The 558,830-nt window shown below is 50.7% G+C and overlaps 26 protein-coding genes and 1 long non-coding RNA gene across 86 annotated transcripts in view; 13 read left to right on the top strand and 14 right to left on the bottom strand.

Annotated features, from left to right (window-relative positions):
- MEIOB (meiosis specific with OB-fold) overlaps window positions 1-22,537 on the top strand; it is a 26,466-nt gene extending 3,929 nt beyond the window's left edge. The window contains exons 2-14 of the mRNA XM_023557533.2: window positions 652-728; window positions 2,402-2,459; window positions 4,845-4,976; window positions 7,905-7,977; window positions 8,874-9,069; window positions 11,103-11,203; window positions 12,062-12,114; window positions 12,201-12,296; window positions 14,082-14,183; window positions 17,602-17,755; window positions 20,205-20,388; window positions 21,272-21,358; window positions 22,085-22,537. Of these exons, the coding sequence (XP_023413301.1) occupies window positions 660-728; window positions 2,402-2,459; window positions 4,845-4,976; window positions 7,905-7,977; window positions 8,874-9,069; window positions 11,103-11,203; window positions 12,062-12,114; window positions 12,201-12,296; window positions 14,082-14,183; window positions 17,602-17,755; window positions 20,205-20,388; window positions 21,272-21,358; window positions 22,085-22,195 (1,416 nt within the window). The 5' untranslated portion in view covers window positions 652-659 and the 3' untranslated portion in view covers window positions 22,196-22,537. The remainder of the gene's footprint in view (window positions 1-651; window positions 729-2,401; window positions 2,460-4,844; window positions 4,977-7,904; window positions 7,978-8,873; window positions 9,070-11,102; window positions 11,204-12,061; window positions 12,115-12,200; window positions 12,297-14,081; window positions 14,184-17,601; window positions 17,756-20,204; window positions 20,389-21,271; window positions 21,359-22,084) is intronic.
- Window positions 22,538-22,824: 287 nt separating this feature from the next.
- On the top strand, window positions 22,825-55,989 carry HAGH (hydroxyacylglutathione hydrolase). 4 transcript variants are annotated; one of them, XM_010597423.3, is made up of 10 exons: window positions 34,373-34,495; window positions 34,857-34,996; window positions 38,130-38,302; window positions 39,082-39,146; window positions 43,033-43,150; window positions 44,101-44,209; window positions 45,686-45,789; window positions 46,326-46,427; window positions 55,438-55,517; window positions 55,842-55,989. In XM_010597423.3, exons 3-10 carry the CDS (start codon window positions 38,177-38,179, stop codon window positions 55,939-55,941), a joined length of 804 nt encoding a protein of 267 aa, XP_010595725.1. In that variant the 5' UTR covers window positions 34,373-34,495; window positions 34,857-34,996; window positions 38,130-38,176; the 3' UTR covers window positions 55,942-55,989. The 4 variants fall into 4 exon arrangements, with proteins under 4 accessions (XP_023413299.1, XP_003417826.1, XP_064151433.1 ...); XM_023557531.2 differs by lacking the exons at window positions 34,373-34,495; window positions 34,857-34,996 and adding an exon at window positions 22,825-22,934; XM_003417778.4 differs by lacking the exon at window positions 34,857-34,996 and having other exon boundaries at window positions 34,367-34,495.
- Window positions 30,348-34,290, bottom strand: FAHD1 (fumarylacetoacetate hydrolase domain containing 1). Its single transcript, XM_003417777.4, has one exon. It carries the CDS (start codon window positions 34,009-34,011, stop codon window positions 33,346-33,348), a length of 666 nt encoding a protein of 221 aa, XP_003417825.1. The 5' UTR covers window positions 34,012-34,290; the 3' UTR covers window positions 30,348-33,345.
- Window positions 55,990-70,622: 14,633 nt separating the features above from the next.
- IGFALS (insulin like growth factor binding protein acid labile subunit) lies at window positions 70,623-74,039 on the top strand. The gene has a single exon (XM_023557272.2). The coding sequence runs from the start codon at window positions 72,099-72,101 to the stop codon at window positions 73,857-73,859; it is 1,761 nt and encodes a 586-aa protein (XP_023413040.1). The 5' UTR covers window positions 70,623-72,098; the 3' UTR covers window positions 73,860-74,039.
- An 848-nt stretch (window positions 74,040-74,887) lies between these two features.
- NUBP2 (NUBP iron-sulfur cluster assembly factor 2, cytosolic) lies at window positions 74,888-78,867 on the bottom strand. 10 transcript variants are annotated; one of them, XM_064295359.1, is made up of 7 exons: window positions 78,760-78,866; window positions 77,181-77,299; window positions 76,888-77,086; window positions 76,153-76,307; window positions 75,929-76,039; window positions 75,781-75,850; window positions 74,888-75,444 (listed from the first exon to the last, which is right to left on the bottom strand). In XM_064295359.1, exons 1-7 carry the CDS (start codon window positions 78,773-78,775, stop codon window positions 75,287-75,289), a joined length of 828 nt encoding a protein of 275 aa, XP_064151429.1. In that variant the 5' UTR covers window positions 78,776-78,866; the 3' UTR covers window positions 74,888-75,286. The 10 variants fall into 10 exon arrangements, 9 of the variants coding, with proteins under 9 accessions (XP_064151429.1, XP_064151428.1, XP_064151430.1 ...); XM_064295358.1 differs by having other exon boundaries at window positions 75,781-76,039; XM_064295360.1 differs by lacking the exon at window positions 75,781-75,850 and having other exon boundaries at window positions 75,909-76,039.
- Window positions 78,868-79,391: 524 nt separating this feature from the next.
- On the top strand, window positions 79,392-85,326 carry SPSB3 (splA/ryanodine receptor domain and SOCS box containing 3). 4 transcript variants are annotated; one of them, XM_064295352.1, is made up of 6 exons: window positions 79,392-79,652; window positions 81,310-81,447; window positions 83,455-83,632; window positions 83,807-83,994; window positions 84,094-84,407; window positions 84,608-85,326. In XM_064295352.1, the coding sequence occupies exons 1-6, from the start codon at window positions 79,599-79,601 to the stop codon at window positions 84,879-84,881; spliced, it is 1,146 nt and encodes a 381-aa protein (XP_064151422.1). In that variant the 5' UTR covers window positions 79,392-79,598; the 3' UTR covers window positions 84,882-85,326. The 4 variants fall into 4 exon arrangements, with proteins under 4 accessions (XP_064151422.1, XP_064151423.1, XP_064151420.1 ...); XM_064295353.1 differs by having other exon boundaries at window positions 79,392-80,474; XM_064295350.1 differs by having other exon boundaries at window positions 79,396-81,447; window positions 84,094-84,196; window positions 84,282-84,407.
- An 11-nt stretch (window positions 85,327-85,337) lies between these two features.
- EME2 (essential meiotic structure-specific endonuclease subunit 2) lies at window positions 85,338-88,261 on the bottom strand. Of its 2 annotated transcripts, XM_064295365.1 has the most exons (3): window positions 87,998-88,261; window positions 87,605-87,753; window positions 85,338-86,181 (listed from the first exon to the last, which is right to left on the bottom strand). In XM_064295365.1, the coding sequence occupies exons 1-3, from the start codon at window positions 88,221-88,223 to the stop codon at window positions 86,086-86,088; spliced, it is 471 nt and encodes a 156-aa protein (XP_064151435.1). In that variant the 5' UTR covers window positions 88,224-88,261; the 3' UTR covers window positions 85,338-86,085. The 2 variants fall into 2 exon arrangements, with proteins under 2 accessions (XP_064151435.1, XP_064151434.1); XM_064295364.1 differs by having other exon boundaries at window positions 86,071-87,753.
- A 100-nt stretch (window positions 88,262-88,361) lies between these two features.
- MRPS34 (mitochondrial ribosomal protein S34) lies at window positions 88,362-89,694 on the top strand. Its single transcript, XM_003417779.4, has 3 exons — window positions 88,362-88,697; window positions 88,910-88,952; window positions 89,036-89,694. The coding sequence occupies exons 1-3, from the start codon at window positions 88,377-88,379 to the stop codon at window positions 89,326-89,328; spliced, it is 657 nt and encodes a 218-aa protein (XP_003417827.1). The 5' UTR covers window positions 88,362-88,376; the 3' UTR covers window positions 89,329-89,694.
- Window positions 89,695-90,573: 879 nt separating this feature from the next.
- On the bottom strand, window positions 90,574-141,215 carry MAPK8IP3 (mitogen-activated protein kinase 8 interacting protein 3). 11 transcript variants are annotated; one of them, XM_064295346.1, is made up of 31 exons: window positions 140,856-141,215; window positions 122,295-122,415; window positions 121,146-121,216; window positions 120,852-120,943; window positions 115,376-115,520; window positions 111,582-111,828; window positions 111,195-111,297; window positions 110,746-110,864; window positions 102,839-102,850; window positions 100,801-100,858; window positions 100,166-100,318; window positions 99,493-99,547; window positions 98,489-98,619; window positions 98,229-98,285; window positions 97,960-98,130; window positions 97,370-97,496; window positions 97,117-97,212; window positions 96,713-96,871; window positions 96,089-96,254; window positions 95,508-95,690; window positions 95,209-95,398; window positions 94,884-95,003; window positions 94,721-94,801; window positions 94,565-94,632; window positions 94,297-94,445; window positions 93,828-93,999; window positions 93,590-93,703; window positions 93,388-93,426; window positions 93,076-93,255; window positions 92,813-92,977; window positions 90,576-92,737 (listed from the first exon to the last, which is right to left on the bottom strand). In XM_064295346.1, the coding sequence occupies exons 1-31, from the start codon at window positions 141,180-141,182 to the stop codon at window positions 92,616-92,618; spliced, it is 3,993 nt and encodes a 1,330-aa protein (XP_064151416.1). In that variant the 5' UTR covers window positions 141,183-141,215; the 3' UTR covers window positions 90,576-92,615. The 11 variants fall into 11 exon arrangements, with proteins under 11 accessions (XP_064151418.1, XP_064151413.1, XP_064151414.1 ...); XM_064295345.1 differs by having other exon boundaries at window positions 90,577-92,737; window positions 99,466-99,547; XM_010597426.3 differs by lacking the exon at window positions 102,839-102,850 and adding an exon at window positions 102,017-102,034 and having other exon boundaries at window positions 90,577-92,737; window positions 99,466-99,547; window positions 110,734-110,864; window positions 115,376-115,517.
- Window positions 141,216-144,505: 3,290 nt separating this feature from the next.
- JPT2 (Jupiter microtubule associated homolog 2) lies at window positions 144,506-170,897 on the bottom strand. Its single transcript, XM_010597427.2, has 5 exons — window positions 170,806-170,897; window positions 155,287-155,435; window positions 151,667-151,809; window positions 148,144-148,192; window positions 144,506-147,191 (listed from the first exon to the last, which is right to left on the bottom strand). Exons 1-5 carry the CDS (start codon window positions 170,847-170,849, stop codon window positions 147,004-147,006), a joined length of 573 nt encoding a protein of 190 aa, XP_010595729.1. The 5' UTR covers window positions 170,850-170,897; the 3' UTR covers window positions 144,506-147,003.
- Window positions 170,898-172,496: 1,599 nt separating this feature from the next.
- Window positions 172,497-220,179, bottom strand: CRAMP1 (cramped chromatin regulator homolog 1). Of its 9 annotated transcripts, none has more exons than XM_064295335.1 (21): window positions 220,067-220,179; window positions 217,717-218,036; window positions 205,687-205,880; window positions 204,327-204,480; window positions 202,246-202,329; window positions 200,529-200,577; window positions 192,148-192,233; window positions 191,674-191,797; window positions 190,801-190,882; window positions 189,218-190,336; window positions 187,157-187,334; window positions 185,082-185,263; window positions 184,887-184,997; window positions 182,639-182,720; window positions 181,721-181,825; window positions 181,302-181,480; window positions 180,500-180,574; window positions 179,859-180,087; window positions 178,524-178,688; window positions 177,296-177,441; window positions 172,497-175,957 (listed from the first exon to the last, which is right to left on the bottom strand). In XM_064295335.1, the coding sequence occupies exons 2-21, from the start codon at window positions 218,033-218,035 to the stop codon at window positions 175,799-175,801; spliced, it is 3,822 nt and encodes a 1,273-aa protein (XP_064151405.1). In that variant the 5' UTR covers window position 218,036; window positions 220,067-220,179; the 3' UTR covers window positions 172,497-175,798. The 9 variants fall into 9 exon arrangements, with proteins under 9 accessions (XP_064151405.1, XP_064151407.1, XP_064151406.1 ...); XM_064295337.1 differs by having other exon boundaries at window positions 184,923-184,997; XM_064295336.1 differs by having other exon boundaries at window positions 185,088-185,263.
- Window positions 220,180-220,681: 502 nt separating this feature from the next.
- Window positions 220,682-306,161, top strand: IFT140 (intraflagellar transport 140). 6 transcript variants are annotated; one of them, XM_064295327.1, is made up of 31 exons: window positions 220,682-222,837; window positions 233,665-233,794; window positions 236,239-236,411; window positions 236,913-237,134; window positions 238,951-239,072; window positions 239,705-239,847; window positions 241,912-242,087; window positions 244,032-244,123; window positions 244,684-244,790; window positions 246,415-246,548; window positions 257,426-257,629; window positions 258,002-258,074; window positions 258,606-258,697; window positions 259,631-259,758; window positions 260,762-260,879; window positions 261,606-261,736; window positions 263,858-264,026; window positions 265,486-265,617; window positions 275,699-275,898; window positions 294,109-294,286; window positions 294,656-294,846; window positions 295,460-295,555; window positions 295,638-295,770; window positions 295,982-296,125; window positions 297,026-297,154; window positions 297,280-297,462; window positions 297,758-297,964; window positions 298,232-298,444; window positions 298,595-298,761; window positions 299,861-300,002; window positions 305,758-306,161. In XM_064295327.1, the coding sequence occupies exons 3-31, from the start codon at window positions 236,265-236,267 to the stop codon at window positions 305,953-305,955; spliced, it is 4,371 nt and encodes a 1,456-aa protein (XP_064151397.1). In that variant the 5' UTR covers window positions 220,682-222,837; window positions 233,665-233,794; window positions 236,239-236,264; the 3' UTR covers window positions 305,956-306,161. The 6 variants fall into 6 exon arrangements, with proteins under 6 accessions (XP_064151397.1, XP_064151394.1, XP_064151396.1 ...); XM_064295324.1 differs by having other exon boundaries at window positions 246,403-246,548; XM_064295329.1 differs by lacking the exon at window positions 305,758-306,161 and adding an exon at window positions 305,088-305,391 and having other exon boundaries at window positions 220,683-222,837; window positions 246,403-246,548.
- On the bottom strand, window positions 278,830-288,691 carry TMEM204 (transmembrane protein 204). The gene is made up of 3 exons (XM_003417780.4): window positions 287,825-288,691; window positions 284,481-284,636; window positions 278,830-279,621 (listed from the first exon to the last, which is right to left on the bottom strand). Exons 1-3 carry the CDS (start codon window positions 288,102-288,104, stop codon window positions 279,377-279,379), a joined length of 681 nt encoding a protein of 226 aa, XP_003417828.1. The 5' UTR covers window positions 288,105-288,691; the 3' UTR covers window positions 278,830-279,376.
- A 302-nt stretch (window positions 306,162-306,463) lies between the features above and the next one.
- Window positions 306,464-318,205, bottom strand: TELO2 (telomere maintenance 2). 7 transcript variants are annotated; one of them, XM_010597430.3, is made up of 21 exons: window positions 318,075-318,205; window positions 316,647-316,988; window positions 315,769-316,046; window positions 315,060-315,176; window positions 314,704-314,851; window positions 313,999-314,101; window positions 313,462-313,530; window positions 313,178-313,319; window positions 312,843-312,979; window positions 312,147-312,226; window positions 311,804-311,905; window positions 311,370-311,458; window positions 311,067-311,158; window positions 310,712-310,828; window positions 310,530-310,601; window positions 309,367-309,558; window positions 308,791-308,882; window positions 308,209-308,308; window positions 307,990-308,054; window positions 307,715-307,830; window positions 306,464-307,336 (listed from the first exon to the last, which is right to left on the bottom strand). In XM_010597430.3, the coding sequence occupies exons 2-21, from the start codon at window positions 316,973-316,975 to the stop codon at window positions 307,230-307,232; spliced, it is 2,547 nt and encodes an 848-aa protein (XP_010595732.2). In that variant the 5' UTR covers window positions 316,976-316,988; window positions 318,075-318,205; the 3' UTR covers window positions 306,464-307,229. The 7 variants fall into 7 exon arrangements, 6 of the variants coding, with proteins under 6 accessions (XP_010595732.2, XP_003417737.2, XP_023413317.2 ...); XM_003417689.4 differs by having other exon boundaries at window positions 315,060-315,128; XM_023557549.2 differs by having other exon boundaries at window positions 316,647-316,790; window positions 318,075-318,194.
- A 53-nt stretch (window positions 318,206-318,258) lies between these two features.
- Window positions 318,259-331,437, top strand: PTX4 (pentraxin 4). The gene is given in 6 exon segments (XM_064294779.1): window positions 318,259-320,130; window positions 321,288-321,931; window positions 322,575-322,653; window positions 322,747-323,032; window positions 323,035-323,349; window positions 323,352-331,437. Coding segments are annotated over 6 exon segments (1,590 nt in total). The 5' UTR covers window positions 318,259-319,989; the 3' UTR covers window positions 323,477-331,437.
- A 118-nt stretch (window positions 331,438-331,555) lies between these two features.
- CLCN7 (chloride voltage-gated channel 7) lies at window positions 331,556-355,956 on the top strand. Of its 5 annotated transcripts, none has more exons than XM_010597433.3 (25): window positions 331,558-331,766; window positions 338,057-338,128; window positions 339,489-339,560; window positions 339,674-339,739; window positions 340,178-340,310; window positions 340,611-340,720; window positions 341,460-341,540; window positions 341,915-341,977; window positions 342,072-342,155; window positions 342,731-342,824; window positions 343,121-343,185; window positions 343,692-343,808; window positions 344,568-344,622; window positions 345,662-345,722; window positions 349,091-349,229; window positions 349,665-349,758; window positions 350,106-350,275; window positions 350,846-350,897; window positions 351,270-351,397; window positions 351,700-351,785; window positions 352,175-352,268; window positions 353,089-353,148; window positions 353,505-353,681; window positions 354,046-354,126; window positions 354,358-355,956. In XM_010597433.3, the coding sequence occupies exons 1-25, from the start codon at window positions 331,614-331,616 to the stop codon at window positions 354,442-354,444; spliced, it is 2,394 nt and encodes a 797-aa protein (XP_010595735.2). In that variant the 5' UTR covers window positions 331,558-331,613; the 3' UTR covers window positions 354,445-355,956. The 5 variants fall into 5 exon arrangements, with proteins under 5 accessions (XP_023413320.2, XP_010595735.2, XP_010595736.2 ...); XM_003417781.4 differs by having other exon boundaries at window positions 331,561-331,766; window positions 352,139-352,268; XM_010597434.3 differs by lacking the exon at window positions 350,106-350,275 and having other exon boundaries at window positions 350,856-350,897; window positions 352,139-352,268.
- Window positions 355,519-372,009, top strand: CCDC154 (coiled-coil domain containing 154). The gene is made up of 19 exons (XM_023557308.2): window positions 355,519-355,650; window positions 355,791-355,908; window positions 357,020-357,090; window positions 357,136-357,527; window positions 357,609-357,798; window positions 357,948-357,994; window positions 358,420-358,515; window positions 358,888-359,011; window positions 367,001-367,102; window positions 367,365-367,493; window positions 367,704-367,816; window positions 368,094-368,220; window positions 368,333-368,470; window positions 369,648-369,767; window positions 370,241-370,317; window positions 370,729-370,846; window positions 371,266-371,352; window positions 371,598-371,785; window positions 371,857-372,009. The coding sequence occupies exons 1-19, from the start codon at window positions 355,519-355,521 to the stop codon at window positions 371,981-371,983; spliced, it is 2,496 nt and encodes an 831-aa protein (XP_023413076.1). The 3' UTR covers window positions 371,984-372,009.
- A 53-nt stretch (window positions 372,010-372,062) lies between these two features.
- Window positions 372,063-373,669, bottom strand: PERCC1 (proline and glutamate rich with coiled coil 1). The gene has a single exon (XM_064295331.1). It carries the CDS (start codon window positions 373,660-373,662, stop codon window positions 372,913-372,915), a length of 750 nt encoding a protein of 249 aa, XP_064151401.1. The 5' UTR covers window positions 373,663-373,669; the 3' UTR covers window positions 372,063-372,912.
- Window positions 373,670-379,506: 5,837 nt separating this feature from the next.
- On the top strand, window positions 379,507-380,764 carry LOC100668849 (ubiquinol-cytochrome c reductase complex assembly factor 4). The gene is made up of 2 exons (XM_010597436.3): window positions 379,507-379,862; window positions 379,947-380,764. Exons 1-2 carry the CDS (start codon window positions 379,522-379,524, stop codon window positions 380,278-380,280), a joined length of 675 nt encoding a protein of 224 aa, XP_010595738.3. The 5' UTR covers window positions 379,507-379,521; the 3' UTR covers window positions 380,281-380,764.
- Window positions 380,765-385,454: 4,690 nt separating this feature from the next.
- On the top strand, window positions 385,455-418,203 carry UNKL (unk like zinc finger). Of its 8 annotated transcripts, none has more exons than XM_064295318.1 (15): window positions 385,457-385,539; window positions 386,394-386,603; window positions 394,402-394,578; window positions 395,473-395,606; window positions 398,942-399,077; window positions 399,913-400,030; window positions 403,044-403,128; window positions 404,551-404,636; window positions 405,003-405,065; window positions 406,777-406,954; window positions 413,020-413,112; window positions 413,634-413,864; window positions 415,138-415,328; window positions 415,491-415,748; window positions 416,536-418,203. In XM_064295318.1, the coding sequence occupies exons 1-15, from the start codon at window positions 385,463-385,465 to the stop codon at window positions 416,689-416,691; spliced, it is 2,193 nt and encodes a 730-aa protein (XP_064151388.1). In that variant the 5' UTR covers window positions 385,457-385,462; the 3' UTR covers window positions 416,692-418,203. The 8 variants fall into 8 exon arrangements, with proteins under 8 accessions (XP_023413322.1, XP_064151388.1, XP_064151387.1 ...); XM_064295317.1 differs by having other exon boundaries at window positions 415,470-415,748; XM_010597437.3 differs by having other exon boundaries at window positions 415,138-415,337.
- A 1,235-nt stretch (window positions 418,204-419,438) lies between these two features.
- GNPTG (N-acetylglucosamine-1-phosphate transferase subunit gamma) lies at window positions 419,439-448,952 on the bottom strand. Of its 2 annotated transcripts, none has more exons than XM_064295322.1 (11): window positions 448,828-448,952; window positions 448,623-448,680; window positions 448,472-448,539; window positions 420,839-420,893; window positions 420,681-420,764; window positions 420,468-420,561; window positions 420,244-420,376; window positions 420,022-420,104; window positions 419,811-419,942; window positions 419,625-419,706; window positions 419,439-419,548 (listed from the first exon to the last, which is right to left on the bottom strand). In XM_064295322.1, the coding sequence occupies exons 1-11, from the start codon at window positions 448,877-448,879 to the stop codon at window positions 419,451-419,453; spliced, it is 939 nt and encodes a 312-aa protein (XP_064151392.1). In that variant the 5' UTR covers window positions 448,880-448,952; the 3' UTR covers window positions 419,439-419,450. The 2 variants fall into 2 exon arrangements, with proteins under 2 accessions (XP_064151392.1, XP_003417739.1); XM_003417691.4 differs by having other exon boundaries at window positions 420,262-420,376; window positions 448,828-448,951.
- A 30-nt stretch (window positions 448,953-448,982) lies between these two features.
- TSR3 (TSR3 ribosome maturation factor) lies at window positions 448,983-452,254 on the top strand. The gene is made up of 6 exons (XM_003417692.4): window positions 448,983-449,146; window positions 449,252-449,471; window positions 449,902-450,095; window positions 450,552-450,725; window positions 450,846-450,909; window positions 451,191-452,254. Exons 1-6 carry the CDS (start codon window positions 449,035-449,037, stop codon window positions 451,369-451,371), a joined length of 945 nt encoding a protein of 314 aa, XP_003417740.1. The 5' UTR covers window positions 448,983-449,034; the 3' UTR covers window positions 451,372-452,254.
- Window positions 451,556-462,433, bottom strand: BAIAP3 (BAI1 associated protein 3). The gene is given in 38 exon segments (XM_064295323.1): window positions 451,556-451,666; window positions 452,187-452,390; window positions 452,486-452,577; window positions 452,661-452,866; window positions 452,948-453,071; window positions 453,154-453,271; window positions 453,362-453,442; window positions 453,643-453,665; window positions 453,668-453,713; window positions 454,050-454,161; window positions 454,243-454,322; window positions 454,377-454,463; window positions 454,531-454,890; window positions 454,973-455,073; window positions 455,076-455,137; window positions 455,266-455,396; window positions 455,515-455,566; window positions 455,668-455,765; window positions 455,854-455,910; window positions 456,051-456,141; window positions 456,237-456,333; window positions 456,336-456,394; window positions 456,835-456,933; window positions 457,002-457,105; window positions 457,201-457,296; window positions 457,380-457,469; window positions 457,726-457,828; window positions 457,954-458,012; window positions 458,096-458,168; window positions 458,507-458,592; window positions 458,595-458,647; window positions 458,650-458,709; window positions 458,796-458,862; window positions 458,947-459,005; window positions 459,247-459,355; window positions 459,476-459,556; window positions 459,629-459,701; window positions 459,858-462,433. Coding segments are annotated over 38 exon segments (3,771 nt in total). The 5' UTR covers window positions 460,046-462,433; the 3' UTR covers window positions 451,556-451,576.
- A 9,085-nt stretch (window positions 462,434-471,518) lies between these two features.
- Window positions 471,519-487,120, bottom strand: UBE2I (ubiquitin conjugating enzyme E2 I). Of its 3 annotated transcripts, none has more exons than XM_064295316.1 (7): window positions 486,988-487,120; window positions 481,036-481,111; window positions 480,857-480,940; window positions 479,238-479,310; window positions 474,916-475,025; window positions 474,749-474,828; window positions 471,519-472,128 (listed from the first exon to the last, which is right to left on the bottom strand). In XM_064295316.1, exons 2-7 carry the CDS (start codon window positions 481,099-481,101, stop codon window positions 472,065-472,067), a joined length of 477 nt encoding a protein of 158 aa, XP_064151386.1. In that variant the 5' UTR covers window positions 481,102-481,111; window positions 486,988-487,120; the 3' UTR covers window positions 471,519-472,064. The 3 variants fall into 3 exon arrangements, with proteins under 3 accessions (XP_064151386.1, XP_010595744.1, XP_064151385.1); XM_010597442.3 differs by lacking the exon at window positions 486,988-487,120 and adding an exon at window positions 485,184-485,206; XM_064295315.1 differs by lacking the exon at window positions 471,519-472,128 and adding an exon at window positions 485,262-485,397 and having other exon boundaries at window positions 474,745-474,828; window positions 486,988-487,119.
- Window positions 487,121-487,274: 154 nt separating this feature from the next.
- LOC135232948 (uncharacterized) lies at window positions 487,275-490,248 on the top strand. Its single transcript, XR_010323588.1, has 2 exons — window positions 487,275-487,734; window positions 488,335-490,248. It is a non-coding gene; the product is annotated as an uncharacterized LOC135232948 (long non-coding RNA).
- Window positions 490,249-521,825: 31,577 nt separating this feature from the next.
- On the bottom strand, window positions 521,826-523,793 carry LOC135232885 (mastin-like). The gene is made up of 3 exons (XM_064294778.1): window positions 522,602-523,793; window positions 522,107-522,270; window positions 521,826-522,062 (listed from the first exon to the last, which is right to left on the bottom strand). Exons 1-3 carry the CDS (start codon window positions 522,912-522,914, stop codon window positions 521,826-521,828), a joined length of 714 nt encoding a protein of 237 aa, XP_064150848.1. The 5' UTR covers window positions 522,915-523,793.
- Window positions 523,794-543,959: 20,166 nt separating this feature from the next.
- On the bottom strand, window positions 543,960-547,324 carry LOC135232884 (putative serine protease 29). Its single transcript, XM_064294777.1, has 7 exons — window positions 547,301-547,324; window positions 545,501-545,551; window positions 545,324-545,384; window positions 545,001-545,181; window positions 544,644-544,815; window positions 544,193-544,318; window positions 543,960-544,124 (listed from the first exon to the last, which is right to left on the bottom strand). The coding sequence occupies exons 1-7, from the start codon at window positions 547,322-547,324 to the stop codon at window positions 543,960-543,962; spliced, it is 780 nt and encodes a 259-aa protein (XP_064150847.1).
- Window positions 547,325-558,830: the final 11,506 nt, after the last annotated feature.

Raw genomic sequence — 558,830 nt, 5'->3', positions numbered from 1 at the left:
GCAGTTCTACTCTGCACACGTGGGATTGCCGTGAGTGAGAATCAACTGGATGGCAACTAATGGCAATAGTTTTCACTACAGTAAGATCTTTTATAACGATGATTTTGCAGGACAAGCCACGGCTTCATTCATTTGACACTTGTTGAGTGTTTTCTTTGTGCAGGGTAGCGTTAGAATAGATAAAAGTATGTCAGACACCACCTCTGCCCTCATGGAGCTAACCTCTTAGAGTGTAGTTGAAAAATTACTACATATCCCCACACAGGGCAACCAAATGCACGATTCGAGGTGTTTATAATTGTTAATAAATATTTGAATCTTCACATGTTCCATTGAATCATTTCTCATTTGAAACTCTAAATTTATATGGTACTCAAAAATGCTAAACTATACATGTTTTGGGAAAGTGAAAGTTAAAAATTAGAACCTAATGATGTTATGCAAAACTATAAAGAACATTTTGATACATGTTTTCTGCAGGTTGAATCTGTATTAATTTACATTTTAGCATTATAATGAAAATTTTTGCAAAGAATGAGTAAAATATCTAGAGTGTTTTCCTAGAGAAATTATTAATATTTTTGATGTCTGGAATGTTTTGTGGTTTATTTCAGTTACATTTTTTTCTAAATTATATTTTCTAAAATGCAGATAAAGGAATGTCAGGCTCCTTTGCATCGAAGACCTTCACTGCACTTTCAGATCTCCATCCCAACATGGCTAATCTGGTCAGTCTCAGTGGTGGGGGGTTTGGTTGTTCTCTAGTGCAGCTTCATGTGATACTACATTATGTCAGCATTACTGATTCCTTGATACACCTTGTGTAATTGACAAGCATATAGATACTCACTGCATTAGTATAGTTGTTAGATATTAAGTATCCCTAAGCTTCTTTGTATTTATGCCAGCAAAATGAAAATTAATTGTTCTTTTGTCTACAGCTTAGGAGAGATGATTGTAGAATATGACTGTTGATTGTTCAAAATGATCAAAAATTTATTTGCAGCATTTTAATTAAATATTGTACATCTGCTATAAGTATATTAAGTCTATAACTTAGATAACTGGATTAGAATATAGCTACTATATTCTAATCCAGTTATCTAAGTTATAGACTTAAATTTTTGCCATTATTGCTGCTTTCATGCCATAAAGGTATACAACAGGTGTGTTTCTGAAATGATTGTGTGAAAATTGGTGTTTTGGGAGGGTTTGTCACAGAATTCAGTAATTTCAAATATACTGAGATTGTTACTTATTTAAAAGAAATCCGGGTGTAATCATCCTGTAAGGTGAAAAACATGTAATAAAGCAACTTCCACACCACCTCACCTTCTCCTGCCTGTGAGTTGGCTATGTACATTTGACTTTTGTAAACCAACTTTCTTAAAATGGGACAAATTTGCATATAACTTTAATAATTTTCAGTTTCAAGTTATTAATGTTAAAAATAATAGTTGTTACAGTTTTTCTTGAAAGGTAAAATATTTGCTAATCACCTCTTTAGTTGGAAATCTTTACTTGACATTTCCATTAGTTACGTTCTTTCCAACAAAATTCAGTGAGATCTACATGCATATGAAATTAAAGAAACAGTAATGTGTCTAAATGCAGAAAGACCAGTGAACAGCTCAGCTAGGATGTGGTGGTCTTAAAAGCTTGACTATATTTTAAATGTAACAGATTATCACAAGGTTAAAATCAATTGCTAGAATTAGTAATATAAGTTTAGATTTATCCTTTCAGAAAAAGCTAGTGGCTTTTATTTTTTTAAAGCACTCTTTTAATATGCACATTTTTTTGGTAGTCATTGAAGAGATTAAAATTATTAAGGGAATTGGTTTAATATCTAGCACTTTATAACTAAAGTTTAAGATCCAGAACTTTGTAACTTAGGTTTATCAGCAGCAATATACAAGTTTTGTAATGATATAATTTATATTACAGTCCAGCGTATTTGGATTAAGAAGCTAAGCAATTTTATGTGGATAGTTAGAAAACCCTATATAAAAGAAAGCTTTGAAGACCATGGCAAATTAAATTGCTTTATACATGTGCTTTGAATGAATTCAGTAAGGATTGGTAGCATAGGGCAGTTACTGTGCACCACCTAGTGATTGAAAATGAAAATAAACTAGAAACAAAAAAAAAAAACAACACACTACATGTTAAATGATTATATTTGTAATAGCAGTGAAGTGTCTTATTACTTTGTACTAATCCTTGTGGAATTGAACATTGAGGGCGTTCTTTTAGATATTGGTCTGGAATAAGTACATTTAAATGATTCCTAGTCAAAAATGTTTGTTAGATTCAGTACAATATAACAAGTCCATGAAATTATATTTACCATCTACATCTGTGTTTAACATTGGTCTTCTGTAACCTTTTTGTTTTTCAGAAAATAATCGGTATAGTTATTGGGAAAACTGATGTCAAAGGCTTTCCAGACAGAAAAAGCTGAGTTCTGTTTAACTCTTTGCTTCATTTTTCATAAACTATGACTTATAACTACAGCAAAGTATATTTAAGTGATTTAAGTTTTTCATGCTTGTTTAACTTCTTAAGAACAATGGTCATGCTCTCTTTTGTAAAGTACTCAATTCAAGGTGATATGTGTGAGGACATTCAAATAATTTTTAATGATTTTATTTGATGTTTTTCAAACATACTTTTAAAAGCTTTGTTTATGCAGTGCCAAAATAGCTAGTTAAATTGGTCAGCTCATTAACTTGTCTCAACATGTATTTGTTGAGCAGTTCTGCTGTGTAAGGCCCTGAATGCAAAGGTAAAACAGAAATTGTAGCCCCTCATCTTCCACTAGAGTAATGTCTAAGAGTCTGGACTCTGGAACTAGGCTGAGTGGGCTCTCTAGTCACTGGGTCATCAAAGATCAACCTCTCCAGAACTCTTCTGTGAAATGAGGATAAGAAGAGCTGGTGCGAAAATTAAATGAACTCGTGTGTGTAAGGGTTAGCATCACGTGTGGCCTATAGTAAGAACTGAGGTTAACTTACTTTCAGCTTAAATCTCATGTAAGATAGACAGTAATGAAGAGGAAGGTTTTCAAGCAGGGAGGTGTCATGATAGAGTCATGCCCAAGGGAGCTAAAAGTGTGACAGCAGTATCTATGTATAATTCAAACAAGCAGACAATTCCATGGAAAAAAATCACTTTCATCTATGGAAAATGGAGTTAATTTTGGTTTCAGTGGTTCTTACTAAGTTGCTTTAAACTGTGCAAGGGTTTTAGAACTATGGAAACGTAATTCAGGACTGAAATTGAATTTTTAAAATCAACTCACCTTCCAACTTTTGTAGTTGGCATGCAGCGATACAATGTAGAGTGCCAAAACTGACAGTTTACTACTATTAGTTTTGAAAGAGTCAATGCTTTTGTTAAATGTTACAGCGTAAGTGTTCCTGTATAGCTTGAGTGAATCAGAGCTCTAGCCAGTTTATTACTATTAGTTTTGAAAGAGTCAATGCTTTTGTTAAATGTTACAGCGTAAGTGTTCCTGTACAGCTTGAGTGAATCAGAGCTCTAGCCAGGCAGTCAATGATTTTGGCAGGAAACATTAATTTTGCTTGAATCACCTGTGTAATTGTGTCTGTGTTAACTTGACTTGTGCTAAATCATGACATCTGAATCATAGGTATTGTAATAAAAACCAAACCAAACCTGTTGCTGTCAAGTAGATTCCGACTCATAGCGACCCTATAGGATAGAGTAGACCTGCCCATAGGGCTTCCAGGGAACGCTGGTGGATTCAAACTGCTGACCTTTTGGTTAGCTCTTAAACACTGTGCCACCAGGGCTCTGGTATTTTAATAGGTACCTTTATTTTTACTTTATTTTATATTAATATTCAGTTTTTATTTTCGAGGTGAAACCAAAGATGTTGTCTCCCACCAGTACTCATTGTGGATGTTTTATGTTATCAAAATTAATTAGATCAGAATTAACCATTTGAGTAATTTGAGCAAGTCTATATATCTTCCTGTTTTCTGAGCTCTAAAACGTATAAGATACGTGAATTAGAAAAAAGTCACTGTGAAAATATTTGCTCAAATTACAACAATGAAATACAGTTTTTACCTGTCACATTGTGGGGGTAGCAGAAACATTTCTGTATGTTCGACTTCTCTTTACAGTGATTATACGAGATTACCTTTTTGGAGAAGATATACTACTGGCTTTTAAAATAATACTGTACGCATATAATGTATTAATATATTTTCATAAAAACTTGGAACAGTACAGAAGGTCATAGAGTTGAGAAGGGAAATTCCCCTTTCGACCCCACTCTCTCGATCCCCTCCCCTCCACAAAGGTGAACGCTAGTAACAGTTGGAGATATATCTGTAATTTTCACATGTTGTATTACTTTTTTAGTTAGCAAAGACGATGAAGAGATTTCCGTTTGAAGAAACAAATACTTGCTGACGTCTAGTGGTGCTCACTTAATAGCACACAGTTTATTTTGAAATAACAATTTAGACCTGCATTGTGACTTGGGTTAAAACAATAACAGTAGGAAAGAGTAGAGAGTCAAAGCTAATAGCTGGATGGTTCAAGCCTACATATTGTTTTCCTCCAAATATACAGATAACTGGGGGACAGAGACAAAGAGGTAGATCGTAAGGGGAGGCATCTACGTGGGCAGCTTGTTACCACCCTCACTTTGAAACTCATAAAAGCATAACTTATTTTTTTATTACAGAATTTATATTTGAAGTGTCATTTTATACCATGCATTTGAGTATTTTTATCATAATAATCTTATTTGTTCAAAGCTGAAATAGCACTTCATTTGAAAAATAAAAGCATTGGCTTTCCCTTAGATATTGGATCAGAAAGGTACACCTTGAGTTTCACTGTGCGGGATTCACCAGCCCACTTTGTAAACATAGCATCCTGGGGCAGTGAAGATTACATCAGGTCACTTTCTGACAGCTTCAGGGTTGGCGAGTGCTGTAAGTTGTCCTTGATTCTTAAACTATTTCTATTATAGTATTATTCCTGTCATATGTTTGTGATAGCTATACTTTGGGAGTTAAAATAAGGCACAGTTTCTAACTCTTAAGAACCTTATCGGAAAAAAAAAATCAAGTGTAAATTTAAGAACATAAAGCAAGGCATTCTGTATTACTTGAAATGTATAAAAACATGATTATGGTGCTTGTTGTTAGGTGCCATCAAGTCGGTTCCGACTCATAGCAACCCTATGTACAATAAAATGAAACACTGCCCCATCCTGCGCCATCCTCACAGTCATTGCTACTCTGCTTGAGCCCATTGTCGCAGCCACTGTGTCAATCCATCTCCTTGAGGGTCTTCCTCGTTTTTGCTGACCCTCCACTTTACCAAGCACGATGTCCTTCTTCAGGGACTTATCCCTCCTGATAACATGTCCAAAGTACAGGAGACGAAGTCTCGCCATCCTCACTTCTAAGGAGCAGCCTGGCTGTACTTCTTCCAAGGCAGATTTGTTCATTTTCTGGCAGTCCACTGTATACTCAGTATTCTTCATCAGTATCGTGATTCAAAGGCATCAGTTATTCCTCGGTCTTCCTTACTCATTGTCCAGCTTTTGCATGAAAACACTGTGGCTTGGATCAGCCATACCTTAGTCCTCAAAGTGACATCCTTGTTTTTCAACACTTTCAGATCTTTTGCAGCAGAATTGCCCAGCACAGTATGTTATCTTATTTTTTGATTTCTGCTTCCATGGGTGTTGATTGTGGATCCAAGTAAAAGGAAATTCTTGACAACTTCAATCTTTTCTCCATTTATCATGATGTTGCTTATTGGTCGAGTTGTGAGGATTTTTGTTTCCTTTATGTTGAGGCGCAATCCATACTGTAGCTGATCCATACTTTGATGTTCGTCATAAGTGCTTCAAGTTCTCTTTACTTTCAGCAACAAGGTTGTGTCATCTGCATATCGCAGGTTGTTAATGCATCTTCCTCCAATCCTGATGCTCCATTCTTCTGCATATAGTCCAGCTTCTCGGATTATTTGCTCAAGCATACAGATTGAATAAGCATGGTGAAAGGATTCAGCCCTGACACACACCTTTCTTGACTTTAAACCGTGCAATATCTGTTTATTCTGTTGAAACGACTGCGTCTTGGTCTATGAACAGGTTCTGCGTGAGCACAATTAAGTGTTCTGGAATTTCCAGTTTACAAACATGATAGTCACATATTTACCTAGGTAGTGTTATGATCTTTCATTTATTTCCTATCCAATTTGCATCAACCCTATTGTTTTCATAATCATTTATCTGTAAACATGCTAGGGCCACTGAATAGATTTTGATAAAAGTTGATATTTGACTTCTTAATGGATTTTAAGGAACTTTACTTTTAGTCCGAATGCCAAATATTTTCATCTTCCACCCACCCACCCTATCCCTCTGATTATTCAGTGTAGTATCCACAAGAGTATAGTGGAAAAAAAATAAGGACTGTGAAAACAGGTAAATTGGATTCAAATCCCAGCTCCAACATTTATTTACATTGTGGCTTTGAAGTAACGTTTTAATCTTGTTGAGCCTCAACTATAAAATAATACCCTATTAGGTTCTTGTGAATGTTAAATGAGATAGTGTCTAATATAAAGTGTAGAATTTAGTCACTCAGTAGGTAACAACTCTAACCTTACATACGAAACTGAAGAAAGCACACGTACCAATTCTCTTTCACGGTTCAAAAAGAGCAGAAAAGGGGTAATGCAGATAATTAAACTACTCCTCTGCAGCACTGTGCTGTCAGACAGCCCATTGCTGGTTCCTGGGATTAGTATCTAGTCACATATTACCTTGTATTATTAACTTTTCAGTGCCATATATAGCATTCCTCTAATTAAATAACAAGGTCATTGAACTGTGGAGTACAAAGGCAGAAAACTGCAAATTTCATAAAAACCCAAAACCAAACCCATTGCTATGGAGTCAATTCCAACTCACAACAACCCTATAGGACAGAGTAGAACTGCCCCATAGGGTTTCCAAGGAGCACCTGGTGGATTCAAACTGTCAACCTTTTGGTTAGCAGGTGAACTGGTAACCACTACACCACTAGGGTTTCCACAGACTTCATAGGGCCCAGTATAGTGATACGCATTCCCTGAATGAATGCAGGAATATTAGTTTCATACAGAGATAAAGACTGGCTTCAGTATTAAGATATGTTATATGTTGATGGCTGTTGTGAGGATGAATAAGAGATTTTTAAAGAGCCTGAAGTTGATGGTGATTACAAGTCTAAATAGAATGCTTATGAAAAAAGTATAGGTTTTCAAATTAAAAACATGGTGGCTTCAAATTTCAACTCTACTACTTAGTAGCTGTCTGAATTCAAGAAAGCAGTTTAACTTCTTGGAGCTTCAGTTTCTTCAGTTGTAAAATAGGGACAATCACAGGACTATTGTGTGAGAAATTAAAATAGAGCAGAAAAAGCCATAGGGAAATCGAAATCCTAAAACGTTAAGTTCACAAAGCTGGTAAGTGGTGGAGCCACAATTTGGTACCCTGGGTTTTCTGTTGCTCCTTCTCTTCCATCACTGTTATTTCAGAGGGCAGCTGTTAATTAGGTGGAGATCAGTTACAGTGTTTGTTGTATAGAAGGCATGTTGTGACCAAATCAGATGTTCAGTATAACTAATTAGTAAAGTAATAAGAATGTGGGTCGTATGTTGGGACTTGTCATCGGGTATCAAACTGATGGTCAGACCCCAGGATCCTGTTTCTCTCAGTGGCATGAGAAGATGACTATGAAGGATGTTCAGCACCCGCTCGGACAGTTAGCAGTGACACCGCTACAGACGTGAGGTGCACATGTTTTGGGTTGATCCTGTTACCATTTTGTAATGGCATCATACTTTTCCCTCTGTCTTAGTGATTATTGAAAATCCCCTGGTACAAAGAAAGGAAATGGAAAGAGAAGAAAAATTCAGGCCTGCAACTCCTAGGTAAATGTCTGTCCAGCACAGAGATCAACTGTTGTGCTAGACTGGTCATCGCTAATAATTTTTGTGTGTCAGCTTAGCAGAGAGTTTACACTTCAATTAAAAAATTAGGAGTTAAATTCTTCCTCACAAAACTTATCTTTGGTTATGACATTTCTTTGCTTATGGCTTTGTTTTTAGTACTTTGATTCTCAGTCTTAGATTTGTAAAAATTGGACTCTAGTTTTTTTTTTTTTTTAAGTCACATAAGAAGTGAACAGCAAGAAGTGAAGATAAACCTTGGAAATTATGTCTATTTTCATATCAAGGTATAACTCCTCTCTGCCATGTTATCTTAGGCCAGGGTCCCTAGAGGTAGAGCCTGAGACGAGGATTCTTGTGCAGGGGGTTAATTGAGAGAGAGCTGGGCCTGGGGGAGCGGAGTAAGAGGGGAGCTCAGCTGGGACTCAGCCTCAGCCTGATCCCAGGAGGGACCTCTGAGTGTTAGCGGCACCACAGAGATGTACCCACTGGGGGGGCTGGACTTTTGTACCCTTTATTAGCCATTGGCTGCAGTCCACCTATCCCCATGAGGGGATATAACCTCGAAGGCATTCCTGGCCGAGGGCAGTTCTCAAAAGAAGGGTGTAGCTGGGAGTGACCCCGCGCCAGCCTGGTAAAGGGTCCTGGCAGGGCACCACAGTCTCAGGTGTGGGGCATACACATATACCAAAGCATTTTCTTAATGACAGTATATTTTAGACAAAAAGTGTTTTGCAATGTTTCTTAGAGTAAAAAGTGTACGTTTCTTAATATAGTCTAAACTACAACCAAAAAGTAATTCAGTTGTGAACATGGGAGTATTTCTTGTATGCAAGAATCATCGCGTGTTAACTTTTTTGTGTGTTTTTGCAATTTAGCAACTGTAAGCTCTTGCTCAGTGAGACTCATTCAATTGTAAAAGTCTGTTCCAGTTATGAAGTGGATACCAAGTTACTTTCTTTGATACACTTACCTGTGAAGGAGTCTCATGATTATTATTCACTGGGTGACATTGTTGCAAATGGACAAAATCTCCATGGGAAGATTATTAACGTGCTGGCAGCAGTGAGGTCGGTAAGTTAAAATCTTAAGGAAACTAAGTGCAGTGGTGGTGGTAGGGGCATCATTTAAACTGCATTTGGAAAGTAGTGATCATGACTAGCTGGAGTAATGTACCCTCTGTATTGTGATCAGTAGTCAGCTGGATTGATTTAAGAAAAGGGTAACACTTCTCATTAAAGGGAAAGTAGCATTTTATTTGTAAACAAGTAGCAGAATAAAATGGTGTTTAAATCCTGAGTACTTACTGGGAGATAACTCGCTGACGGTGTGAGAGCTTCCCACACTCTGGTTAACCAATGAGAGGGTCCACCCATTGGCTTGAAGTTTATCTCTAGGACCTTCCTTGAAAGGGTGTGAATTGAATAAACTGGGGAATCAGTTCTGTGCAGTGTTCTGGGAACCCTCCTGGGTGGGGAGAGGGAGAAGGCCCCCTGCACGAAGCACAAGTCCGCAGGTGCAAGGACTGTCTCACACCTGCTGCGTCAGCATCATCTCCCTCTGGCTCAGTTACTGCAGCTCGTTCTGAACTCCGCAGTTGACAGACTCAGTCGCTTGGCAAGGACTTAGAGGTGGACCTTAAAAGCAAAGCTTCACAAAATGAAGCTCAGAAAGAAAGGGAAAGGGGCAAGAGCAAGAGTCATTTCTCAGTATAGAAAGGATGATGATCAAAACGCAAGAAAAGGGAATATCTTACATTCTTCTTGTAGTTAATGTAAGTAAATACTAATTGCTTTTAGGTATTAAATACTGACAGGAGTGCGATTCTTCCCAGATGACAGGCCCTTGGCAGCAGGAGCTGTGTCTGCTTTGTTTGCCACCCTAGCTCCAGCCTAGCGCAGTGCCTGCCACATGGTGAATTGTCTGTATAATTTAGGATGGAGGAATAAATGCCCTGTAAGACAGTCTTGAAAAAGAGAAATCATTTTCTGGGCAATTGAGATTCAGTCTTACTTGAAGGCAGGAAAGGATCTCTCAGTTCCGCTGCAATTCTATAAAATGTCATTATAGTTACAGTGTAGTAAGAATTTGTCAAAATTCACTATGAATTTCACCTGCAACAGCTTTACACGCACACACACACACACACACACACACACACACATATGCTTGGTACCCTCTTTCCTGGGTTGTATTACCTCTTTTCATGACTTCTGTCTCTCATTTTGCTTCAGCTCTTTTCGTTTCCTTTTCTCCAGGTTTGTATTTAACCTGTTCTCTCCTCCTTCGTGGTCTTTTCAAGTGTTCAGAAGTTTCAAGTCTTTACAACTCTTCAGTACACTTTCTCTCCCCGACCCCAGGGACCGAGCAGGCCTCTCTCACACTCTGGCTGTCCTTTTCTCTAGGTTTCTTTTCCTGATCCTCCTCCTCTCTTGGCAACTCTTGAGCCTCCCCCAGCCCCTTCTAGCAGAGCTCAGTGCCGAAGCAGCCGAGAGGACAGACGTGGTGGTGGGATTGGTAGAGGAGGCAGCACCTGTTTCCACATGAGCGCTCAGTGGAGAGACTCCAGGTCCCCTGAGTCCTACCACTTTGATTTCTTCCCTAACAACATGGACAGAACCAGACAGTGCCAAAGCGCCTTCGCACCACCGTCTCCTCGATTTGGTGCCTTCCCCTGTGGGGAAGGCAGAGGAGGTCTCACCACTGGTAGCTCACTGATGAGCCCAGGTTCTGTCAGTCACAGGAAGTCTAGGCTGGCCTGCACCGAGCCCTGGGACACACAGATACCCTGTCTACCTCCAGGGGTCCAGAGATGCTGGTCATGAACTATCTGTCCCAGCACGTTGGAAGACCTGATGACCTTGACTTAAAGCTTATGTATCCGTGTCTCTCTTCAGCCAGACGTGTGTAACCTACAACTGCAGCTAAAGGCATCGAGTTTAGAATAGAGATGCTTTCAAATCATCAAATAGACAATAGTAGTTCTTGCTATTTTAATGTTTCTAACTTGGTATTTAAAAAGTAAGCGTTTAAATATTTTCATCAAATGTGTATTAAGTACCTCTGCAACTATAGGGAAAGCATTATCATTTCCTCCTGTTTCTAAGGTTGGTGAGCCAAAATACTTTACAACTTCAGACCGAAGAAAAGGCCAGAGGTGTGAAGTGAAACTCTATGATGAAACAGAGTCTTCCTTTACAATGATATGGTAACCTCCCACTGCTGTTCCAGACTATGAAATTACTGCTATTACCACTGAGACAGAACAGTTGTATTTTATCAAAAAGATTATAGATTTAATGTCAGGACATAAAAGATATTAAAAATATACCTTGCTCCTGTAGGTTCAGTGTTAATCCACTGCTATAGACTGTGCTGTAGGCCAACTGTCACTGAGGTCTCCAGAGGGGCGAGAATTGCTAGGATGGGCTCCACAGTGACTGTTTTGTACTCGTGTACTGTTTTCACACCAGTGGTGTTTAATGAGACCCGAAAGATGATGAGCAAGGCAGACTTGACCTGTGCAATAAACCATAGTGGGCATGGAGGGGGTGGAGCAGCAACTTCCTTAGGCTGGACTCTGTGGGTACAGCATGTCTGATACAGGCAGCAGCTGTGCCCTAAAACACTGCTGGTGCAACACAGCATTGAGGTAGAGTCCAAACATTGGGCCCCACAGGAAGCACTTAATAAGAGAAGTGTCTTAAGTCCATCAAGTGACCTGAGCAGTTTATCCCTTGGTGGGGACCTTACCTCAATGGTCTGAAAGAGTGACTTCTAGCCACTCAGTTCTAACTAGCCTAGAGTGGCCTGAGGAGGGGAAAAGACGGACTTGATGAACAGAACATTGTTAGACATATGTATTTGTTAAAGGAATGACTTATCAGTTGATGTTAAATACTCTGTTGAATACAGAGTATAACCCTGCAAAAGGCAGGAAAAGCAAACAGCCTTCACCTGTCTTTGACAATATGGGCGATTGTCAGCCATTAAGGCATTCTTTTCTGGTAAATAACGTTTTCTTCTAATGTATTCAATTTTTATCATTTCTTTTTTAAAAATTCAGTTGGGACAGTGAATCTATCCTACTTGCACAGAGCTGGACGCCACGAGAAACAGGTATCATACTTCAGTGATTATGTTCAGTATTTGTCATTTCTTTACCCATGTGCAATAATTCTAAAATGATTTTTCCTCCCAAACAGTAATATTTGCCTCAGATATAAGAATAAGTTTTGACAGATTTCAGAACTGTATGATGGCAACTGTAATCTCAAAAACCATTATTACAGCTAATCCAGGTAAAAAGCCTTTTGACATTTTTCATCCCTTTTGAAATGATCTTATCAGACATTCCAATATTTATGCAGTGTATTTAAGGATGAAAATGCAATTGGGTTTAATTTTAATTAAAAGTAAAAAATTGCTTTATATGGCATTTTTTAAACCTATGAGCTATATATCTTTTTATATACTGAAGAAATGTGAAGAACCAGACTAATTTTTAAAGCATCATCTGTTGTAATGAATTTTGAGACGTCAGTGTTATTTACTGGATAACCTAAATTATTGACTATTTAGAAAATAAATCCAGTTTCCATGTACTCAGGTAACTTTTATTGCTAGAGCGTTGAGTACATATTTATGGTTCTCTTAGTCCATAGCTGTCAATTAAATGCCCAGAGAGCTCACAGGAGCGCTGCTCTTTCTAGGGCCTTATGCTTACCCCATAGTTGGGCCCAGGCCAGTCCTAAGCCCCGGAGGGATCAGTCTCAGGTCCCTTGTTAAAAGGGGGGACAGTTTACCCCTGCATGAAATCAGGGGAGCAAGACATGGGGGGATCAGGGAGTTACTGTCTTTACACTTTCTCAGAGTGCCTAATAGGACAGACATAATGACCAGCCCAATACTGCGGAAGAGTCCAGAATGACGAGAATGGAGTGCTGTTGTTAGTTGCTGTGGAGTCGACTCTGACTCATGGTGACCCATGTGACAGAGTAGAACTACTCCATAGGGTTTTCAAGGCTGTGACCTTTCAGAAGCAGATTGCCAGGCCTTTCTTCCCAGGTGCCTCTGGGTGGGTTTGAACTGCCAACTTTTCAGCTAGTAATCAGGGCACTTAACTGTTTGCGCCACCCATAAAACCTGTTGCTATTGAGTTGATTCCAACTCATAGCGACCCTATAGGACAGAATAGAACTGCCCCAAAGGGTTTCCAAGGAACAGCTGGTGGATTTGAACTGCAATCCTTTTGGTTAGCAGCCAAGGTTTTTAACCACTGTACCACCAGAGCTCATGTTTGCGCCATCCAGGACTCCAGAAATGGCATTGTCCTTTGCAGTCTCAAGAAGATAGAAATTTAGAAGTGTGTTACTTTAAGCGTACTATGCTGGCCAGTAACAAAGCGTCAACAGTGGCTGAAAATCATAAAGCAATTTCACGTTTTTGACCAAGCCGTTTTTGGAATTTCTGAAAGGTGGGACTTCTCTGAAAGCTGACATGACCTAAGCTGATGAGACTGTTTTCTGTAAGTGCACAGCATCAGCTCCTTGAGCTGCAGAGCAGGTGCTTGTGTGACAGTCACATTTACAGATTACAAGCAAAGTGGGCAACCATCTCTACCTTCATGGAGCTTGTGTTCTAGCAGGGGAGAGACAGACACTAGACAATAAAGATGACACATCCACGATCATGGAGTATTTGAGAAAAAAGACTGGAGCAGGGTCAGGAGGGCCCAGAGTGTTGGAGTGTGTATAAGGGCGGGTTGTAGTTTTCAATAGGGTACCAGGCAGGCCTCCCTGGGAAGGTGGCATCCGAGCAGAGTTAGTGAGGTGAGGGTTGAGCCGAGGAGAATGTGTTCTGGGAAGAGCAGAGAGAATAGCCAGTGCAAAGGCTCTGAGGCTGGAGGGTGCCTGCACAGGGAGGAGTGACAAGGAGCCGTATGCAGAAGGCCACAGAGCACAGGGAGAGGAGCAGAAGTCAAGGGTGGAGAAGACATGGGGGGGTGGGGGCAGGTCAGTGGGGCTTTGCAGGCTATCCCTAAGACCTGGTTCTCTTGCCTTTTACTTACACATCTTTACTTTAAGATACACCAGAAGCTAACATCCTACTGAACTTTGTAAGAGAAAATACAGAAACAAGTGCTCCAGATGATGAAATAGACAGTTATTTGAAAGAATCCATAAATTGTAAGTGACCCTTTAAATATTTGAATTTTTAAGAGGTCAAAGTTTGGGCCTGTGAAAATTAAAAAAATTACCATATTCTAATTCTGTAACTATTATATTTCCAGTTTTAAAAATGCAGTTTTTAACTTTTGGGGGTTTTATAATCTTTTTCCCAATCTAATGAAAGCTAATGACCCCCTCCTCATAAAGGCAGCTGTACACACACAGAATTTTGCAGAAAATGTCATGTGTTCACAGACCCAAAGTCAATGAAGTCCAGGTTGAGGCTCAACTTTAAAATGGATGCCATTTATTGCCGTCTGTGGCTTACTCAGAGCCCGAGGGAGAAGAAGAGGAACAGAGCAGAGTCCTAGCTCGCTCTCTGGAGGCATTTTCTCTAACCTCCTACTAGGAGATCCAGTATTTCATCATCACACAGGACACTAAATTCACCTCCAGAGAGTAACAATTGAAGTAACCATTGTGATGGTTAAAACTATGTCAACTTGGCTGGGCCATGATTCTCAGTGTTTATATGTGTTCACTCTCATGATTGAATCTGCTGAGAGTAGCCAGTCAGTTGAAGGGGAGTTTCCTTGGGGGTGTGGCCTGCATCCAAATATAAGCAGACATTCTGGCTTCTTTGCCCACTCTGGATCCTGCCCTGCCTCCTATTTGTCTGGCCTTGGCCTCTTGGGACTTGAGCTATCATCTTAAATGCAGATCTTGGAATTCGTAGATTTTCACAGCCTGAGAGCGGGATCCCTGCTCTCCAACCTGCCAGTCTTGGGTTTGCCAACCTCTACGGCTGTGTGAATTGAGAAAAGCCTCTATCTTGATACACAGACTTGGGACATTTCAGCCTCTACAATCATGTGAGCTGTTTCCTTGATATGAATCTCCCTATATGTGTATTTATATGCTTTACTGGTTTTGCTTCTCTAGAGAACCCAGCCTAAGACAACCATGATAAATTATTCTGCAAGTTCATATAGACACCGTCATCCAGAGTTGTGTAAAAGCAAGAACTTTGTCATTGTTCCTTGAAGGAGTCAGCCTGTTTCCAATAATCTAACTGTAATCTTTTTGCCTCCAACAAGGGACTATAAAGTTGTGTTATCAGAGTTAAAATTGTGATTATTGTTACTTTGGAGGCATTTAAAAAAATGTTGAGTCGTTTGCCAAAGATACCATTTCAGGAAGCTTCCATAAAGCACAGAAGTGACCACTGGGCTGTGAGGTGGGTTTGCTACAAATTTATTTCAGTCCCTGAGAGTCTCTCAACCCTGAAGTGGAGAAACAAAAACTGTGCTACTGCTGGGCTCCTCATGGGCATCACATTTGTATGGAAAACTTTTTCCTAATCAGTGTGTCACATCAATGTGATCACAAAGGTAGTAAGTACTTCCAGGTCCCTTTCTTTTACTTGACTGTGGGAACTTTGATAATTAAATTTACTCAGGGACAAAAATGAGTTGCTTTGTCTTTTAAAATACCCATTACCCCCATGAAAAACTTAGAGATGGGAATTGATGAAATATTTTATGGTTAAAACTATAATCAGGTTCTTTTAAACCTTCTATTGAAAACGACGATGCTCAATATTAAAAGTATTATACAATTTTAAAACAGCCCAGAAATAAAGGGTTATCATTTTTGTGAATGTCTTCTAATCCATCATTCTGTGCATAGACACTAATAGAAAGATAAAGATATAAAAATATGATAGACATACAGATCATAATTTTTGTGAAGGAAATTAAATTTTATGTACTAGAAGTCAAAAGAAGAAAAGAAACCAATGAAATGCTGAAGGAACTGGGCAACTTCCTTTCTCAAGTAATATCTGCTCCTGTAAGATTCCTCTAAGATTAAGAAAACTAAAAATGACTAATAGGTTGTTGTTTTTGGTTTTGTAAATTTTCTTATATAAACTTTTAAAAAGTAAGCCAGTTACAAGTGGACAGCTCAGTGCATTTTCACATAGCACACACCATTGACCCTCCTTCCAGTTGGATGATAAATGCCGGGGCCCAGAAGACTCCTCATGCCTCTCCCAGAGGTAAACATGATTCTCAGTTTAACACCATAAAAATCACAGATGAACTCAGCCTGCTTTGGAGTTGTAGAAGTGAAATCATATGTATACTTACTCTTGTGTGTGATTTTTTTGACATTATGTTTGTGAGATTCACCCATGCTTCTGTGTGTAGCATTTGTTTTCATTGATGTATGTATTATGCCGTTATCTGGTTGCCTTCAAGCCAGTTTCGGGTCATATGACCCCATAAGACGGCAGAGCTGCCCATAGGGTTTCCAAGGAGCGGCTGGTAGATTCGAAACTGTCGACCTTTTGGTTAGCAGCCCAGCTCTTAATCATTGTGCCACCAGGAATCCGTTAATATAAATATAACCCAAAAACCCACTGCCATGGAGTTGATTCCAACTCATAGCGACACCATAGGGTTTCCAGGGCTGAAAATCGTTGTGGAAACAGAATGCCGAATATTTCTCCCAAGGAACCACTGGTGGTTTTGAAGCACCAACCTTTCGGTTAGCAGTTGAGTGCTTTAACCACTGTGCCCCCAAACCAAACCCATTGCCATCGAGTTAATTCCGACTCATAGTGACTCTATAGGATGGAGTAGAACTACCCTGTAGGGTTTCCAGGGAATGGCTGGTGAACTTGAGCTGCTGACCTTTTTTGGTTAGTATCCAAGCTCTTAACCACTGTGCCACCAGGGCTCCAAAATTTCTCTATTTCACTGATTCTGGTTTTTGTTTTTACAAAAATTTTTGAACCTTTTTGCACGAGTCTTTAGATGAGTCTGTGTTTCTGTTGGGTGTACACCTAGAAGTAGAATTGCTTTGTTGGGCATTTGTTCAAATGGTTTTCCAAAGTTGGTACCAATTTACACTTCCACCAGCAGTGTTTTCGAGTTCCTTTCCAGTGTTTGGTACTGTTAGTCTTTTAAATGGTGGACATTTCATGGAATCCTGCTGTTGCATTAATTTGCATTCATCCAATGATCAATAGGTTTATAAGCCATTTGGCTATCTTTTTTTATGTGCCTTTTTAAGTCTCTTCCTTATTTTTAAAATTAAGTCGACTTTCTTCTGGATTTTTAAGTGTCTTTTAGATATCTCGGAAATGAGTACTTTGTCTTGTTACAAATTACCACCATCTCCCATTTGTGGCTTGCATTTTCATTCTTTTTAATGGTATCTTTTGATAATTAGAAATCCTTCATTTTACTGATGACTTATTTCTCATCCTTTTCCTTTTATGTTTAGTTGTATAATCAGTTTTAATATAACAATAATTTTTCTGCTACTTAAGCTACTCATGTTATCATTTGAACTTTGTTGCTTTCTATTTGGATGTAATCCTTTGTAGTTCTTAGAATATATGTAAACTGGAATCACTTTTTTTTTTTAGTAAATACAATAGTTGATGTCTATACAGTGAAGCAATTAAAGGCGAAAGCTTTGAAGAAGGAAGGAAAAGCAGATCCTTTCTATGGTATTCTTTATGCTTACATTTCTACACTGAACATTGATGATGAAACAACAAAAGTAGTTCGAAACAGATGGTAAGCAGCCAAATTACTTTCAGCAAATATATCTTTGTGAGAAGCAAAAAACAATTCCTGTCAATAAGTTTTAAGCTCTATGAAAGTAACAGCTATTTTTGACATGTATAGAAATGTATAGAGAAATGACTCCTACTGAAAAGTTTCCATGGCAAATTATTTAGATTCAAAGATTATAATTTCATTTTAAAGTAAAATTTATTCTGCTATACTTCTGTAATCCTAGAAAATAAAGATATAATACAGAAACATTTAACCGGGATGACAAACTGTTGTCTTACAACGTAGTAGAAAATTATTTTGGTTGACATGTCTTATAGTCATGCAGTGACAGCATTTTAAAAAATTATTTTCAACTGCATGATGAATAAGATGGCCAGCATCTCCTAGGTAAATATAGTATCTACCTGCATGGAAAAGTAAACCTCAGTGGGTTTAATAATGTTAGCCAAAATGTGCTTGGCAAGCAGCATCTAAAATGTTACTGTGAAAGTCTCCCTGTGGATTTTTTTAATAGAAATTTTTATTGAGGTAATTGTAGGTTCATATGCAGTTGTAAGAAATAATACAGAGAAATTCCTTGTACACTTTGCTCAGTCTTTCCCAATTGTAATAGTCTGCAAAACTGTTGCTCATGATCACAGCCAAGATATTGACCTAGATACAATCCACCAGCTCAGTTTTACCTGCATGTGTGTGTGTATTCTATACAGTTTTGCCACACGTGGTTTTTTTAGGTGCCATCGAGCGAGTTCCTACTCATAGCAACCCTGTGTTCAACAAAGCGAAACACTGTCTGGTCTTGCACCATCTTCACAGTCATTGCTATGTTTAAGCCCATTGTTGCAGCCACTGTATCAGTCCAACTCATTGAGGTTCTTCGTCTTTGTCACTGACAGTTTACTTTACGAAACATGATGTCCTTCTCCAGGAGCTGGTCCTCCTGATAACATGTCCAAAGTATGTGAGACTAAGTCTTGCCATCCTTGCCTCTAAGGAGCATTCTGGCTGTACTTCTTCCAAGACAGATTTGTTCGTTCTTTTGGCTGTCTATGATATATTCAACATTTTTCACCAACACCATAATTCAGAGGCGACAGTTCTTCAGTGTTCCAACCTGAGAGTCTCATCTTCCGGCACTATATCAAACAATATTCTGCTGCTATTCATAAGGTTTTCACTGGCTAATTTTTTTTCAGAGTAGACCTCCAGTCCTTCTTCCTAGTCTGTCTTAGTCTGGAAGCTCAGCTGAAACCTGTCCACCAAGGGTGATCCTGCTGGTATTTGAATACTGGTGGTATAGCTTCCAGCATCACAGCAATACGCAAGTGCCCACAGTAAGACAAACTGACAGACGCTTGGGGTCACATGTGTAGGTTTCTGTATGTACTGCCACAGTCAGGATACTGAACTGTGGATTTTTAAGACATTTTATAGTTTAGTGTTAAAGTTGAAAACTGATGTGGAGGCTGCTGTGCAAGGCATGTGTTAATTTTTTTGAAAAATATTTTTGAAAATATTTTTTATTGCCTCCCTTATTTGTTCCTCCATTTCTAACATTGGTATCTGAGGAAAAGCATCGAACATTTACTATAAAGTTGATCTTGTGCTAGACAAGAAACCGCTATCTTCAGATCATTCCTTTGAGAAATCTGAATTAGTCTTCCTGTTCAAATTGGCCGAAGTGAGAGATCCCAAACCCTGCCCTGGAACAGCCACCACATGACCTACCAAAGTCTCAAATGTGTGTTTTCCCCAGTAGTACTTGACTATACAAAATTTCCTATTCATTCCTCCACTTTGGCGAAAGGCCTTACGAAATTTTGAGAAATTTGAATTCGTCTTCCTGTTCAAATTGGCCGAAGATCTCAGAAATTTTGAAGAGCATAAAGTTACCATTTAAAGTGAGAATGTATCACCAGCAATGTCCACAGCATTTAGCAAGTGGAGCCAAAAAAGTTCCCTGGGGTTTTTCTGTATGTGTACAAAGGACACAGTATAGAGACCACTGAGCCTGGGCTTTCTCAGTGCAAACATGATTCCTGTCCCCGACAACATCGATCACCGAAGTGGAAGTTCTGCAGTGCTCAGAGAAGGGAAGGGGTGAGCACTGGGGTAAAAAAAAAATGGGGGGAAATGAGCTGGGCTGGGCCTTAGAGCCTGGGCAGGAATCTCAGCAGTCAGGAGGGGAGAAAGGGCAGGACAGTGAGAGTTTTGGGCCATCCCAGTTTCAGATAAACCATGAATGCTGCAGATTAGACTGCATTGTGGAGAGAGCTCTCCTGACTGTTCGTTGTTATTTCTTCTGTCTGCCTTGTATCCTGCATGGTGCCGATGACCAGTAATATTCCATGTGCTGGCTTAGCCTTTTAAGTGGTAATCCTTCTGAAGAGATCAAACTTGTCACTTACAGCTGTCCTGTTTTATTATTTTCTTTGTTTCCTTTCAGTTTGGGCTGTAGTTACATTGTAAATGAAGCATCCAGTGCTTGTACAACCTGCAACAAAGACTGTTCAGAATTTCAGTCTGTCTTTCTAAGCTTTGATATGCTGGTTGACCTCACCGACCACACAGGCACCCTCCACTCCTGCAGTCTCACTGGGAGTGTTGCTGAGGAGACTTTGGACTGCACGGTAAAGCGCAAGAAGGAAGAAATGCTTAGAAACATTTCAAAATTGACTTCTCTTCCACCAAAACATAGGTTATTTTTGTGAACATTTGGTAGAAATTAAGTCATTAATAGGCCTGGAAAAAGTCAATCTTGTCGATCTTGATTTATATACACATTGCTTTGCATGAAGAATTGATTCCATGTTGTATGTTAAAATTATAGCTAAAAAAAAACCAAACCCACTGCCCTCGAGTCGATTCTGACTCATAGCGACCCTATAGAACAGAGTAGAACTGCCCCATAGAGTTTCCAAGGAGTGCCTGGTGGATTTGAATTGCTGACCTCTTGGTTAGCAGCCGTAGCACTTAACCAGTACGCCACCAAATTGTAGCTAGTATGGACTATTATGAATAATGACTAAGGCCTTTAGCCAAAGCAGAGGAATTAATAGGAAATTTTGTATAGTCAAGTAATAGTGGGGGAAACCAACACATCGAAGACTTTGGTCGGTTATGTGGTGGCTATTCCAGGACAGGGTCTGGGATCTCTTACTTCCACAGCTAGATAGAGTCAACCATGACTGTTCTCCCTGGTCTGCTTTAGAACAGCAGTGGTACTTGGACATTAGCAGGTGTGTTTATGATTTATTTTTACAACCAGTTCGTGGGTCTGGTTATAACAATAAATTTTTGTCTCCACCTTGCTAAGGGGAGTTTTCTATGCCAAACCCCTGATTCACTTCAGAGATTGAGGTATATAGCCTGTCCTGTTTTCTGTCCTCCATCAAGAGAATTGAGCTTATTCATGGTGAAGAAAATTCATCTCTAATGAGCACATTTAAGTTTCACATTATTGTCAAGATGAGTTTTTCATACTAACTTCAGAAATATTTTTTTTTTAACCAGGTAAATGAATTTCTAGCAATGACAGATGAACAGAAAACAGCATTAAAGTGGCAATTTCTTTTGGAAAGAAGCAAAATTTACTTAAAAGTTAGTGTATTTTACGGTGCTATATCATTCTTTATATTCAAACAATAATTTCAAAAGCCTAGGGTACAGACCTAATAAATCAGGGAATTTATTTTTAATTATGCCCACTTCCTGTGGGTGCAGAAGGATTCAGCTACCCTAGAAACAATAGAATCATTTTTTTCCCCCATAAAGTATAAAGGAGTTACAAATGACACCCAAGAAAGAGCTCAACAAAGACAATATCCATTAATGTTAACTCCAGGGCAGTTCAGCAGTCTTCGGAGTTAGGCTGGTTCTCCCTGCCCCCAGTATGGTGAGACCCAGACAGATAAGCTAACCTCTTTGAGTATACAACTCTAAATTATAAGATATACATATTATATATTTAATCAGAATTACATATATTATTAACAAATTATGTGATCATGTCCCTATCATCTAATAGATTATGTCATCACTACAGCTTCATGTCTTACCAGAAATTGGTAGTTGGTACACACATTAAGCCTTTTTTTTCTACATGGATTTTCCTAAAATCATTCAGAAGCCAGGTCTGTAATTTCTCAGCCCATACTCTGCCTGAGAGTAGAATTCGTTCCCCCACCCTACAACCATTAATTGATGTTTATGTTAATATCTGCAAACAGAACTTCCTTTGCTGTTTTTTATTTTATTTTATATAATGTTGGTTTTCAACTTTATGCATTAGGTGATTTTTAAAAGCAACTGTTTTTCTTCTTACAGTTTGTTTTGTCACACAAAGCAAAGGGTGGATTCAGAATTACCGTGCTCTCATGTAAGCTTGCAGATCCTATTGAGGCAAGTAGGAACTTGTCTGGACAAAGAAATACTTAAAACCATCATTTTAAACTCTGGAAAATATAAGGAGTTTTAACTCCCTTTAAAGTGGAATATTGTTTGAACATTATGGATAAAATTGTATTTTGAGCAAGTGTGCTATAAGTGTTTCTACACGTTATTGTTTCCTTCTGGAGTTGGCTTGGGGGAAGTCTCAGCTGGACTCACTTCTTAGAAGGCCTTTCCGCTGGCTCTGCCACATCTCTTCCTAAGTTGGAAAATGTTTGCGTGATGAATAAACAAGTTTCATCTTTCTCACAGATAGTTTGCTTTCTCATTTTGAGCCATTTTATTCTTTGTCTTGTTTTCCTGAAGAAAGTCCCTGGGCAAAGTCGTGTGAGTGCTCTGAAAACGAAAGTGATTTTCTTACCCCTTCCTTTTGTGGTGACACATCCTAGCCATCCAGGGTTTGCAAGGCTTTCTGGCTCAGGGTTCATGCTTTGGAATCTGAATCAACCAGGAGGAGACCAGCTTCAAAAGTTACATGAGCAGTGCCCTAGCCTCAAGAGCTTTGAAGGGCAGGAGACCCACTGAAGATATTAAGACCATAGCCCTCTTCTGGCTCAGTTGTCCTTCTGGCAGCCCCAAAGCACACTGCTTAACTTGCACTCAGTCTGAGAAGACCTGCAGCTGGTGTCAGCACCGCCCCACTGTCAGAGAGTAGCCAGTGTGCCTGGGGCCTGGTACTTCAGGAGGCTCCACTTACCTGCCACAGGACTGAAGAGGGAGGGGGAAAGTAAGTAATGAAACTCTTCTATAAACCTAGTGTTGGGAGAGGATCCAGTCAGGGACTTTCATCAGATGCATCTATAAGGGAGGGGTACACAGTGACTCCTAGTGTGCCCAGGTGGGGGTGATGAGGGAGGCAATAAAGGCCTTCCCCTAGCTGTGCAGACAGCAGATGGCCCCCTGAGGAGTGTACTTCTCCTTTGGGGAGAAGAAGTGTGTTAGTTAAGGTGAATTGGGTGGGGTGGGTGGGCAGGGAAGGAAGGACAGATGTGTGGTGGTGGAGGAGAGGATCCCTCCTCATTTGGAGGAGGAGGGGCCGGTCAGGGGAGGAGAGCAAGACGGGGCACCTGGCAGCTGGGTTTGCATTCATTATAGGTTAAGCAACACTGGAAATGGCATCCCCTCCAGTCAGGCCCTGTGTAGAAGAGTGCACAAGGTGGGGAAGGACACCCAACCCCAGATGGCATGTCCGGAGCTGCTGAGCCAGGCTCCCTGGTGGCTGCCCTCTAGCAAGGACCTGGGAGCCCATTGGTCAGCAGGGTCCACTGCAATAAGGCCTAGGCAAGCCCTGCTCCTAACATCCAGTCCATGGGCCCGAGCTGTTTCACCATTAGCTTTGGTATATATTTTGTATACATGTTGTTGTTAGGTGCCATCGAGTTGGTTCTGACTCACAGCGACACTGTGTACAACAGAACGAAACACTGCCTGGTCTTGCACCATCCTCATTATCGTTGTTATGCTTGAGCCCATTGTTGCAGCCACTGTGTCAGTCCATCTTATTGAGGGTCTTCCTTTTTTTTGCTGACCCTCCACTTTACTAAGCACGATGCCCTTCTCCAGGGACTTGTCCCTCCTGATAACATGTCCAAAGTATGTGAGACAAAGTCTTGCCATCCTCACTTGTAATGAGCATTCTGGCTATACTTCTTCCAAGACAGAATTGTTCATTCTTCTTGCAGTTCATGGTATATTAAGTATTCTTAACCAACATCATAATTCTAAGGCATTAGTTCTTCTTCAGTCTTCCTTATTCATTGTCCATCTTTCACATGTGTTTACGAGGCAATTGAAAATACCATGGCTTGGGTCAGGCACACCTTAGTCCTTGAAGTGACGTCTTTGCTTTTTAACACTTTAAGGAGGTCTTTTGCAGCAGATTTACCCAATGCAATGTGTCTTTTGATTTCTTGACTGCTGCTTCCATGGGTGTGGATTGTGGATCCAAGTAAAATGAAATCCTTGACAACTTCAGTCTTTTCTCCATTTATCATGATGTGGTTTATTGATCCAGTTGTGAGGATTATTAAAACAAAACTCTTTTGTTGAGGTATAATCCATACTGAAGGTTATGGTCTTTGATCTTCATCGTTAAGTGTTTCAAATCGTCTTCACTTTCAACAAGCAAAGTTGTGTCATCTGCATATTGAAGGTTGTTAATGAGTCCTTCTCTGATCCTAATTCCTCTTCTTCTTCATATAGTCCAGCTTCTCAGATTATTTGTTCAGCATATAGATTAAAAAAAAAATTGCCTTTGAGTCGATTCTGACTCATAGCAACTCTACAGGACAGAGAAGAACTGACCCATAGAGTTTCCAGGGAGCATCTGGTGAATTTGAACTGCTGACTTTTTGGTTAGCAGCCATAGCACTTAACCACTACACCACCAGTATAAATAAGTATGGTGAAAGGATCCAACCCTCATGCACATCTTTCTTGACTTAAAACCACGCAGTATCCCCTTGTTCTTGAACAACTGCCTCTTGGTCAGAGTACAGGTTGCTTGTGAGCAAAATTAAGTGTTCTGGAATTCCCATTCTTCTCAATGTTGTCCATAATTTCTTGTGATCCACGCAGCTGAATGCCTTTGCATAGTTGTTAAAACACAGGTAAACATCTTTCTGGTGTTCTCTGCTTTCAGCCAGGATCTGTTTGACATCAACAATGACATCCCTTGTTTCACATCCTCTTCTGAATCCAGCTTGAATTTTTGGCAGTTCCCTGTCGATGTACTACTGTAACCACTTTTGAATGATCTTCAGCAAAATTTTACTTGTGTGTAATCTCAATGGGTACTGGTTGATAATTTCTGCATTCTGTTAGATCACCTTTCTTTGGCATGGGTATAAATATGGATCTCTCCCAGCTGTCTTCCAAATTTCTTGGCATAGACAAGTGAGTGCTTCCATTGCTGCGTCTTTTTGTTGAAACATCTCAATTGGTAATCTGTCCATTCCTGGTACCATGTTTTTCACCAATGCCTTCAGTGTAGCTTGGACCTCTTCCTTCAGTACCATCAGTTCTTGATCATATGCTACCTCCTGAAATGGCTGAACATTGACCAGTTCTTTTTGGTAGTGACTTTGTATTCCTTTCATCTTCTTTTGATGCTTCCTGTGTTTAATATTTTCCCTGTAGAATCCTTCAGTATTGCAACTCAGGGCTTGAATTTTTTTCTTCGGTTCTATCAGCTTGAGAAATGTGAGTGTGTTCCTCTGTTTTGGTTTTCTATCTCCAGGTCTTTGCACTTGTCATTATAATACTTTGTCTTCTTGAGCTGCCCTTTGAAATCTTCTGTTCAGCTCTTTTACTTCATCATTTCTTCCTTTGGCTTTAGCTGCTCGACGTTCAAGAGCAACTTTCAGCCTCTTCTGACATTAATTTTGGTCTTTTAAAAAATATTTTATTGCAGTTTAGAGGAAGGTTTACAGAACAAACTAGTTTCTCATTAAACAGTCAGTACACATATTGTTCTGTGCCATTGGTTAACAACCCCATGACATGTCAACACTCTCCCTTTTCAACCTTGGGTTGCCTATTAGATTTCCTGTTCCCTCCTGCCTCCTAGTCCTTGCCCCTGGGCTGGTATGCCCCTTTAGTCTCCTTTTGTTTTATGGGCCTGTCCAATCTTTGGCTAAAGGGTAAACCTCAGGAGTGACTTCATTACTGAGCTGAAAGGGCGTCCAGGTGCCATTCTCTCAGGGTTTCTCCAGTCTCTGTCAGGTCAGCAAGTCTGGTTGTTTGTTTTGAGTTAGAATTTTGTCCTACATTTTTCTATCTTTCCTGTCTTTTCAATGACCTCTTGCTTTCTTCATGTATGATGTCCTTAATGTCATTCCACAGCTCGTCTGGTCTTTGGTCGTTAGTGCTCAACACGTCAAATCTATTCTTGAGATGGTCTCTAAATTCAGGTGGGATATACTCAAGGTCATACTTTGGCTCTCGTGGACTTACTCTGATTTTCTTCAGCTTGAACTTGAACTTGCATATGAGCTATTGATGGTCCGTTCCACAGTCAGCCCCTGGTCTTCTTCTGACTGATGATACTGAGATTTTCCATCATTTCTTTCCACAGATGTAGTCGATTTGATTCCTCTGTATTCCATCTGGCGAGGTCCACGTGTATAGTTGCTGTTTATGTTGTTGAAAAAAGGTTTCTGCAATAAAAAAGTCGTTGGTCTTGCAAAATTCAGTCATGCTATCTCTAGCATCATTTCTGTCTCCAAAGCCATATTTGACTTTAGCTACTTTGGCCAACTACCAATCCTTCTTCGTTTCCATCTTTCACGTTCCAATCATCAGTAATTATCAGTGCATCTTGATTGCATGTTTGATCAATTTCAGGCTGCAGAAGTTGGTAAAAAATCTTCAGTTTCTTTATCTTTGGCCTTAGTGGTTGGTGTGTAAATTTGAAAAAGTTGTATTAACTGGTCTTCCTTGTAGACATGTGGATATTATCTTATCACTGACAGTGTTGTACTTTAGGATAGATCTTGAAATGTTCTTTTTGATGATGAAAGTGACACCATTCTTCTTCAATTTGTTGTTCCCGGCATGGTAGACCGTAGAATTGTCTGATTCAAAATGGCCAATACCAGTCCATTTCAGCTCACTAATGCCTAGGATATTGATCTTTATGTGGTCCGTTTCATTTTTGATTTCCAACTTTCCTAGATTCATACTTCATACATTTCACGTTGTGATTATTAATGGATGTTAGCAGCTGTTTCTTCTCATTTTGAGCCATGCTTCAGTATATATTGTGTGTGTGTGTGTATATATATATGCACACATATACATAGTTATCACATACCTATTGTATATAAAATGTAGCCATAGTTTTATTCGATAATATAAGCATGTGCGTGTATTCTTGGGTTCTGCCAGTGTAGTGGTGGAGCCAGCACAGCCAGCAGAGGGCTCTGAGTAGCCTCCTCTCTGTTACCTAGTTCACTAAAGGGACACCCTGGTTTCTCATGTCAGCTAATGACGTGTCTACAGGGCTAGATATCAAGCCAAATGGAATTAAAGGTGCTTCACAAAATTTACCTTGCACATTAATGAAATACAGATTACAAATTGATCGCTATCTAAGTCTGTTTAGGCATGTACTCAAAGAGGTTAAAAGACTGAGCATCCCAGCATAATTGAGATGTCCACATGAAAGAAACACCCCCATGTCTGGAGCCCCCACCTCCCCCAGGAGCCTTTCTTTTTCTGGTCTTACCATTTTTTGGCTGCATATTTTATATTGCTTTATAGATATGGGAACCCTGGTGGCGTAGTGGTTAAGTGCTACGGCTGCTAACCAAAGCGTCAGCAGTTCAAATCCGCCAGGTGTTCCTTGGAAACTCTATGGGGCAGTTCTACCCTGTCCAATAGGGTTGCTAGGAGTTGGAATCAACTCGACGGCACTGGGTTTGGTTTTTGGTTTTGGTATAGACATAGGCTGATGATGATACGATTTTTTCTAATCCTCTATTATTGGTTCATTTCAGTAAGTCTTTCCTAGTTCTGCTTAGGTATTGATTGGTTCAGTGCTCTGCATGGCAGAAGCACATATATATTTGCCTGACCATTATTCATCTTAAGGAGCCCGGGGGTGTTTTTCTGCTTTTAAAATATTTTTTCTTTTTATTAAAAGTTTTACATGTTGTAGAAAAATTAGAAAATAGATAATGAAACCGGACAACCTGTAATCCCTCATTCCACATTTTTGTATGTTTTTCCTGACGATCATCTATCTGTCCATCTATGTTAAAGTATAATTACAAATACAGGTTTTTTTTGTCTTAGTTACCTAGTGCTGCCGTAACAGAAATACCACCGTGGGGGCTTTAAAGAACAAGAACTTATTGTCTCTCAGTTTTGGAGCCTGAAAGGCCAAATCCAGGGCATCAGCAGATCTCTGCTCTGTCTGCTCTGGAAGATCCTCCCTTGTCTCTTTCAGCTTCCAGCAACCCCGGGCATTCCTTCACTTGTAGGTGGATCCTCACATGGCATCTCCCCCTGTGTATGTCTCTGGATCTGTTTTCCATTTTTTAAGACCCTAGTCAGGAGGAATTTGGTTTAAGACTCACCCTACTGCAGTATGACCTCAATAACATAACGTAAAAGAAAACTCTTATTCCCTAACAGAGTCATACTCCCAGGTATGAGGATTGGGCCTTCAGCATATTTTTGGGGGGAGTACACAATTCAACCCAAGATATACATCCATAAATATTCTACATAATTTTAATGGCTGCATACCATTCCACTAGATGAGTATAGGATAGTGAATGTAATCATTGCAGCACCATTGAACATTTGGGGCGGGGGGTGTCCTGTCTTTAGCTGTTGCAAACAACAGCTGCAGCTAAATCTTTGTTCACATTCTTAATAATCTCCTCGGGGTAAATTTCTGGACAGCAGATTACTACAATAATATTAATAGCTAACATTATTAAGTGCTATATGTGACAGACACGATAAGCACTTCACTGACATTGTGCTGTCATGCAGGTATTGCTATTTAGCCCATTTTACAGGTTGAGAATCTGAAGCACAAAGTGTTTATGCTCTAAGTCACACAGGTCATCTGAGGTGGGGAGGGCAGGGTGAGACTGGGGTCCTGGCCATCAGGCTTTGCTGAGCCTGTGCAGGAACATTTGTCAGGCTTTGATCATTGACCAATTGCCCCCCGAAAAATTTTTTACACACAATAGCCACGTAAGAGAGTTTCCAGTTTCTTGAGTTGCTGCCAGCACTGCACCCTGGTCATGATCCTGCAGTTGGTTTCTGTCATGCAGTTTGCCACGTGAGTCTAGTCTGAGTCTAACACGCCACACACTCCTTTCTGACTCGGTCCGACTGCAGACTTGTCACTTCCCTCAAAGATGGATTTCCTGTGAAACATATTCCCCATACAATCCTAGGTCCACACTTTCCAAAGGAAATGTTCATCCTGCTTATCACTTCTCTGTGAGATGCCAAGGGGCAAAGGGCAAAAAGAGAGAGAAGAGAAGTCAGAATCTGTCAGCACTGAGAACTTCAGAAGGTAGTGCTGACCCTGTCCTGGAGGATTTATGGGGGTGAAAGAATTAGCAAATGATACAAAACCCACTATAATCAAGAGTTCCAGATGTGTTAAGCCTACCAGGGCTGGGTGGGGGGGTTCTACTATCACCTCTATTTGTCATTGATTCTGACTCATGGTGACCCTGTATGTGTCAGAGAATTGCGCCCATAGGGTTTTCAGTGGTTGATTTTTCAGGAGATCTTCTGAGGCATCTCTGGGTAGACTCGAACCTCCAACCTTTTGGTTAGCAGCTGAACGCATTAACTGCACCACCCAAGGACTCCAGGTGAAGGCTTCAGGGAATAAATAAACACTAAGGCACTTGGAGCTGACTCCAGGTGGAAAATGGATGTATCATTTGAAGAGCTGGAATATGAGGAGGGTGTACTCTAGGAGTTAAAGGCCCAGGAGACTCAGGCCTGGGAAAGTGAGGGCCCTGACCAGAGCAGGGGAAGCAAGAGCTTGGGGAAGCAGGTGGGTGTCACCTCCTCTGGTGGGACTTCTCTAAGGGGAAAGGGTCCTCTGGTTCTTATTGCTTTTTTTTCCTCCAGAATTCAGTCACCCTTTTTTTTTTAATCATGGGTGAGGAAACCCTGGTGGCACAGTGGTTAAGTGCTATGGCTGCTAACCAAAAGGCTGGCAGTTCAAATCCACCAAGTGCTCCTTGGAAGCTCTATGGCGCAGTTCTACTCTGTCCTGTAGGGTCACTATGAGTCAGAATCGACTCTATGGCAATGGGTGAATCATGGGTGATAGCTCTGGTGGCGCAATGGTTAACAAAAAGGTTGGTGGTTCAAACACACCTGGTGGCTCTGCAGGAGAAAGACCTGGTGATCTGTTTCTGTAAAGATTACAGCGTAGGAAACCCTATGTCATATAGGGTCGCTATGAGTCGGAATCGACTCGACGGCCCACACCAACAATTTTCGTAGAACAAGAAATAATTCATTTATTAATATTTTCTGATATATTTTTAAAATATTAGGTTCCATCGTAACCAAGGAAATTTGAAGAATTCCTCAAGAAGAAACTTTAAAATCAATAATAAAAACCAGTAAAAAAATCCTACTATTGAAAGGCCCATTCAACAAAAAAGACTTTATTTAGAAGCATTGTTGTTGGTGTTAGTTGACATCAAGTCGACTCTGACACATGGCGACCCCATGTGTGCAGAGTAGAAGGGCTGCTTCATAGCCTTTTCAAAGCTGTGATCATTCAGAAACAGATCTTTATAATACTAACTTTTTATCAAAGCCCAATGTATATATGTTTAAAAAAAACTCCAGAAGAATGGATGTCAAATGATATATTTTTTAATTGTGCTTTAGGTGAGTTTACAGGTCCAGTTAATTTCTCATACAAAAAATTTATACACATACTGTTATGTGACAGTATCTGCAATCCCTATAATGTGATAGTACACTCGCCCTTTCCACCTTGGGTTTCCCGTGTCTATCCAGCCAGCTCTGTCCCTTCCTGCCTCCGGACAGGAGCAGCCCATTTAGTCTTGTGTATCTACTTGAACTAAGTAGCACACTCTTTGTATTTATGTTTTATAGTCCAGTCTAGTCTTTGTCTGCAGAGTGAGCTTCGGGAATAGTTTGTTCTGGGTTAACAGTGTCCCGGGCCCGCGGCTTCAGGGGTTCCTCCAGTCTCAGACCATTAAGTCTGGTCTTTTTATGTGAATTTGAGTTCTGCTCCACACTGTTCCCAAACAATATATTCTGTATGGACTGATACATTATGGAATTTTTAGGTGTGATGGTGGTGCTTATTCAGAGACCATGCTTATTCTCAGATGTGTGCTGTAAGGGTGAAGTGGTTGTGCAACTGATTTCCAAACAGTTCTCTAAAATAAGTAGATAGGAAATAAGTGAGAGAAAGAAAACACTGCAAACGTTAACACAATTGCTGCATCTAGAGATGGGTGTATGGGGTTCATTGTACCAGTCTTTTAACTTCTCAGAACAAAAAGGTCAGGGAAAAATATATCTTCTGGATGAAAGGATTACTGGTGATGTTAGCAAAGCTATAAAACATCAGGAATTGTTGGAATTGGTGAGCCGATTGTTTTCTGATCCTTGCAGCCAAGGACTTTGTGTGCTGTACCTACAGTGCTGAGTCACATCTTTGTGCCATTGCATAAACAGCTACTTTGGACAAAACTTGTGCTACACTATGGTGGCCCTTGACCCCAGGGGCACTGTACACTCTGGGTGCTGATTTGTCCACTCAGGCAAGTGGACTCACGTGGACACCGCTTGTACTTAGCTTGCCATAATAAACCCACTTGGTAGACTCATGTCAGCTGAACCTTGCACCTGCTAGCTGGACTGATACACTGTCCAGATGAGTATACCCTTCCCATTGGCCCAGCTCTACCCCTGTGGGGGCCTAACCAAAGGAAAGAACTACAGTGTGCTGTTGCTACAAGCAAGTAATTAGCAACAATCTCAATGTCCAGAAATGGAGAACAGATGACAAAATGCTATGCAATCAGTGAAAATACTGCAGAAATATACTGAGTGACATGAAAAGATTATCAGGCTAGAGAATAGTATGGGTGGTATGAGTAAATTTTTTTAAAAATGACAACCATGCCCACAGATTTGGAAGTATGTACACTGAATGGTTAACTCTGGCTGCCTCTAGGTGGTGAGATTTTGGTTGTTCTTTTTGCTTACCTGTATTTTCTGACTCTGCAGTAATGAACATGTTCAAAAAGCAAAATAAGTTAAAATAGAATGACATTTAATAAACAAATCTCACTATGGCACTTCCTCATAAAAATTACAATTTAAACCTGGGGACTGCATACCTGTTTACAGGATGCACCCTCCACTGTGGTCAGGCTTGAGGTTCTGGTCTTGGGACAGCCAGGTTACATCTGGGCTCTTTCACTCTTTAGTGCTGCCTACCTCTTAAATTTACACCTTCATCTGTAAAATGGAGTGGAAGTAGCAATAGAAATGTCACAGCTTTGTGGAGGACTAAATACTACACAGAAAGCTCTTTGCACAATGCCTAGTGTTACTAAGTGCTCAGTAAATGTTAGCCATTGTTACTAACATTAGATGTCCTCAGCTTTCTCTGAGGGGCCTAGCAAATGCCTTCTGTTCACACTAGCACCAGGCACTCCCACAGCTGTGCTGTGCATCTTCCCTCGTTTTCAGAGAAGGGAGCAGTTGAGAGCCACAGCAGCACTCCTGGGCCATTCCACCACACTGAAGATGCCTTACCCTGGGTGGGAGGGAGAAAGTGCTTATTAACTTGCCTAGCGGTTAGAGCCCAGTGCTCAGGAGCCCCAGAAGGAAGTGTCTTTCCTCACCACTACTGGGAGGGGAAGAAGTATAACTTTAGGGCAAACAAGAGCACATTTATTTGGAAAGCAATAATTTCAAAATTATCTTCCAAATTCAGTCTGCGGGCCAGGGTGGATACCCTGAGTTAAATGGGTAAATAGTCATCAATCATTCACTTACTAAGTGAAATTTTAAATTAAGGGCTTATCTGGAGTGGTGTTTTTCCAAATTTCTCCAATAAAAAATCACCTGGAGTGCCCTGTAAACACAGCTTTCCAGGCCATCATCATAGAGATTGATTCAGTGAGTCTGGGATGGGCCGGTAATTTTGGAAATTTTTATTTTTACAAATAACCTACAGATGATCATCATCAAGGAAATCTGAGAAACACTGATCTGGCACACGATTTTCAGCTTCCTTTACAGATTTTAAGGCTTGGACTACTGAAATCCCAGACTGACCCATTGAAAAGTCTTATCCAGTCCAGTTTTAGAAAAACTAAGGCCGGTCTTTTGACCATTTGGTTTAATAGCCTCTCCTCTTCAGGGCCATTACCCATCCTTCATTCTGGTTGCTTCCTGAAGGCACTGTTTCTTGTTTCCATTACTGGCCCAGCTGTTCTACATCAGGTTTTTCTTGAAGGGTCCATCTTCCTTGAGGTAGAGCACTCAAAGCTAATTATTTTTTAAATAGATTTCTCATTAAAGGATTGTAATAACCTTTGCTAGCTTCTGCCTTGCTCCTTCTCTCTTGAAACTTGGCACTTTACATAGACTCAATATTCCGCCCTTTCCACCTTAAATCTCATACTGACGACCCCGTCTATGCCAGCTTGGATCTCATCGCTTTCTTTAACAGGCCCAACTCCCTTTGGCGTGCCGGTCAGGATGATATCGCCTTCTTCCAAGGTAATGATCTTAGAAACGTAGCTGATGATGTAGGGGATGGAAAAGATCATAGAGGAGGTCTCACCCTCCTGCCTGAGCTCGCCGTTGACCTTGAGCCAGAGTCTCAGCTTGTGAGGGTCGGATATCTTCTCCTTGGGCACGAACGCGCTGACGGGGCAGGAGGCAGTGAAGCCCTTGGCCAGGGTCCAGGGCAGCCCCTGCTTCTTACACTCGTTCTGCACGTCTCTGGCGGTCATGTCCAAGCATAGGGCATAGCCGGCCACGTAGTCCATGGACGCGGCCTGGGGCACCGCGCGGGCGCGCCGGCCCATCACCACGCCCAGCTCCAGCTCGTGCTGCAGGTCACGGCTGTAGGCCGGCATGAGGATGGGCGAGCCATCGGGGGCATAAGCGCTGGACGGCTTCAGGAAGAGCACTGGCTCGCTCAGCACGGCGCTCCGCATCTCCTTGGCGTGCTCCGCATAGTTCCTGCCCACGCACACTATGTTTTTGCCCCATTCCCAGAAGCGGCACAGCTGCCTAGGAGCCGCCATTACGCCCGCGGTCGACGGGATACGGCGCTCCGAGTCACGTGGGCCCGGCGGGGCCAGACGCGGCGCCTACGGCTGCCCCGAGGGGACAAATCACCTCCGAACTGTCCGGTCGGCTACAGCCCTGTCCACTCCGCGCTTGGCCTCCTGGGAGCTGCTGTCTGGAGGCTGCCTCACTGCTGCCCGGCCCGGGGAGGCCGGCCGTATCCCCAGGAGGCTGAGGTCGGCACGCAACTCTCGGGAACCGACACCGCCTTCAGGGCTCCCGGCAGCTGCTACTAGCCTGCTGATTCGACGCCAGCTCGCTGATTGGCGGGGGCGGGGCGGGACGGCGGCCGCTGATTGGCTGCGGCGTGCTTGCGCCGGGCGTTGTGCTTCCCGAGCGCCGCAGCCTTCCCAGCCGCCGTGCGGGTCATGGTTTCGGGTCGCGGGCTTGTTGGCTGCCGGAATCTCGCCGTCCTGGGAGCCTGCGCTCGCCGCGGCCTGGGTAGGTGGGCGGTGAGCGGCGCGGGGAGGCCGGCCGCGGAGGCGGTGAGCCTGACAGGGCCCGCCCGGGATGTGCCTCGGCCGCTCGTCCTCCACCCTGGGGCCGCTGTCGGGCCGGGACGAGGGGCACCGCTCCTGGGGCACGAGCTGCAAACGCCTGGCGGTGGGGGAGGTCGTTGAGTAGACGCCGAGGCGTCACAACGGCTCCCTGGTCGTGGGTGACGCCGGCCGGGCTCGGCCGCGGGACCTCCGGTCGAGACGTCGCGAGCCTTGCCGCGCACGCTCCGGATCGCCCGCGTCCGACGCGTGGGGCCGCCCGCAGGGGGCGGCCGCAAGCTGACGCTGTCTTTTATAAAAAACAGGTGTCTAACGCCTCCCGGACCACCGGTAGGCAGCCGGTTGTGGTCCAGAAAAGGTTCCCGGGAGTTGAGTCAGACAAGTGAGAGGGGCAGAAGACAGAGTGGGGTAACTTGTCAGCTGGGTGCGGAAGGATTTGTGCTAGGTAAGGAAATGTTTGTTCCAGAATAGCTCACAAACCCCGTTTCGGGAACCCAGCCTCTCCCTAGGGTCTGCCCGAAAGCGAGCTGAGCTCCTCTCACTCTCTGGGTTTCCGCGTCTTCCCCGTCTCTCCCCCTCCCCAGAATATAAAAACCCATATTTTTGTTCTCTGTAATGATGTGATTGTGTCTAAAGCCCAATGAAAATGTTGTGTTTATGTCTCCACGAACAAATCACGTCTTTTCACACCGGTTTTAGCTGGGAGGGAAAACCTTCAGGTATATAGTTCTTAAAAACCAAAGGCAGAACCTTAGAACAATGTTGGGTTCCACCAAGACTTGGTTCTGTGAGCTGAGGGGCCCTGGCCTGGTCACTTCGTTCCATGCAGCTGTCTTTCCATCCACCTCTGTAATGAGTGATGTTGGACTTGCTGGCCCCCAAGGACCTTCTCTTCAAGCTTTCAAATTCAGATTTCTTACAGTGTTGCCTCTAGCGTTGTTGGAATATGTTGGTCTTGATCTTGAAATCTCCTGTAACTTGCCATCTTATCTAGCTGATGTAGCAATAGGGGCAGTTGGTTTACTTGCTGTGTTTGGGAGCTGGTTAGCAGTTAGTTGGATGACCGCAGAGCGCTAGGTAGGGAGATGGAGCGGAGAGACCATCCTTACCCACTTTCACATCTTGCTGAGCACAGCCAAGGCTCTGGAGGGGCTGAAATGTCGTTACTAAGGGAAGAGCCTGTTTTTTGAGATTCCCAGAATCACAGGTTTTCTTCCATTTAGGGACATTCGTGGAAGTGTTGGAGCTGAGAGTGTTTGCATCAGGAGCCAGGCAGGAAGTGTAAGCCAGGCAGTGACTGTCCCATTTAAAGAGTTTTTTTTTCCCTCTCTGCACCTAATGCATTGATGCCAGGCAGAAAACAGGCCCAACAACTCAGACTCAGAGTAACCCTATGTGACAGAGTAGAACTGTCCCCAAGGGTTTTCTTGGCTGTAATCTTTTTTTTCTTTTTAAACTTTATTGTGCTTTAGGTGAAAGTTTAGAGTACAAATTAGTTTTTCATTCAAAAATTTTACAAATTGTTTCGTGACATTGGTTGCAATTCCTGCATTGTGTCAGCATCAGCACTGTCTTCCTTTCCCTTACCATTCTGGGTTCTCCCTGTCTGTTCATCCAGTTTTCCTATGCCTTCATGTTGTTGCTTTTGGGCAGGTGTTGCCCATTTGGTCTCGTATGCTAGATTGAACTAAGAAGTATGTTCCTCGCATGTGTTATTGTTTGTTTTATAGGCTTGCTTAATCTTTGGCTGAAAGGTAGACTTTGGGAGTGGCTTCAGTTCTGAGTTAGCAAGGTGTTGGTTGTAATCTTTACAGGAGCAGATCGCCTGGCCTCTTCTGTGATATCATTGGGTGGGTAGGTTGGCAGCTGAGTGGAAACTGTTTGCACCACCCAGAGACCTATGGGCCCAGTTAGAGAAGTGAAAATCTATGAAAGTCCTTCACTTTTAAAATATTTTGTGGGCCAAACGAAGCATAGGCTGCGAGTCTGGGACCTCTTCATAAACAGAATATCCCAGTTGCAATCAGTGAGATGGTAGTGTTTTCAGGCAGCGCTGAGCTATTTATGGAAAAGGAGTAAGGTTTGTGGTGCCAGCACCAAGCAAGCTCTTCCCTTAGCAATCAGCACACGTTCCCCAGGCGGCCACTTCTCCACAAGGCTCACTCAGTGCCTAGAGGAAGCTGAGCACCAGTTGGAAGTTATGTTCCCTGCACTTGGGCGGTGCTCTTGTTAAGATTCTGCCTGGAAATACGTAAACAGGGCCCCTTTTTGAGGAGGAAAATGCTGAGGCCTGTTGAAATCCCTCCCCCCACCGCCCCCCACTGCTCTGTAATCCCAATTAGGCTTGGACAGTGCCAGGGCTCAGGGGAGATAGAATATCACAGAAACTTGAACATACAAAAATGTTTATTTGTTGTCCACGAAGAGAAGGGTCTAGAGCATGCCCAGGTAGCTGTCAAAAGAGGTAAATGGATACGTTTGTGTAATCCTGAAAGTGACAGTTTAGGCCATTACTCTGGCCATAGCATTTAGATAGCCGGTGGAGACGTGGTTTGTCTGTCAGTCAGTCAGTGGGTGCTGCCTGCTTTCTGACTCCCTTTCGGGAGAGGTCCCCATCCCAGCGCCTACCCCAGAATTTCACAGCTGTCTTCTGTCAGCTTTTGTGGTTTTTTCCCTTTGAGCTAAGACCTACAGGACTGTTCTACCCGTGTGTATTTTATTCAGTAGGAGTTTCATTGTGAAGCTATGTTGGTGTCCAGCTTCTGGATGAAGGTGGTGTGTCCCTCAGTCCCCATTCCTAGCAGAGTCACCCAACCCAGCTGGCCGGTGATGCTGAGTATTCGACACTTGAGTTCAAAGCAGCATGGCCAGCTCTTCATTTCTCAGGACTGGTGGTGGTGCTGCCTCATCCAAGTCTTGAATTCCTGCAATTGGAGAGCAAATATCGTTTTCTGTTTTGACCAGAGGTCCTTGGAGGCAGCGCTGGGCACTGGGTTAAACTGCTAGGGCTCAGCACTTTCACCTGGGCCCCTTTCTCTTTGTCTTTTTTCTGAGCTGGGCATGAGCAGCTTAACAGTGGCCAGAATCACAACCACAACAGGCAGTTCTGGTCCTTTAAAAAAAAAAAAAAAAAAACCCACAACTCCAACTCATGGTGACCCAGACGTGTGAGGGTAGAACTGTGCTCCACAGGGTTTTCAACAGCTGGGATCTTTCAGAGGGAGATTGCCAGGCCTTTCTTCTGAGGTGCTTGTGGGTAGACTCAAACTTCCAACCTCTAGTTAGCCGCGTGCTTAGCTGTTTGTACTGCCTAAGAACTCCTTCTTGTCCTTTTAAGGCCTTGAAAAAGAAGACAAGGGGTTTAAGTCTCAACAGCTAATTTTCGTGAACATGAGCATGAACGAGGTTCTGTTGTTCTTGGAAATAAGTGGTCAAGTGAGGGTGTTCTCATCCTTGTCAGAGGAACCGAGACCATGCTTACGTGTCTCTGGGGCTGAGTGCTGGGCTAGGGCTGAGGTGAAGCCTCGGCTGGCATGGCCTCCCTCAGATGCTGCCCTGAAGCCTCATTGTTTCCTCAGGGCCAGCCCTGCTGGGAGTCCTCTTCCATCACACCGTGCGGAAGAGCATGATGGTTGAGCAGGCCGCGATGAAAGTGGAGCTCCTGCCTGCCCTGACTGACAACTACATGTATCTGGTCATCGACAAGGACACCAAGGAGGCTGCCATTGTGGACCCAGTGCAGCCCCAGAAGGTGTGGGTCACTGGATTCGGTGGGGGGCTGGGTGGGTGGGGGGTGTTGGGAGGCTTTGGTTCTGGCTGTGTCTCAGCCTTTTGTTGTTGGGTGCCATCAAGTCAATTCCGACTCATTGTGACGCCACCGGACAGAGTAGAGCCATGTCCTAGGGTTTCCTAGGCTGCAGTATTTTGGGGGGCATGAGCAGGCCCGTGCGGGAGCCATCCAGGTCGTGGCCCTTCTCACACCTCATTGCCCAGACCAGGTGTGGCCCTTCTCACGCCTCATCACCCAAACCTGGGCAGGGCCTCGTTGCCCAGACTGGGTGTGGTCTTTCTCATGGCTTGTGTCCCAGAAGCATTTCTTCAGGCCCCTGATGGCCTCTGTAGTTGTGTCCCGGCAGCTCTGCCAGAACCAAGTGGAGAGGAATCTGTTCCTGAATGCGTGTCTAGCCACGCTTTTCTCCCAGGGCCAGGGGATGGGGGAGGGTGGAGAATACCAAAGGCTTAGATTGGGAGATAAAAGGGACTCCGGCCTTAACATGGGGGCACAGTGAACCCCCAGGACTGTTTTCTCTCTTCTTGGTTCTCTGCCCCGTGTTGTCACCTTCGGGGTGTGGCCTCAGGGCTGAGCAGCTTGGAGAAGGTATGCCCATTTGGTCCAGAGAGAAAATGGTCACCTTTCCCCCACTCTCCTAGAGTTGGGACAAGTCAGGAGTCAGGGCGAACGGGGCCACAGTGCCCAGGAGCCAGGGTGGAGAGTGGGTGTGGCCTTTGTTCTTTCTCACCTTGGTGTAGGTCATGGAGACCGTGAAGAAGCACGGCGTGAAGCTGACCACTGTGCTTACCACCCACCACCACTGGTGAGTGCTGTGCCACATCATGTTTTCCTGCCACACCACAGAGCTCTGGGGCCTGACCAATTCCAGGGTTTCCCAGCAGGAAGCTTGGTGCTGGCTTAGGAGGGACACACGGTGGGGTAGGCTCTCTGGCCTCCCAGGTGTGCAGGCAGGAGCGGCTGGGGGTGGGAACTGGGGCAGGAGCCTGGGACACTTCTCTGCCTGGAGAGCCAGAGCCATCACAGCCCTCTGGCAGAGGGACACTCGCCCTACTGGTGCTTTGTCTCTACTGGACAGATGAGGGGACAGGCTCCCACTGTCTGCCTGCTGCCTTCTGCTCATGGCCTTTCAGGCCCTGACCACTTGGTCCTGTGTGATGAGGTTCCTTTAGCCTGGGGAGGGACAGATGGACGGATAGAAGAAGGGAGGGAGGGACAGCCTGGGAAGGAAGGACAGATGGACTGATGGAGGGACGGGAGATGGACCGATGGACGGACTGACTGAGGGAGGGACGGAAGGACAGATGGACCGAAGGACCGATGGACGGGGGAGGGAGGGAGGGACAGCCTGACAAAGGGAGGGATGGAAGGACGGATGGACAGAGAGGGGGACAGACAGACTGACGGAGGGTATGGGCAGGCTGGAACCATTGCGCTGTGCTCCACCTGTGTCCCCTTCTTTCCCTGTGCTCTTGAACTGGTGGCTTTGATGTCAGGGAGGAAACTAGTCTAGAAATCAGTGTTTTTTTAAAAACCCTTACTTGGAGGCTTTTTAAAAAAATTCTGAATGGAATTTTTTATTATATATTTATTAGCAGATATTCTGTGGGTGACTAATTATGGCTACCAGTGTTTTGTAGTTGGAAAAAACAAACAAAACCCACACATAACTTAGAGGCAGCTTGGAAATTCCACTTGTAATAAAATCAGCTGCAGAAGCTTTGCAGGACCGTAGTGAGTTACTTGGCAGAGCATTTTGCCATACATAACAGATAAATACAGAGTAAGGCAGATTTAAAAAAAAAGGAAAAACAGAAATGAAGTGAAAGCATCTGAAAAAGCTGAGGTTCTAGTCCGGGATCCTGGTAGTGTCAAACCAGGCCAACTGTGGACGCCTACCCCAGAAGGTGACTTATCTCTGTGGTGCATACAGTGGTTGGCCCGACGCGTGGTTCCAACTACAGTATCAGAAGTGAGCCAAGGCAATGAGGGAGATTGAACTAAGTCTGTTCAGTGATTGAAAAATAAATGAACTGGCAGTTCTAGTAATGGGAAGTAGTAAGGAACCAGAAAAGAAGCACTCCCTTTGGTTGTATCGTGTGTCACTACAGACAGTTCAATTTGGTTATGTTTTTCAAAGGTTGGCTATTTAGATGCAGAGGAAGAAGGAGAATATATATGATGTCAGGGTTAAGTGCTTGGCTGCTAACAGAATGGCTGCTGGTTCAAACTCATCCAGGGGCTCCATGGGAGAAAGACCTGGCAATCTGCTCCACTAAAAAAAAAAAAAAACACTAAAGATGGAAAAAAAAAACCCGTTGCCATCCTGGAAGCTATATGGGGCAGTTCTGTCACGTGGGGTCGCTATGAGGTAGAATTCACTAGACAGCATACAACAACAGTTTATCACTTGCTGAATAACTAGTGGGTTTATGAAGAGGTGTTTGACCTTTCCAGTGATCGTAGAAATTCAAATTAAAACAAGGAGATTTACAAAACTAGAAAAGTAGGTAATAACAGGTATTGGTGACAGCATAGAGAGACACATCTGAAATTATATATCTTTAAATTAGCAAAAATAAGCTGTGTTCACTAAAGAAATATTGGAAAATTCAGACAAGTAGAAGAACAAGGAGCCCTGGTGGTGCAGTGGTTAAGCACATGGCTGCTAACTGAAAGATTGATGGTTTGAACCTACCCAGTGGCTCCATGGGAGAAAGATCTGGCCATCTACTCCTGTATAGATGACAGCCTAGGAAACCCTATGGGGCAGGTCTGTCACATGGGGTCACTATGAGTCAGAATTGACTTGACACCATCCACCACCATCACTTAGGATGAAATAAGGACCACTGAAACGCTTTTTCCTATTCCTGCTGGTAGCCAAGGCACCCGCCCTGTGAGAAACCACAGTCCACGTCTTAGCTCCTTCTCAGTAGGATCTCCCCAGAGTCCTCAGACAAAAGTCTGTGAACACTGATGGAGTAAAAGGGAAACATTGGGGTATTTTAAGATAACATGATGAGTTGAGCAAGATTCCAACACCCCTTGGTGTCAGAGAAATGTGGTTTGCAGATGGTGTGAGCTCAGTGGGAGCTATTTTTAGTCTAGAAATTTGAGTTTTAAAAAATGCAGCCGTATTTTAAGTGTTTTTTTCTCTTTTTTTCTTGTTTTTAGTAGTTGAAAACTAAAGGATGGGGGGCGGGGAGAAAAAGCCTGTGTGTGGGTTTCAGTGCCAGAGTTGCTTGTTCCAGGCTGGCCCTCCTTTTGGCTTTTTGAAACTCTTAAAGCTCTTCAAAGCTGGAAAAACATGTTTGCTTGGCTCTGAATTCTCTTTCCAAACAACTATCTACAGCAGCCAGCACCTCGATTCTTGGACGCCCCCCCCACCCCCCGAGCGCCCACCGTGCGAAATTCTGCCTCCATGGAGCTGTCCCCTTGCCTCCTTTCTCCAGTTTGGCCTCCCTCTGTGGGGTTGTGAGGCATATGGGGCCTGGCCACAGCTCGTTCAGTGTTGATGCAGACAGGCAGCGTGACCGAATCTTCGGTGCCTCCTCCTTGTCATCCCTCCCAGCATCTGGGACAGTGAAGACATGACACAGGACCCCTGGTGTGTGTCAGGCAGGGAGGCTGGGCCTGCTTCTGGCTCTGTGTAGTGGGCTCCGACCCTGGAGACTCTCCTGCTGCCCTTATGGTCTGACCCTCAGTCCTCAGTCCTCGGCCCTCGGCCCTCGGCCCTCGGCCCTCAGCCCAGCCTTAAATGGACCCCTGGGGTATAGCCTGTGCCTCACACCGTGAGCAAGTTGTGTATTGATAGTTTATTGGGGGAGCATTGAAAAGTATCAGCAATTGGTGCAGGCCTTGGCTTTTCTGCCTTGGACTCACCTGGGGTGACCACCAACCTGGGTGTGACCACTGGCCTAGGTGTGATGGGCCCTCCTGGGGGGCAAAGTGGGGGCCTGGCAACTGGCAGGCTGCTGTTGGCCCCTGGACCCCTGCTGGTGGCAGGCAGGCGTTTCTTCTCTAGTCACCCTGAGCCCTAGGGCGTGGCTGCTGACCATGTCTGTGTGCACACGTGTAGAGAGGTGGGGTGAAGGAACTGCAATCCACCGTGGGGGAGCCTTCACCTGTCCTTGACTTGCAGCCTCATCTTCAGAGGTTCAGGATGGAGCCCCTTTCAAAATGCAGATCCAATCATTCGGCCCTTGGAAAGCTGGTAGCAGCCTGCGTGGACGGATGCCAACACACACCCCCACCCTGGCTGCCTGTTAGCTTGCCCAGGAGTTACTCCAGCCTGAGACAAGGCTCCCACACTGGGCTGCACCCAGACCATCACCCCAGGGTGTGGGCGGGAGGGAGGCCTTGGGAGTCTTCAGAGAGCCCAGGCCGTCCCAGTGTGCCCCAGAGCTTGGGAACCATGGGCTCAGGGACTCTCCAGGTGTTCAGACTTTTGTTCCTCTGCTCCAGAGCCTTCTGTAGCCACAGGGCAGGCACAGAAATGCCTACTGGGACATGGGGTGTCAGAACAAGTACCAGACGAGCAACCAGGCCTCTGTATTCAAAGACACGGGTTTCTACTTCTGAGAAATGTAGCTGGGAAAACAAAAGGCAGTTTTAGTCAGGTTTTCAAAGCAAGCAAGCAGCACCCTTTATGTCAGCAGGTAGCCCAGGTCTATTGTTTTGACTTTCAGGGACCATGCTGGTGGGAACGAGAAGCTGGTCAAGCTGGAGCCTGGCTTGAAGGTGTATGGGGGTGATGACCGCATTGAGGCTCTGACTAACAAGGTCACACACCTGTCTGTGCTGCAGGTGAGGGCGGAGCCACAGGAGGGCCCAAGAGCGGGGGGAGGTGGGGGCTGGAGGGACATGATGAAGGTACCCCTCTCCTTCCTGACACCTCACAGGTGCAGGGACCAGAGGGAAGGAGGACAGCTAACCTGAGGGTGGAGGGTCTCTCAGGGGCCTGCCTCACACCCTCATCTGGATAGTATTTGCTGCCAAAAGGTGTGACAACTAAACCAGTGTGATTGGATATGGAGAAAAAGTATATAGGAGAATTTTAAGGATACTGGGAAAGTTTCAGTGTGGGCTGTTTGAGATAGTTCCATCACGTCAGTGGTCCATTTCTTCGACACGGTCATGACGGCACCGTTATGTGGGCAGGTGGCCTTTTCTTGGGAGATGCAGCTGGCATGCTCAGTGCTCAGGGTGGCCTCCAGGGTGTCTGCAGCTGCCTTCCAAATGGCTCAGTAGAAAAGTGTGTGTGAGTGTGTTCGCAAGTGTGGACAGACGGTTACAGCTAGTGACTCCACGGTAGAGCACATGGACGTCATCTTACTGTTAGCTTTTTTTGTAGGTTTGAACATTTTTGAAATAAAGAGTTGGGGGTAGGCTGGGATGGAGAAGGTAAACAAAACCAACCACCACAAACCTAAGAAGGAATGAACCTGCCTTTCTTGTCTGATGCCTAGTTTGGGTTTGACAATTTCAAGGGAGAGAGTAGAACGAGCCTCTTTGTTCTGCCACCACGGCCACCCCATTGTGTTCTAGAGTGGTCCCTCTGCCAAGTGCAGACCCCAGGGTCAGTTGCCATAGTGACCAGAGCATAGGTTCTGCCAGAAATGAGCAGAGGCTGTAGCAGGTCCCTTTGGGAGCGGGAGTGTATGGCACTGGACGTGGCACTGGGGGTGGGCACTGCTGCCTGTGTGTGACCCTGGAGGAGGCCCCAGGTGACTGGAGCACTGCTCACATTCTTTCAGGTGGGGTCTCTCAGTGTCAAATGCCTGTCGACACCATGCCACACTTCTGGACACATCTGTTACTTTGTAAGTAAGCCTGGCAGCTCGGAGCCTCCTGCTGTGTTCACAGGTGAGTGGAGAGGTGTGCCTGTTGGGTCGGGTGTGCTCTGCAAAGCTTATCTCAGATGTCTTTGGAAACCTGGGCAGAGAAGCCAAGCTTTACCTGCCAGGCAGACTGCACAGGGTGTCTGTTTTCTCTTCTCAAATTCCTGTGTGAGGAGGGCCAGCCCTCACGGGGGAGCCTGGGCCTCCAGGCAGCCCCATGGCAGCAGGGGGAGATGATAAGGGTAAGGAGGAGGGTGGTCCAGTGGCCAGTGCTGTGCCATGGGACCTGCAGTGCTGAGAGGTGGGTGATGGGTGGCCCGAACACCCCAGCGATGCTTTTCACCGACGAGGACTGTGGCAGACAGCTTCAGTAGGTGGGAGATGTTGGGGTCTGGGACCTAAGGTGGCAGCATGGGGCAGGGAGGGCAGGTGAGGAGGGCTGGATGAGGTGCCCACCGTGTAGGGCATGCTGAGGCCAGAGAACCGAGCATCCAGGTCAGTGAGCAGAGGGAGGAGAGGGACCTGGGAGAGGCCCCCTGCGAGGTGAGGGAAGGCCAGTGGATGGGAAGAGGAGAATGGAGGGAGGCTGAACGCTGGGGGAGGAGCAGGGCGGACCATGGGTACCTGCCACGTGATCCTCTGGTGAGGGGAGTGCAAGGCCAGTCCTGGGCTGCCTGTCACTGGAGGTCAGGGCTCTTTGGGGAAGGCTCGTTTGCCGGCTTTCCCACCCCCCAGGCTCTGAGGGGCACCCATGGACGTGCCATGTGGTCCATGTGGACCCAGCAGGGCCCTGGCACCTGAGTCCCACTCACACGTGATGCTGTGCTATGCCCATGTGTTCTCTATGGCAGCACATGGGTCAGTGAGGGCGGAGGCCCACTCCCTGGGGCAGGAGTGGACATCCTGGTGGACAAGGTGTTGGGAGAGGCCCCTGAGAAGGGAACTCTGAGTGAGACCCGGATGAGGGGTCTCCGGGAAGGAGCTTGAGGTTGGGGGGTGTGAGGGATCCCTGGGGTGCAGCGGTGAGATGAGGCTCTTGGCTTTTACAGGACAGCCCTGGCTGGAAGGGGCTACTGGCTGGTGGGCAGGGAGGAGCCATGGGCTTGTGAGGGTTTTGGGGATACGGCCCATGGGGCTCGGGAGGAGTTGGGTGACTAGTGGTGTTTTTGCAGCTGTTTGAGGGCTGCTGGTGCCCATCATTGTGGCTTCAGGGTCTGGGGTAGGGGTGGGAACCCCATGTCCTGGTCAGAGAGGCCTGTCGGGTCTGCAGAACCTGTGAGCAGCAGGGGGCTGGGGTCGGCTCTCTGGCCGTCTGCCACGTGCCTCTTGCCCACTAGCAAGGTGCAAGTGAGGTGGAGGCTGTGGGCTCACCCTGGGGGGCAGCACCCTTAGCCCAGCCCCTTGAATGGCCCAGCCGCTCGAATGGCCCAGGTGGAGTGTCCTGGGGGGTGGGAGGCCAGGTCCCCATCCATTGCCTCCCTGGCTGTCCTTTGCTTTCCAGGCGACACTCTGTTTGTGGCTGGCTGCGGGAAGTTCTACGAAGGAACTGCGGATGAGATGTACAAGGCCCTGATCAAGGTCCTGGGTCAGCTCCCCCCGGACACGGTGTGTGGCTTTCCCATCCACCCTCGTCATGGCACCTAGTACTGGTGTCTGGCCGGTGAGGCTGAGCACACTGGCCCAGGGCTGCTGCGGGGAGTCAGGGGAGGCAGGAGCTTGGGGTGGCAGATGCCCGCCCCCATGCAGCAGCAGGCCTCAGCACTGCCTGGCTCCCCTCTGTGTCCTTCCCCAGCTGTGACGCTCTTGGACAGGCAGTGGCAGCCCCGATTCCAGGCCCCTGCCCACTTCAGGAGGCCTGTGGAGGATGGGCACTGAGGGGGCTGTGCCCTCCCCTTTGTGTGGGGAAGAGCAAGAACAGAGGGGAGAGCGGTGTTAGTTCAATGGACTTTTTATTGGCGTTAAACGTGCATGCAGGTGAGTGTCCGTGTCCTCAGGGTCAGTGTCTCCAAAACCTGTGACTTCTCACGAGTGAGCATGGGAGCATCCAGAGCAAGAGCATCCAGTGTCAGGAGCCCCTCCCAGCCCCTCCAGAAGTCCTGCAAGGCAGAGGACCTGATGTGCTTGGCTTTTTCCTTTTTCAGAAAGTGTACTGTGGTCACGAATACACCATCAACAACCTCAAGTTTGCCCGCTACGTGGAGCCACACAACACCGCCATTCAGGATAAACTGGCCTGGGCCAAGGTGAGTGAATCGTGGCTTGTGTCTTGGAGTACTGGGAAGTGATGCTCCTGAGGAGCCCCTTGCATGGCAGCAGGGAGAGTCAGGGGTTGCCGGCACGGAGTGGGCAGAAGCCGTGTGCTCCAAGCTGGTGGAGGTCTGGGGCAAGGGGGTCTCCTGGTGGTCAGGGCAGTGTGCAGCCCCCAACATAACTGCATGAGCCTTCCCCCAGGCCTTGTTAGATCAGTTCTGAGAATCTGCATTTCCAGCAGGGGCCCAGGTGAATTGGAGCTGCAGGTCCCAGCCCCACACGTTTCCCACAGTGTGAGCGCCTGCTGAGTTGGGTGAAGACAGGTGGCCGGGCGAGGATGGCCTGGGGCAGGTGCGAAGGGAGTCTCCTGGACTCTAGGGGTCCATTTAGCCCTTAGTCTTGGCGAAGTCCAGTTTCTTTTTTCTTTTGTGCTTTTTGTGCCCCAGCTAAGAAACCTTTGCATACTTCTAGGTCAGAAGGACTTTCTCCTAGAGAGCCTATAGTTTTAGCTTTTATGTTTAGGTTTGTGTATGGTGTGAGGTAAGGGTAATTGTTCTTAGTTGCTGTGAGTGGATTCTGTAGCGGGTCCCTGTTTTGCTATTGATACCCAGCTGTTCCAGCACCATTTATTGAAAAGACTTATCTTTTCCTCACTGAATTACTTGGTCTTTGTTGGAAAGACTATCCCATTGATCTGTTTGTCTTATCCTTGCACCAATTTATCAGATTGCAGCTGTTTGTAAAAATCTCAGTTTCTTCATCTTTGGTATTTGTGGCTGGTAAATTTGAATAATGGTCATATTTACTGGTCTTCCTCGTAGTAGTGAGTGTTAACCCAGCACTGACTGTGTTGTATTTCAGAATGATCCTTAGTCATGGTGTAAAGCCCTTCTTACTTATTGCTAGACTCTATTTTTGTGTCTGTGTTCATGAGGGATTCTGGTCTGTAGTTTTATTACTTCGTAATGTCTTTGGCTTTAATATCAGGGTAAAGCTAGCCTTATAAAATGAGTTGGAAAGTGTTTCCTCATATTTTCTGAAAGAATTTTTATATAATTGTTAATTCTTTCTTAAATGTTTGTTAGAATTCACCAGTGAAGCCATCTGGGCCTAGAAATCTTTTTGTGGAAAGATTTTCAATTATGAATTCAGTGACTTTAATTTGTATAGAGTTATTACATTCTTGAATCAGTTTTGGTATTTTGTGTTTTCAAGGAATGTATCCGTTCCATCTAGGTTTTCAAATGTATTGGCATAGAGTTTTCATAATATCCTTCTTTTGATATCAATTTTGTTGAGTTTAATTTACACATAATAAACTGCATCACTTTAAGTTGAACAAGTCAATGAGTTTCGACAGATGGACATCCCAGTGCCATGACCACAATTATGATGGAGTCCCTGGTGGCACAAAGTGTTAAGTGCTTGACTACTAGTCCAAAGGTTGGCAGTTCAAACCCACCCAGAGATGCCTTGGAAGACAGGCCTGGAGATCTGCTTCTGAAATGTCACAGCCTTGAAAACCCTATGGAGCAGTTCTACTCTGTCACATGAGGTCACTGTGAGTTGGAATTGACTCAACTAACAAAACAACAATTAAGATGTAGAACATTTCCGTTACCCCCAAAAGTTTTTTCATGCCTCATTTCCCTCTGCCCCTGGATCCAGACACCCACTATCTATTCTGTCACTAGAGGTTAGTTTGCATTTTCTAGAATTTTATAGAAATGGAACTATACAGCATGCACTCTTTTTTTCAGTTGGCATAATAATCTGAGATTCAGCCATGTTGCTGCACATGTCAGTAGTTCACCCATTTTTACTGCTGAGTAGTATCCCATTGTGTGGATGGACCACATCTGTTTATCTGTTGGCCTGTAGACAGACATTAGTGTTGTCCTGGTTATTGGCTGTTGTGAGTAAAGCTGCTGGAACACTGGGTACATGCCTTTGTGTAGCGGCTTTGCTTTCTCCTGCCTTAGCACCTAGGAGTGGATTCGCTGGGTTATAGATGTAGCTTTGACTTCTGAAGAAGCTGCCAAATGGTCTTCCAAAGTGACCGTATTATTGCCTGTTCCCACAGCAAAGCGTGAGAGTCCCTGGTTCCACAGCCTTGTCAACACTTGGTGTTGTTGGTCTTTCTAATTTCAGTCACTTTCATGGTGTGTAGTGGTATTTTGTTGTGGTTTTAATTTGCATTTTTGTAATGCCTAATGATGTTAGTCATCTGTTTCTGTGTTTATTGGCTGTTTTGTTAAGCGTTTGCTCTAATATTTTGCCCATTTAAATAAAAAATTGGGTTATTATTGCATAACAAGAGGATGGAAACATGATTTGTTTCCTCCCCTCTGAGTGGAGGAGTGAGAGTCCTGGAGGGAGTGCGAGGGGATGAGATAGCTGCGCTGAGATTGTGGCCACAGCAGGGAGAGAGCAGAGACCAAGGTGAGCCTTTCTCCTGACGCCCACCAACCCCTTCGGCAGCTTTCAGCGTGGAGGGATTCGTCCTCCCTGGTGGCCTGCACAGAGGTCGAGTGGGACGGGGCCCAGGTCTGAGGATCCTGGGGACGGCTGGGATGCGGCCCTGGTCTGAGGCCCTGGGGGTCGGAGCCTGGAGTGGGAGCAGCTGTTGTCTAAAGAACTCCCAGCCCATAATCCGGACATTCTCCCCATGAGTTTCTGCAGGAAGTGACCTTGGCCGGATGGTGGTCTGTGTCCTCTTTCTCCTCTGCCTGGTCAGACTGCTGGTCAGGAGGAGTGAGACTGCTGAGTGGAGGTGACAAGGCACCCTCGAGGAAGTTCGATGACCTTGCCATGCACAGCCCGGGGCCTGGACACCTGTGGCGAGAGCTCACTGCCCCCTGCAGCCTGATGCTCCCCTTCCACTGTGGTGCTCGTGGCCCCCACACCGTCTTGGGGACAAGGCTGCACCATGCTTTTCTTTCCTGTGTTTGAGATTTTACTAGTTGCTACTTTTGTAATGTGAAAACAAACTGCATATGAATGAAAAAGCTCCAAGAGAGCAGAGGCAGGAGGGCCTGAAGGTGGTGGCTCTACTTTCACAACAGGACTGCTCTGCTCCTTCTGCACCAGGCACAGAGTGCCTGGCTGAGCTCTGGCCATAAATCAGGCCAGCTTGGCTCTGAATGGACTCAACTCCTCACGGGGCCTTCTCCGGGGACAGTGTTTTCAGACCTTTTTTTTTTTTTTCCCTTTCAATTTATTTACTTTTCCTTTTTTTAAATTTCTGTTGTGGTTTAAGTGAAAGTTTACAAGACAGTCTCTCATACAAAAATTTATATGCACCTTGCTATATATACTCCTAGTTGCTGTCCCCCTAATGAGACAGCACAATCCTTCTCTCCACCCTCTATTTCTGTGTCCGTTCAGCCAGCTTCTGTCCCCCTCTCCCTTCTCATCTTCCCTCCAAACAGGAGTTGCCCACATAGTCTCATGTGTCTCCTTGAGCCAAGAAGCTCACTCCTCACCAGTATCATTTTCCATCCTATACTCCAGTCCAGTCCCCCTCTGAAGAGTTGGCTTTGGGAATGGTTCCTGGCCTGGGCTAACAGAAGGTCTGGGGACCATGATCTCTGGGGTCCTTCTAATCTCAGTCAGACCATTAAGTCTGGTCTTATTTACGAGAATTTGAGATCTACATCCCACTGTTGCCCTGCTCCCTTAGGGGTTCTCTGTTGTGTTCCCTGTCAGGGCAGTCATCAGTTGTAGCCAGGCACCATCCAGTTCTTCTCGTCTCAGGCTGATGTAGTCTCTGGTTTATGTGGCCCTTTCTGTCTCTTGGGGGTCATAATTACCTTGTGTCTTTGGTGTTCTTCATTCTCCTTTGCTCCAGGTGGGCTGAGACCCATTGATGCATCTTAGATGGCCGCTTGCTAGTGTTTAAGACCCTAGATGCCACTCTCCAAAGTGGGAGGCAGAATATTTTCTTAATAGGTATTATGCCAATTGATGTAGATATCCCCTGAAACCGTGGTGCCCAAACCGCCTCCCCTACTATGCTGGCCTTTGAAGCATTCGGTTTATTCAGGAAACTTCTTTGCTTATGGTTTCATCCAGTTGTGCTGACCTCTCCTGTATTGTGTGTTGTCTTTCCCTTCACCTAAAATAGTTCTTGTCTACTGTCTAATTAGTGAATACCCCTCTTCCTTCCTCCCTCCCCACTGTCGTAACCATCAAAGAATATTTTCTTCTCTGAACTGTTTCTTGAGGTCTTATAATAGTGGTCTCACGCAGTATCTGTCCTTTTGCAACTAATTTCGCTCAGCATAATGCCTTCCAGGTTCCTCCATGTTATGAAAGGTTTCATGGATTCATCATTGTTCCTTATCAATGCGTAGTATTCCACTGTGTGAATATACCATAATTTATCCATTCATCTGTCGATGGGCACCTTGGTTGCTTCCATGTTTTTGCTGTTGTAAACAGTGCTGCAGTGAACATGGGTGTGCATATATCTGTTCAAGTGAAGGCTCTTATTTCTCTAGAATATATTCCAAGGAGTGGGATTGCTGGATTGTATGGTATTTCTAGCTTTTGAAGGAAGCACCAAATCAATTTCCAAAGTGGTTGTACCATTTTACATTCCCACCAGCAGTGTGTAAGTGTTCCAGTCTCTCCACAGCCTCTCCAACATTTATTATTTTGTGTTTTTTGGATTAATGCCAGCCTCGTTGGAGTGAGATGGAATCTCATTGTAGTTTTGATTTGCATTTCTCTGATGGCTAATGATCATGAGCATTTCCTCATGTATCTGTTAGCGACCTGAATGTCTTCTTTAGTGAAGTGCCTGTTCATATCCTTTGCGTATTTTTTAATTGGTTATTTGTCTTTTTGTAGTTGAGTTTTTTCAATATCGTGCAGATTTTAGAGATCAGACACTGATCGGAAATGGTCATAGCTAAAAACTTTTTCTCAGTCTGTAGGTAATCTTTTTACTCTTTTGGCGAACTCTTTGGATGAGCATAGGTGTTTGATTTTTAGGTTATCTGGTTTCTCCGATGGCATTTGTGTATTGTTAGTAATGTTTTGTATACTGTTTATGCCATGTATGAGGGCTCCTAGCATCATTGTCCCCATTTTTTCTTCCATGATCTTTATCATTTTAGATTTTATATTCAGGTCTTTGATCCATTTTGAGTTACTTTTTGTGCATGGTGTGAGGTATGGGTCTTGTTTCATTTTTTTTGCTAATGGATATTCAGTTATGCCAGCACCATTTGTTAAAAAGACTGTCTTTTCCCTATTTAACTGACATTGGGCCTTTGTCAAATATCAGCTGCTCATATATGGATGGATTTGTCTGGATTCTCAATTCTGTTCCATTGGTCTATGTATCTGTTGTACCAGTAGCAGGCTGTTTTGACTACTGTGGCAGTATAACAGGTTCTAAAATCAGGTAGTGTGAGGCCTCCCACTATGTTCTTCTTTTTCAGTAATGCTTTAATTATCCGGGTCCTCTTTCCCTTCCATATGAAGTTGGTGATTTGTTTCTCCATCTCATTAAAAAATGTCGTTGGAATTTGGATCGGAATTGCATTGTATCCATAGATGGTTTTTGGTAGAATAGACATTTTTACAGTGTTAACTCTTCCTATCCATGATATGATACGTTTTCAATTTAATGTAGGTCCCTTTTGGTTTCTTCTAGTAGTATCTTGTAGCACCTTTGGTAAGATTTATTCCTAAGTATTTTATCTTCTTGAAGGCTACTGTAAATGGTATTGATTTGGTCGTCTCCTCTTAGATGTTTTTTTTGTTGGTGTAGAGGAATCCAACTGATTTTTTATGTTTATCTTGTATCCTGCTATTGCGGAGCTGTCTATCTCACTTTTCAATGTCATTAGAGTTTGTTTTATGTATCTTGCAGCCCTGTCATTGGGTGCCTCAATATTTAATATGGTTATATCCTCCTGGTATATTGTCCCTTTAATCATTATACAGTGTCCTTCTTTATGCTTTGTGGAGGATTTCACTTTAAAGCCTATTTTCTCATTAATTAATATTGCTACTCCTGCTCTTTTTTGATTGTTGTTTGCTTGATATATTTTTTTCCATCCTTTGAGTTTTAGTTTGTTTGTGTCTCTAAGACTAAGGTATGTCTCTTGTAGGCAGCGTATAGACGGATCATGTTGTTTTTATCCATTCTGCCACTCTGTATCTCTTTATTGGTGCATTTAGTCCATTTACAGTCAGCGTAATTATGGATAGGTATGAGTTTAGTGCTGTTGTTTTGATGTCTTTTTGTGTGTGTTGTTGACAGTTTCTTTTTCCCACTTAATTCTTTGTACTGAGTAGTTTATATATTGTGTTTTCCTCTTATTTGTTGTTGTTGATTTTTTTTCTGCTGAGTCTTTTTTTCTTGTTATTTATTTTAATGAGTAGAATTGTTAGTCTCCTTTATATTTACCCATATTTTTCTCAGTTTAAAACTAACTTTTATTTCTCTATAAGATCTATGACTGCATTTCTTAGTCTCTCTTTGTTGTCTTAATGTTGTTTTCCTTTACACAATGACATCGCTGTTTCCCTGTTTTGAGTGTTTTTTTAATCTCGATTTATTTTTGTGACTTCCCTATCTGGGTTGACATCTGGTTGCTCTGTCCTGTGTTCTAGTCTTGGGTTGATATCTGATACTGATTTTCTAACCGGAAAACTCCCTTTAGTATGTCTTGTAGTTCTGGTTTGCTTTTTACGAATTCCCTAAACTTCTGATTATCTGGAAATGTCCTCATTTTGCCTTCATATTTGAGAGACAGTTTTGCTGGATGTATGATTCTTGGGTGGCGATTTTTTTCCTTCAATGCTTTGTGTAAGTCATCCCATTGCCTTCTTGTGCATGGTTTCTGCCGAGTAGTCTGAGCTTATTTTTATTGACTCTCCTTTCTAGGTGACTTTTTGCTTATCCCTAGCTGCTCTTAAAATTCTCTCTTTATCTTTGGTTTTGGCAAGTTTGATTATGTCTTGGTGACTTTATTTTGAGATCTACCTTATGTGGAGTTCGATGAGCATCTTGGATAGATATCTTTTCATCTTTCACGATATCAGGAAAGTTTTCTGCCAACAAATCTTCAACAATTCTCTATGTATTATCTGTTGTCCCCCCCGTTCTGGTACTCCAGTCACTCGTAGGTTATTTCTCTTGATTGAGTCTCACGTGATTCTTAGGGTTTCTTCATTTTTTTTAATTATTTTATCTGATTTTTCTTTGAATATATTGGTGCCAAGGGTTTTATCTTCACTCTCACTAATTCTGCCATCCACTTCGTCAGTTCTGCTCCTCTGACTTTCTATTGAGTTGTCTAATTCTGTAATTTTATTGTTAATCTTCTGAATTTCTGATTGCCATCTCTCTATGGATTTTTGCACCTTACTAAATTTTTCATTATGTTCTTGAATAACCTTTTTAATTTCTCCAACTGCTTTATCTGTTTGTTCCTTGGCTCGCTCTGTGTTTTGCCTGATTTCCTTCCTGATCTCGTTCCTGATGTCTTGAGTTCTGTATATTAATCTTTTGTATTCTGCATCTGGTAACTCCAGGAGGGCACCTTCATCAGAAAGATTCTGTCATTCTTTGTTTTGAGAGCTTGTTGAAGCGATCATGGTCTGCTCCTTTATGTGATTTGATATTGACTGTTGTCTCCAAGCCATCTATAAGTTATTAGTTTATTTTACATTTGCTTACTGTGTCCTAGCTTCTTGCTTTGTTTTGTTTTGATATGCACGAATAGGCTGCTTGAGTGAGCTAGCTTGATTATTTTCACCTTTGCAGCTCTAACATCCTGTCACCAGATGGCTAGAGCTGTTACCAGGTATATGAGCCTAAGAGTCCATTCGCTTTTCTTGTATGGATTCAGGTAGTTGGTCATCAAGTGTGTGGTGCAGGTTCTGTCCTACAGTCTTAGAGGGGCAGGGGTGATTGGTGTAGGTACAGGTGTCTGATTGCAGCATGGGGTCATGCTCTGAACAAGGCTGGGGGATGACAGCCATCCCCCAAGTGTCTGTCAGGAAAGGGGTTCCCTGTTCCCTAGAGTGCACAGGTAGGTGGGTTCTGCAGCCAGACCATGGGCACCCAATGCTTTTGGTTGTAAGGACTGGGAGGTACCACTTATCCTTGGACCCCTGTTGCGGGTGGTTGGGTGATGTGGGTGGAGCCATCAGACCTTAGGCCCCTGATGTGGGTAGGTGGGGACCCTGTTTAATAAGCCAAGTGGTGTCAAACATCAAACACCCACCTACTTCTTCAGTGCACAGCTGAAACAGTTGTAGTCTGCCAACAAGGGCCCAATCTCCTGAAATGGGACCACACAGGTCCATGCAGCGGTGAAAAGTATTCAAGGTCCATGGACCATTTTTGCCTAGACAGGAGCCGCTTCTGTCCTGAGCTCCCCAGCTTAGTGGAGCTGGCAGATTATCTTTTCCCTAAATTGTGAATTTATTCCTTTTCTAAGGCTGGGAGAATGGCTCAGGATGCACATCAGGGCCTATCTCAGGCCCAGGGAAACAGATAGGCACTGAAACCGGCTTGGGGGCTGGGGGCATGGTAAAATAAATGCAAGTACTTAAGTTTTTGCCATGAGCACTTTTCTTCTCTGGTTCCGGATGTGTGAGTAGGCCGTGTGGTTCGCTGTCTCTCTCTGAGGAAACTGCATCCGGAACGCTACCCAGCCCGGCAGCGGTCGCTTCAGGAAATAGTCCCTGAGGGTTCCCAGCTACTCAGGTCCAGCAACTCCTCTCCGCTTCTGAACCGTCGCTCCCTCCTCCCTGCTGCTCAGTCCATTTTCTGACTTTACCTTTGATGTTCAGGGCTCCTAGCTTGTCATACATACAGTCGTTTCACTTGTTTTTTCAGGTCTTTGTTGTAAGAGAGATCACTGGAAGTACCTGACTACTCCGCCATCTTGGCCCCGCCTCTGTTTTTAGATCTTTATGAAGTATTCTGAGACGTCACCTTTAAGGGTCTGTCCTAGAGCCACATGTCTTTTGCAGGAGAAGTACAGGATTGGGGAGCCCACGGTGCCGTCCACCATCGCCGAGGAGTTCACCTACAACCCCTTCATGCGAGTGAGGTGAGGCTGGTGGTCCCACACGTCCCCTTGATGTGCAGCGTTGGCCCTGGCCTCACCCTGCAGACTCCAGACTATGCAGGGGCTGTCACGTGTAGTCAGGGATATGGATGGTTTTATCCAAGAGTGAGGGGGGGTGTTTTCTTGGTGCCTTGGCAAGTATATGGGGTACTTTTTGACTGGAGCCCCAGAACCCCAGGCAGTAGAAGTGTTTTTTTTAGGCTGGTAGTAGCCCTTGCTGGCAGCAGTGCCATTTTTCAGAACATCCCTGCACCCTAGGCTCTTCTGCCTTGCATGCGGCCTGTAGCACAGCCTCGTCTCTGGCAGGGAGAAGAGTGTGCAGGAGCACGCCAGCGAGACGGACCCCGTGACCACCATGAGGGCCATCCGCAAAGAGAAGGACCAGTTCAAGGTGCCGCGGGACTGACTGGGCGCCCACCGCCATCAGGGGCATTTGGGTATTGAGGTGTTCTAGGTAATTTCTTGGCTGCCAGTAGTGCAGAAGTTCCCTCGTGTTTAATTTTGAATTAATTCAAGCCCGCTGCTTGTGTTATCAAATGTTCTGAAGCCTATTTATAAGAGAAGTTTAAGGAGTATTTATTCCTGTAATCCCACCTGTGGGCATTGCCCTTTGTCTCCTTTGCTCTGTGCGGGTCATAGTGTCCCTAGCGTTCTGACCAGTGGTAGGGCTGCTAGGTCATGGGGAGGGGACAAACAGGGCATGTCCAGAGAAGCAGCTAAACCAAGTGGCACCCACCAGCGTGTGATAACGCTGTAGCGCACCATCTTTGCCAGCACTTGGTATCGAATGCATGAGGTTTTGCTGATTGGGGGTGTGAGTGGTGTTTGACGGAGCTTTTAATAAGCATTTACGTGGTTACTTGGGAGGCTGGGACCTGCTTCCCATGCTGACTGGCATTTGCATGTCCTGTCACCACCTTCTGCCAGGCTGTCTCTTATCTTACTACTCTGCAGGCGTCCTTTATCCATCCCACTTCATGGTCTGCGGTATTTACACACTATATTCTTTGTATGTTCTTTGGTGATGCCTGTCGTTGCCCCATTGGTGGCTGGCGCCCCGTGATGTCTTGGTGAACAGAAGTTTTTAATTGGGTGGTGGAGTCGATGTCTTTTTTCCCTGATGGAAATGCTGTGTCTAGTTGGGAACACATCCACATCAGGTTTACAGTTCACCTGAAGATGGCTTGTATGCTGGGTGTCTGTCTGCTTTTGTCTTTCCCACAGGGGAGAAATGTCCAGTCATCCCTGCCTTAGCTCCTAAGCCGTCTGCATTGCCCTCTTGTGGTGGATTAGCCTCCGTGCAGCGCTGGCCTGACTTGGGGCTCCCATGTTCTGCTGGTCTGTTGTCTGTGCCCACACTGCCTCCTTAGTTACCTTCACGGTGATTTTCCATCTGGTTCTTCAGGAGGTCCTGGGTGTTCTTGGCCCTTTGCTCTTACCTGTCAAAATTGTCAGATTGTCTAGTTCTGGGAGAAAATTACTGCAGTGTAGGCTGGAGTAACGCTGACTCCCTTTATGACACGGAGTGTTCAAGTCATGAGCATCCTGTCGGTCTCCTGGGATGCTGTTACAAAGTACCACATTCTCCCACATCCTGGAGGCCAGAAGTCAGAAATCAAGGTGTCGGGAGGACTATGCTCCCTCTAGAGGCTCTTGGGGCGGGTCCTTCTTTCCTTTTCCCAGCTTCTGGTGGCCCCAGGTATTCTTGGGCTTGGGGCTGCATCACCCCATCCTCTGCCTCCATCGTCACACAGTATTTCCTGTCAGTATCTGTCCTTTTGTCCTATAAGGACACTAGACAGTCCAGGATGACCTCATCTCAAGACTCTTAATCAGAGCTGCAAAGATCCTTTTCCAGATGAGGTTGCACTCACAGGTCTGGGCATCAGGACACAGACAGCTCTCTGGGTGGGGTCACCATTCTGCCCACTACCCTGTCTGCCTGTTCAGATCTTCTCTGATGCCTCAGGTGGGGTTTTGTCATTTTCTCCGTATAGGCCAGCTCTCACTTTATGGTTTTTGATGCTCTTGTAAATTGTGTCATCTTTCAAGCTACACCTGTGTCAGAAATGTAAAGTTTGTTCCTAGAGACCCTGCAGAACTTGCAGGTTCTGGTCATTTGCCTGTTATTCTCTGCTGCTGTTGTAGACAGCTACTTCCTTCCTGGCACTGTGACTTCTAGCTTACTTTTGGGCCCAGTGTTGGCGTGAGGGGAGTAGGTGAGGTGGCCTGTGTCCCCAACTTCACTGACTGTGATGCCGATGTGGGCCAGGTTCCGAGAGCCTCCAGAGCTCAGCCATGAGCAGACAGCAACCCGTGCCCTCTTGCATGGTGCCTGTATTCTTTTGAGGGATGAGGACACTGAAGGAGGCCAGGTAGTGGAGGTGTTGTGGAGACAGGAAAGCAGGAGAGGGACACGGGGCACAAGGGCGTCCTCGTCCTGAACAGGGTGTAGGAAGGCCTCACTGAGGAGACACTGGAGCAGAAACCTGAGGGACTCAGAGACTGAGAGCCACGGGAGCACCTGGGCAGGAAAAGCTGCCCCAGCTGCTCTAGGCTGATCTGAGCCCTGAAGTCCGGATGAAGGGCGACTGACTCCACAGATTCTGGGCTGAGCAACTGAAAAGAGGGGGGCCATGGGAGGAGCTGGTAGGCGACCTGTGGGGTTGGGTTTGGGACAAGCCAAGTTTAAAATGCCTTATTTCTCCTCTTCTTCTTCAGCCAGTTTGGGTAAGTTTTTGCTTTTAAAAAGTACCCTGGGTGTCTGAGTGTCCTAGGCTGCCTCAACAAAGACCCACAAACTTGGTGGCTTAAAACAATGCAGAGGGATACCCAGTCTGGAGGCCAGAAGTCCATAATCAGGATGGCAGCAGGGCTGTGCCCTCTAGAAGCTCTGGGGAGGGTCCTTCCTCACCTCTCCCAGCTCCTGGTACCCTAGGTATTCCCCCACCCTCTGCACCATCGTCACGTGGCTGTCTCTCTCGCCTGTGACTCTTGTCCGTCCCCAGGCGCTCCTCCTCGTAAGGACACCCGTTGCTGCATCTACAGCCCACATGATTTCCGGGTAGGCACGACATTGGCCAAAAGCAGGAGGAGACCGTCTGTCTCATCATCCCTCACATCTGCTCTCTGGTGTCAAGTGTCTCTCACCCGAGTGCACCTGTGGCTTCGCCCCCTTCGTGACAGCCTGTCCTCAGGGCCACACTAGTCTCTCTGGGCTTGTGCTTTTTAACAATGTGTGGATTTTCAGCCTTCTTTCCTAGTAAGAACAAGGGCAGAAGATTCCCTTTAATTGCCTAGCTGACAAGTACCACAAGCACTGATGGTGGTACTTGTTCTCCATTTCTGTCTTCTCTGACACACAGGCGAGTACCTGGGATGTATTGACGTTACTTGTGACTGGCTCCTAGTTTGTGCCTGCTCTGAGGGTTTTCATTGTAAGGCATCCTCAACCACCTGCCATCTCCTAGGTGGTGGCTGTCCTGCGGGGCTTTGATCTCTCTCTTGTGCAGCCCTGTCCATGGTGTGTTCAGTCCGATGCTCTGCTGATATTGCCAGGAGGACCATCTCATCCCCCCAGTGATGGACTTCCTTCCCTACAGGCCCCTATGCTGATCCTGGGCCCCTTTGCTCTTCAGCTGGATCCTACCAGATCCTCACTGTCTATTCGTAGCCGCCCAGTGGATCAGAGGAGTTATCATTAGTTAATCTGTCAGTAAAAGTGTTGAAGAAGGCTTCTCCTGTTTCACCCACTGCTCCTGATTGTAACCCATCTACTGCCGAGGGGCAGCTGAGAGGGCTGGGAAGAACGGAGACTTGGAGGCTCCGGCAGAGACCTGGCCTGGGAGACTGGAGCTCTTGAGAGCAAGGTTGGTGCGGTGCACAGAGGAGCCATTGGACAGACCTGGGCACACCTGGGAGATGGCAGCTCCTTCTGCCTCACTGTTCTGTCCCTACCTCAGCAGGATGGACAGTCAGCCACCTTTCTTCTCAGACCCCCCACCCACCAGGGGGTCCACAGAAGCTGGGGTATGGGTGATCAGAGGCCACGGAGGCATAGGCTCCTTCTTTTGCTTTCTTCTCCATCTTTCCTATTCCCTGGCTCAGCTTTTAATTTTCTGTTGTCATCAAATATTCTTAGGCCAAAACCTTGACTTCTTTCATCAACCAGTAATTCATTTCTTTCTCTCTGATATCTGTTTTAACAATCCTCTGTTGAAACAATGAATACTTCATGTGTAGTTTGAATGGGCAAGGGGTGGCAATGGGGTAGAAAAGACTGTAGGAATTGAAATTCAGCTGTAATAATTGGACATTTTAATACCCCATTCAATAACCGACAGAACAATTAAAACATCAGCAAGTATATAGAAAACTGAACAACACTGTCAACCAGCCTAAGCTAATGTTTAGAGAACATTCCACCAACATTTTTTTCAGGTGATCACTGAACAGTCTCCAGGATAGACCATATCAGAGGCCACAAAACAAGCCACAATATATTTTAAAAGAATGAAATCATAATATACAGATAACCCATTTCTAAACCATGTGTGGGTCAAAGAAGAGTGAAAACAAAAACGTATCAAAAATGTATGGGATGCACCTAGCCTCTGCCTACTAGATGCTAATAGCACCATTCCAGTCAAAATCACAGATGTCTCCAGACATTGCCCAGTGTCCTTTGGGGACAAAATTACCCCCAGGAGTTGGACTTCATCCAGAGGTCTGGAAGTTGCCCAGCCCGCTGCCAGAATGACTTTAGGTCATTTAGCAGATACAAGACACTCTGTACCCATGGCTAAAAACCCCTGGACACCCTTCCACCCCCAGCCATACATCTGGCCTGCTAGTTCACAGCTTGGGATGGGATGGGGGTGGGTCTGGGCACCCCTGAGGACACCTAGCCTGCCCCTGCCTCTTCTCTAACCCCTCCAGGCACTGGTACCAGTGACAGTGGCCGAAAAAGCATAGATGGTATTCCCTGGCTGAGTCCTAGAGGTCAGCCACATTTACCCTCAGAACAAGGCCTGCTGCAAACGGACACAATTTTTTTTTTTTTTAATTTTTATTGTGCTTTAACTGAAAGTTTACAAGTCAAGTCAGTCTCTCACACAAAAACTTATATACACCTTGCTACATATTCCCAATTGCTCTCCCCCTAATGAGACAGCCCGAAATGGACACAAATTTGAGAGAGGGAGAAAGGCATGTATGAAATGTGCATGCAGACCTGGCAGTACCAGGCAAGGCCCATTTGTCCTCCCTTCTGTTGTTAGCTGCCACTGAGCCTGCCCTTAGCTCATGGCAACCCCATGCACAATGGGATCAGACCATTTTGGTCCCTAAGGTTTTCACTGGCACATTTTTGGAAGGAGAGACCTTTCTTCCTAGTCTGTCTAGTCTGGAAGCTCCTCTGAAACCTGTTCAGCACTGGAGCAACATGCAAGCCTCCACTGACAGACGAGTGGTGGCTGTGCATGAGATGCATTGGCTGGGAATCGAACCCAGGTCTCCCACATGGAAGGTGAGAATCCTACCACTGAGCCACCACTGCCTCTCATGACACCTCTAGGAACCCACAAAAATGTTTTCATTTCTTTTAAAATCAGAAAAAAAACTTTTAGGTCAAAGAAAATGTCTTACTCTACAGTATTAAAACATTCATCTTTATACCCCCAGAAAAACAAAAACAAAATTATGGGATGCTCTCACTTTGGAGAGTGGCGTTGGGGATCTTAAACGCTAGCAACCGGCCATCTAAGATGCATCAATTGGTCTCAACCCACCTGGAGCAAAGGAGAATAAAGAACACCAAAGACGATTATGAGCCCAAGAGACAGAAAGGGCCACATAAACCAGAGACTGCATCATCTTGAGACCAGAAGAACTGGATGGTGCCCAGCTACAACTGATGACTGCCCTGACAGTGAACACAACAGAGAACCCCTGAGGGAGCAGGAGGGCAGTGGGATGCAGGCCCCAAATTCTCATAAAAAGACCAGACTTAATGGTCCGGCTGAGACTGGAAAGACCCCAGGGGTTATGGTCACCAGACCTTCTGTTAGCCCAAGACAGGAACCATTCCCAAAGCCAACTCTTCAGACAGGGATCGGACTGGACAATGGGATAGAGAATGATACTGGTGAAGAGTGAGCTTCTCAGATCAAGTAGACACAGGAAACTATGTGAGCATCTCCTGTCTGGAGGGGAGATGAGATGGCAGAGGGGGTCAGAAGCTGTCTGAATGGACACGAAGAGAAAGAGAGGAGGGAAGGAGTGTGCTGTCTTATTAGGGGGAGAGCAACCAGGAGTATATAGCAAGGTGTTTATAAATTTTTGTAGGAGAGACTGACTGGATTTGTAAACTTTCACTGAAAGCACAATAAAAATTAAAAAAAATTATGGGATGCAGCTAATGCAGTGCTTGGAGAAAAGAAAAAAAGTCTAAAAAAACTCAGGTTTCCATCTTAAGGAACTAGGAAGAAAAGCAAACTAACCCTAAATGAAGCAGAAGGAAGGAAATAATAAAGATCAGAGAGGAAAGCAGTAAAATAGAAAACAAAATAGAGAAAACTGATGAAACCAAAAGTTGGTTCTTTGAAAAGATAAAAATTGAAAAACCCTTAGCTGGACTGACCAATAAAATCAGAAGACACGAATTATCAAAATCTGAATGAAAGAAGGGACATCACTGCTGACCCTACAGAGCTACCAGGACATGCGACGGGTACTATGAAAACCCTGTCAGACAACTTAGATGAAACAGACAAATGCCTAGAAAGACACAAATCATCAAAACTGACTAAAAAAAGAGAAAATCTGAATAGATCTGTAACCAGAGGTTGAACTCAATTAAAAATCTCACAGAGAAAAGCCCAGGCCCAGATAGCTTCACTAGTACCTTATATCTGTAATACAGCAATCCTTCACAAACTCAGAAAAGAGGGAAGAGAACACATCCCAACTCGCTGTGATGCCATTATTACCTGATACCGAAGCCAAAGAGCCACAAGAAAACTACAGAGCAATATCCTTTTGAACATAAATGTAAAAGCCCTTAACAAAATATTAGCAACCCACATTCAGCAAGATACACCATGCCCAAGTGGGATTCAGCCCAGGCACGCAAGGTTGGTTAAACATCTAAAAATTAATAAACTGTTAATAAAGTACGAAGACCACAAGATCATCTCAAAGAGAGGCAAAAAAAAAAAAAAGCCCTTGACAAAATCCAACACATATTCACAATAAAAACTCTCTAACTAGAAATAGACGGGAACGTCTCCACCTGGTAGAGGCCCCTGTGGTAGCTTCCAGCCCTGCTGCAGCAGTTATTCAGTGGCTGAAACCAACACAAATGGATCATCTGTCTCACAGTTCTGCATTCTTTTTGGAGAATCCACTTCCTGGCCTTCTGCACCTGCTGGAGGCTGCCCACGTTCCTTGGCTCCTGGCCTCTCCTCCATCTTCAAAGCTGGCAGCAGTGGGTAGAGCCCTTCTCATACTGCACCACTGTCACCTCTTCTGCCTCCTTTTCCACTTTTAAGGACCCTTGGGCCCACCTAGGAAGCCCAGGGTCATCTTCCTATTTTGAAGTTAGCTGATTAGCACCCTGATTCCCCTTTGTCATGCAAGGAGCAGTACAGGCTCTGAGGATTAGGATGTGGACGTCTTTTGGGGGGGTGGGGGGAGGCGCATCATTCTACTTAGCACTGCATCTATGCAAACGTACAGCATTGTGCTTACTGGTGAAAGACTGGCTGCTCCCTCCTGAGATCAGAAATAAGGCAAGGATGTCTGCTCCTGCATCTTCTACTTAAAATTGTACTGGACGTGAACTAAGGCAAGAAAAGAAAAGACAAATTTAGAAAACAGATTGGAGAGGAAGAAGTAAAAATGCTTTTGATTACAGATGACATGATCCTGTATGGAGGAAATTCTAAGGAACACACACACACCCAAATACAAGTTACTGGAACTAATAAGTTTAGCATAATCCTGGGTATTCAAGATTAATATACAGAAATCAGTTGTATTTCCATATACTAACAGTGACCAGTGCAAAAGAGAAATTAAGAAAATAATTCCATTCATAATAGCATCAAGACAAAATACCTAGGAATTACTTTTGTTAAACAATTTTAAAACCACACCTCAAAAGACACCATTAAGAAAATGAAAAGCTAAGCCATAGATACTTGAAAATCTATCTGATAAAGGACTCATGTCTTTAATATATAAAGTCTTACAACTCAACAATAAGCAGGTGAACAATCCAGTTTTAAAAATGGGCAAAAGACTTGGAACGGACAATTCACCAAAGAATGTAAAGCAACCCAAACTCGTCGCTCTTGAGTTGATTCCGACTCACGGCGACCCCATTTGACAGTATAAATGAGGTCCCCAAACCATTTCATGCTCAGCTACTAATCAGAAGGTTGGCTGTTCACACCCATCCAGTGGTGCCGTGGAAGAAAAGGCCTGGCAATCGTTACAGCCAGGAAAGAAGATATAAGAATGGCTAATAAGCACATAAGGAGCCCTAGTGCCACAATGGTTAAGTGCGTGGCTGCTAACTGAAAGACTGGCAGTTTGAACCTACTGAGGGGCTCCGTGGCAATCTGTTCCACAAAGATTATAGCCTAAGAAACTCCACTGGGCTGTTCTCCTCTATCACTGAAAAAAAAAAAAAAAATTCCAAACCCTATAGGACAGAGTAGAACTGCCCCATGGAGTTTCCAAGGAGCACCTGGAGGATTTGAATTGCCGACCTTTTGGTTAGCATCCGTAGCACTTAACCACTACGCCACCAGGGTTTCCTCTTCTGTTACACGGGGTCACTATTAGTTGAAAATTGACTCCATGGCACCTAACAACAATACACACATGCAAAGGTGCTCAACATCATTAGTCATCAGGGAAACGCAAATGAAAATAACTAAAAGACGCCCTTCCAAATGTTAGGCTATCAGACAATTCTCTCATACTTTCTGTTGGAATGTAAAATGATACACTTGGACAAATTTGGTGCTTTCTCTAAAAGTTAAATGTAAGTACCAGTGACCCATTCCGATGAATCTACCCAAGAGGAATGCAAACACATCCACACAGAGATTAGTTCCAAAAAGTAACAAGCGTCTAGGTAAAGTATCTTTAGACTATATGCAAGACCACAACACAGGCAGAAAACTGTAAAACACTATCAGAATCTCACAAGAAAACTTTGGATGAAACAATGGATTCTTAGATACGACACCAAAAACGTGAGCAACAAAAGAAAAAATAGATAAATTGGACTTCATCAAAATTAAAACCTTTTGTGCATCAAAGGACACTCATTTCCAAGAAAGTGAACACAAAACCTACAGAATGGGAGAAATTACTTAGAAATCATATATTTGATAAAGGTCCAGTATCCAGAATATATAAAGAACTCTTAAAACTCAACAACAAAAAGACAGCCCAATTAAAAAATGGCCAAAGAGGGACTGCAAAATGGTACACAGCCATTTTGGAAGACAGTCTGGCAGTTTCTTACAAAGCTAAGTATATTCTTAACCATATAGTCCAGCAACCACACTCCTAGATGTTTACAGACATGAAGTGAAAACAACGGTCACTCAAAAACCTGTACACGAATGTTTACAGCAGCTTTATTCATAATTGCTAAATATCAGAAGCTACCAAGATGTCCTTCAATTGTAAATGGATAAACAGACTGTAGTCCGTCCACACAGTGGAGTATTACTCAGTGACGAAGTGAGCTATCAAGCTATGAAAAGACACACGAGAACCTTACATGCATACTGCTGAGTGAAAGAAGCCAGCCTGAAAAAGCTGCACACTGTATGATTCCAACTGTATAATGTTCCGGAAAAGGCAAAACTAGACAGTGAAACATCAGTGGTTGCCAAGGGCTGGGGGTAGGGGGGAAGGGTGAACGGGGAGCCCCAGGCATTGTTAGAGTAGTGAGACTATACAATACTTTAATGGTGGACACGGGACATGGTGCATCTGTCACACCCGCAGGACGGCAAAACAAAGAGTGAACCCCAGTAGAAACTATGGACTTCACTGAATCATCATGTGTCAGTGTTTGTTCATCAGTTGTCCCAGGAGAATACAAGGTTAGTACAGGAGGAACAGTGCAGGGGAGAAGAGGTGGATGGGAGTTCTCTGTACTGTCTGCTCTATTTTTCTGTAAACCTAAAACTCCCAAAAGTCTGTTTAAAAAAAAAAAACAAACAGGAAGCAAAAAAAAGGGGGGGGGGGAGGAAGAACTTGAATAGACATGTCTCCAAAGAAAATATACAAATGGCTAATAAGCACATTTAACATCATTAGTCGTTAAAAAGCCAAAAAACCTGTTGCCATGGAGTCAATTCCGACCCGTAGCGACTCTATTGGACGGAGTAGAACTGCCCCACAGGGCTTTCAAGGAGCAGCTGGTGGAGTCGAACTACTGCCAGCCTCTTGGCTAGCAGCCCACTGTATAACCACTGTGTCACCAGGGCTCCTGTTAGTCATTAGGGAAGTGCAAGTCAAAAACACAAAGAGATACCACTTCATACCCACTAGGATGGCTAGAACAAAATTAAAAAAGCATTGGCAAGAACAGAGAAACTGGATCCCTCATCCACTGCTCATAGGATGTAAAATGGTGCAGCTGCTGTGGAAAAGGCTGGTAGCGTCTCATAAATTAAGCACAGAATCACCATGTTGTGTGCTATTGAGTCAATTCGGACTCACAGTGATCCCATGTGATGGAGTAAAGCTGCCCCATAAGACGGTTTTCTAGGCTGTGATCTTTACAGGAGCAGATCACCAGGTCTTTCTCTCGCGGGGCCACTGGGTGGGTTCGAACCACCAACCTTGCAGTTAGCAGCTAAGCATTTAACCACTGCGCCACCAGGGCTCTGTAGAATTACTTGACCTGGCAGTTCTGCTCCTAGGTATACCCCCAAAGAATTGCAAGCAGGACCCACAAGGATCTGTGTGTACCAGCGTTTGCTGCAGCACTGTTCATAACAGCCAAAGGGGGAAATGACCAAGTGCCACCAGAGGGGAAGTGGATGGAGAGGCACGTACACGCAGTGGATATTCTTCAACCATAAAAGGGAGTAAAGTACTGACACACTACAAAGTGAAAACATGCTGAGTGAAAGCAGCTAGTCACAAAAGGTCATGTATCGTATGATTCTACCTACACGGAATCCCTAAAGCAGGCAGATCGCTAGAGGTGAGGCAGACTGGTGGTTGCCAGGGGCTAGAGGGAGAGAGGGGTGAGGAGTGATGTTAACGGGCATGGGGTTTCCTTTTGGGCTGATGGAAATGGGACTCGACAGAGGTGGGGGCTGCACAGCACTGTAAGTAGACTAAATGCCACTGACCTGTACCTTTAAGACTGGTTCTTCTCACCTTGTGAATTTCACCTCCATAAAAACAAAGACATCCCCCTGCATGCACACATGTGCACATGCACACGTTGAGAACAAAAACTACCACTGCTTAGAGAAACTGAAGATGACCTAAATAAAAGGGGACATAGACCACATTCATGAACTGGAAGACAATATTGCAAAGATGTCGCTGTACAACTGATCTGTATAGATTTATTGCAGCACAACTCAAAATCCCAAAAATTCTGGGTTTGTTTCAGAAACTTGACAAGCTGATTCCAAAGTTTATAAGTAAAAGCCAAGAATCCAGAAGAGATAAGACACTCTTGAAGAATGAGGCAGGGGCATTGCTGTACCACATAAAGACCTATTGAAAAGGCCCAGTAATTCAGATGGTGGGACAGCAGCGCAGGCTGGACAGATAGGCACGGCAGGCTCGCGTGGACCCTGGATTCGTGGTGAAGGATGCACTGAGTCATGAGAAAGGGCCAAAAAAAAAAAAAAAACGCAAAAACCAAACCTGGTCCCATCCACTCTGACTCACAGCGCCCCCACGTGTCAGAGTAGAACGGTGCTGCCTGGGGTCTTATAATGGCTGATCTTCCAAAAGCAGATCACCAGGCCTTTCTTTCAAAGTGCCTCTGAGTAGATTTGGAACTGCCAGCCTCCCAGTTAGCAACTGAGCATGTTACATATTTGTGCTGCCCAGGGCCTCGTGAGGAAAGGGCCATTATTTTAATAAATGGTCCTGATACCATTGTAACCCATATAGAAAAGAGAAAAAAATTTATCCCTTCCTCACATACTCAGAATTTAACTCCAAGTGGATTGCAGATCACGTGAAAAACAAAACTAAGCTCGTATAAGACATTTTAGAACCCATGTACCAAAATAGTACACAAGTAGTAATGACCAAAGAGTTTGACAAACTGGACTGCATTCAACCTTTTTTTTTTTTTTTTTTTTTGCATTTTTCTATCTTCTTTATTGGTATTTGAGAATTCCAGCTCAATAGGTAACATTCTAAGGGACTGTGGGATCAGTTCTGTTCTCCACTCCTGACACCAGCACATCCTCCTCTGACTCCACCCACCTGGAACTGGGTCACAGCTCACGAGATGAAAGGCACAGATCTCCAGATGCCAGACACAGCACGGGGGTCCCCACGACACCCTCACTTCTGACCTGCAAACTGCAACTTCAAGGGTTCCCTCTATCCTCTTAGGTTACCAGCCATAGGTTTAGGGGTCCACATGGTCTCCCACTTCAGTCTGACCTGCTGGCTCCCACTATTCCCTGGGGTTTGATAATTCACTACAGACTCACAGAGCCCAGGAGTGCACTGTACTTAGGATTATAGCAAAAAGGACGCAAACAGTCACTAAATGGTACACGTAGAAAAAACTCCTGTACAGAGCACAGTCCTACCCTGACATACATGGGATTGCCATGCATCAGCGGAAAAAAAAGAGGATACAAATAGAGTGAAGACTACGAGGGTCCCGGATACAGCTTCCACGTGAGGAGTTACCCTTCCCTGCACATGGATGACCATCACCAACCGGGAGACCCCTGGAGCTTCCACGTCCAGAGCCTTCACTGGGGCCTCACCATGCAGACTCAACTGAGTGAACCGTGCCCTTCCCCTCTGAAGCCAGCTGGTATCACCTGTTGGGTCTTTGCTGCATGGCCAGCCCTTACCTGAGCCACTTCATTAGCCTAAGCCCTCAGGTGTAGCCTGGAGGCCTCACCACGCTGGGGGATTCAAAGGTTTTAGAGGTTCCCAGGAACCAAAGACAGAGACCAGATTTTTTGGGTGAAGTTAATTTTAAAACCCACAGGGACCATATGCTAAAATTAATAGTTGTCAAAACACCGTGGAGAGAACAAAAAGGCAAACTCCAATGAAGGAGAAGCTATCTGTGATACATACACAACAGGACCTCATCCAGAACATATTCTTTTAAAAATCCTAGAAATCAGAGAACCCAACAGAAAAACAGGTTGAGACCTGAATGCACACATCACAAAACACGGGGACCTGTGGCTGAGGACCTCTGGAGAGGGGCTGGGCCTCGAAGTTAACTGGGGAAACAGGCACAAACCAAGGCAAAGCCGGGCAGACAGGCGTAGGCGGGGATGCGATGCCCGGGTAGCGTGTGAACTACTCTCCTCTTTGGGAGGGTTTGGCCTCTTCACTGAGAAGACCCCTGGGCTTTAGCACCCCCTTCAAGTCTGCCCACAGCCCTGCGAGGTGTGGGCTGGCAGGCCCCAGCAGCATGGCAGAGTGGACACATGGTGCCCTGCTTGCACAGCCTCAGGACCTCCCAGCACAGAGTTGCACATAAGCAGGAGACCCGCCACATCCCGTGGAACGAGCTTCATGATGACTGAGGCAGAACCAGGCCAAACCTCTCGGGGCAGCGCACACAGGAGGGAAAGCAGCGAGGGGCCAGCCTGGATGTCAGGGAGCTGGGTGGGCCATCCTCAGAGGGTGCTACGCACTCTGGATGTAGGAGGCCAGGCTTTCACACTGTGATCACCTGAGTATTCTTGGCTTAGAAAAAGCTCCAGAATCTTGAACCCAGATGCCTAACTCCTGGTTGTGGTTTCCCACCACAGAGCTGGCGGCGGGGTGGGGGGGCAGCTTTCTGCCTCCTGCCCCCCACGAGTGAGCCACCCGTGAAACCCAATCCTAGTGCAGCGAGCTGGAGCATGCAGCCTAGGCGGGCCTGGCGCCCCTGCCTGCGCTGGCCCAGCCTCTGCTGAGTCCACACTTTCTCTAGGTAAACTCATCACGGGCCTTCCTAGGGGTGGACTTTCTCCCTTAGGATCTATAATTTCTCAGAAGAGACCCTAAAGAACAATCTGGAAAAGAGTCAAAGCTCAATAAAGGGGAGATGGAACTGCCTGCCCCAGTGCTGTTGTGGGAGGAGGGGCTGGGGCCTCGGAGAGACTGCCCAGGCACAACAGCCCCAGGTGGGCAGGTGCCGAGCTCCCAGATTCCGTGTGAGGGCTTAGAGCACCCCTGGTCCTGGCTCCCCACCCCCACCATCCATTCCCCTGTCCCAAGGACGAGGCCGGCCTCCTTCCTCTGCCTCACCAAGGCTGCCCTCCTCAGCCCCAGCTCTGTGTTTCCCATTCCTTCTAGCACCTTCCACACACACTCCCACTGCCCCCAGCAGGCTCAGCTGACCTAGGAAAGATGGGTGGATGGGCAGGGCCTTTTGGGGGCACAGGGGGCAGCAAAGGAGTGGTGGGGGGATGCCTGGGGAGTCAAGCCTGGGAGAGGGAGGTGGTACCAAGCAGATGTGAAGGTATGGCAGCTGGGGGACAGGGCATGGCATGCAGCCCCCAGGTGGGAGGGGGACACACGGCTCCTGGCATGAGTAGCTGCTGATCAGGCTGCCTTCCCGCCTGACCTCAGTCAGGGCAGGTCGCAGGAGGGTGGGGTGGGGTGGGGTGGGCTGGGGTAGCCCTGCCGGAACCTGGAGGACCTCACTGGGGCTGGTGGGCAGAAGGTCCCGGTGTGGAGCCGAGGACATGCAGAGCAAACAGGTGCTGGCGTGGCCCTCGGGCGTTCATAGAAGAGGCGTGGGGGAGGCCTGGCCAGACAGGAGCCGACCCTGAGGTCACCAGAGAGGCCGGGGCTGGGCTACTGCGGGGCTGGGCCCTGCACGGCCTCCTGGGACAGCGTGGGGGTGGGGGGCCGAGTGGCTGATGCCACCCGGCTGTTAGGAAATTGCGGGTGGAGGGGAGGCAGGTGGTCAGGGCCATGGCGGCAGTGCAGGCTGGCTAGGGAGCATGGGGGTGCCCACCTAACCCCTGACATGGCCTTCTGCTGCGCTGGGGTTCAGGCCCCGCCCTCAGGCCCTGACTTTGGGGAAAGCATGTCCAGCCTGAGGCCTCCTCTCCTGGACCCCACACCCACTGTGAACACCAGCCCCTGAAGGCTGCTCCAAAGGCACCCCTGCCCCTGGCCCACTCCACCTTTCCTGGGCACAGCCATGCAGGCGGGCAGGGGACGGGATGGGACATGACTGTGTGCCCTAAGAGTCATGCTATGCCATGGTCCACCTCTGATGGAAGGCAGCCTCAGGCAGATATGGCCCCCCAACCGCCCCCCCCGCTGCCCACACCCCAGGGTTCGGCCAGACGCTTGCTGCCCGGCACGAGGGGGTTAAGGGGCCGGGCGGTGGCTGGCTGGCTGTCAGGGCCTGGCTGCGTGGTGCACTGCGTCCAGAGAGCAAGAGCCGCCGACCCCAGCAGACGCGCTGCCCGCCGGCTGCTGAGCACGCGGCAATGGCCCTGAACAAAGGTGAGCCTTCAGCTCCTCCGGCCCTGCACTCCAGCTGACCAGAGCCCACGGAGGAGGGGCAGGGGCATCCCTGGGGGGCTCTGGGGAGCCCCTGGTGGGAATGCTGCTGGGGAGGCTCAGAGCTGGAACCAGAGGCTCCTCTCACCCTCCTGCCCCATCCTTCCCAGGGCTCCCGGGTGGTGCACACAGTTAACATGCTTAGCAGCTAATCCAAAGGTTGGAGCTTTGAGTTCATCTAGAGGTGCCTCGGAAGAAAGGTCTGGCGACTTCTAAAATTTTGGCCAGTGAAAACCCTGTGCAGCACAGTTCTACTCTGACACACATGGGGTTGCCATGAGTTGACGGGGACTTGATGGCCACTGATTTTTCCCTTCCCTTCCCTCCCACCCTGAGGGCCCAGGAGAGTGACTGGGGAGGTCAGGTAAGGCAGATTCGGATTCTCCACCTCTGGGCAGGATGACCATGCGCAGAAGTAGGGGATGAGGTGCCTTCCTCACCCCACGCCCAGGCCCTTGGCCAAGTTGGCCAAGGAGGAGGACGAGGCCCACTGTCGCTGCCAGAAGGCCAAGCAGCAGCCTGACAGGCCAGCCTGTGTGAGTGGGCAGCGCCCCGTGCCATGGGGGGCACACCCCAGTGCTGCCTCAAGCTCAGAGGCAGGGAGACAAGGCCTGACCCCATGTTTGGCACAGGAGATAGGGCCTTGTCTCCCCACCAGGGTCCCCAAGCTGCCTCCTCAGGCCATCCCTGGAGGTGGCTGGGCTGGGACTGGGAAGGGCCCCAGTCAGCTCTGCCTTCGCAGCAGGAGGCCCAGCACTGGTGCTGCTGTTTGTGTGCTGGGCGGCAATGGGCTGTGGCGGCCTGGAAGGCATGGATCCCAGAACACCGAGGGACGCTGAGAGCCTGCGGTGCCCTACCATGTGTGTCTGCAACTACGACGATTACACAGATGAGCTCAATGTCTTCTGCAGTGCCCGAAACCTCACACGGCTGCCCACTGGCATCCCTGAGGGCACCAGGGCCCTGTGGCTGGACTGCAACAACCTAACCAGCATCCCCGCGGCTGCCTTCCAGAACCTCTCAGGCCTGGACTTCCTCAACCTGCAGGGCAGCCAGCTGGGCAGCCTGGAGCCACACGCGCTCCTGGGCCTGGGCGCGCTCTACCACCTTCATCTAGAGCAGAACCAGCTGCGCAGCCTGGCGGCTGGCACCTTTTCACACACGCCAGGCCTGGCCTCCCTCAGCCTGCACCACAACCTGCTCAGCAGGCTGGACGAGGGCATCTTCGCCAGCCTGCCGCACCTCTGGGCCCTCAACCTTGGCTGGAATGGCCTGGCTGTGCTGCCTGACACTGCCTTCCAGGGCCTGGCTGGTCTGCGTGAGCTGGTACTGGCTGGCAACCGCCTGATCTACCTGCAGCCGCCGCTCTTCTGCGGCCTGGATGAGCTGCAGGAGCTGGACGTGAGCCGCAATGCACTGCGCAGCGTCAAGGCCGGCGTCTTTGTCAAGCTGCCCAAGCTGCAGAAGCTCTACCTGCACCACAACCTCATCACCAGCGTGGCACCCGGTGCCTTCCTGGGCTTGCGTGCCCTGCGCTGGCTGGACCTGTCGCACAACCGTGTGGGCGGCCTCTTTGCAGAGACCTTCCCTGGCCTGCTGGGTCTACGTGTGCTGCGCCTCTCTCACAATGCGCTGACCGGTCTGCGGCCACGCACCTTCAAAGACCTACACTTTCTGGAGGAGCTGCAGCTTGGCCACAACCGCATCCGGCAACTGGCTGAGCACACCTTCCAGGGCCTGGGCCAGCTGGAGGTGCTCACGCTGGACCACAACCAGCTCCAGGAGCTGCGGCCAGGTGCCTTCCTGGGGCTCGCCAACGTGGCCGTCATGAACCTCTCGGGCAACTGCCTGCGGAACCTGCCGGAGCAGGTGTTCCGGGGCTTGGGCCAGCTGCACAGCCTGCACCTGGAGGGCAGCTGCCTGGGCCGTGTGCGCCCGCACACCTTCTTGGGCCTGGGGGGCCTGCGCCGGCTCTTCCTTCGAGACAGCAGCATCATGGATCTTGACGAGCAGAGCCTGCAGGGGCTGCCTGAGCTGCTCGAGCTGGACCTCACCGCCAACTGCCTGGCGCACCTGCCGCGCCAACTCTTCCAGGGCCTTGGCAAGCTCGAGTACCTGTTGCTGGCCCACAACCAGCTGGTGGAGCTCACCCTGGACACGCTCCGGCCCCTGCAGCGCACCTTCTGGCTGGACTTGGCACACAACCGCCTGGAGGGCTTGGCCGAGGGTGTCCTGGCGCCCCTGGAGCAGCTGCGCTACCTCAGTCTGGGCAACAACTCCCTGCACACCTTCCTGCCGCAGCCCCCTGGCCTGGAGCACCTGTGGCTCGAGGGCAACCCCTGGGACTGTGGCTGTGCGCTGCAGGCACTGTGGGCCTTCGCCCTGAAGAACCCCCGCGCCGTACCACGCGCTGTGCAGGTGGTCCCCGAGGGTGATGACCGCCAGCCGCCCGTGTACACCTACAACAACATCACCTGTGCAGGTCCACCTGCTGTGGCTGGCCTTGACCTGCGGGACCTCCGCGAGGCCCACTTTGCTCACTGCTGACCTCGGCGCAGCCCCGAGGTGGGGCTGGCGGATCCCACAATGCCAGCGGAGGCAGCCGCAGTCCTCTGGGGCCATGTAAGCACCGACTGGCAGTCCCCAAGGCCTGACCAGGAGCTGGGGCGGAGCAGCTACATGCCCTGTGCCCACCTGGGCTGCCATGAATTAAAGCAATCTGACAAACAGCGTGTGACCCTGAGACACAGACACAGGTGCAAGGGAACATCAGCCCTGGCATGCTGCCAGTCGGCCCCCAAACGTGTTACTAGGGGTCCTGCCCCACCCACCCCCCCTCACCACAGCCCTCCCTCACACCTCCCCCAGCCCTGCCCCCTTGGGAAGATGCCCCCCCAGGTGCCATTGCTCCACCCAGGTCTCTCCCCCTGAGGTGGTTTCCCTGAGGCATCCTGCTCCTACAAAGCCAAAGTGAGTCAAGGTGGCACAGCTGTCTCTTCCCTGGCGTCCTGCCCTCAGTGCACAAGGCTGTGTGTCCATGCTGGGAGTAGAGGGTGCAGGCTGAGCGCCACCCAATGAGCCTCTGACCATTAAAACTGGGCTGCTGTGCCTCCAGCCCTCCTCCCCTTCTCTGCAGCCCTAGCCTCGCCTGCAACTCAGACACGTGCCCCACCATCCGACCAGGAGGCCCCCTCACCTTCCCACCCTGTCCTATCTCCCCAAGCCCACTCCATCCCCAGGAGCTGCACCAACTCCTCCCTTTGGAGACACAGCCCCAGCCAGCACTCGGCCTGCCACACTGTCCTCACCAGGCAAAGGTGCAAGAAAGCCCCTGGGCCTCTCAGCTCACGTGGAAAATGGCCCTCAACTTCACTGTGCCCTTCAGGGCATCACCCTCTCCCAGCTTGGTCCCAGGGTCCCCGTGGTGGCCCCACTCACGTGTTTCTCTAACACCTCCACAGCAACCACAAGCACCCTCCTGCCCTCAGTTCGAACGTTTTCTCACTCTGGATTCACAGAACCCAGAGGCTCACTGAGAGACACACACAGGAGAGCAGATTAGACAAGAGAGTGGAGACGTCACATACGTAGGTGTCTGTTTAATGGTGCAGTGCAGGGTGTCTCCAGGCCTGGCAGCCACCCCCCAACGTGGCAGGCCCAGGGTCAGCAAGGACAACAGAGCAGCTCCACGCCATGTGGGGCACAGGTGTCAGAAGCTGGTCCCTTTGGGAACATGGCATCTCCCCATGCAACTTGGATGTGGTGCCATCTCTCAAGGCTACCAGGACCCCGCCCACACTGCTCAAACACTGGAAAGGTCTCTGAACGCAGTCTGGTGGGGGTGGGAGGCACAGATGCTGCTGGACCAGCTTATGTAGGTCCTGCACCCCTCCAGGCCCCCTGTTCTGGCCCTCGTGCACGAGCTCCACAGCAGCATGGGAAAGCCCAGGAGACAGGAGAGCTGGCAGGGCACCTCAGTCAGTGCCTGTCTGCGCCTGCACCTGTGCCCCATCCAGGATCTTCTGGGCAATGGAGGCAAGTGCAGGGAAGGCAGCACTCTTGGGGAACTCCTGGATGAAGTCCCGGCCCTCTTCCAGGCTCCTCACAAGCTGGGGGTCCAGAGGCACGGAGCCTGTGAAGATGAGGAGACGGGGGAAGGGAGGGCAGGGCCTGGGGAGGCTCGGGTCACCGCCATGCACCCCCACCCTGGAAGCCAGTGCCTCCTTGAGAGAGCAGATGCCCCAGGCTGGCACTCTGCGGGGGCTCACTTCCACCCGGATGCTGTACCTCCCATGGGCTGGCTCAGTACTGCCCAGCGCGTGGACACCTGCCTCAGTGTTCATCCAAAGGGCAGCCCTGCGGTTTAGCCTGGGCAGGGAGTGCCTGTCCTGCCCCCTGCATCTTGGGGTCCCAGCAGGCATGCTCCCACAGTTGACAGGGACCCCACTACCCCCCACCTGGCACTCACCTAGAAAGGGAACCCCAGCGTGCCTGGCCAGCTCCTCCCCGCCTCCCACGGAGAAGAGATTAGTACACTCCTGGACAGAGGGATGGGGCCATGAGTGCAGGCCCCTTGTGCCCCTGCACCCTGCCCACCTGACGGCCGGGCGCCTCACCGCGCAGTGCGGGCAGACGAAACCGCTCATGTTTTCCACAATGCCGATCACTGGCAGCCCTGTCTTCCTGCAGAAGGTCAGCTCCCGCCGCACATCCCCCACAGACACCGCCTGGGGGCCAAGACAGCGTCTGGGGCTCTACGTGCAGCTCTGCTGGAGAGAGGGAGGCCACCACCCCCACCTGCCAGGAGGGGCTGCATGTTTGGAGCTTGGTGCTCACTCACCTGGGGTGTGGTAACCAGAACTGCGCCCAAGGGCTGGTACGGACGCAGGGCCTCCACAGCCGAGATGTGCTCATCAGAGGTACCTGGGGGCGTGTCCACCACCAGGAAGTCCAACTCCCCCCACACCACGTCCGACACAAACTGCCTTATCAGTGCTGCAGAGACCACCCAGAACCCCGGGGGCTCATGAGGCGTTTGTCCAGAGAAGCCCCAGCCTCTTGCAGCCTCCAGTGCAGACAGCGCTATCAACAGGGCCTGGACCCCAAGAGCAAGGCCACTGCCAGGAGGAGAAGCACATGCAGAGGTCCCCAGCACACTGTCCCTCTCCCCACCCCACCCAGGAGCGGTTGGCTGATGTCTGCTCTAGACACAGGATGGCCCCAAGTGTCCCGGCCCAGGGAGCTGGCCCTGCAGGGAGTGCCATGGCTGACTGGCCCTAGGCTGGCTTCTGATACCGGCAGGCGGTCCAGGCTTCCAACTACATCGCTGACCTGATGGCGGGGGGGGGGGGGGGGTTGTTGCTGCCGTCTGATAGGCCAGAGGCACCCAAGCCCCCAATGAGTGCCCCAACACTGCAGATTGGTGGCTCAAGAATGATGGCCTCAACCACACAGGCCCCAGCACCATGCGCCCGCCTCATCCCACGATTCACAGAAGCCTACCCGGCACAGCCGGGATGTTGCCAACTCCCCATGACAGCTGGCATGGGACTGCTGAGGACTTGGGCCCCATTACCATTTTTCTTGGGGCCCCTCCACACCACGGCCTCATCGGGTGTCTCCAGCAGGAAGCCCACGGACATGAGAGCAATGCTCTGTTCCTGGTCCACAAACACTGGCACCCAGCCGTTGTCACACTGGTGCACAGCGCAGCCCTGCGCCTGCAGCATGCGTGGCACGCTGGGCCCACACAGATCCACATCTAGGATGCCCACCTGCAGGCGGTGTAGCCAGTGAGGACCACGCTCAGGAGGACAGGGGTGGCAGGCGCAGGGGGGATGAGGAGTGGCCTGGAGGCACAGTGCTCACCTTCTTGCCTGCATGGCGCAGGGCCAGGGCCAGCTCAGTGGAGATGGTGCTCTTCCCTACACCACCCTTTCCCGAGAGCACAAGGATGATGTGCCGGACGCCGGCCAGGTTCCCAGGCTCTTGTCAGAACAAGAGACATAAAGGTCAGGAGGTCCCAATATGCCAGCCACTCCTCACCATTCCCCCTACGGGCTCACTGTGTACTCCCACCTCTGGGCTCTGGGGTCACGGCCCCCACACCCGACACTGAGCAAATGAGGCTGGCAGGAGGCTCCACAGCCCATCCGCTGCTCCCGTGAACGCCATAGCACCCACTCCTGCCTGAAGCCTGGCTGCCGAAGACCAGGAAGCCTCTTTAGAGAGCGTCTATGTGTGCAGGTGTGCGCATGTGTGTATGTACTGCAGAAGTGGTGTGCACTCACGCTTGGAGACAAGACAAGCCTGAGATGCCAGCTCCCTCTAATTCCAACGGAGAAACACTTGGAGACCAACAAAGCTGCCGTCTTCGGGGCCTCAAGGTGCACCTATGCCTGGAGGCTGCTGTGCCTCCTCTCAGTGACCAGGCCCAAGACATGACTGAATCTGGGCCTGAGGTTGCCCCTCTCCACCTCCTAGGACCCAGGTTAGTGCAGAAGAGGCCCTGAGGCAGACACTGGGGCTCCAATTGCGGGGGCGGGGGGGGAGGGTGAGTGCCAGCACCTGAGACCCAGGTCACCAGACGGCCCTTGCTATGCAAGCATCAGCACTGCCTGACTGGCTGAGTCCACACTCTTGTTGCCCCTGTGCCCCACCCCGAAGGCACCCACCCACTAATGTCTTTGGCCGCATTCCACACAAGCCCCCCCCAAAAACTCTCCTTTGGGTCTTTGACCACCTGCCCTGCTCCTTTTCCTTCCACTGAGCAAGAAACTTCACCAAATGAATCACGGATGGTCACAAACACCGTCTGCCTGGCCTCCATATTCCAATCAGGTGCCCTCCACCTTCCTCCCAGCCCTGCCCAGGCCTCTGCTCAGCTGCTCTCCTGGGTGCCGCCTTTCCCGGAAGGTGGTTGTGGGTAGAATCCCATCCCTCCTCTCACCCCTCCAATATCTCCCCGAGGTACTCGCAGGGCCTGACCTGGCCCTCCTGGAGGGACCTTAACACAAACTTTGTGAACTATAGGCCATGATCTCGTCTTAGGCGACATCACACCCAAGCTGCCCAGCAACCACTAATGCTTAAGGTAACACCAACAGGCACGTGGGAGGATACTGTGCAAGGCTGCAGGTTCACCTTCGTTGCTGGGGGAGGGGGTTCTGCTGGAAACGCTCGAAAGTGAGAGAGCCAGGTGTAACCTAGTTGAACCGTGACTGAGACAGGCAAGAGATCGGACTGGCTACAATTAAATAACTTCTAATTCAGTGTTTTTGGAATCTAAACCTAAGTGCAGACCACCATATAACTTTTACTGCTGGCACTCGAAGACACTTGTGACTAACAAACTAGGTGCTTAGACAAGATAAGGGGCCATATTTCCTATCCCTACATGCTTGACTGATAACCTTCCTGAGTTGTTTTTCAAGTCTCGCATACTCACCTGCCACCGCCTCCATCCGCCACCTCCTGCGTCTCTGGGTTTCCGCCCGCGGACGGCCCGCCTCCCAGCAGGAGTGAAGAGCCCTCGGGCCAGTGGGCAGCGCGAGCCCGCCCCCCGGCGCCTCTTCATAGGCCTAGTCCTGCTGCCCTCAGCTAATCAGACCGCCCGAGCTGTGCGCGCGAGTTCCGGCGCCGGATGACGTGGAGGAGATGGGTCCACTTCCCTGTCAACGCCCCAAGTTGGGACCGCCTCCCTCCCGCAATCCGCGCCCAATGGGTGCGGGGGCCTTCTCTCCGACGGATTCAGGCGTGGCCAATGGAGACTTCGGTTCGGGACTAACGGGCCCTGCAGCCTATCGGCAGGAGCCGTGCCCCGCGAGTCCCGACCCCCGGCCCAAGCCTGAGCTGGAGCCCGCCTCCCGCGGGCCGGCCAATGCGGCGCGGGGCGGGGATTGTTGACGTCTCGCTCGGAGCGGAAAGTAGGTCACCGCGGGCAGGGAGCGCGGCGACGGCGGCGGCAGAGCAGCGCCAGGTGAGCGCGGCGGCGCGGCCCGGCCTGCCCTGGCGTCGCGGGCTCGGGAGGGCGCGCCCAACCTTTGTTCCTCCGGCTACCCGGGCACGGCGCCTGCTCCCAGCCCGCCCTGCGCTTTGTCCGCGGCCACCGGGCGGGCCGCGCTCCCTCTTAGACCCTCGTCCATCTCCGGGGCCCCGGAAGGACGGCTGCGTCGGGCGCTCTGCGCACTGCCTCGGGTTAGGGGGCCCTCCCCCGCGATTTGGGGGGTAACTTCCGGAAACGGCACCCCGAAACTGAAATCAGTACGAGCTCGCGAGAATCGGGATATGGCGACCGTCCGGTTACGTGAAGATTGGGGAGCGTGTTGTCGGGACTTCGCTGTGGGTGACAAGCTCGTTGGGTCATTCATTCAGTCTGGGTCACGTGGCGCCCACTGTGTGGTACCAGTGTAGCGAATAGCGATTAAGCCGTTTGGGGCCGATTGTAACTGCTCCAACCATAGTTGGAGACTGGAGGCTCTGGTGCAGGCCAGATGTTTATGGAGAACAGCAGGACTCCCATCACCAGGAACCAGTGGCTCAGGCTAGGGAGGGCCTTCCCCCCCGCCTCCCCCCCCACCCAGCTCATTCATTCAGCGGACAAGGCACCTTTTGGGTGTCTGGCAGGGGCCTTGTAGGCTTTCCCGCCCGAGGGAGAGGCAGGTATACACCATCACGGAAGGCCACATATTGCTTTAGGTTGGGTGGAATTGATAACGGAAGGTAGTGTTACCACAATTTCCCTAGTTAGCCGCATGCTGCAAACAGCCAATTCTTGAGACCGGGTGAGGTGGGTAGCAAGAAGTTTATTAGATATACCGGTATTTACCGATATATGGAGGCAGAGGGGAATGATCTCCTAAAGCCAGCTGTCTGTCTCTCAGAACTACAGGTCAGCTAGGGTTTTCAAGGGAAAAGGGGCTATAAGTTTTAGGAACTTGTGGAATGTGCATTCTCTTTCTGTTTGGTTTCAAACATGTTGATCTCTTCCTGCTATTATCCCATCAGCTTCATCTTGTTGACAGGCTTATTAGATCCATATCACTTGTTTTCCAAGGTCCTAGGGGAAACACTGGTTAACCTTTTGGAGGAGCTAACAGGAAAATCCTACTTGGAAACAGAGACAGCCTGGGAAGGGAAAGAAGAAGGGGAAAAATGGCACAGGTACTGTTCAGGATATGGCTGAGCAGCCTGTTTCAGTAGGATCGTGGTAATCAGAGCAGCAGTGAGAGAAGAGTAGGAGAAAGCTGGTCACTGAACCAAGGCCAGTATGGCTTGGGGAAGCTGAGAACTCTGGAGGCTCTGTAGAATTCTGCATTTTATCTTAAGAATAATGGGAAGGCCTGAAGGCATGGTAAGATTCAGATTAATTTTTCAAGAGCAAGTCTGGCTGTGTGTTAAGGATCTGGGAGGAGGGTGAGGCAGACAGATGTGTGGTCCAGGGGAGGTCCTGGGTTGGGATGGAGGTGAAGAACATGGACGAGTTGAGGTAGTCAGGGCTTGGAGATACTGAGTTGAGGCGGGCCATGAGGGGATGGAGGAGGTGTCAGGGATGTCTGGCATGAGGAACTACGTGCTTGGAGATTTCATTTGCCAAACTGGACACTGGAGGAGGAGGAGTCAGCCAAGGCTGGAAATGCCTGAAGTGCAAGTGGGTGAGACGTGGGGTAGGTAAGGATGAGCTCAGAGGGAGATGGGCTGAGATGTGCCGTGGAGAGTCATGGACTTGTGGAAGGTTTTGCACACCATCTGCCTGGTTTTCATTGAGGTACTCAGATACTGGAGTGAGGTATGGGCTTGTGTGGAGAGTTCTGGAGCTCTGACCATGGGATCCGTGTGGCCCGGGAACACCTCCACCTTTGGGTGGGTCTGTGGGCACAGCCCGCAGGGGCAGCTGGGAGCCTGCACAGGGGTGAAGGACAGAGTACAGAGGGCTGTTGGGAGACAGTCCAGCATCCTGAGTCTTCCTTCCTTTCTCGGGGTCTGTGTTTTCTTCCAGGTCCTCTCCGCCATGGCCAGGCGGCCCCGGAGCAGCCGGGCATGGCATTTTGTCCTGAGTGCAGCCCGCCGAGATGCCGATGCCCGGGTTGTGGCTCTGGCAGGCACTGCTAACTGGGGCTATGACTCTGATGGGCAGGTAGGTCCCCGTGAGGAGGGGGTGCTGCTGGACTGAGGTGTGGAGAAGCAGGCATGATCTAGACAGGGATGAAAGAGGATGGATGCCCAGGTCCCACTGTCCCTGGGCATGCTCTGCCTGACAAGGCTCTTCAACCCAGTGAAGGCCCCTGAGGCTGGGCCCCAGCACAGGTGCCAGGTTCTCCTTAATAACACTCTTCTGTCTTGCAAAGACCACACTGGGGCGAGGCTGCACACTGGGGATTGTGGCCAACAAAAATGTTTCAATTTCATGCATCCAACTCATTTCCAGAAGAGAGCCATTGTTAACTTGGCGAATGTCTTTCTAGATGTTTCCTTGGCCTGTCCAGACACACAGTGTTCTGTACGTGTGCATGAAAAAGAGCTTTGGTTCTTGATGATCAGAATTTCTTACCATGTGAGCCTCTCAGTGGGAATAAGGAGGCAGTCCAGAGGACATCTGTCTCCCAGTTCAGGTTTTCTGGCCCCAGCAGGGCAGCATGGAGAGGCAGAGCATGTGGGTGAAGGTTTGGTGAGGCCTGGAGAAGAATAGGTTCCATCTCTCAGAGTAGGAGCCAGCCTGAATCACCCCAGCTGTCTTCTGCAGGGCTGCCCGAGGTGACTTTGGCCTCTGCTCAGCACAGGTGCCCCGGGCTGGGAGGGGCGGGTGCCTCTCCTCCAGATCAGTGGCCCCTTGTCCCCCCAGAGAGTGGCTGGTGAGCCTTGGGAGCTGTCCAGGGGAAGGCCTGGCCTGCACTCCTGCCCTGCCCCCACACTGACCATGTGGTCTGGAGCACAGACTCACTGCTGTGGGATGCAGAATGTGACCACTGATGGTCCAGATGTGACACATACATGCTTTTTGTCCCCTGTCACCTAATGGGTCTTGCATGCCTGTGAGTGTGTCTGGGGTGAATAGCACACATACCCTTCCTTAGTTCATAGGAGGCAGAGGCCTCAGCCTAGGGTGGAGGGTCCCATTCCCTGCAATGGGATGCAGTCCCTTAGGCCTGCGTGGCCTGCTGTGGCGACCATTCTGCAGATGGGACCATGTCCCATTCTGAAGTCGGCTCTCAAAACAGACCTGCCAGCCCAACCATTGTGGCTCCGTGTCTTCTCTTCCTGGGCCCATCCTCTCCTCTCCCCAGCTCCTGCAGTCTTCTTTATGATTGTCTGTCTGTCCATCCGTGATGGGTTTGAGACACAGCAGATGCCCGTTTTGCTGTTTATTTGCTCAGTTGGTTTAGCTGCTGTGTGGCCATGGTGCTGGGCCCTGGAGTGTGACGAGAAAGAGACAAAAGGGCTGGGCTTCCCTTGTCAGGGGACAGGTGACAGATGAGTTTCAGGGATAAGAAAAAGGAAGCCGGGGAATGGTGGTCTGAGGAGGAGCATCGGAAGACCCAGGTGGGGGACCCTGAGGTCACGTGCTGCACATGGGAGGAGTGAAGGTGGAGTTCAGAAGGCAGATCTGGGCTGGGAGCTCTTGAAGGATTCGATGGGGCACGGGTACTCTAGGGCGTGGTGGAACGGCATGATGGGGGCGGTGGGACATGGCGGAGTGTCACGGTAGCGTGTTTTAAAAGCTTGTTTGGGTCTAGGTGCAGAGTGTGGAGTGGTGGTGGGGCAGGGGGAGAGGCAAAGCCCAGTGGCGGCCAGTGAGCCGCAGAGCTTCAGGCAGGGGCTCTCTCCACCTGCTCAGGTGTGGAGACTGGAGGCACTGCATAGCTTCAGAGCAGGATGACTCAGCTCAGAGACCCCTAAGCAGGCTGGCTGGCCCCCAGGAGGGGTTGTGGGTGACTCGGCTATTGGGTGTGACAAGCTTTGCACAAGGACCCGAGTGCCTGGCTGGGTCCTGTAGGGGCAGCTCAGCTGACTAGTACTTTTCTATACCCAGAAGCTGGAAGCTGCAGCAGGGGCCTCGTCAAGGGGGCTGTGCAGCAGGGTGGGTGTGGAGGGGCTGGCACAGGGCTGCAGGCCAGAGGTGGGAACAGCGTGCCTTCTTTCCCAGCACAGCGACTCAGACTCCGACCCTGAGTTCTTGTCCCTGCCGCCATCCATCCCCAGCGCTGTGCCGGTCACCGGGGAGTCCTTCTGTGACTGCGACAGCCAGAGTGAGGCCTCCTTCTGCGGCGGCCGGCACAGCACCCACAGTGGCAAAGACTGCCGCTGTGGGGAGGAGGACGAGCGTGAGTGCGTGGGGAGGACTTGGGGGAGGACCTGCAGGGAGGATGAGTGTTTGGGAAGGTTGGGGGAGGGGGGACATACAAGGAGGAGGATAAGCGTGAGCACTGGGGGAGGTTGAGGGGAGGGTGGGGGAGAGGGGCTCCCTGCCCACCTCAGCTGGCCCTTCGCCCCTGCAGACTTTGACTGGGTCTGGGATGACCTGAACAAGTCCTCAGCCACCCTCCTGAGCTGCGATAATCGCAAAGTCAGCTTCCATGTGGAATACAGCTGTGGCACAGCAGCCATCCGGGGCACCAAGGAGCTGGGTGAGGGCCAGCATTTCTGGGAGATCAAGATGACCTCGCCTGTCTATGGTACTGACATGGTGAGTGCTGACTGCCGGAGACACGCGGGGATTGGCCCCAGGTGAGGCGTGCGGGATCAGCCCCAGCCCCATGTGCCCCTCTCCTGGCCTTGTTCCTAGATGGTAGGCATTGGGACGTCAGATGTGGACCTGGACAAGTACCACCACACCTTCTGCAGCCTGCTGGGCAGGGATGAGGACAGCTGGGGCCTCTCGTACACGGGTGCGTGTGGGGGTGGGGGGGCAGTGGGGCTGGGTTGGTGCCCCCCCACCCTGCTTCTGGGCTCACCCCCACCGGCTGCACCCAGGGCTCCTCCACCACAAGGGAGACAAGATGAGCTTCTCATCACGCTTTGGCCAGGGCTCCATCATTGGTGTGCATCTGGACACCTGGCATGGGAAACTGACCTTCTTCAAGAACCGCAAGTGCATAGGTAAGGGTGCCCAGTCCATCTGTGCAGGAGCCTGGGTCCCAGGCCCCTGAGGGCGGGGCAGTGGGACAGGGAAGGTCCAAGCCACAGGGTCCCATGGTACCGAGTGTGGATCCACCAGGTGTCCTCACAGTTGGCTGAGGCTCCATCTCCACCTCAGAGTGGGGTTGGGGAGGGACCAATCAGCCATGCCTCTCTTGAAGGCGTGGCAGCCACCAGGCTGCAGAACAAGAAGTTCTACCCAATGGTGTGCTCCACGGCCGCCAAGAGCAGCATGAAGGTGATCCGCTCTTGCGCCAGTTCCACCTCACTGCAGTACCTGTGCTGCTACCGCCTGCGCCAGCTGCGACCCAACTCCGGGGACACGCTCGAGGGTCTGCCCCTGCCCCCCGGCCTCAAGCAGGTGCTGCACAACAAGCTGGGCTGGGTGCTGAGCATGAGCTGCAGCCTCTGCTGGCCACCCGCACCCAGCCCTGAGACCAGGCCTTGCCAGAGGAAACACTGCCGACGGACCTGACTTCCTTTCTGATGAAAACTGCTTCTCAGCCAGGACCGTCTTCTGTCCCTTCCTTCTGGCCACACTCTGGGCAACAGGACAGGGACGAGTTGGGCTGAGTCTGTTGGGTTGTCCACCTGCTCCCAGAGCCTGGGACAGTCCTTTCTGCAGGGTCCAGGGCCACTTGGCCATGTGATCGTCCACGTCTGCTCTGTTGGTGCCAGTGGGGGCAGTTGCTTCTCTCCCCGATGCTCCTAGGTGGTCACTGTTGGCCACCAGCAGTAGAGGAAGGCCTGGCTAGCACCAATGTTCCTGCTTCTCAGGCCTTGGAGGCCTCAGGCTGTTTTTCACTGCTTTGCATGTTGTCAGCTGCTGCTCCTCCTTCTCAGAAGGGTAAATCACTGTAATAAACACAGTTTCTATTGACACCCGTGATAGCTGTAGGATTACATGCGGCCAGGCTAAGACCCAGTAAGCTCATGTGTCTCAGTGGTATTTCTCCTGTGGGTCTGATTCTGCCCGGGGTGGGGATGAGTCCTGTCCTCCCTCTGAGAGTGTGGCCCCAGCTTCCCAGGAACAGGTGCCACACCCCAGGGGGTTCCTCCAGGGGCCTCCATTCTGGCACTTGGAGGAGGCAGCATGGGCGGGGCTGGGCAAGCACACTGCCCCCCAGAACCCTTCAGCCTGCCTGACCCCTTTTCTCAGCCCAGTGATCTGAGAACTTCCCTTGGTGTCTACCACCACCCCCGCCCCGCCCCGCCCAAGCCAGACACAGACCAAGAGCCATCCCAGGCCAAGGGTATCCAGCGTCCCATCTCTGTAGGCGGCGGTGGTCTCCTGTGCCCCCTATTCTCCATGTGGCATGCTGGCTGGAGATGGTGTGTTCAAGAACACAGGTCCAACAGGAGATCAGGGTTGCGGGGCTGACTCGGTTGAACTGCCTGATCTGGTGCCACCAAGTCCCCTGCAGCCCCCCTGCTGTCTCTTGGTGCCCGCTTGCTGGCTGCCTGGCACCTGGCTATGCAGAAGGACAAGGCTTGGGACTCCTGGAGCTGGCTGCAGATGGGGGTGTGGGTATCCTTCCAGAGGCTCTGGCCCTAAGCCCTCCCACTGCCTGCCATCCCCAGCAGCTCCACCAGGCCTCCCTGCCACCACCCACCATGTCCCTCCACCACCCAGCCCAGCCTACGTTGGGGAGGCACACAAGTGCTTGCTCAGCTCCTGCCAGGAGGTCTCCAGTAGCATGTCCAGGCCCAACGAGAACTGCAGGAGCACCAGGGCCTGTGAGGGGGAGCAATAGGTGGGGGCTCCTTTGGGGACCCTGCTGAGACCAACTACCTATGCCAGTCAGGACCAAACCTGGCCCTGCTGGGCATCGTGACAGTCCAAGCGCTGGGACTGAGGTCAGCTGCCTTGCCCAATCCAGATGACTCTCACCTTCACCTGGGGCCAGCCAATGGCCCCCTCGGCATGGGGCACCACTGGACCCTCTGGCAATTGCCTCACGCCCTGGACACTGTGCCAGTGAGACCTGGACAAAGGGACCAGCCTTGGCTCCCACATCCCACCAGTCCCACCCTCCTTGAGCCCACCCAGGGGAGTGGGGGCTCAGAGGGAAGGTGGGGGCACCCCACCCTCCCAGGCAGCCCCACTGAGGGGATCGATGATGGCCAGGTAAAGGCGGATGGGGATCTCAGGACAAGTCCAGGGCACCGAGCATGCTGGGCTGGACACCTGCAAGCCAGAATGCACAAGTGCCTCAGAGAGCTGGGCGGCAGGATACCTCTGGAAGCCTGCAGGTCACGCTGAACCCCTCAACACCTGGCCTCCACCTGGTCCATACCAGGCTCGTGATGAACAGGGAGACTCAGCCCAGGGGGAGGGCCTGATGGTGCTCCGGTGTGGCCGGCTGAGTGCTCTTGAGTTCTTCAACCAAGGCCGGCAAGTGGCCATCACACTTTGCAGCCACCACATCCCTGCCTGGCATCTCCAACCGCAGTCCCTAGGCCCCCTCTTGCCAGGTGACACTGGACTCCTGACCCCTGCTATCTAAAGACCCCGTTTATTTTGGCTCCTGCTCTCTGGGAGCAGCTACCACTCCCGCTCTGCCCACAGCTGAGAACCCAGTGACCAGGGACGAGTCCAAAGCTACCCAGGCACTCAGGCAGCAAATGCTCTTGGCTGGCCCATCTCCAGTGGAGCAGGGCTGGGGGGAGCACTGGGGACGTTTGGGCAACACCCTGCAGAAACTCTTCTGGTTCCAACAGCAACAGCAGTTCCTGTTTGTGTTCAGCCCAACCCTCAGGGGAGATCTGCTGGGACACCCAGGACACAGCTGCCACACCAACAGTCTCTGCAGCTCACCCACAGGCAACCGGAGGCCAGGCCCACTCCGTACAGCCCAGCGAAGGCCAAAGCCAGTCCATGCCTATGAGCCCTGCGGGAAAGGAGTGGGCTGCCTACAAGGGGCTGGAACGTTCCTGGGGGCAAATGCCTGACCTGAACCCCAGCCCTGTTCCAACTAGCTGAGTGACTTGGCATCACGCACTTGAAGTGTCTCCCTCTTAGGTACCCATCTTCAAGGTATACACAATTGCCTCAGCTACTTCCCAGGGCACCTTGGAGAGTGGAGTGACACCAGAAATACAGAAGACCAAGTCGCCGAAGAGACGGGGCTCCTGTGGGTATTAACCCTGAAACTCACGCTGCAGGGGCAGGGGCAGGGGCAGGGGTCCGGGCTCACGCGGCTCCAGCTGAGGCTCCGGGCTCGGAGCTGGGGCTCGACGCGGTGCTCGCAGACCAGGGAGCCCAGGGCCTCCAGCAGGATGTCAGCGCCAGCATCTTGCAGGATGGCTAGGGTGACATGGAAGAGAGAGAGAGCGCGAGCTCCGTCCGTCACGCCATCCCTCCAGGGGAGACCCACAGCCAGCCGAGAGTGCAACAGCTGCCCGGAGCAACGGCGGGCACGGTTGGGAAGGCCGGCCAAGCTCCGGGCAGGAGGCGCCCCTTTTACCACTCCTACTGGAGGCTAAAAGGGAGTTTGGTCCCCAGTGCCGAGCTCCAAGCAGAAGCGACCCCGGGCTGCTCCCGTCCGCACCTGGGTCCACGCGCACCGCCAAGCGCCTCAGGGCCGGCTCGGGCCGCAGAGCCTCGGCCGCCGCCCTGCGCTCCTCCGCCGGGTCTCGGGCCCTCGCGGCGGCCTCAGCGCCGGCAGGGCCCTCGGTGTCCGAGTCTGAGATCTCCCAGGTCGGGTCCCCCCATGGACCACCGCCCCGGACTCCGCGCAAAGACCCAGCGGCCCCGCCGGCTCCGGCCTTCGCCATGGGCAGCCCTATTTCGCCTTCGCTTCCGGCCGCACCCGGACGCGTTTCCCGGAGACACCGGCCGTTTCCGGCGCCAGGCGGGCCTCGCAGCGCGCAGCGGCGGCGGCCCTCGGCCGGAGCGCTGAGGACGCGGACTGTCAGTGCGGGCGGACAATGGCGCGGAAGAAAGTTCGGCCGCGGCTGATCGCCGAGCTGGCCGGGCGTGTGCGGGCCCTGCGCGAGCTGCGGGAGCGGCCGCGCGACTCGCAGCGCTATGCCCTGGACTACGAGACGCTGTCACGGCCTCTCTCGGGCCGCCGGCTGCCCCCGCGGGCCTGGGCTGACGTGCGCCGCGAGAGCCGCCTCCTGCAGCTCCTCGGCCGCCTGCCGCTTTTCGGCCTCGGCCGCCTCGTCACGCGCAAGTCCTGGCTGTGGCAGCATGACGAGCCGTGCTACTGGCGCCTCACGCGGGTGCGGCCCGACTACACCGCGCAGGTGCGTGTGCGCCCTCCTTCCCAGCCCCCCACTCGTGCACCGCATCCGCGCTTCACGCCTGGACCAGGCCGGCCCGTTCTGAGCTCGGAGCTCCGTGGGGCAACACTGCCCTCTCTCCTCCACCCGACTCCGGGACAGGCGCCCCACTGAACCTTTGAGGAGGAGGTAGGTGCTGAGCTTGTCGAGCTGACCTGCTTTTACCTGCTTTGCAGAGCTTGGACCACGGAAAAGCCTGGGGCGTTCTGACCTTCAGAGGTAAGGCTTGGGGGGACTGCACAGTGGGCACAGGCGCAGATGGTTAAGAAAGGGTGCTTTGAACCTTGTCTCTCTTTCCCCAGGCCAGACGGAAAGTGAGACCCGGGAGATCGAGCAGGTCATGTACCACGACTGGCGGCTGGTGCCCAAGCACGAAGAGGCGGCCTTCACCACTTTCACACCAGCCAGCGAGGACCTCCGGCGCTCCGTGCCCTACCCACCCCTCCTCAGGGCCATGATATTGGCCGATCGGCAGAAGAGCAGGGACCAGAGCATAGAGGAGCCCATGCTGAATCTGGAGAGGGTACACATCAGCCCCTGGGACTACCCGGCAAAACAGGAGGTGAAGGGCAAGGCCAAGGGCACCCCAGTCTAAAGTGCCAGAATCGGAAGGCAGCTCCAGTGCAGCAAGGCCCCGGTGAGGAAGGAAAAGGCCTCTGGGTTCACCTGTCAGCTCCTAGAACTTGAATAGACCTTCTGGCCATACCTGACTTTCGGAGGGTGTGCTTTTCTGGCTGGGTGGTGGGGTGGGCATGATCCTGCATCTCCCATCTCCTGGACACTTAGGTCTGAGACCAAGAGAGGGCTGCTAGGGCAAACTGGAAGCATGGGGGCTAGCGGGCCTAGGGGCCCGTGGTGGACGCGGCGCAGAGCGCACTCTACTTCTTCCTGGGCTTCCTTCCGTTGCATGTTGTTTGTGCCTAGACCCGGGCTCTGGACGTGAATAAAGGCCACCGAAGTAGCCTGCGTTGTGGTTTCTCTGAGTTTGGGGTTTGAGGGCTAGAAGCGTGTTGTCTGACGGATTGCGCGGGGCGGGGGGTGGGGGGGGGAAAGGCCCACAATGCAGTGGGACAGCCACTCTGGGTGATGGGGGGCCAGGACTGAAAGCTGTGCGGAGGGATGGTTGGGGAGACCTGAACTGTTGGGGAAGGCAATGCGCACTGCAGGCTCGAGCTGTATGGCAGCGCCCTTCTGCCGCCCATGCCCTGGGTTCCGGGAAGGAGGTGACAGCTGCAGAGTCCGGAGCTCCACAGGCCACCTCACTTTAGTGTCCTGCATCTCCACTGGCACCCGCAGAGGGAGAAGCATCAGACGGGGCAGCAGCGGCCTCTTTAAGCCCAGGCCCCGCTTCGCCCAGGCACCCCCCACTGCACTGAGTCAGCACTCGGTCCTCTCGGCCACCATCGCTGTTATGATCTGCCTGGTGCTGACCATCCTCGCCAACCTCTTCCCGGGGAGTGAGCGGCGCAGGCCCAGGACACCTGGGGGCTGGGTGAAGGGTACCAGGCTCTGGGCGGGGTGTACGAGGTACAGGGTGAGGGTACCGGGCCCAGGCCAGAAGCTATTGGGTCAGGTGGGGGGACGCTTCAAGCTGGTGGCGCTGAAGTTGATGCAGGTGAGGGCTGGCCCGGGGCTTCGGCAGGTCCCCAGTGGGGCAGTGGCAGGTCACCGGTGGGGCTAGTGGCTGACCTGTCGTTTTCCGTAGGCTTCAGAGGAGCTGCGTGCGCGGCCCTTCTCCGGGCCGCCTGGTGCGCCACATGCGGGGGTGCGGGGCCTCCTGGGCCGAACCCGCGCTGACTGCCGCCCCCTCCGCTGTAGGTGTGGCAGGGGCTGCATGTGGTGCACACTTTGCGGGGGTTTATCGGGGCCACAGACCCGGCCAATGCCGCGCCGGGCACCGTTCGAGGGGATTTCTGTGTCGAGATTGTTCAAGCCCGCGCGAAGCAGCCTGAGCCCCTTTCCGACCCCCACCTCAGCCTGGTCGAGGCTCTGCCGGTGGCCAACCCCACAGGACCCACGCTCTTCCCCACAGGAACATGATTCACAGCAGCGACTCGGTGGAGAGTGCGGGCTGCGAGATTGCCCTGTGGTTCCGCGGCCAGGAGCTCCTGTGCTGGGAGGATAGCGCCGCACACTGGCTGTATGAGTAGCCCACTGAGGGCGGCCCAGCCCTGCCGATGCTAGTACTCTAGGGCCTGTGCACAGCTGGGTGGACATGGCAACATGGCGCAGACAGCTGGGCCCCAACCCGTCTCTGCTGGTGCATTAACTCCCATCTTTGACAGAGGCCATGTACACTCATGGCCTTCCCCCGGGGCAAGACCCGCCAAGCCCTTACCCAAGCCCCATCTGAGATAAGGCATCCTTGCTCCATGAGCTGCTCAGAAGGGTCAGACCCTCCCCCTGTCCCCAGTGCTTACAGCACACTTGGAAATACAGCCCAGGCTTCTGGGCCCCAGGTGTGGTCCAGCCATTTCATCTTTCACAATAAAGTGAAGATAGCACCATGCTGGCTTGGTGCAGCAACAGAAAGACAGTGTAGAGACATTTATTACATATAGAACAGGTATATGGGTCACTTGCAGGGCCAAAACTTAGAGAGAATCATTCCATGGCCCTTCTCCAGGTGCCCACCCACTCACCCCATCACTTCATGATCCTTTGGGGACAGACAAGGGACTTTACATATGTCACAGTGGAAAGAGGGCAGGCGGTAGGAGAAGTCTGCAATGCCCCTTGGGTGCCACAGCAGCCAACTGGGCAGGGAGGGGGGCTACCAAGGTCTGTGCTTCTCGGTTGGAGGGAGGGCAGTGGAGCAGGCTGCCCTGATTCAGTGCCTTGTACACGGGGCAAGAGTAAGGCCTGGGCCTGGGGGGGTGGGGGAGGCAAGCAAGGCCTGTCCACTGGGGAGGTGGTCTGGGGAGGCACCCCTTGGAGCTGAGCCCACCCCCACCCCCCACACACCTAGAGCCCTCAGACTCTGCTCCACAGCCTCTGCCAGCTGCCCTCAGGAAGACTGGGCCACATGGCAGCCCCAGGCACTTAATCACAAGTTGAGCTGGGCCCTCGCCTGGGCTCCACAAGGCAGACCTGGGAGCACACCATCGTCCTCATCAACCTGAGGCTGGCCTTAGTCCTGCACTGACCCCAGAGTGGGGGCTGCTGGTCCCCCCTTATTCCTGAAGCTGGGTGGCCCTGGTGGCCTGGGAAATCCCATACTGGGGGCTTGGGGAAGGGCAGGCCCAGTACCTACAAGGGGGTGCACTCTGGCGTGGGAGAACCTGGGGGGCAGGGGAGGGGTGCTATGTCCCTTCCAGCCACTGTCCTTGGGCAACAGGAAGTGGAAGGTGAGGGCCGAGGGGTTAGGGAAGACCCAGGGAAGGCTAGCTGGGGGTCCAGGCACCAGGTGGCCTGAGCCCTGCCTCTCCGGGCAATGGTCAGGGCCCAGCTTCCTTAAGCAGTGCCAGCGTCTGGGTCACAGTCGGTATTCCACCCCGGCGGCAGGAGACAGATTCAGACCCCCTATGCCTGGGGGTCCAAAGGCCAAGTGAGCTGCCAGCCCTGGGAAATACCTGGGATGAGTGGAGTGGGGCCCAGGAGCAGAGCTGGAGTCACCTGAAGGGACTCCCCACAGCCAGGCCCACCCTGGAACCCCAGCCCTGTGGTACCCTGGGGCTTGAGGACTGCGGGCTGGTGTTGGCCAGGAGCTGCTGGGAAAGAGGGTCCCTCCTGGATGCCACCTGCGGCCACTCCTTCCTGGCCTAACCTGTGCCACCACACTGCCTGCCGAGGGGCCCAGACCTAAGGCGAAAGCTGCAGTTGAGAGGTTGGGGGGGTGGCCGCAGCAGGCAGACGCTCTATGTACATGGCAGCTGTGGCAGCTCACTCGGTGGTGTAGGAGACCTGCCACACGATGATGTGGCTTCGCTCCGCCTTGGACAGCATGGGCTTCACCTGGCTCACATCTCCCCCGCCCTCCTCGGTCTCGTCATCCTCACCATCACCTGCAAGAAGACATATGAGGGGTGGCCCCTGCCTGCAGCCTTCCAGCTCTGTCCGGCTCTGCCTGGCCGACTCACCGATGCGGAAGTCAATGTAGCCTTCCCCTCCACTCAGCACCAGCACGTTCTTCAGCTTCTGGCCCTCAGCAGTATCTAAAGCCGTGTCCAAGGTCGTGGCCGGGACCCCAGGGCTCTCGGATGGGCTGTCGAGCACGCTGCCGTTGAGAGTGGCCAACACATTCCCTGTCGTGGGGCAAAGGGGCCTCAGAGCACAGCCGGGCCACCCCACACCACTATAGGGCCACTGCACCCTGTGGGTGGGGGCCAGGTAGCCGCCTCACCTGGCACGGACACGAAGAACTTGACAGCATCACGGTGCCCGTGAAAGCAGAGCTGGGCCTGGGCCATGGAGCAATAGGGGATGAAGCTGCTGGCTGACTTGTCACTGCTGTCATCGCCGTACACGTGGATGACGCCCCCCGAACGGGCACCCTCCCCAGACGTGGGGGACATCTTGTTGGCTGCAGATGTGGACCCATGAGGGCTGACCACCAGCTGGGAGGACCAGGATTGGGAGAGCCCCACGGTGGCCTGCCCCCTCCCACAGCCATTTGGGCGGCCTCCTTCCAGCACACGGCAGCATCTGGACTTACCTCGGAGCCCCAGGAGCTGACCTCGGTGTAGGACCACAGCTGGGAGGGAGGGAGGAAGGGGTTGTCACCAGAGGGTAGGGGGCCAAGCGTGATGTCCCCTTTGCATCCCCTGCAGAGCCCATCCAACCCTGGCTCAAAGAGAAGTGAACCGTGCCTCAACCTGCAGCCCGCCCTAGATGGCGGGTGGGTGGGGTGCACTCACTCTCAGTCAGCGGGATGGAGATGACCACGCCATTGCCAGTGCCCACCCAGAGGCGGTTGCCGGCAATGAGCAGGGCGGTGATGCGCACGAAGGAGAAGCCCAGCTTGCCTGTGCCTGGAGAGGAGGGGGTGGTCAGTGAGAGGGGTCAGCAAGTGGGTCCACCCTACACTCCCTCACCCTGGGGGTCAGTGGGTGGGTCTGCCATGTACACCCCCCCACCCCACCCGGTGCCCCTTACCCAGCATCTTGCTGACATAGGGCTCGATGTCCACGTCCTGCAGGTGCTGGTGGGTGTGGGCGTGGTACAGCCGCAGGGTAGAGTCCAGGCGGATGGACACCCACACGCCATCACCGATCCACGCCAGCTGCCGCACCTGGCTCTCCCTCCGTGGATGGGCGTCAAACGACTTCTGTGGGGCATCACAGCCATCAGTGGGTGTCCGCAAGGCTCACTCAGCCCTGGGCTTAAGGGGGACAGAAGGGGCACTGGCTCTCGAGGCCCAGCTGGTGTCAGATGCAGCTGGCACACACTTCACTGACCTAAACTACTGCCTCTGAGCCCAGGTCCTCACTACCCAGAAAACTCCCAAGTCTACAGGAAGGTGAGTCACCGGAGCACCCTCCCCTCTGAGCACCTTCTCCTCAGTGGCCCCACCACCCCAGCTTCACCCTCGGCCCACCCACCTGCCCCCTACCTTGCCACTCACCTCGATCTGCATAGTTTTGGGCTGGATGACATGCACCTTGTTCTTGTAGCCGCACCAGACGCGGTCATATACGACAGCCATGCAGCGGATGGAGTGGTGCGGGTGGCCAAGGTCCATCAGGTGGTAGTTGCTCAGGTCCCACTGGCCATCTGTGAGGCCCGGGACACACTGCTCAGGCCTGGCTCCCAGGGCAGGGGGCAGGGATGCTTGCTGCAGGCCTGGGGCCCAGGGAGCCCATCGATCCCTCCACCCCTTCCTCAGGCCTCACCTTCACCCCGGTGGAAGATGGCCAGAGTCCCGTCAGCCAGGGCCACCAGCACGCGGCCTTTCACATGCCTGAAACAGGAAGAGAGCCAGGCTTAGGCTCTGGGAGCAGTGTGGCTGCTGGCACTCCTCCCACCAGCCCTGCTACCCAGATATGTACACCAGGCTCAGGACGGAGTCCTTCAGCTTGATGGAGTGTAGGCACTTCTTCCAGTTGGCCACAGCTGAGTGCACGTAAAGCCTGGACGTGGAGAAGGAGGCTGGTGAGGGCTGGCCTGTGCTGCCCCCAGCCATGCCCAGCAGGCCCCACAATGTGTCCTTACCAGCCATTCTGGGCTCCCAGCCACATGGTGGGCGCTGCGCTGCTGCTGGCCCCGGTGTGGCCTGCGCTGGGCTCCGGCTCTGGCTGTGCACCGCTGGCCTCAGCCTCAAGCCCGTTCTCACTGCAAAAAGGACCTGGCTCCACGGTGGCCCAAAGGCCTGCTTCCTCATATTCCCGCCCACCAGGCAGAGCTGGCCTTGGGAGGGGTCTGCTCTATTTGAAGTCCTCAGGACCCAGCTCCATGGGGACACAGCTCTGCCCATCTCAAAGTACAGACCACCCTGGGGAGCCACGTGTCCCCTCCCTCTCCACCTCAGACAGCCCACCTGCCAGGCTGAGTACTGGGTGGCGGCATGGGGGCCGGGTCAGTGAAGACATGCTCCGTGAGGGGCCCAGGGCGCACTGCAGCTGCCTCGGGCTCACTGGGTCCGGGCTCGGGTGCCTCCATGGCTTCTGTGGCCTCTTCTGTGGACTGAGCCGGGTTGACCTGCCCATTGCTGACAGCAGCCACCTCCCCTGTGGAAGATTGACCTACTTGTTGCCGACGGCAGCCACCTCCCCTGTGGAAGGAAGGGTGGGCTTATGCCAGGCAGGGGGTGGGGTGCACTGGGGCATGGGGACTCACCCTGCCCCTTGTCCAGCACCGGGGTGTCCCCCCGGGAGGAGCAGTTGCTGCGGGGCACGTTGCAGCGGGTGGCACAACCCACCAGCGTGATGCCCGCTAGCACGCCATCAGCGCCAGGCTCCTCAGGGTTCATGTCAACATCTAGGAAGATCTCCCCCGGTGGGTAGTCGCTGTCACTGGCCGCTGGGAGGGAGAGACCACACTGTCACCTCCCACCAATGAACCATCTCTCCAGGTCTGAACCCATGGTCCCACTCAGACAGAGGATGCTTCCTGCCTGAACTGGCTGCTCCTGTGTGCCGGGGGTAGTTGGCATCCCCACTTGTGGCCCCACCAGTGACCTTATCATGGTAGAGGGTGCAAAGTGGGGGCCTTCTCCTGTCAGTAGGGCAAGGCTGCCAGAGAGCCTCTCCTGGACACGGACAGGGTCTGCTCGATGCAGGACAGCCACCTCCCCCTGCTGTCTGCTCCTGTCCATGGGGAGTCATGGTCTGGCCTCTATTCTGTGCCCTAATTGTGGCCCCTGAGCTCCTCAGACCCCAGCTTTGCCCGGCAGCCCCTGAAGCCATGGTAAGACTCACCGGGGATGCTTGAGATACACAGGACATGGGCGTTGCAGACAGTGAACTGGTCCACCACGGTGCCTGGCTGGTTGGCATCAATGATCACCACCTTGCTGGTGGTCAGCGTGCTGGTGAGGATCCAGACACGGCTGGAGGTGGCGTCCATTTCGTGTAGCTCCTTTGCCTGTGGGCACGAGGGGTGCAGTGTGGGGCCCTCGGTGTGTAGCTCTGACCACGGCCCAAGGGACACAGCTAGCCAGGACGGTGAAGACTCAGAATGCACGTCACATACAGCTCCCTCCTTGCCCTGTGTCAAGCTGGGACACTAACTGAAGCCTCTGACCCCAAGCCCCCAGAGTTCTCTGCTTACTCCTGCCCAGCCCTCCCACCCCGCTCCTCAGCTGGTGGGGAGTGCTGTATGCTGAGCTACCCTCCCTCTTCCTGGACTCCTAGCCACTGCTCCACAGGCAAGATGCACCCCACCAGACTCCCAGCAGGCAGCTCAGCCCCACCCTCCACGGCCACTGCCTGTGGCCAGCTGCTCCTGGTCTGGCCGTTCCCGGTGAGCCTGGCCTGAGCCTTGGGTGACAGCATCAAGGACTGTAGCGAAGGCAGGACCCCCAGGCCTGTGGCTACCCTGACCTTCTTCTTCTCTGGAGACGAGTGGCTGCTGGAAGCCTCCCCTTCTGCCTCCCAGTTGCAGGTCAGGGGGTCGTGGCTGGGCACTGGCTTGGTCCCGTTCCCAAGTTCCTCATCACCTGGCCTCCAGCCACTCAGGTTGACGCCTGCGGCGCACCACAGCTGCAAGGACAGGGACTTAGCTCCGGCTGGACCTGGGGTAGAGCTGGCATGAAGCACACCCCCATAGTTTGGGACACACTCTCAGCTATAGGGATTCTGGGGAGGCTGCGTGATGGTGGCCTGACCTTGCTGGATGTAATGCAAACCCACCAGGCTCCTGAGTCTGCAGTCCCCAGGATAGGGCCCATGCCCCTAAGCGGCTGTCCCCTCCCAGTGTGCCCCACCCGTGGGCCCCGTGGATTCACCTTCATGGTCGGGTCCTTCTCCACCAGGGGGCGACAGTACACGGGCACGGGCACATTCTTCATGCGTGTGTCCTCCTGGCTGCCATTGGGGCTCAGCTGCAAAGTCAAGGCAGGGCGCTGTGGGCACCAGGCTGCCAGGCTCGGGCCCAGAGGCACCCTGGGCCGAAAGAGCAGCCGAGCTGTGCTGCCCTGCTCCGGTCCTCCTCACCTGCTTGAACTGGGTGGGCAGACCCCGCCCCTGCCAGGACCTCACCTGCTTGTACTTGGCTGGCAGGCTCCAGCCGCAGGCCTGCAGCCGCCCGTCGTCGTTGCGCACGTGCTCGCGCACCTGGCGGTACTGCTCGCGCTTCTGTTCCCGCCGCGCTGACGATGTGCAGTCGCTGGGTGTGGCGGGGGGGTGACACAGGGTGGTCTCTGGCATGGTCCGGGGACGCGCTGTACCCCCGCCATGGTGTGGCCTGCCCCAGTCCTTCTTCAGACACTGAGGTCTGTACTGCTCAGCCAGGTGCCCATTTGCTGGGAGCCAGGGGTGGCTCCCCAGCACAGGGGACACTCAGGTCCATCCAGGGCTCAGCTGGCAGCACCCTCCAGTACAGTCCTAGGGCCTCTGCCCCAGGCACATGTATTCCTTGCTGCCTGGACTGCCCAGATCCCAAGGCTTGGCTTACAAAACCCAGAAAAACCCAAAATTCCACACAAATGCATTCCCTAGGAAGAAACCCAACCTGGGCGCCAGGCCCTGGGGGGCAGGGATGCACAAGGCGGGGGGTGCCCAGTCCTGTTGGGGGATGGGCAAGGCAGTGGGGCCCCTAGTTCTGGGGGCAGGGCAGATGGGGCACTCACTCCTCAGGGAAGAACTCCAGGGGACGGCTCCCAGCTGAGATCTGGCACACGGTGTGGCCGCGCCGCTGGCTGAAGCCAGTGGTGGTGGGCGACTTGTAGTGGATGTTCACTGAGGGGTAGGCACGCTTGGCTGGTGGTGGGCTGGAGGAAGAGCTGAAGAGCCTGCTGAAGCTGCCAGAGGGAGGGGTGCAAGGAGTGAGGGCCAGCTCCCAGGTGTGCAGCCCCCACCTCCCCTAGCCCACCTGGTCACCCACTGCCTCGCCACTTACAATTGCCAGATGGTGGACTTCTTCTTCTCCTGGACAGATGGGTGCTCTCGAGAAGCTCTGCAGGGAGGGGTACAGGGAGAATACTGGCTTGCCACAGACCACCCCAATGACTTCCACCCCGGCTGGTGCTCGTGCACCCAGGACCCAGGTCCCAGCTCTAGACCGGGGGTCACCAGCACTTCCCAGAGGGGCCCAGGGCAGCTGAGTGACCCGACACTTCCTTCCAGGGAAGCTCCGGCCCAGGGTGCTCCTCTTCTCACCTGATCATCTCAGTCCACCGCACGGCCTCCTGCAGCTCCATCAGCCGCTCTTTGTACTGGTTCCGCTCCATGAGCACACGAGCCATCTCCACGCGTGTGAAGCGGCGCCGCTGGGCCATGGGAATGTTGTCCTGTGTGGGGAGGAGGCAGGGCAGTGGTGAGGGGTGCCTGGGAGCCAGCTCACAGCCCACTGCCCCCGCAGGCCAGGGTGCGGGGGTTTCCTACAGGTCCCCGGACACTGCAGGGCCTCTGGTGAAGGCTGACAAGGGGGCCTGGCGCAAGGTGATGGGGAGAAGTTCTAGGGAGGGCTCAGCCTGGGTCCGCCATCAGTAAGCTCTATGCCCTGAGCCCAACAAGGGGAGGCCGAGGCCTGAATGCCAGCCCCTTGCGCTCTGCAGGTACTGGGGGCATGGGCGACCTCCCAGCCTGCTTCTTCTCCTGGATGTCTGTCTGGAGGGTCCTCTTTTTTGGGTGCCCTATTACAACGTCCGGGCAGGACAGATCCTCGCCCCAGCCAGCAAAGCCTTCGGGGGTGAGAGGCCTTAAGCTGTATCTCCCCTGCCCTGGCTCAGGGTCCGGAGGAGAGGCAGCAGGTCCTCCCATGAGGAAGACACTCAAGCTACAGACCCCAAGGGAGGGGTGGCTGCACTGCGGGCATAGGCTTTCCCCAGGACAGTCATGTTGGCACCGTTCCTGAAACCTCACTCAGCAAGGTGCAGTGTCGGGGGTGTGGGCAGATGGGGCCGGAGACACATCTGTGACCACTAGGACCTGGTGGCTGTGGGCCCAGCTTCGTCTTTGGGCAGAAACTGTGTCTGAGAACTTTCCCAAACCCAAGACTACTGGTTACCCTGCAGGTGGGAGTCCCCGAGGGTAGGGTGTGAAGAGTTTGTGGGAGGGGCACCGAGGGCCCAGAGGCGCAGGAGAACAAGGGTCCCAAGCCCCCCGCCCTCCCCCAGGGGAATGGTGGGATGTACCAGTTCTGTACAGAGACAGCTGCTTACATCCTCCACCTCCTCTCTGGGCTCACGTCGGGTAGTGATGGCCTCAGACTTCACTCTGCAGGTGAGCAGGGGCCGTGGGGGGGGGGGCGGTGAAGGCCATCCCCCCACCGCCCCCCTTGTCCCCAGAAGCCCAGGCCTGGGTCCTGTGGCTTGCACTAGGTGGTCAGATGTGGGAGGAGGCTGTCCCAGGCCTGTCTCCAGGTGGGGCTGGTTCCCACTCACATAAATGCAGGGTCTTTCCCCAGGAAGCAAGTGGGCCAGGTGGGAAGAGCAGGGCCCACAGCTGGTAGGAAACCTGGGCTGACCGGAACCTGGGAGGGAGGTGGGTGTGCAGGGGTCCTGGAGCTCCCCACCTTCCTCCCTCCCTCTGAAGGGGACTCCCCGGAGCCTGAGCACAGCCATATCCCTGCACTGGGACTCCCGAGAATCGAGGGCCCCAGTGGGAGATGTGAGGGTGGGAGTGGGAGTGGGGGTGAGGGGGTGGGTAAAGGGCTCAGAACAGCATCTGAGAGATCAGGGGGTCAACATAAGCCAGGACTGAAGCAGGGACAGGGATCATTCAGAGGCTTAGGGCTGGGGAGAATGGGGTGGAGGGGTCCTGCTGGGGGAGGCCCACCTCCCCTGGCAAGCTCTGGAGGGCATTCCCTTCTGCCAGACAGCACCCCACCCTGACCTCCGCAGCTCCTCCTCCAGCTCCTTGATCCGGATCTCCAGTTTGGTCTTGGCCTGCTTGGCAGCCTCCAGCTCCCCCTTCAGCACCTCCTGCTCCCCTGACAGCTGGTCAACCTTGGCAATCAGATCGTTCTTCACCACATTCAGAGCATTCCTTTGAAAAGCAAAAGGACACGTTAAGCGAGGGGGCCTTCAGAAGGGCTATCTCCACTGTGTATCTGTGAAGCCATGGCCTGGATGTAGGCAGGAACCCTGCACCCCGGGGGAAATGTGAAGACCCCATCCCGGGGAAAAGCAGGGGAACCCGCATCATGGGTAAGGCAGGGACACCATGTCCTGATCTACCCAGGATTGTCCTGGCTTACGCCCGTGCCCAATGCCACAGTGATAAGAAATCCTTTCTTACAAGCATCCCCTCGGGATACTAAGCTCTATGGCCAACCCAGTTGAAGGATCCTGAAAATAATCTTCCAAAGGAAATCCCTCAAGAAACCTGCTCCCAAGACCTTTCCACTACAGAGATAGCCACCCCAAGGAGCACACAGATTCAAGGCTCAGAGCCGGGAGTCGCCCACCCCCAGGAGGGCAGGTCAGTGGTGGGGAATGCAGCAACAGGGTGTGCAGAGGGGCCCTTACTTAGTCTCCAGCAGCTGTGAGTTCTCCAGCAGTAGGTTGCCCACCTCCTTGCCCATCCCTGAAACAGAAGGGGTGGGTTTGTCCCAGCCCTGCACAGACAGACCCTGCCCCAAAGAAGCCCCTGGGACAGCTAACGTGGTGACCGATGCTTAGGCGGCAGGAGGGGCGGACAGGCTGAGTCCCCATCTACAGCTAGGCAGGGCCTCAGGAAGGGGCATACAAAGTGGAGAGGGTGCTCCCTGTCTCCCAGCAGCCTTGCCACCAGCACCTTTGAGTCACTGGAAGGACCCCAGGGGGCTCTGAGCAGGGTCCCCGCTGACTGAGGGCACAGCAGCCCAGGGGTCACTCCTTGGCTGGGGAGGCACCTCAGTGTGGTTCTTGCAGCTCTCTCTCTACTTCCGGATGTTGGTGCACATATGGCCTCCCGGTGGCCCCCCAACATCACCCCCCAGCTCAGTGGTCACCAAGGCCATCACAAGGGGAACACTTTTGGAGCCCCCTTCAGAAGTGTGGTGACAGGGACAGCACAGAACTCAGAGAAAGCCCTCCCCAGGAGATAGGATGGCCCGGGGCTCCTCACAACCCTGCAGGGGACAGATCAGCAGAAGACACGGGGGAGTGAGGAGGACAGAGCCCCTGGGGCTGCCTCAGAGGAGCTGCAGGTGGAGGTCACAACAGGCAGCACACAGCCCAAAGGGCCAGAGCTGGTGCCGCCCCCTGACAGCCCCAGACCAGCCTGCCTGAGCACCCACATCTGGGTCTCCAGTCACTTGACTCTTTACTTCCTAATGCCACCACAGAACAAGGTCACATCTATCCACACACGTACACCTGCCCCCCTCCCCAAGCCTTGGGCTTGGTTTCAGGGCCCTGCCCAGCTCCAGTGAGGTCCTGCCTGCCCCACCCCCAGCAGCAGCACTGGGCTTATCTAGGCAGGCCGAGGGGGCTGGGGTGGGGGGGCAGCCTGCACTGAATTCAGAGCCTCGGAAGGGCTAATGAGGCTGCTTCCTGCCCCAGGAAGCACCTTGGTCCCTCAGGCCTGGCAGTTGTGAGGGGCCCTGGTGGAGAAGAGGCAGCTGCCAAGCAGACCACCCCACGGACCACCCCTGAGGGCCTGCTGAACCCGCCGCCACTGCCACCATGCAGAATAGAGCAAACAGCACATGAAGCATGATAAGATGGGGAGGAGCACACAGAAATACGGCCTTTGCCTTACCAAAAAAATCATCGCGCACTACGGGAGCCGTCCCAATCCCACGGGAGACGGCAAGCAGGGCAGGGTGGAGGGAGAGAAGACAAGCGCATTAAGCCTGTGGTCAACAGCAGGGGGCAGTCTTTCAGGGTGAGGTGTACTGGGTTAGGGGTGGGAGCAGGAGGCACTGGATGGGGCAGGAGACAGGATGGGGCTGGCCACTCCTTCCAGAAAAGCCCTCGAGTTTATCTCTGGGGCTGCCCCCAGGACAAGGACAAGGCAGGGGGCATGGGGTGTGCCTGATGAGGAGAAGCTGGGGCCAGTGGACACCTCCTTCCAGAGCCAGGTGGGTGTGTGGCTGAGGGAAGGGGTCACTGCCAACACAGGGGGGTGAGGCTAGGTGGGGAAGAGGGACCAGGCTGTGTCTGTCTGCCCAATGGGGAGAGGTGTCCTGTGCAGAGTGGGCAGCCCCCTGACTCCTGGGGCACCCCAGGAGCAGGGAGAGGGGGCCGTCTGCCACTGTCCAGTCTGCTGGCTGCACACTCAGTGGCTGAGAAGACCTTAAGGAACGGTGTGTGGGGCCTTCTGGGCTTGGAGGAGAGGCTAGCAGCAGTGGTTCCAGACAGGGAGGCCTGGAGGTGGGGAGCAGGCTGGCATGAGCTTGCAGTGCAGGAGCTGGGGGCAGGGGAGTAGGCTGCTGGGGGGCCGGGGCACCAGGCAGCTGGACAGAGTCGGGAGGGACCAGGCACACAGCCAGCGAGGACTGGACAGCAGCAGGGGAGTGTCCCATGTGTGACCCCCCCCAACCTGGGCTACGAGTGGGGAGGACGGACAGGAGATACACACCTGAGAACTCCCCTGGGCCGCGTCCAGCAAAGTGCAGATGGGGAAGGAAGCAGACAGAGTCAGTGGACTGGAACCGACAGAGGCGGTACAGAGAACAGACCGCTGCGATGAGCTGGTGCGACCGCCTGACTGCACACACAGCCCGGGGTAGAGGCCCATGCCACCGCCCCCTCCCAACAAGTGCCCAAAGGCCAGGAATCTAGTCTGGCCACCACTTCTATTCTCTCAGCTGCCCTGTGTCAGCAGGGCTGGGCTTCTGCAGACCCCACGGCTATGGCTCAGGCCTGTGAAGGGAAGTGTGCATGTGTGTGTATACTGTGTATATGCACATGTGCATGTCTAGTGTGTGTGCATGTGTGTGGTGTGCACATACGCATGCGGACTGTGGGCATGGTGCATACCCGTACATGCATATGCTCAGCAAAGGGCCCCAATGGTTTCCAGCCTAAAGGAACCCAGAGTGACCTGGAGGGAGCTATTGGTCACTTCTCCCCAAGACGGCGGCCCCTGAGGGGCAGGCTGGGCTTGTGGGCCCTGAGTCAGGCCTAGGTCTTAATGGGACCCTCAGGGGAGCAATGACCAGAAGACAGGACATGAGCACGGGCTCCACTTTGCAGGAAGGGGGAGATGACCAAACAGGGAGTGTGGGGGAGGAGTGAGTGGAAAGGGGTGCATGGGGGAGGGGACCTTGCAGGGAAGGGGCTGCAGGGAGTGGCGGTACAGGGCTGGGGTCTGAAGTCCCCACTTGGGTCTCTCCTCTGCCCAATGGGAAAATGAGAAGCGACTGGAGACAACGCTTCCTTCTCCACCAGAGAAGACTTGGCCCATTTCATACAGGAAGGGAAACGGTCTCAAAAGTCACTTAAATTATGAAATGCACAATTGATCATAAAAATTCTAATAATAAAGTGGACAGATGAAAAAATGGGTGCCCCTTCTCTCAATTCCACTCCCCCAGTGACCACTGTTGACATCTGATATTCTCTTCTCAGGCCTCTTTCTAGATCAAGGGCAACTCTTGAAGAATTTAAGACAGGAAGGCACCACCACCCTCTCTGGGAAAATGCTTTTTCCGCTGAACGCAGCACTGCCAAGCTCTTCCCGTGGTGGATCCACGATTACCTTCAGCTTGAGGCGGTCCTTTTCTCCAGGGCTCTGCCACCACTCGTCCCTCTAACAGGTATCTAGGGCCCTCAGAGAGCTGCAAGGGCATCCTGTGGGCGTGTCCTGTGTGGGGCAGGTGGTCCCTCTGAGCCGAGAAACTGCCCCTCCCGGGGCTCCCTGTGCTGCCCCCGCCCACGCAGGTGCAGAGCAACTGGGCCTTGCCCTGCCCGCTGTGTGCCGGATGGTCTTGATGTTCTTCATTGCTGCCAAGTCACTCGGGGAAAAGGGCGATCTCTATTTTCTCCTCACTTTCACTCCTTTATCACCTCTGAACTGGACACTCTTATTTGTTATCTTCTCCGAGTTGCCTATTTTATCCTCCACCCATTTTCTATTTCATGTGAATTATTTTAATTATGGAGCTCTCGTATACGTAAAACAGCCCTGGTGATGCAGTGGTTAAGAGCTATGGCTGCTACCCAAAAGGTCGGCAGTTTGAATCCACCAGTCACTCCTTGGAAACCCTATGGGGCAGTTCTACTCTGTTCTACACTCTGTCACCATGAGTGGGAATCAACCTAATGGCAACGGGTCAACAGGTACATATATGTAAGAGGGCAGTGGTAGTTCAGTAGTAGTACTCTTGCCTTCCACGCGGGAGACCTGGGGTTCAATTCCATCAATATTTTCCTTTATGGCTTTCGTCATGTAGAGAAAAGCCCAGACTGTAAAAATATTCTACAATATTCTTTTCCAATTCTATTATCATTGTGTTTTCATGTCTAGATCTTCAATCCACCTGGAACTCAGTTTTTTATTTATGGTATGAAGTTGGGATCAGACTTTGGCTCTTCAAATGGCTCTTCAGTTAATCTAGTTCATTTATGGAATAAGCCACCCATTTCCCAATAATTGAAATGCCATACTTATCCTGGACTAAATTTCCATACGTATCCAGGTTTTTCTCAACTTTTCCTGCTAGTGAGCTCACACAATTACTGATGACTGCCCCAGAACACCTGGCTTCTGTTACTGTAACTTTATGACATGTTTGATACCTGGGATGGTGATCTTGCAACCTTGTTCTTTTTCAAAAATTTCTAGGCTATTCTCACACAGTTACTCTTCTGGATAAACTTCAGAATCCATTCATCGAGTTCCCCAAAAAAATCCACAGGCATTTTTACTGGTACTGAATGAAGTGACTACTGGACTGATTTGTGATGTTGCAAAGCTCGATCTTTCATCCAAGAACGTGCTATGTTTTCTATTTATTTAAGGCTTCTTTTATGTCGTTCAGTTCAGGGCTATCATTCTCTTTTCATGTGATGTTTCTCAGGGTTACTTCTAGAAATCTTATGGCTTTGGTTATAGCTCTGGGTAGGATCCAGCTTGATGACAGCATGGCAGAGAAGAATGAAAACTGGCTTTGAAAGCGGGTCAGCCGGTGTTAGAATTCTAGATTCAAACTAAATGATGCAGAGCAAGTTGCTTAACTTCGAGTTTGAGTTTCTTCACTTTTTAAATGGAAAAGTCATCTCCTTAGAGCAGGGTTGCTGCAAAACTCCCTGATACAGTGTAAGGAGAGGCATTGGCATGGGACCGGCACTTGCTAAAAAAAAAAAAAAAACCACTGCCATCAAGCTGATTCCAACTCACGTTGAGCCTATGGGATGGAGCAGAACTTCCCATAGTGTTTCCAGGGAGCGCCTGGTGGATTCGAACTGCCGACCTTTTGGTTAGCAGCCGAGCTCTTAACCACTGCACTCAGTAAATGGTAGTCCTCGTGCTCCCCCATCACGCCAATCCTAAAAAAAAAAAAATCCTAAGGCGCTCTTTTTCTCATTTGAACATTTCTGAAATTGCAATGGCTCTTACAATCAATGGCATGTGAGAGTTTAATTTGTAACCATTGTTTTCTTTCACTGAGGCTCCTAAAATAATGATGTGTCTAAATCGGTGATGTCCTAGATTTGATGAACTGTGACATATGCCCCACCAGAGTCCTGTCCTCCCTCGTTGCCAAGGGAGTTCACAGTCACAATGCTGAGAGAGGCATGGTGCTCGAGGCAGCCGCCACTGACCATACCTGGATGGGGCATTGCTGTGTCCCTCAACTCACAGGGCTTTCCCATGGAGAAAAACTGTCACGAAATCAAGACTACAGAATAGACCAGGTCCCGATCTCTTCCTGCTTGACTGCCCCACAATAGAACTTGGGCTGTCTGGCCCTCAAGAAGATGAATCCCAGACACACAGAGATGGTGGGGGATGGGACCCCATCAGACCCTTACTCCAGTAGGGCCAGACACTGGCCTGACAGAGGCCCCAGCAAAAAGCAGCAATGGCTGAGAGGGCACGGTGCTCCCCACGCTCCTGCTTGGATGGCACGCCCCCGTGTGTGTCTGCAGCTGGTGGATGGCGGAGACACGAGCCCCCTTCTGGCTCTCAGTGCTGCCAGGCTTAAGCACATGCGCTACATGCGGGGCTCTAGAAAGGCCCCAGAAGGTTCACTCCTCCTAAGGAAGGTCTTGTTTCACCCAAACTGAGAGCCCCAAGGTGGCTGTGTCCTGCTTCGGAGCCACATGGGAGCGCACTGTCCAGCCTGGGTACAAGGAGGCAGCTCTGAGCTCTGGGTCCTGGTACAGGTCCTCAGGACACGTTCATGCCTCTGTCCCAGGAGCAGCTGACCTCAGCCACACTGGGTCATTTACCAGGTGTGGTCCACGCCACACGCTGCCCCAGGTTCTGGCCCTGGTACCGTCTGATGACTGGGCCTTCTCCCAGAGATGACAACACTAGACACTCCCTAACCAGACAGATTTACCTCCTGAGGCCCATGGATTCATCAGACACATTCCTTATCCAGAACTCCTGCCACACCAGATCCTCTCTTTTGTCCCAGCTCTGTTGATGAGCTCTCTGTGAGACCCACTGGGCCCATTTCTGGTTCTCCACTCTCCCTCCTCACTATCTGTAAACACTGGTTCTCCTCTCTCTCTCCTATCTGTGGACACTCTGGTTCTCTGCTGTCCCTCTTCACTATCTAGGGACACTCTGGTTCTCTGCTGTCCCTCCTATCTGTGGACATTCTGGTTCTCTGCTCTCCCTCCTGTCGACACTCTGGTTCTCTGCTCTCCCTCCTCACTATGTGTGGAGACTCAAAAGAGAGTGATGTCTGGAGGATCTGCCTGAGTTGCAGACAGTGACAGAGCCCTGGTGCAGGGGTGGTAACTGGAGACCCACAGGTACCACTGGGCCTGGGAGAGCTGACTGAAAGGGCCACAGGGTGGCCTGGGCCCATGGGCAGTGCCATGGCTGAGGGGCAAGCCAGGCATTCAGACGCTGGCAGTGTGGTGCTAATTACTTCTGGGAATCTCGCTGGAATTGTGTGAGAGACCAGTAGAGCAGCACCAGCACTGTTGACAGCGGCAGAAAAGCAGAGACGGCCCAGTGTCAGCAGATGGAGAAACAAGCCATGGTCCATCCATGCAGAGACAGCCCAGTGTCTACCAGGAGATGATGAAGAAACAAGCCATGGTCCACCCATGCAGAGACAGCCCAGTGTCCACCAGCAGGTGGAGAAACAAGCCATGGTCCATTTACATGACGGAATACTACTCAGCCATAATGAGAAATGGAGCCCTGACACACCCTAATATGGATGAACCTTGAGATCAGGATGCTGAGTGAAAGAAGCCAGACACACAGGACCACATACTGTATGAGTTCACTTAGGTGAAATGGCCAGAGTAGTTGAATCCGTGGAGACAGAAAGCAGGTTAGTGGTTGCCAGGGGCTGGAGGGCGGGGGAATGGAGACTGACTGCTAAAGGGTCTGGGTTTCTTTTGGGAAGATGAAGACGCACTGAGGTTGGAGGAGCCAGTTGCATGGCCCTGCGAGTACACTCAAAGCCCTGGAGCCATGTGCTTTGAATGGTCATTGCGAAACGGGGGGTCTCCTTGGCTTTCACTCTCTTCTTGGTGTTTTCCAATATTATCTGAATATTGTCATAAGCATATATCACATTTCCCCAAAACAAAAACATGCCTAAAAATTGAATATACTTGGCATTATCCGAAGTATGCACAGAAGAGAGAAAGGAACAACGTGAGGGTGTCAGATGTGGTTGCCCCTGACTGGAGGAGTATTTCAGCATGCTGACAGCGTGTGTGCTATGTGTGTACGTGCTCTGTAACACGTGCGAAGAAACGCTCCATTAAAACATGTGCTGCCCTTTGGTGAGTGGCATCTGGTGTCTTAAGTGCTAGCAAGCAGCCATCTAAGATGCATCAATTAGGCCCAACCAGGAGGAAAGGAGATTGAATAACACCAAAGACACAAGGAAAATGTGAGCCCAAGAGACAGAAAGGGCCACATAAACCAGAGACTCCATCAGCCTGAGACTGGAAAAAATAGACGGTGCCCGGCTACCACCAATGACTGCCCTGACAGGGAACAAAACAGAAAGTCCCTGATGGAGCAGAAGAGCAGTGGGATGCAGAACTCAAATTTTAGTAAAAAGATCAGACAATGTTCTGACTGAGACTGGAGGGACCCCAGAAGGCATGGCCCCTGGGCTCTCTGTTAGCCCAAAACTAAAACCATTCCCCAAGCCAACTCATCTGATAAAAAATTGAATGGACTATAAGACATAAGATGATACTGGTGAGGAGTGTGTTTCTTAGCCCAAGAGACACGTAAGACCATGTGGGCAGCTCCTGTCTGGAGGTGAGATGAGAATGCAGAGGGGCACAGGAGCTGGTTGAATGGGCACGGAAAATACAGGGTGGAGAGGAGGAGTGTGCTGTCACATTATAGGGAGAGCAACTAGGGTCACATAACAATGTGTGTATAAGTTTTTGTATGAGAAACTGACTTGAATTATAAACTTTCACTTAAAGCACAATTTAAAAAAACGTACGCTGCCTTCAGTGGGACACTTTTTACTCAAGACTGGCTGGAAAAGATTTGGCTTCTGGAGGAGGTGGTGCAGGTGCTGAGCACCCTAGATAATTAAAGGCACGTCTGCGCCTGGGAGGCCCCACCCCAAATGAGACCATCAGCTATGGAAGTGGCGGAGGGGTAGGCCCCAGAGCTGAGCAAGCCACAGTGCCAGACAGACAGGAGGCCTGGCCTGCCCTCTTGGGCAGGGCTCAGACAGCGTGGCTGCAGATGAGGCCACAAAGCTAAGGCCAGTACTCAAGGGGAGGAATGGCCACAGAAAGGCCAGCAGTGGAAGGAGCAGTACAGACAGGCCATTCAGCTCCCTCCTGTGTGCACATGGTGAATCCTTGGGGAGATGGACAGTCTGTGGGGAGGTGAGGGACAAACCCCTCCTTGATGGAAACAGAACACCCCAACTGCCCCGTGCAGGACATACTCTCCTTGGAAGCTGCTGAACAGGCAGCAGCCCCACCATCTCACAGTTGTGGGAAGAGGCTGCCGTAAGGCCCTTAGGCTCGGAGCACAGCTGTCCTGGCTGAAGCCGCAGTGGAACCCCAAGGCTCTTGGCTCCCAGCAAATTCCCCGCAATCCCAGGAGGAAGGAGAGATCAGGAGGCTAGCAGGCATGAAGACCTGGGAGACCTGGGGGCTGGGAGGGCACCGACCTGTCTGGGCGTTTTCCTCGCACAGCCAAGAGCCGGCAAAGGGTCACCCTCAAACACGGCCAAGAGAGCAGATCGCCTGGGAGGGGCAGGGGTAGCAATAGGGTCCCACTGGTGGAACGCGGTCCTTTTGGGGATGTTACACACCTCTGTTGATGCACCAGAGCCCAGTGAGCCCTGCGCATTGTGTGGTGAGTCATGAGGGCTGAATGTATCCTGAGACAGCCGTGCACTCTGTGTGGTGTGTCATGAAGGTGTGAGTGTGTCCTGGGAGAGCCGTGCACTCTGTGGTGAGTCGTGAGGGTGTGTGCATGTCCTGGGACAGCCATGCACTGTGTATGGTGCGTTGTGAGAGGTGTGCCCTGGGACAGCTTGTGTACTCTGTGTGTTGAGTCGTGACGGGTGAGTGTATCCTGGGACAGCTGTGCACTCTGTGTGGTGAGTCGTGAGGGTGTGAGTGTTTCCTGGGACAGCCGTGCACTCTGTGGTGAGTCATGAGGGTGTGAGTGTGTCCTGGGACAGCCATGGGCATTGAGTGGTGAGTCGTGAGGAGTGTGTCCTGGGACAGCCATGCACGTTGCGTGGTGAGTCATGAGGGTGTGAGTATGTCCTGCACAGCCATGTACTGTGTGGTGAGTTGTAAAGGTGTGAGTGTATTCTGGGACGGCCGTGCACTCTGTGTGGTGAGTAGTAAAGGCGTGAGTGTCCTGGAACAGCCGTACTCTCTGTGTGGTGAGTTGTGACCATGTCCTGGGACAGCCGTGCGCGTAGCACGGTGAGTTGTGAGGGTGTGAGAGTGTCCTGGGACAGCCATGCACATGGTGTGGTGAGTCATGAAGGGTAAGCGTGTCCTGGGACAGCTGTGCACATGGCGTGGTGAGTCGTGAGGGTGTGTGTCCCGGAGAGCCGTGCGCTCTTGTGGTGAGTCGTGAGGGATGAGTGTGTCCTGGGACAGCTGTGTGCATGGCATGGTGATTCCTGAGGGGTGAGCGTGTCCTGGGACAGCCGTGCGCATTGCGTGGTGAGTCGTGAGGGCATAAGTGTGTCCTGGACAGCCGTGGACATGGCATGGTGAGTCATGAGGGTGTGAGTATATCCTGGGAAGCTGCGAAACCAGCTCCTTCATGGCTGGAGTCAGACCCCCCCAAGGAGAGTGTAGCAATACAGAATCAGCAGCAAGGACCCTCACCCTCACCTAGCAGGTCGGCCCCCTCGTCCACATCCCCGATGACCTCTGACCCGGCAGTTGACAGCTCGTGGTACAGGGAGTCGGTGTTGATGCCGAAAGCCTTGTTCACAATGCCCTGGGTGGGGCTGGTGGGAGGATGCATGGGAGGCAGTCAGAGGGCAGTGCCCACCTGTGCTGTCCAGATCCTCCAAGCCCCAAGACCACTGCTCTGCAGGCCAGCACCGCTCTGCAGCATCAGGCATGAGTAGGACAATGGGGTAAGCCCCCAATTGTCTCCCCTGAGCAGTGGGAGGGATGCCTGGGGCCTCTCTACCCGGGGACCCTCTCCACCTGGGAACCCTGTCCACCCACGGACACTGTCCACTCAGGGACCCTTCTCCACCTGGGGACCCTGTCCACCCAGGGACCTGGGGACCCTCTCCACCTGGGGATGTGAGGATGTGGGTTGAGCACACCTGTTGCTGGTGCGGTCCAGGCGTGGCTCTTGACACATGTCGAGCTCTGGGGTAGAGTCTAAGATGTCCTGGACGTCAGACCACTCATCACTGCTGCCCATCCCTGGGGGAACAGCAGAGTGGGGTTGGGGTGCCAGTGGTTTCTCTCCACCACCACAGTCACCCCGTGATGGCCTCTGCTGGGGGGTCATCATAAAGGGCCATCCTGTGCAGCTAGGTGGACGGAGCAGCCCAGGCCCGCAGGAGGGGATAGAGGCATGGGCCCAGTCTGACAGGACACTTGGCAGTGGCCCATCTTTCCCGCCCTGCACAGGTGGCTACCCTGAGGCCAACAACAATGGCCACCAGCAGGGAAGTAGGGGCAGGGTGGTTGGCAGAGTGGCGCACCTATGCTGACATTGCGCATCTCCTGTGTGACCTGCACCTCCATGTTGCGGCTGTTACGCTTCTCACGAGCCCGCTTTCCATTCTTGGTGCCACTGCTGTAGTCCCCCAGGGGCTGTAGGCTGTCGTTGAGGGGTGTGACCACAGCCGAGGGCACCGAGGATGTGGGCGTGTTGGACTTGGTGCCAGTGGTGCTGGGTGTGGTGGCTGCAGAAGACTGGCCTGACTCGGACATCTCGTCATGGGGACACTGGGACAAGCACAGGGAGGGTGTGTCATGGTGTCTCCCCACTATAGGCCAGTCTGGCCATGCGAAGCCACATGGGGTGTCACGGCCACCCCCATCTGAGGTCCTGTCACCCAGCATCCTTGCCACTTGCAAAAGAACAGTCTGGAAGGGACCAGGGGATGCCTCTGGTGCCCACCAGGCCAACCCCTGGGGTCTGATCACTCTGTGGCTGAGGGGAGACTCTGCGGCTTGTCTGGCTTTCTGGAAGCAGCTACCACTGGACTTCAACGGGTTGGAACTTGGCTTTCAGCTGGCACAATCCCACAGACAGGAGGACGACGCACAGTGTGATGGAGGCCACATGGCAGGGCAGGGCAGGGCGGCCTCTACTGCCATTGCTGTCAGGCACAGCCACCGCCCAGGCAGGCAGCAGCCGCCTGGTGTCTGACCGACCATCACAATGCCATGCCGACCCACAGGCTCCCCATCACCCCTGAGGATGCCTGGCTCTGCCCCCGTCACCCGCGCAGGGGAGACACTGAGGGGTGAGGCTTTCAGTGCCAGCCCTGACAATCACAGAACTACAATTACAGAAGGGGGTGCCACTGAAATGTCCTGGGGGCACGGCCACGATTGCTACAACAGCGTCACCTGAGATGTCACCAGGAGAAGCCATGCTCTCTGAATAACCCGTGGGTCTCCTCCTAGGGTCCCTTTTAAGGGAAGCCCTGGCCTGCCTCATGCACAGCTCCTGGCACTCTTCTGTTGGCACCAGTCAGTGCAGCTCACTGACTGGCAGCCTTGGGCGCGGTCGCTTTCACCCACCCTCCCCACCCTTCTTGGTGCCGAGAGAGGCCAGCAGGAAAAGCCCAGCAGAAAAACACCGATCCTTCCCCAGAGAGGACATGGGGGCCTCTCAAACACACATCCAGGACAGACAGCTGCATGGAGGCCACACTTTGGGAGACTTCCCAACGGTGGGGATGCATATCCGGGGCAGGAGGGGTTGAGGAGGGCAGCTGGTCCTTCTCTAAAGCTGGGTAAACGCTGGATCACATGCACGTGCTGTCATTGAGAGGGTGATAGGGACTATCCAGGTGACAGATGGGGCTCCCGGAATGCGTCCAGACCCAGGAGACAGTGCTGGCTCCAAGTGAGGCCTGTGGCAGCTCCCCATCTGGTCACCACTACACTCCAAGCAGAGACACCCTTGTACTGGGCAGGGGCTATACCTTTGGAAGGTGGGGTCTGGCTCCATTCATGAGCTAAGAGACCTCGCTTCCAAGAGCCCCAAAACTCAGAGCCTGCTCTATAGCAGGCTTTCTGCCAGTGACTGTGCCCCAGGGGATACTTGGCAACATTTGGGTTTGGTTGTCACAATTTGGGGAGAAGTCTACCTGCACGTGGTGGGCAAAGGTCAGGGAGGCAGTTAAGCATACTGCAGCACCAGGACGGCCCCAGAGGATGACCGCCCGGTGTTGCAGGGCCAAGGTGGAGAGACTCACTCAGAGCCTACTCCTCGCTTCCTGGCAAGGGGCTTTGCATAAACGTTTGTGTTTGGATTTGCGTTCAACAGCTTATGCCCAATTCGAGAGGGAAAAAAACCCTTTCCTCATCATGTCTAAGACCAAAGCTGAGTCAGGTGCACGTCACCTACACTCCATGTCACATCTTGATGGTGAAATGCCTGAACTTCCTTTGCCTGACCCCAAGTTGCTGATGGGGCCTCTGCTGCCACATGAGGGGGTATAGGAGACCAGATGACTGGGGCTGCTAAGTAAACAGGGGGCCCATACCTGGTGGAGTGGATGGCTTCTGGACCTTCCCAATGGCTACATCCCCTAGCCAGCTCCAGATGTACAGGCTGGGAGTTGTGGGTGCCAGATGGGCCTGGGGTACCTAGGAATAACCACCTGGACCTCTGCAGTATGACCATGCTGCCCCTGGCCCCCCTAGTGCTATTGTCCTACAGGGCCACCACTTACCCATGGGACACTCCCCCTGGCCACAACTTACCTACTGGCAAACCTCTCAACCTGCTAAACATCAACCGGGAACAGTGACCTCCAAATGCAAAGAACCCAAACTCTTAGCGTCATTCCTCACCATGAGTAGCCACAACTGTTTGGTTAAAACACTGAAAATACAGTATATAGAAACAAAACAAAACAAAACAAAAAAGAACAATAAATAACAAAAAATTAAGAAATTAGAAAAACTTTAAAACTTAGGGCATGAAATAAAAACTTAAACGTAATTATTAAAAAAAAAATCAAATGAAACAGGTGAACTAAAACATAAAACACTGTGGCTTATTAAGAGGAAGACAAGATAGGGGAAGAGAGAGGGAGGAGGTCATGAGCAGAAAAGCCAGCTCACATGGGGGTGTCAGAAGGGTGGGTTGAGACCCAGGGGAGGCTGGGGTGGGCTCCCTGCTGCTTCCTGTTGCTCATGTGGGTTAAAGTGCTTCCACAGCAGACCCAGCTCCTAGGCTTGTTTGAGTGAGCGTGTGTGAGCAAGTGCATGCGAGTGTGAGTGTGTGAGCGTGTGTGTGAGCATGTGCGTGCTCACATGTGAATATGGGTGCTCGAGCATGTGTGTGAGGAAGCACATGTAAGCATGAGTGCGTGTGAGCAAGTACGTATGAGCATGAGTGGATTGTTAGTGTGTGTGTGTATGATTGAATGCCTGTGAGCCATTAGCCTCAGATGACAGAACTGGGCCAACGGCCCACAAGCACTGGCTCCCACAGGCCCCCCGCCTTCTGCCCAGTCCCCAAATCCTGGAGTGATATCTGATAACTGGTGGTCAAGTGGCCGGAATGGCCGCAGAATGCATGCCCACAGAACAAGCAGAAGGGCCACTTTCTAACAGAGTTGCAACCTGGCAGGACCCTCCATGGGCAAGCAAGACACTCCGAGGCTGAAGGACAGTCATGCACGAAGGGCGGCAGGACAGAAGCTTCCAGAGAACCTCCCAACCCTACATCTTACAGGCCCCGGCTTCCTACAGCATGTGCTGTAGCCACCACAGGAACCCAGCAGACCCTGGGCCCCCCACCCCTGGGACAGCATGCTCCCCCAGCCCTGCCTTCTTCTGGTCCACTACACCCCCCATTCTGGGAGCACCCATCAGCAGTGTGCACCTATGGGTTTCACCCATTCAAGCTCAGAGACAGAGAAGCTGTCATCATGGAAAAGCAGACAGGGCAGATGAGAGAAGAGGAGGAATTCCCTGCCTCTGACTCCCCAGTTCTCTAGGAATTCAACCTCCTAGGAAGGCAGGGTGGCTGGTCTGCAGGGGCACACACCCCGGGCTGGGCCTGGCTGAGGACATTGCATTTTGGAGTGTAGTTCGGTGATGGGTGCCCTGGTTGCAGGGAACACCGCCTGGACGAGAAGGCGCCCCATGCAGGGATGTTGGTCCTGCGGCTCCCACACCTGGATGCTGGCCGGCTCCTCTCTCCCTGCCCACCTTGGGCAAAGGGCATGTGTGGAGCTAGCCTGCCTGGATGAGCAAGGGAAGCCGGCGACAGGGGAGCCCCTCGCCCATGGCATAGCTACGAAACCTGGTAGCTGGAGCTGGCTGGCAGCTGGCTGCGGTCACTCGGGTGCCAGTGGTCCGCTGCAGGCGTGAGCTTGCCCCCCATCTGTGCACGTACCATGCCATCGGTCAGGGGGAAGACATTCAGAGAGGTGGGGCGCTCCTTCCTGCTGGGGTGCGGGAGAGAGAGGAAGTGGACATTAGATGGAAGGGACAGTCCCAGCCCTTCCTGGTTGTGTGGACACCTGCTCTGCACAGCCCACAGCTCTCATGATGCCCAGATATGAGCTGTGCCCCGCCAGCTCAGGCAGTGTGGGCAGCTGAGGGGCGAGCATGGCCCTCCAGCTGGGTGCCAACACCCCCCTGGCCCCTCCTACCCCAGCACCCCCAGCCTACCCCTGCCCTCACTGGGAGGAAGGCTCACGGCCAAAGGTGGACCTCTGCTGTGGCATGCAGCACATATCACCGCCTCTGTGTTTTGGTCTGTAATTGTGATTTGTGTCCATTTTAAACAGGAACCTGCAGTGTAGCAGCAACTCCACAGCTGTGACGAGGGGCTTTCGGCACCATGGCTGCCCAGCCCACTCCTCCTATAGAACTTGCACAAGGACAAGGGCTCCTACGCAGCCCAACCAGCCCCTCTTAACATGCTCCTGAAGTGAGAAGATGGCAGGCCCCTCACAGAGCTGGGAGGATGGTATGACAACTGGGGGCCAAGTGAGGCAGGTGGACGGCTTCACAGAGCATGGTTCTGGGTGGGGGTCTCTCAGTCTGGGGATATCAGGCAGGCTTCGATGGTGAAGGCAGAGGACCAGGAGGGACTGTACATTGTCAACATCCTTTTCTGGACAATGTCCCTCCTGCACGGTGAGGGTCCCGGGCCTGGAGCCACCACCAGTTCAGGCGTTAACCACAGTGGAGAAAGAACCCGTAGCGCAGTGTGTGGGCGAGGGTCTCGCTCCCACTGCCTGAGGATCAGTTGTGCCTTTCAGCAGAGGAGACAGGGCTTCAAGGGAGCCTCATCCTCTGGGTGTCCTCTTTGGGGAGTATTCTGTGAGGGTCCTCTGTGGCGTTCTTTGTGGGGGGCCTTCTGGGGGGGTTCTTTGTGGAGTGTCCTCTATGGGGGTCCTCCATGAGGTGCTCAGCATGGCTTGTCACCCATGATAGGGGAAGGGCTGCTCTTGAACATTTCTTAGCCCTTCACTTTTTTTTAAGATAGATGAAGACGTGAAATAACCTCAGTAACATACCATGAAGCCTGTGTGATAAAGCTTGATAGACTTTTTTTAACCTCCCACACTCCCCCTTCCCATTCTCTGGTAACCACACACCTTACATCTTGATGGATTCGCCTGTTCTAAATATTTCATGTAGGGGAGCATCATGCAATGTTTGTCCTTCTATGACTGACTTATTTTACTCAGCACAGTGTTTTCAAGGTTCGTCCATTTTGTAGCATGTATCAGTACTTCATTTCTCTTTAAGGCTGAATACTATTTTGTTGTGTGAACAGACCACGCTGTGTTTATCCATTCATCTGTTAATGGGCACTTGGATCGTTTCCACCTTTTCACAATTGTGAACAGTGTTGCAGTGAACACTGGGGTGCACTTATCTGTTTGCATTCTAGCTGTCAAGTACCTTGGGTACATACCCAGGAGTGGAATTGCTGGGTCACTCTATGTCTAACTTTTTCAGGAATTGCTAGACTAGTCTCCACAGCGGCTACCCCATTTTACATTCCCACCAGCCATGCACGAGGATTCCGATTTCCCCACATCCTCGCTGATCAGCCCTGCACTTTGAGGACTTGAAGATGCTCAGGCCCTAGGAGAGACATAAGGTCCGAAGGTTCCAAATCTGCTGATGATGCCAGGCCTCACTGTCTGAGCCCCACCTGAGTTATTCTCCAAATAAGTCAGCGTGCCTATAGCAGCCCACCCCAAAAGTAGACAAGGCCTGCTGGGGAGGTGAGCATAGCAAGCTGCACCAAGACACAGGCAGACAGGTCCAGCCCAGGCTTCCTGTGCCCACAGTCCTCCGATAGGGCTCCTGGTTCCTGCCTGGGAAACACTCTCCTACTGTACACATGACCTTAGGCGAAGCACACCTCACGGGCTGAGACCTAAAACAGACGCAACTGCACAGACGTGGCCTGCAGGGTGACAGCAGGCACAAAGAGGTCTCGAGTCAGGACGGGAGAAGGCGTGCGTGTGGCTGACAAGCCACGTGGGGAGGAGCCAGCCCTCCTCGCCTGGGATCTTTGCACCCAGAAGTCCTGCTTCCTCTGCTCCTCCCCAAGACCGCCACGGGCTGTGCCCAGACTGTGGAAGGGTCCCACGCTCCGTGGATCCCTCGGGCGGTGCAGGCTCTGCCCTTTCCCATGACAAGAAGTGGCAGCGGGTGACGCCCTTGCTCTGGTCACATGCTCGGGAGTGGCGCACCGTGACAGCCACTCAGGTTTGTCTGGGGTCACAGAGACGGCCTTGACCCCAGGCAGGAGCCCACCCGGAGGCGAGCTTGGTGCACTGCAGCTTGGCAGCAGGACTTGCCCTAATTTCTTTCTGATCTGCAGAGAGGGTGGTATTGTGTGGGTGAGAGGCAGGATGCCATGTCCAGGCTGGGGATGTGCAGGGAGCTCCTGTGCCGGCACCCCATTTGGTCGTTGTGCTGGAGGCCTGACCAGGCAACTACCGCCTAATGCCACAGGCTCATAAATGCAACTTCTGGTCTACCATGTCAGCCACAGAAAACACAAGCCTGGGGGGACTCATGGGGAGCAACTGTGTGTACACATAAGCCCCCTCAGCTGTCCTCCTCCCACCACGGGCAATCAGAGACCCAGAGGCCCCCATGAGGAGCAGACCCCAGGTTTACCTTTTCCTCCATGACTGGTGAGGACTGCGGGGTGGGATGTGGTAGCAGGGCCCAGTGGGACAGCACAGGAAGCAAGATGAGAAAACACCATTAAAGACAAAGGCAGAGCTCACGTCTGCTCGTGTGCGCGCACAGAGAAACAGGCATGCAGTGATATCTGCACCACCCGCTGTGTCAACAGACAGATGTGAAAGCACAATGACAACGACCACACAGCAAACATGACTCAGCCCTCTGAGCTTCAGCACATGGTCAGCATGTTACCCACACTCAGTGCAGGAGGGGGACGAGGGCAAGCTCGCAATCAACACAGGCACACAGGGCAACAAAGCACACGCCACAGCCACACACAAGGACACAGCACACGCCACAGCCACACATGGGGACACAGCGCACACTGCTGTCACACACGGGGACAGAGCACACACCACAGTCACACACGAGGACACAGCACATGCTACAGTCACACACAGGGACAGAGCATACTTCATAGTCACACACACGGACACAGCGCACGCTGCGGCCACACACAGGGACATAGCGTACGCCTTGGCCACACATGGGGACACAGCCATGCCGCAGCTACACGTGGGGACGGAGGGCATGCCCCTCACACCAAGGTCTGCAGGGCACTCTGAGTAGGTGTGAGCTCGCATGGACCCTCACTCCATGACACACAGAACATAGTGCCCAGCCAGCAGTGGAGGAAAAGCCCAGCCCTGCTCAGCACCCAGGACTAGGGCCCTTGTGGGAAGCCGGGGAGCCTGACTCCAGGACAGATGTCACATGTGCCCTCCAGGGGACCAAGGGCTTCTGGCAGAGGGTAGAGGTGTCCTTCCCCCTGCCCCAACGTCCTGAGGCCTAAAGAACCCAACACCAATGCAAAGAGAGAAGCTCATTTCCCTGCTGCACGTCCGTCATTCAGAAATGCAGTTCAGGCTGGCCCCAGACACGCAGGTGGACCAGGAGACTGTATTCGCAGCATCGCTGCAGCAGCCATGGGGTCCCTCCGTGCCCTCTGCCTGGGCAGTGATGGAGGGAGGTGCACGCACGGGGCTCCACATAGAGCCGACACTCTGGCCTGTCCCAGGAGCCTGCTCTGCACCAAGGCCTGGACAGTAGACACTGCAGCCAGCAGCTTCTGACTCTGGCTGAGGCCCAGCACCTGGAGGGTCCTCAGGACGTCTGCTCCAGTGGGATCCCACCCCTGGAGCCTGGGAGTGGCTACTATGCCCCAGGATCCTCACTGTCCACAGGCCTGAGCTCGATGCCACAGCATGCTTGCTCCTCTCCCTGGGTGCTGCTGCGTGATCTTCAAGAGGATACTTCCTGGAGGGCTGTCAGGAGGACCGGTGGAAGCCAGGCTGAGACTCTGCATGCCGCAGCCCCTGAGCAGTGGGCCAGCACCCGGTGGTCATCAGCAGAGATCCAGCCCTTGCCAGCCCCATCCCAACCACCTCTGTTCAGCTTCCCGAAGAACAACAGAGACACCCGCACTCTGGGTTAGAGTTCAAGTCCAGTCACTGGCAGAGTGAGGATTTCACTGCGCCAAGGAGAACGCTTCCTGGTGTGTGAGACAGCAGCTTGGAGATCTGTATTTCCCACCTCTTGGTATGTTCCACCGGAAAGGATAACATCTGCACAGGGTTTCACGGCTTACAGCATTTAGTCACATATATGACCTCGCTGAATTCTCGCAGGGATCACACTTTCCTCGAGCAGTGGCCCTCACAGCAAGAAAGCGCCAGAAGTGGTTCCAGGTCCTAACTCCCGCTAGGAAGTCCCTTGCTGCCTTTCCCAGATCCAGCTAGGCCTGTACCTACGTGCTGCCTGCATGTATATGTTTTTAAATTAGAGGATCCTCAAGTCCAGGAATATATTCAGTTCACTTGCTACTCCCCAGGAAATAACGGGAAAAGCCAAATCTGACTCTGAATCTTCTTGTTTGTAGACAGAACCCACCTACCAAGAGCTAGGCACAGAAGAAAGGCTTTGCAACCAAAGGGTCTGCATGTGCTATGACTAGAGGTCAGCCATCACAGCCCAGGCTTCAGTAGCGGGAAGGGAGAACCATGGACCAACAGCTGCGCTCCACCTGGGCCCAGGATTCCCACTGCACACCCCTCCTCCCCCAGGAGTCTAAGGACCCAGGCCCGGCCTCCCTGGCACAGGCTCCCACGGGCTAATCCCTCCTCAGTTGCTGCTCCCATGGGGCTGGTCCCCCATTTTATCCTAAGCTGATGGCACAGAATATGGAAAAGGAGCCCGACCTGCAGCCTTCTCCCTTTCCCTGAGCAAAACCAGCCCCAAGCTATGAATGTAGGCAGGGCCCAAGTCTGCCAGCCAGGGTGCAGGGTGAGACCACCCATCTGGTGTCCCTGCCTCACCCCTGTGCGTGCATGGGACACTTCCCGGGCCTTCCTGACTGAGCCAGGGAGGGGGATGCACAGGGAACAGCCAGGCAGATCCAGTGCAGTGCACTGTTCTGGGGTCCTAGCAATCCCACACACACCTACCCCAAGCCCCCCTCCTGAGCCACTGGGGGTGGAATGCTCCGGAAAGCCTGATCATCCTCCTGTCCCTTCCCACCCGTACCCTACCCCAGTGACACCTTGCCCACGCACCTCCTCCCGGGCAGGCCACCCTCCGTTTGGCTGTTGGCGCCGACCTGCTGCAGCTTGGCCCTCTCGATGTGCTCCACGTATGTCTGTATCATCTGCGAGAAGGGGGCAGTTAGTTCTCACTGTGACCACACCCTCCCCTGCCTCTGGCTGCTGAGGGCTTTAGACTTGCTATGCCTGGGCAACACGATCCTGGGCTGGTGATGGAGAGCCAGGAAGATCCACTGGGACAGGCTGCCCGGCTCAGAGCAGCATCCTCGCTACTTGCCACAGACTTGGGCCCCGGGCTACACGTACTTCTGTGTGCCGCTGGTGTAGCGCATTGTACTCCTTCTTCATCTCTGACTCGCGCTCCTCCAGCCGGGAAACTGGAAAACATAACCACACCTGGTCAGCTGTGCATCTCTGCGGGCGTGGGCTGCGGGGGCAGGGATAGTGGGGACTCGGCAAACAGTGGTGACCCTGGCAGTGCCCCTCAGCCCAGTGGGACCACGGTGATGGGATGTATTTGTGTGTGCATGCAAGCTGTCAGCTGAGGCTGCCCTCTGTGGCTCAGACAGATCAGTGGGTTATCAGCCTCAGCAAACTGGCCTCGAAGCCATAGGACAGGGCCAGGCCCACCGTATCAACCTGTTATCCTTCCCTGATTTGATTTTAACTTTTTAGAGGCATGAAGGCACCTGCCATCCGAGGCAACTAGGGAAAGCAGTAAAATAGGTTCCAACTGTTGAAACTTCAAATGATCCACCACCAAACCCACTGCTGTCGAGTCCGATTCATAGCGACCCTATACGACAGAGTAGAACTGCCCCATAGAGTTTCCAAGGAGCGACTGGCGGATTCGAACTGCCGACCTTTTTATTAGCAGCCATAGCTCTTAACCACTATGCCATCAGGGTTTCCCTTCTAATGATAGAAAACTACAAGTGCCCAGTTTCTTTAAGCAAAAAGACACCTGAAATCTAACACAATGGTTCTCATCAAAATAATAAAAACTGCTCTTCCCCACTCTCCTTGATGGGACCCCCGCTGTCAGCCCTGGGCCCCTTCTGGACACTGGCACACAGCTGAGGCTCACTCAGTGGATCCAGCTTCCAGATCAAGACAGAGCACCCCCCTCGACAGCGTCACAGGACAAAAACCCCAGGTGAGCAATGGGGCGCTTTGTTCTAAAGATCACTAATGGGCCACAGGTTTGTCATTTTTCAGCCAGGCTGCAGTCTTGGAGTGCTATGTGGTTGGAGGGGTCTTACTTATCTCCATGAAGGGTTTGGGGTGGATTACAGGGATACGCAGCCCTGTGCAGCCATAAGACAAGTGGCTAAGGGACACACGGGGAAATAGGACACCACTGGGTTTCCTCTGGGCTCTTCCCGTCAAAGTTCCTCAACGTCTTCCTGTCTGGATCAGATGCACATACAGGCCATGTGCTGCTGCCCTACTTACTCTGGTCGGCATAGTTCCTGGCTTTCAGCTCTAGCTGGCGCGTCTGGAACTCGTAGTGCTCCACCTGGACCTGCAGATCCTTCTTCTCTTGTTCCAAGGCATCTTCAAACTCAATGAACTTCTACACGTGGAAGGACGGGAAAGCAGGTGAGCCTGAGGACACTGGCCAAGAGGCAGCAGCAGACGGCAACCACAGGCGCCTGCTCCAGGCCCATCCGGGGGCCCCAGGCTGTGGGAACTGAGAGGTTCACAGCTTCTCCAAGGCCACAGGACCCATTGGGGCGAGACCAGCGTGTGAGCCTTGCCACTCCACACCCTGGGCGTGTCCCACCATGTCACAATGCCTTTTCCCATGTTATGGAGTTGTGTCCTCCAAAAGATACGCTCAAATCCTAACCCTTGTACCTGTGAGCGTGACCTTGTCTGCAAACAGTCTTTGCAGAGGTTATCTATCAGTTTACATGAGGGCACACTGGAGCAGGGTGGGCCCTAATCCAACCTGAGCAGTGTTCTTAAGAAAAGGAAGAGTCACAGAGACACGGAGACGGAGAGACGAGGACAGTCTGGCCCTGCTGATACCCTGACTGCAAGCTCCCCGCCCCTAGAACTGTGAGAATCCATTTCTGTTCTTACAAGCCACCCAGTGTGGTGCTTTGTAAAGCAGCCCCAGGAGACTCAGACACGCCCTCTTGAAGCAACCAGGACACTGACAACAGGTGGAGCCTGGGCTTTCCACACAGCACCCCCAGATTAAAGTCTCTAGAACCTTCTGAGCAGTGAGCACCCTAGGACTCTTTGACTCTCTCCCGTCCAAATATCCTAAGAAAGTTTGGGTGGTGGGTGCAGGTTCCAATCAGGGGGCTTCATGGTGTAACATCTGCATAGTCGCCCTTAGAGGGGTGATGTGCAGGCTTGAACACCCTGCTGTTGCCCTCTTAAAATTTTTAATAATTTATGAACAAGGGCCCCCCCACGCCATGTAGCTAGTCCTGTTTGCTTTAGAGAAATAGTACTCCTCTGGTAGAGCAGTGGTTAAGGGCCAAAAGGTCAGCAGTTTGAATCAACCAGCCACTCCTTGGAAACCCTATGGGGCAGTTTTACTCCTTCTTGTAGGGTCGCTATGAGCCGGAATTGACTGGCAATGGGTTTTCTCAATATTAAACATCTAAACCAGGTAAAGTCTACTTTTCTCTTAGTCTTTGTTTCAATCTGAGGATGCCGTCATTACCGGAATAACTAGCAACACAAACTATTGCTCCTATTCCTTAAAAAAGGGGGTTGGGTCTAGATTTAGGAGTCCCTGGGTGGTAAAAAGGAAACTCTCATGGCATAGTGGTTAAGAGCTACGGCTGCTAACGAAAAGGTCAGCAGTTCGAATCCACCAGGCACTCCTTGGAAACTCTATGGGGCATTTCTACTCTGTCCTTTAGGCACTCTATGAGTTGGAATCGATTCAACAGCAATGGGTTTGGTTTTTGATTTGGTCAGGGTGGTACAAACAGTTAATGTGCAATCTGAAAGGTTGGTGGTTCAAACCCACCCAGAGGTACCTCAGAAGGCCTAGCAACCTACTTCCAAAAAATCAGCCATTGAAAACCCAGTGGAGCAGAGTTCTGTTGTGGCACACATGGGGCCACAGTGAGTCGGAGTTGACTCAATATGCAACTGATTTTTGTTGTTTAGATTTGGAATCTTGACCTTACTTTATAAGTTCTTGAGCAAAATTAACTCATACCAAGTGAAAAGCACTTTGCAAAATAAAAGACACTCCTGAAAGATCTTGGAGAGCCTGGAGGTGGAGGAGTTAGCATTTACCGCCAGCCCCCATTGGTCCAGCAAATGCTGGGCAGATGTAATTCTCCCGACTGCTCTGGGGGGAAGCTACTATCACCTTGGTTTTGCTGATTTGGAAACTGAGGAAAATTATTTAGATACTAAGAAACTGCATTTGTAGGAAGCAGAAACACCAGCTAGGTTCTTTAGAGACAGCTTCTCAGAAGATGGGAAGAAGAAGCTGACCACTGACCTCACATCTGGATGTATGGAAGAGGCAGGTTGGTTTGTGGTGGCCAAGTCTGCGTTTTCTATCACTCCTCCGAGCCCCCACCCAGTTCTCTGTCCCCAGAGATGCTTCCGATAGTGGCTTCTAGAAGGTCTTTGTGCTGGAAGCCACTGGGACTCCTGCCCAAAGGAAGACTCATTCCGAGAAATGGGAGGGTGGGAGTCAGCAGGAATGAGAGCACCTCATGTAGGTAAAGTCAAGGGAAATGATACCCGCAGCTAGAAGATGCACACATATTTAGAAGATGCAGAAACAAACATAAGTGGCTTTGTTCACTGTGCAGGGGCCAAAGCTGGCATATGAGGATTACATAGATGGTGACCTTTGTCTGAAATATGCATAACAAAATTGGGTGATTCTAATTTCCACTGTTTAAAATAAATTGAAACAATGACATAGGTAACAAGCTTTTGTAGAAAAATCAGATGAGCGGAAGAATATTTTTTAAAACTATAATCCTATTATCCAAAGTCAGCTAAAATCCATGTGTTCTTCCAGATTTTTCGGTGTGTATGTATTTGTGAGTGTGTGTGTGTGTGTGTGTGTGTTGGGCAGATGTGCATTTCTCATACATGTGTGATGTGTTGTATAACCTGCTTTGTTCCCTCATTTGCACTAGAACATCTTTCTGCATCAATAAACTTATTCTACCACTTCCATGTTAAATAGGTATATGCCTAATTAGATAGTAGACAAGAACTATTTTAGGTGAAGGGAAAGACAACACACAATACAGGAAAGGCCAGCACAACTGGTAAACCAAAATCAAAGAAGTTTCCTGAACACAACTGAACACTTCGAAGGCCAGAGTAGCAGGGGCGGGGGTCTGGGGACCATGGTTTCAGGGGACATCTAGATCAACAGGCAAAACAAAATGTACTGAGAAAACATTCTGCATCCCACTTTGGTGAGCAGCCTCTGGGGTCTTAAACGCTAGCAAGCAGCTATCTAAGATGTATCAATTGGTCTCAACTCACCTGGACCAAAGAAGAATGAAGAACACCAAAGACACAAGGTAATTATGAGCCCAAGAGACAGAAAAGGCCACATAAATCAGAGGCTACATCAGCCTGAGACTAGAAGAACTAGATGGTGCCTGGCCACAACTGATAACTGCCCTGACAGGGAACACAACAGAGAATCCCTGATGGAGCAGGAGAACAGTGGGATGCAGACTTCAAATTCTCATAAAAAGACCAGACTTAATGGTCTGACTGAGAATGGAAGGACCCTGGAGGTCATGGTCCCCTGACCTTCTGTTAGCCCAAGACTGGAACCATTTCCAAAGCCAACTCTTCAGACAGGGATTGGACTGGACTATAAGACAGAAAATGATACTGGTGAGGAGTGAGGTTCTTGGCCTAAGTAGACACCTGAGACTATGTGGGCAGCTCCTGTCTGGACGTGAGATAGAAGGCAGAGGGGGACAGGAGCTGGTTGAATGGACTCGGGGAATACAAGGTGGAGAGGAGTGTGCTGTCTCATTAGGGGGAGACCACCTAGAAGTATATAGCAAGGTATATATAAATTTTTGTATGAGAGACTGACTTGATTTGTAAACTTTCACTTAAAGCACAATAAAAAAAACTTGAAAAAAAAAAACCTTAAATAGGTATATACTCCACTGTCAGTGTGTGTGTGTACATGTATGTGCAGGGCAGACATATGATCATTTTGTACACAGTATTTTGTACCCTGCTTTACTGCCTCATTCATATTGGAACATCTTTCTACATCAATAAACTCATTCTACCACTTCCATTTTTAAAAGGTGTGTAATCCGATGTGAGCAGGTATGAGTGTGTGTGTGCATAGTTCACCCAATCAGTCACCATTACTGGACTTCCACATCACTCTGAAATTTTTGCTTTTATTGCGAAGCTGTCTCCGTATCCCCCTCTGCCTGGGGTCCCGGTCACAGGGTTGAGATGACCCTTCAGAAAGGGTGTGTGACTCACAGCCCAGCCGTGACTGTGTTTCCTGTGCACGTTCAGCCTCACCACGTGGAACATACCCATCACTGACCATCTGCCAGATGACAACGGCACATTACTGCGTTAATTCACATTTCCTTCATCACTAGTGATACTGAATGCCTTTTCATCAATTTATTGGTTACATATACTATCTCTTTTGTGAACAGCTCATTCTGTCTTTCGCCCAATTTTCTACTTATGTTCATATTTTTCAATCATTGATTGGCAATGATTGGCTCAAGAACTTGTCTTCATCTTATATGCTGCAAGTATTCCTTTTTCCCAGGTTGTAGTGTGTGTGTGTGTGTGTGTGTGTGTGGTGAAGTTGTCTCAAAACATTTACTTAATAAGTTATTCTTTCTCCATTGCTTTCAATTGCCACCTTAATCTTAGGCTAAATTCTAGTATATATTTATAGACTATACTAATAGTCTATTTCTGGTCTTTCTACATTGTTCCATTAATTTGTCTGTTCCTGAGCCAGTACCAAGGAGCCCTGGTGGCACAGTTGTTAAGTGCTTGGCTGCTAACAGAAAGGTTGGCGGTTCAAACCCATCAGCCACTCTGCAAGAGAAAGATGTGGCAGTCTGCTTCCGTAAAGATTACAGCCTTGGAAACCCTATGGGGCAGTTCTGTGCTGTCCTATAGGGTCACTACGAGTCGGAAATGATCGACAGCAAGACAGCAATGAGTTTGGTTTGATTTTGGTTTGAGCCAGTACCAAAGTTTTTTTTTAAGTTGTCTTGTAACTTTATAGTGTCTTGTAATACCTGATGTATGTCCTCTTTCTTAACTCTTTTTTTCTTAATATCTGATACATGTTTTTCTTAAATCTTCCTTGTCAACATCTTCTTGGCAATTCTCACTTATTTATCCTTCCAGATTACCTTGACAATCATTCTGAATCACTTATATATTTATTTTTTGAACACGCATTTCGCCTGTCAGAAACACCTGTTCTATGTTCCTCAGGAAAGGGTCTTGGTCTTTGTTTTCCATGTGAAATTGCCCACAGCTGGGCTTGGGATAAAGAAAAGCATCATCTTACACATGGAACGAGAGCTGATGGGATCCAGGGCTAGGAGAGGAGATTCTTCCTTTCTCTAAACCCAACACTGTCTACCTGTGCCCTGCACCTCTAAGGCTTATGCAAAGACAAGGGCTCTTTGGTGCTAACACCACCTCACTAGAACCTTTTGCCTACCAGGATTTCACCACTGCACCTGCGTTCAATGTTCGGGAAACAGCTGAAAGATCTGCAAACTAAAGACAGTGTGAGAGAGCCCACTTTCAAATGCTCAAGGCCAAGACAGGCATCCCTTGAGTCTCTTCTGGGAGGTGGTAACTGAAATTCACTGCAAGTGACAATCCCAAACAGCCTTGTCATGCCACAGAACAGCCCCCAGGCCTCCGGAGATGGGTAAAGAAGCTGCATGCAGGCATCCTCTACTGTGGTGACAACTCAGGCCTCTCTGCATCAGGAAGCATGGAAGAAGTGACCAGGAGAAAATGCAGGAGTCAGCAGTGTGCACCGCTGTCCTCAAAGCCAAAGACATAAAAAAAACGACTCATAGCGACCCTATAGGACAGAGTAGAACTACACCATAGGGTTTCCAAGGAGCAGCTGGTGGGTTCAAACTGCTGACCTTTTAGTTAGCAGCCAAGCTCTTAACCACTGGGCACACTACATAGGCATTCTGGTGCTGAAGGGACAGTGCATGGGGTGGGAACTGACAAGCTAAGAATTAATACCTTCCTTCTTCCTCTGGCTTCCAGGCTGAGAAGAGCATGTGAGCGCTCTGTGGGGACAATGTTCTGATACAGTAACAGACCCAGCTGAGGAGTGACCATGCTCAGACTGCCGAGGAATCTGGCCTGGGCTCCCTTACCCCACCTGCTTAGCCCGGAGGGGTCTGTGTAAAGGGGAGACCCCTTGGGCTGCGCCAGGAGTTGGAGGCAGGCTCTCAGATGAAGCCAGCATCTTAGCAGTCTGAGCTGAATCAGGAGGGACTCCTCACCTGCTTTTAGAGTATGAAAATGTTGTAACAGACCAATATGGTTTTCCAGGGTTCAAAAGAAATCTTCTTTCTTCCCCTCTTGAAAAAAAGATTTCAAAATATTAGATAAGGTAACTTAGTTAACAAAAAAATGCAAGCTAGCCATTGAACCAAAGTTGAATATGCAATTTTCATCCAGTATTATAATAAATAATGAGAAGGAACAGTAGCCAGCCAAGTGCTGGGGGAAAAAAAGTAAGTGTTTTGTATTTGGTGGTTAAATGAATGAGTGAATGAAAGGATGGTGTTGACCAAAGGTCTATTCAAAGGTACGGCAGGGTGGCTGTGGGGGAGCAGGGAAGGGGCACTGAAGGACTTCATCACCTGGGTTAGTCAAAGTCACAAGAAATTCAGTAGATGTTTTCAAAGAAGCAAACAATATTTTTATTTCAGATTTAAGAAAACCAAGGCTTTTCAGTGGTAGGGGGACGGGGCAGGGTACAGACTATGGAATTTAAATCTATAAAGCTTTTCTTTCTGTAAGAAAACTAAAAAAATTTAAAGTAGAATCTGACTATAAAAATACAAATGAGACTCGGAAGGATAAAATTTTCACTACCAGCATCTGGGTTGACTTGGCCTGCGTGGTATCAGACTGTGAAAATAAAAATCTCGTGTCCGAAATAATCTTCCCAAAGATGGACCCTGGCAGGCACGACTACAACCAAAACCCAAACCAAACCCACTGCCATCTAGTCAATTCTGACTCATAGCGACCCTAAAGGACAGAGTAGAGCTCTCCCATAGGGTTTCCAAGGAGCGCCTGGTAGACTCAAACTGCTGACCTTTTGGTTAGCAACTGTAGCTGTTAACCAGTATGGATTTAAACTTACTCGAAACGATCATCTGTCTAACCAGGTGTAATCAGAATGTCATATGGCTTGTAGCATTTTCACAGCTGGCAAAATGTGGAACCAATGGAAACAACCATCAGCGCAGGATGGATAAACACACTGTGGTATGTATATCCACACACACAATGTAACACTACGCAGCCATAAAGAGGAATGGAGTCCTGATGCATGCCACCACACTGATAAACCTTGAAAACATCATGCCAAGCAAAGTAAGTCAGTCGCAAAAGGATAAATATTGTATGATCTCACTTATTTGAAATAAACAAATATATAGAAACTAAAAATTATTAGTGGTTACCAGGGGTGGGAGGGAGGGAGATGGAGGGTTTTGCTTAGGGGGCATTGGGTCTATGTTCACAGTGGGGGAATGATTTGGAGAAGGAGGGTGAGGATGGCTGCACAATTGAAGAATGTGATCAGTATCACTGAATTGTATGTGGAGAAATTGTTGAATTGGAGAATGTTGTGTTGTGTGTATTTTCACCACAATAAAAAATGTCACATGGCACAAGACAGCCCACAGATGTTTATGACGAGTCTGATGGACGAATCATTTGAGCACCCTAAAGAGCAACGACTGGCAATTACACAGTTAAGGAAAATGCAGCCAGGTGTCTTATTCTTAACATCTAGATACAAAACGCCCAATTCTATTCTCTCTCTAAATAAATACCAGCATACCTACCTCCCCCTTCCTCCCACTGACAAAGTGCTCTCTTAAAATTTACTGAACTTTTGTGTTCCGAATTTTTCTTTTGGTAAATTTCCAGATACATAATGAAATTGCTCTAAAAGTCTAGGAATTGGTAAAGCCTACCCAGAGTCTATTTTTCTTGATGCTCCACGAATGAGATTGTTCTTCCCGTTTTTATACATAAAAAAGCAAAGGTTAGTCAAAGCTAGAATTAAGCCGGCCACGTGTCTGAATTCCCGAGTCCCAGAATGCAAAGAGCTGACCCAGTAAACACACTTGTGCAATGTAAGCATTAACGTTTTGGTACCTCCCAGAACCCACAGATATTCTGATGGTGAGGTACATTCACCTGTTTAATACTTCCATCTTCTCTGTCCTTTTGCCAGGGTTCTATGTAGGCACTCTAGCTGGTTTGTCATAAGAAACGAAAGTCAACAGGAATCAAAGGTGTTGCTCATTTGCACTATTTAATCAATTCGCTTCCTTCTTTGCAGGGAAGGAGGGAGTGAATTTCCAAAAGGAATATGTTCTCTTTTGCCTTCTCATCCCTGGCGGGCAGAGGTAGGCACTCAGGATTCAGTGCGCAGGTCTCTGGGCCAGAAGATGGCCTGTCCTTAGTGCTAAATCTCCCAGATCGATGGTGACTTCCCATCAGCATCAAATATTCACAAGGGTCCTTGGGCACTGAACTAAGGCCTGAAACCACAGGTGCTCTTTTACACTTTCTGTTTTCCACAAATGTAGAACCCCTAGATCTAAATGCAGGTGCAGGCAGGTGTAGAGATCAGGCAGCCCTGGAGCTTTGAAAGTTCCCCAAGGTCCCGGGGTCAGTACGCAGGGGGTGAGGGGACCTTTCTCTAGTCAAGTGTCGGGTACATGTCTGAGACACGGCCACAGCTCTGGGGACTGAGTCTGGTACAAAACAGGGTCCATGCTTGAATGTTAAAGCACCACTTGATTGCGGGCCTCAACACTCACCCCAATAATGGCATTGGATTCATTCCCTCTCATCTTCAAGAATTGAGGAGACAGAAAAATAAAATAAAGTAAAAAATATTTAACTTGTTGCTGTCAAGTCAATTCCGACTCATAGCAACCCTATAGGATGGAGTAGAACTGCTCCAGAGGGTTTCTAAGGATCAGCTGGTGGATTCGAAAAGCCAGCCTTTTGGTTAGCAGCCACAGCTTGCGGTAGCTCTTAACCACTGTACCACCAGGGTCCCATAAATATATTTATAGATCTAATATATACAGTCCTCTCTGTACCCACAAGGGACTGGTTCCAGGACTTCCATGGATACCAGAATCCCCAGATGCTCAAGTCCCTTATATAAAATGGCATGGTATTTGCATATAACCTACGCACATCCTCAATGCTTTAAGTCATCTCTAGATTACTTATAATACTAATACAGTGTAAATGTCATGTAAACAGCTGTTAAACAGTCCAGTATTGTTTAGGGAGTAATGACAAGACCCAAGGCAAACAATGCTCAAAGGCTGAGTGCTGGAGAGATTGAGGGCTGTGAAATGGGGGAGGCTACAACAGGGGCTGCCTGCCCATCACTTCATTTGCATGGACTCTGCGGAGTGCTTGGCATGTGGCAAATTGAAGTTTTGCTTTTCGAAACATTCTCTCCCCCTAGTATTTTCGATCCACAGTTGGTTGAATCCACAGATACAGAACCACAGATACAGAGGGCCGACTGTATGTTTATTTATACATAAATAAATTTCTAAATAAAAACTATATATGGTTGGTACTAGGGAAACTAAGAAAAACGAAGACAAAACTAACATTCTAATTTCAATGTTCTATCCTGTGAAAATTTCCCTGGGAAGAATCCTTCCCAAGTAAAATTCTACCCTCTGAAGCATTCCTGGAGGTCTGCACTGACTCTCACCTTTCTGCTGGGTCCCAGTTTCCAGCTTCCTCTTCTTCAGTTTAACAGGAGGCGTGCTAAGGACGTCAGTATTTGCTGCTCCCAGTGGACAAACAAGGGTTTTGTGTTTATTTGGGTGTTCATTCACTGAGAGAAGAAGAGGTGATAAGAAGGCTGCTTGGGGAAAGGGTAGGGAACAAGAATCCAAAAGGAAGCAGAGAAATCAAAGGAAAGGCACTCAAAGTCCATGGAAGATATAGGCGGCCTGGGGAGGAATGGGCACCAGAAAGCCTTAATAAAAGATATTGTTCAGAATCTGCTGCTGCTGATGCTGAGAATCTAACTGTCCTAATCCCTGTCTCACCACCCCACCTCATGGAGGTAAGTCTGTTGAGGACAAGGACCCTATCACATTTACCTTAAAAAAAAAAAAAAAAAAAAAAAAACCCGCTGCCATCCAGTCGATTTCGACTCACAGCGACCCTATAGGGCAGAGTAGAACTGCCCCATAGAGTTTCCAAGGAGTGCCTGGTAGATTCGAACTGCTGACCTTTTGGTTAGTAGCCATAGCACTTAACCACTACGCCAACAGGGTTTCCACATTTACTTTGGCATTCCCCAAATCTCTTGCCTATAACAGGTGCTCGAAAAACATGACTCATGAATGACCCCCTCCTAGTAGGCACTAAGTGTCTTCACAAGTATTTCATCTTCTTGGATCAGGCTCTCCACCCCGGATGGTGAGGGCGCTTGCTTGGCACCCAGGGCGGCACGTTAATGCTGGTGTCAGTCATACATGGCCTCTAAGCTCTTGTTGTTAGTGTGTTCCTCCCATTGGTCTCGTACTCGTTACCATGTAGCAGAGCCTGTCACAAGGCCTAAGAGTGGGGTCACCTGGTTGAGTGATGTGATAAATGTGCCAAGGTTATGTAAAGGTGGAGCTCCATCCTACTAGCTCCACTATATGGAGAGAGCACCTCCATATAGCTGGCACAGGTCAGCAATAAGAGGAAGAGCTACCACACCTGCAATGCCCAGACAAATGTCAACACCATCATGACCAGGTGGAAACCACCAAAGTGTCCACTGACTGGTGAACGTTCAAACACAATGTGGTCTGTACATCCAGTGGAGTACTACTCAGCCAATAAGAGAAATGAAGTCCTTTCTAAGTCAATTGGCAAAATAATTCTATTATGAAAACATTCTGCATCCCACTTTGAAATGTGGCATCTGGGGTCTTAAATGCTAACAAGCGGCCAACTAAGATGCATCAATTGGTCTCAATCCACCTGGAGCAAAGGAGAATGAAGAACACCAAGGTCACACGACAACTAAGAGCCCAAGAGACAGAAAGGGCCACATGAACCAGAGACCTACATCATCCTGAGACCAGAAGAACTAGTTGGTGCCCGGCCACAACTGATGACTGCCCTGACAGGGAGCACAACAGAGAACCCCTGAGGGAGCAGGAGATCAGTGGGATGCAGACCCCAAATTCTCATAAAAAGACCAGACTTAATGGTCTGACTGAGACTAGAGGAATCCTGGCGGTCATGGTCCCCAAACCTTCTGTTGGCACAGGACAGGAACCATCCCCGAAGACAACTCATCAGACATGAAAGGGACTGGACAGTAGGTAGGAGAGAGATGCTGATGAAGAGTGATCTAATTAAATCAGGTGGACACTTGAGACTGTGTTGGCATCTCCTGTCTGGAGGGGGGATGGGAGGATAGAGAGAGTTGGAAGCTGGCAAAATTGTCATGAAAGGAGAGACTGGAAGGGCTGACTCATTAGGGGGAGAGCAAGTGGTAGTATGGAGTAAGGTGTATATAAACTTATACGTGACAGTCTGACTTGATTTGTAAACGTTCACTTGAAGCTCAATAAAAGTTAATAAAAAAAAAAAAAGAGAGAAATGAAGTCCTAACACACTCTACAACACAGATGGACCTTGAAAACATGGTCAGACACAAAAGGACACACACTGTATGACCTCACTTAACGTGAAATATTTACAACAGGCAGCTACATTTCAGACACAAAGTAGATTAGTGGTCATCAGGGGCTTGGGGGCATAGGAGTTATAAAAAATGAAACAAAATGTTATGCTGAGTGACTGAAACCAGGCAAAGGCGTATATATTGCAGAATTCCATTCACACAAAACTCTAGAAAATGCAAACTGACCTATAGCGACAAAAACTGATCAGGGGTTACCTTGGGGCAGGGCCAGCAGGAAACGGGAGAGAGGGATGACAAGGAAGTTTTTGGGGTGATGGATATGTTCATAATCCTGACTGGAGGGATGGCTTCATGGCTGTGTACGTATGTCAAAGCTCATCAACAGTACACTTTAAATATGTAGTCTAGTGTATATCAAAAATGATACCTCAATAAACTTGTTACCCCCACCCCCGTTCAAACAAAAAGGCCAGAATAAATATTTCATCTTGTGTCTTAAACAGTAGACCATTCTACGCACAAGGGAATTCCACCAGACCTCTTTGGGGGTTTCATCACCACTCTGCTCTGGTTCCGAAACAGCTGGCACTCATTTTCTTGTCTCACAATAGTTTCTTCTCTCTAATCTTGTATACCAGAACCCTGCTACTGACAGGATCACCCCTCTTTCTGGAATATGTTCACTGGAAATGAAAACTGCCTTTGAGCACCTCCCTTTCTTGCCAGAAGCTGAGCAACTTAGAAATATTCTGCCTACCCCTATGTGAATGCCACAGAGTAGCTTGTCCAGTGCTGTGCTGTCCAGGATAGTGGCCCCTGGCCACACGTGCTCATTACATTTAAATAAATTAAAGTGAAATAAAGTTACAAGCTCGGCTCCTCAGGGTGGACAGATGGGGAGACCAGTGAGAGAGTAGTGACTGGAACTAGGCTGGTGGCAAAGGAGACAAGAAGTAGGCAGATTAAAAAGCCACCTGGGCAGGAACTGGAGCGGAACCGGGCTGCAGGTCTAACTGCCTCCATGAACTACTGCTTCCTTGGTCATAAGACCAGAAATGGATGGTGCCCGGCTACCACTACTGAATGTTTTCATCAGGGAATCAATAGCTGAAACCTGATCAAAAGGGGGAAAAATTTGGAACAGAATTTTAAATTCTTATAGAATTCAGACTTGGACCTAACAGGACTGGAGGAACTCCCAAATCTACGGCTCTGAAAAAAATCTTCAAACCATGAATCAAAATTATCCCTTGAAGTCATCTTTAAACCACTGTTTAGCTAAACTAGGAAAGAATATTCACCATGAGCATTGTGCTCTTCTAAAGAATTATTTATATGAGATCAAATTGTCAACAGTAACTCTAAAGCACAGATAAGAAATTTAGGGGTTAGTGAGTCTAAGTCAAGGAGCCTTGATGGCACAGAGGTTAAAATGCTCAGGTGCTAATGGAAAGGTCAGAGGTTTGAACCCACGAGCCACTCCATGGGAGAAAGATGTGGCAGTCTGCTTCCATAAGGGTTACAGCCGTGGAAAGCCTATGGGGCAGTTCTACTTGTCCTATAGGGTCACTATAAGTCGGAATTGACTCGACAGCATTGGGTTTGGTTTTGGTTTGAGTCTACGTCAAGATGGTAAAATAATATGGGTAGAGACAGCAAGAATGGTGTCATAATGTGAAGACTGTAACAAATGTTATTGAATTTTACATGTAGAAGCTGATGGATGGGTTATATATATTTTCACCACAAAAAAAAAAAAAGTCGTCTGGTGAAAAGTACTGCTGGGTGAGGGCAAGGCTATGAGGCTGACCTGGCCCCTGATTTTTATCAGAGCAAAGGAACACACCAGCCTGGGAAATCCACCTTGGCAGGAAGCTCTGGGCTGTGTTCCTGGCTTTGTCATTTACAGGCATCATTTCATATGGTGACCACCTGGTGAGGAGGACCTGGAGCAAAGGAGCCTTGTCCTAGCTGTCGTGCTCCCCTTCCCAGGCCCCATCCTGCACATCATGAACATCTAACATTCTCAGAGAAGGACCCAGTGTTGCCTCTGGGGTCTTCCCGCCAAAGATGCAAGCCCTGAATCTGATCACGAGGACATGCGAAAGCCAAGCTGATGGACAGCCTACAAAACAACCAACCTGCACAGGCCACCACCTCCAAGGTCAAGGTCGCAAAGAGCAGGCTGAGGAGGTGTCCCCAAACAAAGGAGTCACTGCAGGACACCTTGGGCCTCAGCAAAGTGAGAAGGAGAACAAGAATGAGAATAAAGCAAATGTGGAAAAGGGTTATCATCTGGGAATCTGATGAAGAGTATCATTTCTGCAACTTTCCTATAAATTATTTAAAAAAAAAAAGAATTAAATATAATTTAAAAATCTTAATTTTGGAAGAACTAACTTGCACTGGGGAAACACTGGTCACGTAGTGGTTAAGTGCTATGGCTCCTAACCAAAATGTTGGCAGTTTGAATCCACTAGATGCTCCTTGGAAATTCTATGGAGCAGATCTACTCTGTCCCATAGGGTCGCTATGAGTCAGAATTGACTCAACAGCAATAGGTTTGGTTTTTGGCTTGGTGACATGCACTGGAGTCTCTGGGTTGTGCAACGGTTAACACGCTCGGCTGCTAAACTGAAAGGGTATAGGTCCGAGTCTACCCAGAGGTGCCTCAAAAGAAAGGCCTGGCGATCTGCTTCCAAAAAAATCCTATGAAGCAGTTCTACTCTGACACACATGGGGTTGCCATAAGTCGAAATTGACTTGACGGCAACTGGTACTGGTAATATGGGAAACAAGAATGAAACTTTCAAATTCAATATATTAATTCACTTATGAAAACAAGGTAAAATGATCATCTCAGTAGATCAGGGCTATGTTTTTCCCTCCCTCCAGCTTAATCCTATTCAAATGCTCTTCTATGAAATGGATGGCTTTTATATAACTAGAAAAAATACGTTTTGGACAAAACTTTCCTCCATTTGGAGGCTTTACTTATAGTGCATCAAACGCTGAGTTGGCAAATATCCACCAGGAGGTGTCTCATAGATGGAACATCCACCTGCTTTGCTTGTGAGAGTGTGTTACTAGCAGTTTCTTTAGGATAGGATTATAGGGAAAATTGTTGCTAGCTGCTGTTGAGTCATCCTGACTCTTGGCAACCCCACGTACAACAGAACGAAATGCTGTCTGGTCCTGCACCATCCCCATGATTGGCTGCAGATCAGACTATTGGGATTTGTAGGGTTTTCACTGGCTGATTTTTGGAAGTAGGTCATCAGGCCTTTCTTCCTAGTTCATCTTAGTCTGGAAGCTCTACTGAAGCCAGTTCAGCATCATAGCCACAGGCAAGCCTCCAATGACAGATGGGTAGTGGCTGCACTAGCGGTGCACTGGCCAGGAATTGAACCAGATCTCCTGCATGGGAGGCAGGAAGTTTATCACTCAACCCTAAAGGCAAACACTACCTTGCCTCTTCTAAGTTCTGGATCACTGCAAGGAGGAGGGTGCTTTGCTGCTTGGGTCAGTACAGACAGCATAGCTCTTCTGTTCATTCCTTCTAGACTACACCAGGGGCAAAATGTATGAGGGACCACCCACTCCTTTTCAGTCCAGCCTTAACAATGTCAGCTGCCTATTTCCAAGCTTCTTTTCTAATAGAAAAGAACTTGGTGGATGAAAAAAAAACTTTTTATTGGATGAACCTTCAACGTTTTTTAAGGTCTTTGTGAAAATTTTGTTGCTGCTGTTGTGTGTTGTCGGGTCGAACTGCCCCGTAAGGTTCCCAGGTTGTAGTCTTTATAGGAACAGATCGCCAGGTCTTTCTCCAGCAGAGCCATTGGTGGGTTTAAACCGCCAACCTTTTGAGTAGCAGCCAAGCACTTAACCATTGCAAACAGGTCCATTTGGCTCTGTAAACCTGAGCACAGATGTTAAAGGACTCACTGTTCTCAAATGGAGGCCTTGGCTTGGGACTCCTGTGTGTCAGGGACTGTGTGAGCCAGTGGGCGGGCAGGTGGCCAGAATGTCTCATGCTGGATATGGATGGCTACCCCACGAGTTCATCACGGTGCTCTTTCCTGGTAGGTCTGGACTCTGCTAAACGCTACTCTCCCAGCCACTGCTCACCAGGGATGGGAGCTGGCGCTCTTCCCCCCTGGCACCTCATTCGCTGTCCAGAGAAGGGCACTGTGGCCGAGAGGGGAAGAAGCGCTTCTCGGGCTGAGTAGCTCCAAAGGGCAGGGCTGACACTCAACCTGCAGTCTGCAGACTCATGGGCCTGGACTCCTCTCCCTGCACCATGCTGTTTCCACTTCTGTCGTCCATCCACCTGGCCACTTCGTTAGAACCACCTTGGGTCTCCAGCGGTGGTGACGATGGGCAAGGGGGAGGGGCAGGGTGTTTGTTCCTCAGAGCATCTGCTCAGGAGGCTGCAGGCAGCTCAGATTACCCTCTGACTAAGCCTTCTTGAGCAGAGGCCAGGACAGAGGTGCCCATCACAGCTCCTGCAGGAAAAATTCTGCACCAAGGACACGCCTGGAGCCCGTAAAGGCCCGGCTCCTGTGTTATCAGACACACACACACGGGTAATCAGGGCTCCTGCCTAGAAAAGAAGCTGACCCACAATGCCACAGTGGTCTTTTTCCACAAAACTGAAAAGGAATGTCTGCTTGAGCTAATCAATGAATAGCATGCCAAAACGCTCATGGTGCCTGGCCCTTTTCTTTAGCTGTGACATCATCTGAGATATTTCTAAGGATGCCCTATCAGCATCTAATTGGCTTGCTGAACAGGCTTTCTTCGTGGCTCTGTGCTCATGAAGCTCTCTGCGGCAGCCGGCCCAGAGGCCGTCTCTCCTGAGAACGAGTATACCCAGAGGCTCTGGGTCCAGCATGGAGTCTGAGAAGGAAGGGGGAGCACCCTGCCTTGGGACGGCATTTGAACAGCGTGGAACAGGAAAGAGGACCCCCTCTCTGCACAGCTTGTTTTCAAGCTGGAAAGTTTATTCTTAGCCTTAAGTTATCCATTCTGATTTTTTTTCCTTTTGGGTCCTTCTGGCTCACTATTCTAACCACACAGGTAAGGGGTGAGAGAAAAGAAACCCACCGAAACCTCAGTCAGGTATCGAATGGCACTCAAGAGCAGTCAAGAAGCAGAGGGCAGAGCCCTGGCTCCAGGCCCCCATGCAGCCCTCTGACCCCCCAGGCCAGGGGTCAGGGCTCACTCTGCATCCTGGCCCAGCTCCTCTAGGGCCTGTGACCTTGGTCGGGTCCCTCTACTGCTCAGGGCCAATGTCCTCCCTGAAAAATGCCTGTGGTCCCTCTGGGCTCTAATTCTACAAGCTCTTGCACCCCCATAAATTGAGAGTTTTAAATCAGTTTTGGGGGCCTGGACACCCCCAATTAATAGAAAACAGTCTCTTGATAGATACAGAGAACCGCAAAGCAAAACAAATCACTGTAAGTAGGAATGTATGAAACAACATACTAATAATTTTTATAAGTGTGCGTTAAACCAAATTAGAGTACAAACCACCCTGGCTTAAGAAAAAGCCAAACACCAAAGCAATCTTTTATTTCAGTACTAACTAAAGTCATGCATGTGCTCAACCAAATTAACTGAAAAGGAATCTGAACTCATTTAATAAGATTTTTCTTGTTCGTAAATCAAAAGTATCACTCAACTCCTAAAATAAGAGAATTTTAGGGGTCAGGAAGCCTCGAGGATAACCCAGTTATCTGGCTAATGGAAAATCAAAATGCAGAGCACGCAGGTGATGTAGCCAGGGTCGTGGAAGGATCTGTGCCAAGGCAGGGACAAGAACCGACATCACCCGAATCACTCTTTTTTTGTTTTCTACAAAGGGCAAGACTCGAGGTCTGGCCTGTGGCTGGTGCTGAACTATCTCATGGTAAGTAAATAAGTCAGAGGGTACTCCCTACGATGCACCTTCGCCTAACCAGCTCACATCACAAACGAGCCATTCCCAGGTTATGGAGGCATCCTCTAATACAACCAGATGGCAAAATCTAACTTTGAACTCCTCCAAAGCCAGAGTGGGCTTTCTACACCAGTCTTTCTATACGAGCCAAACAATCTGATGGACAAAGGGTACCAAAGGGCAAAGAAATCACCTCTAGAACCTGGTCTCTTCCTGGGCAGCCTGACTGCGGCATCAGTTTACACCAATCCTCAAATTCATACATGTCATAGACCTTCAAAGTACGGCACTGGGGACAAGGAAGGGGTCTGACATCAACAGACCACTTCTGGCTGCAGCACCCTAGAAAATCAGAGCTTGCCTTTCTGGGAGGGCTTAGAAGAATCACAGGGACCAGAGGTAGTAAGGGCGGTCTGGGAAATCAGTTTGGGGAAAAACACACAAGACCACATGGAACTGGCATTTGGGAGGAGAAGTGGGCAGGGGAGGAAAGAGGTCCAGAGGAGAGACTGGGCTCCAGGCTCAAGGCCATTTTGGCTGCAAGCTGCCCTAGGCGGGGCCAGGCCAGGGCTCCAGGCTGGGGGCTCTGGATTGAGAGAGATGGGCTTTGGTTCTGCCCGGGAGAGGAGGGAGAGGTCTAGTCTCCCAGGCAAGGGACTACCTTACAGGGGCGCTGGGGCCTTGGGGACTCGGCCAGGATGGGTGGGGCTGGGGAATAGGCTCTGATCAGCAGGGGGGTAGGTTCAGTGGTTGAGAATGGGGCTGGAGTTCCCGGGGTGGTGTGGGGGTGCGTTGGGGGCCTGGCAAGGATGGGGAGGCTGAGGACCCTGTCCAGATAGCCTGGAGGAGGTCTGGAGACCGGGCGGGGTTGGGAGGATGAGGGGGTTGGGGGTCGGGTTCGTTGGGAAACAGGCTGGGGCTGGGCAGGGCAGCGGGGTCCGCTGGGTACTGGGCCGGGCTGGAGAGGCTCAGGACCCAGTTGGGATAGCCTGATGGGGCTCTGAACCTTGGGCTGGGTTGGGAGGACGGCAGTGGTGGGGGTCAGGCCGGGCCGGCCGGGGGTACTGGGACCGGCGCGGCCTCTGGGCGAGGCGGGATCCCGGGGGGAACGGGCGACCCAACGCACCTCCTCGGCCTGCTTACGCAGTGCCTTCTCGCGCTCGTACTGGGTGAGCAGCTGCTCGTTGTCCTCGCGCAGCAGCTCCAGCTCCACCTCGTGCTCCTGGTTCTCGCTGAGCACCGAGTCCAGGTTCTCCAGCACGTTCACCACGAGCGGCATCAGCTCCTTGACCACCTCCTCGTCGTAGCAGTGGATGAGGCGCTCGAACTCGCGGTAGATGGAGCCCGCCAGGCCCGACACGCGCTCCGACATCACCGAGCCAGAGCAGTAGTCGTCCTGGTACACCACCACGCCGCCGCCCTCGTCCATCTGGATCTCCATCAGCGCCGCCATCGCCGCCGCCAGCGCGGCCCGCTGTATGGCCGGCTCCCCGCCCGCCGCCCGCCGCCCGCCGCCGTGGGTCCTCAGGCCGCAGCCCGTCGCCGCCGCCGCCGCCGATGCTGTCGCCTCAGGCTCAGCCGCCGCGGCTGCTGATGCTGCGCCCGTCACTCACCCTCCGGAAGACCCGCCCTCCAGGCAGAGGGGCGGTGCCCGCAAGTCCCGCAGGAGCCCCAGGGTCTGCGCCCCTGGGCGGGCGGGCGGGGGGGGGGGGGGGTCGCACGGACCGTGACGTAGGAGGACGCCCTCTCTGCGCCGGAAGCTTGGCTGAACAGGGCAGGGAGCACTTCCGCCCGCTTTGTCTGATCTGCTGGGGAGTGGCAGCGATGCCGGGAACCCGTCAGCTCCGTGACCAGTAGCCCCGTCACAGGCCCTGATTTTTAAAGTAGTGGCCTATCATATATCTCAGTAGCATATATGAACGATGATGTGGTTTAAAGACAAAATCCGTGTACCCGCCTTCCCCTTCAAGAAAAGGAACTTCCTGAAGCCCTGGCTGCATCCTCCCTTCCATCCAGAGGCGACCGTAACGCCGACTTTGTTAGCTGTCCTTTGATAGTTAAGCGCTGGACTACTAGCCAAAAGATTGGTGGTTCGAGCCCAACCAGGGGCGCTACTCTCTTTAGCTGTATCCCAAATACAGGGCCTGGCGATCTGCTTCCGATACGTCACACTCTTGTAAACCTTATGGAGCAGTTCTACTCTGGACACGTGAAGTCGCCATGAGTCAGAATCGACTCCACAGCAACTAACAGTGCATACTTCTATACAGTAAATATTCAGATCTTCAAATAGTGCACTCTACCATTCAGGTATCTCCTCCTGGGACTCCAATTAGATGCGAGTTGGTCATCTCATTCCAACATCCACTAACTTCACTTCCTTCATTTAGTCTATTTCTGTCCTGCATTTTGTTTAGTGTCTTCAGATTTCCCAGGTTCTTTTCAGCTGTGAGTAATCTAACTCATCAAGTTTTTAATTTCAGTGGTTCAATTTTTTAATTGTGCTTTAAAAGTGAAAGTTTACAATTCAAGTCAGTTTCTCATACAAAAACTTGTACATTGTTATGTGACCGTAGTTGCTCCCCCTACAATGTGACAGCACACTCCTTCTCTCCACCCTGTATTTCCCGCATCCATTCAAGCAGCTCCTGTCCCCCTCTTTCAGTGGTTATATTTTTAATATCTTTGTCCTATTTGATTGACTTATATTCTACCAGTTTTGGTAGGCTCTTATTCCTTATATTTTCAGCACCTTGTTCTTTAAAAAGCTTTGCAGGTCTGATTCTGCAGTCTGCTGTTTCTTCAGTCTCTTGTTCAGACTTCCTTCCCCTTCTGAGTGTTCTTTGAGACTAAATCTGTGGACCCCAGGCACTACGAAATGAACTAGGAGGTAGAACAGAAGCACTAAACATGTTAGTAGGCCAGTTGGGATGTCCTATGAAACCATTATCCTAAAACTCCAAACCAAATCCCATTTGTCATACATACGCAGCCTCAGCAGCTACTCTTTCTCTTTTGTCATTATTGTAAATATATTTATCACACAACTTTTGCCAGTTCAACTTTTTACAGGTGTACAACTTACTGACTGCAATTACAGTAGTTGGCTGTGCAACCCTACCCTTAATGTGATTTTTCTATCATTGTTAACCCTTTTTTCCCCCTTCCTCCCATCCCTGGTAACCACTAGTAAACTTTGGTCTCTATACATTTGCCTTGTCTTTTTATGTGAGGTCATACAATACTTGTTCTTTTGTGTGAATAATTCTTGAACCTTACTGAATAGTGCAGCTAGTATGTTCTTGGAAGTGCAACCTAACTGAATTAATTTCCTAACAGACTTGCCTTTCAGATTTGGAAATTTGGGATACAGCTTTTTTCTTCCTTTCCCTCATGATAAGATCCTTAAACACAAGATGGGCACATACAAGTTTCAAAACTCTCACTTGAATTTCTAAGTATCTGCCCCTAATGCCTGATAAAATCACCTAGGTCCCTACATTGTTATTTGTTGCTGTTGATCCTGACTCATGGCAATTCCTTGTGTGCCAAGGCTGTGAACTTTCAGAAGCAGATCGCCAGGCCTGCCTTCCTAGGTGCCTCTGGGTGGGTTCAAACTGCCAATCTTTTGGCTAGTAGTCATGTGCTTAACTCTTTGCTCCACCTGGGCCTCTCCTATAGTCCCCCACACTTCTTCAGAGGCTGAATTTCAGATAGAAGCACTTTGTAGTTGCACATAGAACAGGGCCGTCTCATTAATGGTATCCTCAAGGAATGCTAAAGTTAAGAACACAGTGGGTTCTGAGGACCTGGCTAACACAGAATATGCCTGAGTGGGGGAAGTACACACACCCCGCTGAAGTCTGACTCACTGAGGCCTGTCACAGTGACAACACAGCAAGTTGTACTGCTGCACAAAGCCCAGTCTGTGATGTGGCAGCCCTTGGGTGTTTGTTATTCACACCTGACCTCTGGAGACAGGCTGTGACTCTCCAAGACTCGGGCTTGCAGGGCGGGAACAGCTGCTGCACACAGATGATCCAACGCTGCCAGCACACAGCCCAGTGCTTGGCATATGTGCTGCACTCCAACACACGTTTGGGACAAATAGATGAGGACGGGTGTTTCAGGCTACTTGCACGGGGTCTCTCTGAAGCACGGTCCCTATGGCTGACCCCAAGCCAACAGGCTGAGTGTGGTGCAGCCTCCAAGGGGCAATGCCCCAGGCAGGCAGTCTGAAGTCCCAACACCCTGAATCCATGCAATGCATGCAAGGATATTAAAAGTTTGGGTGTGGGACATGAAAATAGAGAATGTATTAGGAGAAGATATGTTTACCTGTGCTTTCTCTATAGGATTTGAATCTGACAAACTATCAGTTCAGCCCCTCACCTACTCATTACAAGGCTTGTCATCTGTTTCAAAGCCAACTCAGAGGCAAGTTCATTATTACCTCTTCTCTTTAGGAAAATGAGTGGTGTGAGAAAAAGGGACCATTACCTTTAGCTGACACGAGTTGAAAACAACACTGGTATGTTCCCAGTGTTCTGTTCAAAACCAAGTCTTTGGTTTTCAAATGGAAAAGCCTTAAATCTGCAATTCCTCTGAGAAGATTAATTTGGGCATTTTTCTCAGGACAAATGCAGAACAGAAAAGAGGGGGGCAAACCCCTTCTCCAAAGAAAAGCAGGGAGGGAAGGAGCGGAGCTAAGGCTTTTGGAGAACAGTCCACTGAGAAAGGTGCACACATAAACACAAACCAGGCAAAGACTTTGAGTATATGATTGCTAAGTTTAATTCACCTGTTATATCCAATCTGCCTTGTAAAAGTTAACAAAATGTTCCTATCAAAATTACATGGAAATGTGAGTACAGGTGTGTGTTTTGATACAGCTCTAGAAAAATGCTGGCACCTAATCCACTTAATATCTTAAGGCTTAAGAAAAACACAGACTAGTAATTTCTCAGTGCAGCTTAGAGGTTGAGAACACAACAGTTTCTGAATCCAATACAGGCAAGTTCCCAATGCACAGAACATCATCTAGGCACAAATGACCCCCAGGGGGGTTCTGTCTCCCTGGGGACAGACCACCCAGGTACTCCACACCCACTCCCACTGCCTCATGAGGGAAGACTGGGAAGATGGGGAGAAAAGGCAGGCGGGAAGCTGTTACCTGAAACTGCAGTCCAGGGGCTCTTGCTAGAGCTCATGTTTTCCTCATTCCCCAAAGCCTCCCTTCCTATCCTGGTTTCCCTCATTGCTGCCACAGAACTCCTTGACAGTGGCAAAAGACCAGAAGAGCTTTCCTCCAGTGGGCTGGCAGCAGAGATGAGGAGGAGAGTCACGAGTGCCAAGCTATGACATTAGGCTTCTTGGCCATCCCATTTGGAATTTACAAATCTTTTTTTTTTTTCATAAAAAAAAAAAAACAAAAAACACTGCTATAAATGGTAGTTTTCTATCATTAGAATATTTCATTCACATTATAAGTTAAAAAAGTCAAAGCACTTGGGCTTAAAAGCTAACCATCATTTATGACATTGCTTTTTAACAGGGAAAAAACTGCTCTGGATTCCAAATAACTTCTTTTAACAACTCTGAAATGATGTGAAGGCTGGAGACAGGTGACCAATTTTATGCGAACAAGTGTGTCCTGGCTCCAAAGGCGAAGAACAATCTTTGGTTGGCAGTGCCATGTGTGGCTCCTCTGCCTGCTGGACAGGAAGGGGCTTGGTGGGGATCTCCTGCAGGCACCTGGGTAGCTGGCCTGGGGAGGGCACCAAGTACAGTGGGTGCTTTACTAGCTTTAACAGAGAGTCGTGTTTCTAGCTCTTCACATTGGCCTTGTGGGTGCTCACACCAATGGCAACCCCCACAGGAGCCTTCTCCCCTTAAGATGGTCCAACATGAAGGAGGTAGGGATTCAATCATAGGCCACCTGGGAGACAGGGCTGCCTGAAGTTTAAGGCGATACAATTCTTGCCAGCCCATTATCTTTGCAGGCAGATACCACAGACTTGGCCAGTTGCAACTTTGTTGCTGAATTACTGGATCCCAGTCTCTTCCAGAAGGTTGTTTGTAAATACCACCCAGAGTTCTGCAACTTGCCTTCTTCTTCAGTGTACCTGAGTAACTGACTTTTTTCTGGAAAGGTGTCAGGAACAGATCAGAATCAATAGTCACTGATGGGAAGCTGGTGTTTAAAAATAGCTCTTTAGGCATTATTAAAGAATTCAAACCCAAGAACCCTTGGTTCTCAAACATCTTTTTCCTACTAACCGATTACACACCTAAGGTTAAGATATATGAACAACGTAAACAAGCCCAATACCCAGACATACGTGAACAGACTGAAAAGGCCTTCAGAGGTTGGGGCTTCCTATCTAGAAAGAACTGTAGATCATGGCGGAAACTGTCCACATCAACAGTGAAGAGCAAAGGCCCAGACTTAAGGCTGGCGAGAGAAAAATGGAGCGATTTGCAAGCAAAACCGGCATGTGAAGACCAAAACCACTCCTTCATGAAGGAAAGGCAGAGATTCCTACATAAGATGGGGCCGAGTTTGAGATGGCAGAAACAGGGCACCTTCAAGGATCAGGGTAAGATATCTCTTATAAAGTCTAAGACTGAGAACAAGAGGAAAGGGGAACCTCGCTAGCAGAACACTTGCAGAAAATACTTCAAACGCACCCTTCTGGTTTTGGTTGAAAGCTGCCAAGGAGATGTAATCCAGACGTTTCAAGAGAAGAACGCAGAACCAGAGGCTGGGGTGAAAGTGAAGGGGACTCTTGGGTGCAGCAGCGGTACGCTCTGGAACAGAACTGTTTCCGCGAAGGGTGACTGGCGTCAAGATCTAAAGGGGGGGCGATTTATGCAAAGAACCCCCCCATCCGTGTTGGTGTTTCTGCTTAGGTCTTGGTCTTGTTCTCGCTGTAACGAATGGGCAGTTTTTGGTCTTCTTTCCACTGCTGTAAACTCTGCTTCTGTTTTAGTCACTCCCAGGTGCCCACTAAGCCCACACGCTGAGGCTCCAAGGACATGGAGGATCCTGTTGACTCAGGTCTCAGAGCTGCCCGCACCCTCCCCACCCTGGAACTCCTCCCATATCTGGAATTACAGATGCACATCTCCTGGGCAGTGGAGCCCCTGCACAGCCAGCTTCAAACATGTGACAAACCCTCTCCCACCCCCGCTCTTCTGGGCTAAAGGGAACTACAGTACAGTATATCGTCTCTCTTGAGTTTCCGTGTGGCTACTGGAAGTCCCGGACTCTCTTAGTAGAAGGAGATGCTGGACTTGCCTCCAGGGGGATTCAGGACTTTGTTGTGGGAGCGTGGCCTTGGCCCCAACCGGGGCTCGTGGCTGTCCACCTTGGTTGTGGGCTCTGGCTCCATGGCGGGGTCCGTGCCTCTCGTGCCGCCCTTCTCACTCGGCCCCTCTCTTGAGAGGGTGCTCGCCATGGCTGTGGAACAAATCAGCACACTACCTGTCAGAGGCTGCCTGTGACCCTGATGTAAAGCTGCATGAGCAAAAAGTCTGTGTCACGGAACAGGTTGCAAATAATTCACCCAGTTACAGGGTGAAGAGAAGAAAACAAAGTCGAGCTTCAACACGTGACAAGACAATTAGCTGTAAGTGCCAGATGCAACGTGTCCTAGGCTGACAACTGGGGCTTGGTACTACAAATATTCCCTGATTTATTCCTACATAAGTTAACTACATCCTTGTACTGCTTGTCAAACTCCATGCCCCCTTCTCCCACCCCAACTACAACAAAGAGACTTCCTCAGAGTGAGCCTGAGCAGTACATGGAGCATGTCTGAACTGGAGGGTCTGAAGAGGCGAAGGCCAGGTTCTCTTATACTGTGACTGGACGTTTTTAGGGAATAACGTGTGGACTCCCATGTGGCCTGGCCATCTATTTTAGGGTAACAGCAAGAGTGCCACAGTCAGGGGCTCAGGCTCGGACTTCCAGCTCTGCAACAAGATGCCTCCATCTCCCTGGCCACATGCTTGTCTTCCATCCCTTTCTTTTTCATCTCTCCTCTCACCCTCCCTTTGGGCCCCTCTCTTCTGCCCAAGCCCTGCCAGCTCTCCTTTGTCCCCCCTCCACTACCAAAGGCCAGCTTCTAGGGAAAAGGACAATGTGGGCAGAGGCCAAGGCTGGTGAGCAACGACAGGAGGTGAAGAAAAGCCATCTAGGATAGACTCAAAGTGTTTACTGGAATTAACCGAGCCAGTTTCCCTGGCTGTATGCAAACACTCAGTCCTGGCAGCAATAACATGGCAGTTCTGGTCACTGGCCTGCATGAGGCAGAAGACTGTGTGCTCTCATCCCCAGGGGCACACCTGCAATTCCTGGGGTGGGGAGGGTGGGGCGCGGCCCACAGGACAAGGGGCAGAAACAGCCTCACCTGGAAGGTCTGGTTTTGGATCTTCTCCTTCACGTAACAAAACATGGTCCTGCAATGAGCAAACAATTGGGTCAGTGTGGGACTCAGGGGCCTTCCACCCCGACTTAAGTGAGTGGTTTTATTTTTAATTTCTAAAAGCATTTTTATTATGGATACTCTTAACCATCAACAGAGTAGAGAGAATAGTACCGGGAGTTCCCAAGTAACCTGTCGTTCAGCTACAAGGTAATCAACGCAGTGCCCTCCTGTCTCATCCACACTCTTCCCCCAAGCCAGTCTCCTACCACCAAGGGACTACTTTGAATCAAATCCTTGAAATTTTACCTATAAATATTTCACGATGTGGCTCTTAATAATGTTTAAAAACAAAAACATAACCATAACATTCTCAAAACTGCAAACATTAGCAGTTATTTAACTAGCAAATACCTAGTCAGCATTCCAATTTCCCAAATGATCTAGCTCTCTGTCTCATAGTCAGTTTGTTTCTACCAAGGTCCAAACAAGGTCTGTGCATTGCATTTGCTTGACGTGTCTTCTAAGCCTCTTTAATTTATAGGATTCTGTTTTTTGTCAAATAATTCCCTGTATTTTGCGTTATCTGGGCTGTGGTGTCAGTTCGTATGAGGCTTGATCCGAACCAGGCTTGATCTTCTGACAAGGCTCCAAAGGTGGTTTGCACTCCCATCATGAGGTCCCCAGTTTTTGGCTGTCCCTCCATCTTAGTTATCTAGTTTTGCTGTAACAGAAATACAGGTGGATGGCTTCAACAAACAGAAGTTTATTCTTTCATAGTTTAGTAGGCTACATGTCCTAATTCAGGGCGTCAGGTCCAGGGGAAGGCTTTCTCTGTCGGCTCTGGAGAAAGGTCCTTATCCTCAATCTTCCCCTGGACTAGAAGCTTCTTAGTGCAGGAACCCTGGGTCCAAAGGACACACTCTGTTCCCGATGCTGCTTCCTTGGTGGTATGAGGTCACCCTGTCTCTCTGCTCACTTCTTTCTTTTATATCTCAGAAGAGACTGACTTAAGATACAACCTAATCTTGTAGATTGAGTCCTGCCTTATTAACTGCTGCTAATCCCACCTCATTAACATCATAAAGGAAGGATTCATAACACATAGGAAAATTATATCGGATGACAAAATGGCAGACAATCACACAATGCTGAGAACCATGGACTAGCCAATTTGACACACATTTTCTGGGGGAACACAATTCAACCTATAACACTCCCCTTTGTGATGTCATCCGCCACTGAGATCACTGCCTAGATCCATTATTTCATCACACGTTTTCAAAGTGGGGACATTCAAAGCCCACTGATCTTTCTCCACTTGTTGGCTGGACTGCTTTTAGGAAAGGAAACACCCTTGACTTTAACTCTGAGTACAGTTACTGTAGGAAATGCCGGTTAGTGCTTGATTTTGCCTTTTCTTTACCATTTTCCACAATAACGAGTTGGTCCCCTGGCATTTCCCAAAAGTGACAAATCTGGTTTTTTTTTTCCTGTATCATTATGAACACATGAATTTTAAGTATTTGATAGACACATGATGGACTGTAATCACGGCAGTTATCGTACTTATTGAGTCCCTGATCCTTCTGACTCGGCCTCCTCTTGTTGCTCCCTGATCCTTCTGATGCAGCCCCATGGTCTCTGGCAGCCTCCCTGCTCTCTCGTGTCAGAGGATGCTCCAGGCTCAGTCCTGCTCTCGACCTGGTCACTTCCCCAGTGGGGCTGGAAGTGCCCAATGCTACCAAGGCAAAGACCTTTATGTTTCATGTCTGCAAAGTTCTAGTATGTTCCCCCTCAGCCTGTCCCAGTCGTGCTAATGGTCTGCCCTCCATGCTGTGCCACGCTTGGAGTGTGTACACTACAGCAGGAAGCATCTCCCCTTGTGCTTGGCTGATCCTGTCCTCTCCATAGTGGAGACGTGTTGACTTCAGGACATTTCCCGTCCAGCGAAGATTCAGCTTATAGCCAGTGCCCCAAAGGTGCTTCCCAACAAGACATACCTCTCTTCAAAATGGATCGCATATCGCAGTCTAGTGACCATCCAGAGGCCCACGCCTGCTCCCTGTGCGGCTTTGAACTGGAAGCAGAGACGCTGCCACCAAGCAATCCAGGCAGGCTGCTTTGTCGATGCTCTCCCATCCACCACTCTCCTTTTCACTCAATTCTTTGTATGTTTCCATTTCAGTTCTGATGTATGCCAATTTCTGGGATGTGAACCAACAGAAGTGCAAAGATTTCCAGGGACAAGGAACTCCAGAAATGGACAAAAACATGCTGGTCTAGGAAACTTGTATCTTTGACCATATAGGATGGAAAAGCTAATGAGTAGGCTAAGAGAACTGTCAATAATAAGTTGTATACCCTGGTGGCGTAGTGGTTAAGAGCTATGTCTCTGCTAACCTAAAGGTCGGCAGTTCAAATCTACCAGGCTTTCCTTGGAAATCCTGTGGGGCAGTTCTACTCTGTCCTATAGAGTCACTATGAGTTGGAATTAACTTGATGGGAACGGGTTTTATCACTGGTGAGTCCTGGCCATAGTAAACCTGAGAGGCTCTGCCACCCCTCAAACCAACAGAGAACCATTCGAGCAGGAGGTGAAGGTTCTACTGCTTAGGGAAGCCAGCATGACCCTAATCGAGTTTCTATTCCAGCCCAGCGAAGTGGCGGCTCCACCTCTCCAGCCACATGCCCGTCTCCCATCCCCCCTTCTCTCATCTGCCCTTTGGGACCCTCTCTTCTGCTTGAGTCCTGCCAGCTCTGCCTTGTCCCTGCTTCTAGGGAAAGGACAACATGGGCAGAGGCCTAGGCTGGTTAGAAACAATAGGAGGTGAAGAAAAGCCACCTGGGATCAACTCAAAGTGTTAACTGGAGATAACCAAGCCTGCTCCCAGGGGGCACATGGAAACCTGACCAACACCTCTACGGGCCATGGCCGAGGTCACAGCGCTCCAGAATTCTCTTGCTTCCCAGTCACTTCCAAGTGAGGCACTTACCACCCTGTGAGAGGAAGAGGCTAGCCGTAAGCTCCAGTGCCCTTCCTGGTGCAAAGGCACGGGCCACATGTCAGCCAAGCCCCACACGTGTCCCAGGACCTGGGCCTCATGTCAGGGAAAGAACACACCCAGGGCTACCATTGTTCCTTTCTGAAATGAAACATGAATAGCAACAACATCCTGAGGGACAGACCCTCTGCTGTGAGCTCAGTTTTACAAATGTTCTTGCTGCTCCCCAGGGAGGGGCAGTGAAGAGCAGTGACCTGCCCTGGGGGCATTCACTACCACCCATGTGCTAGGAGACCAGACCCCAGCTGCCATCCCACCAAGGCTAGGATCTGTCTCAGGTGACTCACAGGAGATCTGAGGCTCCATGACTAATGACAGCACCTGAGAAAATCAATGCCCCCATCTTGTTTGTTCCTGACGAGATGTCACACCTGCCTGGTTAAAAAACACCAGGCTTGCCTTGTGTTCTCCTTTCGCATCTGCTATCTGAACGTAGACCATACCTTGGGCTTGTTCGGGTGTGCCAAGGGTGAAGTGGAAGCAAGCGGGGACCCGAAAATGTCACTGGTCTTCCCACCAGGCGGGTTCTGACGCTGCCGGGTGTGCACAGGTGTCAACTCGTCAAAGATGCCACTTCCTTTCCCGCCTGGAAAACAATCACAGAATGTTGAGCAAACAGACTGCCCACCTGACCCACTCCTGTGTACCATCAGGGGCCGCTCCCAGGAACACTCCAGTACCAGGCCTGCGCTCCGGCCCTCAAGCTGGACAGTCAGGAGCCGAGGAGCCAGAGACCATGTCAAGCCTGACCCCCACACCAGGGGGACCACTGATGTTTTCCCTTCCAGAGCGGAGTGGAGCTGGGCTAGCCTATACAGGTGAGATGGAACAAAGCACACATGTTCCCCCAGAATGTCCAGTAACCCCGGACTTGTTCTGCTTTCCTCATCAAACTCATGCAAAGTTCTTTAGTAGATTAAAAATAAAGACCTGCTGAATTTTTAGGTCACATAGACAAAGCTGTAAATTTAAGACCATGCCCTATTCAAGGCTACCCTGTAGTCTGGAAAATAACATTTATTAGTCATCCTTCCTACCTCATTCTGGCTGGAACTTCCAGTGACAACTAGAAACGTCAGCAAATTACAGGCATTTAACATCTCTGCTGCCAGCAATAAGTGATCTGATAAGCCATAATGAAGTGTGTGTCTGGGAGGCAACTCATTAAAGCTGATGACTGAGGCCTGGATGTGAAAAGCAAATCCTAGCTGAGCAAAGGGATGGCTACACACAATATCAGCTGATTCTGTCTTCACTCGGCAAACTGCAAGCACCTCCACTGCACAAAGCTCCACATGGAGGTGAGGCTGTCAGAAATCCCGGCCTGGTACACCAGAGAACTTATCTACCAGAGGATTCCAATAACCAGCTCTGTGATTTTACAGTGACTCAGCCTTTCTGTCCCCAGATTCTTCATCTGTAGAATGAGGATAGTAAAAGGGCCACTTCACACGGCTGTGAGGGTCAGGGAGCTACATGGGAGCTCTTTGTCAAAATGCCTAGAGCAGCACATGGGACACAGCTGCACAGTAAACATTAAGACAGCTCCTATAAACTGCTGAGGATAGCATTCCTGGACATACTGCTGAGTGAAAAGAGAAAGTACAAAACAATATGCAAAGTTCTAATGCGAGAAGAAGAGGCTATTCTTACTTGCTTGTGTCTGAATAAAGAAAATAAGCCATCACACCATGCCCTGCCCCACAAAAGTGGTGACCTATGGGGGCTGGTGTGTGCGTGTGTACAGGAGATGGGATCATAGGGAGGGGTGAGAGTATGACTGCTTAACATGTTCTTTTTTTATAGCATTTTGATATTCTGTATTTTCCGTTTTCAAAGAGTTAAATTTCAAGCAGTTCTGGCCGTAGTAAGAGCCCCGCTGCTCTCCCAGGACACCCGCTCCAGATAACCAGGTGGCCGTGGAGCCGTGTGAGCTTCCCACGGGAGGGGCTGCTGGCTGGGGTTTTTGTTTTACACTCTGGGCTAGCCTTCATTTAGAGCAGAGTTAAAGCAGACTGGCCTTCTGGGGTGTCAGTCAATCAGGTGACCCAGAGTATGGCTACAATGGGTGAGAATTATAACAGGGCATAGGAGCAGAGGCTCAGGCTGGGCTTCTTTGTTTTGGGGTGAGAGAACACTTACGGAATAGGTGCACCCCTAAACAATATAGTTCTGCTTTTGAACTTCATAGAGAAGGAATCATACTGCCTGTATATTACTTTGTGTCTGGCTTATTTCTATTACAGAACATTTTACTAATTGAAGGATGAATTCAACCTCAAAGCAGAAAAAACCAAACCCGTTGCCATCAAGTTGATTCTGACTCACAGTGACCCTGGAGGACAGAGCAGAACTACCCCACAGGGCTTCCAAGGCTGTAATCTTTACAGAAGCAGGCTGCCACAACATTATCCCATGGAGCAGTTGGTGGGTTTGAACCATGACCTTTCGGTTAGCAGCCTAGTGCTTTAACCACTGTGCACCAGGACTCCTTTTTTGAAGTGGGAAAAGATGCCTAAATTCTTTCATAGCTGGAAAACAACAAGAAGACACCTATTTTTTAAAAAACCAAAAGACAAAAAACACAGTATTGACAAGCATGCACATATATTATAGGTGAGAAGTGGACAGCCTCTTTGAAGAACTTGAAGATTCTATCAATATTTTAAGCTCACATAGTCTGATTCATCAATTCCATTTCGAGAAATTTACCCCAAAAGACAGAGCTGGAAGATAACAGCACTAACCAGCTGTGGGGCCTCTACTTCCTTCTCTGTGAAAGGTAACAGTACCTGCCTCATACAGCTGTGCATGGACCAGGAAGAAGTGCACACAAAGCACTGAGCAAACAGTAAACAACCGAGATACCAATCATCATTATTAGGAGAACAGGGAAAGCGGTTCACAGAAGGTCTAAACCAGGCAACTGGCAAAACACACCAAGAGACTGCAATAAGGACTAAACGGCCCATCTAGGACCGTCCTTGGGATGTCCCAATGACTCCCATGTCACGTCCATGCTCTGCCTCCCACTCCTTTCTCAATGGAGCCCTTTACCTGCATAACCGAGTACAGAAATGAGGCAAGACCAGTTCTCGGGGGACCCAATAAGCAGCTTCCTTTTTTTTTCCAGCCTTCCCTTGGCCATTCTTCACAGACTTTTGAAAGGGCACCCATGGGCTAGGAAACACTGCCATGAATAACAGGGCTGTGAGCAGTGGCAACTCAGCACAGGGACCCCAATGGCCTTTAGCACATCTCTGACCATGCACAGCAGAGGCTTCCTGACTCCACCCATCAGGGGCCGGGCTGAGGAGCCGGTAGTTGACGGGGCTTTGTAAGCCAAGAAGCGCCACCTCCAGGTTGCCCAACTCTCCAGGCAACCCAACACACCACAGGGATAGCTCCAGACCAGCTCCTGCTGAGCCGGGACCCCTAGCAGGGCTTCATATTCGCCTCTATCTTCCACGCAACATGTCGTTCTGCTGCTAGTACAAAGGATATGTAGGGCTGGCCAGTGCTGGCCCCATACTCATGAACTGGGCCACAGAGAGACTGTCATTCTGGATTTCAAGGTGCGGCACTTAGTAAGCAGCACCTGCTTCTCCACTGTAACTGCATTAGGAAATAACACCCCCCAAAAAACCAAACCAAACAGGAACTAGCTCTTGAACCTGCTGCTTTTGTTCCTCCAGGTTGGGTCAAGGACTATTCGTACTCAGAGTTGGGGCAGGGCAGGGAGTAGTTAAAGCTCTGGGTCTGCTGGATCATTATCATCCCTATGACACAATGACTCCTGTGCCAGCCTCTCATTTTTAAGGATGGAACAAGTCTGCAGGAGAATGCAAAACTCAAGAATGCGTGATCCACCTTCAAAGAGAAAATAAAAACCAGCATAGAACCTTTCTTCTATTCTAGAAGAACTCTGATAACAAGCGTTAACCTATACCAAAAATTTTTTAAAGGATAAATACAAGGAAAGAGAAATTTTTCTGCAAAGAGCAGCATCAGAGAGAAGAGCCTGAGGCCCAAGGATAAGGATTTACAAAGGTCCCTACCCTACCTGGGGGGTTTGTCCTCTTCGGTATGTTCTGAGGTTCTTCAGTTGGTCCAAAGATATTAGATGCCATCCTATTGGGTCTGCTGGTAGGAACAGCTTCTTCTGGGCTTCCAAAAAGGTTGCTCGAGTCTCCTCCTGGAGGTTTCATGGCCCTATACACAGAGAGGAAACACGAGTTACTGAGGGCACCTGGATACGGTGGTTGTGCAGGGCCACCACAATACTGGATGACACTTTCCTGATGTCTATGGACACACCTGTTACCTGATGCTGGCATAAGCAGCTGACAGGCTGCCACGTAGCAAGTTTCCTTTAGCCTTCGAGGTCCCTGTATGTGTTGGTTATATTAAAAATTTGTAGAAATTCACATATTGTAAAATTATTCCTGTGATCTCACATAAGTAAAATTAGAGTTTCCCTAAAACAGGTCAATTTAGCCACATTGAGTAGAGTTTAATACTGGTTTCTATTAACAGTAGTGTTTAATATTGTCACTTACATTTGTTCAGTGCTTAATATGGTTGCAACGGCTTCGCACATGTATTACATTTGCTTACTCCTCACTGCAACCCTAGGAGGAAGGTATTATGATTCCCATTTTACAGTTGATGAAACTAAAACTAAGATACAGAGGTCAGGGGTGTGCCTGAGGCCACACAGGAGGTAGCAGAGCCAGGGTCCAAACCCCAGCGGTACAGGTCCAAAGTGCGGCCCCTAATGCCTCTTAAAGGTCTCTAGAAAATAAACAGAGGGGGCAGCCGCTGCCCACCCCTGGGGCTAGATCTGTGCTCTCCAGCGTGGAGGCCGCTGGCCACAGTGGCAGTAGGGCATTTGATACGTGGCCAGTCCGGATGGAGATGTGCTGTAAGTATAAAATACACACCAGATTTGGAAGACTCGGCACAAATAAAAGAATGCAAAATATGTCTTTAATCAATTCATTAATGCTGACCACATTTGGAAATAATACTTTGCATACAATGGGTTGAATAAAATATATTAAAATTAATTTCACCTGATTCTTTTGCCTTTTTTAAGCAATGGCTACTAGAAAATGTAACATTCCATAGCAGGATTCACATTTCTATTGGACAGCACTGGCCTAGAGTGGGGGATGCACCACCAACACGAGTCCATGTGAGTCCTGGAATATAGGGTAATCGTCTCTGGCACTGAAATCTGGTATAACCAACAAGAAATCAAAAAAGACACTAGCCACACTGGTTATGTTAGATCGACGCAAATGGAACATGTCATCTCTACAGTACACTGGCATTCCACACACCAACTTTACTCAGACACCTATGAAGAATAGTGGTATTACCATTGCTCTGTGATAAACAGCAACAGCCACCTGAAGGCTCTCTCTCTGGGAAGTTGTCACACACTGCTTGGGAGTTTCGAAGTAGACATTTCCAGAAGTAGAAGACAGAGCCACTTTTAAAGTGATGAGTCACGGAGTCAATGTGTGAAGAACTAAGGAACTGCCACAAAGCTCCGCCCTGCCTACCTGGCGCATCTGTCTACTCCAGCAGGGTGGTAACACACTGAATTCATATGCAGCAGCTTTTCAGAACATCTGGAAAGATTTTTAAAATGCATTTTAGATAAGAGTGGGCCCTACTGAAACTTGTTTTTTTTTTTTTTTTTTTATTGTATCAAGTGTCCACCCGATCCAAGAAGCTCACTCCTCACCAGCATCCCTCTCCAACCCATTGTCCAGTCCAATTCCTGTCTGAGGAGTTGGCTTTGGGAATGGTTCCCATCCTGGACAAACAGAAGGTCTGGGGGTGAAACTCAGTTTTAACCAGTGAATGGCCGGTGCTGCTTTACTAGTCCTAGACAACAAGATAATCTGTAATCTCACGCAGCTAGTGATACTTGAAAATTAGAGCTCCACAAAGACTGGGATATTAAAAATAGTTTTTGTTTCCTCGAAAGTGTCTTTGACAGGGACCTGGCCATTTATGGTACTATGAAATACCACACTCTTGAATGCAATGTGTTTTATAGACGACAGGTGATGCGCCAGCCACAACCGGACAAAGGCCACCAGAGCCGGCACTCAGCACTGTCGCCGCCAAGTGTGGCAAAAGGCAGGCCTGGGACCTGTGATGCGGTGCCCAGACCTGTCTGCTCGTAGGATGGGAAAGGTAGATACGCCGAGCCTGCCCACTCCGCGGTCAGCACTTCCTGAAAAAGGATTTGATGGAAGGAAAAAAAAAAAAGATTTTCATTTGAGGGAAAGGAAAAAAAAAAAGGCTAGTAACTAGGCTTAAATTAGAAAGGGCTAAGCGGTGTTCTGGAAACCCTGGTAGCATAGTAGTTAAGAACTATGGCTGCTAACCAAAAGGTCGGCAGTTCGAATCCACCAGGCGCTCCTTGGAAACCGTATGGGGCAGTTTTACTCTGTCCTATAGGGTGGCTACGAGTCGGAATCGGCTTGACAGCAACGGGTTTGTCTTTTGGTTAACCGGTGTTCTCAGGTCAGGCACCTTAACGGGTGGGCACAGTGATGCCCACATCACTTGTAAACCATGTAGCCTGGGCATAATGATGTTCTCCATATTTGTCTGGGCTAGTTGCAGCAGGTTTAACATGCCTGGGTCTCCACAGCCACATCTTAAAAAAAAGGGTGGGTTGGGGGCAGGGAGTGGAGATTTGCAATCCTTAGAACTAAACTGAGTTTAATATCAAATTCTATGCAGCATGAGTTACTATTTTTACTGACTTATTTGAAATATCGCTCTTCCTCCAAACCTTTAATGCCCCACACTGACTGTCAGGTCAGATTCAGGGAGACTTGTATTGGTTCAAAGTTCTCCAAGATGGTTCCCTGACCCTCATGCTCATCATGTTCTTGGAAGCCCGTGACGTCTCCTTCTACCTGTCCTCAAGCTTTTTTCTTTTTAAATAATTTTTATTGTGCTTTAAGTGAAAGTTTACAAATCAAGTCAGTCTCTCACACAAAAACACCTTACTACATACTCCCAATTACTCTCCCCCTAATGAGACAGCCTTCTCTCTCCCTCCACTCTCTCTTTTCCTGTCCTTTTTGCCAGCTTCTAACCCCCTCCACCCTCTCATCTCCCCTCCAGGCAGGAGATGCCAACATAGTCTCAAGTGTCCACCTGATCCAAGAAGCTCCCTCTCCACTAGCATCCCTCTCCAACCCACTGTCCAGTCCAATCCATGACTGAAGAGTTGGCTTCGGGAAAGGTTCCTGTCCTGGGCCAACAGAAGGTGTGGGGGCCAGGACCACCAGGGTCCTTCCGGTCTCAGTCAGACTATTAAGTCTGGTCTTTTTATGAGAATTTGGGGTCTGCATTCCACTGTTCTCCTGCTCCCTCAGGGGTTCTCTGTTGTGTTCCCTGTCAGGACAGTCATCGGTTGTAGCCAGACACCATCTAGTTCTTCTGGTCTCAAGATGATGTAGTTTCTGGTTCATGTGGCCCTTTCTGTCTCTTGGGCTTGTAATCACCTTGTGTCCTTGGTGTTCTTCATTCTCCTTTGATCCAGGTGGGTTGAGACCAATTGATGCATCTTAGATGGCTGCTTGCTAGCGTTTAAGACCCCAGATGCCACTCTTCAAAGTGGGATGCAGAATGTTTTCTTAATACATTTTATTATTGACTTAGATGTCCCCTGAAACCATGGTCCCCAGACCCCTACCCCTGCTACGCTGGCCTTCAAAGCATTCAGTTTATTCAGGAAACTTCTTTGCTTTTGGTTTAGTCCAATTGTGCTGATCTCCCCTGTACTGTGTGCTGTCTTTCCCTTCACCTCAAGTAGTTCTCATCTACTATCTAATTAGTGAATACCCCTCTTCCACCCTGCCTCCCTCCCCTCTCTTGTAACCACAAAAGAATGTTTTCTTCTCAGTTTAAACTATTTCTCAAGTTCTTATAATAGTGATCTTATACGATATTTGTACTTTTGCAACTGACTAATTTCACTCAGCATAATGCCTTCCAGGTTCCTCCATGTTATGAAATGTTTCAGATTCCTCACTGTTCTTTATCGATCCGTAGTATTCCACTGTGTGAATATACCATAATTTCTTTATCCATTCATCCATTGGTGGGCACCTTGGTTGCTTCCATGTTTTTGCTATTATAAACAGTGCTGCAATAAACATGGGTATGCATATATCTGTTCGTGTAAAGGCTCTTATTTCTCTAGGATATATTCCAAGGAGTGGGATTGCTGGATCGTATGGTAGTTCTATTTCTAGCTTTTTAAGGAAGCGCCAAATCGATTTCCAAAGTGGTTGTACCATTTGACGTTCCCACAAGCAGTGTAGGAGTGTTCCAATCTCTCCACAGCCTCTCCAACATTGATAATTTTGTTTTTTGGATTAACGCCAGCCTGTTGAAGTGAGATGGAATCTCATTGTAGTTTTGATCTGCATTTCTCTAATTGCTAATGATCGTGAACATTTCCTCATATATCTGTTAGCTACCTGAATGTATTCTTTAGTGAAGTGTCTATTCATATCTTTTGCCCATTTTTTAATTGGGTTGTCTTTTTGCAGTTGAGTTTTTACCAGGCGCTGATCAGAAATGTCATAGCTAAAAACTTTCTCCCAGTCTGTAGGTAGTCTTTTTACTCTTTTGGTAAAGTCTTTGGATGAGCATAAGTGTTTGATTTTTAGGAGCTCCCAGTTACCTAGTTTTTCTTCTATGTTCTTTATAATATTTTCTATACTGTTTATGCCATGTATTAGGGTTCCTAACGTTGTCCCTATGTTTTCTTCCATGATCTTTGTCATTTTAGATTTTATATTTGGGTCTTTGATCCATTTTGAGTTAGTTTTTGTGCATGGAGTGAGGTATGGGTCTTGTTTCATTTTTTTGCAGATGGATATCCAGGTATGCCAGCACCATTTGTTAAAAAGATTGTCTTTTCCCCATTTAACTCTTTTGGGGCCTTTGTCAAATATCAGCTGCTCATATGTGGATCGATTTATGTCTGGATTCTCAGTTCTGTTCCACTGGTCCATGTATCTGTTGTTGTACCAGTACCAGGCTGCTTTGAGTACTGTGGCGGTATAATAGGCTCTAAAATCAGGTAAAGTAAGGCCTCCCACTTTGTTCTTCTTTTTCAGTAATGCCTTATTTATCTGAGGCCTCTTCCCTTTCTATATGAAATTAGTGATTTGTTTCTCCATCTCATTAAAGAATGTCGTTGGGATTTGGATCAGAATTGCATTAAATGTATAGATCACTTTTGCTAGAACAGACATTTTTATAATGTTAAGTCTTCCTATCCACGAGCAAGGTATGTTCTTCCACTTAGGTAAGTCTCTTTTGGTTTCTTGCAGAAGTGTACTGTAGTTTTCTTTGTATAAGTCTTTTACATCTCTGGTAAGATTTATTCCTAAGTATTTTATCTTCCTGGGGGCTACTGTAAATGGCATTGATTTGGTGATTTCCTCTTCGATGTTCTTTTTATTGGTAGAGAGGAATCCAACTGATTTTTGTATGTTTATCATGTATCTGGATACTCTGCTGAACTCTTTTATTAGTTTCAGTAGTTTTCTGGAGGATTCCTTAGGGTTTTCTGCGTATAAGATCATGTCATCTGCAAATAGAGATACTTTGACTTCTTCCTTGCCGATCTGGATGCCCTTTATTTCTTTATCTAGCCTAATTGCTCGGGCTAGGACTTCCATCACAATGTTAAATAAGAGGGGTGATAAAGGGCATCCTTGTGTGGTTCCCGATCTCAATGGGAATGTTTTCCGGCTCTCTCCATTTAGGGTGATGTTGGCTATTGGCTTTGTATAAATGCCCTTTATTATGTTGAGAAATTTTCCTTCTATTCCTATTTTCCTGAGAGTTTTTATCACCAAAGGGTGTTGAACTTTGTCAAACTGCCTTTTCTGCACCAACTGATAAAATCATGTGATTCTTGTCTTTTGTTTTATTTATGTGGTGAATTACATTAATTGTTTTTCTAATGTTGAACCATCCCTGCATACCTGGTATGAATTCCACTTGGTCATGGTGAATTTTTTTTTGATAAGTTGTTGAATTCTATTGGCTAGAATTTTGTTGAGGATTTTTGCATCTACATTCATGAGGGATATAGGTCTATAATTTTCTTTTCCTGTGGTTTCTTTACCTGGTTTTGGTATCAGGGATATGGTGGCTTCATAGAATGAATTTGGTAGTATTCCACTCTTTTCTATGCTCCGACATACCTTTAGTAGTAGTGGTGTTAACTCTTTGAAAGTTTGGTAAAACTCTGAGGTGAAGCCGTTAGGACCAGGGCCTTTTTTGTTGGGAGTTTTTAGATTACCTTTTCAATCTCTTTTTTTGTTATGGGTCTATTTAGTTGTTATACCTCTGTGTTAGTTTAGTTAGGTACTGTGTTTCTAGGAATTCATCCATTTCTAGGTTTTCAAATTTGTTTGAGTATAGTTTTTCATAGTAATCTGATATGATTCTTTTAATTTCAGTTGGGTCTGTTGTAAATATCACCCATCTCATTTCTTATTCGGGTTATTTTTCCTCTCCTGTTTTTCTTGTCAGTTTGGCCAATGGTTTATCAGTTTTATTGAGTTTTTCAAAAAAACAGCTTTTGGTCTTGTTAATTCTTTTAAGTGTTTTTCTGTTTTCTATCTCATTTGATTCAGCTCTAATTTTTATTATTTGTTTTCTTCTGGTGCCTGGGGGTTTCTTTTGTTGCTCTCTTTGTATTTGTTCAAGTTGTAGGGATAGTTCTTTGATTTTGGCCCTTTCTTCTTTTTGGATGTGTGCATTTATTGATATAAATTGGCCTCTGAGCACCGCTTTTGCTGTGTCCCAAAGGTTCTGATAGGAAGTGTTTTCATTCTCATTGGATTCTATGAATTTCTTTATTCCATCCTTAATGTCTTCTATAATCCAGCCTTTTTTGAGCAGAGTATTGTTCAGTTTCCAAGTGTTCGATTTCTTTTCCTGTTATTGATTTCCACGTTTATGACCTTATGGTCAGAGAAGATGCTTTGTAATATTTCAATGTTTTGGATCCTGCTAAGGCTTGCTTTATGACCTAATATGTTGTCTATTCTAGAGAATGTTCCATGTGTACTAAAAAAGAAAGCATAGTTGGTTGCTGTTGGGTGGAGTGTTCTGTATATGTCTACGAGGTCAAGTTGGTTGATGTGGCATTTAGATCTTCCGTGTCTTTATTGAGCTTCTTTCTGGATGTCCTGTCCTGCACCGAAAGTGGTGTGTTGAAGTCTCCTACTATTATTGTGGAGCTGTCTATCTCACTTTTCAATGCTGATAGTTTGTTTTATGTATCTTGCAGCCCTGTCACTGGGTGCATAAATATTTAATATGGTTATATCTTCTTGGTGTATTGTCCCTTTAATCATTATATAGTGTCTTTCCTTATCCTTTCTGATGGATTTAACTTTGGAGTCCATTTTGTCAGAAATTAATATTGCCACTCCTGCTCTTTTTTTGATTGTTGTTTGCTTGATATATTTTTTCCATCCTTTGAATTTTAGTTTGTTTGTGTCTCTAAGTCTAAAGTGCGTCTCTTGTAGGCAGCATATAGACAGATCTTGTTTTTTTATCCATTCTGCCACTCTCTGTCTCTTTATTGGTGCATTTAGTCCATTTACATTCAGGGTAATTATGGATAGGTATGAGCTGAGTGCTATCATTTTGATGTCTTGTTTTGTGTGTTGACAGCTTCTTTTTCCCACTTGATTTTATGTGCTGAGTAGGTTTTCTTTATATATTGTCCTTTCCTTATATTTGTTGTTGTTGATTTTGTTTCTGCTGAGTCTGTATTTTTCCCTTGTGTTTTATTTTGATGAGTAGGATAGTTTGTCTCCTTTGTGGTTACCTCATTATTTACCCCTATTTTTCTAAATTTATAACTAACTTTTATTTCTTTGTATCACCGTATCTTCCTCTCCATATGGAAGGTGTATGATTACATTTCTTAATCCCTCTTTATTATTTTAATGTTGTCTTCTTTTATATAATAACATCGCCATTACCCTGTGTTGAGCTTTTTTTTTTTTAATCTTGCCTTGTTTTGGATTTCCCTGTCTGGGTTGACTTCTGGTTGCTCTGCCCAGTGTTCCAGTCTTGAGTCGATACCTGATATTATTGATTTTCTAACCAAAGAACTCCCTTTAGTATTTCTTGTAATTTTGGTTTGGTTTTTACAAATTCCCTCAACTTGTGTTTATCTGGGAATGTCTTAATTTCACCTTCATATTTAAGAGACAGTTTTGATGGATATATGATTCTTGAGAGGCAATTTTTTTCCTTCTATTTTTTAAATATGTCATCCCATTGCCTTCTTGCCTGCATGGTTTCTGCCGAGTGGTCCGAGCTTATTCTTACTGGCTCTCCCTTGTAGGTGACTTATCTTTTATCCCTCGCTGCTCTTATCTTTGGTTTTGGCAAGCTTGATTATAATGTCTTGGTGACTTTATTTTAAGATCTACCTTATGTGAAGTTTGATGAGCATCTTGCATAGATATCTTCTCATCTTTCACAATATCAGGGAAGTTTTCTGCCAACAAATCCTCAACAATTTTCTCTGTATTTTCTGTTATCCCTCCCTGTTCTGGGACTCCAACCACTCGTAGGTTATTTCTCTTGATAGAGTCCCACATGATTCTTAAGGTTTCCTCATTTTTTAGAATTCTTTTATCTGATTTTTCTTCAAATATATTAGTGCCAAGTGATTTATCTTTGAGTTCAGAAATTCTAGCTTCTACTTGCTCAATTCTGCTCCTCTGACTTTCTATTGAGTTATCTAATTCTGTAATTTTATTGTTAATCTTCTGAATTTCTGATTGCTGTCTATGGATTCTTCCAGCTTATTAAACTTTTCATTATGTGCCTGAACAATCTTTCTGAGTTCTTCAGTTGCTTTATCTGTGTGTTCCTTGGCTTGTTCTGCATATTGCCTCATTTATTTCCTGATGTCTTGAAGGGTTCTGTATATTAAACTTTTGTATTCTGCATCTGGTAATTCCAGGAATGCACTTTCATCTAGAAGATCCCTGGATTCTTTGTTTTGAGAGTCTGTTGAGGTGATCATGATCTGTTTCTTTATGTGACTTGATATCGACTGTTGTCTCCGAGCCATCTATAAGTTATTGTATTAGTTTATGCTTGCTTACTGTGTCGTAGCTGCTTGCTTTGTTTTGTTTTGGTATACCCCTATGGGTTGCTTGCGTGAGTCAGCTTGATTATTTTCACCTTTGGAGCTCTGGTGTCCTGTCCCCAACTGGCTAGAGCTGTTATCAGCTATATCAGTCTAGGAGTCCATTCAGTTTTCTTGTATGAATTCAGCTCAGGTTTCCAGGTAGCTGATCATCAAGTGTGTGGTAGAGGCTCTGCCCTACAGTCTTAGAGGGGCAGTGGTGATTGGCATATATACCCATATCTGATTACAGCAGGGGGTCACGCTCTGAACAAGGCAGGGGGCTGAGAACCGACCCCCAAGTGTCTCTGAGGAAAACGCGTCTCTGTTCCCTAGAGCATGCTGGTGGGTGGGCTCTGCAGAGGGACCATGGGCACCCAAAGATTTTGTTGTAAGGACTGGGAGGTACCAGTTATCCCTGGGCCCCTGTTGCGGGTGGCTGGGCGACCCAAGTGGAGCCACCAGTCCTTAGGTCCCTGTTGTGGGTAGGTGAGGACCTTGTTTAATAGGCAAAGCAACGTCAAATGTCAAACACCCACCTCTCCACTGCACTGCTGAAATGGTCGGAGTTTGCCAACAAGGGCCTGTTCTCCCGAAATAGGCCCACACTGGTCCCTGCAGAAGGTAAAGGTGCTCAGTGTCCCTGCATGGTTTATGCCTGGACAGGAGCCGCTTCTGTTCTGAGTTCCCCCAGTTAATGGAGCTAGCAAATTACCTTTTCCCCCCAGTTGGAAATTTTTTCCTTCCCCAAGGCCGGGAGGACAGCTCCAGGTGCTTACCAGGGTCTATTTCAGGCCCAGGGACTCAGCCGCTGAAGCTGGCTTAGGGGTGGGGCGCAGTAAAATATACGCAAGTACTTAGGTTTTGCCAAGAGCGCCCTTCTGCTCAGGTTCCGGAGGTGTGAATGGGCTGTGTGGCTGGCTGCTTCTCCCTGAGGAAACTGAGGCCGAATGCTAGGATCAGCCCGCTGCCGCCGCAGGCGCTCCAGGAATGGTGCTTGAGGTCTCCCCGCATTCAGGTCCGGCAACTCCTCTCTGCTTCTGAATGGTCTCTTCCTTCCTCTGCCCCTCAGTTCGTTGTCTAAGCTTGCCTTTGATGCTCAGGGCTCCCAGCTTGTCACAAATATACTCATTTCACTTGTTTTTTTCGCGTCTTTGTTGTAAAGAGGGCTCGAAGGGAGTGTCTGTCTATCCTGCCATCTTGGCTCCGCCCTCTCTTCTCACACTCTTGTTCAGTTCACCTGAAACTCTGGCTGAGCCCCCACCCCCGGCGAGCCTGTGCCCAACCCTATGGATAGAACTGAACAGGGGCAAGTCCCGTGGGGAGTGACACGACAGGCTCTCATTGTCCCTGGGACTCCAGATGTCTCAGAGGTGAGCCCATGGTGAGTCTGTGCTCTCCATGTGGAAAGGACACCTTCGGGTGCAGGAGGGAAGAGACTAATGCTTATGACTAAGTGTTAATTTGAGATGGTAAAAATATTAAGTGTTCACTACTCTGTGTACTTCTCTGAATTTTATTTTACTTTGAAAAAGAGGAAAAGGAAAATGGTGCCAGAGGAAAGTCTGTTTTAGAGAGGGATTTAAACCAGCTCACTCTGGTTTGAACTTCTGTTGAGAACTTGCATTTCCTCCGGTCATGGATGAGATTGTATCCCTCAAAAATATGTGTCAACTTGGCTAGGCCACGATTTCCAGTATTGAGAGATTGTCCTCCATTTTGTGATCTAATTATCCTACATTTTGTGATATGTTGTAAATCCTAGCGCCCCCCACCCCCCCCCCAAATTTTTTTTTATTTATGCCTGTTCTTGAAGCCCTGGTGGAACAGGCTTGGCTGTTAACCAAAAGGTCGGCAGTTTGGATCCACCAGCCACTCCTTGGAAACCCTATGGGGCAGTTCTACTCAGTCCTATAGGGTTGCTATGAGTCAGAATCGGCTCAACGGGCTTCGTGTTTATGCCTGTGGTTATGTTCCTACTGGGGAGTGAGCTGTCTGTTATGCTAATGAGAGAGGATTAGGGTGGGATCTTGAGTCACTGCCTTACTAGAGCCAAGGCACCACCCTTACTCAAGTCACACCGTTTATCTTACAAGAGGTAAAAGAAGAGAGAAGAGAGCAGAGAGGGGGGACCTCAGTACCACGAAGAAAGAAGATTGGGGAGCAGAGCCATCCTTTGGACCTAGGGTCCCTGTGCTGAGAACCTCCTAGACCCAGAGGAAGACTGATGCCAAGACATACGTAGAACTTCAGGGGACACCGAGTCCACAGATTTTTAAAGGAAACAAGGACCTTCCCCCAGAGCCGGAAGAGAAAAATCCTTCCTCCAGAGCTGGCGCTCTGAAATCGGACTTCCAGTCTTCTAAACTGTGAGAGAAGGACTCCTGGTGGTGCAGTGGTTAAAGTGATTGACCGCTAACTGAGAGGTTGGCGGTTTGAAACCACAAGCGGCTCTGTGGGAGAAAGATGTGGCAGTCTGCTTCCGTAGAGATTTACAGCCTTGGAAAGCCTATGGGGTCACTATGAGTTGGAACAGACTCCATGGCAGTGGGTGGGTGGATAAACTGTAAGAGAATAAATTTCTGTTTGGGAAAGCTACCCACTTGTGGTATTTCTGGTATGGCAGCAGTGGATAACTAAGATAACCATCCCAGATATACTGAATCAGAATCTACAATTTAACAAGATCCCCAGGTGATTCTTACGTATAATAAAATCTGAGAACATCTGCTCTTCTAGTGGAAGCCCTGGTGATGTAGTGGTTAAGAGTTCAACTGCTAATCAAAAGATCGGCAGTTTGAATCCACCAGGAGCTCCTTGGAAACTCTATGGGGGCAGTTCTAGTCTGTCCTATATGGTCACTATGAGTCAGAATCGACTGGATGGCAATAGGTTTTGGGCTGTACTATTTGTTCTCAGAAATGGTCCCTAATCAGAAGCATTAGCATAGCCTGAAAGCTTGTTAAAAATACAAATTCTCAGCAAGGGTTCGAATTGAACAAATTCAAAGCCCTGGTTTTGGCAGAGAGTGACTATAGTGCACAGTGATCAAACTTCCTAGGAGGTACAGCAGCCATCTCTAGCACAAAAGTCATCAGGTCAGCCTCTGGGCACCAGGCGGTGGCACAGGCTCTCAACCAAGGTCTTGAATGAATGGGACTGAGAGCCAAACAGGCATTTTAATAAAAACAGAACCCACAGGATGGCTCAGACCACCCTTCAGGTTCACAAGGCTCACTATCACTGAGGCATCACTGCTACAGTGATAATGGGGAGTAGGTGGGAACACTATTGAGCTCAGACATTTTGCAGGAAGAATGCACAAAGTGGGAACGCTTCTAACTATTTTTTTTTTTGGGAGTTGCACTTCAGCATATTCTGATAGAGATAGTCAAAAGTACACAAGAGAAATTAAGGGGTATGTAACAAAAAAGCCACACACAGAGCTGAAGCTGACTAGACCACCAGCAGAGGCCTAGAAAAAAAGAGTGACTCTTACCTGAGAGTGCCCAGGCACACTCCCTCTCTCTCCAACAGCTTGTCCCTGTTTTGGAAAAGCTTTTCGGGAGCAGTAAGGCTCGGAGAGGTTAAGTATGAGAAACAAACCTGGATTAAATTGTTTACGAATATAAATTCTACGGTTTAAAAGTCTTGAGTTAATGATGGCTAAAGCATCATGCCTTCACAGCTCAAAATCCCTTAAACACAAGATAGTCCCTCAACCAGAGAACAAAAGATGGCTCAACAAAAATGTGAAGATGTGTAGGGTTAGAAGTGAGGAAAACCTGGCTGGGTAACCTCACAACCATCAGTCAATTCACTTCAGGGCAAAATAAAGAATGAATCTTAAACATCTAGCTACTCTATTCCTCAAAGGTGGCCGCCAAAACACATGCTTCTAACTGATCCTAAACAGAAAACTCCAATTACATTTAGACATCCAATTAAGAAGAGACTCTTCCCTCTTTAGCATCCTAAAAGGAAAATTTTTCTGCCTTTCAAAATAACCTCTCCAAAAACTAATTCCTCAAAGATATGTGATCTATTACTTTAGAGAGGCAGCTTGACAGCTAACTTCCATTGCTCTCAAAGTCAGCATGTCGATGTCACTCGTTGTATGTATCCATTAACTCCACCAGCATTCACTGAGCACCCAGTACCAGGCATACAGTAAACCAGAAGGGACCTGACTTCGTGGAAGTGGCCCCTTGCCCAGCTGGTGTGGCATCCCAGCGTCAGAAGGCTCCCTCCCTGCAGACTGAGGCCCCCTAGAAACTCTGCTTGATCACTCTGACCTCTCTGGGATAAGCTTCTGGCCCCATAAATGTATAGGCCTAGATGTGGTTGACTAATAGTCATTGTTCAGTGGATTAATGATTAATTATTTGGTTAGGCGTATTACTGAATATTGACCCAACTCTTTCAAGTTTGAAGGTAAAAATTTTTAGCAAGCCGAAGCAATTCTTCTACTTAGTATTTGTCTTAACAGTCACCACACACACATGCCCTCTACTCTCCTGGTGAGGCTGTGCCACAGACAGGGCTTACTTACAGTAAAGAAAAATGCAGCTGAAGACCCAAAACTTTAAAATGCAAGCTGGCTCCTCAAGTCACATGAAAGGGCTCCTTGTCGTCTCAACTCTAACTTGTGTGATTTCTGATACCCCCTGAGCCCAAAGCAAAAAAATCCAAACCAGCTGCTGTTGAGTTGATCCCGACTCATGGTGACCCCATGTGTGCAGAGTAGAGCTACTCCAGAGGGTTTTCAAGGCTGTGACCTTTCAAAAGCAGATCACCTTAGCGTTCTTCCAAGGCACCTCTGGATGGATTCCAATTGACAACCTTTCAGTTAGTAGTAGAGCATTTAACCTTTTGTGCCACCCAGGGACTACACAACTTTAGTAACAACCAAAAACATAAACCAGTTACCATGGTTTATGGCTACCTCACTCATGGCAACCTCGTGTGCAGAGCAGAACTGTGCTCCATAGGCTTTTCAAGGCAGTAACTTTCTGGAAGCTCTTCGAAAGTTAAAAAAAAAAAAAAAAAAAGGTGTGCTGTGTGTTCCTGGATGTGAAACCTGAGTCAGGAGATCTGTTCCAGTCTCACCTCCTATCACTCACAATTGGGTCTGTTTCCTCCTTGCCACCCCCGGGTCCTGGGGATAGCTAGAGGAAGACAGCGTCTCCTAGAACACCTGTGTTGCTATCTTCATCCCAAGACAAGGTCCACAACACCATTCAGCACTTTACAATGTTCAGTGGACTTGCCTGCACTAAGGGTTAGTACAAACATGCGCTGAACCCTGGGACTGAAGATCTGAGTGCTGATCCCCGCCATCCCTGGGCAACCGCCTATCACACACACTCGCATTGTTCGCAAGCCTCCTGGCACCACCATCACCCCTGCCCATCCCACAGGCCAAATCCAGATATAGCCTCTGCAGGAAAAGTGCGCTCTTGGTGAATGAGCTTTGGGGTTCATGTTGGCTGAATACTCAGAAAATGAATCCCAAGTGTGCACACTTAAGGGAAAGGTCAAAAGCCGTGTCCTGGACCACAACAGATGGATCCTGACAGAATGGGAGAAAAAATATGGAATGGATCCTCAAATTATTAAAACAAAACAAAAAACAGACTTACTGGACCGGTTGAGACTGGAGGACTCCCCAGACTATCGCCCTGAGCTACTGCTCAAAACAAGAACTGAAACTCACCCCTGAGATCACCTCGTAGCTAAATAACAGATTGGCTCACAAAACAAAGACTATTACCCGGGAGTACCGCGCTTTTTTAAAAAAAACACCGGTAGGAGATCTAACTAGCCACAGACTAAAACAAAGATGAGAAGGTAAGGGGGCAGGGAAACTAGATTAATGGAAACGAAACAACCAGAAAGGAAATAACGAAAATGTTCACTCACTGTCACCGAACAATTTGTGCAGAAATTGTTGAACGGAAACCTAAACTGCTGTGTAAACCCTCACCGAAAACACAATAAATTATTAAATAAAACAAAAAGCCGTGGACGTGGGGCCCTCGGTGAGCACCGGCCCTGCACGTCCCGTCCATAAAACAAGTGTGGGAAGTCATGGAGACACTCAGCTCCGCTTCCCGCAAGGGTCGCTCACGCGGCCGGCCTGAGGAGGCCGCCCCGGGAAGCTCCAGGTGAGGGCGCTCCGCCAGGGGTACTCGGCGCCGGCCTGCGGGCGCCTCCGGGCCCTCACAGGGGTCCCGCCTCGCCGCGTCCACCCGACAGGCCCACAGCCGGGCACCCAGAGTCCCGACGACCGGAGCCCCGAGCCCGCTCGCCGTACTGCCGCGTCCATGAGCCCACCCGCCCGCTCGCCCGGCGCACCTGGAGTCGCCCCGGCCGCCTTCGCTCTCCAGCTCCTGGAACATGTCGCCCGCCGCCCGGCACCTCCCTCTGCCGGCCGAGTTGAGCTTCTCGCCCGGCCTCGCGCATATACCACCCTCCCGCCCGCGCCCATTGGAATCCGGTGACGCCAATCACGACCCATAGCCTATCGCGGCCCCTGGACCCCCCTCCTCCGCGGCCACCCGCCACCAACCAGAGAGCTACCTGGAGAGGCCCGAGCCGCTCTCTCAGCCGATTGGTGGGGGCAGACGCCGCTTACGGAGACGGGCGCCAGCATTGGACAGCGGGCCGGGAGGGGCGGTGCCGCTCGGGCGACGCGCTGAGGTGGACACGGCAGCAGGGCGCTGCCCCAAGCGAGGGGCTGGGGTCTCGGTCGGACTTCCAGGACCTGGCTCGGCCGGGGAACGGGTACCCCGCGCCCGCGGTGCACGAGATGTCCGGGTCACCAAAGTCACCCTGAGGCGCGTCTCCACAGGGCGCGAGGCCGCCGGCCAGAACCGAACCGGGAGCTGTCCGGTGGCGCGGAGCGGGGTCTCCGTCAGCAGAAAGCATGGACCGACAGATCCCCGTCCTAATGCGCCGAAGGCAGCGCTGGAGAGGGCGTTTGGGCGTGGTGGCCGGACAAAAGCCTAAGTTCTGTGAGGCGCTGGTCCCTTGGCCCAACCCGGCCGTGGTTCCGTTTGTTTTCATCTCTGGAGCAGCCGTGACCGGAGGCCACCGATCGCTTGGTCACTTGTATTTTATTCCGAAGGGAATAGGCCTTCCAGTCTTTCGGCACACGTTTGTTCTTTGCAAGCCAGGTCGAAGGCATTTGCACCACTTGGCCAAATGAAAACGTCTGAAGTTGGCATTTATTTGTTCGAGGAAGCCTGCTTCTGCCCTCAGCAATTCTCTTTCCCCTTCTAAGCTGTGCAGGCCAGGACGGTGGGGTGGAAGGGCCCTTCAGAGAGACGCCTTCAGGAGAAAGCAAAAGAACTGAAACTAGGCGTTGCACACTGGACTAAAGTGCCCGGGCTGTCCTAGTCCTGACTCAAAAATCAACAAGCCAAGAAACAAAACTATCAGCAGGGTTTGGATTTGAAAGGACCCTGGCAGTGGACCGCCCACCTCGTCCTCTGAGAGCTCACCAAATGGTGACAATATTCGGCTCTGGCTGCTTTGTAAGTGCGAATTGTTTAAAAAAAAAAAAAAAAAGCTGAAACAATTATTAGATCAAGTATTAGTATGTATTTATACACAATAAAAACAGATTTACAAGTTGAACTGGAAATTTAAACATAAGAAGTTTAACAGCTTTTGTTTATTATATTAAATAACCAAAACACCTTTTATTCCCAAAACTGGTAAAGAATAAATAATATAATTTACAATATGGTACAAAAAATAATCAGGAAGGACAGGCATTCTGCTTTATACATACACTATATATGTATATTTATAATCTATAAAACAAATTCACATCTCAAGCTGAAAAACTTAGATGATATGGCTTAACTATTATTAAAAGAAACAGCAATAAATTCTGCTGCCCAGACCATTAGCTCCAGAGCCAGTTATCCTGTTGCAGAAGGAAGGATACAGGTGGTTGTAGTGCTGCCAAGTCTTAACATGACTTACAAATTGCTGTGAGATTAGGAGAGCTTTGACAGTAGGGAAAGGTTTGCTGTGGGTTTCTTTCCTTTTTTTTTTTTGTCTTAAGAAATTAAGTGCCATATTTCCCCCATAAATGCATCTGATAGATTAAAAAAAAAAAACTGCTGTTTTCCTCCTCAGTTGTTTCCACTGTCTTGTATCCTATGCCTTCTCTGTGCAGAACAAGTATAAACTCAATGGTGTGATCTAGTTAGAGATGTTATTAAAATGAAGCCACCGTACAAAATGATAAAGGATGGAACTCTAATGCTAAGAACCTGGAGATGTGGGAAAGCAAGCAAGCAGTTCTACTGAGGAAATGTTCCCAAATATCCCCACTCCCTGAGCAAGTACTCTACACATAGAAGATACAGCGAGATGAGAAAGAATGTCATCACAACCCTTTCGTGAAATGATGAACATCAACCTGCCTCTGCATCTTCTAAAAGGTGGACTACTCATCACCAGATATTCACAATAAAGAGTCAAGGGCAAAAACACCAGCTCCCTTGAGACCTGAGATATTCAGTTTCAAACTTTAGAAAAAAAGAATCAGCAAAAAGATCCCAGACAACAATAGAGTGATCAGGGAAAGATTTTTCTAAGAAACTGATCTCATCTGAATCACAACATGCTCAAGTGCACAAAGGAAGCCACACGTTCATACCGAGACAATCACAACTTCTGATGGAAGGCACTGGGAAGATGCAGGAAGTGGGAGACTTCTCTGCTTGGGTCTTTTGAAAATACCAGCCTTTAACAGTTTCTATTTTTATACATATATACTCACTTAGGCTGGGAGAAAATACACCCATTGTTTTTCTACTACAAATGATACCATTTTCCCTTTATTACGGCAAGCAACGTCATACTTCCCAGTTGCTAAAGAAGCAACCGAATCATCTGGAACCACTTCAGCTTTACTATAGACAAGAAGACTCATCCTACCCTCCTCCCCAACCCACCTACCCACTGATTGACACTGGCTGCATCCAGCCACTCCTGAACAGAGTCTGTGCAAGACCTAAGCAGGAGGTGCTGTTAAACAAGAAGCCTGCAAACCGATCTCAACTGCCAGAGTTTCCCTCCATTTAGATGTCATCGGGCAACAAATGTCAACCTCCCTGCCAGACTGCCTCCATGTCTACCCTGACAGATATGCAGCTCAGGATTCTGACTGTCCCTCACCTAGGGCCCTCACCAGTGGCCACTGCTCCCGTTGTCAGTGCTGTGATGCTAGGTGGCATCTCTGGCCTGAGACAGTGGGAGTATGAGAAACTGATTTGTGGCCTAAGCTTGGCCTGTTGTCCTAATCTACAGAGGCCCAGCAAAGTCAGATCCCCAGGGAGAGGGATCTACTCATCTTGCTCAGCTCAATAAGGTGCTAGTTTCCGAAAGCTGATATAATGAGCACAGAACACAAGCTAGTTTAGATACTCTGGTTCAAATGTTGCTCTCTGTACCTCTTAATAAAGTGGCATATTTCCTTTGTATTTCCAGAGCTTTGGGACGGTTTTCTTAAGAGCCTGGAAGAGTTGTCAGCACAGGCTCCTATCAGTGATGTTTGTGCCTAGAATCAGAGCTAAGGAAGGAGGCCGCCTTACAGGCAAGAGCTCTGGGAAAAACCTGAGACGAAGGAAGCAGTTGCACGGAGGCCAACTGTCACCTTCACTTCCCCTTGCCAGCTGTGTGTATGACCCTGTCCGCAGTCTAAGAGGCTGTGTCTGGCTGGGGAGACCACATGATCAAGAGTGTCCCCTGCTCATACATGTGGAAGACCCTTCCATGCCCATTCCCACTGGCTCCCTTCTTCACTGAGGGGACGCAGAGCAGCCAGGGAGTGGAGAGGCCAGGCTTGACCCTAACAGCCACTGCTCCACAGGCAAGGGGTAGGGGAGGAAAAGGGGAAGGGGCAGTTCCAGGTGCATGTAGGTTTAAAAGGTCACATCAACCCTGGCTACCGATGGAAGGTGAAGCAGCAGGTGAGATAGTGGCACAGATGTGACCTGCCCACCACCAGAGCAACAGCTCCCAAACGCATCGTCCATGGCTGGACAGTGACTCCTGTGCCTGGGCCTCCCTGGACTCTACTTTGGAGAAAGCCTGGCTGCCGGACCATCTGCAGGAGTCCCCACTGGCCACCCACCCAAGGGGCTCAAGAAGGCCACCAAAGGGCTGTGGTGAGCCCTGACTGCATCCAGAAGTCAGAGCCCCTGACTGGATTCCCTGAGTGGGAACAAGAAAAACAGAGGCCATGGGGCACAGTACACATGAGGGCTTACATAATGCCTCACAGCACACCCTACACCAATGCCAAAGAGAGGAAGAGGAGATGCTGAAGAGGAGAAAATGTCCCTGCAAAGGAGAACTGCAAAGGATAACCAACAGTCACACGTTCCTGCAAAGGATAACACATCGGAAGCTGAAGAATTTATCAGGAAAGCATTAGCTCTAGTCAAGTTAGTGCTCAGGATCATCCCAACTGTGAGAAGTAACATCTTAGATCACCTAGAAGAAACTCACAGATGGACACTGGAAGGAAACCAACTAAACCAAGGACTCCGTTCTTCCTCTTCAGCATCTCCTAATTCTTAAACACAAGAAAAGTATGTTTCAACTAGCTTAGCAGGCTTTTCAAAAAAGTCTACATGACCTGCGTAAGACATGATTCTTTCTCACCTCCTGCTAAAACCAGTCAGAACGAAGTCCCTAGATGGGGATGCATCAGGCTGGGGCCAGGACTCTGGGGCTGGCATCGGCTACACTGCCCTGGAACCCTCTGCTTCCCCCTGAACTGCTTGCTGCCTCAGGGTGCAGATGCCAGCAGGCCGAGCCAAGCCCCGGGCCTGCTGCGCTCCCCGTAAACACTCCACACAGAGAGCAACCAGAGTGGTGGGAAGAAAACAGTGGCAGAGCTCCTTGCGGAGAGGGGAGCTCACACTCCCCAGGAAGCAATGGCCGCACCGAGGCGGGCTCGCTCCCTTCTCTCAGAAAGAAGCCCACGGAAACATCCAGCACGGCAAACCCGAGAAGGAAGCGTGACTGAAACATCATCGCTCTGTAGATCCCAACACGGGGCCCCAACGCCATGGCAACTTCTGTCTTCAGTCTTCTGGAGCACTGGTCCTCATCTAGGGCTGCCCTCTGCCACTTGGAACACAGCTTCTAGCCAGCTATTCTTGTGCACTGCCTGTTCCAGGCGCAGAGGTGTCTCTGTTCAGAAGTCCTCTGGAGGGTGGCCTGAGCTTGGTTGGTGGTTTCTCTCGTTTAAAGAGGGCTACCCCCACTACAGCTGAGGGCCACCAGCCACATAAGCCCTCCTCTCCACCTGGAGATGCAGTCACTGGGACAGGTCGCCAATAGGAGGCCCACCGCCATCAAATAGGACCTCCCGGCGACTGGACTCAGCAATGGACAACTCTTGGGCCAGGTCGTTGAACCGAGAGATATAATCAATGCTATTTTCATTCATCATGCACACCAGCTGGGAGTCCACAACCTGTGGGACAGAGGGCACGGGAAGACTGCATCAGCTGGCAGCCTGGTGGAAGGCCGCCATGATGGGGACCCAGTATCTCTTTACAGTGAAGATCAGATTCTCACGTCGACCGCCCTGCTGGAATCTAGCCCTGGAATGGTGGCCCAGGGGAACCTCAGAAGTGCCTCTGTCTGTTTTGAACTCCCTTCTTTCAACACATATCCCCAGACAGCCTATAGTGTGGTGTGCTGCTGAGTGGGGTCCCTCCCTCGTGACACTTAACGAGAAGTCAGGCGAACAGTCCATACACAAAGGGAGTGAGTGCAGTGAGCAAGGTGTGGCTGGAGGAAAGGGCAGCAGAGCCAGGGGTCAACGTGTGCCATTGGGGCAGGGGAGTCAGAGAAGGACTGTGTGAGGAATAGACTCTGAGCAGAAGTGTGGGAGGAAAGCACATCAAGATGTGGTGGAAACGCATTCCAGCCAGAAGAAACAGCAAGTACAGAGGGCCTGAGGTGGCAACAGGCTTAGGATGCTCAAGAAACACAAAGACGGTGGGTGGATACAAGGATTGAGGTGGTGAATAGAAGGAGAGAGGCGCATGGACAGTAACAGGACCTCAGGGGCCAGGATTTTATTCTGGGGGCAAATACACAGAAGTCGCTGTGGACACTATTCCTTGTCTGCCACCTCCACTAGAATGGAAGCCTCAGGGAGCAGGTTCCTTTGTTTTTGTTTACCCAGTGCCTGCAGCAGTCCTTGGCATACAGTAGGCCCTGGATAAACATTCGTTAATGGACCCATGGAAAAGGAAAAGGGCCCAAAGAGAGGTGCCCAGGGCATGGCTGTGCCTTTCCTGCAGAACCTGCTTCTCCGGCCTCAGCCAAGCCCATGGTAGAGTACAGCCCAGGGGGCTGCTGCTGAAGGTCACTCACCATCAGGACACGTGGGGGGCAGCAATGACGATAATACCACCTACTGCTCTTTATGGATCAGGAAACTGAGGTAGAAAGAAGTGACATTACTGGCCCACGGCTGCACAGCTGGTGAGACACTCTGGGCCCGGGCACCCGAGTTTCCATGCTTTCATGCCCTCAGGGGCCTGCTGCTACTCAGGGCCTGTCATCTGACGTCACCTGGGGACAAACGCTAGCCAGAATGGCCAGATCGTTCCATTCTCAAGAGAAGGCAGAAACCGGAGCTTTACGTGCTCTCTCCCAATTTCTAACTGCTGGCAAGAGGTTCTTAACAGCCCACTGGGAGGCCTGACCAGATCATTTACAGGAAGGATCTGGCAGCTTCAGGAACCGGGGCTGGGAGGTCAAGTTCAGGCATGAGACAGCGCTGCATGGGAGCACTTACCTCTGCGACATCAGCCAGGGACCTGGATACAAAGGAGTCCCGTGAGTTTCCATCCAGCAAGCTGGGGCCCAGCAAGGAAGTGCCACTGTTTGTCCCAACAGAAGCTGGCAGCATCTTCCGGCTCTTCTCTGGGGAGATGAAGCTTGCTGCAGAGAGAAGGCCAGATAAAACTCTCTGAGGCCTGGCTCAGTCTAGTCTGCTGCCACCCTCTTCCAGGCAGCCCGTGCAGCAACGTTATCTAGCTCACTTTTCCAACAGCCCTACGCCTTCCCGACATTTCATTCTGCGTAACCAGTCCCTTACTGATGGGCAGGCGGTTAAGGTTGCTTCCAATTTTTTGTGATTTCTATCCAACTTTTCACATTTCTGTACTGTGACATGACTTTTATAACAGGAAGCACTTGTAAGTGGCTGATGCCCTCCAACCCCCAGACCCCTCTGATCACTCTGGGCCATTAGGCGCGGGGCCAGAGACAGTGATGGCCGAGTCCGCCCTCTATCAGCACATGTCCCAAGGCTGCCAGGAATGATGCGCCATCTGCACCCCTTTGCCGAGTCTTTAAAAAGATGGCGGACGGATCCCAGTGTGCAACTGAATCTTCCTGACATGGGAAACAGAGGCTGGCATATCCTTTTCCACCACAGTAAATAAACACAGGTGACCACTGAGAAATAGGCTCTGGGTGGGGGGCCACATCCCAGACACTCTCTGATCTGCAGCAGAGAACATGCCTCAAACCTCCGAAGTGTCCCCTCAGACAATTTCACTGAGTACAGAAAAAGGGGAGCCTACGAGAGAGCACGGGTGGCCAGCTCCTCCTACCCTACACACAGCAGAACATGCCAGGCCACAGCCCCAGAGGGGTAATGGCCAGGATACCCAAACGAACAGGGAAGGGGCATGGAGAACTCTCTGGGCTAATGAAAACGCTCTATATCTTGACTGGGTTGCGGGTTACACGGGTTTATGCCAAAATTGGTTGCACTCAAAATCTGTGTATTTCCCAGATGTAAATTATGCCTCAATTAAAACAAAAAAAATTACTCAGGAAAAAAAAACAAAACATTAAAAAGAAACACAAACAAATACGTAAACAAAAAAAACCCTGGTGGATGTTCTGCTGAAGAGCACGGAGAACCCTCGTCCCCCAGGCCCTCCATGCTGGTGTACAGTGTGGCCCCTGCTGGTGTGTGTGTGAGAGGAGGCCCGAGCCACTCGCACACTCACCAAAGAGGCTGCTGAGTGAGGAATCAGTGGAGTCACTGGGGTACCACTGGGGGTCGTGCGTGGGAGAGGCAATCCAGTTGGGCTGGGGGCTGCTGGATGGGGAGGGCAGGCTCTTGGAACTGTCACTGCCATTCAGTTTTGCTGGAGAGAGGGAGACACCTTCACCTGCAAACCAAAATTGCTGTCAGAGGCCACGTGCAGGTGCACAGCGCCCTGCCTCTCCACTTCCCCACCAGGATGGCAGGGTGGCCTGGCTGTGCACTGCTGGGCCCAGGAGCCTGAGAACACAAAGATGGTGGGTGGACACAAGGTGCTTCCGCTCAGGATAAGCAGCATGAGCCTACAATGGCCAGCCTCAGAGCAGCTGCTCATGGCAACAAAGGCCCCATGGAGGATTTAGAGTGAAGAGTGACAGGGCAGGCCTTGCTTAGAGCTTTACGACATTCATCTCGTCTGTGCTAAGGACAGTTCTGTGTCCTTATGTGGTTTCCAACTTGCTGCTGAGGGAGGGAGACTCCGATTCGCCAGTGGCTTGGCCCAGGCCACACACTCACCAGCTATGAACCCAGGTTGCCTGACTGAATCCCTGAGTCCAGCCAGATTCAAAACCAATTACAAAACACCCCTGCCAGCTCCCAGGCTGAAGAGGGCTCACTGGGCCTGTCTCAAGGTTGGGGGAGTTCCCACGAGACTATAAAAGCCGCAGGCCAGGTCCTGATCTCAATTGTCTTTGCTGCCCCTGCCGAAACCAGGCAGCACTATGCTGGTGGCAGAGATTCAGAATTCAGGACAGAGCTGAATGGAGGCATCCTCAACACGGCTGCAAACACTTAGGATACTCAGTGTAGATCACCTGGCCATTCCTGCAGAGGCTGTGACTCAGGTGAGCAGGGGCTGTGAGCCTGGTGAACAGGGGCCATAACTTGGGTTGCACAGCAGTCATGACCCGGGGGATGAAGGGGCCATGACTTGGGGAATGTAGGGGCCATGACCCCAGAGGACGTAGGGGCCGTGACTTGAGTTGCAAAGCAGCCGTGACCTGGGGGATGTAGGGGCCATGACCGCAGCAGGTGCAGAGGCTGTGACCCCAGGGGACACAGGGGCCATGACCTGTGGGGTGCAGGAGCTGTGACACCAGGGGGTGAGCAGCAGCTGTGACCCCAGGAGGTACAGGGGCCATGACCCAGGGGGAGGCAGGGTCATGACCCTGGGGGGGCACAGGAGCTGTGACCCCGGAAGGCTGTAGGGGCCGTGACCCTGGAGGGTGAGCAGCAGCTGTGACCCCTGGGGGTGCAGGGGCCGTGACTGGGGGTGCAATACTGCGCTGCCCCTCACCATACTGGCCGGAGCTGATGGCAATCTCGATGATGGAGTCACTGATGTGGGTGGCGGGCTCGCCCTGCGAGAGCACATCCTCAGGCGGCCCGGGGAGGGAGAGGTCCAGCAGAGCAGACACATTGGGTGGAGAGAGCCGAGTGCTGGAACCTTCTGAGGGGAGCGGTGCTGAAAAGCCGTTCTGGAGTGGAGCTTTGGGCAGCTCAGATAGGGAGATGACAGAAGAGCGCTGTGGGGAGACACAGCATCTGGGTCAGACTCTGTGACAGACTGACTGGTAAGGGCAAATCAGCAGAGGCGGCTCAGCCTCCAGAAGCACACTGTGGAGCTCAGCACCCGGGAGCTGCCATGGAGATGACGACATGGGAAGGCCAGGCCAGGGCAGCCAGGTCCCCGCCGCAAGGGTTGCAGCAGACAGCCAGCAGCGCATAGGTGGAGTGAGTGCCGAGGAGAGTGGCCAGCTGACCACCCTGCCCTCTCCGGCCCAGCATGCTCAGTCCTTCTAGCCGCATGTGTGTCAGGGGAGGGACAACATCGCCAGCCTGGCAATCCAAGGGCAGGACCAGGGAGGACAGGAACCCAGGTGCCAGACGTGGGCCTGGGCAGCACTACTGTGCTCGGCACCTAAGTGCACACTCTACCTGGAAGCCATCCGCCACTGGTTCCGGCTCTGGCTCGAGCGTTGAGGGGATGCTGATGAAAGGATCACTTGCACCCTAGAAAAATGCCAGGAGTGCCAGTGAGCAGCCTGCATTGCGAGCTCTGGAGGAAAGCACAGTGTTGCCACCTGGCCTCCCGACAGCACAGGCACTGTGAATGGATCACAACAGGCTCGACACACCACAAAGTGCTTCGGGGGGGGGGCGGGAGGGGAGGGCAGAGGAGGGCCAGCCAAGTCCCCATGCTGAACAGCATTTGTCGACCCAGAGAGTCAACCCCAGTCCTGGCCAGACATCGCCCTTATCATTGTCCAGCTGGGCTCCTGGGAATCCTGCCCTCCTTGAGTGAGTCTGGAAGACTGGGCAGGACACAGCCAAGCCCGTCCAGACCATTCTCTCCCAAATGGAAGAGAGGCCTCGGGGTGGCTGAGCAGGTGGCCACTGCTGTTGGCCAATGTGATTAAAGTTACTCCCCAGGCCTGGTGGACAGATCACCAGGCTTGCCAAGTTCTGGCTGCTCCAGAGCCACAGTACAAGCCTGCCCTACCCCCGGTCATTCGGGGCCACTGAGCACCCCCTTGCTGTGATCGGCTGTGCACGCTCCAGCCCCAGCTCCTGGCCTCTTCCTGTCCCACTGAAACCACTCCAGAGCACTTTAGCCCACTGGGCACCCCTAGAAAGGCAGAAGCTGGGACCCCACACAACCTCAGCATGAGGTCTCAGCTTCCAACCCCTGGAGGGTGACTTCCCACCCTGGGGGCTGGCGGTAACTAGATACACGTACGCCCACAGCAGAGATGGGGTGTCCATTCTGGCGGGTTCTGGTGGTGCCCTGGCCAGCAACGACTGCAGTCACACTGTCTGAGGACAGCGGAGAGATGCCAGACAAGCCCTCGGGGTCCAAAACGGGAAGGGGGCTCCCAGGAATGATGCCGGCACTCTTAGCAGCCAAGTCAATGGCACCTGGCAACAGAAATGATACTTCACGTCTTTGTTCTACAGATATCCCATAAAGTTTCCCAGGAGGGCCATGGAACGGCCTCACGCCTCATTTCAATGCAAAGGCCAATGGATCTGATGTTGTCTTAGAAGGGAAATGAGACACTATGGTTTGAATAAGAAAAAGCTTAAAAATCTTACAAACAGATGTCACTCAGAAACCCCATGCAGTGGCAGCCACCATACCCAGTTACCAAAACTTACTGGCCAAGTGACTGGTGGCCTGGGATGGAAGGACCTTGGGCACAATTGGCCGAGACAGAGCTGCTTTGGTCAGAGAAGACTGGATCGGCCGGAAGGAACCTCTCCCTGTAAGGGCAAGAACAAGAACACACATTGGCCCTCTGCCCACCCACACCCTCCCACACAGCCACAATAAGGACAAGGAAGTGAAGCAGAACCAAAAGCCTTCAAACATTCCAAACACTTGCTAACTTAGACAGTCAGAGCGCCACCACGCCCCTGAAGTACTGAAAGGTTGTGGTTACTATTCTTGTCCCCATGATGAGTACCCAGCACCACCAGGAGTTGAGCACCAGGGCTGAGTGACAGGCCCCTGAGGGGAGGCGGAGCATTGGACCCTGGACCAGTATTCTGCTCCTGCAAGCTGGCTTTATCTCTTTATTGTACAAGAGCAAAAGCAACCAGCAGCTGTGTGAGTCTTGCAGTATGTAAATGTGAACGATGAAAATCAAGACCAGTAAGAAAGATAAGTCAAGTAGTATGTGTGTCACAAGGATCCTTACTGCAGACAATTTGGCACAAACAGCTGGGGCCCCCACTGAACGCAGGGGCTTATCAAAGTGTGATCCGCGCACTCTAGGAACACAGCTAATCCGTAACGCACAGATGCTACAGCACAGGCAGATGCTCCACTACACTGAGTCTAGCAGAGCATCCAAACAGGGCCGTCGCAGGCAATACTAAAAGCAAGCATCAGCCTCAGAGGTTCGCGGATGTCCAGCTGGCCCAGCACACACAGTATGTGCCAGAGTGAACAAAGTGATGCTTGAAGCATCCCTCAGAGAGTCACAGAGAGAAATGGCCACTAGTCCCCAAAGACGAGGCCACACACAGGCTAGGGCGACTAAAAAGCTGCCTGGGGGAAGCCCCAGTCTTTACCGGCGATGGAGGAATTGGACAGGATGGAAAAGGAGCAGACATTGTGGGCCTGGCTCTCAGACGGTCGAGGCAGCAGTGTTCTCTGTGAAGAAAAGGCACGAAGAACCATGGGGTTAAATGGCCTCACTGACAGTGTCAATCAGGAAACTGGCACTGGGCTAGAAAGGGACACTCTGAAGATGAGGGGCCGATATAAGTGGGGGAGGGCTCTTTGTTGGGGCCGAGGACACAGTATGCCTGGGGCACTCTGAAGACAGCTGTGCCCTGTGGACCCCAGGCCCTCTCTGGAAAGACCCAGGGAGCTTAACTGGAGGAATGTCAGGAAGACATCTGTAACCCAGGACGTTCTTCTGGATTTGGATGGGATACCACCGGCTACACGAATCTATCTATAATCATTGGATAGGGTTGTTTCTAAGTCACCCCTATTACAGGCTGAAGAGAACAAAGCTACCACTTTTAACACGGAGGGGCTAGAGAGCACTGAGAAGCCCTGCCCCACTAAGAAGGTCACCCCAACTTCCCACTCAGAGGTCCCCGTGTCCACTCCTCTCTACTCAGTTCCCAGCTCCTGTGCATGAATAACTGAGTTCCAATGTGCTCAGGGCATCTGCTGACTGATGACTGTGACCATCTAAGAGGAAATGATGCCAACCACTAAAATGGTTTGCAGTCAAAACACAACGCTCACAAGAGGCACCTGTCGACCAGAACGTGTTCCAGGTGGCACTGTGGCCTCCGGGCAGTACCACTGCTGCTCTGCTAATGCAGTAAACATGCGGGCTCACGGGACGTCTCTCGCCCATTAGAGGTGCCCGCAGTGCTGACAGAGGCTGGAGAGGAGGAGCTCCTGCCCATGTGACAGGAGGAATGCCAGGTCCACCCAAGTACCAAGACAGGAGGTGAGCTGCTATTAACAACACAAGGAACCACGGAAGTTCTGTGCTGGCTTCACTCCAAAACCTAAGACAGGGCCCAACACACTTTTTCGGTAAACAGCCAGGTGGAAAATATTGGAGGCTCTGTGGGCCATATCATCTCTGCTACAGCTACTCAACTCTGCCCTTGTAGTGTAAAAGCAGCCATCAAAAATATTGTAATGAATAAGTGTGACTCTGTTCCAGTAGACTTTATTTACAAAACCAGTAAGTGGAAAAGATGCATATTGTATGATCACACTTACACAAAATATCCGTAACAGGCAAATCCAGAGACAGAAAGATTTGTGCTTGCCAGGGATTGGGGGGTGGGGGCAGGGGAGTGACTGCTAAGGGATACAGGGTTTCTTTCTGGGTGACAGAAAATATTGTAAACTCAGACTATGATGATGGTTGTACAACTCTGTAAATATACTAAAAACTACTGAATTGTACATTTAAATGAGTGAACTAAAATTTATGGTATGTAAATTATACACCAGTAAAATTGTTTTAAAAAAAAGAAAGAAGTCAGTGGGCTGGGTTTGGCCCACGGGCTGCAGTTTGAGACTGGAGCAAGCGGCCACAGAGCTCACACTCAGCCAGACCAAATACATGAATGAATACCAAGTAAGTCTGAACAAAAACTGCCTCGCATTTAGAATGCATCTTCCTTCCTAAGACCTTTCATGGGATCTCTCATTTCTAAATAAACTAATCTCAAGAGAAGAAAAGATTTTCTAAGAGTCCAACCAAAGGAAGCCTGTGCATTCATGCAAAAAGAAACACGTTCACATGTTTCTAAGCCAACAGTTATTTTGGATGTCTAGCTTCACTTCCTTTACCTTCTTACCTCAAAATACACGTTTCCTTTCTCGTGCCTCCACTTCCCTGATTTCCCCTCTGGTTTAAATATGGCACCTATGGATCCCCCAGTGGTCAATATTATGAGCTCTCAAAAGGTCTGGCCTCTGGCCAACCCACATGCCTTGCTAACTGCTTCCAGTGATTAAAATATTTACAAATAGATGTTCTGAGAGTCCTCGAATATATCCAAACCAGGAACATTCTTGGGACTCGAATCCCCAGAACTTTCCATCTTTCTTTGCAAGCAGTTTTCAATGCTATGCACACGTTATCTTTATGTCCAGGTACAGACAGTTAAGTTCACTTCTATTACTTTATTTACCCTATTCCTAAAAAGAAAGGGGCAGGAATTTCGTCTGTTTCACACAATGAAAAACTGAGATCTAGAAGAAAACCAGTTTGGCCCATGTGGCTTGGCAAGGGAGGTGCCAGGAGAGGCCCGATGTGACCCTACACCGGCCTACCTGCCCAGCTTTCGCACCCGAGTAGGATTTTCTGACCTGGACCACCAGCGGCTTCCGATGGTGCCGGTTCCGCAGCTTCCGGGGCTTTGGCAGGAAGAAATCAGACTGCATCTGCAAAGGCAATGGCACCGCTCCTGAGGGGCTTTCCCATCGGCACAGCAGCCCAGCGCGCAGGGCGCAGGGGCCGGCACTCACGCTGACCGAGTTCAGGTGCTGGCGAAACGTCAGCTCGGCTTCCTTGCTGGGAGAGAAGAGCTTCCCGTGCCGGCTGTTGGGAGGCAGAGTCGTGGGGACGGCGAAAAGGCCCCCATCGGTGTCACTGCTTCCCATACTGGAGGGGCCAGCCACCAGGAGGGGCCTCGGGGGGTTCCTCAAACCTGGGAAAGAGAAGGGGCGTCGGCACCACTGCACATGCCCAGTTCTCTATGAGTGGAGCTCTTCTGAGAAGCAAACTGGAAACAGGAAGACTGGAGTCTCAGGAATTCTCCAGCAACTTACCCAGTCACCATGAAAGGACCTTCCTACATCTCAGTCCCACGAAATGATGCTTTCCTTGGAATCCAGACTTTCTGGAGCCATGGAGGCTGGATGAACCCCTGAAACTATCGCCCTGAGATAATCTTTAAACCTTAAACGAAAAATATCCCCTAAAGTCTTCTTAAAACCAAACAACAGTTTAGCTTAACTAGTAAAAAATGTCTGCCTTGAGCACTGTGCTCTTTTAAAATCTAACTATATGGGATCAAACTGATGACAGTAACTAGAAAGATTAGATAGGAACCCTAGGGGCAGTGAGTTTATGTCAATGGGGGAGGAACAACTTTTAAGAGGAGGGTGAGAATGGTTGCACGACTCAAAGGATGTAATCAATGTCACTGAATCGTACATCTAGAAACAGTTGAATTGGTGTATACTCTGCTGCATATATCCCCAAACACCAAAAGAAAAAATTTTAAAAAGATGCTTTTCTATCTCCCTTGCTTAAACATTGCTTTCCATTTGGAGCAGATCACAGGCTCTCTGAAAGGGCACAGGCCCTTCCCCACTTTGACGATCCTCAGTGGAAGGGCAGAGATACCATGAAAGACTTTTCACCACTAGGAGGACCTTCAAGACCCTCTAGTGTGGGCCAGGCATCAGCAAATGTTCTCTGTAAAGGGTCCAAGCATAAATGTTCTGGGCTTTGTGGGCCACACAGGCTCTGTGGCAACGACTCGCTCTGCAGTTGTAACACAGAAGCAGCCACAGACAATATGTAAAGAAATATGCCTGGCTGTGTGCCAATAAAGCTTTATTTACAAAAAGTAGGTGGTGGGCCAGATTGGGTCCACGGGTCATAGTTTGCTGATTCCTGGTCTAAATATTGAATTGTACAGTAAGCAGATCCAAAGACGAAAAGACAGACAGTATTTATTCAGGAAATGCTATGTTTGGGAAAGCCAGTTGCACCCTCAGAATCCATGGTAGGGACAGTTCCCCTTTCTTTACAGATCTGTGAGATGAAATTGATTCTGATGGAGCCCAGAGATAGGATCTTTTGAGTACTCATATGGAACTCTAGCGCCCCAGATTTGCTGGTCTACAGGCATCTTAAATTTAGAAACATGTACATAGGATCAAGAAAAAAAAAAAGCAACAACAAAACAGAGTGGGAGACTGAAAAAGACTACACACTCTACCAGCCACCTGCCTAGCAATTAGCACACCTTTATCCACGATGAAAATGATTCAGAGGCTACCACTGCTCCCTTCGTCATCCGCACAGAAGAAAAGAACCAAAGTGAAGTGAAGGACAAATAAACCAAAGCAGGCAGCAATGACCTTAACACCGCGATGGCCTACATTTTCTGACTGTGCACTGGAAAGTACTCTTTCTTTCCAAGACTCATGTTAACCTGCTGGAAATACTTTCATTGAAGGCTTCTTTATTCAATATTTTAGATATAGAGAAAATCAGATTCAGAAAGACCCAACCCCTTCTGGGGGCTTGAAGCCACCAATACAGGAATTAAGAAAGGTTTCTGCTGACCGCACGAAGCAGAGTCCCCAAAGTCATCAGACTGGCCACAGCTACCCTGTGCCCATTCCTCTCCCGCTGGCCCGTGTCCAGTGCCTGCCCTCCTCTGGACCAAAGCCCTCCGATGGGCCCCCTTCTCTTTCCCTACAGGGAACAGTGCCTCTTGTTCCTTGATCCCATCCGTGAGAGCAGCCTGACACTCAGCAAGACCTGGAGGATGGCACTGGGGGCCAGGTGGGCGACCAAGCCTCACCTGAGGGGCAGGATGCAGTGTTTGGAGAGAAGGCCTTGCTGCTGCGGAGGGTCGCCTGGTTCCGAGTGCAACGGGGACTCCGTGAGCTGACTGCCACCACCTTCCCGGAGGGAGTCAATGACTGCTCCTCCTGGGCAGGCTTCACAGAGACTGTGGAGGCGGTGTTCGCTTCCGGAGTCTGGGACAGAGACAGTGGAAATGTCTGGCCTCAGCATGCACCCAGGGGTTGCAGGCACAGGCCACCCTTGAGAGTTTAGAGCCGTGAAGGGTGCAGAAAGGTCACGTGCCCATGGGGCAAGACCCACCCAGCCTCGGGATCCTCCAAGGTCACCCGGAAGGCACCCATTTTAAAAACCACTCATCAGGTAAATCACCAGAAAAAAGCACGTTCTCCTCATGCAAATGTTGCTGTATTTGTGGCTGCATGGATAAGCAGTCCTACCACCCAGCGAACAGAGAGAGCGTGGTGGGGCACATGGTGGGGGCTGAGCCTCACGCTGGGGACTGCTCAACGGAGGTGATAGCCACTGGCTGCTCCAAGAAGCCACTAAACAGTGGCCACAGTGGCTGGGAGCTGCCTCTGCTGCTGAGTCACCAAGGAAACCTGGATTTAATTTCTAGGATGAAACATACTCACAGCCCAAGAGCCCTTTGCTGAGGCAAACCCCCAGACTCATGGGGTCTTGTAGGCCCATGAACAAAGCCTCCACCTCCACATGTGGCACCAGGCCCCCACTGCTTGCCTCAGGACACCCCTCCTGTGACCCTCTTTCTTCACCCTGGTGGTATCGCTGTCCCCAGGGAAGTCAGCCAGACACCTGGATATCCTCTCCTCCTCTTCGGTGCTCCCCGACACCCCCTCCCTGCAGAAGCAACTACCCTACTCATGCAGGCTTTCCAGGCTGCATTCCCAACCCCCGACAGGACCCCAGCTGGCTCCACTTTTTCTTCCACGGGCCCCTCTGCCCCCATTTTCCTTCCTAAATGGACTCTGCTAAGCACATCCACCTGCCTCCAGCCTCCCCCAGCCTTCCCTCCAGGAGACAACAGAGGACCAGGGGTCCACACCATGCCCCTGCAAGGCCCCCAATCTCACTGGGGCCTCCAGCCAGTGACTTTCAGGCTTGAGTGCACACCAGAACCTCCAATGGCTTTTTAGCTCCTCTATGACCTCAATGAACACCATCTGCAAGGCAGCCAGAATAGTGGTTCAGAAATGTACACCTCACCGTCCCTCCTTCACACTGAATCCCTGCTGTAGCTCCCTCCACCCCTAGACAGGGCCTGAATCCCTGACACAGCTCCCTTTGCCCCCACACAGAGCCAGAATCCCTGTCACAGCTCCCTATACCCTCATACAGAGCCCATCCCAACCATGGCTCCCTCTGACCTCAGACAGAGCCAGAATCCCAGCTGGAGCACCCTGCACCCCCAGACGGAGCCTGAATCTCCATCATGGCACCCTCCACCCTCAGACATAGCCTGAATCCCAGCCACAGCCCCCTCTGCCCCCAGACAGAGCCCTAATTCCTGCTGCAGCTCCCTACACCCCCAGTCAGGGCAGAATCCCTGTCACAGCATGCTCTGCTCTCAGACAGAGCCTAACTCCTGGCTGTGGCTTCTGAGACCCACCTGGCTGGGACCTGCCAACCAGCCCCGTTCTGTTACTGTCATCCCCAACCTGCTTGTTCGGTGCTTCCTAGAACCCCTGAGGCATAACACGGGCTTAATACATGCCCCCAGCGTGGGCCCATTACACAGGTACCTGGCAGGGAACTGAAGCCCTTAAAAGGATTACACAGACTACTGCTCGTAGGGATGGAAGTGGTCTACAAAAAACCCAAGGCAGCCCTCTGGTCACCTGGGGACCTGTGCCTCCTCTTCCCTGTGGATCCTGTGGGAACCCTGGCCGCTGGCCAAAGAACATTCTCTTTGAACTCCAACTCACGCAGCAGGGCAGGCAGAACCTAGCCCTGCAGCCCTTGCTGTCGGTCTTGGCAGTGCAGTGAGAGCGGGGGGCCTGGGCTGGTTTCCCCAGGGTGCTGACGGGCCCCCACTCACCAGCTTGGGGTTGACCTCAGTGGCAATTAGCTTCAGGAGGCAGCTGAGGAGGCGCTGCTTGTGCAGGGTGGCGGGCGCAGTGGCACAGGGAGTGGGGCCCTGCACAGCCAGCCAGTCGTACTCCAGCTGCAGCTTGTTGGGCTTGCCCAGCATGAGGTACACCTCAGCCAGAGTGAGGCTTTCTGATGTCTGCAGGTTCCAGCCCTCCTCGCGCACCTGCTGGGCCAGCCGACTGGCAGGCTGTCCCTGAGGCGGTGCAGCGTCGGGGGTACTCCCCTTCTCTGGTGGCTCTTCTGCAGGTGACTCGGCCAGATCTTTTGTGCTGCCATCGGGCTGTGGCCCAGGGCCCTGGCTGGGCTGAGCCTCTGGCTGGGGTGGGACACGGATGGGGGACAGGCCCCAAGCCTGGTCAACAGCCTGTGCAGCGCTGGGGGCCGGGGCCTCAGGTGAGGTGCAGCCCCTAGGGGAAGAGCGCTTGCCCCCAGCCCGTGAGTCCGCACAGCAGCACCTGTTGGGGATGATGAGGTCCTGGCAGGACTTCATGTAGCGGGGGAAGGGGTCAAGCAAGGACAACTCCTCATCCAGGTCCAGAAGCTGGCCACAGGCACATGGCTCAGGAAGCGCAGGGCCCTGGGCATGAGTGAGGCCGTCCATGGGGCCTCCTGCGGTGTCCGAGAGCCCAGCAGAGAGCCTGTCAGGGGCATCAGGGCTGCTCAGGCTTAGGGTGGTCCCCTCCCCAGAGCCGCTCTCAGGGGAGCTCTCCTCGGGGCTCTGTGAGGCGTCAGGGGGTGCGGGGGGCCGCCCGCCAGCCTTGCCCTCAGCTGCACCCCGGGGACACTTGAGCTGGCCCCTGGCTGTGCCCTGGCCACTCTGGATGCCCAGGATCTGGGCGGGCGGCAGTGCATGGGTGTCCCGGGTGCCCTGCTTGCACCGGCCGCTCTCCTGCCAGTGCACCGTGCAGAAGGCCCTGGAGTGCACCACCCGTGCCACACCCGGGAGGGGTGTCACTGTGCAGCTCTCGCCCGGGAACAGGTGCAGTGTCACCCTCTCCTGGGCCAGCAGATGCCCAGCCGCATCAGCACAGGGTTCCTGCAGCTGCCGCTCCTCCAGAGTCTTGCGCTGTGCACACTGTCAAGGACTGCACCACCATGCTTGGCCCATCTGCCCTGGCCTCAGAGCTTGCCTGCCGCCTCGCCCACTGGGCATCCCCGGCCAGTGGCTAGCGCTGTGCCGCGGGGAAGCTTGAGACATGGCTCGGGCCACGCCCTCTGACCACAAGCAGTGACCCAGCATTGTCCTCAAGAAACTCACCCTGACACCCACCCATCCCACCTCCCAGGGATCTGGCTCACCTGGAGTCAGGTGCATTCACCTGCTCAGCATGCCAGGGGAAGGCTGGCTACCTGCAAGTGTGTTCTGGAGCTGCAAGGAGGGCAGACGGAGCTCATTACCCGAAGCCCACAAGAATGAGGGCCCTACACCTCAATCCTACACCATATACCAGTGTGGCTGCTGCAGCCCACGGCCCCACCAGCACCAGGCACTTCGTGGAGCCAGAGGCTGGCTCCATCAGGAAAGGATACGATGCGCACTTCATGGAGTGCCCACTTCTGCTTCAAGAATTCGATGAGGCTGGAGAGCTTGCGATGCAGCTCCACAATCATCCTGCAGGAAGAGAACAGAGGAGAGGACAGCATGGTCGGTACAATAGGAGGGGACCCCCTCAAGGAGCCCATGGCAGCTTCCGCAAGAGCGAATGGGCAGCTCGGACGTGGACGGGGAAACAACCCAGGAAGGGCCCAGGAGGGCCAGGGCCTGGGGCAGCCAGAACATCTGCTGGCTCTATGCTAAATGACCCTTTGTACCGAGACACCTGCAGACTCATGTGGAGCATGAGAGGCAACGGAGCACCCCTATGTGCCCTCCACCCAGGCACCCCGGGGAACATCTGGTCATACTACTGCCCACGCCCTTGGCCAGGCGGACCCGCCATCCATCCCACTAGTGCCATCTGGGGTCAAGGAGGGCAATCTGGCCAGAAAATAGAATGCATGAGAGGAAACCAGCCCGGTCCCCAGCCAAGCCTGTGCACAAATCAGATGCAAGTGGCCAGGAACGGGAAGGAGGCCCGTGAGGCCTCACGGGGGATGATGAGAGAAAGTCTGTAGCCACTCAGCCCTCTAACCAGAACGTCCTTCCTGCTCGCATTTGGCCCAGAGACCCTCACCCAGGTGGGACCGCAGCTTGGGATTTCCAGGCCCCACAGTGTGAGGAGAGCAGGCACCGTGCAGCCGCACACTCCACTTCATCTGGCACGTCAGTGGGCTCCTCAGGGGTTCCCATACCCCCAGGTCCCACACCCCACTTCATCTGATGCAGAGCATGCAGAGGACACATCAGCAGGCTCCTCAGGGGTCCCCATGCCCCCATGTCCCCCCACATGCCACGGCCATCACCTGAGCCGTGGATTCTGGGCAAGGCTCTGGACTCGGGCCCAGGCGTGGTTGTTGCGTGGCTGTAGCTCCACTGGTACCTTCAAGGGCAGGCGCACGGGTTTCTGGTCCTCCTCGTCACTCAAGCCTGGGCGGGCAGAAGGACAGTGAGCACCAGCGTGGACCAGAGCCTCCCCGCCGGAGCAGGCCAAGTGAGGAGCCAGGAGAGCCTGGCCCTAGAGGAAAAGCCGCAACATGGTCGCCCATCACTAGTGAGGGCTGAAGCCACAAGAGTTGCGCCCTGACGTTCCGTCCATGCATCACTGGCCTCTGAGCCAAAGGTGATTTACAAGGAGCACACCGTTGTGACAGGAGCTGCCCCAACACAACCACTGAGGCAATCACTTCTCACTCAGCCTGCTCCTCACCACATGGATGAGGCAGAGCGCCCCCCCCACCCAGGGGCCACACCAGCCCAGCCATCCGACCTAAACTTACCATCGGGATCACAGAGCTTCTTCAGGGCTCGACACATGGGTGCCTTGATGCGCAGGTTCCTCCCTTTGTAGCGGACTGTGGTGGCCCTAGGGGAAGGGTGGCGAGGACACATCAGGCCCAGGGTGAGTGGCTGCCCTCTGCTGGGCACCGTGTGGAAGGTCAGCCTGGGCTGGTAGAGGGGAAGGACCATGAAACAGCGCCCAGCCTGGCCTCCAGAGCAACCACTCAGCCGCTCTGCTAGGTCCCCCGCACCACCCGCACAGAACACCCCAACCCTCCACGGTCTGTCCCGAGGCTACAGAAAGTAGAGGATGCATGTAAGAGGCATGGGGTGCAGTGACTCTGTGTCCCACAATTTTCCTGAGTGCCTGGCCCCCAGAGGGGACCCCTGTGTTTACACCCTGCCCTTCTGCCCTAGTCCCACCCTGGAAGTCCTGGCACTGCAGCTGCTCCCTTTTCTTGGCAAAGCCCTTCTCTGTCATCCCACCAACATGCGTGCCTCCTCTTCAGAGCCCCTTGTGAGAAAGTTGTAAGATGTCATCACATATGACAGATGCCCTCAACCAAATCAGTCAAACACCCAGGGGCGTGGGGAGTACGGGACACTCACATCCCACGAAGACTGGCCTGCGGATGCCAGAGTTTGCATTATTTCTGATTTTGGTAACACTGCATTTGTATGTTACTTGTGTAATTAAAAAAAAAATTATTCTAAAAACATGCTACCTGGAATTGAAGATCAAATCATTTCAAATGGAATGCATCCATCTATTCCCTCATCCATCCGTCCACCTATCCACCTACTACCCACACACTTATCTACCCTCCACCCACTTATCTATCCATCCACCCACCCACCCATAATCCATCCTCCATCCACTCATCTATCCATTCATTCATCTATCCACCCATAATTCATCCTCCACTTACTCATTTATCCATCCATCTGTTCATCCATCCACTCATCTATCCATCTGTCCATCTATCCTCCCATCCATCCATTCATCCATCCATCTGTCCATGTATTCATCTATCCAACCATCTGTCCACCTATCCATCCATCTATCCATCTACTACCCACCCACCCATCTATCCTCCATCCACTCATCTATCCATCCGTCCACCATCCATCCACTCATCTATCCATCTATCCACCATCCATCCACCTCTCCTTTCACTCATCTATCCATCCATCCACCTATCCATTCGCTCATCTGTCCGTCTGTCCACCCATCCAAGCATTGACTGAGCTCCTTCTGTGCTGGGAATCAAGCACAGAACACCAAGGAGCAGAGTTGAAATTTCAAAATCCTGGCCAAAGAGGCAAAAAGAGCCCCAGGAAGAACACTTCCACTCTACCCTTTTCTGTCAGGAAGAGGAATTCAGAGAGGACGAGAGTCCACACAAAACAAGTACAGTCCCACGTTCTGTTGGACAAAGTTCTTGAATCTGAACTGCAACCCAGGTGGAGTGTATAGATGACAAGTGCTGCAGCAGCTATAGTAATGATACTGGAGCAGGGCTGCAGAGGAACCCAGAGGAAGATTTAAAGGAGCAACAATTGAGCACGGAGTGGGTTCTTAAACGATTTCCTGCACTAGGCTGCTCTGCAAACAGACTAACTTCTCTGCTCATCATTGTTGTTCTGTCTACACCAAAACACACAGAAGCAAGACTTAGAGAGTGAAGGAGCTGTGTCATGCAGCACCTGCATCTGAGACAATCATTTTCCGTTAAACTGCTATTTTGTGACTTCCTCTGTTTTTTTTTAAGTGAAACTGTGCAGACTTTTTTTTTTTTTTAATTACCAGGTAACCATTCTGGGATTACAATCACTCTCTTTTTCTCTCAGACAGTTCTGTGGCCAGCCCAAAACTGGAGCACTGTACGACAACATAAAGAGCCACGTTCAAGCTCAAAGGCGAGAGGGACTCTCAGGCCTGGTCACGGTCCTGGAAAGTGGTCTGCCTTCCCCACCCTCATGCCGCCCCAGAGCTGAGAGACTAGGAGATGGCTGAGGAGACAAGAGGACTTCCCCAGCAGCACGAAGCCCAGTGGGGACTGTTTGTAGAAGACCACCACTCGACGTTTGCTCAACTGGGACACCACACACAGGGCTCTCTCTGGCTCCTCAACTGAGCGTCACTGACAAAACAGACAGCAGAGTCATTCTCCTCCATGCACACAGCTTAGCTTTCTTCTCTGTTGCACAAATTTACTTCCTCCTCTGCAAAGCTGCTTAATCCACCTAACAAAACAGTTAAATGGGGAAAAGACAGTCTTTTAAACAAATGGTGCTGACATAACTGGATATCCATCTGCAAAAAAATGAAACAAGACCCATACCTCACTCCATGCACAAAAACTAACTCAAAATGGATCAAAGACCTAAATATAAAACGATAAACATCATGGAAGAAAAAATAGGGACAATGTTAGGAGCCCAAATACATGGCATAAACAGTATACAAAACATTATAAAGAATGTAGAAGAAAAACTAGATAACTGGGAGCTCCTAAAAATCAAATTAAACACCTATGCTCATCCAAAGACTTCACCAAAAGAGTAAAAAGACTACCTACAGACTGGGAAAAAGTTTTTTAGCTGTGACATTTCTGATCAGCGCCTGATCTCTAAAATCTACATGATACTGCAAAGACTCAACTGCAAAAAGACAAATAACCCAATTAAAAAATGGGCAAAAGAGATGAATAGACACTTCACTAAAGACACTCAGGTAACTAACAGATAGATGAGGAAATGTTCATGATCATCAGCCATTAGAGAAATACAGATCAAAACTACAATGAGATTTCATCTCACTCCAACAAGACTGGCATTAATCCAAAACACACAAAACAATAAATGTTGGAGAGGCTGTGGAGAGATTGGAACACTTATACACTGCTAATGGGAATGTAAAATGGTACAACCACTTTGGAAATCGATTTGGCGCTTCCTTAAAAAGCTAGAAATAGAACTATCATATGATCCAGCAATCCCACTCCCTGGAATATATCCTAGAGAAATAAGAGCCTTTACACGAACAGATATATGCACACCCATGTTTATTGCAGCACTGTTTACAATAGCAAAAACATGGAAGCAACCAAGGTGGCCACCAACGGATGAATGGATAAATAAATTATGGTATATTCACACAATGGAATACTACGCATCGATAAAGAGCAGTGAGGAATCCGTGAAACATTTCATAACATGGAGGAACCTGGAAGGCATTATGCTGAGTGAAATTAGTCAGTTGCAAAAGGACAAATATTATATACGACCACTATTATAAGAACTTGAGAAATAGTTTAAACTGAGAAGAAAACATTCTTTTGTGGTTACAAGAGGGGGGAGGGAGGGTGGAAGAGAGGCATTCACTAATTAGATGGTAGATAAGAACTACTTTAGGTGAAGGGAAAGACAGCACACAACACAGGGGAGGACAGCACAACTGGACTAAACCAAAAGCAAAGAAGTTTCCTGAATAAACTGAATGCTTCGAAGGCCAGCGTAGCAGTGGCAGGGGTCTGGGGACCATGGTTTCAGGGGACATCTAAGTCAATCAGCATAATAAAATGTATTAAGAAAACATTCTGCATCCCACTTTGAAGAGCGGCGTCTGGGGTCTTAAATGCTAGCAAGCAGCCATCTAAGATGCATCAATTGGTCTCAACCCACCTGGATCAAAGGAGAATGAAGAACACCAAGGACACAAGGTGATTACAAGCCCAAGAGACAGAAAGGGCCACATCAACCAGAGACTACATCATCCTGAGACCAGAAGAACTAGATGGCGCCCGGCTAAAACCGATGACTGTCCTGACAGGGAACACAACAGAGAACCCCTGAGGGAGCAGGAGAGCAGTGGGATGCAGATCCCAAATTCTCATAAGACCAGACTTAATGGTCTGAGACTAGAAGAACCCCGGTGGTCAAGGCCCTCAGACCTTCTGTTGCCCCAGGACAGGAACCATTCCCAACGCCAACTCTTCAGACATGGATTGGACTGGACAATGGGTTGGAGAGGTATGCTGGTGAGGAGTGAACTTCTTGGAACACGTGGACACTTGAGACTATGTTGGCATCTCCTGCCTGGAGGGGAGATGAGAGGGTGGACGGGGTTAGAAGCTGGCAAAATGGACAGCAAAAGAGAGAGTGGAGGGAGAGAGCAGGCTGTCTCATTAGGGGGAGAGAAATTGGGAGCGTGTAACAAGGAGTACATGGGTTTTTGTGTGAGAGACTGACTTGATTTGTAAACTTTCACTTAAAGCACAATAAAAATTATATTAAAAAAAAAAAAATCAACTGGAAACCACCCAAACATCCTTCCACAGGGGAGCGGATTGATAGATTGGGGTACACGCATATCATGGGACCCCACTCTGCAATAAACAGGAATGAACCATAGACACCAGCAGCATGGTGGGCCACACACGCATTCCACTGAGAGGAAGAGGCCAAGGGCGAAGGCCACACACTGTCTGATCTCATTCACAGGACATTCTGCAAGAGGCAAGAGTACAGACAATGGAGACGAGCTTGGGGATTGCTGGGGCTGTGTGTGGGGAGGGGGTGACTACAAAGCATTGATGCGCCCGTTCTGTATCTGGCGGTTCTGTATCTAGACTACGGTGAAGGTTACACAACTCTACGCATTTGTTAAAAGTCAAAGAACTATAGGCGAAAAGTGAGTCTTACTGTATGTAAATTAAAATATTAACAAAAAATGGATATCTGTACACTCTTCCCACCCCCACCCCTAATCTATCCTCCAGTACAGATAAGGGGCTCCCCTGCTTTGAACTTTTCACCAGCTTCCTGTGACACTGCGAAGGCCATCCTGATCCCTAGTGTGCCCTGCAGAGCTGGGCCTGACCTGAGCCCCCATGTCCCTCCCCACCCCGCTGCCTCCTCCACCATGCTGACAATCACATCTAGCTCACATCCCAATTCCCACTACCGCCACGTCACAACTCCAAGTCCTAGGCTGGCCAGCCTCCCTCACCGCTACTTTCTACATGTTCTCAGTTATTTCTACACATCTGTTTTTCCAGATGGATGTCAGGGTCACTTTGTTGAGTTCCAGCAAACATAAAAGAGCAATGACAAAATGAAGCCAGAAGTCAAGATGGTCTCCCTCGAGCTGGGACTGGGGGTGGACGTGACTGGAGGCAGTAGGGGGCTCCAGGGAGGTGACTGTATTCTACTTCTGGATCTGGTGAGCATCCTGTGGACACACCTGGCACTGGGCACATAGGACATGTACGTTTTTTTTCCTGCTACATTTCAGTTCAAATACCACTGGGAGTCTAAGTGAAACCACACGTCTGCAGACTGATTTAGGGAGATGTAGCATCTTTCCAGTGCTCTGTCTTTCCATCCAGAAGCCTGGGACAGTTTTCTAACTATTAAAACTTCCTTGATGGATTTCAATCATTTTACTGTTTTTTTTTTCCTCCACATAGGCTCACCTGTGTTTTTTGCTATGTCTACCTTTCTTTGTGTTTTTCTGTAAAAGTAAATGAGATTTTAAAATTAATTTTAATAACAGATGATCTCATCATTAATATTTATATTTGTCCCTGTCATTGAAACCTAATTAGTTCTATCTTTCAATTGATTCTTTTCAATTTTCTAGACGGCCAATCATGTCATCGGCAACTAAACACTCTTTAGTATAACTGTATCTTTTCCTTCCTGCTATCTGTCATCTTTCTGCCTGCCCTGGACCACGATGGCCCCACTGCAGTCTTGGAGATCCTTAATAAGGGTTTTATTTTAGTGATTTTATTTTAAAAAAAAAAGATTTTTTTTTTTTTTTTAATTTAGGATAACTTTAGATTTATAGAAGAGTGACAAGACAGTTTGTAAAGACAGTTCCCATACTCCACCTGGCTTCCCTTGTTGACCTCTCACATCAGTGTGGCACTTGTCACAGTGGGTGAACCAACATGGACACACTATTATTAACTGGTGTCTGCACTTTATGCAGAATGACTAAGTTTTCCCTAATGTCCTTCTTCTGCCCCAGGACCCCACTTCACATCTAGTCATCATATCTACTAAGGCTCCTCGAGGCTAGGACAGTTTCTCAGACTTGCCTTGTTTTTCACAATTTTGACAGTTTTAGGGAGCACTGGGCAGGTATTTTATAGATAACTCTCAGCTGGGATTTGTCTGAAGTTTTTCTCATGATTAGACAGGTTTTTTTTTTTTTTTTTTTTTTTATGGGCTTTTGGAAGGAGCCTGGCGGTGCAAATGTTAAGTACTCAGCTGCTAACCAAAAGATTGGTGGTTCAAACCCACCCAACAGCTCTACGGGAGAAAGACCTGGCTAGCGATCTGCTCCCCGAAAGATTACCGTCTAGAAAACCCTGTGGAAAAGTTCTAGTCTGTCACATGGGGACGCTATGAGTCGGAATCAACATGATGGCACCAGAGAACAACAACATAGGTTTTGAAAGGAAGACCACAGAGGTGAAATGCCTCTATCATGTCCTATCAGAGTACCTGCTGTCACCGTGAATCATCACTGTTGACAATGACCTTGACCCCTGGCTGAGGTCGTGCCTGTCACTCGGAAGTTACTTTTCCCATTTTCCACACTGTGCTCTTTGGAGGGAGTTACCACGTGCAGTCCACACATAAGGAATGGGGAGTTACATATCCCCACCTGTAGGGTGAGCATCTATACACATCATTTGGAATTCTCCTGCTCAGAGATTTGTCTCTTCTCCCCATGCAATTATTCACTCATTCATTTATGTAAATATGGCCTCATAGATATTTATTGCATATTTTGGGTTAATTTTCAATACTACATTTTTTAATAAGGATTTAAAACAAACCTGTGGGTGCTTCTCTCGAATTTTTGCTTACTCAGGAGTATTCTAGCCTTCATCTTACCCAGGGGCTTTAAGGAGATAGCTTCTTGCTAAGGGAGTGAGATTTCTTAGCTCTGGTCTGAGTTTATCCACACTCTCGGGGTCCTGGCTCAGGCCCTGAGTTCTCCTGTGTCCCAGTCATTCTGGGACCACCCCTCCAGCCACTCCGAGGCCCCTTCCAAGGCCTTTCAGCGTGCAGCTTCCAGGCATCGTGCTCCCCCAGGAAACTGAAAACAAGTCCAGGAGAGAGTCTCTGCCCACACTCATGACAAGACAACCATCCCCACACCAGCCTGATCTCGCGAGAAAGCCAAGCAGACCTGATGCTGCACCCAGACTAGTCCCTGTGTCCCCTGAGCACAAAGCAGGGCACCTCCAACATCCTTCACCCAGGGACTTCTGGGGAAACTGGAAACCAAAGGTGAAGTGAGAGTGGCCCAGAGCTACCCCATGAGGAGTCTCGGCCCTCTCAGGGCGCTGCCCATGCCTGCTGGTAGGAAGACCACCCCAGCCACCTCTCCACCTTCTTGGGTGGAAAATAGAGGCTGCAATGGGTGAGTGGGTGGGGCGCAGTGGCTGTCTTCAACTCACCACCCACGGCCACACAGGCATCCCAGACAGAATGCCCCCTAGTGCAGAGACAGAAGGCTGAGGACGGTACCCGGGACTGCCTGGAGAGGAGGTCAGGGGGCAAAGAGGCTGTGGGCAGGTGATTGGGACCTGGGGAAGCTCAGGGCCTGGACACCTCAGTGGGGGTGTGGGAACCAACCAGTAGGAATACTAGAGTGAAGGGGGGGCTCCGAGGCTGATTCCTCAATGAGGCCAAAGGTGGACAACAGCCCACTGAGAAATTCGAGGACAGGCAGGCTGATGTCTACACAGGTCATATCTAGGAGCAGAAATGGACCAGTCTGCCAAGGCCCTAGAGGTTTCGTGCACCCAGGGAGACATCTGAGCCCTCAGGAATTATGGGTGTGTGAGGAGAACACAAAGTCGGGACCCACCTGCACCTCAGGATCCCCGAGCATCAGTGGGCTCAAGTGGGGTAGCAGGCAGAGGAGGCATGAAACGCCATCGGGAGAAGCACAGAAGGAACACCAGAAAACATGCAACAGGAAGGCACAACAGACAATTTTCTAGAAGCTATAGGAGGACTAGCACAGTGAAATGCACAAAGGTCAAAGTAAAGGAGAATGACAAAGAGAGAGCCCGGGGTTGTATCAAGCCTGCAGCGACAGCCAATAGAGCCTCAGACAGAAGAGCCTGAGGGGAGTGTGTACCTTCCTCCCCCAAGGATGGACAGGCCCCTGGTGAGGGCCAGCTGCTCCCCAGGCCTTTTATCAGGCAAGAACACCTAACCAGATGCTATCATCTTTCAACTTGGAGGAGTGCGACATCTACGGTCCCCTCAGAGAGCGGGGAAGAAAGCCGCACAATATTTCAAGCTCTGCACTTCAGGAGGCACTCTCCCAGTAACCCCGACTTACCCAGCCTGGATAAGCTCATTCAGCTTTGTTGCGTTCTTGTCATCCATGCCTTCAAGTGGAGAAAGAAACAGAAGTTAAGACCACGATGCGGTGAAGGGTAAAACTGTTAAAAGTCCCCAGACAATGATCTTCACCACAGAATCCAAATTCTTTCGCCCAAATATTCAAGGTCCCTGATGCTTACACGGCCCCTCCCCCAGAGTCAAAAGAAAGAACTGAACGTTCCAGAAAGTGGCCCCACTGTCCCCCCTCATGTCTGCGCACACAGCTCCACTCACCAGTGTCACCTACACATGATCCCCGCCTACTCAGGGCTCTCTCCCAGGCCCCTGCCCATCTATCCACCTCATCCAGAAGGCCTGCCTCCCTGCAGATGCCCCCCGCACCCTGTGCCCCCGTCACTGCAAGCTCCTCACCCCAATGTTGTGTTCACCTGCCATGATGAGACCACACATACAGGTTACCACACTTGGGCCACACACACAGACCAAAGACCAAAACAGAACCCGCTGCTGTCAAATCGACTCCAACTCATGGCGAGCCTGTATGTTACAGAACAGAACTGTGCTCTGTGGGGTTTTCTTGACTGTAACCTTAATGGAAGCAGATCTCCAGGCCTCTCTACCCTGGAGCCACTGGGTTGGCTTGAACCACCAATCTTTCATTTATTAGTCCAGCACAAACCGTTTTTACTATCCACGACTGGCACGTGTGGTGGTCGGCAGACACTGGCTCCTTCTCTGCTCTCTGTTCGCCCACGCCCCTCCTGGCCCACCGCCTACTCTGAGGTGAGGAGTCTAGAGAGGTGTGAGGTGGCTTTTTTACCAAAGCCACTCATTTAATCTCCAGAAGGGTCCTGTGGGGTGTGTGCCCTTACAACGTCCATGTGACAGAGAAGTTGAGGCCTGGAAAAGCCACATGGGTGCCTTGTTGTCTGTGGTCACCCAGGCAGAAGAGGGAGAACAAAGTGGCCTCGGCGTGGGCAAGCAGGAGGCTGTGACATCCCCTTAGGGGGCTTGTGCCAAAGCATTTAAAAGACATGGAATCATAAGGGACCCATCAGAGTAAATCTGAGGTGAAGGCAATTTAGAAAACACAGTCTCAGACCCTCCAAAGCATGAATAGTACGAAAGACAGGATGCAGGGGACTGTAGAGGCCACCACGACTACACGTGACAGGGTTCCGCCAGTGGGACCTGCCCTGAACACAGGCAGTATATTAGATAAGATTACTGTATCTATTTTACATATGCTAAGTGTGTGGCAGTGCGGTAATCTAGGAAAATGTCCTTGTTCTTGGCAATAAGGACTGAGGTGTTTAGGAGTACAGCATGTTTGTCAGTTATAGTCAAATGGATGGGCAAGGAAAAAAGTGTGTGCACGTGTATATGTGTGTGCGTGAGCATGCAGGTAGGTGTGTGCATGCCTGCATATGTGTGTGTGTGCATCTGTGGGCATGCCTGCATATGTGCTTGTGTGTAGGGGTCGGGGGAGAGTGCAAACAGGGCAGAATATTAACGGTACAGCCAGGTGAAGGGTATGTGGCGTTCACCGCAGTCTTCTCCAATGCTTCTGTAGGTTAAAACTTTTCAAGATAAGAAGCTGGAGGAAAACAAGTAGCCTCCATGATGACGGGCACAGCCGGGCCGCCAGGAGGACACGTGGCACCTCCACCATGGGGACCAGCCCTGCAGATCCACAGGTGGCGCATACTCACAGCCCCCGATCTTCTTGCGCAGCTCGCCATAGCAGATGAGTCCGTAGAGCTCCTGGGACGACTTCTTCAGTCCGCGCGAGAACACTGCGGGGCGGGGAGCAGAGTTTCAGGAGGCTGCACACACAGTCCTGGGCCAGGCAGCGCAAGTGCACCAAGGGCGTTGGTGCCGACCAGAGGCTCTGGTGGTGTCTTGCCTTTGATCACTAGACCCTGGTTATGCAGGACAGTAACCCCAGAACAGACTGGGTAGAGGGTACAAAGGAACATGGTACTATCTACACAACTCTCAAAATGAGAAGAGATAGAAAACTGTACCCAACAAGCAGGGCACATGTCCCCTGGGGGAGAAAAGAGAACACTGGGCACGGTTGGTTTGTCGTGGAGGCGGGGGAAGTGAGACAGACACGGGATTGATCACTAATCACTCTCTCTGCACGGCCCCACACACAGGACTCAGGCCATCTCACCCGCCCCCACCCCTTACCTGTCCTCTCCTCTTCTGACAACCAGGCCCACGTGCCACAGCGCCAAGGGCCAGACAGGGGGAGAAAGTGTGGTAGGAACACTCATGACCCACCCAGTCCCATCCCCTTCTCCCTTAGCAGTAGCCCCCGATCTGATTTGGGGAGGCAACGCAGACAGCGAACACGGCGTATCTCCTTGTAGTTAGATGTGGCCACACAACCAAGCCCTGGCCAATGAGGTGTGGATGTGCTGTGGAAGCTACCAGAAGGGCCCCTTAAAGCGAATGACTTGGGCAGGACGGCTGCTGTGTGGGGCCACCTGGACATGTGCGTGGCCGGCAGAGCAGAAGGACGGGGCCTGGGTCCCTTGTGCCCGCCCCAGGCCTCCAGGTCCAGGCGTCACTTACATAGAAAACAAATCCTTGTGTGGAGAAGCCACTGTGACATCGAGCTTTCTAATCCGTGCAGCCAGACCTCACGCTGATGCAGGAAGCCCAGCAATGTCACAGACTAGGAGCTTCTACCGCGTCTCTTAGGGCAGTGACAGGGTCACCCGTCCCACCCCCTCCACACACACTCTCATGCCTGTCCTCCTTGGCTCTCCCTCAGCAGCTACGTTTCAGAGCCCTAACATTCATTGTGTGTGTGTTTGTGCACGCCCGCGCACGTGTTTGTGTGTGTGTGAGAACAGGAAAGGAAAAGGGGAACACATCAATGGATGGGGACCCAGGGCTCAAAGAAATGATCCAGAACAAGTGTTCTGAGACAGGACGGTGCTGAGAAGTCTGTGATCGCCAACACCACACGCCAAATGTTCTGGAAGGTCTTCCAAAGAAAAAGACCCTCAGAGTCTACCAGGTTCTAAGAGACCACGACTCAGAAAAGTTAAAGACCCACTATTTGATAGACAAACAAAACGTGGTCCACCCACGCAATTGGTGATCCGTGGGAATGGCACAGATGGAAGCGGTGCTTCCTTTCGCAGGTGGAAATGGGGAGGCAAATCAGCTCCAGCCACTTGGTGACAAAGTCACCAGCACATGGGCAGATGGGACCCCAAAGAAGCTGATGGCCTGAGAAAGGGCACTCGAGCCGGAAGTCAGCACTGCACCCGTGCTAACCTGGTTATGTGGATAAGAGAGGGGACTACGCAAATCTGAAATCCAAGCACGGAGGGCCTGAGCTTCTGCAGAGCCAGGCCCTCACCCTTGTAAGAGTGGCCCACAGACAGATGAGCGTCCAGGCCCTGCCAGCACCGACCACGTGCCTGCACTCAGACAGGAGGGCCCGGCTCTGGCCCCCGTGCCCATAGCCGGCCCTCCTCCCTTGCAGCAGGTACACAGGCTGCAAGCCGGGGACCCAGAACCTGCAGGCGCTCAGAGCCACCGAGCATGCAGATACACAGCACAGCAGGCGGGGAAACCAGCAGAGCTAGAACGCAGCCTCCAGACAACTGCACATGGCCAACAGTCACCAGGGGCACCACCGGCGAGAGCCTGGAGGCAAGTAAACGCCAAGCCCCAGGGCCACATGAAGCTGGGTGGTGCGTCCATAGCCCCGCCAGAGCCCTGACCAGCACCCCCGCCTACTCCCACAGCTGGGCTGCAGTGCACTCACCATTGTCGAAGTCAATGTACTTGGTGATCTTGTGCCAGGTGCGGTAGTAGAAGTGTCGGACCTGCTCCTTGTTCTTCACCATGCTCGTGGGCTTGCCTTTCTTCTTGTACTTCAGGGCAATGTTGTTCTGGATTGCCTCAAAGTCCTTCCCGTGCTGGAAGACACAGCTCATGTTGAATGCATGGGGTTGACAAAACACAGCCTTGAGGGCAACACAGTGCTTTCTGAGAAAGGAGAAGGGGCATGGACCGGCTGGGGACAAGCAAACAGCCCTCGGCACTCTCTCTGTGCATGAGCCATGAATCTCAGGCTTTAACCAGGATAAAGGACAAACCAGCAGCAGAAACTCAGGTACAGAACTATGACACCATACGATGCTAAAGAGGCAAGAACACTGAAACAGGAGAGACAAAAACCTGATCATCTGGAGAAACGGCTTCACCCTTGGAGTTACTACAGATCACGCCCTGAGACAACTCCCTGAAGATGGGAGAACATGATTCTGCAGTTCAGGGCGTTGCACATTTGGCATCTCAGGATAAAAGAATGGACTGACCATTCAGAATCACTCTCCTGGCCTTGATAATGCAAAACGTACCCCATATTCTGACAGGGACAACAGATATGAGCACCCAGAAGAGACTCGCACAGAATATGCCCTGGCTGCCTCTGTGGGCCACTCTCCTTCGATGCCCTGGGCAAAGGCAGAGTGCATCTTAGAGAGCACGTTCTCCATCACTGCTATTCCAGGGACTACCACAGAGGGAATCAGCTGCATGGTCATCATATCAAAGCCGAGCCCATCAGCAATAATGGGACAGGCTGAGCAGCAATGGCACCCCAGGAGCAACAAGCACACCAGTGACCACAGCTTGCTCTAAAACACCACTTCCCAAGAGGAACCAGAGCTCTTTGGGGGAAATGGCTGGTTCCAGGTCTGGGACAGGGAAAGTACAACGGGAGTCCGAACTGCCTCAGGGTGCCAGAAAGTGAGGATGAGCTCAAAGAATGAGAGAAATGTGTAGAGAGGACACAGGAGCCGACTTGAAGAGGCCCCTAGAGGCCAAATCTGGGGCAATTCGGGAAACAACATGAGCAAGATACAAATGGGTTATGACCCAGAAAATAAAACAGAATAAATAACATCCCTGAGTCTATATTAACACAAATAGATAACTGAGTAAGTACATTAGTGGAGGAGAGGGCAAGTGCCCATACCTGCCTTGGCCACTTTGACAGTCTCAAATCTGCTGGACCAAACAACCATGTGGTGAGAAAGATGGGAAACGTGACAGAGAGAAAAGACAAAGCAGTGAGCATGGCCAGGACACAGCGCTGCTCCCCTCCACCATTTACTCACCTCATACAGCCCCTCGAAGAACGTGTTCTTGTCCTCTGTGCTCCAGGACTCCCACTGCCGCCGGACCTTCTTGCCTTCCTCCTTCTCGCCTCCCGCAGAGCCTAGGTTCCGGGAGGATGGACGCGAGCCCCCCACAGGGGCAGCAGAGGTGGCCCCAGGCCCATTTCCAGACAATGCTCCACCACTGTCAGATCCTTGGAAAGAAAGCAGCATGTGGTGATCTGCTCCAGGGAGCCAGGAACTGGGAAGACCCACCGGCCAGCAGCCCTTACACACTCCTCAACCGAGAGCGTTAGCAGGACATCCCCTGGGATCCCATGTGCCCCAAGAGGTGGCTCAGCAACAACACGGTCCCAACCTGACCTGTCGATGCTTGACAACACGCTTACAGTGAGAAGAAGGAGGACGGTTAAGTGGAACTGTTTAAAACGGGCAGTCAGAGGACAACGTGATATCCTGGCCACATTGGAGGCTCCAGGGTCTTTTCCCTCTGTGAACAGAAACTGCTTTTCAATGCAGCGCAGTTCTTCTCTGACACACATCGGGGGTGCCATGGGTCAGAGTTGATGCAACAGTAACTTGTGGTGGAGGTGGCTCTTCTTCAAATTAAGTCTTGGTTCAAGTAATTCTTAGCATCTTTTCAAACAAGCAAATGGAAATTCAAACTCAAGAAAACATTTACGACTATGCATTGATAAAGAACAGTGAGGAATCTGTGAAACATTTCATAACATGGAGAAACCTGGAAGGCATTATGCTGAGTGAAACCAGTCAGTTGCAAAAGGACAAATATTGTAGAAGATCACTATTATAAGAACTTGAGAAATAGTTTACACTGAGAAGAAAACATTCTTTTGTGGTTACGAGAGGAGGGAGAGAGGGAGGGTGGGAGGGGGCATTTACTAATTAGATGGTAGATAAGAACTACTTTAGGTGAAGGGAAAGAGAACACACAATACAGGGTAGGTCATCACAACTGGACTAAAATAAAAGCAAAAAAGTTTCCTGAATAAACTGAATGCTTCGAAGGCCAGTGTAGTAGGGGCAGGGGATTGGGGGCCATGATTTCAGGGGACATCTAAGTCAATTGGCATAATAAAATGTATTAAGAAAACATTCTGCATCCCACTTTGAAGAGTGGCGTCTGGGGTCTTAAACACTAGCAGCCATCTAAGAGGCGTCAAGTGGTCTCAATCCACCTGGATCAAAGGAGAATGAAGAACACCAAGGACACAAGGTAATCACAAGCCCAAGAGACAGAAAGGGCCACATCAACCAGAGACTACATCATCCTAACACCAGAAGAACTAGATGGTGCCCGGCTACAACCGATGACTGTCCTGACAAGGAACACAACAGAGAATCCCCGAGGGAGCAGGAGAACAGTGGGACGCAGACCCCAAATTCTCATAAAAAGACCAGACTTAATGGTCTGACTGAGACTGGAAGGAACCCAGTGGTCATGGCCCCCAGACCTTCTGTTGGCCCAGGACAGGAACCATTCCCGAAGCCAACTCTTCAGGCAAGGATTGGACTGGACAATGGGTTGGAAAGGGATGCTGGTGAGGAGGGAGCTTCTTGGATCAGGCGGACACTTGAGACTATGTTGCCATCTCCTGCCTGGAGGACAGATGAGAGGGTGGGTGGGTTAGAAGCTGGCAAAATGGACAAAAAAAGAGTGGAAGGAGAGAGCGGACTGTCTCATGAGGGGGAGAGTAACTGGGAGTATGTAGTAAGGTATATATAAATTTTTATGTGAGAGACTGACTTGGTTTGTAAACTTTCACTTAAAGCACAACAAAAGTTTTTTTTTTTAAAAAAAGAAAACATTTAGAAGTGCGTAAAACCTCATCTTCTTTTAGATATGATACCTCAGAACGTTGCTGTTGTTAGTTGCCCATAAGTCGGTAAGTCAGCTCCGACTCTTGGCAATCTTAAGTACAAGAGAACAAAATGTTTCCCAGTCCTGGGCCATCTCCATGATCACTGGTATTTTTGAGCCCATCGTTGTGGCTATTGCGTCGATCCATCTCATGAAGGGTTTCCCTCATTTTTACTGACCCTCTACTTTACCAGTACTTCAGAATATATATCACTGAATGCCTAATAATCTTTAAAATCTGAAAACTTCTTATTTTCCGTTAATCTCCACCATCAAAGCCTGGTGTTCTGAGAGTGACCTGGTAACCCCGTAACTCCTCTGAAAGCATCAGTTGCTTTCCTTATGTACAGTCTTTAAAGCAGTGCTGGAAGAGGGAGGTAATAAGTGGGAGGCCCTGGGGAACATGGTGATCCTGCACCAGGATCAAGACCTCTGGGCTCCTAGGAGAGCAGAGACAGCAAGCAAGAGTTAAAGGCACAGGTAGAGCACTTTTATGACCTGACCCAATGCTCCGACCCCCTCCCCGTTCCTCCTCTCCCAGCATGAACAGGAGAGAACTTCCAGCATCTCCCTGTGATAACCAGTATTTGCTTTTCAACTGACTGCAGGGCCATAAAATGGTGAGAAAGCTTCAAACTCTGAGACAATTGTATAACAAAGGCAAATACATGACAATAAAACTGCTTTAGGAAGCAAAATCCAGACAAATGCAGACTACTATTAAAATGATTCCTAATGAAATCATCATGGGCTTTTCCTATGGGTTCTACTTCCTGGAGAATTCCTATGGATGCTACTTCCTGGTGGATTCAGTGAGGGCACTCAAGGGCCCACGTGCAGACAGGGGCTCAGGGTCCAGATCCCTCACCTTCTCAGCATGGGTCTGTCCCTAAGGAGCAGAGGAAAGCCACACAGGTCCACAAGAGACCATGAGAAAGAAATAAATGTTAATCTATGTTGTTGTTAGGTGCCGTCGAGTCGGTTCCGACTCATAGCCACCCTATGCACAACAGAACGAAACACTGCCTGGTCTTGAGCCATCCTTAAAATCGTTGTTATGCTTGAGCCCATAGCTGCAGCCACTGTGTCAATCCACCTCGTTGAGGGTCTTCCTCTTTTCCACTGACCCTGTACTTTGCCAAGCATGATGTCCTTCTCCAGAGACTGATCCCACCTGACACATGTCCAAAGTATGTAAGATGCAGTCTTGCCATCCTTGCTTCTAAGGAGCATTCCGGTTGTACTTCTTCCAAGACAGATTTATTCGCTCTTGTGGCAGTCCGTGGTATATTCAATATTCTTCGCCGGTCTTCCTAATTCATTGTCCAGCTTTCACATGCATATGATGCAATTGAAAATACCATGGCTTGGGTCAGGCACACCTTAGTCTTCAAGGTGACATCTTTGCTCTTTAACACTTTAAAGAGGTCCTTTGCAGCAGATTTACCCAATGCAATGCATCTTTTGATTTCCTGACTGCTGCTTCCATGGCTGTTGATTGTGGATCCAAGTAAGATAAAATCCTTGACAACTTCAGTCTTTTCTCCGTTTACCATGATGTTGCTCATTGGTCCAGTTGTGAGGATTTTTGTCTTCTTTATGTTGAGGTGCAGTCCATACTGAAGGCTGTGGTCTTTGTTCTTCATTAGTAAGTGCTTCAAGTCCTCTTCAATTTCAGCAAGCAAGGTTGTGTCACCTGCATAACACAGGTTGTTACTGAGTCTTCCTCCAATCCTGATGTCCCGTTCTTCTTCATATAGTCCAGCTTCTCGGATTATTTGCTGTTAATCTATAAATGCCCCCAAAGACCCTCTTTGGAAAAACACACAAATAATGGCTACCAGCTGGCTGCCTAGAACACGGGTGGGACGGAGACTTGCTCTTCACGGCTGTCCTGTGTGCCTCGCAGACTGTGTACATAAGTCTGCACTGCTTTCTCAACATAAAGCGTTTGGAAACGGTTCCCTTCGGTAGGCGTCAGAAAGCAAAATGTGCCTGTCACACACAGAAAAAACCAGTCAGCTCTAAGGAATGCCTTTGTTTATTGTGTTGGGAAAGTGTATCAGTTCAGCTACGGGCCCTCTTCCTGAGAACAGATCAGCTACACTGAAATCTCTACTTCATTAGCACAGTACTGTCTGATTCGGGGACCAATAGTCACGTGAAGCTATTTAACCATAAATATTGTTTTTGTTGTTGTTAGTTGGTGTCAAGTCGGTCCTGACTCATGGCAACCCCATGTGTTACAGAGTAGAACGGCTCCCTAAGGTTTTCTTGGCTGTAACCTTTATAGAAGCAGATCACTAGGCCTTTTCTTCCGTGGTACCACTGGGTAGATTTGAACCACCAACCTTAAGGTTAGCAGTTGAGCACAAACTGTTTGCGCCACCTAGGGGCCTTCAAAAATCGATGAATTAAGTCTAAGTAAAAACTCATTTCCTTTGTCTCACTGGCTAAATTTCAAGTACTTGCTAGTCACGTGAGGCAGATGGCTCCCCTCTCAGACAGAACAAGGTGTCCCATCACTGCAGAACATGCCAGGTGACAGGACAGTGCTGCACACATAAGTGTTCAGTGTTCATGGTCTAAAGGCACCATCACAGAATGAAGGGCCTGCTTTCCACCTGCTCTATTCCCACCTGGCATCTAGAACAGAAATGCCATTCCAGTGTTCTCTATGCCACGAAGTGGGCTAAGGAAAATGATTTGACCAGAGAGATCGTGGTAGAATGTGATAGTGACCACCCAGGAGTGGCTGACCACTTTCAGTCCAAAAAACTCTGATGAAAACAGAAAGTGACAATTGGAGAGGAAAAAAACAGGAGCAGGCAAGAATAGACGAAGGAGAAAGGCGAGAGATGGAAAGAGAAAACATTTTTGGGCAAGACTGGTCAGCGTGGGTTTTTTTCCCATGCTTCGGGGTGAGTGTGAGAAGCCCAACAAAAAGCAGAAGGCCAAAGTCAACACTCCAGCTCTTACTCTATTTCTGAGGCCATGAAGAGGCTTCACGATAGTTTGCAAGATGAAAGGTCAGCACTCAAAAAACCTGGAAGGAAATGATGTCCAAGGGCAAGACTCCAACGGTGAGCTCTCTGAGAGTATGATCCATGTCCTACATTTACCCCCAAACCCAGCTCCAGGCTTCATGCAGCCACCACTCAGGGCTGCTTGGGGACCATCAAACAGATGAGGAGCCCCTCTGCACTGCCAGCCAGGTGCTCACCTCTACACTAGTCCTGCCCACCCCTGGAAGCTCCTCTAGTCCACACAGCAGATGGTCAACAACCGAACAAACACGACTCCCAATCACTCATAGTTTAACTGGCCTCTAAAGATCCCATCCCACCGTGCCCACAGGAACCCCTCCCTAGGACCACCAGACTCGTTGGCATCCTCATCCATGACAGGAAGATGAGCCGGAACCACACAGAACCCAAGACACTTCCCGGTCATCTCTGCATGTCAAATGTCACCCCCACTGCCTCCTCAATATGGATGGCCTTTCTCCGGCCGGGCTTCCAGCCTGAGGTACCATAAGACTCGGCATACTCCTGCACACTCCACCTCGGCCCTGAAGATTCCCCCTCCTGCCTGAAACACTGAGAAAAACAGTTAAAATCCCATTGTTTCTATCAAAATGTATGCCCTTTCATCGAGCAACATAAGACTTTCTAACGGTTTTAGAAAGGCCGTTCTGACTTCCCAGCACACACCCAGGGGCATGCCTGCTTTTCTAGCCTTTCTCACGCTGCCCTTCAGTGCTAAGAACATTGTGGTTACTTAACATAGTAAAATGCTTCTGTGCACCACCATCCATTACAGAACTACTGTTCACCTGTGATTCTGCTATCTGAAATCATTCCTCTTTTATATCTTCATATAATTCAAATTAAGACATAATGCACTATATAAAATCAAAATCCTAAAGTATACTTCATTGGTAAAAGACATTTCCACAGTCATATTCCACAGAAACTACATTAGTTCTGAAAGTAAATGAGGCATTTGAAAATTAGCTTAGCTCTAAAATCCACATTCAAATGTTGCTATGTCAGTGCACGTTTATACGTATGTATGCACATGTGAAGATACACACGTGTATTACATACATGCATATATGTGTATGTATATGTGTGTTTGTGGTGCAATGAATCACTTTTATATGGCCTTTCTCACCAGTTTTGTGATTCCCACCAAATGACTGAGACCAAAAAAAAAACCAAACCAGTGCCGTCGAGTCGATTCCGACTCAAGCAACCCTATAGGACAGAGTAGGACTGCCTCATAGTTTCCAAGGAGTGCCTGACAGATTCGAACTGCTGATCCTTTGGTTAGCAGCCATAGTACTTAACCACTACACCACCAGGGTTTAAATGATTGAGGGGGACTATAAATGATCGAAGGGGACTATAAAATAACGTGCTTGTGGCCCACCAACAGGATCAGACAGCTTGAAAATAATGCAAGTAAGGTTCATGGAACACCTGTGGGGGTAGGACCATGCAAATAAGATGTATGGAATCCTAACAAGGGGATTGGTCAGTTTTGCCATCCTGCTAGGCTTAGAAGAGAGCCAATGCCAGAGGAGAGGGAGATCTCACTACAAGTGGAGCATGTCCTTTAGACATAGGGTCCCTGCACTGAGAACCTCCTAGATCCAGGAGACAGAGAGCTCTAACACTGGAGACGCTGCAAGATGGCAAGATGCGGTGCAAGTGCAGCAGAGGACCGGCAGCAGCAGAACAAGGAGACCAGTAGAAGGTGGCACAGTGAGCTTCCCAGCCCACGGAGCAAGGTGGTTACAGTGGGTGTGCTGACCCATGGAGCAAGAGAGCTGAGCACCTTCGGGTAGGAAGCCTGCTGGCAGACTGGGGTGCCTCCAGGCACTTTGCAGAGGCAGGCTTGCCGACCCACGGAGCTAGGGAGCTGACCCATGGAGCAAGAGAGCTGAGTACCTTCAGACAGGAGGCTTGCTGGTGGAGTGGGGTACCTCTGGGCACTTGTCGTCAGAGCTAAAGAGCTTTGTAACACTTGCCCAAGCAGGGCAGAGGACAGGCCGAGAGGCCGAGGGCCAGAGAGAGGCCTGCCTGTGCGGACAGCTGAGAAGCTGTCCTGACTGAAGTCATTCCTGACCCTAAATTTTAATAAACCTCATAATCATGAGTATGGTCTGTGAGTTGTATGTGGCCACTGCAACGAATTACTAAACCCAGCAGAGAAGTAGAGTGCTATGGGAGGGATGGCTGGTGTCAAGGTTGATAATAAGGTTGAAGGGAGGAAGCATGTCTGGCCTCTGCCTCATAGGAATCAGCCTTGGGCTGATGCTGATTCTCTCCTCCCCCTTGTGACCCCAAGGTCATTTCTACAGTTAAAAAAAAAAAAAATTTTTTTTGTGTGTCATATACATGGGTATGAATGTGTATGTGTGCACGTGCACATACGTATATTGTTGTTAGCTACCACTGAGTCTAATTGATTCTGACTCATGGCAACCCCAGGTGTGCAGAGTAGAACTGCTCCATAGAGTTTTCAAAGCTGTGACCTTTTGGAAGCAGATCACCAGGGTTGTCTTCCAAGGCATTTGTGGGTGGGTCTGAACCATCACCCTTTCAACTGGTGGCTGAGTGCTTAACTGTTTGTGCCACCCTGGGACTCCTGTGTGTGTGTATCTACGTGTATCTGTATCTCTGACGTCCAGTACAGTTTATGGAACTCTGCACCTTTGTTCACAGGCACTTTCTTCTCAATCCCACACCATTCCGTCTTGCCTCATCTGCAGAAGCCTGGCCAAGTCTCCTGACCAACTGCCCATGTGGTCTCTCCTGTATGCCAGGAGTGTGTGTCTGGGTTGGGGCGTCTTCCACTGCACGTGGCCTCACCCAGGGTGTGCAGCCGTACACTGGGCAGGGTCAGTGGGAATGCTTCCTTGCTCCTCCTCTTCTCCCATTAGGTGTGTGGGCTTCTGGAACAACCTGACGTCACAATGCAGGCTGCAATGCGCTCAACCAACTCTTCGTTGTGTCTTACTTCCCGAAATACCAGTGACTGGATTAGACTGGGCAGGAGGGATCAGAAAGCCTGGCCTCAGGGCGGCTGTTAAGAGAGCAACCTCAGACACAGGCAAGTAGACTAGCAACAGGGAGATATATCTGTCTGGACAAGGCACAAGGCCTTGTGTGCCGCTCCTGCCCTAGGGCTCTCCGAGAAGGAAGGGCTAAGCAGAGGCCCCCATACAAAGAAACCTCCCAACTTCAGGTACTGTGTTGTCCAGTACACACTGTTCTCTCCTTCCTGATCCAGGGTCACCCAGGTCCATTCTGCACAACAGAACCCTTTGTCCTGAATTCAGGTAAACCCATCTCTTAGTGACCATCTCCCCCAGTGGGAACCGAAAGTCCAGGCCTGTCATGCCCGTCACACAACCAAACCAGCCATGTGACAAGTGGCAGCTCTCCGGTCTAGTTCAGGTCTCCCGCCTCCTGGGTTGACCCTCTTTTCAACATGGCACCAGTCTCCCAGAAGCCAATTGTGCCATGGTGAGATATTCTATGAGACGTCTTTTAAAAACACCAAGAAGCTACAGGCAGCCCACAAAATTATGCAAAGCATAAACAAGAGTAGAACCTGTACCAGGCTACGTTACTGCATTTCTGTGGATACCCAAGAGGGCCCCTCCAGACTGGCTGCACTGTCCCTGGGTTCTCAGAAGGGGGTTAAGGTGGCAATGGAAACAGAAGCTCTGATTCTGCCCCCTCCCCCAGGTATCCACTAGCCCAGTCAGTCTAACAGGGCACAGATTAGGGGCATTCCTCAGACCTCTGCCCTCTCCAGCACACAGGTGGGACCCCTCCCCTCCCCCCGCAACCTGTAGTCCCTAACCTCACACTATGCACATTTTCCATAACGGAAGCATTGGGAGCCCATCACATGTTGTTGTTGTTTTTAGTTGTCATCAAGTCGATTCCAGCTCATGGTGTCCCTGTGTGTGCAGAGTAGAAACACCTGATAGGGTTTCCAAGGTTGTGGCCTTTCAGAAGCAGATCACCAGCCTGTCTTCTGAGGAACCTCTGAGGAGGTTCGAACTACCACTCTTTGGCCACTTAACTGTTTGCTCTACCCAGGGACTCCCTAACCAACTTATAAAGATTCATCATTCACTACAGTGAGGTGGGCATTTATATTGCCCCCATCTACAAAGAAATCACAGCTCCAAGAGATGGATTCATTTGCCCAGTGCACCCTAGATCACAAACTGGCCAAACAGGGAAGGGCACAGGGTCTATGCCTCCTGGTCCCTGGTCTGTCTGGATACAGTCTCCTTGACTCTGGGTTTCGGTCCCCAGTGTGGGCTTGGGCCACTTCAGGCCATGTGGAGGGCCAGAGGCATGTTTGTTTGGAATTGAGCAGCCCCGCTGAGCTCGAGTGCTTTACCGAAACAACAAACTTCAGTTTCGGCACCCATTTAAAAAACAAGTGACAGCAACACAAGGCGCCTACACATGAGAGCTCGATCTTAGTTACCTCCCTTCTACCAATTCCAAAAGCATTTAATTTTACCAGAAGAGACAATTTTCATCAACATCTAGAGAAAGAAGTCACACGGTAGTGTGGAGGAAAGCTGACCAAGAAGGGACCCCTTTTCCCTAGTCTGGTCCTCTAAATTCATGGCCAGGTTCTCCTCCCAGTAAGACTGAAGCTGGCAATCAACCAACAGGAAACACCAAGGAGTGTGCTTCGTTAGGCACAATGGAAATTATGTTGTTTTCATGTGAAAAATGTTAAAATGCCAGTGCTGCTCGTTTCCCTGCTGGTCTGTGTTCACCAGCCTGGGTGGCGGTTTCTATAAGCTGGGAAGGAGACAGACCTCTACGGACTGTTTCCAAAGGTTAGCCAGAGAACATGATGGCCTACGGCGGCCCCCTAGCCTCCTCCTCGGCAGTCAATGCCAGCAATGACTGTGCGGAGGCTGCCCTGAAGCTCAGGGAGGCGAATGTCTTAGGCACAGTGAGATGCAGCCACAGGACCCAGGAAGCCCATGAGCGCGGTGTAGCCAAGAGGAGGCAGGATGCTGGCCAAGGAGTTCTGTGAAGCCAAGGGGATTTGCTTCCTACTACCCTCCTAAAAACCATTATGTTTTAGCTTCATTGTTTACTTTAAAAAAAAAAAATTCCTTGCTTGCTAAAATAGGAAAGCACAGAAGTCGCAAGGAGCACAGATTCTAACAAACTCACATTTCACTAAGATATAAAAAAAAAAGTCAATTGCTGCTCCTAGCCACACACTGCAACAAGAACCAGGAATGGTAGTGCCATTTGAAAGCTCAATGATTGAAGCACAGAGGTTAATCCAGGAGACCTTCCTCACCTTCCAGGCCACATGCAACCATGCAAACAAAACTTGCCCTCTTCCCGTTACTGCCAAATAGCTAACCCAATCTGAGGTTTCAGCACCACTTCACCTTTCCAGGTCATAACGTTCTGTCATGCTGACATCTAATTTCATTTTAGCACCACACTTCACTGGAGTGGAGCATTCACGTTGTCCCGTGAGGACACTCATCTGATGAAAGATCAGACTTGAGACATGGTCAGAAAACCAGGGTGACAGGGCAGCTGGACCCCAAGTCAGTCTAGTGCTCTGACTCGAGAAACCACAAACCCTTGAAGCCACCAAAGGCCCTGACGTGGGATAACGCAGACATACCTGTGACTAAGAACAAAAAGTTACTTTTTACAAAACTAAGCAGATAAGATAATGTTTTTCTAATCCATAGGCAACTTTTCACACCAAAACAAACTCATATGAGGCACATTTAAATTTCTGAAACATATTCTCTAAATCACCTTTTACTTAAATCTTATTCCATTTCAAAACACCTTTTTTTTGATAAAAATTATTAACGCCACCATTCCAGAGGCTGAATTGAAGGGGGAATATTTGACCCCGATTTCCAAAATGGGTTCTCTGCCAGCTCCTGAAATATTTACTTTTTAAAACCATCAGGGCCAGCTAGCAAATTTAAAGTATCATTTTCCAGGGAACCAAGTAAAAGATTTTTTCCTGGTAAAATTCATCGGAAAGTAATGTTACTTTTACAATTTATACAACTGCTACTAACTTGGTCAGAAATAAAGAGAGCAGAAATATAAATCAGTAACAGCAGACAATGAGGAGGAGAAGGCCCCTCAGGAGTGATGGGGAGAATGCTCCTCAGGAGTGACGGACCCTAGGCTTTCTTGCGCTTGTGGGAAGGCACCCAGGAAATGATAATGCTCTTGGTCACCTCAGAGAACAAGGACAAGCACTGTTGGCAGCTGTGCCTTCCCACCACCAGACCACAAATACTTCCCCTACCTTCTGCCCCAGGTGAGATCCTTTTGAGGCACTAAAGTGAACCCTGGCTGAACCTCACAGGGCCACATCTGGCCACCCCTCATGCATTTGCGCAGAATGCATTCGAGCTGAGTCCTTCACTTCCAGCCTCTTACTGACCTTCCGTCCACCCATGAGCCTGGAAAGCCCACTCCATTGTTGTCCTCCCACTGTGGGACATCTGGGAAAGACACAGCACCTATTTCCTCTTTCCATTTCCAAACTATCTCCCACTGCTTAAAGTTGCCTACCGCACAAATTTATCATGGGGGGGGGGGCGGGGGAGTGGAAAAAACAGCCCATAAGTAGTCTATTATGCTTGCCCAAAGAAAGGATCCTTAAAACCAAAAGCCCGTCACCATCGAGTCAGAATACTTACCGCCTCTTAAAATAATTGAGACACAGAAAGTCATAGCCCTTTCTGGAGGAGGAAGGGGGCACCTGGCCCCTCCACAGCGCATGTCCACAAGAGTTCTACAGAGGGCCACCCTTGTCATAAGCGCCTGGTATGGAGAGTATTGGGTATGGAAGGGGGCTGGTATGAAGGGTGCCTGTTATAGGGGGTACCTGGAATGGAGGGGCCTGGTGTGGAGGGAGGCTAGCAAGGAGGGGGCCTACTATGGAGGTGGGCTGATGTGGAGGGGGCGGATGTGGAGCAGCCTGGAATGGAGGGGCCTGGTTTGTAGGTGTGGGTTGGGGGAAGGGAGGGAGAGCTCTCCAGGCCCTGACAGGAGCCATGAGGGATACCCCAAGATTAGGGTTGGGGCTCACAATACCTTTGCCCCGGGCCCCGGAGCTGCCGCTGCCTCCGCTGCCTGCACAGGACGGATCCTTCCTGGGCCTCTTGCTCTGCGGCCTCACGCTGGACCTGAGGAAGTGGTGCTGGTCCTGGGGGGAGCCCTGCGGGACGCAGGGGGCTGGGGGCCCGGCGCTGCCGCTGCTGAGGGGCTGCTCGGCCTCCTTTGTGCCACTCGTCTCCTCGGCCACGTCCCCTCCACCAGCGCCCTCTCTTTCCAGGGAGTCCTCATCGGCCGCGCGCTTGCCCAGCTTCTTGAGCCCGTCCTCCCCGCCGCCGTCTCCCAACTTCACTGTCATCCTGGGCAGGGGACAGGCCCACGGGCGGCGGCAGGCCCGGGGCGCGGGGACAACTTTAGCCGCACAAATTCCCTCTCAACATGGCCGCCGTTGTTTGTTCCAATCCCCTCCCGGCCCGGCCCGGCCCGGCCGCCCGCTCGCCTGCCCTCGCCGCCCGGACCCGGGGCCCGGGACTCTCGGCTGCGGCCCAGCTCCCCCTCCGCGGCCCGGCCCAGGGAGAGCGTCTGGGCGGCGCGGCCCTGAGGCGGACACAGGCAGCGGCCCGGCCCGCGCCCCCGCGCCGGGCCCGGTCCCGCAGCCACGTACCCGGCGGGCACGCAGCTCATGGCCTCGGCGCCGCGGGGCCGCCTGCGCGCACGGCTCGCTCCCCCGCACCGCCCGGGCCGGACCGCCGCTCAGCTCCTCCGGCCTCGTCACCACCCCCTCCCCGCCCCTGGAAACCGGCGTGGGGCTCCCGGGGCCCGCGCACCTGCCCCGCACGCGGGCTCCTGAAGGTGGCCTCGGAGCAGGGGCTAGGGGCCTTGATGGACCCCGGAGGCGGAGGGGCGCGGGGTGGCCGGCCCGCGGAGGGGACTCCTTGGTGGCCTGCGGCTGCCCGTCCGCTTTCTGATTTGAAAACAGACATGCAGAGGGACCATGAGCTTGGGGTTTCTGGGAATCTTGCATCCCAGGGTGTGGGGTTTTTGCTGCTGCTGGGGGTTTACGGATTTAAAAAAATGCTTTTGCAACAAAGGAGCCTGTTGCATCTAACAGATTGGAGGCAGCCGTCAAAGTGACGGCCCCAGGTGATTTCCAGGTCCAGGGGCAGGAATAAGCAGAAGAAAATTGTCAAAACTCTTGGTAACCATAAATAAAATTCCTGCATTAACTATGTTACCCGCAGCGTGTAAAATTCCAACAACAATAAGATGCAATGAGGGTAAAAATGTTTGCAACCCAGAAGGCAGGTCTGATCAAAGTTGAACTAAGAGAATCAGGGACAGGTCAATATTTTGTGGCCAGAAATATCCAATACTGTGTATGAAAGCTATATATTGGATTTTTTAAACAGATTTAGATCCTATGCCCCAACTGTTTGATACCATGCACAACACAACTGTTTGAGGAGGGCAACAGTCCATTAAAGGAAAACAAGAGCTAGGTACTAACACCAAGAATGAAATACAGTAAGAGGACAACGACTTCCTATACAAAAGTCTGGAAATGGGTAAATAAGATCGTAAGAATACCACTAGTCTGCCATATTCTGCCACCAAATGATCAGCAGCAGTTTTTATCTATTCGAACTGACTTTACAAATCGCTTGTAAAAAAATAATAGCTCTGTCAAAGGACAGAACAACACAAGACAAACACCCAAACTTAAAAGACTTCATTGAGTAGGACTTCTCCTTAGTACTTTCAATTTATCCCTTTCTACTTAAGAAACCTGAAAATATCCCAAAAGGCCTTTCCATGGGTTATTGATTGGGGAACCCTACTTCCGAGGGACCTATGATGCCAGAGCTACCCACAACCAGCCTAGGACCCGAGCAAAACATCCCTCAGACTCAACAGAATAACTTGTGCACTTGCCTGATAGAACGGTGGAAAACACTAAAACCCTATCCAGAATTAAAAGAATATTGGCATAGTTCAGATTTTTCCCCTAAAAGCAGAGAAAAACACAGGAACTGAATCCTTTTACTGAAAACCTTCCTGACTTCACAGAGGTGAACTCCATCTCGACCCCCATCAAAGCTTGACACCATGTGTCACGTTTCGGGATGGGAAAAGTAAAATTTGCTATTGGGTAGATTTCTGTCCACGCACAAAGAACGCTGCCGATGCAACACTGTGAGCGGAGGAGGGTTCCCCCAAACTGCCCAAAGCCTTCTGCGTGCACACGGTTGGACGGCTTAGGGGCTCCATAGGACCCGGCCAGACGGCTCTACGAGGTCACCGGCCGCTCAGCCCGCAGCACCTGCCGACTGGGACCCGGGCCCGCCATGACAGTCCCTAGGGAGGCCGGCCCTCCCGAGACCCCGGTCACCTTTTTCATCAACGCCTCGCAGCAGCCTGGCTTCCCGATTTCCTGGGGACCTCCTGCCCGCGGCCCAGGAGGCGCCCGCAGAATCGGCCCGGCCGGGCAGCCCGGCCCTGAGCTCCGGCTGAAGCAAGGCCGCGACGCAACGCTGCTCCTCCCTCCCCAGACGCGGTGGCCGCGCGTCGTTCGCTGGACTCGTCTCCTCAGCGGACCGGCGAACGACAGACGGGGCAGCGAGCGCAGGCGCGCCTGCCCCTCAGCGTCCCGGGGGCTCGGCCCGCCGCTCTCACAGCAGTTCCGGCTACGGCAGCCGACAGGGACCACCGCACGGCGCGTAGACGCGGGGGCCGGGGCGGGGGCCGGGGCGGGGGCCGGGGAGGGGCCGGAGTGGGGGGCGGGGCGGGGCGGGGCCGGGGCGGGGCTGGCGCAAGCGCCTGCGCGCGGGGCGGAGCGACGGGCGCGGAGGCGAGCACGCCTGGGCATTCCAGCTAGCGCGACCCCCGAGCGGCCCTCCCATTGGCCAGCAGCAGACGCGCGCGCTTGCACTCACGGGAATTGGGCGGGGCGGCAGGGCGGACTTGGGACGCGCGTAACATTGTGCCGACGTCCCCGCGGCGGTGCGGGGCTGAGGCGTCTCTCCGGACTGGTGAAGCGACAGCCAATGGGGTCAGTTAAGGGGCTGTGATTGGTCGAGGCAGTGTTGACGGATGCGTGAGAGAAAACACAGCCTGAACTCCGAGTCTTGAATCCGGCGCGAACGTGGCTTTTGACCAAAAGATGTAAATTTACATTTAAGCGAGATAAACACACCCTTTATTGGATGGAGGTACTCCTTTGGAGCTTCTTTGGCGTAGCTGGCTATGTTAGGCGCTTAAATCATTTTTCTCCGTAATGGCGACAAAGGAGTGTTTTTAAAATGCTAATGTGGTGTTGTTAGGTGCCCTCCAGTCGGTTCCAACTCATAGCAACCCTGTGTACAACAGAACGAAACACTACCCGGTCCTGGGCCATCCTCACAATCGTTGTTATGCTGGAGCCCATCGTTGCAGCCACTGTGTCAATCCATCTTTTTGAGGGTCTTCCTCTTTTCCGCTGACCCTCTACCAAGCTTGATGTCCTTCTTCAGGAACTGATCCCTCCCGATAACATGTCCAAAGTTTGTGAGAGAAGTTTCGACAAGTCTCACCATCCTTGCTTCTAATAAGCATTCTGGCTGCACTCCTTCCAAGCAAAACGAAGTTTTAAAAAATAGAATTTCCTTGTGTGTCCAACTTAGCAGTAGCTACATTTTCATCTTTTACTTTTGCTCATGTTTCACAATGTGGATCTTTTTGCTATTGTGACTGTATTCTCTTTTTAATGATGCTGACCGCTTTCAAACAGTTAAAGATGTATTGGTTTGTTTTTCAGAGTCAGTTTAGCCACATCTGACCGTTCAGACCAGGCCACATGTTGCTAACGTCTGTGGGTACACAGCCCGTGGCGACGAATAAAGATGGTCTCTGATGGGATACACCCGTGTCTTTGGCCACCATTTCTTGCCAAATGAATCCATATGGGACCCAAAACATTTATATATGTAAGAAATGACCTGAAAACCTCAAGAAACTCTATGGAACCAGCTGGCTTTTCTCAGAAATACTCTTGAACCACACTCTCCATTTTAAGACAAGACAAAGAAAGCAGAGCCAAACAAATGGCCTGGGATCAGGAACCATCCTGCATTAAGATTAACTGGAAATTAAAACATCTTAAAGAACAGTGGCGTTCTAGGAAGCAGTGAGTTTCTGTTTCTGGTGATGGAAAATTCGGCAACAGATATTGGTGATGGCTGCACAGTATGATTAGTGTAATTCATGTCACTAAATTGTACACGTGAAAAGTGTCAAATAGGCAAATGTTGTATGTATATTTGTTGTTGTGTGCATTGAGTTGATTATGACCATAGTGACCCTATAAGACAGAGTAGAACTGCCCGGCCACACCTAGGAGATGTGTTACAGCTTCCCTTTTCTCTTAGTACAGCATATCCTGGCGCCTTGGCAGAGGTGAATTATCCAATAGGCAAGGCAAGCACGGTGCTGACTTTGCTTACCAAATCATATGTAGTGAGCAATTTCTTTGATGTGGTGAGACCTATGTGAAATTGTTCACCTCAGATTAGTAGGTAAGCACAAGTAAACCCATGCTTACCTTGTTTACTGGGTTGTCTGCCTCTGTCAGGGATTGTGAACTTGAAAAGAGGCTTTGATTCTGTAGGAGGGTGCTGTGGGGTTGGGAGAGAGACAGGTGCCAGTCCTACCTAGAAGCAGAACGTTTAATGTGGTGAAAAAATGTGAAATTATTCACTACAGATGATCTGGTAAGCAAAGTAAAAACCGTGATTAAGTTGCCTATTGGATAATCTGCTTCTGCGCCTTGGCTTCGTGTCTTTATGGTTGAAAGGGTTCAAACCCAAAAAAACACGTTGCGGTCGAGTGGATTCTGACTCATCGCTACCCAACAGGACAGAGTAGAACTGCCCCATAGGGTTTCCAAGGAGCAGCTGGTGGATTCAAACTGCAGTCTTTTGGTTAGAGGAGACATTGCACCACAAAACCTCCGACTTGCAGTCCGCAGGCGGGTCAATCCCAGCCCTCAGAGCTGCACGAACATTCCCGATCGTCTTCGGCTCTTTCCGGCCCCCTCGGCTCTCCTCACTCATCTTCGGCTATTTCCGCCTTCCGCGCGCAGCCGTTGTCCCGGCAACGGGCGGCGGCGCTGTGGCCCGGGCTGAGGTGAGCTCGTTCCCTCCCCGGGTTTGGGGCTGGGGTCGTGGTCACGGGCCGCGGCTCCGGGGACAGGGTCACGGGAATTCGTGGGCCGATGTGGGGGTCGGATTGAGGACTCGGGGGATCGTGGCGGATATGTGGGTCGGGTTGAGGACTGGAGAGGGCCAGAGTCGGGGACTCGGGAGGCTGGGGCGCAGGGAGGCGGAACCGGGGTGGGCCGGCCAGGCACCCCGGCCTAGCGTCACCTCGAGTTATTTCCCTCCCCAAAAACACCCTCTCTCAAGGTCTCTGAGGGGGGAGTCGGGGCGGAGGAGGCGACCAAGGGTGGGCTAACCAAAAACAAACTCCTCGCGGTCGAGTCCATTCCAACTCATAGCGATCCTATAGGACAGAATGGCACTGCCCCATAGAGTTTCCAGGGGGCCCCTGGTGTATTCAAACTGCTGACCTTTTGGTTAGCAGCGGTAGCGCTTGAACACTAGCCACCAGGATTTCCAGGCTGGGCTAGGGGCCTTTAAACCCGGGCCGCCTTATTTTCTCCAACCTCTCTTTTCTCTGCATTGCTGTTTCGAGGCACAAAGTGGATTCGATTTACTTTTTCTGCCTTTTCAATCACGGGCCGGGTTAGGTGTGGGTGGCAGCCCAGGGGAGGATCCCTGGTGGGTAACGGTTAAGCGCTTCGCTGCTAACCAGAAGGCTGGTGGTTCCAACCCTCAAGCGGTTCCTCAGGAGAAAGACGTGGCAGTCTGTTTCCACAAAGATTACAGCCTTGGAAACCCGAAGGGTGAGTTCTACTCTCCTTATAGGGTCACTATGAGACCGGGCAGTGTTTCGTTCTGTTGTGCATAGGGTCCCTATGAGTTGGAATCAACTGGATGGCACCTACCAACAACACCATGAGTCTGAATTGACTCCTTGGCAAAGGATTTTTTTTTTTATTATAAGGAACCCTAGTAGTACAATGGTTAAGCACTCAGCTGCTACCCGAAAAGTCAGCTTTTTGAACCCAACCACTCTTTGGGAGAAGGATGTGGTAGCCTGCTTCCCTAAAGATTCACAGCCTTGGAAACCCTGTGGGACAGTTCTTCTCTGTCCTATGTGGTTGCTATGAGTCTGAATAGATGCAGTGGCAACAGGTTTGGTTTTTGTTCTGGCAGCCCAGGGTGCCTAGTGGGAGAACCCTGGTATAGGCCATGGGCTCTCTTCTCGCCTCTCCATGCTAGGGCTACTGCCTTGTCAAAGGACAGTATCAGTAACTCTGTAGGACAATCACGAGCATCGCAAGAGAGCTACGCAGGACTTGGTATGCTGGCTGTTGTTACCTCCAGGCACAATCCCAGGTCTCTGACTGCTGTCTGAATTGATGTCCACCCCTGCGGTATGCACTGGGGTGGGGTTGGGGGCAGCACCCTCAGATTTGATACTTAACCCAGTGCACTTGAAAGAGAATAAGAATGGCATTGTGGGCCATTTGTCCAACATCCTGTGACATAAAATGATACCTATGACCCAGTGGATCGAGTGGTGTCGCCTAGATGCAGCTAAATGACCCTGCACTGACCATAGGCTCACAAGCTGTGGCCTCAAGCATGAGGCTTCACCCCAGTGCCCACCCCCACACTCAGCTCCCTGTTACCTAAAAGTCCCCCTTTAGGGCTTCATTCCTTTCGGTTCTGTTACAAAATGTCTCCAAGGAGTGGTGTTGTTGGGTGCTACTGAGTCGATTCTGACTCATAGCGACCCCGTGTGACAGAATAGAACTGCCCCATAGGGTTTCCTAGGCAGTAATCCTTTTTTTTTTTAATAATTTTTTTTTGTGCTTTAAGCGAAAGTTTGCAACTCAAGTCAGTTTTTTTTTAAGTGAAAGTTTACAAATCAAGTCAGTCTCTCACACAAAAACCCATATACACCTTGCTACACACTCCCAATTACTCTCGCCCTAATGAGACAGCCCGCTCCCTCCCTCCACTCTCTCTTTTCCTGTCCATTTCACCAGCTTCTAACCCCCTCCACCCTGTCATCTCCCCTCCACACAGGAGATGCCAACATAGTCTCAAGTGTCCACCTGATCCAAGAAGCTCACTCCTCACCAGCATCCCTCCCCAACCCATTGTCCGGTCCAATCCATGTCTGAAGAGTTGGCTTTGGGAATGGTTCCTGTCCTGGGGCAACAGAAGGTCTGGGGACCATGAGCACGGGGGTCCTTCCAGTCTCAGTCAGACCATTAAGTCTGGTCTTATGGGAATACCTAGGCAGTAATCTTTATGGGAGCAGATCACCATGTCTTTTCTTCCAGCGGAGCTGCTGGGTGAGTTCAAACCACTGATGTTTTGGTTAGTATCTGAGCACTTAACCATTGCGCAACCAGGGATCCTAGAAGGCCTTATCTGAATAAACTTGAGGGATTCTTTCCAAAAATCTTACTAGTGGTGGCATTTATAGAGGTTGTGAATATGTTGGAGACATGGAGGTGAGAAAGGAAATCAGTTAGAATAAACGACAAAAAGATTTTTCTTTTCCCCAAAGCCCAGACATTTGCCCGGCGTTTTTATGTTGTAGAGACCCAGAGTTTGTTTCAAGGAAAAGACGTGCACATATTTTCTGAATTGAAACTCCATGGATAGATTATCATTGAGTATTTTATTAAGAAGCTCTGGTGGTGCAGTGGTTAAGTGCTCAGCCACTAACAACAAGATGTGGTTGGAATCCACACAGCCACTCCTAGGGAGAAAAAAATCTGCTCCCGTAAAGATTACAATCTAGGAAACCCTATGGGGCAGTTTTCTGTGCTAATAAATATCTTCGTGGGGGATTCACAGATGGAGGGCCTGTGCTGTGCAAGGCAAGGAAGCTTCTGGGCTGCGGGTACTGTAGCTGGCCTCTACCCTATAGAGCACATCATGGGGTGGGAGGCTGGTTAATCAATCACACATTTCAATAAAGTTTAAATGCCCAGATTGAATGAGACCAGGGATCTTTGAGGATGCCAGAACAACCTGGGTGTCATGTCGGGGCTAACTTCCAGGAGGAAAGGAGGTGTCTTGAATACCCAAAGGAGGTTGGAAAGTGATTATTAGCTTCCTAAGGACCTACACAGTCTGTGGTGGTTCAAATGGTTAACATGCCCAGCTGCTAATAAGAAGTTGGAGGTTCAAGTCCACACAGAGGCACCTTAGAAGAAAGGCCAGGTTATCTACCTCCAAAAAATCAGCCATTGAAAACCCTTTGCAGCACAGTTCTACTCTGACACACATATGGGGTAGCCATGAATCGGAATCAAATAGTCACTCAGCGGCAACTGGTTATTTTTTAAGGGCAGGGTCTGGGTGGAAAGCCTCAGGCAGGAAAGCTGATTCTTTATAACTCCTCCAGCTTCTATCATTATTACTAAGCAATATTTAAAATAAAAATTAGAACAAATCAGGTTCAGGTTTTTTCAAGCACTATCTTAGCTCTGGAGCCCTGGTGACTTAGAGGTTAGGAGCTTGGCTGCTAACCAAAATGTCTGCAGTTGGAATCCACCAGCCGCTCCTTGGAAACCCTATGGGTCAGTTCTATTCTGTCCTGTAGGGTCGCTATGAGTTGGAATCACTCAAAGGCAATGGGTTTGTTTTTATTTTTTATTTATAATTTTTATTGTGCTTTAAGTGAAAGTTTACAAATCAAGTCAGTCTCTCACACAAAAACCCATATACACCTTGCTACACACTCCCAAATACTCTCCCCCTAATGAGACAGCCCGCTGTCCCTCCACTCTCTCTTTTCCTGTCCATTTCACCAGCTTCTAACCCCCTCCACCCTCTCATTTCCCCTCCAGGCAGGAGATGCCAACATAGTCTCAAGTGTCCACCTGATCCAAGAAGCTCACTCCTCACCAGCATCCCTCTCCAACCCATTGTCCAGTCCAATCCATGTCTAAAGAGTTGGCTTTGGGAATGGTTCCTATCCTGGGCCAACGGAAGATCTGTGGGCCATGAGCACGGGGGTCCTTCCAGTCTCAGTCAGACCATTAAGTCTGGTCTAATGAGAATTTGGGATCTGCATCCCACTGCTCTCCTGCTCCCTCAGGGGTTCTCTGTTGTGTTCCCTGTCAGGGCATTCATCGGTTGTAGCTGGGCACCATCTAGTTCTTCTGGTCTCAGGATGATGTAGTCTGTGGTTAATGTGGCCCTTTCTGTCTCTTGGGCTCCTAATCACTTTGTGTCCTTGGTGTTCTTCATTCTCCTTTGATCCAGGTGGGTTGAGACCAATTGATGCATCTTAGATGGCTGCTTGCTAGCGTTTAAGACCCCAGATGCCACTCTTCAAAGTGCGATGCAGAATGTTTTCATAATAGATTTTATTATGTCAATTGACTTAGATGTCCCCTGAAACCATGGTCCCCAGACCCCTGCCCCTGCTACGCTGGCCTTCGAAGCATTCAGTTTATTCAGGAAACTTCTTTGCTTTTGGTTTAGTCCAATTGTGCTGACCTCCCCTGTATTGTGTGCTGTCTTTCCCTTCACCTAAGGTAGTTCTTATCGACTATCTAATTAGTGAATACCCCTCTCCCGCCCTCCCTCCCTCCCCTCTCGTAACCACAGATAAACTATTTCTCAAGTTCTTATAATAGTGGTCTTCTACGATATTTGTTCTCTTGCAACTGAATAATTTCACTCAGCATAATGCCTTCCAGGTTCCTCCATGTTATGAAATGCTTCACAGATTCCTCACTGTTCTTTATCGATGGGTCGTATTCCATTGTGTGAATATACCGTAATTTCTTTGTCCATTCATCCATTGATGGGCACCTTGGTCGCTTCCATCTTTTTGCTGTTGTAAACAGTGCTGCAATAAACATGGGTGTGCATATGTCTGTTCATGTAAAGGCTCTTATATCTCTAGGATCTATTCCAAGGAGTGGGATTGCTGGATCGTATGGTAGTTCTATTTCTAGCTTTTTAAGGAAGCGCCAAATCGATTTCCAAAGTGGTAGTACCATTTTACATTCCCACTAGCAGTGTTTAAGTGTTCCAATCTCTCCACAGCCTCTCCAACATTTCTTGTTTTGTGTGTTTTGGATTAATGCCAGCCTTGTGTCAGTGAAATGAAATCTCATTGTAGTTTTGATGTGTATTTCTCTAATGGCTAATGATCGTGAACATTTCCTCATGTATCTGTTAGCTACCTGAATGTCTTCTTTAGTGAAGTGTCTATTCATATCTTTTGCCCATTTTTTAATTGGGTTATTTGTCATTTTGCAGTTGAGTTTTTGCAGTATCATGTAGATTTTAGAGATCAGGTGCTGATCAGAAATGTCATAGCTAAAAACTTTTTCCCAGTCTGTAGGTAGTCTTTTTACTCTTTTGGTGAAGTCTTTGGATGAGCATAAGTGTTTGATTTTTAGGAGCTCCCAGTTATCTAGTTTTTCTTCTACATTCTTTATAATGTTTTGTATACTGTTTATGCCATGTATTAGGGCTCCTAACGTTGTCCCTATTTTTTGTTCCATCATCTTTACCATTTTAGATTTTATATTTAGGTCTTTGATCCATTTTGAGTTCATTTTTGTGCATGGAGTGAGGTATGGGTCTTGTTACATTTTTTTGCAGATGGATATCCAGTTATGCCAGCACCATTTCTTTAAAAGACTGTCTTTTCCCCCATTTAACTGTTTTGGGGCCTTTGTCAAATATCAACTGCTCATATGTGGATGGATTTATGTCTGGATTCTCAATTCTGTTCCACTGGTCCATGTATCTGTTGTTGTGACAGTATCAGGCTGCTTTGACTACTGTGGCAGTATAATAGGTTCTAAAATCAGGTAAAGTAAGGCCTCCTAGTTTGTTCTTCTTTTTCAGTAATGGCTTATTTATCCAGGGCCTTGTTCCCTTCCATATGAAGTTGGTGATTTGTTTCTCCATCTCATTAAAGAATGTCGTTGGGATTTGGATTGGAATTGCATTAAATGTATAGATCCCTTTTGGTAGAATAAACATTTTTATAATGTTAAGTCTTCCTATCCACGAGCAAGGTATGTTCTTCCACTTAGGTAAGTCTCTTTTGGTTTCTTGCAGAAGTGTACTGTAGTTTTCTTTGTATAAGTCTTTTAGATCTCTGGTAAGATTTATTCCGAAGTATTTTATCTTCTTGTGGTCTACGGTAAATGGCATTGATTTGGTGATTTCCTCTTCGATGTTCTTTTTGTTGGTGTAGAGGAATCCAACTGATTTTTGTATGTTTATCTTGTATCCTGATACTCTGCTGAACTCTTCTATTAGTTTCAGTAGTTTTCTGGAGGATTCCTTAGGGTTTTATGTGTATAAGATCATGTCATCTGCAAATAGAGATACTTTGACTTCTTCCTTGCCGATCTGGATGCCCTTTATTTCTTTTTCTAGCCTAATTGCTCTGGCTAGGACTTCCAGCACAATGTTGAATAAGAGTGGTGAGAAAAGGGCATCCTTGTCTTGTTCCCAATCTCAGTGGGAATGCTTTCAGGCTCTCTCCATTTAGGGTGATGTTGGCTGTTGGGTTTGTATAAATGCCCTTTATTACGTTGAGAAATTTTCCTTCTATTCCTATTTTGCTGAGAGTTTTTATCATGAATGAGTGTTGAACTTTGTCAAATGCCTTTTCTGCGTCAATTGATAAAATCATGTGATTCTTGTCTTTTGTTTTATTCATGTGGTGGATTACATTAACTGTTTTTCTAATGTTGAAACCATCCCTGTGTACCTGTATGAATCCCACTTGGTCATGGTGAATTATTTTTTTGATAAGTTGTTGAATTCTATTGGCTAGAATTTTGTTGAGGATTTTTGTATCTACACTCATGAGGGATATAGGTCTATAATTTTCTTTTCTTGTGGTTTCTTTACCTGGTTTTGGTATCAGGGATATGGTGGCTTCATAGAATGAGTTTGGTAGTATTCCGTCCTTTTCTATGCTCTGAAATACCTTTAGTAGTCTTGGTGTTAACTCTTCTCTGAAAGTTTGGTTAAACTCTGTAGTGAAGCCGTCAGGACCAGGGCCTTTTTTTGTTGGGAGTTTTTAGATTACCTTTTCAATCTCTTCTTTTGTTATGGGTCTATTTAGTTGTTCTACCTCTGTTTGTGTTAGTTTAGGTAGGTAGTGCGTTTCTAGGAACTCATCCATTTCTTCTAGGTTTTCAAATTTGTTTGAGTATAGTTTTTCATAGTAATCTGATATGATTCTTTTAATTTCAGTTGGGTCTATTGTAATATCGCCCCTCTCGTTTCTTATTTGGGTTATTTGCTTCCTCTCCTGTTTTTCTGTTGCCAGGTTGGCCAGTGGCTTATCAATTTTGTTGATTTTTTTCAGAAAACCAGCTTTTGGTCTTGTTAATTCTTTCAAGTGTTTTTCTGTTTTCTATTTCATTTGGTTCTGCTCTAATTTTTATGATTTGTTTTCTTCTGATGCATGTGGGTTTCTTTTGTTGCTCTCTTTCTATTTGTTCAAGTTGTAGGGATAATTATTTTATTTCGGCCCTTTCTTCTTTTTAGATGTGTACATTTATTGATATAAATTGGCCTCTGAGCTCCGCTTTTGCTGTGTCCCAAAGGTTCTGATAGAAAGTGTTTTATTCTCATTGGATTCTATGAATTTCTTTATTCCATCCTTAATGTCTTCTATAATCCAGTCTTTTTTGAGCAGGGTATTGTTCAGTTTCCGAGTGTTTGATTTCTTTTCCCTGCTTTTCGTGTTATTGATTTCCACTTTTATGGCCTTATGGTCAGAGAAGATGCTTTGTAATATTTCAGTGTTTTGGATTCTGCTAAGGCTTGCTTTATGACCTAATATGTTGTCTATTCTAGAGAATGTTCCATGTGCACTACAAAAGAAAGTGTACTTGGTTGCTGTTGGGTGAAGTGTTCTGTATATGTCTGTGAAGTTAAGTTGGTCGATTGTGGCATTTAGATCTTCGTGTCTTTATTGAGCTTCTTTCTGGATGTCCTGTCCTTCACTGAAAGTTGTGTGTTGAAGTCTCCTACTATTATTGTGGAGCTGTCTATCTCACTTTTCAATGCTGGTAGAGTTTGTTTTGTGTATCTTGCAGCCCTGTCATTGGGTGCATAAATATTTAATATGGTTATATCTTCTTGGTGTATTGTCTTTTTAATCATTATATAGTGTCCTTCCTTATCCTTTTTGATGGATTTAACTTTAGAGTCCATTTTGTCAGAAATCAATATTGCCACTTCTGCTCGTTTTTGGTTGTTGTTTGCTTGATATATTTTTTTCCACCCTTTAAGTTTTTGTTTGTTTGTGTCTCTAAGTCTAAGGTGTGTCTCTTGTAGGCAGCATATAGACGGATCTTGTTTTTTAACCCATTCTGCCACTCTCTGTCTCTTTATTGGTGCATTTAGTCCATTTACATTCAGGGTAATTATGGATAGGTATGAATTTAATCCTATCATTTTGATGTCTTTTTTTGTGTGTTGTTGACAGTTTCTTTTTCCACTTAATTTTATGTGCTGAGTAGATTATATATTGTCCTTTCCTTATATTTGTTGTTGTTGATTTTGTTTCTGAGTCTCTATTTTTTTCTTGTATTTTATTTTGATGAGTAGGATAGTTTGTCTCCTTTATGGTTACCTTATTATTTACCCCGTTTTTCTAAATTTAAACCTTACTTGTATTTCTTTGTATCGCCATATCTTTCTCTCCATATGGAAGGTGTATGATTACATATTTTAGTCCCTCTATTATTCTTTTTTTTTTATTCTAATGTCCTCTTTTATGTAATAACATCGCTGTTACCCTGTTTTGAAGTTTTTTTTTTAAATAATCTTTGTTTTTTTGGATTTCCCTGTCTGGGTTGACTTCTGGTTGCTGTGCCCAGTGTTCCAGTCTTGGGTTGATACCTGATATTATTGATTTTCTAACCAAAGAACTCCCTTTAGTATTTCTTGTAGTTTTGGTTTGGTTTTTACAAATTCCCTCAACTTGTGTTTATCTGGAAACGTCTTTATTTCACCTTCATATTTAAGAGACAGTTTTGCTGGATATATGATTCTCGGCAGGCAATTTTTTTCCTTCAATTTTTTAAATGTTTTTTCCCATTGCCTTCTTGCCTGCCCATGGTTTCTGCTGAGTAGTCTGAGCTTATTGTTATTTGCTCTCCTTCGTAGGTGACTTTTCTTTTATCCCTCGCTGCTCTTATAATTCTCTTTTTATCTTTGGTTTTGGCAAGTTTGATTATATGTCTTGGTGACTTTCTTGTAACATCTGCCTTATGTGGAGTTCCATGAGCATCTTTGTTCGATAGATATCTTCTCATCTTTCACGATATCAGGGAAGTTTTCTGCCAACAAGTCTTCAACAATTTTCTCTGTATTTTTGTTATCCCTCCCTGTTCTGGTACTCCAATCACTTGTAGGTCATTTCTCTTGATAGAGTCCCACATGATTCTTAAGGTTTCTTCATTTTTTTCAGCTCTTTTATCTGATTTTTCTTCAAATATATTAGTGCCAAGTGATTTATCTTCGAGTTCCGAAATTCTAGCTTCTACTTGCTCGATTCTGCTCCTCTGACTTTCTACTGAGTTGCCCAGTTCTGTAATTTTATTGTTAATCTTCTGAATTTCTGATTGCTGCCTGTCTGTGGATTTTTTCAGCTTATTAAACTTTTCATTATGTTCCTGAATAATCTTTCTAATTTCTTCAATTGCTTTATCTGTGTGTTCCTTGGCTTGCTCTGCGTATTGCCTCATTTCCTTCCTGATGTCTTGAAGGGTTCTGTATATTAAACTTTTGTATTCTGCATCTGGTAATTCCAGGAATGCACCTTCATCTAAAAGATCCCTGGATTCTTTGTTTTGAGAGTCTGTTGAGGTGATCATGGTCTGTTTCTTTATGTGGCTTGATTTTGACTGTTGTCTTCGAGCCATCTATAAGTTATTGTATTTGTTTATGCTTGCTTACTGTGTCGTAGTTGCTTGCTTTGTTTTGTTTTGGTATACCCCTATGGGTTGCCTGAGTGAGCTAGCTTGATTACCTTTGGATCTCTGACTTCCTGTCCCCAACTGGCTAGAGGTGTTATCAGGTATATCAGTCTAGGAGTCCATTCAGTTTTCTTGTATGAATTCAGCTCAGGTTTCCAGGTAGCTGATCATCAAGTGCATGGTACAGGTTCTCTCCTGCAGTCTTAGAGGGCCAGGGGTGATTGGCATATATATCCGTATCTGATTGCAGTAGGGGGTCACACTGAGCAGGGCAGGGGACTGAGAACTGACCCCTGAGTGTCTCTGAGGAAAGCGCGTCCCTGTTCCCTAGAGCGTGCAGCTGGGTGGGTTCTGCAGACGGACCATGGGCACCCAAAGTTTTTGGTTGTAAGGACTGGGAGGTACCAGTTATCTTTGGACCCCTGTCGCGGGTGGCTGGGTGACCTAAGTGGAGCTACCAGTCCTTAGGTCCCTGATGTGGTTAGGTAGCGACCTTGTTTAATAGGCAAAGCAATGTGAAACATCAAACACCCACCTCTCCACCGCACAGCTGAAATGGTTGGAGTCTGCCAACAAGGGGTTATTCTCCCAAAATAGGCCCACACCGGTCCATGCAGAAGGGAAAGCTGTTCAAAGCCCACAGATGGTTTATGCCTGGACAGGAGCTGCTTCTGTCCCGAGCTCCCCTGGTTAGTGGAGCTAGCAAATTATCTTTCCCCCAAATGCAATTTTTTTCCTTCCCCAAGGCCGGGAGGATGGCTCTGGGTGCTCCACAGTGCCTATCTCAGGCCCAGGGAATTCAGCTGCTGAAGCCGGTTTGCGGGTGGGGGGTGTGCGTTAAAATATAGCAAGTACTTAGCTTTTGCCAAGAGCGCCATTCTCCTCAGGTTCCGGAGGTGTGAGCAGGCTGTGCCGCTGGCTGCTTCTCCGTGAGGAAACTTCCACCGAAGGCTAGTACCAGTCCTCCGCCGCCACTGCCGCTCCAGGAATGGTGCCTGAGGGCTCCCCACGACTCAGGTCCAGCACCTCCTCTGCACTTCTGAATGGTCTCTTCCTCCCCCTGCCCCTCAGTTCATTTACTAACCTTGCCTTTCAAGCTCAGGGCTCCTAGCTTGTCACAAATATACTCGTTTCACTTGTTTTTTTGGGTCTTTGTTGTAAAGAGGGCTCGCCGGAAGCATCTGTCTATTCCGCCATCTTGGCTTCACCTCTATTTTTTATTTTTAAATCAGAATTCTTCCTCATTACAACAAAATTATTACTCATTTTTCCAGAAAATATTTTCACAGAGTAAACTTGCTGAAGATGAATTTTCCTAAGCCCAGTCTTCAGTCCCTTAGCTGGCTGGAGCATGTGAAAACTCACTGTACGCGCTTTCCTTTCCTATTTGGAATTGCCCAGGCTTTGGCCTGGTGTGCTTTCATTTGAGATGGCCTCGTTCTGTGGCTTTCATGAGGCTTTACTGAAAGAAAGCAGAGGCCTGGACAGCATAGGGTGCCCTATGTGGCAGATAGGGGAGGCACCTGAATTCTGCACGCCCCTGCCTCCAGCTCTGAGAGCCAGCAGAGAGCTGGAGACCACAGTTAGCAGCCCTGAGTCTGTGTGCTTGGATTTGAGGTGGAGAGCACACAGTCGGGGAAACTATGGCTTTGCTTAGTATTCAGGGCATGTTTTATTCATAGAGAAGGAGCCCTGGTGGCACAACGGTCAAGCGCTCAGGTGCTAACTGAAAGGTTGGCAGTTCAAACCCACCCCGCAGCTCCACAGGAGAAAGACCTGGCAATCTGCTCCTGTAAAGATTACAGCGTAGGAAACTCTATGGGGCAGTTCGACTCTGCCACATGGAGGGCGGCATGAGTCAGAATTGACTGGACAGTACCTAACAACAACATTCGTAGGGAAAAAGACATCTAAAGCATGAGCATCCACTTGCACCCGTACATCTTCTAGCTTCTCCTTGAACCACAGTTACTTCTCCAGATCCACACGGAGGCTTCCAGGCTCCACACAGAGGCTTATAATTATTACTAAAATCAGAAGGCAGATTCTGTTCCCTACTCCAGTGATAGGACTTGGCAGATCTTGACTAATTTTAAATGATAGAAAACCAGCCCACAGACACTGTCTTCTCAAACCCACTCTGGGACAGCGTAACGTGGCAGTATTCAGACTGTCATCTCACTCACCGTCCTAAAATCCACTGCCATCGAGTCGATTCCGACTCATAGCAACCCTGTAGGACAGAGTAGAACTGCCCTGTAGGATGTCCAGGGCTGTAATCTTTACAGAAGCAGACTGCCACATCTGTCTCCTACAGAGCTGCTGGTGGGTTCGAACCTCTGACCTTTCAGTTAGTAGCTGAGCACTTTAACCACTGCACTACCAGGGCTTCTCACTCACTGTCTTAAAAAAATCACATGTCTTAGCCCTCCCAAAAAAGGACATGTATGTCTTCCTTGGGTTTAAAGGAAAGGAGATGTTGAACTCACAGCTCATCAAGGCCCATCTCTGCACCTGCTATGGCTTTGTTTTCCAGGCTCTCCAACCAGGGACTCCACCTTCCGCCACCTTGAACAGGGGCAGCAACAGCCTTGGTCTTCATGCCTCATCCTCTGTATCGGAGAGCAGTTTGCTTTTATTTGGTTTGGTATTTTTGCTTAAAAGAAAACTATGAAAATATAAAAAACCAAACCCACTGCCATGGAGTGGATTCAGACTCATAATGACCCCAATGTGTTACAGAGTAGAACTGGGCTTGGTAGGGTTTTCTTGGCTGTGACCTCTGGGAAGCAGATCACCAGGACTTTCTTTCATGGTGCCTTCCTGTGCAAGTGTTCAAACCATCATCCTTTAGGTTAGTAGTCAAGCTCAAATGGTTTGTGGCACCTGGGGACCTCTTAGGAAAATATAAATCATCTTTATTATGATTGGAGCAAAGTTTATCAAGGCTTCCGATGGTAGTCAAGACTGCGAACAGTGTCTGAAAGGGCTTTATTCATTTTTTCCACATGGCAGCTATCATTCTTTTCCAGCATACCCTGGGGTCATGTGGGCCCCATCCCTTGCCTCTGCTTTTATCATTTTCTCCCTGCTGGAGATTTTGTCGACAGCAAGTTGCCTGCATCAGTCTAAAGGGGCATTTTTAAGTTGCCAGATGTCCTATCCCTCTGAGTTTGTGATGCTTCTCTTTCCTAGCTCTGTTGTTGTTGTTGTTAGGTGCCATCGAGTTCATTCCAACTCACTGCAACCCCATGTGACAGAGTAGAGCTGCCCCATAGGGTTTCCTAGGATGTAATGTTCTCCCATGGAGCCACTGGGTGGGTTTGAACTGCCAACCTTTCAGGTAGCAGCTGAGTGCTTAACCTTTGTGCTGCCACGGTTCCTTTTCCTAATTCCATCTGTAGTCATCTTGTTTGTCTGTTTAGAGCCCACAGGAATTGGTAATTTTTTGCCCCCTGCAGGTCTGCCACTGAGACTGTATTTCGTCATGGCCCTCTACTTTGATCACCGTGTAGAAGCCCCCAATTCAGTGGGGTCACCTTCCCACATAAGCTGGCACCCTGTGCATCCCTTCCTGGCGGTGGCCTCCGTCAGCACCACCTCGGGAGGCAGCATGGATATTTATCTGGAACAAGTGAGTACCCAGAGCAACTGCTCTCACTTCAGAAGCTTCTTGCTCTTGTTTCTTTTTGGTTCATGTGTTTGCGTGTATGTGTGCATGTGACCAAATAGCTCTGGACTAGGTTTTTCATGAAGAAAAACATAGCAGCCATCATCAGTTCCCTGTGAGGTCCAAATTCCCAATATTATAAAAGCCCTAATATGTGGATAAGGAGCACTGGTGGTACAACGGTGAAGCACTTGGCTGCTAAATGAAAGGTCAGTGGTTCAAAAGCACTCAGCAGCTCAGCAGGAGAAAGATCTGGTGATCTGCTCCCATCAAGATTACAGCCTAGAAAACCCTGTGGGGTAGCTCTACTGTATCACATAGGGTCACTGTGGCTCAGAACCAACTCCACAGCACCCAACAACAGCAGCTCTGTCTTCTAGCTGATGTCTGCTCCTCTGATGAGCCAGAAATGCTTAGAGCAGCTGCCAGCGTCCTAAGAAGGGATTCCCCTCTTGTCCCACACAGGGCGAGCACGCACCTGACACGCACATCGAGCGGTTGTTCCGAGTGACATCCCTGTGCTGGCACCCAACGCGGCTGATCCTGGCCATCGGCTGGGAAACAGGGGAAGTGAGCTTGTTCAACAAGCAGGACAAGGAGCAGCATGCCATGCCACCGATGCACACCGCCGAGGTCACCATCCTTGCCTGGAGCACCAACGGGAACTGCCTAGCATCTGGGGACAGGGTGAGCAGTCTGCTGCTGCTGGTGGTGTTCTATGACAGGCTTTATTTTGTTGTGGTAAAACGTATATAACCTAAAAATCCTACTTTAACCATTTTTAAGTGTACACTTCAGTGATATTAATTACGTTCACCATATTGTGCAACCATCGCCACGGTCTACTTCCATAGTTTCGCATCCCCCCAAATAGAAACACAGTACCCCACAGCAGTCACTCTGCACTCTCACCTCCAGCCCTGGCAAGTGTCCATGTACTTTCTGCCCCTTTGCATTTGCCTGTTCTAGATATTCCATATACGTGCCATCATACAATATTTGTCCTTTTGCGTATGGCTTATTTATCCAGCATCTGTCTTCAAGGTTCGTCCATGTCATAGCATGTATCAGAACTGCATTTCTGTTTATGGCTGAATAGTCATCGTCTTAGATACCTAGTGCTGCTATAACAGAAATACCACAAATGGGTGGCTTTAACAAATGGAAATGTATTTTCTCACGGTTTATGAGGCTAGAAATCTGACTTTCAGACCACTGGCTCTAGCAAAAGGCTGTCTCTGTCTTTTGGCTCTGGGGGAAGATCCTTATCTCTTTTCAGCTTCTTTTTCTTGGTTCCTTGGCAATGTCATGTTGCATCTATCTTCCCCCATCTGTACTTGCTTGTTGCTTGCGTTCATGTCTCAAAGGAAATTGACATAAGACACACTACGCTCATACTGTCTCATTAACATAACAAAGAAAAACCATTCCCAAATGGGATTATAACCACAGGTATGGTAGGATTTACAGCATGTATTTTTGGGGGACACAGTTGAATCTGTAACAGTCATAAACAGACTTTTGACAGTGATTGCAAACCTCTGTATTTCCCTGGCTGTGCTCTGATAGACACACATTGGAAAGTATGTTGAAGACCAAATCATATGAGTTGTGCATCTGCCAAATTCAATTGATCTTGCCGGACATAATCACAGACTTTGTTATATATTGGAACCAGGGTTTGAAAATTTCATTCTAAAATGTCACTCTGTGGCAAAGGTATGTCTGTCACTCTTTAAATGACCTTCACTAGGAAACTGCATTCCTACAGGCAGGGTAAGTGCCTCAGGCGCTGTCACATGCACAGCACCCCAAGTCACCGGTGCCGTGAGCAATCTCCCTCCTTCCCTAGTGGTTTCCTCGTCCTGTTCTTCCAGCTCAGGGGCTGTCACTGCTGGGATAAGTAAATGATTGAATAAGTAAATAAATGGGGGAAACAGACAAATCTCCTTGCAGAAGAATTCCAAATGATCCACATAGACACCCCACCCTTCGTCTTTAAGTGTACGCTACACGTGGAGACTCCCTCCAAAGAGCACAGAACGAAAGAGTGGGTAACTTTACCGTGGAGAAGCCTGACAAGTATGCCCCTAGCTAGGTGGTCAAGGTCAGCGTCAACAGTGACAGGTCACACTGAGAGCATGCAGCCCTGAGATGATGTGAAGAGAAGGGCACTGCACCCCTGTGGTCCTCCTCCCCGAAAGACCATCGCCCCAGCCTCATCATGACAAACCCTAACAGAGGGTCATTCTACACGATACCTGACTGGCGCGCCTCACAAGTGTCTCCATTGCAAAGGACGAGGCAAGTCTGAGAAATTGCCAGAGCCACAAGGACCCTCAGGAGACATGGCAATGCCAAAACAGAGAAAGGACATTAAGGGAAACAGGAAATCTGGGTAAAGTATAGATGCTAGGTAGTTATGAGGTTTAAAAAAAAAAAGGAATAAGCCTGTGATCTCTCGTGCAGCTGCCACCAAACACTTGCTGTTGGATTTTTCCAGCTTGGTGCTCTGCTGTTATGGCGGCTGGACCAAAGAGGCCGAGTACAAGGGACGCCCTTGCTGAAGCACGAGTATGGAAAACACCTAACACACTGCATCTTCCGGCTCCCTGCTCCTGGCGAGTAAGTGTTGTTGAGTGCTGTCAAGTTGATTTTCAACTTATGACACCCCCATGTGACAGAGTAGAACTGCCCCATAGGGTTTCCAAGGCGGTAATCTTTATGGAAGCAGATCACCAAGTCTTTCTTCTGTGGAGTCACCGGGTGGGTTCCAACCGTCACCTTTCAGTTAGGAGTCGAGCTGCTTAACCGTTTGCACCACCAGGGCTCCTTTTTGAACAGCTTTGTTATTGTTGTTGTGTGCCGCCAAGTCAGTTCCAACTCACAGCAACCCCATGTGATGGAGCAGAACTGCCCCACAGGGTTTTCTAGGCTGTAATCTTTATGCGAGCAGGTTGCCAAGTCTTTCTCCTGCAGAGCCGCTGTGTGAGTTCGAACTGCCATCCTTTTGGTTAAGCCAAGTGCTTAACCATTGTGCCACCAGCACTCCTTAAGTAAGTAGGAGGTTCCAATGGCAACTGTGTGTGTTTACATGCTCTCTGGGGTCTGGGGTGCTGGGGGTGGAGACATTGTTTATCGGGACCAAGGGGGAAGTCACAGCCCTGGCAGAGGTGCTGCTGCCACTCTGTAGTGACAGCATCTTCCTACGTGGTGGACGGAGGGTCCATCACACCCCGTGCCATCATTGCTTTCAGGGACCTCGTGCAATTGGCAAAGGCTGCTGTGAGTGGCGATGAGAAGGCACTGGACATGTTCAACTGGAGGAAGAGTGGCTTCGGAAGCTTCCTGAAAATAGGACCTCAGGAGGGGCTGTCATTCTTTGTCAGCTTGATGGATGGTAAGAAATCTATACCATGGTTATAGGATATTGTCTTAGTTATCTGGTGCTGCTATATAGATGTACCACAAATGGATGGCTTTAACAAAGAGAAATTTATTTTCTCACTGTTTAGGAGGCTATAAGTCCAAATTAGGGTGCCAGCTCTAGGGGAGGGTTTTCTCTCTCTGTTGGATTCTGGGTGGAAGTCCCTTGGCCCTAGGCTTTATCTTCCAGGCACACTGGAATAGCAACTCTGCTCCCTCAGATTTCGGTGGCCCCGTTCTCCTAGTCTGTCTGAGTGTTGACCCTACTTCTTCAGCCCCAGCAAGCCACATTATTCTGCTCTTTGGGCATGGCAGCCCTGCTGCCTCAGCTTTGGGCAGTGGATTTGGTTCCATCCCGCTGGCACTTGTGAAAGGCAGCCCCACACTCCAGAACCAAGTTGGTGAAGATCTGACTCTTTGAAATCTAGGAGGCAGTGGCCCCATCCTTTGAAACCCCAGAGGCCATGGCTCTACCCTTTGAGACCCCAGAGGTTGTGACCCTATCCTTTGAAACTGAGGCAGCTCTGATTCCCATGTTCCTTGTCTGTTTAGTCCCTGTTTCCTGGTTCCTTGGCCTCTTGGCCCCTTGGGTCTTTTGGGCCAGCGCAGTACCTGCCCTGCTTGGGCAAGTGTTCCAAAGCTCTTTAGCTCTACTGATAAGTGCCTAGAGGCATCCCACTCCTGGTACCAAATTCTGTCTTTGATATCCATAATTCCACCAACAGTCTCTTCACAGCAACCTAGGCTTTTACTGTTGGTCACTTAAAACTCTTCCAGCCTCCACCCATTCACGGTTTCAAAATTGCTTCCACATTTTTGGTATCTGTTAGAGCTGCACCACACTCTTGGTACCAAACTTTGTCTTAGTTATCTAATGCTGCTATAACAGAAATACCACAAGTGGATGGCTTTAACAAACAGAAATTTATTCTCTCATAGTTTAGGAGGCTAGGAGTCCAATTCAGGACATCAGCTCCAGGGAAAGCTTTCTCTCTCTGTCAGCTCTGGGATGAGGGTCCCTGTCATCGATTTTCCCCTGGTCTAGGAGCTTCTCAGTGCAGGGACTCCGGGTCCAAAGGACGTGCTTTGCTCCTAGCTCTTCTTTCTTGGTGGTTTGAGGTCCCGATCTCTCTGCTGGCTTTTCTCTCCTGTAAAATGAAAGGTGATGCAGACGAAGCCCCAGGAGAACTCCCCTTACATTTGATCAGGGCTGTGACCTGAGTAAGGCTGTTGCATCCCACCCAGGTCTTCTTTAACATAACCTAATCCTGCCTCATTAACCACAGGCAGAGATTAGGATTTATAACACATAGAACAAATACATTAGATCACAAAATGGTGGACAACCACAGAATACTGGGAATCATGGCCTAGCCAAGTTGATATACATTTTGGGGGGACACAATTCAATCCATAACAGGTGTCAAGCATTTTAGGGATACCTGGTAATGGGCTTAAACTAACAGATAACGTTTCAGCAAAAAATAACCACAGGCTGCACGGGTGCCAGTGTTAGAGTGATTAGTTAGCTATTGTTGTTGTTAGGTGCCACTGAGTCGATTTCAACTCATGGTGACCTCATGAGACAGAATAGAACTGCCCCATAGGGCTTCCTAGACTGTAATCTTTTCAGTAGCAGATCGCCAGGCCTTTCTCCTCCAGAGTGGCTGGTGGGTTCACACCTCCGACCTTTTGGTTAGCAGTCAAGCACTCACCCTAGGGCTTCTTGATGAGTTAGCTAGCTTCCTGCAGTTACGTGTCCAGTGTCTGCAGAGTCACTTCACACTGTTCTGATAGAGGCAAACAGAGACTCGGTCTTGGAAGGGTCTGATGTGATGACCCCTCACTGTGTGGCCAGCACACAAGGTACCTCCATTGTTCATTCTGTAATCACGTGTTACATGCCAGGTGCTCAGCTCAGTTCTGGGAGTGGGAAGTCTTACTTTAAATTTTTTCCCAAGTAAATAAAAGCGGCCACTTGAAATGTCATTGGATAATGTAGGAGCCACACCCATGGGACGCCTGCTCTCGTCCACAGGGACGGTGCACTATGTGGACGAGAAGGGCAAGACGGCCCACGTGGCATCCACAGATGGCCCCGTGCAGACGCTGTTCTACATCGAGAAGCGGGAGGCACTGGTGGTGGTGACGGAGACGCTGCTCTTGTCTCTGTACACGGTGATGCCCGAGGGCAAGGCCGAGGAAGTCATGAAGGTGAGTGAAGGCAGGCATGTGCATGTCCCAGGGCTGCTGCCACCAAGGCCACAAACGGGCTAAAAACTACATGAGTGTGTTGTCTCAAAGTACTCGAGGCAGAGCCTGAAATCAGGGTGTCAGCAGGGCTGTGCCCCCTCCACAGTCTCTGGGAGAGGAACCTTTCTTGTCTCTTCCAGGTTCCGGTGGTAGCCAGCAGTCCTTGGCTTATGGCCATATCACTCCATCTCTGCCTCCCCTGTCCTGTCATGTCCTCCCTGTGTGTCTCTCTGTCTCATCTTTTTTTTAAGGACCCCACTCAGATGGAATTGGGGCCCGCCCTGCTCTAGTTGGACCTCAGGTTAACTTAAATGATAACCTCTCCAAAGACCCTGTTTCTAAAAGGGCACATTTATGGATTCCAGGAGTTAGGACTTCAACATGTCCTGTTTGGGGACACATTCAGCCCACAACAGCAAGATCCAGAAGAACCAGCATCAAGGAACCCATTCCCTCCCACAAGGGATACTGTGGAACTCGGAGACTAGACTCTTTGAACTGACTTCACAGCAGCTTCCTTGTTTGTCTAGGAAGACGGGAGATCTGTCCTCTTTGTTTAAGGGCAACTAACATCAAGAAGAGGAAACCCTGGTGGCGTAGTGGTTAAGTGTTACGGCTGCTAACCAAAGGGTCGGCAGTTCAAATCCGTCCGGCGCTCCTTGGAAACTCTATGGGGCAGTTCTACTCTGTCCTATAGGGTCGCTCTGAGTTGGAATCAACTCGATGGCACTGGGTTTGGTTTTGGTTTTGGTTTTCGTTAACATCAAGAGGAGGGTGAGATTGTCCTGTGTCACTGGATACATGGGGGAGTGTTGAGAGAGAGTTGGCTGGGACGAGAAGGAGGGGCAAGTCTGTGGCCAGTGAGAAGCCCAACCCTGGATGTGAAACCAAGACCGGCCCCACCCACCTTACAGCATCCCACACATTGCACAACAGAAGCAGGAGCAGTATGTTGCCCTGCCGTCCCCCCTCCCCCTCCGTGCCGGCACAGGGCACAAGGAGGCCAGCGCCGTGGGAGGCTGGGCCATGGTGATCGTCACCCGGCGCTCGCTGGTGGGGACTCCATGCATGGTCTCTGCACATCTGCCTCTAGCCCATGCTTCATGTCAGCCTGCCTGCCGGGTGTGGTTACAGTTATCCCATAGGAAGCAGATGTGCTAATGTGGCTGCTGGAAAAATCCCATGATGTGTGGTGGTGCCCCATGGGCCTTGGCTTGTGTGGCCCTTCCATGTGAGCACCCTGTGCCCCATCCGTGGGTGGTAATGCACCCCGCAGGAGGGGCTGGCGATTGAGACCTGCTGCCACTGAGGACCCTGCTCGCCTGACACACTACTTCCTTGGTTTATACCTAGGGGCTCTGCTCCTGGGAGAGCCTGGCACTTTCCCCAAGGACTTTCTAGCCAATTAGATTGCAGGTCTGCTTGTTTGCTCAGTGTCGGTCTGGTCATGTCTGCCCTGTAGCACGGCAGTGAAGAGCCTGACCTTGGAGTCAGATTTAGGTTCAAATCCCCACTTAGCCTCATGGGCCTGGGGCACTGGGCAGTGGCCGTCTGTTCCCTGTGGAGCAGGGACGGGAGGACTGCCCAGGGTGTGGTCATGATTCCACTTGGGAATCGCTCTAGAAACATGCTCGCTGACCATTTTCTGCCATGTGCTGCATGCAAGGTGGCTGTCGTCACCAATGATGTCACACACAAGAGCTGTGGTTTGCTCGCCTGTGCATTCCGAAGACTGCGGCGCCCCTCAGAGTTCGTGTCACCTGCATGGCGCTTTGTCCCTTGGCACATTCCCGAGGCTATGCTTGCTGGGTCTCTGTGAGGCATGGAGACCAGAGGCCAGGTTCCAAAAATCACAGTCTCCGGGAAAGTGATGTGCTTCTTCTGGGTCGTGTTTCCCTCCTGCAGGTCAAGCTGAGTGGGAAGACAGGCCGCCGGGCCGACATGGCTCTGATCGAAGGCAGCCTGCTCGTTATGGCCATCGGGGAGACGGTGCTCAGGTGAGACCTGACTTTTCGGTTGCGCCCCTGATTTAAAATCCTCTACACGTGGTCATTTTGAAGGGGACTTTTCCTTCCAGTCTCACATGCATACGGAAAATACATGTCCAGTAACGAGCTCCCAGATAAGGAGACAAAACACTGGAGAGCCCCTGCATCCCTGCCCCACCCCGCAGTTCCCCCTGTGGGCTCACCACCCCACAGGGCCCACCCCATCCTGACTTCTGCCTGGTTTTTTCAGGCTGTGTTTAAGTGGAATAACAGTGTGTGTTTTTTTGTGTCTGGCACCTTTAGCTCAGCACGGTACTGGGGAGAGCCTTCCATGTGGCTGTTGTACTGTAGAGTTGATATGAGCCATCTCACATCAACACCGTTCTCTCTGATTATAAGCCAGCAGAGGCGATCCCTAAAGATAGGCAGCACTCCTCTCCCTGGGGGGGTCGACGGGGCCACATCTTTTCCCTGATGGTTGAAGTCTCATCCTTGGGGTCGACAGCACCCTCTGAACACAGTGACATGCCCTAACATAGCCCCTCTCTGGGCTCTTTCTTCCCTTGTAGATTTTGGGACTTAGAACGAGGTGAGAATTACGTACTGAGTCCAGAAGAGAAGTTTGGTTTTGAAAAAGGAGAGAATATAAACTGTGTCTCCTACTGCAAAGGCAAAGGTGAGCCTTCCTGGCCAGCGTAGGAGAGAAATAAAGCAGCCTCAAGGGTCTTGCAAGGGACTGTTTAAATGCTGTAGTGATGCCAACAGTGTGAGGTCAGTCAGGCCAAGCAGGTAGCAGTAAAGCTTTGCTGTCCACAGGAGGGCCTCGGGCATGGCCAGAGTGTGGCCACCCTGAGAATGCACATAGCCATCTCTGGTCCCTCTTGAAGCCCCACAAAGAAGACAGTGCAGGAAGTACACACACACACAGAGGACAGAAAGAATAGATGAGCCAGAGCTGAAGTCCATCCAGCAGACATTTATGTGATCCCCGAGTAAGTAAGGCTTGTATGTGACTACTAACCTAAAAGTTGGTGGTTCAAACCCACCTGGCAACACCCTAGAAAAAAGATTACAACCTAGAAAACTCTATGAAATGTAGCAGTACTCTGTCACATGGGGTCACCATGAGTAGCAGTACTCTGTCACATGGGGTCACCATGAGTCGTATTCAGCTCGACAGCAACAGGTTTGTTTTATTTTTATGCTCAGCAGTAGTCCAGCACTGGGGAGCTGCAGAGAAAAAGGCAGACAAGCCGTAGCTCTCATGGAGGACAGAGAGAAGACAATAGCAAACTCTACACACACATGGATACACACATCAGGAGAGAGAGAAGATAATAGCAACCCCTACAGAGACACACGAGGATAGAAGATAATAGCCACCTCTACACACACACACACAGACAGACACACGAGGACAGAGAGAAGATAATAGCAACCCCTACAAACACACATACAGAGACACACCTGAGGACAGAGAGAAGATAATAGCAATCGCTACACACACACACAGACACAGACACACACACGAGGACAGAGGGAAGATAATTGCAACCCCTACACACTCACAGACAGACACACACACACATACACACACACACGAGGACGGAGAGAAAATAACAGCAAATCCCACCTACACACACACTATATTGCCAGGTGGTGCTAAGCACCTGTGAAGAAAAGTGGAGCCAGGGAAGAGGCCTAGAGGTCACTGAGAGTGAGGGCTGACATTCACAGAGGTGGTCAGCAGGGAACTTCCTGCTGTTTTCATCCCATTTTTTTTTTCTAACTGTATTTATTTATTTTGTTGTTGAGAATATACACAGCAAAACACAGCAATTCAACAGTTCCACAGGTACAACTCAGTGACCCTGATTACATTCTTCAAGTTGTGCAACTAATCTCACCCTCCTTTTCTAAGTTGTTCGTCCATTAACATAAGCTCATTGCCCCCTAAGTTTCCTATCTAATCTTCCAAGTTGCTGTTGTCAGTTTGATCCCATATAGATCTTAAAGGAGCACCATGCTCACTGCAGACATTTTTTGCTAGTTTAGCTAAACTATTGTTTGGTTTTAAGAAGACTTCTGGGGCTATTTTGGTTTCAGGTTTAAAGATTATCTCAGGGCAATAGTTTCAGGGGTTTATCCAGCCTCCATGGCTTCAAAAAGTCTAGATTCTGTGAGAATTTAAAATTCTGTTCTGCATTTCCCCCTTTTGGTCTGGATTCTTCTATGGAATCTCTGTTGATCCCGCTTTTCACTGGGTTGGTGTGAGTTCTCACCCGTAGGTCTTCTGGCAGCCGGCACTGACAGAGGGCGCGTTGCCATGTGGCGGAAAGCCCCAGACCCCCAGAGCAGCCTGGGGACAGAGGGCAAGGACAAGTGGGCCCTGCAGACACCTACCGAGCTGGAGGGGAACATCACACAGATCAAGGTAAGACCCTATGGGAGCTTTAGCTACCCATCTGGTCAGTTATCCAACATAAGACCACGTAAAAATGACAGCAAGAAAAATTTCCAAGGGCCTTTTGGGTCTCAGGATTGTAGAATATGGCCAGATTTGTGGAGGAAGCGTAACTTTCTTGGATCTGAAGTTATAAATGCAAAGCAGATAATGGCAAGTTTGAGTACATGAACGTTTATTCAAATTGGGCAGTGAAGAACAACAAAAGTAGAACGAAAAGGGAGATGATCTGGGTACATATTCCTTCTACAGGATGTAAAGGGTAATCTCGAAACCACCACACCTTCTGGTCCCTCAGTGCACTTTGTTTTCTTCGGTTGAATGCCGATGCTGGCATGCAACTTGTACTGATGTATATTTAATGTCCTGGTTTTGCTTTTTGGGGAGTGTTGCTTTACCAAGAAAGCTATTATTATTTTTTTTTATTGTGCTTAAAGTGAAAGTTTACAAATCAAGTCAGTCTCTCATACAAGAATTTATATACACCTTGGTATGTACTCGTACGCCCCCCCCAATGAGACAACACACTCCTCTCCACCCTCTATTTCCGTGTCCATCCACCCAGCTTCTGCCTTCCTCTACCTTCTCATCTCCCCTCCAGACAGGAGCTGCCCACGTAGTTTCATGTGTCTGCTTGAGCCAAAAAGCTCACTCTTCACCAGTATCATTTTCTGTTGTGTAAAGTCTGCTTGAGCCAAAAAGCTCACTCTTCACCAGTATCATTTTCTGTTGTGTAGTCCACTCCAATCCCTGTCTCTGTTGGCTTTGAGAATGGTTCCAGTCTTGGGCTAACAGAAGGTCTGGGGACTGTGACCTCCAGGGTCCTTCTAGTCTCAGTCAGACCATTAAGTCTGGTCTTTTTATGAGAATTTGAGGTCTGCATCCCACTACTCTCCTGCTCCATTAGGGATTCTCTGTTGTGTTCCTTGTTCGGGCAGTCATCAGTTGTAACCAGGCACTATCTATTTATGTGGCCCTTTATGTCCCCTGGGCTCATAATTACCATGTGTCTTTGGTGTTCTTCATTCTCCTTTGATGCAGGTGGGTTGAGACCAATTCATGCATCTTAGATAGCTGCTTGCTAGCATTTAACACCCCAGACGCCATTCACCAAAGTGGGATGCAGAATGTTTTCTTAATACATTTTATTATGCCTGTTGACCTAGATGTCCCCTGAAACCATGGTCCCCAGACCCTCAGCCCCTGCTACTCTGGCTTTCGAAGTGTTTGCTTTATTCAGGAAACTTCTTTGCTTTTGGTTTAGTCCAGTTGTGCTGACCTCTCCTGTATTATGTATTGTCTTTTCTTTCTCCTAAAATAGTTCTTGTCTACTATCTAATCAGTGAATACTCCTCTCCCTCCCTCCCTCCCCACCCTCCCTCCCCACCATCAAAGAATATTTTCTTCTCTGTTTAAACCATTTCTTGAGTTCTTATAATAGTGGTCTCATGCAATATTTGTCCTTTTGCAGCTGACTAATTTCACTCAGCATAGTGCCTTCCACATTCCTCCATGTTATGAAATCTTTCATGGATTCATCATTGTTCTTTATCGATGCGTAGTATTCCATTGTGTGACTATACCATAATTTTTTTATCCATTCATCCATTCATGGGCACCTTGGTTGCTTCCATCTTTTTGCTATTGAAAACAGTGCTGCAGTGAACGTGGGTGTGCATATATCTGTTCATGTAAAGGCCCTTATTTCTCTAGGATGTAGTCCAAGGAGTGGGATTGCCAGATCATATGGTAGTTCTATTTCTAGCTTTTTAAGGAAGCGCCAGATCAGTTTCCAAACTAGTTGTACATTTTACATTCCCACCAATGGTGTATAAGTGTTCCAGTCTCCAACATTTATTATTTTGTTTTTTGGATTAATGCCATCCTTTTTGGAGTGAGATGGAATCTCATTGTAGTTTCGATTTGCATTTCTCTAGTGGCTAATGATCGTGAGCATTTCCTCATGTACCTGTTAGCTTCCTGAATGTCTTCGTTGGTGAAGTGTCTGTTCATCTCCTTTGCCCATTTTTTAATTGGGTTATTTGTCTTTTTGTAGTTGCGTTTATACAGTATCATTTAGATTTTAGAGTTCAGACACTGATCAGAAATATCATAACTAAAAAGTTTTTCCCAGTCTGTAGATAATCTTTTTACTCTTTTGGTGAAGTCTTTGGATGAGCATAGGTGTTTGATTTTTAGGAGCTCCCAGTTATTAAGCTTCTCTTCTGGTCTTTGTTCATTGTTAGTAATGTTTTGTATGCTGTTTATGCCATGTGTTAGGGCTCCTAGCATTGTCCCTATTTTTTCTTCCATGATCTTTATTGTTTTAGATTTTATATTTAAAACTAATATAAAGTCTAAATCTTTGGATCCATTTTGAGTTAGTTTTTGTGCATGGTATGAGGTATGGGGTCTTGTTTCATATTTTTGTAGATGGATATCCAGTTATGCCAGCACCGTTTTGTTAAAGAGACTGTCTTTTCCCCCATTTAACTGAGTTTGGGCCTTTGTCAAATACCAGCTGCTCGTATGTGGATGGATTTATGTCTGGATTCTCAATTCTGTTCAGATGGTCTGTGTGTCTGTTGTTGTACCAGTACCAGGCTGTTTTGACTACTATGGCTGTATAATAGGTTCTAAAATCAGGTAGTGTAAGGCCTCCCACTTTGTTCTTCTCTTTCAGTAATGCTTTACTTATCCGGGGCTTCTTTCACTTCCATATGAAGCTGGTGATTTGTTTCTCCATTTCATTAAAAAATGTCATTGGAATTTGGATAGGAATTGCATTGTATCTATAGGTGGTTTTTGGTAGAATAGACATTTTTGCAATGTTAAGTCTTCCTATCCACAATATGATATGTTTTTCCATTTAACATAGGTCTCTTTTGGTTTCTTGCAATAGTGTCTTGTAGTTTTCTTTGTATAGGTCTTTTACACCTCTGGTTAGATTTATTCCTAAGTATTTTATTTTGTTGGGGGCTACTGTAAATGGTGTTGTTCTGGTGATTTCCTCTTCGATGTTCTCTTCGTTGGTATAGAGGAATCCAGCTGATTTTTGTGTATCTTGTATCCTGATACTCTGCTGAACTCTTCTATTAGTTTCAGTAGTTTTCTTGAGAATTCTTTACGGTTTTTTGTGTATAAGATCATGTCTCTCCAAATAGAGATACTTTTACTTCTTCCTTACCAACCTGGATGCCCTTTATTTCTTTATCTAGCCTAATTGCTCTGGCTAGGACCTCCAGCACAATGTTAGATAGGAGTGGTGATAAAGGGCATCTTTGTCTGGTTCTTGTTCTCAACGGGAATGTTTTCAGTCTCTCTCCATTTTGGATGACGTTGGCTGTTGGCTTTGTATAAATGCCGTTTATTATGTTGAGGAATTTTCCTTCTATGCCTATTTGCTGAGAGTTTTTATCATGGATGGGTCTTGGACTTTGTCAAATGCCTTTTTTGCATCAATTGATAAGATCATGTGGTTCTTGTCTTTTGTTTTATTTATGTAGTGGATTACATTAATTGTTTTTCTAATGTGGAACCTTCCCTACATACCTGGTATGAATCCCACTTGGTCATGGTGAATTATTTTTTTGATATGTTGTTAAATTCTATTGGCTAGAATTTTGTTGAGGATTTTTACATCTAAGTTCATGAGGGATATAGGTCTGTGATTTTCTTTTTTTGTGGTGTCTTTACCTGGTTTTGGTGTCAGGGTTATGGTAGCTTCATAGAATGATTTTGGGAGTATTCCATCCTTTTCTATGCTCTGAAATACCTTTAGTAGTAGTGGCGTTAACTCTTCTTTGAAAGTTTGGTAGAACTCTCTAGTGAAGCTGTCAGATTAGGGGCTTTTTTTTTGTTGGAAGTTTTTTAATTGCCTTTTCAATCTATTCTTTTGTTATGGGTTTATTTAGTTGTTCTACCTCTGTGTGTTAGTTTAGGTAGGTAGTGTGTTTCCAGAAATTCATCCGTTTCTTCCAGGTTTACAAATTTCTTAGGGTGCAGTTTTTCATAGGAATCTGGTATGATTCTTTTAATTTCAGTTGGGTTTGTTGTGATACCACCCATCTCATTTCTTTTTCGGGTTATTTGCTTCCTCTCCCGTTTTTCTTTTGACAATTTGGGCAAAGATTTATCAATTTCGTTAATTTTTTCAGAGAACCAGCTTTTGGTCTTCCTATCTCTTTCAATTGTTTTTCTGTTCTCTGTTTCATTTCATTCTGCTGTTATTTTTATTATTTGCCTTCTTCTGGTGCCTGAGAGCTTCTTTTGTTGCCCTCTTTCTATTTGTTCAAGTGTAGGGATAAGTCTTTGGTTTGGGCCCATTCTTCTTTTTGTAAGTATGCACTTACGGATATGAATTGACCTCTGAGGACTTCTTTAGGTTTTTCCCAAAGGTTCTGATAGGAAGTGTTTTCATTCTCATTGGATTCTATGAATTTCTTTATTCCATCCTTAATTTCTTCTATATCCCAATCATTTTTGAGCAGGCTGTTCAGTTTCCAAGAGTTCGATATCTTTTGCCTGCTTTTTCTGTTATTGATTTCTACTTTTATGGCTTTATGGTCAGAGAAGATGCTTTGTAATATTTCAGTGTTTTGGGTTCTGTTAGGGCTTGCTTTATGACCTAATATGCGGTCTATTCTAGAGAATGTTCCATGTGCTTTGGAAAAGAGTGTATTCTTGGCTGCTGTTGGATGGAGTGTACTCTATATTCTATGAGGTCAATTTGGTTGATTGTGGCATTTATACCTTCTATGTCTTTGTTGAGCTTCTTTCTGGATGTTCTGTCCTTCACTGAAAGTGATGTGTTAAAGTCTCCTACTTTTTATTGTGGAGCTGTCTATCTCACTTTTCAGTGCTGTTAGAGTTTGTTTTATGTACGCCGAAACCCTGTTATTGGGTGCATAAATATTTAATATGGTTATGTCCGCCTAGTATATTGTCCCTTTAGTCATTATATAGTGTCCTTTCTTATCCTCTGTGGTAGATTTAACTTTAAAGTCTATTTTGTCAGAAATTAATATTGCCACTCCTGCTCTTTTTTGTTTGCTTGATATATTTTTTTCCATCCTTTGAGTTTTAGTTTGTGTGTTTAAGTCTAAGGTGTGTCTCTTGTAGGCAACATGTAGATGGATGGTGTTTTTTTTATCCATTCTGCCACTCTCTGTCTCTTTATTGGTGTATTTAGTCCTTTTACATTCAGTGTAATTATAGATAGGTATGAGTTTTTTTCCATGTCTTTTTTTGTGTGTTGTTGACAGTTTCTTTTTCCCACTTAGTTTTTTGTGCTGAGCAGTTTATATATTGTCTTTTCCTCCTATTTGTTGTTGATTTTGTTTTTTGTTGAGTCTTTTGTTTTTCTTTTATTTTGATGTGTAGGATTATTAGTCTCTTTTGTGGTTACCTTAATATTTACCCCTATTTTTCTAAGTTTAAACCAAACTTTTGTTTCGTCATATCACCTTAACTTCCTCTCCCTATGAAAGATCTATAACTACATTTTTTAGTCCCTCTTTATTGTTTTAATGTTGTCATCTTTTATATAATGACATTGCTTTTTCCCTGTTTTCTGTGTTTTTTTGTCTGGATTTATTTTTGTGATTTCCCTATCTGGGTTGATATCTGGTTGCTCTGTCCTTTGTTCTAGTCTTCGGTTGATATCTGATATTATTGGTTTTCTAACCAGAGGACTACTAAAAGTAGTATTTCTTGTCGTTTTGGTTTGGTTTACAAATTCTCTAAATTCTGTTTATCTGGAAATGTCCTAATATCACCTTCATGTTTGAGAGATAGTTTTGCTGGATATATGATTCTTAGCTGGCAATTTTTTTCCTTTAATGCTTTATATAAGTCATCCCATTGCCTGCATGGGATTCTGCTGAGTAGTCTGAGCTTATTCTTATTGACTCTCCTTTCTTGGTGACGTATCGTTTATCCATACCCACACTTAAAATTCTCCCTTTACCTTTGTTTTTGGCAAGTTTGATTATAATATGTCTTGGTGACTTTCTTTTGAGATCTACCTTGTGTGGAGTTCGATGTTCGATGTGTATCTTCAACAGATATCTTTTCATCTTTCACAATATCAGGGAAGTTTTCTGCCAACAAATCTTCAACAATTTTCTCTGTATTTTCTGTTGTCCCTCCCTGCTCTGGTACTCAAATCACTTGTAGGTTATTTCTCTTGATTGAGTCCCACATGATTCTCAGGGTTTCTTCATTTTTTTTAATTCTTTTATCTGATTTTTCTTCAAATAAATTGGTGCAAGATATTTTGTCTTCAGTCTCACTAATTCTGCCTTCCATTCCCTCAATTCTGCTCCTCTGACTTCCTGTTGAGTTATATAATTCTGTAATTTTATTTTTAATCTTCTGAATTTCTGATTGCTGTCTATGGATTCTTGCAGGCTATTAAATTTTTAATTATCTTCTTGAATAACCTTTTCAATTTCTTCAACTGCTTCATCTGTGTGCTCCTTGGCTTGTTCTTCATTTTGCCTGATCTCCTTCATGATCTCTTGAAGAGTTCTGTATATTAATCTTTTGTATTCTACATGTGATAATTCCAGGAATACATCTTCATCCAGAAGATCTCTTGATTCTTTGTTTTGAGAGCTCATTGAGGAGATAGTGGTCTGCTTCTTCATGTGATTCGATGTTGACCTTTGTCTTCGAGCCATCTATAAGTTATTGTATTAGTTTATTTTATGTTTGCTTACTGTATCCTAGTTTCTTGCTTTGTTTTGTTTTGACATGCACAAATAGGCTACTTGAGTGAGCTAGCTTGATTATTTGTGCCTTTGGAGCTCTAACGTCCTGTCACCAGATGGCTAGAGCTGTTACCAAGTATATGAGCATAGGAGTCCATTCACTTTTCTCATATGGATTCAGCTCAGGTGTCCAGGTAGTTGGTCATCGAGTGTGTGTCCTACAGTCTTAGAGGGGCAGGAGCGATTGGTGCAGCAGGGAGCCAAGCTCTGAACAAGGCAGGGGCTGACAGCCATCCCCCCGAGTGTGAGGAAAGCACGTCATTGTTCCCTAGAGTGCACAGGTATGTGGGTTCTGTAGCTGGACCATGGGCACCCAATGCTTTTGGTTATAAGGACTGGGAGGCACCACTTAATCCTTGGACCTGTGTTGCGGGTGGCTAGGTGACGTGGGTGGAGCCACCAGTCCTCAAGCCCCTGATGTGGGTAGGTGAGGACCCTGTTTAATAGGTAAAGTGGTGTTAAACATCAAAAACCCACCTCTCCACTGCACAGCTGAAACACACTGCAGTCTGCAAACACAGGCCTAATCTCCTGAAATGGGCCCACAAGGTCCATGCAGGGGTAAGAGGTATTCAAAGTCTATAGACTATTTGTGCCTAAACCGGAGCCACTTCTGCCCTGAGCTCCCCAGCTTAGTGGAGCTGGCAGGCTATCTTTTCCCCCAGTTGTTAATTTATTCCTTCTCCAGGGCCAGAAGAATGGCTTAGGGCATGCACTAGGACCTATCTCAGGCCCAGGAAATCGACAGCCACTGAAAGCCGGCTTGGGGGCTAGGGGCACGGTAAAATAAACACAAGTACTTAGCTTTTGCCAAGAGCACTGTTCTTCTCTGGTTCCGGAGGTGTAAGTAGGCTGTGCGGCCTGCTGGCATCCTGAACACTACTGCCAGCCCCACTGCAATCACTCCAGGGGATCATGCCTGAGGGACACCGTTTCCCACCGAGTCAGGTCTGGCAATACCTCGTTGCTTCTGAACCATGTCTTCCTCACCCTGCCGCTCAGCCCAAATTCCTAACTTTGTCTTTGATGTTGAGGGCTCCTAGCTTGTCATATGTATAATCGTTTCACTTGTTTTTTCGGGTCTTTGTTGTGAGAGGGATCACCGGAAGCATCTGACAACTACACCATCTTGGCCCCACCTCCAGGAAAGCTATTATTTTAAACTGATGGGACAGCTTCCCTTCAGTGCCAGCTTAGAATGAAGGTCATGTAAAAAACACACTCACATTTGTAAGAAAATGTTAAGAACTGCAGTGGATAAATTGATGAAGGAGAGCATGGATCATTTACCTAAGGGTTGTTAGAATACATGAAAAGCCTGTGAAACCTCACGGCAGCGAGAGAAATGCCTGAGAACGTGGACATTCTCTTTATTCCAGGACAATACAGTCTTACTTGTTTATGACCTTGATGTTTTGGAGGATCACAGCCATGTGTTTTGTAGACTTTCTTTGTCTGGGCTTGTCTTAGGTTTCCTCATGGTCAGATCCAGATAGTGCTTTACCAGCAGGAAGACCCCAGATATGATGCTGTGTTCTTCCCATTGGGAGGCAAAAGCTGTCTGTACCTCCTGTTTCTGATGGTGCTGGCTTGGCCACATGGTTATGGTGTGTCTGCTGGGTTCAGGTTCAAGGTATTTCTGCTTCCTATGTAGCGAATTGTTGGGTAGGGAGACACTCCGAGACCGCAGGGTGTGTCCTCTACCTTATCACACTATCCCTGCTGTCGTTAGCAACACCGATGCTTCCTCCCTGAGACAGTTGTTCTGTGGCAGCCACCGGACAGACAGCACAGGCTTTTCAGCAGACCTGAGTTGGCGTCCCCCTGGGTCAACGCTGTCCGCCAAGGGGCAGGGGCTCATTCCTTTTAAGCCTGAGTTTCCACATCTGTGAAATGGGCCAACAGGAATGTAAGTGCTTGACTACTAACCTCAAGATTGGCAATTTGAACCCACCCGGAGGTGCTTCAGAAGAAAAGCCTGGCAATCCGTTTCCAAAAGGTTACTGCCTTAAAAACCCTACGTAACACAGTTCTACTCTGCACACATAGAATTGCCATGAATCGGAATCCATTCAGTGGCTACTGTTTTTTTGTTTGTTTTGCTTTTCCCATCTGTGAAATGGGCCAACAGGAATGTCTCCTGCATGGGTTGTTGTGAGGGTCCAGGGAGAACATGTGTGTTGATTGTTAATCCAGTTCCTAACCCTTGCTGGGGCTCACTCAGTGTTAGTGGTTGTGATTACACAGCGTGATAATTTGGGGCCCCAGACAGTGGCTGTAGGAAAGTGTGCAGTGTTGTTGTCAGGTGCCATCGAGTGTGTTACAGAGCAGAACTGCCCCACAGGGTTTTCTAGGTTGTAATCTTTTTGGAAGCAGATTGCCAGTTCTTTCTCCCACAGCATTGCTGGTGGGTTTGAACCGTTGACCTTTTGGTTAGCAGCTGAGCGCTTAACTGTTGAGCCACCAGGACTCCTTATGCAAGTTTTCTTAGAGAAGACAGTGATATCTGCATGGTGGCACTTTTGTGACTGGGGTGATGGTCCTAATGTTTGACACCTGGTACAAAACAGGCACTGGGAGTCAGCTCAGACCCCAACCAATCAGAACAGATGTTACCTGGAATGGCGCACAGTTGTATATATGCTGGGTTAGAGCTCTGAGAATCAATACTTTCTTTTTTATTGTACTTAAGATGAAGGTTTACAGAGTAGTTTCTCATTAAACAATTAATACACCTATTATTTTGTGACATTGGTTGCCAACCCCACAACATGTCAGTGCTGTCCCTTTCTTCACCTTGGGTTCCCCATTACCAGCTTTCCTGTCCCCTCCTGCCTGCTTGTCCTTATCCCTGGGCTGGTATGCCCATTTAGTCTCATGTACATGGTTGAGCTATGTGTATTATTGTTTGTTTTATGGGCCTGTCTAATCTTTGGCTGAAGGGTGAACCTCAGGAGTAACTTCATTACTGAGCGAAAGGGGTATCTGAGGGCCATACTCTTGGGGTTTCTCCAGTCTCTGTCAGGCCAGTAAATCTGGTCTTTTTTTGTGAGTTAGAATTTTGTTCTATATTTTTCTCTAGCTCTGTCCAGGACCCTCTTATGTGATCCCTGTCAGAGCAGTCAGTGGTGGTAGCTGGGTACCATCTAGTTGTGCTGGACTCAGGCTGGTGAAGGCTGTGGTACTTGTGGTCCATTAGTCCTTTGGACTAATATTTCCCTTGTGTCTTTGGTTTTCTTCATTCTCCCTTGCTCCAGATGGTGTGAGACCAGTGGAGTGTCTTAGATGGCCACTCACAAGCTTTTAAGACCCCAGAGTGTTTTTTTTTTAATTGTGGTAAATTTGATATAAAATTTGCTATTTTAATAATTTTTAAGTATACACTCGAGTGACATTATTTACATTTACAATGTTGTGTAACTATCACCGTCTATTTCTAAAATGCTTTTATCCCCCAAAACAGAATCCTGTTCCCATTAATAATAACTCCCACTCCCCCCTCCTCCAACCCCTGGTAACCTCTGTCTGCTTTCTGTCTCTATGCATGTGCCTGTTCTAGATATTTCACATAAGTGGGGTCGTACAATTTGTCCTTTTGTGTCTGACTTCCACTCAGCATCATGCCATCAAGGTTCATCTACGTTGTAACGTGTAGCAGAGCTTCATTTCTCCTTATGGCTGAGTAATATTGCACTGTGTGGATAGACTGCATTGTGTCGATCCATCATCTGCTGATGTACACTTGGGTTTTTTCCCTTTTGTCTGTTGTGAATAGTGCTGCAGTGAACATTCATGGGCACCATCTGTTTGAATCCCTGCTTTCAAGTCTCTTGGGTGTATGCCCAGGAGTGGAATTGCTGGGTCAGATGGTAATTCTGTGTTTAACTTTTTGAGGAACCTGAGTATTCGTATATTTTTTAAATTTTCTGCAGTGTGCACATATTATCTTTATAAAAAAATTTAAAAACTTTCTTTAAACAAGAAGACATGGTGGCGATGGGGATGGCGTGTGTGCTCTCGTGTTTGTGGATGTGGCTCTGACGTCTCCCGTCTGCACCCCCCTACCCGCCACAGTGGGGCTCCAGGAAGAACCTGCTAGCGGTGAACAGCATCAGCGCCCTGGTGATCCTCAGTGAGCAGGCCATGGCTGCGCACTTCCACCAGCAGGTGGCGGCGGTGCAGCTGTCGTCCAATCTGCTGCACGTGGCCTTCCTGGCGGCTGGCACGACCTACAGCCTGCGCACGGACATGCACGTCAGCGGAGTGTTCGCCACCAAGGTGATGTGGTACTGAGGGGCGGAGCCTCTGCCTGCACGACATCTCTGAAGGCCAAGGCTGGGGTGACTGGGGACAACCCACAGCCAGGATGCAGGCCAGTCTACGCGCAACTTCATCCTCACGGCCTTCCTTGCCAACTCACACATGAGCCAGAATCGTAAAGAAAACAATAATAAAGTGCAGGGCACTCACATGCGTGAAAAACCGGCCCAGCCGTGCCCTTGTAGGCCAGCAAGCTGAGGTCAGGTGACCAAGGGTGATGTTCTGGGATGTTTAAGGAGGAGAGGAGGGCACGGTGGAATGTGAAGTGGATCTGTAGTCCATGCCCCGCCTTCTCCTGACGTTGCTCTTTGATCCCCATCTTCCCTTCAGTACGCTGTAGCTGTCTGGAACGGGAAGCAGGTGGTGATCTTCGAGCCTTCAGGAGCCGTGTTGCGAAATGCAGGTAGGAGTCTGCCTATACCAACAAAGGGACTTGGGCTCCCTGCAGGGGTTTGCCTCTCTCCCTCACTTTATGCCTCAAGTTCTCTGCTGACGTCCCTCTCGTTCTGCTGTGTGTCCTAGCCAGGCAGTGTTTCATTCTGTTGCACATGTGGTCACTATGTGTCAGAACCAACTAAATGGCACCTAACAGCAACAACCCCTCTGCTAGTGCAGACGCATGCTCTCACGGACTGGGCATTCTCTCACTTTGTGGCTCAGGGTAAAGAGGAGACCCCACAAATGAGGGGGCAGGGCAGCGAACCCTGCCTGGTGCCCCCAGGCTAGGCTTAGAGGCTGCACTAGCGTCAATTGCTGGCTGTGGCCTTGGGGAGTCCCAATGTCTCAGGTCTCACTTTCCCCACCTGCACGATGCTGCCATCGTTACTTTCACAGAGCTGTGGGGGGCTGGGTACCTCAGGAGCAAGAACATGGACAGGCTGGGAGCCAGGTGAGCAGCCACTGCCACCATTGTGACATCTGCCTTCTGTTGCAGGGACCTTCCTGTGTGAGTCCCTGGTGCTGGTGATGCATGAAGAGAGTGTCTACACCGTGGAGCCAAACCGCGTCCAAGTGCGAACCTGGCAGGTAAGGCAAGGGCTGAGAGCACGTAGATGTGACGGCTGCGAACGAGAGCTGAATCTAAGATGTCACCTCCAAATGGAGCCATAACCTGTCTGTGTACCTCACCAGCTGGACCCCACCCACCACAGGGACCACCATAAAAACAGGTCCAGAGGCAGCCAGGGTGAGGCTCCACCTCTGTGATGGTGTCTACCAGAATGGCACTCAAACATCCACTACCTTAGAGTTGGTTTTGTGGTACTGCTGTGCTTAGCCACAGAGGTACGGCTGCTTTTCACATTTCACACATCACACTCCCTTAAAACCTTGCTTCTCAAATGTGTGTGGTCAGCAGGCGTCCGGGGGGCAGCAGCTCCTGGGACTTGGCCCCACCAATGGCTGGTGGGGCCTCAGCTGCAGCCGAGGGCTTGGCAGCTGGAGAGAGGCAAGGCCTGGGTGGGGACAAGGCTCCGTCACCAGCCTTGCACATGTCAGGGAACATGGGAGGAGATGCTCGCCAGGTCCAACATGCATTCTGGGGCTAAGCGGCAAGTGGGGGCTGCCAGAAAAGGAAGCCTGTGTTGGAACTGGCCGCCCCCCACATGTGTGGGAGGGCAGGCCAGGATGGGGACATCCCCCCCAGTAGTACAATGGCGGCTGGAAAAGGGTGTGGGAGACTATCTGGGAATGATGTTCACTGTTGTTGAGTACTGTCAAGTTGATGCCGACTCATAGTGGCCCCGTATGACCGAGTATAACTGCCCTGTAGGGCTTCCTAGGCTGTCATCTTTAGGGGGGCAGATTGCCAGGTCTTTCTCCCACAGAGCTGCTGGGTGGGTTCAAACTGCCACCTTTTTAGTTAGTGGCCAAGCACTTAACCATTGCGCCACCAGAGCTCCTGCATGGTGAAGTGCCACAGAAGCAGCATTCCTGAGTGCCCTGTCCTCTTCTCCCCAGGGGACTGTCAAGCAGCTCCTGCCCTTCTCTGAGACCGAGGGCAGCCCCTACCTCCTGGACATCTGTGGGAGCTTCCTAGTGGTAGGAACAGACCTGGCGCACTTCAAAAGCTTTGATCTTTCCCGAAGGTACATCTTTTGTCCAAGTAAAGGTAGTGAGTTTTTGAAAATTACTCAGGAGGTAATGTGGTGGGTGGAAAGTGGGATCTAAGCCAGGGAACTCCTTCAGTTCTGGTTTCAACTTTAACATCCCACCTTGATTTTAAGAAAGGCTCCAGAGCCACCCAGTTGGGGGCCAGTCTTTCTAGGACATCAGGTAAAGTCTAAGGAAATCTGAATGAAGCATTTTTTAAAATTACAATTAACTACCACTAGTTGCTAGTTGCCGTTGAGTCAGCTCTGACTCCTGGAAGCCCCACATGTGCAGAGTAGAACTGCCCCACAGGGTTTTCTAGGCTGTGATCTTTCAGAAGGAGGTCACCAGGCCTGTCTTCCGAGGCACATCTGGGTGGGTTCGAACTACCAACCTTTAGGCTGGTAGTCCAGCGCTTAACTGTTTGTACCGCCCGGGCTCCTTGAGCTACCACTAAACACCCAGTATTTCTACATCACTGTAGAAATGTCACTGACAGGGCTCATTAGATAAATTACAACTTATCCATCCGGCGGAAAATGCTCACGTCACAGTGCAGGGACCCCATCCTGGCGTGGAAGATCCCAGCTCATACTGTTGTGGGGAAGCGAGGTGTGGAGCAACATTTGTGGCATCTACTTTTTATATAAAAAGACGGATGGAGATAAGGATACACATTCACATTTGCTCACAAAAATATTTGAGTTTTAAAATCTCCTCCTGTATCCTGAGTTTGGCCCGCGCTGTGGTTCACGAGTAACATGCAGCATCAGAAGCAGCTGACATGTCAGTGCAACGTGTCTGTGCCCAGAGATTCAGGGCTCTCGGGGCACAAGTCCTCGCCTGTGGCCTGTCTGCAGACAGCAAGTGGCTGACACCTATGGGACATGGCACCCACAGGACATGGCACCCACCTCGCTGACCTGTCTACAGACAGTGAGTCGCCAGCACCCATGGGACACGGCACCTGACTCGCTGACCTGCTTCGCTCCTCCACAGAGAGGCCAAAGTGCACTGTAACTGCAAGAACCTGGCCGAGCTGGTCCCTGGCATCGGGGGCATCGCCTCACTGCGCTGTAATGCCAGCGGGAACAAAATCAGCCTTCTCCTCACTAAGGTGAGTGCCAGGCAGATGCACCACTCAAGGGGGAGACCCAGCTGGCCGTGGGAGGGCAGGCATGCACACACAGGAAGGCCAGCCATCCCCTCCTCGTCCTGGCTGCTCACACGTTACCCCCAGCTTCTGCGACCTGGTGTTGTGGCTGCTAACCAAAAGGTTGGCCATTGAGTCCACCCAGAGGCACCTCAGAAGAAAGGCCTTGCAACCGACATCCAAAAAGTCATCCACTGAAAACCCTGTGGAACACACGGTTCTACTCCGACACACATAGGGTGCCATTGGAGTCAACTCAGTGGCAACTGGTTAGGGTTTTTAAAGAAACAAGCTCAGCAGCACTTACACAGTCACCCCTTTTCCCTTTCTAGCTCTGATGACCACCGAGCTGCTTCTTGTTTCTTCTGGATGTTTTCCATCAGTGGGACCACACACAATGTGTCCCTTTGTGTCTGGTTTCTTTCACTCAGCATCATGTAACAGTCACAGTTTTTTAGAATTTTTTAGTTCTCCGAAATTATAAACTAGTGATTCAACAGATGTTTTTGTGGGCAGCTGACACTCAAATTCAGAATTTTGAGAGTAGGCAACCCCCAAGAGCTGAGCAGCCTGTGGGTGTCCATGACACCCAGGCTCGGGTCTCTGGACCTTATTGGCCAATGGCCCCGAGTCCAGCCCCAAGGGCTGGAGTCTGGGCAGCTGGTAAGCTCTCTGCTGTCTTTCCCCCAGGCTGACAACAGCCCCGACTCCAGGATCTGCCTCTACGATGTGGAGATGGACATGGTGACCACCTTTGACTTCAGGACGGGGCAGATTGACCGGAGACAGATGTTGTCCTTTAATGGGCAAGAGACCAGGAAGTGAGATTGTGCTGCGAGAGGGCTTTGTTGGGGGAAAAAAAGCTGGAAATGACAGGCAGTTACTTCTCAACTTCTGGGCAGGTTGTTGCTAAACCACGTGCCTGACTACAGACCATCTCTGCAGCTTTGTTGTTGTTAGGTGCCATCGAGTTCTGACCCATAGCAACCCTGTGTTCAAAGAAACAAACACTGCCCGGTCCTGCACTGTCCTCACAATGGTGTTGTTGTTGTCAGGTGCCATGGAGTCGGTTCTGACCCATAGCGACCCTGTGCACAACAGAATGACACACTGCGTGGCCCTGCACTGTCCTCATGATTGTTGCTGTGTCTGAGCCCATCATTGCAGTCGCTCTGTCAGTAGTAAAAAAAAAAAAATGTAAAACAGAAACATATTTGGGAGTTGGGAGAGATGTGTGTTTTTAATCCGCTTTCCAGATTTTAATAAGGTTTGGATTTAGCTTAGAAGACACTTGAGCTTCTGAAGGGAAGGCTGTGGTTGATGTGTCTGCAGACGTGGCCCTCGAGCCTCTGGTGGAAAGTAATGGGCAGCTCAGATCCATCAGTACATACAGGTTGTGAGTGGGCTTGTCTACTTAGATGATGTATTCCTAGAAAAAAGAAGTCTTTCTGCAGCAGACTGATGTAACAGACATTTGAAGCTCCTTCTGCTACTAAGAAAATATTCTAGAAATTTAAGTGCTTGTAACGTTGATTTATGGTTTACATTTGATCTAGCATGAAATAATACACAAAAGCAAAGCAGGCCATGTTCAGAAGGATGCCGGGGTTGTGTCTACCCACTCTTCATCGAAGAAAGGGTGTTGGTGGTGTTCAGACAGAGCATACGCAAAGCAAGCTCAGAGCAGAAGTGCATGAAGGGGGTCTCTGGGCTAGAAGCAGCCACTCAAGGGAAAGCAGTAGCTTTTAAAATGTTGGGTCCAGGAGCTGTTTCTTCTGTCTTTGTAGTTTTCTCACTGTATTATTTTGCTGCTGTTGACAGCTCCTCCTTCCCAACGGGCTTCCCCTTGGCCACATCTTACACCCACTTCCTTCTCAGAGCCCCATCTAGGCCCTCCTTCCACAGGGAAGGGCTGTCCCTCTGCCTGCCCTGTGACTCCCACCTGGATGCTTTAGTCTCCACTTCCCACCCAGCTTGGTCCCAGTTCTGTCTCCTCAAAAAGCTGCCACTTGAATCCCTCACAGTCGTTTCAGAAACCCACCCCTCACCAGCCTCACCCCCTACCTCCCGTTCTTGCCAGAGGCACCATGGTCCTTGGCCACTGGGTTCAGAACCCTAGAACTGAACTTCCCCACGATCGCACCTCTGTGGCCTCAGCCACTTCTGCTGCTCTTGTTCTGAGATGTCTGTCAATCCGGGCTTGGCTCCCCTTCAAGGGCCACGATGGCCTCTGTGGATCTCACGCCCCTCCTCTCACCCTGTGCCCCTTGTCACAGCTGCAGAAATTCTGGCCTGTGCTCCAGGCACCCACGGGTGCACCACACATGCCCCTTTTCATCTAAAACACTACACCCATGTGTTTGGCGGGGGGACAGTGAACCTAGGCCTGGGCAGGGCAGGGCACGGCCACACAGGCACTCACAGTGTCGATGAAGGAACATCTGTGAGAAGGTCCCTTCCTGAGGACGGGTCCTCGTCCTCCACTGCCATCAAGAGCCCATGTGGCCACAGGCCCTGTGCCAACCATGCTCTTCTCTCACCACTGACCTGCCCTGACTGCCGATTCACTCTGTCTCCTGATAGCACTGCACGAGGTTCTAGGTTCTGGGCTGCAGATACAAAGCTTTAGATACAAATGTGCAGTGCCACACAGGGACACTACTAGGACTGGAGCCGTGTCCCCAGACAGCACAGGGTAAGGGTGCTGGTCCAGGCTCAGGGGCTGCCTGCTGGTCCCGGTTGGTCAAGGCATCACACACCAACCCCTGGCTGACCAGAATGCTTCCCACCAGTTTCTAAGACCTGAGGGGAGGGCATGTTCAGACAGGCCACTGCCCATGCATGCTTGAAACAGTCCCAGACACCGCTTCCCTACTGAGTGTGTCCAGGCCCTGTAATGTACCCTCTCGTCTGCCCTCAGGAAGTACGTCCTTTTCTTTCAGGAGTAGTGTCTTTGCCGACGAGAGCCTGGCGCTCCACATCCCTGTGAGCCACTTCTGGGACCAGACGGAGCCTCGGCTGTTCGTCTGCGAGGCCATCCCTGAGGCACCCGGGACCCAGCCACTGGCCGCAGAGAGGCAGCCTTTTACTGAAGACAACACTGGCCCCACGGTATGCCTGACCACATGTGTGCATGCACACGCATGTATGCGTGTGTGTGTGTGTGTGTGTGTGACCCAGACCTGTGTGCAATCTGGGTGCTAGGCTCAGACCTTCATGACACAGTTTGTGGGAGAGTTTCCCAGAAAATGCATTCTGGATGTTCCCATAAACTCACAGTGATCGCCAGGAGTCACGAGTATGTCTCTCACCTCAGGCTCGCATCGGAGGCAGCCCCCCTTCTCTCTGGTCTGCACAGAAGGCTGTGGTCTGGGTTCTCCTGTTACCTCAGCTGCTACGTGTTTTTTCTCTTAGGGCTGGGGCAGAGCTCATTGTTCAAACAGTTAATATGAATGAACCCGTTGATGTCAACACACCCTGTGATGTCATTTCTGGGGCAGCCTGTCAGACTGTTGTTTGGTCCATAACAGTCTGTGGCCTCTTATAACCCCTGTGCAAGGGAGCTCCCCGTTGACGCGGGAGGCAGGCACTGTTCACTCCCTGCTGCCCTGCCCGGTCACTGCCCTCACACTGGCTACCGCACTCCCCAGCTCCTGCAGGGCCTTCCAGACCACCATGCAGACAAGCTATCAGCCCCCAGGATTGTGCGTAGGAGAATGTCCCTAGGAGCATGGGCTCCCTGACATGTCGAGTCTTGGGTTTCGCGAGTGTCAGACACCTGTGCCTGTGTCTTGATGGCCCACCTTATTCTAAAAAGACTTTATGTCAGGACCTCAAGTAAGTCAGCAAAGGACCCCGCAGAACCTCAGCGGACCCATGTCCAGCCTGAAGCTCTCCTTCACAAGGCCGGAAACATACGAAGCCTCCTGCAGGTTCTCTGGGGGCAGTGTCGACACTTGAGATTTTCAGGAGCAGATCAATCCAGCCCTTGGCTCTGAGCCTTTGTGTGGTAACGCATGTTGGGGGGCAGCTCTGTCATTGCCAGAGGACCTTCCTCTAGGAGGGGGATGGCACTAGTGACCAACTCCATCACGATGTGTGGAAGGAGGAGAAACGCAGGTGCTGAGCATCCTCCTAACGTGGTCAGCCACCCGCTTGTCTTTTGTGAAGAAGAGGCGAAGTGGTGGTCCAGAGAGACTCTGGCTGGACCTGTGGCATCCACTTCCTGTGGAGAAGGGCCTGCGGGAGAGCATTTACGGTGCTGGTGCTGCCTGTGCCAGGCCATGTGCAGTAAACCCCGAGAACACTCAGTTCTCCGTTTTGCCATCCCCACTCCATGAAAACAGCAGAGGAGCGTGCTGCTGTCATTGACTTAAAATCCAAGCATCCTTCTAGAAGACATGGCAGTCAGAAAAGACAGGGACACAGGTGTGGCAGCCATGTGCCACATGCCTCTCTCCCTCTGTCCTCTCTGCGTCATTACATGTCCTGGCAGGGAAATGGAAATTAGAAGCACGGTTGTAGTCATGTTGCTCCGTGGAAGCCAGCGCCCTCCTCCTTCTCTCCATAGGCAGACGTCATGGTGCTGTCGTTCTTCGTCTCCGAGGAGCACAGCCTCCTGCTGCAGGACAGCTTCCCCCGGCCAGCCATTTTCCAGGCACTCCTGGGCGTTGAGGTGCCCCATTACTATTTCACGAGAAAGGTACGCAGCTGGGCACAAGTGAGCTCCCACCAACCTGGGCCACCCGAGTGTGGGAGTTAGTTGGCACCAGGAGTCCCTGAAGGCAGGGCTCCCCTCTCAGCAGTTTGCCATCTGCTCTGTTGTATCCCTTGATTTTCCAGCAGATGCTGAGGGCCCCTGGGTGAGGAAAATTAGGAGATGCGATTTTGCTCTTGGAAGGGACAGAGGCTGTTTTGTGGGAGACATCGTGAGGGGAAAGTGTTCTAGATTCTGAGGGAAGGGAGGCCAGGGCCCTGTGACCACTCTGCCTGGTGCTCTCCCCTGTGAGCACTATGCCTTTCTACTTTATTTTTTTTATTCTAGCTGCTTTTTAAAAAATTACATATTTCTGTGTTCACTGTAGGAAATTTAGAAAGTAGAAATCAAAACAGAGACAATACAAATTGTCATAATCCCAACCCTCAGAGACAGTATCAGGCTGACTTCTGTGCACTCATTTCACACACATGACTATTTTAAAAGTTGTGATAGAATGGGCTCATTTTCATTGTGTGCACAGACACGCATGCACATGCGCACACATACAAACACATACACACACACATGCGTACATCCTGGGTTGTTTTGAATGCCTCACTTGCCTTCCCTGGGACTCTCTCCTCATCTCCAAGGTCCCGCTATACCCGAGTTCAGATCCTTCTCTGATTCTTAAATCTTGTGCAAATGTAAGGGTGTGTGGTGTATCTACTGAGGGACATTTTCCCCCAGAGCTTTCTGAAACCACATGGAAGCACTCTGACTGTGAGTGAGGCCCCCAGCTTTCTTGGCGATCCATCCTTGTTAACCTGCGTAAGCCACCAGAGTTACTTGCGGTGGCTTCTCACAGGAGCCCTGGCTGCTCCCCAGACCCAGAGACTTGGGCTCGCAGGGCTCAGTGTCGGCTACTCCAGAGCCACCACAAGGCCAAAGGCAGTGGCTCCCATCCCTCAGAAACCAGGATGGGTTGCACATCCTTTCTGTGGGATCTTTTCTTCCGCAGAACGTGGGAGCCTCTCTCCTCACGGGGGCAAACCGTTTCTTTTCTCACATTTATGTCAGAGGAAAGGCAGGTGTAACCTTGTTTGTTTGTTTCATGAGATGTCTTAAAATCAACCGTAAAAATGAGCTTTCTGTACTTCTCCAGTTTTCTACAACTGGAGTGTATCACTTTTGTACCCTGAGGTGCGTGGGGTGGAGGTTGGGGGGAAACTTGGCCCAGGGAGGAGGAGAGTTAAGCACAGAGGAGCTGAGACCACGTGAAGTCCTGTGTGGGAATCTCTGCTTGGCCTAGAATCCAATGTGACTGTACTCTGCAGCCTCCATCAGTCAAAAGCAAGGATATAAATAGGTCTCACCCAGATTTTTCCCGGGGCTATTATTTATTTTATCCGATTTGGCCTAAAGGACTGGCGGGGGGGTAGTGCGTCTTAGTCTCCTGGTGCTGAATGTAACACAAATACCACAAGGGGGGACTTTAAAGAGTAGGAATTTATTTTTTCACAGATCTGGAGGCTAAAAATTCAAATCAGGGCCTCAAATATGTCAATTCCTTCTGTGGTTTTTGCCCTAGTTTCTGGTGTCTACCAGTGATTCTTGGCTTTTCTTTGCTAGTAGACAACCCTCACGCGGTATCTGTCTTATCCCACATGTGTCTGTGTCTGTTCTGCCCTTTTTATAGCTCGGAAGTGATTAGGTTTAGGACCCACCCTACTCAGGTATGACTTCATTGACATAACAAAGGAGGCCTGTATTCCCAAACAGGATCACATCCACAGGAGTTGGGATTTTAACATGTATTTTGGGGGACACAACTCTGTCCAGAACAGGGGGCAGGGGGGGTGACTACTCCTTGATTTGTGAACATTATGTGACGAGGCGCCTCTCCAGTTCTAAGCCCTGCCAGTATGATGTCCTTGATGTCATTCCACAGCTCGTCTGGTCTTTGGTCGCTAGTGTTCAATGCATCAAATCTATTCTTGAGATGGTCTCTAAGTTCAGGTGGGATATACTCAAGGTCACATTTTGGCTCTTGTGGACTTGCTCTGATTTTCTTCAGTTTCAGCTTGAACTTGCATATGAGCAATTGATGGTCTGTTCCACAGTCGGCCCTGGCCTTCTTCTGACTGATTATATTGAGCTTTTCCATAGTCTCTTTCCACAGATGTAGTCAATTTGATTACAGTGTGTTCCATCTGGTGAGGTCCATGTGTATAGTTGCCATTTATGTGGGCGAAAGAAGGTATTTGCAGTGAAGAAGTCATTGGTCTTGCAAAATTCTATCATTCGATCTCTGGCATCGTTTCTAACACCAAGGCCATATTTTCCAACTACCGATCCTTCTTCTTTATTTCCAACTTTCACATTCCAATCACCAGTAATTATCAATGCATCCTGATTGTATGTTCGATCAATTTCATACTGCAGCAGCTGATAAAAATCTTCTATTTCTTCATCTTTGGCCTTAATGGTTGGTGTGTAAGTTTGAATAATAGTCATATTAACTGGTCTTCCTTTAGGCGTGTGGATATTATCCGATCACTGACAGCGTTGTACTTCAGGATAGATCTTGAAATGTTCTTTTAGACGATGAATATAACACCATTCCTCTTCAACTTGTCATTCCCAGCATAGTAGACTGTATATATGATGATCCAATTGAAAATAGTCAATACCAGTCCATTTCAGCTCACTAATGCCTAGGATATCAATGTTTATGCATTCAATTTCATTTTTGACGATTTTCCTTAATACATGAAGAAAGCAAGAGGTCACTGAAAAAACAGGAAAGAAAGAAAGGACCAAGATGGATGTCAGAGGAGACTCTGAAACTTGCTTACGAACGTCGAGCAGCTAAAGCAAAAGGAAGAATTGATGAAGTAAAAGAACTGAACAGAAGATTCCCAAGGGCAGCTCGAGAAGACGAAGTAAAGTATTTTAATGACATGTGCAAAGAGCTGGAGATGGAAAACCAAAAGGGAAGGACACTCTTGGCATTTCTCAAGCTGAAAGAACTGAAGAAAAAATTCAAGCCTTGAGTTGTAATAGTGAAGGATTCTATGGGGAAAATATTAAATGATGCAGGAAGCATCAAAAGAAGATGGAGGGAATACACAGAGTCATTATACCAAAAAGAATTAATCGATATTCAGCCATTTCAAGAGGTAGCATATGATCATGAACTGATGGTACTAAAGGAAGAAGTCCAAGCTGCTCTGAAGGCAATGGCAAAAAAACAAGGCTCCAGGAATTGATGGAATATCAATTGAGATGTTTCAACAAATGGATGCAGCACTGGAGGTGCTCACTTGTCTATGCCAAGAAATATGGAAGACAGCTTCCTGGCCAACTGACTGGAAGAGATCCATATTTATGCCTATTCCCAAGAAAGGTGATCCAACTGAACGCGGAAATTATAAAACAATATCATTAATGTCACACGCAAGCAAAATTTTGCTGAAGATCATTTCAAAAATGGCTGCAGTGGTATATCGACAGGGAACTACCAGAAATTCAGGCTAGTTTCAGAAGAGGACGTGGAACCAGGGATATCATTGCTGATGTCAGATGGATCCTGGTTGAAAGCAGAGAATCCCAGAAGGATGTTTACCTGTGTTTTATTGACTATGCAAAGGCATTCGACTGTGTGGTTCATAACAAATTATGGATAACACTGCGAAGAATGGGAATTCCAGAACACTTAATTGTGCTCATGAGGAACCTTTACGTAGATCAAGAGGCAGTTGTTGGGACAGAACAAGGGGACACCGATTGGTTTAAAGTCAGGAAAGGTGTGCGTCAGGGTTGTATCCTTTCACCTTACCTATTCGATCTGTATGCTGAGCAAATAATCCAAGAAGCTGGTCTATATGAAGAAGAACGGGACATCAGGATTGGAGGAAGACTCGTTACCCACCTGCGTTATGCAGATGACACAACCTTGCTTGCTGAAAGTGAAGAGGACTTGAAGCACTTACTAATGAAGATCAGAGACCACAGCCTTCAATATGGATTGCACCTCAACATAAAGAAAACAAAAATCCTCACAACTGGACCAATGAGCAACATCATGGTAAAGGGAGAAAAGACTGAAGTTGTCAAGGATTTCATCTTACTTGGATCCACAATCAACAGCCATGGAAGCAGCAGTCAAGAAATCAAAGGATGAATTGCATTGGGTAAATCTGCTGCAAAGGACCTCTTTAAAGTATTGAAAAACAAAGATGTCACCTTGAAGACTAAGGTGTACCTGACCCAAGCCACGGTATTTTCAATCACATCATATGCGTGTGAAAGCTGGACAATGAATAAGGAAGACTGAAGAAGAATTGATGCTTTTGAATTGTGGCGTTGGTGAAGAATATTGAATATACCGTGGACTGCCAAAAGAACGAACAAATCTGTCTTGGAAGAAGTGCAACCAGAATGCTCCTTAGAAGCAAGGATGGCGAGAGTGCATCTTACATACTTTGGACATGTTGTCAGGAGGGATCAGTCCCTGGAGAATGACATCATGCATGGCAAAGTACAGGGTCAACAAAAAAAAGAGGAAGACCCTCAACGAGGTGGATTGACGCAGTAGCTGCAACAATGAGCTCGATTGTAAGGATGGCGCAGGACCGGGCAGTGTTTTGTTCTGTTGTGCATAGAGTCACTGTGAGTCGGAACCGACTCAAGGGCGACTAACAACAAGAAGTGCTGCCAGAACCTTAAATGTAACAATATATGCGTTCAGAACAAGGATGAATCTGGACGCAGTTGTTTCAAATTTTTCCATGCCGCCATATAAAAAAATTGGACGGCCGTTACAGTTTGAAATGATAGATAGGCTTTTACTTGCAGTAAAATAGCTTTGTGATGATTGGAGAGGTGTCTGTATGATTGGCCAAATTTGGGAGGTCCCCGCTGTCTGTCAAGGCTTGTTTTCTTTTTTTTTTTTAATTTTTATTTCGCTTTAAGTGAAACTTTACAAATCAAGTCAGTCACACAAAAACTTATATGCACCTTGCTACATACTCTCAATTGCTCTCCTCCCAATGAGACAGCCCGCTCCCTCCCTCCACTCTCTCTTTTTGTGTCCATTTCTCCAGCTTCTAAGCCCTCCTACCCTCTCATCTCCCTTCCAGGCAGGAGATGCCAACATAGTCTCAAATGTCGACCTGATCCAAGAAGCTCACTCCTCATCAGCATCTCTCTCTAAACCATTGTCCAGTCCAATCCCTGTCTGAAGAGTTGGCTTTGGGAATGATTCCTGTCCTGGTCCAACAGAAGGTCTGGGGGCCATGGCCACCGGGGTCTTTCTAGTCTCAGTCAGACCATTAAGTCTGGTATTTTTACGAGAATTTGGGGTCTGCATCCCACTGCTCTCCTGCTCCCTCAGGGGTTCTCTCTGTGTTCCCTGTAAGGGCAGTCATTGGTTGTACCTGGGCACCACCTAGCTCTTCTGGTCTCAGGATGATGTAGTCTCTGGTTTATGTGGCCCTTAGTGTCTCCTGGGCTCGTAATTACCTTGTGTCCTTGGTGTTCTTCATTCTCCTTTGATTCAGGTGGGTTGAGACCAATTGACGCATCTTAGATGGCCGCTTGCTAGTATTTTGAAGACCCCAGACACCTCTCTCCAAGGTGGGATGCAGAATGTTTTCTTAATAGATTTTATTATGCCCATTGACTTATATCTGTCCCTGAAACCACGGTCCCCAAACCCCCGCCCCTGCAACACTGGCCTTCGAGGCATTCAGTTTATTCTGGAAACTTCTTTGCTTTTCGTTTACTCCAGTTGTGCTGACCTCGCCTGTATTGTATGTTATCTTTCCCATCACCTACAGTAGTTTTTATCTACTATCTAATTAGTGAATACCCCTTTCCCATATTCCCTATCCCTCCCCACTCTCGTAACCATCAAAGAATATTTTTTTCTGTGTTTAAACTATTTTATGAGTTCTTGTAATGGTGGTCTCATACAATATTTGCCCTTTTGCAACTGACTAATTTCACTCAGCGTAATGCCTTCCACATTCCTCCATGTCATGAAATGTTTCACAGATTCATCACTGTTCTTTATCGATGCATAGTATTCCATTGTGTGAATATATCATAATTTATCCCTTCATCTGTTGGTGGGCACCTTGGTTGCTTCCATCTTTTCTCTATTGTAAACAGTGCTGCAGTGAACATGGGTGTGCATGTATCTGTTCGTGTAAAGGCTCTTATTTCTCTAGGATATATTCCAAGGAGTGGGATTGCTGGATCGTATAGTAGTTCCATTTCTAGCTTTTTAAGGAAGTGCCAAATCGATTTCCAAAGTGGTTGTACCGTTTTGTATTCCCACCAGCAGTGTATAAGTATTCCAGTCTCTTCACAGCCTCTCCAACATTTATTGTTTTGTGTTTTTTGGATTAATGCCAGCCGTGTTGGAGTGAGATGGAATCTCATCGTAATTTTGATCTGCATTTCTCTAATGGCTAATGATCGTGAACATTTCCTTATATATCTGTTAGCTACCTGAATGTCTTCTTTAGTGAAGTGTCTGTTCATATCTTTTGCCCATTGTTTAATTGGGTTATTTGTCTTTTTGCAGTTGAGTTTTTGCAGTATCATGTAGATTTTAGAGATCAGGCGCTGATCGGAAATGTTACAGCTGAAAACTTTTTCCCAGTCTGTAGGTGATCTTTTTATTCTTTTAGTGAAGTCTTTGGATGAGCATAAGTGTTTGATTTTTAGGAGCTCCCAGTTATCTAGTTTTTCTTCTACATTCTTTACAATGTTTTGTATACTGTTTATGCCATGTATTAGGGTTCCTAACGTTGTCCCTATTTTTTCTTCCATGATCTTTATCGTTTTAGATTTTATATTTAGGTCTTTGATCCATTTTGAGTTAGTTTTTGTGCATGGAGTGAGGTATGGGTCTTGTTTCATTTTTTTGCAGATGGATATCCAGTTATGCCAGCACCATTTGTTAAAAAGACTGTTTTTTCCCCATTTATAACTGTTTTGGGGCCTTTGTCAAGTATCAACTGCTCATATGTGGATGGATTTATGTCTGGATTCTCAATGCTGTGCCTTTGGTCTATGTATCTGTTGTTGTACCTATACCAGGCTGTTTTGACTACGGTGGCAGTATAATAGGTTCTAAAATCAGGTAGAGTAAGGCCTCCCACTTTTTCTTTTTCAGTAATGGTGTACTTATATGGGGCCTCTTCCCCTTCCATGTGAAGTTGGTGATTTGTTTCCCCATCTCATTAAAGAATGTCGTTGGAATTTGGATTGGAATTGCATTGAATGTATAGATCACTTTTAGTAGAATAGACATTTTTATAATGTTAAGCCTTCCTATCCATGAGCAAGGTATGTTTTTCCACATATGTAGGTCTCTTTCGGTTTCTTGCAGAAGTGTATCGTAGTTTTCTTTGTATAAGTCTTTTACATCTCTGGTAAGATTTATTCCTAAGTATTTTATCTTCTTGGGGGCTACTGTAAATGGCATTGATTTGGCGATTTCCTCTTTGATGTTCTTTTTGTTGGTGTAGAGGAATCCAACGATTTTTGTATGTTTATCATGTATCCCGATACTCTGCTGAACTCTTCCATTAGTTTCAGTAGTTTTCTGGAGGATTCCTTAGGGTTTTCTGTGAATAAGATCACGTCATCTGCAAATAGAGATAATTTTACTTCTTCCTTAAGGCAAGTTTTCTTAATCCCCTTATTTTAAATTTGCTTACACCACCACACTGGTGTTTCTCTCAATCTCATTCTTATTTAGTGTTCATTTTGCATTTTAATTTCTCTTCGATTTCAGAACTCATAAGCTCTGAAAGGTACTTTTCTATTCTCTTCATTGCTTTTTCCCATTACTTTCACCTCGTGGACTTTGATTTCCTCCTCATATTTATGCATCTTTGCTTCTTTCTCTCCCATCTCCCACCTCCTGTCATGCTCCTCTCCTCATAGCTGTTGTTCCTAAGAGGCGGTGTGTATAGCACAGTCATAAGTACTCACCACGCAGTGTGGCCATCTGTGGTCCTCACTCTCTGCTGTCCCCAAAACTTCCTGTTTTATTTAAGGCTGTCATTCTCTGCACACTGCTGCTTTTTGCTTTGGCTGCAAGGCTCATCAGAAGGTCTTAGACACGGTGTGAACAGCCTTTACTGAGCAGCTCACTGTATGCGGCTCTGGCCTGGCTTAGCGATATGGCCACGATGAGGCAATCCCCCAGGTGGTCGTATGTCATACAGGGAACACTGAGTTTATCTGCATTTGCGATGTAGGAGCCATTATTAATTGGACCCTTGTAGGAGTTATGACAAACAGCCACAAAGTGCTTAAAAACGGGCCTCCCTCAGGTTAAGTTTCTTCGAGGTTCCGCTTTGTGCATGTTTGGGGCCATGGTGAGAGAGGCAGGCCCTGGCTCCCGGCTCCCACACCCAGAGCTTGGTGGGGACCAAATAGGGACACATGGGTAGCGTGCAGGGCAGGCCACCACAGTGCTGCACTCATTGAGTGCACGCTTCTTTTCATGAGAACTCTGGGGCCTGTGCTCACACGGGGACCATGCTTTAATTAGGATTAATTTAGTCAGCTCCAGATTGGGGCCACATGTTTCCCACTCCTTTACCAGAGCCAGAAGGGGTCCTCCTCACAGCTCTGGTGGGCACACTTTCTGACAGCTTCCCACTTCATGCACAACTGCCCAAATGCCCCTGTCCCCCGTGTGCTGCCTGGTGTGACCTGCACACCCCCACCTGCCCCCAAATGTGTGCCCCTCTCAGCCTGTGGTCTCCCAGACAAGCTCCTGCCAAGCTCATCTCTGAGTCAAGGGGTCCCATGCCCACCTGTATCTCAGAGAGCTGGCCAGCACCCAAGCCACCGACGTGCCGCTGGTTCTGAGAAGCCCAATCCAGTGGGGCTGCTGGCTAGGAGGAGCCAGGGCCGGGAGCCCATCGGGTGTCCAGTGAGGGCAGGAGGCTTGAGCCGTCCCAAGAGCCATGGAGGAATAGCAGGCATTGAGCAACACCCGGAGGGGACACAGGGCCCAAGGACAGGTGTTGGGGCCCTATTTGGGTGTGGCAAGTACACACATGCCCAAGAATTGGAGCCCACAGAGAGGAGCGCAGATGGTACATGTTAGGGGTAGGGTGCATGGGGGCCTCTAGCCGGGAAGGGGGTGGGCTTGACGAGGGGGAAGACAGCACCTGGTCCCCGAGTTGGGTGCATTTCAAGGGGCTGGATACAGAGTTACCGAGGCTAGGAGGTGCCCAGGCCGGGTGGCTAAAAGTACGCTCTTGTGTGAGGCATGGTGTTAGGGCCAAACCCATAGAAGCAGCTTCCTCGTTGTGCATCTGTCTGGGGACCACTGTACTAGGCTGACAGTTCTGAGAAGCACCAGTGGAGGGGGAGATGCCAGCCTGGGTTAGTGTTGGGATCCTACCTGCAGCAGCGCTGGCACCTTCATTCCAATACCTTGCATACCCCAGCACACCTCTGCCTGGATGATGTATAGAAACCTGGTGCCATCGAGTTGACCCCAACTCATGGGGACCCCACGTGTGTCAGAAAAGAGCTGAGTTTTCACAAGTAGATCACCAGGCCTTTCCTCCGAGGCGTCTCTGGGTGGACTTAAATCTCCCACTGCTCTATTAGCAGCTGAGTGTATTAAGCATTTCACCACCCAGCAACTCCTGGTGATTGTAAATGGTGATCATTTCTTGTAGTTCACAAAGGGCTGTTCTCCATGTGATTTTTCACTTAATCCTTAAAAGAAAGGCATGAGCTGGGAACGATTACAGCTGCTGCGTAAAGGCTAAGAATCTGACTTTGATGAGTCTGAGACCGAAGGTTGAGTTCATATGAGCACGCATTTGTCTGTCCTGCTGTCTGAACTCCCGGCCCCAAGCCCCAGTGAGTTCCCATGACCCTAAAGATTCCCACTGTCTTTGGCAGAGCTGGCTGTCCACGTCTGCCTGCCGGTGGGAATTTGTCCCGTAATCAACATGGATCAGAGGAGGGGACTGGGTATGGGCAGTGGCGTTGCATGTGAGCTGACCGGTGAATGGTGCTCCTTGTCCTTCAGCCTGGGGAAGCAGTCAAAGAGGACCATGTGGACACTGGGAACCACTGGGCTCCCCAGATGGTGGGCAGGAGTCCGCTCCGGGATTTTGTGGGGCTAGAGGACTGCGACCGGCCCACGCGGGATGCTATGCTCAACTTCAGCTTCTTCGTCACAATTGGGGACATGGACGAGGCCTTCAAGTCCATCAAGCTCATCAAGAGGTAAGGTGCCAGCCGCTGATACGCTGGGAAGCGACTTGTATACCCTCTGGATTCTTCACCTCCAGGGCATCTCTTCCCTTCTGAGTTAGATGCTGAAGTTGCTCAATCCTTTGTGACTATATAAGGGTGGAGTCATGGTCTTTGCTCGTCCTCTGTGACTGTGTCAGGTGGGCTTATGGTCTCTGCTCGGTCCCGTGTGACTGTGTCAGGGTCATGGTCTCTGCTCAGTCCTCTGTGACTGTGTCAGGGTAGTCTCATGGTCTTTGCTTGTCTTCTGTGACTGTGTCAGGCTCATGGTCTTTGCTCGTCTATCCTCTGTGACTGTCCCAGGCTCATAGTCTCTGCATAGTCTTCTGTGACTGTGTCAGGCTCATGGTCTTTACATGGTCTTCCTTGACTGTGTTAGGTTCATCGTCTTTGCTTGGTTTCTGTGACTGTGTCAGGCTCATGGTCTACGCAGTCCCCTGTGACTGTGTCAGGTTCATGGTCTTTACACAGTCCTCTGTGACTATGTCATGCTCATGGTCTTTCCTCGGTCCTCTCTGACTGTGTCAGGCTCATGGTCTTTACTCGATCCTCTGTGACTGTATAAGGCTCATGGTCTTTGCTCTGTACTCTGTGACTGTGTCAGGGTGGGCTCATGGTCTTTGCTTGGTTCCCTGTGACGGTGTCAGGCTCATAGTCTTTGCTAACTATGACACCTGCCCTGCTGGCCTGTCCTGCGGGTGAGCCTTTGTGGCAGGCAGCTGCACTTGGGTCCTCTTGGGCTGTTTATTTATTTAACCATCTCAATTTGTTTTAAAGTGTTCTGAATACTTCCTAGTTGAAAGTTCTGAGGTTGCTAAAGGTTAGTGAGACCTGTCCCCCTGGGAACCATTGCTGCTGAACAGAAAAGACCTTAATAAACAAACCCCTGTGACAACGGAATGGAAACACAGTGAAAACGGTTCCAGAAAAGCCTCTGAGCACAGGGCTGTCTGCAGCCCTTCGTCCCTGTCCTGGGAGAACGCACACAGGAGTTCTTCACAGGGCCCTGGGACGCATTTTCATTTCCAAAGGGCAGAAAAAAGTATTGAAGAGTGAGTGAAACCAAAACGGGGTGGGTGGCATGGGGATGAGTAATCAAGTAGCCTGAGCCATGTGCTCACTCATCTTGCAGGGATGGTTTCTACAGCACCGAAAACAAAAACCAAACCCATTGCCATCGAGTCATTCCGGCTCATAGCAGGAGCTACAGGACAGGGTAGAACTGCCCCATAGGGTTTCCAAGGAGTGGCTGGTGGATTCGAACTGCCAACCTTTTGGTTAGCAGCCAAATGCTTAAACACTGCGCCACCAGGGCACAGAAAGTACCCCTCAAACAGCATGGGACCCCTGGCCTGTTGTCTTTCTAGAACATCCTCCACCTAGCCCTGTAGACTAGTGGCCATCGGGTACTGGGGTGGGCTGGGGCTTCGTGGCAGGGCATAGTCCTTCTCCACGCACGTTCCAACAGACGTAAACGTGACCACAGACTGACCGACCGCATGGCCAACAGTTTAAACAGTCACATGTGTAACATGAGCAGAAACAATACAGCGTCTTAAATATTCCACTAGTATTTTTAGAAGTTATTTTTAGGGTGTGACTGGGAAAGGTCCATTCCAGGAATGCAGTTGCGTAGGAGGAGGGGTGTCTGTGTGTGCTCATCTGTGTATTGTGCAAGGGTCCCACCCTGGGTATTTCTACATTTTGTGCCGCGTCTTTGGGAGGTGGCCTGTCCATGCAAAGGCATGTCGCTGTGCACAGCTCCATGGAGAGCACCGGCCCCCATTCACCATTGCTCTAACGCTAACCTATTCGAGCAGCTTGGGTTCCCAGGCCAAACTGAAAGAGGGCACAGCCTGGGGCAGAGGAGGGGGCCAGAGGGGCCAGCTGCAGCCCCCAGCTCCAAGGGGGATCTCCTCACTTCGTGCCTCCGAATGACGGTAGGGTTGGCTGTGCAGCACGGGGCTGGTACCAGGGCCGGACCAAGGACTGCCAGGTGCCAGGCCCTGGGGGCTAGCATTCAACCCTGTGGTACGGATCGAGGGGTGTTCTCTTCAAACTGGGGTGCAATGGTTGATCCACCTTGTAGAGGGTTAGGGTCCCTGGGTGGTGCTTAGCTACTAACCGAAATGTTGGCAGTTCAAACCCACCCAGAGGTGCCTTGGAAAACAGGTCTGGTGACCTGCTTCTGAAAGGTCACAGCCTTGAAAACCCCATGGAGCAGTTCTACTCTGTCACATGGGGGCACCGTGAGTTGGAATCGACTCAACAGCAACTACCAACAACAACTAGCTTAAGTGGAGTCCCTGGGCAGAGCAAACAGTTGACATGCTTGGCTGCTAGCCGAAAGGTTGAAGGTTCCAGGCCACCCAGAGGTGCCTCAGAAGAAAGATCTGGTGACCTGCTTCTGAAAAACCTCAGCTATTGAGACGCAATAGAGCATGGTTGTATCTGACACACATGGGGTCACTGTGAGCTGAAATTGACCTGATGGTGAATGGTCTGCAGGTTTCGGAAGAGGGTTGCTTAGTGCAGCAGCATGAAGGCATTCTGTAGCCACAAAGAATCTGGCTGAAGACACTGGGGGTTCTTCTGGGGAAAAGCGAGCCAATCTCTGCATTGTTTTCAAGCCAAGAGATTTGGTCCAAATGCTCCCTCCGCAGGCTGCCCGCCTGTCCCCAGACCTCAGAGAGCCTATTCAGGTGGGAGGGCTCCTGAGCTCAGGTCACTGGGGATGGGAACAAGAGTGTGAGTGACCCCACATGCTCCACCCGGCCTCACCAAGGGCTGTTCAACTCTTGTCTTACTTGCAGTATGCAAAAGTGACAGAAAAACAGGCCCAAGTCCTCTAACCCACGTGGTGGAAAGATGGAGGGTTAGGACACACGTTCTAAAAGACAGTGGTGAGAGGCCTGTGCTTTATTTTAACTTAGAAAAATAACCAGGAGCAAAATGTACACCAGGATGGCTCTGTCAGAAACTGCAGTGCTTGGGTTGTGAGTCCAGATTCACCAGGGGCACATCGTGGACATTTCTGGGGCATCTGCCTGGACATTCCACACCACCAACATAGCCTTCCACCAGCGATGCCCCTCTCTGAAGGAGCAGGATAAATTAACCCCACCCAGGTGGGGCTGGTAGCCCTTCGCCTGCACCCCAATTCTCGTTCTTGTCAACACCTATGAAACACATGCAGATGTGAAGCAATGGTGGCGGCAGCAAGACACTTTGTAGCACATTGAGCACGCAGATGCTCCCATATACAAACCCTATGTATACCCATATATAACAGCAATGTACATGTGTGTCATGTACACGGACACACAGGTAACCCTTATCCCCTGCACCTCTGCACAGCAGTGAGGTGGCTCTGCAGCCCCTTGGTCTCTAGACAGTCTAACTGTTACACTGGACATTCAATGGCAGCGTCCTGAGAGGGTCCCTGGGACTGTCAGCAGGGGGACTCCACGTAGTCGTTGTCCATCCCGCGGCGGAAGCGGGCCGTGAGGGAGCGGCGGATGACAATGACACGGGGCGCCATGCAGTCCTCCCTCCGGTGCAGAATGTTCCAGATGAGGACGGCTGCTGCCAGGGTGGCCAGGAGGCAGGCGCCAATGTTCAGGTAGCAAGACCAGGACAGGCTGGTGTAGGAGCCGATCCTGTAGAAGGTCACCAGCCCAATGACCAGGACGAAGCCTGCAGGGGAGAGAGGGCTGGTCAGAGACAAGGAGAAGGACTGTGGGGTGCTGGCCTCCCACCCTGGCCCCACCCTGGGGTGGTCCCCTTAGACTGAGGGGCCTTTGTTGGGTCTTGGCCAGGCCCTCTGGCCTGTGGTGGCAGTGGAGAGGGTGCCTGCACATGATCCTATGTCTCAATGAGATACCGGTCCCCCAGAATCACTTCCTGTGGCTGTGAGTTAGCGGGCAACCTTTCCCAGTTGGCCTCCCCTCAGAGGCCACACCAAAACCTTGACGACTTGACAGATGACAACCCCTTCTGGGTTTTATAAATAATTCAAAGTGGAAGCAAGCACAGGTGTTCTCTACATCATGTCAGAAACAGCTCAGATGAGCGTTTAACTGAGTGCAGATTCCTGTTCAGAGGCATGTTCTCTGCTTTTGTCTTTTAGAGGAAATAGAGGTTTTCTTTAAAAAAATCCAAACAGCCCAGCTTCAGTGTGCTTAGGGAAGAGGGTGGGGTCACACCCTCCCCCACCACCCCGGGGACGAGCTTCGGTCCAGTCTGGCGTGAGACTCCAGATGGCAATGAGATGGGGCCAGCTATAGGGTGGGGTCCAGAACAGCCAAGTGGCAGGCTGTGGGGACACAGACTGTGTGGCCCCTGGAGCACACTCAGACACGGCTCAACTGTGCAGGAGGGGCACTGACACTGACAGCCGCTCCAAGGAAGGCCTTGTGACTCGGTCCCACCGAGGAAGGGGGCAGGAAGGAAACGAGACTGGACGTGGCATCTCTGCAGGCTGAACCACTGTGCCCGCCGCTACGGCTGCTCACAGGAAGGAGCTGTTTGCTTTGGAAATGGGAGCTGGTGAGCTGGGAACCACTCTGTGAGCAGGAGCTGGTATGTCTGCAGAAACATGGTGCAGGGTGGCACGGCCCAGACACCATCCCCAGGGCCCAAGTGGTGCTGGGGACTTGTATGCCATTGTTCTCCTAAAAGGACTTGAGGTGGCTTGCCCTCGACATCTTTGGTGAAGTGGGGACAGCAGGGGTCTGGTGAAAGGAGAGAGTCCACGAGAAGTGAAGCGGCTGCGCTGGAGCTGAGACTGCCCAGAAAACAAGGGACCTGTTGAGCCTCAGAGCCCCCCGGCCATCACCATGCAGGCATGCCCACATCCTCACCCTGACCCAGAGGGCGTTGTGTATGCGGGCAGCTGGAGCAGGCCATACTCCAAGCTGGCACCTTAGGGAGCTTGAACCAGATGTGAGCGTCTGACGCTCCCAGGACAGCAGCCTCTCGGAGCCCATCAACATGGTTGCCTGGAGGGTCAAGGGGCCAAGGCTTCGCCCTCTGAAGATCCAGCGTGAGCCTAGAGAGCACTCTGACTGACTCTCCAGTCTAAGCTGGAAGTGCTGTCCTTGGGCCAGACTCAGCGGGTCCTGGAGGGCAGGCATGGGGTGAGGTGCCCCGGAAACCAGGAGCAGGGAGAGAGCCCATGCCTTTAGGAAACTGGGAGCCTGGCCAGGCTGTGCCCTGCAAGACAGCGCCCACTGTGGGGGCAGGGGTGCCTGGCCGAACCTCCCTCAGGGAGCACTCACACTGGCTTGAGGGAACGTTCTGGAACTGAACTGACGGCTCCTGTGTGGGTGCTGTCCACAGGGCTTAGAGAGAATCAGCATGTAACCCTAGTGAGCATTTGTGACGATGCCCGGCCTCAGTGGCCCCTAGGGCGGGGCGGTCATTCCCGTGGTGTAGGCATGAGGGATGGCACTTGTCTGGGCTCTGTGGCCCCTCCAGCACACACAAACTGACGCTCTGATGTTCTCTCGCCCCTGCGGTCTGCATCAAACGAGCCCAGAGGCCCCTCTCCTGGGTGTCTTCCTGAAGCCCCCTCAGTGCTGCTTCGGCCACGAGAAGATGGGGCCTCCCGCAGCATGCAAGCTATGTGGCTTCACAGCGCAGAGCCCGGAGAGCTGGCCTCCACACACTGTCCTAGCGGCTCCCTCCAGGGGTCCAGGAGGTGGAGGGAGTGGGATCCATGGGGCGCCCATTCTGGCAGGTGCCTGTCCACAAGCTCAACCCCAGGTCCCCCAGCTGCCTACGTTCCTGTGGCTCCTTGGCATTCACAGCCCAGTGAGAAGGGCTCCATGTACTGGGGCTGGATCAGCCAACAGACTGCAGCCAGCTAGCTCACACCCCAGACAGACCCCAGGAAGGAGAGAAAACCCCAATGTTCCAGGTCCACTACGCTCCTGAGCTTGACCAAAAGGGGAAAGGGGGAGGGGGAGAGACAGACCAAGAGGACTGACATGAAGCCTGCTGTGTGATGACATCTCGGACAGATAGACAGCAGAGGCACACCCCGAACTGCAGCCTTGCCTTGCTCTGTGGCCTGCAAAGGCCCAGGCCTGGTATCCCACGCAGCAGCTGCCTTGGGGCATGGGGTCAAGGGCTGCTGGCCCACCCTTCCTGACCACCTTGCCACCTTACTGTGGGGAGCTGGGTATTGCAGGTCCTGAGTTCCCAATGGGAGCAGGAAAACGTGCCACTTCTCAGGTGATGGGATGGGGCAGAGGAAGGGGGAGAAAAGAATCTTCTGGGTATGAAGGTAGATGGGAGAATACACTGGGAAATTCTGCAAAGAAACTGGAAAGAAGCACCACTGTGTATGGAGGCTGAGCGGGTTAGGGCTGTCATGGTTGTAGCTTCACCCCGATGTCACCCCCAGTGGGGGCAGCCAGCACCATGCAAGCATGGTCCTAGTCCCAGGAGCCTCTGTGGAGCAGACAAGTGAGGGAACAAGGCCATCTCCTTGCTCCAGAGCAGACGGGGACCTCCTTGTGGGTGGTTATACTCTCCCACCAGCTCGGGACCCTCCGAGTCCCTCGGAGACTCCAGAGCTCCTGTCCCCTCCTCTCTTGGTGAGCATCCTCCCCTGTGCCCACCCCCAGCGTGAGGACACAGCTCGGCTTGCACAACAGGTAGCGGCAGCATTTCCTGTCCCTGGAAGGATATCCTGGCGCCTTGCAGTCTCTCCCAACTGTTTAGAGCAGGCCGGGAAAGAACCTCGCTCTAAAATTAGCCCTGAGAAGAAAGTGCAGTGCTGCTCCCGGGACTGTTTGTCAACGGAGCGCGTCTAAACAAGGCCTCAAGTTTCCTCACTGGAAAAACAAGCTGGAGGGGTGACAGCCGGGCCATGGAGGGCAGAAACAGCCCACCTGCCGGTCGTTGTCTGAACAGATCCTGGTCCGACCTTCCGGGGTTATATGGCCTTGGACTGCTGAGGGGAAGGCCCCGGAGGCTGGGCAGCGTTCCCTCTTCTTGGGGCCCCACAGGACATCCAGACTTTAGTCAGTGAGGCTGCCTCCCAGTTCTTTTAAAATGTATGCGTGATTTGGAAACAGCTCTGACTCGTTCTGAAATAGTTTGTAAGAAGCAGGATTCCACCTTGACGTGTCCAGGCCAGTGACATCCTCGTCGTCATCCCAAATTGAGAGTCTAAAGGAAGTTTCTTACGATGCACAGCGACATGTGTGACTGCCATGCTAAAGGAGTTGTTTTCAAAAAGACGATCTTGGTACTTCTGTTTCCTTTCTGCCACTAACATGTTTCTCTTCAGCCCAGCTACTTGGATGTCAGTGTCAGTAAAACCCAGGAAAGCAGTCTGTCTCACTCTTGCTCTCACTCTTGTCTCTGAGGGTGCAATGAGCAGAGTGGGTGATTTTCCTAAGCGGGCAGACATCTTGTGAAATGTATGTCTTCACCTGCAGTCACGTGGAGGATGGGGCAGGCAGAGACCATGAACTTCTGATCACCCTGCTCAGGACCGCACCTCCCCACCCCACCCAGCCCTAAACACCCTGAGCAGGGGCAGCCGGGTTTGCAGTTGGGTAAACTGAAGCACAAGCCAGCTGAGGAATTGGCCCAGGCTCACACTGATGGTGTCAGGACAGAGTGCCATTCCAGTGCTTTCTGTGAAACTCGGCGTGGGCCAGGGCTGAGTGGCCACATCGGAACGCAGAGCTTTCGTGCGAGGAGGCAGTCGATAGCACAGGAGAGCGAGGGCTTCCTACCCACCCTTGCGCTCTCCACTGTAGCTTCTACCTCAATGTGTCAATGCATCCTGGGTGCGATTCTTAAGAACTGTTAGCCGGAAGCTCACTGTTCCAAGAATGTCCACATCACACTTCCTGCCCGCCCCGCGCCCCCCCCCGCCCCTCCACGGGGTGTCAGGTCTGTACATCCAGACCCTGGTGAGGATGAAAGACAGAGAAGGAAAGCTAACCAGCTGGGGGTTGGGCCCCCTCTGGCCCTGTATAGTGTGGCTTCACATGGCCCTGCCTCCACAGTGCATGGATGGAGCATCCCCCTGGGCCACCCAAGGAGCAGTACAGGCTCACCTCTGTGCAGCTGAGCCAGGACTGGGGCCTCATGCATGCCCTGGCTCCCATTTGCAAACTAGGTGACCCACGCCTGCCATCTCCCACCTCCAGACCCCTATGCATGTGAGCCAGGGGTCAGCCAGTCTCAACTGTGGGCCCTGCCTCTGCCCACAGCAGGGACCAGTCTCCCCAAGCTGCCTCCTCATATATCGCCTTGGTGCCTAGTGGTACAAGAGCCCACACAGCCTCTGACACTCACTCCCTTGTCACAGTATGTTCCACACAGAGTTTAAAAAGGAGTGGATGTGTACCCATTGGCGCAAAGCTGGGTATGGGCAGTTCTGTCTTGCTTTCTCCTGCACGATGGGTGGGAGATGAGCCAGGGGTTGGTGGGAGCCCACAGCCCCTCCCCAGGCCATCTGTGCCCAGGTCCCCACCATGGTCCACAGCCCACCCAGCAGCCCACCCAGCCACCCACCCACAGGTACTCACTCGCCAGCTGGAATGCGGCAGCCATGGCCTCCTCCCAGCAAGGGTACTCGGGTGACAACAGTGGCAGGCCCACCAGCCCCAGCATGAATGTTAGCTGGCCTGCCGTGAGCGCCGCTGTGGCCACCAAGTTGCAGGCACGCATCATGTCGAACTGCACTGCAGGGGAGAGAGGCAGGTCAGCGCAGTTCACACCTTGCCTAAGTGTGCCCACCCTCAGCGGGACCATGCGTGTTGGAAAGAGCAAGGACCGTGCCTGCATCCACGCAGAAACACTTTGCAGAGCTGTCTGGAAGCATCTGCCCTTCACTGGTGCCTCAGCCCAGCCTCATAAGCAGGTGCCCACATGCCTCCTTGGCCACAGAACGCATGCATCAAAGGCCAGTGCTGGGGTTCCCACCCCACTGGGGCAGGCCTTCTGTGGTGACTTTAATCATCTCGGGAAAGCATGTCCCTAGTTGTGCACTTTCTGGGCCCGCATTCTGCCCCTGCCCATAAAGGGGAACACAGAGGGGCCATACACTAGCAGAGCTGGGGTCCTGTTCACTGTCATTTCGCCTGGGATGCAGCATCGGCGTGCAGGCGCCATGTAGGGGTCTCAGCAGTCGTCAGGGGCCGTGCCTTGGAGGTGGGTGTTATCACCCACCAAGTGATGATCCTTACAGGCAGCATGAGCGACTTGTCCACGGTCACTCGCAGCCACTGAGGGCTGGATCCGGACCTGTGGCCTTTCTCCCACTCTTCTGCCAAAACCACGTGCCCTGCCTGCAACAGAGCCAGGACCCCTCATCCTCTGATGCTCTGTCCTGCCCCTGGTGCTCCGAGTGAGGTGGGCAGGGCTCACAGGGGCAACGGGGACAGACCACAAGGGGGCACTGCCTGCAGGGAACAGAGCCGGCTACAGCTCTGTAGCAGAGAAACCTCTCCCCTAAATGAGATCTGAACAGAAACCCAGCTCAGTGGTGATAAAACAGCACTTTTACAGTATATACCGATGGTGTACACCAGCAGCATACGCTTACAGGTCCAGTTAACTTTGAAGGCTCCAAAACAGACCACAGCGAGCAGAGCCAAGACATCAGGATACTGAGGGAAAGCAACTGTCTGTGTTGTCCTCAGCTTTGAGTTTGTTTCTGTAGTGTGTTTTGGATGAACAATATCGAGAAAATCCTGATCCATGCCGGGCCACACATCCACTCTTCGTGAGCATCCCTCTCCCTCCTAGCCTTCATGTGTCCATTGTCTGAGTGCCGTCTAGATACTCTGAGGATGTGGCTACTGTGACAGACGGTACGTGAAGTGGCATCCTCACTACCCTGGCTGGGATTAGGGACAGAACCACGGGACTGTCCGTACCGCAGGACAGACGTGCTTCCCCAAGAAGTGCTGAGCATGGGTTTCCAGTACCCAGGAAGATGTATCACTTCTGTGAGTGTGAGCACACATGCATCATCCAGGGTCCATGCCAAGGCCTCATAGGGCTGCCCTCTGGACTCGGTTAGACCTGAAGCAGGTGTGGGCTCCTGAGGAGCTGAGGCGGGAGTGGGCTGTAAGGTGCAGAGGATGCTCCAGGCATCCTGGTCTGCATTCCAAGCCAGTCATGGCCCCAGGCCACCAGGGGCTGAGCCACGTGGCCTGCAGCCAAAGCCAGTGGAGAGACCCTTCTGTTCCCTGAGGAAGTGTTCACTCAGGGCAGCTTTGTCCATGCCGTGCTGAGTCACGGGAACTTGGGGAACATCCTGTCAGCGGCCAGCATCTTCTGTTCAGCCTTCTTCACGAGAAGCTCCTGTTGACATTTCTGTTGTTTTGAACAGATACTGGCTGTTCAGAATCCACAGGGCCGCTGCATGTGTATGCTGGGCTAGTAGTGGAGATGTTTTCTAATTGCCCAAGAAGCTCATGTGGTGGTAGGGAGCAAACCAGATAGGTGGGGACAGGTGAGGGCAGGTGGGGACAGGTGAGTCCCCTGAGGGATTCTGAGGAGACAGGTAAGCAGAGTACCACAGGCCTTCAGAGGTGAGAAGTCAGGCATATGGGGGCTCTGGGGGTTGCAATGTGGTCACAGGGAGCCATCCCAGTTGGCACCTCAGGGACACCTCACGCACAGTGAAAGAGAAGGAGGAGCGGGGCTTTGCAGTGGGGGGACTGATGATGTGGCATCGACCTGTGGGGACCCATGAAGGCTCTTGAGTAAGAGGGGAAGATCTGGTAGTATTCAGGCCTGGTTGGTGGGGAATACTCGAGGTGATAAGGCCTCAGCCTGTGGACCAAAGGGGCTGGGCAGGAATGGTTGATGCACAAAATACCCCAAAGGCAGCATTGCCAACCCCTGCCCGGGGACTGGTTGATGGTAAGAGATGGAAAGCAGGGACTGGAGCCTCCAGAGGGACAGGTGTTGTTGGCAGGTGGACAGACGCAGGGTTGAGGCCAGGGGGCCGAGGGGCTTAGGAGGCAGGCCAGACAGGGAACAGGAGACCCACAGCTGGGCAGTGCATGGGTGCCAGGCTGCAGTGGGCCCGCACCCCTGTGCCCCCGTGCACCAGGCTGCACTTGAACCTCTCCGCTGCTCCCCCGTGACCTGTGACATGGCATGGTGGTCCCCACATACAGGGTCCGTGGGCTCTGAGCCCACAGCAGGCATGAGGACAGGTCTGTGGTGGCCCGTCCCATGCACATACAGCCCCACTGTGTTGTTTTACAGCCTCTGGGAAGCTGTCTGGAAGCACCAACAGCTCTCAGTGCCCAGGCACTTTGTTAAGGAGAGGTGTGGTTAGGACATCCATGATGCTGTTGGGCGGCACTGAAGCCCTGGGTACCTGGGCCGTCACGGGGCCTGCATCTCAGTGATATGGTGCCAGTAACAGGACCCTCCCAGCTTCCAGAGCAGCCAGGGGGCCCTGTGACGCAACGGCCCATCAGGGGCTACCCTGCAATGGAGGTGGGAGCTGGGGGTCCCTACCCACCTGTGTTGTCCCCACCTGCCACTCCGGCCCTCCCCCTCTGGTCTAAATCTGTCCTCCGTGACCCCACACTGCCCACTGCCTCAGAGACCCCAACAGGCGTAGAGACAGCACAATTCCGTAAACTCCCTGTGGACTTTTACTCCTTAAAAATACTTATTTTCAACTGAGAAACGTGTTTTCCCAGACTTGACGGAGGACCATCCCCCAGGAGGAGCCCCCACCTTCTAAGCCTACTGCTCATTCAGGAGGGATGGGGCAGGTGGTGGCCTACAGTCCAGGCCAGGGATTGGGAGAGTCAGCAGTCACCCCCTCACCCGTCCCCCACCCCCAGACACGCCTCCATCTGCCTCCCATCTCCTGTTCCCCTTGGCCCCTGAGACTTACGTTTGACGGTGCCCCGAGCCTCCTGGAAGCCGGCCACCTCAGAGCCCCAGCTCAGGGCCTCACACTCATGCTCATCAGCCAGCAGGGGCCTAGCACCGGGGCCCGGCCCCCTGTGCGCCCTATCCTGCAGCCAGCAGGCCCTCCAGAGCCCCACGCTGCGCCGGCGCCCATCCTCCAGCGTCTGGTGCACCCAGTTGGGAGTGAAGGCCGCCGCGTTGTTGAGCACCAGGGAGATGAGGGCCGCCAGCACAGCCAAGGCCACAAGTTTCTGGATGGTCATTGCTGGCGGCCGCGCTGTCTGCTGTGCAGGAAACCCAAAGTCTGGGCCTCTGTGGGGCGCCAAGGGGACTGAGCGGGTGTTGGGTGGCTAGAGGACGTCGCCGCTCATTCTCGGGGCTGCGCGGGGCTCAGCGGGGCCGTGAAGTCCCCACACGTGATGCCGCTCACCCGGCTTCCTGCACCTGGAGCAGGGCCAGGCCAGTGCAGGGCACCCTTGCTGAGATGCCCATCCTGAGGAACCAGGGATGGTGAGGGCCCAGGGTCCTGTGTGGTCTTCCTGGGATGCAGGGACAAGGCCAGCGGCAGCTCTTCTCACCTGCTGTAGGCAGCAGTAAACAAAGTAGCTCAGGAGCCAGCAGCAGGGGTGTCTGCCCCAGCCACACTCCCTGGACCAGCCTCTCGTGGGCCACCACGGAGAGCTGCTGAGATGGGCAAGGGTGCAGCAACCGGCGGTCCACGCCTATGTCCTCTCCTGGAGTCACCACTGCAAGGTGCTGGTCCCGGAGGCACCGGGCTGCTGCGAGGAAGTGTGTGTGCTGGTGTGTGTGGTCTCTTGCCCTGTCTCTCAGCAGAGGGGAAATGTTTTTTTTGAGGCTGTTTTTGGTGAGCTGAGGGCGTAGCCAACTGCAGCAAACAGCAGCTCTGCCGGCCAGACACCAACAGGATGTGCTTCCTGGGAGGAAGGGCTGGCGCCACACGAAGCTGCCCCCCACCCTCACGCCTCACGTTCTGGAGCCCAGCACACGGCTCTCAGGTCCCACACTCTGGTCAGCAGCCACGCAGGACACCCCACGCACAGGGCCTGCCCTGGTGTCTACTGTCACCACAGAGGGTCACACATGGTGATGCCCTTAAGACAGGGTGGGGACAAGTCACTCCCAGATCTGACGGGGACGGGGAGGGACAGCACACCATGTCTGATGCGTGCATGAGATCTCAACCAGGGTCTTCCCGCGCTGGCACATAGCAGGTGGGCACTGAGCAGCCTTCACGGATCATCAGTCTTGAAGAGCCTTTGTGCTGATTGCTTGTAGGGGGGTCACTTGATTAGAATTTTTTCCATCAGACTTGTAATGGATGTGGCAGCTGAGAGTCTGCCCCCGTTGTGCTCAAAGTTCCTGTCCCCTCTGCCTGCTTCTCTGGGTCAGCTTCTCTGCGCATTGGTCTGTCTGCTCTCACATACCCTGTGTTCATCCAAAGAACCTCCAGTCCCCCCGCCCCCCATATCCCCTGTGTTGGCCCAGGGATGCCCCAGGCCCCCCAGGCCCCTCATGTTGACCCAGGGACACTCCAGGCCTCCCATTCTGCCCTTGTTGACGCAGGGATGCCCCAAGTCGCCCACACCCGACTGCCCGTGGTCCCTCCTAGGGGCCTCTGGGGCCCTAAGTTCCCAGGGCCAGGACTGCCTGGAGAAGAGGTTAGATCCCTTGGCTGTTCAGCAGCGTGGCTTGTCTACAAGCACTTCAGTGGCTGATTTCCAATAAAACACGTGGGTCCAGATCTGGAGGGCATGCTGCCCACACCCCAGAAGGAGCCCAGCCAGCTCTTTCCTCCCTTCCTTCAGGCCAGTGGAGGCCGGGCCAGACAGGGCCCTGCTCCTGGTCAGCCCACTCTGGAGCCCCGCCCTGCCCCCCGCCACTGCCCTGGATGGGGGTACTTCCATGTGGCAGTCCTGCCAGGGTGCAGGACCCTCAGCAGGTCCCTGCATCAGCCACCCCTGATACACACTCTGAGGCAGCTCCTGCCGGTGGCCACTGGGTCCTTGGTTCCAGCCCGAGTAGCTAACTGAGCCAGGAGGGGCCCCTCCACAGACTTGACCCTGCCCTTAGGCAGGACTGCTGCTCCCACGTCATCCCTGTTACTGGGGGACACTGAGGCACTGGTGGTGAGCACCACCCTCCCGCTATGTTATGCCCCTGGCCTTGCTGACTGGGCCAGCCTTTCTTCTGCCCACACATCTGCTATTAAGAGACAGAGGACGATGGGGAGGCCAGGCCTCAGTGTGCCGGTTGTGCAGTAGGACACCAGCATGATCCTCCAGTTGCCAGCAGCCCTGACTGGGGAAGGGTCTCCACACTGCAGCTCAGAGGGGCCTGCATGGCCAACAGTTTCACAAAGGACAGATTCTTCCAGAAAGTAGGCCCATCCCCCACCACCCCATCTACATTTCATTTGTGGCCTCTCAGGCTTGATGAAGTGCAGATGTGAGTTACTGCACAGACTGCTCGGAAACAGGAAGTTTGCTGAGGTAGGTGGAGACTCACGGGTGTCTATGTCTCGGGATTTACGTGGGTGTACAGGCCCTAGACTCCAGGGCCAGAGTCCAGCATTCCTGAGCTAGGGCATTCCATGGGGAATGCCTCAGGAATGGCTGTGCGCCTGCAGATGTTCCTATCCTTGTTTAGCATCTTCCCTTAGTTCTGAGTTCGGCCAGGTGGAGCAGGCCACCCTCCCCTTGGTCCACTCACGTCCTCGCCTCCCCCCCACCCTGAAGCACCACTCGGTCTTCCTCATTTGGTGGCGTGAGTTCCTGGGGAGGAGGGAGGTGGTGGCACCTTCTTGCTCTGGGGGCAGAGTTCTCCACTGCTCACGTGCACACAGCATGTCCCGTGGCTTCAGCCCTGGGATGCACCCCCTAGGGCCAGCCTGTCCTTTGGGGAGACACACAGCTTGGGACACACATGTAGCCACACCCAGGCTGCTCTGCCTGTTAGAGGATATGAGCCATTTGTGTTCAAGAGTCAACAGCTGCAGTGCTTAGCATGCCTCCTAACTCAACCTGAGGACAGAGAGTGGGAAAGACTAGTGTTGCGGTACCTTGCCTTGTACAAAGAAAGTACTTGAGGGCAGAACATGGTTTTTTCCTGAAGCCACTGGACAAGCAAACGGAAGAAAGACACCAGCTTTCCTGAGCCCACCTTGGGCCTTCGACCCTCTCCGGATGCACCTGGACAGCGTGGGACATGCCTGGACAGTGTCAGTGCTGTGGGCTTGTTAAGCTGAGTGGGGTTGTAAGGTGCCTGCCAGCCTCACAGTGACAGCTTCTTATCTGAACTCTGCATCCAAAAGATGGAGACAGCACATCGGCCTCCTGGAGAAAGGGCAGTGTGGGGTGGCAAAGGGTGTTGCTGATCCGGGGTCAGCCGGCAGAGTGGTATGATCACTGGATTGTGTGGGCTCAGTGCTCAAGGAGCCCAGCAGTGTCGGGGAGCAAAGGTTCGCCCCGACCAAGGGCTTGGAACAGAGGTTGTAAAGCATGTCACACACACACAGGCACACTCATACACGCACACATACACAGGCACACGCACTCACATGACCCCCGCAGAAGCCCACCCCGTGCCGTGGGGCCTGACCATGCGTGTTGCCCAGAACGAGAGCACCATGTTTCCTCGGGCTTCACTCCCACAGGCAGCAGCCATCAGGGGTGGTCGCAGTCACACAGCATCCTCCCGTCTATGCCACACCCAGCAGAATGCCAAGCGTTAGGGGTGCATGCACTGACAGAGGACCTCACCTGCATGGGGACACTCACGTGACACCTGTCCGCAACACCCGGGTCCCAGTGTGCCGTGTCCGACTCCACTGTGCTGAGGGCCCGAGGGGTGGGCCACTGCTGTCACCCACAGGGGACAGACCTGCAGCCATGCTCGCTCAGGAGACCCCCGCCCTGTGTACACCCCGCCTCTCCACTCTCCAGACAAAGGGGAGGAGTTCCTGTAGTGACCAGGTGGGAGGGAGGCAGCCACCAGCCCTGACCACTGCCGGACTTCCTTTTGCAGAGGCCTGGGTTTTTTCTTTTCTTGGGCAAGAGCAGCCTTGAAATGCGAGGGGAGGGGCCTCAGGTCAGCAGGCCACCCAAGAACATGCTCTGCCCCTCCCGCTCTGCCCTGCTCGGGGCAGCACGTGTCACACCCCCAACACCAAGCCATCTTATCCTCAGGGTGTGTAGGAGTGTGAGAGTGTGTCTCTTTGTGAGTGTGTGCATGCACGTGAGGGTGTGTCCCCATGTGAGTGTGTGTGGCACTGCTGGTGCCAATAGTAACAGGAAGAGGTACTCAAGGTAGACAGAGATAACCCAGAAGGAAACTGTATTTCTCTTGCTCCCTCCCCATTAGCCATCACACTGAGCTGTTTGAAAGACCTCTTTGTCCAAGAGCAGTGGGCTCAGTGTCTGCATCTGAGGACCAGGCCCAGCAGTGTCCAGAGAAGCTGGGAGCTGTGGGAGGACGAGGGCCCTCGGGTGGAGGGGCTGGAGGCACACCGTTTCCCCTGTCCATGTGTTGCACCATTTGCCCACAAGCCATGTGCCACCCTGGTCCCCATGAGCCTTACACCAAGCCCAGCAAATAGAGGACTCCTGGCAGAATCCTGGATCAGCACCCTAAGGGCAAGGAGCACGCGCGCATCAGGGAAGCTTTAAAAGAGAAAACACAGCGTCACTGCCAGTGAGGCCACACGTGCCCTGGTGGGGCTCACCCACACGTGCCTGTTCTGTGCACATATAAGCAGCCACATTCTTGACCTCATGAGACCATCCGTGTAGGTGAGGGGTGAGAAGGCATTACAGAGCGGACGAGCCTGTCCTCATGGTCGCAGGGCCTAGTCAGATTTGAACTAGCCTGTCCTCGTGATCCCGGGGCGTAGTTGGATTTGAACCAGCCTGTCTTCGTGATCTCAGGGCCTAGTCAGATCTGAACCGACTGTCCAACTTCCCCACCCGCACTGCCCCTGGACCCCCGGCACAGGCCGAGGGAGACTGAGGTCCCAGGAGATCTCACCCCTCGGACGCCACCCTCTGACAGGGGAGGGAGACAATACCAGCCCCTTCTCCCTGCGGAGCCTGCTCTTTGGAGGGGCTGACCAGGAGCTTCCACACATCTGCTCAGGCCAGAAGCAGGAGGCACTGCTGTTGACACAATTGTGTGTGTATGTTTGTGACTGTGTGTATAGTGTACGTATGAGAAACTGTCTCATGTAGTGTGTGAATATACATGTGTGACTTTTTGAGTGTGTGTATGTGACTGTACAATGTGTGTGAGACTGTAGTGTGAATGCCTGTATAGTGTGTGAGACTAGTATGAATGTGTGAGCACAGGAGTGTGTGAACATATGTGACTATAGTGTATGAGTGAGTGTGAATATGTGTGCTTATGTGGCTGTATGTGTATATTGAGTGTTTCTAGTATGTGCGTGTGTATGTATGTGAGTGTGTGTACGGTGTGTGTGTGCCCATATTCGGCTGTGTGTATAGTGTGTACATGTGATTGTATGTGTATAGTGAGTGTAAGAGTGTGCTTATGTGGCTGTGTGTATTTTGAGTGTGTATATAGTGTGTGTATATATAGTGAGTGTGTGTGTATGTGACGGTGTATACAGTGAGAGTGTGTGTGTATACTGTGTGTATAGTGTGTACATGTAATTGTGGTTAGCAAGTGTATACATATGTGACCATATAGTGAGTGTGAGAGTGGGTGGCTGTGTGTGTATAGTATGTGAGTATGGTGTATGAATACATACATATGTGACTGTGTAGTGAGTGAGTGTGAGAATGTGCTTGTGTGACTGTATACTGTGTGAGATAAAGAGGAGCTGGGCTGAAGGAAGATGAGCAAACACACAGGAGCCAGAGTTTGGCCATCTGGACAGGACAGCTGTGTTTTTGGTCCCCTCCCCCAAGGTCTGCAGGACTGTAGGGGGGACCTGGTGAAAAAGGTGGGGTCTGTGTGCCCCAGGCTGCAGGAGCAGTGAAAGTGGCACCCACCCGTGGCCCAGAAACGGGGGCTCTGAGACGTGCCCCCAGGGCCTCACTTCTGAGTCCTCTCGGGGACAGGAGTGGTGACGGCGGGTTTGCAGGTTTGCCATGTGGTGGGATGTAGCATGGGAAGGGCCCAAGCATCACTCCAATACACCCCTTCCTGGCCTGGCATGTTTGTAGAGCAGAGGGAGGGGGACATGCAGCCAGAAGTAGTCCATGGCCACCCAACAGCTACCCTGTCCCACAGCGAGGCCGTCTGGGAAAACATGGCACGCATGTGTGTGAAGACTCAGCGGCTAGATGTGGCCCATGTGTGCCTGGGGAACATGGGCCACGCCCGTGGAGCCCGAGCCCTACGAGAGGCCCAGCAAGAACCTGAGCTGGAGGCCCATGTAGCCATGCTGGCGGTGCAGCTGGGCATGCTGGTGAGCAGACGGGCAGACAGACACTATCAAGGGGCAAGGATGGCAGGGTGGGGCCTGTAGGGAGGGGCAGAAGGTGTGGATGGGAGGGCTCCATGGGAGCCAAGGAGACAGGTTGGTTTAGAAGTTAGTCTCTCTCTCTGTCCCTCCCTCTGTCTCCTCTTTTTTCTGTCTCCTTCCTTTTTCTACAGATACCTGGTCTCATTGCCCTGGCTGTGCATGGTTTCTTATCCACATGTGTGGTCTTCCTGCATCCTTGCCTGTTCTTGACCCTGCTCATCCCCATCCTTGTTGCGTGCTCAGCATCTTTGTTGTGAGCCTGCCCTCCCCGCCTGGCCATGTGGTCTCTGATGCTGGACTCATGCTCTGCAGGAGGATGCCGAGCGGCTATACAAGAAGTGCAGGCGCTACGACCTCCTGAACAAGTTCTACCAGGCTTCAGGCCAGTGGCAGAAGGCTGTGGAGGTGGCTGAGTGGCACGACCGTGTCCACCTGCGCACCACCTACTACAACTATGCCAAGCACCTGGAGGCCAGCGCTGACTGCAACCTGGCCCTCAGCTAGTGAGCAAAGACGGAGGAGGGAGATCTGGGGCCCCCAGGGCACGGCATGCAGCCACACCATACTCGACTCTGATGTTTCCAGTCTGCTTCTCCACCTGGGCTGAGTGTGGCACCTTCAAGGTGCAGAGTGGCATCTTGGGCCAGTGGCAGCCCCATTGAGGGGGCTTCTGAGGGAGCATGCATTGGTAGCATTGGGGACTCGGGAGACGGGCCACCCTTTGAGCTGACCTGGCCTTGGTTGTTAAAGAGGCACGCCTTCCCTGAGGCCTGGTGTCAGCTGTGCGCACTAATACCAACTTGCTGGTGGGGCCCGGGGTCTGTGAGGAGAGGTGTGCCTGCGTTGTCAGGCAGCACGCTCACATGGCATCAACCCCGCCACTGACTGGGCCTCCCCAGACAGGCTGTCCTTACTGAGACCCCCAACATGGGGTGCATGTTGGGAGCACAGAGAGGTGGCCCCCACAGTCATCCATGGGTGCCACAGGGACCCCTGCCACTGAGCTGCAGCCCTGACCACCACCCAACCACGGCCTGGAAATGTCTTGCGGCATGACTGCCCCCAGGCACTCAGCTGTCAGAGACTAAGGCCTCTGTCTGCCCCCCACACTCCCAGCTATGAGAAGTCAGATACCCACCGCTTCGAGGTGCCCCGGATGCTGGTGGAGGACCTGCAGTCCCTAGAGCTGTACATCAACAAGATGCAGGACAAGTAAGCACAGGCCCGGGCAGGGAGGGAGATGGAGGCGGGTTCACGGTGGGAAGTGGGCTCAGAGCTCCTGGCTGCCCCGCAGGGTCCTTTGGCGGTGGTGGGCACAGTACCTGGAAAGCCAGGCGGAGATGGATACGGCACTGCGATACTACGAGCTGGCACAGGACTACTTCTCACTGGTGCGCATCCACTGCTTCCAGGGCAACACCCAGATGGTGAGCACCTCACACAGGGCCACCACAGGGAGCCTGGGGGGCAGCCTGGTGTCATCTGTGCAGCTGGGGAGCCTGGGGGGCCAGCCTGGTGCAGGTGGGGAGCCTGGGGGGGCAGCCTGGTGCAGGCGGGGAGCCAGGGGGAGGCAGCCCGGTGCCAAGCCACCCAGACGGGGAGCCTGGGAGTGGGCCAGCCTGGTGCCGTTCTCCACAGGCAGCTGAGATTGCCAACAAGACAGGGAACTGGGCGGCATCCTACCACCTGGCAAGGCAATATGAGAGCCAGGAGGAGGTACGGCAGGCCGTGCACTTTTACACACGGGCGCAGGCCTTCAACAACGCTATCCGCCTCTGCAAGGTGGGTGGAAGGTTCCAGAAAGCTCCCTTTTGGCTGGGCGGGCAGGCGGGACTTCCCTGAGGGACTTGCGGGTACACAGGAGGGGGCGGAGCTGTAGCTGCACCCTCATCTCTCCTCACTCGGCCACCCCCCCTTGCTTGGCAGCCTTGTCCCTGTCCCTCTTCCCACCCCCGCCCCTCCTCAGTATCAACCACATCTCCTAGTGCTCAGGGCTCCTGTCCCAGCTCTGTGAACAGGCCTGGTCCTTCGATCGAGCATGTGGACAATGCATCTATGTGAGCATCTGTGGCCATTGTAACAGAGCACCATAAAGTGGGTGCTTAAAACGCTAGAAACGTGTTTTCTTACAGTTCTGGAGGCCGAAGTCCAAGTTCAGGTTGTGGGCAGGGCTAGGCTCCCTGTGAAGGTTCTAGGGAGGGCCCTTTCTTTTCTCTTCCAGCTTCTGGTGGTCCGAGGTTTCCTTTACTTGTGGCCACATCACTCCACGCCATCTTCCCTGTGTCCCTGTCTCTGTGTCTCTTCTTACACAGACACCACTCACATAGGACCAGGCCCCCCCCCCCGCACTCCAGCATAAATGCATGCTAAGCTAGCTGATAAGGTCTGCAAAGACCATATTTCCAAACAGGGTCCCGCTCACAGGTGCAGGGTTCGGACCTCAATGTGTCTTTTGGGGGGACACAATTCAATCAGTAACAGCACCCATAAAAATGTTCCAACCCTGGTCTCACCTCTGGCGACGCTTCAAGTGTGGACACCCCTCGAGGCAGGCGTTTCTTGCTATGCTTCCTACAATAGAACAGTGGAGGTGCTTCTGACATTTCTGGTCCACAGCCTGCTGCACACTGTGCCCCTCCCAGGCGTCATGGTCACAGGCACGCACATGTCCACCCCCCTCAGGAGAACGGCCTCGATGACCAGCTTATGAACCTGGCCCTACTGAGCTCCCCGGAGGACATGATTGAGGCAGCACGCTACTACGAGGAGAAAGGGGAGCAGATGGACCGGGCGGTTATGCTGTACCATAAGGTGGGCGCTACCCACTAATGCCTCCACATTGGCCATGGGGCAGGCAAGAGGGGCCAGGGGCTGGAGGTGGTCCATGCTCGGACTGTGGCCAGGCCAGTGGTCCTCAGACCGAGCTGTGTCTGCAGGCCGGACACTTCTCCAAGGCCCTGGAGCTGGCCTTCGCCACCCAGCAGTTCCTGGCCCTACAGCTCATTGCTGAAGACTTGGATGAGAAGTCAGACCCCACGCTGTTGGCCCGCTGCTCAGATTTCTTCACTGAGCACGGCCAGTATGAGAAGGCTGTGGAGCTGCTGCTGGCGGCCAAGAAGGTGCCAGAACAAATGCCCCTCTCTAAGAGAATGCTGTTACACACAAAGGAAAGCAATGGCTGGTGCCCCTTCCCTCCCACAATGAATGTGGTGGTCTCTATGTCCGGCCCCTCTGCTCTGTCCTTGTGTTACCATCAGGGAAGCCCCCCACCCGAGGCAGGGTTCTAAGTCTCCAGGGTGGCCCATCCCGCCCTTCCTCGGTGGACTCAACTTCCCTGGTGGGAGGGGTAGGGGAGCGGGGTCCACGGCCCCCTGCAGCCCCAGTCACAGCCCACTGTGGTCCTGGCCCCCACAGTACCATGAAGCCTTGCAGCTCTGCCTAGAGCACAATATGACCATCACTGAGGAGATGGCTGAGAAGATGACTATCTCCAAAGACTCCAAGGACCTGTCAGAAGAGGCGCGGCGGGAGCTACTGGAGCAGATCGCCAACTGCTGCATGCGCCAGGGCAACTATCACTTGGCCGCCAAGAAGTACACCCAGGCCGGCAGCAAGCTGAAGGTGGGTACTGCTGGGGGACCAGGGGCTGGGGGGCCAACAGCAAGCTGAAGGTGGGCACTGCCAGGGGGCCATGGGCCTCGTTCTCACAGTCGCCTGGACGTACGTCACCCATCAGCTTTGACCTCCAGCTTCTAATTGCACGGTGGGAGCTACTCGGCCTTATGGGGCTGGCAACAGCTGAGCCAGTGTCTCTCAGCAGGGCCCAGACTCCGCACACCCAGCAACTGTTCTGGCTGGATCCCTAACAAGCCTGTGATCCCTGTCTAGGCCATGAGGGCATTGCTCAAGTCTGGGGACATGGAGAAAATCGTGTTCTTCGCGGGTGTGTCCCGGCAGAAAGAGATTTACATCATGGCGGCCAACTACCTGCAGTCACTGGACTGGCGGAAGGAGCCGGAGATCATGAAGAACATCATCAGCTTCTACACCAAGGGCCGAGCCCTGGACCTCCTGGCTGGCTTCTATGACGCCTGTGCCCAGGTGTCACCCTCCTCAAGGGGCACTTGGGGCTCTGGAGATGGGGTTGTGGACCCCCATGGGCTCCGGGCAGGGCTTGTGGTTGGGTGCGGAGGGAGGTATAGAGGGAGGCGTGGAGCTTCATCAGGGGTTCTGAGGGCCCTGTCTGTGCAGGTGGAGATTGACGAGTACCAAAACTACGACAAGGCCCACGGGGCGCTGACTGAAGCTTACAAGTGCCTGTCCAAGGCGAAAGCCAAGAGCCCCCTGGATCAAGAGGCCAAGCTGGCTCAGCTGCAGAGCAAGATGACGCTGGTGAAGAGGTTTACCCAGGCCCGGAGGTGTGTGGCACAGGTGCCTGTGGAGCTGCCAGGCCCCCCGCCTGCACTTGAGGTCCCCTGGCCCTGTCCTGGAGGGGTGCCACATCACTCAAGCGCTGTCATTCAGGGGGCCCCTAGAGACTCTGGCGGAGCTCCTTTGGGGGACTGCCTCAGAGCCCATGCCACGTGCTCATTTGGGGAGGTTGTCCAGAGACAGCTCAAACCCACAGAGAGAGAAATCGGGGCGAGGGGTGGGTGAGGCAGCTCTGGGTCAGAAAAGGCCTGTCTGTGAGGAAGAGCTTTACACCTGCTCAGGCGCATGCAGGAATCCACAGTGGCAGGCCATGGTATGAGCTCTTCCCCTCCCCCTCCTTCCAGGCTCCGTTTTCTTGCTGCAGACCAAGTCCCACCTCCAGGTCCTGGCTCCACTCACTAGCTCATCCTCCATCCCCATCCCTTTTCCAAGCCCCATCAGTCACCATGCCCAGCCCTGCGTTTCCCTGGAGCATGCCTTCTGTCCCCACCCCTTCCTCAAGTCCCCGGGGTCTCTGGTCCCCAGGCTACAGGCTCCAAGCCCTGCTGGCCATGCCCTGGAGTCCTTGTGCCCTTCCCCATGTCCATGAGCATATCCTGTGGCCAACAACCTTCCTCCCAACACCCAACGTGCCCTCCACTGTGCCCTGGGCAGGGCTGTGCTCACAAACCTTCACCCCACGTACCTCTGTGGGACCCCCTGTCCCCACACACTGTACCCTGGACGAGGCTGTGCTCACAAACCTTTGTCCCCATGTCCCCCATGGGACCACCTGTCCCCCCCCACACACACACACTTGCCCTGGGCAGGACTGTTCTCACAGACCTCTGTCCCTATGTGCCCTCATGAGATCCCCGTCCCCCAACACTGCCCTAAGCAGGGCTGTGCTCCTGGTCCTCTGTTCTGAGTCAGTACTGAGTGATCAGTAGTGACCAGCTGAATGAAAACATCTAATTCATGAGAATTTCTTTCATAAAACGTTCATCCCACCTACTTCCGGAAGCCCCTCCTCTAGAGTCAGGAAACCCTCTGATGGGGCAGCAACCCAGGCTCCTGGGTGAAAGCTGAGCGTGTCTCCGCCCATAGGATGTACCTGGAGGACCCCAAAGAGGCCATGCGGCAGTGCGAGCTGCTCCTGGAGGAGCCAGACCTGGACAGCACCATCCGCATCGGGGACGTCTACGGCTTCCTGGTGGAGCACTTCCTGCAGCTGGGGGAACACCAGGCGGTGAGGGCCAGGGCAGGCTGTGGACCGGTAGAACCTGTCACCCCTGGGTGGAGAGGGCCCCCAGGCCATGGAGGGCCAGGGCAGGCTGTGGGCCGGTAGAACCTGTCACCCCTGGGTGGTGAGGGCCCCCAGGCCATGGAAGGCCTGGGCGGGTTGTGGGGTGGAACTTGTCATCCCTGGGTGGTGAGGGCCCCCAGGCTGTGGGCAGGCTGCGGGCTGGTAGAACCTGCCACCCCTGGATGGTGAGGGCCTGAGGCCAGGCTGCAGACAGACTGTGGGCCAATAGAACCTGTCACCGCTGTGTGATGAGGGCCCGAGGATCAGGCTGTGGGCAGGCTGTGGACCAAGAGAACTGCTCATCCCCCGGGAGCCCACCCACAATGGCTAGACAATCAGCCTGCGGGTATTGGGGGCACCATGGAGGAGGAGCCCCACCTGGTTTGGGGGTTTTTACCTTTCTTACTTTGAAATAATTTCAAACTGAGAAGTTGCAAAACTAATAGAACTTAGGTTCACCAGTTTTTACTGCATTGCCACATTTCATCTTTCTCTGTATTTACTTAGGAAACCCTGGTGGCACAGTGGTTGAGAGCTAGGGCAGCTAACCAAGAGGTTGGCAGTTTGAATCCACCAGCTATTCCTTGGAAACCCCCACAGGGCAGTTCTACTCTGTCCTATAGGGTTGCTATGATCAGAATCGACTTGATGGTGGTGGTTTTGGGTTTTTTTTATGTGTATTTACTTAAGCTCTCTTATATATGAGTGGGCCCCTGGTGGTGCAGTGGTTAAAGTGCACTGCTGCCAACCATAGGCCAGTGGCCGAAACCCACCAGCAGCTCCATGGGAGAAAGATGTGACTTCCATAAAGATCACAGCCTTGGAAACCCTTTGGGCAGTTCTCCTCTGTCCTATGAGGTGCTAGGAGTCGGAATTCACTCACCAGTTGTGGGTTTGGTATTTGGTGATATACAAAATTTCCTTCTGACCGTTTGAGAAGCACAGTGTCTCACTGCTCATCCACCATTAGTGAGCACCCCTCACAGCGGGCACACTCAGCCACCAACAGACCTTACGGGCAGGAAGCCATACAATGATGGACACTCCTCTCTGGCCCATGTGATGTGTTCATTCCAACATGCTGCGCTACATTGTGTCCCCCGACCCCGTGCTCACTTGTTGGGTCTCTTCAGTGTCCTTTTGTCTGAACAGTCCTTTGTCATCCACAACGTTGATATGTGAGAGAACCCAAAGTGGTTGCCATCTAGTCAATTCTGACTCATAGCGACCCTACAGGACAGAGTAGAACTGCCCCATAGGGTTTCCAAGGAGCAGCTAGTGGATTCGAACTGCCAACCTCTTGGTTAGCAGCTGTAGCTCTTAAACCACTGCAACAAGTCAGTTATTTTCCAGAATGTTCCTTGGTTAGGGTGTATCTGCCATGTCCTCAAGAGCAGGTTAAGGCATGCATCCCAGGCGGATGACTATGAAGGTGGTGCTGCATCCTCCCCAGGGCTCACCTGAGGCCCCCGTCTATATCTATCCCCGTGAAGCAGGTGTTTGCTCCCCGAGTCACGCATGGTGTTGGCTGGTTTCTCTGCTGCATGATGCCTGACAACCATGCAAGGGTCCAGCACTTCTTCTGAAGCACCCTCCCTAGACTGATTCTCACCCAAGCCAGTCTCCATGGGATAACTGCAAAATGCCATTGTCCAACTGAGCCCCGTTCAACACGGTTCCCAGTCAGCCTTCAACTTAAGAAAGCTTCTCCCTCTCCCTCGTTCCATCTGTCTATTTATTACCAACATGGACTCATGAATTCCAATTTTAGTCAGGGGTTATAATTCCTTACTGTCCTCATTGTTTCCAAATTTTAAAAACTAGATTATAGAAATTTTCAAATGTGTGCAAGTAGAGAACAGTTTAATGAACCCCCATGTACCAGTTACCCAGTTATCAACATTTTTCCAAGTTTGTTTCATCTGCTCCCTCCTACCAAGCTTCCTTTGAATAGCTTTATTGTGTTATAATTTACACACAGTAAAGCACGCCCATTCTGAGGATGCAGCTGGAGGGTTTTGATGAGCATTCGCCTACCCACACATCCAGCTTTAGACACTCCATCACCCTGAAAGGTCTCTGGTGCCACTTTCCTATCAGATCACCACTGTACTCATGGCCCCAGCCAGGCACTGATCTGCTCTCTGTTGCCATGTTTTGCCTTTTCTAGAATCTCCTACAAATGGAATCATACAGTATGTAGTCTTTGCACCTGGATTCTTCCACTTAGTACATCTCTGAAATACATCTGTGTGTTGTTATCAGAAGTTCTTCCGTTTTATTGCTGAGTCGTATTCCCTTGTGGAGATGGACCACATCTAGTCTAGCCATTCCTCTGTCGAACCTTTGAGTTGTTTCCACTTTTTTGGTTATTATAAATAACGTGACTGTAGGCATTTGATGACAAGTCTTTGCGTGAACGTAGGTTTTCACATCGCTTGGGTAGATGCCTTGAAGTTGTTTTGCTGGTTCATATTGTTTAGCTGCCAAACTTTGAAAAGTGGCTGGTCATCTTGCATTCCCACCAGCAGTATATGAAGGTTCCAGTTGCTCCACATCTTCATCAACACTTGGTATTGTCAGCTGTTTTAATTTTAGCTGTTGTGGGCATGTGGTGGTTATCTCATTGTGGTTTTAATTTGCACTTCTCTAATAATCACCGATGTTGAGTATCTTCGCATGTTTCGTTGACCACTTGTATATTTTCTTTTGTGTATTTTCCGTTCTTTGGCCCCTGTTGCATTATTTGTAGTTGAGTTTTAAGAGTTCTGTATACATTCTGGATAAAAAGCCGTTTGTTTATATCCCTAGTAATTCTTTATCACGGACATTGTGACTAATCCACTGTAGAGACTCCGGATTCTGTTATGCTCCTCCAAAAAATATTGCTTTTGTTTATTAGGCAGTCATTGTTATGCAACTCAGAGTACAAACTTGCCTCTGTGGTGGATAGTGGTTGAAATCCCTGTTCAGCGTCTTTAGCTTTTGTCAGGCTTCTTGGCATCTCCCCTCCCACCACTACGTGCATAGTCCATAGCCAACCAGAGATTTGGGCAGAATTTATGCTCAGGATTTGGGCTTCCCCTGTATGACTCCCCTTTCCAATGTCTTTCCCTCACATTCCAGCTCTTGTGGTTGACCCAAATTATGGTTCTTTAAGCCCTGGTGGTTCAGTGGTTAAGAGCTAGGGCTGCTAACCAAAAGGTCAGCAGTTCAAATCCACTAGCCACTCCTTGGAAACTCTATGGGGCAGTTCTGCTGTGTCCCATAGGGTCACTATGAGTCAGAATCGACTTGATGGCATCAGGTTTTTTTGGTTTTTTTTAAGCCAGTAAGAGTTTGGGCTTCTGCGTGGGACTTTTCACTGCCCACAGTGGCCTGACTGGGGCCTGCCCAGAGGCAAAGTCATAACAAGCTAGAAATATTCCAAATTCCCTTCTTCCAAGTGTTGACTCCCCTCCAGCTTCTGCCTATTTGTAGTTGTTCCCCAGGGCCAGTTTATGAGTTACTCCACCATTACAAGGCTCTCCTCATTCTTTGTCAATCACAAGTCTGTTATAGTCAGCAGAAAACATTCCACCTGGCTGCAGGTTCCCTTCATGTTCCAAAGTATCCCACCCAGGCCTTGTTAAAACCCAGGAGCTCCACTGCAGCATCTCCTTCTGCTAGAAGTCACATTTCCCCAGCAGATGAAGTCCTAATGAAACTACAGTGACCCCAAGAAACCTCTCTGCCTCTTCCTAAGTACTCACACACCAAGGATTCACAAATTAATTTTAGAAATGTTACTTGTGAACAACATCAGCCTCATTAGGCTGCAGTTTCCAGAATTCACCGGAAAGCTATTCATAAGTGGCTTTTCCTCCCCAGGCCCGAGAAGTCAGCACCAGGAGACTCAGATTTCCGGATCTGATCACTCACTTCCCCTTGACCCCTTACCATTTCCATTCACCAACCCTGTTTGTTGCTGAGAGAAAACAACTCTAAATCTATTACCAAAGTTTCCTTTTTTTTTTCTGGAGAATAAAAGCAAAATCAGACTAGAGAGATGTTACAGACCACTGTTATCTTCAAAGTTTCTGGAAAAATCACATTTTAAGTATTTCACCATACTGTTTGAAGCCTATGGGATTTAGTTAACTCTAAATACCAAAAAAAAAAAAAAGTATAAACAAGTTGAGAAAGTACACAGCAGTTTCCCCTTTCTGGGGAGAGAGCCGTGTCCGTGCCGCTGTACCATCCCCCCTTCACGTGCACACCCCCACCCACTTGGCTGTCACAGGCACCCACTGTGGAAGCTGAGCATCTTCAGTGGCTGCTAGTTGACACAGCCAGTGATATCTCTTCATAGTCCTTCATCCTTGATAGTGTCCATCTTTGTGACCACACCTTTCTTCTGGAAGCTTCTCCTTTGATCATGGAAGCAGCTCTGCGTGCTGAGGGCAGAGGTGCCAGGCCCTGGCTGTACTCAATGATACAGAAGGTTCCTCCTGACCCACTTTGCTTCCCATCCAGCTCCTTGTCCCCTACCCCCTTCACACACACTCCCCAAATTTGGCTTTCTGCCAGGACACTTAACTGCCCTCTGCTCCAGCCACTTCTCCTGTCAGCACAGGCTTCTCTGCTGCTCTGGCCTGTCCTGGGTCTGCCCACCTATGTACCTCTACCCTGTGCTCCCTGCCTGTAATGCTCAACAAACCGTCCTCATCTTCCCCTAGTTTGGGGATGCCTTGGGGCTGCTCCCACCCAGCCCCCAACCCGGCAGGTCTTGTGCGTCTGAGACCTTTCATAAATACCCATGATGTCAATGACCTCTCCCCAAAAAGCATGTATATATATGTATATATAAAACCAAAAACATCACATTACTCTTGATTCTGACTCAGCGACCCACAGGGTTTCCAAGGAGTAGGTGGTGGATTCAAATAGCCAACCTTTTGATTAGCAGCCAAGCTGTTAACCACTGCGCCACCAGGGCTCCAATTTATATATATATATATGTATGTATGTCTTTTGTTGTATTTATAGGTTCCTGGGTGGTACAAAAGGTTAAATGCTCTCGGCTACTAGCCAAGTTTGGTGGCTCTAACCCGCCCAGAGGCTCCTCAGAAGATAGGCCTGGTGGCCTGCTTCTGAAAGGTCACAGCCTTGGGAACCCTGAAGCAGTTCCACTCGGCACACATGGGGCTGCCCTGAGTTGGAGTCAACTTGATGGCAACTGACAACATGGTCTTCACATATATCCCAGCTGTATCCCCCCCAGAATAAAATTACTCCAGTAGTCTTGTCATCTTTAAGACATACTGAGACTTGATCACTGTTCCTCATAAAATAAAGCTGCTAGGAGCTCTGGTCACATCTGAGTTGAGTTAGCACACCTTGGGGAGAAGCTGTAGAAACTCCACTGCCCCCTTCTGGGCATGGGGCCCCCCAGATGTCAGCATGGCACTTGGGGACAACAGCCGCGCACGCACCCACAGGTTTCTACTAGGCTGCTAAGATGATGACTGGGGACAACAGCTCACATTTCATAGCTTTTAGCATTAGCCAGGGATGCCGTCCTCGGATGCCACAGTCTCCTGATGTAAGTGGGGACATCTCAGCCCAGCTGCGCCCAGTACCTGGAGCAGCCACCCACTGACCGGCAGGGTGGGAGCTCAGGACGAGTCAGACCATAACGCTGTCTCGTACTACCCAGGCCTACAAGTACCTGGAGGAGATGCGCAAGAGGGTGCCCGCAGCCAACGTGACCTACTACGTGAGCCAGCGCACTGCTGATGCCGTGCACCAGGGGCTGGGCATTCCCGTGGCACGCCTGGGGCCTGAGCACGTCCACCACAACAGCGCAGACGACCCGCAGGACGATGAGGTGGTAGAGGAGGTGGGCAATCCCTGACTGCCCACACCCCACACCCTCCAGCCAGCTCCCTGTGCAGGAAAGCATCTTCTGGGATTTCTCTATTATCAGAAGTAGTACCAAGAAGCTGGCTTTTATGAAAAAACAAAAAGCTTTTGTATTTTAATATGTAAGCCAAGCAGTAGCAGGATGTGGACCGAGAAGCTACTCGGTGGCTAGCCCTTCTTGTTCCCACATTTAGAAAAGTAGAGTATTTCTAAGCCATTTGCTAATCGTTTCTGCCTTTGAGTGCTTAGTGGGAGGCACTCAGCTCAGAGAATTTTCGATTTGGCTTCTTTACTAAAGGAGACAACGAGTTGGGTTCATTTTCCCACGATATTCTCCCAGCTATAAGTTGGAGAGCCTAAGAAACTTCTAGAACTTCATGAACTGAAGGGCTGGGGCATGCTGCTGTGTTCACCACACATCACCCATGGGTTACATGATGATCTATCTGTTTCAAATGGGCCCTGGGCATCTGGGCAGCTCTGCCCACCACTGCTACAACTTTTCTACAACTGCAATAAAGTTTATTTTGTCCAAACTCTGTGCCCTGCCTCCCTTCCTGCCTCTTGGGGCACCCCCTTCAGGACACGGCATGGCAACCCAGAGCCTGCCCAGCAGCCAGAACCCAAAAGCAAGAAAGCTACTTGCTCCCCCCACCTCCTTTCTATTCCTCCTTGCTTTTCTTTAAGTTCGCCTGCCTTTAGGTGAGAGAGAGGCCAAGAAACACAGCAGGTAAGGAACCAAGTATGAAATGCACCCAGGAGGGAGTTTGGGGTTCTGGGCAGCAGTGCCCCCGTGTGGCCATGGCTGCGTCTCACCGTGGCAGGCCTTGTGTCCTGCAGACTTGCCAGGCCCCTCCTTGGACCACGGTGTCTAGTCTTGCACCCGGTCACACACTGACGGCACTCTGCCTGGGTGTCCGTGCACGGAACCCTTCAGGGAAGATGGTGCCCACTAGACCTCCTGTCCTGGGGAGAGGTTCCTGCATGTTTTTAGCCAACTACTTGGCCTGTGAGGCTATAGATAGCAGTCAAGCACCGCGGCAGGCCTGAGTTTGTACACGAGGTCCCACGTGGCTGCAGGGGCACTGCGCAGCTCTCTGGTGCTTTGCATGACCTCAACCATCCACTTCTCCCACAGCACTGGCCGGCATCCAGGTGGGCTCCTGGAGGTGAGGTGGGCTCCTGGAGGCAAAGTTGACTCCTGTGGGCCGGGTAGGTCCCTGCAAGCCTGATGGGCTCCTGCAGGCTGGGTGGCCTGCAGCAGGTCTAGGGAGAAGGGTGTGGGAGAAGCCTGTCCCTGAGCTTCTCAGCAAGCAGCAGCGCCCTCACGGCCAGTGCCCTGCACTCCCCATCAGGGTCCTCTTCAGCCATGTCTACCAGAAGACAAGAAGAAAGCAGGTGTCACACACTGCAGGGAGGGACCACTCCTGGGAGCTTGGGCAACGAGGCATATGGCCTGTAGCCCCAGTGCACCTCAAAGGGCATTTCCTGGGGACAGACACATCTCAGATGCCAGCAGAGATCTATAACTGCGTCCCTGCAGACTGTAGTAAAACCCCAACTGGGAGGCTGGGCGATGGGGTCCAATAAGGAGTCCCAACCCCAGATAAAACCAGCACTCGCACCCCACCCCCACCAGCGGGGCTCAGGGTTGGGGGAGCAGGTGGACTGACATCCTCGTAACTCAGGACCACCCCCAATGCCACCAACTTCCTTCTTTAGGAAAGCATACATGTCGGAGGGTGACTCACCTGCTAGCCAGGCCCGGGCCTCCAGCACCTCCTCCGACAGCTCCCCCAGCAGCCGCTCTGCAGGCACACTGAGCAGGATGGCTGTGACAGCAGACAGCAAGCCCTGGCGCACATAGCTGTGAGCACACAGGCGGGCGTGAGGCACTGCTCCCTGGTGGCCCCACAGCCCCCACCCCGGTCCAGCCAACCCACCTGCAGCACAAGCACCCCAGCCCAGGCCAGCCAAGCAGCCTCCCACGACCTCAAGTGTCCACATAGCCCTAACAGTGACTCACGCGTCAGCGTGGAAGCGAAGGGCCCACACGAACTCCAGCAGGGCCTTCCCCATGGACACGGCCACCTGGGAACACCAGACAAGGGCAACAGATGTGAGGACATGGGGCAGGGTGGTGCTAAGGTGAAAGGTCACCCCAGGTCAAGCACAGACTCTGCCCTCAGGGCCTGGACCCTGGGGGTACAAAGCCAGTGGGCACGATGCCCACCACATGACTCACCGTGGTGTTCACAGCCAGGTACATCAGGGCCCCGAGAGTGTGGGTCAGCCTGCCCAGGACCAGGTGGTCATCTCCCAAAAGATCAAAGGTTGCCATAGGTCTACAGTGTAGAAGCCAGCAGTGGGCATACACTCATGCCAGCCACCATCCCAACCCAAGCAGATACCATTTGCACCACGAGCCACAAGAAGAAGGGGGTTCGTGGAATCCCTACAGAGGGAAGCTGCTGGTGCCGAGGTCGGTCAGAATGAGCAGGGCCACAGCCATGGTGGGAGGATCAGGTGGGGCTGTGGTGCTGGGGAGTGCCCTCCTTCACTGTCACCAGGCTTCCTTGGTGAGGGCGGCCCCTCCACCTGTTAAAGGTTGGGCACCATGCCACACCCCGACCCAAGGCCCTGGGAGCAGATGGTGATGCCTAAAGCTCGAGGACACAAGGAACCCTTCCAATAAATTCCTTCCAAACCACCACTGCGGAGGCTGTGGCCCTGCTCCTAGCCCACTGAGGCAGCGGTGACTGGCTATGGGATAGGAGGCCTCCAAGGCTCTTTTTCCCCAAACCCAAAGCCCCCACACACCCCTCACCTGTCAAAGCGCTGGATGAGGGGAAAGAAGAAGCAGCCAGCCACAGCGTTGAACTTGTTGGGGCCACATGCCGGGTCCAGCCTGGAGGAGGCCTGCCAAGACCGGGGGTTCCTGTGAGGAGCAGCAGCCTCACGGCCACAGCCCCACGGGAACAGCTGGTGACTCATGGCGGTGGGGGGGCGGGGTGCGCGTGTATGCCCTGCAGGATGTTAGCTGTGTTCTGGCTTCCACCCACCAGATGCCAGTAACACTGCACCACCGTGACAGCCACAAACATCCCCAGACACTGCCAGACACCCACTGCGGGCCACATCGCCCTGGTTGGGAGCCCCTGGCCTAGACACACCATGAGGACAGATGCCCCCCACCCCTCCCTCTGAGGTAAAGTCCCCGGACCTCCTATCCCTTCCAGGACACGACCCTCCATGGAGTTCTGTCATGCAGCCCAGCTCACACCACGAATGTCCCCTCCAGAGGCAACCATGCTGGAGGCCTCTATTCCCAGGTGGACCCCCTGGCATGGACAGTGCTGGGAGAGGTTCGCCGTGTGTCCTGCATGACCAAGCCCCTTCCCACCTTAGAGAATCGCCGGGTCTTGCTTCTGATCCGTAGCTCCACGACTGCCTTCCAGTCCGTAGGCACCACACCACTAAGCTGAGAGGCAGCCAAGGCTGACTCGCCCTGGACCCCGAGACTTGGGGGACTCCACTGGAGAGCCGTGCTATGGCACCCAGGTCGAGACAGCTCCTGGGCGGCGAGAGTCAGGACCTGGGGGAGGGAGAAACCAGGTGCCCTCACCGCCTGTGGGGAAAATGCCATCTACTAAAGTTCAGGTTCACAATCAAGTCCCCAGAGGCCAAGACTGGATGTGGGGAGGCAGACCCTCCCCAACTAGTGTGTGGTGGTCTGCATGGGGCAGAAGGGAAATGCCGAATGTCTCAGAACCCCCTGGCTCTGCAGACAGTCCTGGAGGAGGGCCTCTGCTGACCTGGAGCTCCCCGGTCCCAACACCCTCCCCCTGCCCCAGAGCCACAACCTTTCCCCAAAGAACTCAGCCCCACAATAAACAGCAGTGACATCCTGGTGCATGCCCCACAGGGTACAGGTTATCATGCTCAGGGCAGGCAGCTACACTCAAAGGCCACACATCCGACAATCCCACTCACATGAAACCTCCAAAGCAGAGAGGGCCAGTGGGTGCGAGGGGCTGGGGAGGGGTGGGGAATGAGAGCTCATGAGTACTCCAAATGGTTTCCACTTGGGGGAATGAAAATGTTCTAGAATTAGACGGCGACGGTTGTACAGTCTTGTAAAAATACTAAAAAACACCAAATTTAACATCTTAAAAGCAAATTTTACAGCGTCTAAGTTATATCTCGATAAAGCTGTTACTACTTGGCTGCTAACCCAAAGGTTGGAAATTCAAGTCCACCCAGACGTGCCTCAGAAGAAGGGCTTAGTAATCTACTTCAAAAAATCAGCCACTGAAAACCCTGCGGAGAACCGTTCTCCTGACACACACGCAGTGGCCATGGTCAAAGTCATGGTGAACCATATGCTAGTAAGCACCCAAAGACCACATCCAAAAAACATCGGAAGCTTGTACACCGAAAGCCTATTCCTGCCTCTCAGGTGCAGCCCCAAGGGGGCTCTCGAGGTCTCCAACCCCATCACCAGCCTGCAGTAGCCTGAACCCCCACCAGGCCACACACTGACCAGGAGACAGTGCAAGCACTCACGTCCAGGATGTCTATGCGCTGCCGCAGGCTGTAGTTGAGAGCGTAGAACTGTGTGGTCAGGTACTCTGCCACCTGTGCCAGCACATAAGAACCCTGTAGGCACCGAGCACTGGCCCCAGACCCACAACTATATCTGAGACACTACTGTGGCCCCCGCCGGCCCAGGGCATGCCACTACTCACCCTGGCCGGGTCTGTCACTGTGACGGCGACCAGGGCTCCACGGCACAGTGCTTCGAAGCCTGCCACGAAGCTCTTCTCCTCCAGGTGCAGCAGCACCTGGGCCAACTCCACGCTCACCTGCACACAGGTGCTGCACTAAAGTGCCAACTGGAACCCAGGGCTCCCACCTGCGGTGCTCCCTGGCATAAGATCCGGGCTGCCACCTAGGACCCACGCACACTGCACCCCAGCAGACCTCGGCTCTCAACAACACACTTCCCTCCCACTGCACACACCGCCTTCCGTGCCTGCGACACATGGAGACCTCAGGGAAGACAGGCCCACACCCCTCCAGCCTTGCCTACCACTCACTCACCTCCCGGGTGGCCACAGGGCTCCGGTAGACCAGGCCCTCCAGCACCCGCAGGGCTGCCTCCCAGCGCTCCCGGTCCTCTGATGTCATCAGGGCTGCACAGAACCAGACCAGCTGTCCACCTCAGCTCATCACGGCAGGGGCTGGATGCCAAGGCCCTGAGAACACGGGCAGGGAGCAGGAAAGGAGCCCGCCCAGGAAACGAATACCTCCTAAGGGACTAGCTTGCTCGGAACAAGGGGCTTCAAGCTACCCAAGACTGTGAGAAGCTGTGAGTACTATGGGGGTAGCCAGCAGCAAGCCCACCTTCCAGACAGTCCCGGATGTATGCAGGTGCCTTGCTGCTCCTCAGCTCCTTGTCCCCTGACATGTCATAAGGGACAAACTCATCATCACTGCAGAGAAAACAACACATCACCCACTGAGCAAAATCATGTGGAAAGGAGAGCACTGAGGAGCTGGGGACGGAGGGCTGTCCTCCTGGGAGGGGGCCATAGTCAAAGTCATGGTGAACCACATGCTAGTGAGCACCCAAAGACCATGTCCAAAAAACATCAGAAGCTTGTACACCGAAAGCCTACTCCTGCCTCTCATGTGCAGCCCCAAGGGGGCTCTCGAGGTCTCCAACCCCATCACTGGCCTGCAGTGGCCTGACCCCTCACCAGGCCACATACTGACCAGAAAACAGCGCAAGCACTCACATCCAGGATGTCTACACGCTGCCACAGATCTGCACCTACCTGTCCAGCTCAGGATCAGCCCCCTCAGGTTGCACAGGTGCCGTGCTAACATCCCAGCTACCGTCAGCAGGGGTCTCTGTGGCAACCGATGCCGCAGACAGGCTTTTTGGAGACAAAAGTGTAGGGTGCCCTTCAGGAACATCCCCGCATTGCAATTCTGGGGTAAGAACTTCACGCCCTCAGGAAAGGCCTTTCCCCATGTTTTGCTTCCCGGTCCCTGGCCCCCTCACCTCAATAATTGCTTTTGTAGCAAATGCAAGGTAACCCATGGGAGCAGAAAAGTATGTGCACGAGCCAGCCCCAGCACAGCAGACCCTCGCCCCCCAGCACAGGAGATCCTCACCCCAAAGTGGAGGGGCCACCATCTGCAGGCCGGGGAGCCACCAAGGCCAGCATCTCACAGGTCAGCTCATCCTTCTCGTACTAGACGTGCAGAGAAGGTACCATCAGAAACGCCCGCAGCAGGAAACTGAGCAGCGGAGCCGCCACAGGTACACCTATCCCGTGAATCTGCGCAGTGACCTGACATGGCCTCATTAACAGCCGCCACCCAGATGCCGTGCCCAAGTCTCTGCCATGGGCAGAGGCTGCAGCCCTAGAAGAGCCGAGAACCCGGTGACCAGGCCGACAGTGAGGCCACCTGCAGACCATGTGGGGCCAGCACAGAGAGGCGACGTCCTGCACACAGCAACCCTGGGCCTGGTAGAGCACAGCAGGAGGATGGGCAAGTGATGTCATGCTGGTTCCACACAGTGGGCAGCAGAGAAGCTGACTTGCTCACTCCTGCCAAAGCACATGAGCCAACAAAGACACACCCCGGGCCTCATGTGGTTCCTCTACACATGTCCAGGAGTCTACTCGACAGGGGTCTTGGCCCAGGAGCTCAGGCCTCACCCCACCAGCCCCCGACCAAGCTGTGGGGCACCACAAGCCTGCCATTCCTGAGCCCCAGCCTTTCTTCCCTGGCCGTGACCTCGATACCAACACAGGCCCAGGTGTGGGCGGGCCCTGTGAGGAGGCATGAGTGCAGCAGCCTTACCTGGAACTTGAGGGGCGGGCCTTCAGGGTGTAGGCGGGCGCTCAGGACCTCGGCCACCACCATGCCCAAGCGACGCACAGGTGGCAAGCTGCTGTCCAGGTGGCTCTGCACCCCTGCCATCATGCTGGCCAGCAGCTCTGGAAGCAACACAGACCACCCTGAGCCCCAGTGCATCCCTGGGCAACCCTGCAGCACAGCCCCAAGCCCCAGTGCATCATGGGGTGTCCCCATACCATGGACCTGAGCTCCAGCGTGTCCCCGGGCATCCCCATAGCACAGCCCTGAGCCCCAGCACGTCCCAAGGCAGGCCATCCATATGCCACCCTGTCACTCACCTTCCCGGATGTCCTGGAGCTCCGCCTCCCCCAGGTACACTAGGCACATGAGGATGGCCTTGCCAATGTGGTGCTGCTGCGGCACTGGCGCATGTCTCACGACACTACTGCTGCCCCACATCTCCAGGAGCTCCTTCAGCACCTGGTGGGCATGGCACCCATTCCATCAGGCAGCAGCGTCCCCTTCTCCCCTTTCCGCCACCAGAAAGAGATCTGTGCCAACAGAGCCACCCTGCCCAGCCCTCATGGTGGCACCCGCGGGGACAAAGGGATAGAACAGTTACCTGCACGAGGAGAGGTCGCCGCTGGCTATCCGCAGCCAGGTACCCCAGGAGGCTCTGCAGCATGGGCATCTGCAACAGAAGCCAGCTCCTATGTGACACGGACATCCTGGCCCACAGTGACCCAGCAGGAGGCATCTGGACCGACGGAAGTGGACAAGCGCGTGCCCCTGGGAAGAGGGCTCTCCATCCACCCCAACCAGCACCCACAGGCTGAGGCTTCTGAGGGGCACGCTATGTCCACACATGTTGGTCCAGGCAGAAGTTTTTCTTAAGCAATTTCCTCACATTCTCAGACCTCTCCTCATGTTCTCACAGGCCTCCTCACCTCAGACCTCCTCACATTATCACAGGCCTCCTCATGTTCTCACAGGCTTCCTCACGTTCTCTCAGGCCTCCTCACGTTCTCACAGGCTTCCTCACGTTCTCTCAGGCCTCCTCACATCCTAAAATTCCCTCACGTTCTAAGACCTCTGCTGTGGAAACTACACCTGATCATGCAGATGGGTCCCCCCTCCAGACCTCTGTCTGTGTTCTTACCGTGCACCGATGCTGTAAGAACAAAAGCTTCCGGGTCATCACAAACTGGGCCTTCTTATTTTTCATCACTAGGTTCCCCAACAATTGTGACAGGACCTCTGGCCTGAAAGGGAGTCAGGAAAAGACACTGTCACACGGTCCCCTGCAATGGTAGATGCACAAGCACTGGATCCTGGGCCGGCTGGATGCTGGGCACTGCCTCGTTGCAGCTCTGAACCCGTGGCAAGCTCTCAACTTGGGGTCTGGGCTGGGGGGCAGCTTCTTGTCACAACACGCCCTTCCGTGTGATGTTCACTATTGTTACTGAGTCTGTGCCATCTTCATGAGAAGTGAGGCCTTCTGACTGTGGAATGCCACCACCGTGAATTGGCTTTGGTCCAGCCAGGTGAAGATGGGCAGGTATGGGGGACCAGAAGACCCATGGCAGCCCCTGGACCAGGCCAGGCAGTCACCACCAGCACACACCTGTGCCTGACCAATTGGCCACCTGACACAGTACCTCTGATAAAAGGCCAGACACCACTGGACCAGGGAGGGGCCGCCACCCCACACTGCATGGGTACTGACACAGGGGCACCAGGCCTCAGCAGGCGCCCAAGCACAGTACAGCCTCACTGAACGCAAAGCACACTCCCAGACACAAGGAGGCCACAGAGAACACTTGGAACCCATTTTGCTCTGGGAGAGGCCGGGCATGCTCCTTACCCCGGGGCAGCCTCCACGAGCCCCATCAGCATGGCCTCCACAGCCCGGTCAGGCACGCACTCCACCAGACGCCAGCACACCTGCTGCCAAAGCCTGTCATCCTGCATGAGTCCAGCCAGGCGGGGTACCAGCACACCCAGGAGCTCCTCTGTGGGATGTGGGGCCTGAGTTAAGGCCAGGGGTGAGCACCATGGGGTGGCAGGGCCCCACCTGCAGCCCAGGGAAGGGAGACCCTCAAGGTCAGGGAAGGTCAGCAGCCTCACCTCCCGCCTGCTAAGTCCCACAGGGATGGCTGAGGAGATGGGCAGGGGGAAGGTGGGTGGAGTGGGTGCGGGCTCACGATGGGAAACACTCACTCTGCCTCCCGTGGATGCAAACCTTCCCTAGCACTTGAGACACGAAGGTGACAGAGCAGTTCACTCCGCCTGGGACAGAGGGAGCCAGCAGTGAGGACGTGAAAGACACCCCACCACCTGGAGGAAGAAGCCCGGTTCTGAGATCGGGAGATGCCTTATCACAATAGGGCTGACTTGTTAAAGTTAACTCACAGACTCAGTCCACCAAGTCACGGCCCAAACCTGGGAAAGCGGACAGTGATAACAATGCACTCGCCACGTCCCAACAGCTTCACCGAATGTCATCCCAAGATATGAGGCAATAGCAGCACATTCCCACCTTTGCAGTCAAGAACTGTCCCACAAATGGGGTTCCAGAGTGTAAGGCACAACCCTCCAAAACGGGGGCACCGTCTGATCAGCCTGACAGTGCTGCCTCAGTTGCCGTAGAGTTGACCCCAACTCGTGGCGACCCCATGTATATCAGAGTAGAGTTGTGCTCCATAGGGTTTCTAACAGTTAACTTTTCTGAAGTAGGTTGCTAGCCCTTTCTCCTGAGATGCTAACTCAAGCCTCTAATCTTTTGGTTAGCAGCTGAGTACGTTAGCTATCTGCTCCACCCAGGGACTCCGCAGCACAGCCCAGAGACCCCCAAGCCCCAGAGGCCTCAAGAGGTCAGGGCAGGAGAGAGAGGGTCACTGCACAAGGCGAAGGGTGAGGGGATGCTCACCTCGAAGAGTGTCTGCCACAATGCGTAGCGCACGGACGAGCTCCTCAGCAAGCAGAGGGAAATACCTCTGCGGGAGGAACAGGGCCAGATTCTCATGCTGCAGGCGGTTGCTCAGGTAGTCAGGCAGACATACCACCTTGCCAAGCAGCATCTCCTGGAGCAGGGGGGTGCCGGGCTGTGCCTGCTGCTGACACTGCTCCCCCAACAGCACCGCCACCCTGCCAGCGTGCAGGAACCGCTCCAGCAGTTGCGCCAGCTTCATGAGACGGTAGCTGGGGCTGAACGGAGAGCAGACGTGTCAAGGTGCAGAAGCCCCAACCTCCGTCCTCAGCACCCTGGCTGAAAGCAACATTGACAAGCCCGCTTCCAGACAAGGAGTCCCAGTGACTTAGTGAGCACTTAGGTCCTCATATGTGGTCCTGAAAGAAGGCAACATTCTAACTTTATTCCGAAACCACAGGCACTAACAGAATGAGTGCCACACAGCTCCTCCCACTTGGAAATCAGTGGACACCACCACCCTCGCTCCCTGCTCCACAGTGGCTACAAAAGATATGTCTGGAGCTAACTTCACTATCTCAGCACCCCTCCTTCTCCTGCAGGACACGGCAGGAATGGCTGGCTCCAAGGGCATGAGGCAAGCAGTGAGAGCAGATCTTCTTGAGGGGGCAGAGCCAATCCATTGCTAAGAAAATTGACACATCCTGCTCAATTCCTGGATGCTCAGTCATCCTCAGCACCTGTTGAGATGCTGGATTCTCATAGAACCTAGGCAACCAATCAGCTCACAATTCCTTTGCCATTCTCCTGCTGAGGTCACACACACACACACACACACACACACACACACACACCCGCGTCACGGCCACCCTGCTCACCCAGCAGTGCCCTCGATAGCCTCCATCAGCACCAGGAAGGCCTGGTCAGCCGGACCCTCCAGGAAGAAGCTAGCCCACAGCTCCTCCAGCTGGCCAGCAGGTAACAGCTCCAGCCAGTCGGGGCTCAGCTTGCTGACCAGACATCTGAGGAGGGGAGAGAAGTGGAACCTGGCAAACTCCTCCCTCTCTCTAGGGAGGGCCTCTGCTTCACCAAGGTAGTGCTTCAGGGACCCCAAGACAGAGAAGATGCAGCCGCCATCCTCAGAGGACGCAAGGGTATGGATGGCATCACAAACAGCAAGACGGACCACAGAGGGCGCTGGATCCATCCTGTGGTCAGGCCTGGGGTGTCAGAGAAAGAGCATGTGAGGGGCCAAGAAGGCTCAGCATCAACTTGGGGCTCAGCCCCGGGGACAGAATCATACTTTTTCACACTGTCTCAGAAACCCCTCGTTCTGGCCCTTCCTTTGAAGCTCCTTGGGGCACCAGTCCACCTGACCCTGACGCTAACAGCACCCTCAACCTGACCCATCTTTTTCTGCTCCCATATCTGTCACTATTCCCACCAAGGGTCCACTTCCCAGCTTCAGGCCATCACTGTACCCTCCCCAGCAGGGGCTCTCACCCTGGGTGATCAAGTCCCCAGGGGACACGTGGCAATGTCTGGAGACACTTTTGGTTTTCACCATGGGGTGCAGGTACGCTACCGGCATCTGGGGAGCAGAGGCTAGGGCAGTCGCTACACAGCCTACAGCACAGGACAGCCCCCACCACGAGGGCGATAGGATTTCAAACGTCAACAGTGCCAAGGCCTGCACACCTAGTCTCGAGGGACCTAGCAGCACCTGTGCCTCCCCAATGCACTGGTCTGTGACTCACGTTACCCTGCGTCTTTGCTTTGTAGAACGCACAACCATTCAGTTAATGCTTGTGTGTCTACCCTCGGCCTCCCTCACAAGACTGAGTCCATTAAGTGGAGCTCGTGTCCGTCTTGCCACCAGATAAGACGACATCTGGGACTGGGCCAACGTCCCCACTAGCCTGAAGCACCCCCAGGCCCGGACCCGTTTCCGACGCTTCAGTTGCGCAGCATAAATGTGGACGTCAAGCCCCCCTCATCCCGCCGGTCCACGCGGTCTCCCCAAACGCGGGTGTCGGCCGGTTCACGAACCCTGCCAGCGTGGGCGCAGGCCCGGAGGGAGGCCCCCTCGCCGGGCGGCCGGGTCGCACTCGCGGGCCGGGGAAGCTCAGGGATCCCCACTCGAGCGCCGATGCCCTGGTCGCCTCCGAAAACTCCGCGCATGCTCAAGCCCCCCCCCCGCCCCGCCCCGCGCGGCCGCCATGTTCCGGCCCCGCGCTCGGCTAGCGGCACAGCGCAGACAGCCGCGGCTCAGAAGCTCTCCGGGCACAGAAAGAGATGTCGCCTACTGTTTTAGAAACTCCGGGGCCAGTCCCGCGGGCCGCTTGTGACGAATCTGCTGACACACCACTGAGCCCTGAGAAGGCGCAGGCGCGCTGCCTCAACTGCGCCTGCGCAGACGGAGAGCGAGGCGGGGCGAAAGAGTGGGACTTCAGTGTGGGAGCGTGGTGTGGGCGGGGCCAGGAGGGCGGGGCTGCCGTGCCATGTCCAAGTAGCTGCCACGTGACCGGCCTGGCTGCCTGGTGACCGGCCTCGCTGACCCTCAAAGCCTGGCTCTCCATCCTGGACCACACTGCCCTCAGGGACTTATAGTCCAGTCGCAGACGCACAACAAACGTGGAAGCAGAATCACAACTGAGATGACTTCAGACCTTAATAAGCATGGTGACGTGAGAGTGACACCACCCCGTCCGCGGTACTGCAGTGGCTTGCTTTTTGCTGTGATGCTGGAAGCTACACCATCGGTACTGCAAATGCCAGCAGGGTCACCCATGGTGGACGGGTTTAGCAGAGCTTGCAGACTAAGGCAGACTCGGAAGGAAGGCCCGGCAGTTTATTTCCCAAAATCACCCAATGAAAACTTGTAGGTAGCAATATTGTTCAGCTTATTTGATTTACTGAAGGAGGACATCATGGCTGCTGAAGTAGAGGGCCAACGAGGGTAAGTGAGACCCTCAGTGAGATGGATTGGCACAGTGGCCTCAACGATGGACTTCAACATGCCAGAGATCCTGATGATGATGCAGCTTCAAGCTAATTTAAGTTCTGTTTTACATGTGGTTACCATATGTTAGGGGCCCAACTCCACAGCAGCTAAAAACAGCAAGAGCTCTGTAAAAGAGATATTTGAGCAGAAGCCTAGAAGTGATACCTGGGGAGAGTGTTCCCTACAGAGGAAGCCAGCGGAAGAGATGCCCGAGGCTGGAACCCCTTAATTATCTTCAGGGACCACCCTGTGACCTGGGAGGGGGAGCTGAGGGAGGAGATTGGGGCCCGGCCATGGAAGGACCGCAGGCTGTCCTTAGTGTGGTGCGGAGCCCAGGTGTCAGGATCTAACCCTCATTTGCTAAAGTTCTCTCTGGTGCAGATAGAAGAGACACCAGGGGCAGTGGCGGTGCAGGGAGTCAGCCAGAGGCTGTCGTGAGAACAGCGACAAGTGAGTCTGAGTCTTCTAGGGCTGCCATAACAAAGTATCACAAAGTTTAAAACGGCAGAAACTTCTTGTCTCAGTCTGGAGGCCAGAAGTCCCAATTTAGGGTGTCAGCAGGGCTGTACTCCCGCCAAAGACTAGGGAAGATTCTTGTCTGTCCTAGCTTCTGGTAGCCCAAGCGTTCCTTGGCTTACAGCTGCAGCGTAACTCTGTTGTCACATGGCCATCTTCCGTCTGTGTGTCCAGCTGTACCTAAAATGAAATTAAGGCGGCTCCCAAACCTTGTCCATTTCTCTTGTTAACGAGAGAGAGGTGGGGCCTCACAAGGCACCCCTGGACACCGCCGGGGCCCTGGGCCCTCTCCAGCCTGGCTCAGATGACTGCCCAGTCCCAGGGGGCTCCCGGTTCTGCCTCTGCCCCTTTTGGCAGGAACAAGGATGTCTGTGCTCCTGTTGAAACCATCACCTCCCTTTCACCTCCCAGTGGACCCAGCAGATAGGGGCTTGCACCGGGAGAACAATTTTCCAGAGAAATTATTTGCATCTGTTTTAAACATGTCTTCTTGGAAACATCCAAATTTGCAGAGCCCATCCGCTCCAACACAAATGCCTTTTAAGGTGGAAGACAGGGCCTGACTCCTGGCCAGGGTTGAATAAGGAAAATCACTCAGCGGGGCACGAGGAAGGCAGAGGGGATGGGGCAGGACGCAACAGGCCAGAACACAGACTCCCTCTGCCTGCAGCAGGGACTGCACAGCCTCTGCATCTCTCAGGATGGGATGGTGGGGGAGGAAGACCCTGTTTTTCCTCTTCGTGTTGGTGCCCACCTTTCTCTACATGGCTTTATCCCAGGAAGCCCGTCCACCAGGGCAAAGGAAACCCTTCTTTGAGAGGCTCTGGAGGCTGGAAGAGCAGGTAAGTGGCCCATGATGTGGGGCAGCTGGCTTCTTAAGTTGGAAGCAGAGGAAGGGCAGATGCGAAAGCAACCAAGTCCTAAACCTTGGCGCTCCATGGGCACTGACGTAGGGTTTGTTATTTGTTTCATCGTCTGGCATTGTTTGCACCCATAGCTGGGCTTGGGCACCAACAAAAATGTGGGCTGTGTTCAGTGGGCCATGCTCCTTTCTGAAGACATGTTCAATGAAGTGTGGAGGGGGGAGTCAGAAGCCGCAATGGGGATTTGGAAGATGGCTGGATGCAGGCTGGGCAGCAGGGAGGGAGCAGATGGTGCTGGGTGCGGAGTGGGAGGGTGGCAGTCCGCAGGGGTGCAGAGGGGATGGACAGCCTCTGCAACCCGCCGTGGGACCAGCACACAGTTTCTGAGCACCGGCGCCAACTGCTACCCATTTGCTCCCCAAAACCACCCAGGAAGCCCCTGCTCCATTCTCTCCACTCACAGGTAGACCCCAAGCTCATAGAGGATAAGGGACACCTGGTGACTGCCCAGCAAGTAGGGTGTGGGGCAGGGCTACTGTCACCTGGAGCCCACACCCTACACAGTGCAGCTGTGAACCCTCAGGCTGGTCACCTGCCTCAGTACTCATCGGCCACCTGTGGCAGCATCCTGGGGCGCTACCCTGTAGACACCAAAAACCAAAACCAAACCAGTTGCTGTCCAGTCGACTCCACCTCATGATGACCCTCGTGTGTCACAGTAGAACTGTCTCCGTAAAGTTTTCAGTGGCTGATTTTTCAGGAGTAGATCCTCAGGCTTGCCTTTCAAGGCACTTGTGGGTGGACTCCAAGCTTTCGGTTAGTAGCTAAACACATTTGCACCACCTAGCAACTCTCTCCAGACACCAGCCCATCATTAATTTTTATTTGTGAACAGGTTGCTTCTTTCATTTAGCAGCCCTAGGGGCCCCGCTGATCTTAAATGGAGTTCTGCTCTATCCCAGGGAACTCTGGCAACCCTCCTCCAAGGGGTGACCACAGTCACCAGCATGAAGCCCCCAGGGCATCACTGAGGATGAAGCCAGTGGATGCAGACGAAGCAGGTGCCTTGGGAGTGTGGGAGATCTTGACCCCACCAAGTCTGGCCCCCTTGTTGTTGCCCTGTGTCCCTTTTGCAGTTCCAGAGATCCCAGGAGGTAACCTTAATCCATCTGCAGGGCACCACCAGCAACTACAATGTGTCCTACAGCATTAATGCCTGCTTCCGGAGCCTGGCGCAGGAGAACCAGGCCATGGCTCTGGTGCTGAACTAGTCGTAGGCTGCCGTGCAGGGCGACCTGGGCCACCTAAAGACCTGGGTATGGAAGACGCAGTGGAGGGGCTGCGAGGTGGATGCAAAGCTGCTGCCCTCAGACCTGGCCTTGAGCGACAGGAACCAGCAGCATGCCCAGAAACTCAAGGAGCAGAAGGTGCAGAGTGACGCCATCTCCCGCCTGGCCTGTGGCCTGGCCCTGGACATGCAGGCCCTGCAGGACACGCTGGCTGGCCTGACACAGCTCATCCACAGCCAGGGTGCCAGGCTGACTGCCCCTGGCCCAACCCCCATGATGGCCCTGACCCCATCCCCTGCCCCAGCCCAGACCCCACCTCAGTGGCCGATCCTGAGTCCCCTGCAGCTGCAGGGGGACAGACAGGTGCTCCCAGCTTTGCTGGAGCACAGGAACTCACCTCGGGACATCACTGGACATCTGCAGGTGACATGGGGGCCTGCTAGCGCAGCCAGCCAGCAGGCACCACAAGAGGAAACTGGAGACCCTCCTCAGTGAGCACGGCCCTCCCAGAGACCGGGGAGAGTAAGTACCCTCAGATGCCCCCTTTGATCCCCAGTCCCCCCTTTCTTCCAAGTCACTTCCGTAATCACAAGGGTCCTCGTAAAGGGGAGGCAGGAGAATCACCGTCAGAGAAGGAGATGTGATAATGGAAGCAGAAGTCAGAGTGATGTGGGGCTGCGAGCCCAGGATGGGGGAAGCTTCTAAAACCTATTGTCATCTAGCGGATTCTGACTCATAGCAACACTACAGAACAGAGTAGAACTGCCCCATGCGGTTTCCAAGGAGCAACTGGTGGATTCGAACTGCTGACCTTTTGGTTAGCAGGTGAGCTCTTAACCACAGTGCCACTAGGGCTCCAGGAAGCTTCCAGAAGCTAGAAAAGTCAAGGAAGAAGATCCTCCCCTGGCACCTTCAGGAAGGAACACAGCCCTGTCCACACCTTATTTAGCCCAGCAAGATTCATTTCAGACTTTGAGCTCCGGAACTGTAAGAGAATAAACATGCATTCTTTGAAGCTGTCTTAAGGTTCTCTAGAAAAACAGAACCAGAAAGACATGTACGTATGGAAAGACAGATTTACTTCAAAGGATTGGCTCTCGCAATTGCCAGGGCTGGCGAATCCAAAATCTGCAGGTCAGATGGCAAGCTGGAGACTTCTGCAGGTGTGCGTCCCTTGGCTTTAGGCACGTCCGTGGACTTGGCCTCCTCCAGAGTCCTGTCTGCAAAGTGAGGGTGAGACTGAGAATAAACACAGCTATGTAAGGCCAGGCCTTAGCAGGGTCTGACACACAGTGCTCAATGAAAGCTGCGAGTGTTAGGTCCAGCCCCCTGGACCAAACGGTCTAGAAGCTTCTGGATTACCTTGTGTGCAGGGCTGACCCTCCCCCTGTTTCTGGTTTGCAGTGTGAGCCTTGTGCTCGTGTTCCCCGATGCCTCCACTGAGAATGTAGTCTTCCTCCACCCTGGCTTCTTCGTGGGCCTGCAGACTCTGTCCATCTGCAGCTGGGTCCGTACAGCCTCAGGCTGTCTGGGCACCCACCTCTCCTATCCCACCAAGGAGAATGACAACAAGCTGGTGCTGCATGGCCAGGACTCCTGGCCGCCGGTTCAGTCCACTTTGTGATCCAAGACTTGGCTTTCTGGGAGCTACTGCTGCAGCTACTGCTGGACAGCCAGTGGCACCACCTGTGTGGGATCTGAATGTCCACCCAGGGCTGGCACTGGCTGTAGGTGGACCACAGGGTGGTGGCCACTGGCTCCCGCTTCTGGAAGGGCTATGAGATCCCACCCAGAGGGTCCCTGGTGCTGGGCCAGGAGCAAGACACTGTTGGGGGTGGGTTTGACAGTGCTGAGACCTTTGTGGGGAGTGTGGCCGGCCTGGCCACCTGGGGCTGGGCGCTCTCCCCAGGGAAGTCTCAAGCCTTGCCACCGGGAAGGCAGTCCTGACAGGACCCCTCCTGACACTGGCCAATGCTAAATCTGCAAGTGGATTCGTGCAGAGGGTGACCGGCTCCTGCCTGGAGCTCCATCCGTGAGGCCAAGCCTGCTGCGCAGAAGCTGCGGCCACAGTCTGTGCCTGCGGGAGGAACCAGCCTCTGCCATGCTTAGTTACCCCTGACCTGGGCACTTTCCATAAAGGGCACCCCCCATCCTGGACGTGCATACCTACTCTGCAGTATAGGGTGGGGGCCTTCCGTCACAAGGCGAGCAGGTGGACGATGAAATGAGCCAGGGCAAGGAGAAGCCAGGGACCCTATTGTTCTCATTGCTGAACGGTTTGTAAGCGTGGCACATCTAAAGCCTCGGTTGCCTAGTTCTTGGCATCTAATACTATCTCAATAGGGCCTGGCCAGCCAGATGAGAGCCTTGGACTCCAACAGCTGACCTCTGAGAGTGGGTCTGTGGTGATTGAAGGCCAGTTCTGGAGAACTCCAGAAGCTTCCCTGAAAACTGGTTGGATAGCACTTGAGCTGTTCTCACCCTCTCTCAAGGGTGGTTAGGAAAACATCTCCTTGGGTGACCGCCATCCTGACATCTTACAAAAAGGGCCTGAAAGTCCGTTTCCAGGCCCCTACACCCCTACAGCCCCCCTTCGCCGGGAGCCTGGGGTTTCACTCGAGGTCAACCAGCCAGTCTGCCCAGTAGTCCTGATGGCAGGCAGGGCGGGGGGAGAAGATATGTATATATATACACATATATGTATACACGTGTATATGTATATGGATGGATGGAGGGGAATCCCCACTTCAGATCAACAGGGCCCTCAGGTCTGCTAAGCCAGGCAAAGGAGCAACCTCTTCACAAAAGTTAATGATGGGTTAACAACGTTCTCCAAGCAACTTGAATATAACTTACATACTATAAAATTCACCTATTGTAGCTCTACAAGCCACAGATTTTTAGTAAATGTGTTGAGTTGTACGACCATCCCCACAATCCCATTTTAGAACTTTTGCATCACCCCAAAAGGAGTGATGCCAATTAGGAGCCACTCCCTGCCCCACCCTACTCCTCCTTCTAGCCCCTGGCAACCAGTAACCTACTTTCTGTCCATCGATTGGCCTACTCTGGACATTTCATATAAATGAAATCGTATAATATGTGATCGTTTGTGACTTGTTTCTTTCACTTGGCACAATATTTTCAAGGTTCAGCATGTTACAGCATCTATCACTGCTTGATTCTTTTGTATGGTTAAGTAACATTCCATTGTATGGATAGACCACATTTTGTTTATCAATTCAGCAGATGATGGATGTTTGGGGTTGTTTCCACTTTTTGGCTACTATGAATAAAGCTGCTGTGAACATTCTCAAACAAGTCTTTGTGTGGGCATGTACTTTGATTTCTCTTGGGTAGATACCTAGGAGAGGAATTGCTAGCACGGGTGGTAAATTCACGTCTAAACTTTTAAACGAAATGTCAAATTGTTTTCCAAAGCAACTGCACCATTTTACATTCCCACCAGCAATGTATAAAAGCAATCCACATCCTTGTTAGCACGTTATCATCTGTCTTTTTAGCAACGTATTTTCAGAATTCCAATTGTGGCAGGTTAAAAAAAAAAAAGGAAGAAATAGATATATGTATTTCAACTTGTGGCAGGTTAAGAAAAAAAGTGTGTATATATATGTATATATATAGTATTAGAGACACTTCGTTTATATTTCAACATAACGTAAATTAATCCCTACAACTTTGGAGATACCCAAAGAAGATTGTTATGGATTGAATTGTGTCCCCCCAAAAAAGATGTGTTGAAGTACTAACCCCTGAGTCTGTGGCTGTGACCCTGTTTGGAAATAGAGTTTCTGAAGATGTTACCATTTAGGTTAACATGAGGAGTAGGGTGGGTCCTTATCCAACCCAAGTGGTGTCCTTTCAAAGACAAGAGGCACAGAGGGAAGACCACCACATGAAGACCAGGCAGCCAAGGACTGCCAGGAGCCACCAGGAGCTGGGAGATACATGGGACAATTCCTATCTTAGAGCCCTCAGAAGGAATCAACACAGTCCATACTTGACTCCAGAACTGTGAGACGATTTTCTGTTCTTCCAAGCCACCCAGTCTCTGGTATTCATTATGGCAGCCCCAGGACACCAGTACAAAGACCCCAAATGCAAGATCCCACGAATCAGTCAATTGGACAGGTAGGAGAAAAGACTGGTTTGATACGGAAAATGGGGACTCTCCATCTGTTAGAAGCTTAGAATCACTGAGTTTGGGAACGATCCCGGTTCTCACCTACTAATTTACTGTATTATAGGACTTAATTTTAAAGGTGAGAAAATAAAATAGAGAAACCCTGCAGCCCCTCCTTACCAGAACTAGAACGCCCTGAGCCCCCACCACCCTGCGTAGTGGTTTCAGTTCTGCAGGGCCCTGGGCCACAGCCTGCAGGGCTGGATTAAAGCATGTGATGGCCCTAAACACTGATAATCTGTCGTGCCCCCTCTACTCACTCATGCATTTGAATGAAATATGTGAGTTACATATATACTTGTACATAAAAAAAAAATAGGTATGCACATTTACATATGTACGTGTATATACATATTTATAAATTGCTGGCCCTCCTGGCTGGAGTTGCTGGGTCAGCAGATGTGGATGTACAAAAGAGTCCTCTCAAAATAGATCACAGGCCTGTTATCTATTAATATAATTTGTCCTTGCCCAATAATTTATCATGTTGGATTTAGTTGCATATTGGGTGAACGTAGCAAGAGTTCAGTTCGACAGCCTACCCCACATCCTTCTTATTAGAAATAGTATACTCCAAGAGACCTGTTGAGATAAGGAGTTTCAATTACATGGGAGGGACTGTAGGAGACAGATGTCAATGAAGGTGTTAAAGTGATAGGGGCCTCATACTTTAAACAACCTTTCACGTAGGTGCCCTTGTGTTCCTCTGTGAATTTTATTTCTGGCCAGCACGTTCTCATACACGGGAGCTGCTATCAATATCGTTTAGTGCCCTGCCGGTTCCCTTCTACTCTGGTGCTTATTTTTCCTTGTGTCCCATCTGCTTAGCAACTGTGGGCCTTTGCTTTGGACAACTGGTGCCCCTGTATTGTTGATGCCCTAAGTACGTGCTTACTTACCTTGCTTATTGGGTAATACATCCCTGACTACCAGGCCCCCACCTCTCACCCACACAGATGTACCCTAGTGGACAAAGTTCTGTCCAGCTGCCCCATGGTGAAGGTGCTCTCAATTAATCCTTTTTTCTGTTTGGAGTCCCTGGATGGTACAAATGGTGAACACCCTCAGCTGCTAACCAAAAGGTTGGAAGCTCAAGTTCACCCAAAGGCATCACAGAAGAAAGGCCTGGTGATCTCCTTCTGAAAAATCAACTATTGAAAACCCTGTGTAGCACAGTTCTACTCTGACACACATAGGGTTGCCATGACTTGAAGTCAAGTGGTTTGCCATTTTTTGTTTAGGTAGGTTATAAGAGTGCCCGGGGTGATTCAAATGGTTAACATATTTGGCTGTTAACCAAAATGTTGGAGGTTCAAGTTCACCCAGAGAAGCCTTGGAAGAAAGACCTGGCAATCTACTTCTGAAAAAATCAGTCATTGAAAGCCCTATGGAGCACAGTTCTACTCTGACACACACAGGGCCACTGTGAGTCAGAATGAATTTGACAGCAACTGGTTGTTTGGGTTTTTTTCCCATTTACCTTAAATCTCTCAGCCATGTTCTCAACTCAACAGAGCTGTCTGCCCACCCTAGCAATGCTGGGCTTCAACTCAAAGAGCAGCCAGCCTCCCCCAACACCACTTATCCATGAGCCAAGGTCAGAGCAGGCGTACCAGACCGGAAACCCCCTCCCTGCAGGGCCCACGTGGCAGGTTCAATGAATCACTGCATTACTTCCCCCCACAGCTTCCCCTGACCATTTCTCACTTTATGGAGAGCCTCCCTCCTCAACCTGCCTTTCATTCTCAGTCTCTACTGGAGTTTCTGGAACTTTCTTGCTCTACCCCACTCTGTTCTTGAGAAAGCAAAGATGTCATTGCTTTTCTGAGAAGATCGGTCATTCAGTTAGTCAGTACTAAGGAGGGACAGCTAGGACCACAGTGGCGTTTTTACTCTGTTAAAGTGAAACAACATGCATGAGGCTCTTTCCACTACTCCCTGCTCTTGGGAGCTCATAATGTGACAGGGAACCACAGTTTTACATGTTTGCAAGAGTATCTGGCTAAGTGACCACAGGCTCTGGAGCTGAGTCACTGCAGGCCACCATGTTCTGGATGTTCATGGGGTGGGCAGGACAGCTGGAGCAAGGGCTTAGCATTGGCATGAGTTAGCTGTGTCTGTCATTCCCAGCATAGGGAAAGACGCATTGCATTGGGTAAATCTGCTGCAAAGGACCTCTTCAAAGTGTTGAAGAGCAAAGACGTCACCCTGAAGACTAAGGTGCGCCTATTTTCAATCACATCCTATGCATGCGAAAGCTGGACAATGAATAAGGAAGACCAAAGAAGAGCTGACGCCTTTGAATTGTGGTGTTGGCAAAGAATAATGAATATACCATGGACTGCCAAAAGAACGAACAAATCTGTCTTGGAAGAGGTGCAGCCAGAATGTTCCTTAGAGGCAAGGATGGCGAGACTGCGTCTTACATACTTTGGACATGTTGTCAGGAGGGATGAGTCCCTGGAGAAGGACATCATGCTTGACAGAGTACAGGGTCCGCAGAAATGAGGAAGACCCTCAATGAGGTGGATGGACACAGTGGCTGCAACAATGAGCTCAAGCATAACAACGATTGTAAGAACGGCACAGGACCGGGCAGTGTTTCGTTCTGTCGTGCATAGGGTCACTATGAGTCGGACCAACTCGACGGCACCTAACAACAACAACATAGCTGTGTCTGGGGGGCAAGGAAGAGGGCAGGGAATGGGGAGTTGTTGCTTTAAAAGACAGTGAAAGAGAGAATAAGGAAAAAAGACAAGCCACAGATTGGGAGACAATATTAGTACGCTATATATCTGATAAAGAACTTATAAAAATGGGGGGGCGGGGTCAGAATATCCTTGTTACCATCTCTGAAAGGGCAAGACAAGGGCACACCAATGAGAAAAATGCATTTTAGAAAAAATGTGATTCTTGGAATTTCAAAAAAAGTGTTGCAGAGTAATTATACAGAAAATTCAAAACTCTGCTGGACTTCCTTCTTTTTTAGTTCAGTTTTCATTTAATTTTGAATTACATATGGGGGGGCAGCTCTGTTATCTTTTCAGCCTTAGAAAATCATTAAAGACTCTTTTTCTAAAGGACTTTTTAAATCTTTTTATTAGGAAAAAATTTCAAACCAAAAAAAAAAAGATTGCAAGACTAGTTAGTATACATTGCATTTCATATGCCCCTCACCTAGATTCGGCAAAAGTTAATAAGATGGAAGTCCCCAGCCTGCGGAAAATTCCACTGCCTCCAGCAGCATGCTTGGCTCACCCTGTAGCTTTGCACTAGAATCCTGGTTCCTTTGCTTACCTGTATGGCGCAGTTCTACTCTGTCCTATAGGGTCGCTATGAGTCGGAATCGACTCGATGGCACTGGGTTGGGTCTGGTTTGCTTACCTGTTAGAATCCTAGCTATTAGAATCCTGGTGCCCCACAGCTTTACATTAAAATCCTGGTTCCCAGTGACGAATCTGTGAAACATTTCATAACACGGAGGAACCTGGAAGGCATTACGCTGAGCGAAATTAGTCAGAGGCAAAAGGACAAATATTGTATAAGACCACTATTATAAGATCTTGAGAAATAGTAAACCTGAGAAGAACACATACTTTTGTGGTTACAAGGAGGGGAGGGAGGGAGGGTGGGAGAGGGTTTTTTATTGATTAATCAGTAGATAAGAACTGCTTTAGGTGAAGGGAAAGACAATACTCAATACATGGAAGGTCAGGTCAATTGGACTGGACCAAAAGCAAAGAAGTTTCCGGGATAAAATGAATGCTTCAAAGGTCAGCGAAGCAAGGGCGGGGGTCTGGGGAACATGGTTTGCGGGGACTTCTAAGTCAATTGGAAAAATAATTCTTTTATGAAATCATTCTGCATCCCACTTTGAAATGTGGCGTCTGGGGTCTTAAATGCTAACAAGCGGCCATCTAAGATGCATCAATTGGTTTCAACCCACCTGGAGCAAAGGAAAATGAAGAACACCAAGGCCACACGACAACTAAGAGCCCAAGAGACAGAAAGGGCCACATGAACCAGAGACCTACATCATCCTGAGACCAGAAGAACTAGTTGGTGCCCGGCCACAATCGATGACTGCCCTGACAGGGAGCACAGCAGAGGACCCCTGAGGGAGCAGGAGATCAGTGGGATGCAGACCCCAAATTCTCATAAAAAGACCAAACTTAATGGTCTGACTGAGACTAGAGGAATCCCGGCAGCCATGGTCCCCAGACCTTCTGTTAGCACAGGACAGGAACCATCCCCGAAGACAACTCATCAGACATGAAAGGGACTGGTCAGCGGGTGGGAGAGAGACGCTGATGAAGAGTGAGCTAATTACATCAGGTGGACACTTGAGATTGTGTTAGCAACTCTTGTCTGGAGGGGGGATGGGAGGATAGAGAGAGAGGGAAGCCGGCAAAATTGTCACGAAAGGAGAGACTGAAAGGGCTGACTCAAGAGGGGGAGAGCAAGTGGGAGTACGGAGTAAGATGTATGTAAACTTATTTGTGACAGACTGATTGGATTTGTAAACGTTCACTTGCAGCTTAATAAAAGTTAATAAAAAAAAAAAAATCCTGGTTCCCCAACCCTTAACTGCTGCCCAAAACTAGAGGAAATTCGTAGAAACCAGTTTATGTGCGATGTTGACATACAGGATAACCTTTTAGAGCTCATACGTAATTACTTCCCCACCTTTGGGTGGAGTTTAGCTACCATTTTCTGAACAGGTCATGCATGAAGTTATATGTAAACCCTACTGCATCTTCGTAATATGATTAAAAATGTTGCTGATGAAACTCATGAACTTTCTACCTGTAAAACCCTTAAAAGTAATGTTCCCCCTTGCCCTCGCTGAGCAGTCTTGGTGGCAGCAGCTCCGATTGCTCCTTTTCTTGCACAAAAAAAAAAAAAAAAGGTAACTTTCTACTCTCCCACCTGGGTCTCTCCTTTATTTGCTGAGCCAAGTTGCACCGAACAGAACCTGGAGTTTCCACCCAGCAAACATCATCGGGAGGGATTGTAACCGAACGCCACTTGGGTTCTTGTCCTGTCTTATTAGCTGATTGAAATAAGACAGACATTGATTGCAACGGAAGCAGGAAGTGGCAAGTTTATTGTCAGCGCATACAAGGAGTGCGTGGGGTCTAGTGACCTTAAGGCCAAGTGCTCCCTGACTAAGGGGGCTGGGGAGCTTTTTGTTTCCAATGGCGTCAGGGGGTTGGGTTTGGTTCAGGGAATTTTCTGCCTTTAGCCCACCCATGCCTATATATGCGGGTTGGGGGGGAGTCAGTTGAAGGATGTGATTTCAATCTGTGCCTGCTTCAAGGTGTAACTAGGGCTAGTCAGTGGACGGAGCCACTACCTGCTGCGACTTCCTGCTCAAAACAAGCTTGTGGTTAGCAAGACAAGGCGCGGGGAGGGGCGGGACGGGGGGGAAGGGGTGTTTATTGGGGTTTTCAATATGGCTGAGCAGCCTGTTTCAGGATCAACTGCTGGAGGAGAACATCCTGGCTGGTGGAGTAGAGGGCTAGAGGGTGAGGGAGGCCTTCGGTGAGATGCACTGGCACAGTGGCTGCAATGCTGGACTTGAACACGCTGGTGATCATGACGATGACATAAGATTGAGCAATGTCACCAGGAGTCCAAGTCAACTCAACGGCAACAATCTATCTCTAAAGTGGTTGAAGTCTGTCTTGCCCAACCAGGTTAAATTCCAGTAACACCTCTCTGGCGTTCACAGCGCTAAGCCCCGGGTATCAGCGTAAATGAAAGGAGGTGTAAAGAGGCGACGTTCCTGTTTGTAAAAGGCGACAAGGGCGAGCCGGGCTAGAACTACAACTCCCAGAGGCCTCCGCGAGCGCAAGGCCCTCCGCGGCCGCCGTGGCGCATGTCATGTGGCCGTCAGGCGCCGGGTCACGGGAACAAGTAGCCGGCTGCTGGCGCTCCCCGGCGGGCGCTCTTCTGTGCGGTCGGCAATGGCCAACGTCTCAAAAAAGGTGTCGTGGTCCGGCCGCGACCTGGACGACGAGGAGGCGACGCCGCTGCTGCGGAGAACGGCGCAGCCCGGGGCGCCGTCCCTCGAGGGTACGCCGCTGCTGAACGGCGCCGGGCCCGCAGCCGCCCGCCAGGTGAGGCCGGGCGCCCTGGGAAACTGAGGCCTCGAGCCCCGAGGTTCCGGCCGTGTGGGACTTCCAGGCCTTGAACCGAGCCCCAGTCTGGCCACTGAGGGCGGCTCCGCGGCATTCCTGGAGGCTTGGCTCCCCTCGGCTGCCGGATGCCGCCTCGCAGTGCGATGGGAGGATCCGGAGGGCGTCGGCTGGCGTTGGGGCCTACGGCTTTGACAAGTGAGGGAGTTACACTACTGTGGCTCCCGAGGATCGAGGGTTTCTGTGGGCCAGGCCCGTTTTAATGTGCGCGTTACGGGACATAATCCCAGCTAATCTTCACAACAGCACTGCAGAATAAGTGGATGTGGTGTCCACATTTTAAAGATACGGAAATGGAGCCCCATATGGGCTCCGTAACTTGCCCGAGGTCTCGCTGGGTAAGTGGCAGCGCTAGCGTGGGAACCTGTTGTTGATGGGCGCCATCAAGTCGGTTCCGACTCCTAAAACCAAAAAACGCGCTGCCGTCAAGTCGATTTCGACTCATAGCGACCCTATAGGGCAGAGTAGGACTGTCCCATAGGGCTTCCAAGGAGCCCCTGGCGCATTCGAACTGCTGACCTTTTGGTTAGCAGCCGTAGCACTTAACCGCTATGCCACCAGGGTTTCCTTCCAGACTACTCCTAGCGACCCCATATAACAGTAGAGCTGCCACACAGGGTTTTCTAGGCTGTAATGTTTATGTGAAGAGTTTGCCAGGTCTTTCTCCTGTGGAGCTGCCCAACCACAAACCTTTTTGGTTAGCAGCTGAGCACTTAACTGTTGTGCCAACAGGCTCCTTAGCATGGGAACCTACAGCCTGGGATTCTGGGGTCTGGAGGAAGCCCTGGGGCATGTGACTAATAGGGCACGAGGGACAGGCAGTGCTTAGCATGAGACTCTGAGTTGGTTTTATGAGCGTGAATGGACACTAGCGAGTTTGCAGCTGTGTCCTTTGCAGCCGTAAAGCAAATTTATTCCTTTACATTTCCAAAATGGTTTTAAGAGCAAGTTTTCTGCTCCGGTGACTCTTTTGAAAATTACAGTGAATACACAAGGAATTTCGTTTTGTTTGGGTTTAGGGTTTTTGAATCCCAGGAAATTTTAGCAGTTTAAGTGGTAGCTTTTCTCTTTCAGTGAGAGTGACTGAGAAACTCTATCTGCCACCCTTATCCATGGGGATCAGTAGAGACACTCCTGTGGTCTTAGGAATGTTGAGCATTGGTACTCAGTTTCCCTTAACAGGAAATTGTAGTTGAAATATGCAGCCAAACGCACTAAACAACAAACCAGAGTGGTTGGAATGTCCCAGCATGGCAGCAACGTAGTGTGGGTCTTTAACCACATTCAAGGTTTGGAGAAAGATTTCAGTAAAATTTAGTTCTTCTCGTGTGTGTGTGTGTGTGTGTGTGAGGAGCCCTGGTAGCGCAATGGGTAAGCGCTCAGCTCCTAACTGAAAAGTTGGTGGATCGAACCCACCAGCAGCTCTGAGGGAGAAAAGACTTGGCATTTCAGCTCTGTCACATGGGGTCACTATGAGTCAGAATTGACTCCTTAGCATCTAACAAGAATGACAGATGCGTGTGTGTATGACATTTTGACAAACAATTTTGAGTTAATGGATTATTTTTGTTGATTATTTGGTGTTATGGTAGCTTTACCTTTTCTCCATTGGTTCTAGATTTGTCCTTTAACCACTTGTATGGTGTTTAAAGATTAGGAAGGACTGTTTCTGCAGAGCTTATACTTAATGTTTCCCCAGTCCCTGCAATGCATCAGGCACTGGGGATGAGAACTGGCTCTTTGCTGGTGGGAGGCAGCTTCGCCCCCTTCCAGTGACATAATCAACTGAAGTGCTTTCTATGCTCTGCATGAGAAGGGATCTAAAGTGCTAATTTTGGGTGGTGGAAACCTGGGTGATTTGTTATTTTCTCCTTGGTAAGTTTCTTTTTCCTTGTTTTAAAAGAAAGTGATTTGAAGTCCACAAGATAAAAGGATAATGCTAGCTTCCAGAGTTGGCAGGTAGAGAGGTTGGAGATCTTGAATGAGGCTAAGTTTGGGTTTGTTTCATGATCCCGTGTGGTTGGGGTTTCCTGCTTCTCCTTGCAAGTAGGTATGTTGTTGTTAGGCACCGTGGAGTTGATTCTGACTCATAGTGACCCCATGTGACAGAGTAGAATTGCCCCATAGGATTTCCTAGGCTGTGATCTTTGCGGGAGCAAATCATCAGCTCTTTTCTCCCACAGAGCCACTGGTAGGTTTGAACCGCCAACCTTTCAATTAGCAGCTGAGCATTTAACTGTTTGTTGCGCCACCAGGGCTACAAATAAGTATAAGAGTTGGGTTTTTTGGGAAAGAACTTGTTGATCTCTTCCAACCCTTTAAAAATCTTTGCAGGCTTTTTTGTTTTGTTTTTGTTTAATAGCAATTGATTGCTCTTAAACAGTGAGAAAATGCATCATGCACCTGCTTTGTGCTTGGCGACATGCAGTTTGCCTGGAACCAGAGGTGAATTAAAGCAGCTTCCTTCCCACTAGCTCCAGGCTCATGGGGAAGCTTGACAGGGAAAGAAATAGGCCCAGGGCACATGAGGACTGTGTGAGGGACCCTGAGAACAGGAGAAGGGACTTGCTTCACAGAGGGGACTTTGGACGCAGCATTTGAGTGGAAGGTTGGAATGCAGTGTGGGTAGAGAGGCTGGAAAGGGAGGTGGGGCCCAGCCCGCAGGGCATAGCATGTAGACTAGAGCCCAGCCTCGTGCAGACTACTGGGGATGGGGGCAGCTAGAGGCAGGCAGACTGGATAGGCCAGGTGCCACATGCCCCCAGAGGCTTCTGAGGCATTTGTACCAGGAGCCCTGCTCCGGACCATGGAGAGTCTCAGGCAAGTTGCACTGCCTCTGTGTGACTGGGTTTCCTCAGCTGCAAAAAAGTTAATGCATGTAAACTACTGAGCCCAGTGCTTGGCGCATAACACGTTCTCAGCCACGTTAGTTGTCATCGTTAGTGTTCAAACCAGCAACACAGAAGTAGTTCATCTTTGGGTCTTATGTTCATGGTACAACTCCATTGGCATCTGGTTTAATGTCTGGATGCTGCTTTTCCTTGGGGGCAGGGTGCCTGCTTTAGCCAGTGGCTAAGCTCATTGTTGAGCTCCATATGCTCCCCAGTGCTGGAGCTTCGGCTTCGGGAAGCTGTTCTCTGTCCAGACCAGCAGCAGCCCTGGGGGTGCCTTTCCAAGGACCTGGGGTTGGGGGAGCCTGCCCTGACCGCCCTCTGGTCCCTTGGGGTTTGTGGCAGGATTCCCAGAGCTGGGCAGTATAGGCACCTGTTTGGCATGGGACCAGCCCCACCAACACAAAACTTCTGCCTGGAAGTCGCTACTGAAGGCAGGGTGTGGCTGCTCAGGTGCTTGGTGGCAGGAGCAGGGATCACTGGGTGGGACAGGCTGGGAATGCATTTTGCCACACTCAGGCCCAACTTCATGCATAGCCTCAGCTGGGCCCAGACCCTGGTGGGCTTTTCCTCCCATCCCTGGGCCCAAGCTATTAAGTGTATCACTGCTCCTGCTCTGCTGGGATGGGGAGGGTGAGGCCAGCCATCAAGTCACAGTCATGTGTGAGGGCAGGACAGCGGGAGCAAGGGTCTTGAGAACTTACAAAGAGAAGCCTGTCTGAGCCAGGAGCAGATGGCTCCAGAGCAGGGATGGGACAGGATCTGTAAGTGCCAGGAACCTGCTTGGCAAAGCTGCATCTGAGACCCCAGCAGGGTGGGAAGCCCAGGTCAGTATTGGGGCTGAGCACTGGGATCTTGCGTCTCAGGGATCAGGGAGACCCCTGGGGGCTCCAGGCGGCTGCGACATCCTCAGAGTTCAGTGTAGAGCCTGGTGCACATAGGTGCACAGTGACTAGGATGCAGAGCAGGGCAGCCATGGTCTTTCAGTGCATTTTTAAATTTTTACATAACTGTAGATTCCTAGGAAGCTACAAAGGTAGCAGAGAGAGGCCCCACGTACCCTTCACCCAGTCTCCCCCCATGGTCACATCTATGTAATCGTAACATGGAGTCTCTGGGTACAAACGGTGAACATGCTCGCCTGCCAACTGAAAAGTTGGAGGTTGGAGTCCTCCCAGAGGCGTCTTGGAAGAAAAGCCTGGCAATCCACCTCCGAAAAATCAACCACCAAAAAAGGTTCTGCACTGGCACATGTGGGGTTGTAGTGAGCCAAAATCAACTCAAGGGCAACTGGTTGGAGGCCGTAGTGGTTCAGGGGTAGAATTCTCACCTTCCGTGTAGGACACTCAGATTCTATTCCCAGCCAATGCACCTCATGTGCAGCCACCGCCCATCTGTCAGTGAAGGCTTGTGTGTTGCTGTGATACTAAACAGATTTCAGTAGAGCTTCTAGACTAAGAACGGCTAGGAAGAAAGGCCTGACGATATTCTTCCAAAAATCAGCCAATGAGAATCCTATAGAGCGTAGTTCTACTCTGACACCCACTGCGTCGCCGTGAGTCAGAGTTGACTTGAGGGCACCTGGTTACTGGTTCGTTTTGCCATCAGTGATAAGTGAAGCAGAGACGGGCGGTCTGCTGTTTCCCTTGCACTCAGGAAGGCCGACTAGCAGGCAGGCATGCTGTCTACCTCTCACAGGGAACTTTCAGTTCCGCTTTGTTGGCTGCACAGCTGGCTTGTCTGTCTGCGCTCCATCTGGGGCCGGTCTACCACATGGACACATCCCTGAGAAATGTACTTGGTGTGTGGCGCCCGGGCTGGTGCAGGGCTGTGATACACTTTCTATCACACACCAGCATGCACACCCACCTCTGAGCCCTACTTGGGCGGCGGGGACCACAGCAGCACCCAGGCCTCCTGACTGGAGCCTGTTTCTGGTCCAGTACTTCCTTTGAGCTGGGGCCAGAGCAAGGCCCTCTGAGCGTGGCTGGAGCCACAGGCCCTGCACCTCACATTTCTCTCTGGACTCATCTGTTTGGGGGCATTGCTGATTATTCTTCAAAGAGAAGCATCCATCTTTTTTATTTACTAAACTGTCTTATTGACGTTTGGCAACACAAAACAGCCTGAGGTACTCAAGGACTTCACAGTGGCCTTACTGAGGAAAGTGCCAGAAGAGTTACAGGCACAAAGTGGAAAGTGCCTTGGGTGGTGATGACACATTGTCCGCAGGTGTCGTTGATGCCATGGGGGATGGGCCCAGCCGTGTGGAGGTGGTCTCTGCTCCCCCTCCCCACTGGCCAAGGGATTGAGGTCCTGCTGTCTCACCCTGCTATCTGGGGTAATCACCTGCCAGGACTCAGGGTCCTGCGACTCCAGATTCAGATGGTAGGGCTGCAGGGTTGCCCAGTTCTGTCCATGAGCCCCAGGGGCCAGAGCATTGGTTGTGGGCCTGGCAGCCAGCAGGAAGGCCACAGGGTCATTTTCTGGTGACAAAACCTGGAGTTTGAGTTGGTTCCTCCATCCTACTGGCTGTGTGCATGTGTGCGGCACGTGTGCATGTGGGTGCGTTCATGCCTGTGTGTGCATTTGTATGTGTGCCTGTGTGTGGATGTGCACACAAATGAGTGCATGCATGTGCATTCATGTTCACCTTGTGTGCAGGTGTGGGTGCGTATGTGTGTGGATGCACGCATGCATATGTGTGTATGCACATGCACACATGTGTACCTGTGCATCTGTGTGTTTGAGCGTTCAAATGTGCCTGTGCACGCGCGTGTTTTCATGCATATGAGTGCACATGTGTGCACAGATGTGCATGTGTGTAGAGAAGTCCCAGACCAGGGCACCCTTTCCCTAGCATGCCACGCCCAGACATGGCCTGGGCTGGGAGGGTGGCGCTAGCACCCCAGGGTGGATTGAGGCATGTGGAGCCAGTGTGGGCCCAGTGAGGCCACGCTGGAGAAGTCTCCCTGGAGATGAGGGCGGCTGAGCAAGCCCCCAGGACAAGCAGGGAGGGGTCCCAGTGGGGGCACAGGGCATGGTCAACTGGGAGGACGCAGGCTTAGCTGTGGTGGCACTGTTGGGCTTCCCTCCTGGTGACAGCAGGTCTGTTAGCCTGTCTGTGAGGTCACCTGGGACACCCGCGGAGGGTGGGAAACTTCAGGTGAGGGCAGCCCAGTCTCCACTCTAGGGGCCTCGCTGCTCATCACCAGGCTGTGGGCCCCTGTGCAGCACTCCCACAGAATACAGGTGGTGGGACAGTGCCCAGAGTGACACACTCCTGTGTCCCTGCGCCTCACCATCCCCTTCTCCTTCCAGCTGCCCCACTCGGCGTTTTTTCGGATTGGACAGATGAGCAACGTGGAGCTGGACGACGAGCTCCTTGACCCGGTGAGTGGGCAAGTGGTGGGACAGACTGCTGGGGCCGAGGGGACGGCAGCCAGGAGGCTCTCTGAGACCCAGTGACTACAGAGATAGAGTGCAGAGCCAGGCCAGGGTGAGTGTGGCATGCTGGGGGATGGGAGTCTGACTCCCAGGGGGCTAGACAGCAGTAGAGAGTAAGGGGGCAGCATCTCTGACCTCAGTGTAGACTCACCCGATCCCCAGAGCAAGCCCCCACCTTACGCTCGGGCCCACTGCCCACAGTCACCGCTGCATGGGTAAGGTTCTGAGCCCCCAGCAGCAGAGCTTGTGTCTCACCTTCCCGTTAGGGTGTTTTGGCCAGGGTAACCTTGTCTCAAAGAAGTTGTACCTGCAGCAAAACTGGCACCTTAGCTTAGATGAGTGGAACCGAAAGCACTCGTGTTGTAGCGGAATTACTAAAGCCTCTGGGCAGACAGCAGTCTGCTGGTCGCGATTTACCTCTGTGAACCTCGATTGTCTATGCGGGCGCCCACCCTTTCCCCATCCTGTCTGCCCTTCTCGAGCCCCTGACACACCACTTAGGGGACCCAGTGCCCAGTTGCACAGCCCTTGGGTCCTGTTTCTGCTGCCTGCTTCCTTGGCCCTGCCGTCGTGGGCTGGGCGTCCCGGGGGCGCTGGGCCACCTGGGGGTATGTGAGGATGTCGTAGCGTGTGCCAGAACTTTGTTTCTCTTTATGGCTGAATAGTATCCTGTTGTGCAGATGGACACATCGTGTTTGTCCATCATCCACTGATGGGCACTTAAGCTGTCTCCACCTTTTGGCTGTAGTGAACAGTACCACTATGAGCATTGGAGTGCACGTATCTGCGTTGCTGCTTTCAGGTCCCCTGGGTACGTGCCTAGGAGTGGAATTGCTGGGTCATGTGGTAACTTTATGTGTAACTGAGGAACCAACAGACTGTTTTCCACAGTGATTGTGCCAGTCGCCAGCTTACATTCCCACCAGCAGTGGATGCGGGCTCTGATTTCCCCACGTCCTTGCCAACACTTGCTGTTATAGCCATCCGTGTGGGTGTGTCTCTTGAAGTGACCGTGTGGGTTTTGTTTTCTGTTCTTTTGCTGTGGGGTGTCACATCGATTGGCTAAACCAGACCTGAGTCCCTGGACAAACCCCACTTGCTCACGGTATTGCTGGGTTCGGTTTACAGCATCTTGTTGAGGATTTTTGCACCCACATTCAAAAAGGGTATTGGTCTGTAGTTTTCTTGTGAGGTCTTTGGTTTTGATGGCAAGATCCTGCTGGCTCCAGGGGGTGCGTGGGGACGTGTCCCTCTTCCTTTCTCATGTCTTGTTGGTCATGTGGGCATCTCTCCCCTCCCTCTACAGGGAATGGACCCTCCTCAGCCCTTCCCCAGGGAGATCCCGCATAACGAGAAGCTGCTCTCCCTGAAGTATGAGGTGAGCCCTCACATGCATGTCCAACCTGTCCAGCCCTGGGGCCACTGATCCCCAGGCCCTGGGCCCCAGCCGGCACTGACGGTGACCTGCTGTCTCCCCACCATGTCCCACAGAGCCTGGACTATGACAACAGCGAGAATCAGCTGTTCTTGGAGGAGGAGCGGCGCATCAACCACACAGTGAGTAAGGCCTGGGCACTGCTCCCTCGGCTGCTGCCTAGCATTTTAGGCCACACTTTGTTATCTGGAGCCCTGTTCCTGCTCTTCCCTGCATGGGTATTGCTTGGCCCCCCGGTACAGGTCACAGCCACAGTAGCCAAGATGCCAGATCCAGTGGCACATGTTTCAGTAGCTGACTATGAGTTTGCTGGGAAGGCCAGCCCCTTCCCTGCAGGGTCCCTGCCCCATTGGGCCCCCCACCCCATAGGGCCCCTTTCCAGGTGGGCTCTGGCAGCTGCCTTGTTGTGAGATTCTGGTGGAGCTGCCCTTTGTGGCTCTCGGGGTCACAAGCACAGCATGCTGTGCACGGTGTGGCCTTCAGGGTCTCGGGCCTGCAGGCAGCTTGAGCTCGTCACGCCATCACCAGAGCAGCCATGACGGGCCCCCACCCCCGCACAGGCCTTCCGGACGGTGGAGATCAAGCGCTGGGTCATCTGTGCTCTCATTGGCATCCTCACCGGCCTGGTGGCCTGCTTCATCGACATTGTGGTGGAGAACCTGGCGGGGCTCAAGTACAGGGTTGTCAAGGACAGTATCCTTGGGCCATGTCACCCAGCATGGACCTCGCAGCACGGCCTTCCCTGTGGGCAGGGGCCTGCTGAGCCCGGCAATGTGCCGTGCTCTTGAGGGCTCTGACAGGTTGTGTGATATCTATGGAAGGTATATTTGGAGCCCAGGGCCTTCTGGCCGCCTTGTCGGTTGTGGCCCAACAGGGCCTGTGTCCATCAAGCCAGGAGCCATGCTCGGGCCTCCACCCAGCCACGTAGGGGGGCAGGCGGGTGGGTAGGGAGCTTCAGGTCCTGTGGTGAGCTGCCTTCCTTGACGAGTGGAGACATCGACAAGTTCACGGAGAAAGGGGGCCTGTCCTTCTCCCTCCTGCTGTGGGCAACGCTCAATTCCGCCTTCGTGCTCTTGGGCTCGCTCATCGTTGCCTTCGTTGAGGTATGAGGCTCCCCAGTGCCTCGGGGCTGGAAGGTCTCAGTGGAGGGCTGCGACTCCCCCAGTCCACGTACTTCCCCCCTTGTGGTTCTGTAGATGAGGGGTCTCGTGGTTAGATGTGGCAGGATCATTGTGTGGACATAATGTTTTTAGTAAAAACAAAAAATACATCTGGGTCTCCACAGCCCGGGCCCCCAGCAGTACTGCCTCTGTTCCACTGCCACAGCCATGCAAGCACCACATCCACACATAGCCAGGGCCCTGCAAGTGGCAGGCATCGGGAGCTAGGTGTCAGGGTGCTCTGGTGACAAGGTCTCAGGAGCAGGACAGACCCATTCCAGGTACAGGTGGAGGAAGGAGCTGGAACCCGGCTCTCACAGGTGAAACAGTGGCCCGAGGTTGGGCTTCTCCTGGCTCTCTCATGTCAGCCCATCTCCCAGAGTCCTCCTCTCCCCTGGGCCTGCCTCTTCTCTGCCCCTCAACCCCCATCCTGGTGTGTTGGGGAGAGAAGGGGCTGCGTCCAGAAGCTCCTGCAGGTGCAGCGTAGTGGCCCGTCTCTGGCACATGACATGAGCCCCCCCATCTGGGGACATCCCCACCGTGGCCTCTGTCCGTCGCAACATGGGTTCCTCTGTCTCCACTCTCTGTGTCTTTTATGGACCCCCTGGGAGAGGGGAGGACAAGGGATTTTCCCTCGGCCAGGCTGGGCTTCCCCCATCAGTGTAGACCCTCACTCTTGCAGCCGGTGGCAGCGGGTAGCGGCATCCCCCAGATCAAGTGCTTTCTCAACGGGGTGAAGATCCCCCACGTGGTGCGGCTCAAGGTAGGCATGAGGTGGCCGGGGGCAGTGCCCCACATTGCCATGGCCTGAGGAGGGTTGTGCAGGAGCAGCACCCATGGGGCATGTGGGCTTGGGAAGGGGCTGGGGGGCCCCAGAGTACAGCAAGTGAGTGGGCAGGAAATGACCAGGAGGCATGGGGAGGGGCAGGTAATTGCAGCTGGTTGTGGCATGCACTATGGGGCACAGGGTAAGCTTGAAGATGCGGGAAGGGGGGATGGAGCCAATGGGGGCCAGAGCCTGGCTGTGGCTTCTGTACCACAGGCACCTCTGACCATGGCCATGTTGCCGGTGCAAGTTTGGCCCCAGTTCAGCGTTTGTCTCAGTCACAGATGACACTCTTTCTCCTTATGTCCCAGACCCTGGTGATCAAGGTGTCAGGGGTGATCCTGTCTGTGGTGGGCGGCCTGGCTGTTGGAAAGGTAATGCACCTGTGCCACCCCTCCCAGCGTTGTTTCTCCCATCGGCGCCTGCAGCAGCTCAGGCCATCACCTCGCTGAGTGCCCTGCCTTTCAGGAAGGGCCCATGATCCATTCGGGCTCCGTGATTGCCGCCGGCATCTCCCAGGGCAGGTCCACTTCGCTGAAGCGCGACTTCAAGGTGGGTTCCACCCGCCCCGGTGCAAATGTGGACACCTAGGTGGGCGTAAGGCTGTGGCGTCTGGGGGCCTAGTGCCTGCTGCAGGGACATACTTCCCCAGGACCTACTGGCTCTTCCCTGAGCTCCTCCAGGCAGAGAGAGCACTCGAGGACACCGTTCCTGTGGCTCCTGCTATGCGGGCCTGGCCCCGCCTGCCCCAAGGGCCCTGCTGCTCTGCCCCTCTGACGCTCCCCCGTGGTCTCGACACAGCCTCGAACCCTTCAGTGGCAGAGCCTCCATTACTGGTCGTCCTTTGAAGTGAAAGCCCTTGCAGGATACACGCTGTGTGTGTTTTGTGGGGGTGGTGGGGGGGACGCGTTGGCTTCAGTTTTCGGAATATTTAACCCATGCAGCTGGCAGACTGTGGAACCCCATAAGAGTCCTCATGGGACCTGGTCCATGAACCCCCTGAGTCGTCCCTTCCCTGTTCCTTCTCCCTCCCTCCTGTCTTGGTGGTACAAGACGACCACCTTCCTTCTGAGAGCAGTGCTTCGGAGGGCCTGGGTGAGCCCTTTGTTCCTCTGCTCCCGCTCTAGATCTTCGAATACTTCCGCAGAGACACGGAGAAGCGGGACTTTGTTTCTGCAGGAGCTGCGGCTGGTGTCTCAGCCGCATTCGGGGCCCCCGTGGGTAAGAGGAGCCAGCTCGTTGCCCCTCAGGGTAGCTCTGCCCCACCCGGCTATGGGGGAGACTTGCCCATGTGCTGGGGGATGTGCCTGGGGCATCAGCTCCCTGTGCATTGTGGGCTATGAATGGGTCACTGTGGGACGGTGGGAGGTGGCGGCTGTGGAGTGGGCACACCCCTGCTCCCTGACAGCTCCTGACTGATGAGACCCCAGCTCCCTCGGGTCTTGGGCGTGGACCCCGGTCCACCTTGCAACCCTGGGGATGGCATGTGCATATTAGGGCTGCCCTGGCCTTTCCAGGCGGCGTCCTATTCAGCTTGGAGGAAGGCGCTTCCTTCTGGAATCAGTTCCTGACCTGGAGGATTGTAAGTGCCACCCTCGCCCACCCCTCATCCAAGTTGGGGGTCCTCACCCCGGCTTCTCCTTCAGTGTCAGGGCCTCAGGCCTGTCCTTCTGTTGGGGCTGAGTTCCACAGGGCTCCATGCACCCCTCCCCCAGTCATCTGATTTCAGAGCGCTGGCTGTCCTTTCCCCACCGAGCTTACTGTTAGTCCTGGAAATTGGCCATTGTGTCCCCACCGCCCTTTTGGGCTCCCGTGGTGGGATAGAGTGGATCTGTGGACCCCAAACTGCACACCCTTCTCACCTGTTCACACCAACTGTCATCACTCATCCAGACGTGGCCAGGGGCCAACCTTGCCCAGCCACCGTCTCTGACCATGTGGTACCCCAGCCAGCCTGACACCATGTCCCTCCCTCCCCTTGGTGGGGTCTCCCCCTGAGCCCCCTCTCCCTTGGCCCCACTCCCATGATCTGGGCTCTTGGTCTTCTGAGGCCCTGACGCTGGTCCCTGGTGCTATCTCCCTGCCCAGTTCTTTGCCTCCATGATCTCCACTTTCACCCTGAACTTTGTGCTCAGCATCTACCATGGGAACATATGGGACCTCTCCAGCCCAGGCCTCATCAACTTCGGGAGGTTCGACACTGAGGTAACTACTGGGCTGCCCTGCTGCTCCACATGCCATACTCTGCGGTACAGGGCCACATCCTCGAGGCCCCACGGGAGGTTGGAGCTTTTGGAAGCATCTAGCTCTTAGCTCTGATCTGGGCCCTTGTTTATAAGCTCCAGTTTCCTGGAGGTGAGATGCTCTGCCAGGGAAGGGCTCATGAGAGCAGACTGCAGGCTAGGACGCCCTGTTGCCCCTGGGCCAGGAAGGCAGCAGAGGGTCTGGCAGTGGACCAGCTGCCACACACAGCTGTGTGTCCTGAGCTATGTGAGCTCAGGATGGCACATGGGCAGCCTCCACATCCAGAGCGACAATGGATTCAGGCCAGCCCTCGCAGGGTGGTTGGCCACGTGCTGTAAAACCCCTGTGCTTCAGGAACACAGGTACCAGTCTCTGTGCTGAGAACTCACTCCCTGGCAGGTCCACACACAAGGATGCACTGGAGTCCTTGGCGAGGGTGGGGACCCCATGTTCCAGCAGTGCCATCTCCCACTCGCTGCTCCCCAACTGCCTTATTGGCAGTGCCCCAAATCACCCCTTACAGGTCATAAATTCTGGTCAGGAAGTGGTCAACACCTCAAAAAAGTAGAGACCATTTGGTGTGTGAGGAGGACGCACTCCGTCAGCCCCTGCCACCTGCTCCCCAGTGACAAATATTTTGGGAGTTTCCAAAGTGCATGGGCAAATCTGTGATGTCACCTCCACATCCTCACAGCCTCTACTCCCCTTTTCTCTGCCCAGAAAATGGTGTACACCATCCACGAGATCCCCATCTTCATCGCCATGGGCGTTGTTGGTGAGCCCCTGCCCCTCCCTCGCTGCCTGTGGGGGTGCCTTCCTGGGGCTGCTCTTGAGATGATGCACCTTGTGGGGCTGGGGCCTCCCCTGTGTGGGTGTAGGGCCAGGGAGGGGCTCCAGAGAGGGGCACCCAGGAGGCCGCTCCATCCCTATCCATCCTCCTTATCCATCCATCTGTGTTCACGGGGGACCCCCCCACAGAGCAGCGGCCCGGAGGCCTTGTTCCCTGGCGCATCCCTTCACGTCTCCATCCTTGCTCCTCAGTATGTGCTCACAGGTGACCTCTGCAGGACAGCAGCCCAGGGCTGTGTTCCCTGGCCCTTCCCTTCCTTTTCTCTCCATAAAAGGAAAAGCACAGGGAGAATCTGGGCTTTTACCCGAAGTTTGAGTGGGTCTGGGAAGCATGTGCTTCTCTAGGAAAGCTCTCCCCTGAGGAGGCGAGCATTTGGGGGGTGAGGGAGTCTTCTTCTGAGTGTGGTGGTGCAGACAGGCTTTTGCAGGCTTTGCCTCACCCTGGTCCCTCTGCACAGCTCTTGGGGGGGTTTTCTGCCACCAGAGGACCAGAAGCCCCGCTCCCGCTCCAGGGCCCACAGGCAGTATTGGGGAGTGTGGTCAGTGTCAGGTGGCACAGGCGGTGTTAGAGGGTACATGGGCAGTACTGGAGAGCGTGGGTGGTATCGGCACACAGGCAGTACTAGGGTGCACGGCGGGTACTGGGATGCGTGGGTGCTGTCGGGGCACACAGGCAGTACTGGGGAACAGGGGTGTATGGGCAGTGTAAGGGCACACAGGCAGTACTGGAGTGCATGGGTAATGTGAGGGCGCACAGGCAGTACTGGGGTACACAGGTGGTGTTGGGGTGCACAGGCAGTGGTGGAGTGCATGGGTGGTGTCAGGGCACACGGGCAGTACTGGGGAGCATGGGTGGTGTCAGAGTACACAGGCAGTGCTGGGGTGCATTGGGGCAGTGTGGGTGCAGTCTGAGTGCACCCAGTCCCTCCTGTGCTCTCTGTCTTCTCTCTGGTCGCTGGTCACAGGGGGTGTCCTCGGGGCTGTGTTCAACGCCTTGAACTACTGGCTGACGATGTTCCGGATCAGGTGAGACCCGGACCTGTGTGCTGTGCTGACAGTGCAGGGCTTTCCGCAGGGGTGAAAGGCTGCATGTCTTGTGTTCTGTGGCGCTGCTGACCAAGCTTCAAAGAGAGTGAGCATATCTGAGTGGGGCATGCTCCCGGGGAGGATGAGAGGGAGAGCAGCTGAGGCTGGAGGGCATGTTGGAGGGACTGCAGTACTGCTGGTTGAAGGAGGTGATGACCCCTCACGCATGGGCTGGCCTCCTAGGCACGTGGACCCTGTGGCTTGGTGCCGTGCTCCTCCGGGGCCTCTGCCTCCAGCCCAGGCTTAGGGCCTGCGGGCAGTGAGTCTTCACCTTGACCCACCAGTCGAGACGCAACGCGTTTCTCTTGCTCTTGCCCCTGGTCTACGTGGTGTGTGGACAGCTGGCACCCCAGGGGAGAAGCTGTACCAGGGACACCCGGGGGTCGGGGTGGATGGAGAAGTAAACCTGAGTCTGGAGGTGCTGGTGGCCAGTGGAATGAAGTTGTGGGGGGCTCTGCCTGTGGAGGGGGTGTGTGGTGTGTCTGCACGTGTGTGTGGTATGTTTATATGTGTGCATGTACGTCATGTGCCTGTGCGTGTGTCTTAGTTACCTAGTGCTGCTGTAACAGAAAAGTGAGTGGCTTTAATAAACAAATTTATTTTCTCAGTTTAGGAGGCTAGAAGTCCAAATTTAGGGCATAGGCTCTAAGGGAAGACTTTCTCTCTCTGCCAGCCCTGGGGGGGGAAGGTCCTTGTCTCTGAGTCAGTTTATGCTTCCTAGTTCCTTGGAGATCTCCATGTGTCTTGGTAGCTATCTTACCCCATTTCTGTTTGTGTTTATTTAATCTTTTTTGTATATCAAAAGAGATCAACTCAAGATACACCCTACACTAATCCTGCTTTATTAACGTAAACAGCCCATTCACAAATGGAACTATAACCACAGACAGAAGTTAGGATTTACAACACATTTTGGGGGGACACAGTTCAGTTCATAACATTCTATCCTTTGACCCTCAAAAACTGCCACCTGTAAAACACAGTTCACCCTGTTACATCATCCTAAAAGTCATAAATACAAGTCCAAGATCTTATTTTCTGAATCATCTGTATCAGATATGGGTGAAACATTAGGCGTATGCCATCCTGGGGCAAAATACTTTTTCATCTGTGAACCTGTAAATCTAGACTACAAATTGTTTCCAAAGTACAGTGGTGGAACAGGCACAAGGTAGATATTTGCATTACAAACGGGAGAAATTGGAGGGAAGGAAGTGATAACAGGCACCCAACCCAGTGCCATCGAGTCGATTCTGACTCACAGCAACCCTACAGGACAGAGTAGAACTGCCCCAAAGAGTTTCCAAGGAGCACCTGGTGGATTCAAACTGCCAACGCTTTGGTTAGCAGCCATAGCACTTAACCACTATATCACCAGGATTTCCAACGGGCACCCAGCAAGTCCAAAACCCAGCAGAACAAATTACATTAGCTCTCAAAGCTCGAAAATAATCCTCTTTTCTCTGAGACCATCTGGGCAATGGCCCTGCCCTCTGGATTCTGGGTGGAAGCCTTGGGCTTCAGCTTCTCCTTCCATACCCAATGGGGAGGCAACTCTGCTGTCCTGGCTTTGGCTGGCCACGTTCTCCTAGTTCATCTGAGTGGTGACTCTACCCCCTTGGCTCCAGCAGGCCCCATTCTTCTCCCCTTAGGCATGGCAGCCCCCCCCCTCCAATCTTCGGGCAGCGGCCCCATCCCCCTGGCACTGATGAGTGATAGCCCCACCCTCTGGAACCAAGTTGATGAAGATCAATTCTTTGAAACCTAGGAGGCTGTGACTCCACCCTTCGAAACTGAGAAGGCCCTGCTTCCCATGCATCTTCCAGCAGTTCTGGTCTCTGAGCTGCTCCAGGAATGGTCCTTTTCTCTTTTTGGAGGACAACAGATGTAGCTCATTTGGCCTGTTTCCTGCCTGTAGAATTCCAAGAGGCAGACAATGTTCTTTTTCTTTTTTCTCTGTCCCCTTCAGTCTAAGCTACTGGGGGCTTCTGCTGTGGTAGTTGGTTAGATCCATCAGTCATAGGCTTAGTCTCTTTGACAAAAGATTGTGTAGCCATGTCCTTGGTGAATATCCCAGGACATGTGTACTTAGTTTGTACAACCTCTAAGTTCTATTTTCACACATAATTCATCTTTAAGTCCATCTCTTTCATCTTGGATTCTATTATAAGCAGCAAGGAGAAACCACATAGCCACTTTGATTTTGCTTAAAAATCTTCTCAGCCAGGTATTCAAGTTCATCCTTTCAAGTTCTGTCTTCCACCAAACATTTGAACATAATTCAGACAAGTTCTTTGCCACTGCATGAAAAAGCATTGCCTTTCTTCCGTTGTACAATCACTTTCATCATTTTGTTTTAAAGCCTCACCAGAAGCACATTTAAGGTCCACATTTCTAGCAACGTTCTTTTACTGGCATCGTGTGTATTCTCTAAAACGATAGTAACTTTCTGCATCCCTCTCCTCACTTCCTTCTGAGCCCTCACCAGAATTGCTTTTGACATCCGAAATTCTACCAATGGTAGCTTCAAGGAAATCTCGGCTTTTGCTATTAGGTATCTTAAAACTCTTGCAGCCTCCACCCATTACCCAATTCCAAAACAGTGTCCATATTTAGGTATCTGTTGGAGCAGCACCCCATTCCTGGTACCAAATTTTTGGTTATCTAGTGCTGCTATAACAAATGCCGCAAGTGGATGGGTTTAACAGAGACTTATTTTCTCACAGTTTAGGAGGCTAGAAGTCCAAATTCAGAGCACTGGCTCTAGGGGAAGGCTTTCTCTCTCTTTGGGCTCTGGGGGAAGGTCCTTGTCTCTTCAGCTTCTGCTTCCTGGTTCCCTGGAGATGTCCTTGTGTCTTGGCATCTATTTTACCTCATCTTTGCTTGCTGCTGTGCTTGTTTAATCTCTTTTATATCCCAGAAGAGATTGACTCAAGATACACCTTACGTTAGTCCTGCTTCATTAACTTAACAAAGACAACCTATTCTCAAATGGAATTATAACCACAAGCATAGAGGTCAGGACTTAAAACACATTTTTGGGGGACATAATTCAGGCCATAAAATTGTGCATGTGTGTCTGTGTGTGCATGTGGTGTGTCTGCGTGTACTGTGTCTATGTGCATGTGTATGTGTGCCTGCATGTGATGTGTGTGTATACGGTAGATCCGTGTGTGCATGTGGCGTGCCCGTGTGCATGCATGTGGTGTGTGCGTGTGTGGTGTGTGTGCATGCATGTGATACGTGTTTTGTGTCTGTGTGTGCATCTGGCCACCACACTGCAGGCCTATGTCAACTCTCCGCCCTAGGTACATCCATCGGCCCTGCCAGCAGGTGATTGAAGCCGTGCTGGTAGCTGCCGTCACTGCCACGGTGGCCTTTGTGATGATCTACTCCTCCCGGGATTGCCAGCCCCTGCAGGGGAACGCCATGTCCTACCCACTCCAGGTGGGAGGCCGGGAGCCCTTGGAAATGTGTGCCCCTCCCCACAGCTCATGCCAGGAGCCCTGGGCCCTGCGTGGCTCTGGGGTGTCTCTGAAGGTGACTCCTGGGTCCCCAGGCATCTAGAGAAGGACTTGCAGCCCACTGGGTACCAGTGGATGGTGTGGCTCTGCTGGATTGATGCCTCACCCCCGTGGCTCCCCCAGAATGTGGTGACCCTGGGGCTGCCGAGCCAGTTCTGTACCTGCACTGTGGTGGGTCTGGGCTGGGTCTGAGGCCTGCACCCTGCTAGGCTGGCTGCCAGGGGCTAGGAGATGCTCTCTCTCTCCCATGACCCATGCTGGCAGTAGATGTGCCTCTGAGGCTCTCACCATCCTCAGATGATGCCTGTCTGTGCTCACTGGGCCCTGTCTGCCTTCCTCACTACCCCCTTCCCGGCAGCTCTTCTGTGCGGACGGCGAGTACAACTCAATGGCTGCTGCCTTCTTCAACACCCCAGAGAAGAGCGTGGTCAGCCTGTTCCACGACCCTCCAGGTGTGTGACCCGAGCAGCTACTGGGCCTGGCCAGATGCCACCAGCATGCCTGGTCCTCCACTGTGGAGGACCTTCTAGGCCCAGGTCCAACACCCCTACCCAGTGCGGTGGAGAGGGTGTGGGTGACACCTGGCTGAAGGTGTGGTCTCTCAGTGCAGCTTTTTATTTGTCCCACCTACATCCTCCTTTTCCTGGGGGTGCCAAAAATGTCTAGAGCTGGGACCACCCTCAGTGTCAGAGCACCCCAGGAGGCACTCATGATGTGGGTAGGGCAGGAGCAGCTGGGGAGTGGAGGGGCAGACCTGCCGGGTGAGTCCTGGGACCCTGGTCAGCCTCCTCTCCCCCAGGCTCCTACAACCCCCTGACCCTCGGCCTCTTCACCCTGGTCTACTTCTTCCTGGCCTGCTGGACCTATGGGCTGACTGTGTCTGCCGGCGTCTTCATCCCCTCCCTGCTCATCGGGGCTGCCTGGGGTCGCCTCTTTGGCATTTCCCTGTCCTACCTCACGGGTGCTGCAGTGAGTGCAGGCGGGGCCTCAAGTGGAGAGTGGATAGGGAGTGGGGGGCATGGGGCGGCGGGGGAGTGTGAGGTGGTGAGTGCAGATGGGGAGTGCGGGCGTGGGGAGGCAGCGAGGTGAGGGGGCGTGGGGCACCATGGTGAGCACGGGATGGGGGGCATAAGGCAGGGGTAGGGGCTGTGAGAGGTTGGTGGAATAAGGGGATATGGGGGGGCGGTGGGCTGAGGGGGCAAAGGGCACTGTGGTGAGCATAAGCCGGGGGGCAAGATGGGGGTGTGGTACAGTGAGCACAGAAAGGGGGACGGGTGCTGTGGGGTTAGAGGGTGTGGGGCGCCAGTGAAAGCAGGTGGGGCATGGGGCGGGGGTGCGAGCTGGGCCTTTCCTTGCCCAGTGGGATTCAACTGCCCAGTGAGGTGCTGTGGATTGTCCTGAGTGTTGTCCCAACACAGGATGCCAAGGTCAGTCGTCTCGTGTGAGCTCTAGGGCCAGCTCCCAGGCATGGCCGTGGTGTGGCTGCTGTGGTGGTGGGCCCACCACTCCCCTAACACTTGCCCTGGCCTCTCCCTGCAGATCTGGGCAGACCCTGGCAAGTATGCCCTGATGGGAGCCGCCGCCCAGCTTGGTGAGTCTTGGTGGGCCCGGTTGCTGGACAGGTCTGCACAGCAGCAGAGCTGGGGTGGGCCTAGCGCGGCAATCACACTCCACAGACATGAACAAAGAAGAAGTGTGCCCCAAGGCTGCATGTCTCTGTCCTAACCCCTGGCCGGGGGACCAGGTGGGACCAGAGCAGAGCTACTCCTCAGGCCTTGTGTCTGGAGGGAGAGACCACTGGGGACAAGCGAGGGGCACAGGCCGTGCAGAGTAGAGGCAGCAGGCCCGTTGGTTCCGTGAGCAGGCCGTCTGTCCTGAGTGTGGAGGGGTTCTAGCCTGTCTGTGGGAGGAGCGGCCGCCCTGGAAGGTTGGGGCCCCGCTCACTACCCCTTCCCCCACACAGGCGGGATTGTGCGGATGACGCTGAGCCTGACAGTCATCATGATGGAGGCCACCAGCAACGTCACCTACGGCTTCCCCATCATGCTGGTCCTCATGACAGCCAAGATTGTGGGTGACGTCTTCATTGAGGTGCAGCCTCAGGGCCCCCGTACCTGGAGGGAGGGCACAAACACTATGGACCCCCTCTCCCAAACAGCCTCTAGCACCTTTGGGTGGCAGCTCGCTCATGCTTCCCTGTGAGGCTGCAGTCTTCATAGAGATAGCTGGGGGCCCAGGTGAGGGGTGGAGGGGCCTGGGGCCACACAGAGGCCTCCCTGACAGCGGGGCCTCCTCGGCCCCCCACTCCATTGGTGACTGGATGCAGCATCCAGACCCCCTCAGTGGTGGACGCAGTGCCTGGACCTCTCAGTGTGGACAGTTTCCCTCCACAGGGCCTGTACGACATGCACATCCAGCTGCAGAGCGTGCCCTTCCTGCACTGGGAGGCCCCAGTCACCTCACACTCGCTCACAGCCAGGTACCTGCTCCCCCAGCCTCCGTGCGATCAAGGTGCAGACCACCGGCTGCAGGCCTGTTGTTCCCACATGTGTGGCGTCCTCCACGCTCAGCATGGGTTGGGGAGGGACACTGTGGATCTGGCACAGGCAGGGTGGGACCACATCCTCGCTTCCCTGTGTCTGGTTGTATCTTCTCAATGTTGGGGCAGTTATTTGCAGGCTAACGAAGCTGGGTAGGGTGGCTACAGTCTCCAGGGGGTCCCTGTTCCCTTAGAGCATCATTGGTTCAAGTGGGAGGAGGGACAGTTTGAGAGTGTCACACGGGCAGGTAGCGGTAGTGGCCATGGCTGGTGGGACGTTGCTCTGCTGGCAGGGAGGTGATGAGCACACCTGTTACCTGTCTGAGGAGGAGGGAGAAGGTCGGTGTCATCGTGGACGTCCTCAGCAACCCGGCATCCAACCACAATGGCTTCCCTGTGGTGGATGACGTGGACAACACCCAGGTACTAGATTGAGCTCCGCAGGGGTGGGTGGGCCTCTGACTAGGCAAGGTGGACCCAGCTTCCAGCCGCTGTCTCACATGAGCATATGTCCTTGGGCCAGCTGCTCCCACCTGTGTGAGGCCCGTCCCAGCATGAGCAGGAAGCTGTTTGTCACCACACTGGCATTGAGTGTAGCTTCTGTGGGGAAACACATGACTTAGTGCACATGAGCACGGAGGCCTCACGTGGTTTCTGTGGGGAAACATACCGCTTAGTGCAGACAAGCACAGAGGCCTCATGTCTGGGCAGGTGAGCAGCATAGCCACAAAGACATGTCCTGGGTGTGCGCCAGCCCACAGCAGTCACCGTGACTGCTATTGGGAAAGGGTCTGCAGCTGTGCAGTTGGCCCACCTCTCCTGCTGGGGACACCCGGACTGTCCACACCAGGTGGTTTGGGAGTCATTTTATGGTGGGTGGGGTGTACCTTCCACCCAGCAGACATGTACCCCCACAGCCTGGACTTCTTAGTCTGCAGCGAGGGTCCTGTCCTGCCTTCCTGGTTGTCAGGGTGGTGAGATCTGCTAGTGGAGTACTTGCAGCCAGGCCAGCACATGAAGGTGGAAGTGACACAGGACCTGAGGGGCTCCTGGCTAGGGGTCAGAGCCAGACACATGTGCAAATGGGGCCACACATGGTGACGGGACATGCCTTTAGGTCAGGGCTCTGTCCCAGTGTTACTGCCCTCCAGCCCTGGCTGGCACAGCCTACAGCGGCCCCTTCCAGAGGTCTTGGACTAGGTTCTGCTGCCCTTGCAGCCCAGTGCCCACCCTGTCTCCACAGCCCGCCAGGCTGCAGGGCCTGATCCTGCGTTCCCAGCTCATTGTCCTCCTGAAGCACAAGGTGTGTCTGCAGGTGGGGGTGGGGGTCAGGGCTAACACGGGCTGGTGGCAGGGTGACACAGGTGGCTTTTGGGGGCCCTGAAACGACACGGGCAGGGGGTGGGGTTCCCAGAGCAGATGGGGGGTTCCTGCGGTATATGTGGGCAGGTGTCGGGGTACTGGGCGCACACGGGGGGGGTGAGGTCCCGGGGTAGATGTGGGCAGGGACAGCAGTCCTGGGGTGGACACAGTGGTGTCCTGGGGCAAAGCAGGCAGGTGTTGGGGGTCCCAGGATGGAAGTAGGTGGGGACAGAAGTTCCAGGGTGGACAACTCTGTAGTCCTGTCCCCGCCCTGTCACGCCCCTTGTTGTGTGGCAGGTGTTCGTGGAGCGCTCCCACCTGGGCCTGGTGCAGCGCAGGCTAAGGCTGAAGGACTTCCGTGATGCCTACCCCCGCTTCCCGCCCATCCAGTCCATCCATGTGTCCCAGGACGAGCGCGAATGCACCATGGACCTGTCGGAGTTCATGAACCCTTCCCCCTACATGGTGCCCCAGGTACAGGGGCCATGGCACACACAACACATAGTGATTTGGGGGAGGGTCTTGCTGGAACCTTCTTGGTGTGGCCACCTCTAGGAGCCCAGCAGGGGGCAGTAGGTGGGGCCTGTGGAGGCACAGGGTGAGGAGACACCTGGCCTGCCTGGGGAGGGCCGCGTTACCCGGACATGGTGGGGAGGGGTTAACAGACTCACGGAGCTCCTTGGTACAGAACAGTTGCAGGGGTCTGTCTACAGGGTGGCTGACGAAGGCAGGGCCAGTGGGCGCGTGTCAGTGGTCCGTGGCCTAGGGGTGTACAGGGAGATGTGTCGATGGCTGGGCTGGGAGGCCGGGGGTGCTGAGGCACACTCTCCTGTTGCAGGAGGCATCTTTGCCACGGGTGTTCAAGCTTTTCCGGGCCCTGGGCCTCAGGCACCTGGTGGTGGTGGACAACTGCAATCAGGTAAGTGGGGCCCGGTAGGCTGATGGGGTCAGGTGGTGGGGGCATCTCTCCCTCCTGAGACTGGTCCCAGCCAGCAGCCATCTTGCTTTCCTGTCCCTCCTCATCAGAGAGCTGCTCTGGCAGGGTCCTGGTGCACAGGGTTGTCCTCTACAAGTGGCTTAGCTCTCAGGGTGGGGGCCTCAGACAGGCTGGGTGGGGGCTCCATGGGCCATGACCTGGACTGTCCCACAGGTGGTGGGGCTGGTGACCAGGAAGGACCTTGCGAGGTACCGGCTGGGCAGAGGTGGCCTTGAGGAGCTCTCGCTGGCCCAGACATGAGGCATCTGCTCTCACGGGCCTGGCATCCCTGCCCCATGTGCCCCTCTCACCTCCTCTGGTATCTCTGGTCTCGTGCCGAAGCCTGCTCCCCAGCCCTCAGTGGAAGAAGGAAGTCCTTCTAGCTCCCAGAGCCGCCGCAGATGGCCAGGCATTCCCCCGGAACTCCTCACACAACGTGTGCCTCCCAGCGCCCCTCACTGGCTCCAAGGGTGATTCTCTTCCCGCTATCTGCGCCTCACGGGAGTCACACGTGTGCCACGATGTCCAGCTGTTCTTTCCTTCCTGCTGTGCACCCTCACCATCTGGGGAGGGTGCATGTGTGAGTGTGAGAGCGTGAGTGTGTGGGCATATGTGTGAGAATGTGAGTGTAGGGTGGAATATGTAACTGTATATGTGTGTTGGGAGTGAGTCTGTGTGTGAGTTTATGCATATGAGTGTGAGTACATGGGGGGGCTTGTAGGGTGTATGAGAATTTGTATGAGTTCAGAGTGTGTGCGCATGTGTGTGTATGTGTATGCCTGTGAGAGACTGAGCTGGGGTCCCCGCTGCTGCTGCTACTCTGTGACGCCAGGGCTTCACTCACTGTGATCCCAGGGCCTGTCCTCCCTGTGACCCCAGGGCCTGCACTCTCTGTGACCCCAGGGTCGGCCCCACTCTTTGTGACCCCAGGGCCCTATCCTCTGTGACCCCAGGGCCCCACTCTCTGTGTTCCTGTTAGCACACAGACAGTTATGTGGCCTTCCGGTGTCCCTGACTCCCGGCACCATGGCTGGGAGGCTCCAGCCTACTTGCCTTGGCCACAGGCACAGTCTTGGCTGGCAGTGCGGTGGTGACTTGTGGCCACCGTGGATGCTCCTGGCCTGGCAAAGGCCCCAGCTGAGCAGAGGACCCTGGGAAACGGGGTGGGCCGGGGGCAGCATCAGGGGCAGGCTCTGTGGAGATGCCAGCTGTCCCCAGGATCATGCACAGGTTCCCTGGTCTGCACCCTGGCCTGGCCTGGGCCTGAGCCAGCCAGCTTCAGGAAACAGTGAGCCCACCTCCTGCTGGGCCACAAGCCTGAGGCCACTAAGCCCTATGAGCCGTGCCTCAGTGCCAGAGCTGTCAGGGGCACTAGAGGCCCCCAGGGCCAGTGGTGATGTTATTTCTGCTGCAGTGGCCACTGGAGGGCCTCTGAGGACCCTGCTCCTGTCAGCCCAGTTAGCCTGGGTAGGGGGTCTGTGCTGCTCTGGGCCAGTTCCAGGAACATGTGGGTCTGGGTAGTCCTGGTGAGCATGGATGGGCTGGGGCTGGTGGTCCCTCGATTGCTGGTGGCCCCCCAGGGACCCCTGGCTTGTCTCTGTCACTAGGCAGCACAGATATTTGGGCTGGTCTGGGCCAGGCCACCGCTCAGGTTCACCTTCAGAGAAGGCTGTGACTTAGAACTCACCCCTTCCTGGGGGCACCACCCTGTGGGCCACTGCATAGGTGGGGGGTTCTGAAGGTGGAAATAAAGAACTCATCCTCGAAAGGCCAGGCAGGCTCATTTGTTCCCGGGGCCCGATATTCAGGGGGCGCCAAGTGGTGGTGGTGACAACAGTGGTGGCCGGAACAGAGCTGGGATGGGAGATCCGTTGTCAAGAGGCTCCCAGGAGCCGGCGTTGAGGAGAATGCCCACTGCTTTGGGTGTTCCCAGCTTCTGCTGCTGATTTCTGTCTCCATCAGGATGTGCACAGGACACTGTGGGAAGATGTCTTTCCTGGGGGGAGGTCATCTTGCAGGGGTGGGGAGTGGAGGCCGGGCCTGACCACAGGCTTGGTGCAGGGCCAAGGCTGCTGACGTCCCCTTCCAGTTCCTGCAGCCAGTGGTGAGCAGCAGCCCCAGGCCAGCTCCCTCTGAGCAGCTTTGGGAAGGGGGTTGACTGCAGGTTCCCTCCTTACAGCAGAGGCCCGCACCCAGCCATTCCTGGCGGTAAGGGGCCTGAGTGGTGGAGGGGTGGACAGCAGCCCTCAGCCTGGGTGCAGTATGCCTGAAGGAGACACATTGTCCACATGGGCACACCAGGTCTCAAGGACACAGCCTGACAACCCAAACTGTCTCTTTAGCAACTTTTGTATTGATGACATGTTGAAATACTATTTTGGATATGTTGGATTAAATAAAATAGACAAGATTCACTTCACCGCCTCTACTGTCTTAATCGAGCTGCCAGAAGGACCTCTCAGACAGCGCTGTGTTGCCACGTCTGTGTGCCCTTGGGGATATGCTCTTGAGTTATGGGACACAGGCCAAATTAGTCTGTCGCGGCCCCTGTTCCCGCCAGGTCAGGCCAGGCTTCCCCCAACCCTGCCATAGGGACCATAGCTGGACCCCTCCACCCCCACTCCATGGAAACTGGCAGTTTGGGAGGCCTCGCAGGCATAGGAGTTGGGCAGTTGGTTCTGGTGAGGAAGGGAAGGTTCCAGAACAGTCCCCACTGTGCCTGCCCTGGGTATTCTCAGGAAAGGGGCACGATGTGAGACAGGAGCTTATCTTAGTAGCTTCCACCACCACCGCACAGACCCCAGCCTTCCAGCACCACTTCCCCTGCTCCCTGCAGCTGTCCCTACCCTCGCTGGCCATGTGTGGCTCCTCGAAGGGTTAGCCGAGGCTGCTGTGAAGTCCTGTCAAGTGAGTAGGAGCTGGGTGGCTGTCGGCTCTGCTTCATGACCCAAGTATCCTCACGTGGCCCCGTTTCTGCTGCCAGCACTGGGTGCCATCCAGCAGTTTCGGCCGCGCCCCTCCCTGGCGAGAGGAGACCTCTCATTCGGGGCCCAGGTCCAGCCCTGTGAGTGCCACTGCATTGTCAGAAGCCTCATCCACGGGGGCCTTCCCTGTGCAGTGCTGGTGGACTTCAACAGCATCCCATCGCCAGGGGCATCAACTCCCTCCTGGCTGAGCCCCGCCACTCTGGAGGACCTGGGGCTCATCTTTGGAGATGACCCAGCCAGTCTTAAGCCCCTGAGCCTGGAGGAGATCTCCAAGAAGTGTGAGTCTGGCTGCCTGGCACCAACCTCACCAGTCCCTGGACAGGACACCCCTAAACACTGGAGGCAGCTAGAGCAGTGGTAAGCCATGGCCCCAGGGGTGAGGGAAGTTCCCAGGCACCCAGGGGCCCTGCCCAACATGCCCTGCTGCTGCCCAGCCAGGCTGGTCGACCTGCAGGCCAAGGTGGCCTGCCTCTGGGGGCACAGGGACCGCTGCTCCTGCACGACACCGGGCCTGCTGCAGGAGCTGCTCCAGCTGCGGGCCCTCGTGGAGCTCCAGGACACTGAGCTGAAGCAGCTGCAGCAGGATGTGCGCCAGGCAGCCCGGGCCCCTGAGAAGGAAGCCTGTGAGGTAGGCACTGGCTATGGGGGGCTCCAGTCTCCTGGGCTTCCTGACCCTGAACTCAGTCCCCTGTCCCTGTACACCCCTGGGTACTCCTGCATTTGTGCTGGCCAGCGTAGAACCCGGACTTGTGCTGAGTCCCCACCTCCTCCTTACAGCTTGCCAGCACCCCAAGCCAGATCCAGATGCAGGCCCTGGACAAGAGGTACCCCAACCCATGGGTGCAGGCTTGCAGGAGGGAAAGAAGGCTCAGGCTTCTGCAGAGTGGTGACTGGTGCTGGAACCAGTCTGGAAACAGTTTTTTTGTACACATACACACATACTCATACACTCCACTGAATTATCTTGCTGGGGTAAACTACATGCACACTTGGAAGGTCTGGGTTTCAGTGCACCTGGGCAGCCTGCAGGGGCCCCAAGAAGGGGTTGGGGGGCTCGCTGTGGGCTGGAGGGGCTCAATGTGGGAGGGAGCTCGCTGAGGATGCTTGCTGGGGGTGGGGGCTAACTGTAGGGGGACTCATTGGGGGAGCTCGCTGGGGGCCTTGCTGTGGGCCGGGGCTTGCTGTGGCGGGGGCTCACTTGGGGAGCTCACTGGGAGGCCCTCACCATGGGTAACTCATTGTGCACCAGGTTGGTGGAGGTTCGCGAGGCCCTGGCTCAAATCCGGAGGAAGCAGGTGCTCCAGGACTCAAAGCATAAGAGTTCAGACCAGGAGCTGACCCTCAGGTGTGCCCTGCTGCATGCCTCACTCTGTCTTCCCCATGTCCCCAACACTGACAGCTTCTGGACAAGCTGTGGGTTGATGGAAGGCTTGGAGCCACTGAGGACTCTGGAGGGAGAAGAGATTCAAGCCAGGTCCCTGCCCCTCTCCTTCCCCATCAGGCATCTCTGCCTGCCCCCCCACCCCACAGCCCTGGGGCCCGTTTCTGTTCTTGTGTTCACTGGGGGTGTGCCTCCTGCTCAGAGCCTGTAGGTCAGTCTGGCCGTCGGGGCAGGCCCGGCCCAGTAATGCATCCACAGGTGCGCAGCCCCCATGCAGCCCCCTGCCCAGCCCTGCTCCCCATGCTGGTCTGCGTGACCCACTAACGCTGCCCCCAGGTTGAGCAAGCTGACTGGGAAGCTGAGGCAAGAGGGCCAGGACTGGAAGGTGGCCTGCGGCACTCTGCAGAAAAAGCAGGAGGAGGCCAGCCAGCGAGTGGAGCGTGAGGTGGCCAAGATGCAGGTACGGCATCCGCCACACTCTTCCATAGCCCCAGTTCCCAGAGGGCTGGCCTGGGGAGGAGGCCTGACGCCCCACTGGCCCCACGCTGCAACAAACGCCTCCCCTGCTCCCACCTCCATCGAGTGTTCAATTGGGCTCCATTCACGGGACCCACGATCAATTGATGAATCGATCAAATAATTGAAATCTCTATCACAAATAAAACAATAAATATAAATGTAAATAGGTTAAAATAACAAAACAAACAGATGAGTTAAAATGAATAAATAAAAATAATCAGTGAGCCAATTAAACAATCAACCAGTGATTCAACCAGTCAATTAAACTATGAATCAATTAACTAATCAATCAATTGTTCTACCAATAAATCATCTAATCAATCAACCAACCAATCTATTAAACAATCAACCAATCAATTAAAAAAATCACTCAACCAACCACCAATCAATTAAAAATCAATCATTCAAATAGAACTACCATATGATCCAGCAATCCCACTCCTTGTAATATATCTTAGATATAAGAGCCCTTACACGAACAGATACATGTACAGCCATGTTCATTGCAGCACTGATTAGCAAAAAGATGGAAGCGACCAAGGTGCCCAATGGATGAATGGATAAATAAATTATGGAATATTCACACAATGATTAAGAACAACGATGAATCCGTGAAACACCTCGTAACATGGAGGAAGCTGGAAGCCATTATGCTGAGTGAAATTAGTCAGTTGCAAAAGGACAAATACTGTACGAGACCACTATTACGAGAACTCAAGAAAAAGTTTAAACACAGAAGAAAATATTCTTTGATGGCTACGAGGGTGGGGTGGGAGGGAAAGGAGTATTCACTAATTAGATATTAGACAACAACTATTTTAGGTGAAGGGAAAGACAACACACAATACAGGGGAGGTCAGCACAACTGGACTAAACAAAAAGCAAAGAAGTTTTCTGAATACAACCAAATGCTTCAAAGGACAGAGTAGCAGGGATGGGGGTCTGGGGACCATGGTTTCAGGGAACGTCTAGGTCAATTGGCATAACAAAATGTATTAAGAAGACATTTTGCATCCCACTTTGGTGAGTGGTATCTGGGGTCTTAAACGCTAGCAAGCAGCCATTTAAGATGCATCAGTTGGTCTCAACTCACCTGGATCAAAGGAGAATGAAGGACACCAAAGACACAAGGTGAATATGACCCCAAGAGACAGAAAGGGCTGCATAAATCAGAGACTACATCAGCCTGAGACCAGAAGAACTAGATGGTGCCCAGCTACCACCAATGACTACCATGACAAGGGAACACAACAGCGAATTCGTTGATAGAGCAGGGGAACACTGGGATGTAGACCTCAAATTCTCATGAAAAGACCAGACTTAATGGTCTGACTGAGACGAGAGGGACCCTGGAGGTCATGGTCCCCGGACCCTCTGTTAGCCCAACACTGGAACCATTCCTGAAGCCAACTTTTCAGATAGGTATTGGACTGGACTATAATGCCGAAAATGATACTGGTGAGGAGTGAGCTTCTTGGCTCAAGTAGACACATGAGACCATGTGGGCACCTCCTGTCTGGAGGCAAGATGAGAAGGCAGAGGGGGACAGGACCTGGTTGAATGGACACAGGGAATATAGGGTGGGAGGAGGAGTGTGCTGTCTCCTTAGGGGGCAAGCAGCTAGGAGTACATAGCAGGGGGTGTATAAGTTTTTGTATGAGTGATTGACTTGATCTGTGAACTTTCACTTAAAGCACAATAAATAAAAACGAAAAAAAAAAGTCACTCAACCAAACCATTCAACCAACCAATTAATTCAATCATTGACCAAGCAACCAATACATAGTTTTAATGTTATTTAATTTCATATTACTATACCTAATATAATATTTAATGTAATTTAATTTGATTTTAATTACTATTTAACTTGGTTTCATTTAATATTTATTTAAATATACTTTTTAATTTTATACTGAATTTAATATTTGCCTTAATTTTTTTAATATTGTATTTAATTTTTATGTTGTTTTATATTTAATTTTATTTTATATAACTAATATATAATAGTTTATTTTGTGCTTTTTTAATTTTACTTAATTTGTTTTTAGATTAGTTTAATTTTTTATTCTTTATTTTATAGAATAATGTATTTTATATTTCCTTTAATTAATTATATTTTATTTAAGGCTTAACTTCATTTAAATTTTATTTTATATTTAATATAATTTTTTAATTTTATTCAGCATATTTTATGTGGTTTTGTTTTTAATTTAATGTTATTTAATATTTTATTTTATTTAAGTGTAAGTTTGTATATATTTTAAACAAATTTAATTTGATTTTATATTTTATTTCATTTTTAATATTTCAATTATATTTTTAATATTTAATGTAATTTAATATAAATTTATTTTATTGTACTTTAAATAATTTACTATTTAATGAAATTTAAAGTAGTTTAGTTATTTAATTTTGTTTGATGTTTTATTTAATCTTAATATTTAATTCTGTTTTTATTTCATTTTTATATTTAATTTTATTTAATATTTAATGTTTTATTTTATGTAATATTTTACTTAATTTTTATTTAATTTTGGTTCATTCTATTTTTAGTTTAATATTAATCTTATTGTGTTCTATTTTATTTTGTATTTAATTTTGTTTTATTTTATATAATATTTTAGAGTTCATTTCATTTAATATTTAACTTGGTTTAATATTTATTGTATTTTATATGCTATTTTATTTAATATAAACTTTACAATAATTTTATTTTTATTTAAATTTGATTTGATACTTTATTTAGTGCTTCATTTTGTTTTGCTTTTTTATTTTATTTTACTTTATATAATATTGCTGTGGTGTTAGGTGTGGTCGAGTCACTTCTGACAAATAGCAACCCTGTGCACAACAGAATGAAACACTGCATGGTCCTGCGCCATCTTCATGATCGTTGTTATGCTTAAGCCCATAGTTGTCAGCCACTGTGTCAATCCATCCCCTCAAGGGTCTTTTTTTTTTTTTTGCACTGACCCTTTACCTTACCAAACATGATGTCCTTCTCCAGGGACTGATCCCTCCTGTTAACATGTCCAAAGTACGTAAGACAAAGTCTCACCAACTTTGCTTCTAAGGAGCCCTTTGTGCTTCTCCCAAAACATATTTGTTCTTTCGGCAGTCCGTGGTATATTCAGTAATCTTCACCAGCACGTAATTCAAAGGCATCAATTCTTTTTCAGTCTTCCTTATTCATTGTCCAGCTTTCACATGCATATTAGATGACAGAAAACACTGTGGCTTGGGTCTGGCACACCTTAGTCCTGTAAGTGACATCTTTGCTTTTTAACATTTTAAAGAGATCTTTTGCAGCAGATTTGCCCAATGCAATGTGTCTTTTTTCTTGACCGCCGCTTCCATGGAAGTTGATTGTGGATCCAGGTAAAATGGAATCCTTGACAACTTCAATCTTTTCTCTGTTTATCATGATGTTGCTTATTGTTCCAGTAGTGAGGATTTCTGTTTTCTTTATGTTGATAATCCATACTGAAAGCTGTAGTCTTTGACCTTCATCAGTAAGTGCTTCAAGTCCTCTTCACTTTCAGCAAGCAAGGCTGTTTCATCTGCGTAACACAGGTTGTTAATGAGTCTTCCTCCAATCCTCATGCCCAATTATTCTTCATATAGTTCATCATCTCAGATTATTTGCTCAGCATACAGGTTGAATAAGTATGGTGAAAGGATCCAGCCCTGAGGCACAACTTTCCTGACTTTAAACCAGGAAGTACCCCCTTGTTCTGTTCGAACGACTGCCTCTTGATATATGTACAGGTTCCTCATGAGCATAATTAAGTGTTGTGCCGTCTGAAATTAATTGAACATGCAATCAGGATTCATTAATAATTACTGGTGATTGGAATGCAAAAAGTTGGAAACAAGAAGGATCAGTAGTTGTAAAATACGGCCTTGGTGATAGAAACGACCCCAGAGATTGTTTGATAGAATTTTGCAAGACCAATGACTTCTTCATTGCAGATACCTTTTTTCACCAACATAAACGGCCACTACACATGTGGACCTCGCCAGATGGAATACGTAGGAATCAGATTGACTACGTCTGTGGGAAGAGACAATGGAAAAGCTCAATATCATCAGTTAACAAGGCTGGGGCCAACTGTGGAATAGACCATCAATTGCTCATATGCAAGTTCAAATTGAAGCTGAAAAAATTAGAGCAAGTCCAGGAGAGCCAAAGTACGACCTTGAGTATACCAATTAAAAACCAATTGCCATCAAGTCAATTCTGACTCACAGTGACTCTATAGAACAGAGCAGAACTGCCCCATACAGTTTCCAAGGAGTGCCTGGTGGATTCGAACTGCCAACCTTTTGGTTAGCAGCCTTAGCTCTTAACCACTATGCCACTAGGGTTTCCACCTGAATTTAGAGACAATCTCAAAATAGATTTCATGTGCTGAACACTAATGACTGAAGATCAAATGAGCTGTTGAATAACATCAAGGACATCATACATGAAGAAAGCAAGAGGTCATTAAAAAGACAAAAGAAAGAAAAGACCAAAATGGATGTCCGAAGAGGCTCAGAAATTTGCTCTTGAATGTCGATGACACAAAAGAGCTGAACAGAAGATCTCAAAGGGTGGCTCAAAAAAAAAGTATTATGACATGTGCAAAGACTTGGAGTTAGAAAACTTTATATAATGTTTTGATATTTTTATGTTTTATATTTAATTAAATTTAGCTTTATTTTACTTTATGGAATACTTTATTTAAAATTCTGTTTATACCAGAGTTTCCATTTATATTATATATTAATTTAATGTAATTTTAGATTTATTTTTATTTTCATGTTTTATTTAATCTTATTTTTAAATAATTTAATGTTATTTTATATAATAATTGTATTTTAGAGTTTATTTAATTTGTTTTGTTTTAGCATATTTATTCATTGTAATTATTTGTTTACACAAGTCACAGTCGGGTCCTCCAAGACACTTCCATAAACTGAAGGTAATTAAAAATTATTTGAGACTGTTACTGGGTCATGAGAACATGTCAAACATGGAAATACTCTCATTTGAAAATGAGATAAGCTAAGAAGTGTATTTATAAAATATCATGGATGGATTAGCTTCCTTTAAAGCCAAGAAAGTAAAATGGTAATAAATTCTGGTTTAGGAGTAAAAAAGTTAAATGTGACTTTGAGGTGCTCGCTATTGGAGAAAAGTGTCTGGGAGAAGCCTGGCGGAGCCCCCTCTTCCGCAGTCTGGGTGGTGGAGAGGGAGCGCTGTCCTCCCTGCTGACTCCACTTGGGTTTGGCCCCGAGGCGGCTGCGGCTCCCTCCCTGGGGTGGTGAGTCCGAGGCGGCTGCGGCTCCCTCCCTGGGGTGGTGAGTCCCACGGGAAGGAAACCTCCTGCTTTCGCAGTGAGAGCGGCGCCAAGGTTTGTCCCGGCCAGGCACTAGGCGGTTCCCATGCTCCGGGTCTGGGAAGGCATTACCGGCAGTTCCCGTGCTGTCTGCTGAATCCCTGAAATTAAGTGTCAGATGATTCTAACCATGGATTTGGTAATTGAAACTGAAGTGGGGTCACCATCCCATGCCTTGATGGGAACCGTGGGAATAACAAGAAGTTTTAAAGCACTAGCTCAATGTTCAAAAGTCCATTGACAGAACGATCTGGCCGGAGGAAACAGAAGGGCCCAGAGTTGGAGAAGGCCGGTCCTCTGGGATTGGACTCTGACCTGCCCACTTTGTGTACCGACTTCCCCACCAGGGCCAGGTTAGTGTGAATGAGGAAATATTTAAGGGGTGCCAAGAAACTCAGTGGTCAGGTTTAATGATACTTTAATGCAAAGTATTTTGAAAATTAAAATTGATAAACAATCCATGATGAACAAAACATCAACATTTTACGCACAAGACCAGTAAGTCAAAGTCAATTAAAACATTATTGAAGATCATCACTTGCTCAAGAAAAAGGGTCAGACTTGTCATTTCTCTACATTGGAAACAAGACAAGCAAATATGTGGATTTTCAAAATATCACTGATGTGTTTACTTCCATTAAACACAAAACCAAAAAAAAAAAACCCAAAAACCCAATCCGTTGCCGTTGAGTTGATTCCAACTCATAGCAACCCTATAGAACAAACAGAACTGCCCTGTAGGGTTTGATCTAGTGGATTTAGAACTGCTGGCTTTTTGGTTAGCAGCCATACACAGCCCTTAACCACTGCGCCACCAGGGCTTCCCAGTAAGTCCACAAAAGTAAAATGATAACAAATTCTGGCTGTGGTATAAATGAAATAATTAGAGTTTTCATACACCTAATTTTCAAATTTTCAATATTTTTTCAACTAGAATTTAAACAAACTGATCAATTAAATATTATAATCAAACTAATGATTGATCAACTGATGAAACACAAAACAATAAGTAAATGTTAAAAAAGATAACTAAACTTATAGATAAATAAAAATTCAAAATAAATAATATAAACAAAAACGAATAGTAAATAACAAATTTCAAATACGTTTAAATAAAGATTAAATTGATAATAAACAGGTAAAATAACCAAATAAAAGTATAAACAAAGTAAATACAAATTAAAAATATAAACAAATCAATATAAGTAAAAATAAAATAGATTAATAAAACAAAGAATAATTAGATAATATATGATAAGCAATAGTAAATAATTTTTAAAAGAATAATGAATATGAGTAAGCCAATCAAAATAAAGATAAATAATAAATATGATTTTTGGATAAAAATGAGTCAAATAACTGAGTTAACATCGATCAATAAAAATAAGTTAACAAATATTAAAATTGAAGCAAATAATGAAATGTCATTAATAAATATAAATGAAAATACTTGTAAATGCACGAATATATTTAAATAAATATAAATGTGAATAAATAAAGCCATAAGTAAAATATAAAATAGATAACAGTAAAAATAAAATTGAAAAAAGATGAATTTTAAAATGTATTAAAAATAATTATATAAATTGTTAAAAGTAAGTACAAATAAAATAGATACAAAGTATATACACAAATTCCTGTTGCAAGGCCAGTTTATGGGCATGCAGGCACGTGCTGTCAGTACCCTCGCGCTAAACCCTCGTGGCCTAGTGGTTAAGTGCTATGGCTGCTAACCAAAGCGTCGGCAGTTCGAATCTGCCAGGCGCTCCTGGGAAACTATGGGGCAGTTCTGCTCTGTCCTGTAGGGTCGCTATGAGTCGGAATCGGCTTGACGGCACTGGGTTTGGTTTTTTGGTTCTCGCGCCATAGGCGCAGAGTGGAGGAGTTGGGACACAGACCGTACAATCCCCACCGTGCTCCTTGCGGAGACCGTCGGCGGTGTGTGTTCAGGACAGCCGGGCTGGACTGGGGGCCGGCAGGACTGGGGCCGGGGGCGCGCTCCCCCGCGGGGCGCTGTGGCGGGGATCCTCGCCGCGTGTCCCCGTTTCTCTCCTGCGCCCTACATCCTGGGGCAGCGAAGGCGCTGAGGGAGGGCTGGGGTCGCTTGCAGGCCTGGACCGGGAGGCCAACGCTGGGTCTCCACGGAGGGAGCTGGGGCCGGTTTTCAGCCGGCCGGAAAGGGCCATCCTGGGCAGTGAGGGCACCTCCTCCAAGAGTGTGTGTGTGTGTGTGTGTGTGTGTGCGCACGTGAGTATGAGTGTACACGTGTCTGCACGTGTGTGCTTGCACAGGAGCGTGCTCACATCCACACCTTGGTGGGCGTGCCGGCCTGAGGTTCCGCTCGGGTGGGTTCTATGGCTCTGTCCTGGGCAGGTGTCCGCAGTCCCAGTGGACACTCGGAGCTGACGCTTGCAGCCCGCACAGTTCCCCTCCTGGTCCTCTCTGGGGCCGGCCCTGTGGGAGGCTCGGAAACAGCGGCCGCGCCGCGCACGGGCGAGGTGGCAGGGCGCACAGCAGGGCGCGCGGTGACCCAGGCTGTCCCCCAGGCTCAGGTGACCAAGCTCGGCGAGGAGATGAGCCTGCGCTTCCTGAAAAGGGAGGCCAAGCTATGTGGTTTCCTGCAGAAGAGCTTCCTGGCCCTGGAGAAGGTTCGCCGGCCCGCTATGGTGTTGGGCCGGGCGTGGGCGGAACAGGGGGCGGGGCCACCGGGTGGGGCGGGGTCAGTTGGGTGTGCGGACCCGGCGGTGAGGAGTGGAATCAGTGGGCGGGGTGGAGCGGGGCCAGTGGGCGGGACTGGGGCGGTGGGTGGGGGCGCGCCGGGAAGGGACATCTGGGCTCCGCCTTGGCCTCCCGGGTTAGTGGCGCCCTCAGGCCTCCAGGCTCACAGTGGTAGCGCGGGGTCTCTTACAGAAGATGAAGACCGCGGAGGACGCCCGGCTGCAGGCGGAGGTCGGCCTGTGGGAGGAGCTGGAGAGCCGTTGGCAGAAGCTTCAGGAGAAGAACGAGGAGCTCCTGCTGGTGCTGCGCGGGCAGCGCGAGGTCCGGGCTGGCCCGGGCTGGGAGGAGGGGTGAGGGTGCCGGGCTGGGTTGCAGGCTTGGGGCAGACAAGATCCAGCTTATGTGTGAGTGGGGTTGAGGCAGGATGCAGGCAGGTCCTGGTGGGGTCCGAGCAGAATTCGGGCTGGGTGGGTGTGGGCGCAGGCGCGAGGTGCAGGCCCGGGCAGGTCTCAGGGTCGCTCTGCATAGCAGGAGGAAGAGTCCTGCCTTCTGGACCAGTGTCGGGGCCTGGACCGGTCTGTGGTACAACTGACCAAGTTCCTTACGCAAAACCAGATGTCCCTGAACCACGTCCTACAGGCCGGGTGGGTGTGCAAACCGGGCCAGGAAGGGGAACTCTGGGAATGAGCCAGAGAGGGGATGGCCCTGCCCACCCTTCTCCATCAGCCCTAGCATAGTACCAGGCCTAGTGGGACTGTACACAGGGGCTATCTGTGCGGGGGCCACCCTGATCCAGGCCATGGCCCCACGAGTTCCCCAAGCAGGGCCTCACCAGCTGTCTTGGAAGCTCAGGGACCAGGGGCAGGCTCCTGTCCCTGTTCTGATGCTGAGGGGCTGTCCTCTCGGTGGCCCTGGCCTCAGGGATGCCAAGGGGCTCGTGGAGAAGAGCCAGGCTGGGGAGCTGACCACTTACCTGCAGGAAAACCTTGAGGCCATGCGGCTGGCTGGGAAGCTGGCCCAACAGGAGGCATGTAGCACACTGGAGCTGGTGAGTGCAGTGAAGGGCTTGGGGTGGCAGAGGGTGGCAGTCTACTGCCCCCTCCCTGCACACACTGGGGCACAGTCCTCAGCAGGGCCTCTCCGCACCCCTCCACTCACAGCTCCGAGAGAAGAGTCAGGCCCTGGAGGCATCTGCTGCAGAGTTGGCCAGGCAGGTGAAGGACCTGAGTGACCACTTCATGGCCCTGAGCTGGAGGCTGGATCTGCACGAGCAGACACTGAACCTGCGGCTGTCCGAGGTGAGCACCAGGTGCACTGTGAGGGAAAGGAGGCCACTCTTGAAAGATGGGGAACCCTGAGAATGACCTGAGCCTCCCACCCCCACACTGCAATTGCCCTAGAGACCTGCCGTGCCTGACAGCCCCTCACCCCAGGGTCAACTGATGAGGCCTAAAGGCCTGGTAACAATCTGAGGCCCCTGGAAGGCATGTCAACCTCAGGGCTCCATGGAGCAGCTCCCCTTTGGTTCTTTCTGTTTGAACAGCCTTACCGAGATATGACTTACATAACACACAGTTCACTCATTTAAACTGCACAATCCAGGGGTTTCTAGTATATTCAGATATGTGCAACCATCACCACAGTCAATATTAGAACCTTTTCATCCCTTAAAAGGGACCCCCCACACCTTTTAGTGGTCAGTCCCCATTCCATCTTCCCCCAAACCCTAGGCAACCACTTATCTACTTTCTATTTCTATGCATTTGCCTGTTGTAGATATTTCATGTAAGTGGAATCATATAGCATTTGTTCTTTTTCTGTCTGATTGTTTCACTCAGCACACTGTTGTCAAGGTTCATCCATGTGGTAACATATATCAGGACTTCATTTCTCTTTACAGCCAAGTAATATTCCTTTGTATGCATAAACCACGTTTTGTTGATCCATTCAATTCCTGATGGACACTTGGATTGTTTCCTCTTTTGGCTGTTGTGAATAGTGCTGCTATGAATGTTTGTGGACACCCTTTGGATCCCACCTGGGCCTGCCCTGTGGCCCCACTGGGCAAGTGTGTGGTTAGAACAGCTCAACATAGCCCATTGGTCCAGCCAACTGTCTTCTCTCCCATGGGTGTGGACAGCTGACTGTCCTTTGTGCCCTGCCGACTTGGTGGGCAGCAGGGGCTGCATGGAGGGGCTGCTCAGGCCTCCTCCTCAGGCACATGGCCCAGCTTCAGTGAGTGTGCCAGCCTGGCCACCCTGGACTGCATGTGTGTCTGCCTGTCTATGCATGTGCCCAGAGCCAGGTGGATGCTGGTGGTGGCTGCCCCAGGTGCTCTCTGCCCAGGATGTGAACTTCTGGGTCCCAGAAACCCACCTCCCAGAACCCCCCTGTCCTCCACTGGAGGGGCCTATCTGTCAGTCCATCTGTCCTCCCTTTGGGGCTTGGCGCCTCACTGGGGTATGCACGTCCCAGGTGAAGAGTGAGCGGGAAGGTGCGGAGAGGAAGTCCCTGGAGGACTTGGCCCGGTGGCAGCAGGAGGCTGAGGCGCACCTGAGGGAGGTGCGTGAGAAGGTGGACAGCCTCCCCCGGCAGGTGGGTGCAGGACAGAACACAGATGTCCCTGTCTCTGTCCTCCCCCTTGCCTGTGCCACTGCTGGCCTCGGGCAGCAGCTTGACCCAGCTGTCCCCTGACTCTTCATCTCCTCCTCCTCTCCCCCTTCTTTGCTCCCTCCCTCTCCTCTCCCACCCCTTCCTCCTCCCCTCCCCTCCCTTCTCTTCTCCCTCCTCCCTTCTTTTCCCTCCCTTCTTCCTCCCTCCTCCTTCCCTGCCTTCCCTCCCCTCCTTCTCTCTCCCATCCCTCTCTCCTCCCCTCCCCTCCCCTCTTCCTCTACCTCCTCTTTTTCATTCTCTACTACCCAGCTGTTCCCTGCTGGCAGGGCTGGGATTGGGGTGGTGGTGCCTTGGTGTCCAGGCATGGGGTGGCTTCTCTGGGCTGCCCAACTGCCACCCTGGCCCCAGACCCTGGCCCAACCCTGACCCTGATCCCGTTCCCTGGCTGTGCTTAGATAGAAGGTGTCTCTGCCAAGTGCATCCTGCACAAGAGTGAGTCGGACCTGAAGATCACCTCCGAGGGCAAAACCAGGTGAATGCTGGCAGTGTGAGCCATGCCCCTCCAGGAATGCGGGCTCTGTCCCCGCCCCACACATCACCCTGCTCCAGGAGCTCTCAGAACTATCAACAAGGCTTGCAAGAGGGAGGGGGCTTTCACTGTGCCCTGGCTCCACCCCCTCCAGGTGCAGTTGCATGTATCCTTTGCCACAGCACCAAGACCCTCTCCTAAAGGGCTGGGTGAGAAGCCCCCATATCTCCATGGAAAGAGTCCCAGCTGAACTGCCCTGATGCCCTGTCACGTCCCCTCAGCCTGGGAGCCCAGCCATCCTCGCCCCATCGCGAGCCTCCCCCTGCCCTCCTCTCCCCACCTGCCCTGCCCTGCCACCAGGCTGCCACTGCTGACCCTCCAGAGCTAGGCAGCCCTCATCCTCCATGCCCACAGGGAGTTTGAGGTGGGGGCGGTACGACAGGAGCTGGCTGCCCTGCTGTTGTCCGTGCAGTTGCTCAAGAAGGACCACTCTGGGCGGAAGATTGCAGAGATCCAGGGCAAGCTGGCCACGGTACCCCGAACAGGGCCTGGGGTGGGGTGGAGGGGGGGCCAGGGCAGCAGAGTTGGGGGTCATCTGGTTTTCAGAGTAAGGGGCTGTACAGCACTCTCAGCACCCCCAGACGGAGTCCTCCAGGCACAGCCTTAGATCCAAGGGGTGTTGCCTGGCTCAGAGCTAGCTGTCTCTCTGGGTGACTCGGTGTGTCAGCCTCCGGAGCCCTCGAAGGCCTGGGGTCAGCCTTACTGTGAAGACAGAGATGCCCTGAGTGCTTGCCAGGCCCCACCCAGGGTATCTCCCTGCCCCATCTTGTGGTAGGGAGAATGTGGAGAAGAGGGTGGAGGGAGCCCAGAGGGTGGAGAGGTCTGCCAGGGGTCAACATGGGCATGTCCAGAGTGAGGCTGACCCACCCACAACCGCGGGGCCGTGTTCAGTTCCAGAACCAGATCATGAAGTTAGAAAACAGCCTCCACGACAACAAGACCATCCAGAGCCTCAAGTTTAATACGGAAACCAAACTGGTGAGCCGCAGCGAGGGCCCAGGTCGGTGGGCGGGGCGGGCTAGCCTCCTGCGTTCTGCTTGCCTGGCCACCGCAGTCTGTCTCCACGTCTTGGGGCGGCTCAGCATCTCCCAGCAGAGAAGGACCTCCTGGCCCGTGTTGGCCAGGGGAAGATAAGCCCCTGTTTGCTGTCTGACTCCAGCATTCTTTCGGTCCGCCCCATCCTCCCTCCATCCTTTGCGGCCTGCGGCCCCCGTTGACGTCAGCGGGTGGAGGAAATCGCCATGCTTCGGGAGAGTGTGATGCGGCTGTGGAGTGAGGAGGGCCCGTGGGCACTGAAAATGGGCAGCCGCAGGGTGCTCATGTCCCTGGTGCGCCAGCACTTCTTCGTCAAGGACACCACCCTTGGCGAGGTGGCCTCTGTGAACCAATGGGGCGTGTATCAGGCCACCAGGTGGGCAGGGGGGTTGGCCCCAGCCGGGCGGGCAAGGGTCCAAGGACGATCCCCGAGCCACTCTCTGGCAGGTGGCTGCAGTGGAAGGTGGTGCTCATGAGCCTGGTGCCCCAGAGGAGACCTAACGTAGCCGCCGAGAAGTTCTGCAGCCTGGAGTCCACCTCGAGCCTCCCGTCTCTGTCCTTTCCTCCGAAATAAACAAGCTAGCATGTGAGACCCCTCAATGACCCCACGCCTCCTGCTTGGACCCTGGCAACACCTTCCATGATATGGAGCTAGCCAAGGGGAGGGGACAAGAAGCCTGTTGGTGTCACTGACCAAGGCCTTCCCAGTGGCCCAGCCCCAGGGACTCCGATGCCAGTGGGGCCCAGCCTGGGGGCCTCATGGGGAAGCTGAGGAGCCTAGTCTTCTGATCCTCAAACCCCCCTGGTCCTGCCTGAGCCCCAGCCAGGCGCCCCTGGCTCAGCAAGGCCCCTCCTTGCTCCGGAACAATGAGAACAGGGGTCTCAGGCGGGAGGGAGGAGCCACGTGGGGGCGGGGCTTACAGGTCTGGGGGCGAGGCCTTCCAAGCCCTCTACCGCACAGGCAATGGGCTTCTCCAGCGCTAATCTGCGTCATAAACGGCGGTGTTTGCTTCCAATCAGGGCCCCAGCGTCCTCTCTTCCTGCCTCTCCAGGAAAACCCTGGCCCATCCCACAGCCCTGCCTTCTGCTGTGGCCGAGAGGTGGGGCCCGAATCCCGCCCGGACCCCTCGGGCTGGGAGCTGGCCCCGGCCTCACCTGGGCCGCTGGGGGCCCAGGGTAGGTGGGCAGTGACAGAAGCGGCCCTTGTGCCCGCCTCAGGTCTCGGTGGTTCTGGATGACAACTGCCCCAGCCTAACAGGGTCGCAGTGTGCAGACGCCCTGCGCCACAGCTTCCAAAGGGCCACAGCCCTCGCTGAGTCCCCACTTCCGGTGGGCAGAGCTCCGAGGGACCAGGGCTTGGGTGGGAGATGGCCGCCAGCTCCTGCCGCTTTCCTGGCTGTCAGATCCCAGCATGTACCCAGCCCCTCCTCCTGTGGCTCACTGGGGGTCCCGGGGGTTCTTTCCAGGGGGGCAATAGGAAAGTCTGTGTCCCCAGCCCACTGTCTAGGCCTCAGCCATCGGCCCCCCCTCCAGGGCCTGGCTCTCGGCCCCAGGGCCCGGCAGCTCTAGGCCAGCCTCGGCCGTCCAGTTGGCCAGCAGGTCGCTGAAGTCAGGGGTACCGGGGTGCAGTAGGCCCAGGGGGCTGGGTGCTGGCTCCTTCCAGAAGGATGGAGGCAGCTGCCTCTGGGTCATGGGCGTGATGTGGCCGTACTTGCGCTGCAGCCTCTGGCCGCGGCCTCCGCCAGACCCTGTGCATCGCCCCAGCCCGTACTCAAAGAGCTCAGCCAGCGGCCCCAGCGGTGCGGGCTCGGCGGCCTCGAGGGTCTCCTCGGGGGCCCCACCCCGGGCCTCCCACACCAGGTCGGCATAGTAGCGCCCTCTGGTGGACCTGCCCACCGCGCGACCCTCCCGGTAGAAGTCTCTGGCGTCGGGGTCCTGCCCCTGGTCTTTGCGGCCGAAGTACCTCTGGATGTCGCCGCTGATAAGCTCGGAGAAGCGTAGCAGTCGCCATGCGCCCTCGGGGCTGCTGGGACCAGTGGGGGCGGGCGCGGAGGTCTCGCCTGAGCTCCGGGGGTCCGGGCTGCAGCCCCCCGGCCCCTGACCCTCCAGCACCTCCTCCTCGTCCTCTTCCTCCCCCTGCTCCTCTTCTTCCTCTGCGGTCTCTGGGGGCTCCGGCTCCAAGGGCAGGAAGGGCTGGTGGAAAGGCAGGGGCAGCTGGAAGTCGCACAGGGGCTGGACCACCCCGGCCGCCATCTCCTCGCTGTCCTGGGGCTACCGGGGCTGGGCGGGGGGGTAGGTGGAAAGAGGGGCAGGTGAGCGGTTTGGACAGACTCACCCCCTAGTAGGTCTGTCTCAGAGCCCACCCAAACGTTTCCTCCCCACAGTAGGCCACCTGCCCTCCCTGGAGCCGAAGCCCTCTTGAGGGCCAAGGAAGACTGGGGTGGCAGCTCCAGAGGGCTGGGCACTGTGGGACAGGGGGAAGAGAGAGGTCCATGGGTGGAGGGCAGGTGGGCCATGACTTGGATGGTTCATCAGAATCGTCGTGGGGGAAAGAATCAGTGGATCTTGGGGAGCCTCTGCAGCAATGGGGGAAGTGGAGGGGCCCGAGAGAGGTCACAGGGACTCAGCCCTGCCCCAACCAGGTGCTGCAGGGGATGGGGGAGAGACCCAGGGACTGCGGTGCAAGGGGTTTGGGATCCCTGCTGAGTGGGGCGCCTGGCCCAGGCTGTGGTTGCTGTGGCATCAGAACTGGCCTTGGCAGCTCTCTGACAAACAGGCTCGTATCTGGAAAGGGGATGGTAGGCTGCCCCCCTCCCCCAGGTCCCGGTACTCTTGTCTTCTCTAATTCTAGTGCGGGCACACCAAAGCTTTAATTTGTCCCCCTCCATGGTACAAGGGGTATAAGAGATGACCCTGTCAGCGTCAGCATCTCCAGCCGAGGAGGGGTCTGCAGGAGGGAGGAAGTGGGGGGACCGGGGGTCCCAGAGCTGGGAAAGGCTGAGGAAGGCAACTGGGCTGGGTCTTGGGCAGGACCAAGGGAGTTCTGGGGGCGCCTGCAGGATGAGGGGCCTCTTCTTGGCCAGCAGCCACACTGGGGCTGACTGAACCCTGGAAGGCTCCCTACCCTCAGGAGGGCGAGAAGGAGGAAAGGAATCTGGTGTAGAGAGAGTGCGACCCAGTGTCAGAAACCCCCTCTCTGAGGGTGGCCCTGGATGCTGCCCCCATTTTGGTTCCCAGGTTCCCCTCCCTACATTGCTGACTGCTCTGTGGCCCTGACCTAGCTCACAGGGCTGGGTTCTGCCCCCAGGTGGCCCCATCGTTGGACTTTGAGGATGGCAACTCTCAGAGAGCAAGACTCACGGGCCCTTTACTCCAGCCCCATCTTTGCCCTATGGCCTGCCTCAAGGGGCCCCTGCCTTTCCAGTCCTTGGCCAGCCCAGCTGTGGTGGCCTCCTTGGTGTGAGGGGTCTCCATAGACCAGACCTCCACCCTCAGCAGCAAGGAGGGGAGAGGAGGTTGGACCCCCACACCACTGGTGGTGCGGCAGCCCCCAGGAGTCCCAGGAGAGACCTGGGCCCACCCTGCCCACACACACCTGCCTCTTACCTGGCCAAAGCTCTCCCTGGGCAGGCCGCCTCCACCTGGGCTCAAGCATTTATAGCCGAGCTGCAGTGGCTGGCCAGCCAGGGCTGGCAAATATTTGGTGATGGCGGCATTGTAATCGCAGACTGGGCAAACAGTCCCGTTTGCTTTAGCACCCGGCAACCAGAGCTCTGTGGGGGGCGGGGGGGGTGTGTGCTCAGAGGGGCCTCACCTGGCTGCCGCCTGCCCAGGGATCCTGGAGTGTTTGCTATGGGCCCAGCTGGCTCCCACCTTTGGCCCGAGGGCCCTTATCTCCGCAGTGATTGGGGCCCGACCCAGTTGTGTCAAATAGGTGGAAAATTAAATTTCATGCTATTTTGACTTCTGGAGTAGCCTTCTCCAAAAAGCAAACTGCCTGCCCATGTGCTAGGTAAACGGGCTCTGGCCCAGGTGAGGGGGAGACTGTGGGGACCACCACAGCCCCACCTGCTCCCAGTTTTTCTAGTCGCCCCAATTCATGGTGACCCCAAGTGTGTCAGAGTAGAACTGTGCTCCACAGGGTTTTCAGTGGCTGACTTTTTGGAAGTAGATCACCAGGCCTTTCTTTCGAGTGGCCTTTGGGTAGACTTAAACCTCTATCCTTTGAGTTAGCAGCTGATCACATCAACCATTTGCACCATCCAGGGACTCTTCCAGGCCCAGGCCCCACCTCCCAGGAGGGCTGATGCAGGCGGTTAGTGCTTGGAGGCTATGGTACAGACTCCTCCTGACTTCGGGGTGGGACAAGGAAGTGAAAAATTCCACCCCAGACCACCCGGCCCTGAGGGGTGCTGGTGCTGGTCAGGGGAGGGGCAGCATAGGCCAGGGGTACCTGCAGGCCCTGGGGAGGCTGGAGGGAAGGGGGCGACCACACTGAAGGCCTAGTTCAGCCTTATCTCAGCCTCAGGCACAACCAATGGTGGCGTCAGGCTGGCCTTGGCCCTGGGGCTGGCCTCAGGCTCCGTGATAAGTGCCCAGGTCCTGGCCATGGACGGCCCAGCCTCAGCCCAGCCACCTCTCCTCTGACAGCAGGCTAGCAGTTAGCCAAGACCTGGGGGCGGCGCCTGTGGGTGGGAGCCAGCTGTCCTGGTGGCCATTTGACAGCAGCGCCCTCTGCTGATCAGCACAGGAAGGATGGACTTGATTGGGTACAGAGGGCTGAAGACTGGACTCTGGCCAGGGCCTGGGGTCCAAGGGAGGGAGGCAGGGACCCCCACCCCGATGGGCTCTACCCACAGGGGTGGGAGGCAGGGGCCTGAGTGGGCTGCGGTCGGGGGTGTCACTGGACTCTGTCCTCGGAGTTTCGGGTGCAAGGGGTGCACCGTGAAGCCAGGGTGTCCAGGCCTCTCAACAGGACCCGCCGTGACTCCCCGCAACCATCCTGGAGGAAGGAAATGCCAGTGGAGGGGATGGCCTGGAGAAGACCCAGTCCCACGAGGAGCTCTGGGGCTGGGGAGCTCTAAGCCTTTGCGTGATGGCTGAGTAATGCCCCCAGAGACATCCATGCTCTAGTCATGAGAACCTGGGACTATATGATCTCACATGGTAAAGGGGGACCTGGAGGTGTGATTCAGGTTAAGAATCCTGAGATGGGAGATGATCCTGGAGTATCCAGGTAGGCTTCATATGATCACAAGGGTCCTCATAAGAGGGAGACAGGAGGGTCTCAGACAGAGAGAGATTGGAAGATGCTGTGCTGCCAGTTTTGAAGATAGAGGAAGGGGCCACGAGCCAAGGAATAGGGCTGGTCTCTAGAAGCTGGAAAAGGCCTGCAGACAGACTCTCCCCTGGAGCCTCCAGAAGGAACCAACCCTGCTGACACCTTAATTTTGGCCCCGTGAGACCCATGTCTGACTTCTGACCTCCAGACTGTAAGATACTGAATGAGCATTGCTTTAAGCCATGCACGATGTGGGGACTAATTTCAGCCACAGGAAGCTCACACAGTGTGAAGGTGGGGAGGGAGGTGGGGACACGGAGGGAGAGCAGGGTGGGGGCTGCCATATCGGACCTCATGCAGGCATGGACAGAGTTGGGATTTTCCTCTTGAGCACATGAAGCGGGACCATCTGAGCACTGGGCTCTTCCCTCCTTGATGAAAACAAAACAAAAAACCTCAGTGTGAGGATGGTAGGGGAGTGGGGAAGGCAGGCAACGGTTACCCACTCCCCAGGGTCCTGCTCCCACCCTGGGCCCTTGGTTTTACACTGAGACATGTGCACATCTGTGCACACACCTTCTTTTCCTGCCTGGCCTCTGCCGCAGGTCCCCTGTCTGCAGGAATGGGGCCCTAGGTGGAGCTTTGGGCCCTGCCTGTGGCCAAGGGTGGAGATGCCCAACCGTGCAAGCCTCAGTGAGGATAGCCCACACAGCCAGACCTCGTCCTGCCTCTCCTGGCATAGCCCTAAATCTCCTCTGCTGGCCCAGAGACCAAGGTGGAGAGCCCAGACAAGGACTAAGAATTCAGGCGTGGTGAGAAATGGAGCAGATGGGCGCTGGGGAGGAGGGCCTCAGGTGGCAAGGTGTGGGCAGGCTCGGTGAGGCTGGGTTGTGCTGCTACACCTGTCTGGCCAAGTAATGATAGGGCCCAGCAGGTGGGGGCTGAGGGCAGGTGTTAGATTTGAGGCCCCAAGACTTGGAGGTCACTAAGTTTGCCCTCCCGCACCTTCTCAGTCTGGACCTGGTTCAGGACAGGCCAGAGTCCAGCAGCGGAAGCTGAGATCCAGCATTTGTTACTGAGGAGGCTGGTTTGGGGAACGGCAGCCTGTTCAGCCCATGTTGGGGGGTGCCCTGGACCACTGCAGTGGGATTGAGGGCCAGGCTGCCAGGGTTGGGGACCAAGCATATGTCCCTCATCTGCTCCTAGCTGCCTCTGGCTGTGGGAAGCGCCAGGCCCGCCCTGCCCCACCCCGCCAGCACCCACCCCAGTGACAGGCCCCAGCCTCCAGGAGTGGGACACGGGCCCTGGTGAAGAAGGTGGCCCTGCCATCTAGGGAAAAATCAATAGCTCCAATATGTCAGCTCTCAAGAGGCGCTACAATAAATTACCCCCACCATTAAGCACACAAGGGCTGCTGCCACTGCGTCCCCATTACAGGGACATTAGTCCTGCCTCAAAATTTCTGTGTGCTCTGAGATAGTGGAGGCAGAGGTGTTGGTTTATGCCCCAGGTGTGGACGGGGAGGAGGGGCCTGGACCAGAGCAGGCCTCACAAGGGTCACTTCAGCACCTGTCACCTTCCCACACTCAACAGGGTCAGGAGAGGAAGGCCAGGAGCCCCAGGACCATCCGGCTGTGGCCTTTCCCACCCCGAATCCCATTGCATTGGAGGGGCAAGTAACTAATAACCCTCTCACCACTCATAGGGACACACCTGTGCTCGAGTAGGATGGGTTTAGTACTGGTTGCAGAGAGGGGCTTGCTCATTATGGATGTTTCTGCAAGAGGAGGTGATGTTGTTGTGTGCTGTCAGTGAATTCTGACTTACAGCAACCGTGTGAGAGAACTGCCCCATAGAGTTTTCTAGGCTGTAATCTTTACTGGCGGGAGAAAGATGTAGCAGTCCACTTCAGTAAAGATCACAGCCTTGGAAACCCTATGGGGCAGTTCTACTCTGCCTTGTGGGGTCAGTATGAGTCAGTGCTGGACATCTGGACTCTCATCTTTATGTCTGTAAAAGGCAAAAAAAACTTACATAAAAATCTCTTGGCTAGTGAAACTGGCCTGCCAAGTTTACTCTGAGGGAGATAAGGAGCAAGAAAGAAAGCTGCAGACCAAAAGGGCCAGGGAGCCTTCCTAGTCTTGCAGGCTGAAGGCCATTTCCCAAGAGAACAAAAAAAGAGGAGGGAGACCAAGGCCGCAAGAGCGAAGAAGGCCCTGCACTTCTTTGGGAAGAGACCAGTACAGCTGCTACAGTTCAAAAAACCTTACACATTACTTAGAGTATCATTATGGCCTTAGTTGTGTCAAGCTCTCAGTTGCCCATCTTGAAAAGGTGAAAATGTGTTGTGAGCTATTAGGGTCACAGTGATCTGGTTTTGTCACCAGATGTCCCCGTGGGGTCCGCGAGCAGATTCTATCTCCTCTCCTGGAGAGAGGTGGAAGCCGGGGCTTGGAAAGGTGCTTGTCCCAGACCACCAGGTCACACATGACGAAGGGAGGGATCAGTGTTCGTTGTTGTACAGGATTGCCTGCATCCCTGGGGTTACACAAGAGGACGGGGGCTTGCGAGTTGCTGGGGGTGAGCCTCAAGCTCAGGTGGTCCCCAGCGCTTCGGACGCTCCTTGACTGCGCCTGTGTGGCGAGCGGAGGTGGGTCCTTCCCTTTGGCCTGGCGAGGGCAGAGGGTTCACATAGGCCCACCCGCCGGCTCTCACGGAATGCTGCGTGGGAGTAAGGCCTGGGTCTCCGCCATTGCAAAACTTCCTCCAAACATCAGCCCCTGACGCCCCGGAGGCGGGGAGGGCAGGGATGTTCGGGCGGGGTCCGCGTGATGGAACCAGAACCTCCCCGAGGCGAGCTCATCCCTCCTCTGCCCCCTCCCTCCAGCCTGGCCCCGCGTCGCTGCCCGAGGACCCGGCGAGACAGTTCCGCTTCGGGCCGAACCGGGAACTACATTTCCCGGCATACACTCGCGGATCCCCGGAGATGGGGCCTGCGGCGGAAGAGAGATCTGAAAGGTTTATGTCATTTCCTGTGCGCGACTGGGCCCACGTTTTGCGGTCGTGAGTGGAAGCCTGAAGCGACGTCAGGTTTCCGGTTTCGCGCGACGGAAGTCGCGAAGCGCGGAGTCGAGGTCGCGATGAGCTGTGTAGTGTTTGAGCCGGCGCCTGGGTAAGCTCTGCGCGGTTTCGGCGGGGCCAAGGGCGGGAGCCGGTGGGAGGACTGGCGGAGCGCTCACTGCTCTCTCTCTTCCAGGGTCGCCCGGGCGCTGAGGTTTGTGCGCTGGGTTTCCCAAAGCCCGCACCCGCCGTCCAGTGGCCGGGCACGGGCCCAGCCGGTGGCCAAGGGGGAGGAAGAGGACGACTTTAACCGGCCTATCCAGTTTTCCTCCAGCAAAGCCAACCCGCCCCGCTGGACGGTAGAGCATTCCCTGGGAAGGGTACAGCAGCGGGCTTGGTGGAAAGTGCTGCCCCTGAGTATCTCCTTCCTCGCTCTGTTCGTCTGGTGTTTTCTGAGGCAGGAGAGCAGCTCGGACGAGTGTTCGACTGGTGTGCTGGGAGAAGAGACAGAGCCCAGTGATCGCTCCTAGGAGCCTGTTACTGGCAACTGGGAGAGAACTTAACGGAGTGCCCCCTGGGGCTTCCGGGAAGGCAGCAGGCACTGTCCTTCGGCTTTGATGTCGCGTTTGACCTTTTCTGCCCTGGGTATGCGTCCGTCCCCAGCACTGAAGGGCTTGATGAATGGCGCACTGAAGGCAGGGTAGTCTCAGCAGATGGAAACCTGTGCCTTGCCTAGTACTTGATGCCTAGTAAATCAGTCCAAGAGACGTTTCAGACGCAGAGGAAAGGTTTTGTTTCCAGTGTGTGGTGTTAGATTTGCGATGTCTTCTGTGAAACATGTCCCTAAAGACACTTGTAATGCAGTGTTACTTTTCAGGTCATCTGGCTTCTGAGTCACAGTAACCGGCGGAAGTGTTACATTTTTGAGCTCATAACATACTAAGGTGTGTGTAAATAACATCTATTGATCTTTTACACACTTAACAAATTGAAAATAAATTTGGTGGCATGAAATCAAGACAATTCCTTTTCTTTCTTTTTCTTGCACTTTATTACAAAACGGAGGGCAAGGAGAGCAGGTTAGCAGGCCAACAGCCATGTTTTTCTATGTCTTTTTTTTTTTCCCCTAGTGTAGGAACTGAGAAAAGAAACAGAAATGTAAATTGTGGAATGCACTATCTGATGATGCCAGAAATGACAAATTTTCTCAGCTTTCTGCAAAACTTTATTTTTAGCAAGGCAACACTTTTCTGAGTAGAATAAACCAGTTAGTCAATTCTTTTGACAAATTATGGACACTATTTTGTGTTACCTAAATTGACTTCTTTCTCAAGTGAGTAGTTATTAGAAAAATCAGCTTGATTCTGAAATGCAAGATGCATAAGGGATATTATTACACACTTAGCCTCCCAGTGGAAGGTTTGTCTTAGTGTATCTGTGGTGCTGAAGTTAATTGGAGGCTTCACCAGGGCAGATGGTATGGTAATATACAGGTAGTCTCCAACTTATAATGAGCCACACATAAGGCCGTCTTTTTCATTTTTATTTTTTGGTACTTCTTATAGTCAGTAACATGCACTGCATACAATGTTGCAGCATGTAATTGGTGATGTTATTATTCTCAGATGTTCAAAGGTTAGATTTATAAGGATACTGATGATAAAAGGTGATAATAATGAAGACTAAAAAAAGAGGTATTTAGCTTACATCAGAACCAGCTTAAAACAGTTGCAGAATCCCATCGTTATCAGGGACTACCTGTACTAACTTCTCCTAATGCTTTTGTGCTGAAGTGCTTTCCATGTTTCCTGCACATCCATAAAATTATTTGTGTGAAGGAGGTGGGCCAGTGGAAGCATGTTCATTTTTTTTTAAAGGTGGAGAAACCAAGGTTTGGGAAGATTGACCATCTCAGCTCAGGGAGTATAGTTCCAGCAGGATCAAAGAGTTAAGACTTTTATCTCAGACTTGGAGTGGTTGTGACTGGTTGTGGACCATCTGGTTTGAGCAGCAGTCATTCAAACCCAAGCCCCTGCTTTACTCTCACTAGCTTCTGCAGGGGAACAAAGCAGAATGAATGGGAAGAATTTCTGTTTGAACTGAAAGTTACTATCCTATTATAAAAGTAATATATATTTTATCTGGGAAATCTAGACACTAAAATAAGCAAGAGGAAGAGAATAAGAAACAGCAATAATCCTACCACCAAGAAAACCCTGTTGCCGTTGAGTTGATTCTGACTTATAGCGACCCTATAGGACAGAGTAGAACTGCCCCACAGAGTTTCCAAGGAGTAGCTGGTGGAATTGAACTGCCAACCTTTCGATTAGCAGCCCAGCTCTTAACTACTGTGCCACCAGAGCTCCAAGAGGTAACCACTAAATGCTTCATTGCTTTCATTTCCTGAATTTTTCCATGCATATATAAATACTCAATTTTTAGAGAAGCACAAGTGGGTGAGTAACATTGTTTTTGATGAGACATCACACCACATGCAACAGACCCTGAGTGCCTCCAGGGTAGGTCTCTGAGGGCTTTTCCAATTTATTACTTCACCCCAGAGACATGGATAAGCTTCATTGTCACAGCAACTCAGCAAAAAGAGAACTCAAGGCCAGCTGGCAACAGAGGGCAGACCTGTCTACACCTGGACTTTTCAGTCCTTTCATTAGTTAGCCGTTTTTGTAGTCTGCTGCCTTATTTCCCCAATGGGCCTGTAGATTTTCTATTTCCCTAGCTACTTTGCACATTGATTTTTTCATGTGAGTGCTCAGTTAGCACTTTCGGGGACCAGTGTAAGCATGCTGGAACGGAAGCTGTTGCAGAGATTATTAAAATGATAAATTGTTGGGCAGAAACCCAAAACCCGCTGCCGTCAAGTCGATCCCGACTCATAGCAACTCTGTAGGACAGAGTAGAACTGCCCCATAGAGTTTTCAAGGAGTGCCTGGCGGATTCAAACTGCAGACCTTTTGGTTAGCAGCTGTAGCACTTAACCACTACACCACCAGGGTTTCCTGTTGGGCAGAAGGAGGAGGAAATTGTTAGAAAAGAAAAGAGATTGGGAGAGAATCTTTTTAAAGAAAAGGAAGCTAACTAAATGGTCACTTCTAAACTGATGAGCAGTCTTAGAATACTGGTGGTGCTATGCATTTCCCCCCAAAAGAAAAAACACTTCTAGGTTCACAATGAAAACCCTGGTGTTATATAAGTCTGAGCACTACCCCAGCCTTTTAAGAACTTTCTTCAAAAGCACAAAAATGACCTTATACATCCGTATAACGTATCACAGTTCTTTTTGACTTCAGGAAAGATACCCAGTGGGTGAGAATAAACAGGGCATCTTCACTCCCACCTCTATAAGAGAACCCCAAATCCCTTCATCTTGAGCTCCCAGCTTCCCCTGGACACAAATACTGGACTGGCCCACAGGTTCCATGAATGCCTTCCAAATTGAAATTCACCTCTCCCAGTCTGTTTCTTCTCCTTTGTTCCATATCTCACTTAATCTCATTACTATCCACCCAGTGCTCTGAGCTTGAGACCCCAGTTAGACCTTTCTTTCTTATTCCTGACATCCTGTCAGTTTTCAAGATCTGTTTATTTCTCTTCCAAAGAATTCACGAGCCCTGTTCCCCTCCCCAATCCATCCTCCTGCTTGATCTCTGAAAATACCACGTTCTTTCTTGATTTTATCCTTTTAATTTCAAGATTTTAACGTAATGTTTGTAGAGGTCATAGTTTGAAATGTGAAGATATGAGTAAGTCTTTTGTCCTACCAGCTAGTAATAGTTTTTGCTATTTTACTGTATTCTTTGCATTAAAAAAAATTACATAATTGGGAACAAATATGGAAACTTTATATCTTGCTTTGTTTTTCTTTTTAAATTTATCTTGTTGGTTCTTGTTTTGTTTTTAAGCTAAATGGCATTTTGTGAGTCACTAAAAATTCTTAGGACACATGGTTATTGAACCATGGCATAAACAAAAAAAAAACAACAAAAAACCCAAACCCATTGCTGTCAAGTCAATTCCAACTCATAGCGACCCTATAGGACAGTAAAACCGCCCCTTAGAGTTTCCAAGGAGCACCTGATGAATTCAAACTGCCAACCTTTTGGTTAGTAGCTATAGTACTTAATCACTACGCCACCAAGGTTTCTAAAGCCATGGTATAGCATTAGTAATTTAAATATTTTCTGACTACTAGACTGTTGTTGTTAAGTGCCGTTGAGGTGGTTCTGACTCAGCGACCCCATGTACAACACAAAGGAACACTGCCCAATCCAGTGCCATTCTCACCATTGTTGCTGTGTTTGAGCCCCTTGTTGCAGCCACTGTGTCAATCCATCTCCTTGATGGTCTTCCTCTTTTTCACTGACCCTCTACTTTACCAAGCATGATGTCCTTCTGCAAGGACTGGTCCCTCCTGATAACATGTTCAAAGTACGTGAGATGAAGTCTCGACATCCCCACTTCTAAGGACATTCTGGCTATACTTCTTCTAAGACAGATTTGTTCGTTCTGGCAGTCCATGGTATATTCAATATTCTTTACCAACCTCATAATTCAAAGGCATCAATTCTTTGGTCTTATTTATTTTCCAATGTTTGTATGCGTATGAAGCAATTGGAAACACCATGGCTTGGGTCAGGTGTATCTTAGTCCTGAAAGTGACATCTTTGCTTTTTAACACTCTAAAGAGATCTTTTTGCAGCAGATTTGCCCAGTGCAAAAAGCTGTTTGATTTCTTAACTGCTACTTCCATGGATTGTTAGTCTAAACTTTTTGCAACCTAACTCTGTGGCAACTATCTTTGAACATAAATCTTTCAATCTGATTTTTAAAATGTCTCTTATGACACACACTTACAAGATAATGTACTCTAGCCCTGGGTGCCCCCTGACATACACTCTCCTCCTCCTCCTCCAGGGCCTGCCTACAGTGGGGCCATGTGTGTGAGGGCTGTCCAGTGGCGTGATTGCCTGCTTCTCATAGTTCCCACCCTTGGTACATCCCTGCCCCATGCACGTGATTGTCACCCTGTTGGTGACTGTGGTGTCTGTGTCTCCCCCTCAACTCAGCCTCTTGGATTCATTTTTTTTTTAAACAGCTTTATTAACATATAATTCACATACTATTCAATTCGCCCATTAAAGTGTACTATTCAAAAAAATAAAGTAAAAGCACGTTCACAGAGTTGTATAACCATCACCACCATCTCATTTTGGAACATTTCCCCACCCCCTAAAAGAAACCCACACCTATTTGCAGTCACGCCCCATTCCCCTCTCCTGGCCCCCCACTTACTGGCCCTAAGCAGTTGGATTCCATCTTTGTGGCCCCAGTACCTAGGACATCAGTGGGTGTGGGGGCTGCGAACGCGCGTGGCCTGTGCTCTGGGTGGGTGTCCGAAATTGCAGAATGCGTAGGGCAGGAAGGTGGGGGCGATAGCGATGGTCGGGGAAGGGACTGTGGTGGGTAAGAGGGTGAGATTGGCAGTGGGCTTGGGAGAGGCGGTGCTGCCGTGTCGGGGGCGTGCGTAGCCGGTGTGACCGGGAAGCTGTGCGCGCGGGCTCGGCAGGTCTGGGGGCGTGGCGGGGGCGTGGGTCGGTGGGCGGGGGGAGCGGGTGGGTTCCGCGCGGGGGGAGAACCGGAGGGGCGGGGGCGGGCCCGCGCGGCGCATGCGCACTGCATTGTTTTTGCCAGAAAATGCCGTCGGTTTCGAAAGCGGCAGCTGCGGCGCTGAACGGGTCCCCCCCGCAGACAGAGAAACCGACCCACTACAGGTCAGCGCGGCGGCGCCAGTACGTCCGGAACGGCGGGAGGCTGGCGACTCGGCCCCTCAGCTTGCGGCCTGTCGTCGGCCGGTGCGGCCTGCGCCCGCGCTCCCCGCCCCCCCGCCCCCCGCCCCCCCGCCTCCCACCTCCAGCTTCAGGTCGGGGGCGGGGGCGGGGGCGGTGTGGGGGTGGAGGCAGCCATCGGCATTTGTGCTGCGGCCGCCCGAGGTCGGGGGCGGTACCCGGGGTTGGGGGACAGGGAACGCGCTTGAGATTGGGGGGAAGGGGTGGCCATCTGGACTCCGGCTGCCGCCGCTCGGGGTCAGGGGACCGCGCCTGGGGTCGGGGTGGCACCCGGAGTCGGGGATGGGGGTCGCCATCTGGACTCATTGTGCCGCTGCCTGAGGTCGGGGGCGGTGCCTGGAGTTGGGGATCTGGGATCCGCGCCTGGGTTTGGGGGTGGCACCTGGGCCTGGGGGACAGAAAACGTGCTTGGAATTGAGGGGAAGGGGCGGCCATCTGGACTCGGGCTGCCGCCGCCTGGGGTCAGAGGTCTGCGCTTGGGTTCAGGGCTCTGGGATCCGCGCCTCAGGTTGGGATAGGGGAGGCCATCTGGACTTGGGCTGCCGCCGCCTGGGGTGGGATAGCACCTGGGCTGGGGGGCAGGGGCGCGCCTGGGGTAAGCCTAGGGCCTAGGGTGCCGCACTTGGGATGGGGATACCGGGTACCGGGCCTAGGACCTGGGAAGCCAAGCCTGAGTGAGTTCAGAGGTCGGGGCTGGGTCGGGGGTCGCGTCTGGGCTCCCCGGGGCGGGGGGGGGGGGGCGCCGCCTGCCGGACCGGCAACGCTGTTTGTCTTTTTAGGTATCTAAAGGAGTTTAGGACAGAGCAGTGCACCCTGTTTTTGCAGCACAAGTGCGCCCAGCACAGGCCATTTACCTGTTTCCATTGGCATTTCCTAAATCAGCGTCGGCGCAGACCACTCCGCAGGCGCGACGGCACCTTCAACTACAGTCCCGACGTGTATTGCCCCAAGTATGACGAGGCCACTGGTGTGTGCCCCGACGGCGACGAGTAAGTGCCTGACAGAGGCCGGAGGCCGGGGGCCAGCGCTGCCAGGTGTGACATTGCCCGCCGTGCCCGTGGCCCCATCAACGGGCTTATAGGAACACTTGTTCGCTCCACCTCCAGGTGCACCTGGAATCTTTCCTTTCTTACTATTTAAAATTTTAATTTTTAAAAAAGGTTGATAGTAAAGAAAGTTGTTTTATCTGCAGATTTAGAGTTTAAGAAACCAAGGCTTGAGTTAGGATTTTTTTTTCTTTACAAACTTCCTAGTGGTGCTGTGAACAAATGTCTTTATTTTGAAGTTTGTAGAATGGGAAAACAGAAAATAAAGGAAGATTGTATATTCACATAATGGGCGGAAATTGGTAGTGGGAAGTTTTACTTTTTTTCTTATGAGATGTTCAAGCAGGGGGAGGGTGCTTCCTTCCTGGCCCATGAGCTTCTAAAATAACAGTTTGCTCAGCTTCTGTTAGGATCAATAGCTGGATTGGGTGGGGCCTTTTTAAATTTTATTTTTAACATAAATATATAGGTACAGAATATCTGCAATTTCATCAGTCTTCACAAGTAGAGTTCAGTGACATTAAACATGTTCATAATGTTCAACCATGGCCATCAACTGTTCTCGAATTTTTCCATCATCGGCTGGGCTCTTGATGGCTAATACCCTGATCCCATGTGGGGCTGGGCGGGTGGGGGAGCTGCTTCTCCAAATGTGTGTTCTGTGAAGAGCTTTTCACACTGTGCAGTTCAGTGGCATCACCATGTTGTGCAGCCATCACCACTCTACATTCAGGGAGTGAACTTCTGATCATGGCGATTGTTTTATAAACTTTAAACACCTACTGAAAGTCTTTTAATTGAGTACTGGAGGGATAGTGTTGTTGGTTAAGGCATTTTGGATCCTAACCTTGAAATCAAGTAGCCAGCCCTGCTTCTGAAATGGAAGTGTTTTTGATTAAGATGGTGTGGGACTTCTATGCAATTTTATAAGTGATATTTTTGATTACATGCTTAGTTGCTTCTTGAGCTGATGCTCTACATATAGGAGTCTTTAGAAGAAATATGTTTGTGTGGTTGAAGCCTGGACTCAGGTCCCTAAAATCCCACTGTCCCTTAGTTGAGCCAGTCTCTCTCTGCATCTTGGGTCCTGAGTCGCCCAGTGGGGACTCCGCTGCCCAGCCCTGGTTCAAGGATTTGGGTCGCAGCAATGCCAAGGCCAGTGACCTGACTTGCCTGGTCCCGTTCTAGCGTTGAGTGTGGGAACTAATGGTAATGTTTTCATGCAGAGAGGAAAGCGTCTTGTAATAGCTGGGTGTCCTGTTTTTGGATCAGCCTCCCTCAACAGGGCACCCATGTCCAGTTTCTAGCGTCTTGGCGGTGCTTTGCAGGCACTGCCGCAGCCCCCTACCCAGGGGTACTCTTTTGAGGTCATTATGTGGAGTGAGTTTATTACTAAATATTAACCTCAATAATAGAAATACACTCTGAATGGCACGTGGGTCCGTCGTTGAGAAACATGGTCAATGGGTCCCCAGTGCTGTGTGACATGTTCTGTTTTGGATGCAGCCTGTGTGCATTGGCATGTTGTGAGAAGGTCATGGGTCTTAACTTTTACTGAGGACATGTAATGACTGTGACAGGCCAGACCTCTCCCCAGGAATCTCTCCTGAGTACATTAACGCTCATTCCACTGAAGAGGGAGAAGGACTTTCCCTTTGCCCCACAAATGTAATGGCCCCAAATTTGTCCTGTTGCATTACTTATTCTGGGTCATGCAGCATTGCTGTGTAATTCATAAATAGATTCTACTTTTCAGAGCAAGGAGGAGGACTTACCTTTTATTTCAGTTCATCCCCCCCCTTTTTTTTTTAATTTTTATTGTGCTTTATTTTTTTTTTTAAGTGAAAGTTTACAAATCAAGTCAGTCTCTCACACAAAAGCTTATATACACCTTGCTACATACTCCCAGTTGCTCACCCCATAATGAGACAGCTTGCTCCCTCCCTCCACTCTCTCTTTTTGTGTCTGTTTCGCCAACTTCTACACCCTCTACCTTCTCATCTCCCCTCCAGGGAGGAGATGCCAACATAGTTTCAAGTGTCCACCTGATCCAAGAAGTTCGCTCCTCACCAGCATCCCTCTCCAACCCATTGTCCAGTCCAATCCTTGTCTGAAGAATTGACTTTGGGAATGGTTCCTGTCCTGGGGCAACAGAAGGTCTGGGGGCCATGACCACCAGTGTTCCTCTAGTCTCAGTCAGACCGTTAAGTCTGGTCTTTTTATGAGAATTTGGTGTCTGCATCCCACTGCTCTCCTGCTCCCTCAGGGGTTCTCTCTTGCGTTTCCTGTCAGGGCAGTCATTGGTTGTCTGTGTGGCCCTTTCTGTTTCTTGGGCTCGTAATTACCTTGTGTCCTTGGTGTTCTTCATTCTCCTTTGATCCAGGTGGGTTGAGACCAATTGATGCATCTTAGATGGCAGCTTGCTAGCGTTTAGGACCCCAAACGCCACTCTCCAAAGTTGGATGCAGAATGTTTTCTTAATAGATTTTATTATGCCAGTTGACTTAGATGTCCCCTCATTTGGTTTTGAAATTCCAATTTGGGGCACATGTATTACCCACCTGTTATTTTAAAACATGAATGTGTATCAAAGAGCAAGATCGTTCAGCCAGGTTCAGGGGAAATGAGCCAGGAACGTTGTTTTTGGCACAGGCCGGAGGTGCTATGGGACAGGAAGGGGGTGAGTGGGTACCTCTCCTTGACGGTCAATCACCCCATGGTCACCCCAGTCACAGGCTTTCCTGAGCAGGAGGACACCCCTCCCCACCCCACACTACATCCCCTCACTCCCCCTTTGGGCATACCCTCTGTCACCTCGCAGTGGGCCCCTCCATGGTCAACCTCCCCATGGGCACCCCTGCTGTCCTTGCTTTCCTGAGCATGTGGCATCCCCTTTCTTGTTATCTACCCCTCCCTGTGACACCCCCGCTGTTACTTCTTGGTGGGCATCCCCACAGGGGTTACCCCTTTCCTCGGCAGCCAGCTCCCCCATCACCCCATCCTCCATGAGCCCCCCTCCTGGCATAGAAAGTGCCCCCCTTGGTCAGGGAGGATATGCCCCTTCCAGGCACGGGTGAGGATTGGCTGCCCACCTCCCCTGCTGCCCAATAGCCTGAGGGAACCATGGGTTGCCTGGCTGCCTGTACCCCAGGTGCCAGGTACAGGTTCCAATATCCACCCAAGATCGGCAGCCAGGCTGATGCTCTTGGCTGGAACTGGCACTGGACCACTGGCCCACACCTGTGGACCACACCTCAAAATACTCTTTCCAGAGACCCTGCTTCCAGCCTGGCTTCCCTACTGGCCCTGGCTGGGGTCTCCCTGGTATGGTGTATCCACCATGCTCTCAGGCACATCCCTCCCAACAGTTCCCCAATCCTGCACTCGGGTATCAGAGCCACAGCCTGTCCCAGTGGGTGATGATGGGATGAGCAGGTGATGCCACTTGGGCAGTATTTGTGGTGGTTGTTGACTTTGAGAGAAAACTTTTCAGAGCGTCCATCTCTATCTAAGTGAGGCCTCAGGTTGTTGGTCTGTATCCTGTGTGTTTGAGACATCCACTGAGAGGTTCTCTTGCAGGTGGCTGGGGGTTGGGGTAGCCCTGGAAAGCTGGAGGCCAGTGGGCACAGCTGAGCTGGCGGACTTGGCTGACAGAGTGTTCAAAGGCAGAGGGCAGATGTGCCATGACACCTTTGGATTTCTCCCCCAGGCTCCAAATGCCCACCCCCAGTGGTCTGCAGCACACGGTCTGCCTTGTCCAGTCTGCCTGCTGCCCCTCAGTTATTCGTGTGCTGTGTTTTCATCTCCCCCTCCCAGGCATACGTTCCTTGGAGAGTGGGAGGGGTTCGTGCTATCCTGGAATGTCCCTAAGCTGAGTGGCTCGCAGAGTGCGGTCCATGACCAGCAGCATCAGCCTCACCTGGGAGCTTGCTGGCGATGCATGTCCTTGAGCTCCAGCCCGGACCAGCTGACTTGGAAATGCTGGAGTGGGCCCATGCCTGTGACTCAGCAAGCCCTCCAGGTGTGCTGATGCCCACTCCAGGCTGGGAACCCCTGGCCAGGCCCCATGTGTGCAGCTTCTAGAATTATCTTCATAAGCCCTTGTTGAGTGTAATTGAGTTTGGTGGGTCCACCTTTGTTTCAGGTGAGAGATGCCAGAGAGAAGATGTATTAGGGTTCTCCAGAGAAACAGGACCAATAAGATACACACATGCACGAGTGTGGGCATGTGCATGCACACGCACACACACACGGAGTCCTAATAATATATATATAATGCAGATTGTTAACTGAAAGGTTGGTGGTTTCAGTCTACCTAGAGGTGCTTTGGAAGAAAATCCTTGTGATCTATTTCTGAAAAATCAAAATCAGCCTTTGAAAACCCTGTGGAGCACAGTTCTGCTCTGACACACAGAGGCAGCATTGACTCAATGGAAACTTTTTTATATATTGGTTCTACCTAAATGTGTATATACGTATGTATACGTATATGTGTGTGTGTGTATATATATATAAGGAGATTTATTTTTAGAAATGGCTGAGGTGATTGTGGGGCTGGCAAGTCCAAAATCCATAGGCCAAGCAGGCTGGAAACTCCAGCAGGTTGTCTGTGTTACAGTCTCGAGGCAGAATCCTTCTCCTTTGGGAAGCTTCAGTCTTTGCTCTTAAGGCCTTCAACTGATGGGATGAGGCCTACCCACATTACGGAGTGTGAGCCGCTTTCCTCAGAATCAGCTGATTTCAGTGTTAATCACATATAAACACTTTCACAGCCACATCTAAAGGGGCCACATCTAGAGAACTGTTTGACCAAAGCACTTGGTCCTGTAGCTGAGCCAGGCTGGCACATCCAATTCCACATCACAAAGAGGATAATTTTCAGCTATCCTGGAGATATAAACCAAAAGAAAAAAAAAACAAAAAACAGATGCCGTCCCATTTAACATGCCCTACACGAGACCCTGCTTAGCGCTCCAGTGCAGGGCCAAGGGGGGCCGCAGCAGCCCCTGTGGTTGCCATGGCAATGGTGCCCCGCCTTGAGTGGAGAAGCAGTAAGTGATGCTCTTGGTGAGGCCTTTTGAGCGCAGCTAAGCAGCCAGCCTGAGAGACCTTTAGGGGACATCAGTCAGGGGCAGTGGCCTCATAGGGGTTTACTGCCATGGAGTGCCAGTGTACACGTGGTCTTGGAAGGCTCCTGACAGTTTGCCTTCCCTTTGGCCATGCTGAGGCACATGCCCACCTTGCCTTGGCCAGACGGTGCATTCTGCAGGTGAAACTGCTGGAGCTACTCTATTCTGGCGATGACCCCTCACCCTGAGTCTCGTGGAATTCTCATGTCTGGCTCACAGTAGCCATAAGTGTGTCTGGAGATTGGAACTGCTTTTGTAAAATGAAAAGGGATTCGGGAAGTGAGTTATTTGGCTTCCTTCCTTCATGTTTCCTAATAGTGATTTAACAGATTCGTGGGCACCAGGGGGGATGCCATATCCATCCACAAGAGGAAAGACGCTCTCTTGAGAGGTTCCAGAAGGTTCTAGTACTATTGGCAGTGCTGTCTAGTAACATTCTCACCTCGTTCTAACCTGACCTGCCCCCCCAAACGTACAGTTGGCATCATTAGGGGGGAGTGGGAAGCCCCCAGATTTGTAGCCAGCAGATCAGAACTGAGGGTGCTATGAGGAACCCCCAGGCTTGCGGCTGGTGTCTGAAATCTTAGGCAGGCCTGGCAGTCTAGAGGACTTGAGCTCTGACCCAGCTTCATGTCAGGGTCCGAGGAGGAAGTGCACATGTGCAGTTGAAATGGAGCAGAACTGCATGGTGTTGACTTGAAGCTGGTCCTTACATTTGGTGGATTTGTGTTAGAGAAGAGGGCTTTGATTTCCCATGTCCCCACCCTGGCACCACCAGCCTGATACTTGCTTGATCTCTTCTCAGTCTCAGCAACATGTGCCTTCAAGGACCCTGTCTGAAGTTGGTGGGAGGGTATTTAGAAACCTTGACATGGTACTGGGCGTGCATGTTGTTGTTGGGGAATCCACACACAACTGCACAGGTATGCAGCTCCACACCTGCGTTCACACCTGCTGTACGCACAGATATACATCTGTGCTTATGTAACTGTGTCGTTAGATGCTGTTGAGCTGATTTTGGCTCACAGTGACCCCATGTGACAAGAGTACCTACTGTACACACAGCGTCCTATAAGGTGTCCAAGGCTGTAATCTTTACAGGAGCAGATTGCCAGCTCTTTCTCCTGTGGAGACATATGATGGTTTGAACTGCTGACCTTTTGGTTAGCACCCGGGTGCTTAACTGTTGTGCCACCAGAGCTCCTGAGGGGTATAATATATGGTGCAAAAATCCAAAGTACAGCTTGATTGAACCCAGCCATGAAACTAGCACCCACACACAAAGGGAGGATGCCACCAGCCCCCAGGAGCCCCCAGTGGCTCCCTCAACCCCTCCCTCCCTAGAGGTACACACTGTGCTTGTCTCTGAAACCCTGCGCCAGTGTGTCCTGTGTCTGTAGTTCCCATCGGTGGAATCATGGGGTGTGCACTCTTGCATCGAACATCTTTTGGTCGACGTGTTTGTAAGATCCAACCATGTTGGTGGTCACAGTGATAGTATGCTCATTGTCAATGTTGTGTAGGGTTCCATTGTGTGACAATACCACTATTTATCCGCTTCACTGTTGATGGAAATTTGTAGTCTGTGGCTATTACGAGTGTTGTCATTATTGTTAGCTGCTGTTGAGTCACCCTGACTCTCAGTGACCCCCATACGTGATGGAATGAAATGCTGCCTCGTCTGTGCCATCCCCATGATTGATTGCAAATCAGACCGTTGCGCTCCATGGGGTTTTCATTGGTTGATTTTCAAAAGTAGATCACCAGGCTTTTCTTCCATCTGTGTTTGTGATGCTTTCCTGGGGTCCTGACCTTGAAGCTGGCACAGTCCCCATTCCATGTATGCTGGAGTCCCGGGACCGTATCTGCTGGTGTTTCCTCTCCGCGATGTGAGCTGCGGGGGGTCCTGCACTCGGCTGCTCTGTGGCCTGCCACTGCCACTGAGACACCTGTGATGCTGGGTCTGCCGAGTGGCCCTGTTTGCTGCCCATCATTGTTCCTACGTGCCAGAATCCGCACCAGTGGTGTCCAGGCCCCCTGTGTTTCCCAGCCTGTAGCAGCTTCTCCCTGCAGCCCCCTTCCTCCCTCAGTGGGTCCCCAAAATGGCTGGGTGGGAGAGGCCACCAACTCCTCATCTGATAGCAGCTGCCAGAAAAAATGACATTGCCTGAGTCTAGGGACCAAGGTTTATTTTCAACATGAATTCTTTTCCCCCACTTGAATTTTTTGTTAAATTGAGGTGAAATTCACATGACATAAAATCAGCCAGGTCACAGTAAGCTTGCAGCTCAGTGGGTTCAGCTGCCGCCTCTCTGCACATGATCATCAGAAGTTTATTTTAAAAAGCGTGAAGGATGATTGGATGGAGGTCCAGCGTGTACTCTTCTACCATGGTTAGTGGAGGGATCAGTGGCTGTGGGTCACAGCCCATTCGGGCTGGTGCTCTGTCTGACAGCGCTCACCACCCCCACCCCTGCTTGGGCACAGTAGGTATCTGGGTGAGAGGAGCGGACCCAATGACTGCCGGGTGCCACATGAGATGTGGGCGCGTTGGAATCAGGAGTGTCTTTGCCCTTGAGGACTGGGCAGGGCCTGCCCCCTCTGTTCCCCAGGTGCCCGTACCTGCATCGCACAACAGGGGACACGGAGCGCAAGTACCACCTCCGCTACTACAAGACGGGGACCTGCATCCACGAGACAGATGCCCGGGGCCACTGCACCAAGAACGGGCTGCACTGCGCCTTCGCACATGGGCCCCTGGACCTCCGGCCTCCTGTGTGTGATGTCCGGTGAGTGTGGCAGCTGCGAGTGCTATGGGCGGGCAGGTGGATGGCTGGATGGGCAGGGAACCTGTCCACCACCCTGCATGCTCCAGGTGGGCCAGGCAGAGAAACCTTGGCAGTTACAGAGTGGTGGCTAAGAGCACAGACTCTAGAGCCAGAATGTCTGGGTCTGAGTCCCAGCCGTGCCCCTTGCTGGCTGGGTGACGTTGGCAAGTCGTTTAGCTCCTCACCTCTAAAACGGGCCTTTGTGGGCATTGCATGAGCTAATGCTTATAGACTATTAGCGTGGGGCCTGCATTCTTGGTAACCATCTGAACCAGGGCGAACAAGATTATTGCTCCCTTACTGTTCTCTGAGGAGCCCCTGGGTGGCACCAATGGTTAAGTTCTCCACTACTAACTGAAAGGTTGGCTGTTTGAACCCACCCAGAGGTGCCTTGGAAGAAAGACCTGACAACCTGCTTCCAAAAGGTCACAGCCTTGAAAACCCTGTGGAGCAGTTCTACTCTGCACACATGGGGTCGCTAGGAGTGGGACCTGACTCCATGGCAACTGGTGTTCTTGGTTTATTGTCCCCTGAGCAGTGGTTTTCTTTCTGATGAGAACATTAAGCTTCCACTTCCCACACAGCTCTTCCTTCTGTGTCCCGTGGGCACCTCAGAGGGTACAGTGATGGGAAGTAGTGTCTGAGGAGGTCACTTTGAGTGTTCAGAGTTTGGCCACGGATGTGTGTGGGACAGGGTGTGCATGATGCCCACTGTGACACCCAGGCATGACCAGCGTTGTGGGTGGCACATGGGGGCTCTGTAAAGTGCAGGACTGAGTGTTTCCATGCTGGCTCTGGCCGTCCTGAAGGGCTCTGTCCTGTCACAAAGCCGTAACTGTTTGTTGTTGGTTGCAGGGAGCTGCAGGCCCAGGAAGCCCTACAGAATGGCCAGCTTGGTGGTGGAGATGGCCTCCCGGATCTGCAGCCTGGGGTCCTGGCCAGCCAGGCCATGATCGAGAAGGTCCTGGACGAGGACCCCCGGTGGCAAGGTAACCCTGCACCGCTGCTGAACATGCGAGGTGATAGCGGGATTGGGTATAGTCGTGGTCATTTACCACAGACCAGCTTGGTTTATTCCTGTTCCAAAAGTGACCTCATGTGTCAAACCTCATCATCCCCATTTACAGATGGGGAAACAGGCTCTCCGAGCTGTCATTTACACACAGTCTCTTGGGTTGCAGGTAGACGGGCAGGACTTGAATGCAGGCCGTGTGTGGTCCCCAAGGTGGCTCTGACCCTCTACTCTGGATGCCTCTGGGTGGTGCCAGTGGTCGGCTGATCCTGTGTGTGGGAATGGACCACATGGCTTAGGCAGCTCTTTCCTGGGGCATCTGGTCCTTGCCGTCAGCCACTCCCTGGGGTGTCCCACGGCCCCACCTTGTCCCAGCACACAGTTTTTGCCATTGGCACTTGGATCCCTGGTGTTAGGATCCCGGGAGCTGGTCTGAAACAGTTCCTGGGCTGGACCTACCAACCCCCCCGCCGCTCCCTCCAGCCACGGGCAAGGGAACTGTGTCTCCCAAGCTCCCTGGGAGTGTGACAGCTGGGATTTTAAAGAAAATCCTTGTATCATGAAGCCCTGCTGGGCTCTTGTGCTGGTCCAGGCCAGGGAGCGAGAGCGCTGTGGTATGGGGGCGCCATGGAGAGACCCCCAGGAGGGCTTCCCAGGTACCGGCGCCTGGAAGCAGTGCTCACCAGTGCCCGAGCACAAGCGCTTCACTCTGACGTTGTCATGCTTGTTGTTCAGGAAGATACCTGCAAGACCTTTGCCTTTCTTGTTTTTCACCCACCTGCCTTCCAGTTCAGAAGGTCCCCCAACCTCTATTAAGGTGGTGCTCTGGTTCCCAGCTGGCTGCCAGTCGGGGCTTCCTCTCTCTGGAATATCCCTGGTTAGCATCTGCATGTTGCCGTCACCTGGCTGAGCATGAGGATGGAGAAGGGCAGGGCTGGTCACTCTGTGGGTTGTACTGGTTAACTCGCAGTGTAGTGCCAGACAGTCCACTTTATTTACACTTGTTTTCATTCCTTGACCTGTGTCAAGAAAATATTTTCCAAGTGCTTGGAGAAAAGCAGGGGCTCTGAGACCTGCTTCAAAGGCCTCCTTTGCAGAGCCCTTCCAGGCTGTTGCTTCTGTGTTTTTGTTCTTCATACAGGTTGTTTTGTTGTTTTAATTTAATTAATAGATTATATTTTTTAGGGCAGTTTTAGGTTTACAGAAAAATTGAGTAGAAAATACAGAGAGTTCCCATTCCCCCAATGCTGTTCCTCCTATTATTAGCATTTTGTATTCTGGAGGTACATCTGTTACATTGATGAACTGATACTGATACATTGTTATTCACTAAAGCTTACATGAGGGGTTCCCTCTTTGTGTTGTTACAATTGGTAAATCAGTATTGACACATTGTTGTTAACTAGAGTACATAGTATACATTGGGCTTCATACTTTGTATTGTTACAATTGGTGAATTTGTACTGATACATCATTGTCAATTAGAGCCTGTAGTTTACATTAGGGTTCCTCTTTGTGGTGTTCAGTCTTGTGGGTTTTGACAAATGCATAATGTCATGTGTCTACCATTACAGTATCCAGCAGAATAGTTTCACTGCCTTAAAAATGCCCTGTGTTTCACCTGTTCATCCCTCCCCCTTCCTCCTGAACCCTTGGAGCCCCCTGATTTTTGACTGTCTATAGTTTTGCCTTTTCAAATATGTTATATAGTTGGAATCATAGTGTGTAGCCTTTTCAGACTGGTTGCCTGCACCTAGCAGTGTGTGTTCGAGGCTCCTCCATGTCTCTTGCTGGCTTGATGGCTCATCTCTTGTGCTGGCTGAATGTTCCCCCATTGTGTGAATGGGCCACAGTTTGCCTGCCCATCACCCACTGAAGGACTTCGTGGACATAGGTTGTTTTTTAGGTGCTTTTTACTGTAACAGTGGAACATGTGTGCCTTATTTTATGATGAGCTTTCATACTTGAATATGTTAAGATAACCTGTTTTCCTGCTTTAATCATCATAATTGCCCATTTGCGTTTTCTTTTCCAGATGGTCAGCCATAACATTTCCCAGCGTTTGTTTTCATGTCTGAAGCATCTGCCAGCCCCTTTCCGTCACGGTTGTGTCCGAGTCACTGGTCCCTGTGTTTCATATGGGACTTTTGTCCATGTGAGACGCTCAGTCGACATTTGCGAATACTTGGCGACTTTTATTTTCTTAAGATCAGCTCTCTTGTCCTACAAGTCCCTTTGTGCTCCACAAGCCTGCTGTGGGTCGACATTGCTTGTCTTTTCATAAGTGAATAAAATCTGCTGTGGGTGGACAGTATCTGCATCTGGCATTTGAACTTGGACCTGTGTCTTGCGTGTCGGCAGTGCCTGTTCTTTTCTGCCAGACTCCAATGTACGAAACCATGGCAGCTCTCAGGGGACTTTGGGGTGTTGACTCCCCTCCCCTTCCTCCCAGCCCTTGCCTTTTCCTTCTTACCCTGTACGCTCTACCCCACAGGTATAAATAAGATGCTGTTATACAGCTACTAGTTACTGCCTTTAAATACCCTCCCACTAGTTACTGCCTTTCCATACTCTCCCACTAGTTGCTGCCTTTAAGTACCCCCAGTTGTTGGGCAACTAGATGGTGCAAACGAGTTGTGCTCGACTACTAACCAAAAGCTTGGTGTTTCGAACCCACCCAGGAGCACCATGGAAGAAAGGTCTGGCAGTCTGCTTCCATCGAGATTGCAGCCAAGAAAACCCTGTGAAGTACTTTTACTCTGACACACGTGGGGTTGCCATGAGCTGGAATCGACTCAGAGGCAACTGGTTTATGGGTGGTGGTGGTTTGGGATGAAATGTCTATAACATCAGATTAGCCACTTTAATCGCACAGTTCAGTGGTGTTTAGCACACTCACAGTGCTGTGCAATCACCAACTGTGTCTAGTTCCAGGACGTTTTCTTCCCTGCAAAGAGAAACTCCATGTCCTGTGAGCAGGCGCTCCCCATTCCCTTCCCCCAGTCCCTAGTTGCTCTAATCTGCTTTCTGCCTCTGTGGATTTGCCTTTTCTGGCCATTTCGTATAAGCGAGGCCATACAATACTTGCTCTTTTTCGACTAGCTTCTTTCACTCAGCATGATGTATTCAAGGTTCACCATGTCGTAGAGTGCCATCAGGATTTCATTCCTCTTCATAACTGAGTAGTATCCCACTGTGTGGGTGGGCATGTTGTGTTTGTCCATCATCTGCTGATGGACGCCTGGGCAGTTTCAGCTTCTGATTGTTGTGTGGACGTTGCGCACAAGCTCTGTGGGCTTGCCTGTTTTCTAGACACCAACTTTGTGCTGGGGAGCTATAAGACGGAGCAGTGCCTGAAGCCACCACGCCTCTGCCGCCAGGGCTATGCATGCCCACACTACCACAACAGCCGCGACAGGAGGCGGAACCCCCGTAGGTTCCAGTACAGGTGAGCCCACGGGCCTGGGACTCAGGTTCCATGGTGTCAGAGCCCCCTCATGGTCCCTCTAGCACACGCTCACCAGTGCTGGTGCAGGCTTCATTTTGGGCAATGGGCCTCGGTGGCCCAGGCCCCTCTGCTTCCCTGCAAACCCCCTTCCCCTGCCTGGACTCCCCTCCTCCTTTGGGTGATGGCCACCCCTCCTGTCCTGGAGTTCCCCTACCCCTGTATCCTCTCAGCTCGCAAATGTGGTGGCAGTGTGGGGTGGGCGTGGCTCCTCCCTCTTCCTCCTGGTCTGTCCTCACCTGTGACCTGCCAGCCTCCTCTGGTCTCATCTCCCCCTTGGCCTTAACCTTCAGCCTCATTACCCCCAGCCTCATCCCCTCCAATCTGGCCCTCCCCCCCGCCCCACCAGCCTTATTCCCCTCCAGCCTCATCCCTCCATCCCCCGGCCTCATTGTGCCTACAGTCTTGTCTCTCTGTCTCCCTGCAGCCCCGTCCCCCCTGGCCTTGCCCCTTCTCACTCTTAGGGGATTTGGCTGTTTCTCCAAGATGCTTTTTGTGTTGGCAGGCTACAGGCGGGCCCTGACTCAGACTCCCTTTTCATTTGATGCAAAGTAAAAATGGGGCTTTCCTTCACCTGAACTTCCTTCCAGGTTTCAGAGGGCACCTCTCCTCAGTACTCTGCCTGTCCTAAGTAACGAGAGGTGTGCCATTCTCAGGGCCCATGTTGTCTGACCACGGTGGAGTGGGGAGCTCCCTGTAAGGTGACCTATCACATGGGCTGACACCTCAGAGGTCAGGGGGCGGTGTCTTCCTCTTCCTCACGACCATCCCTACCCAGGTCCACACCCTGCCCCATCGTGAAGCACGGAGACGAGTGGGGCGAGCCCTCAAGGTGCACCAGCGGGGACAGCTGCCAGTACTGCCACTCTCGCACTGAGCAACAGTTCCATCCCGAGGTATGCACAGGATTGGGGGCGGGCTCTGTAGTTTTAGTTGCTTTTGTTTTCAGTTTCACATAAGTATTCCAATGCTGATTTTGATTCATAGCCTGACAGGAAGGTGTGTGAGTCTATTTCATGAGCGATGGTCGTGTCTAGAGTGTTTGCTTTCCGTTTTACTTTCAAATTCCAATTGTTTATTGCTGGTGTATAGGAAAGCAGTTGACTTTTGTATATCAATCTTATATCCTGCAGCCTTGCTATAATCTCTTACTAGTTCCAGAAAATTTTTTGTTGATCCTTTGGGATATTCTCTATAGATGATCATGTAACCCATGAACAAAGACGGTTTTATTTTTTTCTTTCCAATCTCTGTACTTTTTCTTTTCTTATCTAATTGTGTTAGATGGGATTTCCAGTATAATGTTGAGTAGGCATGGTGAGAAGGGACATTTTTGTCTTGTTCTTGACATGAAGGGGAAAGCATCTATTTTCTCTCACTTAAGTGTGATGTTAGCTGTTGGTTTTTTGTAGATGTTTATCAAGTTGAGGAAGTTCCCCTCTATTCCTAGTTTCCTGGGAGTGTTTATCACGAGTGGGTATTGCATTTGTCAAATGCTTTTTCGGTATCTATTGATATAATCGTATGAGTTTTTCTTTTTTAAACCGAAAAAATCAAGCTTCTTTTCGTCAAGTCACTTCTGACTCATGGTGACCCCATGTGTTATAGGGCAAAACCGAGCTTCATAGGGTTTCCTTGGCTATAATAATTATGGAGAAGCCCTGGTGGCACAGTGGTTAAGAGTTTTGCTGCTAACCAAAAGGTTGGCAGTTCAAATTTACCAGCCACTACTTGGAAACCCTATGAAACAGTTCTACTCTGCCCTATAGGGTCACTATGAGTCAGAATTGACTTGACAACAACAGGTTTTTTTGGGGGGGGGCGTTAATCTTTATGGAAGCAGATTGCCAGACCTTTCTTCTGTGGTGCTGCTGAGTGGGTTTGAACTGCCAACCCTTTTTTTTTTTTTTTATAATAATGTACTTTAGCTGAAGGCTTGTAGAGCAAACTAGCTTGTCATTAAACAATTAGTACACATATTGTTCCGTGACATTGGTTACCAACCCCACGGCTTGTTAACATTCTCACTTCTTGTCCTCGGGTTCCCTATTACCAGCTTTCCTGTCCCCTCCTGCGTTCCATTCCTTGCTCCTGGTGTGCCCATTTAGTCTCGTATATATGGCTGAGCTACATGTATCATTGTTTGTTTTATGGGCCTGTCCAATCTTTGGCTGAAGGGTGAACCTCAGGAGTGACTTCAAGGGGGGCCATACTCTTGGGGTTTCTCCAGTATCTGTCAGGCTAGTAAGTCTGGTCTTTTTTTGTGAGTTAGAATTTTGTTCTACATTTTTCTCCAGCTCTCTCCGGGACTCTCTATTGTGGTCCCTGTCAGAGCAGTCAGTGGTGGTAGCAGGGCACCGTTCAATTGTGCTGGACCGAGTCTGGTGGAGGCTGTGGTAGTTGTGGCCCATTAGTCCTTTGGATTAATCTTTCCATTGTATCTTTAGTTTTCTTCATTCTTCTTTGCTCCCGAAGGGGTGAGACCAGTGGAGTGTCTTAGATGGCTGCTCATAGGCTTTTAAGACCCCAGACGCCATTCACCGAAGTCGAATATAGAACATCTTCTTTATAATCTGTTACACCAGTTGAGCTAGGTGTTCCCCGAGAGCATGGTCCCCATAGCCCTCAGCCCAGTAACTTGGTCCCCCGGGGAATTTGTACGTGTCTATGGAGCTTCCATGCGAACCACCAACCTTTTGGTTAGTAGTTAAGTGCAGACTGCACCACCCAGGGGCTGTTGTACACACACACAGGCACTTATATGCATGTGTACGTTCACTCTTGAGCAAGACAAAAGCATGATGGTGAAACTGACCTTTGTTCGAGAGTCATTGAATGCTTCTTCTGGAATGTTCTAGGGATGTTTCCTGCGGGACATGAAAGTGGGTGCAGAACTCAGTAGGTGGGAAGTAAATGAAGGCATTTGAAATGGCTGTGCTAAGCGAGTGTACCAGGCAGAGGCGACACAGCAGCGTGAAGGTTCTAGAAGTGTGGCCTGAGTGCCTCGTCCTCAAAGTTGTGCTTGTATTTCATTTCTTAGAATTGCGTTGTATTCAGAGACCCTGTGCTGTCAAATGGATGTAAAACGATACTTAGCAGTCTTGATATTTTTAGTTCTGAATTCAAGACCCTTTAAAACTGCTTTTATAGGTCAGCATTGAAGTGTCAGCACATGCCCTCAGGCAGTGATGAAGCCGGGGCAGAGGAGTTTAAAGGGCTGGGGAAGGCTTCACTGGGGAAGCCAGGGCTTAGAAAAGTTAGTAAGGCCAGCATGGGCTTGACTGCTCAGTTTGGTGAGGGTCCCTCCACTCAGAGCCTGCTGCCCGTCCCCCCCCCGCCCCCGCCTTGTTGGCAGAGAGCAGAGCTCGGTCAGGAGGGCCGAGTCCCTGGAGGGGAAGCTCTGTGAGGTGGGGGAGTCGGGGCCCCTTGAGGCTTGTGTCTCCTGTTGAGGGCCCTTGGTGCCTTGGGGCCAGCCCCCAGTGTCATGGGCAGGATGAACATATTTTTTACCCCGAGTGAAGTAACCTTGGGTCCGACCGTGAAACAGATGGATGCACGTGTTCACTTAGCAGTAGTTTTTGGGCAACTGCTGTATGCCAGGCACAGTGTTAGCTGCATCTTTCAGAAAAGTTTAAGTGGACTTTGCTTGTGACTTGATGCCACAGCGGACGGTCTATGCTTCTGCTTCTCCTCCACGGCCCCACTGGCTCTGTGTGGTCAGTGCAGAGAGGCAGGGCTTCCCAATCAAAGGGCGAGGAGTAGGGAAGCAGCCCCCGCTTCAGGAGGCCTTGTCATGATCCAGAGCTGATGCTCGCTCGTAGCCGAGTGCCTGACTCACTGCAGTGTCGCTGGGCTTCCCGAGAAACCCATTTCCAACCATGCCTCCATCTTTCATTTTTATGTTTTTAGATCTACAAATCGACAAAATGCAACGACATGCGCCAAACCGGCTACTGCCCCCGGGGCCCCTTCTGTGCCTTTGCACATGTTGAAAGTAAGTCTGTGGTGCTTGCCAGGTTCCTTGCTAGCTACTGTCTGTATACTGAGCGGACCCGAGCTGGAGGTTTCCTGGCCTCCCATGCACGCTGGGGTGTAAGGGGAGGTCAGCATGCACAAAGGGGAGTAGGGAGCACCCCAACATGCCTGTTTAGGGCCCCTGGGGCAGGAGGGTGAGTACTGTGTGTAAGGCCAGGCTCCCTGGACCAGAGATCCCCCCACTCCTGCCCCAGGTCTGGCCATTTGAAGCCTGGAGCTGCCCCCTGCCTCCACGAGTCCTGGGCCGAGTGGCCGCCCTCTGGTCGGATGGCCAGGGCCTCCACCTGGCACAGCCACATCCCTGCCTCCTGAGTGGGTGAGCCAGGTCCCTGAACCTGGCATGTACCTGCCCACTACATCTTGCCCAAACACCTTCTTCAAGTGGCACTGTCCCTGTGGTGGGGGTGCGTGTCCACTTCCAAGAACAGTGCTTCATTTCTTCACTTTCTGTGTTCATCTGTCAATGTGAAGAGGGGCTGGTCTGGATGACCAAAGGCATTCCTAAAAACGTTTCCAGAGGGGAAACACCGCTCCCTGAGGCACAGTGTCAGGTGGGAAAAGCCCACAAACACCCCTGCCCCGCTCCCCAGGAGCTCTACTTAAAAGGCTTTGAGTTTGAGCTCTAGTTTTTCTGAGTATAGTTGCAAACTCAAATATTTGTTTTAAATAATTTATTTTTGTTATTGAGACTGTACGTAGTAAAACAAACCAATTCAACAGTGTCTACATTGATTACATTCTTCAAGTTGTACAACCATTCTCACCTTCCTTTTCCAAATTGTTTATCCCCCGTTAACGTAAACTCCCTGCTCCTCAATTTCCTAACCTTTCAAATTGCTCTTGTCAATTTGATCCCATATAGGTGGTTTTTAAATGAGCACAATGCTCAAGGCAGACATTCTTTACTAATTAAGCTGAATTTTTGGCAAACTCAGGAGACTCTGTGGTGCAGTGGTTAAGTGATACAGCTGCTAACCAAAAGGTTGGCAGTTCAGTCCAGCAGCAGCTCCTTGGAATCCCTATGGAGCAGTTCTACTCTGTCTGCTAGGGTCACTATGGGTTGGAATTGACTCAACAGTAATGGGTTTGGCTTTTTTGTTTTTATTGGCAAACTCAAATTTTACTTTCTCTTTTTTAAATTTGAATGGAGAGGGTAGCTATTCTTGCTCAAATGAAGAATTTGTTTCTTAGCATAAAAATCATTAAAGAGGTGAATCAACAGAATCCAAGGGTCACTTTGCTCAGGATGCTCATCCTGGTGTTTCAGGGGTTCTTGTTTTCCCACTGCTTAGAAAAATTAACAAGGCCAGTGTGCGCCTGACTGCCTGGTGTGGTAGGGGCTCTCTCCACTCAAAACCTGCTACCCCCACTTTCTTGGCAGAGAGCATCGGAATCTCAAGTGACTTGGGCTGCCTTGATCCCAACTCCACCAACAGCCCTGCGACCAACAGTGGCCTGCTGGGAAACGTAAGATAGCATTCTGAGGAGGAAGCCGCAGTCAGCTGTCTGTGCCCGTGTCATTTGGATTTCCATTGAACATTTAGGAGCGCAGACAGGTGGGGCGGTTTGAGGGAGGCAGCCTACCTGGCGCAGCCAGCAGCTTCTTCTAGAACATTCTAGAAGAGTCCTGGCCGCATTCTCTCCCGGGCCAGCTGACTCATTCTTGCCCTTTGCTGGACTCACAACTGCTGTTTGGTGTGAGTTGGAAGCTTGGTCCTCTGGATCACATTCAGAAAGGGTGCTGACTCCTCCCCAGACCGGAAGTGCTGAGGCAGGGTCCAGGGTGGGAGCTGCTTCCTGCTTTTCCCTGATGTAAATGTTTCTCTGTTGCAGGCAAAGCAGAGAGATTCACCCATGGAAGGTAGCCAGAAAGCCAGCGAGCACAGCAGCAAGCAGGTACAGGCCCCATGGCGGGGTTGCACAGCCTTTGCCACTGGATGACACGATCCTTCGTTGTTATTTTTTTACAAATAGTCACTCATGCTCACTCCTGACCCTCTCACAAAGTGGTTTGGTTAAGGTCCGTTTGGAATAAAATCTTGTTTTTCTCTCTATCTCAAAATACTCTGTCACCCATGTTCTGAAATTGTGGTGTTTTAATATTTGGATGTATCTGAGAAGCAGCAAAGCCAAGCCTCTTACTGTTCAATGGTGGAGAAATAGGTGCCCTTTGTAGCTTGTCCCCACAAGCCTGGCCACTCCCTTCTCTTGGGGCGAAGCAGAGTCCTCCCCTTGGGGGCTCCCCATCCAGGTTATCGCCACACCTTAAAGGTCATTATCTTGTGAGGAGAGTGCCCAGGTGTGGGTGTGAGGACGTGGCTGGGATCTGAAGGAGGCCCAGGTGTGGTAGGTAAGGAGGTAGGAGGGACCAGGAGAAGCCTCAGACTAGGGAGGGAAGAGGTGGGAGGGGTCAAGAGGAAGCCAGGTGTGGAGGGTGAGGAGTTGTAAGGGGTGAGGAAAACGATAAAAAAAGAAAAGGTAATTGTCAATGTCATCGCCAGAGATTTTGTTGATCATTTTGGTGTACCCCAGTGTGGCCACAGTGTGGTGGCTTCATACTGTATCACACCCCACCCTGTCCTGCCCCTCGCTTTTGGCTGAGCTCAGCTGCCCATCTGTTCTACCTGACCCACCTTCCTATCCGTTTGCGCAAACCAGGGTTGTTTTGAGAAACAATTGTTTTTTCTGGACACCACTGCCTTAAGGACTAAAAAAAACCCTTGTGTTTTTTTTTTCAGAGCTATAAAAAAGCAGTGAGCTTTCTGGATGTTTCCAGAGTCACTGAGGGACTATGTTTTGGGGAGGCAGTGAGTGTTTCACTCTTCTATCTGAGGGGTTAGCTAACTGTTCTTTCATTTCCTGCCCATGAAGTTTATTTTTCACTTCCTAAATGGGTGAGACCTCATGTTCTCTTCTCTTTCTCAGTTTCTTGATGCCTAATCCTAGGGTGCCTCCCTGAGGATTTTTCTCCCAAAGTATCTGTGGAAACATGTTATTTAGTTGTTTTCTACTCGGGCCTTCTGAGACATTTTTAAAATCAGCTGAAGGATGGCTAAAAGCAAAAGGCAGCCCAGTTATGTTCTTTTGTGGTGAGATCTTAAGTGATTGATGTTAGTCAGGGGCTGAGAAAAGAATCTGAAATGTGGACATTGGCCAGTCTGTGTAGCTGGCATTGGCCCAGAGGGCACCTGCCTAGGGGCTATGAATGAGTAGCCTGGAGCAGGAGTGGGGCAAGACTTCTTTTCCTTTCATGGCTGAGTAATATTCCCATGCATGGACAGACCGCGCCTTCTTTAACCCTCATCTGTTGATAGACATCCATTGTTTCCACCTTTTGGCTATTGTCTGCACCCACTTTTGAAAAATCGTTTTCTGTGGAAAATTCCTTAGCTGGCACATGTTCTGGCTGCGTCTGCTCTGCTCCTGAGGCCCACGTGGCCCATGATGCTTTGTCATAATTAACTAGAAAGTCGCCATCCTCTAGCACATTTGGGAAGGCTGCCCTCCTTCGTGTTTTGTCCCATATGTGGGTTCTGGGGGTTTCTGGCCCCTGCGCCCCAGGATCATCATGATGTTGTGTTCACATTGCCTTGTCTGTTTTTAACAGAACCACCTCACCATGCTTGCCGTGGTCCACCCACTCGCCTCCAGTGTGGGCTCCAGCGTGACTTCGACCCTGGCCTCCAGCACTGGCCCCAGGGTTTCCTCCCCAACTGCGCTGTCCGCCCTGGATGCCCGTTCCCTCCCACTAGACCCCATGAGCAACACAGTTGAGTCGGTCCTCGGTGAGTCCCATGCCCTTGCTCCTTTTCACCTTGGGTTCTTTCCACGTCTGCTGGATTGTGATTTGTGTTTGAGGTTGCTGTTCGTGCGTGAGCTTGCTGTTGGGGAGCTGCCTGCTCGGGACACACTTGGAATGCCCACCTGGTAGAAAAGCCAGATATGTGTCTCCGGCATCTCTCCTTTGGGTTGTGCTGTACCTGGTCACAAAAACAGAGTCCAGCAACACAGGTCCCCCATGGATTGTGGTCCTGGTGGTGGGTGCCATCTGCCCAGAGGCCATAAGGAGGAAGCAGGGTGTTTGAGAAATAAAAATGAAGTGATGGGGCCAGAGAGTCCCTGAGGGTGGGGGCAGTGACAAGGTGGAGAGTGGAAGGGAGCAGAGAGGTGGCCAGAAGGCCACACAGCTGTGAGCCTCAGAGGCCAGCTGTGGGGGGTGGGGTGGCCTCTAGCAGTGGGGAGTCACTGAGGGTATGGGGACTCATGGGGACATGCTTAGAGCCGGGCTTGGGGGAGACCTGCGGTGGCGTGGTTGGGAAGGTGGGTGCCATGGAGACCAGTGAGGAGGCCTCAGTGAAATGCAGGACAGACAGGGGGAGCTGGTTGGATAGAGCTGGGGACTTTTGCTCCCCATGTGGCTCTAGGATGCCCTGAGGCCCACACCCTACAGGGACCAGTGCCACGCTGACCTGAGCCTGTGTCTGTTCTGACAGCTCTGGAAAGGCCTCATTTTCTGGGTAATTTCCAGCTTCTTTGGCTCAGGGCTGGCCAGTGAGATTGCTCTGGGTGAGTCAGAGCAGGCGGGCCACGCACACCAAGTGCTTAGCCAGCACCCAGGCCCACGACAATGCCTCCTGACTGGAGATAATGTCAGCTGTAACAGCCAGATGGATGCATGCCGGTGGTGACCGCCCCACAGACACTGCTGATAGACATCGGTCATGGAACCTTCTTCACAGCCCACGACCAGTATGTGGCCTTACAGCCAGTGTGGACTCTGCAGCCAGCCACAGTGATGGGTGAGAGGGCATCATCTCAGCTGTCTTTTAGACCACCGGTCAGGAGACATCAGAGCCGGTCTAGTTGCGCACCTCATGAGGACGTCGCAGGAAACTTCTGGAGTGGCAAGTGGCCCCTGGAGGCTCTGGACAGCACTTCCCAGGGTGCTCCTTCCAGAATAGGCTTCCGTGTGCGTGCAGCATTTTTGTGGCTTTTAGTGTAGCTGAGTTCTGGATCCTATTTCCATTTGGGGTGATATTTAGACTCCTTGACATTCTTCAAAGGTCACTTTGGAGAATGCTGGGGACCTGGGCGTATCCCCCATGGAGCCCTGTGTTCTCCGTTATGGGTTGATATCGTCTCTGAAAAGCTCAAGAGCGCTGGAGTTCATGGCTTGTCTCCCCACGGGAAGCAGTGGAGAGGGCATGTTGGAGCCCACCACCTGAAGCCGCTGCGTCGGGCAGTGGCACAGTGGTGGCCATCAGGCCAGGGGACAGTGTGCCAGTGGACGATGTGAGCTGCTGGTGCATGCTGAAAGAGGCTTTTCTGGACTGTTCCCAGAGGGGCTAGGTGACCATGTTGACCTGCAGTTAGGCTTACTGGTCTACTGTCTGTGAACACATTGAGGCACGAGGCCTGCCCTCCGCATTGTCCCTGGAGTGGGGCCTTTCCTTCCTTGGACGCTCCTGCCTGTGTCTGAGCCAGGACTCAAACTTCTGCCCAACTTCCCTGCCCCTGTCTCTGGAAGTCACATCTTCTTCCTGTAGGGCTGCATATGAGAGGAAGCACTCTGCATAAACAGACTCTCTTTTAGGGCTTCACCTTAGAGGGCAGTTGCCTAAAATTGTACATACTTAGTGGGTGGTATTGGTATGCATTTATTTTTAAGTAAAAGTAAACCCAGTGTTGTTTTTTTTTTTTCAACCTGCAGTTGGGGGCAAAAAAGTTGTTCCTCTAGAACCACAGAGGTCGCACGAAAGGAACGTGCTGATTTTGATAGGAAATAGCCGCCTGTGCGGGCCTTAGAACTCAAGGCCCCGGGTTTTGCCAAGCCGATCACTCCAATGCAGGTGTTCCCTCCCATCTGAAATTCCGGCACGTGAGCCGCAGGTGAGGCAGGTGAGGTGAGGGAGCGGCCTGGGCCCCAGTGTGACCCCGGTAGACTGACCCCGGACGTGACCTTTGAGGTCAGGGCCGTGCCTTGCCCTCCCTGGCCCCGTTGGGTATGGCCCGCCCCCATAACTGGCAGTAGTGTGGAATGCGTCCCTTACTGAGCAGAGAACACGGCCCGGGGCTCAGGCTGGAGCGCCGATCCCGTCTGTCGCGGAAGGTTCCTTTATAACTTAAAACCGGGCGTCGGGCTTCGGCTATCTGGCCTGCCGCAAGGGCAGGGAGGGGCGGGACGTCCGAGTCTGAGGGCGCCTGGGCGGGGCCTGAGCGGGGAGGGGCGGGACGGGGCGTCGGAGTCTGAGGGCGTGGGGGCGGGGCCTGGGCGCTGCGTCAGAGTCTCACGGGGGCGGGGCACGCCGTGGGTGCGTCAGGGAACCGGGTGGGGCCGAGACGCGAGTCTTTCTGACACTTGAAGGCGTAGAGGCCTGGGGCGGGCCGCGGTCGGGTGGAAAAGCTGGGATGTCACTTGTGCAGAGCCGGGGGCACGCGCGGGTAAGTCACGCGGATCGGGCGGGGCCAGGCAGGCGGCGGGGCGGGGCCGGGCGGGTTTGAATCGGCGGCAGTGGTGGCACGGCGGGCGGTGAGTCAGCTTCGCGCTGCGGCTGTAGGTGCGCCGCTGTCAGGTGGGCTCGGGAGGACGTCCAGGTGCTGCGCGCGGGACCCGGCTCCAATGTGGCAAGGTCGTTGCGGTGCTTTTAGAGGCTGCAGAGCTAGAGAGGACGCAGCTGCTCCCATTTTAAAAGCCTGCATCTCATGTGCCTCTGTCGGCGCCTGGCCTCCAGCTGGCGGCTGCCACGTTCCCTGAACGCGGCCCCTCAGGCCCCCCGCGCCCTGAACCGCGCCCGCACCCCACAATTCCTGCCCGTCACCCGGCTCCCAGGTCTGTGCCCCTGGCGGCTTTTTTGGAGGGGCTTGCAGCTGCTCAGGGGTTGACCCTGACGGCTGTCCCCCAGGAACTCTTGGTGGGGTGGGCCTCGCCCCCTCCTGAGGACTGGGCGTTGGGGAGGTCGCCTGGCTAGGGGGTGGGTTTCTCTCCTCACAACTGGGGACAGAGCTGGGGAACTTGGGGTCAAGGGAAGTGGCTGTTCGGGACTGGTCTTTAGCTCGTGCAGGTCTGCTGCCTGTCTCCTTTGCTGTCACTCCGGAATCAGACCCGGCCAGGACCATTACTCAGCAGCACAGTGCCACCCAATCTGCTGCTTATGTAACCACTCACCTAGCTCCCGGGCTCAGCTCTTCCCTCCTCCCAAAGCAGTGCACTTGGAATGGGGCATTCTGAGAGATTCAAGACTGGTTTTAGGAGGTGGTGAGGTGTGCAGGGAGAGAAATGCTTCAGACAAAAGTGTCCCCACTGGGCATCCTGAGGAGTAGGTGGTGGGAACTGCCTGGGGGCTGTCCCAGGGTTCCTTCCAGAGTGAGGCCAACCCTGTCCCTCCCAGGCCTTCCACTGTGGAATGAGGCTTCATTTCTGAGCACCACTGCTCGAGGGAGGAGTGAGTGTTGGGGCTGGGATGGACATCTCTAAGTGCTTTGAGCTGAAGGACACTATGGCTGGTGAGGTCAGGGTTTATGTGTAAGTGAGCTTGTGCCCCAGTTTGGCCTCATCCCCTGGGGGCCCCAGGCTGTGCCTGGAGCAGATCAGATGGAGAATGGAGTGCCTTGGTGCAGAGTCACAGGCAGGTGTGCCTGTCATCAGATCTTTCAGGGTGAGAAGAGGCTTCTGGGGCAGGTGTCCCCTTCTCAGTCATCCTTGTGCCTTTGTTCAGAAGTTTCTGAAGCTCTGCCAAGTGTTAGCTGCTGTGCTCAAGAGCCTCAGACTGGCCGTTCCTGACCTGACCCAGAACAGCCTGGGACCGAGGGTTCAGTCCAGATGGCTGGACTGCTGGGGGTGGGGACACCCTGGGGTCAGTGGCAGGGGGCGTTGGGGTAGGCAGCAGTGTGGGGAGCTGAGTACCTGGTCTCAGGGTAAGCTCTGTCCACACCAGCAGGAACAGAGCAGAGGCCATTTGGAGTAGGGTTTTGGAGGCTGAGCAGGATTTCTTCCAGGAGTAGCTGGGACTGTTCCTAGTAGATGGAGCTGGAGAGGTCACAGGTCAAGGCTAACCGAGGAGATTGAGACCACTGGAAAGGAAGCTGCCACCGGTGGAGGGGGCAGCAATGGCACGGCAGCCAGGGTCAGCATCACAGAATGCCACTCCCAGGGGTAGGCTGCAAGAAGGATGGGTGGATGGACAGTGGGGAAGCTTCATCTTTTGTCCCTGGGCCCAGTGTCTATTTAGAATCCTGTGGCAGTGGCCTAATTACCTGGGCAGTGTTGAAATGATGTCCTGGGGTTGACAGAGGTCCAGGGAGCTGCCTGACTCTTGTCTGTTGATAAAGCCATAGGGACCAGGAGAGGCCTAACTCCTAGAAGCTGGTACATATGCACAAGCGGGCAGGTGTGACCTGGGTCAGGCTGTGCCAGGTGTCCTGTCTGCGCTACCATCCTCAGGGGCCCAGACGGAAGGGGGGGGTCTGAGGGCCTAGGGGTGTAGGGGCCGTCAGCAACAGATAACATCAGACAACAGGTGGGACAGTGCTTGGCCACAGAGACTCCACCTGCATCAAGGAAGGGGTGGTTTTAACAGGATCATCTGAGACCCTGTGTGCTGTCATCTTGGGCCCCACTGCCATCTCCCCAGGAGGCTAAGCTGGGACTTGGGGTGGGGGGGGATGGCCAGGCACACTGGCCACCCAGGTCTCAGTGAGACCTATCTGCTCACTCCTTCCTGAGCCGACTGCTATGCTGCTCCCGCAGAAGCAGAACGTTCAAAACTCACTCCAGCCTCAGGGTTTGGGGGTGACCAGCTGTCCTGAGACAGTCTCACGACCGCTAGAGGAGCCTCTGGGGTCGCTGCTGCTCTACGTTGGGTCCTGGGCTGGGGGAGGGGTCTGCATGATGGTGGAGGTGAGGGTGGGTGGTGGGGACTCGGAGGAGGGAGCCCTAGGGAAGAGGGAGGATGGAAGATGGGTGGCCCTGGGTAAGCAGAGCAGTGCCACCCCACCCCACCCCAGTGGGGCAGTCCCCACTGGGCCTGCGGACCTGGAAGAGGGCAGCCCTGGCCTGCAGGAAAGGGTTTGTGGGTTGGCACTGGGGGGTGGGTGGCTCACCAACCCGAGGCTCCTCCATTCATTTAATGGGCAAGCCGGGGGTGCAACAGGTTCCCTCCTAGACCAGGGTTAATGCCTAGTCACAGGGCCAACACCACACCCTCTGATGGTGGCACTGGAATTGTGGGCCAGAAGGTTCTAGAAGGCAGCTGCATGGCTCTGCTCTGTGCCCAGTGCAGGGAAGGAACAGTTGGGACCACAACGTCCTGAGAGAAGAGGGAGTGTGTGCATTCTCCACTGCTCTGGAAGGCGTGCTACGAATCTGGGGTCTGTTGTCGCATTTCCGGTCAGCCGTAGTGGGGTCTGGGTTTGTGGTCTCGGCATTCAGCATGAGTGTGACCTAAAGACCCATGTGATGCCCCTGTAAACCAGAAGGGCTCTCTGGGAAATGCTCTTTTTATAGTCAGGTGTAGCATCTGGTCAGTTTTAACAAATGGGGAGAACATCAAGGTTATGGAGTGTGAGGAGAGCAGGCTGGTGGGTGCCAAGCCCAGATGAGCTCATCACAAGGGTGCAACAAGGCCCACTGACTCGAGAACCTGTCAGCACTGCTGCAGCAGTCCCACTGGGTGTGTCAGGGGAAGACACCTTCCTAGGCACCCAGCAGCCCTTACTCTGGCCCTTGGTGACTGGCCAGAAAATGCCATTTGGGATTTCTTCAGACGTCCACAGAGGCAAGCCCCAGGCTTAAGCCAGGACGGTCTCCCAGCCAGTTGGGTGATGCAAGGGTGACGTGTGTTTTGTTTGACAGGTTCGGCTTTAGACATCCACCTTAGTGACATAAACATTGCATCCCTGGAGAGAGACCTAGAAGACGGAGAGAAGAGCGAACTTGGGCTGACAAGTAAGATGCCGGATGCGCAACGCTTTCCGGTGCCTCTCATCACTCTTCCATGAGTTGATGTGGGGCCTGCCAGCTCCTGGGGGTGGGAGGGTCTCTGGGCCCCCTGCCCCTTTTTTTTCGGCTTTTTTGGTGCTCACACTCTCCTCCTGCCTTGTGGTATGTGTCGCTGGCTGGCTTCTGTCCCCTCCTGGTCTGTGGGAGCTGGAGGACCTGCCCAGCCAGCCAGGCTGCAGCCTTTTTCCTCCATGAGGAAAATACCAAAATCGTATCTTATGACCACATTGTATAGAGATGAGTATGCTAATATTTTAAATTAACATATTTTCTTCATGTGATGTTCCATGTGATTTTAAAAGAAACCACTTTCAGGGGCTTCTGAAGGTGCTGAGACCCTGTACCATGGCCTAGCCAGTGGAAATCCCGCTGGAACATGGCTGGTCTGGGGCAGGGGGGGTGTGGTGAGCTCACCAGGACCCCAGCCCACCTCTCCTGATGTGCTACCATCCCCTCCCCTCTTGCAGGTCAGAGACTGCTGGGGACCTCAACACCGGTTACCATTCCAGGCCTCATGACATGCTCGCCGTCCCTGCACTCATGCTCGTCCCTGTCCACCTCCCCGCTCAGCTTGCTCTCTCAGTCACTGTCGGGGCCACTGGTCTCCTTGGCCATGACGGCCCCCCGGCAGCCCCCACTGCCCCCAAAGTCGGAGCCCGGGAGCCTGGGCTCCTTGGCCACCTCATACAGCTCCTTAGGTGAGTGGCCAGGCAGTGAGCGGGTGTGGCCAGGCAGTGAGGCAGTACGGTTGGTCATCTGGTGAGGGTGGGCAGGCAGGCAGTAAGCTGGTGCGGGCGTGTGGTGAGCCAGTGCAGGCAGTGAGCCGGTGTGGGTGGTTAGCTGGTGCGGGCAGGCAGTGAGCTGGGGCTGGTGGTGAGCCAGTGCAGTTGGGTGGGCAGGCAGGGGAGGGAGGGACAGGGCCTGGGGGCTCTTGAGAGGCACCAGCTGCTTCCCACTGAGGTTAGGACATAGTCCCCCTTCTCACAGGTGAGTAAACCAAGGCACAGAGGCCACCTCTGCGCACCACCAGGTGTGGACCTTCATGGTGTAGCACCCCACGCAGACTCAGTGGACCTTCCTCCAGAGGGGCTCTGGGGCTTTCTGTTGAGGCTAGCCATGGCTATAATCGGTGTTAGTGCTTCAAACCTGATCAGTTCTCCAGTGTAGCTGGGCCTTTCACAGCAGTATTGAGGTCAGTGTGGGGGTCACTGAGTGACAGTCCTGCATTTTTTTTTTTTTTAATTTTTATTGTGCCTTAAGTTTACAAATCAGGTCAGTATCTTATACAAAAACTTATATACACCTTGCCATATACTAATTGCTCTCTCTCCAATGAGACAGCTCAGTTCTTGCCTCTACTGTCTCTCCTCATGTCCATTCGGGCAGCTGCTGACCCCCTCTGCCCTCTCATCCCCCTTCCAGACGAGATGCCAACATAGTCTCATGTGTCCACTTAATCCAAGAAGCTCGTTCTTCACCAGTATCATTTTCCATCCCATATTCCAGCCCAATCCCTGTCTGAAGAGTTACTGTACTCTTTTTAATGTAGTTATTTCTCATTAAGAAATGTTATTTTTTCACATAATTTATTGTTTTAAATGGTTCTGTTTTTAAATGTCTCAGTTTAACTTCTGATGCCGTCGATGTCGGTAGGTACCACCTACTTTGGTGGTGAAAGCACTTCGGGGTCCTCAGAGCACAGGGCGCCCTGAGACCTAAGTTGGAGGGGACTGCTGCTGTGTGTGATGCAGTCCCAGAAACAAAGCCTAATTTCCATTTTTCTTTAAACTCCAAAAGCAATTGGGTTGGGAAAGGGACCTGGTGAGATCAAGGTGGGCGTCTGTGCCATCTGCCTCGCAGCCCCCACCCATGGCATCTCCCCGTGACATTGGTGAGCCGAGCCAAAGGAGTGCCCCATGAAGATGGGTGACAGTGGGTCTGTGTCATCTCCTGTCCCTGTCACCCTCACAGGCTTAAATGGCATCCCCGGGAGCATCTGGGACTTCGTTTCCAGCAGCTTCTCCCCCAGCCCCTCCCCCATCCTGACCACTGGGCCTGTGTCCTCCAGCGGGACCCCGAGCACTGCAGAGCTGGCGTGTGTCCAGAGGCAGCTGGATGAGGCCAAGCGCAGGATCCGGCAGTGGGAGGAGTCCTGGCAGCAGGTGAAGCAGGTGAGCGGGGGAGGGGGGGAGGGGACACGTGGTGGGGGGGCTGTTGGCCCCACCGCGTCTGCCTACTCCACTGGTCTATTCCACCGTGTCCCCCCCCACCCCACCTGTGTGTCCCACCATGTGGCCCCCCAGCCCCATCTCCACTGGTTCCAGGCCTGCGATGCATGGCAGCGGGAGGCCCAGGAGGCGAAAGAGCGTGCTCGGGCAGCCGACAGCGACCGGCAGCTGGCGCTGCAGCGGAAGGAGGAAGTGGAGGCGCGGTGCCGGCAGCTCCAGGAGGAGGTGGAGGGCCTGGGGCTGGCCGCTGCGCTGCCCGTGCTGAGGAGCTATGGCGATCTGGACGCAGCGCCCCTGTCCACACTGCATTCCCTGCAGAGCAGACTGCGCCTGGGCCTGGAGGCAGTTGACGGGGTGAGTCCCATATGGAGCGCAAGGTGGGCCTCCAGGTTGCGGTGGCAACGTCCAAGGACCCGAGGCTGTCCAGTGGTGTGGCTGCTCCCTCTTGTCCACTCAGCCTCTACTTTTGCGGCTGCAGGCCCTGAGAGTGCAGCGTCGGACACCCCTGCACAGCCTCTGCCCGCACCCATGTCCAGGGATGGAGTGCGGCCACCACCTGCCTCTAAAGGAGTCCCTCCACCTGGCCACACTGCTCCTCACAGGTGTCTCCCAGGCATGGTTTATGTTGCGGTACACCATCTATCATTCTCACCTGTCCTGTTCTCCAGCCTTTCAGGTGTAGCACACACTTGCCATGGCCAGGTTGGCTAGGAATTCCCCCACTCCAATCTCCACCTTCTTAGCCCTCAGAGCAGGGGCCAGTCCCACCACCCTGCCCTCCTTTGGGCTGCTCTCCAGGCCTGCCACAGTGCAGTTCCCCCCACTGGTGCTGGAAGGCTGGCACCAAGGCAGGACTGCTTTAGTCTACTTCCCAATGTCTGGCTGCCACAGGTTGCAGGCCCTCTACTGGCCTGGCTGACAGGTCTAGCCTGTCCCCTGGGTGTCTTGCCAGCCACCCTGCCCTGCTGGCCTTGGGCTCGGTCTTGCAGTGAAGCGTCCTCACCTCCCCCTTACCAGCCTCTGCATGCCCCCAACCCTGGTCACTGTAGCTGGTGGACAGTGCTCTGTGGCCTCCCCCTGCTGCCGGGGGCCTGAGCACAGCCTCTGAGGTCACCCCCATCAACAGTGCCTCCTCCCACAGGTCATTGTCCAGGTGCATGCAAAGCAGTGCCTGGTGTGCCGCGAGCGGGCCCACAGCTCCATCCCGCGAATCTGCCCACATCACGTCCTCTGTGAGCCGTGTGCCACCAGCATGCCTGCCTGCCCCTACTGCGAGGGCCAGCCGGTACAGTGGTGACCCACCTCCTGGAGCCCAACTGATGGTGCAGTGCAGCCATGAGTGCGCCAACAACCCTTGATGTGATGCCCCTGTGCGTTACTTACACCAGCGATTTCGTGGTGTTCCCCCCAAAACCCTTCTTTGTTTCTGCCAGTGGGCTCGGTGTCTGGGGTCGAGCGTACCTTCCCTTGGCTGCCAAGCGTGGGGTGGGCGCTGCCACCAGGGTTTGCAATCATCTGACACTACTGCTGGCAAGATCAGTAGCAGTCTGATTCTCATAAAAGCACTTTGTAAACGAAGGAGTTTAGATGTTAAAAATTATTATAAGCTGCTTTCTAGGTTTATGTTTTTTTTTTAAATATGCGATAATATGAAGCTTTATATGTGTACTGTGAACTTAAAATTATTTCATATCAGTTTGTTTATTCATATAGTATGGTAAATATTAGACTTCGTATTATCAAATGAGCATCTATCTAGTAGTGAGAAATGCTAGGGTTTTTACAGTTTTCAAATTAAGTGCAAACCAATAGTATTTACAAGCAGATGGCGATTATTGGAAGACACGTATACATTTACCTGTATGTTTGATTTATGGAAGAATCTGTTCTCCTGACCGTGTGCACACGCATGCCTGCTGGTGTTGTATGTCCAGCACGTGACGTGGCGTGATAGTTCTCTCGTGCAGCTACATGAGCCAAGGCCACTTGTTCCAAGTGCCTGTGCCTTGCAAAAGAAGTGAACAACGGTCGCTGGGGTTGTTTTCTTCCTTGAAAATAAGGCTGTTAGATCCTAACAGAAAATGTGCAGCAGAAGGGATCAGATGCTTGCATTTCAGTTTTCAGAAGCAGCTGTGTGTGACCCTGCAGTTCCTCAGACCTGTCACAGGCAGTGGTGCTTTGTAACTGTACAGAGGGGCCGCACTGAGAGTGTGTGGCCACTGCCTGGCCCCATTGGCTGTGGTGGGGCCGGCAGGCAGTGGTCTATTCCTGAGTTCATGCATGCAACGATTCCAGCTGCCACTATCCACCAATCTGTCCAGCTGTTGTGATCACAGAACTTACGTGTGTGATCAGCAAGGTTTTTGCAGAGAGAGGGCCCAGCCCACCACCTTGGAGCCGGGGGAGAGGCTGCCTCAGCCCCAGGAGCCACAGCAGAATTGTGATAGCCAGGCCCCATGGCAGACTATAGACTGAGACCGTGCATGGTGAGGGTAACTGGAATCCTCTCTGGCCTGGATTGGGGACGTCTTCCCTACAGATCCCAGAATAAGTGAAAGATGTCTGTGGTCTACCCAGACTTTCCACAGTCCTCTTAAGAAAATCTCAGAATCTGCACGGGGTGGCGGGCACAGGTACCGGCGCCTGTGGCCAGGGAGTGACTGCTGATGCATCTCTGCCTGCCTCTGCCAAAGACTTTTAATAGCATTTTTTAAAATGCACAGTGACTAGGTAAGAATTTTTATCAGTGACCAAATGAGAATGTATTTAATATAGTAAGGAGTTAAAAAACCCTTTCTAATGCAACCAACCTGACAGACGAGTTCTATCGTTTTAAAGGAAGAGGACCTCCAACCTTCTGCAGCTAGCCCTCTACTAAACTGACACTCTGCCTGGTTTTTAGTGAATCTACTTTGTTTTTAACAATAGTGATATTGATTTATTAGATCAATATTTAGAAATGTTTCTTTTGTGCTACTGTTATCACTGTTTAAAGTCCTTTATTTTTATTAATATTTATGTACTTGTTTCTCACTTCAGGCCTGTGGGTCTTTGCTGGGATAACAGAACAATGTTTAATATCTATAGCTAGACATTTTCAAATTACATGACAGTGGAGAACAAGTAAGCTTTAGGTCTGTGTATAAGCTACTCTGGTCAGTTCTCTCTCTGGAATTTGGCTTGCTCTCAAGAGGGGAACTCCGGGCCTGATGTTCCAGTGAGGCAGGGTCCCAGTGTGTCCTGGAGGGCCTCTGAGTCCCCGCATTTGGCTGGGACCTCAGCTCTGTGAGCACTGGGGTATGAGGGAGACGGACTGCCCAGGTGGGCATTCTGGGGCACTGTCGGGCAGTAACTGCCGTGTGTGATCCTGGGGGGCGGGGGGTTGCTCCCACCCTGCTTCCTGGCTCTCGGTGCTGGATCTTCTGAGATGGAAGCCTCTAAGGAGATCCCGACAGGAGTGCGACAGCGAGGAAGGTGCTGGAAGCCGCCCTGGTGGGCCTCCCCTCCACAGGCTTCAGAGGGGCGGAGCAGGGAGCAGGCATGGCTGCAAGGGGGTGCAAGAGCCCTGTCGTCCTTGTCACCTGTTGTCCCGAGTGTTCCACATGGGTGGTAACGTGCTGCCACAGCATCTAACACTGGTCAGTAGAGAACCCGATTCTGCACAGGCTCTTTGTGTGCATTAACTTGTGGAGGCCCCCAATGTGTAGGTTTTAGTATTTAGATGAAAATGCTATTTGAATGGACTCTTAACCTGGAAGGCAGTATTTATAACGCATAACCATTTACTTGTAGTGAATTGTTTAAAGTTGTTAACACTTGTTTAAATTTTTTACACTACAGCATTTTGCGATGGTTTACAGAACCCTGGAGTTATTTTTATCAGTACAGGGATAATTAAAACCTTGAATCTTTGTTCCGTCTGCATCACTGAGAACAGCAAAGGCGGGTGGTTCCCAGGAGCCGTCCCTCTGGCTCTGAAAGCTTCCTGGCTGTAGTGTTTTCCACGTGCACTGTGGTCCTGGCATGGACCCTTGGGGTCTCATCCTCCTCGCCAGATCACAGGGTGTTCCTGTGAAGTCCCGGGTCTCTGCGCAGCTGTGCTGGGGGCCCGTGTGTGGGGGCCTCTTGGCCCAAGTGCTGGGAGCTGGAAGTCTCTGCAGAAGCACAGCTGCAGGTCACAGAGTGGCCCATGCCACAGTTAGGACGTGAGCACGGCCCCGCCCCACTCACCTGCTGCCTTTGTGTGGCAGATGCCATGCTGGGTCAATAACCCTTGCAGCCTCTTCACTTCCTTGGACAGATCCTTGTATGCCTGAGATGGACGTTCAAGGGGAGTCATGCGCCTGTGGGGTGGCCAGCATGTCTCCCATCCTCTGTACCAGGAGGTGGCCCTGGCACCCCTCTGCCAGTCCTTACCTGAGTGCAGCTCTCCAGGGTCTCGAACGCCTGGCCCCACGAGACTTCTTCCAGCCAGGCTGGGTCACTGTCCTTGTGGGCCCTCAAGTAGCCAGCCTCCTCAAAGAGTGACCGCAGCTGCTTTGCGTGGCCCTAGAGGCAGAGAAGGTGGCGGGAGCGCCCAGCACCTGGCTGAGGGGCACCAAGGGAGGAGTCGCCCACCTGTGCTCACCTGCGGGGTGATAAGCTCATCCACCAGGTCCTGCTCCACCTGGTCCCACCTCTGCTGCAGGGTCTCAGGCAGCACCGGGTACACTGTGGCCAAAGGCAGTGGCTCAGCCGAGGCCACTCCTGTCCATGTCCCCCAATACAGTGTGTGGACGCCGACACACGCTGGCCAAACCACACCCCCCCTTCAACACTCCCCCAACACAGTGTGGGGCAGCACACCCACCCTGGCACCAGGTCCCACCTAGCAAGGCGTGGGGGTGGCAGACGAGTGGCGTCTCGAAAGTCAGTGAGTACACACAGGTGCTAGGCTCTGACACCTGGGCCAGTCTGTCGCGTTTCCCGCATGTGAGCTCCACCTGGGGGTGGAGTGTGGGTGATGGCAGCTGAGGGTCCTGGGCCCTCATCTGCAGCCCTCACCTTAGTCTGCCGGCTCCCATGGGCCCTCACCTTAGCCTGCCGGCTCCTGGAGCCGCAGGAGTCACCATCGCGCATCCACATGCCCATGAAGCTGTAGTTGGCGATTTCCCACTCATGCCAGATGCTGGGGAGGTAGGCAGGTGAGCCTGAGGGCCACCCCCCTACCTGCGGCTCACCCAAGTTGGCGGGCTGGGGCGGGGGTATGGGAGCCTCAGGGCCACCCCCACCCCGCCTGCAGCTCACCCTAGGATCCCACTGTAGGCATTCCAGCGGAAGGTCTGCTCGTGCTGGGTGACATTGTGGAAGGGGCAGAACTCGTACTTGTACCTGGGGGCGCACAGCGTTGTCAGGGGGGTCCCCAGGGCTGGCCCCATGCCGCCGCCTGCCCTGCACTCACTCACGTGGACTCCACCAGACTGAAGCACTTGCTGGAGAGTCTGAGCAGGTGCCTGGGCCCTGTGAGGAGAGGGTGCCGTGAGTGGGGAGGCCAGGGGCTGACAGGGACACATCGCGTGGCACAAGCTCCACAGAGGACGTCCCACCGGGATGTGAGCAGCATGAGCACGCCCCCGACAGCCTGAGGGGGGCCACATAAGAGGAAAGGTGATGAGAGAGAGGCCGCCAGAAGTGCAAGTCCTGGCCTCCATGGCCCTCAGGAGGGGGTACTGCCCCTAGAGCCTAAGAGGTGCACTCTGAGACCTGCAGGTCTCCCCGGAGCCACTCGGAGCAGGATGGAGGCAGCCTCAGAGGACACTGGGGCCATGCTCTGGGAGGGGCCTGGCTGGGCAGCCCATGCTACACCTCACCCACAGAGGGGTCCAGGAGGCCTCTGTGATGGGAATGTGCTGTTCTAAACCTGGTCGGCACTTTTTTAAAAACCTCTTGCCAGTATTACTTTTTCTATTGAAGTTGAAATAAAAGTGTTGAGTGACTGTTTCCCAGACACCCGACTCCAGGCCCTGCCTCCCAAGTCAAGCCAGAAGAAGCCAGAAACTAGCCGGATGAGCCCCCTGCCCACTCGCCGGGCCCCCCAGGAGTGGGGCAGCAAGTGCCCTCTGCAGCCCTCTGGGTGCTGCCCACTGCTCTACATAGCCTCATCCCCTCCTCTGCAGCTTCTGCGTGGGGGCCCCAGCTCACCTCCAGAGCCTGGACCAGCATGTCTGTGTGGATGGCCCAGACCTGGCCACCCACCCTCTCCCGAATGATGTTCTGGGTGCCTGCTACCCCCTCATGCTATCCTAGGAGGAGGCCATAACCCTCCCCCACCCTTCCTGTGGGCACCGGGTACGCATGGCCATCATGCAAGCTCCAGGCCCTCCGGCTGGGCCCCCAGCTCTCTGGCCCCCCTCCCCTACACAGTGGCCTCCTGTCTTCAATTCCTGCAGCCGCGGGCATGCCCTGCACCACGGCCCTGCCACAGCAGAGTGTGACACGGTCCCTAGAAACCACACAAAGACTCAGCCTGTGCTCTAGTACATGTGGGCCTGCTCACACTCAGGACAGTGAGTCCACATGCTCACATGCGTGACAGGACGGGGTGCACACACAAGTTCACATGGGTGGGTACATGCTTGGGCTGGGGCTCACAGGTCTGCTCACGGCAGACATGCCTGGACTGGGACCGGGGCTCACAGGTCTACACGCGGCAGACACGCTGGGGCTGGGGCTCACGGGTCTGCACACAGCAGCCTCACTCAAGCAAAGGGAACAGGACAGAGCACTGTGGCCTGAGGCTGGCCTGGCCCAGTGTGGGCTCCCTCCTCCAGGGCATGGTGCTGGGGTCACTGCCCCTCCCCAGCCTCTGCTCGCTCCTGGCCCTCACACCTGCTAAGACAAAAGTGGGCCCCATGCCCGGCCCTTATCCTGGGCACCAGACACTTCAAATGGCCAACTCCCACGCTGGCCTGGCAGGCTCCATGCCATGAGCCACACAGCTGGAGCCACACCTGAACTGAGCACCCTCCCACGGCCACCTCCGGCGCCATCCCTCCCTTCTCCCTGGCCCACATCAAAGACTCAAGTCGCTGCCCTCACCTCCTGCCTGTAGCCCTGGTGATGCTCCCCTTGGCCCTGGCCGTGTTGTCTCTTGATGACGTGCCTTTCCCTTTAACCTGTCCTAAGGGACTGCCCCCCACCACTCTCCACTGGCTGGTGTGGCCCCCGACCTGACTGCACTCAGCTGAGCCCCAAGCCTATTTCCTGCACCCCTTCATCCCACCACGCACTCTCGCCAGGGCCCTCACCCACTGCCAACCCAGTGATAAGCCCTGAACCAACAATGCCAGCCCCAACCCCAGCGCCAGCCTCGCAGGGCCAAAACCACACTAGTGGACACTCACCAACTCAGTTCTGGTCCTGGGCATCTGAAGCTTAGCAGCCCCGGAGCCATCGTCCCCCACCCTCCCTCCAGAATTCAGCTCTAAGCCCCACCATTGCCACTTCCTGAGTCTGCTCATCCATCCAGTCTCACTGACCCCTCCACCTCTGAGTCCAAGCACGGGTGGCTCTGGTGGACCACCCTGACTAGGCCTGGAGATGCCGATGGCCCACCCCCAACACTGGGCAGGATATGGAGACAGAAGAGGAGTAAGGAAATGGCCAGAATGACACTAAACCAACCAGACCAAGCAGACACGCAACGCATGTGCCACCCAAGCAGGCACGCAGCACATGTCAATAATAGCACAACACACGCTCTTCTCCAGTGCTCACAGGTCATTCCCCAGGCGAGGCCACATGCTAGACCACAAAGCAAGTCTCAGTAGAGAGGCGGAAACCACATGAAGTATTTTCTCCAACCACCAAACCAAAAACCGATCCTGTTGCCATCAAATCAATTCTGACTCATGACAACCCCATATGCTACAGAGTACAACTGCTGCACAGGTTTTCTTGGCTATAAGCTTTAAGCAAAGGCAGTGTCTAGGCCTTTCTTTCGTGGAGCTACCAGGTGGCTTTGAACCATGAACCTTTAGGTTAGTAGTTGGGCACAAACCACTTGCAACACCCAAGGACTTTCTCCAACCACAATACAGTGAAATCAGATATTAGTAACAAAACTGAAAAATACACAAATATGTGGAAATTAAAAACACACTCTTAGACAACCAATGAGACAAGGAAAAAATCAGGAAACACTTAAGAGTCGAAGGAAAACAAAAGCACAACATACCAAAACTCATGAGATGCAGCAAAAGCAGTGCTCAGAGGGAAATTTATAGCTGTAAATAGCTACATTAAAAAAGACCACAAATCAATAAATTTACAACTTGAGAAACTGAAAAAAAGAGCAAACCAAACCCAAAGCAACCAGAAAGGAGATAACAAAGACAGAGCAGAAATAAATGAAACCAGAACAGAAAAATAGAATCAATGAAATTAGAAGTTCTTTTGTGAAACAATCAATAAATCAACAAAGCTTTAGTAAGACCGACAAAGAAATGGAAGATGCAAATATCTAAAATCAGAAAGTGGGGACATCATAACCGACCCTACAGAAATAAAAATGATCATAATACTGTGAACAGTTTTGCACCAACAAATTAATCTACGTTAAATGGACAAATTTCTAGACAACGCGTAAGATTCCTACAGTGACTCAAGAAGAAATAGAAGATCTCAATAAACTTGTAACAAGTGCAGAAATCAAATCAGTAATTAAAAAAAAAAAAAAAAACCTCCCTCCCAAAAAAGAAAGAGTCCTGGACCAGATGGCTTCACTAGGGAATTCTACAGAACATTTATAGAAAAAGTAACCCCAATCCTTCTTAAGCCTTTCCAAAAATAAAAGCAGAGGGAATACTTCCTAACTCATTCGGTGAGGCTAGCACTATTCTGATACCAAAACCAGACAAAGACAACACAAGAAAACTACAGACCAATGTCCCCTATGAATATACATACAAAAATCCTCAACGAAATACTAAAAGTATATCCAAAAGCATATAAAATGATTATACACCACAATAAGGCAGGATTTATCCCAGGAATGCAAGGGTGGTTCAACGTTAGAAAATCAATCAACATAACACACCATATTAAGACAAAAAAAGGAAAGAACCTTATGGTCATCTAAATAGACAAAATAAGGCAGTAGACAAAATACAACATACTTTCATGATAAAAACACTGAACAAGCTAGGAATAGAGGGGAAATTTCTCAATATGCTAAAGGACATTTATGAAAAACCCACAGCTAACACCACGCTCAGTGGAGAAAGACATAGCTTTCCCCTGAAGATCATGAGCAAAACAAGGATGCCTGCTCTCACCACTGCTATTCAATATTGTACTGGAAGTTCTAGCCAGAGCAATTACAAGAAAAGGAAATAAAAAGTATATCAGGAAGGAAGAAGTAAAATTACCCCATTTTGTAAGCGACATGATCCCATATAGATAAAAACCCACTGCCGTCGAGTTGATTCTGACTCATAGCGACCCTATAGGACAGGGTAGAACTGCCTGATAGTTTCCAAGGAGCGTCTGGCAGATTCGAACTAAGATCCCAAAGAATCCACAAGAAAACTACAGGCCTAATAAATGAACTCAGCAAGGTGGCAGGATGCACAGTCAACACACAAAAATCAGTCAGGCTTTTATATGTCAACAATGAGCATCACGAAAAGGAAGTTAGATTTCATAACATGGAGGAATACGGAAGGCATTATGTTGAGTGAAATTAGTCAACTGCAAAAGGACAAATATTGTATGAGACCACTATTACAAGAACTCCAGATAAAGATTAAACACAGAAGAAAATATTCTTTGATGGTTACGACAGTGGGGAGGGAGAGAAAGGGATATTCACTAACTAGACAGTAGACAAAAAATTTTTTTAGGTGAAGGGAAGGGCAACACATAGCACAGGGATAGTCAGTACAGCTGGACTAAACCAAAAGCAAAGAAATTTCCTCAATACAACCAAAAGCTCTGAAGGCCAGAGTAGCAGGGATAGGGTCTGGGGACCATGGTTTCAGGAGACATCTAGATCAACTGGCATAACAAAATGTATTAAGAAAACGGTCTGCATTCCACTTTGGTGAGAGGCGTCTGGGGTCTTAAACGCTAGCAAGCGGCCATCTAAGATGCATCAACTGGTCTCAACCCACCTGGAGCGAAGAATGAAAGAACACCAAAGACACAAGGTAAATACGAGCCCAAGAGACAGAAAGGGCCACATAAACCAGAGACTCCATCAGCCTGAGACCCAAAGAACTAGATGGTGCCCAGCTACCACCGATGACTGCCCAAACAGGGAACACAACAGAGAATCCCTGATGGAGCAGGGGAATAGTGGGATGCGGATTTTAAATTCTTGTAAAAAGACCAAGCTTAATGGTCTGACTGTGACCAGAGGTATCCTGACGGTCATGGTCCCTGGACCCTTTGACAGCCCAAGATTGGAGCCAGTCCTGAAACCAACTCTACAGACAGGGATTGGCCTGGACTATAAGATAGACAATGATGCTGGTGAAGACTGAACTTCGTGGCTCAAGTAGATGCATGAAACTATGTGGGCCACTCCTGTCTGGTGGCGAGATGAGAAGGAAGATGGGGACAGAAGCTGGTTGAATGGGCACAGGGAACACAGGGTGGAGAGGAGGAATGTGCTGTCTCATTAAGGGGAGAGCAGCTGGGAGTGCCTGATAGGGTGTTTACAGCTTTTTGTATGAGAGACTGACTTGATTTTTTAACCTTTCACCTAAAGCACAATAAATAAATTAAAAAAAAAAAGGGGGGGGTTAGGGAAACAATTTCATTTACAATAGCATCTAAAAGAATAAATATCTAGGAATAAATTTAACCAAGACGTAAATTTAAAGACATGCGCACTGAAATCTACAAAATATCACTGAAAGAAATCGAAGAAGACCTAAATAAATGGACCAAGAGGAAGTCGTTCAAACAGAAAAAGGGGATACTGCATGGTTTAAAATCAGGAAAGGTGTGCGTCAGGGTTGTATCCTTTCACTGTGTGCTGAGCAAATAATCTGAGAAACTGGACTATATGAACAGGACTGGTGGAAGACTCATTAACAACCTGCAATATGCAGATGACACAACCTTGCTTGCTGAAAGAGAAAAGGACTTGAAGCACTCACTCATGAAGATCAACGATTACAGCCTTCACTATGGATTACACCTCAACATAAAGAAAACAAAAATCCTCAAAACTGGACCAATAAGCAACACCACAATAAATGGAGAAAAGATTGAATTTGTCAAGGATTTCATTTTACTTGGATTCACAATCAACACCCACGGGAGCAGCAGTCAAGAAACCAAACAATGTATTTCGGCGGGCAAATACCTCTTCAAAATGTTGAAAAGCAAAGAAGTCACCTTGAAGACTAAGGTGCGCCTGACCCAAGCCATGCTATTTTCCAACCACCTCACATGCATGTGAAAGCTGGATAATGAATAAGAAGGACTGAAGAAGAACTGATGCCTCTAAACTATGGTGCTGACAAAGAATATTGAATATTCTTTGCCAGCACCATAGTTTGGAAGAACAATCAAGTCTCTCTTGGAAAAAATACAGCCAGAGTGCTCCTTGGATGCAAGGACGGCAAGACTTCATCTCATGTACTTTGGGCGTGTTATCAGGAGGGACCAGTCCCTGGAGAAGAACACCAAGCTTAGTAAGATAAAGAGTCAGTGAAAAAGAGGAAGACCCTTGACAAGATGGACTGACACAGTGGCTGCAACAATGGGCTCAAACATAGCAATGACCGTGAGGATGGAGCTGGACCAGCCAGTGTTTCATTCTGTTGTACCTAGATGATAGGATCACTATGAGTCAGAACTGACTTGATGGTACCTAACAACAACAACAACAAATAAATGGAAGGACATTCTGCATTCATGGATTGAAAAATTTAATATTGTTAAGGTATCAATACTACCGAAAGCAATCTATAAATTCAATGTAATCCCTATCAAAATTCTAACAACTTTCTTTACAGAAATGGAAAAGCTAATCCTCAAATTTATATGGAACTGCAAGGGGCCTCAAATGGCTAAAGCAATCTTGAAAAAGGATTAAAAAATAAGATTCACACTTCTGATCTCAAAACATACTATAAAGCTACAGTAATCAAGACAGTCTGATACTGGTACAAGGATAGACATACAGACCAATGGAATAGAAATGAGAGTCCAGAAATAAACCCATACATCTATGGTGAAATGGTTTTCAACAAGGTTGCTAAGACCGTCCAATGTGGAAAGAATAATTTCTTCAATAAATGGTGCTGGAACAACTGGATTTCCGCAAAGGAAAGAATCAACCTGGGCCCATACCTTATACCATATAGGAAAACTAATTCAAAATGGACCAAAGACCTAAAGATAAAAAATTAAAACCACCAAAAATCTTAGCAGAAAACACAGGGGCAATGCTTCAGGACCTAGTTTTTAACAATGAGTTTTTAGATATGACACCAAAAGCACAGCAAAAAAGACAAATAAAGGGGACTTCAACAAAATTAAAAATTTGTGTTCATCAAAGGACTTTATCAACAAAGTAAGGAGACAGCCTACATACTGGGAAAAGAATTTTGGGAAGCTTATATCTGAGTGGTGCAGTGGTTAAGCATTCAGCTGCTAACCAAAAGGTAGACAGTTCAAACCCACCAGGCAGTCCCTGGAACCCTATGGGGCAGTTCTACTCTGTCCTATAGGGTCGCTATGAATCAGAATTGACTTCATGGCAACAGGTTTTGTTTTTGTTTTTTTTGGATATCTGAGAAGTGTTTAATATCTAGAATATATAAAGATGTCCTACAACTTAACAACAAAAAGACAAACAACCCAATCAAAAAACTGGCAAAGAATTTGACATTTCACCTAAGAAGAAATACAAATGGCCAACAAGCACATGAAAAGATGCTCAACATCACTAGGGAAATGCAAATAAATACCATGATTAAATATAACACCACCCTCACTAGAATGGCTATGATCAAAAAAATAAAAACAAAAGTGTTGACGAGGTTATGGAGAAATTGGAACTCTCATCCATTGCTGGTGGGATTGTGAAATGGGGCAGCCACTGTGTAAAACAGTTTGGGAGTTCCTCAAAAAGCTAAACATAGAATTAACATATGATCTAATAATTCCACTCCGACATATATACCCACAAGAACTAAAGCAGGAATGCAAACATATACTTGTACGTCAATGGTCAATGCAGCACTATTAACCATAGCCAAAAGGTAGAAACAACCCAAATGTCCACCAACAGATAAATGGATAACCAAAATGTGGTATACCCAACGATGAAGTATTTGCCATAAGGAGAAATGAAGTCCTGATACATGCTACAACATGAAGCTTGAAGACATGCTTGCAGTGCAGTACATTACTTAATGTGACACTTTTAGCCGAAGTCTTTGTAACTCCCACCAAATGACTGGGTGGGATTATGTGAATGACATGCTTGTGGCCCACCAAGAGGAATGGATAACTTGCTAATAACGTAAATAAGGTTCATGGCATAGTTGTGGGAATGAGACCATGCAAATAAAGTGTATGGAACCCTAACGAGGGACTAGTCAGTTTTGCCACCCCGCTCGGCTTAAAAGAGAGCCAATTCTAGAACAGAGGGAGCCTGACTACCACCGAGAAGAAGAGACATGAGCTGAGCATGTCCTATGGGCCTAGGATCCCTCCGCTGAGATCCAGGAGACAGAGAGCTGTAACACTGAAGATGGCAAGTCAGTGAGAAGTAGCGGCAAAAAAACAGTGGAAGTGGAACCAGGAGACCAGCAAGGGACAGTACGGTGGGCTTCCAGGCCCTTGGAGCAAGAAAGCTGAGTGTCTTTGGGCAGGAGGCTTGATGGCAGAGTAGGCTGCCTATGGGCACTTGGCGGAGCTAGGCTTGCCTATCCACAGAGCTAGACTGAGTGACAAGGCATACTGGCTGAGGGGGGTGCCTCCAAGCACTTTTTAGCAGAGCTAAAAGAGCTTTATAACACTTGCCTGAGCAAGTCCAAGGGGCCAGGGGGAGAGACCCATCTGCACCATGACTAAGAGGAGGCTGTCCTGATGGAAGAACTGTATCGTGAGCATTCCTAAACATTAACTGTAGCCTGTTACTTTTCTAATAAACCCTATAAGTGTGAGTATGGTCTGTGAGTTCTGTGTGGCCCTTGCGATGAATTATCAAATCCAGCAGAGGAGTAGAGCGAGCTGTGGAAGGCACTGTTGGTGTCAGAATTGGCAAAAAGGCTGGAGAGAGGAGGAATGTTTGACCTCTGCCTCACAGGAATCCGCCTTGGGCTGTCGATCTTGATTCTCCTTCCTCCTTGTGAAGTTAGAGGAGGTCAGACGTCCCCATCACATCATTTTTACAATGTTCACTGAAATAAGTCAGACACAAAAGGACAGATATTGTATGATCCCACTTAGGTGAAATGTCTAGAAAAGCAAACTCATAGAGACAGAAAGGACAGTACAGATTACCAGAGGCTCGGGGGTAAGAGACAGGAGCCCTGGTGATGCAGTGGTTAAGTGCTCAGCTGCTAACCCAAAGCATGGTGGTTCGAACCCACCAACTGCTCTGCAGGAGAAAGATGTGGCAGTCTGCTTCCATCAAGATTACAGCCTTGGACCCATAAAACAAAATGTGACTAAATGGGCACACCAGCCCAGGGGCAGGGACAAGAAAGCAGGAAGGGACAGGAAAGGTGGTAATGGGGAACCCAAGGTCAAGAAGGGGAGAGTGTCGACATGTTGTGGGGTTGGCAACCAATGTCACAAAACAACATGTGTATTCACTGTAAATTTTCATCTAAAATACAATTAAAAAAAAAAGATTACGACCTTGGAAACTCTGTGAGGCAGTTCTATTCTGTCCTATAAGGTCTCTATGAGTTGGAATGGGGTGCAGCTTGAGAGGAAATGGGGAGTCATTAGTTAATGGGGACAGGGTTTCTGTTTGCGGGTATGAAGTAGTTTTGCAACTACATGACGATGATGGCTGCACAACACGGTGAAAGCACTTAATGCCACTGAACTGTCACTTACAGATGGGAAAAATGGCAAACTTTGTTATATGTTTTTATAATTAAAAGATGGTGACTTCTAGGTAGCATGGGGTGACAGGAAAGAAGACAAGGACGTTCTTTCCTATAGAGATTTGATACGTGAATACATAAATGCTTTCACATGTTCAAAACTAATGTAAAAGGGACAAAATAAGCTGCTAAAGCTGAAAATGAAGAAAAATAAATGAACTAGCTACATAAATTAATAGCAAAGCAGCAGAGCGCACAGAGCCACTTCAAGTGATTTAAGAGCAGGTCCTTACAGGAGTTCTGACGGAGGCAATGCTGTGCTGTCATTTTTTTTTTTTTAATTTTTATATGCGCTTTAAGTGAAAGTTTACAAATCAAGTCAGTCTCTCATGCAAAAACTTACATACACCTTGCTATATACTCCTAGTTGCTCTTCCCCTAATGAGACAGCACGCTCCTTCTCTCCATCCTGTGTTTCCATGTCCATTCAACCTGCTTCTGTCCCCCTCAGCCTTCACATCTGCCCTCCAGACAGGAACTGCCCACATAGTCTCACGTGTCTACTTGATCCAAGAAGTTCACTCCTCACCAGTATCATTTTCTGTTTTACGCTCCAGTCCAATTCCTGTCTGAAGAGTTGGCTTTGGGAATGGTTCCTGTCTTGGGCTAACAGAATGTCTGGGGACCATGACCTCTGGGGTCCTTCTAGTCTCAGTCAGACCATTAAGTCTGGTTTTTTTACAAGAACTTGAGGTCTGCATCCCACTGCTCTCCTGCTCCTTCAGGGCTCCTCTGTTGTGTTTGCTGTCATGGCTGTCATCGGTTGTAGCTAGGCACTGTCCAGTTCTTCTGGTCTCAGGCTGATGCAATCTCTGATTTATGTGACCCTTTCTGTCTCTTGGGCTCATAATTACCTTGTGTCTTTGGTGTTCTTCATTCTCCTTTGCTCCAGGTGAGCTGAAACCAATTGATGCATCTTAGATGGCCGCTTGCTGGCATTTAAGAGCCCAGATGCCACTCTCCAAAATGGGACGCAGAATGTTTTCTTAATAGATTTTATAATGCCAATTGACCTAGATGTCCCTGAAACCATGGTCCCCAAACCTCCGCCCCTGCTACGCTCACCTTAAAAGCCTTCGGTTTATTTGGGAAACTTCCTTGCTTTTGGTTTAGTCCAGTTGTGGTGACCTCTCTTGTGTGTTGTCTTTCCCTTCACCTAAATTAGTTCTTGTCTACTATCTAATTAATGAATCCTCCTCTCCCTCTCTCCCCCATCTCGTGACCATCAGAGAATATTTTCTCCTCTATTTAAAATATTTCTTCAGTTCTTTGTCCTTTTGCAACTGACTAATTTCATTCAGCATAATGCCTTCCAGGTTCCTCCATGTTATGAAATGTTTCACAGATTCATCATTGTTCTTTATTGATTCATAGTATTCCATTGTGTGAATATACCATAATTTATTTATCCATTCATCCCTTGATGGGCACCTTGGTTGCTTCCATCTTTTTGCTATTGTAAACAGTGCTGCAATGAACATGGGTGTGCACATATCTGTTTGTGTAAAGGCTCTTATTTCTCTAGGATACATTCCAAGGAGTGGGGTTGCTGGATCGTATAGTAGTTCTATTTCTAGCTTTTGAAGGAAGCGCCAAATTGATTTCCAAAGTGGTTGTGCCATTTTACATTCCCACCAGCAGTGTGTAAGTGTTCCAGCCTCTCCGCAACCTCTCCAACATTTATTATTTTGTGCTTTTTGGATTAATGACAGCCTTGTTGGAGTGAGACAGAATCTATGGCTAATGCAACACGCATTATATTAGATTACATTAATCCACAAGTATAGGAGTTGGGCCCCCACGTGTCTGTCAGTTTGTCATACTGCGGGGGCTTGTGTGTTGCTGTGATGCTGGAAGCTATGCCACCGGTGTTCAGATACCAGAAGGGTCACCCATGGAGGACACGTTTCAGCTGAGCTTCCAGACTAAGATAGGCTAGGAAGGACCGGGAACTCTACTTCTGAAAAGCATTAGCCAGTGAAAACCTTATGAATAGCAGCAGAACATCGTCTGATATAGTGCTGGAAGATGAGCCCCCCAGGTTGGAAGGCACTCAAAAGAGGACTGGGGAAGAGCTGCCTCCTCTACAGTAAACCTTAATGACGTGGATGGAGTAAAGCTTTCGGGACCTTCATTTGCTGATATGGCACAACTCAAAATGAGAAGAAACAGCTGCAAACATCCATTAATAATCAGAACCTGGAATGTATGAAGTATGAATCTAGGAAAATTGGAAATCGTCAAAAATGAAATGGAATGCATAAACATCAATATCCAAGGCGTTAGTGAGCTGAAATGGACTGGTACTGGCCATTTTCAAACAGACAATCATATAGTCTACTATGCTGGGAATGACAACTCGAAGAGGAATGGTGTTGCATTCATCGTCAAAAAGAACATTTCAAGATCTATCCTGAAGCGCAATGCTGTCTGTGATAGGATAATATCCATACGCCTACACGGAAGACCAGTTAATACAACTATTATTCAAATTTATGCACCAACCATTAGGGCCAAAGAAATAGAAGATTTTTATCAGCTGCTGCAGTCTGAAATTGATCAAACATGCCATCAAGATGCATTGATAATGACTGGCGATTGGAATGCGAAAGTTGGAAACAAAGAAGGATCAGTAGTTGGAAAATATGGCCTTGGTGATAGAAACAATGCCAGAGCTCGAATGATAGAATTTTGCAAGACCAACGACTTCTTCATTGCAAATACCTTCTTTCACCAACATAAACAGCGACTATACACAAGGACCTCACCAGATGGAACACACAGAAATCAAATTAACTACATCTGTGGAAAGAGACAATGGAAAAGCTCGATATCATCAGTCAGAACAAGGCCAGGGGCCAACTGTGAACAAACCATCAATTGCTCATATGCAAGTTCAAGCTGAAACCGAAGAAAATCAGAGCAAGTCCACGAGAGCCAAAATATGACCTTGAGTATATCCTACCTGAATTTAGAGACCATCTCAAGAATAGATTTGATGCATTGAACACTAGTGAACAAAGACCAGATGAATTGTGGAATGACATCAAGGACACCATCCATGAAGAAAGCAAGAGGTCTCTGAAAAGATGGGAAAGAAAGAAAAGACCAAGATGGATGTCAGAGGAGACTCTGAAACTTGCTCTTGAGTGCCGAGCAGCTAAAGCAAAAGGAAGAATTGATGAAATAAAAGCACTGAACAGAAGATTTCAAAGGGCCTCTCAAGAAGACAAAGTAAAGTATTATAATGACATGTGCAAAGGGCTGGAGATGGAAAACCAAAAGGGAAGAACACACTCGGCGTTTCTCAAGCTGAAAGAACTGAAGAAAAAATTCAAGCCTCGAGTTGCAACAGTGAAGGATTCCATGGGGAGAATATTAAATGATGCAGGAAGCATCAAAAGAAGATGGAAGGAATACACAGAGTCATTATACCAAAAAGAATTAGTAGATATTCAACCTTTTCAAGAGGTAGCGTATGATCAGGAACCGATGGTACTGAAGGAAGAAATTCAAGCTGCTCTGAAGGCACTGGCGAAAAAAAAGGCTCCAGGAATTGATGGAATATCAATTGAGATGTTTCAACAAACAGATGCAGCACTGGAGGTGCTCACTCATCTATGCCAAGAAATATGGAAGACAGCTTCCTGGCCAACTGACTGGAAGAGACCCATATTTATGCCTATTCCCAAGAAAGGTGATCCAACCGAATGTCGAAATTATAGAACAATATCATTAACATCACATGCAAGCAAAATTTTGCTGAAGATCATTTAAAAAAACGGCTGCAGCAGTATATCGACAGGGAACTGCCAGAAATTCAGGCCGGTTTCAGAAGAGGCCGATTGCTGTTGTCAGATGGATCCTGCCTGAAAGCAGAGAATCCCAGAAGGATGTTTACCTGTGTTTTATTGACTATGCAAGGCATTCGACTGTGTGGATCATAACAAACTATGGATAACACTGCAAAGAATGGGAATTCCAGAACACTTAATTGTGCTCATGAGGAACCTTTACATAGATTAAGAGGCAGTTGTTTGGACAGAACAAGGGGATACTGATTGGTTTAAAGTCAGGAAAGGTGTGCGTCAGAGTTGTATTCTTTCACCATACCTATTTAATCTGTATGCTGAACAAATAATATGAGAAGCTGGACTATATGAAGAAGAACGGGACATCAGGATTGGAGGAAGACTCATTAACTACCTGCGTTATGCAGACGACACAACCCTGCTTGCTGAAAGTGAAGAGGACTTGAAGCACTTACTAATGAAGATCAAAGACCACAGCCTTCAGTATGGACTGCACCTCAACATAAAGAAAACAAAAATCCTCACAACTGGACCAATGAGCAACATCATGATCAACCGAGAAAAGATTGAAGTTGTCAAGGATTTCATTTTACTTGGATCCACAATCAACAGTCATGGAAGCAGCAGTCAAGAAATCAAAAGACTCATTGCATTGGGTAAATCTGCTGCAAAGGACCTCTTCAAAGTGTTGAAGAGCAAAGATGTCACCCCGAAGACTAAGGTGCACCTGACCCAAGCCATGGTATTTTCAATCACATCATATGTATGTGAAAGCTGGACAACAAAGAGTTAACGCCTTTGAATTGTGGTGTTGGTCAAGAATACTGAATATACCATGGACTGCCAAAAGAACGAACAAACCCGTCTTGGTAGAAGTGCTGCCAGAATGCTCCTTAGAGGCAAGGATGGCGAGACTGCGTCTTACATACTCTGGACATGTTGTCAGGAGGGATCAGTTCCTGGAGATGGACATCATGCTTGGCAGAGTACAGGGTCAGTGGAAAAGAGGAAGACCCTCAACGAGGTGGATTGACACAGTGGCTGCAACAATGAGCTCAACCATAACAACAATTGTAAGGATGGCGCAGGACCGGGCACTGTTTCGTTCTGTTGTGCATAGGGTCGCTATGAGTCGGAACTGACTCGACGGCACCTAACAACAACAACAACGGCTAATGATCGTGAGCATTTCCTCATGTATCTGTTAGCTACCTGAATGTCTTCTTTAGTGAGGTGCCTGTTCATATCCTTTGCCCATTTTTTAATTGGATTATGTCTTTTTGTTGTTGAGTTTTTGCAATAACATGTAAATTTGAGAGATCAGGTGCTGATCGGAAATGTCATAGCTAAAAACTTTTTCCCAGTCCGTAGGTACTCTTTTTACTCTTTTGGTGAGGCCTTTGGATGAGCGTAGGTGTTTGACTTTCAGGAGCTCCCAGTTATCTAGTTTCTCTACTGGTGTTTGTGTGTTGTAAGTAATGTTTTATATACTGTTTATACCATGTATTAGGGCTCCTAGTGTTGTCCCTATTTTTTCTTTCATGATCTTTATTGTTTTAGATTTTATATTTAGGTCTTTAATCCATTTTGAGTTGGTTTTTGTGCATGGTATAAGCTATGGGTCTTGTTTCATTTTTTTTTTTTGCAGATGGGTATCCAGTTATGCTACCATTTGTTAAAAAGAGACTGTCTTTTCCCCCATTTAACAGACTTTGGGCCTTTGTCAACTATCAGCTGCTCATATGTGGATGGATTTATGTCTGGATTCTCAGTTCTGTTCCATTGGTGTATGTATCTGTTATTGTATCAGTACCAGGCTGTTCTGACTACTGCTGTGGTATAAGAGGTTCTAAAATTCGGTAGTGTGAGGCCTCCCACGTTGTTCTCTTTTCAGTAATGGTTTACTTATCCAGGGCCTCTATCCCTTCCATATGAAGTTCGTGATTTGTTTCTCCATCTCATTAAAAAATGTCACTGGTATTTGGATTGGGATTGCACTGTATCTATAGATTGCTTTGAGCAGAATAGACATTTTTACAATGTGGAGTCTTCTTATCCATGAGCAAGGTATGTTTTTCCACTTCTGTAGGTCTCTTATGGTTTCCTGCAGTACTGTCTTGTAGTTTTCTTTGTATAGGTCTTTTACGTCTCTGGTTAGATTTACTCCTAAGTATTTTATCTTCTTGGGGGCTATTGTAAATGGTATTGATTTGGTGATTTCCTCTTCGATGCTCTCTTTGTTGGTGTAGAGGAATCCAACTGATTTATGTATGTTAATCTTGTATCCTGATACTCTGCTAAACTCTTCTATTAGTTTCAGTATTTTTCTTGAGGTTTTTCTGTATATAGGATCATGTCATCTGCAAACAGAGATACTTTGACTTCTTCTTTGCCAATCTGGATGCCCTTTATCTCTTTATCTAGCCTAACTGCTCTGGCTAGGACTTCCAGCACAATGTTGAATAAGAGTGGTAATAAAGGGCATCCGTGTCTGGTTCCTGTTCTCAAGGGGAATGCTTTCAATCTCTCTCCGTGTAGGATGATGCTGGCTGTTGGCTTTGTATAAATGCCCTTTATAATGTTTAGGAATTTCTCTTCTATTCCCATTTTGCTGAGAGTTTTTATCATGAATGGGTGTTGGACTTTGTTAAATGCCTCTTCTGCATCAATGGATAAAATCATGTGATTTTTGTCTTTTGTTTTATTTATATGACGGATTACATTGTTTTTCTAATGTTGAATCATCCTGCATACCTGGTATGAATCCCACTGGGTCGCGGTGAATTTTTTTTTTTGATACGTTGTTGAATTCTATTGGCTAGAATTTTGTTGAGGATTTTTACGTCTAAGTTCATGAGGGATACTGGTCTGTAATTTTCTTTTTTTGTGGAGTCTCTACTTGATTTCAGTATCAGGGTTATGCTGGCTTCATAGAATTAGTTCGGGAGTATTCCATTCTTTCCTCTGCTCTGAAATACCTTTATTAGTAGTGGTATTAACTCTTCTCTGAACGTTTTGTAGAATTCTCCAGTGAAGCCGTCAGGGCCAGGGTTTTTCTTTGTTGGGATTTTAATTACTTTTTCAATCTCTTCTTTTGGTATGGATTTATTTAGTTGTTCTGCCTCTGTTTGTGTTAGTTTAGGTAAATAGTGTGTTTTTAGAAAGTTGTCCATTTCCTCTAGGTTTTCAAATGTGTTAGAGTACAACTTTTCATAGTACCCTGTTATGATTCTTTTAATTTCAGTTGGGTCTGTTGTGATATTACCCATCTAATTTCTTATCTGGGTTATTTGCCGGTTTATCAATTTTGTTGATCTTTTCAAAGAACTAGCTTTTGGTCTTGTTAACTCTTTCAATAATTGTTAATTATTATTAAATTAAATTAAATTAAAAATTATTATTTTCAATTATTATTTCATTTAATTCTGCTCTAATTTTTATTATTTGCTTTCTTCTGGTGCCTGAAGGTTTCTTTTGTTGCTCTCTTTCTGTTTGTTCAAATTGTAGGGATAATTCTTCGATTTTGGCCCTTTCTTCTTTTTGTATGGGTACAGTTATTGATATAAATTGACCTCTGAGCACTGCTTTCACTGTGTCCCAAAGGTTCTGATGGGAAGGGTTTTCACTCTCACTGGATTCTATCAATTTCTTTATTGCGTCTTTAATTTGTTCTATAATCCAATTGTTTTTGAGCAAAGTGTTGTTCAGTTTCCATGTGTTTGATTTCTTTTCCCTGATTTTTTTGTTACTGACTTCTAGTTTTATGGCTTTATGGTCAGAGAAGACGCTTTGTAGTATTTCGATGTTTTGGATTCTGTTAAGGCTTGCTTTATGGCCTAATATGTGGTCTATTCTAGAGACTGTTCCATATGCGTTGGAAAAGAAAGTATACTTGGAAGCTGTTGAGTGGAGCGTTCTGTGTATGTCTATGAAGCCAAGTTGGTTTGTGGTGTCATGTTTAAACCCTTGTATGTAACCTTGGGTATGAGAAGCCACACAGTTGACCACAGAGCTGCACTCCTGCAGATAGCGTGAGGGACACTGGTGAAACAAAAACAGCACCTGAAGGCGGCAGAGGGCAAGAGGCAGGTGCAGGAGGGGGTCATGCTGGGGAAGAGACCCCTCTACAAAGGTCCAGCTTTTCTGGCTTTGCCCTCCCAGCAGGCCCAGCCAGTGGCTAACACTCAGAGCCTACAGTCTTCAAGGCATCAGGAATCAGGACAGAGTGGAGGTGACCACAGCAGCTGGACATTGAGGGGAAAATGCCAGAAAGGAGAGGCCAGAGAGGGAACCCACATTCTACACCTGAACTCCGCCCAGATCTCCAGCTGAGCCTGCACATGCCCGGGAAGACCGCACTTCCCAGAGAGGCCAAAAGCACAGAGGCGGGACGGCACTACTCTCCACCGCAAGGGAGGTGGCTTGGAGTCTGAGTGCAGCCAAGTTAGCTGCTTGCTAAAAAAATAATAAAGCCTTTGCAAACAATCACAAGAGAACCTTCGAGCATTCAGTGTCAAGAATATATTCCCAAATTACTAGACATATGAGGAAACAGATAAAAGGGGCCCCTAACCAAGAGAAATGGTGCTCAATAGAGATGGGCCCCCAGATGGCACAGATGCTGGAATTAGAAAAGGGTCTTAAAGCAGCTGTTACAGCTATGTTCAAAGGATAATGTAAAAAATAAAATATACTTTTAACAACTGAACAGATAGGAAACCTCGGCAGATAAATGCATGTATATATGCAGCCAGCCTCACTAAGGTTTTTTAAAGACAGAAAAAAACAAGAAGAAAAGCAGCAGAAAGAAGCAGAAGCATGAGAAAGAGAGGAGGAAAGGAACCTCCTAGAAGAGCTGTAACACTGGTAAAAGGCTGCAACACTGAGGACTGGGAGAGCACTGGACGTGACAGATGGCAGGGCTGAGAGGAGCCTATCCTGAGGGGGTTGAGAGGAGGCGAGACAGCTGTCCTGCATCGAAGAAGGAAGGGATGTGCTCTCCTCTTCAGGGGAGCCTTCTAGACTTTGCCTGCATCCGTTCTAATCCTGATCCTTAATAAACCACTTAACTGTATGTATGGTCTGTGAGTTCTGAGTGGCCATCGCATTGGATTCTCAAACCCAGCAGAGAAGTAAAGGGTGCCATAGGAGGGATGGGTAGTGTCAGAACTGGCAAAAAGGTTGGAGAGTGGAGGTATGTCTGACCTCCCCTCACAGAGATCAGTTTGGGGCTGATCATGATGACGCTACTATCACTACTACTCTAAGTCCTATTTTACAGAAGGGATTGTCCTTCACCTAAAAAAGGGCATCTACAAAAACTCACCCACCACCTGTCTGTCATACTGTGGTGGCTTGTGTCTCGGTGTGATGCTGGATGTGTGCCACTGATTCTTCAAACACTAGCAGGGTCACCATGGTGGGCAGGTTTCAGCAGAGCTTCCAGATTAAGACAGACTAGGAAGAAAGGCCTGGTGATCTATTTCCAAAAATCAGCCAGTGAAAATCCTATGGATCACAAAAGAACATTGCCCGATATAGCGCTGGAATATGACCCCCTACATTGGAAGGCATTCAAAACACACAGTGGCTACAACAACGGACTAAAGCCTAGCAAAGATCATGAATATGGTGCCCACCAAAAACCAAACCCACTGCCATCGAGTCGATTCTGACTCATAGCAACCCTATAGAACAGAGTAGAACTTCCCGATAGAGTTTCCAAGGAGCACCTGGCGGATCCGAACTGTTGACCTCTTGGTTAGCAGCCGTAGCACTTAACCATTACACCAGCAGGGTTTCCGAATAGGGTGCGGCACTGGGCAACTTTTCGTTATGTTGTACGCAGGGTCGCCATAAGGGGGTGCCAACTTGATGGTAGCTGACAACAGCGAAAACCCATAGCTGTCATCAGACATAAAGCTGAGAGACTGGCTGCTGTCCCCTAAAATCAGAAACAAATAGGGACGTCCACTCTCACCGCTTCTAACCACCACTGCACAGGACGCCCTCAGCAGGGAAACAGACCAGAAAAAGCAGGGAAAGTCATACAGATTAGAAAGGGAAAACTGTCTTTATCCCAGCTAAAATGAAGAAGAAGCATTAAAGACCACGGGATGCAATGAACAAATTCCAGAATGTTGGAAACAAATGATTGTTTCTTCAACAAATAAACCAAAGGGAAACCCAACATATTACAAGAGACTTAAAGTACATACAAGTATACGCAACGTGCAGACTTTAGACACTGGCTCTATTTAAAATAATTTACAAGGCAAACAGAGAAATCGAAACACTGGGGGATCTGTGTTGCATTTAAAGAATTACTGCTTTATTTCTAAGTGTGATGATGACGTTGTGGCTATGCTCTTAGGAGACACATACCAAATATTTACAAATAAAGTATGTGATTGGAGATGTGCCGCAAAGTAACAGTGGTGGCAGGGAGAAACTAAAAGTAGAAATCAAAGCTGGACTTAGTTGAGAACTGTGAAAGTAGTTGGGGCTTTATCAAAACCTCCTTCCCACTTCTATATAGGCTTGAAATTGTTCACAACACAAAAGCTTAAAGAGCAAAAGAAAAACCAAAAGCAAGCACTAAAACTGAGCGTAAAGAGAAACCAGTGGCCCAGACTGCACATCAAATGGGTAACAAGCACAGAGAAGAGGATCCTGTGGTCAGGTGCAACCTCACTGCATTGACAGTCAGCTTAGCGGGGCACATGCCAGAGGCAAACAAGGAAAACCTCAAGCCTCACCCAGTCATTTCACTGATGATACTGATATTGGCACTATCATTTTGACTCTATTTTATGGGAACGACAGGACAAAGTCTCTAAGTATATTTGTTATTAAGGGACCCAGCTTTTTAGTGTTACGGGAAAAAAAGACCAACAGAAAATAAAAGAAAAAATGCTGCAATGTGAAATTTTAATTGAAAATTACAACAGATGTATTTCATACATTCTTCCAGTATGCATGCATACGTATGTGTATGCATGTGGGTGTGTATGCATGTGTGTGTGAGTGAAGGTTTACTTTTTATTTAGAAATACTTATAGACTCACATGTTGCAAACAAATGCAGAAAGGTCCCATGTACCCTTCACCCAGCTTCCCTCAATGCTTATATTGCATAACTTTAGCGTTCCCCCAATGCTTATCCTGCATAACTTTAGCATGTGGCAGACTGACCTTGGCACAGTACAATGAACAGGCCACACTTGGACTTCACCAGTTTTCATATATGCTCGGCAATATGAAAAACACTACACTGTACAGAGTAACTCTTAAAAACATGCACTGAGTTCTAACGCACGCCCAACACGGATGAACCTTGGAAACATCATGCCGAGCAAAACAAGTCAGCGGCAAAAGGACAAATAAATGTATGAATCCACATATATGAAATAAGCTAATATGCAGAAACCAGAGGCTATTAGTGGTAACCAGGGGTGGGAAAGAGGGGGAGTAATTGTTAATGGTGGTAGAATGATATGGAAAAAGAATGGTTGCACAACTTGAAGAATGTAATTAATGTCAGTAAGTTACACATGCAGAAACTGTTGAAATGGCTATGTGTATCTTCACCACACTTAAAAAAAAAAAGTGCTGAGCAAAAGAAGCAGACCCAAGCATATGTGTTATGTGGCTCCGTTTATCTGAAGTCCACACATGACAAAACTTATCAGCAGTGACAGGAATCAGAAAGCGAGGGGGGGGTGGGTCATCAGGCAGGGGCACAGGGAACTTTCTAGGTGATGGGACTGTTCTCGACCTTGTTCTGGGTGGTGATTACACAGACGTGCTCAACTATCAAAGCTCATCAAAGTGAACCCCTCAGACCTTTTATTTTACTGTACCGTCAACTATACTTCAATAAAAAGATCTGCTTAAATCTGAGCCTAGAGTCATGTCCAAAAAGAGAGGGAGAAGGTAAACAAGGATGCCCTTCTTTATCACAGATCTCTTATTAATATATGCAAAAGGAAGACGAGAAAGAGAAACCCAGTGTTTTCTACCCCCGTCGATCACAGTATGAGAGTCCTGATCCACCAGAGAGGCTGCTGGGGCCAGAGCTTTGACTCCCAGGCACCATATTAACTGCAGAGAAAAAAACCTACTTTCAAGTGGCTAGACCCCCAGTCAGCATCAACCACATGATGAGGCATAGCTTGTTGGGCTGCTTGCCATTCAGTGCCTTCTGACGTGATATAAAAAAGGTCCCGAGGAGGCACAGTTTACACTGGACTACTAACGTGAACTTTGGCGGTTCGGACCCCCCCCTCCACAGTACCACAGAAGAAAGGCCCGGTGACCTGTTACCATAAAGATTATAGCCAAGGAAATCCTGTGGAGCATAGCTCTACTCTGTAACACATGAGGTCGCCATGAGACAGAACTGACTTGATGGCAAGGGGTCTGGTTTTGATTTCGAGGTGATGTGATTCACTGTCCACGCCTCCCCTTTATGACACAGTCTTACCCAAACTGTGACTGGCACTAAGCATGCTTTCAGGCCTACTTTCCCATTTATGGGAAATAGCAGGGAAAGTGGAACAACCTAAATGACATTGTGAAGACACAGACAAATCCAGAATGCCAGACATTCTATAAGACAATGGGCCTGGATGCCTTAAAAGTCAATGTCATGAACTGAAAAAAAAAAAGAGGAGGAAACGGAGGGGGGAAGGGGTTTATTCAGATTAAAAGACTAAATAGACACAATTAGCCAAATGCCCATGTGATCCTTGATCCTGGTTTGAGGGTAGGTGGGGAGAGCTATAAAAGGCATTCTAGACACAATTGTGGAAATCTAGACATGGACTAATTACCCCATAGATTTTGTGTTAATTTTTGGGGGGTGGGAGATGCATACTGGGGTAAAGTGTTACTGTGGCTGCAATCTGCTTTCAAATGGTTCAGCGAAGTAAAAATGTACATTTTCCAAAATAAAAATGTAAACAGAGAAAGATAAAGCAGCCACGGCAGAGTAGTGCTGTACTGAAGTCCAGGGTAGGATGGCATTCAGCCTCCTAGGCTTTCAAATGTTCTATTTGATACTTTTTCAAATAACAATTTGAATAGAATCATTTAGAGTCGAAGTCCACATGCTGTTGTGTTGTTAGTTGCCATCGAGTTGATTCTGACTCACGGTGATCCATGTGTGCAGAGCAGAATTGGTTTCCAAAGCATAGGGTTTCCAAAGCTGTGACCTTTCGGAAGCAGATCACCAGGCCCATCTTCCAAGGTGCCTTGGATAGGTTCCAACTGCCAATCTTTTGGCTAGCAGTCCAAGTTTAACCACCTGTGCCACCCAGGGACTTCTAACGTCTGTTTAAGGGCCTACAAACAAAACCCTGCATTACCTGGCCCCTTTATCTCTGACCTCACCTCCTGCTGCCATCACCCCCAACCCCCAATCTCCTCTGCCCTGGTATTCTTACTCATTTGGATGCTCCCTTCCCTGCACCTTCTCCCTCAGTTCTTTGCTCAAATGTCACCTTTTCATAAGACCTTTACTGGCCACCCTATTTAAAACGGCAAGCCCCAGAACAACACTCTCATATACACTCCTTTCCCCTTTCTCTGTTTTACATATCTACATGGCTTTTATCACCATAAGCAGTCTATGTACTTTATCCACCTCATTATTTATAGTTTGCCCCCTCTTAGACTGTGAGCTCCAGAGGACAAGCATTCATTTCTGCATCACCAGCACGGGCCCTAACATAGTGGAATTCAATAAATAATTCTTACATTTAACACTCATTCAACGTTTAAAATGCACATATTCTGTGACCCAGCAATTCCACTTCTGAGATTCGGCCTTAAGGAACCACTCACACAAGTGTACAAATGATGTTCTCTGAAGCCTTGCTTCTAATGGTCCAGAAATATAAGCAACCTCAATGCTTGACATCGGAAGAACGCAGACCATCCCAGGAATACTAGCAGAAACTGGAAAAAATGAAGACCTATATCCGCTACATATAGCTGGACTATATGAAGAAGAAAAGGGCATCAGGATTGAAGGAAGACTCATTAACAACCTGCGTTATGCAGATGACACAACCTTGCTTGCTGAAAGTGAAGAGGACTTGAAGCACTTACTGATGAAGATCAAAGACCAAAGCCTGCAGTATGGATTATACCTCAATATAAAGAAACAAAAATCCTCACAACTTGACCGATAACCAACATCATGATAAACAGAGAAAAGACTGAAGTTGTTAAGGATTTCATTTTACTTGGATCCATAATCAACACCCATGGAAGCAGCAATCAAGAAATCAAAAGGCACAACTCTACCACAAAGGATTAGGAAAGACACTATATAAGGAAATAACCATAGTAAATATTTATGCACCCAATGACAGGGCTCCAAAATACATAAAACAAACTCTAACAGCATTGAAAAGAGAGAAAGACAGCTCCACAATAACAGTAGGAGACTCCAACACACCACTTTTGGTGAAGGACAGAACATCCAGAAAGCAGCTCAATGAAGACACAGAAGATCTAAATGCCACAATCAGCCAACTTGACCTCACAGACATATACAGAACACTCCACCCAACAGCAGCCAAGTATACTTTCTTTTCCAACACACATGGAACATTCCCCAGAACAGACCACATATTAGATCATAAAGCAAGCCTTACAGAATCCAAAACATCGAAATATTACAAAGCAACTTTTCTGACCATAAAGCCATAACAATAACAGAAAAAGCAAGGGAAAAAAATCAAATACATGGAAACTGTACAACACCTTGCTCAAAAACTACTGGGTTAAAGAAGCTAAGGACAGGATAAAGAAATTCATAGAATCAAATGAGAATGAAAACATTTCCTACCAGAATCTCTGGGACACAGCAAAAGCAGTGCTCAGAAGTCAATTTACAGCAATAAATGCACACATCCAAAGAGAAGAAAGGGCCAGAATCAAAGAATTATCCCTACAACTCAAACAAACAGAGAGCAGCAAAAAGAAGCTTTGGACACCAGAAGAAAGCAAATAATAAAAATTAGAGCAGAATTAAATGAAATGGAGAACAGAAAAATAATTGAAAGTTAACAAGACCAAAAGCTGGTTCTTTGAAAAGATCAACAAAATCAATAAACCACTGGCCAAACTGACAAAAGAAAAACAGGAGAGGAAGCAAATTGCCAGAATAAGAAACAAGACAGGTGGTATCACAAGAGACCCAACTGTAATTAAAAGAATCATAACAGAATACTATGAAAAATTGTACTCCAACAAATTTGAAAACCTAGAGGAAATGGACAAATTTCTAGAAACACACTACCTACCTAAACTAACACAAACAGAGACAGAACTAAATAAACTTGTAACAAAATAAGAGATTGAAAAGGTAATTTAAAAAACTCCCAACAAAAAAAAACCCTGGCCCGGATGGCTTCACTGGAGAATTCTACCCAACTTTCAGAGAAGAGTTAACACCACTACCGCTAAAGATGTCTCAGCGCACAGAAAAAGACGGAATACTCCCAAACTCATTCTATGAACCCAGCATAACCCTGAACCAAAACCAGGTAAAGACACCACAAAAAAGGAAAATTACAGACAAATATCCCTCATGAACTCAGACGCAAAAATCCTCAGCAAAATTCTAGCCAATAGAATTCAACAACATATCAAAAAAATAATTCACCATGACCAAGTGGGATTCATATCAGGTATGTGAGGATGCTTTAACATTACAAAAACAATGTAATCCATCACATAAATAAAACATAAAACAAGAACCACATGATCTTATCAATTGATGTAGAAAAGGCATTTGACAAAAACCAACGCAGCAAAATAGAAGGAAAATTCCTCAACATAATAAAGTGCATTTATACAAAGCCAACATCATCCTAAATGAATAGAGTCTGAAAGCATTCCCCTTGAGAATAGGAACCAGACAAGGATGCCCTTTATCACCATTCTTATTCAACATTGTGCTGGAGGTCCTAGCCGGAGCAATTAGGCTCGATAAAGAAATAAAGGGCATCCAAATTGGTAAGGAAGAAATAAAAGTATCTCTGTTTGCAGATGATATGATTTTATACACAGAAAACCCTAAATAATCCACAAGAAAACCACTGGAACTAATAGAAGAGTTCAGCACGGTTTCAGGATATAAGATAAACACACAAAAAAATCAGTTGGGTTCGTCTACACCAACAAAGAGAATGGTCAAAGAGGAAATCACCAAATCAGTGCCATTTACAATAGGCCCTAAAAAGATAAAATACTTAGGAATAAATCTTACCAGAGATGTAAAAGACATATACAAAGAAAACTACAAGACACTACTGCAGGAATCCAACAGACCTACGTAAATGGAAAAACATACTTGCTCATGGATAGGAAAACTCAACATTGTGAAAATGTCTATTCTACCCAAAGCCATCTATAAATATAATGCAATCCCTATCCAAATTCCAATGGCATCTTTTAATGAGACGGAGAAACAAATTACCAATTTCATAAGGAAAGGGAAGAGGCCCCGGACAAATTAAGCATTACTGAAAAAGAAGAGCAAAGTGGGGGGCCTCACACTACCTGATTTTAGAACCTATTATACCGCCACAGTAGTCAAAACAGCCTGGTACTGGAACAGAACTGAGAATCCAGACATAAATTCATCCACCTATGAGCAGCTGATATCTGACAAAGGCCCAAAGTCCATTAAATGAGGAAAAGACAGTCTCTTTAACAAATGGTGCTGGCATAACTGGATATCCATCTGCAAAAAATGAAACAAGACCCATACCTCACACCATGCACAAAAACTAACTCAAAATGGATCAAAGACCTAAATATAAAATCTAATATGATAAAGATCAGAGAAAAAAAAACAGGGATAACGCTAGGAATCCTAATACATGACATGAACAGTATACAAAACATTACTAGCAATGCCCAAACACCAGAAGAGAAACTAGATAACAGGGAGCTCCTAAAAAATCAAACACTTATGCTCATCCAAAGACTTTACCAAAAGAGTAAAAAGACAACCTACAGACTGGGAAAAAAAATTTTAGCTATGACAAATCTGATCAGCCTCTAATCTCTAAAATCTACAAGATACTGCAAAACCTCAACAAAAAGACAAATAACCCAATTAAAAAATGTGCAAAGGATATGAACAAGCACTTCACCAAAGAAGACATTCAGGTGGCTAACAGATACATGAGAAAATGCTCACAATCACTGAATACTGAACATATCATGGTCTGCCAAAAGAATGAACAAATCTGTCTTGGAAGAAGTACAACCAGAATGCTCCTTAGAAGCAAGGATGGTGAAACTGCGTCTCACATACTTTGGACATGCTATCAGGAAGGATCAGTCCCTGGAGAAGTACATCAAACCAAAAAAAACCAAACCCAGTACCATCGAGTCGATTCCGACTCCTAGCGGCCCTATAGCCACTTAGTAAAGTAGAAGGTCAGCAAAAAAGAAGAAGACCCTCAACGAGATGGACTGACACAGTGGCTGCAGGAATGGACTTAAGCACACCAACAATTGTGAGGATGGCCCAGGACTGGGCAGTGCTTCAGGGGTCGCTATGAGTCAGAACCAACTCGAGGGCACCTAACAACAACATCCACTACCCTGAAGAGTTCCAAAGTATACCAAACTTGTGTAGCATTATTGTTTCAAAAAAAAAAAAAAAAAAAAGATCACGAAAACCGCTGTACATTTTCCACTTGTACCCAATGCACGGAGAAACACACAATACATCTGGAAGGGCAGACACCAAACTGCTAACAGTGATTACCTCCGGAAAAGAAAATAAAAGACTAAGTCCAGGGTAATTATTTTAACTTGGTACAATACCTTCTGGTACGATATCCCACAATTAAAAACTACTTTTAAAGCGCTGCCAAAGGAACGCATACACTAACAGGCGGCCTTCACTCTCAGCGTCCCTCCACCACGGTTGCCCTTATCTCCCTTCTCCATCGTTATGTCTTTTGTTCCCCAGCTAGAGGGCTTTCCCCTGGCCCCTCCAGCAGGCTCCTAGGCGGTCACATCACAGCGCTGACCTGGTCCACCTGGTCAGGTGTCCAGGCCAGCTCCCTGCTCCGTTCGGATACCCCGCCCGGCCGGGATCCTGCACTCACCAGACACAGGCGAGGGATCCCTCTTGGGCTGGAGGCGACTGGTCTGGGGCAGGAAGGGGTTGTTCACCCTACAGAAAGCGAGAGGGTCAGTTATGAGCGGGGCGCTGGGCTGCCCCTCACCCTGTGCCGTGCCGCCCTCAAGTCCGCTCACCCGAACGTGTTGGGCTCTTCCACCACCTTCATCTTGACGGCATCCGCAGTCCCCGACCCTAGGAGAAGCGAGGAGGTGAGGAATGGGCGGGGAAGCCCAGGTGTGGGGAACGAGGAAAAGGCGGAACGCAGGGGACGGGGCGTTGGGGCGCAGAAGGGGACATGAAAGGCCTGGGCAGCGAGAAGCGCGGTGGCCGGCCACTAACCGCGTTCCGCGAGCCCGAGGAACAGCAAGAAGCACGACAGCTCCACCGCCATCACTCGGCAGCCAATCCGGGTTAGGTGAACGCGGGCCTTAGCGTCACCTGAGCGCCGGAACCGGAAGTGGCGTTCGGCGCGTGCGCAGACTCCCTCACAGCCCTACGGGCTAGAAAAGAGGGAGTCTTCGGGCCTCGGGGGCTCCTGCTCCCAGCATGGGCCGCAGGAGGGCAGTGCGCGGGCCCGGAGCTCGAGGCGGCCGCGGCCGGCGCCCTGCGGACCGCTCCCTGAAAGCCTTCGCCGAAGAGGTCGGCGCCGCGCTGCGCGGTGAGTGCGGGGTGATGGGGCCAGCGCTGGGTTGGGGTCGGAGGTCGAGGACCTACCGGGGGAGCCCGCGCCTAAGACCCGGTCCCTTTCTCTCTCCCGGTGCAGCGACCCTAGAGGCAGAGGCGGCCGGGGGCGAGGGCAGCCCGGGCGCTGCGGAGCTGCCCTGCGCGCTGGCCATGTGGGAGCTGGGCCACTGCGACCCCCGGCGCTGCACCGGCCGCAAGCTGGCCCGCCTAGGCCTGGTGCACTGCCTGCGCCTCGGCCACCGATTCGGTGGCCTGGTGCTCAGCCCCGTGGGCGCCCAGTACGTGTCGCCCAAAGACAGGTAGGCGCGGGAGGCCTGGGGGCGACGGGCAGGTAGTGGGCGGTTGCGCTGGTGGATTTGGCAAGTGCCCGCCTGGACTGTCTTGTGTTAAGTCACTGTCTCTAGCGCATCATTCCTGGGGGCGCATTGATTTGTACTTGTTTGTTGTACCCCAAGACTGTGGTCCACGTGGGCTGGAATTCGTCTGTCCAATTTGCCCCCACTGCCTGTGGCAGAGCCTTAGGCTATAGAAGGGTGTCAAAAGACATCTGTTGAGTGAATAATTAAGCGTGCTGTCTTAAAAGCTTGGATCGTGGAGGGTCGTATGTGGGGTTGGGGAATGATGTTCTTGTATTCACAGTAAGGCTAGTCTCCAAGGGCATACCTCCTTCTGGGTCAACACCAAGGTTCTGCTGGCCCAGACAGCCCAGCTCTCTGCTATCTCTGGCAGACAGCTGGTGGCCCAGTCGGGGGTAGCCGTCATTGACTGTTCCTGGGCCAGACTGGATGAGACGCCGTTTGGCAAGATGCGGGGGAGTCATCTGCGGCTGCTGCCCTACTTGGTGGCTGCCAACCCTGTGAACTATGGCCGGCCCTACAAGCTGTCCTGTGTGGAGGCCTTTGCTGCCACCTTCTGCATCCTAGGTGAGTGAGGCGCCTGGGCCAGCCTCAGTCCCAGGAGGAAAGATGCAAGCAGGGACACAGGGAGGGGTGGAGATTGGCAGACCAGGGTTTCAGTCCCAGTTTCCCCTTAAAACCCTTGCCTCAGAGATGGTTGGCCTGGCAATCCCTCAGGTTACTGTGGTAGCACGGCTGGGAGTTCCCATCATCCCTGACCTGTCCACAGAGAATTCATGGCCCAGAGAGAGGCCCAGAAGGGGGACCCCACAGGGCAGTCTTTGCCGGGGGAACACGTGTTTCTCAGGAAAAGAGGACTCAGTGGGCTTCGGAGGCAGACAGTAGTACGAGACAGGGATTGGTGAGCGTGCCAGGCCATCTGGAGTGTGACTTGGTGTTGGGAGGGGACCTTGAGAGGTCAATCTGGACCCACTCAGGAGAGGGACGGGGCATCACAGGGTCTCCCATTTTCTGCACTGCCAGGCTTTTCTGACCTTGCTGTCATTTTGCTGCGAAAGTTTAAGTGGGGCAAAGGCTTCCTGGACCTGAACCGCCAGCTCCTGGACAGGTATGCAGCCTGCAGTGGCCCAGAAGAGGTGCTCCAGGCCGAGAAAGAGTTCCTGACCTGTGTCAAGGAGAGCCCTGAGGAGGAGAAGGGTGAGCCTTGACACCCGGGAGCCCCCTGGGGTGGAAGTGGGACCCTGCAGGCCATTACCTCTGAGAGGTGGGGGTGGGGGCGGGGGGAGCTCACTGCTGTCTGTCTCTCTCTCGGCTTAGATCCTTTTGACGTGGATTCAGGGCAGGAATTTGCAAACCCCAACAGGCCCGTGGGCAGCACCCAGTAAGTCCTTGTGCTTCCCAGTTCCGAGGGAGTTCACACCTAGGCCTGTGGCCAAAGCCCTGCCTGCAGTGTAGGGGTAGGGCCCTGAACACCCCCGTAGTGGTTTTTGACTGTAGGGAAAGGGAAAGTGGAAATTTTCCCCAAGCGGGTGGGGAGCGGGCTTGGGAGAAGAGGAGCTGGTAGACACCTTGGGAGCCTGTGCTTTGGGGGTGAGAACACCAGGGAGGCCTGCCTGAGGCTGGCTGGGATGATACTTTCAGAGATATACCACTCCCTTCCAGGCTGTCCCCAGACAGTGGCGACAGTGAGGAGGATGAGTCTGAGGAGCAGGGGCCTGGCACTGAGGATGGAGCAGGCAGCAGTGGCGGCGGCAGCAGCTACCCTGAGGAGGAGGAGGAGGAGCCGGGACTGGGTGCCGAGGCTGGCACCCTGAAAAGGGTTTGGAAAGGAACCAGGAGATGACAGAGAGACTGAGGATCACAGACATGTATATTTTTCACTGCTGGGTGAGAGGAACTCAGGAGGTGGCAGTGGGAAGTGAGGAGCAGACAGGTCTGATGGTCTTAGCCCTTGGTGGCCATCAGCAGTGCTGGACTCCAATTATCTGCCAGTATTCTTCCTAGCTCGCCTGGTTCCTGTCCTGGAATGCCATCAATGAAGCTGGTAGTCAAGGAGCCTGTGTGTGTCTCTTCGCACTTGGCCTGGAGTGCCCTGGGGGAAGGCAGGGGCTCTCGGCCTCTGGCTGGGCAGACCCTGCCTGGAAGGAGGTGTTAGTGTGGGCAGAGTCACTTCTGAGAGTGAAAGGAGCCCCTTCCGGCCCACCAGCCTCAGGCAATGCTCTTGCGGGAACCTCTTCTGGGCCTAGGAGCCAGGTGGGGAGAGACCTCCATAATCCTTAGCAAACCTCACCTCCCCACTAGAGGATGAGGGCTGCTTTTCCCTCTCTTGCCTCCACCTGGAGCCCTGCAGCTGCTTCCCAATCGCAGTCCCCAGGCCTTCTGCCTCTCACCCTACCCCGGAGCTTCCTCTAAGATGGGGCTCTCCATTGTGGCATTGGTGACGGGCCATTGTTGGGGGAAATGCCTGGTTTAATGCTTCAAGATGCTGAGCGCTGCCCCTGGCCTCCACCACTGGTGCCAGTGGCTTCCCTACCCCCAGTGTGAGGACCAGAAATATCCCCTGGGGGCACAGCTGCCCATTGAGAGCCCCTGCCCTAAGATGAGCGCCCACCCACCCGCCTCTGGCTGGTGTTGGGCAGCAAGTCAGGGGACACTCACCTGATGGCCTGCCCCAGGGCAGCCCCTGCTTGTTGGCATCATGATTTCTGCGTCCAGATTGAGGTGGGGGTGGGTCTCGCAGGGGTGTAGGGGCTCACTCAGGGGTGGGGGGTTCACAGGACATGCCAGACCAACATGGCCAGGGCAGAGAGAAGCTGTGGCACACACACCAGGCAGCAGGGGGTGAGACACCATGGGCCCTGGCTGCAAAAACACCACAGGAGAGGTGACACAGGGAGAGGGGAGCGTCCCAGCTGGGGTCCTGCTCTGGCGGTAGCAGGAGGGACTCAGGCACCCACCTCCATGCACTTCTCCAGCTCCCAGAGCTTCATGACAAAGTCCTGCGCCTCCTTGTTGGCATGGCCCTCCAGCATCTGAAGAACAGACCTCACTGCCAGCAGTGGGTGGGCTGGGTCAGGCCCCACCACCCTCACCTCACTGGGCGCCCCCCTCCCCATGTGCACCCGTGCTCACCCTGGGTTTTGGGCTAGCACAGGTGCAGGGTGATAGGCTGCCCTGTGCGTGCGCCCCCTCCTGCCTGGGGCTGGACTACACTGCAGACACCACCCAGGCCGAGGGCTGCCTCGCCTGCAAAGTCATTGGTGGACAGCCAGTCATGGTCCATGACAGTGAACAGCATGCAGGCAGCCCAGCGGCAGCATGCCTCTGCCAGCACGGAGCTGCAAGGTACACAGTACAAACGGGTCACCTTGAGCCTGCCAGTGGCTGTGCGTGAAGGCCCCAGGCAGCCAGGCACTCACAAGTGGAAGAGCTCATCGTACATGGGGTGTAGGGTCCGGGCCTTGACTTGGGTCTTCTGGCTGTGGATCAGTGGGAAGAGGTGCGGTGGGCCCAGCTTCATGATCACAAACAGGTCGCTCAGGCCTAGGGCCGAGAGGGGCCGGCGGCTGAGTTGGTGGCTGAGTCAGTCCTGCCCCCTGCCGTCTGGCCCCAGCCTCGCTCTCACCGTTGGCATCCAGTGGGATCAGGTCAGCGGCGTGCAGCACCTCCACCACCAGCCGCTGTTCAGCCGCCTCATAGTAGCAGCAGACACTCAGGCGCCCAAACCTGTTCTCCATGGGCCTCTGAGGAAAGGGCAGAAAGTGGAGCTGGGGGCTCTCGGGTTGGGGACTCCCAGGGGGCAGGGCCACCTGAGCACACCTGGGCATCCCTACCTGCTTGAGCTTGTCCAGGTAGAATTGTTCAATGCACTCACAGGTTAAGCATTTGTGCAGATGAAGCTCCTCCTCCAGCCTCTGCAGAGAGGGGGGATGGGGAGGCGAGTGAGTGAATTGGGGGACACCAGCTTTTGACTCCCTGCAGCAGCCCGTGGGGCACGCATGGTCACGACTCCCATTTCATATGGGATGACACGGGCTAGTCGGCGTTGCACAGCTGGTACAGGGCATGCGGGTCCTCAGGTGTCCACGCGCCTCATTCCCATGCGTGGGCTCACCTTGTAGCTTCCATCCCTCAGCTCTCTAGGGACAGACCCTGGCCCTTGGCATGGAAGAAGTTCACCAGGGCCTGGGGCAGGGACAGAAGGGAGAGCAAGGTCATGGGCATGGTGTGTGCTGGTGCTAGGGAAGGACCAGGTGGAGACCTCCAGTTGCAGGGAGCCTTGGAAGCCCAGGAAAAACCAGATTTCACCCCTGAGGCTCATCAGAATCCCCCAGGAAGCTTGAGAAAAGGCTGGTGCCTGGGCCAGACACCTGGCTTAGCAGATGGCCCAGGTGCTGCTGATGCAGGTGAGCTGTGAAGGAAGTGGTAGAGGCAGGGGGCTGTATGAGCAGTGGAAGCAGCCAGAGTGCCTTGTCCCCAGAAGCCAGCTGGGAGCCCACCTGGGCAGGGTGGGGCCCCTACCGCCAACAAGAACCGGAAGCAACTGTAGAAGTCAGCAGAGACGTTGTGGTTTGTACCCAGCACCTGCAGAATGACCTGCAGCAGCAGCAGCTCCCGGAGGGCTTCCAGCACTCTGCAAAGACCTGGCGTCCGTGATCGCCCCTGGCGTTCCAGATCATACCCATCCCCAACCTAACCTGCGTTCAGGGAGTACCTGTCCAAGTTCTCCTTCATCAGCGAGGCTTTCAGCAGGGCCAGCTTCTCGTCCAGGTACTTAACGAGTGGGGCCACAGCCTGTGGGTGGGCTGCTCAGGGTGGGGCCCACTCGGCCCCTAATACCCACCCCACGCCCTCGCTCGGCAGCATCTCATCGTTCTGAATGGAGTCAGGCAACAGGCTGACATGCTGCACGTATTTCCAGATGTCGCCCACCATCTGGGGAAAGGGGCACTCAGCAAGACCGCGGGGACACGCCCCTCACCCTGCCTCAGGCCCTACCCACCTCGGAGGTCAGGTGCACTGTTACGGTGCCCACCTCACGCTGCAGGTCCCCGTCCAGCACCTGCATGCAGCTGAGTAGGGGCCGTGGGAGGCCCCCCTCAGGCCCTCCGGCGCCCTCCGGCCACGCCAAGCCCCTCAGCGCCTGTTCCGCTGCCTTGTGCACCAGCTCCATGTCGTTGAGGACCACGCAGAGCTGGGGGAAGGTACAGAGAATGGGCCAGGGGCATGGAGGCCCCGCCAGTTGAGGCCTCTGCTCCTGCCCACTCACTGGTTCGCTCATGGCCTCTCCCGTGGCCCCGGGCTGTGTGTCCACCTTCTTGCGCAGCAGCTTCATGTAGAACAGGGCGGCCTCACACATGTCCTTAAGGGACAAGCGGCTGGGTGCTGTGGTCACCCAGACCCTGCACCCTATCCTTCCCACCCCCTGTCCCCCACAAACACACCTGGTCAAGCTGTGTGCCCAGCCCCTGGGCCTGGGCAGGGTCCGGCCATGCCAGGTGCACCCAGAGCTCCTGGATGTGGCTGAAGCACAGTCCCGCAGCAGCCAGAGCTTCATGGCAGGAAGGAAGGGCACATTGATGCCCGTCAGGGCCAGTGGGCAGCCGTCCCTGCAGGAGAGGCAGTCAGAGTTTGCAGGACCCGCACCTCGGGCCAGCCAGCGTCCTGGTTCACAGCCTAAGGGGGGCTGCCCAGGGAGTCCCTCCTGACAGCTGTGGGGTGGAGGGAGGGCACCCACCCACCAGGTATGCTGCTCCAGAAACGCTGTATGTCTGCCAGGGTCAGGTAGAGCTCAAAGAGCCCGGAGGCCACCTCCAGGGTCATCCTGGGGCTCAGCTCCTCCATCAGCACCCACGTCTCCTCAGCCACCTGCCCAGGAGGGTGGGGTTAGGCACTGGCAACTGGGAACCCCAGGCCCCTTCGCTCCCAGAGGCCACCTCCCTCCCTTCTACGCCCAGCAGGTCCCTGGAGCCCGGTCCCTCCTCACCAGACACTCCAGCTGCCGGAAGGTGAGAGTGAAGAAGCCGACCTTCAGGGTGCTGCAAAGGACCTGCCTCAGCCAGGTGCTCACCAGCCAGCCACGCTGCCCCACCTGACACCTGAAGCCCGCCTGGCAACAGCGCTCGGGCTGGGCGCCCACCTGTGAAAGAGGCTGGTGTAGATGCCATAGCAGGCCTGCAGGTCCTCGTAGACGGCATCGGCTAGCTCGATGAGCCCCATGAGGCGCTGCAGCATGGGCTGCAAGGGAGGCCTGCTTGTACCCACCTTACACCCTCCCAACTTGCAGGCACTTGTAGTGGCCAGCCTGCCCCGTGCCGTGCCACACCTGCTTGCGAGGGCTCTTTGCGTTCAGGAGCTTGTCGTACCACTCACGGTAGCCTCTCTGCAGCAGAAGGCACGGGGGCAGCCGGGTGGGCGAGAGAGAAAGGGGACAGTGGACAGGGCAGGTCGTGGGGGGCGGGGCACAGGGTGGGCAGGAGCGGTTGGTTGCTTGGTCTGTCCAGTGCCCGGCAGCCCACGTACCTTCAGGGCCACGGTGACATCCATGTTCAGCTCAGTCTCAAAGGGACAGATCTCAAAGGAAGGCTGGAAGAGCTGGAGCTTGCTGAGACACCTGGGCAGGGCCACCCGCTGACTGGGGGCAGCCTCAGCTGCCTGCCCGCCCTCCCACCACCCCCCTGCCCACTCCTACCTCACAGCAGCACCCACTTGAGCAGCAGCTCCAGGTGGTAGATGGCAGTGCTGTTGGTGGCAGGGAAGTAGTCTCGAAGCTGGTGCAGCAGCTTCAGCCCGAACTCAGAGAAGATGAGAAGCTGTTGGCCAGGCCCTCCTCCTGGGGGGTGGGGCCTTGTAGAGCTAAAGACACACTGTCACAGCACCAATGGGGACTTGCTATTGCCCACAAACACCTTCCCTGTCCCCGGTGTGACCAGACCGGTCCAGGCAGGGCTCTGCCTGGAGTAACACATCTGCCACTCCCTACACTGCCTCCTGCCCCACATGGCCTCACCTGCCAGCTTCTCTGGCCTCAGCCTTCATAGTCCCCCTCATGCCCAGACATGGTCCAGGGCCTTTGCACAGGCTGTTCCCCCTCGAACCTGCTGTTCCCTCTGCCTCTGCTTTGCCCAGGCCTGCAGGTGCCCACTCTCTCTTGTTCAGACCTCAGATCCAACATGGCAGCCTTCCCCGATGGCCCCCTTGTGGTCATACCAACCCACCTCCAGGCTCTGCTGCCCAAATCATGCAGTTTGTCCATCCCTCCCCCACCCCCAGCACACCTTCAGAACCAGCACAGAGCAGGCCACACCCACCTGGCCAGTGCAACTGCCTGTCCTCCAGCAGCCCCAGCAGGTAGCTATAGTCCACGGTATGGGTCTGATGGAGCCGGCTGCTGACCTGTCAGTGCCTGTGGGGCCCAGCTTGGTCAGGGAGGCCTCCAGCTCACCCCTGCCCTACACCCCAACCCCCACTCACAGCACTGCCAGCTGCAGGGGTGACAGGTTACTCTGGGTGGCATGTAGAGACAGGATGGTGGCTGCTGGCCTGCTGAGCTCACCACGCCAGCTGCTCGAGACAGGCTGGGGAAGGAGAGTGGGTGTGAATGGGCATGGGAGCCCCCTGCCACTCCTGGCTGCCTGGGATTGGCAAGAGGGATCTCCAGGGCACCCTCTACCTCCTTGGTGTGGTCCTCAAACTGTAACAGGCTGTTGAGCAGAAGCAGGTAGGGCCAGAAGCCGAAGCGGCCTCACTGGCTCATGCTTGTATCTCTCTGCGAGGCAGGGCCTGCTGTCACCAGCCCTGCTGAGGTCCCCACGCAGGGACACAGGCAGGGCAGGCCCAACACCAGCCTACCTGCATGGTGATCAGTTTGAGGACCAGGTGGTACTCGCTGGAGTGAGGCTCCAGCTTGAACCAGCGGTCCTCACCAACCACAGGCACCTCCTGGGGGACAAAACAGGGTCAGGCCCACACCCTCCTTTCTTCCCTCCTCCTCGCCTTCATGCTGACTCAGGCTTCCCAAGGTGCAGTGATATGCACGTCCCCTGAGGCTGCCCCTCCCACCCGACCCATCTGCAGGGGCCTGGCCCCATTGCAGAGCCTCATGTGGTGGGGGCAGAACACAGACTCTTGGGGGATCCTGGGGCTCCGTGAATGTGCAGCAGGTGTTGGTAGCAGACACTCCTGCCCACCTACTCACACGGATGGGTATGTTAAGGCACCCCAGGAAGTCATCAGTGTGGTCCTCAGTGGGGCATGCTGTCCCGTTCGCCAGGGCTGACTTGACAATCTGTTTAAAATACCTTGGGGTCGGGGGTGGGGACATCAGGCCAGTGGTTCCTGGAGAACCAAGCTGCAGGTGTGGTGTCCAGAGGCACAGACACAGGGTTGCCCAGGGGCCCCCAAGCTGGGTCCTGCATCCCCCTACCTGCCCATGCCCTTCAGGCCCATGACCTCATTCAGCTTTCTGCAGGTGTCCACCAGGGACTGGGGGCAGTAGGGAACCTGGCTTACCTGGAGTCCCCAGCCTTGCCCTGAGGTCCCCCTATCATCCTCCTGACCAGAAGTGCCAACTCCCCAGTCGTTCAAGGCCCATACCAGATGTCCAGATACAGCTGGTCTGAGCTGACATCCTCAATCTCACTGCCAAGGACAGGGATGTCATGAGGATCCTGGCAGCCTCTGCCCAAGGCTGGCTTGAGGCGAGGGGCAGGGAGGCAAGGGAGGGCCACAGGCTGGAACTTTGGAGACAGGGTGGCTGGGTTTGAATCCCAACCCCACTACTTATTACCAGCTGTGTGGCCACGGAGTGCAGCACCCCTCTCTGAGCCTCAGTTTCCTCCTCTGGAAAGTTGGGATATGACCAACCTCCCATCTAGGAGTCCCCTGGGGCAGGGAGTGACCTGTCACCCTTCCATCCTGGCCACTGAGAGCCCCGGGACTGTGTGGCCCCCTCAGTTGTGCGGGGGGGGGGGACTCACAAGAGGATGTGTTTCTTCCAAACGGGGCTTAGGGTGCTACTCTTGACTTTGGTGACCTGGACGCACTTGGCCGGCAGCAGATCCCTGCCGCAGCCTGTGTGCCACTGCCTTTGCGGAAATCGAAGCGCTGTTCCTTCTCGGGGGCTCCCATGAGGTACCCGAGGCCAGGAGGATGCCCAGCATGCAGTAGGGGTCGCTGAAGCCTGGAGGTGCGGCAGGTCACCAGGGTCACCTGGCTGCCACACCCACTCCTCCTCCCTTCCTGCCCAACTGCCTGGTGCCCACTCACCTTTGGGGTCCTTGGCCAGCAGGTTTTTGGTGCACATGATGGAGACTTTGAGGGCTTAGGTAGGGGCCTGCGAGTGGGGGACCCTGAGCGCAGAGCAGGTGGAGCAGCCTCAGGACCCCCGCCTGTGCCCCCCACACATGGCGGGGCTCACCTTTGCCTCCCTCCCTCGCCCCACGTCCTCTGCGTGCTCCTCGGGGCTGGTGCTGAACAGCCGGGAGGCAGGCACAAGGGCTGGTGAGCCCCGCAGGGAGGCAGGCCTGGCCTCACTTCTCAAAGGGCAGGGGCACAGGTGGGTTGGTGGGACCCCACTGACTTCGGGCAGAGTGGAGCGTCGGCGCCACAGTCTAGTGTGTGCCTGTGCAAGCGGGGAGGGGGCATGTGTGCATGTGCGGACTTGGGGGTAGGGCTGACTTGGGGTGGTGCGGAGCTGAGAGGGGTGGGGCGGTGTTCACCTGGCTGAGGTAGGCCAATAGGGCATCCTGATCGTCCACCTGGTCAGGGCACATGGTCCCCGGGCAGTGGAGGACTGTGTACAAGGCCTCCTGGTAGAGCATCTCCACCTGGGGGGAGCGGCGGTGCTCTGAGTCCGCAGTCGCGCCCACCCCTCAGCCCCAGGCCCTGCACCCCCCACCGGGCGCAGGGAAAGCAGGGCGCAGCCCCAGCCCTGGGCAGCCCCTTACCTCTTCCGGGCTCAGGGGCCTCAGGCCGCGGTTGGGTTCCACTGGTTCGGCGGGAGCCAGAGATCTGCTACGTAGGAGGACCTGCGGGGAGGGCGCAGGTGGGCTGGTGGGCGGTGACGCCGGAGGCAGAGCGGGCGGGGACGCGGGGCTCACCTCAGAGCGCAGCAGGCGCTGACGGCCCTCGCCTTTCTTCAGCACGAAGACCTCCACGCCGTCCCCCGGCTTCCTGCGGGATAGCCGCCGGCTCAGCGCGGCTGCAGCCTCTGGGTCCGTAGTGGGAAAGACCCAAGTGCGTGGTAGCGCCACTGCCGGGGTCTGTAGTCAGACCCTGACGCCCTCCGCTCAGGCGGACCCAAATTCAACGGGGCAGGCAGACGCCCACCAGGCTTCCTGGGAGGGCGCCAGGACATCCGTGCCCGAGCTGCCCGCCTCCACGTCGGTCCTGCACCAGAAGGAGGGGCACACCTGTACCTGCCTGAGCACACTGCTCTTGAGGTCCAGTAGGGCCGACATGGCCGGCCTGCGGGCAGGGGGAGCATGGGGCCAGGGGGCAAGAGGTTCACTCCTCATTCATTCACTCATACACTCATTTACTCCCTTATTCATTCGCTCACTCATTCATTCATTCACTCATTCATCCATTAGCTCCCTCACTCAGCTTGTTCCCACAGAGTGTTTAACAATCATAGACCACCCGCCACATTAAGCAGTTAAGTAAGAACCATCCTCCCTGACTTCAAGCAGCAGAAACCAGGAGCAGTAAGGCGGCGATTAATGAATTAACCCAAAACTAATCAGCACCACTATACTGATGACCAGAACAGAGAGAGCCCTGGTGGACAGGAGGGAGAGGTCACTCCCTGAGGTAACGGTAGGAGCAGGGGTGGCCTGGGGGACATCATGGAGGATGGGTGTAAAAGGCCGTGCCCGGCACAGGGTCCAGTGCTTATCCATGGGAGCTTTTGGGAATCATGAGGGAGAGCGTGTCCTGCCACACCCTGCACCTGCCTCACCCGTCCAGGGCTGGGACCCCGTTGTGCCCTTGGAGGGTGAGAGGAAGTGCCTGTCCCCCACCCACACCATCTCCTGGGGCTTCGCTGAGGACCAAGGATGTTGGGGGGCAATGCCTAATTCACTGAGGCCCCACAGTCACTTCCCAGAACCCCAGGCTCCCTGTATCCATTTATCCTCACAGCCACCCCCCAGAACCCCAGGCCTCCCATATCCACTGGGTCTCCATGGTCATCTCCCAGAACCCCAGGCTCCCATATGTCCACTGGTCCTCACGTCCATCCTCCAGAATCCCAGCACCCCCATATTCACTGGGTCCTCAGGACCGGAGGACCCCCATACCCACAGGGACAGTGCAGGTGAGACAAGCCACAGTGCAAGCAGGTCATAGCGCTGGCAAAGACGCTGGAGCTGTTGGCCTCTGCTCTGAGGGGCTCAGCCCACATGCCTGGGTGGGTTGCTGCTCACAGGACAGGACCCACAGCAGGGTTTCTGGAGGCCTCACTCACTCAAGTGCAGCCTGCGTCTACACTCTATTGTCAGCCCTAAGAGCTGGTCAGCAAACCCTCAGGAAGGCTGTGGAAGTGAGGGAGAGTGGTGTTCCCAAAGTGACGCTGCTCCCCACAACCACCAGGTAGTGAAATGAGAACACGGGGCAAGTGGTACCCCAACTGGAAACTGCTGGGGGGGATGCCATGCTCCTGATGTCAAAGCTGTCTTTCCCTCTGCTGCCATGGCGACTGTGCTGCTGCACAGCACCTTCTTGGAGCAGAAGGAGCCATTGGTCTGTGAGCAAGCTAGCTCCATGGCCCCCTTCCCAGATGCCCATGGGAGGCCCGGCTCACTCTTGTTCATGGCCCCTGGGCAGGTGGCAGGCAGCAAAGGGGAATGGGACAGTCCCAGCCCAGTCAGTGAGCCCAGCAGCCAGCACCCTTGCCCAACTCCACCTTTTCTCAAGGAGAAGGATCCTGTTTTGTCCTGGCCCCAGAACCTCTGTCTCCTAGCCAGCCCCACACTCTGCCCCTCAGGAGGAAGGCTTAGCTCCTGTTACCACCTGCAGGTCTCCCTGGGGTGGTGGTTCTCCCTGGGGGGCTCTGTCTCCTGCAGACCCCAGGAGGAAGGCAACCTCGAAGCTGCTGCGGCCTCCCTTCCACACCACCCAGCCCGGGCCCTGCCTCTCTCTCAGATGATGCAGCTACCCTCTGGCCCCAGGCCTCTTCCCCTTGTCTCCAGTGGTCCCCTTGCTCCCCTGCTGAATCTGTCAGGGCTGAGTGCAGACCCCAGCTAGACCACCTCTGCCACCTGGTGTCTACCTCATGGCCCTGGTTCTCTTTCCCAGCCTGGCTGGCCTTTGGTGCAAAGGATGTGCTTCCCCCACCCACTACAGGGCCTTTGTGCCAGCTGTTCAAATCCCTCTCTTGTTAATGCTCTCTCACTCGCTTATTGAAGATGCCTCACGGTGGGCACATCCACCCCAGCAGGCAAGCACTGTAGTTTTCACTGCATAAAACAGGACATGGAGACCCAGCCCCAGGATCATGCAGGCAGTCAGCAGCGGAGGTCACAACTGTCCCCCCAGGGCTCCTCATAACCACCTGAATGCGAGCTCAGGTCAGCTCCCAGGCCAAGCTGCCCCTCAGTGGTCTCACTGAGTTTGCGAAAGTCTGATTAACATCTACCTGCCTTCTTAGAGAGCTGGGCCCGGTGTGAGCCTGGTACTTTGGAGGTTCTCAGTAAATGTTTGAGTAAGTGGACTCCCTGCTCCCAGCTGTGTCTGTCTTTCAGTGGTCTAGGGTCCCTGGGGTGGGCCAGAGACCTGGGACAAGAAGGAGGTCAAGCGGTTCTTCACCTCCCAGGGAAGAGGCTAGAGGGGCCAGAAGGAGGTCCACCTCCTTCATATCTACCAGTGCCTTCCCTTGTGAGCCTCCCCAAAGATGGGGTGATCAGTCAGCTGGGCTGGAAGCTTCTGGAAGCCTCTGGCCCCAGAGCCAGCCCTGTGGCCCCAAGGGACTGGTGTCACAGGCCCCCCCTTCCCCTCTCTGCTGAGCTGGAGAGGCTGCTCCCCCCGCAGTCCCCCAAAGCCAGTGAAGCAACTGCTGCCTGAGCTGTTGCCAGGGCAACTGCCAACTGTGTCTGCATGTGACAGGGGCTACAGGGGGTTCACAGCCCAGCGACGACTGTGACGCAGGAGCAGTGTCTTGAGCCACAGTGACAAGGGGGGTGTTTTTGTGTGAAAGGCAGAAAGGGGAAGCATATGCCCTCCCTGCATTTTCCACCTGCGATCTCATGTGGTGGTCCCCCTCAGCCTGGCTCGAGAGAGGGAGGGATGCTCTCTGGGCCCCGATCTCATACAAGGAAACTGAGGCTTAGGGACTTGCAGAGGTGGGAGCCAGCAAGTGGCAGACCTGGGATTCAACTCCTGGGATGTTCTGAGCCCTGATGCTACCTGCAGCTAGCCCCACCTGCCGAGCAGCCCCTCCCTGCCAGTCCCTCAGCCTGTTGCTAAGACCTGGGCAAGAGCAGCAGCTCTGCACAGGTGTCTGGAAGAGGTACCTGGGGCTCATGCTGGAGGCCCAGAACCCTTCCAGTTCCCCTGGAAACCCTGGGCACCCGCACAGCCGATCATCCTTCTGCACCTAACAGCTACCTGCCTCAAGGCCTCTGACCCCGGCCTTGTCCAGGATCCTCGCCCAGCTGTGTTCAGTGGTGGGCATGTGACTGTCCCCTGGGCTCTTTGTCTGTGGCCAGTATGGGAAGCACTGTAGGGGATCCCCACGTGGATGGCAGTGCAGAGCAGGATGTCCACCACCACCTGTGGCGGGGGGCGGGGGGGAGGGCTAGATGCCAAGCTGTGGCCTGGACACCTGGGGAGCCACACATCTGCAAAGCAGAGGCCATTGCCCTATTCACAGCCAGGGGAGGATTCGAACCCAGGCTCTCAGGCAGAGCCATAGCCTGGGGGCCCTGGGGCCTAGCAAGAAAGCAGGCTCTGTCTTTCTAACCAGTGTCTGCAGTGGGCCGGCAACGAGCCTAAGAGCACCAGGGACCTCTTCCTGCTGCATTCTGGTCCCTGCAGTTTTGGGGTGGGGATCTACTGAGGCCACCTCTGAGTGGGGAGTGCCAGGGTGTCCAGCCCTGCTCTGGCTCCCCATGGCTCCCTCTCAGTCTTCTCTCTGCTTTGGTGTTTCTCCTCTTCTGGCCCAGCCCCTCCACCCCCCGCCCTTTTCTTTGACCCCTGCATACGGGCAGCATGGACTTTAGCTCTCCTCTCTCCCAAGGTTCACTGACTCCCCAGACAATGCTCCCCTGCATGCACGGGGTGTCAGTGCCTAAACAAAAGTCACCTGGTGTGCCTGCTCTCTGGGGCCCCATCCCAACCTAATCCAGGGAGAAGGAGCCTGCATTTTAACTGGCATCGTGGGTGGACCGTCTTGAACGCCGAAATCTCAGTAAAGGGCTAGTAGCTAGATGCTTCTAGAATGGATGCACAAAGAAATGAGCGTTCTGGGTACCTTCTCCTGAGGGCCCCTCTTACCTGTCTCTACTCCATCACCATGATGGCCCTCCCTCCCAGCTTCCACCTTCTAGGTGCTCCCGGGCTGCCAGTACAACGGGAGCCTGAATCCCCAGTTCTGTTGGGATCTCTGCCCCTCACCGGCAGGAATGCGCGTCCATGCGTGTGCGTGTGTGGGAAGCCCATATGGTTGGTGTCTGCGTGTTTTTAAGAGCCCGCACCCCATGAGCTCCCAGCTTTTGCTAGGTTTGGCGGGCTTGAAATTCCCCAACGATTGCAGGAGTGCATCTGGGCTTGCAGGACCAGGGATTTCGGGGAGACGAAGGAGGAACTCTGGTGACGCAGGAGCGGGGGGATAGGAGGGCTGGGGCATCTTCTCCCCGTGTCCTGGGCGCCCACGGCCACAGTATGGCCTCTGGGGGTCCTCAGCCCGCCCTCCTGCAGGTTCCGCCAGGCTAGGGGCGGGTTCGGCAGGGGGCGCCGGGCTGTACCTCCGGCTCCTGCCCCATCCCTGGTTGGATGGAGGTGGTCCCCTAGGTCCCGAGCGCCCTGCGCCCCCCTCCCGGTTGTCCCCGTCCGCAGTACAGACCCCTTGCTCGTCCTGCGCATTCGAGGGGACGACCAGGCTGTGCGTAGGGGGGAGGATAGACACCCTGGCCGGCCTCAGTTTCCCCGACCCGCGCGGGACGGCCAGCGCAGGCCGGGGGTGGGGGGTCTGGGGGCAATGGCAGCAGGGAGGGGAGGGCGGTGTCTAGGGCCGTGGTCGGGCGCGGACTCTGACGGCTGCACTCACCGTGGGCCGAGCTGCACGCTCGCCTCTTCTGGGGTGCTGGGGACCCCAGAGGGCACGGGGGTGGGGGTGCGGGACACGGGCTCCTGAGGCGCTGCGCTAGCGCAGAGGCAACTGAGGACCGCGGGCGGAAAGGGGCCTGTCAGGGGGCGGGGCCGGGGGCGGGGCCTGGCCGTGCTTGCACACACAAGCTGCCCCCAGCCTGTCCGTTGCGGAGTAGTACCCGGGTCCCGGCACTCCAGGGGCCTGCCGGGAGCTCCCACCAGCGGAGGGTTTAGGGGTGAGGGGAGGAATGGGTGTGAGTGCTCTACGGGGCCCCTCCTCCCCTCCCCGGGGCCCCAGTCACAAGACACAGTCGCCCGGACCGCAGCGCAGATCTTTCTCAAAGGGCTTCGTAGCCGTTCCAGGACCAGCGCTGAGACCCTCCCAGCCCAGGGCTGTCCTCGCACAACCTGGCGCGGGCCCGATCTGAGGGCTCCGCCGCCGCGGGCCTGACAGCTTCCTCTTCTCAGAGGGGGCAGTCCACACCCTGGGCGTCAGCAATGACACCCCGCGACAGCCCCGGGGTTGGGGTGATCGTCCCCACGCAGAGCCCAGGGAGGCTCTGTAAAGCCGCTTTCCCTGATCTTGCCGCCAGCGGGCCTGGGCTGGACCCACGGAAACCAGAGGACCAGGATCATGGGGGGAGGGGCTTGTTAGAACACGGGGTGCGGAGCGCCCCAAACTATGGATTCTAGAACTGGGCGCTGGCCCAAAGCTTTGCTTCTCTGGCAAGTTCCCGGTGGCAAGATGCTGCTCCCCTACCCTCCGTTTTGAGAACTGCACTTCAAGCACAGCCTCCAGGCTGACCAGATAAATTCTCTCCCTTGTCTGAAGCGCACAGCGGGTTCCTGAACTCTCTGCCCAGACCTTGGCCAGTATCACTGGACACTAGCAGCTCCTTGGCCCTCTTGGGATCGGGGTTTGTTCTGAAGAACTTTTCGCCTCAAAGGAACGAATCTCTAATGCTGGGGCTGCAGGCGGTGTTGGGAACAGGAACCAGGCCTGGAATGAAGGCAAGGCCAGTCCACCTTGGGCAGGCCGGGGCCAGCTCTGTGCAGGGAGAGACTGCTCTTTGGTGGTGGCTGTGCCTTTCATTTCCCCCACCATCCTTCTCCAGCTGTTCCCCCAAGAGAGAAGGGAACCCCACAGGACAGGCCGTGGTCCCCCAGCCCGGGAGGGTGGGGGCAGTTGGCTTCTTCCTGAACCCCCGGGGTTGGGTGGACACTGCTTGGACGTCCCCAGCCCCATGGCTGCCCATGTGGGATGGGGAGAGAACTTGGAGATGGGCCCTTCCCAGGACTCCCAGTCCCAGAGCCCCACCTCCCCTGGACCCAGACAAATGGAGGGGGGAGGACTCAGGAATGCACCAACTGCCTGGGACAGCAGCAAGTCTTGTGGACAGGGGAGGGGCCAGAACCTGGCACACACCAGCTGCCCTGGGCTCCCCTGCTCCCCTCTTCAGGGGATGCATATCAGAGCTAGTGTCCCTCTAAGGTCTGGCAGGTCCTGAGCCTGCATCTTGGGGCTGATGCCCCCACTTCCCTGCAGTCTGGCATCAGGTTCTGCCAACCTGTTGGAACAAACACAGGCCTGGTTGCCATGGTGATCATAATGCTTTGGGGTGAGAGATGTGACTGCAGATGCTGTAAACAGGAAGTCAGGAAGTGGTGGTAGTGGGGGGGTGTTCGGCCCCCACCCTACCCCCTCAGGGAGCTGAGGCAGCTGGGCCAGCAGCATCAGCCCCTAACACTGCACCTGATGGGGCTGGAGTGACCTTGGAGACCCCTCACCCCCCCACCTTTTGCAGGCAGAGAGACTGAGGTCTTGAGTGGAACAGGGCTTGTCCAGGACTCCTCCCTCCACACCCAGTTAGCAGGGGTTGTTGAGTGGATGGATGAGGGTCCCATTTGGGGACCAAGTCCTTCATTCTCCAGACCTGCTCCGAGTCTGAAGTCAGGGCAACCTGAGACAGAGCCCCAGACCCCCGCCCCAGTGCAATCTTTCTTCTCCCCAAGTCTCAGCTTCCCTCATCTGTGAAACAGTGTGACAGCAGTGCCACCCCAGGGCTGTTGGAGGACCTCAGCGAGGTCTCAATGAGAAGCAAGCGCTCCAGTGTGCTCTGAATCCTCCAGGGGTCCATAGGGGTGGGACGGCGGCCCCCAGAGCACGGGCTCAGACAGGGTCTGGGGCGAGGCTCTACCTCTGGGAACTGTTTTCGCCTGCCTCCGTAGGTTGGGAGGGAAGCCCAGCCTTTTCTCTGACTCGCCAGTCAGAAGGGCAGGGAAGGCAGGTTGCTGGGCCCTTGTGGAACGTGGTCCTGCCTGTGCCCCAATCTCACTCTGAACCAGTCACCATGTCCCTCTGCTGTGCTCTGGGTGGGGGGAGGGGGCTGTGAGGGGGACAGCAGTGACAGCACAAGACCCTGGCCCAGGTGGAGTGCTAGTGCAAAGCTGAGAAAAGCCACTCACTGGTCAGGCTGGGCTCTACTCACACCTTCAGGGCTTTGGGCTGGAGAGGGTCCTGCCCCCAAAAAGCAGAGAGAAAGGGGCTTAAAGGCGGCAAGGGGGCATTTCTCCAAGTCAAATCACCGAATTGTTTTACCAACTGAGAGCCTGGGCCACCGCCCTTTTGTGGCAGCCCTCAGAAGTGCAGGCACAGTCTCCCATCAGACAAGCATCTCTCACTGTCCTCCTACCTAGGGTCTAGGGACAGAGCCAGGGAAAAGGAGGGGTCAGAGTCTAGGGACTTCGGCCAGGGTCCCTAAAGATGCAGAAATTGGCTCCAAGGCTTGTGTATCCCAGGGTGGTACTGCCAGCAGAGAGGTGACAGGAGCCTGAGACAGGCAGATTGGGGCCAGGCAGGAGGGGGTACAGCCTTGAGGCCACAGTTGTCATCACTCAGAGGTGGTCCTTCTGCCAGCATCTACCCTGATGCTTTTAAGAGTAGGGACCAGCGGGCAGGCTGCTGGCCAGGCCATGCTCGGTGCTTTTGAGCCTCAGGCCTTGGGGAGCAGAGAGGCATGCCTAGGCCCTTCTAAGCTGCAAAACAAAGGTTGTTGAGGGGCACAGTTCCAGATACTGTCCCTGAGAACTGGGGCAACCTGGCTAAAGGGCATTATCTGCTGGGCCAGGAAGGGTCCCAGGGGCAAAGGTGTGGGGACATCAGGACAGAGCTAGGACCAGCACCAGGGGGCCCAGCTCAGTGCACCCAATGTTCTGAACAGGACCAAAGGCTGGGGACTCATCCCCACCTCTGGGGGCTCTAGACCCCTTTCTCAAAGACCCCTCTGAGGGGTGCCTGAGAGGGACTCTCCTCCTGACCTCGCTTTGGAGAGGGGCTTTTTGGGGGGAGGGAAGGGGTGGGTTTATGTCAGAGGAGGCCTGGGAGGGAGGACTCTATCCCCAGGAGGGGTCCATGAAATCTGGAGGCTTCCATATGAATTCTCCAGGGCTGCTGCTGCAGGACACCCCCAACTCAGTACCATTAGGTGTGGGGACAGCTGGGGGCAAATCCCGCACTCAGTGCTCCTCTGGCCCCTCCCTGTTGTTGCTGACTCAGACAGGTTTGAGGAGGCCCAAGTTAGTGCTCAGGCCCTCCAACCTGGCAACTTGTCATGCAACCTCAATGGAGCTTCTAGGGGGGCCTTGGATTGATTACGGTCTGGCCTAGGAAGGCCTGGGGAGACCAACTGGAGGGCAAGGGGGCACCCTGAGTGCTGGGATCCCATCTCCCGTGGCCCAGACGGTAGCAGGCAGGGCAGGAAAGGACACAGCCCACAAGCCGATGTGTGGCAACTTTTTCAATTTTTATTGTGCTTTAAGTGAAAGTTTACAAATCAAGTCGGACTCTCACACAAAAATTTATAAACACCTTGATATATACTCCTAATTGCTCTGCCCCTAATGAGACAGCACACTCCCTCCTCTATTTCTTTTTGTGTCCATTCGGCCAGCTTCTGACCCCCTCTACCCTCTCATCTCTCCTTCAGACAGGAGATGCCAACATACTCTCATGAGTCTCCTTGATCCAAGAAGCTCATTCTTCACCAGTATCATCGTCTATCCTGTAGTCCAGTCCAATCCCTGTCTGAAGAGTTAGCTTTAACAGAAGGTCTGGGGACCATGACCTCTGGGGTCATTCTAGTCTCAGTCATACCTTTAAGTCTGGTCTCTTTAAGAGAATTTGGGGTCTGCATACCACTGCACTCCTGCTTCCTCAGGGGTTCTTTATTGTGTTCTCTGTCAGGGCAGTCATCGGTTGTAGCTGGGCACCATCTATTTCTTCTGGTCTCAGGCTGATGGAGTCTCTGGTTTATGTGGCCCTTTCTGTCTCTTGGGCTCATAATTACCGTCTTTGGCGTTCTTCATTCCTTTGCTCCAGGTGAGTTGAGACCAACTGATGCATCTTAGATGGCCACTTGCTAGTGTTTAAGACCCCAAATGCCACTCTCCAAAATAGTATGCAGAATGTTTTCTTAACAGATTTTATTATGCCAATTGACTTGGATGTCCCCTGAAACCATGATCCCCAAACCTGCTACACTGGCCTTTGAAGTGTTCAGTTTATTCAGGAAACTTCTTTGCTTTTGGTTTAGTCCAGTTGTGCAGACCTCTCCTGTACTGTTGCCTTTCCCTTCACTTTAAGTAGTTCTTATCTAATTAGTGAGTACCCCTCTCCCTGCCTCCCGCCTCTCATAACCATCAAACAATATTTTCTTCTCTGTTTAAACTATTTCTCGAGTTCTTATAATGGTGGCCTCATACAATATTTTACCTTTTGCATCTAATTTCACTAATTCCGGATTCCTCCATGTTATGAAATGTTTCACAGATTCGTCACTGTTCTTTATCGATGCGTAATATCCCATTGTGTGAATATACCATAACTTATTTATCCATTCATGGGCACCTTGGTTGCTTCCATCTTTTTGCTATTGTAAACAGTGCTGCAAATAAACGTGGGTGTGCATGTATCTGTTTGTGTAAAGGCTCTTATTTCTCTAGGATATATTCCAAGGAGTGGGATTGCTGGATAGTATGGTAGTTCTATTTATAGTTTTTTAAGGAAACGCCAAATCGATTTCAAAAGTGGTTGTACCATTTTACATTCCCACCAGTAGTGTGTAAGTGTTCCAGTCTCTTGTGCAGAAACGTTTTATTTTTTTTTGTGGAAACGTTTTAATGAGGATTTGTAGATATAGTGGTTACGTGCTGCCTAGAATTCCTTACTAAACACAAGGTGTCTCATGCTGGGAACACACTCCCCTCCCTACACCAGAAACAGGGTGATAGAATGTCAGGTCTCCTGTTACAAGGCCCATGTCTTTGTTAGGCCGAGGACTATGGTACGAAAGGAACATTCCATCTGCTGGAATCACTATGGTTTGCTAGAAACATCCATTACTTTGGGATACCTTAACTATAAAGTACACGATTTCCTTCTTTATATATTAGCCATGTACGTGTGTGACGATTACTAAGTGTAGTTCGATCGTTACAAAGACATTCTGGGAGAGGTGATGTATGGATGGTGGCCCCACGCTGATGTACCCTGGGCAACCCACAGGCCGTGGACACTAGGCTGAGTGCAGCGCCTGTATGGACTTGGGCTCCACAAGCCAAGAAGGCACTCAAACCGCGCTATCTCCAGCAGGGTAGAGGCCCTCAGGGGTCACTTCCGACACCTCCAAGTTCCACAGGGGCCCCAGGGTACCGGTGGCAACACGCTGAGCTCCCTGGGGCCCACAGCCAGTCTGCCTAGAACACGAAGCCTCATGTGTCTGCTGCGTCTTCTCGGGTGTGCCTGGCATCCCCTCCTGAACTGAGCACTGGGCTAGGGTACCCAGGAAAGCCCAGCAGCTGTGCCAACCTGACCAGCCTTCCCTGGGGGTCCACTGAGCATCAAGCCCTCCCGTCTTGGTCCCTGCACAGGAGGCCCAGATGCTTCCAAGAGGGCCTGCAGGTTGGGGTGCATGCCTGGGGCCCTGGCTGTCTCGACACTGACACAGGACGCATCCAGGCTGCTCTGGCCTCCAGTCTTAGGAACAACTCTGGTCAGTCCTGGTCACTGAGATGTGGAGAGGTCTCCTTCGCCACCACTGGCAGGAACATGGGGGACAGTGTACCTTCTTCAGTCTCCATCAACACACATCTGCCTCAGTGGCTGGGCCAGTGTCCCAGGAGCAGCTTGGAGCCCAGTTCAGAGGAGCCAGCCTGGGGTAGTAACTGTCCTCTGCAGCTGGTCCAGGCCCTGGGTGGCTTTCTGAAGCAGAGCAGCCAAGCAGCACTCACCAGTCTGAGCATGTGGCACCCAGGGAGTGGCAGTCCTGGGGTAGACCGAGTGGTCCTGGGAAGTACAGGTGGCCCAGCTGCTCTTCCAGGTGTGGCCCAAGGGCCTGGGAGGTGGGGCAAGACCTGCCACTTGGATAGGTGTCTGTGCCTGGGCTCAGCCTGGCCCGAGACACCAGAACAGCAGTGAGGCAAACGCTGCGCGCTCACCAACTTCTGACCTGTGTGCGTGTAGGGCAATGCCAACTCTACACCACTAGCACTAAGTGCCCACATCTCTGTAGTCCAGCCTACACCGGTCCTATTTACAAAGGCCTGGGATCAAGCTAAAGCCAGAGCTCCTCATCTGGGCAGGAGGGCCTCCTTCTTGTACTCATTCAATTATGATAACTCAACAAAAACCTTTATATAAACAGTTTATTTACTCTAAACAGCAACACAGACAAAATGCCATAGAAACACAAAGGAAGTGGTGCGGAAACAGGTGCCGGCCTGGCACTGTGGCTCATAGCGACACAACTGAGCTCTGAGAGGACAAGCGGGGAGAGATTCTGTGGCAGACAGCTGGTGAGGCGAAGCACAGCGCTAAACGTCGTGAAGCATGCCTGCATCCAAGAGAAGAGGAACTAGCTCCTAGGGGCTCACCCAAGTATAAAAGTTTATAATTTTACAGCAGTTGAAATACTGACATCGATATTAAAATAAAAGCAAGTTTTACATAACAATCAAAAATACAAAAGACTGAAGGAAGAGACCCTGTATGAAAAACGGGGCAAGTTAGCGAATCGAGAATTGTAGACCAGTGGCAGGAACGGAGAATGGCGCTGGCCTGGCCCTCCCCTAGGCGACTAGTAATTGTACAGAGCGACTTCAGATTTGCAGAAGTGTTGTAAACAAGTTCTTGCTAAACCCATCCCTTCCTTTCACGGTGCCTGTGGCCGCTGCTTATGAGGGCGCAAACTTCTTGGCTTGTGCTCGAACCCTTTTCTCATACTCCACTCTGTTTTGGCTGAGGAGGGTAAAAGAGAAGCGACACGTTAGAGCGGCCTGGAGATGATGCCGTGCCTGTGTGGCTGAGCTGGGGGTTGCTCAGGGGCTGCCCGGCAGAGAGGCATTTGAGCAGTGAGCCTTTGCATCAGGGGACCTGGCACAGACAGGAGACTAGAGCAGCAGTGGCTGTGGGGGGGAGGGCCTGGCTAGCTCCGGCCGGCTACCTGAGGTATTCAGTGGCCACAGCAGCAGGGGAGGGGTGGCAGCCTCCCTCAGAAGAGGTTTAAGGCACACCCATGGCCTCCAGCCGCCGGGCAGGTTCCACAGTTCCAGCCATGAGGATGGAGGACTGGCTCCACCAGGCGAAAGGCTCAGGACCAGGGTGACAAGCCTAATCTTTGCACGGAAACCACGAGTCTTAACCAGAATCAGTTTTCTGTTAGGTGCTGCAACACCGTTAACTCTCAAGAGAAAATATGGGTCACTCAACCCTTTTCCTTGCTCATACTTTTCAAAAACGGATACAAACTCTGGGTGGGTTTTGCAGATTTTCCAGACCAGTGCTCAACCCAGGGTCAGGTGCACAAGCCCCCCGCCACCGCCATGGTCTGGGGGTGGCCCTGCATAATGGTCATGGGCTTGAGACTTCGCCTGGGGCCAGCTCTGCAACGAACTCCAGTGCCTGGGAAATGGGAGCCACAGCACCACCACATCAGCAGCAAAGGTGATCCTGGGCCCTGGCATGTCCGTGCAGCTCCCTCCTCCTGGGGAAAAGCCGTGCTGGCTGCGTGGAGCAGCAAGCACAAAAGCCCCCATCTGCCTCTTTGCTTTGTGGTGGACATGGCACCAATGCGCTCCTCCCTGGAGACCAGGTCAGTGAACAAACTGCTGAGAGCTGGGGGTGAAGGCTGCACCGGGACCTGCACTTCTGCCGGCTTTCACCCAGGGAGACCAAAGCATTGGTGAGTGCAGGATGCACAGACAGTCCCCTTCCAAGAGACACAAGGAAAGGGGGCTCAGACAAGTCTCACAGAACATTGTTTTTTTAAGTGGGCAGTTTTAGGAGGAAAAACTTTCTGTTCATGTGAGAAGCAGCACATTAAGGCAGCCCAGTAGGAAGTCAGACACCAGCCTGGGAAACCACACTGCACTTGGAGCCTGGGGGGGCATCCCACACAGCACCTCTGGTACACGGCTACAGCTGACACATGTGAGCCGGCTGGGTCGCTGATGCCCAATGTCAGCAAGGATGGGAACCCACACCCTGGCCATGGTGAGGGGGCTGGAGCCACCTCTCCCTAGAGTGGGCGTCCACTCCTGCTCACACCCACGAGCACCTAAGCCCACCTGTTGTGGTGAGGCAGCAGCCGTAGGCACTCTGACACAGCTGCCCAGACCTGGGTCTACACGGGAGGTGGCAGGCTGCACTGGGCCTTTGGGGTGTGGGGGCCGACCCTGGTGAGGACAGACTTTCCAGCAAGTGTGCTCATGGTCACAGTGAGAGGCCTCGTGGCACCCAGCCCAGGCCCGCAGAACCAGCCAGCAGTGCCTGCTGACTCCAGGCCACAGGTGGAGAGCTGGACTGAGCTTTGGGCCTCAGACCCCGGCCAAGGGGCTTGGTATGCAGCCTGCTAGGGTGCATGGACTTGTACCTGGCCTTGGCCACCAGGTGGTGAGCCCTGGACATGGGTCAGGATTCCCAGGAAGCTGCTTTTTGGAGAAAACCTCTCTCAGGCATCTGGCTCCTTCCCTCAGAGACGGTGACTTAGGATGTGTCTGCAGCAAATGCACTTGCAAGTCAGCTGCTCAAAGGCCCTTGGAAGGCCCCAGCCTTCCCCTCACCTGAGCCCTGTTCGCCAGCTCCTGGTAGCCAGCTGCCTTGGAAGGAACGTGCCCTCTCTCATGGCTTCTATGCCCCACCACTCCTTGCCAGGCAGACCAGTGTCTCTGAGGACCCTGAGTCACCTGGGGTTTGCAGCGAGAGGCCCTGGTTAGTGGATCGAGTTCCTGCAGGCGGCCGAGTGACCAGACCCACAGCAGTTCTGCCAGGAGGGTCTGGGAGCCCAGACAGTGACACTGCTAGGGCGACAGCAGCCCCCAGCCAGGCCACGCCCTACCCTCCCCAAGTTCTAGAGCCAGCAGACAGGAACCTCAAAATGAATTCATGGACACAGCATAGTCGTGGGCAGTCACCAGTCTGGACATAGAAGCCTGGGCGAGGGTGGGCCATTCAATCCCTTGCCCACTGAAGGAGGACCAAGTTGACACCCCTGGGCAAGCACATGCCCTGGAGAGACACCCCACTTAGGCAGTGCCCACAGCGAAAGCCTCCGAGTGAGCCCAGGCCACTGCAGCTCATCAAGGGACCTCCTCCCAGCCCCACCTCCTGTGTGCTTCCAAAAACACTCAGCCACCCTGGCCTTGGTCCCTGTTTTCTCCACCCCAGACCCTTTGCATGTGCAGCTCCCGGCTACTTCGTATGGGCTTTCAGCGTTAGCTTCTACACCACCTCCCTGACCATCCCTCATGACGCTGACTCCACCAGTGCTTGTTTGTCACCTCCACCGCCTTCCCAGGATGCCAGGGAGTGTGTGCGTGCCGATGTGAAGCTGCAGGCCTGCGCAGGGCCAACCACTCACCAGTAAATCGTGTAAGCCTCTGCCTGGGCTGGGTCTTGGATATTTGGTTCATTTAGAAGCTCCTGTATTCCTAACAAGATCTGTGGAGGAGACCAACGGGACAAGGCACAGGTGGGCAGCCGGCACACGCGGCCACCCCACCCGCCCCTGCGTGACGTGGCCTGTACCTGTTTGATCGTGATGGCTGGCCTCCAGTCTTTGTCCTCTTCAAGGATGGACAGGCACACTGTGCCTGAGGGGTACACGTTCGGGTGAAACAGCGGTGGTTCAAATTTACCTAGACGAATGAGAATGGGGCTTTGGTAGCAGTTGTTTCAGACTAACATGCCCCCACCAGGGCACCTCTAGGCAGTGTCTCTTCCTATACAATTGTCAGAACCTCTGGTAAAACTTACACCATGGCCTCGAGGTGGGAGGAGGGGGGAGAGGTGAGCACACTCCTTTCACTCTGAGGAACAAAGCCTGAAGAGTATAGCTGACAGTGACCCCTGCCCAGGCAGCTGCCTCCAGGATGGCCCTGGGGTGGGGCTGGCTGGGCCCCTCCCCTTCCTCTGGGTTGGGCCAGGGCCTGGAGGGTTTGCTCCTGCTCCAAAGGTTCCCTCCGACCGGACCATCCCAGGACCATCCGCTTTCAACTCTGGAGCTTATACGACCCACATTCTTTCTCAGGAAACAAGTTTCTTTTATTTTCTTAAGTGGAAACTTAAGGGAAATTTGAAAACAAAAAAGCAGATAAAACACGAGCCTTGGCTGCCCCACCCCCACATGCTGTCCTTTTCCATCTTCTATCCCAGCACTTTTACCCAGCTTTTCCCTCATCATTTTAAAATGTTTATCATACCCAGGACCATGTAAAAAGTTTAGCACAGACTGAGAACTGCCAAAAAAAAGACCCCCTCAGAGTGGCACTGATTCTTAGAGCGTGCCCCTGACCGTGTGCTCATCACGGCTGACACAGCAGCACCTTCTGGCTCTGGACTTCACACACAACAGTGTCCGCTATTCCTCAGGAACCCAACAGCAGGTCCTGTGAGCCATGGCATCCTCGCCTGGACTGCGGCCGTTCCTGCTGAGTGTGGATCCCATGGGGACAGCCCCATCTGTCCGCCCATCAAGCTGCAGGCACACACTTGAGCTGTGGTGAACATGCGAGGCTGAGTTTCCTCGTCCAGGTGTCCGCTCCTGCATGAACTTGAGCAGACACTGCCAGTCTTCAAAGTGGCAGCACAATCAACACTCCTGCCAGCAGGGCAGGCAAGTCTCACGCTACCAATGCCTAGCTCTGGGTCATCGTTGTCAGCCACTCCGGTGATGCACAGGTTGCCTCCTGTGGTTTTGATTTGTTTCCTGTGGTGCACTGGGGATGAGCACTTTTCTGTCCATTGCCGTTTACTACGCATTTCTTTGGAGGAAGTTCTTGCTCAAGTCTCTTGCACACGTGTCTGCTAGGCTGTGTCTCTCCCTGGACTTGTGCATATTCCGGACATAAGCCCCTTGTTAGTTTTATGTCTTCCTGTTGTATTCTTGTACTGCAACCTGGTCTCTCCTACCAATCTGTACAATCTGTCCACGTGGAGGTCCCTGATGTTTCCTGCCACCGGTGGGCACAGTCTGCCCGAAGGCATCATCTGACTACAGTCTAGCCTGGCTCTGCCCCAAAGCCACACTGAGTCCTGTGTGGCGTGTGCCTGGGGCTCCTTCACTCTCATAGCTGGTATGCTATTGTTACTGGCTTCCATGGGCTAGTTTTCAGGGGATTCAAAAGGGGACATGGAGCAAGGGCTATCATGCTGTTGTCAGATGGACACTAGCAAAAAGCAGAGAATGCCAGAAAAATGTTTACCTGTGTCTTATCGACTCTGCAAAGGTATTCTACTGTATGGATCACAACAAATGATCAAGAAGCAGTTATTTAAACAGATCAAGGAGATACTGTGTGCTTCAAAATTGAAAAAGATATGTGGCAGAATTGCATCCTTTTACTGTACTTATTTAATCTGTCTGTTGAGCAAATAGTCCAGGAATGCAGCATCGGGATTGGAGGAAGACTCGTTAACAACCCGTGATATGTAGATGACACCGCCTTGCTTGCTGAAACCAGAGAGGACTTGAAGTACTTATCAATGAAGATCAAAGACTACAGCCTTCTGTATGGATTGCACCTCAATATAAAACAAAAATCCTTACAACTAGTAACATGATAAACTGAGAAAAAGCTAAAGTTGTCATGGATTTTATTTTATTTGGATCCATAATCAATGCCCATGGAAGCACCAGTCACGAAATCGAACAATGGACTGCACTGGGCAAATCTGCTTCAAAAGGCCTTTTTAAAGTATTAAAAAGCAAGGATGTCACTTTAAGGACTAAGGTGTGTCTGATCCAAGCCACGGTATTTTCAATAGCCTCACATGCATACAAAAACTGGACAATGGATAAGGAAGACCAAAAAAGAATTGATGCATTTGAATTATGATGTTGACAAAGAATACTGAATATACCATGGACCACCAGAAGAATGAACGTATCTGTCTCAGCATACATAGTCAGAATGTTCTTTAGAGGCGAGAATGGCAAGATTTCGTCTCACGTATTTTGGACATGCTGTCAGGAGGGATCAGCCCCTGGAGAAGGACATCATGCTTGGTAAAGCAGTGGATTAGTGAAAAAGAGGAAGACCCTCAAGAAGATGGACTGACACAGTGACTGCAACAATGCGCTCAACCACAGCAACAACTGTGATGGCACAGGACCGGGCAGGGTTTCGTTCTCAATGGGACCTAATCATGACCAACACTCCTGGTCCACGCCTTTTGGAGAACACACACTAAAGAGCAGAACTACTGGGCCACAGGTCAGCACAAGCTCAGCTTTAGCGAGCCCTGGCAGTGAGCTTTCCAAAGCAATCCAGTCTATCTACATGCTCTCCAGTGAGTGTCTGAATGCTCCATTGCACGGCCTCCTCACACTTGGCTCTGCCTGCCCTTCTCGCTGTGGCCACTCTCGTGCGGACAGGACCCCACTCTGTGCTTGTAACTTGTGAGTCTCTGACGATGAGGTTAAGCGTCCACTCAGGTTTACTAGCCAGGTGGAGCCTCTTTTGTGAAGGGCCTGTGTGATCTAATGAGCTCCTGCCTTTTTCTTACACTCTGCCCTGGGGCTTGTCTCTTTACTTGCACTGGTGTTTTCTGGTGAGATGGGCTACACTTCAATGTAGTACAATTTACCAATCCAATCCTCCCCGCCCACCACCCCGCCATGAGGAGCACACGGCGCGACCCTGGTTAAATCATTCTGCCCCAAGATCATGCAGACAGTCTCTAGTATCCTCCTCTAAAACCTGGATTGCTTCGTCTTTTCGTTTGGTATCTTTATAACATGGTGTCTCTCCAGGAATTAGGTAGTCCTTGATTTCTCAGAAATTTTTCATACTTTTCAGTAGCGAGATCTTTAGTGTCTTCTGTTGGACATCTTTCAAGGTGTTAGATGCTACTGTAAATGCTAGCTTTAAAATTTTCATCTGCTGCAATTATGTGAATATAAATTTTTGTACATTAATCCTTTATGCAACAGCTTTATTCACTTACTAATTCTACCAGTCTACATGGTCTGAGTTTTCTACGTACACAATCAGGTCATTTTTTAATTTAATTTTCTTTCCCAATTTTTGCATTGTGATTTCCTCATCTTGCCTTACTGCATTTGTTTGGAATCCCGACACAATGCTGAAGAGAAGTGAGCAAAGCAGTCACTCTCATTCTTAGATTTCCTTTTATCCCAGCAGTTATCCATTATAATAGCTAATTCTTAAAAGTTCTTCTCGTAGATACTGTACTAACGGAAAACACACTTCTATTTCTTGAATTACTAACCAGAAAAGTAAAAACTTATATAGCTCTTATCTTACTGTATGCTGGGCACAATTCTTAAGCCACAGAAGGGTCTGCTCATTTCCTGCTACAAGAGATAAGGGAAGTAGGCCCCGTCTCCCCAGTCTCCAAAAAAAAAAAAAAAAATTCCGAAACCAAACCTGTTGCTGTCACGTCGATTCCGACTCACAGCGACCCTACAGGACAGAGTAGAACTGCCTCACAGTTTCCAAGGGGTGCCTGGTGGATTTGAACTGCAACCCTTTTGGTTAGCAGCCATAGCTCTTAACCACTATGCCACCAGGGTTTCCCAGTCTCCAGAGCTGTGCTAAACTGCATTAAGATTGTCAGTAAGCCACTACTTTAAATACGGCCTCAGCCTCTTCTCCAGAAGGTCGAGCCCCCTGCCCACCCAAGCTGCGTGTGTGTAGATTGTTGACAGAGCAGACAGTATAACAGGTTGGGGCACACACAAGAAGACCTCCGCCCAGCAGGTCTCTGCACCGCTGGCCCCGGCCAGGCGTGGTAGGCCCCACAGCCTAGTTCTCCTCGCCTACGACAACTTCTAATGGTCCAGGCACTCTTGGCTGCAAGCCTCAGCCTGACTTCTCTCTACTTACATTTCGGTGGTGAGGATGGGTAATCATCTTTGAAAAGCATCCGTAGTTTAAATAAGCCTCCTTCCCATGGGGTCTGTTGGGAAATAAAACCAAAGTCAGCTGTGGTGCATGCCTGGGTGCAGGGCAGGCTGGGAAGAGGGGCTTGGTTTCTACCATATGCACACTACCCTAGGACCATGTGCAGCGGCCTGCAGTCAGGAAGCCAGTGACTTGACTGAGGGGGCTCCCACACCACCCTGCAGATGACTGTCCCCACCAACAGGCTTCTGTGGAGACCTCCGTGAGCTCAGAGGATGAGGAGGGAAGATGCTGTGAGCTGAGACAGGGGCTGGGCTGCAGAGGACAGGGATTCGGGGTGGGGTCAGGAAGGCCCGTTACGGATTGAATTGTGTCCCCCAAAGATACATGTTGTAAATCCTAATCCTTTATACCTGTGGACGGGATCCCATTTAGGAATAAGGTTTGTTATATTAATTATGCCACACCAGTGCAGAGTGTGTCTTAAACCAATCACTTGGGATATAAAAGAGCAGATCAGGCACAGAAGCCAGCAAGCGCAGATGGTGGAAGACATAGATGCCACATGAAGATCACCAAGGGCCTGAAGAACAGAAGCTGAAAGAGACAAGAACCTTCCCCCAGAGCCGGAAGAGCATTCGCCTAGAGGTGATGCCCTGAATTGGGACTTCCAGCCTCCTAACTGTGAGAAAAGACACTGCAGTTCTTTGAAACCATTTCCAATGGCACACCCTTCCCACAAAACCAACCCTGAGAGGGCCTCCAAGGAGGGGACAGTGATAGGGCAGGTGCTGCCCCTAAAACAGGCACAGACAGGGCATCCAAACACAGCCCAGACACCAGGGGAGCATCCAATGATGGGAAACCAGGGTCCCGCCCATCACTCAGCTTGAAACAGGAGGTGGCGAGGTGGGGTGGGCTGGGGGGGTGGCTGGAAAGTACGGGGGAGGATCACCAGGCCTCTGTGACCAAACCCAGCAGGAAAAAGGCAGAACCCGACCTCCTGGGAAAAGCTGTGAGTGGATGGTTATCTGTAGCCACACAAAGACCCCCACTTGTCCATGAACAAGGCAGCTGACACCACCATCCCTGAAGCACAGCAGGAAGAGTGAAGGACAGGACATGTGGGGAGGACATTCGGCCCCAGGTGGCCAGCATGGGCCTGTGCATCTAAAGAGATGAGCCGCAGGCCCAGGCCTCCTGGGGGAGGAATGTCTTCAGCTGTGGACTGGCGCTGGCACACCTGGCTCCTGCTGCCTCACCTCGTCCCCGAGAATAGGCAGCATGGAGTCACAGTGCCCAGGATGCTCCTCACCACGTTGCTGTCCCTTCCACGCGGGCCTCGCCTCCACTTGATTCCCAAGGCTCTCTGCTCCCAACTCCCCACTGGGCCTGAGTGGTCCTGTCTGCGCCCCAACCCTCCACCGAAGAAGCACAACTGTCACCCTCGCTGGCCGTACTGCCCCCAACCCCATGCCCCCTGGGCCAGGTGATGGCACGGTTGAGACAACTACGGGCCACAGCACGTAATACGCTAATACCCGTGGTCTTTCTGTGTGAGTTAAAACCTTAAACACCTTCCGTTAAGCATGGCCTCTTACCCCCTTCTTCCCTGGAATGGCACACTCCCAGTTCATGAGATTCATCGTGCCGTCGGGGTTTTTTGTCGGGACAGCCACAAATCCCTGTGGAGAGAAGGACACCAGGCGCATGTCACTGCTGCAGCCCCTCGTGCACCTGCTGGTTGTATGAGAATGGCTGCAGCCCCTGCCCTACTCACAAATGGGTGGTCTTTCCTCCATGCTTTCCTCTCCTGGGCGAGTCTGCTAAGGGCAATCCCCGACATAGTCCAAGTCCTGTAACAGACAGAACAGTAGAGCTCAGGGCAGAAGCGGCAGGGTTCAGGACAGGAGCGGTGCTTCTGTGAGCTGCTCCTGAGAGGTAGGCAGACGGGGCATGCAGTGGTCCCTCCCGTACCCGCTCTTGATGCTGCACACACACTGTAGCCCCCATTTCACATGAAGAGACAAAGAGGCTCAGAGGTGAAGCTGTGGCCAGAGCCCACAGCTGCAGAGTGGGGTGGCAGGGATGGGGCACTCAGTGGCAGGCTCCACGCCCAGAATGGCCACATGGCCCAGCAGACACTGGACAAATCCCCGCTACGCAAACTCATAGGACAGCAAGGCAGGGACATCAGGAGCACTGGCCGGAGACTGGGGGCCCATTGCCCGTATGCCCTCGATGACTCGCACAAGTGGGTGTACTGTCTGGTCCCTGGCTTAGAACCCTCACTCTTGAGAGTGACAGTGACGGTGCATGCTAAGACAGAGAGCAACAGGCAATGCCATCTGGGAATAAGCCCAATAGTGGCCCCCAGTGCCCCCCCCAGACCCATTCGGAGGTCTGAGGCATCCAACAAACAGTGGCTGGGTCAAGCCCCTCCTTTCTCCCTTTGGGAAAGTAAGTGGCCCAGAGAAAACACAGGGGACGGTGGGCAGAGTCCACATCAGGCCTCCCAGCCTGGCAGACTGCCCCAGGCTGCTCTGTGGAACAGGGCAGCCGGCTGCGGGGAGGGTGGGTTTCCACCCCAGCACCCTGATGATGGCTGCTCAAGACCAGCCCCGTTGGCCTTTCCAATCAGATGCTAGGAGCCTGCAGTCCCTGCTGCGTCTTGCAACTCCACCACAGGTAAAGCAGCACCTCAAGGTGCCATTTACTGAGCACCTTTGGATGAGGCATCGTTTAAACACAAAATAAGGCTTCAACCAGATAGAGGGGTGCCTCTTCTAAGCTCACACAGGGGAAGGCTGGCCATCTAAACCTTCCCAAGTATGACACGGGGTACCCGCAGCACCCACACACAGATCTCCACGGAGTCCAGAACTGATCTCACACCATGATGACACCTCAAGACTGTCGCACTCTCTGCTCAGCCATATCCCTAGCCCCAAACTCTGGTGGGATCGCCACTTCCAGGGGGAAGGAGGTTTGGGGGAGCCTGTTACTAAGGGCAGAGCCTCGACTCCTACCAGCGCTGTTTCCCCTGCCCTCATGTGCTGCATGGGACTCCTGCTCCCACCACCTCCTCTCCCGCCATTCATGCCGACAGCCCCACCTGGCCCAGGTGTTTACCTGCTGAGATGCCTATGGCTTCCTTGGCAATTCAGATCGCACCCACCATCCAGCATAAACCCCAAGAGGCTTCACCCCCACTCTGGTGAGGGAAACCCCCACAAACAGAACAAACGCTGCACTAAAACCCATACAGTTTCTGCAAGAGACGTTAAATCAACAGAGAACCAGACAGGTGGCATTTCGCCTGGGCCTGTAGCACCCCCAGGGCACTTGTTCAAAATGCTCATTATTGGGCTCCAGTCAGGAATTCTAGGGGCCCAGCACCAAGCTTTAGGGAGCCCTTAGTTACCCTGTTCTCAGGTTTGAGAACCACATTGTTAGAACCAACCATATCAACAAGTGTGGAGGAAGGCAGCTTGGGATCATCATCCCAGAAACCCAGTCTCTGGCGCCACCCTGAGGGTCCTACAGACTCAAACCAACAACCAGACAAGGGCTCATTAACACACAAACAGCTACAAACAGAAGGAAAAGCTTAAGTAGAAAACCCACAGCCCTCAAGCCAGGACGCACTGGCCATTGGGGCTAGACAGTGACAGACAAGCCAATAGGCTGCTAGCAGGGAGTGGCTGGCCAGTGTCTGGTTCCCATGGCCGCAAACCAGCCTGCACGCCTGGGGCGCCCCCAGCTCAGCAGTTCTTACCCCAGAGCGCACCTCTTAAAAGGTTCTTACTTTACCTGACCTTGAAATTGAGTCTCAGATAGATAACCCCAATCTAGGACCAAACCAGAACTATTCTTTACAGCCCCGTAACACGTTTCTCTCGTCAGTGGGACCTGACCCCCAGGAATAAAGCGCTACAGAGCATCTAACCGTGCCACCAAGACACACGCCCCTCCCTCACCTGGACAGCACACCTACTTCTGGAATATTGACTCCTTCACGTGACATAAAACCAGAGTGTTCCAGCCCTCTTCTATGTGGTGGGGGACACTAAGTAAACATACTGCCCTGGGGGGCTCACAGGTTAGGAAACTCTGAGGGGGCTGGAACATGCTGGGCACAATGCGACAGAGGGCTGGAGGGCGGGGGGAGGTGCCGTAATCTCAGATCCGGTGGTCAGGGGCTCACGAGGTAACACGCAGAAACCTGGCAGCAGACTGTGCCTGGAGGAACAAGTATGCAGAGAAGCCCAGGTGGCAGACTGTGAGGGCAGGGCCTCGTGGGTGTGAGGACCTGGACTAGTGTGAAGCTCGGAGCTGCCAGGGGCCTGAGCAAAGTGTGAGCCCACCTGTGCTGTTAAAGGTTTCTGACACTGGGCTATAGTGGACAACAGGGCAGGCCACAAGCTGACTGAGCGACCAGCTGGGAGGCTCAGCAATAACTCAGTGTCTTTATTCTTTACTGTCAAAATAGTTGTTCAAGCCCTTCACTTCACTGGTCCTTCTCAACAGAACAACCTGTTCCTACCCTGTAGACCCAAGCCCTAGGAGGCTTCCTAGTCCCCACTGCAGAGGGCACAGCCCACTCAAGCCTCCCAATGACTCCCTATTGTGCCCCAGCTCCATGGGGGGCTCCAGAGGGCAGGAAGCACCCTGGAATCATCTCTGCAGCCAATACAGGCTAATCTAGCACCCTGAATAGGTAATGACTGCATCTGAGCCAGGCCAGGCATCAGAATGGGCTTCTGACTCCCAGGCTAGCATTGAGACACTGTGGAGGGGTGACTTCTTCCGCCATGGGTATGGCGTTGGGGCAAAATGACACTTGGTGCACTCTGGAAGGGCTGGGGCCGAGGTAAAACTCAGGAGCTGGCAGCACGGCGATCCTGGGAGTCCCTGTGCCAGACCTGCCACAGCCTCTGCTCCAATAATGGAACAGAGCTGCCCAGGGAGGCCCATCCTGGCGCCTCTGACCATGTGAAAGATAATAGGGGCAGTTCTGCAAAGTCTCAGTGCCAGAGGTGCCTGTAAGAGCCCAAGAGCCCCTCTTCCCACCCTGATGGACCAGATCACACACAGAAAGAATGCTTCAGCATCAAGACAAAGAACTAAAGGTGCAAACCCACCCCCATCCCAGGCAGAGGTTGGGCCCCCAAGATCCGCCCGTCCGTTCCTAAAACCGCCACTGTCAGGAGAATGCAGGCAATTGTTACATCTTTAATTATAACAAGTAGCCACGATCCTAATCCCACTTAAAATCATCGAATCTACCTTCCTCAATGCAAGGAAACTCAGTTAACGAGTATTAAGTGTTACCAGGCACTTCAGAGCAGGACGGTTACGATGCAAAGGCTCTCATTGTGAAGTGCTAGAGACAGGCAGGGTAAAAAACACCCCACAGGGCGGACCCCAGGCAGAGCCTCCAAGACCTGCACCTCCACCATCCTCCTGGGCTCCCAGCGGGGCTGTGCCTCTTAACATGGCTCTTCTCAGATGAGGCCTCGCTAGCTGAGAACTTCACTGCTACTTCCTGGCTGTGGGAGTGAGGGCAAGGTTCTTATCTCTCCTCAACCTCAACTGACTCATCTGCAAAAAGGGTGATAGCCAGGGCTTTTCCATCCCAGATACACTGAACCAGAATCCACATTTAACAAGATCCCCACATGATTTTTATGTATAACTTCCTAGGAACTTGAGATGCAAACTCTCAGCAGGAAACTTGTTAGAAATGCAAATTCTCAGCAGTGGCTGGTTTAAAGCCCTGGATTCTACTAAAGATGAAACAGATAAAGGAAAAACAAACCAGCAAACCCAAACCCACTGCCTTGGCCCTTCTCCATCCAAATCCAAAGGCTTCCAAGCCTGGGACTCCCATGTGGGACCAGGTGGGGCATAAACAAAAGCACCCACCTCTGCAGGCCCAAGCACCCGGCACTCAGGAGAACCTCATGCCTGGGCTGCACCCCTCCAGTTCTTTCGTGGATCTACCTCAGGACCCCAGGCTGTCTCTGAAGCAAGGTCCCAAACCTCGAGACACAGCTGACAAACCCAGTATTTCCACCCTGGCACATGAGGGTGCAGAATTCATTGCTTAACCACTGAAGAGGTTTGGGGTCGGATTTCTCTGTAGAAAAATCAGAACAAACACAGGATCAATCTCTGCTTCCAGTTGGATAGGTCCTCCATGCCAAAGCAACATTTTCTTAATGCAGGAAACCTGCGAAAGCCGGAACCTGTGTAAGGTGGAAACCTGTCAGAAAAAAAGAATTAAGAATATTTTTCACTGATAAAAAAAACAAACCCATTGCCATCGAGTCAATTCTGACTCACAGAGATCCTACAGGACAGTAAAACTGCCCCACAGGGTTTCCAAGGAGCGCCTGATGGATTCAAACTACCAGCCTTTTAGTTAGCAGCCACAGCACTTAACCACTATGCCACCTGGGTTTCACTAATAGAGAACGACAAAAAAGTGGTGACTGCACACTGTCGAAGGCAGAAAACTTGCGAGACCAGGAAAAACAAAATAGTCCTGTCAAGTTCCAGCTCTCACAGATTCTCCTGTAGCAAAAAACATTTAGGTGAAACATCTTTAAAATAGAAATAAAAAAAAATACAGTAACTTTGCAAACCGAAGAACTAAACATAATTTAAGATTACAAAAACCAAAAGAGTTGATTTTGGGATTTCAGGGTGACTGGAGGCCCCCAGCAAGCGCCCAACTAATCACTCCCTTCCCTTGCTCCTACTCAACTACCTACCAGTTCCAACCACCATTTAAGTGGTACAAAACAATCTTAAAAACTCTCCCTAAAGTGAGGCGCTCATCTTCAGACTCCCACCAACTCCACAACACGGACAGCCGCTACAGCAGCAAGAAAACTTAGCCTTGTTTTGAGATTTGAAGACACCACAAACAGCATCCCCCCGTGCCTCCCCCACCAGGGGCCCGCGATTTTGCAACGAAAGACTTTCAACTCCCTGCTGTCCATTCTGTCCCTGGCTGGAAGACGCCAGAGGTTTGCTGTCCATCCCTGTGACCCCGGAAATTAATTTCCCCAAAGGTAAAGGAGCGCTTCGGGTTGGTGCGGCCGTCCTCCAGAGCCGCATTCCTGTCAACACCGGCCTCAGCTCTCCCAGCTCCGGAGCTACAGGCTCCTTTCCGCTCTCCGCGCGCCACACAGCACCTCTGCAAGGCCGCCTGGCGCACCAGAGAGAAGGATGTTCCCCCCTTTTCAGGAAAGAAAGTGATGGGAACTCCAGGAGCGCGGCCGGGACGTGACCCCAGAGAGCCGCGGGGACGCTGTCCACCCGAAAAACCCCACGCTGGGAACGAAGGCAGGACGGCCCGGAAGCTCATCCCGTAGCCCGGCAGCTGACAACTCGGCGAGCAGAATTAAGTTTCGAAGCACAGACAACCTTCCCTCTCAGCCCCTTCCAGAAGGTGAGAGAAAGCCCAGCCCCGTCCGCCGCGGACTGCGGGGTCCCGACCGCGGCCCGGCATCGGGGAGGCGGGCGCTGGGCCGGCGGGCGCGGGAGGGGTAGGCCGCTCGCCCGCCCTAGGACCCCGCGCCCGACCCCGGCCAGGCCCCGCAGTCCGCGGCCTCCCCACCGACCCTACGCGCCTGCCGGCCCGGCGCCCCGTGGCCCAAGCGCCGCCCGGCCTGATCCGGCCGGAGGCTCCCGCGGTCTCCGCCCTCCCGGCCGCGCTCACCTCCGGCGGCCGCGGCCCGGCGAGTCGCGAAGAGCGGAGAGCCTTGCGACGACGGAGGCGACGGAAACAGCAGCTCTTCTCTTTGTCTCGGGACTTCTCTCCCGAGCCCGCTCCGCGCGCAGCCTGAGCAGCTCCGAGGACCCCGGCGCGGGCGGGGCGGGGCGGGGCGGGGCCTGCGCAGGGCTGCCCGCCGCGCGCCCGGCCCGCGCGCAGCTCTTGCAGCCCCACGTCCCGCGCCGCTCAAACTACCGTGCGTCCTCTGCCGCCTGCGGCCGTCCGCCGCGCGCCCGCGGCCCGGGCCCTCCCCGGGAGCCCGGTCTGGCGCCGACTTTCCCGTCAGGCGAAGGCCTAGACACCTGCGCCCTTAAAGGAGCCGCGTCCCCAATTTGAGGGAGCGTCTAGAAACTCCTCCTCGGGAAGCGCGCGTCCACCCGAGGACACGCCAGCAAGCAAGGGGGGAAATGGGAGACAGAGATCGCCAAGAGCTCCCCGGATGCCCGGCGGATACCTCTCCGGGCATATATCCTGGGGGTCTCCTTGGGGTCAAGGTCCGGCGCTGGCGGGCAGAGACCACTGAGGCCTAAGGAACCCCCAAGCGTCGCAGGACGGTGACGATCCCCCGAATACAGAGCCCTGTGAAACCTCTTGCGATTGGCCAGTTCGAGACCCTGGCCGGGGCGTCCCTGGAATCTTCCCAATGAGCTGAGGCCGTACAGAAAGCCGAATGCTTGGAGGATCGACGGGAGGGTAAGTGGGGATGGTCCCTAACCTGGGGGCCGGCCCTGGGTGGGGGAGGGGCGCGGGACCACAGGCTCGTAGGGGAGGGGAGGCGGCGGCAGCGGGGGAGGGGAGGCTGCGGCGGCGGCAGCGGCAGCGGGGGAGGGGCGCCGCCCGCAGGACCCCGTTCCGCGCACCCAGAGTCTAGTTCTCGAGTCTTCGGTGTTTGCAACGAATGAAAGTATGGAAGTTTCGCTCGCAAACAAGTGGCCCTGCTGCGACTTCATCCCTCGTCGGAGTCGTTGTAGCCTCTCGTTCCCAGCAGAGCCCAGCGCCCCGAAGCCGGCTGGGCTTCTGAGACCGAACTTCACAGAGGGGGACAGGGCACCTTCTTCAGGGTTAACTCGCCTCCGGACTGTAATCCGAGGCGCTTTGGGGTCAGAAGGGACAGATGTTCTCAGAATCCCCCCCTCCACCAGGGGTCAGCTCCGAGGACGGTGGGGGCTTGTGGGCTGGATGGCTGGGAAGGGGAGGCCAGCCGAGGAGGGGGAGGGACGGCCTGAGGTGCTCTACTGTTAGGTACTCTTTTATTCTTCTTTTCTACCTCCTTCCCTCCTTCTCTACCTCCAGCCTTTCTCTCCTCCTTTCCGTTCCTTCCTTCCCTCATTTTTCTCTGCCCTTCTTCCCTTTTTCTTTCCACCCCCAGTCGTCCTTCTTCCTTCCTCCAGAGTCCCCTGGCTGAGGTTGTCGGGTCCCTGAAGTCTGTGGTCCACCTTCCTATCCCCTACAGCGCCCTCAGTGGGTGCTCCGGATGAACCCCATGCACTCCATCCATCCTATTGCTCTGAGGAAGTAAATGTGACTGGAGAGAAGTCCTAATCCAGTGTGACTGGTGTCTTTATAAAAGACAAGAGACACAGAGGGAAGATGGCTATGTGATCTGAGGGGCAGAGACTGGAGTGATGCATCCACAAGCCAAGGAGTGCCTGGGGACACCAGAAGCTGGAAGATGCAAGGAAGCATCCTCCCCTAGAGCATTCAGAGGGAGCATGGCCTGTGGACACCTGAATTTAAACTTCTAGCCAAACAAGAAATTTCTGTTGTTTTAAGCCACGAAATTTGTGGTACTTTGCTACCAAAGCCCCAGGAGACTAATGTCACTTGTCTTTAAAGTCCATCCTGACTCATAGTGACCCTATATGACAGGACAGAGCTGCCCCATAGGGTAATTTCTACCAGGAGCAGATTGCCAAATCGTTAATCCCATAGAGCTGCTAGTGGGTTTGAACCTCGGACCTTTCTGTTAGCAGCTGCTTAACTCTTGTCATCAAGGCTCCTTAAGAGACTAGTACAGCCAGTTAAATTAGAATTTCAGATGCTGAAACCCACTGCCATTGAGTTAATTCTGACCCATCTTGTTGAGGGTCTTTCTCTTTTTCACCAACTCTCTACCAAGGATGATGTTCTTCTCCAAGGACTGATCCTTCCTGATAACATGTCCAAAGTATGTGAGTTGAAGTCTTGCCATTCTTCTAAGGAATATTCTGGCTGTACTTCTTCCAAGACAGATTTGTTCGTTCTTCTGGCAGTCCATGGTATATTCAACATTCTTCGCCAACACCATAATTCAAAGGCATCAATTCTTTGGTCTTCCTTATTCATTGCCTAGGTTTCGCATGCATATGAGTCGATTGAAAACACCATGGCTTGGGTCAGACACACCTTAGTCCTTAAAGTGACATCTTTGCTTTTTAACACTCTGAAGAGGTCTTGTGCAGCAGATTTGCCCAATGCAATGCATCTTTTGATTTCTTGACTGCTGCCTTCATGGGCATTGATTGTGGTTCCAAGTAAAATGAAATCCTTAATAACTTCAATCTTTTCTCCATTTGTCATAATGTTGGTTATTGGTCCAATTGTGAGGATTTTTGTTTTCTCTTACCATTAGTAATATGTATTGCATGTAATGTTGCTGCATGTAATTTGCTAATGTTATTGTTCTCAGATGTTCACTCTAAAATGTTCAGTTTTATGATTGACTGTTCAAAGCAAGCTATGGCCTGGTCTACAGTGAAGTCGGTATTGGTGTCTTGAGTCTTAAAGGATAGAAAGCTGAGGAATGTTCAGCTCTAAGGACACACACAATTGAGCTGCGTTAGCGCCTGACAGCGGTTACAACTCTAGCTTCATTGTTCTTACTCTGATGCTGACTTCATTGTAGACCAGGCCTATGGTGTGATCTTATTCAGCATCTGGTACCATAAGAAGCATCAGTTGTTAATCTGAAGTTGAGTTGTTCAAGTTTCTCTAACTCACACTTGTACTGCTTATACCCCCAACAATATGCCTAGTAAAAGAAGTCAAGCCGCTGAAAGTTCTAATCCAAAAAAGAAGGTGAGGAAGGTTCTAGACATGGATATAAAAATGAAGATCGTTAAGGCCTGTCCTATAATAATGAGGAAGTTGTCAAAAAATTTTACAGTGAAAGGATTAGCTGACTTGTTTTCTGAACTAAATCATGGTCTTCAGTTGCTTGACAACATGGACCCAAATGCTGATCGCTCTGCTAAAGTTGATAGGCAGATTTGGGAAGCCGAGATATGTTACCAGGAAATATATGAAGAAAAGGACCATACAGACTACTCTCACTAATTTTCTGACTAGAAACGACATCTCCATTCCCAGATATAATCCAGATGATCCAGAACCTTCCACAAGTGAGTTACCACAACTGACAAAATGCCAATGTTGTCCAACTCTTCTTCGTAGGAGTAAATTTTTATGATTTGTGTATTTTTTGTATGTATTAAAATATATCTGTAAGTTTACATGTATGTTTCCAACCCCCAAAGAGAAATAAAGATCAGATTTATAAAGATACTGATAATAAAAGGCAATAATAATGAAAACTAAAAAATTAGGTATTTGATTTACATCAGGACTGACTTATGACTAAGTTGTTGGAACAGAACCATTTTAAGTATGGGACTACATGTACAGTGAAATCTGTGAGAGCTGGAACTCGACAGGCCTGCCTCATTTTTCTGGGTATCGCAAGTTTTCCACCTTTGACACTTTTGTACCACTCGTTTTAGTGGGAAATGTTTGAGTTTTCCTCCTCTGACAGATTTCCACTTTACACAGGTTCTGGCTTTTGCAGGTTTTATTGTACTAATATTATTCCTTATTCATCTGAAACTCAAACTTACCAGGGCATCCTGTATTTTAATTTGCTAAAGCTGTCAATCTACTCTTCATCAGTTTTACTGCAGAATATTAACGGGTTTGGCTATGACAGGCTGTCCAGACCTGTGTGACCTGGCCCAAACATCTTACCCCAGGGCTTGCAGGTGAAGGGGAGGACCCACGAGTCTTGTCTCCCAGCCAGCAGAAGACAAAGCCCAGGAGAAACGCACTGGCGGGGGGGGGGGGGGGGGGGGGGGCCTGAGGAGGGGCCCTGAGCAGGTGAGGCCTGGGGGAGTCAGTTCCTGGAGGCAGAGTCTCAGCTCATGCCTCAGGTGGGACACACGGGGGAGGGCCTTGTAGGCTGCCCCTTCCCAGGAGGGAGCCTTGGAGAAGGAGGGCCCCACCTCCCCAGAGCCCAGCTCTGGATGGGAGGGAGTGTTCATCTGCAAATTAAATGAGTAAACTGGGCCTCCAAGGTCACCCCAGGGAGGCGGCAGGCTGGGGAAGGCTGGACCTGAGCCCACCATCCCCTCCCAGTCTCGTCCTCTGCCCCCAGGTCCAGGTGCTCTCTGTCTCCTCCTCCGAGATGCTCTCCAGCCTGAACAAGGACACATCCCTGACCTTTGAGCACTTGCCCTGCCCTGCAGCCCAGCATAGCACATGGAGACTTTCACAAGTAGGCAGGACACTGACCCACCTGGGTCCAGTGCCTCCTACACCCAGCTCCCCTTCCAAGCTCCCTCTAATCTCCAGTGGACTAGTCTTCGGTGGCCTGCCAAAAGAATGAACAAATCAATCTTAGAAGAAATACAGTCAGAACGTTGTTCAGAATCGAGGATAGCAAGACTTTGGTTCACTTACTTGTACATGTCATCAGGAAAGCCAATTGCTAGAAAAAGACCTTATGTTTGGTGAAGTGGAGGATCAGTGAAAAAGAGGTGTTATGGATTGATTTGTGCCCCCCCCCAAAAATATGTGTCAACTTGGTTAGGCCATGATTCCCAGTATTGTGTGATTGTCCAACATTTTGTCATCTGATGTGATTTTCCTGTGTTGTAAATCCTACCTGTATAATTAGAGGCAGTTATGTTAATGAGGCAGGACCCAATCTACAAGATTAGGTTTTGTCTTAACTCAATCTCTTTTGAGATATAAAAGTGAAGAGTTAGCAGAGAGGCAAGGGGACCTCATACCATCAAGAAACAAGAGCCCATTCTTTGGACCAGGTGTCTGTGCTGAGAAGCTCCTCAACTGGGGAAGATTGATGACGAGGATCTTCCCCCAGAGCCAACAGAGGGAGAAAGCCTTCCCCTGGAGCTGCTGCCTGAATTTGAACTTGAAGCCTACTAGCCTGTGAGAGAATGAACTTCTGTTTGTTGGAGCCATCCACTTGTGGTATTTCTGTTACAGCAGCACTAGATGACTAAGAGGTGAGGGTTTCCATGAGACGGTTTTCTTGGTGGCATGAGGTTCCCTGTCTCTCTACTTGCTTCTCTTTTATATCTCAAAAGAGATTGACTCAAGATACAATCTAATCTTATAGTTTGAGTCCTCTCTCATTAACATAGTTGCCTTTAATCCTGCCTTATTAACATCATAGAGGTAGGATTTACGACCCAGGAAAATCACATCAGATGACGAAATGTTAGATGATCACACAATACTTGGAATCATGGCCAAGCCAAGTTGATACACATTTTTGGGGGACACAATTCAATGCATAACAGAGGGATTAACACAGTGGCCACAACAATGGACTTAAGCATACCAATGATCATTCAATTTTTTGCCCATACCAAAAAAAAGAAAAAACCAAACCCAATGCCATCGAGGTAGTTCTGAATCATAGCAACCCTATAGGACAGGGTAGAATTATCCCATAGTGTTTCCAAGGAGTGGCTGGTGGATTTGAACTGCCGACCTTTGGTTAGCAGCCAAGTTCTTAACCACTGTGCCACCAGGGGTCCATTTTGCTCACAGAGTCCTTCAATAGTGCAACCTGAGGATTGAATTTTTTCTTCAGTTCTTTCAGCTTGAGAAATGCCAAGTGTGTTCTTCCTTTTTTGTTTTCTAACTTCAGATCTTTGTACGTTCCATTATAATACTTTACTTTGTCTTCTCCAGTTGCCCTTTGAAATCTTCTCTTCAAATCTTTTACTTCATTATTTCTTCCATTCGCTTTAGCTACTCTACATTCAAGAACACGTTTCAGAGTCTCTTCTGATATTCATTTTGGTCTTTTCTTTCTTTCGTGTCTTTTTAATGACTTTTGCTTTCTTCACATACGATGTCCTTGATGTCATCCCACAAGTTGTCTTGTCTTTGGTCATTATTGCTCAATGCATCAAATCTATTCTGGAGGTGGTCTCTAAATGCAGGTGGGGTATACTCATGGTCGTACTTTGGCTCTCATAGACATGTTTTAATTTCTGTCAGCTTGAACTTGCATATGAGCAATTGATGGTCAGTTCTGCAGTTGGCTCCTGGCCTTGTTCTGATTGATGATACTGAGCTTCTCCATTGTCTGTTTCCACAGATGTAGTCCATTTGATTCCTGTGTATTCCAAAAGATGAGGTCCACATGTACAGTCACTGTTTATGTTGTTGAAAAAAGGTATTTCCAATAAATAAGCTGTTGGTCTTGCAAAATTCTATCATGAGATCTCTGGCATTGTTTCTATCACCAAGGCCATGTTTTCCAGCTACTGATCCTTCTTTGTTTCTAAATTTCGAATCCCAATCTACAGTAATCATCAATGCATCCTGATTGCATGTTTGATCAATTTCAGACTGCAGAAGTTGGTAAAAATCTTTAATTTCTTCATCTTTGGCATTAGTGGTTGGTGCATAAGTTTGAATAATAGTTGTATTAATTGGTCTTCCTTGTAGGCATGTGAATATCATCCTATGACTGACAGCATTGTACTACAGCATAGATCTTAAAATGTTGTTTTTGTCCACGAATGCAATGCCATTCCGTTTTCAATTTCTTATTCCCAGCATAGAACACTGTATGGTTGTCTGAGTCAAAATGGCCAATACCAGTCCACGTCAGCTCACTAGTGCCTGGGATATAAATCTTTATGTATTCCATTTAATTTTTGATGACTTCCAATTTTTCTAGATTGCTACCTTGTAAATTCCACGTTCTGCTTCTTAGTGGATGTTTGCCACTGTTTCTTCTCATGTTGAGTCATGACACATGAGCAAATGAAAGTCCCGAAAGCTTTACTCCATTTATGTCATTAAGGTCGACTCTACTTTGAGGAGGCAGCTTTTTCCCAGTCATGTTTTGAGTGCCTTCCAATCTGAGGGGCTTATCTTCTGGCACTATATGAGACAATGTTCCACTGCTATTCATAAGGTTTTCACTGGCCAATTTTTTAAGAAGTAGACAGCCAGGTCCTTCTTCCTATCTGTCTTATTCTGGAAGCTCAGCTGAAACCTGTCCACCATAGGTGACCCCACTGGTATTTGAAATACTGGTAGCATAGCTTCCAGCATAACAGCAAGCCACCACAATAAAAGAAATTAAACAAACAGGCAAAGGAGAGATGGGGGGAGAGAGTAGTCAAGCCACACGAAGATTGCTCAGGAGCAGAAGCTCAGAGAAACAAGGACCTTTCCCCAGAGCTGCAGAGAAAGCCCTAGAGCCCGCACCCTGATTTGGGCATCTAGCCTCCTAACCTGTGAGAAAATAAGCTTCTGTTTGTTAAAGCCACCCATTTGTGTTATTTCTGTTATAGCAGCACTAGATAACTAAGGCACAGGGTGTGTTATAATTTGTTTGGGAGGTCTGTGCCCAGGCGGGAACAGGCGCTCCAAATGTGCCTGGTGAATGGAGGAAGGAAAACATCGCTCACCTGGGACTGCTATTCTAATATGGGACAGTTCCGCTCTGGCCGCCAGGTGGCAGCGAAGCGCCCACCCGCTGGTCTGGAGGGTCCCGCCCTCGGCAGGCAAGGTCGGTTTGTCTGCGTTCACGTGGCGCCATTGTGCTGTCCCACGTGCCTCTTTGCTTTCTGACCTCGCCTTTTGTTTACTCACTGGTTTTGGGTAAATACGTGCATGTTAAAAGAAACTATTTCACATCCTGATTTGGTTTTAATAAAAAAGTGAACAAATTTAAAGAAAAAAAAACACACAAATCAAATAATAGGTAGCCTGATAATGCCTGGAGACAAGAACCTGGGTGGGGTCAACAGGCGGACACGGGGCGGGGGTGGGGGGTGGAGGAAGGGGCAGGCAGAGACCGTGTCCTGGAGCAGCTGATTTGCTCTCTGCCGCCCCCTGGTGGTCGAGTTCTGTGGGCCAAGGCCCTATCCCATTAGAGCAGTTTTCTGTTAATTTGGGGGAGGTACAAATCCAGGACCCACTCTTTTCCTGGCCCCCCAAGATGCACCCTGGGGCCCGGAGATGAACCAGGGACAGGGTGAGGGGGTGGGCCGTTCAAAAGTGCAGAGCTGCCAACTTGGAGGTCTGAGAGTAGCCCCTTTGGGGACTCCCTCCAAGGACACCGGGGACCTAGGCACAGAGCCGTGTCTGCAGAGCAGCCTGTGGTGTTTGTAGGGACACAGAAAACAAGCCTCCACCAATAATCGCAGGTGCAGTGACCGCAGGTGCTATGACCACAGGCATAGTGTCCTATTAGATGCTTAAAACGGGCAATGACAGACCTGCAGTTACTCCGCCTGGCCACACGGGCGCGCCAAGGTCCATCCCCCTCTATGGGCAAGAGGAAGAAGCGTGGAAAAGGCAGGGCTGCAGGTTGAACCAGTTTCCTTAACTCCTGGCTGCTATGCAGGTAGGGGCTGGGCTCCTGATTCCCAGGAGCCTGGATTGACAGGCACTGTTAACTCCATCCCAAAAGGCCAGCAGTTCGAATCCACTAGCTGCTCCTTAGAAACCTATAAGTCACAATTGACTTGATGGCAGTGGGTTTAGTTGATTCCCTCCAGAACCCACTTTTTAAACTGAACTTCTTAGGTGGGTTTTAGGACTACAGAAACTGCTTACATTTTAATACAGATAAACACAAGTGTGTGTGTGTCTGCACACCCACATGCATGTTAAGATATCAGCTCCCCAAGAACAGGGATATTTGCCTGTTTGTATATCCTCGGTGCCAGAACAGTTTCTGGCATGTGGTGTGCGCTCAGTAGTATTTATGGAATGAATGCATGAACCAAAATCCCATTGGTCATTAGCTGAAAATGTCTGCCTGAGTCGGCTAGTCAAACAGACCAAGAAGTGAAGAGAAAAAAAGATTTCAGTTGTAGAACGAAGTTCCTCATTTGCACGCATGGTTTTTGTGGACACTTGTAGTGAAATTTGTTACTGGTCCCATCTGCACACTTGGTCTTTAGCATTCCTGTCTTCAATATTCCTCCCCGCCCTGAGAGATGGGGGCTCTGGGGGTGACCCTGGTGAAGGAGGCAGGGAGCTGGGGACAGCCTGCTACAGTGTGGGAGAGGAAGGGGAGGGAGCCCTGGTGAACAGACAGGACAGGGAGGAGAAGAGGTCTGCTCCATATCTCAGCCCTGGCTCCCTCGGGGGAGGTGAATGGGATAAAAACCCAGAGGAAAGGAACAAGGGTCCTGCTCTTGGGGCTGGGATTTAGCCATGAGAATTCTCACCTTTCCATACCGGGGTAAATCTACTTCTTTTGGATTATCCTCGTTTGGTGCTTCCTTGGTGGGCGTGGATGGAACAGGGGGTCTAAATTCCACTGGCCCAGCTTCACCTCTTCCCCACCTCATGTGGCACCTCCATCAGCTTTGTCCCTAGTCCTTCTGTCTTGAATTACCCACCAAGCACTCCCCCACCTGTCCCTGCAGCTGCTGGGGATGCTTTCCTTGCATGAAGTCCCAATCTGACAATCAAAAGAGCATCTTGTTTAAAAGGCCACACCTCCGTCTTTGCGGGGGTCCATCCCCTTCCCATGCAGTGACCAAATGAATTCTCCCCAGAACATTCCAGCCAGTCATTCAGAACACTCTTTTTTTTCTTTTCTCTATGTTTTATAGGGGCAACAAACTCCTATTTACAACACGAGTTTCATTTTTCTCAAGTAAAGAAGCACCTGGTGAAAACAGCAAATTAAAACCACCTGAGATTTTGTTATCTAGCCCACCCAAAAATGAAGAGCCCAGGCACACCGAGCCCAGGGGAGGCTGGCTCAGGAGCTAGAACAGGCCACTGGTGGGAGGGAAACTGGGAAGACATTATTCAGTAGCCTGAAGATTTGCGTTCTCTACATCTCCGTAGTCCACCAGGAGACAGGGACAGTCACATCCAGAATCACAATGCTCATTAATGGTCATTAATGGAGACAACTGCAAAGTGGACGAGCAGTCTTGTAGAAGTGGTCATGTGGAAGCGTTCATAGGACTGAAGACCAGAGGATGGGAAGGAGCTACTATGGCCTTACCTAACACCAAGGGTGGGCCTTACCAACAGCCAGCCAAACAGAAGAGCAAGTCAGAAAGGAACGCAGCTGCATGATTCCATTTACATAAAGTTAAAAACAGGAGAAAGTAAATGCTAATGTTTAGTGATGCATATGCAGGTGGAAATCTATAATAAAAGATGATCACAAAAGTCAGGATTAGGGGCCTCCTAGGGGAAAGGTGGGTAGGGAGGGCCACCTGGGCACATCTCTGGCTATGACAGTGTTTTATTCACTTCGTGTATGTCCTATAGGGTCGCTATGAGTCGGAATTGACTCGACGGCGCTGGTTTTGGGTTGGGTATGTATATATGACATATTTCACAACTAAAAGGTTAAAATCAACTGGGTCTACACAAATCAAAATCAAGCAGGCAAGAAGACATGAGAAGAAATGGTAAGCATGAGTACAGACAAAGGAAGAGTTAAATGGGGTTACTTGCAGTGACTAATAATGAGGATTAGTTATCTAGTGCTGCTGTAGCAGAAATACCACAAGTGAGTGGTTTTAAAAAACAGAAATTTATTTTCTCACAGTCCTGGAGGCTAGAAGTCAAATTCAGGGCACCCACTCCAGGGGAGGCTCTCTCTGTGTTGGCTCTGGAGGAAGGTCTCTTTCACTTTGAGTTCTTTGACCCCTTGGCAACCTCCATGTGGTGTATATCTTCCCTTGTGTTTGTGCTTGCTTCTCTGCACCTAATCTGCTCTTTTTATATGTCAAAATTGAGTAGGTTTTAGACACACCGTACACTGATAAGGAAGACTGAAGAATTGACGCCTCTGAATTGTGGTATGAATTGTTGTGAAGAATATTTAATATACTATGGACTAGCAAAAGAACGAACGTATCTGTCTTTTTTTTTAAATTTTTATTGTGCTTTAAGTGAAAGTTTACAAATCAAGTCAGACTCTCCTACAAAAATTTATAAACACCTTGCTCCCGTAAAAAAAAAAAAAAAACCCATTGCCGTCCAGTCGATTCCGACTCATAGTGACCCTGCAGGTCAGGGTAGAACTGCCCCATAGAGTTTCCAAGGGGCGTCTGGCGGATTTGAACTGCGACTTTTTGGTTAGTAGCTGTAGCACTTAACCACTACACCACCAGGGTTTCCAGCACTTTGCTAATTGCTCTCCTTCTAATGAGACAGCACACTTCTTCCCTCCACTCTCTCTTTTCGTGTCTATTCAGCCAGCTTCTGACCCTCTGCCCTCTCACCTCCCTTTCAGACAGGAGATGCCAACGTAGTCTCATGTGTCTACTTGATCCAAGAAGCTCATTCTTCACCAGCATCATTGTCTATCTCATAGTCCAGTCCAATCCCTGTCTGAAGAGTTAGCTTTAAGAATGGTTCCTGTCTTGGGCTAACAGAAGGTCTGGAGACCATGACCTCTGGGGTCATTCTAGTCTCAGTCAGACCATTAAGTCTGGTCTTTTTAAGAGAATTTGGTGTCTGCATCCCACTGCACTCCTGCTCCCTCGGGGATTCTTTGTTGTGTTCTCTGTCAGGGGAGTCATTGATTGTAGCCAGGCACCATCTAGTTCTTCTGGTCTCAAGCTGATGTAGTCTCTGGTTTATGTGGCCCTTTCTGTCTCTTGGGCTCATAATTACCCTGTGTCTTTGGCTTTCTTCATTCTCCTTTGCTCCAGGTGAGTTGAGACCAATTAATGCATCTTAGATGGCTGCTTGCTAGTGTTTAAGACCCCAAATGCCACTCTCCAAAATAGTACGCAGAATGTTTTCTTAATAGATTTTATTATGCCAGTTGACTTGGATGTCCCCTGAAACCATGGTCCCCAAACCTGCTACGCTGGCCTTCGAAGCATTCAGTTTATTCAGGAAACTTCTTTGGTTTTGGTTTAGTCCAGTTGTGCTGACCTCTCCTGTATTGTGTGTTGTCTTTCCCTTCACCTAAAATAGTTCTTATCTACTGTCTAATCAGTGAATACCCCCTCCCTCTCTCCATCCCTCCCCCTTCTTGTAACCATCAAAGAATATTTTCTTCTCTGTTTAAATTATTTCTCGAGTTAAAAGATCGAATATATCTGTCTTGGAAGAAGTACAACCAGAATGCTCCTTAAGAAGCAAGGATGGCACGTCCTTTGGACATGTTATCAGGAGGGATTAGTCCCTGAAGAAGGACACCATGGAAGTGTCATTGAAAAAGAGGAAGCACCTCATCGAGATGGATTGACACGGTGGCTGAAACAATAGGCTCAACATAACGACAATTGTGAGGATGGTGCAGGACTAGGCAGTGTTGTGTTCTTTGTACATAGAGTTGCTATGAGCCAGAACCGACTGGGTGGCATCTAACAGCAACAATACGCTGATATGGCCACATTAACATAACAAAGAAAACCCTGTTTCCCAAATGGGATTATATTCACAGGTGTAAGGGTTAGGATTCCAACACATATTTTTAGGAGACACAATTCAATCTATAAATAATGGGTCACCCTTTCTGCATCCCTGCAGCAAGCCAGCCTCTGCTCTGTGTGCGCTTTTATTTCTATAGCTACCCTAGAGGGTAGACATCAGGATTATCCCCGTTTTACAGATGAAGAAACTGAGGCTCAGGGCGGTTTGGAAAGTGGCCCACAACAGAACAGCTTGGAGATGGCAGAGCTAGGAATGAAGACAGATGGGTTCAAGTCTGTGGTCTTCACTCCTACCCTCTCCAAAGCTTCAACTGTAAAATCATTAGGACTCATAAAATATTTTATTCTATGCAAAAAACAGGTGATTTAGAGAACAAATGTGAACATGCAATGCTGTTGGAGGCATACACATTTGTAATTGTTCTGTCTTCCTGTTGACTTAACTGTTTTGTTGTTACCAAATGTCTTTTAACTCAGTATTCTGAGTCTTGAAGTTTATTTTCTGTTATTATTTTCATGACTCCGGCTTTCTTACGTTTATCGTCATGATACATCTTTTTCTGTTTACTTTCAACCTGTGCCAACTCTCTGTTTCTGCTGTGTGGTTTCCTCCCATGGCTCATCTATTTCACCTTCCAGATAACCTTGGGGATCGTTTTGAATGTTCTTTAAAATGATCAGATTTGCATAGGGTTCATATTGCATTTGGGGATTTTGAAGAATTGATTTTTGGTGACACTGTCACCGCTCAGAAATATTGAATGACACCCTTATTGTGTCATTTGGCTTAGAGTTTTGTAGTTGTCATTACAGTCTCGCACTTCCTTGTGAAGGTTAATCTTAGATATTATAAATATAAATGTATGATCCTTGTGAATTGGATCTTTACCATTGTTTTCTCTTATTAGCTATTGATGGAATACTAGAGTTATGCATTTCTTTGTCTTCCTCTACCATACTTATGTTGAAAACATTTATCTTTCTTCTTGACACATCACCAAAAAAACCCATTGCCTTTGAGTCAATTCCGACTCAAAACAACCTTATAGGACAGAGTAGAACTGCCCCATAGGGTTTCCAAGACTGTAAGTCGTTATGAAAGCAGAAACTGCAACGACTTTCTCCTGAGGAGCAGCTGATGATTTGAACTGCTGTCATTTCAGTTAGCAGCCGAGCACTTAACTACTCACCACCCCACCAGGGTTCCTGTTGACACATTGGGAAACTTAATTTTCAAACCTTTTGAGTGATGTTTTTGGCTTACTTGGAAGGAAATCATGCTATCTGCTAGTAATAGTCATGATGCTTTTTCCCCCAGGCCCTGAAATCTCTTATTTGTTTCTGAGAGATCTACTTAGAATGTTCTCATGCCATCTCTGTATTGGTGGCTTCTCACGGGGCCGTGGGCTGAGTTCACCAGGAGTGGGATGGTAATTAAGACAGTGAGGAGGCCTTCACTCCAGACACCAACCTTGGGGCTGGAACCGTGACTTCCCACGCTTGTCTCAGGATCGATCGTCTGCCATCAACCCCATCTCAGCCCAGTCTGACCTAGCTGGTTATTGTCTTGTCTGGGCCGGTGACAGGAAGTGTGGGACTGCTATCAGGCCCAGCATTGGGGCTATGGCTCCTCGCTGACCCCTCTGTGACTGGTCTCCTGCCACTCAAGTCCTGAGACCCAGACCCAAACCCACACCCACTGACTCTGTTGGGGTGGGCAGTCTACCCAGCCTCTGCCTGGGAATGGTCTGAGAGGGAGGACAGGGGCTTCATCCAGAGAAGTAGGGATGGGGAAGGAGGAAGCCTACCTAGCCCATCCTCCCTGGGCCTCGAGGCCCCTGCCCAGTGTCTGAGTCTAGCCCCTGGGGGCCGACTCCTAGCATTGGTGGGGGGCTGCTCCTGTGTGGGGATGGGGAGCCACTGCGGTTTCTAAGATGCCCATCTTATCTACTGGGTCCCCTCTTTCCAGCCTCAGGAATATCTGGTGTTGGAGGGGAGAGGTAGAGAATTTCCAGTCTCTGAGGAGAGCGCAGGGTTGGCTCCTCCAGGCCCTGGGCTCCCATCCCAGCACTCTGTCCTTTCCCAGGATGGGGTGAGCCTCCAGGGGGGACTGGGAAGGGGGTCTCACGGCCTCACCCCCGTATAATCCAGATCTCAGTCCTAATACCTGCTTTGTTTTGTTGTCTTCACAGCATCTTATTTTTATTTGTTCATGTGTGCGCTGTCCATCTCCCTGCTGGTCCGCCAGCATCCAGTCCTGTGCTCAGCTCAGAGAAGACACTCCGTGCTCATTTTGGACAAATTTTCCATCTATCACCAATGTCCCAGTGAAGGAGAAGTCCCGCCTCCTCCCATGCCTCACCTAGGAGGAAGCTGTCCCCCTGCCCACTTCCTGAGCTGGAGGATAAAGGGGCTCAGAGAGGGGCCCAGGGCAGAAAGTTCAGAGCCCTGTGGCGGTGAGGTGGTGCCCACTCACACCCCACCCTCTCCATCCCACACCCCCAGGGCCCACTCACACCCTGCCTCTCTGTCCCAGACCCTAGGGTCTGGACTTGACTCCTCACCCAGCCCTCCTCTCCCCCTGAAGATGCTGTGGCCGCTGTTGCTGACCCTCCCCTGCCTGGGGGGATCTGTGGCCATGACCCCAGGAGAGTCCTGACCCCTTCCAATGCCCGGCCTGTCCTTAACCCCTGTCCTTGGTCTCTAGAGAGGAGCCCTGAGTTGGGGTGGGGACCCCATGTGAGGATGGCCTGGCTCGCTCCTAAGCCCTGGAGGGACTGAGCAGGAGAGACTGAGCTGAGCACCAGGCAGGGACCCCTGGGTCCCCAATGACTCCTCACTGTGCCTCCCCAGCTCCTAGCCTGGAGACTGAGCTCGTGGGCTTCGTGGGGGGATGTGATGCCCCAGCTGGGAAGTGGCCGTGACAGATCAGCCTGTGGTTCTGTAGCCCAAAATATGACAAATGGGTTCCTGAATGTGGGGGGTCCCTCATCCACCGGCAGTGGGTGCTGACCGCCTCCCACTGTGTTAGACAGTGAGTGACCCCCCACCCCTCAGCATCTGTTTTTTTGACAGTATTGGAGACAGTGCAGTGGGTGTTGTGGAGTTTTCTGGGTGAGGCAGCAGCAGTCCTGGGTCCTGGATGGATTCAACCCTCTGGGGTCTCCCTGCCCCCTTCTCAGAGGGAAATCGCTGTGCCCTGAGAGGCTGGCCCACGTCCTGCTGCTGTGCTGAGCCAGGTTCTGCCTCAGCCTCTGAGAAGCTTTGGGTCTTCTCTCCCCCAGAAACAGACTAGGTTTTTGCCGTGTTCGGGTCCAAGCAAGACAAGTGAAGCCCTCCAAGAGTGACAATCTTCAGAATGTGACTGAGATCATCCTCCACCCCAACTACAACCCTGCACAAGTAACTGGTGGGGGAGACATGGCACTTCTCAAACTGGTGGCCCCCGTGATACTGTCTGCTGGAGTCAGCATGGTCACCTTCCCTCTACTGTGGCTCTTGGTCCTCCCAGGCACAAGGTGCTGGGTGACCGGCTGGAGTCACACCTCATTCAATGGTAAGGGTCAGGACGACTGGGGTCAGATGGGATGGGGAGGACTCTGGGAGGATACAGTGGGCAGTTGGCATAGCATTGCAAACAAGCCCTCAACCCAGGTTCCTCCTGAGATCCCCTGAGTGGGATTTGGGTGGGGGTGAGTGTTGGGAAGCTTGCGAGGACTCAGAGGCACAGAGACCAGACGCGACGCGGTGGGAGGGAAGCTCTGTCCTTACTCTGTGCCAGGCCCTGCGTGGCCCTTCCAGGTCCCCTGTTCTCCCTGATGTCTTGAGGGTGAGGATGGGGAATGAGGCCAAGATGGACTAAGGGACGTGCTCATGGTCTCTGCTGTAAAGGAACCAAGCCGACGCCAAGGCTCTGACTCTGCATTTCTGGGGGAAAGCACTTGCTGATTTTCCCAGTAACAACTCCTTGGGGCTTAAAAACGCTCCCCCTCAGGTTCCCTCTTGAGCTTGGTGCCCTCAGTGTCAGCCTGGAGGTTATCAGCCCGTTGGCACAGGAGGACATGAGGAATGGGTCCCCTGTAGCCCTCAGGTACATGTGGGGAAACTGAGGGGGAGCCTGGCACCAGGGGTGCCCAGTTGCAGGCTCAGCCTCTGTATTCGGATGTCAGGAGAGACACTGCCAGGGGTCGCTGACTCAACCAGGTGCTGGGGAGGGGCAGGAGCCCACCCCAAACCACCTCCTGGGCTCACTCAGCCTCTCCCCATGGCGCAGCTGCCCTGGCCCTATATCCTGCAGGAGGTGGAGGTCCCCATTGTGGGGGCAGAGGGGAGCAGGCCACAATATGGCACCAAGGTCATCAGGGACGACATGCTGGGAGTGTGGGCCAGGTCTTTTGCAAAGTGACACCCCCACACCCCAACTGCATTCGTTTCCCCTTCCCACAGCCCTTGCTCCAAGCCCTCAGGGATCCTGAGGCTCGCTGCCTGTCTCTTCCTTCTACAGGGTAACTCTGGGGCCCCCTTGGTCTGTAAAAGGGGGTGCAGCTGGCTCCAGGTAGGGGTGGTGAGTTGGGACAGACAATGTGGTTGTCTGGGACATCCTGGAGTCTACACACGGGTGACATGCTACTACAACTGAATTCCCTGCTATGTCCCTTTATTGTCTTGAGCCCCGAGTAGGGACAAGGATGAGCATGAGCAGACACTCCAGGATCTTTGGAGACCCTCATGGCTCCCTCCCCAATGCCAACTCTTTACTGAACCTGGCCTCCTCCTCCTTCCCCTGCTTGAGGCCCTCCTTCCCCTGCCACCCCCCTCAGTGTCCTGTCTTTTCCTTGACAGCTGAAAGGGACAGCTGGGAAGATGTCCTGTAGACTCTGATGACCTTCTGGAGTTGGGGCAGGGTGGGGGAAGCCTCCCTGGGTCATGGGCTCCTCCTCTCTCTGTATCCCAATAGAGTGCAAAAACAGCAAACCCTGGGCTGAGTGTCTTCGCCTGTGGGTGTGGCCAAGGGGAAAAGTAGGTGGGGCCGTCCTTACTGGGAGCCTAGGTGATGGAAGGTGGAGGTGGGGTCTAGGTGAACACCTGGTGCCAGGAAGCAGAGGTGGTGTAGAGGAGGCAGTAAGGCCTGGAGACTGACTGATGGACCTTCCAGGGGGATGGATTGACTCATTGTCCCATCCTCTTCTTCCTCTCCCCCAGTCCGGCCTCCTTGCCCACAGGGCTCTCAACCTCCCATCCTCTTCCTCCTTCTCTCTCCCAATCCCACCTCCCCATTCTCTGAGCTCCCATTCCCAGAAATGCCTGGAGTGAGGGCCCTGGGCTTGACACTCTCCAACTCGCCTGGGGTGGGGGCTGGGTGGGCTCGTGCCCTGTATCCTGGCTGGAGTCTCCCCAGAATCACAGGGCTCCTCCTTGGCTGTGATGTACCCTAGGCTGGGCTGGGACACCTAGGTGTGGAGATAGAGGGCCTTGGAAGGGAGGAGGGGACATATTACTGTGTTATGTGATCTGAACAGCTCGGATTATGCGTTTCAGAAACTGTCATGTGACCCACTGAGTCCTCCATGGCCCCCCACCTGCAGGGACACTAGGCCATCTCTGTTCCCGAGGGAAGGTGGGCTGTGGTCTCATTGGGTGGCCCTGAGGAGACCAGGTGGCACCATCGTGCAGCTCCAACTCTCCACACACCTCTGCCCCTCTAGGTGCTGTCTATGCTTTGTGCCCCAGGGGGAGGCCACCGAGGCCTCCACCTGGATGTCCTGCGCCCCTTTGTGACCCTAATACTCCCCAACGTGTTTTTTTCCTTCTCAAAATGGGTGACTGAGAGCTCGACGTAACTAACGCTGTGATGAATCTATAAGTTTTTCTCCTCTGCCTTCTCCTCCTTCACATACCTTTGTTAATGACTTTGTTTTGACCTAAGGCTAATGGCTTTGTTCTTTATTTTAATCTGATGCAAATAACTTTGTTTTATTTTGTCTGATCACCTGTTACTTACACCCCCCCCCACGGGAAAATCAGAGCCCATATGTCTGTCATGTATCTCTTTAGTCTGATAAAGTCTTTTGTCACTATCTTGTAATGAATAACTCCTTCAGCAATGCTGTCTGTGGGCTGCGAAGACACTTCTAACCCTTGCAAAAATTCTGTATGAGCTCCAATGTAAAGTTGCTCTTTGGAACTCCACAGAGACAGTCTGTGTTGCTGTCGGGTACCTGATGGTGTATACATCTCCTAAATAAACTTTCTTACTCTTTCTGATTTGGAGTAATTTTCAACGGCTTGACTGCTCCAGGCCACGGACACTAATCTGGCAACACCTTCCCCACTGAGCATGAGTTATCACCCAGCAGGGTGGCTCCAACAGCACTCTCTCTTCTCACTATTCTGGGATGATGGCAGGTCTTTTCTCTCTGGGGGTATCCGGACCTCCTCCTCAGTCCCCAGAAAGAACCCTCTCATCCTCTCTGATCCTCAAGGCCCCTGACTTCTTCCCCCAGGCTCCCAGGTCACAAGGTCCCCCAGTCTCCCAGGTCACAGGGCCCCCCAGGCTCCCAAGTCATGGTGTCCTCCAGGCTCCCAGGTCATGGGATCCCCAGGCTCCTAGGTCATGGGGTCCCTCAGCACCCCCAGGTCACAGGGTCCCCCAGGCTCCCAGTGCAGGGGCTGCAAGGGCGGGAGCCCACCCAAGCCTCAGCCTAACATCCCTGCAGACCCACTCACGCACTCGGCGGCATATGCTTGGGTATGAAATTTAAGGGAACACCAAAAATTCAATGATCAAGTAAATCATATTTTTTCAGAACTTCTAAATATTCAAATTAATCTTAAAACATATGATGAACAAAATATCAGCATTTTAAATAAAGACAGGATCTGACAGGGTTGAGGCTTGGGGGGGATGAAGGAGTGAGGTGTGTCATACAGGGGCAGGGGTGGAGTCTGCCGTTATCTAAAGTTTGGAGAAATCACAGATCTTGGATAAAACAGGAATCAGATTATATCAGACTTTTCAACAGCAACAGTAGTTGCAATTTAGTAAGGAAGTGATGTTTTAAACTGACAAAAATAACTTAGAACCTGGAGCATTCTCTCCAAAGGAAGCGTCATTCAAGGCTGAGGGCAGGATGAATAGATCCTAAGGCACACAGCATCTCCAACTTTTGACACCCTTTGAAAACAGGTTAGGTAAAGCTCTCGAAGAGAATTGCCAGTACGCAAGATGGTGCAAAAGAAAGATTTGGTAAAGGAGACCAATTATCTTGGTCAAGGTTACCAATGCCTTTAAAAACAGATAACACCCAAGAAGAGAGAAGAAATATCCACAATCATGTAGAATTAACAGTCTCGATGTTGTCAACATGATAAATTTGGAGGGCAGGAGGGCCAGGAGATGTGAGAGGCTGATAAATTCTTATTTTTTTGAGGTTCCATAAAGATATCAATTTTAGGCGAGGTAAGACAGGAAGAAAAGGACACATATCAATAACTGAACCATATAAAATAATAAATTAAGAAGGTAGAAACCAGCCTGAGGACAATTGAGAATTGTAATAAATACAAAGTTCAAAAGACAAACATTGAAGGTAAATATAAAAAGATAAGTCCAGGTAGATGCTGTTCTCCAGAGAAAAGCAAAAGTTGAAAGTAAACAGATGGAAATGGATGCTACAGGCAAGCACTAGCGAAAAGATGTTGTTATGTTGTTAGGTGCCACCCAGTCGATTCTGACTGATGTTGACCATATGTACAACAGAATGAAACATGGCCCTGTCTTGTGCCATCCTCACAATCCTTGTTATGCTTGAGCCCATTGTCGCAGCCACTGCCAGTCCATCTTGTTGAGGGTCTTCCTCTTTTTCACTGACCCTCTACTTCACCAAGCATGATGTCCTTCTCCAGGGACTGGTCCCTCCTGATCACAAGTCCAAGGTATGCGAGACAAAGTCTTGACATCCTTGCTTCTAAGGAGCATTCTGGCTGTACTTCTTCCAAGACAAATTTGTTCTTCTGGCAGTCCATGTTATATTCAATATTCTTCGCCAACACCACAATTCAAAGGTGTCAGCTCTTCTTTGGCCTTCCTTATTCTTTGTCCAGCTTTCACATGCATATGAGGCGATTGAAAATGTTACCTCAATTTTGCGAGTTAGAGCCGCCTGCCGCAAAGAGCCAATTCTTGAGACGGGTGAGATGGGTAGCAAGAGCTTTATTAGATATACCAGTATAAGGAGACAGAGGAGAATGATCTCCTCCTAAAGTCTGTCTCACCAGACTACCGATGGGTTTGGGTTTTTAAGGGGAAAGGGGCCACGAGTTTTAGGGACTTGTGGAACGTGCGCTCTCTTTCTTCTGTTTGGTTTTGGTGGTCGTATCTCAAATATGTTGATCTTTTCCTGCCATTATCCCATCAGCTCAGGGGGTAGCTGGCTCCATCCTTCGTCTTATTTGACAGGCTTAGGTCAATATCACTTGTTTTCCTCAGTCTTAGAGGAAACATTGGTTAACACTTAAGCACTTGGGGAGCTAACATCGGGATCTTAACTTGGAGGTAGGGATGGGCTAGGGGAGGGAAAGGAGAGAAAGAAGGAAAAAAAAATTGGCTCAGGTACTGTTCAGGATATGGCTGGAGCAGCCTGTTTCAAAAACACAGTGGCTTGGGTCAGGCGTGCCTTAGTCTTCAAGGTGGTATCTCTGCTTTTTAACATTTTAAAGAGGTCTTTTGCAGCAGATTTGTCCAAAGCAATGCATCATTTGATTTCTTGACTGCTGCTTGCATGATGTTGATTGTGGATCCAAGTAAAATGAAATTCTTGACAACTTCAATCTTTTCTCCATTTATCATGATGTTACTTATTGGTCCAGTTGTGAGGATTTTTGTTTTCTTTATGTTGAGGTGTAATCCATACTGAAGACTGTAGTCTTTGATCTTCGTCAGTAAGTGCTTCAAGTCCCCTTTACTTTCAGCAAGAAGGTTGTGTCATCTGCATAATGCAGGTTGTTAATGAGTCTTCCTCCAATCCTGATGCTCCAGTTTCTCGGATTATTTGCTCAGCATACAGGTTGAATAGGTATGATGAAAGGATACAACCCTGACACACACCTTTCCTGACTTGTTCTGTCTGAACAACTGCCTCTTGATCTATGTACAGGTTTCTCATGAGCACAATTAAGTGTTCTGGAATTTCTATTCATTGCAATGTTGTCCATAATTTGTTATGATCCACACAGTTGAATGTCTTTGCATAGTCAATAAAACACAGGTCAACATCTTTCTGGTATTCTCTGCTTTCAGCCAGGATCCATCTGACGTCAACAATGATATCCCTGGTTCCCTGTCCTCTTCGGAATGCTGCTTGAATTTCTGGCAGTTCCCTGTCGATGTACTGCTGCTACTGCTTTTGAATGATCTTCAGCAAAATTTTACTTGAGTGTGTTATTAATGATTGCCATGGATTGAATTATGTCCCCCTCAAAATGTGTGTAGCAACTTGGTTAGGCCATGATTCCCAGTATTCTGTGGTTGTCCTCCATTTTGTGATTGTAATTTTATGTTAAAGAGGATTGGGGTGGGATTGTAACACCCTTACCAGGTCACATCCCTGATCCAATATATAGGGGTTTACCTGGGGTGTGGTCTGAACCACCTTTTATCTCTCAAGAGATAAAAAGGAAAGGAAGTAAGTAGTTGGAAACCTCACACCACCAAGAAAACAGCACCGGGAGCAGAATGCGTCCTTTGGACCTGAGGTTCCTGTGCTGAGATGCTCCCAGACCAAGGGAAGACTAATGACAAGGACCTTCCTCCACAGCTGACAGAGAAAGCTTTCCCCTGGAGCTGGCGCCCTCAATTCAGACTTCTAGCCTACTGGACTGTGAGAGAATAAACATCTCTTTGTTAAAGTCATCCACTTGTGGTATTTCTGTTACAGCAGTCCTAGATGACTAAGGCAATGATATTGCTCAATAATTTTTGCATTCAGTTGAACCACCTTTCTTTGGAATAGGCGCAAATATGGATCTCTTCCAGTCAGTTGGCTAGGTAGCCATCTTCCAAATTTCTTGGTATAGACGGGTTAGCATTTCCAGCGCTGAATTCATTTGTTGAAACATCTCAATTGGTATCCCATCAATTCTTGAAACCTTGTTTTTCTCCAATGCCTTCACTGCAGCTTGGACCTGTTCCTTCAGTACCATCGGTTCCTGATCATGTTACCTGTTGAAATGATTGAACATCAACCAATTCTTTTTGGTATAGTGATTCTGTGTATTCCTTCCATCTGTTTTTTTTTATTTTTATTGTGCTTTAAGTGAAAGTTTACAAATCAAGTCAATATCTCATACAAAAATGTACATGTATACTTCTAGTTGCTCTCCCCCTAATGAAACAGCACACTCCTTCTCTCTACCCTCTATTTTTGTGTCCATACAGCTGGCTTCTGTCCCCCTCTGCCTTCTGATCTCCCCTCCAAACAGGAGCTGCCCACATAGTCTCGTTTGTCTACTTGATCCAAGAAACTCACTTCTCACCAGTATCATTTTCTATCCTATAGTCCAGTCCAAACTCTGTCTGAACACTTGGCTTTGGGAATGGTTCTTGTCTTGGGCTAACAGAAGGTCCTTCTAGTCTCAGCCAGGATCCATCTGACATCAGTGATAATATCCCTGGTTCCATGTCCTCTTCTGAATCCTGCTTGTATTTCTGACAGTTCCCTATCTATATACTGCTGCTACTGTTTTTAAATGATCTTCAGCAAAATTTTACTTGAGTGTGTTATTAGTGATTGTCAAAGTCTTTTTAGGTGAATTTGAGGTCTGCATCCCACTGCTCTCCTGCTCTCTCAGGGGTTCTCTGTTGTGTTCCCTGTCAGGGCAGTCATTGGTTGTAGCCGGGTACCATCTAGTTCTTCTGGTCTCAGGCTGATGGAGTCTCTGGTTTATACGGTCCTTTCTGTCTCTTGGGCTCATAATTACCTTATGTCTTTGGTGTTCTTCACTCTCCTTTGCTCCAGGTGAGTTGAGACCAAATGATGCGTTTCAGATGGCCACAACCCCAGACGCCACTCTCTAAAGTAGGAGGCAGAATGTTTTCTTAATAGATTTTATTATTCCAATTGACTTAGTTGTCCCCTGAAACCATGTTCCCCAAACCCCTGCCCCTGCTACGCTGGCCTTTGAAGTGTTCAGTTTATTCAGGAAACTTCTTTGCTTTTGGTTTAGTCCAGTTGTGCTGACCTCTCCTGTACTTTGAGTTGTCTTTCCCTTCACCTAAAATAGTTCTTGTCTACTATGTAATTAGCGAATACCCCTCTTCCTCCCTCCCTCCACACTCTCGTAACCATCAAAGAATATTTTCTTCTGTTTAAACTATTTCTTGAGTTCTTATAATAGTGGTCTCATACAATATTTATCCTTTTGCAACTGACTAATTTCACTCAGCATAATGCCTTCCAGATTCTTCTATGTTATGAAAAGTTTCACAGATTCATCATTGTTCTTTATCAATGTGTAGTATTCCATTGTGTGAATATACCATAATTTATTTATCCATTCATCCGTTGACGGGCACCTTGGTTGCTTCCATCTTTTTGCTATTGTAAACAGTGCTGCAATGAACATGTGTGTGCATGTATGTTTGCGTAAAGGCTCTTGTTTCTCTAGGATACGTTCCAAGGAGAGGGATTGCTGGATTGTATAGTAGTTCTATTTCTAGTTTTTGAAGGAAGCGCCAAATTGATTTCCAAAGTGGGTCTACCATTTTACATTCCCACCAGCAAGTGTTCCAGTCTCTCCACAGCCTCTCCAACATTTATTATTTTGCGTTTTTTGGATTAATGCTAGCCTTGCTGGAGTGAGATGGAATCTCATTGTAGTTTTGATTTGCATTTCTCTAATGACTAATGATTGTGAGCGTTTCCTCACGTATCTGTTAGCTACCTGAATGTCATCTTTAGTGAATTCCCTGTTCATATCCTTTGCCCATTTTTTAATTGGGTTATTTATCTTTTTGTTCTTGAGTTTTTGCAGTAACATGTAGATTTTAGAGATCAGAAGCTGATCGGAAATGTTATAGCTAAAAACTTTTTTCCCAGTCTGTAGGTAATCTTTTTACTTTTTTGTTGAAGTCTTTGGATGAGCATAGGTGTTTGATTTTTAGGAGCTCACAGTTATCTAGCTTCTCTTCTGGTGTTTTTGTGTTGTTAGTAATGTTTTGTACACTGTTTATGCCATGTATTGGGGTTCCTAACATTGTCCCTATTTTTTCTTCCATGATCTTTATCGTTTTAGATTTTATATTTAGGCCTTTGATCCATTTTGTGTTGGGTTTTGTGCAGATGGATATCCAGTTATGCCAGCACCATTTGTTAAAGAGACTGTCTTTTCCCCATTTAACTGACTTTGGGCCTTTGTCAAATACCAGCTGCTCGTATGTGGATGCATTTATGCCTGGATTCTCAATTCCGTTCCATTGGTCTATGTATCTGTTATTGTACCAGTATCAGGCTGTTTTGACTACTGTGGCAGTATAATAGTTTCTAAAATTGGGTAGTGTGAGGCCTCCCACTTTGTTCTTCTTTTTCAGCTGGGGCCTTTCCCTTCCATATGAAGTAGGTGATTTTTTTCTCCATCTCATTAAAAAATGTTCTTGGATTTTGCATTGGAATGGCATTGTATCTATAGATCATTTTTGGCAGAATAGACATTTTTACAATGTTGAGTCTTCCTATCCATGAGCAAGGTATGTTTTCCACTTACGTAGGTCTCTTTTAGTTTCTTGCAGTAGTGTCTTGTAGCTTTCCTTATATAGGTCTTTTATGTCTCTGGTAAGATTTATTCCTAAGTATTTTATCTTCTTGGAAAAAAAAAAAGTATTTTATCTTCTTGTGGGCTACTGTAAATGGTATTGATTTGGTGATTTCCTCTTCGATGTTCTTTTTGTCAGTGTAGAGGAACCTAACTGATTTTTGTATGTTTATCTTGTATCCCGATACTCTGCTGAACTCTTCTATTAGTTTCAGTAGTTTTCTGGAGGATTCCTTAGGGTTTTCTGTGTATAAGATCATGCCATCTGTAAATAGAGATACTTTGACTTCTTCCTTACCAATCTGGATGCCCTTTATTTCTTCATCTAGCCTAATTGCTCTGGCTAGGACTTCCAGCACAATGTTGAATAAGAGTGGTGAGAAAGGGCATCCTTGTCTTGTTCCTGATCTCAGTGGGAATGCTTTCGGGCTCTCTCCATTTAGGGTGATGTTGGCTGTTGGCTTTATATAAATGCCCTTTATTATGTTGAGAAATTTTCCTTCTATTCCTATTTTGCTGAGAGTTTTTATCATGAATGAGTGTTGAACTTTGTCAAATGCCTTTTCTTCATCAATTGATAAAATCATGTGATTCTTCTCTTTAATTTTATTCATGTGGTGGATTACATTAATTGTTTTTCTAATGTTGAACCATCCGAGCATACGTGGTATGAATCTTACTTGGTCATGGTGAATTATTTTTTTTGATAGGTTGTTGAATTCTATTGGCTAGAAGTTTGTTGAGGATTTTTGCATCTATGTTCATGAGGGATATAGGTCTGTAATTTTCTTTTTTTGTGGTGTCTTTACCTGGTTTTGGTATCAGGGATATGCTGGCTTCATAGAATGAGTTTGGGAGTATTCCATCCTTTTCTATGCTCTGAAATACCTTTAGTAGTAGTGGTGTTCTCTCTTCTCTGAAAGTTTGGTAGAACTCTCCAGTGAAGCCATCAGGGCCAAGGCTTTTTTTTGTTGTTGTTGTTATTGGGAGTTTTTTGATTACCTTTTCAATGTATTCTTTTGTTATGGGTTTGTTTAGTTGTTCTACCACTGTTTGTGTTAGTTTAGGTAGGTAGTGTGTTTCTAGAAATTCACCTATTTGTTCTAGGTTTTCAAATTTATTAACAGTACAGTTTTTCGTAGTAATCTGATACGATTCTTTTAATTTCAGCTGGGTCTGTTTTGATATCACCCATCTCATTTCTTTTTCGGATTATTTGCTTCCTCTCCTGTTTTCCTTTTGTCAGTTTGGCCAATGCTTTATCGATTTTGTTAATTTTTTCAAAGAACCAGCTTTTCGTCTTGTTACGTCTTTCAATTGTTTTTCTGTAGTCTATTTCATTTAATTCTGCTCTGATTTTTATTATTTGCTTTCTTCTCATGCCTGAAGGTTTCTTTTGTTGCTCTCTTTCTATTTGTTCAAGTTGTAGGGATAATTCTTTGATTTTGGCCCTTTCTTCTTTTTGGATGTGTGCATTTATTGATATAAATTGACCCCTGAGCACTGCTTTTGCTGTGTCCCAAAGGTTCTGATAGGAAGTGTTTTCATTCTCATTGGATTCTATGAATTTCTTTATTCCATCCTTAATGTCTTCTATAACCCAGTCTTTTTTGAGCAGGTTTATTGTTCAGTTTCCAAGTGTTTGATTTCTTTTCCCTGCTTTTTCTGTTATTGATTTCTGCCTTTATGGCCTTATGGTCAGAGAAGATGCTTTGTAATCTTTCAATGTTTTGGATTCTGCTAAGGCTTGCTTTATGACCTAATATGTGGTCTATTCTAGAGAATGTTCCATACATACTAGAAAAGAAAGTATACTTGGCTGCTGTTGTGTGGAGTGTTCTGTATATGTCTATGAGGTCAAGCTAGTTGATTGTGGCATTTAGATCTTCCGTGTCTTTATTGAGCTTCTTTCTGGATGTCCTGTCCTTCACCAGAAGTGGTGTGTTGAAGTTTCCTGTTATTGTGGAGCTATCTATCTCAGTTTTCAGTGCTCTTAGAGTTTGTTTTATGTATCTTGCAGCCCTGTCATTGGGTGCATAAATATTAAATATGGTTATATCCTCCTGGTATATTGTCCCTTCAATCATTACATAGTGTTGTTCCTTTTCCTTTTGTGGTAGATTTAACTTTAAAGTCTATTTTGTCAGAAATTAATATTGCCACTCCTGCTCTTTTTTGATTGTTGTTTGCTTGATATATTTTTTTCCATCCTTTGAGTTTTAGTTTGTTTGTGTCTCTAAGTCTAAGGTGTGTCTCTTGTAGGCAGCATATAGATGGATCTTTTTTTTTTTTTTTTAATCTATTCTGCCACTCTCTGTCTCTTTATTGGTGCATTTAATCCATTTACATTCAGCGTGGTTATGGATAGGTATGAGTTTAGTGCTGTCATTTAAATAAAATTTTTTTTATTGTGCTTTAAGTGGAGGTTTACAAATCAGGTCAGCCTCTCATACAAAAATTTATATACACCTTGCTATGTACTCAAAAAAAAAAAATTTTTTTTTTTTTTTATGTACTCCTAGTCACTCTCCCCCTAATGAGAAAGCACACTTCTTCTCTGCACTCTCTATTTTCATGTCCATTCAGCCAGTTTCTGACCCCTTCTCCCCTCTCATCTCCCCTCCTGACAGGAGCTGCCCACATAGTCTCATGTGTCCACTTGACCCAAGAAGCTCACTCCTCACCAGCATCATTTTCTATCCCATAGTGCAGTCCAATACCACTGTCATTTTGATACCTTTTTTGTGTGTGCTGTTGACAGTTTCTTTTTCCCACCTAATTTTTTGTGCTGAGTAGTTTATGTTTATATATTGTCTTTTCCTCTTACTCATTGTTGATTTTGTTTCTGCTGAGTCTTTATTTTTTTCTTGTATTTTATTTTGATGACTAGGATTGTTAGTCTCCTTTGTGGTTACCTTAATATTTACTCCTATTTTTCTAAGCTTAAACCTAACTTTTATTTCTTTATATCGCCTTGACTTCCTGTCTATATGAAAGATCTATGAGTACATTTCTTAGTCCCTCTTTATTGTTTTAACATTGTCTTTTTTTACATAATGACATTGCTGTTTCCGTGTTTTGAGCATTTTTTTTTTATCTTGATTTATTTTTGTGATTTTCCTTTCTGGGTTGACATCTGGTTCCTCTGTCCTGTGTTCTAGTCTTGTGTTGCTGTCTGATATTACTGATTTTGTAACCAGAGAACTTCCTTTAGTATTTCTTATAGCTTTGGTTTGGTTTTTACAAATTCCCTAAACTTCTGTTTTTCTGGAAATGTCCTAATTGTGCCTTCATATTTGAGAGAGAGTTTTGCTAGCTATATGATTCTTGGCTGGTAATTTTTTCGTTCAATGCTTTGTATAAGTCCTCCCATTGCCTTCTTGCCCACACGGTTTCTGCCGAGCAGTCTGAGCTTATTCTTATTGACTCTCCTTTGTAGGTAATGTTTCGTTTATACCTAGGTGCTCTTAAAATTCTCTCTTTATCTTTGGTTTTGGCAAGTTTGATTATAATACATCTTGGTGACTCTCTTTTGAGATCTACCTTATGCGGAGTTCAATGAGTGCCTTGGATAGACATCTTCTCATCTTTCACGATATCAGGGAAGTTTTCTGCCAACAAATCTTCAACAATTCTCTCTGTATTTTCTGTTATCCTTCCCTGTTCTGGCACTCCAATCACTTGTAAGTTATTTCTCTTGAGTCCTACATGATTCTTAGGGTTTCTTCATTTTTTTAAATTCTTTTATCTGATTTTTCTTTGAATATCTTGGTGCCAGGTGTTTTATCCTCAGTCTCACTAATTCTCACTTCCACTTCCGCAATTCTGCTTCTCTGACTCTCTGTTGAGTTGTCTAATTCTGTAGTTTTATTGTTAATCTTCTGAATTTCTGATTGCTGTCTCTCTATGGGTTCTTGCAGCTTATTAAATTTTTCATTATGTTCTTGAGTAACCTTTTTAATTTCTTCAACTGCTTTATCTATGTGTTCCATGGCTTGTTCTATGTTTTGCCTGATCTCCTTCCTAATTTCATTCCTGATGTCTGGAAGAGTTCTGTATATTAATTTTTGTATTCTGCATCTGATAATCCCAGAAAGGCACCTTCATCCAGAAGATACTTTGATTCTTTGTTCTAAGAGCTTGTTGAAGCGATCATGGTCTGCTTCTTTATGTGATTTGATATTGACTGTTGTCTCCACACCATCTATAAGTTATTGTATTAGTTTATTTTGTGTTTGTTTACTGTATCTTAGCTTCTTGCTTTGTTTTGTTTTGATATGCACAAATAGGCTGCTTGAGTGAGCTAGCTTGATTATTTTGACCTGTCCTCTGAGGGTAAAGTCCTTGGAGGAGGTCGAGCATCTTATCCTGGAACCAGCTTAATTATTGGTCATTCAGTCAATCAGCAAACATTTACTAGGCCAACCAGTCACAGGGCAATGAGAACACAATGAATGAAACAGAGCGTCTGCCCCGGGGGCTTAGACTAGCTAGAGTTGGGAATAAGATTATTTGAGATAGTGACAAATGCAATGAAGAAATAAAGCAGAGGACTGATGGGGTGCAGGTAGATAAAGCTTCTTTCTCAGGCAAGGCCTCTCTGAGCAGCTGGCATTGGGCAGACACCTGGATGATTAATTTAAAGACCCTGTAACTGATTCCCAGACCATGGTGGTACCAGCTTTCTTTCCTCCTCCACTTCAGGGCCACCAATTGTTCTTAGGGCAAACGAACACACTTGTTGAGGACTGAAGGCTTGTACCTGGCGGGCAAGGACACTGTCTTCTCTCCAAGGACCAGAAGCAGCCATGCAGAGGTCAGTTAAAGGTGGAAGAGCTCTAGCCTCAGGAAGATTCTTGTGCCCCCAGGTTGAAAATAAAATGTTGGAGCCACTGAACTTTGAATGCTCACATTGGCTTGGGCAGTGGGGCTGTCAGGATAGCTGATGGCTTGTATACTTGATGGGCATCAGAAGTGTTTTATTCTGCCCAAGATTCCTTCGAAGTGCCCTGGATGTGTGTTATCCTGAGAAACCCCGAAAGGCTGATTTTTCTACCAGCTTGCACTCCGACTATGTGTGCCATGAAGAGTGTAGTGGGACGTATCTTGCTCCTCCAAGAGAGGTGAAGAAATGGATATTCATGGCCCTTCCCACACCAGGATCCTTGAACCTTAAGATGAGAAACCCCCGCCCCTGAGCTGGGTTCCTTGTGGTGACCATGCCCTGCTGCCGCCATCCCCGCTCTATGCTGACTTCCAGCCTCCCTGGCCAGCGCTGCAAGAAGAGATTAATGAGACAAGGGCAACAGCAGATCCCCAAACCCAGGCCTTAGCCCACCCAGGGTCCATCACAGCTGGGCCGGGAGTAACACGGCCTTACAGGTGAGATGCTCTGGGGCAGATTCAGCTTGAGATAGTGGGATGGAAACCCCAGAGTCAACCTCTGGAGGGATGGCAGATTGTCTTGGTCTTTACTTTCAAGTTGGCTCTTCAAATAACCCTCCAAAGTTCTGGTCTTCCCAATCCCAGGCCTTTGGGAGGGGGCTCTGGAGAAAGTCCTGGGCAAGTGCTCATAGTGTCTAGGGGACACAGCCCAGGGAGACACAGCTCAGGGACACACAGCCCAGGGGGTCACACAGCCCAGGGTGACACAGAGCCCAGGAAGACACCCAGGTCAGAGGCCCACAACCTAGGGACACACAGCCCAGGGACACACAGCCCAGGGGGACATACAGCCCAGGGACACACAGCCCAGGCTACACAGCCCAGGGGGACACACAGCCTAGGGAGACACAGCTCAGGGACCCACAGTCTAGGGACACACAGCCCAGGGGGACACAGAACCCAGGGAGACACACAGCCCAGGAATGCACAGGCCATGGACACACAGGCCAGGGGCACACAGCCCAGGCTACACAGCCCAAGGACACACAGCCCAGGGGGACACAGTCCCAGCAGGCCAATGGGATCTTTACCATCTAGTGGAGATCTTTCTGGTGAAGAGACCTGGTGGCCTGGCCATGGAACACAGTCTGGAGCTGCAGTCTGAGGCCCAGAGGACACATTTACTGATTCTATGTGAATATGAGGAAAAGTGCAGCCTTCAGATAGAAAATGATACTGGTGGGGAGTGAGCTTCTTGGATCAAGTAGACACATGAGATTATATGGGCAGCTCCTGTCTGGAGGGGAGACGAGAGGGCAGAGGGGGTCAGAAGCTGACTGAATGGACGTGAAAATAGAGAGTGGAGGGAAGGAAAGTGCGGTCTCATTAGAGGGAAAGCAACTAGGAGTATATAGCAAGGTGTATATAAATTTTTGGATGAGACTGACTTGATTTGTAAACTTTCACTTAAAACACACACACACACACAAAAAGCACAGCCCTCAGGAGGAACAAGCACAGGCGTCGCAGCAGCATGGCCTGAATGTGTGGCCTGGCACAGGCTATCTCTCTCCAAAAGGCTGAAGGAAGCCAGGGACACTAATGCCAACAAGTGCTCACGAGGCCACACGCACACAGGCACAGACAGATAGACAGACAGAGACACAGACACACACAGGCATACACAGAGACACACAGACACACACAGGTAGAGACACACGGGCACACATAGATAGAGAGACATAGACACAGACATAGACATTCAGGCACACACAGACAGACACACAGGCACAGACGGAAACACACAGACACATACAGACAGACACAGATAGAGACACAAGGGCACAGACAGAGACACACAAGCACACACAGACAGAGAGGGACACACAGGCATACACGGACAGAGACATACAGACATACACCGATAGATAGAAACACACAGACACACACAGAGACACACAGACAGACAGACACACAAAGATACACAGGCACACACCGACAGACAGACAGAAACACACAGAGAGAGACACAGGTACACACAGAAGACACACAGAGACACACAGACACACAGAGAGTCACATAAGACACAGGGACACAAAAACATGAGACACCCAGAGACAAGACACATATACATACCCAGAACACACACAGAAAAACACCTGCACCCGCACCTGCACCCAGAGACCATTGCACACAGCCTTTAAGAGGCCCTGAAACATCAGCACTCAGGTGAGTGGCTCAGCCCAGGTGGAGTTCATATGGTGGCCAGCTCGGGTGCAGTCCCAGGGCTGATGGTGAAGGGCGCTGGGCCACCACCGTGGTTTCCACCATGGCCTCCAGGTCCTTCCCACAAGACAAGCCCAGGGTGGGTTCCTGGCTGTCCCCTGTGGGGAACCAGGGGACTACAGGTCCTCCTGGCTTACCCCTCCCAGAGTCCTGGTGGGAGCTGGGCCCCTGAGGGCAGGTGGGCATATGGGTGGTTGGGGAGGCAGTTCTGCAGCCATGAGCATGGCTGGTGTGTTCTGCTCCTCTCTCTCTGTACTAGGATGGCCACTGGTGGGCCCCTTGGCCCCCAAGGGGCCGCTGTGCCCTCTGGGCAAGTACTCATGTTCCACCCCAGTCCCCTGCCCAGGGATCCAATCTCAATGCCTTTTCCCTCCCTGGGGCCCTCTTCTCTGGGGTTTCCCAGCTTGGCCTTTTACTGTATTTTATTGTTTTTATTATTATTTTTGGCAAAATGCTGTTTGATGGGCCATTTCCGGACTTAAAATAAGCCGACACCGACATTACCAGGAACTGGGGCGCCCTGAACATTTCTTTGAGCTCTGGGTGTCTGCATGTTACGTCTCAGACATTCTGAATATCAAGGTGGGTTTTTTTTGCTTTTTGTTTATTCTAACTCCCCATCCCCCTCCTCCCAGCACCTGACAACCACTAAACTGCTTTGTGTCCTATGATTTGTCTATATTGTGTTTCCTGTAAGTGAGATCGTACAATATCTGTCCTTTTGTGACTTATTTCAGTCAGCATCACGTTTTCAAGGTTTGTCAATGTTGTGGCACACGTGTGGACTTCATTTCTCTTTGTGGCTAAGTAATGTTCCACTGTATGAATGGACCACGCTGTGTTTGTCCATCATCTGATGATGGACACTTGAGCTGTCTCCACCGTTTTGCTGTTGTGAACAGCTTGTCCTTGCTGAACCTTAAACACTGAAGGTCTGGTTAAGCCCCACTTGCACCGACCATGGTGCTCCCACACTTGTCTTCCAGCCATGTCCAAGGGTAACATCTCCCAGACCACAGTCTCCTCTAAGGGGGCTTCTCGCCCACATAGACCCTGCGCATCATGAGGGCTCTCTTTCCCTTGCTTAGAGAGGCATGGGCTGCAGCTTCACTCAGCAGAACACGCACAGGCATTCACAGGGCAGGTCAGGGCTGTACGTGCCTCTCCTGCTCCTGGTGCCGCCTGGCCCCAAGGATGACAAAGCAGAGTCCCCTCTCCCACCCTCTGCTCCCAGAGCCTTGGACCTCATATCCTGGGAGGAGAGTCCAAGGCCCCCCCTCCTCCCAGGGCTCAGGCCCCAAGTGTGCCAGTGGGGAAGGCAGGGGAGAGGCATTGCCTCCTGATGTCTGCAGCGTGGCCCTCTCTGTCCACCTGGAGCCACCACACTCTGGGACTCCAGAGGCTGTGGGGAAGCTGCGTCTGCCAGGAGCCACATGTCACTAAATACCTTCAGGTCAGGGGTCCCTAGGGACTGGCCTTCCCCAGACTGAGTCCTTGGCCTCAGACAGAGAGGGAGGGAGAAATGAAAGAAAGGAGAAAGGGAAGAAAATAGGAAGGGAGGGAGGGAGAGAGAGAGGGAAAGATGGAGGGAAGAAGAAAAGGTTTGGGGAAGGAGAAAAGAAGGGGGAGAAAGGAAGGAGGGTGAGATAAAAGGCGAAGGAAGGAAGGAGGGAGGAAAAGAGGGAGGGAAGGTAGAAGGGAGGGAGAAAAGGAGGGAGGAGGGAAGACAGCAGGGCAGAAAGAGGAGGGACTGGGTGGAGGAAGCCTGGGACACAGGATGAACTGGCTAAGCTCCCAGAAACACCATCACAGGGGATGAGAGCCAGCAAGCCTCCCCACCCCAGATATGGTCACCTAGCCTAAAGACCCAGCGCCCAGGGACCCACCAGGCAAGTCCACGCCCAGTCCTGAGGCTGCTTTTCCACAGTTTAATGGACACTAGGGGCAGAAGGCATGGGCTCCACGCCACCGGTCCTCACACACCCCACCTCCAAGACCTGCCCGCAAAGCCCCTTCCTGCCTCTCCGCAAAGGAGCAGAAGAAATGGCCAGGCTGGAGCTTTGGAGGGTGAGGTGAAGGATGAAGAGGCACGTGGTCTCTCCAGGTCTCTGGGCCCCACTTTAGCCCCTTCTAGAGCCGGTGGGAGTGGGGGACATACTGGTGGATCCACGACACGTAGCTCATCACCCGGGCATAGACCCCTGGGAGGAAGCGGTGGCCACAGCTGTCGCCCCAGCTCACCAGCCCTACCTGGAGCCAGGTGTCATTCCAAATGCAGGCCAGGGGGCTCCCAGAGTCACCCTGGGGAGAGAGGTGGCACTTGGCAAGCTTGTCCCGGTGCCACCAAGCAGTGGGTGCTTCCTTCCCCTCCCGTGGAATGTGGCACCGAGGGACAGAGAGGTACAGGATACCTGGCAAGAGTCACGGCCCTCGCTCCCTGCACACAGCATGTCATCCTGGATGGCCTTGGCGGTTTTGTTTGAGGAGATGCCTTTCAGGTAACGGCGGTTACAGTCCTCATTCCCCACTATGGGGATCTCCACCTCCTGCAGGATGTAGGGCTTGGGCAGGGGTGCTGTGGGGAGAACCTGGGTGAGCTGGGAGCAGGTCCCAAGGGCAGTCCCCGGCAGTTTTCCCCTAGTGTCTGGATTTGCTCATCTTCAGAGGAGCAACAATGCCCACCTGGGTGGTGGGGGACCCAGAGAAGGACCTGTAGGAGCAGTGAGGAGGAGACATCCACTGCCTGGGTCTGTCTGTAGGCCTGTTCACAGAGGCCCTGATGTGGCTCCACAAAAGGGCCCCCAAGCAGTACAGAGAAGAAAGCCTCCTCAGGACCTTCTCCCTGCCTCCTTCCATGCCCACCAGGTGTCCCTGACCCTGACCTCACAGGCACCCCTGACCCTGACCTCCCAGCTTGACAGCGCCCCAGCCGGTCACCCAGCACGTCTTCCCCGAGGGCACCGTCAGGGAGGCGGGCGGGAGGGTGACTGGCTGCACGTAGTCCGACAGCATCACCAAGGTCTCCAGCTGCAGCAGGGCGATGTCTGCGCCCCCCTTGGCAGACAGGCTGAGGTTGAACTTGGGGTGGCGGATGATCTTGGTCACGTTCATCAGCTGGTCATGGTCATAGAGTTTCAGCTGCCCAACCTGGACCCGATAGGCACTCGGCCCCAACTCTATCCTGTTCAGAGGCAGCAGGCAGGGGCCCAGGCTCAGCATGGCTGCAGGAGTCAGTTCAGGGGCTCAGAGCCAAGGGATCCCCTCAACATGGGGTGTGTTGCTCCTATGGCCGTCCATGCAGAGCCCTGGACCACTGTCCCCCAGCCCCGAATGCCCCACACCCTTCACATTAACCCCTCTATGTGCTCCCCCAGGCCACAGGAGCGGAGGACGGTCACTCACGGGACAGGACAGTGGGCCGCGGTCAGCACCCACTGGGGGTGGATGAGGGAGCCCCCACACACATGCTGCCACAGCACCAGCTCCTTGTTGTACATGCGGAGGCTGACCTGCCAGGGCCACCTCCCGGGGGGGGCATCATGGCCCCCGACGATGCCCACAAACTCAGTCCCTGGACTGGGAGCTGGGGAGGCAGAGTGGGGAGCCATCATGGACCCAGGCGTCCCTGCCCTGGGCTCAGCTCAGATCTTCCCACTCATCCATCTCTCCCCCTCCCTGGATATCAGAAGCATCCAAATAATCACCCTGACTCTGGGGTGGTCCCTGGGAGGCTAGTGGAGGCCTGGGGGGCAGGGCTAGGGGCCAGGGACAGAGTGGGCTTTGGAAGGAGTCAGGTCTCACCTGGGGTCACGGGCACGGAGCCCTCCAGGCAGGGGAGGGTCAGCAATAGTAGCCACAGCATCTGCAGAGGAGAAGGGCCTGGACCCTGGGGCCTGGGGTCTGGGATGGAGAGGGTAGGGTGCGAGCAGGCACCACCTCACCTTAATGGGACACTCATCTCTCTCCTCTGTAGCCTCTCTGAGTGGCCCAAGGTCAGGGAGTCCATCAGCAGGCACTGGGGTGCTCTTGCTACACCCCAACCTCACCCTGCTCACTGCTAGCCCCTCACTAGACAACCCCCACGCCTCCTGCACACCATCTCAGCTGCAGCCACATGGCCAGCCTCTGAGGGTGCAAGTGGGAGAAAACAGGCTGGCAGGATGCTCCAGGAATCCCCAGGGCACTGGACCTAGGTTGGCAGGATGAGGGATCAGTGGCCACCAGGTGCTTCGCAACTCAAGCATAGAGTTGCCACAAGGATGAATCCACCACTGCTGAACCTTCATGGAGACAGCATGGAGCATTTCACCTTCTGACTAGATGAGGCACGCTGCCTCCATCTGACTGGACAGGACATACCGAGACCATGTGACTGGACAGGATACACAGCTTCCATCTGACTGGACAGAGGACGCTGCCACTATCTGACTGAATGGGGCATGCTGCCACCACCTAACTGGGTAGGTCATGCTGCCACCCTCACTGCTACCACTATCACTGCAACCATCTGACTGGACAGAGGATGCTGCCACTATCTGACTGGACAGGGCACGGTGTTGCCATCTGACTGGACAGTGCATGCTGCCACCCTCACCACTGTCACTGCTACCATCTGACTGGACAGAGCACACTGCCACCATCTAGATGGATGGGGCATACTGCCACCATCTGACTGGACAAGGCATACTGCTGCCATCTGACCAGACGGGAATGCTGCCACTTTTCTGCCTGCTGTCTCTTTTCTGGTTGGATTCTCCAGAGGCAGACGCTAAGGTGGAGATTGGCATAAAGCTATTAACCAGGGATCAACATCTGTGGAAGGCAGGTGGAGGAAGCAGAACTGGGCAGAGTGATAAGCTGGGCTGCGCTGCAGGGCTGGCAACATCTTGACCAACCCACAGGGAGATCTAGAGTGCATATGGCCCTCAATGGGACAATGCATTCGGCCGTCCAGGAAGGGGTGTGGCTGGGTGCTGCGGCCAGAAGCTCTCAACTGACAACACTCCCTGCAGCTGGCACAAGTCCTTCCCTAAAGGGGGATCTGGGTGACCCACCTCTGCCCAACGCTGTGCACCCCTTGGGCTTCTTCATACAGCTTGGGGACCAACTGCTGCAGGGTTCCGGGGCCCCTCTTTCTGGGGGAATCTTACAACAGGAAGGTTCAGGGCCCCAGCTGAAACTCATCAGGCCCCTCCTCCACTGTCCATTCTAGACTCTCACCCTCTAGTCTCTGCGACTTACTTGGTGGCGTAATCCAGGCCTTCATCCCTGAGGGGTCTGAGCCCTGGTCACCGTAGACTTCTCAGGCTGGGGCGGCTGTACCTGTCCACTTACGACCACAATTGATAAGGGGTATCAACAGGCTTGCAGTGGCTCTTCTGGGTGCCACACATTCTCCCCTACCCCCCATTGTGACATAGCAACCTTCCCTACTCCTGATGGTCAGTGTCAGTTGTTCAGACCAAGATTGTAGCACTACTTATTACCTACTGCTCTCTAGACACAAGGAACTCAAACTGTGAGACATCAGTTATAACTTATATTTAAATAGTTCTCTCATTGTCTCCTAGCAAAAGTATGCCCCTTTGAGAAACCAGGGCCTCTAACCCTGCAGAGCTCAGAGTTGGGGACCACAAGTTCTTCCACTGGGTCTTCGGGAGTGATGGCAATGGGGCCGCTCTTGCTTCCTTCCCCTTGGTTCCCAAACCCATTGATTCTTCCTATTGGAGACACAGCACCATACAAAGGCTTTTGATTCAATGTCTATGCTGTGTCCTAGAGGATTCCTCCCTGTCCTCTTAGGGTATCACTTCTCAGTCAGCTCTTTAGCAGGCCATCCAAATGCTCTATTATGAGCCAGCAACTTCTGTGATATGACCAGCGGATCTCATGGCCCTGCACTTCCTTAACCATAAAGTGGGCTCCCCAGTCTGATGCAAAGTTCTGTGGCGTCCTATGCTGGTACATCCAACATTCCATAGCCCTTGGATCATGGTGTTGGCTGAGTTCCTGCAAACTCATACGTGGAATATATGTCCATTCCTGTCAGAACAAATCTCTGGCCCTTCTAGAATGGCAGGGACCAAAGCAGTCAACTTGACATTCAGGGGCCGATTACTGTCATTGAGGTATAGTACCATATTGTGGGCTCACCATTGGTCTCTGCTGCTGGCAAGTTGGACATTTGGTGGCAGTGAAAGCTAAATCAGTTTTGGTATTGGTTGGGCCCCGTCTTTCTATGGAGACTACTTCTCTAATGGGCCCATGTTGCCAGCACTGGGAAGCCAATGACCAACTGGGGTCATCTGGCCGGTAGCTCTATCTACTTGTTGTCTAGTGCCTCTTCCACGGCAGATGCTTTTCTGATTCTGCTGTTCACATACCTTTACACTTCATGCCCACTCCTGTATGTCCATAAACATACTTTTCCCCAGACCTCCATCTACCCAATCTTCTACTTCCAGCCAGCCAGGTCAGCCACGCCTCCCATGACTCTGGCCACTTCTCCTTCTGCACAAAGTGCATGAGCAGGTGCACTGCCCAAAGCTCCACCTTTAAGGAAAATGTTCCCTTGCCACAGTCTTCTACGACTACTCCCATTACAGCCTCCATATCTCCCACAGTGGTAATTCAGGTATTTGGCTATCCAGGTCAACATGGGCCCTGTATCCAAAAGTCTGGTATTCCCCCTTCTCGGGTATGCAGTTATCTGAGTATGGCCATAGGCTGCTTTTGGGGGGAGTTAGGGAAGCCATGATGGGGCATCTCGATTAGACTTTGTGCGGTCCCCCCTCCTGAAGATAAATCCCTTCTTCAGTTACTGAGGTCCAGATCTGAAATACAGCTTGGGCACAGACACTAGGCATGGAATTGTGCCTTTTTATTGGGGCAAATTTCCTCCGCCTCCCAGCCACTTTCCTTCATTTCCTCTGTTGGTACAAGCTGAGCAGAAGCATCCTTAGCTGCTCATCTGTTCTGCCTTAGGGACTTCATGTCTCTCTGTCACCATCTCCCTGACTCTTTCCAGGAAAGACCACCCTGACTGGTCCTCTGACCCAGCCACTCATTTTGATCTAGCCCCCTTGCTTCTGGGGCTTAAGTGCCAACACATGATGTCTCTTGTTTCAGGTTCCCGTTTCCCTGTGGCCATCACTGGGCCTAGATCTGCGAGGACCTCTTCTGCCTCTGTCGGTTTGCAGGCAATGCGCCCCCTCCCACCAGCACATTCATGGCCTTCATAGTGGAGAGCCCTTTGGGTTCTCCCAAGGAACTTAAATCCTAAGGTGGGTCTTCCACCCTAAATAGGCCATCCACCCCAGTGGGCCACCTCCCAGGCCTTTCACCTGCTCCTCCTTCGTGGCAATTCTGGTGCTTTGGTCTCACTCAGTGTGGCCTCCACTTTTCCAGGCCTCTAGGATCATCCTTATGGGTACCAGCACCATTTCTGGGGTCCCTGCCAGGCCACTGGACCCTGATCTGGGAGAGGCCTCTGCAGTTGATACACCTCCTCCAGCACAGCCCTGGCCCAGTTCAGCTGTGATGAGGTGTTATAGGTCCAGGGGCCACACCCTGAGATAGAATGTGGTGTGCAGGGCATTGATCAGGGTTTGATAGCCATGGAAGGAGGGTGAGGGAGCAGATGGCAGAGCGAGCTGTTGATGGGAAGGCCTGGACCCTCAGGTCACCATGGTTGCTAGAGCCCCTACACCCACCTGGGTCACTTTTGGTTGTGGTCGTGAAGCTGCCACTGAGGCTTCCCTGGTTCCGTAGCAGTTTCCACCTCCCTTGCAGCCAGCCAGGCTGAGGTTTCTAACTTCGGCTTGGCCTGACCGTGCCGTGGCACTAACTGCGGTTTGAATTTGGAGCTGGAATCCTGCACATGCGCAAACCAGGATCTTGGCTCATGCGCAGGATCTGAAGAGCCTTGAACTTGACCTGGGACTTGATGTTCTCCAGCACACAGCTGCATCTGAGCCCATTTGCAGAGCAAAATGTCCCTTCCTTTACAACATGACTCAGCACCTGGATCTCCAAATATGAATATGGGGGGGATTGGGGTGTTGGATTTTGGGTGCCAATCCCTGCCCCTTGGGCCTGGAAGGCATAAAAACTCCAAGCTCCTCTGGGGCAGGGAGCTAGTCATCTTTCGGCTGCTCCCTGTTTGCGCAAACCATGAATTTCCAATTTCTGTTTCCCTTGCAACTGGTGGTGTGGTGCCCGTCTTATTTCGATCGGCTAATAGGACAGGACAAGAATCTGCGTCCAGTTACAGTTGCAGCTCCTGCAGCTGAAGGGACAACGAGGGGCTGACAAGGGAGGCTTGTGCTGACTCCCCCCACCCCACACTCATCCACAGAGAGACCATCTATCTCATCACTCGGGGAGGGGGCTCTGGGGGATTTTAGGGAACAGACACCTGTGCGTGTGTAGGACCAGCATGCTGCCCTGGAGGTGGGGGAGCTGAACAGAGAGGAAGGCAGGTTTGCCCCTCGAGAGAGGGGTGTGGCCTCAGAACCTGGTCTCTATGTCATGGAGGATGAAAGAGTTTCTTGTTGAGCTGGGGGAAGGGGAATTAGCTGATCCTGGCCTTGAATGATCCCTTTTGGGAACAAAATTCTACTGCCTCACCCCACCCAGGGCTTCACTCTGCTGAGCCTGGGGCTCAGTGTTGCAAAAGGAGATGGGGAAGAGACAACAGGGCCCTGCCTGCTGTCCAATCTCTATGTCTAAACCCAGGCATCCCAGTCAAGCCCAGGTTGCATCACAGCTGAGCCAGGAGCTGCATGGCTTTGGGGGGATTCCAGCCAGGATAAGGGGCATGAACCCAGAGCCCAGCCCAGGAAGGATGGGGAACATGAGCCCAGGCCCCTCCTTCCCAGATGCTTTTGTGAATACAGCCCAAGAACACAAGGTAAGTGAGGAAGGAGGTGAGTTTGGGGAGAAGAAGAGGGTGAGGATGGGAATGTTGAGTCAATCCATCCACCCTGCATGATCCATCTTCACCCTCCAAGACTCTCCAACCTCCCCCACACCACACCCACTTTTTGGCCCCAGGTGTTTACCTAGGTCCCACCTACACCTTCCATCACCTAGGCTCCCAACCAGGAAAGCCCCCCCACTGTTCCCCGTTGGCCATGCCCACAGGTGAGGACTCCTCACAGAGCTTGCTGTTCCTCACTTTACTGAGCTACAGAGGGAGGAGGAGGCCATGGTCTGGGGAGGCTTCCCCACCCCTGCCCCACCTCCAGGAGGTCATCAGAGTGTGCAGGGCACCGTCCCAGCTGTCCCTTTCAGCTGTCAGGGAAAGGACAGGACTCTGAGGGAGTGGCAGGGGCAGGAGAGCCTAAAGGAGGGAATGGAGGAGGAGGTCAGGTTCAGTGAGGAGCTGGCATTGGGGAGGGGGCTATGAGGGTCTCCAAAGATCCCAGAGTGTCTTCTTGTGTGGGCAGCATCCTTGTCCCTGCTTGAGCCTCAAGGTGACAAAGGGACATAGTGGCAGATCCAGTTATATAGTAAGATGTCACCTCTGTGTAGGCTCTAGGATGTCCCACATGACACATTGTCTGCTCCAACTTACCACCCCTACCTGGAGCCAGGTGCACCCCCTTTTATAGACCTGGGGGCCCCCAGAGTAACCCTGTGGAAGGAAGAGACAGGCGGTGAGCCTTAAGATCCTTGAGGGCTTGGAGCAAAGGCTGTGGGAAAGGGACATGGATGCAGTTGGGACGTGGGGGTGTCACTTTGCAGAAGCCCTTGCCCACACTCCCAGCATGTTGTCCCTGATGACCTTGGTGCCATATTGTGGCCTGTTCTCCTCTGCCCCCACGATGGAGACCTCCACCTCCTGCAAGATGTAGGACCAGGGCAGCCGCACTGTGGGGAGAAGCTGAGTGAGCCCAGGAGGTGGTTTGGGGTGGGCTCCTGCCCCTCCCCAGCACCTGGTTGAGTCAGTGACCCCTGGCAGTGTCTTGCCTGACGTCCAAGTGCAGAGGCTGAGCCTGCAACTGGGCACCCCTGGTGCCAGGCTCCAGTGCCACAGGGTAAGCTTCAGTTTCCCCACACATACCTGGGGGTTACATGGTACCCACTCCTCATGTCTCCCTGTGCTGACAGGCTGATAACCTCCAGGCTAACACTGAGGGCACCAGGCTCAGGAGGGAAACTGAGGGGGAGCATTTCTAATTCCAAAGGAGTTGTTACTGGGAAAATCAGCAAGTACTTTCCCCTAGAAATACAGAGTCAGGGCTTTGGCATCAGCTTGGTCCCTTTACAGCAGAGACCATGAGTGCGTCACGTAGTCCATCTTGGCTCATCCTTACCCTCAAGACATCAGAGAGAACAGTGGATCCAGAAGGGCTGCACCGGGCCTGGCGCAGAGTAAGGGAGGGTCAGCAACAGCAGCCACAGCATCTGCAGGGGGAGGGGAGAGCTGGGTAAGGAGACAGACTGGACCCAGGGGTCTGGGAAGGAGAAGGCAGGGTGTGAGCAGACCCCAGGGTCTGGGGTGGAGAGGGTGGGTGTGAGTGGGCAGCATCCTCACCTCCACTGGGCTCTGAGCTCTCTGCTCTGGGCCCTTCTCTGAGCCCCTTTGTCTTCCAGCCCAGGAAGTGGGCAGGGGACAGCTTCCTCCTAGGTGAGGCATGGGAGGAGGCGGGACTTCTCCTTCACTGGGACATTGGTGATAGATGGGAGATTTGTCCAACAAGAGTATGGAGTGTTTTCTCTGAGCTGAGCACAGGGCTGGATGCTGGCGGACCAGCAGGGAGATGGACAGCGCACACGTGGACAAATAAAAATAAGATGTGAAGACAACAAAACAAAGCGGGTATTAGGGCCAAGATCTGGGTTATGTGGGGGTGAGGCCGTGAGACCCCCTTCCCAGTCCCCCCTGGAGGCTCACCCCATCCTGGGAAAAGACAGAGTGCTGGGATGGGAGCCCAGGGCCTGGAGGAGCCAACCCTGAGCTCTCCTCAGAGACTGGAAATTCTCTACCTCTCCCCTCCAACACCAGATATTCCTGAGGCTGGAAAGAGGGGACCTAGTAGATAAGGTGGGCATCTTAGAAACCACAGTGGCTCCCCATCCCCACACAGGAGCAGCCCCCCACCAATGCTAGGAGTCGGCCTCCAGGGGCTGTGCTCAGACACTGGGCAGGGGCCTCCAGGCCCAGGAAGGGTGGGAAAGGTAGGCTTCCTCCCTCCCCTATCCCTGCTTCTCTGGATGAAGCCCCTGTCTTCCCTCTCAGACCATTCCCAGGCAGAGGCTGCTGCTGGGTAGACTGCCCACCCCAACAGAGTCAGTCGGTGTGGGTTTGGGTCAGGGTTCCAGGGTCTGACTGACAGGAAACGAATCACAGGAGGATCAGCGAGGACCACAGCACCAACTTTGAGCCTGATCAAAATCAGTATGAACTGTATGCAAATCTGATCATTTTAATGAACATTTAACGTGACTCCCCATTTCTCTGGAATAAAAGACAATATGAATATTGAAAGAAACCAGAACAAAAGCAGAACAGAAAGTCAGGGCAAGTTATGCAGCAGGGATTAAAAAGGTATAAGTCATGTTACTGAATTATACACTTAGAAATGGTTATAATTCCTAAATTTTTGTTCTATATATTTTACCTTAGCTTAAAAAAGCTGTAAAAATGAAAGCTGGGTGGCTTTCTGATAAAGCATGGTGGATTGAACTACCTCTGTGCTTGTCTTCCTAAACCCTGTCCACAATGACAGTAAAGCTGTAAGTGAATAAAAGGCACAAACAAAAAAGGCAAAGAGGAGACACGACCACAATGGCCGAAGAAGGAACAAAACATGGAATGGCTACAACCTGAAGGGGCCCAAGCCGTTCCCACCCTGCAGGCAGGATACATATTTCCTTTCTTTATGAAGATTTTTGTCTGGTGTTGACATTGATGTTATCACGACCTCTTAGGATAGGAGGTATATCATTCCCTTTTTCCCCGTTTTCTGAAAGATTTTGTGTAAAACTGAGGTAAGCTGTTGCTTGAAATTTAGTAGAACTCATATTTAAATAAGCTGTACTTGGTGAATTTTTTTGTCACAAGTGTTTAAAAATTTTCTTTTAATTTTTTTCCTGTTTTCCATGATTATTTTCTGAAATTGTTGTTTCCATGACTTTTGTGTAGGGTCAAGTTTATTGAAGAATAATTTACACCTGGTAAAACTAACCTGTTTTAGTGCAGGGATCTATGAGTTTTGAAAAACGCATGTAGTCAGGGAACCACCCCCACAATCAAGATTTAGAACAATTATTTCACTCCAAATAATTCCCTCCTGTCCTTTTGTAGCCAACTCCTCCCCCACCCCAGTCCCTGGCACCAATGACAGAAATGTCCTTAATTTGACTTCTTCCAGATGCCACTTACACGGAATCATCTACTATGTGGTTTGGGGTCTGGGTTCTTCACTGAGCAAAACCCATTGTAGATGCATTCATGGTGTTGCCTGTCTCTACTGTTCATTTCTTTCCATTGGATGGATGCACTACTGCTTGCTTACTTGCTTTTTTTTTCCTGTTTTACCTGAATTTTCTTGCTGAAGGAGCATCTGTGTAGACTTTTTTTTTTATAGTCAGCCTCAATATTGTCTTTAAATTGGTGATTTTTTTCCCTTTGCAATTATTGATGTACTTAGACTGGTTTCTAACATCTTATTATTTTATATACTTCAACTATTTATGTTTATTTTTTATATTTATTTTTATTCCTTTCTTGCCTTCTAGAATTGATATTCATATTTAACTTTAATAGATAAAAACTCTATCAGCCTCTCAGATCTCCTGGCTCCTTCTTCATGCTGATATCATTGAGGCTGTTAATTCTAGATTATTGTGGACATTTCTTCTCACTTTCTGGGGGATTATCTATTTTTAAAAATAGTGGCAACCTTGACTAAGATAACTGATCTCCTTTAATGAATCTCTCTCTCAAAACATCAAGAGGGCTCTGAACTGTACAAGAATGGACCGTTCCTGAAAAGAACTCTGGGAGAGAACCAGTGCACCTTGCTAAGCAGTGATCTGGCCCAGCAAAAAACACCAAACACCTGACTTCATGGTAATGTCAATTGGCACCCTTCACCTAGTACAAAAACAACCCCATACATCACACATAGATTATTGTTGTTGTGCGCCATTGAGTCAGTTCTGACTCACAGTGACCCTATGTGACAGAGTAGAATTGCCTTATAGGGTTTCCTAGGCTGTAATATTTACAGGAACAGATCATCAAGTCTTTTCTCCTGTGGAGCTGCTTGTGTGTTTGAACCCTGACCTTTTGGTTTGCAGCTGAGTGCTTAACCATTGCACCACCAGAGTTCCCTCATCACAGATTAAAAACCCAGTGCCATCGAGTCAATTCCGACTCATAGCGACCCTGTAGGACAGAGTAGAACTGCCCCATAGAATTTCCAAGGAGTGCCTGGTGGATTCGAACTGCCAACCCTTTGTGCAGCTGTGGCACTTAACCACTACGCCACCAGGGTTTCCGTCACAGATTAGACATGCTTTTTTCTGGATCCCCTGCATGTATTCTTGCATGTAAGCACCAGGTACATGAACATCCTGGTTGGCCCCAGGCTTCAACAGGGGGACCGGTGGCAACTCTGCTGGATGCTTTCATGCTGCCGAGGGAGTAGGGGAGAGCCCCAAACTCCTGCAGGGCTGGCAGAAGGTATAGAAAGAGCACAGCTGACCAGCCTGAACAAGGATGGCTGCCACACTGCAGACAGTGTGGGGTGGCCATTGCTCTGCGCGGTGCTCTTAGCGATGGAGGCCTGTTAGAAGCAGAAGCTAAGATTAGAAAACTTGAGGAAGAGCTAAGGCCAGAAAGGGCTATGAGAACAACTGCTTTCATGTTGGCTACTGACTTAGCTGGAAAAACAGAACAAAAGGAAAGAAAATGGGAACAGGGTAGCCTTCAGCTCCTCCCCTAGAAGAAGAGGGTGTCAGAGGAATCTGGCCAAGGTTCCCCTTATTGTAGGGCCATTCAGGGGGACCTGGCTTTAGTTGACACTGTAGCTGCATGTGCTTTGATTCATGATGATCCATATAAATTTGCAGGTTCTATGGCCTATATAGACAGATATGAAGGAGCACTGATTCCAGCAGATGGGAAAAAATTATAATGCAAATTGGGAAGGCTCTTCTTTCCACCTTTTTGCGTTTATATGTCTTCTGTTCCAGAAAGCATACTGGGCACTGACACCTTGCAGGAACCTCCCTAAAAAAACAGTGGGGAGCTCTGCTTGTGTTTCAGCCAGCAGTGTAAAACTGGTTCTTCGAGGTTGAGTTAAATGACAGCTGCTTTTGCTGCCTCAACTCTAGAGAACAGTAAACGTTAAACAATACCAGTTGCCCCAAAAAAATTTTCCAAAATAAAATGGAATTGGAAAAGATGTAAATTATTAGATAGGCCCATAGCCCTTACAACAGCCTGGTGTGGCCTATTTGTAGGTAGGATGGAACATGGAGAGTGAGAATGGATTACTGAGAATTAACTAAGGGAACTCCTCCCATACATGCAGCTGTACCCAGCAGTACCATTATTCTGGAATGGTTGACAACATGCTCAGGAGAATACCATACTGTTTTAGATTTGGCAAACACTTTTTTCAGTATTCCCCTCAGCCGAACTGCTCAGGACACATTTGCCTTCACATGGGAAGAAAGGCAATGGACTGTCCAAGTGTTGCCCCAAGGATATTTGCATAGTCCTGCAATTTGTCACAGAGCCCTGGTGCTGCAGTGGTTAGGAGCTCAGCTGCTAACCAAAAGGTTGGCAGTTCAAATCTACCAGCCACTCTTTGGAAACCTTATGGGGCAGTTCTACTCTGTTGTCTAGGGTTGCTGTGAGTCGCAATCCACTTGATGGCAACAGGTTTGGTTGGGTTTTGGTTCACTATTTGTCACAGCTTGGTACCTCAAGATTTAGCCGCTGTTCCCACATCACGAAGGGTACATATGGAACATTATGTGAATGATATCATGCTAACCTCTAATGATGTGAGTCTTCTACAGATGGTAACCAATTTAGCAGTGGAACACCTCCAACAGCCAGAATGGGCTATAAACCCACAAAAAATACAGAGATTGAGGCCCATGATCAAATTTCTGGAAAGCTGTCTGATAGAGTAAGACCTGAGTCTGCCTGGAGTAGTTATCAATTTTATGTGCCTTTCCTTGTATGCAAACCGTTAAGGAAGTACAAACTTTTGTGGGGTTACTGGGATATTGGAGAGGCTTTATCTCACACTTGATTCAATGCCTTCCACCACTCTACAGACTGATGAAAAAGGGGACTGGGAAACCTCATGAGAAAATGGTTTTACTCAAGCCAAGGCACTAGAGCCACAAGCCCAAGAGGCTATAGAGAAGGGGTGACTTTTTAATTAGACGTCACTGTTGCAGAGGATGGCATGGGTTGGGCCTTGTAGCAGAGGAAAAGGAAACAAAGGCAGCTCTAGGATTCTGGTCACAGCTATTCAAGGGTGTGGAGACACGCTACATTTTGATAGAAAAACTATTCTTGGTTGTGTACAATGTGGTGTTGCAAATGGAAGCCTTCAGTAGAGAAGCACAAGTGGAAGTAAGAACAGCATACCCTGTCATGGGGTAGGTAGGGGTCTCTTTGCCACATCGTAGTTGGCTGTGGCACAGAGTAGTTCCTTGGTGAGACGGCATGGCTATCTGCAATGACGTGGTAAATTTTCCCCTAGCCCTCTCTCCGAAGGTTACAGGAATATTTGAGACCTATCAAATTTACACAGGAAATGCCCGCTGGCCACCAACAGACACCTCTGGAATGCCCTAGGTGTATGGAAGAGTAAACAGACACATTCTAGGAGGATGCCTGGTACGGGGATGGTTCCAGCGTAGGCCAGCCCCCTGAGTGTTCAGCCATTGCTATCCATCCCACTACCGACACCATCTGACAGAAACGGGTCCTGGACGCAGACCAAGGGACCAAGGGCGCCTGCTAGTAATCACGCAGGAACCCCACCTGCTGACAATTTGCACCGACTCCTGGGCAATGATGAAAGGCCTTGCTTTATGGATATCCCAGTGAGAAATGGATGGGTGAGAAATTAATGGGAGAACTTTGTGGGGGCAAGAGTTAGGATGAGATATCTGAGAACAGTGATCAGTATCATGCTCTCCCCCTTGGGTGTGAGGAGTGCCCTTCAGCCGTGGAAAGCCCCACAACCTGCGAAAGTAGCAGAAGGAGGAAATTACAATAGTTACATTTGAATAGAAAAGGAAGATTGTCCTGTTTTTGTTCCTAATAAGTTTCTTCCTTTCCACTAAAAGACATTCACTCTTAATATTGGAAATGTTAATATTATGGCTAAAATTGAGATTTTTTTTTTTAAATAACTTTTATTGTGCTTTAAGTGAAAGTTTACAAATCAAGTCAGTCTCTCACACAAAAACCCATATACACCTTGCTACACACTCCCAGTTACTCTCCCCCTAATGAGACAGCCTGCTCTCTCCCTCCACTCTCTCTTTTCGTGTCCTTTTCGCCAGCTTCTAACGCCCTCCACCCTCTCATCTCCCCTCCAGGCAGGAGATGCCAACATAGTCTCAAGCGTCCACCTGATCCAAGAAGCTCACTCCTCACCAGCATCCCTCTCCAACCCATTGTCCAGTCCAATCCACGTCTGAAGAGTTGGCTTCGGGAATGGTTCCTGTCCTGGGCCAACAGAAGGTCTGGGGGCCATGACCGCCAGGGTCCTTCCAGTCTCAGTCAGACCATTAAGTCTGGTCTTACGAGAATTTGGGGTCTGCATCCCACTGCTCTCCTGCTCCCTCAGGGGTTCTCTGTTGTGTTCCCTGTCAGGACAGTCATCGGTTGTAGCCGGGCACCATCTAGTTCTTCTGGTCTCAAGATGATGTAGTCTCTGGTTCATGAGGCCCTTTTGGTCTTTTGGGCTCGTAATCACCTTGTGTTCTTGGTGTTCTTCATTCTCCTTTGATCCAGGTGGGTTGAGACCAATTGATGCATCTTAGACAGCTGCTTGCTAGCATTTAAGACCCCAGACGCTGCTCTTCAATGTGAGATGCAGAATGTTTTGTTAATAGATTTTATTATGCCAATTGACTTAGATGTCCCCTGAAACCATGGTCCCCAGACCCCTGCCCCTGCTACGCTGGCCTTCAAAGCATTCAGTTTATTCAGGAAACTTCTTTGCTTTTGGTTTAGTCCAGTTGTGCTGACCTTCCCTGTATTGTGTACTGTCTTGCCCTTCACCTAAAGTAGTTCTTACCTACTATCTAATTAGTGAATACCCCTCTCCCACCTTCCCTCCCTCTCCGCTCTCGTAACCACAAAAGAATGTTTTCTTCTCAGTTTAAACTATTTCTCAAGTTCTTATAATAGTGGTCATATATAATACTTGTCCTTTTGCAACTGACTAATTTCACTCAGCATAATGCCTTCCAGGTTCCTCCATGTTACGAAATGTTTCACAGATTCCTGACTGTTCTTTATCGATGCATAGTATTCCATTGTGTGACTATACCATAATTTATTTATCCATTCATCCGTCGATGGGCACCTTGGTTGCTTCCACGTTTTTGCTATTGTAAACAGTGCTACAGTAAACATGGGTGTGCATATATCTGTCCATGTAAAGGCTCTTATTTCTCTAGGATATATTCCAAGGAGTGGGATTGCTGTATGGTAGTTCTATTTCTAACTTTTTAAGGAAGCACCAAATTGATTTCCAAAGTGGTTGTAGCATTTGACATTCCCACCAGCAGTGTAGAAGTGTTCCAATCTCTCTGCAGCCTCTCCAACACTGATTATTTTGTGTTTTTCGGATTAATGCCAGCCTTGTTGGAGTGAGATGAAATCTCATTGTAGTTTTGCTCTGCATTTCTCTAATGGCTGATGATCGTGAACATTTCCTCATATATCTGTTAGCTACCTGAATGTCTTCTTTAGCGAAGTGTCTATTCATATCTTTTGCCCATTTTTTAATTGGGCTATTTGTCTTTTTGCACTATCATGTAGATTTTAGAGATCAGGCCCTGATCAGAAATGTCACAGCTAAAAACTTTTTCCCAGTCTGTAGGTAGTCTTTTTACTCTCTTGGCGAAGTCTTTGGATGAGCTTAAGTGTTCGATTTTTAGGAGCTCCCAGTCATCTAGTTTTTCTTCTACGTTCTTTATAATGTTTTCTATACGGCTTATGCCATGTATTAGGGCTCCTAACATTGTCCCTATTTTTTCTTCCATGGTCTTTATCGTTTTAGATTTTATATTGAGGTCTTTGATCCATTTTGAGTTAGTTTTTGTGCATGGAGTGAAGTATGGGTCTTGTTTCATTTTTTTGCAGATGGATATCCAGTTATGCCAGCACCATTTGTTAAAAAGACTGTCTTTTCCCCATTTATAACTGTTTTGGGGCCTTTGTCAAATATCAGCTGCTCATATGTGGGTGGATTTATGTCTGGATTCTCAATTCTGTTCCATTGGTCCATGTATCTGTTGTTGTACCAGTACCAGGCTGTTTTCACTACTGTGGTGGTATAATAGGTTCTAAAATCAGGTAAAGGAAGGCCTCCCACTTTGTTCTTTTTTTTCAGTAATGCCTTATTTATCCGGGGCCTCTTTCCCTTCCATACGAAATTGGTGATCTGTTTCTCCATCTCATTAAAGAATGTCGTTGGGATTTGGATCGGAATTGCATTCAATATATAGATCGCTTTTGGTAGAATAGACATTTTTAGAATGTTAAGTCTTCCTATCCATGAGCAAGGTATGTTCTTCCACTTATGTAAGTCTCTTGGTTTCTTGCAGAAGTGTACTGTAGTTTTCTTTGTATAAGTCTCTTACATCTCTGGTAAGATTTATTCCTAAGTATTTTATCTTCCTGGGGGCTACTGTAAGTGGCATTGATTTGGTGATTTCCTCTTCGATGTTCTTTTTGTTGGTGCAGAGGAATCCAACTGATTTTTGTGTGTTTATCTTGTATCCCGATACTCTGCTGAACTCTTCTATTAGTTTCAGTAGTTTTCTGGAGGATTCCTTAGGGTTTTCTGTGTCTAAGATCATGTCATCTGCAAATAGAGATGCTTTGACTTCTTCCTTGCCGATCTGGATGCCCTTTATTTCTTTGTCTAGCCTAATTGCTCTGGCTAGGACTTCCAGCACAATGTTGAATAAGAGTGGTGAGAAAGGGCATCCTTGTCTGGCTCCCGATCTCAATGGGAATGTTTTCAGGCTCTCTCCATTTAGGGTGATGTTGGCTGTTGGCTTTGTATAAACGCCCTTTATTATGTTGAGAAATTTTCCTTCTATCCCTATTTCGCTGAGAGTTTTTATCATGAATGAGTGTTGAACTTTGTCAAATGCCTTTTCTTCATCAATTGATAAAATCACGTGATTCTTATCTTTTGTTTCATTCATGTGGTGGATTACATTAATTGTTTTTCTAATGTTGAACCATCCCTGCATAGCTGGTATGAATCCCACTTGGTCATGGTGAATTATTTTTTTGACATGTTGGTGAATTCTACTGGCTAGAATTTTGTTGAGGATTTTTGCATCTACATTCATGAGGAATATTGGTCTATAATTTTCTTTTCTTGTGGTGTCTTTACCTGGTTTTGGTATCAGGGATATGGTAGCTTCATAGAATGAATTTGGTAGTACTCCATCCCTTCCTATGCTCTGAAATACCTTTAGTAGTACTGGTGTTAACTCTTCTCTGAAAGTTTGTAGAACTCTGCAGTGAAGCCATCCGGACCAGGGCTTTTTTTTTTGTTGGGAGTTTTTTGATTACCTTTTCAATCTCTTCTTTTGTTACGAGTCTATTTAGTTGTTCTGCCTCTGCTTGTGTTAGTTTAGGTAGGTAGTGTGTTTCTAGGAATTCATCCATTTCTTCTAGGTTTTCAAATTTGTTTGAGTATAGTTTTTCATGGTAATCTGATATGATTCTTTAAATTTCAGTTGGGTCTATTGTAATATTGCCCATCTCATTTCTTATTCGGGTTATTTGCTTCCTCTCCTGTTTTTCTTTTGTCAGTTTGGCCAATGGTTTATCAATTTTGTTGAGTTTTTCAAAAAACCAGCTTTTGGTCTTGTTAATTCTTTCAATTGTTTTTCTGTTTTCTATTTCATTTAGTTCAGCTCTAATATTTATTATTTGTTTTCGTCTGGTGCCTGTGGGTTTCTTTTGTTGCTCTCTTTCTATTTGTTCAAGTCGTAGGGATAGTTCTTTGATTTTGGCCCTTTCTTCTTTTTGGACGTGTGTATTTATTGATATAAATTAGCCTCTGAGCACCGCTTTTGCTGTGTCCCAAAGGTTCTGATAGGAAGTGTTTTTGTTCTCATTGGATTCTATGAATTTCTTTATTCCATCCTTAATCTCTTCGGGAGCCTCAGTTTTCTCACCTGAAACATGGGATTAAAACAGCACCCACAGACACTGATTCCAGAGAAGTGGAGGTTTATGTTCACACAAGCACCTGTGCACACATGTTCACAGTGGCTTGATTTGTAATAACCAAGACCTGGAGACAAGCCAGATGTCCTTCAAAGGGTGAAGCACTAAATAAAATGAGGAATCTCCATCCCGTGGAGCACTAACCAGTTGCTATGGAGTCAACCCTGACTCATGGCGGCCCCATGTGTGTCAGAGTAGAACTGCATTCCATAGGGTTTTCGATGCCTGATTTTTCAGAAGTAGCTCTCCAGGCCTTTCTTCCAAGGCACTTCTGGGTGGTCTTGAGCCTTCAGCCTTTTGATTAACAGCTGAGTATGTTAACTGTTTATGTCACTCAGGGACTCATAACCTACGTAACCAAAAAATACCAACCCGTTTGCAATTGAGTCAACTCCAATTCATAGCCAGCCCACATATGTCAGAGTAGAACTGTGCTCCATAGAGTTTTCAGTGGCTGATTTTTCAGAAGTAGATTGTGGGCCCTTCTTCCAAGGTGCATCTGGGTGGACTTGAGCCTCCAGTCTTTCTGTTAGCAGTCTACTGTATTAGTGGCACCACCAGGGACTCCCCTGGGGCACTACTCAGCAATAAAAGGAACAGGCTGTTGGCGCACGTAAAAACTTGGATGAATCTCCAGGGAATTTTCCTGAGAGAAAGAAGCCAACCCCCAGAGGCCGCATAGTCTATGAATCCAATGACATAACATTCTTGAGATGACAAAATGGCAGAAGTGGGGAGCATTATCAGTGGCTGCCAAGGGTGAGGGAAGGGATGGGGTGGGAGAGTAGGGGATGTGGCCATAGAAGGGCAGCATGGGGGCTCCTTAGGACAATGGGATGTTCTGCGTCTTCACTCTGGTGGTAGACACACAAACACACCAGTGCTGGTTGCCACGGAGTCCACCCCCACTCACGGAGATCCCACGTGTATCAGAGTAGAACTGTGCTCCCCAGGGTTTTCAATCGCTGATTTTTAGGAAGAATATCACCAGGCCTTTCTTCTAAGGCACCTCTGGATGGCCTCGAGCCTCCAACCTTTCAGTTAGCAGCCGTTGACTCTACTTCCTAGGGGCTCCACAGAAGCCACGAAGACCTACATGTGTGATAAAACTGTGAGCACGAGTACAGCTAGAACTGGAGAAATTTGCACAAGATGGGTGGGTTTTACCCATGCCAATATCGTGGTGTGACCTTAGACTATAGTTTTACAAGGTATTATCCAGGGAAAGCAATTAAAGGATAAATAACAGGATCTCTCTGTATTTTTTCTTTTTTGATTGTGGTACAGATGCACATAACAAAACTTTTACCAATTCAACAATTTATATGTGTCTAATCCAGTCACATTGATCGCATTCTTCATGCTGTGCGACTATTCTCATTATCCTTTTCTAATTATTCCACCACCATTAACACAACCCTTTCTCGCTCTCGCCCACCTCTGATAACTACTAATAAGCTTTGGTTTCTATTTATTTGACTGTTTCATGTAAGTGGGATCATACCGTATTTGTCCTTTGGTGTCTGGCTTCTTTCACTCAGCATCATCTTTTCAAGGTCCATCCGTGCTGCAGCACACATCAGGACTTCATTTCTCTTTATGGCCTGTATGATTTCTTACAACTGCATGTGTAGCTTCAATTATCTCAATGCCAAAAGTTAAAAACCAGAAACAGCAACGTTGCTAGAACGCATCCCAGGCCGGCAGTAAGAATGTGTCGAGCTGTGGGCTTTGAGAAATTGAAACGAGAACAACAGTCAGACCCCAGCCCACCTCTCAGCCCCGCAGTCTACAGGATGGCCCTTAGGGATCTCTGTCTTGGAGAGGTCTCCATGGAACCCCATGCCTGTCTTCAAGGACCGTGACGAGTCAAAGGAATAATCCCTCGGCCCCACAGGCAGAACCAGCCCCAGAGTCAGAGCCGCACGGGCAAGGCGGTCTGGCTTCCCAGAACCAGAAGGGGCTTGCTCGTGGGGCTGTGAACGTTCGGCCCCAGAGGTACTCCAGCGGGGCTAAGGGATGCAGCACTGATTAGGGTTTGAAAACCCACCTTTAGCAGCTTAAACCACCAGGGCTTTGTTATTCCACACGCGGGCTCCATGCTGCTCCTGCTGGGTCCCCAGCTGAACAGGCCCTAGTTGTAGTCGGAGCCACAGGACCGTCACTGGAGCCCAGGCCAGGGACACTGGGGGCTACTGTTTATATGCAGCTGCCCTGTAGGGTTGATATGGGTCAGAATCAACTCAACAGCAAGGGGATGTGCCAGGAGTTTTTTGTTGTTGTTGTTGTTATGAGATTACTATTATTGTCGCTGGTATTGTTAGTTGCCAATGAGTTGGCTCCAACTCAGGGCAGCCTTATGTGCAATAGAAAGAAACATTGTCCATCCTGCGTCATCTCCATTATCTTTGATATGTGTGAGCCCATTGTTGAGGCTAACATGTCAAGCCATCTCATAACATCAAATTTACCATTGTAATTTTTTTTTTTTAATTCATTTAATTTTTTATTTTGAGATAATGGTAGATTCACATGCAGGGAATAAGAAGTGGTAGAGATCCCACCTACCCTTTGCCTAGTTTCCCCCAATGGAGGCATCTTGCAAAATTATACTCAAGATCACAAGGATATTGACGTGGAGGCAGTCAAGAATCAGAACATTCCGTACGCCATCGTCTTACGTGTTGTCTTTTTTTTTTTTTTTTGACGTTTTTCTTTTTTTTAATTGTGATAAAATATGCATAACAAACTTTAGTGTTTTAAACATTTTCAAGAACGCAATTCAGTGGCGTTAACACATTGGCAATGTTGTGCAACCACCTCCACTATCTAGTTCCAGACTTCTCCACTACCCCAACAGAAACCCTGTGCCCATGAGCCGTCATTCCCCATTTCCTCTCCCCCAGCCAACAGGGACATTTTGATGCAGGCATTTTAATGAGGTCTCACCCCTCCCCATACTCTCCCATAGTCCAAAGTCACCTGATGCCTGGGGCTGTTTGGCATGGGATGGGTGGGCATGTGGACAGATAAGTATGTGGGTGGGTGTGTGGATGGGTGAATGTATTGATGGGTGGGTGAATGTCTATGTGGGTGAATATCTGTGTGGGTGAGTGGATGGACGGATGGACGGATGGATGGATGGGCGGATGGGTGGATGGGTGGATGGGTGGTAGGTGGATAGGTGAATGGATGGCAAGATGGGTAAGTGGATGTCTGGATGGGTGAGTGGGTGGGTGGATGGATGGATGGATGAATGGGTTGGTGGATGTCTGGATGGGTAAATGGGTGGATGGATGGATGAGTGGGTGGGTCGGTAAATAATCACGGGATGTGTATAAATTCTCTTTGGAGCCACCCACAGTATCCTATGATCAACTCTGGTGCATGAGAACAGGGTTAGGGGCTGTGGCCCAGAATTGGACTGACATGGAGACCCCACCCTGGGTCTCCACTTTCGTGCCCAGAAGAGCATCATCGCTGTTTCAGTCCTCTGCACACCAGGGCTTGGGGACACCCCTGAAGAAAGCCACAGTGCCACGCCCAGGCCCATCCCATGAAGACACTGGTGACACTCTGTTACTGCTCAAGCTCTTTAATCACATAAAGGCTGCAGGGAGCATGCACTCTAGGGCTCTCCAGTCCCCAATCTCTGCCCTTCCTTGGCCCCTTCCTGCTTCTTCCTGGCTCAAGGCAGGGAAGGTGGGGCAGGGGCAGAGCCAGCAAGGGCTGAGGGAGCAGGACACCAACTCCTCCTTGGGACCCAGGAGAGGCAGGCAGGGCTGGGCTCAGGGATGCCTGAGAATCTGCTGCTGGATCCAGGGCAGATAGGTCCAGATGTGGGCGTAGGCTCCAGGGATTTTGCTTGGGGCACAGCCGTAGCTCCAGCTGGCCACTCCCATGAGATGCCAGGAGCACACCGCCCTGCAGACCAGAGGGCCGCCGGAGTCATACTGAGAAGGGAAAGAGTCGCTGAGCACCAGCTCCATCCAGGCAGGGCAGTGGGAAGGGCAGGCCTCACCTGGCAGGAGTCTCGGCCCTGGTTAGAGCATGTAGCACACAGCATGTCGTCCTGGTTGGTCTTTCTGTCCCAGCCACGCTGGGAGATATTGTGGTACTGCTGGTCACAGAGGGCATTCTCCACCACCTGGACCTACACCTGCTGCAGGCAGTAGGGCAGGGGAAGCTGTTCTGGAGGGCCGGGGCACAGGGCCCCAACAGCCGGGTCTTCCATGGGGCCCAGTGGGGGTGTTGGAAGCGAAGTCAGGGCCCCAGTCCCTCTCTTTGCTTTACAGAACCTTCCCATCTGGAGCTGGTCACAAGAGCTCCCGGGTGACGAGCTTTGGTTATGCCCCCGTAGACCCCCCCCAGCTGCACCCCCAGTACTTACCATGTGTGCCGATGTTGCCCCACCCAGTCACCCAGCCCTGGTCACTTGGAGAGGCATCAGGAGAGTTCAAAGGGGAGCCGACCAGCCTTGTGTTAACGGAGGCCGACAGCTGGATCAGGGCAAGGTTGGCACTCAGAACAGCGCGGACGTAGTTGGGACGGATGAGGACCCTCCTGACATTCAGCAGCATCTTTTCCCCATAGAGGTACACGTCCCCGGAGTGGACCCTGAAGGCCAACAAGTTAGCATCTTTCCTAGATCAGAAAAAGACACAAAAGAGGCTCATTTTTAGAGGTAGGCTCCCAGCTCACAGCAGCCCCTTTGCATAGAGGCTGGACTTAAACCCAGGGTTCTGGCCCCCATGCCCAGGCTCTGTGCACCCTCGATTTCTCTCTTGCCTTCCCCCTGCCCTGGCGAGCCAGCTGAATGTGGGACTCACCGCTGGATGCAGTGGGTGGCTGTCAGTGCGCACCGGGGGTGGATGGGGCAGCCCCCACAGATGTGGACCCAGGAGGCAGAACAGCAGCTGTAGGCCTGCAGGCTGACCTGCCAGGGCCACCTCCCATGTGTGGCATTGTGGCTCCCGATGATGTTCGCCAGGCCATCCTCAGGGTCGGGTGCTGGGATACAAGGTCGGGGAATCAGGGAATCAGCCCTGCCTCCCAGGGCTCCGGGCTCAAGTGAGTGGCCACCTGTTCACCCAAGGCTAGTGTGTAGGTTCCAGGAGGCTCTGGGGCAGGGCAGGGTGGGGTCAGGACTCACCTCGGGTCTGGGTGAGGGTGCCCCCCAAGCAGGAGAGAGTCAGCTCCAGAAATCCCAGCTTCTGCAGGAAGAGGGTGAGGTTGGGAGCAGAATGCGGGCCGGGAGGATGAGCAGGGAGAAGGTCAGAGGGGACACAACCTTACCATGCAGGACTCCCTAGTTCTGTTCCTGGGGTACTCTGGGGCCTTTATCCTTGGGCCACAGGATGTGGGAGGTGGAGGAGGTAGCCTGCGTGCAAGGAGGGTGCAGGAGGTAGGGCCAGCACTGGCTGACTGTGCACCATACGGTCCTAGGGCCGGAGCCCGTCTCCCACCCTGACCTCCTGGACTTTTTTGCCAACGTCAGCCCCGGGTAGATGTGCTGGGGCCCAGGGTCACCCAGCCCTAGCCAGGCTTCACGTCGCCAAGGACTTGGTGCCCAGGAACACTGGTGAGTGGCGTGGAAGGGAACAGAGAACGCATGCAGAGAACGTACAACGGTGCAGCCGCTGAGGAGGACAGTGTAGCGGCTCCTCAGAAACACAGTACTACCATGTGACCCAACAATTCCACTCCCAGGTATGTACCCAAGATAACTGATGGCAGGGACTCAAACAGACACAGGTACACCAATGTTCATTGCAGCATTGTTCACAACAGCCAAAAGGGAGAAACAGCCCAAGTGTCCATTGACAGATGATGGGAAAACACAATGTGGTCTGCCCACACAGTGGAATATTACTCAGCTATAAAGAGTAATGAAACCCTGATGTATGCCAACACAGATGAGCCTTGAAGACATGATGCTGAGTGAGAGAAGCCAGACGCCAAAGGACAGATACCCTATCATCCACTTACGTGCAGCGTCTGCAATAGACAAATTCGTAGAGACCAAAGTAGACTAGAGGTTACCAAGGGTGAAGGGTGGGGGGTGGGGGCTATTGCTCAAGGGGCGCAGGGCTTCGTTTTGGGGTGATACAAAAGTTCTAGAGCTAGACTGTGGTGACGGTTGCACAACATTGTGTATGTGCAAGTGCCACTGAATTGTACACTTAAAAATGGTTAAAGTGGTAAATTTTAAGTTATGTATATATATATATATATATGTATTTTATATTTTACCACAATAAAAAAGGGAACAACAAAAAATTAAAAATAGCCACCCTGGCCCAATGAGCCTTTTCATCTCTGCATTAGAGAGGGGTGCGTGAACAGGTGTTTGAGCATTGCTGGCTCTAACAGAAGGCAGTGGGAACGGCCTCAGCGCACGTGGACAGGGGCTGGCTGCTCGCCGTGTCCTCCACCCACAGCCTACCAGCCCACGGCCAAGGGCCCTGGTGGGCTGGATACCCCGACCCTGGTGTGGACACAGAGCACAGAGGGCAGGAGGTGTATACGCTATGTTTGTGCCATTTACATGGGAAGAAACACCGGCCATGGTCTTGCGGGCTCCCTCTGGGGCACACGTGTGACTGGCGGGAGGCAGACCCACGCTGATTTGGCTTCTGGGGTCCAGGAGGCAGGCCAAGGGGGCCGGGCCAGGGGCCTCATAGATACAATGGGGTACAGTGGTGGCGGCCGGGCCCAGAGTCAGTGCTGAACACGCTCCAGCTGCACCCCTGGGTCTCACGAGAGATTGGGGAGAGGGTATTGGAGCACAGCTTCTCCCAGGGACAACATGAGGACAGGTGGCGAGAAAGGAGCGTGGAAAGATGTAATCAGAGGAGGAGACAGAGACAGACAGAGACAGGGACAGGGAGACAAAGAGCAGCAGAGACAGAATAGATCAGAGGCGAGTCTGGAGCTGTGGCCATGCAGTAGCAGGAAGGCTCTAAGCGTCCCCGAGTCGCACTGCCCAAGTTCAGCCGTCCTTGCTGATGGCTCATCAGTGGTGGCTGGAGTGCAGCCAGGCCTCAAGGAGAAACACTCCCCTCTGCCCACCTGTATCAGGTAGACAGCAGGTGCCACATGAAAGCCTCTGAGCTCCAGCCCCTCTCACGTCCACCCAGCACCCTGAGCACATGCCCGCACCACAGCCAGCTCTGGCATCAGAAAACCTGTTGGGGCTCCATAGAGATGCAGGAGGCGTCCTTGGCCACCGCACGCTGATCTGTTCACAGACAAGTGACACCATCTAAGGCCACCGCCTTGCACCCACGCTGCTCCCCCTAATTCCTCCCAGCCTTGGGTCCACCATTGCTCCACCCCCTCCTGACTCTGTCTACTGACACCCCCCGCCACTGCATCCTTTTCTTCTCCAATCTCAAGGGACCTGCCCCAGAACTTCTGTGCCGCGCCCCCCCCCCCCCCGCCAAATACCTCTTCCGATGTGCATGGCACATTGAGTTGGTGAGGAGGCAGTTGACACTAAAAGCAAAAGAGCTCTTGACAGATGGTGGACAAACAAAATGTGGAATATTATTCACCCATAAAGAGAAATGAAGTTCTGATACATGCTACAACATGGATGAATCTTGAAGACATGATGCTGAGTGGAAAAAAAAAAAAAAGGCACAAAAGAACAAATATTGTACGCTCCCACTTATATGAAATACCCAGAATCGGCAAATCCATGCAGACAAATGCAATTAGTGCTTACCAGGGGCTTGGGAGAGAGGGAGGTAGGAATGGGGGGTTATTGCTTGAGGGGCATGGGGTTTCTGTTTAGGGTGATAAAAAAGCTTTGGAAATGGATAGTGGTGGTGGTGGCACACCATGAATGTAATCATGCCACTGGATTGTACCATTACAGATGCATAAGTACACACATGGGCAGACAAACACACAGACATACATATACACTGTGCACAAGCACCATTTTGCAAGAAAATTGTAGGTAGTCCCTGTGTTTGGAGCTCAAGTTAAGCACTGCTATTTGGGGGGTGTCTATACCGGTTGTCAGACACGCCTTCTGTGGAAGTTCCTTCCAGGAGCTTGTCTGCCAGGAAGGATGGGACACCAGGCCACTCGTTAGGTCTTCCTGGGTCTTCATACCAAACCCTGACCCTGGGAGATTGTCCACATGCCCAAGGGGAGTGTTAGCACCTGGCTGCCCCCACTGGGGAAAGGCAGAAACTGCAAATCAGTCATGTGTTAGGCATCCGCCAGGTGGAGTGTCTCTAGGTGTCATCCAGGGCAGCTCCTAGATCAGGCGGCTGGTGCCCAGTGGGATATGTTCACTTCCTTGGATGCTTTGCCTGAGCCGCCAAGGTAGTGGCTGCTCCCCCCATCTGCTGTTCCTGAACTGTTAGAGTTCTCTACCTTCCCTAGTAGTTAATCCCGTTTGTTATTGTCAGCTGCCAGTGAGTCGTCTCCAACTTCTGGAGACCTTATGTATAAAGGAACGAAACTTTGCCCAGTCTTCTGCCATCTTCATGATTGTTGCTGTTTCGAGCCCATTGTTGTAGACATTGTGTCAATCCACCTCGTGAAGGGTTTCCTTCATTTTCACTGGCCCTTTACCATTTTTTACATTTTATAAGTTTATTTTTTAAAGTGGAAGGACATTCGTTTGCCTAGCTGGTCTTCTAAATATCATTCCTAATTAGATCAGTTTCTTTACCGAGGCAATTAAGCCATACAATACAGACAAGTTTTGACTGTTTTTTACCTCCCATAATGTCAATTTCATATGGTTCAACCTTATAGCAAGCAACCTAAAGCTTTTGGTTTGGGGCTACTTAATGAGGATATTCACTAATTAGTCCTCTGGAAGGAGAACACAGATCGTTATAAAAAGGATAATAACTGAGCTCATTTTTGTGGCCATCATGTCAATCCATCTCATGGTATGCTGTGGGATCACATCTTTCATGCTATCGTCAGTGATTGGGATGCAGAGAGGAAGAGTAAAGTCACAGATAACAGCTATGACCTCGTGAGCAATTACACACATTTTTTATTTGCTTGTTCTATGTAGACATTCATTTGCATATGTTAACCACGCTTATCTTTTCTCTCCTCCTTCCCCTTACTATTTATAACAAGTTGTTGGAGGTTACATTTACTGCTTTAGATAGCAGATTATTTGGAAGGACTGTGACTAACGTTGAGAAGTAATTAACATCATAAGAGATGGATATACAGATATATTGACTGTTGGGACTGCGTTCCTTTTCATTTTGGGGAGATGGTGAGAACTGCTTCACTTATACAAAGACTAGCTGTGCCTTGATGGTGGAAACATAGTCATATGATCATATGGAAGTACAAATGATGGTAGAAGGGTGCATATGGAAGCTGAGTAGTCAAAAGAGTGGACTGGACCAGTATTGGCTTATAGTCTCTCAGCTCCAACCACCTTCTTTGCTCTGCTTTGTGATATTGGACCCCACCCTGTTAAACATTTCTATTTGCCCACTGGTGCAATATTAGGCTTTAGGTACATAGTTCTAGAGGAATGCCACTAGAGAAAGGGTGACCGCTTCCTATTTCTGGTGCTTTTATTCTTGTCTGAGGCAACGTGGCCAGCAGGCGACTTCCTAGCTTCGGATGTGGGGACTCCCTCAACCACCACCAGTGGGTGCTGACTGCCAACCACTGTTCTGAATCATGGGTGACCCCTCCTCCACCCTGGATACCTGGTTTGGTGACAGCAATGGGGCAGTGTGATGGGTGTTGTTGCAGCTCATGGGTAGGGTAGCCACTGTCCTGGGTCCAAGGGGATTCAGCCTTCTGGAGTCTCCCCTTTCCCCCTAGAAGGGAAGCGCTGGGTTCCCAGAGGCTGGCCCACCTCCTGTTGCTGTGCTGAGCCGGGTTCTGCCTCGGCCTCTGAGAAGGATCCTGGTCTTCTCTTCTCCTCACCCCTCTGGAACAGTCTGGAGCCTTGGCACATTCAGGTCCAAGTGGGACAGATGAAATCCATGAATAGTGATAATCTGCCGAATGTGACCAAGGCCATCCGCCAGCCTAAGTACAACATCACAGAGTATGCAGAAGGCGGGGAAAGAGTGGCACTCCTAAGACTGGTGCCCCCTGTGGCCCTCTCTAACCTAGTCAGCCTGATCACCCTCCCTCCACCAGAGCTCTGGATCCCCTCCAGCACAAAGTGCTGGGTGACTAGCTGGGGTAGCATCACATTCAATGGTAAGGGTCAGAATGACAGGGATCAGTGGGATGGTGAGGACTCCAGGGGGGAGGTAGCAGGCAGTCGGCACAGAGTTATCTCAAGACCTCAACCCAGGCCTTCCTGGGATCCCTGGGGGTGGGGGTGATGGGGTTGGGAATTGGGTGGCTCAAGAGGACTCCATTAAAGTACAGAGACCAGATGCGGTGGGAGGTAAGCTCTGCCCCTCCTGTGCTCCAGGACCTGCATAGCCCCTTCTGGGTCCCCTGTTCTCCTGCATCTTGAAGGTGAGGATGGGAAACAAGGCCAAGAGAGACTAAAGGACATGCTCACGGTCTCCACTCATCAATGGACCAAGTCTACTCTGACACCAGGGTCCTGACCCTGCATTTCTGGGGGAAAGGATTTCTGGTACCCACACCATCAGCCTAGAGATTATCAGCCCATTGGCACAGGAAGAACATGCAGATTCAATCTTGTTTAACCCAAGGTATTTGCAGGGAAGCTGAGACTTAGCAGGAGGTTCCAGAACCCAGCCTTGGGCTCCCAGTTGCAGGCTTAGCCTCTGCCCTCAGACATCAAGTGAGATACTGCTAGAGGGAGAAGAGCACAAACCTCCCCCCGCCAGAACAGCCCCCTGGACTCACTTAGCTTCTCCCCACATTGCCACTGCCCTACCCAATGTCCTGCAGGAGGTGGACATGCCCATCGTGGACTTGGAGGTGTGCAGGCAGCAGTTCCTCAAAATCAAAAAGGTCATCAAGGGGGAGGTGCTGTGTGCTGGGAGTGTGGGCCTGGAATCCTACCAGGTGAGAACCCATGTCCTAGCTTCTGTCCATGTCCCCTGCTTGCTGCCCTTTTTACCAGAGTGCTCACCACCTGTCTCTTCTCCCCACAGGGTAACTCCAGGGGCCCCTGGTCTATAACTGGAAGTGCAGCTGGGTCCAGGTAGGGATGGTGAATTGGGGCAAGTAATGCGGTCTTCCAGAATTTTCTGGAGTCTGTGCTCAAGTGACATACTAGTTGTCTTGAATCCACAACTATATCCTTTCATCTTTTTGAGCCCCAGGTGGGGACAAGGATGCTACCAACACAACCAGACACACCAAGATCTTTGGAGACCCCCACGACTCCATCCCCAATACCAACTCCTCACTGAACCCAACATCCTCCTCCTTCCCTGCTTGAGACCATCCCACCCCTGCCACCCCCTCAGAGTTCTGTCCCTTCCCTGTTGGCTGACAGAGACAGCAGGGGTGGTGCCCTGAAGAATCTGATGACCTCCAGAGGTAGGATGGGGCCAAGGGATCCCCTAGACCATGACCTCCTCCTACTCTCTGTACCTCAATAAAGCACATGAACAGCAAGCTCTGGGCTGAGTATCCTTACCTGTGGGTATGGCTAAGGGAGCCACTGGGTGGGGCCTTCCTGGTGGGAGGCCAGGTGATGGAAAGTGGGGGAGCTGGGCACCTGTGACTGCATTCTGGAGAGAGGACAGGAGAGTGGGTTCTCCTGCTGGGAGATGGGGGAGTTTCCTGCCTGGAGTATGACCATGATATGGGGGCTCTTCCAGGAATGTTGAGTTTCAGCCTAGGGCTTCCTCCCTGCTACCTTCACTCGGTTCCTCCCTCCCTCTCCACATCTGAAACAGACATAGTCTCTTCTCTCATGAGACTCACTGTATGTTTGAGAGACAGAAACTTGAGCCAACAATTGCAAAAAAAGTGTGTAATTTATGTTTCCAAAGACCAGGCTGGGCAGGTGACAGCAGAAAACAACACTTTTCTTCTCGAAATTGCCCTCTCTGACCCAGTACACCTGACCCTTACCCCTAGCAGAAGACAGTCCACCTCATTTCCAGATGAAAAGTCCAGTCTGATCCATTCCCTGTCTTCAGTCTCCCATTCCATTTAGAGCTTCTCCTGACCCAGGTAGAACATACCGGGTGCTGTGACCAGGCTCAGACTCCCTTCTTCAATTTCCACAGCCTGGAACATTCTGCTGCTCCTGGTGCCTCATTGGCTGTAGGTTACCAGAGATGAGACATGAAGAGGCAAAAGTTCTTCCTGTGTCCTCTTTTACTAGTGGTAGTGCCCTCTGCTGGAGAAGAACCATGAGACATCTCCCTTCCTGAGGCCCCTCCATTGTCTGCAAAGCTCATGTGCTCTTTAGGGGGTAAGATGAGGCTGCCCATGGTTCTGGAAGCTGAATTGCCAGTCCTGCAGGTGCCTCCTGCTCCACTCACATTAGAGATCTAGTTCTGGGGTCTCTAGGGAGTGAAAAGTAGCGTGAAGCCCCCTCTCCCCATTGAGGGCTAGGATGGTCCTGTTCCTGGGGAATCAGACCCCTGGGGATGGTCAATGACAGACTGGGGGTTAGAGGTTCCTCATCAGCAGCCCCTGACAGGTGGGATCAGGAACCATGGGAGCCTGGGAGCTGACACAGCTTCTATTGGGGGTGAGGGGACCAGGGCCTTCAAGACAGGCCCATTCCCACAGTCTACTTTCTGGGACATGTGGGTTGGGGGAGCAGTGTCTGAAGACAAACCCTACCCGTGACTCAGTCCCACCCCCCAAAGCCCAGGGCAGGCAGATACCCCTCCAGGAGGACGTGACTCAGGGCTGCATGGGAGAGGTCTGAGCTGGGGTCAGAGAGGGTCTGGGCTCTGAGCAGATGCTCTTTTCTCACCTGGACACTCCTCCCCACTGCCCTCCCACGTGTCCAGACAAGGCCGAATTCCTGGAGGCAGGAGCTCTTTGTGGCCTCCTTGCTCCAGGAAGAAGGGGCTGGAGACCCCGTGACCACCCTGCAGACAGGCACCGGCAGGTCTGTGAGGTCAAGGGAGGTGAGGAGGGGGAGGTGGTAGCCAGCCCACTATGGCACCAGGACCCTCACTGTCCCTAGCCAAAAGACACTGCTGCATCAGGTGAAGGACCCATTCTTATTGTTAACACCTGTGGACACAAAGGGCCTGGGAGCACATCCAGGCAACAAGGGTACAACTCGTCCCCTCACCCTCCAACCGCAAACCTTAGATCTGTGCTGTTCCATCTCAAATCCCACCACCCACTATCCAGTGGGCTCTAAGGAAACACTGACTTAGGGTCCCATCCTGTTGGGGGGCTCTAAGACAAAGTGTGGTTAGAGATGAAGGCAGGTCCCTGTTGGCCCCCGAGTCTGGAGACGGTCTGGCAAGTGCAGGTCTTGATCTCCCTACAGCACCCAGGTGCACCACCCCAAGAGCCTGGGGGCTCCAGCTGCCAAGAAACAGGGAGGGATTGGAGAAGGTAGGGGAGGCTGAGGGGAGATGGATTGACTTAATGTCCCATTTTCACCTTCCTCCATCTCCCCAAACCCACTTCTGAGACAGGGAAGGGATCGGGCTGGCTGAATTAAAAAAGGGCTACATTTCAAGGCCCTGTGTGCTCGACCAGCTATAATGAAATCTAAACCTAAGTGCAGACACCACATAACTTTTACTGTTGGCACCCAAGAACTACTTATAATTAACAAACTAGGTGCTTAGACAAGATAAGGGGCTACATTTCAACGCCCTGTGTGCTTGACCAGCTAAAAATCACTGACAATTCTCCTGAGTTGGTTTTACTGCGTTGGCAGTAAAGATCAATGTAGACTATGAATGACCTTCCACATGAGACAAACCTGAACAGGGACCCCTCGCTGGGGCTCAATCCAAGATCTAGAGGCATCACGTATGTACAAGATCCCAGGATAAGTCCTATTCAACATCCCAGCAGCCTTTGTTACAGACTCCATCTTGATTCCAGCAACCTCTGCGAGGAAGTCCACCTTGAATTCTAACGGTGCACGCCTTTGATTTTCATAACCCCTCCCCTTCTGGAAACCTCCACCCATTTAATGAATCAAGATAATGCCTTTTTCCCATCTAAGAACTTTTATTTTTTTTTTTTTAGTGCCAAGCCCTAAGAAATCCTTTGTTCAGGGAGAAGCTGGAGGCTAGTGTAGGTGGAAACCCCTTTCCCTCCCTCTCGCGAGCCTTTTACTTTCCTTCTGTCCCTAATAAACCTTTGTTCATGTGGAACCTCTGAGCCTATCTTGGTCGTTCTTGACCAGAAGAAGGAAAGAACCTAGGCAGGGCTTAGTCCCAAGCCGGGAAGCCTTGCTCTGTAACAATTCCTCCCCATTTGCCCTGTGTCTTCAGGGCTCTGTTCACAGAAGCATCTGTAAGGAGGGACCTAGGCTCATGGTCCCCATCCTTCCTGAGACTGAGCATTGGGTCCCCAACCCCTTATCCTGGCTGGAGTCACCTCTGAACTGGGCTATGAAGCACCCTGGGCTGGGCCCAGATGCCTGGGTTTGAGATAGGGGGCAGCAGCAGAAAGAGGGCTCTTGTCCCTCCTCATCTCCTCTTGGGACACTGACCCAGGGCTGGGCAGAGGGGGGTGCTAGGTGGGCTGAGTCGGCAGGGTTTTGTTCTCCAAATGGGACCCTCTAGGGCCAGGGTCCATGCTCACGAGGGCGCTAGGGATTGGGAGGGGCCATGAACATCATTTATTCCCCTTCCCCAGGCTCAGCAAAAGCCCCTCCTCCGTGATTTAGAAGTGAACTTCCATCTGAGCTCGCACCCCTCCCTTGAGCGGAAAATCCACCCCATCACTGTCAGTTCCCTCCACCTCAGCGCAGAGACAGGTCCCCACACTCTGGGCACTTTGTGTTTGCTCCCTGTGGACCTTTAGGGCCTCCTCCCCAAGTGCTGGGATAGATGGTCTCATTGGCTGAGCTTGAGGAGAGTGGTGAGACACAAACTTCCTGTCGGCTCCTCAGTGTTCCCTCAGCTTCAGGATTCACAGCCACAACCAAAGATGACCCAGGTGGGTGCAGAGGCTCTAACCACCACCGCAGGGTAATCTGGGGGTCCAGGCCACCCCATCAACAGCCCGCTCTGCTGTTCAGCTTCACCCTCCTTTTTCGGATATTGATCACTAGTTGATGCCCCACACAATGAATCCTCTCTTAGCGCATGGCCCCTGGGTCTACATTGAGGGTCTCCTTGAAGTGTAACCCAGCCACAAGTGTGCTGGGCCTCACCCAGAAGGAGGGCAGTTTATTGATGGAGGAACCTTTGACACCCTTTGAAAAAGGTTAAGTAAATGTATGCCGAGATCGTTCAACATTAGAAAAACAATTAATGTAATCCATCATATAAATAAAACAAAAGACAAGAATCACATGATTTTATCAATTGATGCACAAAAGACATTTGACAAAGTTCAACACCCATTCATGATAAAAACTCTCAGCAAAATAGGAATAGAAGGAAAATTCCACAACATAATAAAGGGCATTTATACAAAGCCAACAGCCAACATCATCCTAAATGGAGAGAGTCTGAAAGCATTCCCCATGAGAACGGGAACCAGATGAGGATGCCCTTTATCACCATTCTTATTCAACATTGTGCTGGAGGTTCTAGTCAGAGAAATTAGGCTAGATGAAGAAATAAAGGGCATCCAGATTGGTAAGGAAGAAGTCAAAGTATCTCTATTTACGGATGACATGATCTTATACACAGAAAACCCTAAGGAATCCCCCAGAAAACTACTGAAACTAATAGAAGAGTTCAGCAGAGTATCGGGATACAAGATAAACATACAAAAATCAATTGGATTCCTCTACACCAACAAAAAGAACATCAAAGAGGAAATCACCAAATCAATAGCACTTACACTAGCCCCCAAGAAGATAAAATACTTAGGAATAAATCTTGCCAGAGATATAAAAGACTTGTACAAAGAATACTACAAAATACTACTGCAAGAAACCAAAAGAGACCTACATAAGTGGAAAAACATACCTTGCTCATGGATAGGAAGACTTAACATTGTAAAAATGTCTATTTCACCAAAAGTGATCTATAGATACAGTGCAATTCCTATCCATATTCCAACGACTTTTTTTAATGAGATGGAGAAACAGATCACCAACTTCGCATGGAAGGGAAAGAGGCCCCAGATGAGTAAAGTATTACTGAAAAAGAAGAACACAGTGGGAGGCCTCACTCTACCTGATTTTAGAACCTATCATACCACCATAGTAGTGAAAACAGCCTGGTACTGGTACAACAACAGATAAACAGACCAATGGAACAGAATTGAGAATCCAGACATAAGTCCATCCACATATGAGCAGCTGATATTTGACAAAGGCCCAAAGTCAGTTAAATGGGGAAAAGACAGTCTTTTTAACAAATGATGCTGGCATAACTGGATATCCATCTGCAAAAAAATGAAACAAGACCCATACCTCACACCATGCACAAAAACTAACTCAAAATGGATCAAAGACTTAAATATAAAATCTAAAATGAAAAAAATCATGGAAGAAAAGATAGGGACAATGTTAGGAGTCCTAATACGTGGTATAAACAGTATACAAAACATAACTAACAGTGCAGAAGAGAAACTAGATAACCAGGAGCTCCTAAAAATCAAACACTTATGCTCATCCAAAGACTTCACCAAAAAGGTAAAAAGATTACGTACATACTGGGGAAAACTTTTTAGCTATGACATTTCCCGTCAGCATCTGATCTCTAAAACCTATATGATACTGCAAAAACACAACCCAATTAAAAAATGGGCAAAAGATGTGAACAGGCACTTCACTAAAGAAAACGTTCAGGTAGCTAACATGAGGAAACGCTCATAATCATTAGCCATTAGAGAAATGCAAATCAACACTACAACAAGATTCCATCTCACTCCAACAAGGCTGGCATTAATCCAAAAAACACAAAATAATCAATGTTGGAGAGGCTGTGGAGAGACTGGAACACTTATACGCTGCTGGTGGGAATGCAAAATGGTACAACCACTTTGGAAATCAATTTGGCACTTCCTTCAAAAGCTAGAAATAGAACTAACATATGATCCAGCAATCCCACTCCTTGGAATACATCCTAGAGAAATAAGAGCCTTTACACAAACACATACATGCACACCCATGTTCATTGCAGCACTGTTTACAATAGCAAAAAGGTGGGAGCAATCAAGGTGCCCATCTAAGGATGAATGGATAAAGAAATTATGGTATATTCACACAATGGAATACTGTGCATGGATAAAGAACAGTGATGAATCTGTGAAACGTTTCATAACATGGAAGAATCTGGAAGGCATCCTGCTGAGTGAAATTAGTCAGTTGCAAAAGGACAAATATTGTATGAGACCACTATTATAAGAACTCAAGAAATAGTTTAAACATAGAAAAAATATTCTTTGATGGTTACGAAAGGGGAAGGGAGGGAGGGAGAGGGGTATTCACTAATTAGATAGTAGACAAGAACTATTTTAGGTGAAGGGAAAGACAACTCAAAATACAGGACAGGTCAGCACAACTGAACTTAACCAAAAGCAAAGAAGTTTCCTGAATAAACAGAACACTTCAAAGGCCAGCGTACCAGGGGCAGGGGTTTGGGGAACATGGTTTCAGGGGACATCTGAGTCAATTGGTATAATAAAATCTACTAAGAAAACATTCTGCATCCCACTTTGGAGAGTGGCGTCTGGGGTCTTAAACACTAGCAAGCAGCCATCTAAGACGCATCAATTGGTCTCAACGCACCTGGAGAAAAGGAGAATGAAGAACACCAAAAACACAAGGTAAATTATGAGTCCAAGAGAAAGAAAGGGCCACATAAACCAGAGACTACATCAGCCTGAGACCAGAAGAACTAGATGGTGCCCGGCTACAATCGGTGACTGCCCTGGCAGTGAACACAACAGAGAACCCCTGAGGGAGCAGAAGAGCAGTGGGATTCAGATCCCAAATTCTTGTAAAAAGACCAGACTTAATGGTCTGACTGAGACGAGAAGGACCCCAGTGGTCATGGTCTTCAGAACTTGTTAGACCAAGACAGGATCCATTCCCAAAGCCAACCCTTCAGACAGGGATTGGACTGGACAATGGGATAGAAAATGATACTGGTGAAGAATGAGCTTCTTGGATCAAGTAGACACATGAGACTATGTTGGCATCTCTTATCTGGATAGGAGATGAGATGGCAGAGGAGTTCATAAGCTGGCGGAACGGACACAAAAAGAAAGAGTGGAGGGCAGGAGTGTGCTGTTTCATTGGGGGAGAGCAATTAGGAGTATATAGCAAGGTGTATATAAATTTTTGTATGAGAGACTGACTTGATTTGTAAACTTTTACCTAAAGCACAATAAAAATTAAAAAAAAAAAAGGTTAGGTAAAGCTCATAAAAAAAAGGAAAGGCAAATACAGCAGATGTTTGTTACACCCCACTGGACAAGGGGCACGGGTCTGATTCCAAAAACAGAGGCAGAGGAAGTCAGGTTGGTCTGATCTAGCTTTATTAGGGAACTTCCAGAGGTTGGCGCCAAGATTCTCGCGATGGGCGGGGAAGCCTCCAGTCACTCACGCAATAGTGTGAGGTGTGGGTTTATATACCTACTGCTTA

Source organism: Loxodonta africana, chromosome 12, assembly GCF_030014295.1.
Source record: "Loxodonta africana isolate mLoxAfr1 chromosome 12, mLoxAfr1.hap2, whole genome shotgun sequence".
NCBI classification, from domain to species: Eukaryota; Metazoa; Chordata; class Mammalia; order Proboscidea; family Elephantidae; genus Loxodonta; species Loxodonta africana.
Note: the sequence above shows the minus strand (reverse complement) of the source record. Positions and strands in the feature narration are given on the sequence as shown.

Coding starts and splice junctions, on each gene's coding strand:
- LOC135232884 (XM_064294777.1), bottom strand. CDS start 547,324: ATGTGCTCAGGGTGCTGGGTGGAC. Junction 545,182..545,323: donor CACCCTCACCCAGACCCGAG/GTGAGTCCTGAC, acceptor CTTGTATCCCAG/CACCCGACCCTGAGGATGGC. Junction 544,319..544,643: donor CCTCCGTTAACACAAGGCTG/GTCGGCTCCCCT, acceptor GTGTAGGTCCAG/GTGGTGGAGAATGCCCTCTG.
- UNKL (XM_023557553.2), top strand. CDS start 385,463: ATGCCGTCGGTTTCGAAAGCGGCAGCTGCGGCGCTGAACGGGTCCCCC. Junction 413,865..415,137: donor CACCTCATACAGCTCCTTAG/GTGAGTGGCCAG, acceptor TCACCCTCACAG/GCTTAAATGGCATCCCCGGG. Junction 415,338..415,469: donor CCTGGCAGCAGGTGAAGCAG/GTGAGCGGGGGA, acceptor GTGGCCCCCCAG/CCCCATCTCCACTGGTTCCA.
- CLCN7 (XM_003417781.4), top strand. CDS start 331,614: ATGGCCAACGTCTCAAAAAAGGTGTCGTGGTCCGGCCGCGACCTGGAC. Junction 339,740..340,177: donor AGCGGCGCATCAACCACACA/GTGAGTAAGGCC, acceptor ACCCCCGCACAG/GCCTTCCGGACGGTGGAGAT. Junction 353,149..353,504: donor TTGTCCTCCTGAAGCACAAG/GTGTGTCTGCAG, acceptor GTTGTGTGGCAG/GTGTTCGTGGAGCGCTCCCA.
- TSR3 (XM_003417692.4), top strand. CDS start 449,035: ATGGGCCGCAGGAGGGCAGTGCGCGGGCCCGGAGCTCGAGGCGGCCGC. Junction 449,147..449,251: donor GGTCGGCGCCGCGCTGCGCG/GTGAGTGCGGGG, acceptor CTCCCGGTGCAG/CGACCCTAGAGGCAGAGGCG. Junction 450,726..450,845: donor GAGCCCTGAGGAGGAGAAGG/GTGAGCCTTGAC, acceptor CTCTCGGCTTAG/ATCCTTTTGACGTGGATTCA.
- CCDC154 (XM_023557308.2), top strand. CDS start 355,519: ATGAGCCGTGCCTCAGTGCCAGAGCTGTCAGGGGCACTAGAGGCCCCC. Junction 355,651..355,790: donor TGTCAGCCCAGTTAGCCTGG/GTAGGGGGTCTG, acceptor CTCTGTCACTAG/GCAGCACAGATATTTGGGCT. Junction 367,494..367,703: donor TGCTGCGCGGGCAGCGCGAG/GTCCGGGCTGGC, acceptor TCTGCATAGCAG/GAGGAAGAGTCCTGCCTTCT.
- PERCC1 (XM_064295331.1), bottom strand. CDS start 373,662: ATGGCGGCCGGGGTGGTCCAGCCCCTGTGCGACTTCCAGCTGCCCCTG.
- FAHD1 (XM_003417777.4), bottom strand. CDS start 34,011: ATGGCGGCTCCTAGGCAGCTGTGCCGCTTCTGGGAATGGGGCAAAAAC.
- LOC100668849 (XM_010597436.3), top strand. CDS start 379,522: ATGGAACCAGAACCTCCCCGAGGCGAGCTCATCCCTCCTCTGCCCCCT. Junction 379,863..379,946: donor GTGTTTGAGCCGGCGCCTGG/GTAAGCTCTGCG, acceptor TCTCTCTTCCAG/GGTCGCCCGGGCGCTGAGGT.
- GNPTG (XM_064295322.1), bottom strand. CDS start 448,879: ATGGCGGTGGAGCTGTCGTGCTTCTTGCTGTTCCTCGGGCTCGCGGAA. Junction 448,681..448,827: donor CCTCGGGCTCGCGGAACGCG/GTTAGTGGCCGG, acceptor CGCTTCTCCTAG/GGTCGGGGACTGCGGATGCC. Junction 419,549..419,624: donor CTGCCACACAAAGGCAGCAG/GTGAGTGGGGCG, acceptor GTGCTTCTGCAG/AGACTTCCAGCTCCCAGCAC.
- MRPS34 (XM_003417779.4), top strand. CDS start 88,377: ATGGCGCGGAAGAAAGTTCGGCCGCGGCTGATCGCCGAGCTGGCCGGG. Junction 88,698..88,909: donor GGCCCGACTACACCGCGCAG/GTGCGTGTGCGC, acceptor CCTGCTTTGCAG/AGCTTGGACCACGGAAAAGC. Junction 88,953..89,035: donor GGGCGTTCTGACCTTCAGAG/GTAAGGCTTGGG, acceptor CTCTTTCCCCAG/GCCAGACGGAAAGTGAGACC.
- TMEM204 (XM_003417780.4), bottom strand. CDS start 288,104: ATGACCATCCAGAAACTTGTGGCCTTGGCTGTGCTGGCGGCCCTCATC. Junction 284,637..287,824: donor GGCTCGGGGCACCGTCAAAC/GTAAGTCTCAGG, acceptor TCTCCCCTGCAG/TGCAGTTCGACATGATGCGT. Junction 279,622..284,480: donor TGCCGCATTCCAGCTGGCGA/GTGAGTACCTGT, acceptor TCTCCCCTGCAG/GCTTCGTCCTGGTCATTGGG.
- SPSB3 (XM_064295350.1), top strand. CDS start 81,031: ATGGACTTGTGGAAGGTTTTGCACACCATCTGCCTGGTTTTCATTGAG. Junction 83,995..84,093: donor CTGTCTATGGTACTGACATG/GTGAGTGCTGAC, acceptor CCTTGTTCCTAG/ATGGTAGGCATTGGGACGTC. Junction 84,197..84,281: donor CTGGGGCCTCTCGTACACGG/GTGCGTGTGGGG, acceptor GGCTGCACCCAG/GGCTCCTCCACCACAAGGGA.
- IFT140 (XM_064295326.1), top strand. CDS start 236,265: ATGGCCCTCTACTTTGATCACCGTGTAGAAGCCCCCAATTCAGTGGGG. Junction 239,848..241,911: donor CTTTGTCAGCTTGATGGATG/GTAAGAAATCTA, acceptor TCTCGTCCACAG/GGACGGTGCACTATGTGGAC. Junction 258,698..259,630: donor TCCAAGTGCGAACCTGGCAG/GTAAGGCAAGGG, acceptor TCTTCTCCCCAG/GGGACTGTCAAGCAGCTCCT.
- EME2 (XM_064295364.1), bottom strand. CDS start 88,223: ATGGCGAAGGCCGGAGCCGGCGGGGCCGCTGGGTCTTTGCGCGGAGTC. Junction 87,754..87,997: donor GGCGGTGCGCGTGGACCCAG/GTGCGGACGGGA, acceptor ATGTCACCCTAG/CCATCCTGCAAGATGCTGGC.
- TELO2 (XM_010597430.3), bottom strand. CDS start 316,975: ATGGATCCAGCGCCCTCTGTGGTCCGTCTTGCTGTTTGTGATGCCATC. Junction 309,559..310,529: donor AGCGCATAGACATCCTGGAC/GTGAGTGCTTGC, acceptor TCCCTCCCCCAG/GTCCTGACTCTCGCCGCCCA. Junction 307,831..307,989: donor CTTCGCTTCCACGCTGACGC/GTGAGTCACTGT, acceptor GTGTGCTCACAG/CTATGTGCGCCAGGGCTTGC.
- JPT2 (XM_010597427.2), bottom strand. CDS start 170,849: ATGTTCCAGGAGCTGGAGAGCGAAGGCGGCCGGGGCGACTCCAG. Junction 155,436..170,805: donor GGCGGCCGGGGCGACTCCAG/GTGCGCCGGGCG, acceptor CTCTGTGTATAG/GGCCATGAAACCTCCAGGAG. Junction 148,193..151,666: donor CACACCCGAACAAGCCCAAG/GTATGGTCTACG, acceptor TGCTCATTGCAG/GACCATGTTTTGTTACGTGA.
- CRAMP1 (XM_064295333.1), bottom strand. CDS start 218,035: ATGACAGTGAAGTTGGGAGACGGCGGCGGGGAGGACGGGCTCAAGAAG. Junction 192,234..200,528: donor AATGAGCTTATCCAGGCTGG/GTAAGTCGGGGT, acceptor CCCTTCCCCTAG/GGCCACCACAGTCCGCTACA. Junction 175,958..177,295: donor CCCTGGCTGATGTCGCAGAG/GTAAGTGCTCCC, acceptor TCTGTCCCACAG/GTTGTGGACTCCCAGCTGGT.
- NUBP2 (XM_064295354.1), bottom strand. Junction 76,308..76,887: donor GAGGGGCCCCAAGAAAAATG/GTAATGGGGCCC, acceptor TGGTCTCTGCAG/CACTGATAAGGCAGTTTGTG. Junction 76,040..76,152: donor TTCTGGTTACCACACCCCAG/GTGAGTGAGCAC, acceptor CTTGGCCCCCAG/GCGGTGTCTGTGGGGGATGT.
- IGFALS (XM_023557272.2), top strand. CDS start 72,099: ATGGGCTGTGGCGGCCTGGAAGGCATGGATCCCAGAACACCGAGGGAC.
- UBE2I (XM_064295315.1), bottom strand. CDS start 485,344: ATGTGCCAGGGTGGAAATACTGGGTTTGTCAGCTGTGTCTCGAGGTTT. Junction 481,112..485,261: donor AGACAGCCTGGGGTCCTGAG/GTAGATCCACGA, acceptor TGTCTGTTACAG/GACTTGGACTATGTCGGGGA. Junction 474,829..474,915: donor CAGCCATCACGATCAAACAG/GTACAGGCCACG, acceptor TCTCCTCCACAG/ATCTTGTTAGGAATACAGGA.
- LOC135232885 (XM_064294778.1), bottom strand. CDS start 522,914: ATGCTGAGCCTGGGCCCCTGCCTGCTGCCTCTGAACAGGATAGAGTTG. Junction 522,271..522,601: donor GGGCGCTGTCAAGCTGGGAG/GTCAGGGTCAGG, acceptor TTCTCCCCACAG/CACCCCTGCCCAAGCCCTAC. Junction 522,063..522,106: donor AGGGCCGTGACTCTTGCCAG/GTATCCTGTACC, acceptor ATTCCACGGGAG/GGGAAGGAAGCACCCACTGC.
- MAPK8IP3 (XM_023557542.2), bottom strand. CDS start 141,182: ATGGCGGCGCTGATGGAGATCCAGATGGACGAGGGCGGCGGCGTGGTG. Junction 98,286..98,488: donor CGGTGGACTGAGATGATCAG/GTGAGAAGAGGA, acceptor CCCTCCCTGCAG/AGCTTCTCGAGAGCACCCAT. Junction 95,399..95,507: donor GGTGCTGGACAAGGGGCAGG/GTGAGTCCCCAT, acceptor AATCTTCCACAG/GGGAGGTGGCTGCTGTCAGC.
- HAGH (XM_003417778.4), top strand. CDS start 34,423: ATGGTTTCGGGTCGCGGGCTTGTTGGCTGCCGGAATCTCGCCGTCCTG. Junction 43,151..44,100: donor CACACCTGTCTGTGCTGCAG/GTGAGGGCGGAG, acceptor ACATTCTTTCAG/GTGGGGTCTCTCAGTGTCAA. Junction 55,518..55,841: donor AACCCCTTCATGCGAGTGAG/GTGAGGCTGGTG, acceptor CGTCTCTGGCAG/GGAGAAGAGTGTGCAGGAGC.